The 576,716-nt window shown below is 28.4% G+C and overlaps 4 protein-coding genes, 1 long non-coding RNA gene and 1 other non-coding gene across 11 annotated transcripts in view; 2 read left to right on the top strand and 4 right to left on the bottom strand.

Moving 5' to 3' along the window:
- LOC129960116 (uncharacterized) overlaps positions 1-491 on the top strand; it is a 5,266-nt gene extending 4,775 nt beyond the window's left edge. The window contains exon 3 of the long non-coding RNA XR_008783534.1: positions 421-491. This is a non-coding gene — a long non-coding RNA (uncharacterized LOC129960116). The remainder of the gene's footprint in view (positions 1-420) is intronic.
- Positions 492-25,569: 25,078 nt separating this feature from the next.
- LOC129961031 (gastrula zinc finger protein XlCGF7.1-like) lies at positions 25,570-45,528 on the bottom strand. The gene is made up of 2 exons (XM_056074824.1): positions 45,287-45,528; positions 25,570-28,256 (listed from the first exon to the last, which is right to left on the bottom strand). Exon 2 carries the CDS (start codon positions 28,218-28,220, stop codon positions 27,345-27,347), a length of 876 nt encoding a protein of 291 aa, XP_055930799.1. The 5' UTR covers positions 28,221-28,256; positions 45,287-45,528; the 3' UTR covers positions 25,570-27,344.
- A 16,949-nt stretch (positions 45,529-62,477) lies between these two features.
- LOC129960908 (ubiquitin carboxyl-terminal hydrolase 46-like) lies at positions 62,478-91,901 on the top strand. 2 transcript variants are annotated; one of them, XM_056074626.1, is made up of 9 exons: positions 62,478-62,647; positions 64,677-64,757; positions 73,370-73,586; positions 84,509-84,589; positions 85,039-85,181; positions 88,612-88,772; positions 89,185-89,317; positions 89,939-90,082; positions 91,132-91,901. In XM_056074626.1, the coding sequence occupies exons 1-9, from the start codon at positions 62,645-62,647 to the stop codon at positions 91,231-91,233; spliced, it is 1,065 nt and encodes a 354-aa protein (XP_055930601.1). In that variant the 5' UTR covers positions 62,478-62,644; the 3' UTR covers positions 91,234-91,901. The 2 variants fall into 2 exon arrangements, with proteins under 2 accessions (XP_055930601.1, XP_055930600.1); XM_056074625.1 differs by having other exon boundaries at positions 62,479-62,647; positions 85,036-85,181; positions 91,132-91,897.
- Positions 91,902-97,811: 5,910 nt separating this feature from the next.
- LOC129960799 (uncharacterized) lies at positions 97,812-135,559 on the bottom strand. Of its 2 annotated transcripts, none has more exons than XM_056074451.1 (8): positions 135,383-135,559; positions 125,974-126,029; positions 124,171-124,398; positions 112,419-112,587; positions 103,944-104,085; positions 100,635-100,794; positions 98,778-98,908; positions 97,812-98,013 (listed from the first exon to the last, which is right to left on the bottom strand). In XM_056074451.1, exons 3-8 carry the CDS (start codon positions 124,339-124,341, stop codon positions 97,887-97,889), a joined length of 900 nt encoding a protein of 299 aa, XP_055930426.1. In that variant the 5' UTR covers positions 124,342-124,398; positions 125,974-126,029; positions 135,383-135,559; the 3' UTR covers positions 97,812-97,886. The 2 variants fall into 2 exon arrangements, with proteins under 2 accessions (XP_055930426.1, XP_055930425.1); XM_056074450.1 differs by having other exon boundaries at positions 124,171-124,381.
- On the bottom strand, positions 120,202-120,273 carry Trnap-ugg (transfer RNA proline (anticodon UGG)). Its single transcript has one exon. It is a non-coding gene; the product is annotated as a tRNA-Pro (tRNA).
- Positions 135,560-144,069: 8,510 nt separating the features above from the next.
- On the bottom strand, positions 144,070-478,241 carry LOC129960797 (SCY1-like protein 2). Of its 4 annotated transcripts, none has more exons than XM_056074446.1 (19): positions 478,207-478,241; positions 409,608-409,868; positions 288,657-288,817; positions 279,871-280,018; positions 277,073-277,219; positions 233,761-233,976; positions 221,127-221,243; positions 207,583-207,708; positions 203,083-203,259; positions 201,859-201,981; positions 193,277-193,390; positions 168,546-168,696; positions 167,615-167,733; positions 165,268-165,365; positions 159,097-159,138; positions 157,434-157,573; positions 154,550-154,752; positions 152,373-152,564; positions 144,070-147,324 (listed from the first exon to the last, which is right to left on the bottom strand). In XM_056074446.1, exons 2-19 carry the CDS (start codon positions 409,752-409,754, stop codon positions 147,304-147,306), a joined length of 2,442 nt encoding a protein of 813 aa, XP_055930421.1. In that variant the 5' UTR covers positions 409,755-409,868; positions 478,207-478,241; the 3' UTR covers positions 144,070-147,303. The 4 variants fall into 4 exon arrangements, with proteins under 4 accessions (XP_055930421.1, XP_055930422.1, XP_055930423.1 ...); XM_056074447.1 differs by having other exon boundaries at positions 154,550-154,737; XM_056074448.1 differs by lacking the exon at positions 159,097-159,138.
- Positions 478,242-576,716: the final 98,475 nt, after the last annotated feature.

The raw sequence follows: 576,716 nt of genomic DNA, 5'->3' as shown, positions 1-576,716 counted from the left end.
AACAGCTTTCAACAGGCTTAAAATGAAGAGAAAAAAATCAGAAATTGATTTATGGCAATTCAAAATAAGGAGGAAAGATGTTTTTTGTTTGTTTGTTTGTTTTTTCCCCAATATATATAGTATAGACTGATTTGAACACACACAAAACCGTCTGCCTTTTGAAACGTTTTTTTGAAAACTTGGAATTAGAAAAATATTATCATTTCTTTTTATGATTTTCATTAATGAAAACCTTATTTTTAAAAATAATTCCAAGTTCATTAACGCTAATTTTTCATTATGTGACAAATTTAATTCAGCTGTTTAAAAAAATATTTCATCAATCGTACTGTATAAAATCAGCGCATTTTTTAAGCCTAAATCAAAAGATTATATTGGTATTTACAAAGATTATTTAATAGGATGATTTAAATTTTACAGCAGTCAGAAGATGAAAAGTCAAGAGGCCAAGAAACCTATTAAGCGTAGAGGCCGTCCTATTAAAAAGCGTAGTAAGTTATTATTTTTTTCCTTGTTTATATTTCTCTTTTGATTATAGCAGTCTCCGTATATTTAATATTAAGTAATAGAATAAAACTATCATCAGTCTCTTTTAAAACACATTTTTTACTCAGTGATATTTTGAAAATATTAGCTAATTAAATTGCATAAGATGGGATAAAATGTTGCATAAGCTGATGCTATTAAGAAGTTTTAATTATTTATAGAATTAATGAAATAATAAATTTTTTTATTGTTAGTCAATACTAAAAATCTAAATCTCATCAAATAATAACTAATAAAAAATTCTCGAACCGCATTTTAATTCGGAGATATCGAAATTATATTACCATGAAAATTTAATACTAATCAACTACACAGCAGTTCTTAATGAATTGCATTATTACATTTATTAAATTTGAGAACCTTTAGTAAATTTGAAAATATTTCAAATATTTACAAAGTTCAGGAATAGCCATATCATTTTTTAACGCTATAATAATGTTTGAATTTTCAGAAATGTAACATTTTTTTTATTCTCATAAATATTAAATGTAGCTGTTGCATCTTTTATGGTGTATGAAGTATTGAAATCTTGGGGGTACTGTAATTTGTCTCTCTACGCTGCGCCAGCACGACAGATTTCTATACGATCTAAATTTTGCCCTTTTAATAATTTTAAGTAACTTAAAAAATAGTCTGAGATAGAAGAATAAAAAAATAAGAAGTATAAAATTAAAATTCATGTCTAAATTTTTATCAAATCTGTTCTCAAATATAATCCATAGTACAATATTTTTAATAATATATTTTTCATGAATCATCTTTTATTCACGTCCAGGTAACTTGATAGTTTTCAAAACAAGATGATTCGAAGTTATTACTATATATATATTATATTATAATTTAATAAAATAATTTATTAGATATTAAAAATTTAAGAATTCTGATTCATAATGAAAGAGTGAATAATCAATTACGAAACTCTATTTTTGCAAACATGAAAAATGATTAATAAATAAACTCAGTGTTTGTTATATTTAATGCATTCATTAATTAGATACATTTTTGCACAGTATATATTATTTACATTCAAGTGTAAATCGAGAGAGAATATTTTGGCAATTCAGTGTTACATTTTTTTTTTTTTTTTGAATTCGATATTTATTTGAAATTCTCACTATTTTCCCTTTTATTATTTTTTTCAGACATCGTGACCAGGTCATATGAAAAGGTAAGCTAGAAACATATGCATTTAATCTTTTAAATGATTTACGAAATAGTAGCCTAATAAAGCGTAGATATCTTAACTGATTATATTAAATTGCGAAATTTATTATATACAACAACATACAGTATTTAAAAAATAATTAAGTTTCATTGTAATAAACAACTTGGATATGTTCTCAAATTTTTGGTTGCTATTATGGAATTGTGGAAGAATATAAGTATCGCAGTGAAAATGTTACTTATTATCTGCAAATTTTGTCCAGGAAATGACATATCTCGGGACATTCCATCAAAGGTTCAATATGCTTAAGATTCTTTTGAACTGAAAATATTCTTTGCCATTCGAGTTAGGTGTAAGTAGGAAGATTAGAGAATCGAATTTTAAACAGTTTTTATTCTTTTCATGGAAGTATTGCTCGGAAAATTGGTTGAAAATTTATTTTCCTTCAAAATGTTTCACATATAAATCAAAATTGGAATTTAAATTAAATAAATACTGGCAGATAAAATTCTATCGACACGTGAAACATATTAAATTAAAGATTCCTTACTTAAAATAAAATTATATTATTATTTGCTATGAATTACGAAAATAAGTTTTATCCTGCAATTTACGTATTTTTTTTCTTAGCAAATATCGGATATAAATTAAATAAAAAAAATTTATATAAATTCATTTAAATAAGATGTGAATATACACATTTTTGTAATGAAAATTTTTTTTTGTTGACATTAACAGTAAAGACAACAAATATTGGATTAAGGAAAAAGGAGGTAGCATTTTCTAATTTTCAAAAGTTAAACACATACACATACACAAAAAAAAAATCTGAATGAGGAGATGAACCTAACATGAAGCGATCAGTTTTACTGAGATGGTCTTTAAATCATTTCTAATTGCTACAGTGATGCCTCCTTTATTTATATTATTCTTCTCGTTTCATTCATTTCTCTTTTCAAATTTTTTTCTGATTTAGATATGCAAGTCTTTGTAAGTAATATTTTTAAACTGGTTATATATATGTCTTTATGAAATGAGCTAAAATTTCAACGAACTTTTTAAATGAATAACAGAAAAATTCACTTTTTTTTGGGGGGGGGGAATGGGTTGAAGAGAAGTATATGAATAACAAGAATAAATAATCCACATTTTTTGATAAATTATTTATAGAGTGAATCAGAAACATACCATAAAGTTAATAAAATACTCAACACATAAAGAACCATAAAATTAATTTTTCTTTAATTTATCGCTTATTTCATAACTGTTCCTTTTAGTTATTATTAGCGAGAGGTGTATTATTAGTTAAAAGAGACTGCTTAAATAAACCGGTGTAGTGGTTATAATCATTTACATTATTTGAACATTTTTTGTATGTAAGTTTAAAATGGTGTGTACATGTAGATAAAAGAGATTTAACTCCAATTGCGGAATTAATTTGCCCTATCACTGAAATACATGTTAAGTGTGGGCTATCGGTCAACAGCATCTTCCATTAGGAAACCAGTTGCCATTTGTTTCGTGTCTGTTTCACCCTAAATTGTGTTTCGGAGTACAGAAGAGGAGAATAGTGTTATTCCATCTTTTGTGGCAAAAGGTTTTTGATTTCCAAAATTTCAATGTAGAAAGAAGAGTGTGGATAACACTCACTGTCATTGACTCGTATGCAGAATTGGCACAAGCGCTTCCGCATTTTCTGGAATAGTTTTGCAATATGATAATATACAGCCATTTGCAAACTGAACTAGTTGAAAAAGTTCATGGGCACACTGTTAGAACATCCACCCTATTGTTCGATCTTTTATCCCTTGAAATTAATATGTATATTGGCATTCATGGCAAAAAAAAAAAAATCTTTGAAGCGTCTTCTTTTTAATCGGAAAGCAAAGTCATGGATATTATTCGAAACTGGTTTCAATCTCTGACAAGCGATTTTGGTGGCCATTTTTAAAAACAAACTATGGCATTTTTTATGTCTCCTGTTCCATTTTCTTTTGACTTGCTTTTATAATTTTAAAACAGTGAAAACCTTCAGTAATTGACGGTTCTCTCATAACAACTTATTTAAAATATCTAATTCCATCTATAAAATTCATTAGAATAATTAAGAATAGGATTTTTCTTTCTTAGCCACAATGTGCTTAATTTCCCAATTTCGTTCTCATTTGTACTTGCACTACAGCATGCACAAAAGCACATTTGAACCGTTTCAAATCTAGAAAAAAAGTCGTTAAAATCAGATAGTTAATATTTATGAGAAAACGTGTCATTAACAAACAGCAATAAAATGAACCACAAATCATCGCGGGGTAGAAAACAGATTTTTTTTTTTTTTTTTTTTTTTTGCTTTTTTATTATGCGACGATTAATCTAACATTCAAGCGTACACTTGTTACCCAAATGCCCCTATTTCTACATTAACGAGCTGCTAATTAAAAATCGGATGAAATTTCGTCCTATAAATTCATCATATAAAAGTATTAAGCATTTTCATAAACAGTACAAGTTTCTTTCATGGCATCTATTCTATTAAATTAATCCTTTGCACGTATTTAATATTTTAACTCCAAGATTCTGAGAACTGTTATGTAAAAAAAGAAGTTGCTCCTTTGGCAAAATACAAAAAAATACTTGTTAAAGGAAAATTTTGGCTATTGCATTTTTTGTAATTTACTTACCTTATTTTGCGTTTTGGATCAAATTTTAACTGCAATTTTATTTTTATAGCAAAAAGATGACCCTCCTCCTCCTCCTGTAATTGCAAGGTACTTGATGATATATTTTATGACCTACTTTTGCTCGTTTATTGATTTAAATTACATTTTCTACTAGATTTTCTATACTTATATAGAAACATAAATGTCCTCTCTAAAAGTTTCTAGAATCCAGTGTTTAGATTCGTGTGCTTTAATTAATATTTTTTTCATATTTATTAGCAGAATGATTATGTTCTATCGTATTGTAATATTATAAAAATTACCAATAATATATATTCAAGAGCACTTTAATAATGAAAGAAGAATATGATGTAAAATTTTTGAAAGAATACCGACAGAATGATTAAAACATGTTTGTTTTTTAAATATTCTCTTTTTAAGTACTTTATTAATACTTGTCATTAGTGTCTTGTTGATATATTGATGAAAACATTGAAATTTGAATAATATGCTTAAACAAATAAAGAATTATTCAATATCTATTTTTTAAAGAAACGGTATATTTAAATTTTCAACAGCTGTAAAGCTAAACTATTTTTTAAAGTTTTTTTTCTTGATTTTAACAGCTTTCAACAGGCTTAAAATGAAGAGATAAAAATCAGAAATTGATTTATGGCAATTCAAAATAAGGAGGAAAGATGTTTTTTGTTTGTTTGTTTGTTTTTTCCCCAATATATATAGTATAGACTGATTTGAACACACACAAAACCGTCTGCCTTTTGAAACGTTTTTTTGAAAACTTGGAATTAGAAAAATATTATCATTTCTTTTTATGATTTTCATTAATGAAAACCTTATTTTTAAAAATAATTCCAAGTTCATTAACGCTAATTTTTCATTATGTGACAAATTTAATTCAGCTGTTTAAAAAAATATTTCATCAATCGTACTGTATAAAATCAGCGCATTTTTTAAGCCTAAATCAAAAGATTATATTGGTATTTACAAAGATTATTTAATAGGATGATTTAAATTTTACAGCAGTCAGAAGATGAAAAGTCAAGAGGCCAAGAAACCTATTAAGCGTAGAGGCCGTCCTATTAAAAAGCGTAGTAAGTTATTATTTTTTTCCTTGTTTATATTTCTCTTTTGATTATAGCAGTCTCCGTATATTTAATATTAAGTAATAGAATAAAACTATCATCAGTCTCTTTTAAAACACATTTTTTACTCAGTGATATTTTGAAAATATTAGCTAATTAAATTGCATAAGATGGGATAAAATGTTGCATAAGCTGATGCTATTAAGAAGTTTTAATTATTTATAGAATTAATGAAATAATAAATTTTTTTATTGTTAGTCAATACTAAAAATCTAAATCTCATCAAATAATAACTAATAAAAAATTCTCGAACCGCATTTTAATTCGGAGATATCGAAATTATATTACCATGAAAATTTAATACTAATCAACTACACAGCAGTTCTTAATGAATTGCATTATTACATTTATTAAATTTGAGAACCTTTAGTAAATTTGAAAATATTTCAAATATTTACAAAGTTCAGGAATAGCCATATCATTTTTTAACGCTATAATAATGTTTGAATTTTCAGAAATGTAACATTTTTTTTATTCTCATAAATATTAAATGTAGCTGTTGCATCTTTTATGGTGTATGAAGTATTGAAATCTTGGGGGTACTGTAATTTGTCTCTCTACGCTGCGCCAGCACGACAGATTTCTATACGATCTAAATTTTGCCCTTTTAATAATTTTAAGTAACTTAAAAAATAGTCTGAGATAGAAGAATAAAAAAATAAGAAGTATAAAATTAAAATTCATGTCTAAATTTTTATCAAATCTGTTCTCAAATATAATCCATAGTACAATATTTTTAATAATATATTTTTCATGGTCATCTTTTATTCACGTCCAGCTAACTTGATAGTTTTCAAAACAAGATGATTCGAAGTTATTACTATATATATATTATATTATAATTTAATAAAATAATTTATTAGATATTAAAAATTTAAGAATTCTGATTCATAATGAAAGAGTGAATAATCAATTACGAAACTCTATTTTTGCAAACATGAAAAATGATTAATAAATAAACTCAGTGTTTGTTATATTTAATGCATTCATTAATTAGATACATTTTTGCACAGTATATATTATTTACATTCAAGTGTAAATCGACAGAGAATATTTTGGCAATTCAGTGTTACATTTTTTTTTTTTTGAATTCGATATTTATTTAAAATTCTCACTATTTTCCCTTTTATTATTTTTTTCAGACATCGTGACCAGGTCATCTAAAAAGGTAAGCTAGAAACATATGCATTTAATCTTTTAAATGATTTAGGAAATAGTAGCCTAATAACGCGTAGATATCTTAACTGATTATATTAAATTGCGAAATTCATTATATACAACAACATACAGTATTTAAAAAATAATTAAGTTTCATTGTAATAAACAACTTGGATATATTCTCAAATTTTTGTTGCTATTATGGAATTGTGGAAGAATATAAGTATCGCAGTGAAAATGTTACTTATTATCTGCAAATTTTGTCCAGGAAATGACATATCTCGGGACATTCCATCAAAGGTTCAATATGCTTAAGATTCTTTTGAACTGAAAATATTCTTTGCCATTCGAGTTAGGTGTAAGTAGGAAGATTAGAGAATCGAATTTTAAACAGTTTTTATTCTTTTCATGGAAGTATTGCTCGGAAAATCGGTTGAAAATTTATTTTCCTTCAAAATGTTTCACATATAAATAAAAATTGGAATTTAAATTAAATAAATACTGGCAGATAAAATTCTGTCGACACGTGAAACATATTAATTTAAAGATTCCTTACTTAAAATAAAATTATATTATTATTTGCTATGAATTACGAAAATAAGTTTTATCCTGCAATTTACGTATTTTTTTTCTTAGCAAATATCGGATATAAATTAAATAAAAAAAATTTATATAAATTAATTTAAATAAGATGTGAATATACACATTTTTGTAATGAAAATTTTTTTTTTGTTGACATTAACAGTAAAGAGAACAAATATTGGATTAAGGAAAAAGGAGGTAGCATTTTCTAATTTTCAAAAGTTAAACACATACACATACACAAAAAAAAATCTGAATGAGGAGATGAACCTAATATGAAGCGATCAGTTTTACTGAGATGGTCTTTAAATCATTTCTAATTGCTACAGTGATGCCTCCTTTTTTTATATTATTCTTCTCGTTTCATTCATTTCTCTTTTCAAAATTTTTTTCTGATTTAGATATGCAAGTCTTTGTAAGAAATATTTTTAAACTGGTTATATATGTGTCTTTATGAAATGAGCTAAAATTTCAACGAACTTTTTTAATGAATAACAGAAAAATTCACTTCTTTTTTTTTTGGGGGGGGGGGGGGGAGTGGGTTGAAGAGAAGTATATGAATAACAATAATAAATAATCCACATTTTTTGATAAATTGTTTATAGAGTGAATGAGAAACATACCATAAAGTTAATAAAATACTCAACACATAAAGAACCATAAAATTAATTTTTCTTTAATTTATCGCTTATTTCATTACTGTTCCTTTTAGTTATTATTAGCGAGAGGTGTATTATTAGTTAAAAGAGACTGCTTAAATAAACCGGTGTAGTGGTTATAATCATTTACATTATTTGAACATTTTTTGTATGTAAGTTTAAAATGGTGTGTACATGTAGATAAAAGAGATTTAACTCCAATTGCGGAATTAATTTGCCCTATCACTGAAATACATGTTAAGTGCAGGCTATCGGTCAACAGCATCTTCCATTAGGAAACCAGTTGCCATTTGTTTCGTGTCTGTTTCACCCTAAATTGTGTTTCGGAGTACAGAAGAGGAGAATAGTGTTATTCCATCTTTTGTGGCAAAAGGTTTTTGATTTCCAAAATTTCAATGTAGAAAGAAGAGTGTGGATAACACTCACTGTCATTGACTCGTATGCAGAATTGGCACAAGCGCTTCCGCATTTTCTGGAATAGTTTTGCAATATGATAATATACAGCCATTTGCAAACTGAACTAGTTGAAAAAGTTCATGGGCACACTGTTAGAACATCCACCCTATTGTTCGATCTTTTATCCCTTGAATTTAATATGTATATTGGCATTCATGGCAAAAAAAAAAAAAAAAATCTTTGAAGCGTCTTCTTTTTAATCGGAAAGCAAAGTCATGGATATTATTCGAAACTGGTTTCAATCTCTGACAAGCGATTTTGGTGGCCATTTTTAAAAACAAACTATGGCATTTTTTATGTCTCCTGTTCCATTTTCTTTTGACTTGCTTTTATAATTTTAAAACAGTGAAAACCTTCAGTAATTGACGGTTCTCTCATAACAACTTATTTAAAATATCTAATTCCATCTATAAAATTCATTAGAATAATTAAGAATAGGATTTTTCTTTCTTAGCCACAATGTGCTTAATTTCCCAATTTCGTTCTCATTTGTACTTGCACTACAGCATGCACAAAAGCACATTTGAACCGTTTCAAATCTAGAAAAAAAGTCGTTAAAATCAGATAGTTAATATTTATGAGAAAACGTGTCATTAACAAACAGCAATAAAATGAACCACAAATCATCGCGGGGTAGAAAACTGATTTTTTTTTTTTTTTTTTTTTTTGCTTCTTTATTATACGACGATTAATCTAACATTCAAGCGTACACTTGTTACCCAAATGCCCCTATTTCTACATTAACGAGCTGCTAATTAAAAATCGGATAAAATATCGTCCTATAAATTCATCATATAAAAGTATTAAGCATTTTCATAAACAGTACAAGTTTCTTTCATAGCATCTATTCTATTAAATTAATCCTTTGCACGTATTTAATATTTTAACTCCAAGATTCTGAGAACTGTAATGTAAAAAAAGAAGTTGCTCCTTTGGCAAAATACAAAAGAATACTTGGTAAAGAAAAATGTTGGCTATTGCATGTTTTATAATTTACTTATCTTATTTTGCGTTTTGGATCAAATTTTAATTGCAATTTTATTTTTATAGAAAAACGATGACCCTCCTCCTCCTCTTGTAACTGCAAGGTACTTGATGATATATTTTATGACCTACTTTTGCTCGTTTATTGATTTAAATTACATTTTCTACTAGATTTTCTATACTTATATAGAAACATAAATGTCCTCTCTAAAAGTTTCTAGAATCCAGTGTTTAGATTCGTGTGCTTTAATTAATATTTTTTTCATATTTATTAGCAGAATGATTATGTTCTATCGTATTGTAATATTATAAAAATTACCAATAATATATATTCAAGAGCACTTTAATAATGAAAGAAGAATATGATGTAAAATTTTTGAAAGAATACCGACAGAATGATTAAAACATGTTTGTTTTTTAAATATTCTCTTTTTAAGTACTTTATTAATACTTGTCATTAGTGTCTTGTTGATATATTGATGAAAACATTGAAATTTGAATAATATGCTTAAACAAATAAAGAATTATTCAATATCTATTTTTTAAAGAAACGGTATATTTAAATTTTCAACAGCTGTAAAGCTAAACTATTTTTTAAAGTTTTTTTTCTTGATTTTAACAGCTTTCAACAGGCTTAAAATGAAGAGAAAAAAATCAGAAATTGATTTATGGCAATTCAAAATAAGGAGGAAAGATGTTTTTTGTTTGTTTGTTTGTTTTTTCCCCAATATATATAGTATAGACTGATTTGAACACACACAAAACCGTCTGCCTTTTGAAACGTTTTTTTGAAGACTTGGAATTAGAAAAATATTATCATTTCTTTTTATGATTTTCATTAATGAAAACCTTATTTTTAAAAATAATTCTAAGTTCATTAACGCTAATTTTTCATTATGTGACAAATTTAATTCAGCTGTTTAAAAAAATATTTCATCAATCGTACTGTATAAAATCAGCGGATTTTTTAAGAATAAATCAAAAGATTATATTGGTATTTACAAAGATTATTTAATAGGATGATTTAAATTTTACAGCAGTCAGAAGATGAAAAGTCAAGAGGCCAAGAAACCTATTAAGCGTAGAGGCCGTCCTATTAAAAAGCGTAGTAAGTTATTATTTTTTTCCTTGTTTATATTTCTCTTTTGATTATAGCAGTCTCCGTATATTTAATATTAATTAATAGAATAAAACTATCATCAGTCTCTTTTAAAACACATTTTTTACTCAGTGATATTTTGAAAATATTAGCTAATTAAATTGCATAAGATGGGATAAAATGTTGCATAAGCTGATGCTATTAAGAAGTTTTAATTATTTATAGAATTAATGAAATAATAAATTTTTTTTATTGTTAGTCAATACTAAAAATCTAAATCTCATCAAATAATAACTAATAAAAAATTCTCGAACCGCATTTTAATTCGGAGATATCGAAATTATATTACAATGAAAATTTAATACTAATCAACTACACAGCAGTTCTTAATGAATTGCCTTATTACATTTATTAAATTTGAGAACCTTTAGTAAATTTGAAAATATTTCAAATATTTACAAAGTTAAGGAATAGCCATATCATTTTTTAACGCTATAATAATGTTTGAATTTTCAGAAATGTAACATTTTTTTTTATTCTCATAAATATTAAATGTAGCTGTTGCATCTTGTATGGTGTATGATGTATTGAAATCTTGGGGGTACTGTAATTTGTCTCTCTACGCTGCGCTAGCACGACAGATTTCTATACGATCTAAATTTTGCACTTTTAATAATTTTAAGTAACTTAAAAAATAATTTAAGATAGAAGAATAAAAAAAAATATGAAGTATGAAATTAAAATTCATGTATAATTTTTTATCAAATCTGTTTTCAAATATAATCCATAGTACAATATTTTTAATTATTTATTTTTCATGAATCATCATTTATTCATGTCCAGGTATGTTGATAGTTTTTAAAACAAGATGATCGAAGTTATTGCTAAAATTAACATTTTATTGTTCCTTATTTGTAAAACTTAATAATTAATCAAAACTTTAATTTAAAGTACTGGAATCATTACAAATGAGGGAATATAAAGTTTTTGAAATCTCTTAATGAATTTAAACTATGCATTTAAAATCTGAATGAAATTACCTTATAGAAATAAGATTAAAAATGAATTATAAATTAAATTTTTGCACGTAATTTTAATTTCGTATGATTTAGAAACAAGTTTAATCAAAGTGCTAAATTCTTGTATTCACTAAAATAGGCGTTTCAAAGCTGATGTTTTCTAGTATCTCTCAGTTATTATAAATAACCTTCTTATTTTGTATGAAGTTTGAGCTCTAAATTAATCGTACCTCATCATGGCTGAACTATTTCCATCTGTCGATCTTAGTTATGCTTAAATAGTACATACTAGTAAATACTAAATTCTTTATAATTAATGTGCATTGAAATTATTTAGTAAACCCATGAATCATATCACAGTTGGAAAATATATGAAATTCCAAGGAACAATGTGCTTTAGTTATAATAATTTAATAGAAATTTATATCCTTTAACCATTTACACTAAATGCTATATTCTCATTACATTTGTAATATCCAGTATTTAGTATCCGCTTAATGCCAAAGATTAAAGTTATGATTTGAAGAAAATCAGTTTTTAAATGGATTCGCAGTAAAACCAAACTTTTTACTTGTGAAAAAATTTCTATTTGAATTCGTTAATAAACATGCTGTTCTTTTCTCACAAATTATGAAATCCTTAAAAAATTTCAGAAAAGAATCTAGGATGATTTATTGGAAATTTTCTGGGAAGTCTGAAATAAATTTCAATGAAAACATCGATTCAAAATGCATCATCGCATTTCAAAACATTTTAAAGGGATTAGTTAAGGAATTTCCTTCATATTTTTATTAGTGAGTGCGTTAACAATTCTTCAATAAGAGCTTTTTTTCTCGTTTTTGATGATGCAATGCTGAAGGAAAGGGCTATTGACATTTCTGACACGAGTTTTATTGATATTTTGAATTTGAAATTTTGAGAAAGATATAATAATTTTATCAATTTCTTTTCAGTTATTTAAAATGGTAAGACAGCCTTCATTGTAAATTTATACATTTAAGCTTCATAATAAAACACCACTTGATAAATTTTCATCCATGAAATTAACTAGAAAAGACGTGAAAAGGATATCTGGACACTTCAAAAATATATCATATTCTGAGTTCTAGTCTATTAGATTATCTGTTTTAAAAAAAGCTTTCTCGTTTATCATAAATCAGAAAACAATTTTCAATTGGTGTGATATATATTATAAGCAGACCTTATTACTTGTTTGTTTATATTACATTTGAATACACTGTTTTTCTTCAAATTGTCAATATTTATCGCTTACAAATCAACTTACAAATTTTTAATTGCTTCTCTCAATTTCAGTGTTGAACGACCCATTGCCGAAGGTTGAAGAGGACCTTGAAGAACGCCATTAACAAGCCAATGCGTTCCGTCCTTCATATTCTTCAGTTATTTAGCTGAACTACATCTGTTACATGTTTTAATTTTGTATGCTAATTGCACAAATATTCTGTTTGGCAATCCCTTTTTTTTACTAATAAATAATGTTAAAATGAAATATACACTGATTCATTTATTTATTTTTCAATCGAGAAAACGTTGCTTTTGTTTTTTCCGTCTGCATCTAAGCCAGTAAGTAAGTTGGAAGTCTCTGAATTAGTGCAAAGCTATCGCTAACTTAACTAAGGTAGATTGTGCTTCTAGCTTATTCAAGTCAGCAACTTGACTAAGATGGAAGCATAATTTTCTTTCGCTTTTAAGCTTAACTTTGGGGTTAGGAGTGCCTTATAAATATCGAATTTTTGTGAAAGATAAGTAACATTTTAGAGCTTTTTTTTATTTTAAATCAGGTTTTGGATGGCGGTCTAATAAAGGTTTGGGCTGTGGTCTGGAGAGTGGAAATCTCAAAGAATGTCATTATTTTCATAGATTCTATATATCTAATAAAAAGTGATTCAAAAATGAAAAAATAATTTTATTTCGAATTTAGATTAAATGGATGTTAACAATAAAAAAATAATTACGCATAAAAAAATAATAAAATTTAAAAGACAATCATTTGCGCAAATCAAATTAAATTTCTGTGTAAAATGGATTACGGAAACCAAAATTAGCCGTAAAACTTCATTCTTTGAAATTTTCTAGAATGCATCGGACTTGGGAATCGAAAAAAAAAAAAAAAAATGTAATAATACTGCAGAAAACTTGCAAAAGGTCAGTTGAATGTGCTGTATTGCTATGTCAACAGAGTGCTATATTTTTTTAATAAAAAAAAAGGAAGAATCTCTTCAAGGGCTTTAATGTCAGTGTAGAAAAGAAGGGAAAGAAATACATAAAAAAAAGTTTTTGCTCTCCCAATATTTCAGAAATTGGACCTTACTAATAGACAGATTGGTTTCGTTTATTAGGATTCACTTTGTTTAAAGTCTGTTGCTCCAATACTATGTTTTGTTAAAAGCTTCATAATAAATTTGTAACAAGATAATATAAAAGCATCGAAAATAGAATTTCATCTAAAATGATGAATCTAGTCTATAAAATCAAGATATAAAGCATTATGTCGATATTTCTTTAAAAATATGGATATTAGTAAAAATATGAAGTTGAGACATTTCCTCTTTAAAATTGTTGTCAAGAGTCCCAGAAGAAGAGTGCTTAAAATGTTGTTTGTAAAAGCAGCATATTCAATGAAAATGTGCCGCACTATCAGTGGCTCCTCATTGTGGTTAAACATTGATGGTTCCACTGAAAATTCAAAAAAAAAAAAATAATAATAATAATAATAATTATGTCTCAGGTGCGTGTGACCAACTTGGGGTTTCCTGAAATCTTGGCAGAAATGCAGAAAGGCAACAACAGTATTTAACTCATTATTTACCTTCTTATCCTAGTCTTTATGTAACTCGTAAATCTTGAAAAGACCACGATATTTTCTGTCTTAGATTGAAAAAGGCTTACGAGCTTCACGATTACCTCCCACTAGAGAAACAACCATGAACCATGTGAAAATAAGTAGTGTGTAAGGTATTAAGACAGTTCTTTACTTTTACAAAAAATTTATAAGTGAAACAAAATAAACATAAAGCATGTTCAACTTTCCTCCAAACATTACTTGAAATCACTTTTACGATTCCCTTTATACTTAATTTCTTATTACAAACAATTTGGCGGAATTGAAAGGTGCGATACGTCGACATGTGCGCAACTTTCCTCCTGATATGCTAAGAGCTACTGTTCAGAAAGCTGTAATGCGATTTAACTTGCTTGCAGAAAATGGTGGATGCCATATTGAACATGCTTTGTAACACATTTCAAAAACGATTAAACACATTTTAAATCGATGTCTTCATGTCCTATTTACTCAACAATATTGCATACAGCGCCATTTCTCCTTTGGTGTTGAGTTTTTAAACTTTTTTTTCTTTACTTTTGGCGGAAAGGACTTCCTTTAAACTATTACCAAGTTTTATAACATTTGGTCCAGTAGTTTTCGTTTATGACCATTACAAAGTGGAACTTTAATTATAAGCAACCTGCATATCTTTTTAAATAAAAGAGACCCATTAAAGCTTAAAATCAAAACAGTAATATGAGCTGGGCTTTAGTTAGGCTGCCTTTCCCCACAGTACGCAAAACCATTTTCGCTAATTATTTCGTTCTTGAAAAATAGCAAACAAAAACTTTCGGTGAAAATATATATTTGTACATATATGCAATAAATTAGATATGGTTGTTAATCTCTCTCTTCCATAGTCTGTTTTAGACTGTCAGTAAAATTTTGATTTTCATTAGTAGCCAATGACGTCTCATTCTATTTATGATAAAAACACCAGCAAATTATCAAGTTCGATAAAAGTTGCAGATGTATTGAAAAAATTTCAGTTTTATAATAAATTTCCTTGACTTTTCCCGACTTCCCGGATTTCCCTGATGATTCTCCTTTTTCCCGGGCCACCTTGCAATTTTGACATTAATTATTTTATTCTCTAACTTTTAATATTCTAACTACAGAAAATATAAGCATGAGCACATATTTTCAATTGTTACCACAAACAGACTAAAGTTGGTCTTTAAAAAAATGATACACACAATACAGGGTGTATCAAAAACCTTGACCGAGACTTTTATTCCTTAAATATTGATCATAGACATGTACTGTAAATTACAAAGTTGCATAAAAAACGGTGTAAAATGTTATGAAATCGATTAAAATTTTCAAGTGATTAAACTTCAAAAAATACAACATTTAAATTTTTATACAGACCCCGTACGAAAAAAAAAAAAACCAATGAGGAAAATGTGCCCCATCCTCTAATAAGGTCATGTACAAAATTTCAGAAATGTATCACAAAAAGTCTCAAAGATATGAAACTACATAAATGCTGACTTAAATCACTTTTCGATACCTGGATACGAGTTCGCAAAGAGGAAAAATCATATCCGATGTTCGTGTTTTAGGGGTCGTACACAAACAAAAAAAGTAATGATTAAATAAATAATAATTTTGCTATTTATTGGTTCAAAAGTATTAAAAAAATTGCAGAAATATTAACTTATAAATAAACTAATAGAGGAAAGATTTCATAACTGAAAGGCAAGATTACATAAGGAAAGATTACTTAAAGAAAAGATTACAGAAGTTTATTTACAAGTTCATTGACTGTGCTATTTTTAAATTATAGTCTGTAATTCATGATATAAAATTTTAAAGTATTTTTCATTAAGCAGATATAAAGCACATTTTATTTCTTTATGATGCATTCCTGCGTCGCGTCATCTGCACTGAAGCTGTAAACATTTGCATTTTAATTTGTGATTGACCCTTCACCAACTTTTTCTTAACATATTTTTGAGAGTTTTCATGATAAAATTCTGAGATTTTGTACATGACCTTATTAGAGGATGGGGCACATTTTACTCACTGGAAATTTTTTTGTACGGGGTCCGTATAAAAATTTAAATTTTGTATTTTTTGAAGTTTAATCCCCTGAAAATTTTAATCGATTTCATAATATTTTGCACTTTTTTTTACGCAACTTTGTCATTTACAATATATGTCTGTAATCAGTATTTAAGGAATAAAAGCCGTGGTCAAGGTTTTTAAGACACCCTGTATAAACAATCTTTCTCTAGGAAAAAATTTTTTCATTTTATTATTTTTACGAGTAGTATGGTTGTGATGGCTGTCAGATAAAAAGAGCCTTTCACCAGATGATGGCTCTCAGATATAAAGTGCGTTTCATGAAAGCTGAAATATTCGCCCAAATGAAAATTTTTTTATGTCATTTACAGAATTAAAATTTAAGAATAACATTATAATTACAACAAGTTTCTCTAGATTATAATAAGAAATAAGTAAAATTTTATCTATATTCTCTGCATACGAAGGAACAAGATGATTGTTGCTTTAATCGACTCCCAAAGAAGAAAGAAGTATAGTGTTGATCTAACAATAAACATTCCTTTCTTCCACCTACGAGAGAACGACTTTGTTTTGTTTACTATGTTTTGTTAAAAACTTCATAATAAATTTGTAACAAGATAATATAAAAGCATCGTAAATAGAATTTCATCTAAAATGATGAATCTAGTCTATAAAATCAATATCTAAAGCATTATGTCGATATTTCTTTAAAAATATGGATATTAGTAAAAATATGAAGGTGAGACATTTCCTCTTTAAAATTGTTGTCAAGAGTCCCAGAAGAAGAGTGCTTAAAATGTTGTTTGTAAAAGCAGCATATTCAATGAAAATGTGCCGCACTATCAGTGGCTCCTCATTGTGGTTAAACATTGATGGTTCCACTGAAAATTCAAAAAAAAAAATAATAATAATAATAATAATTATGTCTCAGGTGCGTGTGACCAACTTGGGGTTTCCTGAAATCTTGGCAGAAATGCAGAAAGGCAACAACAGTATTTAACTCATTATTTACCTTCTTATCCTAGTCTTTATGTAACTCGTAAATCTTGAAAAGACCACGATATTTTCTGTCTTAGATTGAAAAAGGCTTACGAGCTTCACGATTACCTCCCACTAGAGAAACAACCATGAACCATGTGAAAATAAGTAGTGTGTAAAATATTAAGACAGTTCTTTACTTTTACAAAAAATTTATAAGTGAAACAAAATAAACATAAAGCATGATCAACTTTCCTCCAAACATTACTTGAAATCACTTGTACGATTCCCTTTATACTTAAATTCTTATTACAGAAAGAGAATTAAAAAAGAAACAATTAATTTGACGAAATATTTCTAAGCTTTTGCTTGAATTTTTAAAAAAGATATCTTTGAAAAGTCTAGTGATGCTGCTTTATTCACACACAAGAAGTTGCTTTTGTATTTTATTCATTAATGTTTTTCTCATTCTTACATATAATAATATGTGAATTCGAAGCTAATAAAAAATTGTTGCTTCTGTACTTTTTCCATTAATTAAAGTTCTCACAAATGATTTCTACAACCATAATCGATTCCTAATTGCTTGAAATGTAAGCGGAGAAGAATCTGTTGCGTCTACAGATTTTTCCTCTCACCTTCATATTTATTTCAAAAAGAAGGAAAAAAAAGTGTATCTATTTTTATTTTTTTTTTCCTCTTATACCGAAGTATTCATTTCAGAAATTGAGATTCCCCCTTGAGAAAGTAAAAATTACGCTGCAGTATTTTCTACATATTTTAAAAACAACCCATGGAAAAGGATATATATATATATATATATATATATATATATATATATATATATATATATATATATATATATATATATATCAAAAAGTTTAAACTTATAAATTTAAAAATTGATAAAAAAAATATATATATAAATTTATACTTTTAAATTTTTAAAAACGCATTCTTGCCGTTTTCAATAAATATTGGTATTTTATCTGCGATCCTTGCTCAAACATGTAATACGGAGTTGGCAGTTAAACATCGATCTGAGATAGACAAGTACGTTTATCAGAGGGAGAAAAGTATGAAATAGATATCAGAGAATTGACAAGGTTGTAATAAATACAATTGTCTTCAAAAGTCAGCGGTCTTTTTTTTTTTTTTTTTTGAGTATTATGAGGTAGAGCAAAGCAGCTAAATTTGGCAAAATTTAATTCATGCCCATCTCTTCAAAACAGATCAGATTTGTATGATGCAATCCTTAAATCACATTTATCAATCTTGAGAGTCAGGTTACACCGAGTTTCTTCCATGTACAATGATCTAAGCATAGTTCCGGATAACAGTTGTTAAAACATGTCGCTGAAATGTGGCGGTTGTTGAATTGTCATCTGAGAGTTAAACTTGGGTGAATTCAATTAATTAGAAAAGAAAGCAAACAGGAACATTCCACACGTTTCTAAAACAACTTCAAAAGGACGAGAACAAAGTATTCAATCTTTTTCATATGTCAAATTCATCATTCAATAAACTGTATCAATGATCTAAAAGCATAATCCAAGGTCAACATAAGAAAATAAGAAATATAAAAAGAAAAGCTTGCGCTTACTTTAAAGTAAATACAACTATTATTTCCATTTGTTGTATATGCAGTTACTTGCTTAATCTAGCTAAATTTCATCATCATAATTATGTTGCCTGTATGTAATTCTAATTAATTGTAAAAACTGCATTTATTTAAGATAAATAATGTATATTTTATGTAGCTTTTGATAGCACAGTGATGCCATCTAGCATCATTTACTAATATGCTTTTAACTATCAACAAATCACTCGCACTCATATGGCATTTGCGTGCTCCTAGATGGCAAAAATTATTGAAAAATGAATTATATATATAATATTACATAGTTATTCATTAATTATTAAACGATATCTATTCTTGAAATAAAATATTCTTTGCTTAGTTATCCACATAACAATACATCAAATTTAATAATTACAGCATATTCAGATATTTATAATACACTACATAAAAGAATCAAAAACTCCATATCAGGAAAATTTTAGATGCAATATTTTAAATTTGAATTAACAATTAAAAACTTCAGAACGATATAATAATTTGAATTTTAAAAATTGAATGAAAATTAATTTAAGTGACTAATTAATGCTAGTAATAATTCACTTTTACATTACACTAATTTATTGCATTACTAATTAAATTTTATAACTTAATGTAGCTAATATTTCATTTTTTAATAATTTTCAAAATTATTATTGTGTTAATTATTTTCCTAGTTATTTTCGTGCCGATAAATGGCGCTGATACATAACTTTATCACAAATCTATCATTTGAAAGACAATAAAAGATTAAAGCTTGCATTCTACAGCTTTTAAATCCTGATTTCTAAGTTCGAAGTCTAGCTATAAACTTTCCTTCCTGCTTTGATAATTAGTAAAAAATTTAATAAGCAGATTAAATGAAAAATATTTATAGCTCCAATAAATTTTAACCGTCAGGGGATAAATATAACTCAGGCGGATGTCTGCGATTTGAAGTAATGTGGATAATAAATTAAATGAATTAAGACTTCATAATTATCATTTCCTGCATACCATCAATGACAGTTTCCGTCTGAACAGATTTGGCAGCTATCGTGGACAGCTGAGAAGAAGGAAAGGGGTGGGGGCAAACATTTCAGTAAAAAAAATTGCAGGGCTATAGTTAAATTTTGCCTATTCAGAAGGTTCTAGATCCCCTTCTCTAGCTCCAAATGAATGAAATTTCACTAGTATGTAATACATGATGCACTCAGCGAAAATCTAGAGGAAAAAAAGATCTACTTCAAATTTTTGTCAATAGGTGGTACTTTTCTAATATTTAATGCGATCACTTTTCTTACCGAGGAAATCGACATGTCGACTTCATTTGCAATACCATATTGCAATGCAGTTTAGAATTCATTTAACACATGCATTACTGTATGGAGAATGGTTTGATAAATTTACGTAGCAGTAGAAATGTTTTCAAAGTTAGAAATGTCCACTTGTTTTCGTCATTCGTGGAACAAGCCTTTATTTCCTTAATTATTACAATTAGATGTATACTAATGGGCTGGAGATGGCTAGAAGAATGATTTTTAAAAAAACTGATGTCGTCTTTTTATCATTTGACCAATATCCTTGTAACATGAGTATTTACCTCTCTCTTCAAAATAATTTTGTGATCTCGATCAACAAAAAGAGAAGAAAATGTAGCTGTCTGATTATATATATATATATCAGTCAGCGACATGAAAATTTCATGAAATATACATGTACAACGTTCCCAAAAAAGTAGAACAAGCGTTTATTTCCTTAACTGTTGCAATTAGACAGAAAAAAGTCATGGAGAAAAGGACAGTAAGCAAAATATTTTCCTTACATTCATCTATAAGGACACAATGTTATATGCTTCTGTCTGTAAATTTTGCGGAAATATTATAAGACAAATTTTCTGTTCAGACCATTTTCTCATACCTCTGCCCGGTGTTTCGTTGTAATTTTCATGGATGATATACACATCTCTAAAGAATATTAAAAGAGCAGAGTCAGAAAATAATAACGCATTAATCCACTTTCAGTGAGTTTTAAAAAATGGTCAGATAATACATTAATTGAAGTTCTTAAAAACTTATTCAAAATGAACACCTTCGAGACTTATACAAAGTTCCATTTTTTTTAACGATACTTTGCATATGTGATCGAGTTCATTACCTGTGATTTGAAAAAGATATTTTGGAATTCGTCGGTAAAGATCTACATAGCGTGTACTACCAAAGCCAATTTATCCCCTTATTTTATTGAGACATATATTTACACCATTCAGTAGACTGTTGTACGTAGTGGAACTAGCAAAGAGTTTCTAAGTCTGCCACACCACACATTTACAGAAAATTGCAGTGATGATGATTCTTTTCTATGAAGAAAAGTTTTTTTTTAATTCCACAAGGGATACTTTTGAAGACTGATGTCTCTTTTTCGATTAAAGCAATATTCGTCTGTCCTAATTGCATTTCTTAGTAAAGAAGGATTTAATTTTACTTGTATTAGGACTTAATGGTAATGTTCTGTAATGCTATCGTCTTTTTGTCGAGGTAACATTGGTATCAGTCCATGGACTGCACGAATACTGTATAAAGCCCAGTTGTTACGTTGAAATAATATTCTCTACACCGACGGTTTTGGAATGTTGAGTTCTTGAGTGACTACTCGTATGTTAGCATGAGAATGACTTGTAAGATAAGTGAAAATAAGTTTCTGACCTCCATGTATAACGCCTTATCCTATGACACATCGAATTTTCTCTTCTACTTTTAGCAGAGACGATAGTAGAGGGAATAATACATAACAAAATCGACCATCATAATGAAGTATTAAATAGTTTTTTTAGGTTAAAAAGCAAAAATAAGATGTATTTAGTCTCCATTATGATTCCCTTTGGGCAAAATTTTATGTCGGTAAGAGTGAAAGAATCGTCAAATACTGCTTACATGTAGCTATCTCTTTCTCTTATAATTAGAGAATTATTAGAACAATTTTTATTTTCCTAAATTTATATGCAAATGTGGACACTAATTTATTTGTTCCATCATCAAACAGAAGCCTAAAAATAGTTCCTAAATTGATTCAGGCATAAACATTCCTCTATTGGGAAAATGAAAAATATTTAACAACTGTCAGTTTCTTTCACATATTAAAAGCCAAAAGCCGAAGGATAGAGTTTTTCCAGCACAATCAAGTTCTATAAGAGTAAAGAAAACTTAAAGACAGTAATGCATATACTCATCCATTAAATACTGTAGTTAAATGCTTAAGCATTAATGTTTATCGTACGACTGTAGCTTCAGAAGAATAGACTCAGTTTTTTACGAAGATTCCTTCCACGAATATAGACCTTTAAATAAAACAGAACTAAAAAAATAAATATTCAACATCTTCAAAAACGTTTGTAACGGGGATTTAAAGAGGAACATATTTCTGTTATATCTGAAATCTACAGGTCAAATAAATCTTACATTTGCGGGTCAAAGATAAAAAAACCTTTAAGGAAATTGTAATCGTAATCAAATTCATAGTATATTTTAATTTTTATATAATGAATGTTTGGTGGTTTTATTATTATTTTGTTATTTCCATTGAGGTTTTATAACTTTTTTCTAGGAGCTTCCCGTTTTTAAGGCTTTTATTTTGGCCAGTAAATTTCTGATAAAAAATTATTTTTCCTTTTAAATATCCCGTTAAAAAATTTCATTTATATTTATCATTTTCTAGATTTTAATGTTTATTTTTGATGAAACTGATCGGGCTTAAAAAAGGTGGAAGATTCCTAAAACTTAATCGAGAAACAGAATTAGTCACAGCGGCACTGCAAATCCGTGGGAAAAGAACTAAATTAAATCAGTCGGTTTTCGCCAATTTTGTGCACACATTCTACAGTTTCTTGAAATTCCATCTTAAACATCATAATATATTAAGATTCTGGACATCTAGGAGTAAATGCTGTAGTTTGTATATAATTTATTTAATTTTCTACGAGAATAATAAATACTCTAATTCGAAATCAGAATTTTTTTTTAAATTCTTATCTTTTAAGGCTTTAATAAATTTCTTACATTAATTAAATTTTTAACTAAAAATATAGATGCAAAAAACACCATAAAAAGATAAGATTCTAATAGAAATGCTCTGAAATTGAAAATTTCAACGTATTTATAATTAATAGCTGCTTTCAATGAATTTTGAAATTTTTTGTATGTGTCGTAATTTTTCTATATTATTGTAACTTTCGCAAAGAAAGTATCGTTTTCTTATTATAATACTAAAACGGCATTTAAAACCTTTTACTTTCTTCTTTTAAATTTTCAATATATTTTATTGCTCATGGTTACAAATATTATGAAATCGAGCAATTAATATTTCTTAAATGAATTTCTGTGCAATCCGTTTTTTACTAATTTAATGTTTTAATATGTATTTAGAGCTTTAAAATATCAAAATATTCTAAACTGTAGATAATAATAAAATAAATGAATAAAATAATTCATTAATCATTAAATATTTCAGTTGTAATACGAATGAAAAAATGAATGGAAAATTCTATGTTTACGAACATGAAAAATGATTAATAAATAAGCTCAGTCTTTGTTGTATTTAATGTATTCATTAATTAGATAGATTGTTGCACAGTGTATATTATTTACATTCAAGTGTAAACCGAGATAGAATTTTTGGATATTCAGAGGTAAATTTTTACATTTCGGTATTTATTTGATTTTCTTAATATTTTCCCTTTTATTATCTTCAGAAACTCCAAAACCAAGGATTACAAAAAAGGTAAGCTAGAAACATGTGCATTTCTGAAATTTTTTTCAGTAATCTTTTAAATGATTTTTGAAATAACAACCTAATAAAGCTTAAATATATTAACTGATTCGATTAAATTCCGAAATTTATTACATATAACAATGCACACTTTTTAAAAACGTAATTAACTTTTAATCTAATAAACAACGTGTCCCAAATGTTTGGTTGCTATTATAGAATCTTGGAAGAATATTAGTATCGGAATGAAAATGTTTCGTATTATCTGAAAATTTTGTACAGATATATCAAAGGGCATTTCATCAAAGGTTCAATATGCTTGTCTACATTTTATTGCAAATCCGAATTAGGTGCAAGTAGGAAGATTGGCGAAGAATTTTGAAACAGTTTTTATTTCCTTCTCTGAAATGTTCCACGGAATATAGGTTCACTTTTTTTTTTTTCTTCTTTTTCCCTTTATGCATTTAGATGAAAATTAGAATTTTAAATTAAATAAATGCTGACAGCCTAAAATTCTATCGACTCACGAAATATATTAAATTAAAGATCATCTACAGCAAATAAAATTATATTCTTATTTGCAATGAAGTTCTTAAGCAAGCTTCATCCTTCAGTTTATGTATTTGTAGTTTACAAAAAAATATCGGATATAAATTAAATATAATAATAGTTACATTTATTTTTAAAATGCATTGTGCAAAATTTGCATTTTTATATAGTAAGATGTGAATGCACATTTTTATTATGAAAATTAATTTTGTTGGTATTGGCAGAAAATTGAACATATATTGGATTAGCTAAAAGGGAGTAGCTTTTTTCAACTTTCAAAAGTTACTCTTAGCCCCCCCCCACACACACAAACTGAGTTCATATTAAAATAATTTTTGACTACTAAAATGATACCTATGTCTTTTTTGTTGTTGTTATTCTTTTTTTAAGCATTTTGCCCTTTGGATTTGTTTCTGGTTTCAGAAATCCAAGTTTTTGTAAATAATATATTTAAACTCATTGCATTTTCTGTCTTTATAAAATGCAACTAAAACTTCAATCAATTTTTTTAATGAATAGCCGTTAAATGGATTTTTTTCCAGTAATCCATACCATCTGTAACTATTTAAATGATTAATATGTCTTTTTTCTTTATTGTTGTTACTATACACTTCGTTATTATTCGTTAATCTCTTTTGATTTTTTAAAATCAGAAATTCAAATATATGGGAGTTATCTTATTAAGCTGATTATATATTTGCATTTACGAAATGAGCTAAAATTTCTATCATCTTCTTTATGAATAGCAGTAAAATGGCTCGTGTGATTCTTTTTTTACCCTTTATCATAAAAAAAAAAAAAAAAAAAAATCTGTGGACCAAGTTCTAAAGAAGAAAATTAAAAAATATGTAAAATAAGAAGAAATAAAAGAAACCTTTCCGTACAACTGCTAATAAAATGATAGCAAAAAGAAATTTAAATAATTTTTTACTTATTATTAAACTTAAGTATTGGACGATATTTTAAATTAAAGAAATTAACTTCATACAAAAAAAAAAAAAAAAAAAAGGATGCTACACGAATTGAAATCAATCAAATAAATTGTTAAAAATAAGTTTTAAAATCAAATCTGGATCGTTTATGGAAGTGTAACTCAATCATTGTTAACATTTTTGAAGAAACTGAAAATTATTTCTTTATAATGAAGGCTTTTCACTCTTCATTAGATTAAAAGGGAAGACTGATTACTCTTCATTAGTTTAAAAGGCAAGGCTTTTTTGGATCTACAGCTAGTAAAATTAAAATCTAGCATTTCTCATAAATAATGAGAAAAGAATAACTGAATATAAAATAATTTTCACAGGACCATTTATTAAGAAATGCTATTTATTTACAAAAACAACGAATAATTTATTCTTTGAAATGGGACCGCTCATGTCTTTCTAACGCATTTCTATTTTTAAAAGATTTAGGATACACATCAAATGCAAATGGTTTCTCATTTCAATAGAGTGCATAGTGCCGATCAAGACCAACTTTCATCTTAAAACTTTTACCACATTCTTTACACACATATGGCCTTAAGGAGGAATGAGTAGAATAATGTTTATGTAAATCAGTTTTCAATGTAAAAGCCCTGAAACAAACACCACACACACATGAGGTCACTCATCAATGTGTATTAGACGATGTTTTTCCAAATAGCCTTCGGATGTGAAATCTTTATCGCACAGATCACAAATATGCATTGGTTTTCGATCTGAAATTGTCAAGTAATGCTCCTGGAGGTTTGTTTTCAGTGTAAAGGCCTTGCTGCAAAGGTAGCAAACATGAGGTCTATGTCCCTCATGTATCAAATCATGCTTTTTCAGAAGGCTTTAGAAGTGGAATCTTTACCACATACATCACAAAGATTGGTTTTTTCTGAATAATGAGCGAGATTATGTTTCTCCACATTTGTCTTGTAGCTGAATGACTTGTCACATGCATCGCCCGAGTAAGGCTTTTCTTCATCATGGAACATGACATGTTTCAAAAGGTCTGCTTTGCTGGTAAAACATTTCTCATATTGGAAATAATTTGATTCATTTTCAGTTGACATATCAGGAACAAATGTTTTTTCCTTGTTGCTTGCTTCATGTACATGCATAAGCAGGTATTTAATCAAATCAGATCTTGCTGTGAAAGCTTCATGAAATTTTAATATGAATATATTAAAATTTTAATATATTCATATTTATATATAAGAAATAAAGTTTTAATCTATATTTTAGATGTTTGCACAAATGTAAAAGAATAGACAGATTCAATGACTATATTTACATTCACTTGACTCCTTTTCACATGTACGATTTATACAGTACAAATTTATTAAGTTAGTAATTTACTGTAAATTTATCAATTCTTATTCACTTCGAAATAACTGTTTTAAGTTAATTATTTAGTACAATGCTTGTGGCTAAAGACTTTATCTTGGATTTTCACCATAAACAATGTACTGCAAGATAGTGCTTTTTTATATTCTCTCAAAAATGTAAAGTGAGAGATAGCAAGCAACCACTGATGAGAAAATTAAGACATTGGCTCATATAAAAAAAAAAGAAGAAAAAAGGGGGAAGGCGGGTTGGGGGCGGGGATTTGATTAGTGGTTGAATAATCATCATTAATCATTGGCTTTCTATATGTTTTTAAATAAATAAAAAACATGATTTCAAATGAAATGTATAGAACAAAAGATATGGAATAGATATGGAACAAAAACTTTCATACTATTTTTTGAATTTTATAATAAAATGATAGCCAAAACAAATTAAAATAACTATTAATTTATTACTAAACTTGATTATTGAACAATATTTTAAATTAAATAAATTGCTAAAAAAATGTTTTAAAATCAAATCTAGATTGTTTACCAAAGTGTAACTCAATCATAGTTAACATTTTTGAAGAAACTGATCAATATTTGTTTAAAATAGAGACTTTTCATTCTGCATTTGTTTAAAAGACAAGGCTTTTCTAAATCTACAGCTAGTAAAATTAAAATCTACCTAACATTTCTCATAAACAATGAGAAAAGAATTACAGAATATAGAATAAATTTTACAGAACCATTTATTAAGAAATGCTATTTCTTTACAAAAACAACAAATAATTTATTCTGTGAAATGGGACCGCTCATGTCTTTCTAACGCATTTCTATTTTTAAAAGATTTAGGACACACATCGCATGCAAACGGTTTCTCATTTGAATGAACTGCATAATGCTGCTCAAGACCAACTTTCATCTTAAAACTTTTACCACATTCATTACACACATATGGTCTTATGGAGGAATGAGTAGAATAATGTTTATGTAAATTAGTTTTCAATGTAAAAGCCCTGAAACAAATACCACACACATGAGGTCGCTCATCAATGTGTATTAGACGATGTTTTTCCAAATAGCCCTTGGATGTGAAACCTTTATCACACAGATCACAAATATGCATTGGTTTTCGATTTGAATGTGTCAAATAATGCTTCTGGAGGTTTGTTTTCAGTGTAAAGGCCTTGCTGCAAATGTTGCAAACATGAGGTTTTTGTCCCTTATGTATCAAATCATGCTTTTGCAGATAGGCTTTAGATGTGAAATCTTTACCACATTCAACACAAAGATATCGTTTGGCTTTTCCTGGATCATGAATTAGATAATGCTTCTTCAGATTTGACTTGTGGCTGAATGACTTGTCACATGCATCACACAAGTAAGGCTTTTTGCCTTCGTGTAACATGACATGTTTCAAAAGGTATGCTCTGCTGGTAAAACATTTCTGGCATTTGTCACATTTGAAAGGTTTTGATTCATTTTTAGTTGACTTATCAGGAACAATAGTTTCTCCCTTGTTCTTTGTTTCATGTTCGTGCGTAAGCAGGTGTTCGGTTAAATCAGATCTTGTTGTGAAAGCTTTATGACACAGATGACATAGGTGAGGTATAACTGTAAATCTTGTTACACCGTTTTCTAATTTAAGAAGTTTGGTAACCAACATCTTTTCTCCAAAACGGAAATCCAAATAATTCCTTACCTAAAATGATAGCAAAATTATATCATGAATATTTCATTTCATAATAATGTTATAATATATCATAATAGTAAATAATAAATTACTATAAGCATTCTTCATAACAAACACAAATTCAGGTAGTAACAACAAGAGTTGTGTTATATCATGTATGATGCAATTATCTCTAACAATGCCAAACAAAATTCATATTGTGCTTAGTTTTAATTGGCTGATAAAGTAATTTGAATTGACCAATTGACACTCTTTCATACAGTCGCCTAAAATGCATCAAAGTCGATAAAAATCTTATTATATTAATATGTTAATATACCCTTGAAATTTTTAAGCAAGATTATTCCTCAGTAGTGAACTTCAGATATATTATAAGGGAGTTGTTACATTATCCTATTTAAAATTTATCAAAGCCCTCTTATTTTAAATATTTGTGTTGAAGCAAGAAACCAATCGATATTATCTGTGCTAACGCTAGAGAGATATTGATTATTTAACAATCATAAATAAGAAAAGAAACAGGAATCAAAGTGAAAAGTACTGCAATTTTGACTTCTATCGTCTGTTTTGATAAGTTGTGGACTTTAAAAAATGATATTAAATGCTTAGCCTTGTAGTGAACAAATGAATACTAATTTATATGTAGAGTTTAAAAACTGAAGTCTTAATAACTAACATGTATTTTCAAATGACACATGTATAAATACAAATAACAAAGCATCATACCATTTATAGTAATATATTCTTATTTCAATATTATATTTAGTAGTTGCATCAAGACTCATCATGTCTACATTCACAAAATATAGATGAATTGTGCCCAATATCGATTTCTCCAATTCTGACATTAGTATCATATATTATTTTTTCTTCTTATAATATCCAAAAAACATATCAAACATATTAAGTGTATTATTATAAACTGAAAAAATGATTCATAGACCCAACAATTCAAAACAAAAATTATGAAAAAGATAAGCATCAAATGTCTTGTCGACCTATATTTCAATCAATAAGACATTATTCCCAAAACCAGTGTCATCAAATTAGACAGTAGCAAACCAAAAATAAAAATAAGAAAAAGACATTATATCACTTCAAACAGATGTACATCTATATGTCTATTTTCTTATTACATCTCTGCTAATAATGAGTGAAATATTATAACCTTCAGTGTTTCAACAAATTACTCTTTATAATCAAAAATCCAGTTTTACATTTAGCCCAAACATTTAACCGTCTCTACGGCCATGAGAAGTATACTTACTACTAAATTCTCAAGATTTTTTTCAAGTTCTCAAAGATTTTTCAATAAAATAGAAACCTAGATTTTTCAGTTTATTTCACACAAAATGGTGCATCTTAATTTGTTATTTCTGTATTAATTAATCAAATTAATCAACAAATCAAAATAAATATATCTAATATGCAAAATAGGTACCTTTTCTTAAGTCTATCTTAATCCTAAAAATATTTTAACATACCAATACTAGAAAAATAGCTTTTTCAAGAGTTAATCATTATGTAAGTAATATTATATATATACATGTGTGCTTTGAATAAAAATTTACTCTGTAAAGAATCATTGATCACTTTTGTTTTAAATGTTAAAGTATATAGGGAATGCTTAAAAATTTCTTTAAAAAGTATAAGCGTTAAATACACTAAGAAGAATAAATGAAATAGAAAATAAATCACGAAAGCCAAAATATCATTATGGTTTCAAACTGATATGGTAAATTAATTTTACAGTATATATATACTTATGAAAAGAGAATGAAACCATTACTACACAAATATTTCAATTCCAAAACAGTATTGACATGCTATGAAGCCAAGGAATTAAGAACTAAAAATAAGTACATAAAATTATAATTCAATGTAGAGACACAATATATTTATTTCCAATAGCTCTTTCTCCTAAAATTTTTTAGATAATATGACTTTAAGAATAACATAATGTGGATTACTACTGATAGATACTCTGGAAATAATATCAGAGAAGTCATGTAACCTTTGAGCCCTAACTAGCTTTGTTCAACAGGGGCTTTGGGACATTTAGGTGAATGGTATTTCATGAGGAGCACACTAAATGTTTGATACGGGGTTCGGTTACCTCTGACAGTGATTGATGAGCAGCTTTTTAAGTCATGCTATGAGTGTAAAGGAAAAGGACATGTCAGATAGTAACTACAGGGATGAAACATAATTTATCAGTAAAGAGATTCTAAATTCAGTTATTGGATTTTTTTAACATTTTATTATGTTTACTATAAGTTTTTCAGTTTCTTTATGCATAAAATATTAAAATTTTTAATACACTTATAGATTTTAAAAAAAATCTATTTATTTCCTCTTTGTATTTTTACTTTTACTGTCTCTGATTTTTCCAATATTGCATCGAAATTAGTTTGCTCATTTTTCTTTTCTAATACCTTATTTAATCACAAATAAATTTTTCTAAATTTATTGCTTTACCAGAAATCTCAAATAAGACATTAAATAAAAAATTTCAACAATTACTGTTCCTTTACTCAACTTTTCACAATTAGTACATTTTAGAAAAATATGGTGACTGTTAATTAAAATGAATTGCTATATAATATTTAGAAATAATGTAAAATTTGATGCATTCAGCTTCAATTTTGAAGAAACATCTGTGAAAATAATTGGAAAATTGAGATATGTCTACATGCATTGAGATATGTCTAAATAGACTGAGATATGTCTACATGTGCATGAAAAGTAGATAATCATATATTTATTACCTTATATGTCAAAAACTTCCCAATTTTATACAAATACAGAAATTTTGCTGTTTGGGATAAAATTTATTGTTTTAATTATGAAATAAAATAGAAAATATTAATTTCAATTCAGAGACTAATTTGAATTGCTCAAAGAATTCTACAAGATCATGTAATAGAATTTTTTATGAGAATAAATAAAATGGTCATTTGAGCAATTCTTAGGAATAATTTTTTTTTCTGTTCAATATCGCCAGAGACCTCCATTTTGTACTTTAACTGATAAAAGAAAGATTTTTTTTTTTTTTTTTTTTTTTTTTTTTTTTGTAGAAGAAGCAAAAGAAGATAGAATTGTTTTAAGATACTCTTCATGGTCATCTTACTGAATTAGTTTTTCAGAGAATTAAATATACAATGCAGAAAGGAAGAGATTTTTACAAACTGCATTCTACATTACTGCTGATATTCGGAAATCAGAGATGTTTTAAATTTTATATTGGCAAGATAATGGTAATTTTTTAAAATCTTTTCATTGGGTTCTTTTCAATTTTCCAAGCCACAAAATACCTTATTTAATACTGCACTATATCTACAAAGTTTCTAAAAATGTTATTGATGAGTTTCAGAAAGCAAATAAAAGCATGCTCAGTTTTACTTTAATAATTAAAAACAAGCTTGCATGTTCAGGATTTTTGTTGCTAAAATAATTTTTCATTTTTTGAAGATCCAATGATAATTTTCATATGCTTCATATAAAGGTTAAAAAAAAAACACTAATCTTTAAAAACAAACTTAAAATACTACCCTTATTTTTATCAAATGTTTTCATGATTGATAAGTAAGAAAATACAATTTAGAAAAAAAAAAGTCCAAAAAAGATTCAAAGATATTTATCTTTTATGTTTAAATAGTTTACTTTTATTTTATTTCCAGAATTTACTCTTAATTCTATAGCAATGATAAAATACAAATAAAAAGAATGTATCTACACATGCATGAACGTAAATTCAGCAAACCCTTCCCTCAAACCACAACAGATTAAAAACTGACCATGCATTTCTATTACATTTAAATAATGTCCTCCTCCTGAAGTTTCTCTGAGATGATTCCATTGTGTTTTTGCCCATGTAAAACAGCTCAGGATTTTGAGCCAGTGGAATTGTCACACTTGCCAGGTTCATAGAGTTAAGGGTAGGCTTGAGGGGGCTGAGGTATAAATACACAAAGTCTTGCACTGCAGATTGATATTTTAAAAAAGAAATGCTCTCAACTTTTTTTTTTTTTTTTGTATGTTTGAATAATGGTTGTACAGATATTCAAACATTAACATGCAATAGCAGCATACTTCACTTTGAAAAATCTAAAAGTTGGGTGCTTTGAGTCTTACACATAGCTAATACCAACTATATAGTAAGGAAAATAAAAACTGCAATTATGCTTGTGTCATAATGACAGATCATGCATGTAAAATGAGGTGTGAAAATAAATAAAATATTCGTACTAAAAAGAAAGAATATTTAATGTAATTTAATAATGAACATAATTTAATTATATATTTCTATACTGCTTGATGCTTTTGTAAAAGATTGGTAAAATTTGGTTCAATCATGAAATAATATTTGGATCATTGTCAAGAACCAACATTATTTTCCAATTTATCTCATAAAATACTAAGTAAGGTGATTTCAGAAAGAAAAAATAAAATGTAGTTCAGATATCTATAAGCTACAATTTTACTAAATTGTACTCTTGACATGAATAACAAAGAAGAATTAATTGTCATTTCAAAATATGGTAATGAAGATGATTCCGAAAGTAATAAGAGAGGACAATTATGAAACAAATTTGTTCTTAGAGAAAATTTAAAACATATTAGGAAAGAAAGAACAAAAAAATCAGACTTGGGGGGGGGGTCTATAACAATGAAGCTAATATAAGAAGTTTCTATAAAAGTTGTGCAAATACTAGTGATAAATACATATATATATATATAATAATAATAAAAAAATTAAAAATCCACAGTACAGTATAAACTCGGAATAGGACAAAAGTTAGATCCAGATTTTGGAGGCAGTTCGATTTTTGTAAATTCAATTTTTGGGACTAAATAAAGAATATAAAATATTTCTGCAAATTCTTTGATGCCTGAGATAAATTTAATTTATCTCAGGCATCAGAGCACATCAAACACCTTATTCTAAAGCCACTGTAGAAAATAAAGCGGGGATGTTTTCTTGGAAAGTGTGAAAATTTATGAGATATCAATTGCTATAATTGTTCAGGTATCTTTAAGAGCACATCAGAGACAAGAGAACAAAAAAATCTGAAATCCAGCAAATCAAAAATAAATGAACGTCAGCCATTAAATATGATATATTAAATGAAATAAATACTGTGTCCAAGATATAATAGATTTTCGATATGAATAGCGATATAGCAAATTCACATTTTAAATGTCTTTTACATTTTTTAAAAAGTATTATGCATTAGAATTCTATCTTCTGCTACAGCAAAATTATCAAAAGATTGGAAAGTAACACCTGGGTTTAAAAATTGTAGGGGGAGGGAACCTTGAGAAAGATCAAAGTAATATTTTTTAAGAAAAATTATCTCGGCAATTTCATGCAGCAAATAAAATTTACCAATTTAAATTTTCTTTTGTCAGATGATAATGATATTATCTATCAGTTGAAGTTAAAATTTATCAATTAATATGCAGTAAACTTCAAGTTATCCATGGAAATGGGTATGCGGCAATCACGAAAATTAGAAAAATAAAAGAAAAAACACAAATCTCCTAAATCAAAAATTCTTTAGAGCAATTCCTAATTATAGATAGGGACTTACATGTGCAATCTAAACTTCAAAAATGTAGATATCAGTTCTTACAAATTTTTTGGCACACAAAAAAGGGGGATAGTTAAAAAACCTCTTTTTCATATTTTTGATTGAAGGTTTTTATAAAATTCATTTTGGGATAAACAATTCTGAATAGCCCAGAGTTTATTGCATATATATATTTTAGTGATTTATCAGTATTAAAAAGCACAAAATACTGGTGTTAAATATCTTTATTAGAAAAACAATTACATTCAATTCATCTTTAGCAAACATTTTAAATGATTAAATCCTTAATGTGTAAAAGAAAAAGTGAAATAATGCCAAAAAAAGTTTTTAATTTCCTATCTAAACATACTTACTATATTCGAACAAGATAAAATACTATTGCTAAATATCTATATACACAAGGTAAAATATTGGAATTTCTAATCAATTTTAGCAATATTAAAATATATTATATGTTATTTTCTTTTTCAGTTGAGATCTCAATTTATATATTGCTTATCACAAAATATTTAGTGTGCTACACTATTGAAAACAAACTGAGGAAAAAATACCCCCCAAAAAGAATCAAAACCATTCTACCAGCCATTTTATAGATCACACATTTACTTTACATTAATATATATATAAAGATATATTGCATGTGCAATACAGTAAAATTTATGTATCCTTCAAGGGATTGATGTCAAATGACATTGAAAAGACGAAAAATCAGAACTTTAATAAACACTTCGATTTTTAGAAATTTAATATTACTAATGCAAATTCATTTGAAAATAATATATATATTTTAAAAAAAATACATATTTTAGTTCTTTATCCTTGGAATGCAGCTTGAATTTAACTGACAGACTGTTAAGCATGTTTCGAATGCATACGCCATCCTGTTGTGGTTCCATCCTCGCCTGGTCACGATTCTAAAATTTACGTAGGTTTGACGCAAACTACAGTATAAATTTCGTTATTAATCTTCTAATCTGGCTCTGTTTTGATTCCAAAAAGGTTTCGTTGGAGTTAATTTTTGCATCAACATATTAATCATTCACTTGATTCAAACATAAAAATTAATTTCTCAGATCATTATACTGCAATTTATGTTTAATTTCTAATTTCATATTAATATGTTAATGACTTAAAGTTGTTTAAAATAAAATTTCATGACATTTCTTATATCTTTTTTATTTCTGCATTTGAAATAATGCTTTTTTTAAAAACAATTCTTTAATTCAATCAATAATCTTATATTTAGCTTTTTTTATATTTTAGTTATGCATATGGATCTGAAAAAACATAAAGAAGCACTCTCCCCTTCCTAGGAGCCCTGATACTATTAGTTACTAAAAGAGGGGCGGGGACATCTTTGTAATCTTTTTATTTACCATCACATCTTTCCAAAATTTGTGGCAATTTGTGGCTTAAATAGATAGGTTTATTCCAATCAACAAACTAATTAATCAAATATGAACATTCAGTGATATCTTAGAAACAATTACATACTTCTAAAAACATACATAATAAATAATTTTTTTTAAAAAAATCACTCAATAAAAGAAAATTATTATTATTTTTTTTTCATAACACCATGAGATATCAAAGATTTAATATCTTTTCATGAATTTTTCTCCATAAACATGAAAAAAAATCGAATTGTTACAGAGTGAAATCTTTCATAAGAGTAGAGCTAGAATACTAAAATATCAGAATTCAGAAATGTGTGACACACATGCCAAAAATATCTGAAATATTTTTTTAAAAATTGCAAAATTACTAGTCAAAAGGCAACACTGATTTTTCAAGGGACCCTTGCTCTACTTATTTTTATTTACATCTCCATTCTTTGTTAAACATGAGCTTTAACAATAATTATAATATCCAAACTGGTTATACATATATTCTAATTTTCAGATTAGACAATTTTAATTTAATTATTGCTCCCTGAAATTTTTTTTTCACCAATTAGTGATGTCTCAGCTTTTAAATTGGTTAAACGATCAATCTCATTTGCCATATTAATTTGTAGCTGTTAATTTCTTAGGGCAGGATCAGATAAAAAAAAGCTGAATTTTGAACTGATTAAAAAAGTAAAGGAAATGCCTCAATATTTAAATAATTTGATAACAAAACATTTATAATTTGAAAAATCATGCTCATATTGAGGAAAAATCTGAATAGTTAAGGAATTATTTTTCTGAAATTACAGAGAAGGAATTGAGGAATCATTTTTCTGAAATTACGGAGAATGAAAACAAAGAAAAATTCTTGTTTTACTACTAACAAGCTAAGATTTGTTTAATATACAATCACTAAAAAGATGTCTCTTTTTGGATAGAGTTTTGAATAAAATAGAATCAAACATAAGTCAAAAACTTCTCTGCAAATTTTGGAATGAAAATTGATAAACATACATAAAAATGGCTGTTGGATCAAATTATTAAAAATTCTCGGTTTCCATATCGGAAAAATTTTGAGAACCCAGCTAATCAGTTTGTTAAATGAAACAAGCCTGTCCCCTCAAGTCATTCCCATCAACACCAATTTTAAGACACAATAATAAATAATAAAATTACAGGTGTGGGTTTTTTTAAAATTAACTATACCTTTTTACTGCCACTGGTTACACCATCAACTTTTCCAAAAAAGCTCAAAATGTAGTAATTGAAATCTTGAGGACACAAGACCATTGTGAACTACCATTTAAATTAACAAGAGGAATTTGTGAGACTGAGTTTTTGTCATAAATAGTATTTTTTCTGATAATTAAGTGATTTTCACAACAATGACTCAGTGTGATTAACTTGTTATGGGATTGTTGTCCAAGCTCCCATATCTAAATTTAAAAACTCTGCAAAATAGGAAAAATTGTGATATATACTCAGTCAGAAATATATTATAAAATATTATATATTACACTACCAAATGTACCTTACATTAATAGGAATAAATATATTTTCATGAGAGTTTTTTGTTTTATTTTTTTCTGTGATGACATTTAAAGATGAGAATAATATCTAATAACATAGAATATACTTAATAGTTAACTGTTCTTCAAAGAATATGTGTAATATAAAATAGTTATGACAAACATCAACATAAATCATATTTGCCAATGATATATATAAACTTGGTTAGTGTACCAAATCATGTCTTTATCATAACATACTATATTGTTTATCTATTTTACTTTAAAAAAATCCATCTATAACTGCAAATGAAGTTACACTCCCAAAAGTATAATAAAGTTCACTCAGATTTGTTTTCTCGAATTACATTTAATATTGTTAAAGAGCTGTGAACACTGAAATTTGAATACCATTCAACACTAAACTATATAGTTTATTCAACATTAATTTATTCCAACAAAAACAAAATTTTATATCTTATTTATTTCTATTTAATAGTTACTAAATAAAAGTGTTTTTTCATCAGTTTTATTATACTTAATTGGATTATTATCAGTGACATCTTAAGTTTTATAAAGATTTCTTAAATACAGAAAAATAGAAAGAGCTATGAATGATAAAAAGCACAGACATGCACACACACACGAAAAAACTCTAGATCCTTACTATTTAAATGAGTCTTGAAAAACAATACAACAGAAAAATTCCAATTAATAAAAATTAAGACTAAAAGATCTATTTAGCATTTTTTTCTATACTTTTTAGTAAGTATTCCATCATCCAATCAAATAGATACATTCAATCTAATGGAGTTTATGGATTAGAGCCATAAATGAAATTTTATCTTATATGATAATGTTCAGCTACGTCTGAAATATTAAATAACATGAAGTACATTTTTATAAGAAGCGAGTAATAAGTATTAAACACAGTACTTCTTGAAACCAAAATATTAAATGACATGATAAACTATATATTTATAGGAAAATAGGAAGTACTGGAAGAAAGACTGCAGAAACTAAAGATAAAAACTGTTCAGTAGCAAAAACTAGTAACAAGTTCATTTTTTCTTTAATTTCACCCCTTCCTTCCTTAAAAAAAAAAAAAAGAAGAAGAAGAAGAAGAGTTCAGACAGTAATACTCAACCATTAATTCTATAGTTAAATACTTACATTCCTTAAACATTAATGTTTATTATGCAACTGTAGCATCTCAAGAATATACTCAATTTTTTCATTAAAATTCCTTCCAGTAAAGGTTTCAAATAATATGGAACCAAAAAAATAAATATTAAAAACTTTCTAAAATGCTTTTATCAGGTATTTAAAGATGAACATGTTTCTTTTTAATCAAAAATTTAAGATAAAATAAGCCTTACACATGTGCAACATCAGAAAATCCTTTAACAAAACTGAAATCGTAATCAAACTTATAGAATATCTTAATTTTTATATAAAAATGACAGGGATTTATTAATATTACTTTTTTTTGCAATTTTCTTTGTGATTTTATAACCTTTTCCAATAAATTTCTGTACATCATGTTTGTATGATTTTTATTTTGGCCAATAATTTCTGATAAAAATTATTTTTCCTTTTAAATACACCATTAAAAAAATTTCATTTATATTTATCATTTTCAAGATTTTAAAATTTACTTTTTTATGAAACCATTGTGGCTTAAAAAAAAGGCAGAAAACTCTTAAAACTTATTCAAGATATGTAATTAGAAATATCGGCCCTGCAAGTCAGTGGAAAAATCACTAAATTAAATCAGTCGGGTTTTGCTATTTTTGTGTACATATTCTAAGCAGTTTTTTGAAATTCCATCTTCAAAATCATAATATATTAAGATTCTAGGCATCTAGGAATAAATGCTTCAGCTTGTATATTATTTATTTATTTTTCTATGAGAATATTCGAATTCAAAATATTCAAATTCACAAATTTTTAAAAAATTATTATCATTTAAGAATTTTATTAAGTTTTTAGATAAATTAAATTTTTAGCCACAAATACAGATGTAAAAACAACATCATAAAAGGATAAGACTCTAAGAGAAATTCTCTCAAACTGAACATTTTAACATAGTTATTGTTAATCAATGCTTTCAATGAATATCATCTAATTTCTTTTATCTCATAATTTCTTTACATTATTACTTGACTTTTGCGATGCAAATATTGTTTCTTATTATAATACTAAAATGGTGATTCAAACCTTTTGCTGTTCTTCCTTTTAATTTTTACTATACTTCAATGCTCACAATTAAAAATACTGTGAAACTGAACAATTAATATTTCTTAAATGAAACTCTGTGCAATAAGTTTTCTACTAAGTTAATGTCTTAATTTATGCTAATATTTGAAAAATTATCAAAATATTCTAAACTGTAGTTAATAATGTTATAATTGAATAAAAGAATTCAATAGCTGTACAGAATTTCAGAATTCTAATACATAGTGAAAAATTCTACCTTTACAAAAATGAAAAATTATAAATAAATTTGCTCGGTGTTGTTATATTTAATACATTAATTATATACAATGTTACACGATATATATTATTTACAATCAAGTTTTCTCTGTAAAATGAATTTTCGGATATTCCGTGGAAAATTTTTACATTTCAGAATTTATTTAAGCGTTTTAAAATTTCCCCTTTTATTATTTTCAGAAACTCCAAAACCAAGAATTACACAAAAAGGTAAGGTAGAAACATGCACATTTCTGAAAATTTTCTTTAATCTTTTAAATGATTTTTGAAATAATAACCTAATAAAGCTTAGATATCTTAATTGATTAGACAAAAAAATAAATTGCAAAATTTATTACTGATGGCAATGTATAGTTTTGGCTTTAATAATTAGTTTCCATGTTTTTGGTTGCTACAATAGAAATTTGGGAGAGCATTAGTATCAGAATGAAAATATTCCTTATTATCTGGAAATTTATCTTAGAGATAAAACATTAAAGGACATTCAATCATAAGTTCAATATGGTTAAGACTCAACAGAACAGAAAATTGTATTGGAAATTTGAATTAGGTGAAAGTAGGAACATCAGAGAACTAAATTCTATAACAGTTTTCATTTTTTTCTTAGAAGTGTTATTCGGAATATCAGTTCATTCCCCCCCCCTTCAGAAAGAAATATTTTATATATTTAGATAAAAATTTGAATTTTAAATTAAATATAAGCTGAGAGCTGAAATTTTGTCAAATCACAATATATATTAAATTAAAGATCATCTACAGCAAATAAAATTAAGTTTTTATTACCATGAGCTATGAAAGTAAGCTCCATCCTGCAATTTACATATTTGTAATTTCTAAACAAATATTGCATATAAATTAAATTATTTTAATTAAATTATTGATTCAATTATTTTAATTCAATTTATTTAAAAAATGGCTTAAGTGTAAAATTTGTATTTTTATGTGTGCAAATGTACATTTTTATTATGAAAAATAATTTTGTTGACATTGACAGAAAATAGTACATATATTGGATTATCTAAAAGGGAGTAGCATTTTTCAACTTTCAAAAGTTCTTAGTCAAACACACTGATAAAAAAAACGAGTTTGACTTCTTTGAGTTTTTATTTTTTGTCATTATTCTTCTTGTTTTTAAGCATTTCGCCCTTTGGATTTGCTTCAGGTTTCAGACATCCAAGTTTATTAAATAATATATTTAAACTGATGTATGATTTTCTGTATTCATAAATGCAGCTAAAACTTCAACTAATTTTTTTTACTGAGTAAGAGAAGAAAGAATTTTTTTCCTGTAATCTATATCACCTACAGCTATTAAATGATTAGTATGTCTTTTTTTTTTTTGTTGTTGCTATACACCTCACTATTATTCATTAGTCTCTTTGAATTTTTTTCTGATATCAGAAACTCAAATATATGGAAGTTATCTTTTTAAACTTATTATATTTTTGCATTCATGAAATGAGCTAACATTTCTATCATTTTCTTTATGAATAGCAGCAAAATAGTTTTTTTAAGATCGAAGAAAATAATAAAAAATCGTAACAAATAGTCCATATGTATTTATTAATATTATAAAATAATTACCGACAAAGGTACTATAAAATTAATGGAATTGCTCAACACACAACAATCCTTAAAACAAATTTATTGTTAGTTTATCGCTTATTTCATATTTGTGCCTTTTGGTTATTCAAAGCAAGTGGTGCTTTATTAGATATAATGATAAATTAAATAAAAGTGAAACAGTGGTTATAATTATGAGCATTTTTTTGTATGTATGATTAAAATAGTTTTATATATAGAGTGGAATAAAAGAAAAGCAACTTCAATTACAGATGAATTTTTCCAAAGTAATCTTATGAAATTACATGTATGAACTAGAGGTCCATCAACAGTATTCTCCATAAGGCAATTAGTAGCCATTTCATTCATGTTTGTTTTATCTTACAATATGTTTGGCAATACAGAAGAGGAATGTGATGTTATTCGTTCTTCCATGGCATAAGGTTTTAGATTGTGAAAATTGATTGCATTGAAGAAAAACAAGAAGAGGGACGTGAACGCTCACTCGCACTGACTCATACACAGGACTGATACGAGCATTTACATCCATTTTGGAAAAGTTTTGCAATATGATAATACACAAATATTTAAACACAGAACAAGCTGACAAAGTTTTGTTGTATATTGTCAGAACATCCACCATAGAGCCTGATCTTTCATCATGTGAATTGGCATTCAAGGCAAGAAAAGGCTTTGAAGAATAGTGTTTTTAACATGTAAAGCAAAGTCGTGCATAAAATTCGAAACTGCATTCATCCCTGCAAAATGATTTTGGTAAAATTTTTTAAAGAGTAAGCTACAGCATTCCATTTAGTAGCTTCTATATGGTTTTCTTTTGATCCACTTTTATAATTTTAAGATAGTGAAAACCTCCAATGATGAGCAGTTCTCTCACAGCAACTTAATTAAAATATCTAATTAAATTTATCAAGGTCATCAGAACCATAAAAAAGATAGCATTGCAAAAATGTGCTTAATTTTCTCATTTGTACTTGCACAATAGAATGATCAAATGCACATTTGCATGGTTTATTTTTTTTATTATTTTTTTTTAGAAAAAGGTGTTTAAAAGTCAAGATAGATAATATTTATCGCAAAAAATGATGTTAACAAGAGGCTGACTAAACTACAAACTAAAAAAATGAAAAGACTACATTTTTTCATGAAACAGAAAATTTATAATTTTTTGTATTTTTATCATGCGTTGATTAATGTAATATTTGAGCATACACTTGTTACTAAAATGCCCCTGTTTCAACATTTACAAGCAGCTGTAACAAAACTAATGAAATTTCTTTTTATAAATTAATAATAGAAAAGTAATAAAATTTTTTCATAAACATTACAAGTTCCTTTCACATCATCTATTCTATAAAAACAATTCTTTGCATGTATTTTATATTTTTATGCCAAGATTCTGAGAACTGTAATAAAATAAAAAGTGGCTTCTTTGCCAAAATATGGAAGAATGCTTGTTAAAGAAAAATTTTATGAATGATTTTTTTATAATTCAGATATTTTTGTTCAAATTTTAATAGCAATTTCATTTCTATAAAAAGAAGCTCAACCTGGATCAAAGCCTTCAACTACAAAGTACTTGATATATTTTATGACCTAATTTTACTCGTTTATGGATTTAAATTAAACAGACTACTAGCCTTTCTGTATTTATATAGAAATAAAATTGTCATCTGTAAAACTCTATCATCTAATGATACGATTTGTGTGCTTTAATTAAATTTTAGTATACTGATTAATTAGTAGTCAGATTATGATCTATCATATCCTGAAATTTAACATACAGGAATAATCATATATCACTTTACTTAGCGTAATTGTTTAAATATCATGTAGGGGAGAATAATTTCATTTTAATATTTCTAATATGCAAGTATTATTAATTTTCAAGTTAGATCCCTAATAATAAATAACTAAAAATAAATAAATAAACAGTTCTAAAATTCAGTAAATGAATATTAAAATGAATTCTCAAAAATTATGGACATAATTTTATACATTAATTTTGTCAAATAAGAAGGATGTATTTTCTTAAATTGAAAACCTAGCTTACAATTATTTGGAAGAATTATAATATTATAAAAAATTTCAATAATATAGGGCCTATGCATGAACTCTTATATATGATGCAAAATTTTGAAAAAGAATGACAACAGAAGAATAAAAGCATGTTTTCATTAACTGTTTTGAAAAATGAGCAATTAATTCATTTACGTTTCATTATATGTTACTGAATGAATACTCAATATCTTTTACAATTTCAGTTTTATTTCAATATAAGCATCTCTCAAGGAATTATGTAAAAATTTATTTTCTTAAGATTTTCTTTTTAATTATTTTATTACTGCCTTCATTATTGTTTCGTTGATGTTATAATGAAAACTGAAATTTTAATATAATATTTAAATAAATTATGGAATATTCAAAACCTGTTTTTCTAATGAAACGGATTAGTAAATATTCAACATTTATAAATCTAAGCTATTAAAAAAAATTCCCCCCACCCCAAGATTTTAACAGTGTTCGGTAGAGTTAAAATGAAAAACAGCAGTAAATTGTTAGTGACAATTCAGAATAAGCAGGGGAAAAAAAATTTTTTTTTTTTTTCAATAAATACAGTATAGACCAATTTAAAATAGAAAAAAAATGTCCACTTTTTAACATGACTAAATAATTGTCCTATATAAAAAGTTTAAAAATTGTCCTGTTCATCTACATTCCAAGGATTATAGATGAACAGGAAAATAAAATAATGAACATTATAACGATAGAAATGAAAGATTATTTTAGAGTACCCAATATAATTTACGCTGATAGGAATAAATATAATTTCATGATTTTTTTTTTTCTTAAGTTTTAGTTTATGAATTTCTCAAAAACAATTGCTGAATAAAAAACATATTATTACAAATTTCTATAGTCCTGATTTCAAAAATTTATTCTTTTCTATAATAACAATAATGTGAGATTAGTATCCGGTATCATAAAATATTTTCAACAGATTACTTTTCTTCAAGGATATCTGTGTTAAAAAACTTACGATTATTCAACATAATACATATTTGCGATTGATATTCATAAGTCTGATTAGTGTACCAAATAAAATAATTTCATTATCATAACATATTATTGTTTACTAGTTTTATTTTTAAAAACTCATCTGTAATTTTAAATGTAGTTATGCTCCCAAAAGCATAATAATGCTTCACTCAGAATTGCTTTCCTGAATCACATTTATTATTTTTAATGGATTTTTGCAACTGAAATTTACATACCATACTTAACCAAACTATACATTATTCAATAGTTTTTTTCCAAATAAATGCCGATTTTTAATAGTTAATAAAAGCATTTTTTGGACAGTTTTATTATGCTTCATTGGATTATTATCAATGGCAAGATGAAAAAGATTATAAATATTTATTAAATATAGAACAAGAAAAAGAGCAATGGATAAAAAGCACAGGCAAAACAGTATACCCATCTTTACTTTTTAAATCTCTGGTAGAAAAAAAAGAAGGAAAAAAAAAAAAACACACAAACCGCAAAAAATCTTCTGATTAATGAAAATTAATAATTAAACATGCATGCCATTTTTTTCTCAATATAATATTATTGAATTTTGTAGACAAATTTTGCATTTTTTTTATAATTATCAGGAAGCATTCCATCATTCAATTTTGAAGGTATTTATTTATTAGAGTAATATAATAAACATTATATAACATGAAAATGGGCAGCTATGTATGAATTATTAAATAACTTCATAAAGTACATTTTATAGGAAACAAGCAAGAAGCACAGGAAGAAAGATTGCAGAAACAAAAGCAAAACCACGTTAAGTCCCACTTCTAGTACTATTTTGTTTCATTTTTTGATTTTAACACACACACAAACAAAAAAAGAAACATGTTTAAAGAATGACATCTAATTTAACATAACTTAGATTTTTTTTAATGTATTCTGCTCAGCGATATTTAGAGTATAATAAAGAGCAGTATACTAAGAATCATAAATACAACTGACATTTAATGCCATTAAGAATTTATTAACTACTCGAAAAATTCTGGAAATGATCTATATTTATGAAGCAAAACATATGTGTCCATTAACCTGTATAACTTAACAACCCTAAAAATAATTTGACCCTTGCTATAATTTTTCTTCTTTGCCATTCTTTTGGAATATGGAAACTACTTCAAAGTGTAATGAATTTAAGTACTACCATATTATTTATGTTTGATATAATTATCATTTTAGATTTTACATAAATAAAAAATAATGAATTTCAACTCCACGTTAAAGCTCTTAATAATTACTCAAATTTTTTACTCACTACTTAAAAGACTGTTCATTTTAAGATTTCTTTTGAAAATATACACATCGGTAGAAAAAAAATACATTTAAATTGAAATGTTTCTGAAATTTTATAAATTCAGATTTTAATTGATTGTCTAATAAGTGTAACTTACGATTTCATTTATAATCTAAATGCTGCTACAGCTGAAACTCGGTACTCCATGATCTATTTGATACATAGGAAATATTTTTGTTCATCTACTCTTATTTAAAACTTTGAAGCTTTTCGTAATTTTAGAATTTTTTAAATTGTACTTGTACCATCTACAATCTTACTATTTTCTAGCATATATTTTTAATTAGAGATTCGACCCGAAATTTCAACAAAGAAAGAAACACGAAAATATGAAAACACAATTTTTTTTTTTTTTTTTTTTTTTCTCGAACAGTGAAAGTAACAGTTAGCATGAAAGCACGAGTGTATATTCCTGCAGGACCAATAAACTCTTTTCATCTCTAAAACAAAGTATTTGTATTTTTAAATTTATTCTTCATAAATTTAATGCTTTAAAAAGATTTCCTTTGCAGAAAAACGGGATTGCCATTTTAATTATGAATTCAGAATTAAATCAAATTTTGTTTCAGTAATTAATTTGTGGAATTAATATTACGTTTAAAATAAAATTAAATTTCATTAAATGGATAACTAATAAAACCCGCCGATCATAATTCAAATTAATAGTCACAAATAGGATGCATAATCGACGAATTTTTTAATAAAATGTTTTTACTATTTTTATTTTTAAATATTTGTTCAAAATTACTGTTATTTTAATCACATTTTGAATTAAAAACTGTAGCACAAGGTGGGTTCACACGAGTCCAACTGTTGTCTCTTTGCTGTTGTTCCTGTATTGTCCTCGAGTGAACAGTTGAGACAACGTCTGTGGAACAATGACAAATAGGGATGACGAATATTTTACGAGCGGTTATTACATAACCAATATCAAAAAGTCACAAATGCCAGTGATCAATACTTTTCAAAGAGGTGTGTGATTCAAATCCTTGATAGGGATGACGAATATTTTACGAGCGGTAATTACCTAACTAATATCATAAAGTCACAAATACCAGTGATCAATACATTTCAAAGAAGGGTGTGATTTAAATCCTTGATACGATCTTACTGGTGATATTTCGATTACAGGTTTTGGATGACGATAGAAAGTAACAATCGATACAATCTGTACAATGGAAATTCTCGAACAAAACAGAAAAGGAAAAATCTGTGAATGGGTTCAAAAGCGAACGGACCGGTTATTCTTGGAATTATCGTATCATTGAACTGCATGCCACTGAAATTTATCGGAGCGCTGACTTCACTGGAACGCAACAATCGATATGATCCGTCCAATGGAAGCTCTCGAACAAAACAGAAAAGGAGAAATCTGTGAATGGGTTTAAAATTGAACGGATGGGTTATTGGAATTGCATATCACTGAAATTTATCGGAGCGGTGACTTCACTGGAAAGTGTGAAGTCACAGCTTCACTTCATGAGAGTAACCTTGACTTTCCGATATTCGCATTTGATGATGCACTATTCCATACAAATCATTTTTAATTGCTTGTGACATGACTTTCCATACATTCTGTTTACTGCCGGCGCCATCTATTGGTAGAATATAGAACTAAACCAAACATTTTAAAGAAATGACATATATATTTAATTCAAATTTTTCAGAAAATGGTTTACTCCCATAAAGAAATTAAATAAATAGTTTTGAAAAAAATCAAATTTAAGAAGTAAGCTGAAATAGATAAATTAATTCAATCACACTTTACTTAAATTAGTAAATTAAGTATTAATTACAATAAATAAATTTTATATTTAATACTAATTAATAATTTTTAATTAATAATATGATTGAAATAACAGAGATTTGGAACAGATATTTAAAAATAACAATAGTAAAATTATTTGTTATTCAAAAAATCGAGTATTATGCATCTCTAATCCTTGATTCGATCTTACTGGTGATATTTCGATTACAGGTCTTGGATCAGTTAGAAAGTAACAATCGATACGATCTTTCCAATGGAAGCGCTCGAACAAGAGTTCAATCATGCATAGGGAAAAGTCCCTTATACTAGCGGCTAAATCACAACACGGTTGTGGATTGGATGGGTGAATCCATTTTATTCGTAGGTAAGTCCGGTTATCATACGCAACCGTGTTGCTGATTTCTCCCGCAGCTATGTTGCTGGATGAGCATTAAAGCCTAATCCAGGGTTGAAGGAATCTTGCTGCATTGAAAAGGCAGATTGGGTTTTTTATAGTTTTGTTTTACAGGCTATTTATTTGGATCTCCACGTCTGTGTTTGCTTTATTTTTTTACGAATAATAGAATTTAAGTGATGTAATTTTTTTATAGAAATACTGCATCCGAAAACGAAACCGGATATTTTCCATCACTTTTTTAAATAAACGCTACTCAAAATTATAAATTAATTTACATTTTGCTTAACCAGTTCATTTTTATCTGTATCAGAATACTTTACTGAATGTTTCTAACATAATTTTAAAATAAAAAATGAATTAATATTTAATCAGTGAATTAAATTTTATATTATTAAAATTATACAATGGGGTCAATTCATGTGAAGTAAAAGTCACATGTCATGAGCTATCCGCGCATGGCATTTAAGTTTCAACCGCACCGCTTTCGTCGATTAGTCTGCCATTAACGTTCTCCGCCAAGTACATATGAAGCGGATTTTTTTTGTTTGCATTTGAAGTTATAATTTTTGAGTCATTTTCTTACCTCTTATTATGTGCTAAAAAAGGAAATACTGGTGTGCTGATGAATGCTTTAATGCGAAACACAATAGTGACTGTCATGATAAAATGTTTTCTTATTTTCCTTTCAACAATTCTGACTAGGGTTGGTACCTTTGGTATAGATTTTTTCAAGCCTTCGAAGTCGGTGATATGCTCCGATCATTTTGAAGAATTCATTCAGTGTGCGTCCATTTATTGAATCGTAAATGGAATTCCAGTAATCGAAAATGTTCCAGTAAATTTTTAGAAAAATTCTTCGAAAAAAAGAATTTGGTAAGCGATTTGCCAACAAAAACAATCAAACAAAATCGTGAGAGCATTTCTAATTTACTTTATTCTCATTTGATGAAATTTCTGAAAATTTTGAATATGCTTAGAAGGTTTTAAAATGTTTACATAAATATTACATTGCATTTTCTAAAAAATCTTATCTAAATTTAATTAATGTAAGTAAACAAACTCCTGCTGCAAAAATAACAACTACTGTAATGCTAAACTTAGGTGGAAATGAATAAATTTCTTAAATATTTATTTAATAAGTGAAATCTTTACTAACTACTGAAAATTGAATTTTCTTATTGACTGTTATAATAAATATATAATTGGTGTATTTTATTAAAAGTGCTCTTAATTTGATAAATTGAATGCTATATACAAGAAAAATATATATATATTTAAGTTTTGAAAATACATGTCATTTAATTAAGTATATAAATTAGTTAAGTATAAAAACCATTAATTAACATCAAATAATTTTTGCATTTGATTTTTAGTTTTTGGCATTATAATAAAATGCATTATGAGGTTTTACTTTTTTTTATGAACCTTAAAGTTTTCTTTATCTTTTAGTAATTCATGTTATTCAGTTATTGCTGGGTAATCATGTCTAATAACAAAATAGCAAAATGGAAGGCTCCAGAAAGCATTATTACTAGTTTTCTAATTACATTTGCAGATTTGTGATGGATTCAAAGTGAATTTATATCAAACAACTTTTCTATTGTTAAAAATGAAATGTCAATAGTTTATTGTATTTAAACTGAAATTGACTGTTATCATAATATCATGCTATGCCATTGTGCACCTCAGTGATTTCTGTTTTAATAAATACAGGTCTTTTCATTGAAAATCAATTTCCATAACAGCATTTATTATATAATATTTATTCCCAACTTCATTGCTACATGCATGTTTCACTCTTTTTTTTTTCTATTTTTTTAACATATCAATTTTGAATTATAAAATTCTGTGAAAGTATAAAAGTGTTTCTTCCAACTCATCTTTATATCCTATTTAACTTCTCTCTCTCTCTCTCTCTCTGTATATATATATATATATATATATATATATATATATATATATATATATATCATGACCTTATTCTTGTTTATTAAATTTACTGTATTGTATGTTTTATTTTATGATATTCATTCAATATGATTTTTATCAATGTAACTTTAACATTTAAAAAGAATTTCATAAATGTTCTGCTTTAAAAGTATATTGTTCAACATAATTTTTTTATTCGTGATAAAAAAAATACTGTTGTTTAGTATTTGGAATGTTTCTGTTCAATAAAATTGATTTCATCATTTACATTGACATTCTTGTCATACTGTGTTTATATTTTTTCTAAGTGTCTAGAAAAATAAATGTTGATAAACAGTTTTTTAGTTTTTTGAATTAGTGAGTACATTGAAACATCCATTTGATCATATTTTTTCAAATAATTATCATATATATATATATATATATATATATATATATATATATATATATATATATATATATATATATATATATATATATATATATATATATTTGTAATGTGTAAATAAAAAATATGAAAGTGTAATTTTGTTTGTTTTCCTTTAATGATCTCTACAAATTAAAATGAAATAACTAATTCATAAGTTGCATAGATTTAAAAAAAAAGGTATCTATACCTTTTATATTTCATAATTTGAAATTGTAAACATAATTTATTCAATATGTACTAATTTGAATTTCATGTTCTTTCCTCTGAGCAAACTGAAAACATCAAATTCTCAATATTAATAAAAATCATTACATAAGAAAAAAAAATGTAATGATTTTATTTGTAAGCTTTAAAATATTAATTTATCTAAGAGTAATAATTTATTTTTAAAAAGAACTATATTTATAAGATTCAACATTCAATAATATTTAAACAATATGTAAAAAAAAGAACATATGTAATTTTTCAAAAATACTGCCATAGTCATTTGTTAAAATGTATCCTTTAGATAAAAAAGGATTTGGGAAAGGAAAGAATAAAGCAGCATCAAACGAATTAAAAAGTGACGTTAATTAATTATGCAAAAACAATAATTCCATTGAAAATACTAATTAAAATTTTAATATAAGAAATAAAATTATGTATGAAAATTTGGAGAAAATAATTCAAAATAATATCTTTAAAAAAAAATCAGAAGTTTTTAATAATTGATCGGCTAGCGTAACATTTACTAAACAATGGTTTCATCAACGTTATCGGCAGACATCCCGAAATGCGCAGAACGGTTGAAAATTGAACAGTAACGGTTTGTTTGGTACGTGACCGTGAATTGACCCCATTAAAAAAGCATGAATAATACAAATACTTATTATAATGAAATTTGCTGCAATTAAATATATCTGTAGCTAGACAGATGCAATTATGTCTCTTGCCATATGCAAATAAACTTTAAATATAACCTTGTTATTATCTAAATAATAAAATAAAAAGTGTCTAAAATCACACATGTAATGCATTTGAAACAATAAAATATTAATTATTACTTGTCGCACATTGTGCTAGCATATTAAGTCACATTTATAAACATTAAGTCGCCCAGTTGATTTGTGTGTTTGTGTTCTCTGAACAGGCCTACTGTTTCTGATTTTCGTTCATATTCTTTAATCCATTCCTAAAATATGTATTAAAAATACAAGAAATAAGTATTCAAAAGAGATGTATAAACTATTTATATATTTATGAATCTTGATATTAAGTTAAAAAGTAAACAGAGTTTAATTCTCTGTTTTCTGAAAACTCCAGTTTACTGAAAAGGAACTTCCTAAAAGTTTAGAGCTCAATGAAAAGCCAGAAATCTCTGGGCAATCCTTAAAAAATGAAACCATTGGGAATGTTATTTCTTCATTCCAAGATAAGTCAAAAATATTATGATTTTTATCCATAACAGAGTTGAAATATTCAAGGAGCAGCTAGTTCTCACTACTTTACAACATTTATCTGCCATCTGTTTCTTGATACACACCATCAACATTTCATATTTTAGAATTCAATTTATAAGTGAAGCAATTTTTTTATTGCCAAAAGTAAAAATTTTATCAAAATTTAAACTCTCTTTTTTTTGTCATAAAATTATATATTTTGTTTTCAGATAAACATAGATAAATTTTAATATCATATTTAAATTCAGAAAATCAGCAAAAGAAATAGTTTGATTTTTAATTCATTTATTTTGAATCTCTCTTGATTCAAAATGTCTCCTCTTGTGATATTTTACATGCATATTCAGTGTGAATTGAAATTATTTCCATACCATTTAATTTCATCAAAATATCTTAATAAATATACGTTTGCAGATAGACATCAAACGGTAATAATTTTAATATAAAATTAAAAAATAAATCTCTCCTTGTGTTATTTTATATAACATGCATATTCAGTAAGAATTATAATGAATTCTATACCGTTTAATGTCATCGAAATATATTAATAAATATAGTATATTTGGATATAGATATTTTATGGTAATAATTTTAACGTAAAAATTGAATTATAAATTGGCCGCACATTTTCCTTAAAATAAATGTTTGATTTTCAAGTCTTATTTTAATAATTCTTCACTGAAAAACTGCTGCCTGTGCTAATTCTTCATTTATAATATCAGCACTACGGAAAGCAGCTAAATTCTCATCAACACTTATATTTCTCTGGAAGATTTAATTTCTCCATTTTGAAAAAGAGCAGACGAAAAAGTACGCATAAACCAAACTAAACAACATGTAGGGATGCAGCAAATACAGCACAGAAAACTCTGCGAGAAAGAAATCTACCAATTAGAGTACGTCGGTATCCTTTGCCTGTACAATTTGCAAACTCCTGTAGTTTTGTAAACATAAACTAGTCTCTTCTTAAACCTAGTTCCTACGAAAAAATTCGTCTTTCAATGGACTCGTCCGTCTCATACACAGTGTGTTGTGATTTAGCCGCTAATAGTCCCTTACCCTATTCCTATTTCTATCTCCCTATTCTATCGCATGATAACGATTATTGCTGGAAGCTATACGGGGCTTGTTTTATTGTATGAAAACAAGTTTTCTTTCGCACTCAGGTCTCCACAGAAAAATATTTATTTTGAGAAAAAAAAAAAACTCTATCTGAAAAAGAGGATTAATATCTTTGATTTAAATAAGCAATTATTAAACACATGTGGCGAGACTTGAATATGTTTTTTCTACATCACTCTTTTTGATATTTGCAATTTTATTTTGTTTACGGCTTCTTTCGTCTTTAAAAGATGTAGTTTTTTTTTTTAAAAAAATTGTAATTAGAATGATTTTATTTTATTTTATTGTTCACCAAATTTTAGATTATAACTTTTTAACAATCTCTTTTGAAAACCGCTGGCGAATACATTTGATTCACTATCTTGGTTGTGATTATTGTAGATTTCAATTCAAAATGTTCTCAAAATATAATTTAGTTGACTTCATGTAAAAAAAAAAAAAAAAAAAAAAAGGTAAAATGCAAGGTCGCTGGAGACTATACGATTTTATGCAAAAATGAAAGTTAATAAAACATTCTGAAAAAAATGTATTTAAATCACATTTGGATGGACATTAGGGATTTTTTATTTACTTGATAACTTCACTCCAAGTAGTGAAAATAATTATTAAATTTGTTGCTTATTGTATAATACCATTTGTTATAATTTGAATTTTAATGCAGTTGTACATCGTATAAGATTCTTACTTAGCTATTATTTTATTGTAAAATCAAATTAGTCTCTTCTTTATTTTTATGAACACAAAAGAATACATGCAATAAAATTATTGTCAATGCAGAAGAAAATTTAACCCCTAGAAAAATTGTGAAAAACGTTCAAAGCCTAAGTCCTCCTACGATAAACTTGCAGAATAGTGTAATAGAATAAGACTATCAATGAAAAAAAAATTGAACAAATTCTTATATAGTAAAAATTTTATTTTTCTGGATGTTACGAGAAGCAAACATAGTATTCGCAACATTTTAGTGAATACTATGAAGAAATGTGGTATAATAAAAATGCAGAGTAAATAATTAAGATTTTAATTCATTAATAGTTATAAAATATTCTAACAATACTATTTTTTCGATACTATGAAATCAAATCAGTTCTACTTATTCTTAAAAATGCACACACACATACAAAAAAAAAGAAAGAAAAAAGATAGAAATATTTTAATAGCAGAACAAGAAATAAATCCACCCCATATAAAAATTATACAAATATATACATATTTTTTAGTTTGTTTGTTTCAAGTATTAAATCTTTCTCCCTAATTTCGAGAAATAATTTTACAATTCAATGTAATAAAAATGTTTTAATAAATTTAAGCATTTTTAAAAAATTCATGAGATCGGTCACATTTAATTATTAACAACTAAAACTTTATCAAGGCAAAAATTATAAATATTTGGGTTTTTTTTTTTACGTAAGTTGTATGCAGTGTTATATGAACCCACTCAGATTCGTTGCGGTTTGAAATTACAAGACAATTTTAATTTTTCTCGGAAATCGAAAAAAAGAAGATTCCATTCTTCTCACAAAGCGAAAATTGCCGATTGCAATTGCTTTTGGGTGGCTGGGAATTAATTAGCATTTCTAATCGACGGGAAAATCTGTAGAAGGGCAAAATAATATCTTTGCTCAATTTGTGACACTTAAAAGTAGTAAACAAAGTAAGAGATGGAGAAATTCAATTTTAAAAGAATCGTATTTCAGAACAATGCATAAATATATTACGCCACCCATCCTTAAAAGTTAGATTTAAAACAGACATTTTTAGGGGAAAAAAGTTTATATTTTTTCAAAATTCTTTATAAAGAATAAAAAAAAGTCTATAAAAGGAATATGAAATTAGTTATGCTCAGAATAATCCATTCATCTAATGATTCTTTCAAATTGTATAGAAGAAATGAATGGCTTCATTTACAAAGATTTATGAAATCACATCCATAATAGTATATATTTTGTATGAGAAATATTTACACGATAACATTTTTTTTCAAAATATATTTAACAAAAAAGAATATAAGACCTCTTTGTTGTATAATACGTGGAAAATAATCAACTTTAAGAAAAAGAAATTTTCTTTTTACTTTATTAATATAAAATTAATCATTATCAGATTAATGTACTATGAAACCTCATGATGAACACTAACAATGCTTCGTTATCAAAAACAGCAGAAATGAGATAGAATTATCAAAAACTGCAATTACAAAATCAAGTGAAATGAATTTCAAGTTTCCTCAGCATTGATATTTTTACCTCGAAATACTGAAAAATGTATTGAAAAAAATATTTTATTCATAATGCTTAAAAATTTATACACGATCGATCATTCTTAGGTGAATGTACCAAAAAGACATCGAAGGAGTCAGCCGATTTCCATTTTATGTACGATATTAATATAAAATCTTAAAGTCGGCAATAGGCAAATATGTTGAAAGTGGAAAAGAAATAAAAAGAGTCGCAGATTCCCTTCAATCTAAAACCGCAAATGAACAATTCCCCATATTGACATTATGCCATCAAAATTTAGGCGGGCTGAGCTGACATCTCTGAAAGAAAAGAAGGGGTATCGGCTGATCCTCGACCCTCCAGGGAGTGGAAAGAAATTCCCAGAAACACGAAACATTCTTCTCTTGTGTCTTGAGGGTCCCATCCCCTTAACGTGAATAAAGAGAAAAGGTGAAATCTGTGAATGGGTTGAAAAGTGAACGGACCGGTTATTCTTGGAATTATCGTATCATTGAATTGCATATCACTGAAATTTATCGAAGCGGGGACTTCACTGGAAAGTGTGAAGTTACCTCTCCACTTCATGGGAGTGACCATGACTTTCCCATATTCGCATTTGACGATGCAGTATTCCATAAAGATCATTTTTTATTGCTTGCAACATGACTTTGATTGCATATATTCTGTTTCCTGCTGGCGCCATCTATTGGTAGAATATAGAACTAAAGTAAACATTTTAAAGAAATGACATGTATATTTAATTCAAATATTTGAGAAAATGGTTTACTCCAATAAAGAAATTAAATAAATAGTTTTGAAAAAAAAATTTAAAAAGTAAGCTGAAATAGATAAATTAATCCAATGACAATTTTGTAAAATTAATTAGTAAATTTAGTATAAGTAATAAATTCTATATTTAATACTAATTAATAATTTTTAATTAATAATATGATTGAAATGACAGATATTTGGTACAAATATTTAAAAATAACAATAGCAAAATTATTTGTTATTAAAAAAATCGTGGATTATGCATCTCTAATGACAAATGATTGTCTCGTTGCGGTCACTTGATTTTCCTGAAGTAGGCGTGACTTTCTATTGAGCGCAATGCTTGGCCTCGTGTGAATCCACCTTATTTTAACATTAGAAACTGTTAGTTTGAATTTATTTTACTAATAAATATTTTGTAATTAATGTAAATTTATGATTTTATAATACACTCATTTTTACTAATCATAATTATCATTTTTATGATGCCTCTATAATGTGTTTTTATTTTTAAGTTGTATATTTAAATAGTTAAGCATCAGAAGACAGATTTTTTTTTTGAAAAATATGTAAATAGAATGAGATTCATGCGAATCTCTATTGGATTACTTTGTTAAAGGGTAAAATACACAAAGAGGTGAGGCGCTTTTACAAATTAAGGTTTTTGAAACCTTTTATGAGTTTGTGCAACAGTATTTTGGAATTATAGATTTATTTTTAAATGTAAAATTATTAAGTTTATTATATATAATTATTATTCATATTATCGAAATAATATATTAACTTCAGTTTTAAATTCTTTTAACTCCTAAAACTATATAGTTTGAGGGCCACAACACATTTTGCTGTGCTAAACTTATACACGATATCAATTTGTAAAAAAAATTTCTATGAAATATAGCTAAGCAACTTACAATAGAATTTTTACAAAAAAGAAATATTTATTTTAACGTTTAAAACTAGTAATTTGAAGATACTTTTATTCTGCTAGTAAATATTTTCTAATTAATGAGATTTTATGATTTTTTAATATTGTTACGAATATGTGATGCGGCTTTCCAGCATAGTTGATTCCATGGGAGGTCCCAGAGCTTGGCGACCATTTGGAGACTTGGAGACTTTGGTGCCAAAATAGATTATACCCGAAACATCGAGAATTTTCCTTATCCGTCCAGTAGGAACGGAGATACGCCTCGAACGTTCCTGATTGGTTGAGAGGCTTCTAGCCCCGCCTCCTAAGACCTATAAAAGGAGCTCCAGCTGCCGGGGAGTAGGGGTGAATTGAGGAGTAGTCGGAAGCGACAGAGCAGAGCAGAGTAGTCGCGAACCAGTGGAGTCGAAGAGTAGTCGGAATCGACAGAACTGGCTTTCCAGAGATAAGCGGAGCAGCGACGGAGTGAAGCTAGTGATGAACTAAGCTGTGCGCTACTGTCTTGTTATATGCTGCTGTTGTTGCTGCACGTCTCGGCTGAAGATAATCGTCTTCTGTGCTGTATATAGTTGTCGTCTTTGTGCTATCCTGTGTGTCTTCGTGTAAATAAACGTCGTTGTTTTATTTTCTACTGCCGCCTGGTGATTGAGCGTTCTTCACACCATATAACCAGGGCTGCTGCAAGCGCCCTTGTTCAAATTGAAATTTGGTGCCCCTTTATGGGATTCTGTTGCACTCTTATAAAGTGCTGGAAATTATATGTGAAATACTCTTTTATAGTATACAAAATTTGACTTTCGAACTGAAAAGCTCTAAAATTATAACATTAAAACACGTTTGTCTTATTATTTATTGTTTTTTATTATTACTTAAATTACCTTATTGTTTTTTTATTATTTCATAAATTTTAAAAACAAGACAAGGATAGAACATTTTTTAAGTAAAATATAAGAATTAGAAAATATATTTAAATATGGATTCTCCTAGCTTTAGCAGCTACAAACGCTCGTATCAATTCCTTTATATTTAATTTATCCAAAATTTCGCTGTCTATGAATATAATTCACAAGTCCGGTAAGCTCTCCTGCACCATAGTAGATCACATGTAGTTTTTTTATAATTTTAAGTTTTGAAAAACTTTGTTCTCCCGTAGCCACCGAAGCTGGAAGGGTTAAAGAAATCCGTAAAGCCATTCCATTGTTTGGAAATGTATCGGTAAGATTGTATTCATAAACATCGATAAGATTGTTTTCATTTAAAATATCAATAGGTGGCATATCCTCTTTGGTAAAACATCGCAAAGATAAGGGTATTATTCCCTGTTAATTCACGGGCACACTCACACGGTGGTGCCGCCACCCATCATTACGAAAAAAAAAGCAAACTAAACAACGACGTTCAGCAGCAACAGCTTCACAGCACACAAAGAATAAATATATTCCGATACAAAACATTCCCAATTCCTGTTGTTACGTGTTACAAATTCTTATATTTTTAACACGTTCCGTGTGGTAGCACGAACTCTACACGGAACGTGTTTTTATTGTTCGTATCGGCAATCAAATTTTATTTTACACAAACGAAAACAACCCGCAGGAACGAAAATAAAAGTAAAACTAAATTAAAATATAAAATAAAAATTAAATCTCATTTTATTGCTTAGAAAATACAAAACATCCAAAATTGCTAGCGTATAATTAACAACTTTTATTTAAGTAACATTAAATAAAAAAAACTATAAGTACTATAAATTTTGGCGCCCCCGTGACCTAGGCGCCCTTGTGCGGTGAACAACTTTGCCACCCCTACGTGGCGGCCCTGCATATAACATACACTATCCAAACGAACCCCGGAAAATTTTCGTAACAATATCATCGAGGTTTGTTTCTCTAATTAAAGCTTTCTCTGAAAAAATAAAATATAATTCCAATAAAAATATCATGCAGACATTACAAACTGAATATAGTTGACTAACAGTCAAAAGGCGGGTTACAACCTTTTTCATAGATTCCTCTATTATCAGAAATTTCGTTTTTATTCGATTTTTTTTAGATACGGAGACAATGCATCATCGGCATTTTTTTAAAATAAATTTATAGCAAATTTATGAGTTATAATATTTTCAAAACCAATGGTTTCATTTCCCTTTTATGTACCTCTCAAATAATTTTTAGCAAAAAAAAAACCATAAGATATTTTATTTTAAAGTGACAATTTATTTATTTGTGTTACAATTAAAAAAAATTTTTAAGAAAAAAAAATTGTTCATTGAAAAGAAACAAGAATCAATTAAAATAAATAATTTTAATGCGAACATTATACTAACTGTAAGAAGAAATCTACATTACACTGAAAACGAAAAAACTCCGAAATTTTAATAAACGAAACTGTTTTCTTTACCACACTGCCAACCATATTACTGATGATGTATAAAAATCATTGACTGCCCATATTTAGATTTTCCAATATTAGACCTTATGCCAATATTTTGATTTTCTGTTATACATTTAAAAAAAAGTATTCTCATTTAGATGAATTTCTATGTTTCATCAAAGATCTATTTAAAAATCTATCATGGGAAATTTATCAGTGGAAATTTGAAATAACACTTTTATTTTTAAAAAGATTTAAAAATAAGTCGTACTGGTTAAAAAAAACTGGACATTCTTTAACGGCAAAGGAATTCTCACACTAACCGGGCACATAATGAATTTTAAATCGTTTCAGTCATGGAAAAATATTAAATATGTAAGAGGAATGATAACTTTATATCCATTTAAGGGATATTTCATATGGAATTTATTTGCAAAATTAAGTGTCTTCAGGAACCTCTTTAAGAAAAAATAAATATTTTACTGTGGAAGCTTGAGTGCGAAAGACATCTCGTTTATGCACAAAGAGATAAGCAGCTTATAGCTACCAGCGATAGTCATTATCCTGCTTGGTTTGTGAAGAGCTCCGATCTAATCCTCGTTTTGACATCCCGACGGCTTTAGGGATATGGTTTTAAATCTGCCATCTGAAACTTTGTAAGACCATTCTCACCTGTGGACGTCGTTAGAGAGCTTTCTGGAAATTGTCGATAAAATACAAAGGCACCAAAAAACCCCAGGGAAGCATAAGCGAGGGGAAAAAGAGAAAATGCGCTAGACTGAAGAGGCGCACTGGGCTCTTGTGAAATGAGAAACTCTATGCTTGTGATCTCTTTCTGCAACAACAATGGGGGGGGGGGTCTTTTCCTAGAATAGGCATCAGTATGTAAAGCACTTTCCTTATGCATGACTAAATGGGGTCAATTCATGTGATTTAAAAGTCACATGTCATGTACTTCTTGCGCATGGCATTTAAGTTTCATCCGCACCGCTTCCGTCGATCTGTCTGCCATTAACATTCTCTGCCAAGTATGAAGCGGAATTTTTGTTTACATTTGAAGTTATAATTTTTTAGTCATTTTCTTTCCTCTTATTATGTGTTGACAGAGGAAATACTGGTGTGCTGATGGATGTATACTTTAATGCGAAACACAAGAGTGACTGTCATGATAAAATGTTTTCTTATTTTCCTTTCAACAATCCTGACGTGGGTTGATAGCTTAGGTATAGATTTTTTCAAGCCTTCGAAGTCGGTGATATGCTCCGATCATTTTGAAGAATTCATTCAGTGTGTGTCCATTTATTAAATATAGCTGTTCCAGTAACTTTTTAGAAAAAACACTTCGAAGAAAAAGAAATCAGTAAGCGATTTGCCGTCAAAAGCAATCACATAAAATCGTGAGTGCATTTCTAATTTACTTTATTCACATTTGATGAACATTCTGATAATTTTGAATATGCTTAGAAAGTTTTAAAATGTTAACATGAATATTACATTGCATTTTTTTACAAAATCTTATCCAAATTTAATTAATGTACGTAAACAAACTCCTGTTGCAAAAATAACAACTTCTATAATGCTAAACTTAGGTAGAAGTGAATACTACTAGTTTTCTAATTACATTTGCAGATTTGTGATGGATTCAAAGCGGATTTATATCAAACAATTTGTCTATTGTTAAAAATTAAATATCAATAGTTCATTGTATTTAAACTGAAATTGACTGTTATCATAATATCCTGTTATAACACTGTGCACCTCAGTGATTTCTGTTTTAATAAATAAAGGTCTTTTCATTGAAAATCAATTTCCATATCAGCATTTATTATATAATTTTTATTCCCAACTTCATTGCCACATGCATGTCTCACTTTTTTTTCTCTATTTTTTTAACATATCAATTTTGAATTTTAAAATTCTGTAAAAGCATAAAAGTGTTTCTTCTAACTCATCTTTATATCCTATTTAACTTCTCTCTCTCTCTCTCCCTCTATATATATATATATATATATATATCATGACCTTATTCTTGTTTATTAAATTTTTTTGTATTGTATGTTTTATTTTATGATATTCATTCAATGTAATTTTTATCAATGTAACTTTAAAATTAAAAAAAAATTTCATAAATGTTCTGCTTTAAAAGTATATTGTTCAACATAATGTTTTTATTTGTGATAAAAAAAACAACTGTTGTTTGGTATTTAGAATGTTTCTGTTGAATAAAATTGATTTCATCATTTACATTGACATTCTTGTCATACTGTGTTTATATTTTTTCTAAGTGTCTAGAAAAATAAATGTTGATAAATAGTTTTTTGAATTAGTGAGTGCATTGAAACATCCATTTGATCACATTTTTTCAAATAATTATCATATATATTTTATCTTATTATATATATATATATATTATGTGTAAATAAAAAATATGAAACTGTAATTTTTTTTGTTTTCCTTTAATGATCTCTACAAATTAAAATGAAATAACTGATTCATAAGTTGCATAGATTTAAAAAAAGGTATCTATACCTTTTATATTTTATAATTTGAAATTGTAAACATAATTTATTCAATATATACTAATTTGAAATTCATGTTCTTTCCTCTGAGCAAACTGAAAACATCAAAATCTCAATATTAATAAAAATCATGACATAAGAAAAAAAATGTAATAATTTTATTAGTAAGCTTTAAAATATTAACTTATCTAAGAGTAATAATTTATTTTTAAAAAGAACTATATTTATAAGATTCAACATTCAATAATATTTAAATAATATGTAAAAAAAGAACATATGTAATTTTTCAAAAACACTGCCTGCCATAGTCATTTGTCAAAATGTATCCTTTGGATAAAAAAAAAGGGGGGGGGGGAGGAAAGAATAAAGCAGCACCAAACTAATTAAAAAGCGACGTTAATTAATTATGCAAAAACAATAATTCCATTGAAAATACTAATTAAAATTTTAATATAAGAAATAAAATTATATGACTACGAAAATTTGGAGATAATAATTCAAAATGATATCTTTAAAAAAAAATCTGAAGTTTTTCATAATTGATCGGCTAGCGTAACATTTACTAAACAATGGTTTCATCAACGTTATCGGCAGACATCCCGACATGCGCAGAACGGTTGAAAATTGAACAGAAATGGTTTGTTTGGTACCTGACACGTGACCGTGAATTTGACCCCATTGTTGCTCTTGAACTTTAATTGGAGAGATAGATCAGATTTATGGTGTTTCACTGATTAAATGAGAACCAACATAAGAATAAATTGAATTTAAATAATTTTAATTTTAAAAGGAAAGAAGCACAAAAGAAATGTAATTTTTGAAATAAGGGACAATTCCTCTTAAAGAGAGATTTGGTGCAGAAGAGAATATTTTTCCTCTCGAAATGCAAAATGTAAAGATTTAAAATTGCTGAAAGGAAAAGATCTCTGTCATGTGCTATAAAGAAAGTACTCATTAGATGAATAATAAGATAGGCTAGTTGAGATAAAAGTTGATGGACAATTGATAATATCATCGTGATCATTTTCTCGTATTCACTGGAATTAAAAAAAAAATGATCACGGTTCTCACAACATGGTTCATACTGAGTTTCATGAAAATAATTTAAAAAAATTTGAAAGATCTCTGAAATTTGCAACACAATTATATAGTCGACGCAACATTATCCATCAGCTGTTCATCAAAAATCAAAGTGAAATGACGTCACACATATTTTCTGATTTATTCAAGAACACTTTAACACATTTTATTCAGATAATCACGATTTCTTTTTCATATTTGAAAAATTGAATGAACTTTTTTTGTCAGTCAAATTTTAGTATGGGGTAATTTTTGTTTTTGCAATATTTTCCAGCTTGTGGCTGCGACAGACTCCCTTGCATTGTTTTTATATCTTGATTTGCTGCTCCGGTATATTATATTGATTAGAACTATATATGGTGGCAGTGCTTTAAGTTTCTAAAGCTTTAGTGACAAAACAGTAAATAGTATAAATATTGTAGCAGCAATCAAGTGTATGCTAACTGCTTTTATATAAAATGTGTGAAATTTCATAAAATGGTATGTATAATCAAATGCTTAATTGTATTATGGAAAAAATGAAGTTTTCAGTTTATCAAATGTGATTAAATACGAAATTATTTTGCCCGCTTTACTACTTGAAAGACTGAAATATTTGCTAATAAATTCACATGCTCTCAATTGATATAAATCATAATTGGATGCGTTATAGATTTGTTTCGACGTAATCATAAACTTTTTAATAAATATGACGATTTCGTCCGTTGGTTCCATGTTTACTGTTTAATATTAGAGTGTGTTTAACACACTCGGGAAAGCTACTGCTTCAATTAATATAATCCGAATATATTTTATTATAATGTTTATAATAAGTTAAGAAACAATTATGTACAATTATTTGTTTGGTGATTTTGAAATTTATTTTAATTAGACAAAATATCAAAAGTGAAGCGTATTTTGTGAATTTTAGTTGCAGTAGAAGGAGAAGAGTATATATTTGTGTTTTCTTCGTTGATAAAGATAATAAAATTAAATTTTTATTATAACTTTTATATAAATGATCCATTTAATTTTGACATTATGAATAAAAATATTACGATGTACGCTTTTCAAAAATCATTTATTTGTATTTGACTTTTGAAAACCTATATAGTTTTCAGGTAAAATGAATATATTAACAGTGCAAATTGCTTACAGTAATGGTGGAATAATTATTAAGATTTAAATGTTAAATAAGTTTTAAATGTACATTAAAACTAAAATATTATTGTAAACTTTCTTCAGGTTTGGTGTGCAGTTTTAATTCAATTATTTTATTCTAACTTTAATGATAGAAAATTTATGATTGGTAAAGATCTTGAGTAAATTTTTATGATATTAAGCATAGAACAGTGAAACAAATTTAGTTATAACATTGTTGTGTTGGGACATAGAAAAAAAGATTTCATAACAAAAAAATTAAAAAAAAAAAAAAGATATTTTTAGAATTATCATAAAGCTTTTATATGTAAGTATAATAATAATAATAATAATAATAATAAAAGAAAATGCTTTGTTATTGATTCACATTATATCAATGCTTTTTCTCAATTTTTAGATAGAGTAAATTTATCTTTAAAGTTGGAATCAGAATAATAAAATACAATAAATTGCAACAATTAAAAGGGAATTTGATGAAAAATATTTAGATTTTTTGAGTCAAAATTTTCTTATTAGTTTTATTTATAAGTTTTGAGAAATCTGAAATAATATTACACTGTGAAAATTTTTGTGATCTGGTCATTTTTTTTTATGTGATCAGCTATTTAAATTATATTAATAAACTTTAGATTTGAAAGAAGACTTTTAAGATTGATTATCCATGGTATTTCATAAAATTTTAGTTTGTTAGTAATGAATTTTAAAGTTTTAATGACAAAAATCTTCTTAAGAATCTTTTTATTAAATGATTAACAAGTTTTTTCTGAGGAAGTTTTGAAATTGTTTTATTTGATCATAGTGAATTTGTTGAACATATAGAAGTAGTAAAAGAAAGTAAAATGAAATTTTGACCTATTAACTTTAATAAGAAGGGTTAAAATGCACTGATTTATTGCGGTTCTGAAGTTTATAATAACTTAAATATATTCACCTTCTCAAATGCTACATCTTAAAATATCTTTCATCTGTCTGTCATTTATTATCCTTCATTGTAAGTAAAACCTGTTGCATTTTCTATCTTCCCAGAAAATTTTGTTGCTCTTTGGTTAAAAGAAAAATTGCTTTCTCTACTATTATAGTCATTATCTAACTTCTCTAGAATGTTATCTAAAGTATACATATTGGGTCATTCATTTTAGGTTAGAGATTAAACACCATTTCCCTCTCTCTGTTAGTCATTCTTGCTGACATTTAAATTTTGAAGCCTAATGCTCTGCATTAAAAAGTTTAATGTAAACTAATTTTCTTAACACATGTTATTATATTTTTAAAATATATGCATCATTTATGATAAAATCCAGTTTTCATTTTGTCTTGATTTTTTTTTTTCCTTCTTAAAAGTCAATTTTTTTTCTTCCCCTTATTTTAGGGAGCAAATGCTTCTCAGTTGGAAAAAGAAATTGGACATGATGCTTTCCCATCTAATGAGCATTATTTTGGATTGGTGAATGTAAGAAGTGAAAACTTTTTTTGCCTATTAATTGCTGTATATTCTTTTATAAAAGCTGATTTATACTATATTATGATTAATTTTCCTAAACAGAATATTTTGTGCTAGAGGCCCTTGAGGACTCTTATGTTAATCTATACTTATAATAAAGCTCAATGTGTGTGTGTGTGTGTTGGCGCTCTACAGGCCAGGTCATTTGACATACAGCTATCAAATTTGGTACATGTATAGCTTAGAGGTCGGGAATGTGCACCTGGGGTCCCTTTTTTTGAAATTTTAATTAGAATTTTAATTATTAATTAAAAACTAACTTTCCCGCCAAAAAAATCTTCCATTTTCCCCACCGCCAACTTTTCCGCCAAAAAAAATTTTCCATTTTCCCCACTGCCAAATGAGTAAGGCTTCAGTTTCTTTTTTCTCCCAACAGTAATGAGGCTAGGGTTAATATTTTTCGGCGGATTATTTTAAACGATTCTGTTTATTTTCTTAATGTTTGATGCATTTAAAATTAAACATTGTTAATTAATCCATGTTTCAGATTCGTTCTGAAGTACTTTTGAATTAAGATAACACAGAATAAAGGAAATTAAAAATGTATAATCTGCATAGCGTTACCCCAACTGGCGTAGAAAAATTCACGCATTTGCGTTACCTAACTGGCGAAGAAAATTCACGCATGCGCATTGTTCTGATTGTTGTCATGACAACCGCTTTCAACGGTTGATTTAAATTATTTTTAGGTTAGTTGCATGCTTTTGTAAGTAAATTGTATTTATGTTAGTTATATATATTTTTTGTATATGCTTATAGTTTTAAGTACATTGTTTTTTAAGTTGTTTTTTAAACCTGTTTTAGACCGATTATTTTAAATGATTCATTTTATTTTCTTAGTGTTTAATGCATTTAAAATGAAACATTGTTCATTAATCGATCTGTTCATGATGAATCTGAGAAAATGTTGTTGACAAATTCCTGAGATATTACATAAATTAAGAAAGATATTCTTTAGTGCCCATAAAGTTTAAACGCTCAGTGACTCTATTATCAGTAATCATATTATTAAAAAAATGCTTTGTTTCAGTAAAAAATATTATTATATTAATTGCAGATTAATCATTTACACTTTAAAGCATAAATTCTACTAGGGGTAACAGAAAATTAGAGAGATATATATCACGTTATGACTGAAGGCCTTTATAATATTATGAGTGAATTATATGACTATCAAAATTTGAAGTTTTAAAGTATTTTGCTGAAGAATCTATTAAAGTTGGAATTGCATAAAATATTTAATTATTAAAATTTTAACGAACATTAAGTTTGGCGAACCGGCTGGTCGCCAAAGGCGGCTAGTGTAATAATATATTATATTTTTAACTTCATGAAATAAAAATTAAGTTATTTTGTAGATTAATTTGACCAAAAAAATTTTTAGAAGCCTAAAATATCTCTGTAACATGTTCAAAGTAACAGCACATTTTTATAATAGAATTCTATCAATTTATATGACGAAAATTTGACCATAAAAGAGTTAAAAAAATTGGTCTTTTGAAATAAAAGCTATGGAGTACTTTTTTTCTTCTTTTTCTAAGAGAATAGCTTTATTTGTGTAATGGGGAAGAAAAATGTTGAATCAAATGCAGTTATTTATATATATTTTTTACATTCTATAATTATTGTATATCAGTTATGCTAGAAAAAAAATTTGATCTTCCTCTAATATTGTCTTGAAAATTTTAAATTTGTATGAAAAAGAAATCTATGCATTGTAGTTAATTCTGAAATATTTTACATTTGATATATATCTAGCACCAATTTATTCTTGTCTGTATGCCTTGTCTAGTTATATGAATGGCATATTTTATTAAATGCTTTATCATATTCTATTTTATGTCTGTGTGATATGCCGATACTTCTGAAAGTTTCCCTTCAAAATTTTTGAATTCAACATAGATTTAACACATTTTTATATATTTGTTATTATTCATTTTATTTTGTTGTATTTATTATTGAACAAAAAGAAGGCAATCTCTTTTAAATATAAACTTCTATAAAAATTCCAACTTGTAAATCATGTGTAATATGATTTTCAAATATTTGCATTTTATATATTATATTGAGCATACTTTGTATTTAAATTTGATTTGTAAACTTAATCTTCTTGTGAGTAAAAACTTATAAGTTAGTTATTAAAGACAAACTTTAATTTCTTAAATAAAGAAAGTTTCCTGTTATGACTTTTAATCAACATGCCTTTGAGATTTAAAGGATGGATATGTATTGTTTGTTTTTAATTTTGAACTTTTTAAAAATAATTATTAAGTTATTAGTTAGTTTCTTCTCTGTTTGACTCTTGTCATGTTTGCTTCATAATATTAGATTATTTGAATGAGTGCCATAGTTGCAAATATTGCTACTCAGGGTATTCTTGGAAATTCACACTTGCAATGGGCATATAAATTTCAAAATATTAAATAAATATTACGAAAAATTATTTTTATGATGGGAAAAAATATAAAATTGCAGTTTTATTTTGCTTCTTCTTTTATAAGCAAAATTGTTAATATCATTAAAATCTATATAATGAATTTATTGTCAGTATATATTAAGTTTCATTATTATAAATTGCTCATTAATGATCTCAGATAATTTTTAATATGTTTCAATTTTGAAAAACTTCTATTGCAACTCTTGCAATATTTATTAAATGCTTAAAATTTCAGCGATGTTAAAAACACAGGTTTCTAGCCCATACTTTTGAATAAGTTCAAAAAGACCCTTCAATGTTTCTGTTTGGTTATTTCTAGTGACAACAGAAATAAAATTTTAAAATCTTTACTTAATTGGGTTTTTTAATGTTATTTTATATTGCTTCCTCCTCTATGTCTATTGATAGATTACATAACTGTGTATCTGATACAATCTTTCACTTGTCCTCAGTTTATTAACAAAAGGGAAGAAATACATTAAGTTATTTTTTGTTTTTTATATGCACAGTTATTAAGATGGTGCCACTCTTAGTTTGTAGATGAGAGGGCACTGCTTATTTTTGTAGTATAGGATCAGTGGTGTACCTACATAAAATGGTGCCCTGAGCAAATATCAAAACCAGTACTTCTTCCCCCTTTTTAAACTGCAGTTTTCATATTCTCTATTTATCCAATTCTTTTTATTTTAATATTATGCTCAAGATTTAACAAGAGTAAGCTTTCACAGGAGTCTTTGAAATGCATTGTTAGTAAAGAAAATATTCTGTAACAATTCGGAAACATTTTTCACCAAATTAAGTTTAAGAAAATAATACAGCAATTAACTCTGTCACTAAATATATTAAAAACATGAATAGAATACTGGTTAAAAACTTTGCTTTTATGCTGAATAATAAAGAAATTAAAAGGTGGACTTAAATTAATTTTTAAAAAAATCAGGAATATTGCTTCGAAATTAAATGAGGACAATGCAATTTAAATTCTGCATTAAAAAAATAAAACTAGTAATTCAATCTAAACTTTAAATAAAACTATTTTTTTTAAACAAATTCTGCTCAGAAGTTCTGTGAAATAATTTAGAAAAATTGTTTAGTTAATTATTCAATGCTAAATACTGTGCAGTGATTATTATTGACTATATGAACTTCTCAAACTGAACCAGTTAGTAAAAGAGAGCTGAACGAATAATTCATTTTAATTATGGAGTCCCTTTCAGGTTATGAATCAAAAGACTGTCAAGGTTTCTTTTGTTGTTCTGCTGTAAGGCTAATTTGCATTAAAATATGTTCATTCCCACCCTAAAAAAAAAAAAAAGCAAATATGAAATTAATAATTTGTTGCATCATCCAGCATCATCCATACCCTCTGTCCTCACATTAATGTTCTTAAAATCTATTTCAAAATATTAATCTATTTTGCTAATTGATAAGTTTTTGGTGAAAAGAAATACAATTATTTAAGATATTAAGCCGGATTTCACATTAATCATTTTTATCAAATATTACTATCATGACTTGTTTGTATTATGGTGATATATCTGCCTTTGCTTATTGATAAAAAATGTTTTTAAACTTTCATGATTTGATTGGAATGTCAGAAATGAAGTAGCGATTTGGATAATTAAATAGCAATTTGGATTTGGAAAATTCCTAGTAATAGAATATATCTATATATATATATATAAAACACTTCAGTTTTGTTTTTAAGAGGTTTTATTTTAGTTTTCAGATATAAAAGTTAAAAGAAAAAGCACTTTTAAAAAATACAATTTATTCCACAGTTTTGCACCCACTGCTAATGGAGCACAGGGTACTTGCCCTGCCTGGGCCATCCTAGTTATGCCATTGCATAGGATAGATTGTCCTCTCTGCTATTTTGAGTCCTGTTGTTATTTGTATAAAATATTATATTAAATGAATTTAAACTTTAAGACCAACAATTTTTAGCTGTTTAGATATTTTGAATAAGTTCTAAAAAAAAAAAAAAAAAAAAAAAAAAAAGGTTAAAGAGATAGTGAGAGATAGAAATGACAAGCATTGGCATATTGTAAATTTCATTTGATGCATCTTAAGTCATTTTTTTAATTGAAATTTTACATTAAAATTAGATATTTTTTTTTACTTTAAAAATAACTTTTTGAAGATATAAAATTATGCTGTGCTTCATTATTTCCATTTAAATTCATCTTCTGTTCACAGTGCCTGAAAATTCATTTTGTAATTTTTCTTTTAAGTATTATTATTGGCTTTCGTGGATTTTTGTTTTTTTAACTGTAAATTCTTATTTTTTTTTGTGTTGATTTAAAAATAAAAATATTGTTTGTGCTCCTTATATGATAAGGAAGGCTAGCAATATTTTTAAGGATAAGTAAAGATTTAAAAAAAAAAAAACTACCTAATTTTCAGAATTTTGCCTGTTTTTTTATAGTTCAATAATACTGCATCAAATTTTTTGGATATAGATGAAATGATATTATTGGGTGTAAAAATAACTGTTTATTTTTAATAGATGGTATTAATGTTACTATTACTACTTGTTTCCAAATTAACCAGGAAAATTTTATTTGAAAGTCTTGACAATAACTTTTAAAAATAAGTTAGGGATTTCTAAAAATCTATCTATCTATCTCTCTCTCTCTCTCTCTCTCTATATATATATATATATATATTAAATATTAGCCAGTTTACAAAACATATCAAGTTTTGTGCCAGTCAAACAACATTTGTGGAATTTATATTATTTGTAAATAATATAAATAAAAATTGATCAATTTGAAAAAAGTATTGAAGGAGAAATGTCCTGAATATGGCAAAAGACATATCAAGGTTGTTTTCTACATGATAATGCTCACCTACATGTTGCGAGACCAGTGAAGGTAACTTTAGAATTCATGGAATGTGTTGTACTACCCTTTCAGACTATTTATTTCATTCTGTGCAGAATGCCTTTTCTTTAGAAAGGTTCAATTTGCTGGTATCAAAAATTGGCGTGATAACTGCTTTGGATTTAACTAGCCAGATTTTTATCTGTACAGAACTCATTTGTTTCCTGAAAGATTAAAAAAAAAAAGAAATGTTTTAGCTTCTGAGGAGAAATATTTTAAATATATCAATCTATAATTTTCATAACAAACGTGTCTTTTTTAACTTAAAGAATGGAATTGTATTTATATGTTCAATAATTAAGTTGATAAATAAATGAAATTTCTGTATTATGTTTTAATTGTCTTTAAAGTTTATTGAAATTTGTTATGGGGAGATTATTTGTAATTATACTGTTATAATACTGTTTATTACTTTTTCAATTTTCTCAGATGTTGTCCTATAGAGAATGGATACATAATGGTGTCCTATGGCATCGGTTATAATGCTACTGGGGACATTAATGTCTGGTTTATCTATTTTCTAACTTTTGATTGAATCATTAAAAAGAATTTTTTATTTTTTATTTTGAAATGGTGTGAAATTTATTTTGTGTAATAATGTTTTTGAAAATTATCATGGAAAACCTTAAAATTCAGCTTAATTTTTAATTAATTAAAATTCTTATTAAAATTTTTAAAAAACCAGTCCAAAGTACACATTTTCATCCTCCAAGATATATGTGTGCTTCTAATCATTCTATTCATCATTTCTAGTTCTCAAAAAAACTCCTTATTAGCATTAAAGCTCTTAGAAATATTATTATACCTTTTATCATGACATGTTTTCATATGCATTTTGTTTCTGAAGAAGTAATTTCCATATATAACAAGTTGATTGAATAAAATAAGTGCCATTAGAAACAACAGAAACAACAACAAGTTACCAGATGAAAGAGGGGGGGGGGGATATACTGAAAATATCTGGCAAATTGAAAATCTTATCTTTTAGCCTTCCGTTAATAATAGAAAATTGAAAAGTATTTCTCTAATTATTTAGAGACTTAATTTATTAAGGACATTTCTTAGAATAAAGCAAATTACTTTCCTATTTTGGGGTATGCATATTGCTTCAAGTTATTTAGATTGTTATTTTTTAAAATAAAATTGTATTTCTATTCTTCCCATAGTAAAATGCTTATTCAAAAAGAATATTACTATATAATCTTTTCTGTTAGATGTGTGTACAAAAAAAAATGTATATTTTCATATTGATTTTTTTTTTATTTATTGGAAAAAAGATAAGAAATTGTAAGTTTTTCCTCATCTGAAACATTTTTTAATTTTCTTTGTAAAAAATCTTTAATAATTCAATGTATCTTTTTTCTGAAAAAAAAAAAAAGAATTATAACTTTAGGAATTTTCTTAAGTCTTCAGTTTAGTAGCTTTGGCAAAATTTAGCATAACATTGTTATGCGAAGAGCTACTTGTTTTAGAATTTTTTTCTTAGCATATGTTTTATATAAAATAATGTATGAAAATTTAGGTTGTATATTCTTACTAAGGCCTTTATTTCTTAATATTAATCGGTTTAAGAATTCTTGCCTGTTGCTGTCTGAGTTTCTGCTTTATAAAATTTATTTTATATATGAAGCTTATTGATAAAAAAGAAAACGCTTTAAGTAATTTCTAGTTGTATAAAGTTTGTTTTTTGCAATAATCATTGTTATGTCATCTTAGTGACTTCTGTAAACTGTTTTAAAATGGGATGAACATATTATTGAAATTCTTGCCAAACAATGTTTTTGATATTCTATAAAAAAAAATTTTGTGTATGAGATTGGTAAAGAGTGTTTTAGTATTTTGTAGTGTTTATTTAAAGTGGCCACTTTGTTCTTTGTTATATAGATGGGCTATAAAATAACAAACACTTGTGAAAAAATTTGCCTTATTTTATATTGTGGAGCTGTGTCACTTGGTGCAGATAACTGCCATTTAATGGCTATGAAATAGAAAGTATCAGTTTGCATATGTTTTCCTTAGATATTGCATCTATCCCGTGAATTATGGGAGATGCTACAATGTAAAAAATGACAGACTTCAAGAGAGGCATAGCTGTTGGAGTCTCGGTGAGGAGAGAGGGAAGCAAATCTATGTTTTTCAAAGAGCAATATATTGTTTACTGCAACAGTATGTATTAAAATTAGTAAATCGGGATCTTCAAAAATTCAAGAGATAGGTGTTGAAGTGCACAGTGGCCTGAAATCATTAGCATTCACTATTACAGATATCTAAATTAATAGTCATTTTAAGGGCCCTGTTTTAATAAAAACTCCTGATGTGATTGCAATTCATAAAGTGTTTGATATCTCTTAAACGTTGTTGGAATAGCATTAGTATTTAAAAGTTTGGAGATAGACTTTATACCTCAACCAGTCTATATGGATCTTATTATAAACCATTGGTAGTAGATTGTTCAAAGGATATTACTCCTGATTGTTTCTTACCCTCTCTATGGTGCATGGAGATGCCTTATTGTTGGCATGGAGTGCAACATCTTGACACAGTATTGATCCATTTGTAATTTAGCATGGACAGAACAAATCTGATCACTGTTATGACATTTAAGGGAATTATATTCAGACTTTATTCCCTGGATTGTTACTGCTTTTTCTAAATGGTAGTGTTACTGTCCATATTTGTCTAGCTATTTTAAATGCTCTGGCTTTCGTTCATCTATCCATCCAACTCTGCATGCAGAGTTTATTGAAATGAAAAGCTAAATTATAAATAAAAATATTATCCTTATTTCATAGTTGTACATTTTATTTATGTACTTTTTGTATTTCTAATATATGAAGAAATGGATAATCATTCTATAAAAAATATGATGCTGTTTGATTTTTTTTTGTAAGTTTAAAAAAAAATAATTTAGGTATAAATTATAGCAGAAGAAAGTGATTATCAATAAATTTTTTATTATAAGTGCAAAATTTATTGATAATTACATTCTTATATGGGGAAAAAAAAAACCCTTCTTGAAAAATGTTGTGTTAATTTTGATAATTTTCAGATGTACATTATTCTAGTCAGTTTCTTACTATAAAATAAGTCAAATTGTAAAGATAATTTGCTTAACAATAAAGATAATTTCATTGTATACATTCTTCTGCTTTCAAAATTTTCTTTAAATTCATGTGGAATAAAAATTGTTAAAGAACTCCATGCCTGATTTGTCTAAGAATGTCTTTTATTTTTTACAGTTTGGAAATACTTGCTACTGTAATTCAGTTTTACAAGCCTTATACTTTTGCAAGCCATTCAGGGAAAAAGTGCTGGATTATAAGGCTAAAAATAAAAGGACAAAGGAAACCTTGCTTACTTGTCTAGCTGATTTATTCTACAATATTGCTACACAGAAAAAGAAAACAGGAACTATTGCTCCAAAAAAATTCATTGCACGCTTAAGAAAAGAAAATGGTGAGTATAATTTTGCCATCCTGACATGCATTTGTCATTTCTGGATTGTTCAATTTAGTATAAGATTTTGCTTGATACTGTATTCATTTCATTGGATTTTTATTATTATTATTAAAGAAATGCACTAGTTAAGTCATTTTCTTTCTTCTATATAATTAATATTTTCATTATCTACATATTAGTATTAATTAATTATATTTTGAATAATGATTGGGTATTCATAAAATGCTTTCTTTCTTTATATTTGTTTTATTAGCTATGAACGATGGAATTTGCGAAGTATTAAATTATAAGCAAAATATTAATATATTTCAACACTGAATGACTAAACAACTTGCATTATGTACAGAGTTTTTAGATAGGAATTGTACAGACTTTTGATGTGGTTCTGTTCTTAATTTTTAAGCCATAATTTAACTATTTTTAGTCTTATTCTTTATTGCATACTAGCCGCCTTTGGCGACCAGCCGGTTCGCCAATCTTAATACTCGTTAAAATTTTAATAATTAAATATTTTATGTAAATCCTATTTTAATAGCTTCTTCATCAAAATATTTTAAAGCTTCAAATTTTGTTAATTATATAATTCACTCATAATTTTATAAAAGCCTTCAGCCGTAACGTAATATGTATCACTCTAATTTTCTGTTAGTTTCCGTAGAATTTATGCTTTAAGTTAAAGTGGAAATGATTAAAGTCCAATTGATATCGGATTTTTTTTTTTTTACTGAAAGAAAGCATTTTTTTAAAAAAAATATGAGTACTGAAAACAGAGTCGCTGAATATTTAAACCTTATGTGCACTAAAGAATATCTTTCTTAATTTATATAATATCTCAAGAAGTTTTCAACAAAATTTTCTCAGATTAATCATGAACAGATCGATTAATTAACAATGTTTAGTTTTAAATGCATCAAACACTAAGAAAATAAACAGAATCGTTTGAAATAATCTATCGAAAACATGTTAAGCCTTCAAAACCAAGTCCGTATCCGTTGAAAATAGTTGGCAACAATCAGAACACAATATGCATGCGTGAATTTTCAACACCAATTATGGTAACGCAAATGCGTGCATTTTCTACGCCAGTTGGGGTAACGTTATGCAGATTAGAAATTTTTAATTTCCTTTATTCTGTTTTATTTTAATTCAAAAGTACTTCAAAATGAATCTGAAAGCTCGATTAATTAACAATGTTTAATTTTAAATGCATCAAATATTAAGAAAATAAACAGAATCGTTTGAAATAATCGGCCGAAAATTTGTTAGGCCTAACCTCTTTATCGTGGGGGAAAAATCTGAAGTCTTACTCATTTGGCGGTGGGGAAATGAAAATAATTTTTTGGCGGGAAAGTTAGTTTTTAATTAATAATTAAAATTCTAATTAAAAATTCAAAAAAAGGGCTCCCCAGGTGCACATTCCCGACATCCAAGGTTTGTATGTGCCAAATTTGGTAGCTGTAGGACGGACGGTCTGGCCTGTAGAGCACCAACGCACGCACGCGCACACACACACACACACGCGCACACACACACACACACACACACTGAGCTTTATTATAAGTATAGATGCAAATCTTTTCCAGATTTTGAGACTCAATCCTATGTCACTAACTTGTACATTATTGAAGCTTTTGCCCATCAATTTGATGTAAATCCTCCAATCATCAGAAATTCCAGTTTTCTTTCATAGTTCATTCTTTTTCTGTTCTATATGATGTTTGTAAAAAAGAGAACTTTTTTTCTTCTTAAAAAGATGTATAGGTTGATAATTAATCTTCTGAAATGTAGTAAATTTGCTGTCATCTACATTAAAATTATATTTCCTAATAATAATTTCATCCATTTTAATCGAATACAGTTAAACATAGCCCTTAAAACTATTGTTGTTGAAGTTATGATCCAGATTTTAAGAGGGAGGGAGAGCTTGAAAAAAAGACCAGTTGGCAATTGAGGGGTGGGGAATCTAGTTTTAGCATTGTAAAATACTTATTACTCATTACAACTTTTAAAAATGTCTTTTCGATTCCAACTTGTATTATAACACAGGGAGTGAAGCCACCACAATGTTTTTAATTCTATGTTGCTGAAAAGAACTGAGATTGGTGTCTACCATTGCAGGAACAATGATTTAAAATGCAACTTATCCTCTTTGTGTATTATTGGTATTTGATATTTTTTAAGGATGTGTTATGTTTCGAGATTTAATCTTTTTTAAAAAATTGTTAATGTTTTACTCATTGCTGCTGTTAATAACACTTTTTGGCAGTTAATTATGTAAAATTAATTATAGAAAGAGAAAATTATAGTTGTGTTATGAGAAAAATATCGATATGTATAACTATGTAATTTATTCATTTTAAAAAACAATTCTTTTTAAATTATATTAATAATTTATATTTTACTGGTGTATATATATATAATATACACAGGGTGTTGCTGAATTCGACTGACAAATTTAGAGGGGTGATAGTAGGCATCAGGAGGATAAAGAATCACCATACAACATGGGCTCCCAAAACGATGTTTAGTAGGTGAAAAGCGCAAAAATATAGAGAGTCGAAGAACTATTGGAAACTGTAAAAAATTATTAAAAAAAATAACAAATGGTGTTTCAGCTATGAATTTTTTTTTTTTAAATGAAAGTGTTGGAGAAATAACAGAACAGGTTTTCGAAACAACTTTGTTTATTCGTCTTGAATAAAACGTAATAAGGTTCAAAAGAAAACTTAAAAATGAACATTTTGTAGAGCATTAGGGCATGTTTGGTACATGCCCTAATCTATAGCCATCTCCGTCTACCTCTTTCCATCGTCTTTTCGTCTATATAAATACACTTATATCGTGAGCTCAATGGCATCTGAATTCATCTGCTACCTTACGACACTTTTCATAATGATCCCATGACTGATTACCAACATACGGCACCAAAGTCGTGTAAGTTACTCCCTTGAAAAATAGGAGCTTTATAATTTATTTAAATTTATTTATTAACAATGGTTTTGTTAAGAAATCTGAAAGATTTCGTTTCGATTCAACATAACATAAATGAATTAAATTTTCCTCAATGAAACTTCTAATGAATTTGTATCGTATATCTATATACTTAGTTTTAAAATTTTCACAATTATTTTTGGAAAAAGAAATTGCTGCCTGGTTATCTCAATATATTCTAGGCACAATTTTATTAAGTAAAACTTGAAGTTCATTAATTACTCAAGAAAACCAAACTATTTCTTTAGCACTTTCACATAAGGCGATGCTCAGATTCCATTGAGCTTAGTGCAATGCACTTTTGCTTACTTGAACGCCAACTATATATTACACCTGCAAATTTTATTAAATATCCACTAGTGGAATAACGATTTGTCAAGCTGTAGCCCCAATTAGCGTCCGTATAACAAGTTAACCTTGTATTTAACATTTGAAAGATTCATTTTATAATCTTTTGTTCTAAATACATAATTTATTATATCAGCTACAATTCTTCAATGTTCGAAAGTATAACCGTTGGAGAATTGTGACATCAAATTTACTGAAAAACTAATATCAGGTCTTGTCCTATCAGCCAAAAAAGATAAACAACCAATTAAAGACCAGTAAGGAAACTTTTTCATCAATTCATTTTTTTCAATATCTTTTTCTTCAATTTTATCCGGACGTTTAATACCTAGTTTTATAGGCAAATTAACGCAAGATTTTGGAAAATCTTTAAAGTTTGACATTAACTTCTCTATGTATGTTTTTTGATGTATAAATAATGAATTATTATTCATTTCAAAATTAACTCCCAATAAAAACTTCACTGGACCTAGTTCAGTTAAATCTAATTTATTTTTAATTAGGGCTATAGCTTTGTTAATCTTATTTATACATTTTCCAAATACAATAATATCATCTACATATAAAACTAAACTGATATCGTTATTCTGATACACACAATTTGACCACGATAATTTTTTAAAATTTAAATCATGAAGAATACCGTTTAGTTCATCATTCCAATATCTGCTACTTTGATGCAATCCATATAGAGACTTATGTAGCAAGTAAACTTTGTCTTCTTGTCCTTTCGCTATATGTCCTGGAGGCTGCTTTAAATAAACTAATTCATTTAATTTTCCATACAAAAATGCAGACTTTACATCAACTTGTACATGATACCATTTCAACAAACATACCAATAAGATAAACAATAATTTCACAATTGAAAAATTTTCAACCGGAGAAAAGGTTTCGTTATAATCGATTCCAGCTTTTTGTTTAAAACCTAATGCTACGAGTCTAGCTTTATATTTCTTGGGTTTGTTATTCTCGTCATGTTTAATATTATAAACCCATTTACTCCCTATTATCGTCTTATCACGAGGTGGATCTACTAATTCCCAGACATTTCGTTTTTCTATCATTTCAATTTCTTCCTTCATTGCCAAATCCCATTTTTCTTTATCCTTACTTTTTAGAGTATCGTTAAAAGTTTTAGGTAAATCCAAGTTATAACATTCAAAATCTAAAAGTTCTTCGATCTCGTCCGAGTTTGAACTTTCCTCACTTCTCGAACCACTGTTTAAACTTTGATTAATAACAGGATGTTTAGTCATTTCTTTAAATAAAAATTTTTCGGATTCAAATGCTATATTAAATTTCTTACAATATTTTCTAGCATCATTTAAGGAACGAAGTCTTATTTTACTAGAAGGAGGGTAATAATACACATCTGTACGCATACTTTTAGATCTAGGACATTCCTTTCATTCCCAGTCTTCTATACTAAGAATATTTAAATTTATGTGACTTTTTAATCTCAACTGAATTATCATCTACCTCATTAACAGAATTCAAGTTATATATCACATATTCATACGATTTATTTTTTCCAAATAAAGATTCTTCACCGTTTTTACTTTCATCAATAAATACATGAATCGTTTCAATAACTCTTTTCTTTAGGTAAAAATATCCGGTAACCTCTAGTCCGCAATGCATAACCAACTAAAATGCCAAGTTTAGCTCTCGCTTGGAGTTTGTTCCTTTTTATTTTAGGAACATGCACGTAGGCCAAGGATCCGAAAATTCTGAAATGCTTTACTGACGGTTTGAAACTCGACCACATTTCAATTGGAGTTTGATGCATTGTTAACTTATTTTCACATCTATTTCGAATATGTACGAATGCCAAAAGAGCTTCAGCCCAAAATTTCGGCCTTAAACCACTATCATACAGCATTGCTCTAACACCATCCATTGCTGTTCGATTAAATTTTTCAGCAATTCCGTTTAATTCGCTTTCTACCTTTGCTAGATATTTCTTAAAGCATTCAAAAACTTCAACTTTACTTTTTATTATATACACATATACTTTTCGTGAATAATCATCTATGAAAGATAGAAAATATTTATTTCCTCCCAACGAAGTCACTGGGGCGGGACCCCATAAACCACAATGAACTCTATCTAAACACTTTTTAGTAGTTCGGAAATATTTATAATTTTTCTTTAAAGAAGATCTAGTTGATTTAGCTATTTTACAGCTACTAAAATTATCAACTTTAGAATTATTTAAAATTTCAATACCTTTGACAGAATTATTTCTATGCATATTCTGAATTAAAGGAATGTTAACATGACAAAATCTTCGACGGATATCCTTTAACTTTAGGTTTGTAGCTAAAGCAATATTCTTATTAAATGCTTTACATTTAGTTGGATAACCATATACAATTTGTCTATTCTATTTACCGTAAAAAAATATTCATTACGTGAATCGTATACAATCATTTTACCACGGCCCCATTCTATAAAATTACCAGCCATTTCAATTTGGGCTCCACATATTAAATTTCTTCTCATATTAGGTACATACAATACATTTTTCAATTTAATTTCTACTTTACCCTTAACGTCCAATATGGTGAAGTAGATGTCTCCAATCCGAACAGCTTTTGCAGTACAGTTATTTTCCCCAACGAGGACTTCGGTTGGACTAATATGCTTGAAATTTATAAACCAGTCCATTTTATTACATATGTGACTTGTAGCTGCAGTATCCACGAGGAACTCGGCCGGTTTCTCTCTGGTAGTCGTTGAAGATTCGAATCCATCTTTGGCTAGACCATTGGAGTTACAGTAGAATGACTTGTCATGCGGTGCGTCCTTTTTCTTAAAACATCTGTCTTCGGAGTGACCTTTTCTATTACAATTCTTACAAAACAAGGAACGCTGATAACTTGAGCTTCCGACCTTTCTTCGTATACCAGGGTCCATCATGTTTCCACTGCTGTAGGATCTCTGCATTGTCTCCGTATTCTTGTACTTCTGTTGATTATTTTCAGACTTCTTAACCCTTGAAGCTTATCATTAGCAGCAGATTGGTAGTCGTTTTCATCTTTCACCTTCAGTTCGATCCTTCCAGATTCTGTAATTAGTTGTTTCGTAACTTCGGCAATAGTGAATTCTGCATCTTTCAACCTGTAGAGTATCTGCACTAAGTTGTCGTATTCAGGAGGTAGAAACTGAATTAATTGGAAACATACCAAAATATCGGGCATCCTGAAACCTACTTCTTGTATCTTCAGATTTCTTTCCATTGTTTTCTTACAGTAGATGCCTATTGTTTCTTGGTAGGATCGAATCTGCTGCTGAAAAATTCATCTATTGGACTTGCTAGGTGGGCTCTGGAGATGGGTTCAAAATTTTCTTTTAATGTCTCCCATGCTATTTTTCCATCTTCAGTGTCAGAGATTAGGGTTTGATACTTTCTTTCGACACCCATGTAGATAGTAGTATACGCCCTTTGTTTCCTTAGCTAGTATACCTGTTTATCTCTATCAGACACATCATCTGGACATGGCTTTGCTGTTCCAATAATAAATTCCCAGCAACCTTTTTCAATAAGTAGAACTTTCATGTCACTTTTCCAGCTGTTGTAGTTGAAGTCACCAAGCTTTGGCAAGGACACGACGGTCATTTCGTTTTCTTTTATCATGTTGTATGCAAGTCCAAAAACTTGAAAAATAATTACTAACTTTTGTCGTTGGTTTTACAATCCACAGTTGCTTAATAGCGTGCTTGGCCCATAACCTTTCTTGTTGGAGAAATAACAGAGAACAGGTTTTCGAAACCACTTTGTTTATTCGCCTTGAATAAAACGTAATAAGGTTCAAAAGAAAACTTAAAAATGAACATTTTGTAGAACATTAGGGCATGTTTGGTACATGTCATCTATAGCCATCTCCGTCTACCTCTTTTCATCGTCGTCTATATAAATACACTTATATCGTGAGCTCAATGGCATCTGAATTCATCTGCTACCTTACGGCACTTTTCATTATGATCCCACGACTGATTACCAACAGAAAGCATATTCTTAAAAGTTTTTTTTTCATGCTGGTAACATGCCGATTTAATGATATAGGGGGTCGTAAATTACTGAAAATGAAAAAGTAGTTTAGAACCCATATTTGCAATAATATTAAAAGTTGGAAAAAAAATAAAAGCTTGAAAATGTAAGGAATTTTATCTTCTATAGTTTGATATAAGCGTGCAGTGTGAGAACTGGGGCGTTTTAAAGATATTCAAGAAAAACTAAAATGGGAACCAGAAAACATCGCTGCAACATTAGTACCGATGTTCACAGAGAGCGTTGTCAAATTCGAAAGATAAATTCAGAGCAAGGATAATAGGCATTGAATAGATGAAAAATTACCAGAAAACTTAGGGTCGTAGGTACTGTTTATTCAGTGAAAATCGCAAAAACAGACGCCGAAATTAGGGTTTGACGGTTTTCAAACCCGGTTTTAAAAAACCGATTTTTTAAAGTAAATTTGTCACATTCAAAAACCGGTTTTTAAATTAAGAAAACCGGTTTTAAGAATTCATATTATTATGTAAAAATTAATTTTTAGCTTATTTTATTTGCTATTCATTCTATGCAACGGGCAGCAAACACATTTTTTCAAGTCGCATTGGCCAGTGCTTGTGCACTGCACAGTTGCGCCACGAATTCGTCAATTTATGTTTTTTATGAACATCCCTTTCCACTTTTTTTTCTAGGTGAAAGAAAAGTTTGATGAAGTTCATCTCTTGCTTCTCGTCGGATGTTTTGTCTATTAGTATGAAGCCGGTGCTATTAGAAACGTCAGCAATTTGACTGGCTCGTTTCGAAGAACGTGTGAAAGGAATAAATAATTCCCCGTTTTCTGCTTCTTGATCACAGTATTTAATGATATCATATAAAATTTTCTTCGTACCACTCCTGAAAGCTTTTTTACGCCACTTGAACTAGCCATATCAATACAAAATATTCAGTTAAAATAAAATGCTGTCAGAAATGACATAACACTCGCATACACGTGAAAAAAAAATAGAACTAAAAAAGTATCTAATGCGAGAAATCCAAGGTCAAATGTGTTCATCGTTTCGCGTCTCACCCCTTAATGAAATGGAATTGTCGAAATGTGGTCTCGGAATCCGATCCGTTTCGAGTTACGACAAGTTTGCTTAATATTGCGAAGGTGAAAACTGGAAATAAAAATATAAATTTGTTATATTTGGTAAAAATAACGTAAGTATTAAGTATGTTTAATTTTTATGTTTATATTTTCTATCTTAAATTTTAAATTTTATTATATAAATTTCTTCTATCAAAAATTAGTGTTAAATAAGAAGTTCTGGCTTCTGTTTAATGGAATTTTAAATAAAACACAGGGTGTTAAAATATTCCATATTTTCTTTCGTAACGTTTTAACATAAATTATCTTTAGCTAGGCATGGGAATTAGATTAAGAAGTCCACTTTTTCAAAATTCCTAGAAAATGTGTAGATTAGATTATTTTAAATTGCATTAATATTAATAGTTAAAATAGTAAAATTGTAAAATAAACGTCAAAAATATTTATTCAATAACGTTAATTTCATTTTTAGATAAAAATGTGTAAGTCGGAAGTTTGAGATAATTCCAAAAAGTTCGGCATAGACGAGGCAATCTGAAATCATTGTAATAAAATGTTGAGCTGCAGAGGATCATCTACGAGCACTCTACATAATCATTTGAAAGCAGTTCATAAAATAATTGTCGGAAATAATATAATTGTTTAGTTTCTTGAAGACCCTGAAGAAAAACTTAAAAATCCAAAGACACTGAAAGCTGAATTTTCATTATTTGAACAAACGAATAAAAGAACAAAAAACTTAGATTTGTAATTTGATGCCAAACTCAGTAACAAGTAAACGAGTATTTTCAATTTCAGGCAATATTGTGTCCAAAATAAGAACGAGACTTAGCCACCGTTCAGTGGATATTTTATGTTTTTTAAAATCCTATTTTCTTAGAAGAAATTAAAATTCGTGAAAATAATATAAATATTATTTGAAATTTTTGTTTGAATTTTCGTTATTTTGTGTAAGTAATATGTATATGTAATCTTTAATTTTGTTTTTTGTATTTTGACTTTGATATTGATTTCGTTTTTTGTTATTTTATATAAAATAAAATAGGGAAAAATATTTTATTTTTCCCTATTCAATTTTTTTTGACAAAAATTCGAAAACCGGTTTTTGTTGGAAATGTTGAATTCGAAAACCGGTTTTTCAAAAAGTCGGTTTTTGTGTAGACCCTAGCCGAAATGACAAAATCTGGCGAAGAGAATCGCCTTATGAGTGCAAGGATTAAGAACAAGGTAATCGAGAAGAAGCCTTCTCGTATGTAAATTTTTCATGCGTTTGAGAAAAATAAAAGCAGCGAGCAAGTATTCATTAATGAGCATTGCAGAATTGATGGTCATTCTCAAACAACAAGTACATTTTCACGAATGTAACTAAAACGTGCTGGTGCTCCATCATGCATTAACCAAATGTTCTGGCGTACAATTGTCGGTGCACCCTGCAGTAAATCCGGAGGAACGTGCTGCAAGAAAACAAAGTATTTTGTACCGCTGAGGCGTTCGGGCAGAAGACACGGTCTAAATAGAGGACTCTGCCCAGATTATAATATGAAACGTGTTGTAAGTTCGACGAGATAGTGATGTGGGGATTTTCGAATGACCAAATATTCGCACTGTGCGTGTTGAAGACACCTTCTAACGCAAGCTTCATCTAAGAATAAAACTCTATAAAAAAAAGTGGGCATCTTCATGCGTGGCATCAAGCATCTACCCGATTTGCGAAAAACGTTACCTGCGACCCTATATTTTCTGATAAGTTTTCATCTACTTAATGCCTATTACCCTTGTACAGAATTTCTTTCGAATTTGACAACGCTCTCTGCAAACATCGGTACTTATGTAGCGATGTTTTTCGATTCCCTTTTTAGTTTTCTTGAATATCTTTAAAGCTTCTCAGTTCTCACATTACACACTTATATCAAATTATAGCATCTAAAATTCCTTACATTTTCAAGCTTTTATTTTTCTTGAAGTTTTAATATTTTTGCAAATATGGGTTCTTAACTAATTTTTCGTTTTCTATAATTTACGACCCTCTGGATCATCAAATGGGCATGTTACCTACCTGAAAGAAAAATTTCAAGAATGTGCTTTCATTAAAAAAAAAAAAAAAATTCACAGTTGAAATACGATTTATTTTTTTAAATTAATTTTTTATAGTTTCCAACAGTTCTCCGACTTTCTATATTTTTACGATTTTTATCTACTAAACGTCGTTTCGGACCCCATGTTGTATGGTAATTCTTTATCCTTTTGATGCCTTCTATCACCCTTCTGAATTTGTCGGTCGAATTCGGCAACACCCTATATATATATAATATGTCCTTTCCACCTTTGATTTCATTCAAGTTTTTTTTTCTTTTGTATATTTCATATTGCAGAAAGGAGAAATAATTTTGATTATTAAATTCTGTTTAGTAGAATAAGTTGTTAATAGTGTGGTAAAATAAATAGCTAATATTTTTAAACTTGTATTTTTAGAGGTGTTTGACAATTACATGCAACAAGATGCGCATGAATTCTTGAACTATCTTTTGAACACTATTGCAGATATATTACAAGGTAACTTCCGGTTATTTTTATATTGTTTCTGTTAATATTCAGAATGTTAGGCTGTGTGTTATATTTTTGCATTTATATTAATGTTTTATTTCTGCTCTGTGGTATTTACTAAAAAAAGAACAAAATTATAGAATTTTTGTAGATTTTTTATTTAAATGTTTAAAAGTTAAAGTTTTATTCTCCTTTCATATTATAAATACATAAATAACAGCTAAAACCTGCATTAAGATTTTGAGCAGTTTTAACCTTTCCTAATAAGCTACATTAATAAAGGAACTCTTTGCTTTCTTTGACACTAACATGGTTTTATGCTTTTATATTTTTAATGTATCTGCATTTTATGATCTCTTTTATTTACTTTCATATTTGTGTTTTTGGTTTTTATCTTTTAATTTTGAAAAAAAAAAAAATCATACATGTATGTTAATTATTTGGAATGATTGCAGCAGAAAAGCAGCAAGGAAATGCTAAAGTAAGAACAACAAATCAAAATGGTGAACAACAGCAAACATCTAAACCTGAACCTACTTGGGTTCATGATATATTTCAGGGAACTCTCACAAATGAAACTAGATGTTTAAATTGTGAAACAGTGAGTATTAAAGTTCTATTAATCTTTTTCAAAGTAAAAAGTATATTTGAAGCATTCAATAAAAAAAAAAAAAAAAAAAAAAAAAAAAATTGCAAGTTTTTCTTATTTAATATTAATATTTTTGTGCATTCAAGTATTTGTAATCTTACTTTTCTGATGTATTATAATAATCATGAATGTATAAAATTGTATTTCACTGTTGTATTCAAAATAATTATATTCATTGCCTGGAATTAAAATTTCAATTCTTTTTAATCGATTAAAATATTTTATTCTCTGTTTTCAGATTCATATGGTTGGTTTTTATACGGGCAAATTTCTTAGTTTCTTTTGCAGAATTTGAAATTTTGTTCAACTTTTACAAAGGGCTTAAATATTTTTACTTCTATTCTCTCTTCTAACTCTTAAATTTAAAAGCTTTTTTTTTTACCATGTTTTTGTTCTGAACTGGTGATTTTTTTATAATACATTGTGGTAGCTTAAGCATAAATTTTACTGTAGTAGTTCTAAAAATTTGCTTTTATAAGAGTAATTTACAAAAATTAAATTTTTTTATTGTTAAAAAATCGTTTCTGTTTTAATAAAATTTAGTGGCATATGAATTCTTACACAATTTTTTTGAATTATTTGATGTAGTTATGGATTTAAGATAACCTACTCTTTTCTCTTTTGAAAAACTAGATCATATAATTTATTGCCGCTTTTAAACTAGTGAAATAAAATTCCCTTTAATTGCAAAAATGGTCTCATCAATTGGTATTAGTATCATTTAAGATTTTTTTTATTATGATAAAAAATTCCTTAGCTTTATTTTTGCTAATTGTTTATTAACAAATTCATTTATTAGACTGTCGTAGACTTACTGCCCAGACTATTACTAACTGGAGCTTTAAATTGTGAATGAAGTTTTTGTGTAACAATTTCAAATATTTAAGAATATTATGCAGAGCACATATGAATCATCCCATTTCTGCCTTCTTATTAGTACTGTATACTATTAATGCCACAATTTTTTGGAATGAAGAATTAAAGTGGTACAGTTTGTGTAATATTGCTGTTGGAACATTACTATGAAAAAGCACATTTTTTGCACCTTAACATTTAATTCATTTATAAACTAAACATTGATCTAATGTATTGTGAGTGTTACCTCTGTCAAGAGGTTCCTCTAGCTTTCATACCACCTACCTCACTTGCATTTTCATAATTACTTAAATGGGTCATTTGGAGGGGTTATAAATTAGTTGTAAGATTTACAATAATTTTCACATTATATTTGAATATTTAGTAATAAACATCAAATATTTGCCTCAATGTTGTGATTAGTTACTGTGAGTATTATGGTAGTTTTTTTTTTTTTTTCTGTATTTCATTGTTGCTAATTTTTAAAAAAAAAAAAATCAATAGATTTGAGTAAAGGACATGGAAACACCTATTGCATTTCTTGAAAACGAGAACATTTGAAGAATAGAGTGAAATTTAATCAAGCTCCGAACTTGAAAAAACTGTGTAAAGGGATTTTCATGTTCTGAATGATGAAATTGAACAAAGATACATTATCTTCTAAATGAAAACTTGTTTTCTGTCCATATTAAAATAGAAGAATGGCAAAATATTTTACTACCACTGCGATTAGGCTATTTGTGAAGAGTACTCACTTAATATCTGCTTAGATAGCAAATGTCAGTGCTTACCATTTTAAAATTAAAATATATTTTCTGAATCATGATAAATTGTTGTAAATAAAGGAAGTACAAAATATATTTTGAATTCTTAGTCTAAGCTGTATGATTATTCAGAATAATACTGAATTTTAGAATAATGTTTAAATTTAATTTCGAGGATTAATACAAAAGCTAATGCTAGAAACTCCATGCCATTCTGAAAAGCCGTCAATGTCATAATCAGAAAACCTCCATTTTAGATTCATTAATTATTTTAATAATTTTTTGAACAGGATTAATAAATTATAATTGTTAGACTGTATAGTTTTTATCTATAAGTAATGTATGTATTTGTTGGATTATCCTTATTTGAATTTTAATTCTATGTTTTCTGGAATGCATTTTGCCAAAAGATTGAAATGTTGCTCAGGATGTAGTGATAATAATAATCATGATAATATTTTATTGAATAAATTCTAGTAATGTTTGTTACCTTGATGTAGAATTGTTTTATCAGTTATAAAAAGTGAGAAAATAATTTTACTTTAATTAAAATGAAATCCATATTGCAAATGAATCAATGTTAAAAATCTATAATATGGAAGAAATAAATGAGTTACGTAGAGTTAAATGTCCTTGCATATAGTTACACAGTTGTGTTGAAATTTGCATTTGAGGTTATACATGATACACATTTATTTTTAACTTCAAGTTGATGAAGGTATATTTAAATGTATTGTACTGACCGTATATGTAAATTATGCAAGTACATTAATAAATTGTGTAAGGAACGAAATTTTCTGCTGCAAAGGGAACAAATTCCATGATTCAGTCATTGGTGCTTTCAATGTAAAGTTAATTTTTATCATGAAACATATGTTTCTGTTAGATAATGTTTTTAAAAGCAGACGTGAGGGTTCTGAAAACTTATGAGTATAAAAATAAATAATTTAAAAAGATTTTTTTTGGTTATCATTTATTTCATTAAAGCTAACAGCTGAATCTGACAGTAAATTTACATTTATTCTTTTAAATGTGAATCATTAATATCAAATAAAAACAGTAGAATGAAGCCTCAATTCACATTTCTTTTAATATATCAAAATATTTCAAGAATTTGTTAAAACATAAATTGAGTTAATATCACTAATGAGTTATTGCATTATAAAAATAAATGGTGTACTAAGTTCCTACTAACCATTTTAATATCCAGCTTAATTTAAAACATAGATTTTATTGAATTTTTTAAAATTATGCAAGTAATACAATGATTAGTGTAACTAAAATAAAATTTTTATTTTAAAAAAAACTTTTGAAAAATCAATTAAAATTCATTAAGAACTTTTCTTACAGCTGTATATTAGATGATTAAAATTCTGATTCTCCACATTATCTCAAAAATAAAGCATGAAACTAAAAATTTCAAAATGCAATATTTTGATTTAAAAAATAGATTAATAGGTGGTCTATGTCAGTTGAAAATGGTTTAGGAGTTTAAGAAGACATGTGTCGACTGCTCAGAAAAAAAATGGGGGGGGGGGGAGAAAAGAAAAAGAAACTATTAGAGTGTGTTTGAATGCATGTACAGTGTAACTGTCTTATTAATAACATGCTGGATATAAAGAGGTTTATCCTTTTTTAAAAATAGCATATGTTTAAAATATGTATTAGTTTGCTTTCATTTTAAAGTACATTTTCATATTAAATTTTGTAATGTCAGTATTTCAGATCTTTGTTGTTAAGATTGTGTGTTTTTCCTTTTGAAGGTTAGTAGTAAAGATGAAGACTTTCTGGATCTCTCTGTGGATGTCAATCAAAATACTTCCATTACTCATTGCTTAAGGGGATTTAGCAATACAGAAACATTATGTAGTGAGCATAAATATTATTGTGAAAATTGTTGTAGCAAGCAAGAGGCCCAGAAAAGGTGGGTGAAACTTGAAAGAATATTCCCATTTAATTATTTTTATGAACTCTTGTAAAATCCTAAAATATTTTTTCAAAAATGTATTTGAAATCTAAAAACTAGTAAGGTGAAATTTAATCTGTAAATTCAAAATTTTATTGCTAATTATATTTACTGCTCCAAATGTTTGGCACTATATGTCCAAATCTGACCTTTTTCCCATAAATCCAAACCAAGTTAATGAATTCATGTTATTTTATGCTTTTTTGCATATATATGACTATTGATTTATTATATTAACATAGTCTTTATGCTTTTTTCCATATATATATATGACTATTGATTTATTATACTAACATAGTCTTACATTTTGCTTCTTTAAATTTAAACATTCGAAAAATTAAATTTGAGTTGTTTTTCTGATTATTTATAGAATGCGGGTCAAGAAGTTGCCTATGATTTTGGCTCTACATTTGAAGCGATTCAAATACATGGAGCAACAGAACAGACATACAAAACTGTCGTATCGTGTTGTATTCCCACTGGAATTAAGACTGTTTAATACTGTAAGTATTTTATTTATTTCTTAATTCATATTTTAAAGCCTTATTCGGCAATAAAAAAAATCCAATATGTATTTGCTTAGAAGAAATAAGAAAAAATGCTTCTGAAGCTTTAAAGTCTTGGCTATGTATCCACTATTTTTTAACATGTTATATCCTATTATATATTTTTTTGGTATTAAAATATTGTTTTGTGCGATATAATTAAAATTGTGTGTTTTAAATAAATATGTGTAAATTTATTATTATATTTAAGATCAAAAGAATGTCTTTCAATTATTTTAAAGTATCTTTACATTTCCATTACCTCTTCCCCACTATAATCACTTTTAGTATGGGAAGGGTATCACTTTTAGTATGGGAAAGTTTATGCCTAAATATGGGAAGGGATGCATTTTTTTTTTTCATCGTAGTGATAGTGAAGTTTGCAAAATTTTTACTTGTGATGTTTGATAAAATTTCTTTTTTAGATTAAGGCTGCTTTTATATTTCATTTGTTTATAAATTTTTTCTATGCCATGAATATTGCATTTTGACTTTTACTCTTAAAATATTTTTGTACATACGTTTAGAAGCTGAAACGTTCTTTGGAAATGTTCTTAAATATGGTTTTTGATTTTTCAGTCTGATGATGCATATAATCCAGATCGTCTGTATGACCTAGTAGCTGTTGTTATTCATTGTGGAAGTGGGCCCAATAGGGGGCATTATATTTCAATTGTGAAAAGCCATGGTTTATGGCTTCTTTTTGATGACGATATCGTAGATGTAAGATCAAATTTCATACTTGTATATAAATTAAATTTTAATGATAGGAAAGTAATTATTATATATATCTTTTATTATGTTGCAGTTGTTAAAAATGAAAATAGTTATCCTTGGAACATAAATATTGCGGGGTGGAGGGAAAAAAAAAAAAAAGATTTTTCAGCTCAAAATGAGATTATAAAACAAGTATTATGTGATAATAAAGTGAAATTTGGAAACAGAATCTGGAATTTTTGAATTAACTAGGTTTAAAGTTGGCAGTAACAACTTAGATTTTTTGAAGATGTATGGTGTTTTTGTGTAACTAACCAATAGGGTTATATAATGCAAGAGAGATTTAACAAGCCACATTCAATTACTTACAGAAATTAAAAGTCGGAACGATAAATTTAGAAATGATTATGCAAGGTTTAGATTCGACTAAGTCATTTTTGTTGAAGAAAAATTTAAATATCCAGAACTTCATATGAAGAATAAATTTGTTGGATTTGTAAGTTTTATGAACATTGGATTTAAAATCTGAATATTCATCCAGCAAAATATTTTGGAGTTTTGCAGAAATGTATCGTAGTGACCAGTTTTATCGATATTTTTCGCGGAAAGAGTAAGAGACGATATGTTCTTTTGACTTGAAAATTATTAATTTTAATCTCTAGAAATAGCGACAGAACTTTAAAATAATACATAAACATATATATTAAATTTTGCATATTCAGAATTCTGTGGTGTTTGAAATAGTGTGTAATATTTTAAATTGGATTGGAATTTTTTGTTTCGGTTTCGTTGCTTTAATATTTATAAGTTGTAACTGTTTTATTTATTGTTTATTCAAGAGAATGTATATTATGAATCTTCCTTTTTAAACGACGTGATTTTTTTTGTTACTAATTATATTAACAACTTATTTTTAATGTTTTTTTTGTGATTTAAATTATGTTAAAAATTTTCTTAATTTATTTTTCTTGGTGTTTTTTTGCATGTTATTATTTACTCAGATAATGATTTGTAATGTTTTTTAATAATAAAATGAATAATTTATATTTATATAGAAAATTGATGCATCTGCAATTGAAGATTTTTATGGGCTTACATCTGACACACAGAAAACATCTGAATCTGGATATATTCTGTTTTACCAGTCCAAGGAGTGATGAAGATTCTATTAAAAAATTGTGGCAGCATCTGCAGTTAATTGTATGTTTATATGTATATTATGTTGAGTGAAGCATGGAACTACTTGTGGTTCACTCTTGTGATTATATTCAACTAGTAGTTTATTTGCAATGAAATGCATTGTATCCAGGGACTTTCTGTTATGGATTGTATCAGTTACATATAAACTTTTGTTGTATGAATTCCTTCTCAGTTATTGTTAATCGTTTTTGAGATTAATTTTCAAATAATCAGCATCATTCTTCATTAAATATTTATTAGAAGAAATCATTTGTTTTTAATATGGAAGATAATAGTTCTTACAAATAATCTCCTCCCCTAAAATATATTTAATGAAAGTTTTTATGCATGGAATCTTTTATTATGAATCCTGGGTTGATATGTCTTTAAGAGTGTTTATTATATGGTTGAAGTAATGATTACATAACTTAGATGTTAAATATATTTTACAATGGATTTTGTGTGTTTTTGTTTTAACCGGTGTAAATCTGTATCTGAAATATGATAAATTATATGTGTATAGAAAATAAAGAAATGTCCTTTTGTAAAACTGTTGTAGAATAAAAGTTTTATTGTAAATATTTCGATATGGTTTTAATTTTTCAAATGGCATTTATTGCTTCAAAATTGTCATTCATGTAATTATTGTAAAAATGAAAAGCGTTTTTTTTTTTTTTTTTTTTTCGCATAACAGTTGAATTTTTGGAATGAATTACGGCTAATTTTATAAAAACTGTCATTTGCTTTCATTCTTTGTGTTTGTTAATATGAAATTGAGATAGTAGCCTCAAATGAAAAAATAAATAAATAAATAAATAAAAACCCTTTGAAAAAATGTAAATCTATCTAGAAATATTACTTTTCCAGTATCTTATAATCATAAAACATAACATTGTAACAGGATATGAAACATTTGTATTATATTGTTGTTTATTAAAAGATATACATACTTCAGTATTTTGTTTTTGTTTTTTTAAATTCAATGTATAAATAATTACAGCAGTGTTTTTATCAGTATTCAGCATTTTTCACAAGCAGATGAAATTTCATTCAGATTAATTAGTTCAACTTCGCAATTGATCATTCATGTGCTTTTTAACAGCAAATTATTTATTGATATAATGCTTTGGGAAGAAATCTTTTCTTCTACAATTTCTTTGTTTTATAAAGTAAAAAATTGCAAACATAATTGTTTTTTAAAGTAAACTTTAATTTGTTTTCAATTTAAAACAAAATTTTATAATTATGTTAATGATAATTAATTTAAATTAATATATGAGAAATATGATGCATTTATTCTAATATTCTTTTTGCTGTGTCTATGAATTAATCATGTAGCATACTGTTTAATTATTGTATTGACAACTCTTACAAATATCTTGTACGAAAAGTTTAACAATAATAATGAATGCAATAAGAAGTTACTATTCCTGTTTAAATCAGATGGCTGGAATAGTTTTAATCGGATCGGTCTTTGAGTTCTGTATTAAAAAGAATTATAGCAGTTTTTTTCATCCATATTCCTCTTTAAATGCTTTAAATTTCATTTCTCTAAAGGTGTAATTTTTAATTTTTTTTACTCTCGCATCTTGAATTTCGAGATTTTGTGCTACTATTGAGTCCTGACAGAAATATAGTATATTTTTTATGATTTTAGAGATTTTAGCTATTAACTGACATATTTAATTAAATTCATTTCATTGTTGCATTACTATCAAGTAGTTAATTTGAAAATATTTTTAGTATTTTACTATCGGGAGTTATGAATAAGCATTTAAAAGTAGGAAGTAATAAAATTTTAAACGCCCTTTTATTAGGGTTCATAAAAGTTAAAAATACAGCTTTTTTTTCCGGTAAAAATATTATCATAAAGATGATATAAATTTTTTAAATATTCATTAAAAGTGAAATTTTAAATGTGATTTAATATTTTAATTTAATTAGACTAGTTTCTTGGAACTTCGCGCTTGTATGGTTTTGTTTTAGCTCTTTGAATTCCGGAACAGTATTAAGATGCATAATTATACATATATGAGCATACGGACTTCTTTTAGTGCCCAGGAAAATATAATTTTAGGTTTGTTACAATTTCGGAAAATTAATGCAACAGTTTTTATTATTATATAGTTTAGTATATATGGTTTTGTTATAATTATGTGACAAAAATTGTAAAAACAATGCATCCTTTGAAATAGCGAGTCAGATTTGACATAGAATTGTAAAAGGGTAATTCTGTATTTTTGATAAAAATTAAAGTAAGGAATTAAGAGAATTTCTAATGCGAACTATGTTCTAATCGAATTTTAAGTATATGGCTTATGTATGAATTGGAGTATTTATTTTTAAATATCAAAAATATTGAAAGAAGCTAATTTTCTTCAAGATCCAATTTTATATGATTGCGTAGAATATGGATATAAGCTTCAAGATAGCCATTTACTTTGTTAGGGAGTTTCCAAATAATCCTGTAAAGCAAGCTCGTTCGACGCAAGGTTGAGGTTTGGGTGCTTTATTAGAAGCTGACTTATATTGTTAAACCACATGAAAAAGGAAAGCGGAGCTATATTTCATGATTATAATTCATTGATTATACTGTTCTAGACTAGATTCTAGAAAATATATAAGATCCTTTACCCCCCCCCCGCATTTTATGTGTTATTAAGAGAAAAGTTTAAAAAATCGATGTCAAAAGAAAAGTTGTAAAAACGTGAGGTTTTAGTTGAAGGATATAAAGCTGCAATAAATGTTACAAGAAAAAAAAAATCAAACATTCATTATATAAAAATAAATGCATTATAAATGTAATTACAATTTTCAATTTACTTAAGTTATTTCTACCCAAGCTTCATCCCCCCCCCAGAAAACTTTTTTTATGTTGATCTGAAAACTTTAATCAGAATAGTCTTTAATCAGTATTCTTTTATAATTATTTAGCACCAAATTCATATATAACCTGAAAAAAAAATTAAGTGTATCTAAACATCATTTGGAATAAATATAAGAAATTACTTTGTGTCATCATTATGTGAGGATTTTTTTTTCATATTCATTACACTGATTCTCAATGTAATATGTGAGAGTATGACAAATTTGTTGTGATCTGTAGTTATTTGTTAATAATGTAATCATGACAATATTTACGTAAAGCGAAATATTAAACTTCCATTCCATGATTTTAAAACTTCCCTGATAAGTACTTTATTATGATTTAAAAAAAAATCTTTGATGTGTTAATATGGCTAATATGCCATTGCTTTAACAATTTTTTAATGTTTTTTTTTTTTTTTTTTGTCTTCTTATAACTTACTCCATATTTCATCAATATGGGATGTAATATGACCAAATATAAACTAATTAAAATATATTCTATGATTTTTTTCTCTTTTTTAAAAGGTTTTTATGGATCTTAATATTATATGAAGATGAAAAATTAACAGACACTTGGAGAAGCTTTATTGCATTTCTACAATGTATCATATCGGTTTAAAATTTAATTCTGTTTAAAATAAAATAAAAAATAAAAATTCAAGCATTTCTATGTAATGTAATTTCTACTTGTTCTTTAAATGTGCATAAAAATTAAGAATCAAGAGAAGAATTAGATCTTATACGAAATACATGTTTCTGGTTTAAAATGTTTATTGGATGCATTAATTTCAATTAGTTAAAAAAAACGTTTCCTTGTTGGGTGTTCGTTGTATGCAAATAGTTTTGGTGTATGATTTGGAATCGAATCAAATCAAATGCACTTCGAATCTTATAAGTTTCCTTTATCTGATTAATTATATGAGAATTAAAAGTAAACAAGAGCTCATCTTCAGATTTTGAAGTTAGAATTTTCTTCGCCAGTAGCGCTTCCTCTAATTCTTTTAAACCTGATGACATTTCTGGGTAAAGAAATTTCATGGTGACATTGATTCAGCAATTAATAAGGTTTCAGGACATGAAATAGTTCATCTGTCTTGCACTCAAAAAGATTTATTTAGTCCGAATCATCACGGCTGATGATATAAAAGAAATTGTATCAAGTATTCTTAATGTACATAACTAAAACTAATCGTGAATCAACTACTTTTCTTTTTGTATTAATTTTAGAGAATTTGGTGTCATTTTTCTAACCAAATACGATAAAACCGACTGAGTAATTTAATTATATAAGGAATTATAGAAAATTTGAAATTTTAAGCCATATTTCAGTCTGCAATAATGAATGATTTTCTAAGATTTAAAAAAACAACAGCACAAAAGTAATTAATTAAGATATATATTTCTTTGTGATTTTTTTTTCTTCCAAAAGATGGCTTGTATGAAAGAGATGTAATAGATATTTATTTGAGAAAATATATGTTTCATTAAAAATTTCGTCACACACCAAAATGCTCTCTTTTTAAAATTTTTTTTTAACTAAGCATGCGCGTCATCAAAATTTAGTCTTATTTAAAATTTAATAGATTAATTATGGCACAATTGTTTCAATAATATAAACGGATTCCAATTTTTATTAGTTTAGTTTGCGGTGAAATTCTTGTATTAAAAATATAAGTTGAAAAGATTCAATAAGTTTCATAGAATTTTAAATTCTTTACAACCTTTTTCTCTATGCATTAATTAAATATGTATACTATTTCTCTTTTATTATTTAAACATAAACTATTCTCTTTCCGTTTTTTTTAAATTTAAAATTATCAATCAATCAATTAATCAGGTTTTTTTTTAAATAATTAATCTTATGCGCTATTTTTTCTTATCTGACTGGACCTGTGTAATGATGCATTGTTTAGATAATGATGAATTTAAAGGGATACATTGAACAACTTACAATTATTTGAAATAAAAAAGATCTACAAATTAATTTTAAGACATTATTTTAAATTATAATATATAAAATTTGAAACCCCACCTTAAATAGTTTATTAAGTCTGCACTTTCATAAATGCACCTAATAAAACGTGGGGCGCGAATGGTAATCTGTATCATGAGATTTTGAGATGACATTAAGAAAAAAGTTGAGGCTGCTTTAATTAATGGAAAGAAAGATCGTAGACATTTCGCATACTAGCGCGTAAACAATTATTGAATTTATTGTCATCAAGACTTATATACCTTTCCATTTGCAAATTTTTAAAGTATATAATCATAATACTAGAGGATTATTGTAGATCCGTTTCAGTGAATTGCTTATAACTATGCCGCCGATACACACAACCAATCAAAGCAAAATCAATTAATCCATGGTGCTTGCCAAGTAGAATAAAGAATAAACATTTCGACCGGTTGTAGAATTTGAGGGCATTGTTGACTGAGTTGTAGCAGTGTTAGTTGAACGAGTAAACATAATATGCTTCAGAATTCAAGCATCTGAAAATACACATGACATTGGCGAAACACCACTAGACGCATAATTTATAGTTGCATGGTGTGCCTTATCTAATTGATGAATCTTTGGATCAGTCATTTCCGAAATGACAGAGAGCATAAACATAGGCGCATTCCAATTGTCGAATTAACGCAATATTTGGATGACATAGGTTCGACCGAATGTTATTTTCAAAGGAAATCAGCGATCTGCTGCCTACCTAATGTGTGGACTGATAGAGAGTCTTTTTCCCAATCACAAAAGTTTATAACCTCCCAAAATTTTCCATTCTGTGAACCCAGATTTTTGTCTATTATGCTTGTGAAGAACATGAATACAAATAAGACTTATATGCTACAGTAAGTTAAAGGATGAATTTTTGTTTAAAATCTGAATCAACCTCGCCAGAACACTAATGACACTTTGAGAATGTGTATAAACAATATAACTTGGTTTTCATTTTAAATATTTGCCTCGATTCTGATAAACATAATTCCAAGGTAAGTGCAAATTCGATTACTATCTATTTGGTGTGTTTTATATTGCAACTGATTTTGTTTACTAGTTCCATATGAATCCCCTTGCATTAGGTGTTTTTACTTGTTCCAGTCATCTACTACTATTTACACTGCAGTTTAATAAAAAATAAACTGCATAAAAGGCAGAACGAAGGATTGGAAAGTAAGTAGATAAATTATCTTGGATGCATTTGATTCATATTCCTTAAGAAATCATTTGTATAATCGGTCTTTTCTGGAAACTTTTAATATCTTCAAGATCTAAAATATTTGATCCATTATAGTAAATTGAAAACATACTTTAAAAGAAATTTCTCAGCTAAAATGGGGTTAAAGTCTTTGAAACCCTTGAATTGAAAATTTACTAATCCCTTCAATTTTTGCTATGCTTTCACATCAGTTTCTCTTTATTCATGCATTGCATTTTAAATAAATGCTTATATTTAAATGAACAATTATAAATTTATATGCTTCATAATAATTTTATTTTGTCCAATTGATATATAGATTTTGGAAACAACTATATTTGAAGAACGTATTTTTGCATTTATACTCTTCGGCGGAAAAGTTATAAATTCGTTTTTGACATACCTGCAGGGTAATTTCTGGATTCATAACATTTATATTTATTGAATTTCTTGAATAATCATACAGTTTACTAAAAGTATCAATATCATACATATAAAATAAAGAACATGATTTATTAAACTTAATATTTTTTTTTTACAATTGCATCAAACATAGGAGATGCTTATGGCTAATTTGTTCCATTTGGTAAGACATATTTGAATCCATTAGCCAACATTTTTTTTCTTTCTCGCACTTTCTGTGCATGTTCTTCTCTAGCTTTCAGCTTCTCTTGCATTTCATTTAAATACTTTTCTCTAAAAAGAAATAGAGCAGAAATTAATTCTTGTATTCTTACTATAACACTAAATATTGATACAGATGATTCATGATGATTGATAAAAGTTCAATCATGTTCTTATGGTTTAAGCCCGAAGAGATTATCAGGATCTTGTTCTGTTGATATGTTTATTCTTTTACTGTACGTTATTCTAAACAAAAATACTGTTGATTGATAAACAATAAACACAGTAAAAGATAAGTTTATATCCTCGAATTGTTTTATGTATTTTTATTTTACCCAGATTCTTTTCTTTTTTCAAAATAAATTAATCGCGAATGTTTCTTTTTAAAGATACATTATAGCAATTAAATCAGAAAGAAATACCAATATTTTGAAAGTATAAAGAAGATATAAAATAGAAGCTATTTTGTAGAAACGGAAAAACACTCACTAAACTCATTTGGTGAGTCTAACATCAGATATAAATGATGTAATAAATTCACATAGCTTATTTTGTTTATAAAAACTTCTTATATTATGCCCGTATGAAGTAAAGATGCGAATTGAATAAATTTCAAAAACTAAATCATTGTCAAAATAGAAGAAACTTTTTATGATATGAACTTATTCAAATGTATATTTTTAAAAGCCTGTTCTTTTCCGACGACCGATTTTAGTGAAGTCATAAAATAGCTTTGACTGCTGAAATTTTGTACTAAATGTTATAAGATGCTCATCATGGTTTAACACACACTCACGCGCATGCACATCAAAAAAATTAAGGGAGAAGTTACTCACCTACTCTCCGCCTTAATTTGAAGTTTTTTATTAAGCTTTTGCCTATTGATCTCTGCTTGTTGTTCAGCGATAGTTTGGATTTCTTGACGATCTTTCGTAGCTAACTTGTTGAGTTTTTCTTCAGTTCTTTTCTGAAATTAAGGATTATAATTTTAATTACGGATTTTAATGCGAATTTCCTAGTCACGTAATTAAAATTATGAATTTCATTTACCGAATAATTAATTAAACAAAAGTTCGTGTAGTAAAATCTTGAGATTGTAAAAACTTTTATGACTTCTTTCATTCAGACTCTTTTCCGAATGAAAACATCTTTTTCCGTAAAAGAATAACATTGAAATATAACAAAAACATTTGCCGGTGACTTATGTCAATCTTTACAATATTTGGGTAAACTGGGTCGACATGGAAAATAATAATAAATTAAGTAAACTTCTTTAAAAATTTTGGAATTTCCTTAATTGCTAATTTATTAAATTTCCTTTTTAGTTTATGTAATTTCCTTAGTCTCCTTAATTTGTAAATTTGAGGTAATGGCAGAATTATTTTAAATCGAAAATTGGGTTGTAAGTTGAATAAGAGTTATTGTGACTTTGCTCTGGTTTTATATGAATTGATAAATTGAACGTTCAGTTTTTCACTCTTAGCATTTCAATCGAAGCTTTTTGAAGAATTTAAATTTCGTTAGTTCACATTCAAATGCAGACAGGACAGAAAGAAAACAATATTCAGGGTTATCTTTTGCACTCGAGAGGCTACTCCCAGTCACTACTTACCTTTCTGTGGTAACTCGAGCGAAAAAGTCTTGCAGGGAGAAGGTTTAATTTTTGTAAAATAGTATTATGTTTTAGCCTTGAAACAAAATTAGATCTGAAGCTACTCAAAAAGAAATGGATTTCTTTTCCAATGCATAAATGGTGCATTACACTTAAGGGAGAGAATTATGAAACAATAGCCAATGCCGACTCACTTAAAGGGCTTAGACCATTTATGAATTGGTAAACACTCTAACAATTATGGTACCATTATTTTAAGTCCACTTGATAAAATTTGTTCCAGTGCATTTTACGAAACCTACATAGACTGGTCTGTCTGGCTTGGGTTTGACTTGAATCTCATTGCCATGTGTTTAAGTATCATTCATTTAAAGTTCTATTTCATACACAAAAATTACTGCGGCTTACACTCCCTTTCGGTATGAGGTCCTCTTTTGTGGCAGTTGATTCGCTTTGCACAGTTCCGGAAATTCACCGTACGATTTCGTTGTCATTCAATAAATCTTATCCAGCTGAATTATTAATCGGCCCTCTGACGACGGCCCTCAGCTATCGATGTAGGGAATGAATAATGTCACTTAAAGTTTTGGTTTCACGTTTTTGAACACAGTGGCAATTAAAGTAAAAGTTAAAAAAACAGCCCCGGAAAGAAATGAAAGGAAGGTGTTGTTCATCTTACCTTACAGCGCGTTAAGGATTTATATTCTATCTAGCTCGTGAAGGCTTCATCAGCCGTAGTATAATTCACTGTTCCCTATTATCCTTCCGGACTTTAAAAACAACAATGCTTTATGATGCGGTAAATGTGAAAAACGCCTGGTAATCCTTTAAATAGTTCAAAAGTGCATGTAATGAGGTCACTAGTGAGAATATCCGAACAGTTTTATTGCGATTTTCCCAATATTTTCACTTTTGGCATGATTGCAGTTTTAGTCCTTAAATACATGGTTAAAAAAAAAAAAACAATATATCTTTTTATAGAGATGCAATCCTATAATTCTACCAATATTTCAGATACAAAAGTTAGTTTGTGAATTTGTGCAATTTGAAATGTATAAGTGCAAAATATGTGCAAATTAACCTTTCTCCTTTCTTCCGCTTGCATTAATTTTTGTTGAATCTCTTCATGAGTAAGCTCGGCTTTCTTCTCTTTATGCTTTTTTCGTATGCTCAGGGGTGGAAGTTTGCGTATTGATGACGACTGATTAGAAAGAGCGTTCTGGGCTGCAATTAATTCAAACCTATGAAAAAAATAATCATTTATCTAATTGTTTCGATAAAAATGAACATTTAGAATTTAATTGAATTAAACATATTGAATTATTAAAATTCTTGTAAAAGCATTATAAGTGAATTCATTTCAAAGAATGTCACAAAGAACTTTCCTTTAAAAATTATAGCTGCTAAATATGCATTGTTTTATAGTTTCATACAAGAAAAATATTGAATTTAAATGGTAAAATTTTAAAAAAATTCCCACCGACCAGCCGTAAAACAAAGGTAAATTTCGTCTATCCAGGGATAAAAGAAAATTTAGCCCTCCTGAATTTCTTTGTTGGACTGTTCAATTGCACTTACATTTGCTAAAATGGGTCATAGTATCGGTTGATTTAGATGTGCTGCACAATTGTTGGGACACGTATAAAATAACTCGGATAAAATCTCTAAGAAAGCTAGATGGGATAAATGATCTGGGTTGACTAGATATTTATGATAGTCTGCCCACACATTTATTTAAGGGGAAGTACAGTCGTATCGCATGAACGTACAACAGCTACATTTTCACTGAGGAGGCACGAAATAGCTCTTCTGGCCCACTGATAAACGTTTTCTGTCGCATTTTGATGACATTTCCGGTTATATACTTTTATTATATTATAGTTCCTTCTGATGTTACACTATTTCCTTAAATGTTTGGACAATAATTTTGTGACATCATACTTAAATATATAAACGTGCTTACCATTAAAACAATAAAGAGCGATTTAAAAGTATTCTGACAAACTTTTAAGGGCATATGAAAGCAAATCGGCTTTACATAATACTTTATAGGTTTAAAATGTCACTGTTCTTGTGAGAAAGTTTTAGCTGATATAAACAGGGATGTAGCCAGTTCGGACCTAGGGCATATTATAACCCCCCCCCCCCCCCCTCGATAGCAAAAATATTTTGTAGGGGAAATTTTCCTTGAGCACAAACGTTTCTCCCTATTGTCAACTTTATTTCAAGACAGATGTTATGAGATTTAAAGTCAGTACATAGAGAACTGAGTTCTGGACGTCGCTAGGCATAAAATCTTTGGTACATCAGTCTAATATTTTCGAAGACAGAAAATATCATTGCTTTTGGTCAATTGTTCTGCAGCAATTCATAATATTTAAAAATGGAATATGTGTTTTTTTGCAAGGAATCAAGATGCATCTAAATAGAAAACAATATTACAATTGTAACATTACATTTGTGTTATTGACGCATTTTACGAAAAGAGTTAGATTGATAAAAATTGCATGCATTCCACCATTGTCAACATATGCATATGAAAAGAGTTTTAGTGTATTGCGAGTTGTTAGAAGTTATAAATACGCTACCAAGGTTCAGAATAGATTTCAAAGCCTCGTGATCCTACTAGCAGTTCAAGAAAAGTATATCTGCATCATAAAGAAGAAAAGTTTGATAAATTGTATCCAAAAAACCGAATTCAATTGCAGTAATGTTGTTAGGAACTGCTATCTCTATGAGTTGGTTTATCATATTTTCCAATAAAGCATAACAATTTTGCCTTTTTTTTTATTATGACTGTTTTGTAATATCCTTTTTATTTATCATAATTTTAAAATCTTGTTTTTTTGTAATATGAAATGTACCATTGAATGCCTGGGAATGGACTCAAAACTGCACTAGACATTTATAAATATTTAAATTAAATGTTCTTTACACGTTTAAATATATTTCTCTAACATTCTTAAATGTAAAATCATTCTGATGAATCTAGCAAGAAATTTATTACAAAGTTGTTTAAAAGACGTTAATGAGACGATAACATGTAAATAATGCATGTTATCATATTTGAATTCAAAGACATAATTTAAACGTCGGATCCTATTTCTGAGATTAGTTTGAGCTCCATTAAATTTAAAATAGCTTTAATTAAAGAAACAGAATTGCTCAATTTGAAGCTAATTTATCAGTGGAATGGGTTATTATTTCATTTGAAATGTGATAATTAGAACAATAATCTATACAGAGAAAGATTTAATCAACAGATTTGGTCTACTTTTATACTCTGTTCATTCATTGGACTCTTAAACCAGAAGATAAAGATCTGGTGAAAAAATGAGAGGGTTATCATTGCACTCCTCCTCCCGTTACAGGTCGTGTCTCTATGTTGGGCCAATCGCGCTCCCCATCGGACAGATCATGATCCCTTGTCGATTGGGTTCTAACGCCACTCCTGGTTCTTAAGTAATCTGGATAACATGAACTATCATCTTTCCAGCCCTAGACATAGTGAAAATTAAAAAGAATGGAACTAAATAATAAGATGATAGACATGTATTTAGTGTACAGGGTAACTAATGAGAATGGGAGCGAATCAAGTTTCATTCGAATCATGAAATATTTTTAAAAAGATGGGTGTTCTGCCATAAATTATTTGTGTATAATATGGTGGATCGGTAAGCCTAGAATAATTCACATTCCTTCATTTCGCAATTAATTTTTTGTAAGAATCCCTCAAAAGTTTATTGTGCGAGACTAACGCATTCTCTGATGGTGATCTCTTAGCAAGCATTTTTGAAGGCAGCAAGACATCTTCAAAGTGAAATTTTAGGTAATTGTTTAAAATATGGATGTAAACTATAAAAAACGGCTTGAGATGGTCTAATGATTTGTGCAGGGTGATTGGCTGCGATTCCCAGTTAAGGCTCAAGAATTTTATAGGAGAAAGTATAAAACAATCTTTTAAAAAAATCCACTTTTATCAGTGTATAAAAACTGTCATATTTCAACACATAAAATACATACCAGACCAGTTTAGAACTCTCCGGTGAGCAAATATATATTGGCCTGTGTTATAAACGTGATTGCTATTTTAATTAACAGCATTTTAATCTGTGCCCCAAGCTTTTGTGGTTAGTTTCAAATTTATTGACGAAACCCTTTTCTAACATATAGATCAAAGCATTTTTAAAAAGTATTTTATTATTTTAATTCTTTTTACATCAGTAGAGTGCACAAATAATATTTCTCTATATATCCATATAAAACTAATCTAGTTTGGTATGTCTTATTCACCTTTAGATTTGTTCGAGCGCTTTTAAATCCCTCTGTATAAAAACTTTAATATATTTGCATTAACTATTTAGAATATAATTCTAATATTTTGCCATACCTTATTCCTCCGACAGCTCTTGAAGGTGGTCTAACGATTAGCCCCTCTTCTCTCAAAACTTGCAGGATAGTTTGTTGTTCCATCATATCTCTGTCTCTGGCACTCAATCTTGCAGGACATGCCTTTCCCACCAGAATTAATTCTAAGAAAGATTTTAAAGATAAGATGCAATTCGATTAACTTTATTTTAGAATATTAGTTTGACTGCATAATATAATTTCATCATTAGCACATTTAGGCAAGGAAGTTTGCCGGTTGTTATCACCAAAGCAAATATTTACTCTCAGTTTTTCTGGGTAGTATAACCACAGTGCATGTATAATACTGGCGTTGATTATGTAGGTATAAAGTAAACGCAAGTGTCAATTTTTTTGTTTAGACCATTTTTTTAGTTTTTTAAATGTTTATTTTTTATGCAATAAAACATTTATTGATAAGTCACTCTCCAAATTTTCTGTTCAATGCATAGATTAAGAGTTAATTTCAATGTTGTACCTTTATACAAAATTTAAAATCAGCAAAATTAAATTGAAACAATTAAGATGTATACAAAAAATGTTTCCTTTTTCTTTAGATAATATTAAATTTCGAAATAAATTAGCCAAACAAACATTAAAAATAATATTTAAAAACACTGATATGATTTATTTTAGTTCAAAATTATTATCCAGTGGGTGTTCGAGAGAATCATCAGCGGTTTGTATGTCAGTGTCTTATTTAGTGACTTGCATTGTACTAGCTATTCATATTTCCCTCTTGAGGAATATTGATTATTCTATTAAGTGGCTGATAATTTAGGTCCGGCACACATGTTCGATTCGTATCGTACAAGTCATTAACGGCAAAATAATGGGACAATGATTAGAGATTGGTTGCAGTTGGTAGAACGCATGTACCTTCACAACACAAAAGTGTTATATTAGTTATCGACACTTTTGGGCGGCATTTCTCTAGGAAAAGACAGAAAAAAAAAAAAAAAACTGGAGCAGAACCGGAGTTATGCATGTACTGCCCAACTGCCACCAATATATCTATATCTAGCTCCTTTTCTTTCGCATCTCCGCCATTTTTGTTATCAATGATTTATCCAGTAAAAATAATACGTTTGTAGCGGGCCTCATTAAATTCAATAAGTAAAAAAAATTCTTAAAGTTTGCAAACAACAAGTCAAACACGGAATTATTTTTTGATATCATAAAATTGTTTTGCAAGAAGTTTTTGAAGAAAACCAATGACGTGTAAAACCATGTCATTGAACTACATCATGCATCAACTTTTAAGCCATTTAACAATTGATACATATTATTAAAGTTATGGTATGATTCTGTAATTTAAAATACCTAAGTTGAAACTGAAGATATATTAACTATAAAGAATCAATTGATTTAAAAGAAAAATGAGAGTTGTACTATTCTGACAGGAAGTAATATATAAGATCATGATTAATTTTAGGGATTAATAATTTATATTTTAGGAGTTTCAATTCAAAACGAAATGAATGCGAATTTATAGTTACAAGTTAATCACACAATTTGTAAAAAGGGTTACTTAATAAAAATTAAATGAGGAAACATTTTCACTTCAATTCATTAAAATAAAAAGTGGAACAAATAAGCAAAATAAAAACTGAAATCGGAAAAGTAAAATAAGTAATCTAAAAGAATAACGAAATTAAAAAAAAAAAACTTTTTGTGAAACTTTTGTTATTTTTATAAAGTTGATATCAAATTTTACGTAGACTTTTTGAACTTTTCTTCACCCTTCAAGCATCGCTGTTATTTTCCAAAGCTGGTTATTATTTTGATATTACTTAATCAATACTTAGTAAGTTGATAATTCAAATACCACATTGGCGGGGGAGCTTGAGAAAAGAAATAATCGTAAAGGTGTTTCCTTTTAAATTTCTTAAATGTAATTAAGCATAAAACTTAATCACCTAAACATTAAGTATGAAAATATATGTATTTAAACCTTTTTTTACGCGAAGATACGAGAGACGTTTTCTTCTTTTTTTCCAAGCTCTAATGAATTGTGAATAAAAAGACAAGAGTAAAGAATAAAATGAATTTATTTCCAAAAATTATGTACAAATACGCTTATTTTTTGACATAACCGCTGTGATGATTCAGGCATTTGTCGTACCAGTAGATCAGGTTTTCGATCTCCTGTTCTAAAATTATTGACATCAGTGATTCGAGATAGACTTTAATGCTCCTTTGAAAGTCCTCCTTAGTTTCGAAGTATTTTAAATTTTCTTTTGATGAAAGAACAATGAAAAGAAATGCCTAAACATTCAGCCTCTAGTCATAGTTTTGACATCTAATCGGAGAGCTCTTTACCTGGAATTTCAGAATCCTCAGTTTCTTTCGAATCACTCAATCAACTCATTGTCAAAATCTTCTGTAGCGCCAGACTTGCTTCTCGACGTCCCCTATCATCGAGAACTCGGCATAGAGCCGAATTTTTTTCATCTTTTACCTGAACTGAAGTATTGACTAGGGAAGCCAAAGTTTCCAGACTAATGAACAGCTTTAAAAGGAACGTTTAGGCCCATCCCCCATCATCGGAGGCAACGTTCATCAAAGAAGGGATCGGAAATCAGGTCCGCTGATATGACAAATACCTGAATCTTCATGGTGATTATGTCGAAAAATAAGCATGTTTGCATATAACTTTTGGTAATAAATCCATTTAGTTCTCTACTCTTGTCTGTTTTTTTAGGGGCCCATCGAAGTTTGAAAAATCCACCCTTCTGTTTTAGGATCGATATAAAATCTGGAATAGAAGCACATTTTGTGATGCATTATAACATTAGTAAATGTCATTACGTTTGTTTTAATATACCAGGAAAAATCCACATACTTCTGAATCATCATTTAATTTTTATGTTAGTACGTATAGATGTATTATGTTTTGACTTTCTTTTTTTAAAAATTTTGACTTGTATTGTGAGAAACTGCATACTTAATTTATTTCAAAATATTAGTTTATTTGCTGCAAGCTGTAATGTAATATGATAACTTAATTTCTAATTTTATCATGATTTAATTTTTTTAGAAATAAATTCAGCCGTAATTTCCCACAAAAGCAAACAAAAAAAAATCAATTAGTTATCCACTTAAATGTCATCGGTCGAAACAATGTTACTGAACGGTACTAACATGAGGAACGATTATTCTTAATATAACATAGTTGAAAAAAAAACATTACTATTATAACTATTCTATTGTGTGACGTTTTTAACATTTCTTTGGAAATCCGTTATCGAATAATCTTTATTTAAACAGACTGCAACATCACGCACGTTTGTATAAGCTTTCTGCGGCGATTCTTTTTTTTTTCCGGTGAAATTTTGTAGATGTTCGTTGTTGTAACACAGAATTTGTTTCGTTGTGCATCAGTCATTTTTCAGTGCATGAAATATAAATTGGCAAGTTACTGACGTCACATTTTGGTGATATTAAATGTCATAGCTTTTGGAACAAAATGTCATGTTTCAACTGAATTAACATATACATGCTTCCTAAAATAACAAATCATTTCAACTCTGAATAATTGCAATTAAGGAAAGAAGTGAAGAACTGAAAGTTCTATCTTTTCCCCAGCAAATTAAGGAGGTATGCATTTCAGACCATAAGGAAAGGAATTAGGCACGTAATAATAATAAAAGGGGAAATGTGTGATAAAATGACACCTCTTTTCTTTCGATTTGGTTTAGACAAGTTCCATTAATTTACTGTTTTGAAGTTACATGCTGGTTATTTCGCAAAAAAGAACTCGTAACCTTGATTCATGATCAGATGATGAGAACGAACCTTGAGGCGACAACTCTTAAATGTACTCTGCATCAACAAAAGGACGTTTGAACCTAGATGTATTCAACGTTTACCAGCTCCGGCATATATGACGGATCCTCCGTAGAATCCGGTCTCGAAACCGAGACCCTGTTACAGAACTTGTGAAAACAGATTTTTACTTCAGAACTCTTTCCTCTCAAACACCTTCATTCTAAATACATTTAGGCAAGGATATACAGCTAGGATTTCACTCTTTGGAGAGGGGTAAGATAAAAAAAAAATATCGACTCTATGATGAATCTTAACTAATTAAATTTTTTGATATGTATAATGCTTAATAAACAAAAGTGCTCTTATTGTGCAATATATCTTTTTCGATTAACTTTCTCTTTAATTGAAAATCGAAAAATTATATTGAACGTAACTATTGCTGTTTTATGCATGATCAGCGATCTCAGAATGATAGAACTGATAAACCAAAAATTTGAAAAACATTCACAAAAATTAACAATATGCAATTAAAACGAATTTCATGGATAAAAATGATAAAGAAAAAGGAAGAAAATTAATTTTTTTTAAAATAAAAGTAGAGGATACATGGTTTTTCCAAAGAAAACCCCCAAAATTTTGTTTACTCTACAAAACTTTTATTCCAAATCATTTCTTCACAATATCGCAAAGACTGTTTTATATCTTTTAAATAAAACAGAAATATTAATTAAATAATCCAAATGCACCTCATTTACGTCTGTTTGAATGTGATGATAGCCAGTTTTAAATTCTCATTCATATCTGATGAAGATAACATTGATGTCAGAATGGTTAGTTTTGTAAAGGTTGTTGGCTGAAGAGTCATGTTTTGTCTAAACCGCGCCAGTGATATTATAATAAGGCAAGCAGTTTTGAAAGTTTTTTTCTTAATTTAAATGTTAAAGTGAAAATACCTGTATAATACAGACATTTTTCTTTTGAATCTAGGAGCATTTGTGTTTCATCTTATAAGCATTCTAATTCTTTTGAAAATGTTTCTGAATGAGATTCTACGCCAAATATTACAGATTCAGTTGAATAATTTTGAATAATTAATCTTCTATGCTGGAAATATCATTTGTTTTTAAAGTATTCATGCAATAACAAGCAAGATTATATTTGTCCTAATGCCATTGTAAATATTTTCATTAATATATTGATATTATGATTATATATTTATATACACATTTTATCTCAATTCATTCAGTACAAACAGATCTTTTACGAGAGAATTATAGTGTATAATATTTCCATAGAGTACGATATTGCGTAAGATTTCCATAAAACAAGAACATTTTAGAATTCGTTCATAAGTGCAGTACGTTTAATAATGGATTTTGCGTATTAATGCAAAATTTCTGCAATTATTATAAGTAGGGATTGCAATACCGGTATACCGAGATACCGAATACCGGTATTTTGAGGCATTTGTACAATTTTGTAATACCGGTATTCACAAGTTTAAATACCGGTTTTTCGGTATTTACTAGAAATTTTTAAAATTGTCGCCACTATACGTTCAGGTATCGCGAACATAGCAATATAGTATACGTTTTTGTTTTTATGTCTCCCTAACGGGCGAAATTAATTAGATAATTAATGGCTTAAATCTAAATTAGCGAAACATGGATTATACCTGAAAGAAAATATTGTATCCATAACGACTGATGGAGCAACAATTATGAAAAAAGTTTGAAAGTTGATTGGTGCAAATCAGCAGTTGTGCTATACACATGGAATTCAATTAGGAGTAATAGATGTATTATACCATAAATATAAAGAACAAAAGAATCCAAATACTGTGGATATAGAAACTTCGGATTCCAACTTTGAAAAGAGTAAGAGTGAGAGTGATATTGACAATGAAGATAATGACAATGTAATTGTTGAAGAAGATATTGCTAATGAGGATGAAATATTAACCTATCAAGAATTGCTTCCTATAATTTATAAAGTTCGAAAAATTGATAAAATATTTAAACGTTCCCCTATAAAAAGGATATATTACTAAAATATATACTAACTGTAAATAAAACAGAATATATGTTAATATTAGATTCTAAAACACGTTGGAACAGTTTACTCCTAATGATGGAACGATTTTTGAAACTGAGAAATCCAATCCAAAAAGTAATAATCGACTTAAACCTGTAAATTAATTTTTCAGATAGTGAATTCGACGTAATATCCACAACTATACCAGCTCTACTTCCAATAAAACTTACTATTGAGGCATTATGTCGGAGAGATTCTAATTTATTAACAGCTAATGCAACAATAAATTTCATGCTGCAGTCACTGAAAGAACAGCACACATTAGTATCTGAAGAATTATATATTACTTTGAAAAATCGCACAGAAGAAAGGCATACCGAAATAGAAAATGTCTTATGGTATTTACATAATTATAATGATTTTAAAAATGAAAATGAAAAAGAAGAAAAGAAAAGAACCAATTCAAATCTGATTAAGTTTAGAGTAAATTTTCTTAAAATTTTTTACCCACAAACTTATCCACATTCAGAAGAATTCGGTTCAATTATCGAATATTATGATGTCACTACTGTCGATAGTGAAAATGAATTGTCTCTTGAAGAAAAATTAGAATTAGCGATAAATAAAAAAAATTTCAACGAACCAAAATACAATACAGAAATCAGCTATATTCAAAACCATCCGACGAGAAATCGATTTATTTGAAGATGAGGGATTTAGAGGTAAATACTTGGAAAAAGTATATCGCGCATTGCTAACAGTACCATCAGCTAGCGTAGATGCCGAAAGAGCGTTTTCGACAGCTGGTAATTTTTACACAAAATTACTTTTCAGGCTTAATGACAGTACTATTGATGCATTATGTTTTTTTAGACCACATTTCAAAAATTTGGAATAGTACCACTAACTGAATAGTGATATTTACACTTTTTTTGTGATTTAAATAAATAAGATGTTTCTTTACTTTTTTGTGATTATATACTGTTATAATTTATAAATTACAAATTATTTTTTGTGATATTTACACTCTCTAACAAAACTGGCAAATAAAAAAAAGAAACACCTGTGTTTTCTTTCTTTTTCCAAAATTTCTAATACTGGTATTAAAACCGGTATCCCGGTATTAAGATTTAAAAAATACCGAATACCGGTATTGAAATTTTGGTCCGGTATTGCAATCCCTAATTATAAGGCATCGCAATTATGAAGATGGATTTTTAAGTAACAATATTATTGTTTGAAAAAGTTTGATTAATTCTGTACTCTTAGTCAGCAAAACTTTAGGACCTCGTGAAAAAAGAAAACTTATTGGACAATGAAAGAAATTAAATCAAAAGTGGATACTGTAAATGTGTCTTTTCAAATGGCAATTACTATTGTCAAGTATTGTAATTATAAAATTGTTTGCTATATTGTGAAGAGCCATTTGACAATTTTAAATATCCAGCAATATACGGAAACTCCGAAAATATGTGAAGCTTTCTTCTATTAATTTCTTATGTGTCTTCAGCATCAAAAATTTGTCATGGTGTAAACCTTCTGAAAAGAAACGGGCATTTCATTGGCTGAAAGCTGTGCCTCCACACTTCAATTAAATTTAAATGATAAATTTAATTTGAAAATTAATTTAAAATTCAGTTTTAAATTGAATTCAGAAATTTTTAAAAAAATTAATAGCCTTAATTAATTTTTCAAATTATATTAAAAATAACATAAGAGAATGCTGACCTTCAAGTAAAATATTTCATTAATTATTAATGAGTTGACTGAGTTTCTTTAATCGTACGTAATCCTATGTAAGATTACTAATGTACATATATTGTTTTCCGTATATTCGTTTTTCTTTTAGCATCATTACCATTTTCTGATTAATTTTATTGATTTTGTAATAAGAGCTATCTTCTCATAAATACAAAAAATAATTCGATCTTGAATCCTTGAGTAAAAGATAAATTTTGACGAATGTGAGCATTTTGTTTATCATGAAGGATTGCATTTTCTACGAGTAGCAAATATAGTTTTACAATTTTGCGGCCAGTTTTTTTTTTTTGAAAAATAAAATTTATCTACAAAATATCAGTAAATATCTTATAATGATACGGATTTGAGATATAAAAATTCAGGTTCTTATTTCAAGGCTCCAATCATATTTAGACAAATATCGTTGTGTGCAGAATGAAATACTGCATTCAGTTATTGTTTCAAAATTCGCCAAATGATTTGACTAAAATGCCCACTTGGGGAAAAAATCAGTTGACGATGGAGAGGCGCCACAATTTCTTCCCTCGGTACTTTCCTGCATTCGGGTGTTTGCGACAACTATTAGCATCAATTATACATCTCTGATAAAATTATTAAAAAGACGATTACTAACTTATGTTCACAATACTGATTATTGATCTAATCATGCTTTTGATCACTATTGAATATTTTTGAGCTCTATTCATTTCCAGAAGCTCTGAAATGCATATCACCAAAACTTGTATTTATCATAATTTTTTTTAACACTAATTACTCGTTAATTCCCACTTATGAGGATTGAAATGTATTTTTTTCATGTTAACACCTTTTCTTACAGCTTTTAAAACACTTAGAATAAAATTTTTCGAGATGTAAAAGCTTTCAATATACATTAAAATATTTTCAAACTTACCCAAGTCCTCGTTCGGAACAAATTCATTGTCCACTTCACGAACTTTTCCTGGATCTGAGTTTTCTGTAATGACATGAGAATAATCATCTTCCAACTCGTATACTCCTGAATCCCAACTACTGCTACTGGACTTCGACGACCCTTCAGATTTGCTACTCTTCATTGATTCCTGTTAAATTTCATAATGTTTTTCGAATGCCATCACTGTTGTATCAAAATGTCAAAATTGCCAAAAATTTTATTGATGCAAAGCACTTCTCCATATTAACTGCGTTTTCTCTCAAATTGTTGTATACGTTACTGTAAAAACATCTTATATTGCTGGATGTTTCAGCTGTTACTTCAAAATTTCTTATGTTTTGTGATGGGTGGCTTTTAGCATGCGATATTTTGATGTAACAGCACCGCTGTGTGCAACTTCTGCATTTCAATATTGTTCTTAGGAAAAGTGCAAATTAAAAAAAATTAAATAAAGTTACTATTTTATGTTTAAACTGAAAATTATATACCAAATGCGATATGGAACAAAAATATAAATGTCTTTTAAATACTTATTTAAGCTGTTAATGATTGGAATAAATTTTATTTTTCACTAACCTGTTGTGAAGCAGTGCTGTTTACAACGTGTGCGTTATACAGAATATCACATATAATCGCCGAAATAATAATTAAGGATTACGACAAGGAAAACAGGAAACATTTGCTTATAAAATGTAGAATATGACAGTTTAAAAGTTTAGAATCGATTATTAATACTTTTAACAATAAAAATATCGTGAAGCATTTGGTTTGATTTAATGATAAAAAAGAAACAAAACTATTCTCATTTTCTCAGAAATTTCGTAAAAGATATCACTTCCAGCTGTTCCCATCAATGCAATTCTACCAGCTTTAAAATTCTTTGATCTTTGGCAAAAGGCCGGGAACAAATAATTTTCCTGTACGGATTAACAAGCTTAAGCACGGATGAAGCATAAATTTATCATATCAGCTAAATAAAAGACAATTTTACCTATCGACTAAATAACATCAGTATGAATAAAAGGTAATTTCATCTGTCAGTTAAAAATGTATTAAAACTGTCTTTGATTACAATAAGATAAAAATATAATGCATAATGTTTATCTCAAAGTATATTGACTACAAAATACCTTCAGAATTTTGCCAAAAATATTATATATATAGAGTGCACGTTCTGTTTGTTACTATTATGATAATAATAACGCAAACATACAAATCAAGTCTTAAAATTTGGATTAAAAGACACCCATTTAAACTAAATATATATTTGAAAAAGATTTGATGTAAAAAAAAATCGTTCATTCATCGCAACTTATAAATTAAAGTACAACATATGAATTGCTGATGTTTAAAAACCTCGTAATCATAAAAACTTAATTGAATTTCATGGTAAATCGTAAAAAAAAAAAATATTTATATCCAACGTTTTGTTTTCATAAATGCCAAGAAAAGTTTATGTTGCTAACATTTTGACTTAAGACTTTACTGAAATGTTTTCTTCCATGCACATTTTTTTTCACTGAAAACAATTTTACATGACATATTCTATATGAATGCTGAATACATTTTTCATTCAGAGCTGTAGCAGCTTTGAATGTTAACTACCTGTGGGAGTGAAGAAATTCTTTCTTCGATTCACTTTGTAATCTTCTACATTTTTGCTGAGAACATGGACAGAAAAACTTTACAGAGAATGATAGAAGTTTCGACAATTTTTATGCAATTCTTTTTTTACCATAGTAGAACCAGATTTTAAAATGTACCGAATTTTTTTCACTTAGCTATGTTTTAATACGCGATTTCTTTTCTCGATAATTACTTTATTATGTTCAAAAGTTCCAAATTTTGAAAATATTTTCGAAATGTAAATGAGGTAGGTTATTCCCATCAGTACAAGTGAAGAGTTAAATTTGTCATATGACCGACTAGTTAGTACATGTTGTATCCAGTTCAATAAGTACAGAGCGTATGCATACTGTTTGACAACGGACTGTAAAACCCTCCGCGCTTTTGCGCATGCGTTAGGTCGGGTTTAATTCGACAAAATAGGGGTGAGTGAAAAGATGAAAGGAGGAGATGTTTACATTTAACAATGAAGACTCGCGGTTTTATGAAACATAAACATTACAGATAATTAGTAATACAGAAGGAAAAAGGTACTAATGCAAGTACCTTTCAAGTACAGTAAAATATTTCGGAACAATTTTTATTTAATGTAAGGGACATAAACATTAAATTATGAAGAAAAAATGAAAAAATTCTGTTCTTAAAATTTGGTAATTACTTTTTTTACAAAAGAAAAATGATCTTTTTTATATTAAAATTCTTCCTTTTTATATGTTATTAAATTTTTTTCTGCAATATTTTAATTCCCCGTTTTCTGCTTCTTGGTCACAATATTTAATGATATTATCTAAAATTTTCTTCGTACCACTCCTGAAAGCTTTTTTACCACTTCAACTTGCCATATCAGTATGAAATTTTGAGTTAAAATAAAATGCGGTCAGAAATATCACAACACTCATATACACGTGAAACAAAATTGAACTTAAAAGTATCTAATGGGGGAAATCCAAGGTCAAAGGAGAATACCGGAAATGCGCTCGTCGTTCCGCGTCTCACCCCTAATGAGATGGAATCGTCGAAATGTGGTCGTCTCAGAACGTGGACGAAAGCAATTTGATTACAGGCACTCAAAAGTTCCTTGTTGCTCCAGCACAGTTTCCTCCTGGCATCAAATTACTAATCCAAAACATTACATTCTGGTACTTCCACGTCTAGCTTACTCCTCTAATTTACCTCGTGTGTCTTTTTCTTCCGATAAAGAATTTACTTAAAGGACAATGATTCTCATGTACCGAAGGAGGCAAACGACGAAGTCATTGCAGGAAGATGGTTATGTAAATGTGAATTTCAAGCCTTTCATCCTTTTATAAACATTAGCAAAAATCGTAGTTGCAAAGGGCTCGCACTCGAAAAGCCAGACAAATATGCTCCATTTGCATGCATAAATATGTTCCATTTGCAATCGTTCAATTTGTATACTATTAATGAAAGTCAAACAGCAGATCGTCGCCTAACAATCGACGCCATCTGTCTCAATTTTCGAAGTTTTACAGGAGCAACAAAGAACCGAATTCTTCGCAAATGGATAATAGACATTTTTGAAGGGGGGGGGGAGGATTGGGAGAAGCAGTTAAACAGTTGATTATTCTGATGTGAAGAACGGTATATTAGCATTAAATTGAATATTTAATCATATTTTTTTAATACAAACTTTAAAAGCAATCGGATAAAAATAATTACAAAATCTTAATATAAATAATTTTATTCAATGGCAACTGCATTTCTTCAGATGCAAAATGCATAGTAAAATTTTTTTCTAAAAAGTAATAAAAGTAACAAAAGAGTGGCAAAAAAAAAAAAAAAAAAAAAAAAAAAAAAAAAAAAAATCTACATTCTTTAACGAGCAGAAGATCTTTATACTTTATTGGATTCAATGTCTTCCGCATGGCAACAATAACTGAGTTTGTAAAGGGTGTGAAAGCCTCGACGCGTTTTTTTTATAATCACATTGGGAAATGTGTCGTTTTAGAAACATAAATTGGGAACCAAAATTATTCTTCAAGACGGAAGTCACGAATATTTTAGCAGATTGTTACCGCATTCCATTAACAAATTGCTTTCCGACACTTTTAAGGCGTATACATCTTAAAACTAGAGATAGGACGAGAAGGGATTGCTTTGTCCTATTACAGCGAGATTCAAACACGCACATATACGGTTTTCCTGTTAATGTCTTTTCTCCAGATGGTAATATATTGAGATCATGTTAAAATAATTTAAATCTGGAAATACCGAGTCAATATAAAATTTAAGAATTGAGAAATAATTTGATTACAGTTGTTTTCTGCTACTAGAACCTCTTTAAATGTAATATTACTGAAGCTTACATTAGTAAGGGATGAAATAGTTCAACCAGTTTCAACAGTTTGTTAAATATGACTGAGAAATATGTAGAATTTATCGGTGGTATATTCACAAATATCAGTTTTTTATTTTGTGTAATGTAAAATATGTAATAATTTGTAGTATTTGTATACATCAGTACTCGTATTGTGATCTTAGGGATCAGGGATCATATGAAAAAATACTCAGTATTTTTAAACTTGCTTTTTCTACAACAACAGCACAATGCAAATATATATATATATATATATATTGACCCTGTCTAAATACTGAAATTTAGTTTAATGTTATAGTTACTGTTCTTCAATTCACTTCATTTTTGCTGTATGCACTGATTAACCGAACTTTTGTAACAGACCTTCGAAAGATTATTTGCTTTGATTCTTGGTACTGTGGGTAACGATTTCTCAAACAGTGCGTGGGTTTAATAACGTAATTTTATTAAATTTTATATATTATTTAAAAATATACAGAATTCTTACTTTAATTGTTGCCTATAGCTAATTTGTTTTAATCCTTATAGATAGATATATTCCTCCAATTCGAAAAAAAATGACATAAATGCCACGAAGAATTATCTTTTATGTTTGAATCAATAAATATACTACTTAAAAATATTATGAAATCTAAATATGTATGTATTATTAATATTTAGGAAATTATTCATTACTCTCTATTATTTTAAACATAAAAGAAGTTTAAATCCTTTGTGATCAAAATTGAGTTACGAAGTTTTAAAAATAAAATCAATATTTTAGATCAATTTGCTGGTCGCCTCAAGGTAGATCCATCAATTAATGGACGCTTCGAGGAAAAGTGGCTGTTGAGGAGTTTAAAATAATGACTTCAAAACTTCAAACCTCGCTCAGTTTTGGTTACAGAAGAGTAGAATTTTTTTTTGTGTGTGTAGGCACTCTATAGAGCATATCGTTTGTTCTCGAGTCACTAATGTATTTTGGAGGGTGAATATTAATTATAAATTAAGCGCAATTTTGATGTTTTTTCACGATAATTTATGAAAATTTTATTGCTAAAAATTGATTTTTATTCTATTTTTGAATATAAGAAATTGTCTTTAAATCTTTTAACAACACCAGTTTAATTGCTGAGCAATTTTTTTCCTGAATTTCGACAATTAAAAAATTTTTTTTTGCACACTTTTTAATAATAGATGCGTTGTTACAATGGAAATGTAATAATTTTTCTTGTTTCTTCAAATATTTAAGAGCGTGATTTTCTTCCACTTTTGGATGTTTAGAAAAAAAAAAGTATACGAATTATTTACGCAGTTCACACGAAGAATCAGAGTGAAATCACATTACTGCATAGGACGCAGGCAATTTAAACTTATGATCCGAATATTTAATTGATGGGATTCGACTTCAGTAGGAAGGTTCATGTTCACAATAAACAGGAAAGTTGTAAAGCCATTAAAATAATATGGCTTTAATATCTATCCCTATTTGATACCATAAAAATATTTTGTTGAGAATCAAGTTATGCATAAGAGATTTGATATTAAATACAAATATTATTTCCGTCGAACCAGATGCTCACTAATGGCGGTTAGTACAGTATAAAATAGATTACTTTTTGTGTTATTTGGTATCTGGGATTATATTCTTTACTGTTATTAGTTTTCAGACCATATGATCAATAGTAGATGGTCTAGTATTATGGATATGAATAGAAATGCCTTTCAGTTCCTTCCTTTGTGAATATTAATATTTGGAAGTTCGAATACAACAGATGTTTCTGTATGTATGACGTGGATTTCCTCATTTTTTTCTGTCAGTAATAAGCAATTGATTTTAATCTGTAATGCCAAAAGCATCTGTATGAAGTGGTTATTGATCGAAAGAAAATGGGCATTTTGATGTTTATAAATCAATAATCAATAGCTTTTCGCTTCTGTATTTTCATTTTCACACAAAATGAGTTTTTTAATCTGTTAAAGCGGTTTTAATATGTGAATATAGATGTGGTGGATCTATTTTCGTAATCATCAAGTCAAGTTTTTAAATTATAACAGAACTGTTGGTTGAATAACAAATTCGGTGTAATAATATATAGTATAAAACTTATTCGAAACTACATATTTATTGTAAATTTAGATGGAAATGCGGCAACACAAAAGGAAATGTTATTTACATAAGCATTTATGGTAAACAAATGTTTTTACATACTTAGAATTGACGGTGTGGGGATTGAGAAAGCTTTATTAAACAATTGAGGTCAATAGTTATTTTTTAAACTGATAATTCTTTATAGAGCATCAAAATCCTGGTATTCGAGAGTCGGGTTCGTCTATCAAAATGATTTCTGGAAAAAAAAATGGCAAGATATGTCCAGGGAAAATGTGAATAAGATAGAATTAACAAATTAATCAAAAGAAGATATTTTTAATTATCGCTTTATACAGAAACAGAAGTGATATTGATTGTTGATTTCATCTTTCATGCATTTATTAATTTCGAATTTGTTACTTAAACGAAGATTATGGTAGTTGCAAGCTTATTTAGTTTTTGTCACTTAAGGGGATGATGGATTCTATTATCATATTTGCGAATTATTTACTCATTTATTAAATATTTTTTGCATATGCATTAAAATATAAATAATGCAAATATATTTAAAAAATTCTTTAAAACAAAATGTATTAGTTTTAAAATTTTTTAAAAACATATAATTTTTAAAAATTTTGAAATATTCCAGGCAATTTAGTTTTTAATTTCTTTCTATTATTTTTTTTACTTATTATACTATATAAATTTATTTGGAACAAAACTGAAATATTTTGTAATTCCAATTGAAAGCTAATTTCTTAGAAATATTCTTAGGGACATGCTTGTATTTTCATCTGAATTTTGCGTTTTTCTGAGCAAAAATTGACTTTCAACTACCTAAAAGAATTCGAAATAAAATAATAATAATAATAATAATAAAAACGTATACCCGGTATTCTCCTAATGTTTAAAAGAAATCTTAATCAGCATTTTTTTTTTTTGTAATTTTCTTAAAAATTAAGACATTTTGAACATTTTATAGATATTTAAATCTAATATTTATAGAAAAGATATTTAAAGATAAAGTCATTAAAAATATACTTATTCTTCTAAGTCTTTTAAATATTCATTTTATTGAACAATTTATTTTATATTGCTATTTTTGTTGAATATAAGCGTGCATTTTTACTATGAAACAATAAAGTAATTTCATATTTTCTTCATGTCAAATGTCGGTGGTTTCATAAAATCAAATAACCTCCGATGATTTGTTAGCGACTTTTTTCTCTTCAAATAAATTTATTTCGTACCAACCTTTTTTTTTTTTTTTTTTTTTAACGCCATGCAGCTAGAACATTTTTATCAGAAGAATCTATTGTCTCTAAAAGTTTCATTTCATATTCTAAAATGATAAATGTTTGAAGTGGGAGATTTTAGGAGAATCAAGGAACTCAGAAGCAGCTTAGGTCGAAGCTGCAAAGGTCTTCATATTAAATTCTTTAAATGTAAAATGCAGTTTCAGTTGTCTATTCATAAATTCATTTGGCATGGGAATTATATGTTATTTTAGAAGTTTTTAAATATTGAACGAATGAAAATTCGAAGAATAACAGTATTAAATAATTAAATTGATTAAAAATTGTTTTTAAGCTTAAATTTGAAAAAGAAGTCCAGAATTTATTATTTTTTAATTTAAAAACCATTTTCATAGACTTGATTCGATGAATAAATTGAATTAAAATGATTATCTGAATTATAAATATAAAATATGACAAAAAAAGACTACTGGGCTCGGCCGGGATTTGAACCCGGGACCTCTCGCACCCAAAGCGAGAATCATACCCCTAGACCACCGAGCCGTCGCAACGATTGCATCAAAATAGAAACAGCTTCTTCTTTTCCTCGACGCGATAGGTCCTTTCTAGGTTGATGGAAACGTCACGGCTTCTGGCTTGACGTCACGAGCGAAGCAGATGGGACTGATTGCGTTTCGTATTTTGTTTCTGTTTGAAATTTTAAATTGAGGCTTGCTCTTTATACAAAATTTTGGAACGTTTATGTTTCCGTTTGAATTTCATAATATTTCTATAGGAATTGAGAAATTATTCTATTGATTGATTTATTAGATTAACGTTCTGCTCGAAGCTGCATAAGACGAAATAAAATATATGCTGCGAGTTTGAACTGTAGTAATGGCCCGAAAAGTTATTTTGTGAATGCACACATCTAAAGTTGACATACATATGGATCTTTATGAATTAAAAATTTATGAAGTTCTTTTCTTTAAGAAAAATATCCAGCTTATTTTTTTTAATCTGCAAATTTAAAATCAATTAACAAAATTATATACTTTTAAATTACCGTGAGTGTTTTTACTTATTTATTTTCAATATTCTGTAGAATGTCCGGAAATTTTTGGATTTTTTTACTTTACTTTTCTTTCACCCTTTTTTTTTTAATTAGAATTATCTATGTAAGTAATGAACTTTGATTTTTTTTCTATAATTGACACAAAAATAAATGACTAGAGATGAGTGAGGGGGCGGAAGATTAAACTAACTTATTCTGTCTTAGCAAAATTAACGAGAATTTAATCGACAACAAATTTGAAATTTCTTCAAAAAGTGGAAGGCGAGCTATCCAAAATATGTTACAAATCTTTAACCTTCCGTCGGGCGCAATGCAAATCCGAACACGATCGGGCGCAATTCATCAAAGAGATTAATGTACTCAATTAATGCAATTTTTGAATGTATGTTAAAAAAACATATTAAACAGAACTTTTCACTTACATTTGAGTATATTTAGGCTATTAGATAACATTTTAATTTTTCTTTGCTGTTTTTATTGATAAATTTGAACAAATCATGAAATTGTTCCAAAACACTTTTTTTTCTCAATAACGTAACTTAAAATTCACATTAACTTCATAAAACAAGTTCAAATGATCATAAAAATAAAAAAAAAATAGAAAGAATATAAATTTATTCATCTCACAGATTAGTTGCGCCCAATGGAAGGTTAAAAAGTGGACAAGGAGTGGCTTCAGTTGTTGTATTTTGAATCGTACCCAACTTTTATATTTATTTAATAATTGATATTAATATACGAAAATAGTGAATACAAAGTAAACTTTTAAAGACAGTGACAACTAACCTCTTAAGATTTCAACAATTATAACTCTAAGTTAAAGAAAAATAGGAAAATATACTAAAAAATAGATTTTTTTATGAATGAGAAATAAAATAATTCAAAGTTCGTACAATAAAAAAATTACCCTTAGTTTTCTTCCCTAAAGATTTTTTTCAAGTAATAAATCTAAAATTATATGTATAATGCTGAGATCTGAAAGTACAGGTCACAATATTTTACATTTATTTCCCATGATAAAAATTTTAACTGTTATAAAAACTATCTTTTTATAAAATCAATTTTTACAACGACAGATATATCGCCATTCCGACTTAGGATCAGTTTAATGAATTTTTTTTTGGTCAAAGACGTTTGTTCATCTCAAGAAGATTTGTAAAAATAATAGACCATATTCAGTAAAACGAATCTGAATTAATTGATTGATTGATAATACAGATATAATATTAATAAAATAGTTTGTCATCAAGAATATATAAGTCTGCAAAATTTCAAAATTCTAATTCATAGGCAAGTGAATGAAAAATTGATTAAAATGTTCCATCTTTACAAGTATGAAATTAGTCAAGTTAAATTAAAGTGTATATAACAGAAAGATATGGATAGCTGAAATTTGTTACTTGATCTTTTCATCAAATTTGTAAATATGTATAAGATTTTAGACGAAACTTGTCGGCATGAAATCTTTTTCCATGCTTTGTAATTCGAATGTACAAAGAGCATTCAATTTGGCTTATGATTTTATCACAAGGCATATGGTTTATCAAATTTTGGACCCAAAGGGCCACAAGGAAGAGCCTGGCAATTCATATTCATTTTTCATCAATATAATACTAAGTTTAATAAAAAAAGAGCCATATTGTGTAAATATGCGGAAAAATTGAGAAAGAAAGCACTTGCTGGTTCTTCTTGCATTGAAATTCTAAAGAGTGATGATCGATTTTGGTATTCGCATTGCTGTTACTTGATTTAATGGTTTGATGTTCATTTGTATTAGATCAAAGAATTCTTTGCATGAGAATATCGAAAAAACAGTTTTTTTTAATCATTGTTGGAGATTTTACATAGATAAGTCAATATTGAATCAATAATTGTTTTCGAATCTAAGAACTGAATAGATAAAATTGGTTTGTGTGAATGAAACAGTGTCTTTCATCCCTGAAATTAAGAAAAAAAAATCTAACTACTATCGGATCTTTTAAATGGCATAACAAAAATAAATGATTAAAAAAAAAATCGTTACAAGTGGAGAAATCTTTAAGTCAGCGCCGTTCGATCCATTTTTCTTTTGATCACGTGTTAGTTACGTGACCAAACAGTTTTATATAAATGAGTTTTCCATGTACATTTACATAAAGGAACAAAATCTTAAGAGTTCACTGAATCGATATTGAGATAAATATAGATTATGTGTCAAATTTTAATTTTCATAATTTGATATGAATGAATAATCGTGTGTGTTAATGTTTTTCAATGCATGCAATATAAGATTGTATTTATCATCCAGATTATTTCAGCAAGTATGATGCCTTGAAAAATTGGGCATTTAATTTTCTCTTTCGTGATATAGGGGCATCTGTTATTTCAAAGCGCAAATTGCCCATGAACTGAAATTCTAGATCTGTTTTGTTGAAAAAAGAGCTGTCTCTTACTTTTTGTATCTTAAGATTTTATTTGATGAATGTTGAAATGTATGATTTTATGTAATGTACATTTTGGAAATTTCACACACTTTTTATTGACAACATTTGTCTGCAAAAAAATAACTATTTTGTTCGCGCTATACAGTGCTATCAAAATAAGGTTGCATTTTATTTTTCTAAATTAATGTAATTTATGCTGAGTTTTATAAGCCATCATATTTTGAGAATGATTTTAAAAAATTGTGTAAAGAATATTCTGAACCCTTATTCTGAGCAAATTGACTTAAAACGGATAAGTTTGAAAAAAGAAATCAAGTATTATAAATACTAAAATTGGGTAAAAATAAATGTTAAGGACATGTCCATGAATGAAATCTATGAGAAAATGAATAGCATTCTGTTTTCATCTTTGATAGAAAATAATGTTTATTATGAATTTCGGTTTAACTTGCTGCATGTTATGTTCTTAAACGAAGAGAAATATTCTGTAATGTTTTAGCCAATAATTTATATTTCATATTATTCTTATTACATTCTCGGTAATTTCGATTTAGTTGTTCATATTCCATAATTCGGTTTCATTTGAATTCCAAAAATTATTCCATACTTTTTACAATTATGATGTCTACGTTTTTATAAATCCCCATATTGTCATTAATCATATTTCGCAAAGAAAAATTCTTGACATACAAATAATTAAAAAAATTTTACTCTTCTGTGATTAAAACTAATCGAGTTATGAAAGTTTTCCTTATTTTAGATCAATAGAGGACAACCTAGAGAAAGCACTATCCATTGATTGGCTTTTCTTCCTAGATGTAATCAATGAAATGATCTAACACCGTCTTCATCTTCGAATTTTTTTTTCAGCAGTCAATTTGACTCAAATTACATTAAATAGAATTTTTTTTATGAAATTTTAATTTTTCATCTATTAAACTCTAGAAAAGAATAAAATGTCACCTGTAGAAATTCTTCATTTGGCAGGTCAGTATCGTCTATCATTTCCTTCAAGAATTCATCTTTTTGAGATTCTGTAGGTAATTCATTGCTACTTTTCATTTCATTTATGCTTGGAGACCTGCGAGGCTCTACCAGAATAGCAGATGACGACTGACTTGGGCTGCACCCCATTCCTTGTTTTAAATGATCAGCATTTTCTCAGCAAAACTATCTGTAAAAAAAGAACCCCTTCAAATGAGGTATTATTAGAGCCAACACTGATTAGTTTTAAATTATTTTATAAGTTCGGAAGTACTAATACAGAATCTTTCAGAATTAATTGGGAAACAAATTTTCTGTATAGTACTTGATTCATATTAGGAAACATACTTGATTAATTTGGCATGATGTATTAATATCTGCTTTGTGAATAAACGTTAACACCAGCTGCCCTAAAGAAATCGATTAATGTTTACATGACGCGTCAAACATGTCAAGTATAACCATTTGCGCATCGTGGAGGAGAAAACCGTAAGACAACGAGCAGTCAGATATTAAATGACATGCTCAATTACGTTTGTCCCGTGATTGTGATAGCACGTGAATTGAATTAATTAGTTGGATAGATACGTTGTAATAAAAATGACATGGATAAATTAGTGCTATTGCATACTATGCAATGTTAAACCAAATTATATTACGTGACTAGAGGAGTGTAAGAAATCAGGCAATTCTAACTTAAAAAGCATATTATATGTTGAAAATTTGAAATATGAATATTGAGTTGATTCCATATAGTTTAGAGTAATAATGGTAAAGTCTTCCGTAGTTAAAATTTTACTGATTTTACATTACTTAAATATCTTCCTCCAATATTAATCTATTTTCTGTCTATGTTCTTAAATACCAGGGCTATATATTGAATTTCACTTTATAGTAGAGCTATGGAATGAATGATAATGGTTATTTTTGTATTAGAGTATTAATTAAAAAGAATTAGCGAGCGCATTAGTATATTAATTTAGGTCGTCAGAATTACATAAGAGCACATTTTCTCATGTACAGCCGCATTAACTTTGCTTATATTTCAGTTTCCTATTTCATTTGAGATCTTTTTATTAAAACAACTATTTAATCTGAGGAACCGACTTCTGATTCTATGCATATTAAAACAAAACTTGAAGCATTTCATTAAATGATTCCAAAACTGAATCAATTCAATTTCACAACCGGAGCATTTCAAAACAAAATCTGAATATCTAAACTTATTAAAAATTACTCTGGATGGGTGTCAATTTCAATTTCTGCATCAATTCAGTTTTCAATTTCAGAACATAAGCATTAAAAAAAATGAATACCTGAACTTATTGTAGAATATTCTGCGTAGATTTGACGCCCGTGAATTACATTAGAGAATATTAAAATAATGTTTAAATAATTAGAAAAAAAAGTTAATAGTGGAAGTAAAAAAAAAAAAAAAACATCTTGCAGATAATTTTTTTAGTTAAGAGCAAAATATAAACCAGTTTAAGTAGTAAAAGAGATTCCGTTCGATATCGAATATTTCCAACTGATAATTCTTTTAATGTTTCTTGGTCCAGAAGATGGTAACAACATTGTTGATTAATTTTGATGCTATCCAATAAAAAAAATTGATTTGCATGAAAATAATAGTTTATCAGAAAAACAAATATTTTAGATACTTCCGCATAAATCTTAGAAAATAGAAAGACTATTTTCTTTTATAGAAATATCTTCTATTTACAATTTTATCGCTTGGACAATAATAAAGAATAAATGAGATAAACATAGTTCCAGACAGACCTTTTTAGTGCTGAGCAAATAGAAAAATGTCTATTGCAAATGAGCGGCAAAAGAACCTATAAGAGAAATGAAATAGTATAAGATGAAATGTATATTATACTGTTGCCTAGATACACAAATAAATCCTGTGATTAAGCTTTTTGAGGATATCGATAAAATTAACATAATAGATGATCAAAAATCGATGAATGATAATCTAAGCGAATGATTTACTGTTTTTTTGCTTGGAGGTATTTGTATTTATTTTCTTGATATGACATAGGAATTTTTAATCTTTTTTTTAATTATTTATCTTGCATCAATTTAAAATGTTTTCATGCCAATGTACTTTTCAATAGAGAAATGAAAGCTCAGAAAATTCAGCATCCAGTTTGAAATTTTTTTTCAGTCAGAGATCAAGCATAATGGATTTCAATCTACAAAGTATTGTTAAATAATCAGAAGATATAAATTGTTTTTTTTATTTTTCAAAAATTTTGATGTCAAAGCAAAATTTGCATAATGATGAGGTTTGGAAATTAATACTCTGAATAATATAATCAAAATTTATATTCATTTATAGTGAAATATATTATTTGATTTTTTATGAGTGTTTAAGAATTTAATTTGTGATACTTGAGGCTTAGTTTCCTTATCGAGAAGGCTAGAGAGTTAGAGGATGAGATTTGGAATATGGTTCTCTACTCCAAATTTGTAGATTTCTGTAAAATTTTGAACGAAATTCATTCAAAAGAAATCTGTCTGCTCGGCTGACTGAATATAAGTTAATACGGTAACTATAAAAGGAAGAGAGCTAAACAGATAAAATATGGAACACAGATTTAATATTATTGAGTAGATCTGTATGATATTCGGAGCCAAGTCCATCACGGTGTTGACAGTCATTCAGTCTGTACTATTACAAGCATCTAAATGTGATAATTCAAAAAGGCGTAAACTAAACTATTTGAAATTTGTAAGTGATTTTGTGATTACAACTGTAGTTTTCTGTGAAATTTCCGTTTTAATCGTTTTGGAAAGGGGGAAAAAAAAAAAAAAAAAAAAAAAACGTTTAAAATACACTTTCTGTTTTCGGGTACTTTTGTATTAATTGCATTCAGAGATTAATCAGCAAAAATTGTACGCTAATAGGCTCTTTGATTTATTATTGTTAGGCTGTAGCATAGGATTAATAATACAATAGTGTATTTATTGGAGATTATGTGAGAAAGTTATGGGGAAACCTAAGCCGTATTAAGCCTTCTTTTTCGTTGTCCTTAGGCAATGCAAAACTCAAGGCTCTCTTTGCTCTCTGAGCTTTCAAAACCAGATAATTTTTTTTATCGATTTCAATTTAATCTTTGTATGAATAGTTTGAAAGCAAATTTTGAGAAAATGAAATAATAAAACTCTAAACCGCTGATCACTATCTAAAACGTTGATTTCAGTATATCTGATATAAAAAAAAGGAACTGAAATTTAGAAGTAATTTTTGAAAAAATGGTTAAAGAAAACAATGACAAAACTTTTCTTAACACAATCTAAATATTTAATATCAAGATCAGATATATATTTTTTAAAATTATGAAGCACCAAATTTATTTAGAATTGTCAAACAACATAATATATTCTTCAAATTGTAATTAGTTAGGAATATTATTAGGATAATGCTCCAAAATTAATCAAAATTATACTTGATTCTAACTGTAATAAATTCAATTATGTGACCTTAATAATTAAATGAAGTATTTGAAATAACTTTCAAAATACCGCAAAAAATCTGGAGCACTTGGGGGTCCTCTAAATTTATGGAGCTCCAAAGTAACTTGCCCATTGACAAATGTGTGAGCCCCAACTTGCTAATAATCCGGTCTTAGCGCAGACTACTCCCGCTGGATCTAAATTCATTCATTTAGTGGCGTGTTTGTATTGAAAACATGCTGATGCAAGCTTTATTGTAAAATTTTCAAATGTTGCTTACCTTTTAAGAATATACAAATTCTACGAGAGTCCTATACACCTTTTAATAATCATTTAATGATAGAACAAGTATTTAATTTGTCAAATGAAGCATCTATAAAAATACTTCATTTGACTTTATTTTTGTCCATGATCTATCATAAATATATTACCACAGAATCATTAATCTGATTTTCATATTCATAAGAGAGCTTTATGAATCTGTCCTAGATATTACTTCAATATTTTCTTGTGCTTTTGATAATTTCGAATCAAGGGGTTGGGTGCAATTTATACAACTTCCCTTGCAAGTTTACTTCTTTTTGAATTTGAATAATAAAGGGAATTAGCTTGTGATTTTATGAATGAAACATGCAATTATCTTCTTTTAGAACTGATGAAAATTTCCATCATTAATTAGTTATTCTTTAAACATTATTCTGCTTTTAATTCTAGCATTCTAACGTCCATGTCGATTATATACATGCATTGCAAATGATGCATCGTCAAATATTATAGCCATTCGGTTTTTATCGATATGTTGGAAAATGTATGAGATGAAAAGAAATATTACTGTAATTACTTTAATTTTTCACTTTTTATAATATATTGAATAAAAAATGTTGTAGGATTTTGGATAGTAGGCGAGTTGATTTAGTGAACAATTTGTCATACCTTGAAAAAGTTAAAACTTTCATTTCAATAATCAATTGACAGGTACAGCAATTGATTATTATTACGTTTTTTTATATATGCTTTTTTTCAACCATAATATTTTTAATAATTTTTCATATACTGGTCAGTTGAAAAGTGTGTTTATTGCTAAGCCTAACTATTTATTCTTTCGGTACTTTTTTGTGAATTAGTGAAATCTTTTGTTTTGAACTTGCTTTAAGCCTCTATGCCTGTTTTTCGCTTAATATAAATAAATTTTAATCGCCGGAATGGATTTCTGTGAAGAACCCATACACATCTGCAATGTCAGTGGAAAGTAATTCACATTAACATTCTCTATAGCTGTAACTATCTTCTGTATATAGAAACAATTTTTGAATCTGTAAAATAAATGATGGCTGTAGCCTTCGCAACGGTAATAATCGTCAATTGTTCTAGGGACTGAAAAAAAAAAGCACGCTGAGCAGTTTACTTTGCACTCATCGGTAGTTTTACTGCAAAAACTGCGGGAAAATGTGGTGATATTCACTGCAAAACATTAAAAAGGACAATTTTGTCTGGCAGTAACAAACAAATAGAGAGATAATACGTTTCTGGGTTAGATTTTAAATCTAAAAGTGTGCTACAATGGATTCAGCAATTTTTAATGATTTTTTTTTCATCGTTGGCAATGTCATAATCGTTAGTCTCCTGATTGATGTTTTCTTATAGAGATTTTGTTGTATAGTCTTATTTTCATGGAATTTGTACATAAAACTAGTAAATTAATCGGAATGGCATTTGTTACGTTTCCGTGTATTTAATATTTTTAATGTTATAAAATATGAATGATACATTCTGTTAAGAGTAATTTTTTCTACGTTTTTCGAAAATCTTAAAAAAAAGGAAATACCTGTAACTTTAAGTTTGTGCATTTGATAGCCCACAACATAAACGAGAAAAAAAATATTTTTAAAGGTGCACAGTGAAAAATATGAAATAGAACTACGAAGACACAGGCTGTTTATTGGGGAGCGGACGGATTTCGTCTATGGAACTTCTTTCTATATCTATTCTTTCTTCTATCTATAAAGCTTTTTTTTTTTCAGCGTTTCATTGTACATTTTTTTTTTCTATAAATCAGTAAATTCAGTGTAAATATGTTGACCTTCAGATTTCGTAAATTTTTTGAAAAATTGAATAACTATATTTAGCAGAAAAAAGAATATTTTTAGAAGATCGTATTTTTATTAAAAATTAAGAAGAATAATCGTTGAAATATAAAATCGAATGCTTTGCATTAAATTTAACTGTTATTCAAACTGTTGGCTTTTCAACCCTTACCAATCTAAAAACAAATTAAAAAAATACAAGGCCATTCATAAAGCTCCAAAACTTTTAGAATATTTTCCAAACGAGAGAGAATTCCGTCATTTACTGGCGATAGAGCGGATATTAATCATATGAACCGATTGGTCAGAACAGGTATCATCCATTTCAAATACACACAACGCATGAGCATAACTTGTGATTAAATTAATTATTCAAAATTTCTCGTCTTGGGGAGGACTAAATCGCGATTACTTTATCACGATAGTATGCCGTCTCAGGTCTTTCATGGTTTCAAATTTCCGAGAAAATACAGAAATTTTACATTTCGGTATTTTCTCATTCGTTTTATTCCCCTGACTTCCCGTTTTTTTTTTCTTCTCTCAAATGAAGAATTTTTCTAAATGATGTTAAATGAATGATGTTATATGAATGATGTTAAAAAGGCATAATTGTACAGCGTAGTTACTTCGCATGAAAAACTGAATCAACTGGTTGTAATTGCATTCATTCTTTCGAAATAAAATAAGTACCGGAACTTTATTGATGTATTATTACATTGAATTTGTATAGTATGCTTATGCGGGTTATCAAATATATATTTACACTATGGTATTTCATTACAAATTGTTTTATCTCATTTTCCATAGCAAGTAAACTATGTTATTTGTTGTACTGTAACAAATAAGTTGATTATACTATAAAAAAATTGAGTTAACACTAAATTTAATCATTTAATTTGGAAAAGAATACAGTAAATAAAGAGAAGACAGTAATACTATCGGATTAATACAGTAAAGAGAATACAGTAATTCTGTCAGAGGAACTTTTCCTTTACAACATTGATAATTATAAAAGATAATTAAGTTAAAAAATAGTTTGCGCGTCAATATTTTCTGGAAACGGTGGCTTCAAAGGAATTATTTTATTTATTTCGCATTATTTTATTTTGATATTTCTGATATCTTTTTATTTCTAATATGGATGCCTTTATTTATGACATTCCTCCAAACTTAAAGGTTGCCTTCTTGAAATCTTGTTTTTTTTATATCCATTCAATGCTTCCTGTATTTAAAATGTTGCAAAAAACTCTAAAGTAAAAACATATTGACGAAAATTTAAAAAAAAGTATGTGAAATATTGGTTGAAAGAACTGAATATTTCAATTTGCCATGTTTATTTTATTTATCGATGAACTCTTTTATTTATTCATGTATTTGACACATACACATATTAGTGATTAAACGCGAAAGCGTTTCAAATATAAAGCTGCTCGAAAGCACTGAATGTTAAATCAGGGCTTTGAAAATACAATAATGTAAAACTTTTTATAGATATATAATACAGTAGAACCTGGAAAAGAAAATTTCTGTTTGATAATTTCTGGATTTATCTTAAATAAAGAGTATTGAATCTGACCTGTGTTTTGAAATTACATGTTTGTATATATATTACTTTGAACATTTTTTACCCAGAAATGGAAATAATTTGTGCTCTAAGTTCCTTTAAAAAGAAGAATGGAAATTAGACAGTAAAAATAAATGACGTTCGGAAGTTTTTATACGACATTGACAATCAAATTCACTTTTACGGACGCAGAAATAATTGGAACTAGATTATTTAGCTATATTCTTTAAATTATGCAGTTAATGAAAAAAAAATATGATATATTATTAATATACTGATTGAAGGCTCTACTAATTATTCTTGCTAAACGTTTATCAACTATTCATGTGATTTGAAGCGTAAGAACTAAGCACGAAGGATTTGAGTCAGTCTGCAATATATTTGTTTTTACATAATAAATCATTTCAGAATATCAAAATTTGAAAGACTTGCTGATTTTCTCTTTTGAAAAACGTATTATTTTAAAGATGTCTTCGAGTGAACAATTAATTTATTCTTATATTATGATTTTATATCATTAAATTTATGTATGACCTTAAGTCTTGAGTCGAGATGACGAGGCGATTGGTACAAAATAGTCGCTTGTTTTAAAACAAAATTTTATTCCTGGGACAATTCAGTGAAACCATCTAACGTAATTGAGTTTAGAACTCAACAAATAGGGTCAAAATGAAACCTTATAAAAGTGTGTAAGGAAATGTAACAAAAGCACTTTGTTCTCTGAACAATACAGCTGAAGTTATACACTTCTTCACTTCTCCTAGAAAATCTTTCTTTATATTGGGTGGAATTTAAACTTTTTACTTCTTGAAAATTTGACTCCGACGGAAATAATCTTAATCAAAGAATATTGATTGAAAATATTAGGTTATATTTCAAAGAAAATAATATAAAGGTTAATTTTTTTTATTAATTTCAAATTTCAACAATTTATTGATTCAAGCTCTATTTCATATAAACTAGTTTAAATTCTTTTATTAGATTGTGAAAAAGACAAGAAAGCCAAGTATGATAAGACAAGACAACAAATTGAGTGTATAAATGAGATTCAGTTATGAAATATAAGAAGACAATTAGATTTCAAAGAGAAGTAAACCAAAATAAAGGGATAAATTCGTAAGATATAGAATCCGTAAATCACAGAAATTTGAGGAAATTTATGAAAATAAATTGCAGTGTTAACAAATGTTTCACTTTTGAAGCACTGAAAATACAAAGAAAGACCAATCAAAGCAAAAATAAAGTTCAAGGAAAAAATAATTCAAAAATTGGTATCAACAAAAAACCCCCATAAAACGGACTAAAAAATATCGATAAAATAAACGAGTGTTTATATATTTTTGAATTTTGCATTTATTGCGACCAATGCATCTCTCATAATTATTCCACTAATGTAATACTTTTTATCTCACTTCTTTAATTATGCTCACTCTTTTTATTCATTCTGCTCTGAAACATGGATGTTTTTCTTCGGCACTTAGAAAATGTAATTAATTACATTTATGTAGTTGACTTAATATATTTAAGATTCTCGACAACTTTTCATGACAATGATTAAGTAATTTTATTAATTTATTCTTTTGCATTATCTTAAATGCATGTTAATAATCTTTTTATAGATCACAACTTTTTTATTATAGAGCAGATAGAAACATTACTATCATAATTTTTGAATTGGATTTCTTTGCTGTCATTTTCAGCACGTGAGAAAAATATGGTCTGGAATCTCAATGCACATTAGTCTTGATGAGTGTCCATTAATTCATGCACATTATTATTGTATTTTTTATGCAGGAAACAAAGCTCTAAAAATGAAAATATTGCATTCTTTTTCTATTAAAATGGGAAGAAGGTATTCGGGTTTGCTCTTATTCATTAATGCCGTCGTCTACCAAGAAAGTAATAAAATGCTAACTGGCATATCTTCTTTGTCTGTTGATGGGCATCAATTTGATTCCAATGATCACACTGATCTTTCTCAATAAAACTTGATATTTGATGTATTTTTTTAAATATTGCTTTTGTTTTGGTTACTACTGATCATTTATAGCATGAATTTAAACGTGACAACGGGAATGCGTGATAATATTTAGAAGTGTTATATGCTAATAAAATATTTTTCAAATATGATATATAATATAGTGTTTAAGATAGATTTAATTCTTTCACATAAATGAGTTTTATACATCACGGTTAATTGTGGAAGAAATAAGGAAGTGTGTGTGTGACACGTGCATTAATTTCTTAATTTTTGTGCGCGTTCCTCACATGCACATCGAAATATTGATCCACAGATCTAAAAGCTGACATGAAATTCAAACGCAGTATAATTCGACGCAAAAATTATAAAAGATCTACAAACATCAAGTATTCTACGGATTCTTAATTGAATCAGTAAAACACATTCCCGAAATGGAAGACATCATCTAATTTGATAATAATAATAATAATAAAAAAGCAAAATCATTTAGGGATTAAATCAAGAGATATTGTTTTGTTAATATTGACATTATTTAAAATTCACGAATGATAGTTTAGATATGATTTAAAATATTATCTGTTTCCTTTTTCCAAAAATTTTTATGCACTGTTTCATTAGTCTATTTTATGAATTTTCATCGAGCTTTTCAACATCGCTATGAAGCTCTTAGAGTTATGGTAAAAGTTTAAGATTTTTAAATTTCCGACAATTCTAAAAAATTCTTAAAATATTCAATTTTGATACAGTTGTGTATATTATGCAACTCAAAATGAAATTTGGTTACATAAGCATAAATAGGAGGGGGGGGGGGCACTACATTGCTTCAGTAAGACTTGACCAGCTATGAAATAATTTTGGAACATTTAAATTTTATGAAAAACTTAAAAGTTATCCTATAAATATTATATTCTCTAAAATGAAGATCCATGCAAAACAAGAAACCGATAAATAAAATGGAGACTGTATCAATTCAATACATGTCGAATTTTCTTCAAGTGTCCTCTTATGAAAAGTCATGTAATCGGTAATCCAGATGTTAAAGTGTCATATTTGTTATAAATTCGAGATGAATAGTTTGTTAAGCGAAAAATTTCTTTTACACTTTTTAAATAAAGTCATCATAAGGAAATAGGCAATTTTATTTTGATAGTAGACGCATAATTCAACTTTCATTTCACAAGAATTGAAAATTTATAAATAATGATGCAAAAAAAAAAAAAAAAAAAAAAAAAGCGTTTTCTCAAGACTCAAAACTTGATACAAGGAAATAAATATGCTTTGCTTAAAACAGAAAATACATTCGCATTATAACTACTTAATTATCTGAAATGCCCTCTTCTTTGTTCACTAACCTATTTAACTACTATATTTTTCTAATTTAATATTTTTAGTCAAACATTGTGAAATGATAAGTTTTTTTTCCGTTCAAATTGAGGGGAGGAAAATTATCTACTGCAGTAAAATTTAAGCTAATTTCCAAAATTTTAATACATATTCGTCTGTAATTAGATTTTTTCTATGATCCCTTGAATTTCCCATTAATATAAACTATCGTGTATATTCAACCAAATTTTGGTTAATTGGAGATTAAAATTAAAAACTGGGAAAACCGTTTTTTCTTCCATTTATGAATTGTCTTTGTTAGCTAAATCTTAAGCACCTTCTAAATTAATATGTCGGTTTTATTTCACTTGATAATATATTCACCGAAAAGACCAATAAAGATTTTCATCACATATGAATTGTACTGTTTATTTTGAAGTTTAATTGTACAACTTTAAAGTTCTGTAAGCTATTTATTTATTACAATTACCTATTTATTAAAATTATATTTAAAATTATACAATTTTATTCATTAGAAATACTTATTATTTATTTTATACTAATTATTTCCTACTACTTAATAAAACTATTTAAAATTAAGAACACGTCTTTACTTCCATTCTCAGCTTAAAAAATATCTTTTCTCTTGTATTCGTTTTTAGAAAAGACCCATTTTTTAAAATTTGAATTTTCTGTTCATTCGAATTTTCATTGTTGCACAATCAGCTTCGAATTAACGAAATTGTATTCTATAAAAGGATAAAAAAAATTGCCAACCTGTAATAAAAGATTTGTTGATCTTCTTAAGGCAGAGACACGTAATATACCGGTCTTCAAAAAGAAATGGTAGCCGTGTAATATTCTGCAATGAACAGCAAAACAAGGATTATTTTTCAAATGAATTCTAAATGCATTTTGAATGTCTACCTCAGTTGCAAAAATTGCACCTGCTCCTTTGACATAACAACATTTGAAAGACAGTGCTGATTCTTAGTCGAACTATTCGAGGTATACGTTATTTACGAATCGATCGTTGTCCATTCAATGAGTTTTTGCCATAGAAACGTGCGTGACAGCAGTAGGACGCGCAAGAATAAACAATTGCTTCCTAAATGCGTGAAGTAGAGTTAACTTTTCCTAGAAAAAAGAGTTAAAAAAATAAACAAATGTCGAATTAAAATTGGTGAATGGCACGATATCTTTTTCTAACAACCAGATGCCCTACTAGTCGCTTAAAAATGAATTAGGTGCGTTTCGCTTTAATAAGGAAGGCCAAAAGAATTCGATATAAGTTATTATCTTTTTACTAACTGCAGAAAAAATTATTAATCGGAATTTAGTAAATAATAATGAATTTTATGTTAAGAATATTTATACATAATATTTGACCTGAATATAATGTATAAGGTAAGGCGGGGAAAGATGACTTTAAAATTGGCTATTTTTAACTTTTGCAAGATACACTCCAAAATAATGGTAATATTTGTTCTTATTTGAAGGATATTGTATATTACACTATTTATGAATTGGCATTATTTTTTTATTTATTTCCTTTTTTAAGGACCAAAATTCAGCAACTTTTCTTTAGGCTTGTTACTATAATCCTTTTACCCCATGCCTTCAAGCAAGATGATCATAGATGGGAAAAAAATGACTCATAAAAATCTAATTATATCATTAAGATCGACTGGAAAAATAGACAATAAATTTTTTATTGAACTTATTTATAGAGAAGTTTTAACATTTGAAATTAAATATTAAAAATTTAAAGTATAATGCGCTATAGTACCTATTGAATATTTTTTCATGTAACATTTGGATGATCTATTCACTTTCAATTTCAAGTACATTTTTATTTTCTGGAAAAATTAATTTCTCTCCAAAATGAGATTTTACAAGATATTTGGCTGTAAAAAAGTAATTTTCTACTTACAAAGTCTGACCAACAAAAGTTTTCACTGAATTTTTTTATCGTCGTGTTTTACCAGTTCACAACAACAAGGAGATATTTTGTCTGAAGGAACTGCTATGGCACTTCATTTTTCATTCTTTCTTTATCTTCTTCAGAGTTGTAGTATTACCATAGTTTTTGGAGAAAAGCATACTTTCTTCATTTTATGCTCTGAATGATGTTTACGAAGACGAGCTGTAACCATATTTGCAATCGAAACCACTTGTTTCTGGCTTCACAAGTTTTCCTTTTGATTTCGAATTTTGCAGGGCAAGATTTTATTTCACTTAATGCTGGAGGTGATAATGATGAAAGAATATCTAGTTTTAATTCTCTCAAAGGAGATACAACAGCATTTGAAACAACAGTAACTTCATATATTTTGAGGAAGTTTTCATTACCTCCTTTGAAAGGAGGTATGTTGCATGACAATTGTGCTACTATTTGATTCTCTACTTTGCTATTTGATTTGTTGATTATACTTCTTTGCTATTTGATTTATAGATTCTTCTTCTTTGCTATTTGATTTATAGATTATTCTTCTTTGCTATTTGATTTATAGATTATTCTTCTTTGCTATTTGATTTATAGATTATTCTTCTTTGCTATTTGATTTACAGATTATTCTTCTTTGCTATTTGATTTATTGATTACTCTTCTTTGCTATTTGATTTATTGATTACTCTTCTTTGCTATTTGATTTATTGATTACCCTTCTTTGCTGTTTGATTTATTGATTACTCTTCTTTGCTGTTTGATTTATTGATTACTCTTCTTTGCTGTTTGATTTATTAATTACTCTTCTCTGCTGTTTGATTTATTGACTGGTAGAGTTCACAACTTTTCACAGTATTTTGTGAAGAGCATTTCGAAGTCACGTGCTTTAAAAGAGAAGGGAAAACAACTTTAAAAACATTCTGTAATCTGCTCTTTCGAAACAGCTTCTTTAAAATTTCTGAGCCTGTTTGTTATGTTTTGGATTTCAGGTCAGGGTGTTCATTGTTTGAAATCTGATTTCGTTGAAGAACCAACCACCTGTAAATGGATTTAGTGTACGCTAAATCTACAGAACCTGAACGTCCCCTGATGTTGTGCAGAATCGGTATAGGGAGTGCTAACTCAAGTGCAATTCTCGTCGTCTGACCGCTGTTCAGAATTGTGTATTCCATTCCAAAATAGCCCTAAAGTTGTTTCAAAATGGGATTCTAATGAAATATACTATAATTATGGATACCTGTTTTATATTAAAGTTCACATTGCGAGACTTCTATATCAAATACTATGCAGCAGAATTTCATGAAAATCGTGCAATGGCATTATGAAATGATAGTAATTTTATCTCCAAAAAAGTTTCAAAAATCGCCTCTAGATGACACTGTGTGATAGTTCTTCTGACATATGCACGTGTCGTAAAAGCATAGCAATCTTGTGTTCGAACAGCAGGACACGCGATATAAAAATGCGGTAGTCGAATCTCAGTCCTTCCTGTTGTGATCGAAATATTGCCCTTTTCCAGGGGATATTACTGAAATCAACGTAATAAAATATGTTGTCGTACTATGTTCTTTTATTTGTGTGTTTACACCTATTGTTCGTAGAAGATATTTGTTTAAAGTATCATAATTTTTTTCTCATTTATTTACGCATTTACCGTTGGTACATAGCACTGCCATTTGAATGAAACTTTGAATAAAGTTTTAAACTCTATGATTATGAGTAACTTGAACGCATTGGGTTAAAATATATCCCACTATGCATAAAAGCTAAATTAAAGGTGGGACAATTTTTAATTTACCTAGCCTTAAAGAGTTAATAAAGCCGTGTTTCAATTAAAGTGTTTGAATTGAGAATTCACTTTTAATTTTACAGGATTTATTTTATTACTTTTAGGAGTTTGTATAGACGGGAATGGGTTTTTAAAGTTTCAGAAAGCAATACGATATTTTATAAAAGCGACTACAAATTTTTAGGATTTTTGTATATTTTCAGAATAAGTGTTTAGATAAATGGCATCTGTTTCTTAGAAATGTTGATTTATTACCTAGTGTTTCTGCTCAGTTTGAATATAAAATCTACCGTTTTTTAAGTTCAATGTATAGCTACTTTGGACAACTGATTTTTAATTTTACAATACTTAATATATTACAGCCTCTTTAAATCAAGGAAGTGCTTTACTAAATCTTTTGTGCAATCGAAGTTTTAAGATTGTTTGTTTCGATAGTCGTAGCTGTTCAGATTGTCCAATAGTAACAGCCACTTAATAAATTCTATATAAAACATTTCATTAAAATATATTTTAATAAGTATATTATATAATAGATGAGATATTAAATTAACTTGTGCCCATGCTTAGTACTTTCATAGCATATTTGAATTTCGTAAGCTGGGAGTCGTGATAAATTTGCTTATTTTATTTTCGTTCCCTTAGAGTTGCAAACTTCAACTTTTCCCTGAAGGAGAATATCGCGAATGAAAAAAGTTTTAAGTCCCTATTAATAGTTTTTTCGATAAAGGAAGTCTTGGAACAATCGAATTTCCTGAATTGAAACAGAAAATATTTCTTTAGATTTAAATTTAATATTATAGTTAATTTGGAATATAATCGGTGGTAATACCCTATTAGCATGAAAATTTTGTAATGCAATATTTCTTACAGCACCATATGAAATCTCTAAATTATTTATAGATTTTTTTTTATTTTTTTTTATTTCTAGTTCTTCAGTTAGGGATCTTCCGAAAATATCTTGCTGAAAAATTTATTATAAAGTGGTCACCAAAGTTCTTAGGTAGAAAGTTATTTCAATTTAGACAATTCTAACATATATTTTATTATTAAATTAAATTGCAATTGGTTTGAATTAATAGGCTTTGTTTATTAAAAGAGACGCCTTAACACCAAAATTTGAAATGAAAAGAAGTTGAATTATTTCCCAATTTTTAAGTTTCTTTCATGGTTGCTAGATGGCAGCACCATATGTGAGTAGTGGACGAAATAAGATCTATACCTAACATCTGAATTAATGCCGCGCTGTAACTATTTAATGTTAACTCTGTCTATAGAACCATTAATTCTGTGTGAATTTATGTAATCTATATGAAAACAATGAGTAGTTTTAAAGATTTACGATATCCCAACTTAATTTTGCCTCTGATTAATGGCTCCAAACGCATTTATTTCGCTGTGAGGTACAGAAAATTAAAATTTCAATTCTTTTATAAAGTTTCTTTCCAGCATAGACACAATTTTTGAAAGGAGTATGATAAATATAAATGCAAATTGAATGATTGAAATTTTCCGTTTATAGGATCTTCGCCATCAATAAATGTCTCAAGAAAGCATTGTAACAGAGTGATTCGTGTTGTAATTCTAATTCAAGCTTGTAAAGCTCGCGGACCTCGGTAGATATTTTTGGAACGAAGTTGTAACCTGACCCAGAAAATATATTTATGGAAAATCTTTTAATTTTTAATTTTTTTTAGTGAAACTCAGTTATTTATAGCGTGTTTAAAGGTAGATTAGTCATCATACTCATTTTTTTTTGCTGACCTTAGCCTCAATTGAAATTTTTTTTTATCAAATTTAAAACAAAAATTCGAAATTCGGTACCTCTGGATATTTTCGATTTTAAAAAATTTAGAATCGGGGCTTACTCATCTATAAATAGAAGTAATAGAGATCCAGCGCCATTCTGACTGATGCAAAATTCTACAAAATTGGAGAGAATAAATTTTACCTAGGTGAACGGTTCTTTAAAATTCATGACTTCGTTGTTAAAATTTACTTATACTAATGATTAGAAACTGTGCTTACAATATTTTCCCCGAAATAAGAGGGACCATAGCATTATCAAAGCTGGAAGATATCTGAAGTGTAAGAAAGAAAACAATGATCTAAGCATCGTCCTTTTTCTATGTTTTTATAAAAATTGGCAAAGGAATGCGGGTAGTAAAAGGTAGAAAATGCATTTATTATGTGTGTGGATACATGCATTTCTTTCCAGGGAATAGTATCAGGGGTACCTAGTGGCCACGTTTTTTTTATTTTGGGAGAGATGTGTGGATGATAAGACAATAAAAGTAAGATGTGGAGTGAAGGAAAAATTAATTTCCCCAGAAACTTGAAAAAACTTGGAAACCAACTAACAAGATAGATCTCAAGTCACTATGGTTAGTTGATATTAGGGCTTAAATCTTCGAGTTTGTTATGACTATATGTAAGTACAAAAATGTTTATATGATAGTGCGCCGTTACTGTTGCTGGTTTTGTCTCAGAAACGGTACACATCTCTTTGTGGAGAATAGATAGGAAAATTTACTTTGATATAATCTAAGAAAATAGAAATCTTACAAGGACAGTGTAAATTTGAACTCTATTCTTCTGGGTGGAAATGATAAATATTTGAAATATTAAGAACGCAATTTTCATGCATTCTTTAATAGGCATGAATTATCTTTAAAATATTTTCTCTTTTCTCAAAGTTTTATAATTTTTATTATGATATTTAATAATTTAATTCATCAATTGATGTTATAAATGTAAAGTCACTAAATGATATATATCGTATATCTTTTATTTCGAAAGGCAATATCAATATATTTTATATACCTGTTATAAGAATCTTAATTAGCATACATTTAATTTATGATCAGTTAAGCTTCTGCAAACAAAAGATTCCTTAAATGAATTTAGTTTTTTAATAATTCAATTAAAGTTCTGTTTTCAATCAATATTACAAGACCTAGAGCTTTTCATCATAAAGTGTTATTTCTTTCTGATGCATAATTGTTAACGCTGAGTTCATGCAACAATATCTAACGTGGAAAGCACTGGATAATGCACTGACGGAAAAAAATTCGAACACCAAGAAGGATTTGTGCTAAATAAACGAAATTTGATAGACTTGTTTGTGACTGTATTCATGATGACCAAAAATATGACCTGTATTCAAATTCTCTCACCCCCAATATAACAGTTATTTTGAATATAATTAATTTTATACGACTTTACTTTACTTATATAATTTTTATTTAAATATATCTTGTTAAAATATTTTTGATAAACTCTGTTAATACCTTCGCTGCCATGGTGTTTATACCTACGATTCGGACCATCGTTCCAATTAGGTGACCCCTTCTTTTCTATTTCTTAACTGTATTTAACTTGTGGCAATCTAATTAGACAGTAAATGTGGATTAATTAGAATGCAGGTGTGAATCACAGGTGAATTACACAGCAACTAAGGTATCAAATAATATATATATAATATTAGATTTTATTTAAGGTATGAAGTTGTGTTCTGGATTTTTTTTTTTTTGTCTCCGAGTATTCTTTTAAACGAATTTTTTTAAAATAGTTTGATCTAACGTTATGATTGATATCATGAAATTATACAAGTTTTTTCCTTCACATAGAAATTTTAACTCTTTTTAATGTGTAAAATAGGGTCTGAATATGAGATCGACAAAGCTGCTGAAACGACGCTAGTGTTTCAGGCAGATTTAATGTTGGTAACTAAAGATATTATAAAGTAATATTTGACATGATTGTAGGTATGCAATTAGGATGAAACTATTATATAATAAAACCTTATCTATTATTGAAATTAGGCTCTAAGAACGTATAATTTGCCTTTTAAAATTGAACTGCAATTTAATTAGTACCATCTGACTTTTGCATTTTTTAATTTGGAAAAAAATAGCAATTTTCTTTTCTATAATACTTTACTTAAATAGTTATATCTCAAAAAATTTACTTTGGAGTTGGCTCCTTTTAGTACAGGGTTAGCATAAATAAATGATCGGATATTAAATTCTTATAGTTTCGAAATTATTACATGTATTATAATCATTGATACATGAAAATAAAGAAAAATATTCTAATTTTTTTTAGTTACTAATGTTTGATGTACGAACATAACGCGACATACATCTAATCAATAATCGCATTCGTTCCACGCATTTTGAGGTTTTATACTGCTAGTGCTGTTTAATGAAGCATTGATACGTTCTTTAAGTTTATTGACTGTGTTCGGCATTGGGAACTTATGAACAAGGTCTTTGATGCACCTCCCCCCTATGAAAAGAAATCACATTAGGGAAGATCCTATGATCTGACTGACTATATGTCGAAGTGTAAATAAATGTTACCTACACGACCAATCCAGCTCCTCATTTAGGAAAGCTGGGAACGTCGATACTCCCAATGGGATGGGGCCTCATTTTGTTGAAAAATAAAATTCGTACTATCCTCAACTATATGTGGAAATAGCAATGTTTCCAATGTTCAGACAATTACCGTTGAGCAATATTAAAAAAAAACTTGGTATGTTTTCCTTTATTTTTCTGTATCAAAACTCATTCTATGTATAATAGTATTTAAAATATAATTTTTTAAAATCTGGTTATTTATTTATGCTAATCCTATGTAACCACAACAATATATTTCACTAATATCTGCAGTAGATTTTTGAGGTGAATGTTCTATTTTCTGTGACTGATGATTAATTGCTCTCTCTTTCTCTGTGTTTTGTAACATGGTAAAAGCATTTCGAGCACTGAAAGGTTACTTTTTACTCTGAATTAGAGAGAGTTTATGAATCAAGAAATTTTAAGAAGTTAGCTCTTTATGGGAAAACTAACAATCCTGCTGCACCAAAGATCTTGCTTTTGCTTTTTATTCAATCGCAACATATTTTTTTAAGAATAATTTCTCTTCCCAGCAGCTAGCAGCCTCGGAGTTTCTGTTTTAGGAGTATAATTCCATATTTATAAAATTTGTTTTTTGGCAACAATTTCAAATGTAATTCAATTTTTTAAAAAAATGTAGAATTTTTTTATTAGCAATATTTACCTGAGACAAACATCAGTGACGCGATGAGCAATACATTTAACTGCGAGGTTGTTTAATTAACATTTTGCAAATTATTCACTTATCGGGATGATGTAAAAAGGCATCCATTGTGAGCAGAAAAAGTCGTATTAAGAGAATGGATAAGGAATGTTGGCAGTTTGCTCGTTGTTATTTTTTTGCAGAAAATTTACGCGAATTTTGAGATTTTATTTATATTTGTTTGAAACCAATCTGTCTATTTGTATTTCTAGACAGATTTACGAATAGATGTATTATCTAGATTGATAATACATCTAGATAATATTACCTTCTATGATCATAAAAGAAAAAAAAGATTATATATTGAATAAGTTGTCAGAAAAAGGGAAGAAACGCTCCTCCCCCGAAAAAAAAAAATCTAAACGCATGCAACATGAACAAAATGCATATTATCATTTAATGCTCATTAAAAGGAACGGTGGTTACTAAGTAAACTGCTGATATAAATAATCTCATTAAAAAATTTTGTTAAAAATAATAAATCGTTTTTTTTGTATTTTTTATTTTCGAGAGAAAACACTTTTTGGATTCGTTCTCTTCTTTAAATTCCCGATTTAATTGTTATATGTGTGAACTTTGAAAATGTTGTTTTGTGTTGTACTGAAATAAATGAAAAAAAGCAAATACACAGATAAAATTTATTTTCCTGTTGTGTGATAAATGAACATTTAAACAGACAGTTCTAGCGATTAACAGAGCAATGAAAGAACACATAATACATAAAAGAATTTTCAAGGTTATTGTTAATATCTTTAGCACATGAAAAGACACAAACACACCATGCACAGCGCCTCGCAGGGCTATGAATGAATATTGTTTTCTGTACAAGGAATGAATAGCAAGAGAAAACTTTGATAGAAAGAACACACGTAGGCGTGCACAAATGGTCACAGAGCACGATTTTTGACAAAAAGATCTTGACTACAATAAAAATTAATTGGCACGTTTATCGTTATTTCCATCATTCGATGTGTGTGGCGCTCAGTTAACAGCAACACTTCTTTGAAGTCCAATCATAAAATTTGGAGGCTAAAGAAAAAATCTAACCAAAAAAAAAAACAATTTTAGCAACTTATTGTTACCTTTTTTCCTACTTATGTAAACTGTTTTGAAATGTTAGAAAAATTATTTCTTAGCTATAGATACTCTTCTGTAAATGATTGTCCACAATTGAGTAAAGCAGCGATTATGCATGTTTAGGGACATGAATTGAATTGAATTAGAATATATATTAGAACCCATAGAGGCTAAAAAAATAGCAAATCTTTAGGGTTTTTTTTGTTTCTTTCCAATTATTTCATGGGCACAGAGCCAAAAAATGAATTGCTTTTATATTTGAAAAAAAGAAAAAAAAAATTTCTGAACGCTAAATATGAACCTTCTTCAGATGACAATAAAAGAAGTGTCTGAAATCACTGACAACATATAGAGAGGAAGAAGAATCGAACTAGTGAGCAGAATATCTGATCCTCTGCTCAATAGAATCCTAGCGTCACATGACTTTATACTACAGTTCAAAACGAAACACAAAAACTTCCCAATCCCTATTAATAGGGAGAAAACGAAGCGCCCTAATTCTTACTTGGACCCATTTTTTAAATTTTTCTACATGTGGGTTGAAAATATCCAAAGAGTTTGTCCTTTGCCCTCTGATATGTGAAAATCTAGCATATTTGCTTAGCAATTTTTAAGGTAATCAGATATGGATTTGAGTTTTCAAGTGATTTTCCTTTGTCTAATAGAAAATGAAACATCCGCCTGCTTTCACAGCATTTTTTATGAAAATAAAAGAGCAAAATATCGATTTGAAGCAATGTGCTAAAAATTGGTCCTTCGCTACAAGAGGCAGCGCGCTTCGTTTTGCATGAACATTTCTTCAGCAATGAAAATTCGACCAGAAATATAACGATAACTATAAACATGACACGAAATAGTGCGGCAATGAAACAAAGTGCATCAAGAAACATGTGCAACCTGCTCGGCATTTTGCAACCATGTAGCAACATCTACCATGAAGGAATAAGAGAACTCTAAAATCATTTTCTTAATGGAATGATTGTTTGAGAAACCAAACCCAAAAGGATCGATTTTCTCGCACGTAGATACTAAAACAAGAAACATGCAATCACTGCGCTGATTGGTAATCACATATAGATAGATATTTTTTGAGGCAAGTAAATAGGAAAGGGACTAAGTGCCAGGCAAGGCTCAGAGGTATACCTATATCTAATAGATATACGTTGAGCAAAAGTTCAGGCTTTCCATATCAAATATTCTTCCTTTTTCATTCGAAGGTCAATATGCACCGTACTTAAATTTTAAATCTACAATTTTGGATTACTTATTATGCTTGTATTGGCACTTAACCCCCTTTTATTTTACAATCCTCATTTGTTATAGAATATAGAGAAAAGGAGGGGACAGTAGAGCATCAAAATACCTGTTTCGTGAAACATTATATTATGATAACTCTTCAAGATACAACAACACAACAATAGAATATACCATACAATGTACTACAGTAATTAGTTCACATTTAGATTTAAAAAAAAAACGTTTTGGAATTCCCAATGAAGCTATATGATTTTCCACGTGTATAAACATGATCTGAAAATCGAAAGCAAAACCTACACTGAGTTTCTTGTTTATTATAAGAGCAGTGAATTTTTCATCCTTATTAAAACTTCCACCATCGTTGATAGTTGTAAGTGGTCCCCGAAGAAATTATTCTTGCAAAATTATGAAGTATGAAAGGCTGAGATATTTTATCGCCAGCCTTAAAGCAAATGTCTCACTCTCCAGAAAATACCGACTGAAATTGAGCGTTTCAAAGGTATAAAGAAATTCTCCTTTGATCAAATACGAGATGCTTCAATAATTTAATAAATGTATATTCATGATTCAGTAATATTAGTTATGCACATGGATAAAGTATATTTATCAAATTGAATGTGTTACTTGGGTAGCATTGCAATTTTTTGTCGTTCAAAAATGTAAATAAGTGAAAAGTCCCGGCAGTTGAAATCTCAATTATATTAAGGTTCATAACTCAAAATTAAAAAAACCTTAAAATGCATTTTGAGCTGTTTTGAATCAATTAAAGGGCTTTATTTGGGCGTTTCGAAAAAAAAAATTCCGGATTACAAAATCTTTGCTTAATCTGCAATATTTGCAAGTCACGAGAACAAATAGCAAAGAATGAATATAGTAGAAGGTTATAACTATAACCGATCATAATTACGAGTTTCATAATGCCAGTCTTTTGAAAAGACGAAATGCAAATCAATTTGTTGCAAAAGGAGTGCCTGTGTACATTGTACATAATAATAGACACTTCTAGATCTTTGTTAAGGTAGAAAGTGATTAGGATCACCTTCATCAATTCGTGATAACATCTCCCCCCAATGTTTATAGCTAAGTCTTAACTAGACTAATATCATTAAACAATAGCTATTAGCATTAATGTATTCGATTGTGAGATGACTCTTATGGAACACTACATAACGTACAGTCGTATACATCAAAGTAGAGTGAGACATTTCTTTCTAAATCCACTGCTCTCTGAATAGAAACGGTAGAATCCAACTTAGCATGAGCTGAAAGGCTCTCTTCTACAATACACAGATTAAATCCAACTCCTTTCACAGTCTTTCCTTTCTATAAAGTTTTGAAACAGGAGATTCCCACGTTCTGATATGGAGGGTTGGAAATCAATTTTGAAGATCTTTTTAAGAGGACCAGGTGTTGGTCGCTGCATTGTCGTGGATTGTCAAAGGGGGGGGGGTTCACATTAGGTCAGTATTGTTTGTTTTTTTCTCTCTGTCCGCCCCCCAACCTTTGATTTGACAATCCAACTTTTTATTTTCCGAAGAGGGATTGCTGTAAAGAAAAGAACATTATTAGTAAAGATCATTTTATATGTTGTCATTAGAAATAACTGAAAATCTTAAGATATTGGCAGAATGAAGATGACATGTTTAAGTTAGTTAGTTTTTAAGTGTTTTATTTTACTTCTTTCTTGTCTGCGAGTTTTCCGTTCGAAAAATCGTTTCACATTCGTTTTCTGAAAAGCTGATTTGTTGTATGTAATCGAGCATAATATAATATTTTAATATTCCCAAAAATTATATAATTTTTCTTATGGAATCAAAATTATTTGAGGAAGATATAGTTATCAAATGAGTGTCTAATTTTAAACCTCATCATGAGAGTATCTTCATACTTTTAAAGCGAGGAGAGATAACAAGAATGATCTTGATTTGTTACTAGGATTCGAGTAAACAGAAAACTCTAACGAGCATGATTCCTTTAATATTGATATATAAATCCAGTTTAATTTTTCATTTAGAAAAGGCTCAAAAATTTCACAGTTATGAACAATTAACTTTAAAAAGGTAAAATTTGAAATTCTATTGCTTTACAATTCAAAATGACGCTTCGTAAAGATAATTAAAATTTATAAGTTTTTGTATAGTATTTTTAAAAGTATTCAAACATTTTGGAATATCTAAACATATATATTATTGTGCTACACTTGTAAAGTTAAAAAAAATGATTTTAAGAATTATGTGTAATTTTTAAATATTGTGAATCAGTATTTTTTTTAAGATGCTTAATCGTTTACCAAATTATACATTAAAAAAAATCAGCCATATATGAAGAGTTTTATTTCAAGCTTTAATGGACCAAAAAAAATGAGAATAGTAGAGAATAAAATGAATTTTTTGATCAAAAGTTATGTACAAACATTGCTACATTTCTACATAATCGTCATAAAGATTCAAGCATTGTGTATATCGTTGAACCAGATTTTCGATCTTCTCTTCGGGCCTCGGTGGCCTGATGGTAAGGTCTCGACTTCAGAATCAGTGGGTTTAGGTTCGAGACCTGCTTCCACCGAAGAACCATAGTGTAAGCGGGTCTGGTGCACGTTAAATCTGTCGGGACCAAGAGTTTGGAGAGGTAGGTGCCAGTTCAGGTGTCGTCCTTGTCATCTGATTGTGGTTCAAAAGTTCCATTCCAAAATAGCCCTACTGTTACTTTAAAACAGAAAGTTAATATAACTGAACTCGATCTTGGCATGCTAGTTGGTAAGCATGTTACTTAGAATTGCAGCATTTTCCATTTATTTCGAACTTGACTTGTTAAACAAATTCTGCTGTGAAAAGTCCTTGTACCTATTATCAAAAACACGATTTAAGCAAGGTAAGTTTCATTTTCTCTGAATTGCAGAACTGACTAAAAGGCCAAAACTTCTAGACTAATGAGAAGCTTCAAAGAAACGTCGGCCCACTTCACATTACTGGCAGCACCATTCTTCCAACAGGGCACTGGATAGCAAAATGATAAATAGTTGAATCTTCAAGGTAGTTAGGATTAAAAGTATCTATTTGTTTAAAAGTACTTTTGGCAATAAATTCCTTTTTTCCCTACTCTTACCTTTTTTTGCTAATATGTTGGAAATGAGAAGAAGTAAACAAACAAAAAGTCCTAGTACTTTTATATGCTTTGTTGTACAACATTTTTTATTATCCCATCTTACGGCTGCATTAAAAAATTTCGGACTTAAAACTGACGAAAAAATATTAACATTACGTTTATAAAACACTTGTGCATTGCATACAGTGAAGCTCTATTAAATGGCCGAGCCTGCATAGAGATCACTCCTATCAATCTTCACTTTTATATTTGTTTGGAACTTTTAGCTCACAAACAAAACTTTAAAATAAACGCTAGGAATGGCCACTCAAACCCCTTCGAGTGGCAGGTTTGGTTACTTTTTCAACTGCAATGAAATACGTTCCATTCGTCTCTCTGACCGTGAACATTTTAAGAGAATGAAGGACAAAAACCATATTGTAAATGCAGAAATCAAATTGAAATTAACCGATCATTTTCCAAAATAAAGAGAAAAGATAATTTCATTTTTTATAGGAGTGGGAGATTCAAACAGCTATGGTAACGAAACACAGAGCAAGAAGACATTTTCGTCTCTAACATTAGTATTTTGATCCCTAACCTTTTTTTTTTTTTTTTTTTCAAAAATTTAGATGAACATCATTGTGACTGAAAAATACTTTGGTGATATTATTGTCCATTCTTCTTCAACTATTGACAAACAAATTAGAGATTTACTTTTCCAATAAAAAAAAAAATTGGAAAAGAATTCCTACCACGAGGGAAAGAAACTGAAATATCCAAACAAAGATAAATTCGGTTAAAAAAAAACAAACTAGTAAGAGGTGAATTTTCGCATGCTTTGTAATAGAGGTATTAACTTCCTCGCTTGGACCTTGGGAAAGGCTTTAAACGTGACAGGTGCTCAGATTTTGATTTTAAGTCTCGCACATGAGCATTTTGTACTTCATAGTATAGCGATGAAAACCGAATATACATTTTGAAAACTTATTTGCCGACTTATTGAAACCAAAATTTGACACAGAATTGTAATTTTAGTAACAAGATCCCATATTATCTTTCATTTTTCTAAGTCATTGTGTTTTAAAATTATCGCTTTCGCATGAATAGGAATGTACAGTATAGGTTGTCGACCTTGTAATTCAGAATTTGATACAGGGTTACTCTTAGATGCTAAAATTATGTACAGAATTTTATTTATCTAGCTCATCGTGTTTTGTAATTAACGTGTTCATTTACTTTCTGCTAGATAGACAAACAAACTTGTCTTGTTCTAATTTGTTAATTCATTGAATGAAAATGCACATTTATGCGATTAGAGGTGGGAAATGACTTATGCTTTGTAGCCGAACGCTTACACAAATGAATTGCTTGCTATGAATATTTCTTTGACTCGGGTAAAAAAGACAGCAAGCCATTGAAACATCCTCCAATGCTAATTCTCGACGATTGGCATTGGAAGCTCTCAGATCAAAATCCAGCGCTCAGGATCTACAAACTGTCAAGTGCTCAACGTTTGGAGGAGTGTATAGTAGCTATGCAGGTGCTGTAAAATATTCCGAAATGAATAATTGTGCAATGTAATATCAGTTTTTAAAATTTTTTAACTAATTAAAATTAACTAAATTTTTGACAATGTGGGTAAGTTTTAACAAAGAAATTGTAACTGACCAAATGCTAATTCTTCATTAATTTTACTTAAAAAGTGACGGTTGAAAAAATGTTTAATTACATTTCCAGCAGTTCTTATTCTTGTTTTTAAAAATTTAGCCAATCATGATTTTTTTAAATGATTAGTCATAAATATTTGGTGGTTTTTTAATTTTTATTTATGGCTAATTTAGATTTATTTTATTTAAGTTTTAGATTTGCGAATCTTTTTTTTTTTTTTTTTTTCAAAATTTGAAACCACGCTTCTACTGCTTTTAGAGCTGTGATGCGTTTTCGGTAACAGCTTTATTCTTTCAGAAACCATATAACAAGAAACTAATACGCTTTACTACTGCAAGTGCTGAGCAGTAGGGTATTAGTACAGAGTTACTCGTAGTACTTTGAGAAATGTTTATTTTCTTTGAAGAGAAGCATATTGTTTTTTTAACTGCATTTCTCTTGAAGACTGAGAGCTCTAAAAGAAAAAAAATAATAACATCTCTTTTGAAAATACTTTTTTATGCTGTAAAAGGTAGAAGATAATTCTATTTTATCAAAAATATTGGTACGAAAGCAAAATTTCAAAACAGATTAGAATAAAAAAAAAAAAAAGGCTCTATAATGCTATAAAGAAACAAAGCTGCAACGAATAGCATAAGAAATTACTAAACACTCATGAAAATCAAAATATATATGTGACTAAAATTCCAATTTAGAATATTTTTACTATCTCCTCACACTTTTACAATTTTATGTCGACGCCCATATTTTTGACAAAAATTTTTCTACCTCTTAACATACTAATAAAAATATTTCATAAAATTTTTAATTCGATTATTTGATTGTTGATGGATTTAAATATTACCTTTATAATTAAATAAAGAGGTGATTATATTTATACACAGAATAAAGTTGGCATTATTGAAGTTCCCCAGTCCCTATACATGAGTCGCCTCAGTACACTTTCCAGAAAACTAGAATAAACTCATATCTATTTCCTATTTTGGGAGTAATTTGCTGTTCCTGAGCCAAGGAAAAGATGATAAGGATGATACCAATTTATTTTTGGAGTCAAATAATAGAATTTGGAAATCGTAATTAATTTGTTATAATTTACAAGAATCCACAGGGAAATGAAAAATATTTTCATAGATAAAAAATAGTTACTAATCTGATACGATGTAATTAAAATTGTTAACTTTTGAATGAAAACAAAATTTGAATCGACAAAGAAAATCTTAAATATTAAATTCCTTGAAAAACAGCTTAGTTGGACGAAAAGTTGGAGTTCTAATAATGATACTCTAAAAATCTATTTAAGTTTTGAAATTAAATTTTTAATTTATTTGTTTCGAATGAATATTCTATATTTAAAACATAAGGTAGATATTATGGTACATTATTATGAATATAGCCATTCACAACTGATATTCATATTTTTAAATTTAAAATTTATAGAAAGTGAACTTGTATGAGATGGCTTCATATTAACCATCTGATTCCTACTAATCTAGAAGCCCTTGGATTTCAGAATGCTAAAATGCCCAAGTTCCTCTTTCAAACTTGGGTGAAATACCCTCTTCCTCCCCAAATATGTCAAAAACAACTTGTATTCCAAAGTTGTTATATGAAAGAGTGCTTCGATTTCTCTATAACGAATAAGGGAATTTATAGAAGGGAACGGGTTTATACCTCTGCATAACGCAACTCCTTTAGAATAGGGCACTTTAAAGGAACAAAGCAGGCGTCTTGGGTATTGAGTTAATCATACTTAACGAAGGAGATGAAAATCTGGAGGAAATATTCGGGCGGTCACAGTAGTTTGATACTGAAAGGATAAAACAAATGAAATTCCTTACCACTCCAGATCCTATTTGCTGTAGCAAACTGGATGCAGATCCCGCAGGGCTGGGGCCACGGCTGTTGCAGCTAGCTGGTACACCACTGCTGGCATAAAGAGCTGCTGCAGAGTAGCGACGCATGTTTGAACGGCCCGATGACAAGAAATCCATTCCCATATTGGGTGTGGTTTGTATAGGTGATGGGCTTATCTGTAAAATAACAGATTTTGCTTTATGTAGATTTGTTCTTCTCAAAGCGGACTCATTAATACAGATTACAACATGCGAAATTCGTAATGTCTCTGTATTTATCTAGAGAGATGGTATGCAGGACATAATCAGTTAATAAAACACGTATTGTAAAATAGGCATGATAGGCTCTATTATGAGAGTCAAATGCGTGGAGCTCTAACTAGGAGGCATGTCCTGTCAACAGTGATTGAACTGTTAATCAATCTGCATGATCACTGTTGTACTGCAAGACGGATTGAGAACTCGTTTACTTAGATAGGAATTTAAAGTAACCAAAAATGAGCTATCGCCCCCTCTCCCATCATACCTGAGCGTCTGGGGTAATCTGAATAACCAAGTCACCACGAAAATAAAAACGCATACTTTGGATAACGTATTATAACCTCCATTAAGGCGTGCTTCATTTTCCACACTTCACACAGAGGTACAGCTCATCATCGGAGTGGAGGTAATTCGATATTATTATTACGCCCACCAGAAAAGCAAGAGCTAACGATCATTCCAATAACTTCTCATGCTTTTGTCTGAAGTTCGCTTCCTGTTGGATAGCTATATAGGAAGTAATTTACGGCTGAAAGTATTTTGCATAGACATTTTATTCCACTTCAGACTAATAAAACTCTCGCAGAAAAATGTCCCATTAATCACAATAACAGCACCCGCATTTATCAGGTAGTTTCAGTGTCTTATCTATATGAACAACCAATGGCAAAATTTACGAAGTTATCAATACACTATTTTACATGATATGAAACAATGGAATTCTCTGTAAGGGGTCAATTTTTTAGGATCTTTCAAACAATTATGCATCTAATTTTGGGGGTTAGAATTAAGTCTGTTTTCTACTACATTTCGTCATTTTCGTGGATTAATGTGTTTGTCTTTTTTACTATTACAGCATTTAATTATGTTATGATTCTACAAATAAGAATATAAAATAGTTTCTTTAAAGATATTGAGTTTATTTGCCAATGTTGCATCTAAATAAGGATTTACAAACATCGGCACTTAGAGAGTTAATGTTTCAGTAGAATGATCAATGGAAATTTCGAATTAAAAGATTATTTTTACTTCTGAAAGAATATGGGAACATACTGCTAATTTCTTTAGATTTACGAATAAACCCACTTCAGGTGCTTATAAAAATACCAGTTTTGAAGCTAGGTAGACCTTTATAGCAATTAGTACATTACAAGCCTAAAACTGAAGTCTTCTAGACGGCACTTTTGTCTTTTATTTCTAGTTCTCTCTTTTATATCTAAAAAATACGAATTTGGTGGTATCCATGCAAAAACTAAATTTTAAGCAATTCTTCTTGATAAAAAAATTAATTTGGGCGCTTGAGAAACATGCTTACAAGCTCATTCATCTCCGGTCATCTAGAATCGGAGAGACCTAAATTGCTCGATTTTTCACACGTAGGAGTGTTCTGGACAAAGATTGCGTTATGCAAGAATGAGAAAAATTGTGAGTCAGCGAAACGTTGTGGTTGGCTGACTTCTAGTTGGATTTTTAATAATGAATTTAACTAGAAAGATCAGTTAGAATATAATTCAGACATGCAATAGATGCGATAACTGAAAATTTTCGTTAATTTTTTTTTATTACGTACAAATTGTAGATAATAAAAAATAGGTGAAAATGTCATACGTTAAAAACCACACAGTTAAACATGTGGAATTTTGATAAAAATGGAACAGCGGAGATCATTAGCTGCATATTATATATTGTGACAGCATAATGCAATGACATAATATAATAATTATTTCGTTGTATTACAGATTACGTTAATGTAACTAATAAAACTGCATCAAAAAATATTCTAAACATTGACAATATGTACTGCATGAGAATGAGGTTTTAGAAATGATTAGTTAATGAATTACATTAATGTGTTGAAATTTTATAATTGAAGATTTAATTTTGGTTCTTTTTATCCATACCTTTGTAGTCGAAAATTGAAATCGCACATCTTGAGGACAGACACTAGAATGTCTTCTCTGCTGCACCCCAGCGGGGGTGTAGGATCCATCTGGGCTCGAAGGGGCAATCAAGATCCTTGGAGGTTGTATGGTATTGTCCGAATGGCGTCGTCCAGGCAAGGTGGCTTGCACTCGAAGGAGGTTTGAATCTGGAGATGAAGCCTCTGTAAGAAATATCATAGCTAATCATGTTCTACGATACCCTCACGGGTTTTGAACCGGTAGGGTAGGGTAGGATCGTGGAACATCTAAAGCTTGAAAGAATCAAAGAATTGCTGCGTGATTTTGAAATGGCTCAATTTATTTTTTGAAAACCATTGCCTTAAGCAAAAGAGTACACGATAGAATATCAATTTAATTTTGGAATAATGCATAATCGATGAGTAATGTTTTAATTAGATCGCGTACTCAAATAATAAAAATAAAGGTGAAATTAAATCACGGAGTTTAATTCTTTGAAATGTTAAGAAAGTAACTGATCAAATCTGGATGTAAATTTGAAAATCTGTACTCTTGTTTGAATTGGTTACATTGTTAACAAATGCAGAAGACAATTTTTTTTTTGAATTGAAAACATAATTTTTTCACTACTATTTCATTTTTTATTCAAAGCAGATAACAAAATGTGAAAAGCATTTAAGTCGAAACACAAGTGGGAGTGAAGAATAGTTGTTAGGAACTGAACATAGTTGTCTTCTGCACAATGTTAAACAATTTGAACTAGCCTTAGAAATACAATATACTTACCTGCAAAATTTTAAAGATAGTTAAAAGTTTACTTTTTTCACACCAACCATCATCTAAATATATACAGTCTTATATGGGATCTTAGAAGTCCATTTTTGCAATGTGCAAATTAAAATTTATTCTGATGAGGAAAAATCCTTTCTTAAATACAAAGCTGAATGCTAATGGAAATTTCAAATCTTTAGTGTATAATTAATTGCTCTCAAACGTTTAACTCATAGTGTCTTTTTCACTGTTCCTCGTATATTATTCACACGTATTTTTCGATATTTCTAACATAAGAATCCTTTCTTCTAATTGGGGAAAAGAACTAGTTATGTTACGTTTAGAATTGTTTTCGTTTTAACTAAACAAATTTAAATGGATTTTTATTGCTTTTTGTCATTAAAGATGAAAGCAGTTTTAAGGAACATACCGTTTTTAAAAAGTTGTTCCCCCCCCTTTTTTTTTTCAAAATGCAGGCATACTAAGAAAACAGCTTTTAAGCCAATGGAAAAACATTGTATTTTACAGATGTACATTTTTTTAAATGTTGGTTAATGTTTAAATTCTCATACATAATTTTGTTATAAAAACTAATTTCAGTAATTATTGTTTGAAATATAAAAGCTTATGCTATAATCAGAATAAGCTACGAAGATGCAATTTTTTTTCAAATTCTTGAAATGCAACTTTTGAAGTGAACCAAACCTTTTTCAAAATGACTATCCATTTACAAACAACCATTTACTTCTTAATCCTTTTAAAAGATCAGCCTTGTAAAAGGTATAATGTTTAAAAATATTATACCATTTTCCATACATAGAAAGCCAATTTAGACTTCGTTTTGAATCATGTTACATGATTTGTCATAAAGTATGATTCATATTCGTTTTCTAAAGTTGAATATATTAGAATACTAATTCTATTTATATTTATTTATTTATATATTTTTCTAATTGATGAATCGTATAATAATTCTCAGTATAAAATTATGTTTTAAACCTTCTTACATTTGTGATTTCAAGTTTGTATACTAACTCAAAATTCAATATATATACTATTTAAATTTACATATTATTTTAAATATGCAATAAAATGTATTTAATATCTAAAAAGGCTTTGCCCAAAAAGTTTACAATTGTATATAGCATTAAAAGAGCAGACATTTAATTTGGAGCTTTGGAGCCTTTTTACACACTAAATAATTTTAAAATTTCCAACCACCTTCAGAATCAGCTGTTATTAGCAACCTTAGTTATTGTATTTGTATACTGTCCTTACCTTAGTTATTGTATTAACTGCTCTTTAAAATTAATTCAATGGAATAATTTTTGAAATTTTAAAAGTCCTTAAAATTTATAACAGAGAACATTCTTTATAATGATTTATTTTGTTGGCATTATCTTGTTTAATATTATCTCAGTGACATTTTTATCTTGTACAGAATTGCTTGAAGTTGATTCTTATAAATGAAAATAATTTGACCAACAAGAAATGCACTGCTCATTGCACAATTTGATTCTTATAAATGAAAATAATTTGACTAACAAGAAATGTACTGCTCATTGCACAATTTGATTCTTATAAATGAAAATAATTTGATTAACAAGAAATGTACTGTTCATTGCACAATTTTATTTAACATTATGATTAAAAAAAATTTAAACGATTTTTGACTCACTTCCTAACATATTAGGTTTGAAATTTCGAGCACTTTTCGAAATTTTGAGAAATTTTAGTTGACAATATTCTATTTTAATATTTTTAAAAATTTAATAATCCATTATTAAAATGAAATTTTTATTTCAAATTAATTGTACCAGTGAGCAGTGAATTTGTGAAAAAAAAATTGATGACAAATTACCAAAAGATTAATAATAAAAAATTGAAAATTAAATAGAAAATAGCAATAATAAGAATTCTACTTTTTTGTACCCGAATAAAAGCGTGTCTTTAAAAACTGTTTCTATTATGAAAAACCAAATCGGATTGGTTTTATTTCAGCATGACAGAAATAGAACTATCTACTTAATTCTATTTTTTTATTCTGATTGACAAAAAATAAATAAATAAATAAAAAACCTGCTGTAACTTAGAAAAGAACTAAGCTGATTACCTGATCCACCATTGGCGCCAGATGAGCGTCGGGCCACGTCATCCACGGAAATGGATTGTCGCCTAGATTCCAAGCGAAGAGTAGGGGGTCTGTGGGGGTAGCTGGCCGATTGTTCTGCATTTGAGTAAGTAGTAGGAATACTGCACGGAAAACAAAGACAATCTGACTCAGGCAGAGGCTAAGGGTGGGTTGGATCACTAAGCTAGAAGGAAATGTCCGGGGACTCTCAGGGCGAGTACTAAGTGTATGATGATTGGTCAGTTGTAAGACAGATGCGCTCCTCATTAACTAGTGGCATTTGCCCTCATGTTTTAAGTTTACTGGAGCTTAAGCATCTTTGGCAGGAAAACTTGGCGAACAACTAAGCCTTCGAACAACCTAAGGCGAACAACCTTCTTTTTTGAAGAGGTATAACAGCTTTTTGAATTACTTAATTTATAATGAAATTTCAGATTTTCGTTTGAAGTAAATACTTTTTTACATGGATTTTTATACCAATATATTTCCATTAAAGATATTGAATAATTTTGATAAAATTAAGGATTTAATGATGAAATTAGAACTCTTCCTTTAGTACTAATAAGTTTGTTTAGATTTATATTCTGTAAAGCTGTAATTTATGTTAAATATTTAAAAAAAATCATTTCACTTTTATATTGACTGAAATGTGGCCAAAGATAATATGAATTAGTCTGTCAAAAGTAGGAGCAAAAAGTTATAGATCTTTTTTATTTTGAAATTTGAAATATCTATAATAACTATTAAAAATATTACGAATGTTAATAACAATAGTTTCCATTACATCACTTTAGCAGAAGTAAAACTACTTTAAAATTTAATTTAATAAAATGTATATTTCAGAAGAAATTAAACTTAATAAATTATGTAAAAGGGGTTTATAAGTAAATTTCAAAAATAGGACTCTGCGAATATTACTTTTAAATTATAGAAAATTACGTTGTTGTTAAAAAATGTTGTTGTTATGAAAATTATGTTGTTGTTTCAAAAGCTGAGAATGAGCGTCTCAATTATATAGTAGGTAATATAGTGTCATAATTAAATAAGTGACATTAATAAACAAAATAAGAAACTCAAATTTTAATCAAAACATAATTGCAAAGGGTATTTTTTATGTTATGAAGAAATGTGAGCAAAATATAATTGTAACAGCTAAATAATAGAATATTAGCATTCTTCTGTTCTCTTTATGCAATACATTATTCAGAGCAAGGGAAAAAGAACGAAGTTCATTTCAACAAACCTACACTGTGAATATTTTTTAAAAAGAATTTTTTAAATCTTATGAATTTTACTCACATAATCACTATCGTTATTATACAGAGAAATGTCTTGAAACTTCTAGAATATTAATATATTTTATGAAAAAAAAAATCACTAAGAACTAAAGAAAATAGACATTTTGAGTGAATAAAATGTGTTAGATAGAAAGAAATAATATAAAGTTTGAAGAAAATGTGCTAGATAGGAAGAAATCATATGAAGCTTGAAGAAAGATAGGAAGTTGAAATTTTGTTTTATGACTGAACATAGAAATTGGCTTTAAATCATAGTTTCAGTGACACAAACGTTTAAATTAATAATAAAAAAAACTCATTTAATTGGTTGGTAAATAGAATGGTTACCGCATTCCACACATAATTACCCATCGACTAGGCTCCGTTTTCTTGACATTTCTGTTGGGTACCTTAAGAAGAAAAACAGTTTGATCTAGGATGCTTGATTTCAAAATGGCACTTTACAATGGCAGATATAAGGAAAGTTTGTCGTATTTCACCCACTTTATCATTTTTTAATGAACAGTGAAAAAAGTAACTTTAATAAAACAAAAGTTACATAATTTTTTTTACTTAATCACCTTAAAAATACTAAGATACATATTATATACTATATATTATTTATATTAAAGCTTTAAGATATGTCATTTAAAATATAAAAAAAAACCCAATTTATTAAAACTGTTTCATAAGTCTAATTAAGGAAAATTATTTCCCAAATGGCTGCACCAATTTTTTAAAACTCAATTAAAGCAAAATACTTAATGTTTTTCAAATTCATATCAGTATATAATGTTTGAACTCAGATTTGACATTTTATGAACTGCCCCATTTGTTTAATTTTTTTTTTTCGTTTGTTGCTCGCGTACGATGCAGAAACACGCAACATTAATTTTTGTTCTGTTTGAACTAATATTTGATATCTTTTATGTCCCTTATTATCTCTTTTTTTCTTTGCATTGTTCTAATTTAAGATGATTGATAGTTATAACTATTTTCTGAGTGAGATAATAGTCCACTTGATTTGATTATCATATTTAAACAAGGATTTGAGGTTAACTTTGAGGCAACTTTTGAACAATCTAACCTTATCTTTAAAATGTTTGAATAAAATTATTAGAGTATATTATAACTAAGAAAGTTTCCTGTCTAAGGATATTACATGCTTTTCTTCTTGCATTGAGGTGGCATAATAATAATTTATTTTTTGTTAAAATATTTAAATAATGACTTTTAAATATAAACACTTGTTCCTAAATGCAGTCGGGCAAACCTGTCTCGAAAAATGATTCCACAAACTTTGCTTATGTGGTTGTGAAATAAGTATTATTTTACAGCTTAAATATTTAATAGAATTAAAACTCCGACGAAAGTTCAATCTATACGATTATCCAAATTTGGTAATTTTCCGCTATTGGCAAGAAATCCACAAAAGGAAACGATAGAATAAAATATAAAGTAATTACAAAATTATATGCGATTTCCTATTTACTTATACATAGATTTAGAATAAATTGAAAAATAACATTAAATCTTTTGATAATGCTATTGAGAAATTAGGTAGCAATTCGCTTTACATGTAAATCATTTGATAATGCTATTGAGAAATTAGGTAGCAATTCGCTTTACATGTAAATCATTTGATAATGCTATTGAGAAATTAGGTAGCAATTCGCTTTACATGCGAATAATAATAACTGACATAGTATCTAAGAATCAAGCGTTTTAATGTTGTGTACGTAGATACTGCATTTACAAATTGATTACACGTGCATGGAGTGATGTATTTAAGCATGACAATAAATGAATCAGAACCGAATGAAATATACGCTGTACAGATTTTCCAACTTGGAATAAAATGAGATAATATATATCGTTTGAATGAACTTCAGTGATTTTTAACATTTTCTTCATGAAATTATATATCTTTTTTTCTGAAAAAAATTAACCAGTACTTATTTTTATAATTATTCATAAGCTTCCCGTTGCACTTATTTCAGACAGCTTATTAATTTGCATAAAATTGAATTTAAAACAAATGAATGAACAATTTCATTGTAAAAAAAGCATGCACTGTGAGCAATATCATTTGGAAACATAATCAGCGCTTTTGTTTTTTATTAATAAAGAAAGAAAATATTTTAAATTGAAATTTAAAGAATCCTCTAGTTTAATTTTTGTTTTCTAGCGAATTCTGTCATAATTATTAATCCCAACAAATTATGTAAAATCCTAACAATACATAAAATTTAAATCAGACCTTTAGTGATGTTGACTATTATTTTACAAGAATTGCATTAATTCAGTTACTTTTCAATAACTATAAATACATCATATTTTTAATTAATATTTTGTAATGTTTTATATATTTATCTATCAGTTATCAGGGATATGAAGTGTCATTCGCTCACTGATATTGATTGATTACCAAATGTCATACGTTGCCAATGGGCAAACTCTTATAGACAAAGTTTTCAATGGGGCAACCATTTTAACGCTTGAGTTCACATAGTACTAGTTAATGAATTAGCGCAAGTATTACTACCCCGATTGGTTAAGGTGTACGTACACACTTGAAGACTTTTTTTTTAAATTTTAACTTTAAAAAATCCAGTTTTTTCACTGTAGGTTATTAATATATGTTTAAACTCATTTCAGTGAGAAAAAACCATATTACACCAATTATTAATTAATTAAATAATATCTAATGAGCTAATTAGCCTATTTTTTGAAACATGATATCTTAAATTCTAATTTGTACAGACACACAATTCTAGTTGGAAATGATACCTAATATTAGTCTTCATGTTGTCTGCCTCAAACAAGTTATAAAAATTTATAGTCTTTTTTAAACAATTTTTTCATCAACGATGAATAGAAAAAGCGAGATTTTTTTGTCATTTTAAATTTTAAACAGCTATTGAAAATTTATTTCTATAAATATAACTTTGATTGAGGCACAAAACATCCGCTATTTCATACAGATTATTTTGATATATAAATAGCTGTACTTGGTTCATTTCTTGTTGAGTTATGATTGTTTGAATGAAGCAACATAGTGGAAAAATATCATTCTTCATAAAATGAGTTTTAAAAAAACCGTAACTAGAGTTTTTAATGAAAGCACCTCAAGAAAAATAATTATAACTCGAGAAATATTTCGAATATTGACAACATCTTGGCATCGTTTGAAAGCTAAAGGATCAGAGAACAGTATTAAGCAATAAAAAAAATATTCGATATTTTGAACGATTTTCGAAGTTTCAAGTGTGTACATACACCTTAAGTAGACAGAGAATTCCTGATGTCAAAAATGGAAATGGGAGAATAAAAAGGGAATTAAAATTGTACAAGATGACACCCTCAGAAGGGCATGGTACCACATGGAGGATTTATAGTTTCCATCTTATGTAATGCATAAATGAAACATGAAATTTTTATGTCGCAGTCTTGTTCATATTTTAAAAATTCTCTTCAATTTCTTTTTTATTTATTAACTTGAGAATAATTTTTGCTGCAGAACTATTCAGAAGAAATATGAATAATACCGGTTTTTAATTGTATTTTAATTTATGCATGGTAATTTTTGTAAGTGTATTGAAAAGGTTTAAATGTTTCTAAAATTTAATTTTTAAGTACATTTTAATCAGCGCCATCTTCAGAAAGGAAAAACCGTCAAATTTTTTAATAATTAATTTGTTATTGGAAACTACAATTTTTAATTTGGGTTACAGTTTAGTTTAGTTATATTAGCGTCCCGTTGTAAAGCAACATTAGGGCTATTTTGGAACGGACCTCCTAATTTTGAACCGCGGTCAGATGACGAGGACGACACCTGAGCTGGCACCCCCCTCTCCACGCCACACCACACCAGCGGGAGGACGTTTGACATGATGGATTTAACGTGCAACAGACCCCCTTACACGACGGTTTTTCGGTGAAATCCGGTCTCGAACCTGAAACTTTACAGCTCACAAGCCGGAACCTTACCACCAGGCCACCGCGGCCCCTAATTTGGGTTACAATGCGTGCATGCATACAAACCTTATATACTGATATGAATTTAAGAAAAATCAGTAAAATATAGTAATTTCATCTGTATTATAAAATTATGCTGAAACATTAAAAATCTTTGATTTTAAAATATGAAAAGCGTTACAACTATAGAATTTACAATAAAAGTTAAATTTTTCTTAAGTTATGAACACGAGGTGCATTAGATTTCGGGTACCAAAATATACAATTCGTTTATACAATATATACAGAGTGTCCGAAAAGTACGGCTACACTTTCAAAAAATGAATTAAAAATAAAGATTTTTTTTTTTTTTATGTTCCATAAAGAAGCGATTAAAATTTCCTTCTAATGAGATGTAAACTAGATGGCGCTATGTCAACATTTTGCAACATTCTCGTTTCAAAATGGCTTCACAGCAAGAACGAGCTCAATTTGTATCACAGTTAATCGAATTTCATTCTTTAATATAGATAGAGCGTAAATTTCGGACTACCTACAATCGAAGATCACCTTGTAGATCCACAATTTATAAATTGCATGAAAGGTTTATGACGAAAGGGAGCGTATTGTCAAAACCAAAATCTGGCCACCCTTGCAGAACCTGTGATGATGTTACAAGAATTAAATAATGCTTTCGTCATAGTCCTCAAAAATCGATTCGCCTTGCGGTCCTTTAATTACAAACACCGAATCAACTGTGCGTGATGTAATGCATAAAAGATTACGACTTTAAGCATATAAACTTCAACTGTCGCATGAGTTAAAACCTAATGATAAGTCTCAACGTCGAACATTTGCAGAGGAAATGTTACAAAAAAGGGAAGATGCTTAAAATTTTCTACAATGCGTAATGTTTTTAGATGTGGCAACGTTTAAAGTATCTAGTATTGTTAACCGATAAAATACTCGAATATGCAGATTAGAAAATCCTTATACTGTACTGGAGGAAGCGAGAGAGAACTCTAAAATAAATGTGTATTGTGGCTTTCTGAACAATTGAATAATGCCTTTTTTCTTTTCCGAAGTAGCTATCCATTCTAACAATTACCTTGATGTGCTTGAAGTTTTCGCATTTCCATTAAGTACAGAACGTGCAACCCAACGTCATTGTTCAACAAGATGGGGCACTATCACACTGGAGTTTGGAAGTGCGAAAGGTTGTAGATGAAAAATTTCTCGAACGATAGATCGGAATAGGGGATCCAATACAGTGGCCACATATATCTCCAGACATAGCACCTTTACTCTTCTTCTTATGGAGATACGTGAAAACATTGTTTACCAATGTTAATTCGTGACACTAATGAACTGAAAAGTCGAATTATTGTGACCATTCAATGTTGATTCTGAATGCTTCTTAGAATGTGTCTAGAAATCTCGACGTGTTACGCACAACTAATGGTGCGCACATTGAAATCATGCAATAAAACATTGCAAAAAAAAAAAAAAAAAAAAAAACTGATATTTTTTTTATGGAACATAAACTAAGTGAATAAAACGTAGCCATATTTTGCCGACACCCTTATATTATCAACATTATTTACATAGACTAGTATTTAAAATTAAGAATAACAATTCCGCACAGTTTACGAAGAAACGGCTAGTTTTTATTCATCCAAATATTTGAATACTTTCTGAGGTTTTATTTACAAATTTTAAACATTCTCTTTGTGTGCCACTGACAAATTTTTTTACTTGTCACAAGCACTTTCGAAACTGTGTTGTGTTTTGAATTCTTTGCCCTCATCGATAAAATTCGGACGTGTATCCAAGCGAACTGAAAACAACTGATGATTGTTTGTTTCGCCGGAAACACTGCAACAAGGTTCGCCGTCTTCGTTACTGTGTACCCATTGCATCATTGACGTAATTAACTTTACAATATTTTGCAGCAAGAATACTTAGCGTCATTATAGATTTTGTATATATGCACACTACATAAAATCAAGGCACATGATTTAAATAAATTTTTTAATGAGCTTCTGTACTTCATTTAAAAAATATTTCTTAAAAACTGAATAAAGCAATTTCGCACTGCATCTAATAATTTTAGTCATAAAAAAAACCCATTAGTATTATTGATGTTTCTATGCTGCCATATGTAGCTACATCCGATATTATCAGAGTTATTAAACATACGATTCCATTTAAGTTAAAAACTCTAATGTGACTTATGTGAGTTATGGAATATTACACTTGGCATTGTATTCCCAGTAAATAATTAGTGAATAAGAGAATTTGCTTTAATCTTAATTTTCTTTCAGAATAATTAAGCTTCATAAAATATATTACTGTTACATTATTTCCTCCCCAATACACTTAATTCAGCAATTGGGCATCTTAATTTCTTTAAATATCTTTAATGTTTCGCAGTATTGCTATTTTTCAAGAAAATGAACTATTGAAAAATTTTACAATAATCATTAAAAGATTAAATAAAAAAATTATACCAATCACATACACAAAACTATTCTCATGCAGGTGTAAGGATTTCAAAACAAATAATAAGAGTAAGTTCTTACATCTCGGTTGAAGAGAGTTTCTCCAGTTTCAGCTTGTTTCTTTGATTTCTTGCAACGTGATCCAACATTTCTCTGAGCAGCTCCACGAGACAAGTAAACTGAAAGATATTTATTGCTTTGAAGATAAATACATTGCCAATATAATTAATACCATTCAGTGTTATCTACGGTTAAATTATCGTGCTTCAGCTGCCGTGATTGATTGAAGGAAACAGTGAAACATCCCTTATTTATAAGCACCTTCAATGGATTTCTGCAATTTTAAGGGTGAGAAAAAGTACAAATAAAATGATATGAATTAAATAGAGTTTGAAGATTAACTGATAAATATATTAGATAGAAACAATCTAAAATGAATAAATATATTTATAAGTATTATTTCTAATGAAGATAAATTTATTATTCCTTATAAGGCTATTTTATTTAAGGTTAAAAAGACGACGCATTTTGAATTTATATAAGATGGAAATACTTAAAAAAAGGATAGTTTGAGATCTATTATTTTTATTAGTAGTTGGTATTTTCGGAGCAATATAGGGATATAATTCTAATAAATGATAGAATTCTAATAATTATAATTCTTTAGGATTCTAATAATTCTAAAGGGATATAATTTTAATAAATAAGTAAAAAACTCTCTCTTTTTGGCAAAGCAGGTTGTTAATCAACGCTTTCTAAAGTCGTCGATTTCTGCCTCCAATCGAATACAAATAGTAAAATGTTTCTTAGTTTTATTTAATATTTAATACTGAAATTATTATATAATGTATAATAAAAAGGGATCATGTCTTATTTTTGTATAGATCTTTTAATGTGACCAATTTTGTTTAATGTTCTTTGATTGATACTTTATATGTAATTTATTTTGAGTCATTGCTTTATATTTTCGAGTAATTAAGTCATTACTTTATATTTTGTATCATTTCACGAAACTATATTGTGTTCCTTGAAATTGAGAACTCAGGACTCAATTAATTCAAATTAGTTTACTTTTTCTGCCAATGCCATGCATTCATGTATCTCTTAATTTTAAAACTGTTGGCAAAATTTAGTTTAAACTTTTTCTAAAAGATGGCGCCACTACAATTGGCATTTTGGAGCTCCTAATTGCTTACAAATGGGATAAAAAGATCCTTTATATTTATTGACTTGTACTGATTGAATTCCTGCCTTCAAATATAAGAGCTTTCAAAATCAATTAATTTTTGAAATAAATCTGATGTAGCAGTAGATGGATTCACAATTTATAGAGAATTAAAAGATAGATCTTTGAGCATAAAGTTAAAAAAAAAAAAAAAAAAAAAAAAAAAACCGGATGTCAGTCGCATCGGATTACTAAACAATATTCGTTTCAACAATTTCAATGAATTCAGAATTTAATTTATTATTTACTGTAATTTATAATATTACAATCAGATATTTGCATTTTATTGTTGATAAAAATGACAAACTGATAGTATTTGTCAAGGTGTTGAGTATTCAAATAATTGCTTCAACATTTTGAGTTGATGAAAAAATTCTTCATATTTTATAGTAAAATTGAAACAAACATATTTTATATTTTTACTTTTTTAGTGAAACAAATGCGATCCATTCTGATTAGTAGTCTTTTGCTGATTTTCTGCAATGACTCTAATCTTAATAGCTTAAAACTTTTGTAATTTCTGGGGAAAAATATCAAAACTGAATTAATTTTTTCTAGTCTATTTTGTGTTATAAATGTCGGTACCGAGATCTCTTATTCAAGAAGTTTAACCGATTGCCATGGATTTGTGCACTTTAGTATTGTTACAAAGGAAAATTGAACATTTTCTATTGATGACCTCCAGACATTTTTTTTTTTTCAAATTCTGCTTCAATCTTATTCGTTGGTGACAGCATATATTGTGTCTACCGTTTTGGCAGAGCCACAACACATTATGATACGCGAGTCTCTTCCAGTTTCAACTTTCATATAGGATCTACTTTCTTGTCGCTTATTCCCACTTTCATAGCTGGTAACACTTCCTCTTGTTTCAACAACGATATTTTCGAACATTATTTTTGTGCATGATCCATTTTTTATCGATAAAACATTTTAAAAATGGAACCATTTCAATGAGTCTTAGCAGTCATTCTCATAAAGGAATTTGACTCATGAAATTCTTCACTGTTGTATCATGTAAGATCAAATAATATATTTATGATGTGTTTTTAAAAATAAAAGGTAAATTATTTTTCTAAACTCCAACTATTTTTCTGTCAATATATTTTCTTTTAAAACAAGGCAAAATAGTTCTTTCTTTTTCCTTCCATTTTGTCATGCTAAGAATTCTGATCATTTGCTTGAGTATTGAAAGAAACTTACCTGGTCCAACTTTAATCCAGGACTGACAACCACCGGAATGAGTGCTGGCATTACTTTGGTTGCTATCAAGTTGACAGTAAGTCCGTATTTTTTGTCTCCCAACATATGTTTATAGATTCCTGAAATGTTTCCAAACTGTAATTTTTGTTTAAACAGAGCAACTGCATAAGAGTAATGGAGAATATAGGCTTAATTCTCCATTACTCTTATACATTTTTTTAAAATCGATGAAAGTGATATACTGCAGGAAATGTAAATACTATATTCTATAATATAATGATGAGATGGAGTAATGTACTCGTGAAAAGTACGTTATGCACCAAGATAATGCTGCTGAAGATTTTATTTCTACAAATAATTCAATAAAAAAATTTATCTGGACGTAAGTATTTCAAAAAAAGTTTAAATGTCTACAATGAAGACCTTTTTGTTCGTCCACACAAAAATAAAATAGAGGTTTTGTATTGACAAATTCTTCAGAGAAAACAATGTTTATTTTTATAAAATATTTTTATTTTATTATAACTTCATAAGTTTTTACCAACTTAGCAGGCTGGCTACTATTTGAAAAGGCGAGCAGTGACTTCATTTACTCCTAAATACAATAGATAGTCACTATTACAAATGTATAGTGACTATCGCTATTTGTATAAATTAGAGATTACTTTGGTTTTTTTTTACCACTCTAGTTAATATTATGGAATGTCGAGTTCATGTGAAGAGACTACTCTTATAGACAGAATAACAACGTCCAGAGTGGAAAAAAAAACTGTGATGAAATGATTTGCATGATTTTATCTTCAAAGTATGGTGAAATATGCTGTTTTAGATGAAAAACAAAACAAGAGGTTATATCGTTTACATTTTGACAGAGTGATAATGGATCAGTCCCAACAGTGTACATGAGTTGAGAAAAGTGAATTTTACTTACTGATAGCTGGCATGAGAATAGCTGGATCCTGCAGTTTGGCTTTTCCCAACATTGGCAATACCTCATCTAGGATGTTGGTCTTCTCTAACTTGTCGATAATTTTCTCAACGCAATGCAGAGCAATCATCTGCACCTGAATATCAAATTCTTCCTGATGGTGTGTCATGGCAGAAAAGTGGAGAAGGAACAACAGGGAGAAGATAGAGGAACACGTGAGACATGCAGATAGTGAGTAGGAAGGATAGCTATGCACAGGTGATTGCGCATATGGATCATCTGCATGGCGTTGCACTGCTTACTACTCGATGTACCAACCAACACAGCAAGGACCATTTTTAATATTTTACATGAGTCTTATACCAACGAGGCTTTTTTGAGTACTACCATTTCACTATTTACTGGAAGCGAATCTTACTTTAAAGCTTACTTCTCATTTTTTTTACATTAATAGTTGGTGAAATACAGCTATAGAAGAATCCCCAATTATTTAAATTTATGTTATGAAAATGCAATATGAAAACATAATATCATTTAAAGAGATGTTTTGATGAGCAAATTAGAATATTGTAAGAAATGTTATTCATGTAATTGAAGATACTATTTATGCTGTATTATTTGGTTCAAGAGTATTCACCTCGAATTTATACCAACACTGCACAGAAAGAATGAATTTTCAGAATGCAAAATATTTGATGAACTTTCATGATATTGAAAGGCTCCTTCATGGAGAAAAATTAGATCAGACTGAAACTAAGTGGTTTCTCGTACGGTCAAATCAATATATTACATGAATATTTAAATCTTAAAGCTTTTAGCGAACTTCAGAGCCCTGCCTCAATTTTCATCATTTAAGTGACCGTCATGTCTTAAAACAATTATTCAATTTAAATCGAGCAACGCAACATTTGGTTGAGAGAGTTCAGGAAATCACGAATCATTTTATTTTTTCTAGAACTGAGAATTGGATGAGAATAAGATTTCGAGTCACTTCACAATGATTTTTTTTAAACGAGAAACATAAATTTTTTGCCATGCCATGTCGGGAGAGGCACAACTGGAATCTGAACCGCAGATAAGAACAGAAGCGTGAGAAATTAGTAAATTAATTTTACTTAATAAAGACAGCAAAAAAGATTTAGATATTTGTCCCCTTGAATTTATCTGGTCTTTTGTATAAGGCTAAAATGCTTCGAAAAATGATAAATCTGCAAAGCCATGCTTTGCACGCTTTGTTTCAATTCTCCTATATTTCTGCAAGCTGGAATATTTGGTAAAGAGTATTTGATCACTACTAACAATCAGATTTATCCTATTTGCAATGGGCTTTCAAAGCTTTTCTATGACAATCAAGTTTTGTTAAGGAGTACAAAAAAAGTTCTTAAAACCTGACATTGAATTCTGCAGCTTATCTTGCCACACATCAAACCCCAGCTATCGTTTGATTCTCGTTAGAAGAAGACATTTATTATAGATTTCTTTTTGATATGACTAACAAGAGCTCGGGATGTGTCTAATAAATGCTTGGTTATCACTTAAGAGTTTTCAGGATTTTACGCAGTAATATTTGAAAACATACAATCAATAAATAGATGGTCAATAAAATATTAAATGAGAGGTCAATGGGTGCGCAATAGTAGTTAAGCTTTTCATTAAAATCTCACATGATTTTTTCCTGGCTGAGGGCCCTCTAATGGGATAAACTGCCCTGAAAACTAAAACACCTTTCATTAAAGTGGTTTTCTGCGAAGATTATTGTTTTATTATTAGCTTATTATTAAAATCTTTCTATGGAATAAAGAGCTTATCTTCTCCTTTCAGATATATAATTTGTCTTAGCCAAAAATGGATTAAATCGCTAAAGTTAAGGACAAGAACATTATTTAAAAAAAGGATACAGAAATTTCCAAATGGGAGTTTTGTGTTTGTCCTTGCTTCAAATTATACCATTCGACATCAATTATTGTTTTTTACTGGAAGTCACCATTCCTTTTTAGAAGCAGATTACGAAGACAGCAAAACGTTTTAAGGCAAGATATTTGAATTAATCGAACACTATTTGACGACAGAAACAACATATGAAAGCATTTGTATTTCTTTATTGCAATAATTTAGACAGTTGACAAATTAAATAGCTATCTATTAATCTTATTACCAAAGAAGTTTTTCTTAATGGATGTTTTGAAAACTCAATTTCAGTTGATTAATTTTATTTGCTGCTAAAGAACTTTCAAAATTCCCTTGATTATTTTGATTTCTGTATTAAAGAGTTTTTTTTTAATGTATGAAATCTAGGGTGTTAGGTGTGGGGTGTTCAGTAAGGAACAAAGACTTTAATTCAGAATTTGATCAAATAATTAACATTACTCAGGAAATCGGATGTAATCCAGGGGCTAAATTACGTAATACAGAAGTAATGCCCCCTGATAAGCAATTCCGTTAGTATGTACACTTCATTGACTCTTTTTTTTGTATAGTTTCTCTTTACAAAAGTTTTACTAAAATTTTAGTAGTAAATTCCAAAGATTTTAATAGATAATAAAGTAGAATGCCCCAACAATATTTCTCACTCTATTTGATTGAATTGAAGAGTGAGTGTCGCTATAATCCTTTACAGAGGTCATTCCCCAATTTCATTCATTTACAGAAATTCTGGTTGCTCTCGTGATGAAGAAATAAATACCCTTTCAATATTAAGGAAAAAAAAGTCAGTTCAAAAAATATGTATTCGATTCTGTGGTTTTTTCAAGGGTTCTTTAAAACCGAAGTTGTGTACTAATCCATGAGAAAAGTAAGTCTGTCTTAATTAGTGTTGTCTTAACAAGTTATTAAAAATAAATGTTTACTAACAGACTACCATAAGATCCCTGCTTACTTAAGAAAAGAAAATCCATAAAGAGGTAGTTTCATATGAAATCAATGGACCTAAACGATTAAGTAGTTTTTCTTTTTTAAAATAATGTTTTCTTTTAAATGCAGAATTCTTAATTGTTCCCATGCATAGCTGAAACCACAACCATAAGGAGAGAGATGTGAAAAACAGCGAATGATAGTGACAGTACAAACAACATGCAGATGATACACCGCAGCATACTGACAATCATGTGAGCAAGAAATTTTCAACATTTAATAGAATATTCAAATGAATTATGGAACACTAAAAATCATCAAAATATATGAATGCATTTATTAACAAAATAATATTATGAATACTTTATTTTGAGAATTACTAACTTTAGTCTTGTAGAAAATAGTACATGAAAAAAATTTTAAAAAGATGGATAAAAATTGTAGTAAAATTATCACAATGTTTTCAAAATATTTAAAAAATAATTTAATGTAAAATATTTATCATTGAAATAGTTATTATACTTTTATTTTTACCAATTTAAAAAAGCATTTTAAAAGACTTCGGTGAAGAAAAATCGGATGGTAATATTTGAAATATTTTATGAATGCATTCATTAATGGCAATGAACTCTTCTAAAAATATTTACTTATTTCAAAATCAAATTGTTTTTACAAGCAAGCTTTCAATTTCACTATTAAAATTCAACTTATCAAGATGAGCATTAAGAATTGACTACACGTGATGCTTTTTAAGTAGATTGTTTATATCAATCTATTTATTATCGACACAAGCCAGAGAACTTAAAATTGCACTGAAATTAAATTTTTTTTGCAATTAAAATTTCTGTATATTTAAATCAATTCTATCTCTATCAAATATAAACTTGTCGCCTCTCACTACATAATTCTCTGAATAATTTTCAAACATGTCCATATAAACTCCAAGTAGTTATATGAATAGTTAACGCTTTTAATTATAATTAAGTGTATTACATGAAAATAAAATCTGAAACTGAATAACCGTTACAATAAACGTACACAATAAACGTACTGAATTACACAATAAACGTACTGAATTACACAATAAATGTATTCATATGAAGTATTCTAACAAATGTGTGATTGTTTTTTTGAACATTAAAGTTTTTTTCATGTATTGATTTAACTGATGTGTTTATATTTTTAAATTTGATTTAAGTTTTCAGAAACTATTTTTAAATTTTCCAGACAAAAGAGTTTTTCAATCAGTGTCATTTTTATTTTAAACTAACCCGGTGAACAACATCATGATAAAATTGTAAATGAAACTTCAAAGATAGTCGAGAGAGTGTTTTTTAGAAACGAATCTCGAAATGATTTCGTTTTTCTTTTTAATGATCTCTCTATGATATAAATATTCCCCCCCCCTGGTAATCTTTTATAAATTAAGAAATATATTAAGTTTTCTCAAATAGAAATAAAAAAAAAAGTAAAGTATTTTTTGACCTTAACTTCACGCAAATATATTTTTAAACAAAATTTACTAACCTTACAAAATAGTCCTCATTATTTTAAGACAAAAATCAACTTATATAGATGAAGATTTCGTATTTTATGGGAAAGGACTAACTAATGCGTCCATCCAATTAAATTAATTTAATTGCAGTTAAATATGATCAATTTTCTTTTAAATAATAGTTTGAGTTGACCAAATTCCAGATGCAAAGACCCCCTTTCTCAAAGAATTCTTATATTTATTTGGATAAATGGTATCAAAGGTTGTATTTTTGAAATTAGAAATACTTTTATTGGAAATGTTGAAACTGAATTTCAGCAAGCGTGCATATGAAACTCAAATTGACACGAGGCCACTTAGGAGAATTAAAGAAAGGAATAAATTGCTGATTTATATTTTGTTTACCGTTTAGAAATGACAACTAAAACTTATGGCTGAAATAACTTTTCTTAACGACATAGAATAAATAGTTCCCTCGGGAGTGAACATTGTGTGAAAAATAAGAGTTTGTGAAGTATTAATCACTACTTTATTCCAGCGCTTGAACGAATTTTTATCTCTAGACCATGATTTATTCATTTTCTTCAATTCTTATTCATTTTTCCTTGCCACTATTTAATATTATTTTAAGGAGGATTTAAAGCACATCAATCAGAGTTGTTGCGAAATATGTATGGATTGCGAAAATTTCATTAAAATTCTCAAAGATGAACATCCTGAAATAAATATTTTAAGCAGAATTTGCTAGTCTGAGAAATATTATTCAATTTACGAAATGTTCAAATTCTTTTCGAAGTTCTGAGTTAAAAAACTGAAACTTTTTCAAAGAAAATCTCGAGCATTAAATTATGTTCAACAAAAGCTGAATTTCATTGTGAATTAAAATAATATCCTTATCCATTTAGATTTTCATAAAATTATTCCGTTAATGCAATCAGCTTTTATAAAGCAAGCGATTACATAAATGTGAATAAAATAAGAGTTTAATATTCTACTCTAATTATTCCTTTTAATAACCTTTTAAAACCGTCAATTAAAAATGAATTCCCAATTAAGAAAGCGGAGATTAAAAATGCAACGATCTTCATTAATGAATTAGTCTTTATTACAGTTTAATAGCATTTTTTCCTATTTCAATAGCGCAGTTTACGGAGATAAATGTTGAATGAATATTGGCTAATTAAAAATTAATTGAAAATGTTGCCTTTCCGTCATGTTTACAAATGGTGGGGAATACGAAATACTTCAATTTAAATTTCATAATTGAACAAGGTAACTAATGAAGCATAATTTAACTATGGATATTATTAATAATTAGTATACCATAAGATACGATCGCAAAAATGATAAATATTTCTAACATAAATCTTTAAAAGTGTTGATATAAAAGCAATGAAATTTAACTATACCACATATAAAAAATACATTTTTTTTTGTAAAATGAAAATGCATTTTAATAACAGCTTTCTGGCTGATGCCATAGATTTGTAGCAAAAATCTTATTTTTCTAGAACCAAATCAAGAGACAACATGCATGTTTCTTTTTGTGTAATCAGAGCGGGTGCTATGCAACTGATTCAATTTTTTTTAAATCTTAAATAATGGTGAATGAAATTTAAAGTATCAGAAACTATGAGATTTTAAAATTTAGCCGATAGCTATGTAACTTATTTCAGGTTATTGCATATTACTTGCACTCACTGTCAACTGAGCGAAAGCTGTTATAATATAATTATACAAATGGTTAAAAGTATAGATTGAGGATTTTACTTCGATTTGAACAGAAAAATTATTATGAAACGGAAAGTATTTTAGGATCTTATTAATATACTATGTTGATATAATATTCATAAAATTGATATTTCATTAAAATCTTTAAAGTATTCATAATTTTTATTTATTAAATTGCATTTCATTTTTATTAAATTTAAATTTTAATTATACATTTAATAATTTTATTGAATAACTCTTTTGCTACATATTTCAATACGCCAAATATATTTATTTATAAGTGAAATATATTTATTTAGAAATAAACGTATAAAAGATAAAGATCAGAGAGCTTTGCAAATCTAATAATAAGTTAATCTGTAGTAACGGGCTACAATTTTCAAAGATGTGGAGTAAGCTTTTAGTTCTACTTTTAGACTATAGATGGCGACTCCATACTGCCTTTCGATTCTTTAGGACATTCCGACTTTTCTCCGCTGGAAAAATTTTTTTCCAACTCGTTTCCAACTTTTTCCTAACAGAAAAAAGAATTCTTCTTCTTCTTTTTTTAAATTTTCATAAGCATTTTTTTTTGATTTAGCGAATGCTTTTTTAAATACATCAGTTATCTTGTCGAAAATTTGAAACGGAGTACTTTTTTTCCAAGACATCGAAATTTTGAGGAATAAAGAAGAAAATAAAAGGGAAATAATGGCAGAAAAAAAAAAAAAAGAAAGAAAAGGAAAAGCAAAACTTTCCGTGTGTTTGGACAGAATTTAAAAGCACTAGACATTTCATTACATAAGAAATTAAAAAATGTTGTTTTGTTCGACAAATGTTATTTATTTTTCACAAGGAAAACTTTTGAAATTTTAAAAATGTTGAATCTTGCAAAAAACACATCATATAGTTTTTAAAAGTTATGGAAAATTGCCAATGGTATCGTAAGTGAAAACTGCAGTAAAAAAACTAATGTATTAATTTAAATTATTCAACTTTCAGAAGGCATATTGTTAGAAGGGGAAAATAAGCAGATTGTGAAAAATCTATGTGAAGTATTTACAGTTTTGTAAGGTTCTTTATGTAGATTTTCACTGCATAATCTTTAATTCTAAAAGTATTGTGTTGAGACAAATGTTTCTCTTATTAAAGAAAATAGACAGAAAAACGTTAGAATCTTTCTGAAAATTTAAGAAAATTAATTGAAAGTAAAAAAAAAAAAAAAAAAAAAAAAGCTTATTTGAACAATTAAATATAAAAACTCTAAAAATTTTGTTAATTATATTCGCTTTTTACTCCGCAATGTTAAAATTGTTTAACGTTTTGAAGAGATATTGATCTCAATAAAATTTTTCATCAGATTTTTGCACTTTTTAAAGTTCTAGGGTCAATTTTTTTCAAGTTTTTAGCTCAAAAAGCAAATGTTTTTCAAACTATGTTGTCTTTAAATCTATGATTGTATCCTCAACATACGAGAGTTTCTTTCGCAAAATATGTAATAAAACATGAGATAAGGATCATAATGTTGGTCTCCTGTCAGTGTTTGAATAAAAAAAAATATTAAAAAGTTGCTTCTTTTTTTAAAGACTATTTGAATCCTGAATTAAACCCTGGTATTAATTCCAAATGCATGGATTATTAAGACTAATTACATAGAACGAAGGTTAAATGTATTTAAATTTAAGGCTATTCATTGGAAAATATCGACTACCCTTTTAAGTTTTAAATGCAAATTCTATTTATTCGAATAACTAAGAATTTCAAAGTGTTGACATGTCATACACAAGTATTTTCTACTCTCTCTAACTTTGACAATTTATACATTTAACAAGTGTGAAGAGATTTTTCATCATTTTTTTTTTGAAAATAACAAACAAAATATATAAAATATTAATTTCACATTTTTAAATCTAAAAAAAAAATCTCAAAAGTGTAATTTCAAAATAAAGTATTTTGTATAAAGCTAGAAATGCTGTGTAAAGAAAGTTGTTAAAGAATAACACCTTTTTTTATACACAAAAAATGACAAATATTAAGCGGTATTATTGAAGAATGTTGCATGTGAGCATGCACGCATCATTCGGCGTGAATTATAACGTTTTAAGATGAGAACATCTACGATTAGAAAATAATAATAATATTGTCATAATAATGCACAATTTTGTAACTGACAACCGTGAAGACATTTAAAAAAATAATGACTTCAGGTATAAAATTTTCTTAATAACATCATATTATGTTACATGAAGCAATGAAAATACTTCCAATAGACGAGTCATTTATTTTGATCAATAAAATTGCATTTCAATCTGTTTTAAAACGAAATAGCATATTTAATAAATGAATACCTAGTGTGTCTATGTTTTTCGGTGAACTATGATCATTTGACGATATTTCTGTGCTGATAGCGATTAAGTTTATAAAATATCAAAGTAAAATTTGAGCGTGTATGATCAAAAAACGATTTCTTGAATGCATGCTTTAAATAATGGTATGTTAGAGGGACAGAAGTTGACAGTGTTGAAGTTGATAAGTGTAATCAGTTCAATGACCTTATGTAATTATTAAACAAGAAAAGAAACAATAAATAAAATGAAAAAAGGAGCGTAAGAAATTATAAATGACAGATAATTTTAAATAGTAAAAACATCACATTCTACACAGATTTTTAAAAGTGACAAATTATGTGGTGAAACAAATTGAAAGTGAATAATTATACTGCTAAATTATTTCTTTGTTCAAAAATGGTTATACGTATCTTCTGTGGAAAACGCTTAGTTCCAACTTATTTTTAATTTTATACTTTATTGTTTAAGCTTCATCGTCAAGCATTTATTTGCTCTCTTTTCTTTTCGCTCGAAATAATAATAGTAAATATTTTTAAAAAAACTGTATCCTTGTCTGTAACATAAGGAAGAAAAGAAACAAGTTCTCTTGACGTCTTGATTTATTTTTTCTGAAGAATCTATTGTTGCAAACCTTTCTTAACACATGCGCCACATTTTGAATGGTTTGTTAGAAAGATTTTTATTTTTTTCATCATTCACAACTGCTTTCATAATATTTTTGTAACTAATTACAAAAAAAAAAAAAAAAAAAAAAAGATTTGAAAATAAAATATTTGGTGCAGAAATAAGTCTTGAAAAAGATTCCATTGATTTTGAAAAGTTTGCTATGCGCGATATTTGCAAGATTTTAACAAAGAGTGTTCTTGTTTGTATCGTGGCAACGAAGAATCTAGAGAGTAGAAAATGTTTCTTCACAAAAGAGATTCTAATCTTTTTTTCTGAATGAAGTTATTTTAGTCGTAAGATGTAAGCTGGATTTTCAATAATAGTAAAGTTATCAATAATAACCAAATTATTATTTTTATGTAAAATTGATTAATATAAAAAAAGATATAATAAAAGTATTTCTGGATTATTTCCGAGTATATTTCTTAATACATTTCGGAATTTTAATAGAAATGAAATTGAACTATCGGATAAAAATTTTTGAATGTGAAGTCCAGAAGTTAAAAAAAAAAAAAATCTTTCAAATATGTGAATGAAATTCTCATAAAAATTGTTTACTTTTATATTGCATTTGATTATATTGATTAAAAATTTTAAATATTATTTTAAAGAATATTAAGGGTACCTTTACTGTATATACGTGTGGATTCTATAGAAGGGGGGGGGGGTATTTACAAAGCGAGTTATAAATTTTCCTTCAGTAATCATAATATGTATTCATTGCTCATGATTTGTCAGCATGCATGCACCCATTACACAAAATGAAACAATCATGATCATCTCTTACCTTGGAAGTTCATTCATCAATTTGGTCTAAAGAGAACTACAATTCTACTTAATAGGTAGCAAACTTCCCCATCAAAAATAGTTTAGGCAAAAAGCATTTTTTTCTAATTTAGCTTGTCACACAGTTTTAATACATTAAATGCCATTTTAATCTAAAATATTTTTGATAGAGGAATGCTAAATATAAGTTCACTTACCTCGTCATAGGCAAATGACACTGATTTTAGCAAAAGCGTTTAACATTATTTTAATTTTTAGTAACAATTTCACGAAATTGCTTTCTTAGAATTCCAAATTAGGCTAACTTATACAATTCAAAGTCTCTTAATAAAGTTTTAAATAACCTGCTTGAAAGTGTTTTAAATTATTTATATAAATGCGTGATATCTTTTATCATAAGAAGAAATGAATAAGTAGTTGAATTGGATGAAAATAACCGCTTAAATGCGACAGAAATTCCGTGTTTAATGCACGAAACGTTTTCAGATATTGTAGTTTTCAAATCTTAAGACAAATGTTTATTTTATTTTAAAGTCAAATATAATTTTTGGTTGCATTTCAAGCTCTTGTCATACAAATTATTTCTCAATAATTGACATCCATTTTTTGCCATTATTGCTTAATTAAATGATCTAAAAACACATCAAATTAACTTAAATTTTTTCATTTCGGCTATACGAAAACGCAGCATATCATAAGTAATTCATGGAAATTTTGAAGAATGTAATACATTTAATAAAATCTGTTTTAATTATAAAAAAAATAACAGATTCTGTGTTTGAGTCGTAAAAAGAAGCATTATTAACTTATTACACGTTTTTGAAGAAAAATTATGAATGCAGAGCAATTGTAAACAACAACAACAACAAAAGAAACAAATAAATATCTATTTGGGAAATTGTGTTTATTTAATATCTTTTTCAAATTCATCGTATTACTTAATATGTAGGATTTATCATGTTTTTCTTTTAAGTAAAAATGAATTATGAGATTTTCAAGACTTTTTGTAAATAAGATTTGTTTGAAATTAAAAAAAAAAAAAATGAAAACATAGTGACGAAAATTGTGACAAAAATCGCAATAACTGGTAACGAAAGTAGCGAAAAAATTAATTCACAATGCTTATTTGTAACAAATCTTTTTTTCTACGTATAATTAAAATAATTATCTAAATGAATTGTTATTTCGAATTTAGATGAAAGGTTAATACATTCGCCAGGTACTTTATTTTAATAAAAATATTAAAATCATTAAGATACAAAATAACTTCGATAATTGAAGTAAATAGGAAATTCGAAAAAATCAGCGATAACAAATTTCTCATTGATATAATTCTGATAAAGAAAAAAAAAATTGATTGCTCAGCTTTTTCATGAATTCGAATGAACATGAATCCTACATATCTAACTTTACAATATGCAACACTCTGTGAACTTTTTCTTTGTGAATAAAATTTAATGCTGATTAAACGCAATTTATTTTTATCTGGAACAACCTAATCTAGATTTATATATGAAGCAGTATCGCCTATGTTCCAATTATATTAATCCATATTATATTCTACTACGTTTTCCGTCACATAGATGGTGGTTGCAGTCATTAGGGAACAGATTCTCGGCTTTGAAATGGGGTGGTATAGGATGGGGTGAAGATTCAATCCTATTCCACCAAATATCCGTCATGTACTTAGACCTATGCATCTAATCTGTTGCGATTAAGCATCATCGTACTGATACAGTATGGGAATACAGAGAAAGGTTGCCAATTAGGTGTTACGTTCATCATCTAATCAAAGGTCAAGATTATTAGATCCACTCTAACATAATCCTTGAATAATTTCAAAACGTGAAGTTTAATCTAATTAAAGTTAATCTGACTATACTAAATAAAGCTTAGATAATTTGTTTCAAATTACTTGATATCCGATCTTAGATTGAGCAATTATAGTAATGGAAAGAAGTACAAAATAGCGCAAATTGAGCAAATTCCACCCATTTTGCAGCAAATCTTGCTTCGAACAATCTTTCGTTCGATTACATTTTGAAGCTGCTGAAATCTCGCTTCATTTCTCTAAAGCATCATGTTGCTTCGCTGAAACTAAGTAAACAATCAAGGTAATGCTTAAAACCTCAGATTCATGAATACTTAAAATATCTCTTGGAGCCTGATTAAATTTTGTACTGGTTGAGACTTTCTCTTTAGATGTTTGAAAAGCTTAAAAATAAACACTACGGCGACCATCAACGCTGCTAAGTTGAATTATTGTTTGAGTTCTCTGCGGAACGCAATTTCAACTCCTACCCTTTTCTGCTATTGTGCAAGACAGAAATGATAATGGATTGTAGTGAGAATGGAAGATTCCTTTAAACAAACAAGGCTTCCCACAAAAGGCCTTCGATTGCTAAGTAATGCCGAGGAATACATAATCGATTATATATCTCTAAGCAGAAAGAGTACGAGATCACTACAGCTGGCTTTTTGACGACTCTCAGGCTTTGAAATATTACTCTCATTTATTCCCTACTCTTTACTCAAGGAAGAAAAGGTGAGACGCTTGGGGGACGTTTCTATATTTACTTGGGTAAACGTCTCTCTGTCGTTTGAGGAACATATGTGCGAAATTACATCAACATTGGATGAAACCTCCATTTTATATATATATATATATATATATAGATAGATAACACTACTACTGAAAATAAAATTTCAGGACATTTTGTAAGATAAAGCGAAATGGACCATGTAAAGGCAAGTTACATGGTTAATTTTACTTACAGAGAAATTTTTAAATTCTCCTCACAAAAACTATCTAATTACTTACTGATTTCAAAACCTGGAGTTACAGATGGAAGATTTAACTTATTTATCTCATATGTATGGTAGCTAAAATTGTGGTAAATCAAGCATGTTAGGATTCGTGTTTTTATTGAAGATGTAATTTAATCCTATTCAAGCTAGCGATGCATTTAGCAGCATAAAGATTTGCTAATCGCCAGTCTTATTTGCGCTAATGACATATGCAATTAGTTCTCCATTCAGATTCTTCAAGTATATCATCAAGCTACTTTTATCAAAGCTTGTTTACCAAATTCTTCCGGAAAATAAAAAAAAAATATATAAATAGAATTCGAATGAAAGCAATGTTTTTTTTTTTGTATACAAGGCGCAACAAAAAATACTGAATAAATCTGAGATAGATTGGAATCATTTTTTAAAAAGCTTGAATGAAAAATAAGTATATATATTTTTTTCTTTTATGCAGCAATAACAACAATCTTTTCACTTTTCAAAGTATCTTAGATCATTTTAGCAAATTTTTATGTGTGGAAAGTACCGAATGGTAGTTTAATGGAATATATATTGATTAAATTTGTTAAACTGCTTTAATATGTGTGTGTGTGTAAATATATTTTCGTGCTCTAAGAGAAGAAACTTTTGAAGATTTTAAAGCTTTATTTCACTGCGAGAGGCATATTATGTACAAGAAGCGATGATAAAACGAAAGTTCGTTCACATTAAGATACAAGAGTAGAAGAGGAAAAAATAGAGAAAGAAATTTTCCCCTCTGTGATTCTATAATGTGATTTTGATAGGGATTTCTTTGATTTTTGTAGATTTATGACAGGTAAATTTAGATATCTTTAAAAGAATTTTGAAAGCACTAAGGAATTTTATCTCTTCACTTGGAACAAGAGAAAATGCTGAGATAGCAGCTTTATAAAGCCTGTGTAGCATTAATTAAGTAAAAAAATGGTAGAGTTGAATCAGTAAATAAGAAAATATTTTAGAATGAAGTTCCTCTGAATATGGGATTGGAATTCTTTAAACGAAAGATTATATATGCTCAAAGCTATTGTTTAAAAACTAAAAAGGTAATGATAACTTCAGTTTCAATACATATTATACGTAAACTAAACATTGGAAAATTTATCAAAATTTTCATTGTTTATTTTATTCAGAAAGGGGAAAAATATTCTTTCTCAATCAAAAGCTCACTCGATAACACAAAGCTAATTTTGTAGTTTGTGAACCTTTTCTTTTACTTCAGAAATTTTCAGAAATATAATTGAATTTCTTGATAACATTGAAGTCCAATAAATGACCACTCAACCGATTATTTGTAATCTAATATATAGGCACCAATAACATTTTAGTTTAACTCATGAAATTTGAATATAAACTGCTCAAATATTTTCATAAAGCTGCTTTCTAAACACGAATTCTTATGAATTGTGAACTTATAAATCCAGTCATCATTTCATACCCTAAGAAAATTCATCAGAATTATTGCTGGTTAAAAAACAAAATAAGTTTATTTAAAATCATTCATAACTAGACAACAGAGATCCTTAATATCAGTTTAATGAAGTAATAAAAATATATTTCCTTTACGCTCCAACTTCTCTTTCGAAATATGTAACAAAAACCATTTATTGCTATACATTATTGCTTCAGTTACTATCTAAGGGTCCAAAGGATTCATAAGCGCCGGTCTTACTTTCATTTTTGGACCATTCCAACCTGTTTTAAATCTCCAACACAACTTTAGCGAAATTCTTCTAGCTCTAAATTGCAAGGAAAAACCTTTGGCTCATTAACCAGTAGCTGAAATGAGACAAGAAGTTCATTCGTAATTGAGGCCTCAACACCGGATTCTTCGTATAACAGGGGTTAAGAATAAAGCAATAAAGTCGTGATTAATGTGGAAAGAGCCACTATCACGAAAGCCGTATTTCACTTCTCCTTTTTTTCCCAGTAGAAGATCCTCCACATTAAGAGAAATAGCACGGATCGTTTGTAGAGTCTCCTTCAACTCAATGGTCAGAATAAATTTCTTAAGATGAGTATTTAATCCAGATTTTGTTGCAGTTATTTCACTCGAGGCTTATCTAAATATTTAGGTTTTTTTAAGATTAAGCTGGAGTTAGGTTACCTTCTTGGTAATTTATGGATTCTTCCGTGGATTATGTCCTTAATATATTTTTCAGCCGTAAAAATAATTGTGCTGTTTATGAAGGCACATCCGTTTGTACAATGAAAGAAAGCTTCAGGTATCTCATATAATAAAAAGAAGGAGAATCAGCAGTTTCAAGAAGTAGTTTAATGATAAGCACATAGTAACTCAAGAATGAGTAAAGAAACATATCAAATTAAATAGCGACTATATCTTTCAGAGAATATTTTTAATTTGATTAAGGACAGGCGTTGAAATATTTGTGAATGACCGATTTTGGAATTTAGGACATGCTTGGTTTAGTTAAAATAACGAATTACCAACAAGATGGAGTTGCATTACACATGAGCAAATAATTACATAAATTTGGAATGAATCCCATTTTGTTTAATGATGGATATATGAAGAAACTTCCTGCATAATGTTTCACCCCATACTTTTTCATCGTCAGATTTACCCGAAAACAAGATGTATCTTTGGTGGAATCGGATTTCATATCTAGAACTTTTATTCCAAAGACTGGTTCATACCATCTGTAGATTGAAAACGTAAACTACGAGAAAGACGTTAAAGAATACTGGAAACAAGACTTCATAGGAATTTTTTCCTTACGGATGAGACAGATTCCTTATCAAAAGATATTTATCCTTTAAGTGGAAGCTGGAATAAATTTGACAGCATTATAATAGTTTCATTTTTTTTTCCGCTCAGATAATTTCGCCCAGAACCAGTTTTTAGTTTTTTTTTTTTCATTTCTCATGTGATGAAAAAACTTTTAATTCTTTCGTATTATTAAATAATTTCAGTGCCATTCACATACAGGGTGAGTCAGAGGTCTGGAGAGATTTAGAAAATAACTAATCTTCTAACAGGTGGTGATAGAAATACTGCATAGAAGTAAAACCACAGCTTTTCTTGACACTAAATCAGAATATACAGATAGCAAAATTTGTCATTAAAATAACTAAATGGTTCTGCAGTTGGTGGAGCGATATGTTAGGATAGGGTATTGAATATTTGTTAACTTATCCTGCTCAAATATGTAGTTCTGTATACAGTAACTACATATTTTTATAACACTAAGCCCCGATTTCAATTGTTGTTCTGCCATACCATTAGAAATTGCTTTTAATATTGTAAAAAGTGAGGATTCCTGCTTGATAATTATCTTCCTAATTATCCTACAACTGTTGTTTAAATCATAAATCATGCTTCCATTCAATTTTGTTTCTTGGCACAAAATTAAAATTTAATTTTCATCCTTTTTATGCAAATGGCACCTTCTTATTGCAATTCCTATATAAATGATTGATCTTTAACATTAACTAGTACGAGGGAAAGCATTTTCTTAACTTTTTAACCAGCTAACTAATAAAAAAGGTGGGTAAATATTCGTCTCGGTAAGTATTCAATCGGTTAAAGATGAAAAAAAAATAGCTTTTACTTTTCTTTAAGCAAGAATAAGGTTTCTGTTCACTCAGAGCAGTCGATTTTAAGTGTTTCCTTTGGCTGAAAAAGTCTTCTCTGGAGACTCATCTCCAGCAATAAGGATAAAAATAATCTTTCAGATAAGCAACTGGAAACAAAAGTACATTCCAAAGCTTAAGCGACCCAATCCCAAGCAAGAAGGATTTCCTCAAGAGGCGTAAAAAACATATAGTGAAGGTGAGCAGGTGGCTTAAAGCATAAGCTAATGTTGTCTTCCTGGAACTGGCTGAGAAGCATTTAAGAGCCAGCTTTTGTTTGTAGGTTGGGGTCGACTGTTGATGGATTTTCAGGTGGTTTTTGTGGCTTTCCGAGAAGTGCTGCCTCTGTGATGTCTTACAATCAATCTTCATTGGGAGATGTTATTGCTAGAGAGGATTTGTTGTACAGTTTCGGAAAGACTAAATATTGAATGGGTGGAGCTGAAAAAGCTTTCAAGTTTTGATTACTGATTCAAGAGTCGTGTAGTCACTAATTTGCTTGCTAAGAGAAAAAAATACTGGTTTGTTGTATTGCTGATGAAATGATGAAAAAAAAAAAAAAAAAGGCTGAGAGGAAAATTACTTTTGAAATCTGAGCATAAATTTAATCTTAAGACCAATGTTGAAATTCCTTTATTATGGACTGTGTTTAGAAGTTTTCACACACATATATATATTAATGTTCGGATGTACTTGGTTTTATATATTGAGAAAATACCTCTGTATAGAATAGTAAAAATAACGAGATAATATAAAATTCCCTTATGGTAATTATAAATTTAACGATTGTTTGCGTTCTCCGACAGAAACCAAAAGTTTCTGAACTTAATTCTGAATTCAGTTGTAAACTAAAATAACATTGTGTATAAAATGAGTTCAAATGCAATGTTTTCCTCACTGAAAAATTTATTTTGATATGATAACCAAGGTTAAAAAAAAAATTACTTGCATCATAGAGATAAAATGGAATATAAAATGTGAAACATTATTTTTCATTCCAATATTGAATCAAATTTTTTTAATCGATTTAAGATATGAAGTAGATTTTATACTTTTGAAGTTGTTTTTATAAATATTGTGTTTTTCTTGAAAAACCCTTTTTGAATTAGATTTAGTTGTATGTAGCATAAATTGATTAAATAAACACATTTTCCTGATTATAACAATATAAAAGTTCATAATTTATTTCGCATTTTTAAATGTTAAACTAGCTAATAAGGGTGAAAAATCTGCAGGGAAAAATGTTTTATAATGGTTATTTTGTGATAAAGTTACAATGGCAACTTTTGAACTACATAGGAAAAAATTGTTATTGAGAACTACACAGTGTCAAAGAATCAGTTGTAGTATAGAAATTCAAATAATATGCTCTAACCCTACCATATTTATTTGTCTCAATTTCTTTCAAGGTAATTTTTTACAGTGATTTATCCTCATTTTTGGGAAAGATGCTGCCTGCTATCAAGAGATAGCCATTTACAATGTGGGAAGTTTTAATTATTTTAGCTAAGAATACTTGTTTACCGTATATATAATTTGATGAACTCAAACAATTGAGACATAGTTTTCAGATTTTTTAGAGCAGCGTCAAAATATATCATTTGTCTAAGTAATGTTTTGAAAATATAATTCTTTTTAATAGTAAAATTTGAAATTGTAAAAAAAATAATAAAAATGTGCTCTAATAAAATTATAGCATGCATGATTAAACAGGAATTGTTGAATATTTCTAACATAACGTAAATGAATTATAATCACGGGTCTTTTGAATTATTTGAAGAAATTGATGCAAATTAATTAACATATTTCGGAATATTCCTTCAATTGACTGGAAATTTAAGTAATTAATTCCTTTATAATGGAAAATTTAGTTTTCCAAAAATAAGTGTTCATTTATTAAAAACTATACTATAGTGTAGGTCTTAAATCAACTACAATTGTATGCAATAAATTATACACGGGCATGGTTAATTTGCCAGCTTTACACACCGCTTCTCCATAGATGCGATTAAACTAAATGCACATGTATGTAATTAAATGAAAAAAAAAATATTTAATTCAATTTAAGAAATTTCTTTAATCAGATGACAAATCATTCTTTACCCAAATTTTTTATCAACTGTTTGAGTACGAATAAAATGTGTTTATGAATTTATTCGTTTTTCAAATATTCAGTTACTAACAATATTTTTTTAATTTTAAGCTTTTGAATAAAAAGAAGTTATCTAACGAGGATGACAAAAAAAAAAAAAAAAATTACTCGTTAAACTGAAAAACAAAAAAAAAAAAAAAAAAAAAAAAAAAAGAAATAACAATGCATGATTTCTGTTTATGATGAAAATAAAATTTGCCCTTTTTATGCCATATGACATCAGATAAAACATTTTCAAAGAAAGAGAGAAAAAAAAATAAAAGGAATTTTATAAGCCAATGAGAATAAATATTTCAATTAAAAAGAATATAATGATCAGAATGATTATTCAAATTTTCTTACTTTTCAGAAGTACTGAAAAATTATTTCATATTTATGTAATTGAGTTTATGTGATTTAACAGAAATATTTTAATTATCATTTGTTTATTTAAAATATTAACGTTTCCAGGGACATTTTTTATAATAAAAATAATTTATATTTTTATTTTATTTCATCGTATTTATTTTATATTGGCATTAATTCACTGAAGTAGAATAATTAATACTACTGGATTTTTCTTCAATTCAAAGAATTTAATAATTTTACATTAAGAATAATTTTAATTTAAAGAAATATTAAAATTAAATATTTGTGTTAGTGTTCTTGAAGAGAATTAATTGACCTTCTAACATTTTTAATACTTAATAGCAATCTGCATCTGCTTAAAAAATTAATTTTCTAAAGGCAAAGCATAAGATACTAATAAAGCTCTAGAATTAATTATCATTAATTTTCTAGACCTCAAACGTTTAAATTGTTGTATGAAAAATAGAAAAATGCTAGCTCATACCTTTGGAACTGTGTATATTTTGATTTTTGGTATTCCTTTCATTTAATACAAATGTTGGCCAATATCTTTTAAAATGCCATTGAAAAAAAAAAAGTGCCCTTTTTTAATAAAATTCGTTTTTCACACTTGATCTGACTGAAATAATTTGTGATGAAAAAATTGAACCCGTTAATTTTCCTTTTATCATGAATTGTTAGATCGTATTTTTTTTTAACATTAAAACGCATTTTTTAAAAATCGCAACTGACAATACGTTTTCACATGTCTTTATTAGAAAACTGGCAAAAACGGAACTCCAACATGAAATTTTTTGTTATCTTATCAAAATCGTAACACATCGTTACATCGTAATTACTTTTAAATGGTAAATTACACCAAAATTGGTATAATTTACAAATTTTTGGCCAGATTCATCAAAGATAAAATTGTCTGCTTTTCTGAGTGATTTGAGATCACTAACTTAGAAAACAATGAACTAGATTAATCAAATTTGGCATCTGACATATTTTGCTAAACCGGACCGATTCCTAGAAAGGGAAAAGGTATTTTTACCACAAGGGTTTTTTGCTATTTGACGTCAAAAGTAAATAGGAAACATGCCCTGTTGTATAAATTTACGAGAAGAGTTGAGAGGAGAACACTCCAAGTTTTTATTAAATATACAGGCAAGTGTATTTTTTAGTAGACGATTTTGAATTGTGCTTGAAAATGGCAGAATATAATTTTGTTTAAGAATAACGTGGTCAGTGAAGTCGTTAAGCATAGTCATTGGTATTTTTCGCCAATTTTGTCACCATGGTTTGCTGTGGCCTGATGGCAGAATTCCCGCTTCGTTATCGTAGGATCATGGGTTTGAGATGCTATTAAGTTAAACGACCAATCACGTTATCTCACTGCGTCAAGCGTCGTCTCATTGGTGAGGCTCGGAAGTTTTGAAGGAGCTTCCGACTCAGTTGCCTTCCTCATCATCTGACTATACCTCACAAAAATGAGCTCTATTTCAAAAATAGCCATAGTCTTCAAAATGGAATATTAATCCCTACAACTAAGTTATTTATAGAATTGGACTGAAATTGTCTGTGAGCACTTTAAATTAGAATATATGACTCCATGATCTCAAAAACCCTATGACTCATTTTTTTAAAAATTGCGTTTATATTGCTTTTGCATTATAAAGGTTTTACTTAGATTATTTAAAACCAGAAAACAGGTGTATAAAATCTACCAGGTAAAATAATAATAATTGAATAAGAAAATTAACCTTTTTTAAAAACTAATACTATTTTAATATGATTTTTCGTGTAGTTCCTGCAATCAGGGATTCATTTATAATATGATACTTCGGCTCAAGAATTACATTTGCAAATTAATCTAATTTAGAATTAAGTTTAGAGTTAAAAGTTATTTCATAGTATAAAAATCTGTTCTAAAGTTTTTAAGAATATGTTATATTAATACAAGAGTTGCCACAAAAACGGACGTCATAAATTTACAATTAAAATGTCACTAATGTGATATATCCTTAAGAAAATCTGATTTTTGTTTCTTTATTTCACTAAATTACAGAAGAAAATTTAGATGAGATAAAAGCATCTTAATTAAGGCAGTCGAAATTGAAATCTAATTAAAGTCTAGAAACTTTTCAAAAGTATTAGTTTTAATCTTGGTAGAAAGAAAATAATGGAAATGTATTCAGATGAAGCAAAATAAAAAGGAGAAAAGTGTAATAAGTGCTAATTTGATTCGAAATTTTGAATCGAATAATACGGACAAATAAATTAAAGGCTCCAAAATTTTGAATCAGAAATATGGATATATTTCCAGAAACCATTATTTTATTCTTTAAAATTTGAAATTTTTATTCCTGGGTAGAAAGAATAATGAAATATTTGAAGAAAATTTGAATATGGAGGTTTTCTTTACAATATATTACTTTATTATTATTATATTATTTAGAAAACTTAATATTTTTTAAATTTTACAAAGCATAGTTTTTTTTAGGGAATTGCATATATTTTACAGATATTGGTTAAACCTGACGACTTTTTTCATTTTTAATCCGCTTCAAATACGTAGTGATTAATACTTCTTGACTGATTCGTTTTTTGATGACATTTAAATAAATGTTAAAAAAAAAGTAACTCGACATGTTCTCCATGGCAAAGTTTAAATTATACTAAAATTCAATTCCAGTTTGATCGGATGTTTCTAATGAAATAAGTTTCTCCATTAGAGCCAATCTTGAAGTCATTAAAAGGAAATGATGTAACAAAAAGAATTCAAAGCACAAATTGAATCAGAAAAGATGGGTCTAAGAATACGATTTACAAATTATTCTCTTTGGAATTAGAATGAGCTAATAACGATCAAAGTATGGTATGATGAAGCGAAATTCTTTTCTCATTCCAATAAAAGTATTACTGAATATTTTGTAAGAAGCTGAACATCATAATATCATTGGCGGAAGGTGATTTGAGTTTCAAAGAATTCATTTTATTTTTGAGAAACGGCTAATAAAGGAAAACTGGAACGATGAGCATTATATTTTGGGCCTAATTGGAATAAAGGAGGTTATTTCTTATTGTCATAATGCTTAAAGAAAAAAGACACATTTTTATATCAATCGTATACTTTATGGCGATTTTATTGACAGTAAGAGCAATGCATGCCAATGAATAAATGATTTTGATTTTGATTTAGAAAAAGTCATATCTACAATTTTTTTAATGCACACGATTTTGAAATCAATTTCTTTAATCTTTATTTTTATTTATGCTGTATACTGAATAAAATTATTTTATTCGTGCTTTTCTAAACTTTAGCGGAACCCAAAAAGGTTTCAGAAAGTCGTAACGGAGAATACTTTAAATAATTGAGCTAAATATATCTGATGCTTGAAACAAGTGAAGAAAGAAGCACTTAAATACCTTATCAGTTAAATGTATTAAAATGGAAATAGTTTAAAATTTTTACTATGTAATATTTTAGCAAATATGTTATATTTGCAAACACATCGGCAATGACGACTCTTTTTAAAAATGACCGCCATGATAACCGTATAGTAGCTTTTCCGGATTTTAAGACTATCTCTCATGCCTCCTGAGAGTCCAACTCATAAGTATTTGAATTTATTTTTATTTACTTTTTATATCCACGTACAGCCTAAAATATATTATTTTTACTCTCTCGTTACTGTCTAAGGTCTCAATTCGCGCGTTTTTTCCAAGGCTAACAAGTAAGCGTTATCTTGAGGTGTAGTAGGTGAAAACGTTTGCTTCCCTTCCCCGTCTAGGAATAGTGCCAATTATTCAGTTGGTGCTACGTGGATGTGCATATTTTTGGCAGATTAAAATGCCTGGAAGATTCATTATGCCTTTTTAGGTAAATGCTAGCTGTGATGATATTTTTCTATTGTGTAACAATCGATAAACTGAATACATTAAACTATGTCTCTCATTATTACTAAATTTTTGCTTCCTGATCCCAAGCTGCTTTTCCTGTAGGAATCTCTATTGGTACCTGTCAAGTCATTGTACATCTCGTATTTAATTTTGGATTTCATATTATGACAGGTTAATGTATTTTAAGATGGCAGAAGATTTCACGATTTCTTATTTTCTCTGATATATTTTATTTTTACATTCTTTCATTTCCTTTTCTCGCCTTAAAAAATATTCAGCAAAGAAAGGTACGGTGGAGAAAACTAAGGTTTACTTGAAAGTTTCTTGTCTTTAGATAATAAAAAGGTTGAAATTTTATGTAAATTATGTTGAACTTGAGTTTTGAATTATTGGATAGTTAATTAAGATATACCAGTCTGTAAACTAGTAATTTATAAAAGCGCTTTATAACTATCTTTTTCATAATCAATAAACGAGAATTTTATAATTTTGAAAGTATTGAATTTGCAGCGATCCATTGAGAAGAAATTAACAGATTTTGTCATCCTGAATAACAGCTAATTGATGACGTAAATAATTAGGCCGGGAAGCCTATTAATTTATAGTTTGTTTAAACTTATTTGGTGAAGGATTTTGTAACAATTTTCAAGGAAAAAGTTCAAGTTGTTAGAAAAAGTTCATTTTTATTTCGATTCTTTAAAAAAATTACGTATAACGATTTTTTTGTTCGTGATTGGATAATCCTTACATTATTTATCGAATATTCGCACGAAATAAGTATTCAACTGAATATTTTAACTAGTATTTTTACTACGGATCAAGTAGTCTTTTTATTCTTTTTAAAAAATGAGAATTTTAATGTTTTCAAGATGGATTTTTTGAATCAAGATAGACTTTATTTAATAATTAAAACAATATATATATTATCCGAAAAATAATTTCATTATCTTAAAAACAAAGTAAATATACAGTTACGCCTGTTATTTATGCTCTTTTGGAATAAAAATGAATCAAATCCCAAAACATTTGTATGTTTCTTTCAATCAACAGTAAACTGATAAGTCATAACTTCGTTAGATCGTATCTAATAGTGATTTGGACTGGGATATTTTTATTTAAACAAAAGATTATTTTTGTGTACTGCACATTTCTTGCAAAAAGTATGCTTCATGAAGTAGATGTTCGATAATGCGACCACATTAAGTTTCTTATAAAGAGGAGACAAGTTTTTGCTGCTTTTTTTAAATTCAATTTTTTTTTTAATTTTCTTATTTTATTAATAATTTATTCGGAAAATTTCCTATTTCTCTTTTTGCCTGTTTTGTTAAATTAGCGTTCTGAAATAACATTGAGGGATTTAGCATTCGAATTTTATGTTTTAATTCTGATTGTAAAGACAGTTGCTAGTTAATGAAAAAATGACTTTATATTTCTTATGGTGAAGTGGTAAATACCATCCATTTACTGTAGATAGTTCAATTTTCTCAAAATAGATTTTTTAATGGGATTTCGAAATTATTTAAAAGAGTCTTTGTTTTTCAGACTTTTATGCTCCGAGTTTGAAGTTTGAGAAAAAATTATGTATTAAAATTTATGTATATGAAAAAAAATTATGTATTAAAAATTATGTATATGTATATATGTATATTATGTATTATGTAATAATGTATATAATGTTCCATGCAACAATATGATTTAAGAATCTCATTATCTACCAATAAAATGTTAAAAGCTGTGAATAAAACTGTTTGATGATTTATTTTTTTAGACACATTTTTTATTATTTGCCTATGAGAAGAAAGTGGAATTCAGCTGTATGGTTTTCATTCAATTAATTATTCGACTTATTCTCAAATTTTCCTTCTTTTTTTAATATCAACTCTTAAGCAAACTGTCCAGTTAAATCAAATATTGCATAAACGTTATCCTGAACACTTAAAGCCATGTATAGTTTATATGTTAACAATATCCGTCCGTTGATTTTAAGATCTTATGAATAACAAATAAAATAAAATAAAATAAAAGAATGACTTTAGTTCTCAGAGCGTGACAAAGAAAGGAAGATTTATTTTACCTTAACTCCCAAATTGTTATCGAAAACTTGCTTGGTTCTGGGCAAAACCATTTTCCTCACCGCTTGTTCTTCCAGTATATCTGCAATCTGTGTTACTGCTTGAAGAGCCGCTAACTAAAAAGAAAAAGATATGGTTTGAAATTGTTTCCAAAATACATGAATAAATCAATAGAATTATTTGAAATAAGAGACCGAAGAATTCTTCTTATCCGCAAAAATGTATGAGTCCAATTCAAATAATAATAATAATAAACGTTCTGTTTGAATTTTATCCCTTAGTTAAAGATTCGCAGTTAAATGAAATCAGTTCCATCAATCAATGAATCCATCAAATATGATGGAAAATACACTTTCAAATTTTCGTTGATTCATATTCGTTTCAACATGTACATTTGCTTTATGAATTTTCATAACCAATTTTGAGCTTCACACTTGCTTGACTCAATGATTCGATGCAAACTCTGAAGATTAATTCTGTCCTTTTATTTGTGTAATAAATCCTTAAATATTACATATCGTCGCTGTTACATCAAGCATTAAACAAAAAAAGTTTAATTTCTACGTTAGAATCCCATTTCAATCCAACAAGTGATTATCACATCCGACTTTTATTTTTTTTTAAAAAGCAAGGCTTCTGCCATTTTAAGTCACAACCAGTATTCTGAAACTTATAAAAGGCTGCACATAAAAATCCATCACTCATAAAATGCTGCAAGGTCATTGTTAAGAATTCATGCTATTTAAGAAAAAAAAATCTAGTCGAATTTTCCCCACTAATTAGAATCTAAGTTTCCTCCAACAAGTGATGACTGAATGTGCTCGCTTTTTGAACTGGCAAGACCTCCGCCATTTTGGACCTCACACAAATGATCAATGGTAAATAGTATATGAGACACGAAAAATTAACAGATGTTTAAGTAAATTAAGTTAGGATCTTTTCTGCGAAAGACAATTTATTTAATTTTGTGCCTTTGAAAATGACTTGTATTAGAATGATGAATATAATCTAGTGAAAATATTTTAATACATAACTAGTGTATTGTTCGTTTTCTGATCCAAACTCCAAAAATATCTTGCGTCCATTTATTTATCAAAGTCAGTTTTTATATGTTACAAATTTTTTCGTGTTTTTTTGTTCAATAAACAATTGAACATAATAACATGCTAAGAAGTTCGACGGAATAAAATGATCTCAAAGACATAGAATATATGTTCCCAAAAAATCTTATCAAAATTCAATCGTTAAAATTGTAATCGCATTAATATTAAGAAATTAGAAGTTTGCAAACACAAGCAATAAAATTTGAAAAATATGGAAAATATTATCTTTATTTTAATCATAAAGTAGAGATTTTATTATATGAGAAACCTCAAAATGAGATGAGTTTGATGATTCAACTACACTTAGAAAGAGTATTTAAAAAGATGAGATTCTTGAAATCGATTGAGTATTTCAGGATGAACCAATAAGCTTGGAAAATGATTAAAACAGCATTAAAAACATACAGTAATATTTTTTCATGGTAGCTCATAAAACGGTTTCATGAACATGTGGAACAAACCCCAGTAATTTTCATTTTTGATTTACAAAGGCAATATAAAAGTTTGAAGCGTGAGTTCTCTTTTTGTAATACATTATCTGATAATGTACAAAATATGTCATATTTTTATATTGGAAATGCATAAATTCTCTGAAAAATTCTTCTAAAATGCAATTTTAAGCTTATGCAATTTGTGAAACTTGATTTTTAGATCCATCTAAAAAATTCATGATTTAATTTCAAGGAATACTTAATTGAAAAATTTATTTAAAAAGTCCGCCATTTCACATTACTTAAACGATATAAAAGAAATTTTTGTGACATTTTTCATTTTTTTTAATGATTTTTATCATTAAAAGCCATTTTTCTTTGATTCAAGCACGTTCTAAAACAGAATTAACATTCTTTTTTCATGTAATGATTATTAAATAAAATTAGACATGAAATGTAAACGATACTTATAAATTATAAGAAATATCACGTATTAGAATATATCAAATGCAGGAATAATGTTTACGAAAGAATTTTACTGTTTTTTTGATATGACTGATTATATCTTTTTAATAGGTAATCCTGTGATTTTTGGCCGCACAATCACCTCATATTTTAGAATACAGAGGTATATTTAATTTTGTAGGTCAAATAAAACGTGCATTGATATAAGATATTGTTACGAATCTGTAATTTTCATAACAATATTACTTATAAAAGTTAAGAAAATATATAAACTTAGAATAAATGGAGAGGCCAGTGTTTTTATTTATACTTTATAATAACACCGATTTTATTGATTTTATTCATCCAATTACGTTTTTTACAGTGAAAAATCTATTTGCAGATATTAATCCTTGGATTCAAGCATATTATAAAACTAAAATAATATTCATTTTTTTTGTAGAATATTACTTAAAACTGCATATACAGTAACTGAAATGATAGACTTCTAAATGAAAAGAAATGCAGCGCATTTGAATAATTCTATTATAGCAAAAATTTAAGAAAAAGTTTTACTGCTTTTCTGGGATGGCAGATCAGATTCCTTTTCGTAGCGTAATCCTGAAATTTTTTAAAGCAAATTTGCTTTATACTTGAACAGTGAAACATACCCCCGGGGAATCGACTGCAGACTTTCTTCTCTTTCGAATAATAAAACAAAAACTTATTTGTTCGAAAAAGACACAAAAATATTCCAGGTTTAAATTTTATATGCCCATAGTTTTAAAGAAGGAAGGTCTTTTCTGCCGCTGATGCAGGAAGAGGAAGCTTATGAAGTAGAGAAAAGGCATTTTTTAAAGCTTGCAAAGAAGGTCCATTGCTTTAGAATCAAGAATAGGAGAAATTCAAAAAAATCCTTATTGGTCACGTTCCTTACGTTCGAGAAGAGAATGTGTTGCAGGATATTTCAAACAAAAGGAATCTTATCCGCTTAGCAATTGCTTAAGGAATGGATAGGAAGGAAAAAATATATATCGCCTTTTAATCAATATTGGTGCAAATTTCCTCTTTCCTGCGGGACAAAAGGTTGCGCAAAGGGAAACAACTCCAATTTCCTTTGTAACTTTCTCACTTTTTTTATAAAAGCAATTATTTGATGTATATAAAGGATTTTTGAAGTAACAAAAAGGGTATTAATCTATAACTAATGTATGAAAATTGAGACATAATCAGCCAAGGTATGAATTAAATTTGCATAAAATTTTGCTAAATATATCAAGCATATTCGCACTTAATAAAACATTAAAAATAAACTGAGAAGAGCGGGAATGAAGTTCAGAAATTAATAGATCACGTTTATGCAATTTAAAATTGCATTTATAATTTACGTTCACGCCAATTTCATTTTGTTTTTGCAATGCTCTGATAATATTTATTTGAAATTCTCTGTTAAGGATCAGATGCTCGCTTTTTAATACGTTTGTTTATGGTTCATTCATCCAGATAATTATAACACAAGCATATTGGCTTTCTTATTGATACATTACAATGTCGAATAAAAAGCAATTACATTTTGTATGTGTTTAAGTGCTTATCATGTTTCGTATACTACATAAAAATTACAGAAAAGATAACGAATGTTTGAGAAGGATTCAGATAAGTCAGTAGAGAGAGAAAAATAGCTGATATTTTATATGATTTAGCTATAATTTCTTCGGGAATTTACGGTTGCGAAGAAACCAGCTTCCAGACAAATTGCATATCGAAGGCTCATAAAGCTTTTCCTGCAATTATGATTTATTTTTCGATGGTAATGTAAATGGTCATTGTTGAAAAGTTCTCCAACTGCTATTAAATTAATTTCGTTGGATTGAGAAGGCCACATTGTTTTGGACATTTATGCCAAATAAAGATAGTCAAAAATAATTTTACAGCTTAAATCATGATTATGAGATTACTGAATTACTTGGTGTTCTATGAGATCTTATTCAATTTCTCTGATAGATCTCAACGACCCTTTTTAGTGTATATTCTGATTCCAGACATATTCATATAAAGCTTGTTGCTTTTTAGGTTCGATGAGTTTGGTGAAAGATCTTGAGATCTGTAACTACTCCAACATATATTAGTGGAATTAAGAAGAGTAGGAAACGATTAATCTAGAATTTTTTTCTAAACAAAGAAATTTTAGAAGATGTCAATTATTTAACATTCAAAATATTCATCTCTGACATTTCTGGATCATTACCAAATTTCAGTTCAAGAAAAATAGTTCTCACCTGCCTAATCAATGTACCAAAAACAAATAACAATATAACAAAATAATGCACTTTCAAAATTTGAAAGATAATCTGATTGATGAAAGTAAGATAAGGCCGATATCATAGATTTTTTAGTTTATCCTTTTCATTTCAATTTTTTTCGATTATTCTAAAATATAAATTTATAAAACAGAAGATGGTCAGCCTTAAGAAGAGATAAAGCTCCTAGCATACGTTTGTCTGCTAACCAATGCACTTCCAATCATAAACTGATATTACAAAAATTTAAGTATTTTATCTAGTTAGCAGAAAATAATTTGCTGATAGACTGGTAAAGTAATTCATGCATGGCTTAGAAGGCTGGGATTGATTCGAGTAAATATGACATGACTATGAAATATAAATTCTATTTCCAATAATTGTCTCATAATAATGAAGTACAGACGCGAAATATCGCCAAATCTAGAAGTCTTGTTTAAAGAATCGTGAGCTCATGTTCGAATTAAAAATAAGGATAAAATTAAATTACTTCTCGTGTAAACCAATTAAAACTTCCAAATATAAATATGTTTGCATTTACATTTTGAGTTTTAAATCAAAGTAATATTGGAAAAAAGTATAAGGACTGTTTTTTCTTCCACAATTATCGTAAAATTTGCATATTTGAAAACAGAAAATGACAATACCGGGTACAGACTGTTGTGAAACCAATTTCCGACTCTCCGAATTTCTTTTAACGATGTCCAAATGAACTCATCTTTCTGACTATGGAAAAGGAAAAATTTTTTTGTGCTTCGAGAATGTGAATTAAGTGGATAGGAAATATCAACAAGAATCAAGAGATCTTAGACGGCATTTTGCAATTTTCTAAAAAATTATAGAATGTATGGCATGAAAAAATAAACTGGAAGAGCATAAATTTTCACTCGTTAACAAAAAAGAATGATTGTAAGGAGATCTTACCTAAATAAAGAAATTTCAAATGAAGTTTTTGAATTTGAATTCAATTAAAATGCAAAATTTGAATTTACCATGTTCATCAATGTTCTAAATGCTTTGAATAAAAATGCTTCTAAATCCTTTGACTGTTCTAATTGCTTTGAATAAAAATCTTCATTTTTTTATGGAAAATTTTTATGGAAATTCAATTAAAATGCAAAATTTGAATTTACCATGTTCATCAATGTTCTAAATGCTTTGAATAAAAATGCTTCTAAATCCTTTGACTGTTCTAAATGCTTTGAATAAAAATCTTCATGTTTTTTTATGGAAAATTAGAGTCACACCCGCCTCTTTCAAATCAACATAGGAGAAGAAGAGTTGAATTTACCAAAAAAAAAAAAAAAACCATTTCTCTCGGTCAAAAATGGACAGTTTTAATTTTTTTCTGATGAAAAAAAGTTCAATCTTGATGGGTTTGATGGTTTTCGTTATTTTTGGTATGATCTGCGAAAGACCAGAAAAGTGTTTTCCAAACTTCACTATTTTAGTGGCTCAGTAATGATTTGGAGTGCTTTTGCGGCAAATGGAACCACTCCAATAGCCTTTATCAACAGTAAAATGTATTCTGACAAAATTGTTGATATATTAGAAGAAAATTTGTTACCAGAAGCAACCCTAATTACTTCAGGTGCTTATATTTTTCAACAAGATAATGCTTCAATACACTTTAGTCTGAGTGGAAAACTCTGGTTTAAAGCTTATTCTGTAAATTTACTTGCTTGGCAGGCAGGGAGTCTGATTTGAATCCGATTGGAAACTTATGAGCGATCTATCCCGAGAAGTTTATAAAAAGGGCACACAATTTCAATGCAAACAAGGTCTTAAGTTTGCTATCAAAGACGCTTGGGGGGAAAAAAATTCGTCGGTCACTTTAAAAGAGCTTGCAGGTTCCCTAATTTCTTAGCTTATTTAAGTGATTGAAAAAGAAAGGTAGTTTTATGATTATTAAGGAAAATTTTAAGTATATTAGAACATGGCCTTATACTTTTTTCCATATTTCGTTTAGTGGTAAATATTGTAAAATCAATTTTATTTGAGCTAATATTTGTTTTTTATGTACTGTAAATGGTACTGTAAAATTATATAACAGAAAATACATAAAAAATCATATAGATGAAATGAAAATAAAGTATATTTTCATTCATTTTAATACTGTCCTTATGCTATTTTCACTCACTGTAATATCCTTCGAATGTGCTTGTAATTACGTTCTTTCTAACTCCTTTTTTCTAGTCGTTACAATATACAAAGCATCACCAACTCACATCTTACCTCCAATTTACTACAAAAAAGCTTACTAGTTTTGAAACAAAAGAACAAAGCTGCATCAAACGCATTCTTATAATGAATATAAAATATTATTGAATAATGAGCAGAGAATCGCATAATAAGCTGGGATTAAAGTAATAACTCGAGGATTAAGCTGGAATTAATTTAAATCGTATAATATAAATTCTTACTAAGTCAGTAAAATGCTGAAATAGAACAAATATTTGCAAGACATAACTATTTAACTACATCCATTATTTTGAAATTGTCTGAAGCTCAATACAAGACTTCAGCTTAAAGATATTACACAAATCATTTTATTAATTTTTAAACAACGTTTTACGAGCTACTAAAAAACGAGCTTCCCTACTAAAAAAAAAGGCTTAAAAGCTCTTATAACTGTGGAATGATAAGGTTTGTTATGACAATTGCTATTTTTTCATATTGCCTTCTTTTTGTTATTTCAGGTGTACTACTGATTTTTTTTAGTCAATATTTCTATTTATAGAAATTTGAAGCATAACTTGTAAATAAAGCCCCGAGGAGGTTTTTCTGTAGACTTCAATTTGTTACAGAAGACTGGAACAAATCTTTGCTCCAGGGAAACCTAAGCCGTCCTGACAACGCTGTCCCGTCTTTTTCTAGCTTATTATTTATGACAACATTTCAAAGAGCTATTCCAGTAGTGGAGCAAATGTATAAAACATCTTCGGAGTAAAGGCTACAATTGCAACAAATCGCCTTCAGATTTATAGGGCATCTCAAACAGCATGAGGGATGTCTAATCTTTCTAATAATTTACCAGCTCTAAATTTTCCTTAAAAATAATAAAAAATAAATGTTATTTTCTTTAGATGCTGAAAGTTGCTTTCTTGTGTTAATAATTGGCGAGTTAAATTTGAGTTTAATGTTTGATCTGAAATGTAAAGTTGTATGAAAGTTTATTTATTAAGAATTTTACTGATATGTTGTTTAGATTTCCACGTATTTTTCATAATTTATTCAATTTTTGCATTTTATTTTCGTTAAGAAGAAAACAAAATTTTCTCATAATTTATTTCTTTGAAATTTTAATCAGAAATAATGATAATAATAATAAACAAGGAAGACTTAAGCCCTAAAATGCTGTTTCTATTATAATATCAATCATTTACGAGATACTGAAAATTGTTTTCTTGCTTTAATAATTGATTAAGCAAGTCTAAAACCAATAAATGACTTGAAAGAGAAATTATAAGAAACATTACATTTAATGATATGCTTATCAGATCCTTATTATATGCTTGTCATTAATATTAATAATATACTCATCAGATATGCTTATTATTATTTATACCATTTTGGATTTTCATTTGTTGGAATAATAGCAAATAGTATGGTTGCTTTTTGATTGCACCTTATGCTGTGTTGTCACGTGTGTCTTTTATTTAAATAACTTCTGAAATTAAGTATTTATAAATTGTAGACACATTTCATAAATAAAATATGTTATTTCAATACATTTAAAAATACATTATTTCAATTCTAAAAGTTTTCACAAATCAATGAAACAAAATAACGAGAAAAAGTATCGTTTCTGTTAGAAACTATAAGATATATATGGTAAAAATATATTCAATAGATATAATTTATGCTAATTCGGAAGTAAAATAGAAACGGAATAGATATTTTGAAAAATATTTCAAATGGTAAACTGTTAATTTATCAGCCTAAGTGACTTCATTTAATATTATGAAATTCCTATTTTCGTTTTGAGAAAAGCTGAGCAAACGCTTGAAATATGCGAGACATTTTATCATATATTGATCTAATTTTCCATTTTAGAAGATTCTTCAGGATGTGCAAGAAAGCATTATCCTTCATATTTTAAATAACTATTCTTCAGCTCCGTATCTTGTTCATTCTTTAAGCGTACATATAGTTATTAACTTTTTGTTTTTATTGTAAATAAGAAAAAATGTTTAAAAAACATAATGAGCTTTTGTAAACACAATGAAGAGTTGATTTTTACTTCAACCGTCTAAGGAGAGAAGGTCAAAACTGTAAAAAGTAAGAAAACTAGCGCATATATTACCTGGATTTGAGGAGTAGTTGATTCAAAAGCACTGTAAAGCATGGGCAATACATCTGCCTTTATATCACTCTTAGGAGTTTTCTTCATGATTATATCCAGATTCTCTAGCAGAGTTACAGTAGCCTGAAAAAGAATTATTAAACAGATGTTTTTACACAAGTTGGATTCAGCAACTTTATAACACATCCTCTCAAAATTTCATTTTGAAGTATAATGTATGATAAGTTAAACAACAACTAGAATTTTAAATAAATAGAACAAAAAATATTTTCTCATATGAGTTTTTCCTTCATACACCGTAAACATTCTTTAATACCGAATATTTCGTGGAATACTTTGAAATAGATATGAATCTGTGTAATTGATGAAAAGGAGAACGTGTTCTTCTCTCATGTTCACCTAATGAGTTACTAGTGAACATGTGAGAACAGAAAGAAATTTAGAGTGAGCGTTTGCTCATCAATGAACGACTACCGGAAAAAAAAACAATTTGAAAACTGTTAGCATAATGTTTTAGTGCACTAAGCAGTTACCTTCTGCTCTAAGAATTTCAGTGAATATTTTACTAAATTTTTGCAGAAAAAACGCTCGATGATATTATGCGGCCTAAAAAGTGAAATATCAAGAACTACGCTGATTCGATGCATGTACTGTTATTATTGCATATAAATGACTGCCATAAAAACTCATATTTATTAATTGGGTTCCATAATAAATTAACTAAATTCTGTCCAAAATTCATGATAAATCGATGATTAATTAAATGTCCAGCTGCTTATTTCATGATTTAGAAAGCTGAAAGTCGTCTTTCTTCAGTACTAAGTGATATCTGAGAGTTAGTGCGTTTATATATATTAACTTTGCCTCTAAATTACAATTAGCTTGTTTCACAAGTTTTTGGACCTATTCGTAAACATTGTATCTAAATAGCAATTTAAAAAATTCTGCCATTAGAAGGTTAGCGAACAATATCATTGATCATATTCATTAATGGATGGATTATTAATTTGTCTCCTCTACTTCTAGTTTTTAAAAAATATCTAGATAGTTTCAATTCAGATTTTCAAGAATAATTTAAATTCTTGAAAATAGGATTTCCAGAATTTCAAGAATGCGCGTAAAAGAATTAATATATATACATATATATATATATATATATATATATATATATATATATATATATATATATATATATATATATATTGATGGAAAATGAAGGGTTACCTGAACAGACTTCGGCATACTGAAGACAGTTCGAAAGACTGGGAGAATTTCATTTTGATATTCTTCCACAGTGCTTTCTTCAATCATAAAGAGCAAGGGTTGAAGAGCGGCAGCCAGTACCTCTGGCGACTGGAGTTCAGTCTTTAGCGATGGTAGAACGTGTTGAAACCATAGTTTCTGACGAAGGAAGAACAAGTGTTATTAGTTAGGAGAAATGGTTTAATCTGCTTCGTGATATTTGGAAACGGCCCTTTCCTTAATATTGTTAATTATTTGCACTAAATCTGGTATCAGTAAAAAACACAAGAAGAATATTGAACAATTAATGCAAACGAAACAGCTGTAGATATTGAAAAGAGAGCACAATTTCAGACAGCGTTTGAACGCTTTCAAATATTGACAACATTTGGTTTATAAAATGCCTACTCAATATTAAGCTGATATATATTCCATATCCCCAATTTAATTTAAAAAGAATGTCTTTGAGAAACTTTTTGAAAGAATCTCAGCTCTGATTTTAATAAATTAAAATTTTAAATTTCTGATTTTAATAAATTAAAATTTTAATAAATATGGCCATTTTATATTTTATACAAAATGTGATTAAATTACTCTTATAATAAAACATATCTTAAAAATACACATATCAATGCCTCCCCCCCAAAAAATGTGAATTTTTAACTTTAAGAATTTTCTACTTTTTGTTTCTTAATTTATAATTCATTATCATAAATATCAAGGAATCTTGATCCATTTTCTCTCAAATTCATTAACAGGTGGTGTCAAATGTGCTAAAACACAATTTAACAAAGCTAATCAATTAACTGATAATTATGCTTCAAAAATATTGAATAACACATAGCAATCAAGAACCTACACATCTACACATGTAGCAAATTTAAAAACACTAGTTATTCTGGAAGTATAAGAAAAATCTATCATAAGTTCAATCTTTACAAAAGTGAAACAAATCAGACTGAACAAAAGTGTATGAAAATAGTTTCAGGTCAAGGGGTCGTTTGGATAACTTTCAGTGCTTGAAACTTTGTTGCAAAATATACGGAACTGAATAAACTATGAACTATCTTTGCACATATCGAATAATTTTAATGTTGATTACATTGATTATTAAATATCAGTCGCCAAACCTAACTGCAGGATTTACAGAAAAATACAGTTATTTAAAATTTTTATTGAGGAATTTTAAATGAAGAATTTTTTAGGAATTGATATAAATATGTTTAATTATTCACTTTGCGTAAGAGAGTAGTTTTGGAATTTCATGGCGTAAAAACTGAGTTTGACAATGCGGTGCCATCAATATATTGTATCGATTTCAACTGAATAAAATACATGCTGGGTGAATTTTAATTAGGCAAACAGAATGGTTTATTATGCATAATTATGCAGGGTAACATGAACGTACACATAATAATACTTTAATGAAGCATATAAAATTTATATTTTCCACAAACGTTCGACGTGACTGCTCTTGGGTATTCTGAGGAAGTCCCGTCGCTAAATCTGTTTTTTCCGATATATTTGTGAGCTAATCTTACGTAAATCAGACGCGGTATAATGTAAATAATCTCTTTTTACACTATATATTCTCTTTTTACACTATATATTTTATTATAATTATTTACACTATATATTCTCTTTTTACACTATATATTTTATTATAATTATTTACACTATATATCTCTTTTTACTCTATAAATCTTCTCTTTTTTGAAAAATATATTAAACAAAAATTTTTTTGCACTTGCCAAATAGAATAAAGTTCATGAAACTAAGATATTATTTTACTTTTGTGCTTTTTTTTAATTATCATAAGAATATAGAAAGAATAAGGAACATTCATTAGAATGTGAAATTGAAGCAGCTAAAATCATTTATCTCCAAACTTAAGATACAATATTATTAATATGAATGAGTTTAAGAATAGTTAAAACACAGATGAATGAGTTTCAGAAACCGCAGGCATTATTTCATTTTTTTTGATGCTGTTGTATGAATCTATAATTACTTTAGTTTAGTTTAGTTAAGCTATATATTAACAATCCGTTTTGAAGTCACAAGAGGCTATTTTGGGAAGACCTCGAAATTTTAAGTGGCGATCGAATGACGACGACGATATTTGAGTCGCAAACCTCTTTCTAAACTTCGGTATCACAGCGGGAGGAGAAAATTTGCTTCCAATAAATATAAAGTACATTAGATCCGCTAAAATGGTGGATCTGATGTGACATAAAGTTTAGAATTTGGAACTTTCTGGCCCCAAAGGCAAGTCCATACTTCCAAACTACCACAGTGAAATCTCTGTAGTAACAAGAACATAGAAAGTATGTTGAACATTCACTCAGATGAGATAAAGAAACAGCTAGGACAATCTATCTCCAACTTAACCCTTTACATGGCAATTTGAGCGAAAGTGCAAAAGGTTAAGATATGATGCTAGTAATCTGCTAAAGAGCTGTTACTTTGCAATCAATCATTCAATTATAAAATTTCCCAAATAATATATTCCCACCCTGGAGTTTAAATACAGGTTAAATAATATAATTAGGTCCCCTTGCAAAAAAAATTTAAACATTTACAATCTTAATATTACATCATGGAAAATTAGTTAACCATAAAAATTTAGTTAACCGTCATTTTCGTCAAGTATTTTAATAACTCGCAGAAAATTATTAAATTAATCTAAGAAAACCTCCAGGAAAACTGTAAAATTCCCTTCTAGATGCTATCCAGTAGCTGCGTAATTTGAAAATGCATGGCCTTGTTTCACAAGTAAAAATGCAACAATTCTTACAAGCGTTTAGGTTTACCTTTTCAAACTGAAAATTCAAAATAAAAAGAATTTCTCTCGTCAGACCATGAAAGAAAGTAATTAGAAGCATTCGAGAAATTTCGACCTCTTAAATCTAACAATTTAAGTTTTAAGACATGCAGTGAAAGTTCTAACATTAATTGCGAGACAAAACTTCTACGATTTGAATTATACAGCCTTAACATTTCATGATTTACAAATATTTCTCTAAATTTCTTGTCAAACTTTTCACTTTCACGGAATATTTTAATCATAATTTTGCAAGCAATTATCTGAGCGACAATTCTAGCCACTTTCCTCAACAATCTCGTTTGTATTTAGAGTGACTGCGATGTAAAATTACTTTGTTTACAATTATACTCCTCAGGCTATTGCATTTAATGGAACACTAGTCTTATGGTTAGATAACATTGAATTTAACATCATAATTTTCAAAACGTAAGGCCAGGAAATTTTAGTAGTGGGACTATAACACATTAGGAATGATTATCATTTTTGAAAACATAATAAAACAAAACAAAAATAAAAATTGGAACATACATTTTGTCTAAAAAGCATTTTTACTATTTTAAGATTTTATTAAGAAAACAAATAAATATATCTAAATAAATCAATAAAAAAATATAATGAATTGATCATTAAGTAAGGAATTAGTTTTGGCCTTATTTATTGGCCTTTATTCCATGGCACGAAGTGCATCAAGAAAGTCCTCAACTTCTTGCTGTGCTCTTTTTAGCAAGCATATTATTTCAATGATATCAGAAATTTTTGCTACAGGTCGTTTAGATACCGTATGTTTTTTGGACAAGTTAATGAAAAATACACCTCCTGAACATAGCCTCATTGAAAGATACCCCCTCCCAAGATATCCATTGTGCCTTTTCTTGAGCAGTAGCAATTATTTTAGGGTTTTTCCTTCATGAATAAGAAGTCTAAATACACATATGCAATATAACCATGAACTTTGAGAATGTCTTAATATATGGATCAAGTCTTAGTTGTATATCTCATCATTTTTTAATTACTTTTTTGAAGTTGTGAAGAGACTTTTTCGATACATTGTATATGCATTTACGATGTTGTACTAGAAGCAAAATTGTTTTCCATGCTTGCTCTAAAATTTAAATTGATGGTCTGGCTTAATTCTTTTAACTGTATAATCACAATTGTTATATTCGTTGAGGATGTATCATTTGCGTTGGTAAAAAACAAAATTAGAGTCGTTGCTGTTTCCATTTTGTTGACTTTAAAATTTAGAATCGTGTTTGTTCTTTTAATTTTACGCATGCATGGAAAAAATATTTGCAACAGAATATACAAACTAATCGTCAGAAACGTACTAATGCAAATTTTGAATTCAATCACCCTCCCAAATTTTTTAACAGCAATTAAAGCCAAGTAAATTCACTGAATTTTCCTAATTAAGGTGTCAAAAAACATCTCTAAGAACATGTTATTATCAAGAAATTAATATAAGGTTGAAGATTAAATTTATATTGTTGGGATTTCTATTAAACAAATATTAAATCAGTAAACGAAAGGAAAGATGTGTTTTTGGTGGAATTTAGTGTTGATAAAGCATTCCGTAATCAACGCTGCCTTTGGCTGTCAGCAACTATATTGATAATCAATATATCTAGAGTTCATCAATATATTTATTGACTTACCTTAGGAATACTGAAGAGTGTTCCTTGCAGGCTATGATAGAAATGCGATTTGTGACTAGAGTCTTTCATCTGAATCACATCCAGGTATTGCAAAGCATGGACAGCCGGCTCCATAAAATACTTAATCTAAATGGAAATAAAAATTTTGTTTTAAAAGTACACTCTTCTTAGTGTAATAGAAAGAAGATCGTTTTTATTTTAGTTACGAGTTTAATTAGTGTTTTAGTCTTTAATTTATAATTCGTTATTATAAACGTTACGGAATCTTGAAATCAAGTTTTGTTTTCCTCAAAATCACTGCGACATAGCGTCATTTGTATGAAATCAAAATTTAATTAAATTAATATATTAACGATAATTAAGCTCTAAAAGTTTTAAAACAATGTACTGTTCTTCGAGAACACACAACTGTACAGTTTCAAACGCTGAAATACTAAAAAATGAGTAAAAAAAATCGATTACATTTCTTATTTACAAATATGAAAAAAAGTTTTAGTGAAGTAAAACTATATATAAAGTGAAGAATATTGGTTACTTATAATTGATATATTTCGATTTTATATAAATTTTTTTATAGATTATAGATAGAATGCATTACTTAAAAAAAAAAAAAGGTAAAAGGAATGCATTCCATTGCGTCTGTATTTTTTTAAAAACTTTTCCTAGGTATTAGATATTTTCATTAAAATACATATGTTACTAGTACTACTTTGGGTACAAATAGGATCAATAAAACGTTTATAATTATATTAAGACTCTCATTTTCAAACGTGAAAAAATGTAAAGCTTTTTTTCCATACAATATTTTTTGTTATTTATAATTTTACAAAATGTGTACACTTTATTTTCTAAAAGCTCAAATATTGTGAAGAAGTTGTAGCGTATTTAGTTATTTTTAGTGACTAATTGTAATCTTCTGCTCTATATCTGGTAAATATTCCATGTTTCCATTTTAATTACAAGAAGATAAGAAATAAAATTAGAAATATTATTTAGAAGAATAAGAAGCTGAAGAATAAAAATATGATTTCTGTGTGCTGAAGAAACAATATAATTCCTAAACGATGTTTTCATAAACTAATTATATATCGTATAATTGGATTTCACCGGTCAAACTATGCAGAACGTGAATCCTCGTTCTAAATACATTAAAACTATCCACTAACCTCTGCGACTCATATTTTTTTTAGAAAAATCCAAATGAAAAAGTGCGATGTCACATCTGGTGTTAAAAAAATAAGCTTTATTGTAGCTTGCGAAATTAAAAAAACAGTTGAAAAAACAGCAAAAAAAAAAAAAAAAAAAAAAAGATTTAAGCAAACGATTTTTAAAAAATAGCAATTCTATCCCATTAATCTATGAAAGGAGAGCAGTTTAAAGACATGTAGACGCATGTATATTATTTATGCAAAGAATCAGAGGTCGTTTGCTTAAAATTCTGAAATATCCTAGCTACTGTACTGGACGTAGGCGTCTTATTGTGTGGCCATCACTATCAATAGATCTTATTTCTTTGCCCCCCCCCCTTTTTTTTTAATAGAGGAGGGGAATATTAAGAAATTGGTATACCGAACTTTAGATACTTTAGAAAGTGGCTTAATGTCTCGTTTACATGTTTCCACCACGTTTACCGATACTATTAAATTGTATATTGTGCAGTTAGTCACTGTACGACACGCATGCACATGCCTGGAAATACGTGGCGGTCATTCTCAGCAACTATTTATTCAAATTCTATGACTTATGTAAGAACCTTTAAGCCTGTTTACATCAATTTTCTTTTTGAGATTGATGTGATGTCTTATCTTTTCCTTTGGCATTTTCTCTAAAACAATGTGTCATAGAGGTATAATTCATAGTACAATTTAATTGTATTCAGAGCGAGACTCTCATTTTGCATATTTTGTTCGGCGGTATCTGGACATCCTGTATGCTTTCTAAAATAGCTTAACTAAAGGATATGAATTTAAATGACTGCCAACTGCATGAACGAAAAGAATATTATTTTTGAAATTTCTTCTTTGAAAGGTTTTATAACAATGCTGAAATAGGAGAGATCTTCTTTTTTCATCTGGCATCAAATAATTTTAAATTGTGGCATAGTTACAGAATTTTCGAAAGCTTTTCAAAGTTTTAATAACGTGCCAGAAAAAGTAATCGGAGCAATCGAAACAAACACGACGCATTTTCTAGATTCATTATACGCAATATTTCCTATATGATAAATATTAATATTTCTTAACTTGTGTCTTATCTCGTAATTGTGTAGCTTTCTCTCTTATCTGATCAGACGGCATTTTCTGTTTTGAGAAGGAATTTTCGTATTGATTCAATTAAGAATACATAGAAGAACTCTTAAGATGTTTATGGATTTCACTTCGTTTGCGTACTGAATTTTGACGTCTGTCAATGATTTAATTTTAGATTATTACTTGAAAAATGTGATTATTTAACGAAAGATTTATTCTCTAATACCATAATTAAGGAGTAAATTATCAAACTGCGAGGAACAGCTTGGTTGGATCTTTCAAGCGTTTCTTTCTTTCTGAGCCTAATCTCCCTAAGAGCAGAATACAAAATCTTATTTCTCTTATAAGTATAATCTTATCATGCTTATAAGGATGAGAAATACGTGAGAATATTCAGGATTTGAGAAACGTTATTTTTGAACAATCTTTTTAAATTTAGACTGCATAGGAAGGCCGATAATGCAAGTTTTATATCTGATGTATTTAATATTTTGAACTGCTATGCATTTTTTAAAGAATAGTTAAGGAAGCATTAATAACAACAACAACATAAAAGAGACACGTTCGCTTTCGTATCCAAACGTAGTACATACGAGAGTTCCACTATAAGGATATGAGCACTAGCCAGTGAGAACTGTGCCACTGTCTACTGCAAACTGTGTCAAGCCAGTGAACATGTACCTACATTCTTGAAACTAAATTTCTTTTTAGGAAATAACTAAGCTATATTAGTATAAGTTTTAATTATTTGTTTTATATTATGTCAATGTCTTGATGCAATAAAATATATGTAATTTAAAAGATAATTGGTGTCTAATGTCATACGTGTTTTGAGAACGATAAAGTCTCTTTTATTTAAAAATAAAAACTATGAGAAATAAAGAATATCACCAAAAGGGGCCTCTTTCAAGATAATAACAATGCTTATGCCGCAAATGAAATAATATCATAATACGAATTATTCAGAAATTAAACTAAAGAAAACCTAGATCGCTATCATTATTGAATTTGCTTATATTAATTAAAAAGAACTTGTTATTTAATGATAAGAACAGATACCATGGTTTGGACAAATACTTTACTGGATGTTTATCCTTTAAAGTATTTTACTGAACAAAATACTTTAAAGGATTAACGAAGCCTAGATATGTGTTTTCTGGTACGACCTATTAAGAAAACTAATTACATTCTTCAGATCAGTATGAAAAAGTTTATATAAGCATGCCATTGTTGGTGGATTAATTTTTGTCTTGTAATTAAAATGAATGGAGAATTTTTATGCATAGCTAATAAATCGATTCTATGAAAGTTAAATTAAAATGATGCTTGGTTTTATAATAGTATTTTGATTTTAATTACAAGAATAAGTATTTTCATTTTTTTTTTCATTATTCTATTCGTGACTTGCTTCTAACATCAAAGCGCTTTCGGCACTACATTTAAAAAAATGAAATAATTTTTTAATTAATGAAATTATATAAGCAAGGTTTTATAAAATTATCAATTTTAGTAATTTTAACGACTTTATAAGAATTTGAAGGTGAATGCTCAAAATTTAAACAAGATACATAAGTTAAAATATTAATTAATAGGAAGTTTTATACGCTTCATTTTTTAAAAAGCTTAAATTTAATTCTTATATATCTAATAATACGCCATGTATTTATTTTCTAAAAGGGATTTTCAAACTTTTAAAAATATGTATTAAATAAATAGGAACTAAAAACACATGTAACATTTTTGTTGTATATACCAAAGAGGTGCCCTTTTATATTTATTTTGAATATTCATTTAAATTTTTGTATAAAAATTATACCACAGAAATAATGTAATCTTCCATTTATGATGAACTATAGTTTGAAATACCTTTTTCCGAAAAAGGAATTTTCATTCAAAAGATAAAATGGAATTCACAAGATAGGTAATCGAAAAATGAAACAATTATCTAAACGCAATTGTGAGACTCTCCTTTTCTGCTTTATTTGATATCTCTGCGGATTTTGAAATTACCTTCGTTTAAGTCGGTCGGTAAAATGAAAAGTGAAATTTCGCCAAAATGGCAGATAATTGTTGAAAGTTGCTTTAAATGACCTTCCTAACCATTCTAGAAAGAATTCGTTTACTAGGATTGTTAATTAACATCTCTTCTTGGCATTAGGTTTCGGCTGTCGTTTTGCTTTTGCACCGTCCACTGCCTTTGGCATCTAAATGGTTCGTTTCATTGTGAAAGCTCTTGTTGAAGCTAATACTGTATCTCTTATTAGCTCTGAAGGGTCCCAATCTAATCTACTTGGACAGAAGATGACTGTGGAAAAGAAAATAATCACAAGTGATTGAGACAAGAATTGACTCGGAGGCAATTGCCATTTATCTAAATAAACGACTTGTTTTATCTTAAGATGCCGAACAGAGGAATAAATGGCATTATCATGCCTGCAATGCAAAGGACAATTTGTACTGCAGGAATGTTTCTTTGAAATATTTGCACTTACTACGCATTTATTGAAAATCATAATAGAATTATCTTTAACAGTTTTATCACTAGTTTGAGCAATCTTAGTTCTTAATAATCAGAATTTCGTTTCTGTATATATTTGAAAATTGCTCACATAGAAATTGTTAATCAATAGCTGCTTTCATTCAAGATTAATTATCCAGTGAGGTTGATATAAGCAACTCAATATAAATTAATGCAAATGCTGAAATTAAGAATAATATTGTTTTTAACGCTTCACGCGTTTACATTAATTTTTTTGGTTTCAGATTTTTAACAAAGATTTTCAATTTTCAATGAACTAAAATTGTGGCTTTAAAAAGTTTTGCATTTTATTATTTTCTATTTTACTGTCTTTAATATCTATGAAAATCCATTATTATAAATCAAATATTTTTCAAACTCACATACAGATAGCGCTATTCATATTGAATAAAAACTGAATAGAATTAAACTACTAATTTATAAATTAACCGTAAAATTATTAAAAATAACGTATTGTTTCCCGAAACAAACAACTATTCAGAATTTCAGAATAATAGTGAATTAGAAAATAAGCAAAATATAAAACAGGGTAAGTCAAATAAAAGGTTATAAAATGGAAATTTTCGAACATTTAAAACGTGAATAAATAATAAAATCGATATTGAATATTTTTCAGCAGTACGAACCTTTGCTCTTTAAATGAAAATTTGTTTAAAAAATATCGTAATAAAAATAATTAGTAAATAAAAACCTTATTATTTTTCTAGTCACGCACAAGTATATTTTATTTATTGAAATATAAGTATGAAAAATATAGCTTCTACATACTGAAACTCAAAAACACTTTTTGAATATATATTCTACATTTAAATAATTTCAACTTAATTCCCAAAAGAATATGAAACTCAAACGCCGTGAAAATTATATTTATTTGATAAACTATTACAGAAACTTTTTTTATACGAAATCTTAAAGATTTTGCACCTTCTTAAGATTTAGAATTCTGCAAGAATATATATATATAAAATATGATATAGACGACTATTTACTAGTTTATTTATTTTGAACTGCCGTTTAATCAGGTTTTGAAGTTGCAAGTAAATGTGCTTCTTCTCAGTACAAAGAAGGAAAATACAGAACAACAATAATAGTAACTTATACAAAAATAAATTTCCAGAAAGCAGGAGTGAAAGCAGGAAAGTAAATTTTCTTTCCTTTTGGAAGATTAAGAAGAATGTAACTTAGAGAAACTGCAAGTAAAATTAATTCTGCCAAGCATATTTTGTAAACAAGTACATGTGGTTCTTAGTATATTCAGGCTGGGTATTATCGTTTTCCTGCAATTTTATTAACAACACTGAACAGAAATGAAGTTATTAAAGAAGTGAAATGTACAATTCTGTAACACGGAGATTTTCAAGTATTTTTGGGTGTTAATTTGGGGACACTAGATGATTTCCTGTGAAATAAAGCACGGAATTTCATGGTATATCTTCATTATATTAACAAGTACCACTTAATATAAATTTCGTATTATTGTGATATTAACATAATCTTCTTTTTATAGATTTGTTATCACAATTCAAGAGTGGTAGTTATAAAATGTTGATTCATATCGTCTATTTTTTTTCTGTTGCTTTATGAATTTTCCTCTTATATATTCCATTTTAAGTTTCACTATCATTGTTCATGTTTTTATTCAAAGGACTTTCTACAATTAGCTTCCATATAGTGTAAATTTGTTATTTATTGTTTAGAAAAACAAATGCATAGGATTTATCTAGTAATTTATTAGGTATCTCTTAATGGGATATCGCGTTATAAGGTCTCTAATTTGTAGTTTGTCATATTTCTAGTGAAGTATTTTTTTTAACTCTCAGTATTACTGTTTATATATTAACAGTAGGTATAACAGAAATTACTATTACTGTTTATATATTAACAGTAGGTATAACAGAAATTACAAATTAGAGACCCTATAACGCGATATCCCATTACGAGATACCTATCCGCCCCATTGAAGGAGAGTCTACTGTGTTCTATTTTCTTATGATTGAGCAGCATTATATGATAGTGATTTATTGCATTACAAGTACAGTTGACAGAATAAGGATGTAAGTAAAATGTTGCAATCGTAAGCGTAAGACTTTATTGATATTTATTGTGCTGTAAAAGTAAAGTATCAATGCTCTATTCATGTGATTAAATGAGGATAACTTTTGGTACGTTTATACAAGAAAGCAATATTTGCTACACTGGAAAAGGTCTCTATCGACTTGTTGAGGAAATGTGATTATAAAGACGATATTTTGAATATAAAATGGCGTTTCGTGTATATTTTGTCTCCTATTCGTTCAAACGAGAAATTGTCATAACTTTTTTGTTATTTGCTTCAGCTATTATCATGAGATTTTTCCCGGGAGTCCGCTTCTTTTTTTTTACAGTTCCTTTTAATTCCAAAAGTTATGCAAAAAAATTAGGTTCAATAAGCGGCAATTCTAACCTCTCTTGGTCTAATTTATTTAGACATCTATAAATAAGGAAAGACAAAGGGAAATGCAACATCTATTGATATAAACCATTTTGGTTCACTTAGGAAATATCTGAGATAGAAGTTTCCTTAGCTCCAATATTGTGAAGTAGGTTACCTTTCTCGAAGACTTTCAGGGGCAACTGGCATAAATTGAATTTTTCTAAAAGGAAAACATTGTGTTTCTTCTGTAAGAAGATAGAGGATCACAGTGAAAAATTCATTATTAATGTGGAAGTTTGTTAGTGAACTTTTGAGTACTACTATTTAGAGAATATTATACTACCCCCACAACTCCCCCACCAGTTATTATTCCTCAACTAGACCGTTTATTATCTTACAAGGCCACTGATTATCAATAATATAAATAAACTGAAAATACCGTTTTAAAAAAACCTGTTTTCTTTTTATTATAATATAAATAATAAAACAATATTATTACAAATAATCCTGTATCCCTATTACTTTTACTCTGAGGTTTATACTACATTGTGCAGAGTTTCAAAGTTTATATATAATCCAAACATTTTAAAATTACTTTGAACTAGAGAAAGAGATGTATCAGAGAAGTATCCTCACCTCAAAACAACACAGATTCAAGGAAATAAATATTATGGATATACTGTTATGTCGAAATATTTGTAATATGCAACCACATTGAGGAACTCAGCTTCCACCTTTATGATTTGCTATATCCAAGATAATAGCAGAAGTGCAGGCTTCGAATCATAGTTAATAGATTCTCCAATAAGCCCAACTGGACATTTTCATAATATTCATAAACAGGTCGAACCTTTCAAATAGAAGGAAATTTTACGTTTATTCAGAATGTTGATACTTTGCTGCATAGCTCAGAATACATTCGATTCAAGTCCCTGTATTTGTAGATTTAGAGAAATTGAAGTTAGAATGCAACAATATAATGGAAATCGGATTCAGTTTATTTTTGTTTAACTGATTTGAAATTTTTGTCCAGAATGCAATAAAATAATTTTTGTTGGATAGGTATGAATACATGAAGGTGTCTTACACCAAAAGAAGCTGTTGGTGAAATTTCCTTACAAAAAGTTGGATTAATATGTATTTATTGATATAAGAATAAGCCTTATGGCACTGTCCTCTCAATAGACATGGACAACTCATTGTTTTTATCTTTGATAAAGAACTGGATTGAAATGTACTCTGCATATAAAAGAGGCTGACTTTTAAATGTGTTTTAGTGTATAGTTAAGTTAACATCCAGAAATCATATCTGACAACCTTTTTCTCTGCGCATGAAGATCAGTTTCAGGAAAAAAGTTGTCAAAGTCGCGAACAACAATAAATAAAATTCTGTGTTTAAGTAATAACTTCATACATTTTTTTTTGTTAATCCAGTAAAACAAAAAGAAAGACGGAGGATTTATAGGGTTTGAAATGAAACGCTTCTTTAGAAGTGAAGACTGGGAAACTGGCTTATCATACCGAAAGACGAGTATGGACGCATTTTGTCTGCAGACATTCTAGGAATTGCCAAGACAAAAAAATTACAGGATTTGTTTGAGAGAAACGCTGCTTCTATTTCCTAAATCTTCTGATAGAATATCTTTAAAATACTATTTATTGATTCCTATTTCGACTTTTTGCCGGATAACTATGAGAAAAAGAACGATGAGTAGGATGAGTGTTTCCGTTGGGATGCAGCTGAGATAGAACAACAATATTAGGAAAAATGGAATTTTGCGATGACAAAAAACTACTATTAGACCATATTCAAAGATGCAATTTTTACAGGATACATCAGCGAGTGGCAATATTTTAGGATTTTCCAAAGAAAAAAAATATAGGGATTTCTTTGAGGAAATGCTGCCTTTGTATTCTAAATTTTTCGGCAGAATATTTTTATAAAGTCCATTTATTGATTCCGATTTCGATTTTTCTTTCAGGAAAACTATGAGAACGTGAATCTTGAGTAGGGTAAATGTTTCCATCGGGATACAGCTGAAATGCAGCAACGATAAGGAGAAAAATGGCATACCTAGATGTAAGAATACTACCAGATTTTTTCAAACAATACACTTGTGCTAAGCAAGTTAAAAAAATCATTGGCTTTTGTTCATATAAGTATTAAAATTTATATTAAATAATTCAAGTTCTTAATTTTTATAATGAAATTCAGAGAAGGGAGGAGTGATCAGTTTTTGTTTCTGGTTGTTGTTTCTGTTTTGTCTGTAGCTTGAATCATTTATCCAATTTTTTTCTCCAGCATTTGGTGGTGTTCTTTTTGTGTGCTGAGAACTTTGTTTGTTAAAATTTTTTGTACTATTCTCTGTTTGCTTTCAATTCACTTACCTATTTGTGATTTTACTCTGCTTCTGCTGCTAAATTGGTTATTCATTTACTCTGTTTTAGTTAGTTGTATGTTTTATGTCTACACTTTTAAACTCTTGTTTCTTTAATTGAATATTTATGCAGTTTTATCCTTCGAGTGATGGTGGCTGTACTCACGCTGTTCTCTACTTTGTCACTGACATTTTTTTAAAATTTTAATTGAGTGATTGTATTTTAAACATTAATCTTTTGACTTTTGATGTAGATATACAGTGTATTTACTACATATTCCACCCTTTGGATGTTATAGTTATGTTTCTTCTTTTGTTTATGCATGTTTTTTTATTAAGTTTTTATCTCTTAATACCAGAATAGGCTTGTTTTTATAATTAATTAAGTTATTTTATTTTTGTCAAATGAATTATTTTGCATAATCTTAATTACCGTCCATGTTCTGCAAAGATTATAAGCCTTTCGTTGAATAAATGATAGTTCGTTCTTTGGTCGCCTTTAAGGTCATACATCCTTTCCGGTAGCCGGTCTTTCAGACGTAGACCAAGATCAAACATTTTAATTTTTTAATACTCAGAATCATTGTTATATTAAACTGAGTATTTATTTATTTGTTAAATAATTAATTGTAATTAGAAACATATCTATTCGCGGGATAAAAAAAACTTTTTTCTTAGAATGAAAAGAACCTAAACATATCACGATTTTACAGATATTTTCTGGTTCAGATTCATATATTTATTTAATTTTATATTCGCAATATTAAATTCTCAAATATTAGATGTCAAATTTAATTTAACTATTATTTTTTGTTCTTAGTGGTTATATGTTTTACACTTACCGTTTTGAAAGCAAATTGAAAAATATATTTAATTTTCTGTCTTAATGAATTAATTTACATAATGAAGTGTTCATCAGACAAAATATGCTAAGTAGAATTAATACAGCTTTTCCTTGCAACTGGAAATGCATTTTAACTTTATACTTTAACATGCATAAATTCAATGGCAACAAATATTTAAATTCTACTGAAAAAGTATTGCAAAATATTTTTTTTGAGAAAAAAATTCCATATATCAGTAAAAAAATTGTGAAACAATTGTTAATAGAATCTTCATTGAGAACTATACTTTTAATAATAATTCTTCCTTTATACTTATTTATTATTATTGAAAATTAAGTTTTTAACATTAAATTCTCCCTTAATTACAGAAAATACACTATAAATGTCTGAGGAATAAAGGTTTTACACAACTTATGGATTTAACAGCTCCCTGATTTAATATTAGGGAGAAATTTCATTTCTATAATTGACAGCATGTGTTGCTTACGCTAAAATTTCTATAGCAAGCTTGAAAGCAAAACTAAGTAGTTCAAAGTAATTCATTTGAATCTGAGATTATAAATTATAGTTCATAAATCAAATAATTTATTCATCAAATGTAAGAAATATTTATCGTTATATACTCGTACATGGTAGAAATACTTCCACATGGCAGAATTTTATTCTTGACACTCAGTACCTTTTTGAGAAGTTGGTTTGCAAGAAGAATTACTTCTACAGCATATTATTAATTTAGTATAAGGAAAAATTCTTACACTTGTGCCTCAGAAACACTAATTTGAGCAAATAGAAACTAGTAAATATCGATTTTGATTCGTACACCACTGTGTCTTTAATAATGGAAGTGGAAGTCAATTTTCCTCTTTATTAATCAAAGCGGAAGTATTGTTGCAAATATTATGATTGTTGCTAATTAAGAAATGTTTGGATTATTTTTTGTTCTTAGTAGTTATATGTGTTATAATTTGTGTTGACTCATATTTTGATATAATTATCTTAAATGAACAGAAAAATATAATGAAAAATTAAGTTACAAACTCATTGTCTAACACACTACAAGAACAACTAAATATCCCCATGTTTGCATCAAGGACTTATTTTCATTCGATATTTTCATGAAAATGCATCGATTCCTAAGTTATTACCTCTGTTTCCCTCGTAAATCGAAATCATTTGCTTATGAAAGCTTGCCTCTTATGTGTGTAAAAGCAACTCTGATAACCTTTTGAATTTAACTTTCCAGCAAGAGAGGGTAATTAGTGCTTTGATTAATTGTAAGTAATAATTTAGTGCATTTCAAACTGAATCATATTAAAACTGATTGATTGGATAATTAATTTAATGCTCTTTAATCATTTAATTAGATCAGATTTCTTAGCTGTAAACTCAAGCGTTATTATATTCAGTATTATGAAATTTGAAAACTTCTGCAGTTAGCTGATTTTTTACATTTTCCTAAATATTTTTTTTTTATAAATAAAAATACATTTTTTTCCATTGAAAGTAGAATTCATCATTTGAATAAAATTTGCTGCATTTCTAAATTTGATGAATGCAGATTGATTGGAATGTATGTTGCATGCAATCATTCTCTCAAATTTTATCCATCGTAATCAAGGATGGGAACATGAATTTTCTGTGTGCTTGCTAAAGCTAGTCATTACGGAGCGCTGTACTGTATCGACCTAACCCGGGGGTGGGTCGATAACGCCCGGGGGTAAGAATGGAAACATTTATCAAAGGCTTGATTCAGTTGATCTCGTTCAGCAGACGTCCCGGGACGCACCTGCAGCTTTCACGATTGTTAGCAAACTCGATTGATTGACACGTGACCAAAAGTCTCGATCATTGGACGAAGCCATTTAATTAAACAAACGATTATTCAAATCGTCCAAATATGTCAAGTTATTTAATACACAACCATATAGGAAGACATCTGGAATGAGTCGCCGTCTAGTTTTAATTAAGCATTCAGCAATGAATCAGACAGGTGTTATTTTTTTTGACAAAATTATATAATGCAGCTGAGGAACGTTTTAAAGATTGTAAAAAAATATAAACCTAGATAATGGCGACTTCTAAATATGAAGTGATTTAAAGTAATAAATAAGGCTTATATGAATAAAAAGATTAGCTCCAGAAGAGCAGTTGCATGCTTTATATTAATATTTAGGAAGATTTTTAATAACTGGAATTAAATTATTGAATTAAACATTAAGATTACATTTTATTAGAGCATTATCATCTTAGTATAATTTTTTTTCTTTATGGAATCCAAGGAAATTTAATTCATTAATTTCCATTTAGTAAATGATGCTCTTGAAATTAGAGAGAATTATTAAATGAAAATCTTTCTCCAGTTAGAAATATTTCCGTAGAAGTATGTCATATTGCTACAAAATTAATACAAAATGCTTGTTATAGATTGTATATAAAGTTTTTGATAGTTTTTTACTGCATGTTATTCAAAACTCATATTAAATTTGAGTATTAATACCCAAAAAATATCATCTTCAAAACCTCAGTTTTTCTATATGAATATATGAGCACAAATTTAACGAAGCTTAACAGTATAAAAATAAAATACTATTGTTACATTTTTTAAAACTTTCCATTAATCATAAATGAAATTTAATTTCACCCTTGTAAAAACCGTATATCATTTTTTCTAGAATATATATATTCAGTTATTTATCATCAACGTTATCATTCTTTAGAAATAATTAAATTTGTATAATGTTATTTATCTTAGTATTTTTCATTATTTATTTAGAGATGGGAAAATATATTCAAGCCTTTCACGAAAAAGAAAGAAGCAATTATAAAAAAGCTTTAATATGGATTTCAACTTGAATAGAATTTACTTAATAAATTTGTATACCTTTAAATTGAATATTTATCGATCTCTTCCAATGTGATATCAATGACATGAAAATAACGCACTTTAGATAACCTTGCTTAAGATCTTTCTTATTTTTGTGAAAACTGTCATTCATGAAAGTCAAATTTTTAATAGAATGAATAATTATTTGTTGTCTGCACATTTGTATTCAAATTTTATTTTTCAAATATTTAAATTTTTTTAAGAAATAAATGCTTGAGAAGTGAAACTTTACTTACCATCGAAAAGTTCTGAGCGTTGGGTCTTCTGCGAGCATCAATCTCCAGCAGATTTTGCAGTGGTTCTTGGAGATGATGAGGGACACGATCCAATAAGTCATTGAGATTGCTGTCCAACTGCATAAAAAAAAGGAAAATTTTACCACCCATTCTTGCTTAAGAATATTGAAACAATACCATTGTCTGTCTTAGACAATTTGAACTACTAGAATAGAAACAATTCTTTGATCCGCTGCATGCAAAAGATGGGATAGTTCTTAACCCGCCAAATCTCAAAGTATTAAATATTTCATAAGTATAGTGAAATGAATAAATGTATTCAAAACACCAAATTTTTTTAACTATACGAAAGGAATAACCGAGTTTCGTTTCACCTAACATTATTTGTTTATCACTGGATTGTCTACCCAAACAATGTTTTTCGAACATATTCAGGATTGCTTTAACTCTTCCATTCATACTCATAATCTTGTAAATGAGTTCTCATCTCATCCGGATATGTTTTCTTATCGAGATAACCCAGTCGAAAAATACTTGTTCAGAGCGTGTCCACTCAAGAAGAAGATAGAGTCTCTCCACACAAGTTTTGCTTTGTTTCATGCGTATTTCTGAGGAAGATTTATGACATAGCAGTAACTTCCTTATGCAGCATATATAGAGAAAAGAAATAACACGCTGTTAAGATAAAATAATTCCGGACAGTTACGCTTTGATTTCTTTTTCGAAGAACTGTGGTGTTAAATGTTGATGGATGCTAGCATAGTTTTTTATGATTTGGAGTTCTATTTAATACTTTATTCTTCTTTGCATGTCATGCAGATATTTCTAAGGAAGGGTTATGACTTAAAGGAAAATTTCTTAAATAGTATATAAAGAAATCCAATAATTTCAAATGGTTGTGTTTTGGACAGATAAAATTCCATAGCGATGAAAGTTTATTATTTTTAAGATAAATTGGATGATAATTCATGAATTTGTTTGGGAAAATCGTTGACCTAACATAAAATGTATGATTAATGTGATAATAAAGGCTGATTTTTGAGATTTCAAATTTTATAATTTATACAGCAATTCAACAAAGCTGGTTCATTAATATATTTGAATTCGGAATAGAATTTCGGAAACTAACAACTGTGTTAGCTATAAGGATATACTTTAGTAATATTGATGATTGAAGTAATTCTTTCCTTGATTAGCTAAATAAAAATATGAATTTCTGTATTTAATTACTTTATAATTCTTTTTTTTTTGATAAAAAGACTAAATAAGAATATGAATTTTTGTATTTAATTACTTTATAATTCTGTTTTTGATTAAAAGACTAAACAAAAATATGAATTTCTGCATTTAATTACTTTAAAAGTAACTAAAAATTGATGATTTACAATTATTAAGGCCATTAGCTTTGATTTTCCACGCTCCGAATTGACATAATGGAATTCTGTGCTTCTCATATTGTCATGAATGACAATGAATTTAGAACTAAAATAAAGCTTTTCAATATTAATTAAAACAAATATATTTATTCTAATGTCACAATCTCTGATAAAAAAATTAATAATCTTTTGCATAAAAAAAAACTATTGAACTTTATAAAATTTACGAGTTACTAAAGTACAATGATGTATGATAAAAAAAAAGCACTTATATTTCGTTTATAAATACTCCAATTACTTTCTGGATTATTTTGAAGTTCCTTTAATCATTATTACTCACCTTTTAAAAATAAATAAATGGGCAAAAGTTCTGCTGTCAAATTGCTGCTCGAACAATCAATGCTATTTATAGTAACAAATTATTTTCTGAGAATTAATTTTGCTTCACATTTTTGTTCCTTTTCAGCCATTCACAGTTTTATTGAAGATAAACATTATTTCATCAACTGGCAAACGTTATTAAAAAAGTTTGACGTATCCATTCAAATGTTAACAGATTTTCAGTTTTAATTTATCTGCCCTTATGAAATTTTTAATCTCGCAAAGATAATTTGACATTTTATAATTCTTGCGAAAAGACTCACTATAAAAATTGAAGAAAACACGCAGAGAAAGATACAATAAGAAAAAAAAATAATAAAATACTTTGAATGCAGCAATTTTTCTTCTTCATTTAAAAATTAATTCGTTTTAAACTCACATTTTTTTCTCCTTGGCCGCAGTTTTATCTCCAAGGAAACAAGAACAAAAAACTTTCACGAGAAGAAAAGAAATCTAGATATTTTTTTTAAAAAAAAGAAATTCTAGATAGAATTATTTATCGAAAAAAAATCACGTTTTTTTGCATGGTAGCAATAATTAAAAAAAAGACTCGTTGCAAAAACAGCAACTGTTTATTTTAAAATAACACGGAATTTAAACTTTGATCCTATCTGGTGGTAAAAGATTTTTACGAAAGAACATATTAGATACACATTTTTTGAATTCTCCACGAATAAAAATGCTATGTCAACACAACATTAAAATATTCATGTGTATAATAAATTCTTTCGAATTAAATTTAAATGTTAGATTTCGCCATTTTAAAAGATACAAACCAATTAATAGAAAAGCAATTTTGTATTCAATAAAAATTCTGCAGAATTATTTAATATTTTATCAGTACAGTTTATTTAATGCGTTTGTTTTCCGTTTTGCGGTGTTAAATAATTTTAAAAATAAACAGAACATTTTTAATATTTTAAAATAGAACTAAATCTAGTTTTCTTGTATTCTCTTGGAAGACCCTCTTCTTAATATTATTCTTAATCTTATTATGCAGTTATCTAATTTTTTTCCGTAATAGTTTGTAAATGTTTAAACCAATTGCTAGAAGCAAATTTTAAGATTTTTGCATGCAAGATGCAGAGTTATAATAGATAGAATTATTGAAGGTTGATTTTTTAAAGTTTTGGACCATGGGTAAGTAGGTTTAGGAGCCGGCATTCATTTATCTACAGACATTGTAACTTGGCTATATTTAATTTTATGAACTAAAATTCTTTAAATACAAAATGAATATTTAGTGGAATGTGTACTCCAATTATCAATCTATGGTGACTTTTTGACTAGGTAGACTAGACAGTTGCCTAAGGCTCTTGGGATGAGGTGGTGTCAAGCAGGTCGAACAAAAATGTTATTTTTTTAGTTGCCAAATATAAAAAAAGAAATAATATGAATTATGAAATATTAAGACTGCGACATGTGTTAACACTTAATTATTAAATTCATTATTAAATGAATTAAAGTATAATAAATTAATTATTTATAGCATATTGGAATATTATTGATGCATTAATTGGTAATGTATTCTATTTGAGTGGTTTTGTAAAATAATACTTTTTAATGCTAAATTTATTTGAAGTTCGTTATTTTCTTATTATAAATGATTTTATTTAACGGCAAGGAATTCATTGATTAATAGTTGTGGTTGATTTTTCAGGCATTTTATAATTTTCAAATATCATATATGTTAAAAAATAAAATCTTTCTTTTAGATACTTTAGATATGAAATAGATACTTTCTTGAAGTTATTAAAAAAAAAAAAAAATAATAAAAAAAAAAACTAAAGTGAACCACTAGCATGGTCATTAAGTTATAAATTTGGTATGTGAAACTAAATTAACCAGATATTAAAAGAGGCTTTACTGTGTGCACTGCATAGGGAAGTAAAAGCTTGAATCTTCCATTGTCATCGATTCTCTAAACCCGAAGCAGATATTTTGTAATCACATCTTTGTAACCCATAGATTTGCGAAATGCAGTTTTCAACTTACCTGAATTTCTACTTCTTTAGTTATAAGTTAAACTTTTTAATTATGTACTAGTAAGTTTATTTTTAAGTAAAAAGCACTAAGTTTATAAAAAATAATTGCATATTTCAGTCTATTTTTTTGTATATTTCTCTAGGTGGACAACTTCTTCCCAGAATAAAAAGCTTAAAATGCGTATAAAAAGTACTTTGCAATTTGTGGGAAGATAATTAGTAGCTTTTCATTAAAAATATAAAGAAATAAAAATAATTACGAAGGCAAGAAAATTCACATTCTTTTTATTAAATAAACTATTTCAAGAGAAATGTATGGGATTATTTTATAGCATAAAGTTATTTTTTTCTACTGTCTAGCTTTGCAAAAAACTGCAGTTTTATTTCCCCTTGCCCGGGATTTACTTAAAGAAGTTAGGTGGAAAAATACTTTAGCTACGGGCAGATTCTTTTAAAAAAATAATATGATTATAACACAGGGAAACCTAATACGATGAATAAAATACTCACATTATTTAATAGTGGAGTTTGATAAGCAACTGATATATAAATTCAAACTTAAAAGGGTTTACCTTATTTGTAAAAGATTTTGTTATGAATTTATAGGATTTTACAATATCAGAGAAAGTTTGTATGCCTTTTTGTGTATACCTACGTTTCTTCCTAAATTTCTGAATATTTCAATAGTTAAAAAATTATAATGTGAAAAATAACAATATTATGTATAGCGTAAAACAAATAATCTTAAAGTGTTCTGTTTGGAATTTAATAAAGACTATGATCCAAATTCATTTTTAGTTTATTTATTCTTTGTGAGAAGAGTTCTATCTTTGGTTCAAGAAATTGGATTAAAGAATAAAATTCTGATTCAAATTCTTTTTGAGAGGAGGATGCCAGCTAAGGTGTCGTCTTCATCGTCTGTTCATTTCACAAAAGGAGGAGGCTCATCCTAAAACATCCCTTTAAAGAGCATTCAAAATGGAGCATTGAACTCTTAGCTGTTTATCCTGTGATTTACACGAGTTGGAAAGTCTCTATTTCATGGGTTATTGCAGCGATTCTCAACCTGTGGGGCGAGCCCCCTTAGGGGGGCGCGAGCACACTAGAAGGGGGGCGCGAGAATATTCAAGAGAAAATATTATTCAAAAGAGAAAATATGACTGAAAGGAAAGCACACATACACATAGAAAACAAAATACATTTCGACATATTTAATAACTTATTGAAGTAAAACAACTAACTTAATCAAAACATACCAAATTAAAAACTAATAATTATTAGTGACTTCCTTGTTCCTGTCTTGTAGAGCAAATAGAAATAGCCAGTCTCAGTTCTCGAATATGTCGACCAAGTACCTCAATTTCATCACAAATAAACTATCGCGAAAATTCTCGGCCTCCTGTCTGTTTTCTTCTTCTAGGAAATGGCGATTTCTTCTCTTAATTCATAAACACGTTGCAAAAATTTCCCATGTGATGACCATCTTGTCTCGCAATAAAATAAATAGTAAAGCTGAATGTACTGAACCCATGTCTTTACAAAGTGCGGAAAAGATTCTCGATTTCAGGGATCTCATTTTTATGTAATTTGCTACGGTTACAGCCGTAGTTAACACAATATTCAAACCATGACTCATTTCTTTCGAAGCCAAAGTTTCTCTGTGGATCATGCAATGTGTGCACTGAGGCTATTTTTGTTTTAAAAGTGCTTGTATACCTTGGAATCTTTCGGACATCGAACGAGCACCATCGGTGCATATTCCGACGCAATTTCTCCATTCTATGTTTGCCTCTTTCATAAAATCATTTAAAATAGCAAATAACGCGAGTGCTGATGTTTTGACTTCTATTGGTTTGCAGAAAAGTAGTTCTACTACTGACATATTACCACAAATTCGAACGTGGCAATTAAATGAACATCTTTATTACTATCTGTTGCTTCGTCAAGCTGTATTGAAAACAATTTGTCACGCAAATTGTTATGATTGTTATTGCTTGTTATATGATTTTAATTTTAATTCGAAGAATTCTCTGGGTTTGTTGACGTACTCACTATGAAGCGTTTCCGAATGTCGTTTAAGTTTATTAGGTTTCAAGCTGTCTGCGGCCAACAATTTTGAGCAAATGATACAGATGGGCCTTTTTTCTTCATTTACTTCAGTATAATCCAAAAATTAAATATTCTTGAGAATATTTCCTTGATTTTATTTTCGGAACCACGCTCGTCTGTGTACTTGTTGATACTTGACTATCGTCTAATGCTTGCTTACTTCCGCTTAAAAATTAATTCATGAGTCTGCATAAATCTGCTGCCGTGAATATTTTATATGGTGAATTGCAATTAACACGAAAACATATATAACATACAAATTCACAATTGATTCAATTGCGATAAAAGGATCGACTCGAATGAAACTGGCTGGAATTGAAACTTGCGTATCGAATATTTTCCTTCTTCTTATGAGAAAACATTTACTCCTCGCATGCTCGAGACGGCCTTGGCCGTGTGGATTTCCTTGCACAAACATTCCTATTTTTTTCACTTTTGTTTTGTCATGCTTCTGTTTTATTTCTTTTATTATTCTAAAAAATGTATTGCCCGTTTCTAAATTTAGCTCACTCCGTCTAGGTTAACTTTCATTGACGAATTTTTCTACTTTCATATTCTTTTAACGTTATCTCCCTATTTGACTTTCATTTCAAATATAATATTTAAATTTTCTCCGCTTTCATTCGCTTCATCTGTTCACGGTCCGCTTGTCCAAAATGCAAGATGTGGTTTCTCGCCAACTTTGGCTCGCTTTTACTCTTGTTTTGGCAGTAAATTAAAAATAATTTAAAAACAGAATCCAAAATACTCAATATACATTATTGTTGGATACATTTTATTGATTGGGGCGATGAAAGTTATGATTGAAAACTGGGCCACGAATACTGAAAGGTTGAGAAACGCTGGGTTATTGTGCTTAACTGTTGAATTGATTGCTGCTATTGTGCTTAACTGTTGAATATTGAATTGATTGCATTCTTTAATAATATTGTAGCATATAAACAAAAACTCTATTTGTTTCTAAATTATCTGAATATATTTGCAACTGTTGCATCTAAAAAGCAATTATAAAAAATCCACATTTGGGGGGGGGCAAATACGTTTAAACTAAACTAATCTGATTCAAATAAGAGTAAAATAAAAAAAAAAAATGTTCACCCTCAGTTTACAAATCTTCAATCGGAGCAGCAGATTTAATTTGTTTTCTGGGAGTTAACGAATTTCAATACTATTTACACAACTACATTCTAAAATTGAAGTTTGACAGAAAAATGTGCTTCCATATTGACCATATTCAAGGGAAAAAAAATTCCGATTTTTGTCAGAAACTTTTCTTTTTTTCCAAACACAAAACGCGGACGTCCACCGTCTTTTGTGTCCAAAAAAGATACTCCCCAGAAGAAATATCATTAAGTAGGATTTGAAGGAAGTTGGTAGCCGGATGTGGATTCCCTATGCGAATTGAAGCATTGATTTTTGCAGGTTAGCTGCTAAATCGCCCACCATCAATAAGAGCGTCGTTCTTAAAATCTTTCGCACCGAGATTATCGGAAACAGAATTCGTGCTCAAGTATTTTCCTTCTCTGACGAGTAGTTTGGGAGAAGTCCGACGATCATTTACTTGATTTGTTGGACGTTGAAAGGATTCGGAGCTTTTCTTTTGCTGCTCTTTTCAATCGGAAACTTTATTTTTGGAATGGATGTGAAAAGTTTCGGTAATACAAACCTGTCGGATCTTCATTTTTATGCGTCCAATAAGGATGGCTTTTGGAGATCTTAGGAATTATGAGTCAATTTAGAATTAAAGTAATAAACTTGGAAGAGATTCAGGAAAATGCTTTCTCAGCTGATCGATAATTATAACGTCAGTGAAGTTTTACCCTGCTTAGAGTGATAGTCGATTTTTTTTGTATTAGCATTAACCCTTCCAATTACTTGCAATATTTTACTTTTTTCTCCGTGAAATCATGGGCTGTTTTTAATTGTAATCATATGTTCAAAACTTGCACAAACAAGCAGACAGACAAGAAAGCCAATTAATAAAAACATGTTAAAGTAATGTAAGAATGAGAGAGTTGTGTTCATAGATCAATAAAAGAATTTAGCTTTTAGCAGTTAAAAGACAAGTTCAAATAAAATTTTCTGAATTTCTATATGTATATTATTTGCTTTAAAGAACATACTCTCAATTAAAACTATACATTTACTTGTGTCTGCATGATTTGTTCAATAACTTAGAGATAGACTTTTTTGTCTTACTATCTCATATAGGAGTGCACAAAGATAGAGTACTACAATCGACAAATTGTTCTAACCCAAGATTTTGACGGATCTCCACGATTCAGACTGAATTCAAAAAACACATTTTTGAAATTATATTTGCCTATCAGTGAACATGATTATTTAAAGATATTTTAAATTAGAGAGATAAAGTTTGGCATAAGCTATATCAACATTAATTTTGCAGATTTGCTGTCATATACTTTGCTAATTAAAGAAATTTATAGAATTCTACCTAATTTTGAAAGAAATCTATTCATGGGAAGTCTGTCTGTCTGTCAAAATGGAAGTGAAAGCATCAACTATAAAACGCAAAGATTTTGATATATAACATTGGTTCACAATTTTAGCATCTAATTTATAGTCGCATATTAAATTTTGAATCAAAATCATCAAAGGGTTCATCGCCTGTTTATCGCATGGATGTAAACGCGATAATTCCAAAATGCAATGACTCTCGTGAATAAGATTTGGTATGTGATTTTTTTACTAAAATTGTAATTATGTCAGAAATTGTGGTTTTAATCGATCTACAAAAAGACGTCTAAAATACATATTCAGTTTTATTGACAATAAATATGCAACACAAAGCATATATGTGCACGAATCTTAAAATAAAAATCTGAGCACACGTGGCATTCACTTACTTGTTCAAAGTTTACAATCTTTATGCGGGGTGGTAAAAGTTGAAGGTTTAACACTTTTATTAGGGGGTATGCAATAAATTTTCAAGGAAACAATTCCCACTGGTGATAAAAAGTTACACCGTGATTCCAACGATTGAAATATAGAAATATGCTGGTATATTTTCCATTCATAACATGATATTGGAAATTAGTCTCCAAAACAAAGTAATGCTTTTTCATGGCTTTGAAGTTATAAAAGGCAAAGCACACATTTCTCTTAAAAGTGGACAGAGGAATTAGAAATAAGAAAAAATGGATGAAATCACGAAATTTTATTTTATCGTTTCATCATCAAAACATATGTTTATATTTAACTAAAACTATGTTATAAAATATATTGCTCAATAAAATGAATATTTAAAAATACTAGAGAAAGAAAGAGTATTTTTTTATTGACTTTTTTCAAAATGATATTGTAATTAGATTTAATTATTTTGATACGTTCCAGGTGTCTTAGTTTTTGAAGAAATTAAATAAAGTTGTTATACAGATTTCAGTTAAACATTAAAAAGAAATAAGTTAGGAATAAGTATATTTAAAGGAATAAGTATATTTCGAGTTTCTGTAAATAGTTAAAAATGAATTTTAGTTCAGAAAAATATAAAATTTTTATGAAAATTCAGTTTACATAAAAATTTAGTACATAAAATTAATTCTAAAAAAATTAACATTTAATTGGAATTAAATAATCCTGTACAGTATTGTTCCAAATAAATTTATATTGTTTAATAAGGAAAAAAATAATAAAAAAATAAACCTGAAATAGTTTGAAATTTTTAGAAATAATATATCTTTTAATTTTTAAAAAATAATATACTTCGTTATAATAATTTTTTAAAAGACATTTGACATATTTATATTTTAATATATATGCATAAAAAAAATTCGTAATCCTAAGTGAATAATTCGCAAAATGTGCCTCATAGAGTTCCCCGTCTCCTTAAGGTAATCTTCTATACTAAGCAATAATTACCCATGTAATGTTTTAGAAGCATATTTCAAATTATTTTATAAATATACTACCGATTTTTTTGTTTTTATGCGAAAAAGATTAATTTTTTTCAATATTTTTTTGATAGTCTGGATTATTTATGGTAGTAAAAAAAAAAAAAAAAACTTTGTTATTCAGATATTCCTGGAAACTTTAGAAATTCATATTTTTAGGAATAAAAATGCCAAGTTTAATCCTGGATGTAAAAGCACAATGCCATTTCAGTTATTCATGACTTCGAAAAAATAAAAGAGCTTATCCTTTTCAAAGAAGATTTGCTTTCAGTAAGATAATATCACCGGATTAAATTTGGTCTAGTCGATTATAATTCTAAATTTTATGCTTAGAATAATATATTTTTTTCAAATTCTATTCAAGTCATATCAGTTTTTGGCTCACAATATCAAGTTTTTGTTTTCCGAATATCTTTCTACGTCTGGCTTTTTGACTGAATTTAAGAATTTTCATAGATTCCTGCTTGTTTTATCATATTTTAAAAATTATTAAATATGTAGTTACTATCCTTGTAGAACAGTTCTTTTTTCAAAATTTCATTCCATTTAAATTATGGTAACATTTAACTATGATAATTATTGATTTTTTTATTATTATTATAATGAACCTCCATAAATCAATATTCTGTTTTAATTCTTTCCTCCTTATTCCTTAATAATTTGCTATCAAAACAGTGATATTTTTGAATATTTGCTCAACAAATAAATGCTCTCACAAGTTTGAAGCTATAACCAAATCTAAACATAGAAGCAAGTCAATTGTTTTTCAGCATTTATCTCGGAATAGAGAAATGCCAATGGATTGCTTATTACATCCATCTCAAGCTGCAGATAAGAATATTTATTTACCGAAGAATTTATCATATATTTCTTTTCTAATATAAATAATGTTTTTATAGCTACTTCCTTTTTTAATATAGTATATCATATTGTGATACTGCAATTCTAACCCCCCGATATATAAAAAATGCCTTTTGGTCTAATGTTGTTTTAAACTTAAATACCCTGGATACCCTTTGTTTGTCTTCTATTCCTTTGTAATAAAGGATTCTTATCAACCTTTGGAAAACAATTTATTCTGGAACAGCCTCTTCAATACTTGCTTCGAATCGGGACATTATAATTCGAATCACGAGATTTAAAAATCATTAGACAATTAAAATTATTATTATAATACCTTTTACAGTCTTAACATGTCAGGTTTTCTTTTATAATTGACAATTCTTATCGACCATTGGAAAACATGATTTAAAGAGAAAGGCAGATGATAAATGGGTATTAGATGGAAAACAGAAACTGCATGCTTTCTTATTATTGATTAATGGGATCGCATATATTCTAAAGTAAATTTCTGCAAAATATAAGATGAAAAATGATCATTTCCCCTTCTATTTAATATATCTTCCCTTTGTAGTGAAGGCGATTATTTACAAATGCTTGAAACGTTCCAGATTCTTGACAAATTTAGCCGTCTTTAAGACTATTATGAATGGAACTCAAACTGACTTATTGATTAAGGATATTTTTGGGTTTTAAATCACAAAGGACAATCGAAGGCTTTATTAAGGGTGTGGTGATGGATGGAAATAGAATGATTAATCAGTTGAAACTTCGTACAAGCCGATAAGATGGACAAAAAGAGTCTTCACGGAATATAATTAGAGTGTAAGTACTACAAAATTTCTTTTACTAAATAAAGCTTTCATTGATTATTTCCTAAATTTAGAGGTTAACGTAATAGAATAAACGGTAAGTAATAAACGCAATCTTAGACCGTCGTTTGATATTTTATTAGATAATGGAAGTAATTAGGGATATAAAGAAATTTACAAGTATAGAAGTGTTTTGTCATTAAGTAATGAAAAAATTGTAATTTGGGTAATTCAAAGAGTAACATTGTTTATCTAAATGTTAAGTGAAGTTTAATTTACTTAGTTTAGTGCCATATACAGTCAAGGTCAATTTTTCAATCTGCATTAAAGGAAAAATAAATAAAGTAAAAATGTCCTTTAAAAATGTTTACGTGTAAAATGTCTTTTAAATTAGCGTACGTAAAAAATATTTTTATAAAAATATGGGCACCAAAATAAATTCTTATAAACGCGAGACGCTAATAGATACATAAAAAAAATTGGAATTTTAATCACATTTATATTTTTTTGATTTTTAATATATGTTTAAATTTTTCTATTCTATGATTATTAATTTTAGCTAAAGTTTTTTTTATAATCAAGGCTATATGTCTCCAGCTTTAAAACAAAAGCTAATTCCAATATTAAATTAAGAAAAAGTTTGTAAAAACGTTGTTGTTGACTGGTTTATTGATACGAAAGCCGTATTTGCCACACTGGACCAAATATACATTTTAAACATTTAAGTAAAAGTTAATCTGAAAATTTTATTTAATGTAATAAGAAATCTGAAAGTTGAATATTCAGAGCAGATATGATGCAATATAATAAAAGGTCAACAAGAATTTTCAATGGTGCTTCATATTCACCAAGTCGTGAATTTTTGAAGATGGTACACTAAAAAAGTTTAATTCCGGCATCTCGCTAACTGTCAAATGTAACATAAAATTAGTAACATATTATATTTGTCCGTAATCACCAAATGAAAGGTATTTTTTGGTGTAATGGGTGTGACCAATATGGAATCGAGTCAATTTAATGATGAATATGCATATTGGGACTTTAAAACTATTGGAAAGATACCAATGAAGATATGTTCAATGTGAACTTGCGGCATTAAGTCTCTTCACAAACCTAAATGAAACCATTAAGGGGCGTACTTTCAGTGAATCATTTTATAAATCTTAAGTTAAAACAATTTGCAATGAATAATTTAAATGAAGACAAAAGATATTACTTACCATCTCCAACTGCTTCTGATAATTTGCGCAACTCAAATTAGCTTCAATGAGGGAGTGACCTCCATTGAAGACGGCGCAAATTACAAGACCCAATGAGAACATATCACTCAGGGGGCTACACTTCGAATGATTCTGTACTTCCGGAGCTGTATAATCCAGATCTGGCTGTCCCATTTTTGGCAACTTGGATGTGAAAGCTTGGCAAGGTACCGGCTTCTGTTGAAGATAAACATAAACTGCGTCACAATGAGGTTATAAAAATCATGGAGAGAAAATCGTCTCAAGATGGAAATTCTTTATGTATAAGGTAAGTTCAAATGTAAAGAAGATACTTGCTTTCATGGCAATGTATCTAATTGCAGAAAAATAATGTGTTTGTTTATAGAGTATAGGGAATCGGTATCCCAGTTTTCTATATCTAGAAAAAATAAATGTGCTATGAAGGACAGGAATGTAAATATTAAATTATTTTACTATGAAAGACCTCTTCTCATCGATTGATTGAAACAGGATGAAAAAATTAGCAATCATCGGTAATGCAATACGTTTCTGGATCCTAAGCAGGTAATTAAAATCAATCGTAGATGCATGTTCTCTAAAATCTCTAGGAAAATGCTAAGGCACATTTTGTCAAGATCTTAGAACTGCTTACAAAATTTCTCGAGGAAATTCTCAAACATCCTTCACACGTCCCCAACATCTCCCTAAATAATTCATCCTCTTAAAAATCCCCGACAGGTCGACTTACTTGTAGCAAGAAAGTACAAAACACGGTGGAAAATTGAATTAGCAATTCAGGAATTTCTATACCTAAGCCATTCACTCCCTTCCTAAATGTGGGGAAGGAATGCATAGGATCAGTTCAATAAAAGTAATTATGTGTGGATGTCACAATACGCATGTATAATTAAAATATTTTTAGATATAACCAAGTCTACTTTTAATTTGGGAATATTTCATATTATTTTTAATTTCTAACTTTTGAATGAAGTAAAATCCTGCTTAAGAGATACTTTTGAAGTTCTGCGTGTCGATTTAATTTTGGATTTCATAGCAATTCTTGCAGTGATGTCACAGTGCAGCTTAAAGTGCATTTCAGAGCCGATTGACACATGCAGTTACTTTTGTCTTATGAATGCGATGTAGAGTGAATCCATTAGTTGTAATTTTCAAATTGATAACTAGAATTTCGCTCTGATGATTGGTAATGGGATGTCACCACTCCACTCGCATAGCGTGGAGTCCTCATGCTTTTCCGGCTTAAGTAAGTAATCTTAATGATACCAATCTGACTGACATATACTTTAAATAAGGATAAAAGAATACTTGAATTGTTAATTTGAGAATGCAGTCAATTGATACTCAAGAGATGCACGTGAACCTGTAATGATTGCAAAAAAATAATCACATGCATAGCTTTGTTACAATCTTGTTGTCAGCATCTTGCTGTTGAAAAAAAGTATGTAGCTAAAACCCATAGCACATAACACACAAAATACTGATTACAATTAGATGTCAGCATACATCCGCAGTTACTTTTGTTGTATGATTATAATATTACATGGTTTGATTCTAATGATTATAATTTGCGAATCATTGCTTCAAATGGCAATAAGACAGTTTTAGTTTATAAATAAAAAATGGATAGTTTTTATATAATTAGATTAACTCACATGATGATTAATTTTACGTTCCAATTTAATTTCGAAATCCATTACACATCTTACTGTCGGAAAAAAAACCTGACATTACAATATAGCTTATAACAATATGCAATAAAGTTTCGAATGACAATAACCAATATTTTTGTCATGTGGTTGTGATGTCTTGAATTCACAATAATACATTATAAACTTTGTATTGAACTAGATTAACATTAAAGATTTCTTGAAAAATGTCCTTATTGCTTTTCTTTTCACCACCATTCCTTTATCATGAATTTATTTTATTTACTATGGTAAATAGTTGTGTTTTTAATAAATTATATTATTTATTCTGAAGTTTTAACCCTTTATGCCCGTTAAATAAGTATGAAAAGCTTTTGAAACATAATAAATTGGCACAAACATATTTCTATAAAAACGATAAGAAAGAATTTAATATAACAACACTTATATAAAAAAGTAAATTATTTTTATGTGTTTTTTTTTGAAATTCACACACTTTGCCTTGAATAAAAATGTAATTCTTGAGAGAGAATAAAAATTATAATCTGATACACTGCAAATATCGGAAATGCACGCTTTAAACTAGAAAATACATACAATGCATAATTGAGAAATGCAGTTTTTAGAAAAAAATAATTTATAAAATTAAAACTACCATGATTACGATTATTTATTTGAAATAGGTGATTAAAATATCAAAATTCATTAATCAAATGGAAGTCGAAATAAGCATTTAAAACGCAATCTCCTTTACTATGGTTATTAAATGCGTAATAAATTAAGGAAGATCTGGTTACAGACCCAAACAGTTGTGATTCCAGCCTTTATGCGCTTGATATTTGATAAAGACATTCAACTCCAAATTACATCTTAAAGTCAGACCTCGGCCATTACTTAATCAAATATATCTTTAAGACTCTCTGTTGGCCATCTAAACACTTAACAACATCGATGTACCCCTCAGTAATTGCTCTACGAGGAAAGCGTTATTCGATTACTTAACCATGCTTTTGAGAATACGTTACTCATGCATATTTAACTCAGATCAAATTAATCACGATTTCATTTCTGTTAAATGTGTTACGAACAAGCTGATATTAAAAAATCTTATTTAGAGTAAGATTCTTAAAAATAGTAGCATGAATAAATCCTAACAACGTTTTATAACGTAGAATTTTTATTCGAATTATTAATTAATAATTAATGTAATGAATTTGGATTTAACATTTTTAAAATGTGAAATCAACTTTTTCTCAAATTCCTCATTAGGTTGCAACAATCGTACGGAATATATATTAACTGAATAAACTTATTAATTGATATTTAATTTCTGAAAATTTTAAAACTGAGTATAGTGACAGAGAAAAAAATTGAAAACTGGCACACCAGAAATTTAGTGAAGAGTGATTGTAAAATTCCCTCTTTAGAAATACGAGATAAATAATTTAAATATAATTGTATAATAAAGTATAAAGTGAAAGAAATGAAAAGTCAGTTTTTCTTTTACTGATAGTATTTGGTCTTTGACAAACAAAATTTTTGTTTAAAAACTAAATATAATTATTAAATGCAAATAACTCTTTTTAAGTAGGCGTAACAAAAAAATGCCAAATAAACAAGTTTTTGACTGTTTATAACAGGTTTTTAAAAATTTCACCCAAAAGCAAACATTTTCAGTGTTTCTCAGCATCAGTTCATTACTTTTTTTTTTGAAATTTCATATGTATTGACATCAATAGTTAAGACTGAAAGCGTCCGACCAGTCACGACGAAATGAAAATAATTCATTTTCGCAAAAAAACCCCCTATGATTTAATATCCTAAATGAGTTTAATTTATGAATTTTCATAAATTTTTAAATTTTAAAGGTAATAATTCATCAATAATACTATTTACGGTTTAAAGAAATTAAAAAAAAATACAGCAGAAGTTAAAAATTCTAGCGGACAAATCATTCAAGTATATAGGAGATGTAATTATTTGATTTAGTACAGTTAAGTCGAATCGTATATAATTAAAATGTTGTCACTTTACCTTGAAGATATCGAAACAATAAAACGAAAAAAAAAAAATTTTTTTTTTTTAACGTACTTTACATAGGATATGCCTTTTTACTGAATTTTTGACTGCATCATAAACAACTGAAACTGCGCAAAGAATTATTGGTGTAGAATTTCTTGATTTTAACCCTTCATGTAAGTTGTTTTCTCTACTACGTAATTAGATGACACTTTCCGTTTCTGCAGTGGGTTATTCTACTAATCCAACTAAAAATCCACAGAGTACTCGAAGTATTGGTGAATTATTCGTATAGCACAATTGCGTTTTAAGAAATTAATTTTATTTTATAAATTTGTGAAGGAATAATTAGCGCATGAAGCACACACATGGCGGTCCAGGGATTAAATTTGACATCGAAACACAGATACCGCTTTTATATTCAATAAATGCGTGGCAATTTCGTAGCAGAGTCTAGTTGTCCCAGAGGATCACAGGATTGAGACCTTATTCCGCCAAAGATGCTCGATGTACACGATTCTGGTGTACGTTAAATCCGCAGACGTTCTTCCGCTGATGTAGTTTAGCAGAAAGAAAGGGAGAAGGTTTAGTTTAGTTATATTAACGTCCCTAAGCAACACTAGGGCTATTTTGGGACGGACCTCGTAATTTTGAGCCGAGGTCAGATGACGAGGGCAACACCTCAGAATGGGAGGAGGAAATGCTGATTTAGGTGTCGTTCTCATATGTAGTGAAAAAAGGAATATGAAATTAACTAAACTAAATTAGACTTTACAGCAACAGAACAAGAGGAATTTTTTTCCAATAATAATAATCACGTCGAGATTCGAAATCAAAGCACTCAAAATATACAGCTACGTATTTGTTTCTGAAATGCCACTGATCTAATTTTTTTAACCCCTTACACATGTTATTTTTTGCATATCTAATTATTTGAGAATTCTATTCTGGAAATGTTTTGCCACTGATTCAAGTAAATGTATGCAGAAACTTGAAATGTTTGTGGAATACCCGTAACTATTGTATCAAATTATAACATTTGTGAATTATTTAATTTTAGATTATAAGTTCAAACTTACAATAATTCAATGCACGAACTATGGGCAATACTGTTATGGGTTAAGCAGTATTATTTTGTTGATCTCTATATTAACGTTTCATTGTAAAAGAATATTTTACGTTTAAATATTTTAAGTTTCAAATTTTATCTTTCTATAAGAGTATACAGTAAAATTTATAACGTTTTAAACAGCATTATACTTACTACGCTTATGTAGTAAAAATTATTACTTTTCAAATTGAATAAATAATCCAATTTACTTTTATTATCATTAAGAAAACAAATTTGCACAAGGAATGAATATAATTTTTTTGTTCTTAGATTCTCTTTTCCAGTTCAAACTCAGAAATCCCAATTTAAATATTACCATATAATTTCGCTCCAATTCATCACATATATTAATCGAATTTCCTCTTTTCTGTTTTCATTTGAAAGGATTTCCGCTGGAGCTGGGAAACAAAGCACATGATAAATTGACGGCGTTCCGCAACAGTTTTAATCATAATTCATTTTGCGTTCTGATCTTCCTTTACTCTTTGTTTGTTTTAAAATGAGCCTACATTTTAAATGAGTTTCAATTTATTGTACGAATATTCAAAAATGTGACGCATCTTCTAATTACTAAGCATGTACTTTTCTTCGTGTTTTTTGAATTTTATCTTGAATATTTATTTGTGTTTTATTTTGTGAGATACATTTGTGGAAATAATTAAATTTATATAAATCTGTAAATATGTGATATTATTTCAATTTCATCTATTCAATGACATTTTTATTGTCTTGTATATGAAACGTGCAAAGAGGGAGAACTGTAACCATGAAATAATTTGACCTCCATATTTTGATAAATATTCAAGGTTTAAGATTTCTTGCGTACAAGAAAAATATTTTTGAAATTATGTTTTTCGGTATGTTTGTTTCTAACACAATCACGGCAATGCAGAAATACAACAGTTTTCAATAATTCATGACTAACTATAAACGTTTAGTTTATGATTAGTCATAAATAATCTAAGTCACCGTTAAATGATAATACTTTTTTTAAAGCAGAAAAGTTTGCCCTTTTGTCGAAATGATACAGTTTTCCTCGTATGTATGTTTATTATAATTCATAATGGCACTGAATTGTAATCAAACATAGATAAGCAGCAGCAGTGTCATCAAAATATTACCTCACTAAATTTGTATTCTGGTTAACTGAGTTTTACAATAACGAAATTAGAAACGCCTGATCAACGTTTATTTCAACCTGTTAACCGGGTAATTAATTTATATTCAATTCGTTTTGCAATGAAATATTTCGTCATACGCAGTTAACAGGTTAAAGGCAGTATTGAATAATAAAATGCCTCATGCGGCAAGAGAACTTCAGCTATTCGACTATTCTATGATTTTTGGTTATTTGAATTTTTTTTTTTACTTGAGTAATTTCTTCAGCATTTTAGTTTATCATTAATTTTTCTTTTCTCAAAATTAAACATGCTCTTAACTTATCTCTTCCGCGGCGTGATATTTATAGCCGACTATTAAATTATTATTTACTCGAAGGATTATGCTACATTCTAAAATTTTCGCATGAACATATATAAAACTTGTGGTAAAAGTGATTAAACTGTTCCGTGAAATCAAAGGGTCTTTTCTTACACAAGCGCAGTTACTTAAGGTTCGACAGCAATGAATTCTTTGAAAAGTCAGAACATTTTATTCCTTTTTGTTTGGCATTTGAAACATTTATACAAAAATATTATTAAAAGGGAGTCTTTAGAATTTCAGAAAAGGGAGTAAGGTTGCTGGGGTCGATTTATTACATATTCCAGAAAAAGTGCAACTCCAACAAAAGAGTTTCAAATGGAATTCAATGCAAAAAGGCGACTAGCGGAAACTTAATTCTCAGACAGTTTAATTCGCGAAAAGTGCAAGAATTTAAATTGCAAATCAGGATTAGGTAGGAGAGAATAAAATCATTCGTCTGAGTAGGTTGAAGTTAACTGTGAATAAGAAGATTTAATGAAAGAAACCACGCGAAAAATAGTTTTCGGTTACTAATGGGGCAACAAGAAACCATTATTGAGGAAATTTTGCATTAGAATAAATAAAATTCACCTTCGTCGATTTTTATTAGAGGAGAGTTCAAGTTATTAATTTAACAAGATATTAAGATTCAAGTTATTACGAAGAAATTTGACAAGAAATAGTAAGTATTCCTTTGCGTTCAAGGAATCTTAAACTATGAAACCATGAATCATAATCTAAAAAGTGTCACGTAAAATAAAATTGGGATCGCGTAATTGTCATGTAATAAATACTGATAAGGGCAAATTAATTAAAACAATTTTGGGTGCAAGTAATTTTATTGTTTTGAACAACGAATATTCAAAGTAACAATTTAAATTAATTTTCTTCTTAAATAACAAATTAATGTTCAGCTTTCCTGCTCATTTTAGTTTCACTAAAATTTCATTTGAAGACTTGTTTGCATGTAAATAATTTTGACATCAGGTCACCTCTACACTAAATATCAATTTAAAGAAAGACTTTCTCACATTTTGGAGCTTTCTCGGATGACGACAGCTAATACATTGTAAATTTATAATGTATAACAGAAAGCATAGCAAAAAAGGGAAATGATTAACTAAATAAAAAAGAAGAAAAATTCCAATCCATATGGAAATTCTCTTTGAGATTTACTTGAGTTTCTTAACTGATTCTGCATACTTTTTTCTCAAATTTGACAAAAGCGAATGTTAACAAAATTTCCATAACCCATAGTTTTAAAAATCAATGATATGAAACAAGGGTCCTTATACCTGGAATAACAATGTGACTGCTTTAACATTCCAATAAGAAACATGAGGTCCGTTTGACTTCTAGTCTATATTCAAAGCATCAGCAGTTTCTATTTTTAAAAATATTTTTATATATATTCTAATAAATCTTTACCTACATTAATGTATAGTCTGACATTGTCAAACAGTAACTCTTCACCCATTTGTTAAATGCTATTTCTTTCAATTTATTTATCTTTTAAGCCCATTTGTCAATAAGAATTCTGCAAATGACCGTTGGAGTGATTAACTTTTTCTTGTTCAATATGACTGATAACTAGAGTCAATATGACGTAACTGTTTGTGAAGTTGTCTACTGAACTCGAGATGGCAGATTTTTTCAGAAATCCTACCTTGTATTCAAAAGGCTCAATATCTATCAATAGCATAGCTAGCAGAATGAATTTTTTTCTCTCCAAGGAGCCATATAATTTCATATGTAGTAGGGGTTGGAAGTCATCATGCCTCCATATTTCCATCGTAAATTTCTTCATTTACGATCCCATTTGCATGTAAAACATTTTACAGAGACCCCTAAATAGAAAAATGTGCTAGATTCTTATGATTTAAAATACCTCAAGATGAAATGGTGAAAATATTTTATACTTTTACAAAAACTAGTTTGCCTTTGCATTAAAATAAATAATTTGGATGTAACACAAACCTAATTCTAGTATCATCGAAATCATTAGAGTACTTCCGATGCATTTATGCATTAAAATACAATAATCTTAAAAATTCAAATTATAATATTTATGTCATTCGCATCTTCCAATAAACTTTTATCGACTTGATTTTATTAAAATAACTTTTTTGAAAATAAAACTGTGCAATATTTTTTTCTAATTTACAATAAAAATTAAATATATATTGTTAGAAAACTTATTAATCTTACTGGAGGTTTTATTTCACATATGATGTCGTTCATTAAACATTTGCATTGTATTTTCTTTAATATTTTGACCTTAACTTCAGTTTTAATAACTCATATACCATTTACTTGTATTGATTTTTTTGCATTTTAATTTCGATAAATATACTCTAGACGAATGAAGAAATAATATTACAAGCAGAGAAAATTGATTGATTAAAAAGCTTTTTACATAAAAGTTGTATTCACAAATGACATGCATTTAGCAGGTGAATCAGGTAATTTAAATATAATTTATTGTATTTTTAATTTAAGAAAGCCTTTTTTTAATTTCAAAATGGATTAATTATTACACTTGAAGTTCCCTTTAACTGCAAACCAACAACTTAGCCGATTAATTTTATCAATCATAACCTGTCGAAATATTTATTCTTTATTACATTATAGGTTAGTTTTATTATTTTATTGCTTCAAATTCCTTATTGTAGCCCTTTATAGAAAAATATTATTTATAATACTATTAAAAATTCAGAATATAAAAGAAGATGGGAATCATTCTAGGCACTTATTCTACAGGAACTGATATATATTGATAAGATTTTTTCACTACCTCATTGCTTTTTAAAATTTTTTGGTTAGGCATCAGTGTGTATAATTACCACCATGTAAAAAAAAATGGCACTAAAGTAAACACTGGATTACGAACCTTTAGGCTCATTTCATATAAAGAAAGAAGTAAGAAACAATACTCTTTGTTCCCCCTCCAAACTCTTTGGTTAAGAGAACAGCAGATGGCGACAAAAGAATATTTCATCAAAGATAATGGAAGTTTGCAAATATGGATGGAGAGAAGTTTGCTTCTTCTCTTACCAATAATGGCAAGAAACATTTCTAAATTCTTGGTTAGATTTCATCTTCTGAATGTTCCAAATTCTATGCTTTTTATATTTATGTTATTCTTTCAAAAATTCGAAGATGAAATGATATTTGTTTTTAGAAAGAATACTCAAATACCGAAAGACATCAAGGGAATATAGACATTCACTACAATTTTATATACTATTTAGAAAAACATTTATAAATAAAACTTACAACATAAAATTTTAATATAGCTAGAAATTAATGTTTAAATGCTGTCAGACTAAAGATGTGATTAAGGTGTACGTACACACTAGAAGATTTAAAAAAAAAATTTAACTTTAAGAATTCAGTTTTTTTACATTAGGTCATTAATATATGTTTAAACTCATTTCAGTGAGGAAAAACCATATTACACTAATTATTAATTAATTAAATAATATTTAGTGACCTAATTAGCATATTTTTTTAAACATGATATCTTAAATTCAAATTTGTACAGACACACAATTCTAGTTGGAAATTATGCCTAATATTAGTCTTTATGTTGTCTGCCTCAATCAAGTTATAAAAATATATAGTTTTTTTAACAATTTTTTCATCAACAATGAATAGAAAAAGCGAGATTTTTCTGTAATTTTAACTTTTAAATAGCTATTAAAAATTTATTTCTATAAATATAACTTTGATTGAGGCACAACACATCCACTGTTTCATACAATTATTTTGATATATAAATAATTGTATTTGGTTAATTTTTTGTTGAGTTATGATTGTTTGAATGAAACAACACAGTGGAAAAATACCATTCTTCATAAAATGAGTTTAAAAAACACCGAAACTAGAGTTTTTAGCGAAAGTACCTCAAGAAAAATAATTATAACTCGGGAAATATTCCGAATATTGACAACATCTTGGTATTGTTTGGAAGCTAAAGAATCAGGGAACATTTTGAAGCAATAAAAAAAAAAAAAAAAAAAAAATCGATATTTTGAACGATTTTCGAATTTTTAAGTTTGTACGTACACCTTAATATTTCAGTTTTACACAAAGTGCAATAGATTCGGAAGAGGCCATATAAAGTAATATTAAATAGAACTGACAGCCGAAGAAATAACATATTTAAATAATGTATACAATTTCAACCCTTCTACACGTTCGTTTCTGACTTTCCTTATGTTTTCAACAAGTAAGCAATGGTTAAGGAATATTTTCAACTAAACAATGCCTTTTTGCAAACTTTTTAGTATAAGTATTCTCAGTATAATTTTATAACCTAAGATGTGACTTAAAATTTAAAATATAAACTCTATTAATTGTTTAGATCATTTCAGGAGTTGATCTGAATTCTGATTATATCTTTAGTAAATAATTATCATTGATATCATCTTATTCAGAATATCAATTGTACTAGTCTAGAAATAATTTTTAAGTTCATAATTTAGAGCTTATCTTAATTCTAACTATGTCTGTGACAAATAAGTATATATTATCAGGGGCATCAGCTTTCTCGAAACTCTGTTTATAGCTTTTCCTAGTTCAGAAATAACTTTTAAAACTATGGTAACACATAAACAAAAGTATGTAACTTTTACTGTAACTAGGAATTTATTAAGTTTGTTTAACATCCTAAAAGGCAGATTTGGATACATATTTATGCACCAGTAACGTTAAACAACCCACTCAAATGCTGAGAATAGTATACTTTGAAAACACCAAGTAAATATATTTTGAAATTTTTGAATTGCCGAAACCATCTGTTTCTAAATGGAATTCTCAACTAAAAATCGACGAACACGCACACAGTGCCATTTACAAAAGATTTCAAGAGAAATATTCCCTTATTGCTCTGTATCTTTCACGTAAAGCCGTTATTAATGAAATGCTCTTTTAAACAGTTTCCCACTTTTCCGTATGAAAGAGTGAAGTATCAATCCACTTACCACAGATCGATATCGGTAAAGCTTAATGGCGTGCAGAGAAAGTGAGAATAAAAACGTCACCTTCTATTGAAACACGATATTCATAACCTTCATACTCTAATCTGTTATCTTTTGGAAAGTCTTATGCACTGTGAGGAATAAAATAAACAAAATCCCCCCAAAAGAAACCATTGAGGAAATTGCGCATGGATACATAAATCATGAATTTTTGTACACTCCCAAAAAGGCCGGGGAAGAGACGGATGAAGCGCACTTTACTCCAGGATTCGAACCATATATCAAATTTTACAATGCGATTTCTACTTAGAAAAACTTTAAATCGCCCGAAAAAAGCAGTAGTTTCCCCAGTCTGAAATTGCAGACTTCTGTTGCTGTCCATCGGTATATTTTTTTTTCTTGCGAAAATATAAATTGATGGCTTGAAAGGAAGGTGAGCTAGGGGACTAACTAAAAAGGTATTCATCTTTTAGGGGATAGGTAAAAGCAATGAGAGGGGTGTCCAGATGGTGGTAGGTGGGCTTGAGTATTAAGTGCGGTTTGAAGATGCATTTTATTCACGGCTATTTTTGTTGGTAGGATATTGAGTTGAAGGTCTGAAAGAATCGTTTCCTCATATTTACGTTATAGTTCACATGTTTAGCTATTTTTTCAATGTTAGTCTTTGGTAGGATAAAATTTGAAAATCATATTAATACGTGACACAATAATATACATGATTTTGTTACAGTTCATATCTTTATGAATTTGTTCAATATTAATGTTTTTATAAAACTAAAATTGTGCGTAAATATAAAATTTTTACAAATGCTTATGAAATTTGAACTAGTTGAATCAATCTATTTGAAATAATAACGTAAATTTCTACCAATTCAAGAAGTGAACTGGAACGTAATTTAGATCAATTAAAGATCCATAAAAATGTTTTATCGTCAAAATTATGATATTCATAAAATATTATGACAAATATGTGTGCAACACCAGTAATATGAAATGTGACGCCTCAGTCAGAACTGAAACACGAGCCAAGGAATAAATACTGAAATTTCCCGAGATAAGAATTATTTTGTTGATTAACTGATAATATCAAATTTTACCTTTTTTAAGTTTATGTTATATAAATGTCTAAAATTAATTAATTTACTTACAAAATAATTAATAATTATATAAATTTATGTTGATAAATTTAATTATAATTAAAAGCCAGATGGTAATCTAATATTAATTTATTAACATTAGAAGAGATGTCATTAACCCCTTCAGGACCGGCGAGTGGAGAACAAAGAGCTCTCACAGGACCCATCGCTCCGAAGTGGAGCCTCACCACAGGTCCGAGCAGTTTTCGCAGTTAAATCTAATTTTACGAAAAAATTTATATAAAATCTTCATTTTAATATAATGACTTCGATTTTTATATAACTACTTAATATGCATTAATATAAAGACTATAACATTAATAAAAATGAATGAAATAAGTAAAACACTCAAATTTTAACTACACCCACGGAAAAAATATTATATACATGAAAAAAAGTTATAAATATAAAAATTCGATAATATTTTACTCTCACCCTCAGCAATAGTCATCTGAGCGCACTATCCCATATTCTCCTTACGAAAAAATTCAAAGTAATCAACAAGAACGCCTGAGTCCCTTTAAATTACATGTGCACTTTTATAGACTTGTTTGTTTATACCAATAAACCTATCAAATCTAGAAATGCAGAACAGAAATCAATGCATACCCGCATATGAAGGTCAAATACCATACAATTAGACTGTTAAGTGTTTAACTCTTTCGCAATCGGAAGATAAAATATAACTGATTAAAAACATGCAAAATATGTCGCGATCCCGAGACTGCAAACGACAAATATATTCCTCCTACATAAACCAATAAGATTCCATTCTTTCCCCACTCAATCAAAATATAAACAAAACCCCAGAGCAAAATAAATCATGGCTCTTTAAATACCCAATCCTCTCGTAAGAGTTGAGCACGTGCAAATGCCTACATGTTTAAATACCCCGGATCAAGTAAAAAAAAAAAAAGAAGAAGAAGCTCAGAACTGATATCGTATATTGAAGGTCAACACTCTATAAGATATGCTCCAAAATTATAACAACTTTAACTATCGTATATGACTTCAGCCGCCATCTAGTGCCATTTAAAAATTTAAATAAAACGTTCCAAATTTAAATCGCGAATACGCGATCGTGGGCTCCTGGAGTGGGAAAGGCTTGTCTTATATATGATAACGTGGATCGTGAAGGGAGGATCGAGTGATTCGTGATCATGGTCCTGAACAGTTTAAAGTCATTCCAAATCGTTCAAATAAAATTGGACTAAATTACATTATACAGAATTATTATTCAGAAAAGTATGTAAATTTATTAAGAGACAATTAATATTTTATGGCCTTCCAATTCGTAAAACATTATAAAATTCTAAATATATAATGAGCATTTCATTGCGTAATTGTGGAATATATGATTCTTCTCGACTACGATGTTTGAATAAAGGAAATTAAAAATATTTCAAACCTCTCAATTCAGTAGAAATATCTTGAATTTTGAAACAAGAAACTCTAACAGTCATCTTGATAAAAAAAAATCTACATTAATAAAAGTGAATGATTTAAATTACTTGTAAGCTATAAAAAGTAGATTTCCTTCAAAGTTTACAGCTCACAAGTATTATGAAATACAAAGAAGAGTTTCGTGAAAATTAATTAATTTTTTCTTCATTAATTAAAAACAATATTTCCGATGCTGATGAATAGTATTGTACAGTGAAACAATATGACGGTGTATATTTGTTCAATAAACTGAATTCAAAATAGACAAAATATACATTTCTTTTATCTTGATACTGAAAAATTTCTATCCAACTTAATTATTTTGTGTTTTCTTATTATTTAAAAAATGATTCAAAATTTGATTATTTATTTTTATAGATAGACGGAGATTTAAATTAGCTGTTTGAAATGAGTACCTCCCTCTTTCTTACTATAAATACATATTTAAATTGGCATTCACGATATTTAATTAAAATTACATGAGGCTTCAAAAATTAACAATATCATGAAAACATTTATTGATATTTGCATCACGAGACATGTAAAATATGACATTTACACCCTATAACTTTCAATAACTGACTTGATACTGATAACTTTGTTTAAAATTTTTGTTTTGTTATAAACATTTCAAGTTTACGTAAATGATGAGTCTTGATGAAGACTCTGAGACAATTAATTAAATCGTTAATTATTCATTAATAAAATCTTGAAAATAATTTCCACTCTAGTAACACCGGTTGTATTCATTCATACATATATACTAAATTTAAAGTACTTAATACCACAAACTCTCATACAGTTTAAAAAATATTTATCATATAATAATTATCATATATGATAATTATTTTCATTAGTTATTAAATTAATAAATTAAATATTATCAAGCATTACAAGAAAAGTTATTTAAAGACACTTGAAAGACGAGAAAGTGAATAAATCTATCAATAACTTAAGTCAGATGCCGAATGAATTTCTTTTCTCTAGAACCATAAAGTCAGATATATATCAATAAAAATGCTTATTATTTCCATAAAATACGTTCTATGTGGAATAAACGTTAATAAGACACATAAGAAAAGGAAATATCGATTTCAACATGATCGAATCATTAATAAAAGTGGAATTTTTCTTGCGCCCATTGTCATTTGATGAAGAAATGATTGTTGAAATGGATACTGTAGAAAAAGAATGTGAGACTCTGTTTAACATTTTCTCACCATAACTGATTAATGTAAAGCTGTAGGCTTAATTTTACTGACTGTTAAATATAGTGATAAGAGAATGTGCTACACATCAAAGATGAACATTGAAATTGCTACATTAATGAATAAAAAAGCGATTTCATTGACTTTATATTTTATTTCATGAAAATAATGTGCAGAAAATGAGGAAAACCGACTGCGGTGTGATGCGTTGAAGCCATATATTATTAAAAAATTGAACGAAAAATAATTTGCAAACAGAAGATGTCACTAAAATATATCTCACGTCTTTCACAACTTTCAGAAGTTATAAACACGCTGGAGTCTTACGTGATTTGGATACAAAATGAAAATTCAGTTCGACAATTTGAAATTGAAAATACTATGTATGATAGAAATGACCGAATTGGAATGGGTGAAATGAAAGATCCAACACTTAAAGAAAGATAAAACTGAATTTTTAGTGGATCTAATAAAAGGCATGTCTAATGGTAGTATAATAACTGGATAATTATACATATTTTTAGTGAGAATGATGGTTTATGTCATTTTCAGTAGGGAAAAAAGAAAAGGATGATTGTTTGATCCTATTCTCATCTTTTTTTAGATACATTTTTTAAAATCAATAATGAGGTTGTATGAACACTCTATATTGCTAATTTATTTAGTGTTTTAATAAAAATAATTTAACCTACATTTTAAATATCTTATCTTCGCTTATCATAGTGGGTTTTTCCAATAGCTCCTAGATCTGTCGAAATTAAAATAATAATCTGTAGAAAGGGTCATTTTAATTGAGTTTGCCTTCTTTTTAAGTGAAAATTTAAATGACTTATTTAGTTAATGGCAAATAAGGATTCATGTTTCACGATTCTTATTTCATATATAATAGTGACATTTTCTTGCCTCTTAATTTTATTCTGCACATTTTTTATTGTTAAGGTTCACTTATTCTTAAGAAGAATATATATTTATTTTGTATTTGAGACAAGATAACAGTAACTCTACTATATGAAATATAAAAGCATAACCTTAATATTATGAGTTAAAAGACTTAAGTCATTTTGGAGCAAATTATTTAATGGAGTTCTAGATTCTGTTTGGAATAAGAATGAAATCTTCATATTTTATGAAATAGTGAATGGAACAATTTTAATTATATTGATCATTTATTTAAAAATTCTAGATTAAATAATTTTACATTGCTAGTTATTTTCAATTATTCTGTCAGTGTATCGTTGCAATTATTAAACAATTAACTAGAAAAATCTGTTTTGTTAACTAACACATAAATTGAGGGATACATCAATCAGTTAACAAGAGTAAAAAGTTAGAGAAAACATCCTATCTCTTCTAGTTCAATATTTACATCACTTTTCAACCTATTGAGTCTCAAATTTGGATATAAAAGTCAATCGTTAAAACGCGTGAAAAAATCTTCTGTAAAATCATCATTAAAAGAATGGTGTTTTAAGAAGACGTAGCTTGGTATATAAATATAATTATTTTGCCATCTTGAATGTAGATGAGATTTATTTTTTCAATTTCAGGAACATACCGGAATTCAACAGCAGGAGTAGCAACATTCTAATCAATTCCTGGCCTTTTCTTCAGTTACAAAATGAAACGAGAATAATTAGACAATATAAATGACTACACAACTATGCAAAAATTTTATGAATATCGAAACCAAAGAATAGGAAGAAATACAGCTGGCTGATCCATGAAATAGTAAGAGCAATCTTATACTTCGATTAAACCTCGTTACAGGATAGCAGAAAAAAATAACAACAAATGAAGTTAGAATATTTACTGACGAGTGCAAAATGTCAAAGTGAGGAAGAGAAGAATCAATTTCAACAAAAGATGTAGCAAAATTTAGAAAAAGAAAAAAAAAGAAAAAGAACATCATTCCAAATAGAATATTTTACCCTTTTAAAAAATTATAAGCTATACAATAATACAGTTCTCTAAATGCACCATATTCATTAATGTAACAACAAAAGCAATATCTTAGCAGCTTCTATTCTAAAAAGACCATTTATATAGTAAGAAAGATTTTCTAAATTGTGCCTAAATAGCTATCCATATTCTGTATCAGAACTCTTATATTCTTTATAGATTATAGGTTTTTCACTATCTATTTTTTTAAAGTTCCGATTCAATGAAAACAAATGTTAACGTAGCTTTGGTGAAATAGGATTAGCCGCCCACTATCACCTTTGAATGCAAATTCATTATGTTTTGGTATGTGAGGAAGTCGTATATCTGTATCTTGCCAGAATAGATGAAAAAGGTTACATCAAACAGGCAGAATAAGTACAATATAAATCGATTCATCCACGACAATAGAAATCTTTTCCAGCAAACCAAACCCGACAGATTCCTTTATTCCTATGAATCCCTAAATCTTCTCTCTCCTCTAAAGATCTTTAGCCCAAGCAGAATCCTTAGAGAACTTGCCTTGAAGAATACTTTCCAAGGCTTCACAAATCTGTGATTTTTATTTCAACCTCCATTGACTTGTGAATCCGATGAAGTGTGAGTTAATCATGAGCTAACAATAAACTCATAGACTCTATTCTTTGATTTCTTTCTTTCTTGGTTATAGATGTCATTATTTATTTTTGTTTACTTATTCCAATACATACTTATCTACGAGTACATACTTATCATTATCTACATACTTCTGTAGCAAGAAAACTTATTTCTACTATACTTTTAAATTGGTTTGAAGAGCTCCATGAATAATTTAAATTTTTGCAATGAATATTTTAACTTTTATTTTAAAAGGTTGCTTGTCAATTTTTTTGTACGTAGAAGATTATGATATTGAAAAAGCAAATTTTAAAAGAACCAAATAATAAAATCTTGGGGAAGATGTAATTGCCTCTTTCTCATTATACTTATATATTGAAGTGCTCAGAAATTGTAACCAATACATGTACAAGGTCAAACAAATAATTGTTTTTAAAATTCTGTTAATTGCTTCACTAATCAAATTCACCTTTGTGAAAAGTTTATGTTTTTACATAAGATTAAATTCGGTAAAATAAAATTTCATTTAAAAAAATAATTCTATAATTTTTTTTAAATATATATTTTTATTGGTTCAGTAACAGATATTAATCTTTAATTTATAATTTATTATTATACATAATGAGGATCTTGTTATAACTTTTTCTCAAACTCACTATAAGAGAGCTGTTAGTCAACACTAGTTTGTTTGAAAATATAGTTGAATTATTTAATTAACAGAAAGCAAAGCTTTAGAAATATCATTATAATAAAGAATGCACAAAATTTGAAAGCTCTTGCTTACCAGGAAGCGAAATATAAATCGATTACAAAATTCCATCTTTATAAATATGGAACAAGTTCCGTAAAAATAAGTAAAAATTACTTCATTAAATATTTATTAATGGCCTTTCTTTCCTGCTTTTTATTTTGGGCAGGGTTATTCTTCTTTAAGAAAACCGCATTCTTTGGAAGCGATGTATAGAATACATTCTTTTTACCTTTTTCTCCTGTAGCATTGCAAGAATTTTCCTATAAAGGTTTCCCACAACCACAAGTTCTTGCAACGAAATTCTCTCAGCCATTGCTTACGAATTTCCCTTCACACTAAATGCGTTTACCGTAAGGTAAAATCGAATCACCATCTTGTTTCCAACTCTCCTTTTTCTCGTCATCCTTTTTGACTGAACGTGCGTAAAGCTCGAGAGTAACACAATTTTAAAAGTGATCGGGGAATTTCTATACATCGTCGCAGATAACATTTTTTACTGAGAATGTATCGGGTACCTTTTTCAGCAGTGCATCATTTTTTCGTAGTCTTTTGACTTGGTAGTTTTAAAAATTGATTGACAAGCATGATTCTTAGAAAAAGTTTCTCGATGGCCTCATCGTTTTTACATAATTGTGCTAAAAAGGAATGTCTTACCATTATTTTATTTTAAAAATTTAATCATAAGCTATTTGCTTCAAGTTTTTGTCATGATTTTTTACTGCACTGCTTCCGAGATTAAAACAGGCCATGAAGCATTTATGGATACAGTAACACTATTTTAAAAATGATTGAGAAATTTCTATATATAATCGCAGATAATATATATATATATATATATTACTGAGAATGCATTAAATGCTAATTTTAGATGTGCATCATTATTTTGTATCCTTTTTAACTTCGAATTGGTGAAAATTGGTAGAAATGCATGATTTACAGAATTACGGTATCGATGATCTCATTTTTATATAATTGTGCGAAAATGCACATCTTAGTGAATAGAAAGTTGCGAACATATTCCTCCTGACCTTAATTGGTTTTGAGAATAAAATAGATCAATGAAGCATTTATGGATGATGTGCAAAAACATTTAGTTTACACGTTGGTTATCGCATGATTTGGCTCTGATGCACCTACTATCCAATTAGGAAACGCTTTTTCTACTACAGTTAAATAATAAAAAAGTGGTCAGCTAATTAAATATATGGTCCGAATAAGAGGCGCGAGTCATGGCAATGAACGGGTTAAATATATTTATGAAGAATTTATTAAGCACAAATATTTTTTAGTATATATTTTCACAATTAATTGATTCATATTCATGGCATATAAGAGAGATAATAAGAAGCGCTTATTTAAAAATAATTACTAAAAATGTTCTTTTCTTTGGATATAGAATACGTAATGTTGTAATGCTTCTCTGATTAAGGTACAGGATGTTTATAAATGAATATCCCAACTTTTCAGAGCTATTAAAGAAAACAAAACAAAGTATAACCTGTTGTTCATCAGAAATCACAAATAATAGATGAAAATTTCAATTTAACACAGTTATAAGTGTTTATTATAAGTACTTCCAAAAGTACGAATGTGATACGATACTTCATCCCATACTCTCTCAGCATCTCTGATGTGAGGCCTTGAAAGCCTGTAGATATGCATATCTTATGTTTCTAACGTTAGTTGGCAGATGGGGAACAAACACCTGCTGTTTGACGTAGTCCCAGAAAAAAAAATCAAACATCGCTATACACGCATATTTGTGCCTTTTAAAATTTCACACCAAATATGCAGAAAAAATTATGGGATGAGTTATAGCACCGCTTCGATATCCTTCGTATATCTGAAGTGGCTCACATCGAATACTTACAACTGTATTGAATATAAACTTTCAGCTGTTATTTTTGATTTTCAATGAACAAGACTGTATTTTGTTTTATTTTCTTTTTACAGACCTGCATAATTGGGATACTGATGCATAAACATCCTGTATCCTGTTTTTTTTTTTTTTTTTTTTTTTTTTTTTTTTTGACTATTTGATACACTTGCCCTTTGTAGATATAATTATTCAATTCTACATTCTTTAGAAAACATTGTGTAGACTAGATTTAGTATTATTTTTGCAGGTTTTCGTTAGACCTAACTTTTTGATGTTTGCATAAATGGAATTTTGTAATCGATTTCCAAGCTTCCATTTTTTGTGTGGAAATTTTACATTGTTGATTTGTCTTAAACCAATGATGTTTATTTCATAAAATCAATCATTTATCTTTTAATAAATACAGTATTATATTTGATAAAGAATACTATTCTTTATCATATAAAAAATAATATCTATTGTCGATGGTAATACATTTTTTATATTTTCAGATTTTAATAATCAATTAATCGATTTATTTAATTATATTTGGATTCCATACGAGCACACAGTAAAAGTGGGAAAAATTGACTACAAGATTTCATCAGATAAATTTTAAAAAAAGGAGAAAATAATAGTTAAATTTAAAAAATGCTATTTTCAATAACTTGATAAAAGTGAGATTTTAAAACAATTTTTAGAAAATTTAAGTATGTTTTCTTGAGAATTTGTAGATTTTATATAACTGCAAATTACTTTTAAACAGGAATTTTCTTTTCAATATTTTCTAAAATTTACATAATTCAGTAAACATTAAGTAAGAAAATTGTTCAGTAGTCTGGATATGGCTTTGCTGCTCCAAACTCATGTATAAAACTGCAGTTAAACTCCAAAATTCATTTTTTTTCATTTGTTAATGATGATATGAAAGAAAACTACAGAAAGTTCCAAAGAAAGTGGAAAATTCCCAGTAGTGTGGAGAAAATGTTAAAACATTTTAAATTAACAAACAAGAAGTTAGATACTAACAGTTTACAATGTAAAAGAATGTAGAATAAATTTAATGAAAGCATAAAACAAGCTTTTAATTATGTAGTAAAATGCAGGATTTTTTAATTCAAATTATTTTCCGGTTTTTAGTATTTATTTTATTGTTAATTTTATGAATATTATGGACTAGTTTATTATTAGAAATATTATTGTAAGTATTTTTTTTTCTGAAATCCAATACTAGGTGGCGCTATTCTCAAATAATCAAAATTTAAAAAATGAATCGACTAGCTAATAACTGCCCTGGAAATATTAAAATAACGCATTATCATAGAGAACAGGAACGTTTTATTCAATGGGCTAATTGAGTTATAGCCCAGAAATTACAGGTTCCAAGGCACATAATAGTTTATTATACCGATTTTGTTTTAATTTCGAACCAAAAAAGTATTTAATTGTATTTTCTAATTTGTTAAAAGTAAAAATATTTATAAGGTATTATCTAGCCATCCAAGGATTTTGTATTAATTAATAAGCCTGTTTATGAGTTTTTAAATATTCATACGGATACAATCAGTTAGAATATCCTTAACTAGATAATTGCATGTTGTATCTTAGTAGTGTATTGGATTTAGTTTGTTAATCTTCCTGTAGAATATTACATCAAAGAATGTTATAAGTTATTACTGATTATGACTTTTCGCTCATTTAATTATTATTATTACTTTTTGCTTAAAGTCCAAGTTAAATTTCTGAGGAGACGCCAAATTATTCCAACTCAAAGAGCTCAAATTTGCTAAGATGGTCTTTATCGTGAGTTTCAAAATATTTCAAAATTCTTTCACATCAGAAATTAAGTTAAGAAATGATTATAAAAAATTCCCCTTCTGTGAATAAGAGACACGTCAAGTTAAATAAATTCATGCAATAAAATGAAGCAAAAGATGTTTAAAATTTGTAAAAGAGAGCTTCAGCTTTCAAAATTCGCCAGAATATACATTATCATATTCATCTCAATGCTGAAAATTCTTCTTAGTTTTGTGAAATTGATATTGATTTTAGAAAGCAAGCAAAGTGAAGCGATTTGAAAAAGTTATTAGAATAAACGTTCTAACATTAATTTATATGCATCAAAAATTCCAAAACTTTAACCTACGTCTTAAAGTCAGCTTGTTTGATAAATGTTAGAATAATCGATTTCTGGCTAAAACATAATTTACTTTTTCAGAAACCTGAAAAAAAGGAATTCATATTCTAAAAGTTCTTTTTCAATTTTGCAACGACGCAAATAACTTCTTTCCATCCATAGAAGTTTATTTAGTTTTATTCTTTCACCGAAGTTTTATCGCGTTTTCTCGATTTTTTTTTCGTAACAAAAATAGGAAGAATTTTTCAAAACAGGAAACCGGAAGTAAAGCCTAGAGTACAATAACCGGAAAGATTCTTTTTTGGGATAATCTCATGTTCTTTTTTATGAAATGACTTATCTCTGGTATTACGATTGGGTGGAGAATGGAAGAAAAGTAAATTATGGTAGGGGATATAACATGTTATACAGGATAATTTCTGTATACAATATCAAATGTTGAAACAGCAGCCTTTTCAGTTTTGTAAGGTGCCTTTGTCGATCATATGAATATAAATGCTGGAAATATATTTGCAAGATGTGATGAAAGATCAGTAAAATCAGTTATGAAAAAATCTTCGTATTGGAGTCAAAATTATTCACGTCCAAATAGGCCACAGAATTAAATTTTACAATTCATTGTGCATTTTGAATATAAAATAAGCCTGTGATGTCACAACATAGCATAAACAAAGATTAATTAGATGTTATCAAGTATTGTTACTTTTGTCATGTTGCTAAATGACATCATATAAACCGATTTTATTTCTTTCAGAAAAAGTCAAGATGGCAAAGACCAAACTAATCCTATGGAAAGAGAGAGAAGAAACATATTTTTGAAAATTTTTGTTCAGACCTCTTAATTCGTTTAGTTTGGTTTTGAGTATGGCTTTAATAAGGCAAGAACTATATTTTACTATGCTTGTCATAAATGAATTTGTATTTATATGATTTGGGCATTGTTGCATTTTTCTGATCCATAGATAATGCATCACCATTACAGAGGGTTTCATTTCAGAAATATTTGGTTTGGAAAATTTAAATAGAGGTCGCTTTTATGTTCTTTAGCCTAGCTCATGTTCAATATGACGTTGAGAGTTAAACGCACTTCCGCTTGTTGACGTGGAAATTAAGAGAAGAAAATGCCGGCGCTGATGTCATCCACGTCATTGGTCTAAAGTTCAAATCAATGAACTATTTCTCCAAAACAATTATTATGCTGTTTTAAAGCGAAACGTCAATGCAACCACATCTGAGCTTCTCCAATATTTGTGAAGAAAAATAAACATTCAAATGACCTTGTCTTTAAAGATATCATTAAAATTTGTCAAATAATTATTTCTATTACTGTTTCTTCTTTGTTAGGAACAACTATTTCTATTTTATTTTATTTATTTGAAATTGGTATAAGCTTCTTCCTGGTGGAAATAGGCGAGGAAAAATTATTATTTTCGCAAAAAAAAAAAAAAAAAAAAAAAGATCACGCATGAAAATAATTCATGAAGACAACATTTTATGTTTAAGAAAAGGAAGGGGGAGGGACCATTTCTTGATATATATTTATGCTTTTTTATGTTGGAGAATATGGAAAATAGAGACATTTTTACAGTAATATAAAGAAATAAAGTAAATATATGATGAAAGTATAAAATAGTTTAGCCAAACAATATGTTTGAACCGACCCGAGTCAGATAAGAAATTTAACATGATGCACTAGAAGGAAAAAAATTATCATAATTTGTTATTTTTCTTGGATTTCTCAATAAAAAAGTGTCCCGTTGGAAACAGCTGTTCTTATCAATAAAATGATCCTCTTACATTTTAAATTTCAGTGTATCAATATTATAGTATTTTATTCTCGAAATTCTGTCGCCATGAGTATTTCATTCTTTTTATAGTTAGAAATTGTTCTAATATGATGAGATTCATGTGATTTCGTAAAACATGTTTTAAGATATTATTGTTATATGAGCATCAATTGATGAGCAAAGTGACATTTTCTATCTCAAGAAGTTAAATTTATCATTGTTTATTCCAAGAATTTGCTATTTTTCATCAATAAGGATAAATAAAATATCGTAAGAGTGCCGATATTTTTACTTTAATTATACATTTCTAATTAGCTTATACTTTCTACTTAGTAATTTTAAAATATCGTAGAACTTTGAAAGAAATCTTAATTTGTTATTAAAAGAAAATTAGAAATGGAAAGTAGTACTATAAGAATAATTTCTGCGGCGAATTTTCGATGCATATATTTGATTTCTATTGTACTATAATTGTAGTTAGTATTATTTTTTTTTCAAAATAATATAGGCGAAGATAATAATCGTAAAAGGACGAGGCTTTCATAGGAATATTTTATACTGAATTCAATTTTTTATAACATTTATAACATATTTCAGTTTTAATGAATGTTTAGGGACTTTCTTTTTTGAAATATACACTGAGGCTTATTTTGTTTTCTCATTGTTTCCACCGCTTCACATTATGATTTCTATTTTAATAAAATACTGTTTTATCTTTTTTAGTATACATATTTAATGTTAGTCTTTAGTGCATTTCATAATTTTTTATTAACTATATTCTGAAATCAGTTTTATATCAAATAGAAACTACCAGACTGCGACCATGATATCAGAATTTAACTAAAACTAATTAACTAATTGATAACGAAGTTCTGAATGTTTCACTGTTTTGCTATTGGAAGTACTCAACAACATACATCTCTCTCTCACTCTCTCTTTCTAAACTATTGTATATTAAGAAATGAGAGAAGAATTGATATTAAAATATTTCATTTTCTAAAACATTAATTAAGTCAAGTTAAATAGAATCATTCAAAAATGAGGACTACAAACCATGCATTTGAAAATAATTATAATATTTAATAATTATATATTTGTTATTATAATTATATATTATTAATAAAATAATTATATATTTGTTAATTATAATATTTTTGCTAATTGTACTCATTAAATCAGCTCCTTAAAACAGTATCAACATTTTATTGAAAAATTCCGTTATTAACCATGATGATTAGCAACTTTATTAACTTTGATGATTATTAACCATAATTAATGAATAAGATATTTCTTTAAAGATATAAAATATTTAAATGTTCAGTGTTTGCAATATAATTCTCTGTAACCAGTATCTCAAACTAAGTATAAATAGCCAATTTTTTAAAAGTATTTTCTGCCTTGGAAAAATTATCTTCCCTTTTCTTAAAAAAAATAACCCCCAAAAGAATATTGCCAGCATTTAGCAGGTAATGTCTTCACAAACATTAGTAAAAATGAATTAAAAACAGAACAGCCGCACAAGGTTTCCTTTCCAACTTAAGTTAACTGAAGTGAAATAAGAAAATTTCATTCGTAAACTTGCAAAAGCTTGAAGAAATCTGAATTTTTCACTAGAAAGTGCCTACTCAAAATACGAAACGAATAAATAATAAAGGAATTTTTAAATTTTTACTGCCAAGACCTTACAGCAGGCTTCATCGAACACGTTACAAGGAAAATCGTTTTTCATATTAAGTGACCTGCCAGAGAACTGAAACCTTTCTCCTCAATATTTTCTCTAGGAAGGAAAACAAAAATGGAGGTAGAGAAAAAGAGAAATGCATTCCGAGACGCCACATCAAAATGCAAGCAAATCTTAATATTTTTTTAAGAATGTCATTTAACGCAGCTGTGTTTAGAATGGTGTTTCTCAAAATGCTGGGAAACGAATTTTTTTTTCTCCGCAGAATTTCAGATTGATCCATCATATGGAGAATTATGAAATAATACTTTTAGAAAAGTATGTACAGAATGCAAATGAAAAATTCAGATCATAACTGTGTATTTAAAATTCTTAGATCGAAATGTCCCCGTCTTTTTTACAGGAAGGATAAAGTTTTGAGTGAAGGAATTGTACACCTTTTATAAAGGATAACTATAGAAGTACAGTAAAAATCGGCGTAATAATATTGGTATGTTACTTATTGCATGAATATACCTTATAGGCAATTGTATATGACAGAGTTTTGTGAACCATCATTAAAATACCGCAGGATTCTCAGTAACACGATTAATATTTGTTGTCTAAATTCCTTTTATAGGAAAGTAGATGGTATACTAATAATTGCTTCAGAATTAAAATCCTTTCGTGTATAATACTTTTAAAGTAGAAACTAATTTTGTATAAAACATTAAAATAAATAAAATCTTTTCAATTCATATGTATTGAAATCAATAGAAATTAAAAAAAAATATATTAGATTTTTTCAAAATCTTAAAGTTGCCCAGCAAAGGAGTACTGAAAAATTTCCTTATTTTGAAATTATTTGCTTTAAGTTTTTTTCAAGAATAAATACAAAAAAAATGAAAGAAAAATTGCTCAAAAATGATATTAGTATGACTGAGAAGGTAAAAAAAAAGTTTAAGATGGTGTAAATTTTTTTCGGAAAAATTTCTTCAAAAGGTTTTGCTAAAAAAGAGCAAAATATTGGTTAATTTCTCATAAAATAAAGCCGCTACCATCGAACATCTGTTTCATTTTATCTGTCAGAAGTTTAATTTTCTTGCCTCCGTTTGAGAGACAGGCTTATTCCTTCTGTAAGGCCTTGTTAAATCACTACTTTAAAAACAAATGAAAAACTGATGAAACAATATGCATTAATATAAAATATATTTTAAAAAATAGTAATAGAATAGTTCAAGTTTAATATTAATTATAATATTTAATTATATTAAATTTAAAAAATTAAGGACAATTCAAAGAATTATTGCGTATAAATGACATTGCTATCATTGGAATTGTACAATTTTGAGTTTTGAGAAGGTTTAAAAATACTTATTTTGGAATAATTTCCCCGGAAGTAACTATGAAAAAAAGTGAAATTTAATTAATTTTCGAACGTCGAAAAATCCATAACATTCTTTTTTTGTTTTAAATTATAATTGTGCAAAATTTGGTTAAAATTGACTCAATTATTTAGAAGGAGACCTGGAATAACATACATACAAGCACAATCGCAGAGGCTTTTATTTGCATTACGATTGCGTTAAAAAAGACTGATGATTTTGACTTAACACTTAGTTGGGTTGAAGGACATGTAGCTTCGTTTACGTTCAATGTTTACATGCTGTAACTTTTTAAAGAAAAATCCTATTTATATTTTCTACATTCAAATGCACCTCACCAATTTTATTTTGGAATCAGTTGAGGAAATTGCTGGAGAAAAAGCACGCCTTGATTGCATAACGCAGATGTCAGATAGAATACTTAATAGCTTTAATTACATGATTGTATTGTCACTTGAACTGACTCTATTTTTATGCGGCAGTGATTGCATTAATTATTATCCATTTTGTTAGAAAATAATTTAATTCTATATCTTGAGATTAACCTTTTCATTCATTGATACCGGGAATGGAATTGCTGGAAAATGGTACTTGCAATGTATTTGATGTTTTATAGGAATTTGTATTCAAGGTAATCATGTTATACGAACTTTAGAATTGCGTTTCATCATAAAAATAAATTTAGACCGTGGAACATATTAGTTAGCTCTTATTCTTAATACATGGAATGCCTTTTAGTCTAATATCCAAGGTAGCGCAGTATATTACTCTGTATTGTATAGTATTGCGCGATATTATATTATTCAATATTCACCATTATTATACTGTATTGCTAATACTGCTTAATATTATGTAATAATGTCTAGACTAACGGCACGGAATCTTTAAACAAAAAATTCAAATTCTACCTATTTCAAATGGATACTTTGCGCATCTCGTAGATCTTTATAAATTCCAATTATATATTTTAAAGAATTTTTTTATTACTTAATCAAGTACGAAATATACAAAAATAAATATTGCAATCATGAAATAATTCGTCTTTGAACTTTGGTAATTATCTACATTATACATCTCCCTCGACTTCAAAAAACACAAATTTGTAATTATGTCTATCTGTCTGTAAATTCAATAACAAACAAAAAAAAAAAGTTATTTTTCACAAAGATGAAAATTAGTACCTTTACACTTTGAGATTGGTTTTTATAGAATATATAATGCGAATTTTAGATCTGCGTCAAATTTTCGAATTAAATCTTTCAACAGGTTGATTGTCTGTCATCCCATTAATCACGTTCATGTGAATGGAATAGCTCAAAAACATAAGTCAAAAATTTGAAATTAGATATGCTGTTTTGACTTCCAAATTATTCACCTGTATCACATTTTGAACTTAAGCAAAGAAGAAAGTCAAAAGGAAGAAGAAAACTAAAACGCATACTCGATTCTCTAATCTGTAAGAGAATGCTAAACACAGAACACATCATTTCCTGCATGTAAGCTTGAAAGTCGGGGAAAGAGCGCTCTCGTTGGTTTTTAACTGTAGAAATCAGTAACAGCTTTCTAATTTTATACGAGAAAAAAGTATTGTGGTATTAAGTGTTAGAAACAACTAATTTTTAAGCTGAATTCCTTAAATTTAGAAGATAGGACAAGCGTCTTAATGTTGCGTATTTAAAGAGTACTTTAAAATCGAAAATGTTAGAAAAAAACTATTTTAAAAATAGGTCTGCTAAAATAGACTGAGAATTTGTGAAATACTGTGTACCAAACGACCATTTCTTCAACGCTAATTAATAAGAACACATTCTTTAAAATCCTATGCATTCCTTAAATTCTAATGAACTAGACGTATTTTTATAGGATTCGTTATTACGCTATAAAGAGTTTTAATTTAGAGAAATAATTCTAAAGGGAAAAAAAGTAAAAATTGTGCAAGTAGTAATCAGCTGCAACTCTCGTTTCTGTGATAAACTTTGAATTAAATTCCTAGTTTACTTAAACAGCAAATTTCTCTTTTATTTTCCCTCGGCATGCTCACTCAGATCTAGTAAAGAAAAAAAAATTCTTGAATTCTGAAACCGTTCACTCGAGAAATTGGTTTAAGTGAACAGTTTAATGACTTTTTTTTTCTCCCAACATCGTTTTGTTTTAAGTATTGGAAACTAATGTGAATCCAGCTGTTTCTTGGGACTGTGGCTTGCAATTTCACCACCTTAAGGGAGATTAACAACAAAGGAATTTAGATGAAGCAAGTTTCGCTGTAATTGATAGGGAAACAAAAAGAGATCTTTCCCTCGCCTTCTACGAGATCACTGAATGAGGATTCATTTCTTTTTTCTTTTTTATTTTAATGATCCAAGTACTTTTTTTAAAGGCTAGAAGCAAAAACTCGTATTTTTTTTATTTACTGATTTGCTCGTATCCATGTTGCAAAACGCAAAAATGCTGTAATAAGAACTGTTAGTGTTTCGCTTCCTGTTTGAAGAGTCCTGTGGTACTCGAGTTCTAGAAGAAAAAAAAAAAAAAAAATGCGTGCAAGGGGGAAAAAAAATAAAAGTTCTCGAGTGTCTCGCAAATTTTCTCCATTCGAATTGCTTTTTAATTCCCCAAGACGCACCGGAAGGAAAGTGCTCTTTTCTTTCATCTATTTTAATAACAGACTTTCGATCGGTTGGATTATTCTTGAAAAAAAGTTTTCTTTCAGGTTTGCTTTAAAAAAATATTCCCGAGTGATACCTTTTCGTATCTATGGTATTATTTGTTATTTATAAATGAAATTTATTAAAAAAGAATGTTGTAGTTAGTGAAAGGGATTAGAAGATTTAAAATGGTGAAATCTCTTATTTTGTCAACCAAAAAAGGATTATTATTTTCAAAGGTTTGGTTGGAACTCTTTTACAGTTATCATTCCGATGTAATTAGTAAATATCAGGTATTAGGAAATACAGGGAAAAAAGTGTTTTTTTGGAAGTTAATGTTTTATTTTCTTTTTTTCCTCAAGTAGTATAATCATAAAAAACGAATAAAAAATGTACAATAACTGGAACAGGATTTAAATAATTATTTGTATGCTTCAGCTTAAGGAAGGAATAGTTTAATTAATGAAAAAAGTGAAAAAGAATACTCTTTTATAAGTGTACTAAAAAAGCAATTGAAAGTAAAATTATATGCATTTAAAAGTAAGACAATAAAAGCGTGAGGCAATATCTTATTAAAAATATTTTTTACTTTTTAGTTTGCTAAAAGCGCATTTAATTTAAAATTATGTTTTAATTTTTTTTATCATTTATATGTTTATGGAATCAAAACTAAATAAAAATTAATCAAATAATTGATAATTAAAGTTTTAAAAATATTAAAATTGTGTACTTTCATAGGATACACTCAAAATTGTATAAACCTTCAGAACTCTTGTTTAATAACAAATGAGTGAAAGTTGATAAAAAATTTCATCTTTATAGTAATGAAAGAAGTTAAATGAAATTGTATATAAATACCTTGTTTTCATAAGAAATTTCCTTTTTTTAGTATTTTAACCGTTTTGTTTTTTTAATATCTAATTAGTTATTAGAGAAAACAGGAATATTTCTCTGAACATTGCCTGCATTCTGTTTTAGAAATATATTGTTGTTTTGGTTCAAGAAATTTGGTGGTCGTAAGAAATTTGGGGACATTCCACGTCGTTTCCTTATGGGATTGTAACGTCTATGAGCATGCCTAATTTTTTTTTTGCAAGTGTAAAACTGTGATAATTCAAAGCAACTACTAGCGAATTTGTAAAGAAAAAAAAAGGTCACTTATTTCGCTCATATTTTATTTAAATTATCCCATTCTGGTGAACGCTGAGAGCAATTTGAAAACACTTTTAGATATGATTCAATGTTTCATTCGAAATAAGCGCAAGTCCTAAAAAATTGCCATTATCTTTTTTTGTATATAATATACAAAACATAAGAACATATATTTTCACCGAGAATTACACTAATTTAAAAGTACTTTTTGTGTTCTTTCCGTTTTAAAGAAAATCAATGGAGCAGAACTGTTAAAGATTAGAAAAAAAACTTTTTTTTCTGTTAGCGTATCAGCCTAGAGAATTTTCTTGTCTGAAGATTTAATTGTGAATTTCAAAACCTGTTAAAATCAAATAGCAAATTGTTTATATGAAAAACAGAAGATTTGTTTAAAGTATATAAATAAAATATGTCGATCATTCCCCCCTCCCTCCCGAAAAAACTCAGTTTACTTAAATTTCTTTATTCCCTTCTACATGAATCAATATTTTCAAGAATTATAGAGGTGGTTATTTATTCTTAAAATGAAGGACAATTTGGAATATTTCATTTGCTTTGTAGAAAAATTGCCATGCTCCTTTGATGCAAGTCTTACTCAATCGCAAATTCAGCAACTATTTCGTTCTCAGGGTTTGTCAATGAGAACTTATTTTTCTAAAATTGTCCAGAACGTAGAGAATTTTATAGTATAGTTTATTAAAACAATAATTTCTCACCAATTTTCTTATAAGCTTTTGGATTTACCTTTTTTACTACTTCCCCTTCAGGTGCTTTATAATAAGCATATTATAAACAACAATTAAGTACTTTTTGAAATCTCACTTTTATTAGTGTATGAGATTGGAGACTTTTAAAAAATTATTTCCGATTTCTTAGTTTCTAATTTAAAATTCATTACTATAAATATTATGGGATTTTGAAATAAACTTTTCTTAAATTCACTACCAAGTAGAGCTGTTTATATAAAACAAAGTTATTTATAAATTAATAGATTAATTTAATTATGTTATACAGCTATTATCATACAGTTATATAAATTTCAAAATTAGCATATCAAGAAGCAAGTGAAAAACTAAATTACTACATTTCATCTTTTTTAAACATGATACTCGTCATATGAAAGTGTGAGAAAAATCCCTTCGAATGAATTTTATTACTTCCTCAATGAAAAATAATTTCTATATCATCAAAATTTTCAACGTATAATTAACAATACGAAGAAAAGTACTCTGAGGAGATGATAAATAGAAATTATTCATCTCAATTAATTGTAATCCGACTAAATCAAATTCAACCCACAGCAGTAAGAATTTGTGGGGCAAACATGAATCTCAACTAAGTCTGCGAGCTGATTAGGATGGTTGAGTTTCGCTTCTAGCTGGGAGTCATAGATCTCGAAATCGTTAGTCAATATCCGCGCCAATGCAAATGGAGGACTGCCGACGACATTAATTTTGAAGTGTTTGATTGTTAACGAATGTCGATGTGGCAATCAGTCCGAGTTAAGTAGGGAAGTGACTGTGAGTGTCGTTTGATAATACTACTGTTGAATGTTATTATACTTCACCAAGAGTTATTAAGGCAATGGCTTTGCAAATGAACCTGAAATGAGGCAGTGATTGAAGCACGGACAAACTTCGATGTTAATTGTTGGAAGGCTTTGAGAAAGCTTTATTTCTTGAACAAAAGCATGCGAAAAAACTTCTCTAAAGCTACGAAAATTTCAGAATTAAACGAATCTCAGGAATATTGTCTGTGAGCAAAACCAGCTTTTATCTGGTTTCTAAAGTTAATTTAAGGAAATAAACGTAATATAAGTAAAAATGATAGCTTTTAATATATATTTAGGAAATTTTGTTTTAAATATCTCTTCTGCTTTAAAAATAAAATTTTATCGAATCAACCATAATATAAGAAATTCTAAAACATCTTATTTAAGTGTGATTACTTATTATCATTGTATATCCCTTTGAAGTGCATCTACATGCATGCAAGTTTTCCCCTTTTTTTAGGTAATCCCACCGGTGGGCACCCCAAATATGCTGACAAGAAGTTGCTGTATAAATAAGCAAGCTCTCGCTTCCTCGATGGGTAAAAAATGGTATGAGGTTCAGTTGCCTACATTCAGAAGATGTCAGAAGGCGCACGAATGGCCTGCACCGTAATGGGGACTATTCAAATCCATCTCAGTTAATTGTGCGGCAACGGGTCATTTAAATAAATTTTGAGATGGCGGGAGAATCTCGTTTTGTAGTTCCTTTGTGGAAATGGAAATGGCAGATTTGATGATGCAGATTTGAGCTATCTCCACTTCGAAGATGAAGCATACCTACTTCAAGAGGAATTGGGCCATGATTGAAGATGTCTATTAAAGCTATAACTTCAATTTTCGAGTATTGTCATGACGACGAACATTTAATTATACCCAGAATGGATAGGTAGAACGTGAGGAGTTCGTTTATTGTTATAAGGACGCTGTTCATTTATACTCTGCAGAATTTCCTAATACAAACTATACTCTTTCCAACATTTATACGAAAGACAACTTCTAAAATTACAATATGTTATTTGGAAGATGCTTTCCATAAAACTAACTGTAAAGTCTTCCAGAAATGTAAAGTTCTGCAAGCTATTGCATTTTTTCCCTTCACATAGACCTTTCTAAATACCGTTAGAGTTACATCAAAATGGCGAATGTTAAATTTGCCAAATAATTTTTATTGATGCCAAATACTTGCTTAAGTAAGCTACATCTGCTCTCATAAGTTATCAACACATGGAATTCAAGTACCGACCAAAATCAAATGCCATATTTAGCTGATGGTTTCAGCTGTTGTTCAAAATGCCATAATGTATTTTTCACAAATGAAACTTTTATTAACAGCAAAAATATGTATAAGACGAAAATAAATATATATAAGAAAAGATGTAATAAATATATTTCATCTCTAGCAAACGAACAAAAAAAATCGAGTGAATGGTAAAATATAACATTTCAATAGTAAATGCTTTGAAATCCATGTTGTTTCTATTCTTTCACATGATGAATATGTCTCATAATAAGAGTCGAATTATTTCAGTCAAATTAAATGATTCTATTTAACTGTGGGAATTGTCCTTTGAATATTCGCTGAACTTGTATGTGTAAAATTTTAAATATCAAATTGAACATGTTATTTTTTAAAATTAATAAAAATATTTTTTTCACTTTGCAGATGATTTGAAAATTGCTTCGTTCAACACCCTTAAAATATTATTTTAGTTATTTAAAAAATTAAACTTTGGCAAAATTTTCAAAACTGCTTTTGCTCTCGATATAATCCGTATTAATCAAATATTCACACTCCGGTGACCTTATCTGAAATTATGTTATGTACAAATTGCATCATAAAAGCGTAGTCACGTTGATACTTTTAAAAACATCGAAGTAGATAAATAAAGCAACTGCTAAGCTCAGCATGTCATAAATAAAAAAGATTTATCACTTGGGCAGAATTTTAGTAGTATCTTCTGAAATTAGTTTCGAGATAGAGCTATCATTATTTTTCCTTTTATGTCAAACTACACAATTTCGGTTGAAACTATTTATGGTTTTCTACATGAGATCATTTTTTTATTTATGATCCTTTTAACTTTAATAAAAGAAGGGAAGCTTTGTCGAGCATGGATGACGTTCACCTGAGTCCAGTATTGTTCTTTACAGTCTACGAAACATAATGAATATTCGTTTCTTGCATATGTGAAATATTCGTTTCCATAAGATGCTTCAAAGAAACTCTGATGAGAAAAAATTTTTTTCTGGAAGTGAATATCTATTTTTGGAAATTAATTTATCCCCTTATTCACTGTGATATTCATCGTAAAGTATTTTTTCCTACGAAGGGAAAAAAAATTGATTTCATATGCAGAAGAGGATAACTTATTTTTCTTCGTGATAGCGAAAGAGGAAAGGTTTTATAGCAGATCTCACAACGTACAATACTATTTTGAAATCAATTTTGAATTACTAACAACCTTTTATACTTTTCTCTACAAGTTTTCTCTCATAAAGTGAGAGAAAATAAATCTTTCTTTATAAAGTTATTTTGTGGTGTGATTGTTTCTGCCTCGTAGATGGCGTTTCGAGATTCTTTTTATGATAATTAATTTTCATAAAACTTCTTCCCTAGAAATTTTTATTTTGGCGTTAGCATTGTCAAATTTTGTGAAATTCTATTTATCATAGGGTTACACAACTTAGATGATCCGTCTACTCTTAAGGGTACAAATAAAGAAAGACCGGCCAGGTGCATACTACAGAGTCGCTCAAATTTAAACTTACAACGACTGATGGTGTTCTTTTAGCTCAAATGATGCGAAAGTTGAACAACAATGAATTCATACCCTTTATTAAATAAAAAATTATAATACAAAAATTCGAAAGAAAAAATAAATGAAATGAGACAGCGATAAAGCTGGTCTACAAAGCAGATCCACAAGTAGAAATAGCATGGAGTGAGGCTTAGGTAGCCAAGTTTCTAATAAATAACATTTAATTATTAGTTCGTCAGTGAAAGTTTGTCTTAATAAATATCGAAGAACTCGAGTTATGTGGAAAGGTGCACTATTTTGCATAAAAAATGTGCTTTGAATGCATCGACATTATTGAAGTTCTGTAATCCCAAATATTATTATAGAATGCCATATTATCGTTGTACAGTAACATAATAGGTGCAATTCTTGAAAAAGTCGCCTCATTAAAAATATTGACCCATCGATTAAAAAAAATTATAGAGATTGTAATCCTATTTTAAATCCTCGGCCCATAATTTAAGCTTCAGAATTAAAAATTATTCTGTTTGTATTTTTACAAATTTCTTCATATCATCGGCGATATATCATGTATATTATCTAGTGCATTATTTTTTATTTAATATATGGCGAGCGTATCATCTGCTTACTTATTTTTCAATTGTTTTTCATCATGTGGGGGAATTAAATGACGTCCACAGTCCTCTTATTTGGTGAAGTTTGGTGTTTTGAAAATCAATTTGAACAACTCCGTATCATGAAATTATAAGATTTATCTGAAAATTTTTCTCTTAAGGCTACAATATTTCTGAAATTTCTTTAAATTGCAAATAAACCTATATTCAACTTCGTTTACTGTCTTTTTAAATCGCAAATAATCTTTTATACTTTCCTTTTTAAAATTTTCCTACTTTATTTTGCAGATTGATGGTTTCTGCCCATTAGAGGATATTTTCGTCATATTTCAAAAGAAATGATTTTTAGCTTCGTAAAACCCTTGGGCAATGTGGTTAAAGCGTTAATGTTGCCAAATATCCATCGCAATTCCAGTTGCTGAAAACATTATTAAGTTTCAAAATATATCCATACAAATAGCGAGATATTTTCAGCTTTACAAAGAGCTTTTCATACAGAAAATTAGAATTTTCAAAACTCGGTGCTGTGACAATGGGAAAAACGTCAGCTGCTGTTTACCTTTTGGGATATTTGAGCTTATAGAAAAATCTTTCGACTGTTTAACGCCATTATAAATTTTTATATGCGGAGAGTGAAAATTTATCGCAAATATAATTGAGAATATATCATATATATTTTTTATTTTCTTTGATGAAATGAATAAACATCTGTTAATGTTATATTATTGAATATTTTAAATATTTAACCAGAAGGAAAGTTAAATCAAATGCTATAAGTCGAAATAAGCGATGAAAGATGGTAGAGTAATCTACGATATGCCGTTAGAATCAAAATGTCTAATAATTTTTTCCTATCAGAAAACATGTAACTTTGAAACCTTGTAATAATTATATTATTGTATAATCTATACATCTCTCTATATATTTATATTTATAAGATAGTCATAATATTTTACTTAAGAATATCTAATAAAGTACTAAAAGCTGATACGAAATAATCCCTTCATTCTTAGTAAATCAAGAATTTTCATGTAGTATAAAGGGAATCACGTATTAAGCTAACTAAATATACTTAACGCTTAGCTAACTAAATCAACTGGTTTCAACTAATCAACTAACAAATTTACTGGATACTATAAGCGAATATGAAATCATCTTAAAATTCTTAGAAAACAGAAAATTAAATTTTAATATGTTAAAAACATTTCCATATTAGAATAGAATTTTCATTTAATTTCTCAAAATTTATCAAGCGCGTGCGCTTTTTTATACTAATAATTTTGAATGCTTTAAGCTTGAATTACTCTCTTCAAAATGCAAAGCTGCTGAGATATATTTTTCAAAATTTGAGAAAGCATAAGCTTATAATAATTTAATTTTATTAAGAAAAAAAAAATACAATAACCTAAAGGCAATATTTAGTAAGTTTCAAACAAACTCGTTTTGTTTAATTTGCACTGTAAATATAACCGATGCTTTCAATTAAATTTTCAATGAAACGACGTTGAATGTCTAAGAAAATATTTTCATAAATGATCTTTATTATCCTAATTTTTTATACGTAAGATTAGACGAGAATAATTTTTATTTTTAAAACTAGCAAAGTTTTCGTGCCTCCAGTCAGAGATTTATGAAATAGGTTAGAGAATGTTGATAAAGGATTAACGTAACCTTGTAATGTTTAAATTTTTTATACAACTACTTTTTTCTATCAATTACAAGCAAACACACTAGCTAATAATCTATTGAAAATTTTTTGGATGCATTTTCGCTATTAATCCTTATTCTATAAGATTTTTAAAAAATCTTTTTTTTTTATTGAAAATGATTTTTTCATTTCAAGGTTTGAAGGTTTTTGTGCTTTGTTTCAGTTTTATTATCTTAAATACTTTAAGAAGCATAAAATGATTTTGTATTGTTGTGAATAATGGAAGGTTATTTCAAAAAGGTTTTCATGTATTAACATCGGATTATTTTCATATCCTATATGTTGATAATTATGTCCATGTATGAATGAGGAAAATAACATTACTCAGAGAACATTACAGAATAAAAAACCCGAATGTATAACTTTAGATGTATTAGCTAATTTAGAAATAACTCCTCAGTATGAACTTAGGATAACTTATTTATACTAATTTTGTTTTGACAATATTCTAAAATAAAAATTGCATTTGATATAAAATATTTTAAAATAGTATCATGTAGTATTTTAAAATATTTATGTTTTTTGCTGTTTTTTAATGAATATCTTTTGTAATAAATGATCTGTTAATTTCCGACAGTTTCAAGATGGGGGGCCGCATGCTGTAAATTGGTTTTCGATACGATTTTATTCCTTTTTTAACTTCAAACAATTCTGTAAACATCCAGGCATTGAAAAGTTATTTTATTTGGCTTAAAATATGCCTTTTTAATCAAAAACATGGCACTTTTGGTCAAAGGAAGGGAATGTGTGATAATTTATAGAAAAGAATGCGTGATTGTATAGATAAAATTTACAGGGCTGCACTGTAATTTCTTAAAGAACGCAAAAAATGTAAAAGGGGTTGATCTTACAAGCTTTTCAATTGTAAACTGTCTTCATAATTAATTTCTTAATTATAGTTGTCAAGAGGGATGTTTTTATCGATTAATCATTTTTTTTCCAACTAATAAGCTAAATTTAACTCCTTCGTAAAGAATTTGTAAGTCCTTCATAGAAATTTATGATTCGATACAAGACTAACATAAAATTTATAAATTTCGCAAGTGTACCATAAATTCTTAATTGAATCATTACTAATCAAAAACTTCCCAAAACAGAAAATATTATTTATTTAGATAGCATAGAAAACTAAACACTGAAAGAGTTAGTCATAGGCATATGTTGTTTAAGTTAAATTATATAAACGTTCGAATTTGAAGCTACATGCGCATTACTCTGGGCTGGACGACTAATTTTGAACCATAATCAGATGACAAAGACAAAACTCCTTCTTCAATCCTTCGTGAAGCTTAAATGGCCAAACTTTCTCCCTTAACGTCAGATTCATTGTGTGATAGACATATATAGATGATAAATATTTGATGGAAGTTGGTTTCGAACGTGGAGCCCTCCTGTCTCAAGTTAAGTTCCGTTTAATTATACTAAATCCCCAATTTAAAACAATACTAGGGATATTTTGGGACGGCCGTCGCAATTTTGAACTGCTGTCAAAACTCGAATTCGACACCTGAGCTGGCATCCTCTTCCTCAAACTTCTTTCATCTCATCAGTGGAAGGAAATTTGGACCCGTGCACCAAAACATTGCTTACATTGCTGTCCTTCTGTGGAATCGAGTCTCGAAAAGGGAACCCTTTCGATTCTGAAGCCGAGACTTTATCACTTGGCTATCCCCACCCTCTTGTCCTAACACCGAGGTCTTTACCACCAAAAAGTGACGCCCTCTATATATTGCTTAGGTTAAAATTAAAATAAATGCTTGTTAGTTTATGGTGAAGTAACGGAAATGTTTTAATGAAAATCAGATTTCGGTAGAACAAATTCATGAACCAAATGACGTGGAATTGAGAAATAACTTTATTAAGAGAATTGGAAACGTTAACTGAATATTATTCAGATGAATTACCTTTCAAATATTCTATTTTTATTAAGCCTGTCTGCAATTTTCGGAGTTACCAATTCTTCTCTTTAATGTCATATTAATTCAGCTGTAGATACAACATGTCAGATCGATACGCAAATCCTAATCATGTTATTGCAGTTCTCCTTCAAGTTAAATCTAATTAGTACTTTGGTTGCTCGGTGTATAATTTGTCAAATTTCTATTCTAAATTTTAGGCTCTCCTTGGTGCGTTTTAATTCCTGAGAGATTATTTAGTTGAAAATATTCTGATGTTAATTAAGCAGTTTCTGTTTGAATTCATTTATTTCGTGCAGAGTAATTCACATTTAAATAATAGTTTCAATCTTATGTTGTTTCCCATATGACATATTAGAGTGTGTTCCTATTCATTAAAAGACGCTATGTGAGTAAATTTTAAGATTCATTGTTTCTTTCTTAAATTTATCATAAACAAGAATGGAATTTATTAAATCATAATTTTTCGATGAAAAAATTTTGTTTCAACATCGAATAAGGCGTTGCTATTGCATCGGAGCAAAACAAATAAATTGTTTCATATTGTGTTTAAAATCATTAAATAATAAATTAAAAAAATGTACTGAATTAACTATAATAAAAAAAAATACTTTTTTTAGAATGCACTTTTGTCAGTAAAGTAAAGAGTAGAATTTTTTTTTTAAAAATATTTTCTGCTTTTTAATCTTGAAATATACTGCTTCTTATCCATACTTCCAAATATTATATCTGGTATGTTTTCAAAATTTAATTAAATTAATAGAGTAATTGATAATTAATTTCTGAAAATATTGAGATTATGTATTTCTATCAAAAATGGTGAAGTGTACAAAATTTGAAACTACTATCACATAAGAAAGGGAAAAAATCGATGACAAAATTCCATCTTTAGAAACATGGTGCTTTGTTTCTGCACAATTTGTACCATCAGAGAACACTAACTCAAAATTAATTGAACGTTTTATTGAAAACAAGATCCGAAACAGCAATTTTTGCAATATAACATACGACTGATTTTTTCATTAACATAAATTATGCATAATTTATCTTCCTTTTATCTATGATTGACCAATCAGAGTTTGCAGCTCGTAGATAGATTTCACGATGGCAAACGTGGTACTGAGATTTACCTCAATCGAGCACGCATTACATATGCTAAAACGTCACTTATAGCCATCTCGGAATGTTTGAGATCTAGAACAGCCATTACATAATGCATGATTTGGATTATTCTAGAATTAGGGAAGGATCTACTTAACTGCGTACTATAGTATATATCAGTATGTAATTTGGATTAAGAGATCTTAGAATAAAATGACTATAGCTCCGAAATATGTTAAGATAGATGCAAAGTTTCTATAAATAATAAATTTTATTAGTAGAATATTATGAATAAACTTTATTTTGAAATATGTTACGTTTTATTATACTAAATTTTACTTTTTAATGATTTATTACAAGAATGCTTACCTCAAAATTAGACGTTTTATAAATGATAAAAACAACCCATTTAGAGATTTTGTACAGTAAAAATAATTTAAAGCTTGTTTTGAATTGGATTTCAACTTCATGGAGGTAATCTAACTCTTAGTGGAATATTTTAAATAAATTTATATATTATTCTTATAATGCTAAAATTTAGTTCTAAAAGCTTTATGGATTATGTAGTATAAAATGTATGTATTATAAAATTGTGACATCTGTAAGGATTTTATACATTGAAAAATAATTTAAAAAGCATTTAGAATAAGTGGATTTCGACTTTCTTGCGATAATCTAATTGTAAGTTAAGCTATATAAATAAGGCTTATCTTGAAATTGACAAATATATATTTTATTCTTATAATGCTCGATTTCATATCTAAATACTTCATAGTAAGAATGTTTTTCTCAGATTAAGATGGTTTTCAAATACCAACATGTGATCTCATAAATAGGTTTTATGCATCGAAAAATAATTGAAGTCTATTTCGAACAAATGGATTTCGACTTTCTATTCAAATATCATCCTTTATCAATTTATCTTAACCTTTAAAGGGGAAAGAAAAAAATACAATTCTTTATAGTTCTCTTTAATCAAACGGAAGATGAAACAACCGAATCTATACTCGAAAACAGCTTAAGTTGAAATAGAGAAAAAAAAGTTCAAGATGTGTCTCAAGCCATATTTTGCAGTAAGCAAATGGTTGTTTTTCACTCATAAAATCCTTTTTATCTATTTTTCAATTTAATATAAAAACAACTTACGACTCCTCGTGGTGAAAAAGAAAAGCCCCTATTTCCCGGAGGTATGATTACATGTCATGGATGAAGCTATAAATTGTATTTAAAATGTAATGCAACCTGTCTCTTCTTTCAGTATTTCTCATTATAGACAAAGCATCTACCTGAATCCGCAGAGAAAAGCAAGGGAAAAATTCACGAATAAAAATAATTGTATTCTTAAAACCAGACCTATCTTGTTAATGGTTCGCCACACTTAGTCTTTCGACTCAGATAAGCTGAACGGATTCTGTTTAACGATGCTTTTTTTTTCTTATATACCCATTTTTTTGAAGCCCCTCGCTCATTTGTTCAAATACTGTCGACAAAAGCAGCAAATGAACAACGCCTCGAGAAGCGTAAAGAAAAATAAAATCTTCTCTTCTGAAAAAAATAGTGATAAAGAAAATACGAACACGTATGTTTACGTTCTTTTATTGACTGGATCGAAACATACTTTGGAAGCCCTGAATTCAACCAGAAGCTTGTAATGAGTAAGTTTTAGGAGAGTCGAACAAATTAAATGAAACTCCCTCCTAATTGTCCCAATGACAGAGTTTCTTTCAACTTTTAGAGAAAATCTCATCACTGCTGGTATTTTTTTTATTTTTGTTCCTTAAAAAATCAGAGGCTTTATTAAATAAGCTGTGAATGAAGTACCAGAAAATGATTAACGGTAAAAAAGAGATAACAGAAAACGTACAGAAATACTGATGCGCATTTTTTAATTTCAATCTGGAGATATGAAATCACTACGTCATATTAAATTAGCCATATCTATATTTCTAATAAAAATCAAACGCTGCGAACTTTATTATGTTATTAACCTTTTATATATCTCTTTAATTAAACAAGCCGCGTTTACTGAAAATTGCTTTTATTCTAAGCATATTGCAGCATAAACATCTTTTTATAGTCCAATCCCAGGGGAGATTTAATTGGGTTATAGAGAAGAAATTAAGGAAAAAAAAGTTAAAAATTATTCAGTTTGATGGCTTCCTTTGATTATTGTTCTTAGATCTTTAGTCAGATCTAATTATATTAGACGCTAAGACTTCTAATGAAATTTGTCCCTTTGTAGCTGAAATTTAAATTCTTCAATTTATTCAATTCTTATTTTTAGTTCTGAAAATTTCTTCGTTGTAAACAGCAATGGTCAAATATACAACTATCAAATGTCTAGTTTAGATATTCGTTTCGTAAGATTTACGTTTTTTATCGATTGCAATATCAAAGAAGAAATTATGATGCAACGACAGTAAAACAATCATTATTAGACCTTTTTTCTGAAATTAGTTGAATATTGCTTACAGACATCCCTTGCACATTTATGTCGAAGACAGGAAAATGTTGTTTCTAATTCCTTTCAAACACAATACCACAAGATGTTTTAGAAATTCTGTCGAAAAATTAATATGGAAAATTAACTGCGAAAACATTAACTCCAAATTTCAGCAATACATATTTAATGCAATACTCTTCCAATTTCTAAGTGTTAAATATTATCATATCCATTACATCTATGTAAACAGGAGAATTAAATTTTTGACAGAAAATAATATCTCACCATGATGTCATTTTCATTGCATTTTTCAGCAAATTCGAGGCCGGCCAGTTTCCAGGTTCCACGCTTGTTTATTATAACCGACTGTGGACAAAGATTTCTATGAATCAGCTTGCATGAGTAGTGGAGAAAACAAAGAGCTTCCGTAAGCTAAAAAAAAAAAAAAAAAAATATCACAAAATGTACACCTTCAGCAAGAAATGTTTTAAAAAGAACATGAAGTTGGAGAACCTCGCGAACCCATTTTTCATGCCACATGTATTAAAGGAGATACTTTTTTAAGAACTGACAGAAAATATTTATCCAGTCATTTAACTACTCTGGAAATACGATTTTATGAGCTGAAATGGAAATATGCAGAATATATAAATGTTTTTTTCAAGTTTTGAATACGGAAAAGGAAATAAAATTTTTTATTGTGTGCTTTAAAAGAAATTTAAGTGATGTTAATGTATGAAGTTTTAAAAAAAATTCTTTATTCATGAACATTTGCTTGTCGGGGAAAGATAAAATATCTACATATTTTTGGATAAGCAGCATTAAGAAAAAATATCCATTTATCTGTAATTTTTGAATGTAAATTAATTAATATAATAATTAACTAACATTAATTAAATTCGAATTGAGTAATAATATATCTTCTTATATTTTAGGTTTGAGTATTGTGTTAATAGAAGATAGTGAATTAATCCCTCATCTCGAATTTTTCCTTTGCAAAAATGGCATCCTGCGATTGTGTACTCAATTAAAGGCGTTGGACAGTACAACCAACTTTTATGATAACCTACCAATTTTTTTTGTATTTTCAGTTCTAATGATTGAATTTATAACTTTTTAATGTTAAAATTAAATATATTTCCCATATTTTTAGCAAGGTAATATGTAAAAATAAAGTCTAGACTTTTTTTCATATAATTGAAGAAAGTTTGGAATGTACAGTTATATCAATGCAACTTTTATATCCGAGATGGATAAACTAAAGGGTGAAGGATATTTTGTTTGTTAAAGAATAACTGCAACTGAAAGTCCGATATAATATCTAATATACAAGGTATCGAATACAAGTGCATTGGAAAATTAATCAGTTCGATAAGAAAACTGAAATCAAATATTCAGGTTAGACGGTAACAAAATTCGTCACATTAGCAACGAATATTGGAATTTCTATGTGGCAAACGCTGCCTTGATATAAAGGTCGGAAACAAGAAATTTCTATTCCTCAGTCAAAGCATGAAAAAAATACCTTTTTAGAAATAGTCGACCAACGCTTTTGGTATTTAGAATGACACTCACTGTTGAAAAGGGTTGGTTTGAAAAATGGTGGTTGGTGTTCATTTACGTAAACTGGCTTGCTTTTATAAATGTCTGTATCTTTAAGAATATTTTTTTTTTCAAATTCAGAACAATGATCAACTCCGAAAAAAAAAGTCAATAACCCTCGGCAGATTGCTATGGTGTAATTGTAATATACTTGAAAAATGTTCATTAATAATTATTAATTTTTGATAATATTCTGCAAGATTTGTTAAAGAATGTTTTTTGGACGAGAGTGTTTGGAATGTTAATTAAAAACACTGCCAACTGAATAATTTAGAACAAAACCAAAAACATTCTACCCATTTTGCTTCGTAAAATTGCGCCTTTCTTTTCTCATTTATCATATTAAATTGCAATAACTGTAATATATCTTTTATACATTTCATCATATTTCGCATACGTTACGCATTTCAAGTATTTTATAAATATATCGTACATTTAATTACAATTAATTTTTAAATAAAATCTGCCTTTCTTTTCAACCGTTGTTTCTAGCACAAAACTAAGATTTTAATTTTCAGAAATACAAGATTTAGAATGTGCCCTCATTAAAAGTTAAAATAATTAATAATTTATGTTGAATTTTGTATAAAAATTAAAATATTGTAACTAGGCCTTTATTCCAATTTCTATAAATTTTTATAAAGTTACTGACTTCTCTAAGCAAAATATTTTTTTCATCGAAACGCCCAGTACCTTCAGAGGAGAACTAGCTATAATTTGAAAATTTACACAAGAATTGGCTGAATTTCACAACTCTTTCACATTACATTTTTTCTCATAGTTTTACTTAAGTTCTTAGATATATTTATTAAATTACATTCATTGCAAATAATTTGGACATTAACGTGTTAATTAGCATTTTTTTTATTCTTCATAATGGTATATTAGATTATTCAATATCACTTTCTATTCCTTGTTGACCTTACTATGTCAACGAAGAATAGACAAGTCCATTCTAAATTCTATGAATGCTTTTCAGCATAATTAATTATATATTTAGTAAATTTTCTTAAATTAATTTTTATATTATTAAAATTTCTTTTTGGAAGTTATTTAAAAACATATGAATAGCTGTGGGTATTTAGTTTATAGTCTGATGTAGGTTTAAGGAATTCTCTTCATATTCTAACAGTCCGTGCTTTTTACAGTTCAAAACTATTAAGTGGAAACTTGAAAAAAGTTTCGTACGCCCAGTATTTGTCTTTAACAGACAAAAAGACAAAGTGGCTTTGTTTATATTTAAACTCTTTCTCTTAAAAAAGTTCACTACCTAGAAAGTGTGTACAAAGTGTTAGATTTTAATGGCAGACCCATAAAAAATATAAATGTATGTGCAGATGCCTCGCGACTGTGATGTCATTTGAATTGAGTGCAGTATAACTGTGGTGTAAGCAATCATAAATGCAGACTTTTCGACAAAAATTTGTTTTATTCTAATAAGCGAATAAATTTGCATATGGAGAATGTGTAGATAAACTTACTTGCAAAAGTCCATACTTGATTTCGAGATCCAGAAAAGCGTATTCTCTGACAATCGATGGTAAGTTTTGAGGAAGTCGTTCTTCCAAACATCCCAGCACATTGGCCAATGTACCAAGCACAGGCTCAGTAGCAAATGCCAATGCCTCACTGAAAGGAAAAAAAAAATTGAACATTTACAAAAAATCCTAGCACTTCTAATTATCTTTTTTTTAATTAAAAGAAAATTACCGGAAATGTAAAAACTAAGAAATACATTATATTACTTTCCAATACATGTAATACACGATTTCCGAAATTTGGCAGTAGGATGTAAAATTTCAACAAAAAAAATATTCTAAAATCTATATTCCATCATTTAGTAATAGGAAATAAATAAATAGCTTTATTTTCTTGTACTTTTTGAACGAACCTCCTGTATTATTAGATATTTTACAGCGAATCCAATTTGTTAACACTCAAAATTTTTTAATTTAATCCTTAAATATATATAGAATTCTTTTTCTTTTTCAGAGACATACTATCAAAATTTAACTTATACTTAAAATCAGAAGACTCTTATTGCATTTCATGGAAAACATTGAATTTTTATTTTCTGTATTAATGCCGTGCGAATGTAATATTCGAATTTTGCTAAGAATTGAAAAATATGTCTCACATCTAATTATTGCCATATTTTATTCATAGTAATAAAAAATATTCATTTCAATTTAAGTAGCAAATGAAAATTTAATCATTTTAATATTTTAAAATAATTTCCTTCAAGGGTATATTTTGTAATTTATTATTCTAAAAATTAAGTAAGTCAAAAATGAATGTTGGTATAACTTTAAAAATGCAAAGACAAACTAAGGTAATGCGACTTCTGATGTTTTCTTCGATGCTTTTTAGAATGCACATATTATAAACCAGTGGGGAAGTTCTTCCCTCGAATTTCTTGTAGACAATACAGCACTTTCTCTTCTGTTCTGCTCATAAAAGTTTGCTTTCCCTGAACATATCACGGGAATTACAGAGGGAGGGGGACAACCCATGAAGGTCGTCGTCTCTGCAAGGAATAATGCCGTACTTATACTTCTGCGTATAACAACACAATACACCGCGTTTTGTGTCTCATAGCAACAGAGAAAACGGTGTGTGAATTTTAGACGCCTTTCATTCTCCGATTATTTTCAAATGCCAAGACATATCTACAATTTTAATGACAGAACAGCAAACCGAATTTTATTAATCTAAATCCTTAGGTTTTTGAATTGTCGTGTTCATAAGCTTGAAGCTTGGAGATTCATCAAAATATAAATGTCGAAGTTTCTGACGTTTACAAAATCTATTCTTTGCAAACAAAGAAGAAAGAAGGGGCGCAGAAAATAAATTTTTTTAAGAATCCCTTTTTAATTACATTCAATGAATTGTACGGGAATGCTGTAAAAGTTTCATGCTCAAAATATTCTATGCTGTCCTTAAAGCATGCGAATTTATGAAAAAAATAATAAACACTAAACGCAGACAAAAAGAAATGTCTTGAAAACGAGAACAAACATTTTTTTTACTGAAAAGCCTTTCGAAAGTATTATTGTTTTTGATGTCATCGTCCAAATTTCTAAAGATCGTATTTCACCCTGAGGTACTTTGTCGAACTCTAAAAAGAAAAGGACACGGTATGTTGAAATCCCAGGAGAGTTGGAAACTTTTTGAAGATTCCTAAAAACAAAGCGTTTACAGTTTCTAAACAACGTGTCATTCAGAAATAATGTTCTCCAGTATATCAGAAGTAACTCAACAATTTGAGCTGTCATTTACTGGGGAACTCGTTATAATAAACATATCCAAAGGAAATTTTGTACATTCTTGTAAATATTTGTTTGAATTTATGTTTAAACTATCATTGCTGTATATCATCAATTAATTTAAATTAATTTCTTCATTTTTCTATTTCTTTTGCAAGCAATTTATTACACTATAAAGTTTTTGCTGCAATTAAGGGTTTTTTCAGAAATAATCATTAATTTCGTTTATTTTGGCTGCATTAACGTGACATTTTGAAGTTACACTTAACCTGTTTTGGAATGAATCTTATTATTCTGATCAATGACTAGGTGAATAAGATATTTGAACTGGCAATGTGAGGAGCTTTGACCCTTGACAGTAGATTTAATGTGCATCAAGCCCATATTAATGATGGAATTTTTAGTGTTATCGGATCTCAAATCTGCAATTCTATTACTTTGATGCCTAAACTGCTTTTAAACTACTTCAAAAATGTTGTAAAATAGAAAAATGTTTTTATTTTTAAATGTGTTTTGCGTCTTTCATTATAAGTACTTTTTTGACAGCTTTGCTACTCATTTATACAATGCATCAAAAACTATTAAAAACGTTTTGCCGATTTCAACACTAGAAACATTTTCTCAAAAGTTGACGACTATATCCGGTGCAATTTGTAACAATCAAAACAACAATATTTAAAATTATTTTCTCTTTATCATTATTTAATTAAATAAAGTACGTAGGGCATCAGGCAATTATTATCACTTTGAATAGTTGAAATAAATGATGTCAAGTAGTTTACAGAGAAATAAAAATGAAATTATTTAACCAATCAACATAAAAGCCATTATGCGTCAGAAATGCAAATTAAGGCAAGCAAACATAGACTGTTTCCTATCTCACACATTGTGCATCCACATGTTGCAAATTAAACATCGAACAAACCTCCTTCATTAGAATTGTGGGTTATCGCGGCTTGCTTGCAATATCTTGGTTGCGAGACCGGAGTGTTTCTGACTGGAAACCACTTTGTAAGCGAGCTTCTGTAACTAACTCTGTCGAAGTTGAACGCCTCTCCACTGGAGTGGCGCGAAAGGAGGAGAAGGAGTGCCACATCATGCCCTATCCTCGTCATCTAACATAGTCTCTCCCAAAATTACGTAGCTTTTTCCAAAATAAATTTATCATTGCTTCATAATGGGATGTTAATGCAATGTACTATAATATAATATATTGTCAGAGTTGCTGCATGCAACCCGCAAGATAGAACAAAAATTTTCAAAATCTGTACGTTAGTTCAAAATGCTCTTCTTCACCCTTTCTTCCCTTTGATAATTATCTTACTCTACTTTTTTTAGTTTAAAAGATGTTACCGGATTCTTTTAAAAGGGCAAGATAGTTCTGATACCAAAGTTAAAAGAAATTGTGGAGAGATAACAAATGCGTATGAAGAAGTTTCAACATCTTCTGACCAATGGTTGTATGCAGAATATCATGAGTTATTTTCTTGATGGGCGATTATATTTGTTTATTTATGTCGTATTGATTTTTCTAAAGATTTTAGGTAAATCGTACTCCTGTATTTTGTGAATCTTTTCTTGAATAAATTTAAATATTTCTTTTCTTAACTGGTTTCCTGCTGAATATCATGAATTTATTAATACCTCAAGAGCTTTGGTAGAACATCTGGTCCAAGAATTCTGATTTGATTTACTATAACAGAAATCGATTTTCGAGGCCGAGTTTTCTGACTGAATAATAGGTTTAAATGATCATTTATATGAACCATCTTTTAAAATGACCGAAAATTTGCTAATTAAATTATATTCAGAATGATATTAAAATTTATTTCAGATAATCATTTCAGCTTTAGGATTTTCAGAATAGGCATTTTACATCTAATCCTAAAAACTATTCCAAATTAAACAATTTCCTGAAACTTATGTTTCTGATTAAATATATTTTTATATCATACGCAATGTTATTAAAATTATCAGAAACTGGGAATTGGCTGGCACGGCTTTGGATTTTATCTTTGTCCTGAATTTAATCTGGTTCTTATCCAACATCTATTGAGGTTCTGTGGTTCAATAAAGATAATCACTTTAAAATAATTAACTTCGACGTCCAATTTCTACTCTCCTAGGATCAAAAATACATTCAATTTTGTTTTAAAATCGAACTATAGGTTTGAAAAGATATATCAATGTTTGATTGGAAGATAATATAAGTTCATAATCTTCGGTTATGTCGAATCAGGTTGAGAAATAGAAAAGACTTGCAACGTGGGTTTTTGATTTCTGCCTTTTTGTTTTTGGAAAACAGTCTCAGTAGATGATTAAAAAAAAAAAGAAAAAGAAAAAGAAGCATCTCTTTGGAAATATTAAATAGTATTGGTTACATGCTGAGTTTCAGTGTCACTATTATATGTTAAATGGTTGCTAAACTAGAAACTCTGCGTCTGATAGGGCTATACTATTTAGCAAATTGCATGCAGTACAGAATACAAAATCTATACAGTTGAAAAGCCTAATGGGACGAAAATAAATTGAAAGGCATTATTAATTTAGTATTATGAGCTAATGAAATAGTGAATCCGTTTCTATAATGGACTGAAGTAACACATTTTCCGATTCTTTTTCAGAAATAGCTTCTATAAGTCACAAAATTATAACACTATAAAACTGTTGCTAGTAAGTTTGAAATATATTTTAGGACAATATTTAATTAAAAAAATTTAGAAATATTTTTATTTAGGAAATTTTTTGAAAATAATAAAAAAATGTAATCTTAAAATTTTGGAATCTTATTTATTCACATAAATGCTAAAATATATTTTAGATTGAAAAAAAGAACTTATTTGTAAACGATATTCTATGACGACCATAAACAAATAGTTCAAACTTGCGAACGTTTCTCTTTATGCAGAGGCTTATAAGTTCCTTTTTTTCCCTCACAAATATCGATTACTATTTCTTTTCGGTAACTAAACGTTTGCTTACGATATTTTCTGAAAAACGTTGCTTTTTAATTATATGTCTGCATCAGGTATAGGCGTATCTTTGTTTGGGTGAATTAAGGCAAAATCTTTATTTCTTCAACTGCTAATGAAATTTATTTACGAAAATGAAATAAGTATTGGATGAAGCAATTTCCTAGGGTAATTAATTTTTCTCCAAATTAATTGCATCGTGGGTTCGAGGAAGTAGACTTTTACCCAACGGCAATATTTAGCGGGAAATAAAATGCGATTTCCCCCACTGGGGTGATTGCATAGAAAACTATTTTTTCCTCCAATGCATATTTTGATGGTACAGAAACGCATTTTATAAAAAACTATAACACTTAGCAATTTTGTTCGAGATTGTTTGTTAAATATTTTGAATTACGATTAAATCACTTTTCGCTCTTCAGCTACCAGACATTTTTTTCGACACGATTTAAGTGAACAGAAATGATGCAGAGGAAGATGTCTTGCTTTTCTTTTATCGATTATTATTCAATTTTTAGCAATTTAGATCAGGAAATTTCGCGTTTTAAATTTAATTCCGATTTTTGTACCAACATATGTTTAGATTAATATATTTTATTTTCAACTGCTAAAAGGATGTTCACTTTTCATAGTTTTATATTAGATAATTGTTTCTTTTTCTGTCTTATTCAATGTTTATGCAGTATGACCACTATTGATTACGATTATATCATAGTAATTTTTATATAATATTATATAATAGCAATAATAGATTATATAATAGCAATTTTTGAATGGTATGTTTTATGTGTATCATTATTATAAAGCCTAACTGGAATAAAAAGATTCAAGGATAAAAAAAAAAAAAAAAGGCAACATGAATTAGCAGTTAAAATCCATAGATACATAATTAAAAGGAAAGTTTTGACCGAATAAGAAGAATTTATTCTATCTCGTATTTCTATTTTAAGAATCGTTCATGATAAATATCTTATTTTAAGAACTTCTTAATATAACTTTTAAGAACTTCTTAAAATAAGATACATCTTGTACTAAATGTATAATTTATTCTTATAAAAAATAAACTTTTTATCCTACTTTTATCCTTGAATTCCAGTCTTACTTAAAGTCTTTATTGTTAAAATAATTTGTAGAAAAAGACATTAGTTGATAAAGTGAAATATCTTTTTTATTCCTTCGATTTTTAAAACATTTCCCGACTACTTCACATTTTTCAGTCTGTTCTTCTTGTATTGTACTAGATATTTTGTATGAAAAAATTTGTCATTAATTAATCAAATATATAGTCTCGTTTTACTGACTTTACTTTAGTTAAGTTATTATTAAAATGAAAGTGCTTCGATTTTAAAAGAGCTTGGTTATGATTAGAAAAGTTTTTAACTGGAGTTCACAAGGAATTTATTTTAATCTGAAATCCGTTCAATAAAGTTACTTATTTTATTAATAAGCAAATGCCTGGACCATCATCTCCTGGTATCGATTTTACTTGTCTGTTATTGGCATTAAACTATAAAGCTTTCCTCATCATTACCTACAAACGTTGAAACTTTAGTTGTATTTATTCTTAATTTTGTATTATACTTGAGTAGTAACAAAAAGAACCTTTAAATACTATCCTTGAAATTAAGGAATTTTAATCAATTTTTTTATGCTTATAAAACTGTTTTTAGAACTAACTTCAGACATTTTTAAAGGATAAGGAAGTAAATGCATTTTGTTATTTCTCGTAAATATTAAATTTTTGTATTTTGATCGTTTAATAAATAAACAGAAAATTTCGTTAATTTTCTCACTATATTTATAACTTTCATAACTTCCTCAATCTTCTAATAATTGCCAAATATGTCTTAAAATTCTATATATTCTAAATTTTTTGAAGTCTTCTTTATTTAGCTTTTAAAAAATAAAACTATTATGATTTTAGGATATCTGTCTAGCTTTTATTTATGATATATCTATGACCGTAAAAATAACCATTTGATAAAATGTTTTTCTTCACACATTTACAAAAATTTTTTATCCAGGAATAATATACATTAAGAATTTTGCAATCAACCTGAGATACGATCTATTTAAAAAACATTACCATATTTTCAAAATGTAGTTACATGAAAAGTCAATTATAATAAGATTGCTATAAATTTATAATTAGCAGAAGTTTGAAAAAACTTAATAGATTTGTAAGAAGGTTTATAATTTATATGCGATCCCATAGTTCAGCACTACTCATTGTCTCAAGTACATTATCTGTAGGAATAATAATTATAATAATAATAATAATAATAATAAACCAAATTCAATTTGATCAAGAAACTAGGATCAATCCATTTTAAGAAATTCATTCTTTAAGTTTCATTCTTTTGGTAATAAGAATAATGCAAAGCTTTTTCTATTCTTGTGGGACCATCCTTAGCGAACCTTGTGGGACCATCTTTAGCAATCCTTCTTTAATTCCATGATTGCACGTACAAAGCTAGATATTGTTATTTGTTATTAAATAAATAACTATAACAGTAATCAGTTCTAGAGAAGATGTAGAGATTGATAGAACTTTTGCTATTAAAAGTTTTATTCGAAGCAAAGTTAAAATAATATTTAGTGTTACGTGATAAATTATAACTACCTACGGACAGCACTATCATTCTGTTGAAAGAGGAAAACCATTCTGATTGTTATTTTTTGGATAAGTATATAAAAAATTGGAATTAGTTCTTTTCTTTGCTTCTAAATTTGAAAAAATCTAGTGTAAGAAGAGGAAAATGTAAAGAACTTCCAAAGAATCAATTTCGAAAAGAAGTACAACTTTTTTGCTTTGTTTCTGGGAGCGTAACAGCAGGGGACGAACAGGCAACGAGGCAACAATGACCGGAAAAGAGAATAGATTTTTTATGATGCTGCTCAGAAGGCTCTCAGAATGTTCTTCGGCAGACCAATAACTCGATACTGAGAGAAGTTTGTCCGCTGACACGAAAATCAATTGGGACTGATGTCATCAGTTGCTGGAGGTAAAAAGACAAGAAAAGAAAAATGCTACCTAAAAGAATATAAATATTTGCCAGTTTGGAACATAGAAGAGAATAGATTAAGCAAAATAAGAAGTTTACTTCAAGCATAGGTAAGAAAAACATCAAAACATTCTTTAAAGTTTAGAAAACTATTAAAATGGATAAAATAAGTCCCAAAACATATCTTTAGAAAGATATGATTTTAGAAAATGACTTATTAAAAGCGAATTCAAGTCAGAGAAACCCTACCTCTGAATGATCTTGATTTATAGTACAAACTAATTTTGAAAAAGAATAATGCATTTCTAATACAAAGTTTTTAAAGCAATTTGCTTTTAAGGGGTGTAAAGAATACCTGACTGAACTTATTATTTCTGGTGTTTTTGAAAATAAGTTACTATTTATGACTCTGAAAAAAATATAGTACAAGTGGAAGGAAATATAAAGAACTCCATGGAATCAATTTTGAAAACAACAACTTTTCTTTGTTCCCAGGAATGTAATAGCAGGGGACGTTCCTAATAATTTCTTGATGTTTCTTTTCCATCTGTTTGCATTTATTAATGACCTTTCCAGTTAACTGACCTTCACCTTAAACTAAACTAACAACAGAGTATATCAAGTTTTACGTATTTAACCAGTGCTCTCTGTTTTGTATTGCAAATTTAAACCATTCTTGTAAAAAATGTATTTTATTTGCTTTTTATGGTAGTTTCTGAAGAAGGGACCTATCCAAATTATTCCAGTGGCAAGTACCCGTCATAAATGAGAATAAATTTACATTTATTAGGAGAAAACTCTCAAAAACACAGATGTTTATGACAGCTTCAAAATATTTCCGAGATCTCATTGTTTTGAAGACTAAAACAATTGAAAGCTGTAAAATAATTGATAAACTAATTTTTCAAAGACTATGCCAGGTTTTCACTAGTTAAGTAGTACATCGGCATTTTTAAACAAGAATAAAAGCATATCCTTTGAATGTATTCTTAATTAAACATAAAAGTTCTTAATGGTTTCTTACTTGGATTCCTCAATGGGATGATAAAGAGTGAGTAACTTCGGATGTTTGAGACGGTCCAACTGACGGACGCTGAATCTCAAAATCTCAGTAATCGTTTCTTTCCTCTTTGGTTTGTGGAGCTTCTCTGCTACTTTTTTCTCAAAGTAGAAGACGGAAGCTTCCTGTAAAAGAAATTGATATTAATTCAGATTACATATCAAACAAAAATAATCAACGCTTTATAATTAAACGGAATAAAACCAGTATCAAATAATTATTTAGTAACTCTCAATTCACAAAAGTTACATTAAATTAAATCTTAATCCTATGCATTGCAGTTATATAAAGCGAATACTTTTTTCACAAAACAAGCGAAAGAAAGTTTTAAATAATCCAATTACTTGTTTAATTAAAAATGAACTGTCTTGTGTCAAATCTTTAATTAAGACATAAAATGATACTCTTCACTTCCAAAAAAGAATCTCAAAATGCACTATCAATTTCATTCTTCCTGATGGAAAGGATTATTGTTATTTTTAAACAAAAGGAAAATTTAAGCAACAATGTAAATCTTAGCGTATATCGGATGTTCCTTAAATCCTTATAAACTTAGACAATTATATCAGAAACGTATTCTCTAATTAACTTTTCTAAACGGATAAGAAATTGGTACTCTGAAAACATTTAATATTTTCCTTCTTCTTTAAAGAAACTAAGTTAAAATGTATGGGCGCATTTTTAATATATAGGAAGACTGAATTAATTTCACATAGTCGTTGATTTGCTATAAGAATTTTAATGCAGTTTTTTATAACGTCCATAAAATGATAGCAAAACAAATTATTTAAAGAATATGAAATTAAATTAAAAAAATATCGAAAATGACTATAAATGAGTTATTGAAGTTTTAAAAGACTTTTATATAATCCGATTTCACTTAAAAAAAGAAACCTTATCTTTTAGTGTTATTCAAGCAGTGCATTATATAATTGATAAATGTTACGAATTTTAAAATTATCTTTCCAGGATTTTCTTTGTTCATAGATACATTTTTAATGATATATTTTTGTCTTTTGTTAAGCTAATTCCTCATAAATTGCTTGTTTTTAATTGAGCAGCTAAATATACTATTTAGATTTTTTTATCACGTCTCATCAGCTTTTATGATATTAATTATTTAGGTTATTTATAAATTATTTAGATTATTAATTAATACTTTTCTAAAATGTTGGAAGGTTCAGACTTTCAGGAAATATCAAAGAGTCAACACAAAAGTAATCTCTTGAAGTAATAACGAAATATAGTTAGTAAATCAAGTAGAAACGGGTTATTATTTTAAGAATTAAATCTTTATAACACTCAAAGGAAACCTCTTGTGTAAGTGAATAGATAATTATTATATTTGCTAAAGTAATATGATTTTCTGAACTTTTGTTCCAGGATGCTCTCAAACAAAAATGATAAATCTAGGATAATGGCTGGGATAGGTAGGGAATATTAGATAAAATATAGAATTTAAGTGAATAAATGGAAGAAAGAAGAATTTATATTTAAAATCATCATTTTTTTCAATTGCCGTTATATTTACTATTTTTATATCAGCATTCTTTACTCATGTCAGTCTTATAAGGTGATCGCATTTTAAATAAGAGTTAGAAGACGATTTCTTCACAAGTTATTTAAAAAATAAACTAAAATCCAGTCTATCTTTTTATTGAAAATAGGATATTCTGTTATGTTTAATTCGACTTTCGTTGCTCTTTTTCATTTTAAGAATGAGAGATTTTAGGACGGTGCCGTCTGATCAGGTACGTCCGTTCACTTTATATTTACTTCTCACTATTTTATATATTAATGTTGAAATGCCCCTTAAAACATAAGATTTCTTTTTCTTTAAAGTTCATTTATATACTTTATTCTATTACGCTTTAGCATTTTAAATAATCCCCGATGAAGAATTTTGCATTTTTTTTAATTCTTTGAAACAAATTGGTCGAGTTCCAATTTCTAGAATATATTAACTTCTTGAAAGTATAATTAGATAACTGCACTTATTCAGATTTCTTTTTCTGTATTTAAATATAAAAATTGAATTATTTGTATCAAAAGATTAAATTTAATCAAAAATTAATTGATAGCAAGTAATTGCGAAAGAACAGGAACATCAAGCTAGTACTTATTTATTTTTGCGGAACTCAAATTTCGACAACGAAAAATAATTTGTTGTAGTTGCGAATATAAACAAAAGAAGAGGATTAATTAAAGAACAGGAGAAAACTTAAATGAAGAAGAGTAAAAATTTAAAAAGAGAACAGAAGATTTTTTATAAAAATAATTCACTAAACAGAATGCAACAGTTCACGGCAGTTGATAAGAATTTAATGAGAACAAAGCATTATTTCAAATTAAAAGTGTAAGCTAGAAAAAAAATCGTTTTTTTAAAAAACTAATCTTATAAATGTTTCCAATTTTTATTTTTAATATTATTTTTACTTAAATAAATCTCTGTTATAACAAAAAAAAAAAAAAAAAAAAAAGAGAAAATTCAAATACAAAGATTTTAATTATTAAACTTGACTTCTAGCCATAAAAAATTATAATAACTTTGAATTCACCCATTATTGTGTAGGTCTAATAGCATGTGAATTCCCAACTAATATCTATGTTGTAATTCTGAATTTTAATGCAAAACTTATTTTTAAAAGTGCATATCAAAATTTTATTTTGTGATTTATTTTATTTGATATCTAATTTTATTAAATGTTTAATTCTATTTATTAAAATTTATTTAGAAGAAACTCTATTTTCAGATTACTGGACAAAAATATTTTAAACATCCTTATGTATAAATACAAAAATATTAAAAAAAAAATACATAGCGAAATAAAACTTAAAGTTTTTTTCATATATATAATATTCTTTCTTTTAATTTCCTGATTGAAAAATATGCAGGACTATACTGAATAAAAATTACTCAGCTTCAATCGGCATCCATAGAGACAATAATCGGAGGAATGTAAAACTACTATCACATTTTCATAGTAAAAATATGACAATATGTTTATTGAATTCTGAAATTAATTTGCATAAAAAAAAGGAATAGTAAGCATTAAAAAAATTGGGTTGCGAATATTCTTGCGCTCGAAAATATTTCTCTTGTTGAATTTTGTGAGAAATGATCAATGGTTAGAATAATTTGCACGACGAGTAATTTACAATCTTACAGGCTATTTTAATATTGTGTGAAGCAAATACAAAACGCAAAGAAAGAAAAATTCTTTTAGAAGTACTCGACCAAATGCAAGAATTCAAAGCGATAGCAGAAAAGACTTCGAAAAAAAAAACGAATTTCCCTTTATTAAATTATTTTCTTTTAAAAAATAATAAAAATATTTTTTCCAGTGCATTTCTACAATTATATTAAAAAAAATTTCTTTAATAAAACCTGAATTTTTTCCAAGATAATGATATTTTGTAAATTATGCAAACTGCCAAAATATTGTTATATGTGAAAAACTGCATTCGCAAAACAGGAATTTGAAACTATTTAAGGTGCTATAATTTATAGAAAAAGTGTAAATGAAATATATCCAGAGAATATTTTGCAAAATCTGTCTTTGGTTGTAAAAATTTATTCCACAAAAGGTTTATATGGCTTTCTTCCAGAGTTTTGGTAGAATTTTCAAAAATTTTCTGCTGCAATCTTCAGCATCACGCATAAAAGTAAAAAATTTTTATATTCATAAAAATATATCAGAAATAATATTTAACATTAATAAATGAAATTTTTAATATTTTCCTTCGTTTACTTTTTCCAAAATACTTTGAAATTCTGAGATAGCCTTTTCTTCAATACTAAACATTTTTTTAATGAAGTCTTAGTTTATAATCTCCAATGGGATTATACAATATTATTAGAAGTAATAAACTTCTCATTAGAGATCACCTACTGAAATTATAGTTCATTTTTATTTTTGAAATATGTTCACTTGGAAAAATCAGTGTTAAGAACACGAATGTTGAATAAACTAGCAAGTTGTTGAATCTATTCCCTTTATTTTATTAATCATGCATTTCTAAATGCTGATAACTTTTTCAGTATTCAAATAGCATTAACGGGAGTTTGTAAGTATTTATAATATCCGTTAAGTATTGCTTTGACACTAAATAAATAGTAACAAATATTGGTTTAAAGAGAATGAGACTGTATGTCTTATTGCTTTAATAATACTGAAGAAGGATACGGTATTACTAGTTACCTTATAATATATTAATAGTGCAATCAAATTGTATTACCGTTGTTTTATGGTCCTATTAACATTTTAAAAGATTATTTGATAATAATTTTAAATGTTATTAAAAATAACAAACCAGAGACAGATGAAAAAAGTAATGAGCTATCATATTTATAAATTTCTGTTTTCTTGGTCTCACTGTGACAATGAAATTAAAAAGGAAAAAAAGTGCTAATTTAAAGTATTAGATTGAGAAATTTGGTAATCGCATCTTTTAATTAAGTGAAAACTTTTTACAAATAGCTTTTAAATATTTGCTAAGGAATGATGATAAAGGAAGTGGATCCACTTTCTGTGGCTTGCATTTCTTCAAAGAGATACCAGTAATATAAAGAGAGAAGTAGGACCTAATCATTTAAATAAATATTTTACAATTCTCATAGATTCTAATCATATTCACAATAATTCTCTATCTCACCTTAAGGAATTACAATATAGATTGCAATGCTAACTTGACACTGCTTGCGACTTATATGCTATTATTCTCTTGTCGAAATAGATTATGAATTTACGACAAACTGGTTACGGCCAGGTAGTTACTTATATCATTACCAGAAGCATCTGAATGATTGTATGGTAGTAAGATTTGGCATTTGATTCCTAACACTGGACGTTACTGAAATGTCGACTGAAGCCATTGAGTATTCAATGTAGTAAGTTGTAGTTCATCCTTGCAATCATAGCAGATTATGTATCTAATGGTCTTGGAAGGATCATCAAATCATAGACAATATATTAAATATCATCAGTTAAAGAATTCGGCATGGAAATGTTTTTATATCGCCTTTTGTATCTACGGAATTTTTACTAAGGAATACAAAGATCACACCGAATATATGGCGAATTAGTATTTTATTTATGGATACTGCGAATTACATAAAATTAAATAAATCAATTGATCACTTTAACTTGAAATTAAATACAAATGTTATTGAGAAATTTTATATTTAATAGCTCTCCGAGTAGGTTTTTAAATTATGTTATAAACTACATCTATATATCAAATATGACCAAAATCAATAAAAATGCTTGTATGGGAAATCCACCCGGAGTATTCTCCTTTCGACTTTTCATATACTTCGCCAAAATATTGTGTTTTATGTATAATTTCATTGTATTATAAAGAGAATATATTACGAATAGTATCTATTCTTTCTAACAAATTTGATCGAAAAATCTGACATTGTCAACAATTTTGGAGTAAGTTTTACATATTAAAATTCATGCATGTATTTAATTTGCTTTATTTATGATTCATGTAATTAAGATTTGCTTGTTCCATGTATGAGTTATCGATTTCACAAGACATGGATATACATTCAGGCAGACAATATACTAGAAAATGAATTTGATGCAAAATTTGAAATAAGAAATAAATTTGATATAGAAAATAAATTACTTTATTTTCTCCAGTATGAAGAATAGGAATTTCTCCAGTAATCCATTTAATTGTTTTTATAAAGATATTCATTTCGCTGATACTTATCGGTCTTTTCAATTTTATGTATTTTAATTATAATTCTTTCAATGTCTCGGAATATGAAATTTGAAAATTGTCTGAAAATAAATAGAATTTGAAATATCGTATCCAGAACAATGCAAAATAATTAATTGATTCCATGAGATGAATGCAAAGTATGAAATTCTTAAAAACAAAATATTGCACAGCGGATTTTAAATGATAAACTGATATGAAGCATTACCATTTTCTATAATAACTTTAGAGGAGAAAATGTCGAAAGTAAAATAATCATCTTGGAAATAAATGCAACTATACACTCGGAAGCAGACAGAAAGGTAATTACTTTTTCCATTTAACGCAGAAAATCTATGGCAGTGATTTGAAACGGGAAAAAATCTGCACTTAGGAGTTTAAACGCTTTAGTTGGTAGCTGTCGATAATGAAATATTTATATTTTAATTAAACACAGAAGCAAAAAGTTTCGGAGATATGCGAAATTGCTATCAACTAATTTCAAATTTTGAACATTATTTCTAGAAGAATTCTAAGAGGCATCAATTTAAAGCTTTGCTTCAAAGTAAAAACTCAAAAAGGTTTTCGATTAATGAAATACCAGGCAATAAGACGTGTTTCAAATAATTAGAAAACTGATACCTGTGAATATTTAGCGTAATACTTTTATTTCAAATTTAATAAAACGTTGTAGAAAATTCGGCTTTCTGAGAATCTCAATTGATGGCTGAAAACAGTCACCTCAGAACATGAATATTTTGAATATTTCTGTTACGTTAAACGAAAACTTGTTAAAATATATCCGCAGGAAAGAATTCTTAGATAATAAAAGTGTAAGAACGTCAAATTCAGCTGGTGAGTGAATTGTCTGATTTATACCTCCTGTGGGGTTCGAAACAAATGTATTTTCGTTTAAGATACTGTCGTTTCATTTAAGTGGGTTGAATATTGAAATCATTCAGAAAATATATAAGAGAAATGTGAAACTAAGGCATTCATTATTTGAGCATGAAGAGATGAATTGTGGCGTCGAAAGATATTTTATGTCAAAGCGATATTTCTTTGTTATATTACTTTTTTCAATTTCCTTCACATCAGGTTCGTTTGTATCTAAAAGCAAAAACTCTTTGAATGTTGAAGTTGCAGATTCTACTTCTAGAAGTTTTTGAAGGTTTTTTTTTTTTTGAAAAAGAAATTTACTACTTGAAGTCTTCACTCTAATCTGTTCAATAGCTAATTTTTAAACCGTTAATATTTTTTAAACCTAGATCATATTTCTAGCTAAAAATGCTTTGAATGATGCAAAGAGTTGCATTTTTATGTCGTTTGAGTCAATAAATATAAATTTGAAATTTTTTTAAATATCTAAATAGTTATATTTTCTTTCTCTCCTATTAATTATATTTCGAAAAATATTCTTGACACATTAACGTTTTACATAAAAAATCTTTTACTTATTTACGATTAATCTTGACTGAGCTGTTAAACTTCGAAAATCACTGCTTTAGATGACTTTATTTAACAGCTGCTTTCTGCTGTCTCAAGAGAACTCTTGAAGGAATAAAAATTGAAATAAGCGTACTATAAGTTTTTTTTTTTCGATTTTTGACATAAGGAAATATTATTACAACTTTAGAAGAACTTTTAATATTTAATTATTTTAGAAGACATGATACGCCTAATTTTATTTATATCTTTATTAGAAATAACTTCGAGTCATCAAAAATTTTTTGATACTTTTATTATAACGAACTGATAGAGCAAAATAAGAATTTGCTAGTTCAGTAATTCAATAATTATGGGAAATATCAGTCACTTATCAGTGATGATCACTTATCAGTGATCATTCAAGTCAAGCTGTATGGTGTGAACGTACTTCATACTGAGGGGTGGGGGTAAAAATATGTTATTAGGGGTAAAAATATGTTAGAATGTTCACTGGTAAGTATACTTACCATTCAATTTTAAACAAATGAAAACAATTTGCTGGTATTTTATTAGAATAAATTGATGGAGTTTCAAAAAATTGGAAATAAATGTTTCATTTAAATAAATTTTGAATTTCATTTTGCATGCAATGGGATGGTTACACGAAAGTTTGCATTAAAAATTATCAAAATCTATTTGCTTTATTTATTAAACACATAAAAATTGAATATATCTAAAATAAAGTCGAAAGTTGTTTGCAGTTAAATATGCTTAAATGATGTCAAAATAAGATTATTAATAAGTAGATCTCCATTAGAAAATCCTAGAGTATCATCAGTATTTGTCGTGTTTCAGAAATGAAAATTGAGTTAGTTTATATATTGAATATATTCGATTTCTAATATTGAAAATAAGATGCAAGAACATTCAGTAATAAGAAAATCAATTGAAAATATTATTATTGAGAAAATCTTCTGGAGTTAAAATTTTATAAGAAATAATAATCACTTTAGATGGGTAGAAAATCCTGATAAGATAACGACAAATACTCACCAAGTTCTTTTTTCTCTGAATATTAGAAAGGGATCTTTAATTGGTCAATTCTTCGATTATGTTTTATTATTTGCTAAATATATAGTTATATTATCTGGATCATTATAGAGTAAGAACATAAACAGAGAAGCCTGTTTCGCGATGGGATTTTTCAAAAAAGTTGTTTCAGCATGATGGGGATCCAGCTCACAAATCCCTTCAACCACGTGCTTTCCTGACCCAGTTGGAAAATAGCATCATTGGATGCAGAAGATTTAGTGAGTGGCCCACGTGATCGCCAAGTTTAAGAAGATTAGAATACTTCCCTTTGGGTTTACATAAGAAACAATCTAGTAAAAGAATTCACGAGAAGAACAAAATTTATAAGCCTTGCTATCATGGCATATGTACCTGCTTCACCAACAATCTTGCATAATGAACAAAAAGAACTGTTTTTGCAGGAGCTTTTCTGAATTTTAAAGAAATGAAGCTTTTTAGAGTAAGTAGTATCGAAATGGGATTTATTTCATAAAAATGTTTATTATAATAATTTTTTAAATAATATTTTATTTTATTAAAAATAATATAATTCTTTTCATGACGTTGTTTACTATATTGACTGTATTATTTTCCGATTATTATTATTTTGCGTATAAGCTAAAAATGCGTATCAAAATCTCTTAAATGTTTAAGGCAATAAAAAATGTAATTATAGTCCCAATTTCTTCCAAACATTTTACTCTTACAAAAGCTAATAACTATTTTTAGAATAAATTTATATATGACTTCCAATTATTTTAAACAGCCTTTAATTCATTTCATTTTCCAGTGCAGCATTTTTGAAGTAAAATATTAGGGTATCAGAATTTTTTTTTTACCCAGTTATGGCTGATATGACGTCTGGTCTACATAAAAGTTTAGATCTTTATATTTTTTCAGCATTGACTCATTTTATATTGACCCAAACAACATAAAATATAATTCTTTACGTCATTTAAAACATTTTTCTGTTTCGAAAATTATGTCTTTCTTTAATGGTTTAGAAATTTGTTATTGGGTCACGATTAGAACAGACCTCTTGTATATTCGCTGAATAATTAACAACAAAGATCTTAATTTATATATTAATTGAAATTAGATTTATGGAGTATAAACAGAGATGTGCCAATTTTTTTGGCAAATTTAATTTTTTGATGGATGAGTTAAATACAATAGAGAAAAACTGTGAATTATCATACAATTTTTTTAGGAATTCCGAATATCAGCCGGTTAGAAAGGAAGCAATGTTAATAGATATAATCTTCCTTACTTTTTTATAGGCATCCTGTCTAAGAAATTAAAAAGAAACAACTGAATATTGTTACACTAAAATTTTAACAGCGAAATTTATAGATTAATATTTTCAAAATAATATAACTTAATCTCTCTCACTCATATTATATATATATATATATATATATATATATATATATATATATATATATATATATATATATACTGAAAATTCATTTGTTTGCTTTAACTTAATACAATTCCAACCCTTTGACAGATTAGAAGGAAATTTGACACACACATTTCTTAACACCTAGAAAAATTAATTGCGCTGTTAAATCAGTTTCTACGACTCTGCAAAAAAGATGAAATAGGGGTTAAAAGTTTATTAAATTTTGCCATAACTTCTAAATAAATCGCCGTATTAAAAATATTGTTTCACCATCTTCAAATTCAAACATTCAGCTATATAGTGACATTAATCAACTGTCTATTTTTCTTTATTTTTTAATAATTTTTCAAAGTAAAATTTTAAAATTTTATGTTCATTTTTTGTCGAAATATTAAACTTATTTCATTATTTGATTGCATACATCATTCGCGCACTTTTACGAATGTTAAGTTGCTTTCTATAGACATTTTTTATTTTTAATCCCTAGAGTAAAAACAAGCATTCTTATATGCGTGTGCATAAACTATCTTTTAAAACTGGTGCAATTTTTTTAAATGCTTGACCAAATTTTGCTTCATATTTATGCAGTTTCAAAAATTTTAATGCTTCCAGTTGGTATATTATCTTTATTTTTTTATAGCTTGAATTCACTAAATAAGATTTTATTTTGCTTGATAATTGTTTTAGTTTTTATTCTATTATTAAGTACCAAATGCCGAAACTAAAATTGTCTTTTATCATAAAGTTTTAGAGAAGTAATTATTCAATAGTGTTAAAGGAAATAATTCTTATTTGTCTGAATATAAGAATTCAAAAAGTATTAAATATTAGAGAATATATTTTTTGATTTTTCTTACAAACATATAAACGCAGGCAAAATGACACGCACTGTGATTGATACATTATAAAGCGAGTTGTTATATCAAATTATTTGCTTTGTAAAGGAATTGAAATGAGCCTTTTAAAATGACACGGCTGTACGCTAAGCTTTTACCTCAGGGTAACAAACACTCTTCTGCTTCGAGATATTGAATAGGCAACATCTATTATCTACACCCTTTGTCAAACAGCATCTAATCTAGTCTTTATATGACTCATAATCTATTTCCACTTGTTTGAATGGTTCTCAAATGAATGCCTCAGGGAATCTAGCAAATCTCGATCGTAAATTGGAGGCAGTTTTGAAACTTCTGAAAAGCATACGGAGCATTTATAATGCTCAATGTATTTCGATTCTCCGTATCCGTTGAGAACATGGATCTCGTTTATCCTCATTACGTATAAATTGAGCCGTGTCATGAACATAATACATTTTAAAAGTCTTCTAGATTTATTTGATTAGAACCTTTGCATGAATTGTTGAATTTGAAATGAAATCTGGGTACAACGAATATTATAAATTATGAGATATAATGATTATTGAAGTGAATTCTTGATTTCGGTAGAAAATTATATTATGATAGACATGCTTTTCTTTTTTACCACTCAATCTTCGGGTGGAATTCATAGCAAGCGGAAAAAATGTCGAGAATATCTATTTATATGATTGATATTTATTTGGGGATCTTGTTCCAAAATAGGATTCTACGGTATCTAATAGGTTTCATGAAAGATCAAACAATAAAAAGAAATGGAGTAGAAAAAGTGTTTTTTTTTTAATGCATGATGAAGACAGGAAATAATTGTGCAATGAATCAGGTTTCGATAATTTAATTTTTTTGACAAATATTTTTCAAGTTATATTAAATAAAACAATTCTAAGAATAAAATGTAATTTAACATGTGCAGTGTGTTCCAGAACTCCATCGATATACTCCTAGAAATTATCGGGCATGTTAGGAAATAGATCTGTAATTTAGACCTTACAGATTTTTAAGGAAGCTACTTATAATTAATTCAAAATATATCTTGATTTTCTTGATATTGAGCTCAAAACTTTCATTCTACAGCTTTTTCTTGATGTTAAATATTCCTCATTTGCGATTTTTTAGATAAACTTGAGAACTTTTCATAAAATAGTTGGCTCTTTCTTATGGTAATGTTTAGAGAAATTGCTTTATGATTTTTAATTTTTTACGAAGCGATAGAAGTAAAATCCTATATGGGTTAACCAAGCCTTTTTTTTTAAATTTTTGATTCCCGGTTTCATTGTCTAGATCTCTCCAAATTTTAAGCCAAAATAAGGAAAATAAACTTTTTCCATAAAATATAAAATCCTTCTTTGTTGTTTTTTTACTTTATAATTAATACAAATTCAGCAGAAAAAAATCAGTTGAATTAACTCTTCTTCCGAATCCATTCTCTCACAACTTCAACGCAAACTTAAAGTAAAAAGCAAAACACTTCTTCTCAAAGCTCGGAATTATATATAGGGTCAAACTAAGAAACATAATGCTGAGCGAGTAGGGAAATGGTAGAAATTAGAAATGAAATGATGAACAAAGTTGGGTAGATAAACATGCATCAGCAAGCTAGTGATACGGTTTTAACTCAATTATGTTTAACAGAAAGTTTACCATTTTTTGGAGGTAATCCAAAATGAATGATAGTTTATGCTTCCTCTTATAAAATTTATTTAAAGCAAATTATTATCTAAAATATATAAATACGTTTAAAAAAATTCAAATAATAACCTCACGCTGCTCTTAAATTCCTGCTACGGAATGTGTTCATATTAGATGTGTATTTTGTGATTAAACTATACATGGAAATTTTTAGTTATTTTCAGTATTTAGCACCCCTCCCCAAAAAAAACATAAAAAATTCCAATTATTTATAAAATATTTTTTTTTGTTGAAGAACCGTCTAATTATATTCCAAGGATATAACAATAGAGTACCGTCATCGTGAAAACACAAATATATAGGACTTATAAGAAATAAAAGTAAGATAACGCAAGTAACTCTAGAGCATTGATAAAAAAAACTCTAAGTGGCTTACAAAATTTAATCTTTACCGTCATGAAACAAATCAAGTGAGTAAAAATGTGTTTAATTAATATTTAGGTGATTAAAGTGCAATTAAATGTAAAGGTGAGGGATTCCTTTTTATTGATTGAAATTAAGAAAAGCAATCTAGAATGATTAATTCTGGTATTAAATTACATTTCTTAAAAAATTTCAAACGAAAATAAAACCCAATCTCTTAAAGCTTTTGCTGGTAAAAACCTTAAGTATCTTTAACATCCTCTTCAAACTAGATTTTATTGCTTCTTGATTCTAGCGGAAATTAGCTGAAAACTTCGTCTTTCGCTTTCTTTCCAAACAGGAACAATTCCAATTCATCCCCAGCAGGGATGTCGCTGTTATGTTCAACATACGGGTTGGGCTCCGATATCTCAGAAACAATATACTTGAGGTATTAACGAAATGTTTAAGAACCACTTTCAGTTTGGCTCTTAGATTAAGACAATTCCGAAGGAGTTTCGGTTAAATTGGAAGTTCATCTACCTTTAGAAGATGCTTTATTTAACTTGCTTCACATAAGAGAATAGAAAATGTGTTTTGTTTGTTAAATCATTAATTCAGTTTCAAGCTATATAAAGAAATAAGATATTTCTTTGAAGTGGGAATATCGTGATTATTTATAATAAATTCTCGAAGTTATAAAATAAAAAGAACGATCTGAATTCAAACAGTCTTAAAAACATTTATTTAAAGATTAGAATTTCTTTCGTTTTAATATTTGTCATGTTTTTAATTTTTAATTTAGAATTTATTCTGTCATTTTTAATTCATCTTTTTTTCTTATGTTCACTAACTGGTTGCATTCTTGTATAGGATAAATATACAGGGTGATCAAGAAATAACAGGAGGTGTTCGGTGATCTGTAGCGTGTTATGTACTGGACGAAATATAACAAAATTTGGTCACCATACACTTTAAAGTATGCGGTTTCGACTTATCAAGGACAAAAATAAATTAGTACCAAAAAACGCCGACATGGGAAATTTTGGCGCTGTGATCGAAAACTTTATTATATAATTTGCTCATGCGGGTACTTTGTTACATGACATAGCAGATAAAAGGAAGGGTTACAGTAGTTTAAGTCCTTCTGCGTTGCCACTACGTGGACGCGCCTTATTAGCCATGCTGTTTTATCAGCGAGATGAAAATGCCAGTGCTTCTCTTCGTGAATACCAGCGGTTAATACAGTTACGTAGAGGACCGATGATCATAAGTGACTTATGAAGAATAGTTGAAAGATTTGAAACAACAGGAATTTTTGGTGTGCGAGAATGCAAGGCCGAGGACCTAAAGGTATCAAGCAGGGACAAGTTGAAGAAGTTGCAACAGCCGTTATGGATCAGGCGATAGCTAATAAGCAGGATACCAGCAGTGCACGTTCCTTACCACGACAAAAAGATACCCCGTTCTCGACAATGCAGAAGATATTGCGTAAGATCCTGAAATTTTATCCGTGTAAGATAACACCCGTTAACTGATAACACTGATCTGAATTTTGGCAATTTCTGGTTGTGGGGCGTTCTGGTTCACTTGAAAGGCGTTGTGTATCAAGGACATTTTCCTGACATTCCTACTTTAAAAGATCAAATAACGTTACATGCCAGACGAATAAATGCTGATATGTTGCGATCCACCGTCAAAAACCTCGTGTACCGCATGCAATTATTGGAACATCAAGTTGGTGATCACCTTGAGCCAAATTTGTACGTTGCAATAATAAACGTTTTTCATTGGTATTTGTTGTGTTGCTATTTACTGTTTCCATTGGCAGTTAAGTATTTTTACCCCACCTATTTGCGCTTGCAGCGCCAGAATTTCCCCTATCGGCGTTTATTGGTACTAATTTTTTTCCCTTGATAAATTGAAACCGAATACTTTAATGTGTATGGTGGCCAAATTTTGTTATATTTCGTCTAGTACATAACACGCTACAAGGCTCCGAACATCTCCTGTTATTTCTTGATCACCCTGTAGAATTAAATGAGTCGATTAGTTAGCATTTAAGAACTGAAAATATTTTAATAGTGTATTGTCGTCAAAACATGTAAGTGGGCAAAATTCCAAAACTAATGTTGAGTAAAAATTCGATTATAAATTAAAAATTGTGATTATAAATTAATTTCATCCTAAAAAGGAGAAATTTCGCCTGAAGTGGAAAATATTAACCAGAAGATTAAAAAGAACTTTAAGTACTAAACAACCTATTTCTTTTAGGTAAAAGAACTATGTGAATACTAATGGAATTTATGCTAGAAATGTATAAAATATGAACAGGAAAAGAATAAATATTTCTTATGACAAATTTGTGCTATGCAATAGAAGAATTTCTCTAAATCATTTTCGCAACAGCCAATACTTTATAAAAGCAATATTTTCATCATAGTGATATTTTCAAATATCGATGATGACTAGGAAAATACTGAAGAGTTCTGAATACGGAAAATTGACTTTTCTTGTAAATTTGAATTGGAGTTTCGATTTATTTTCATGTTTAGATACTGAAACAATAACTTTTTACCCTAACGTAAATAGAAAATACATTTTTTGGAAAACTTTCATAAATGAAAAATTTAAACTTGTATTCAAGTTCTCATATATTTGTTGACAAAGGGGGAGATTTCAGACAAGAAACATTTAAGGAATTATTCGCTTGAAAAGAAACGACGGCTGCTCAACTTTTGCTTTAAAACAAAATTGAAAGAAATTATTTTGGATTTCTTCTAGATTTAGTTCAGTTTTATGTTTTAGGAATTCAATGTCAAAATGCAGAAAATGTTAAGTTTAACCTTTCTTGGAAGCTGTTTTTGATTTATTAAGTAGTGTTATATCAAAAAAGTAGTTAAAAGAAAAGTAAATTAAAATTCTTTCAAAGCATTTCAAGGAACCACAAAAAATTAGTTGTAATAAAAAGTTAAGTTTGTTTTACTTTTATTCATAATTTCATCTAAGTTTAACGTTATTAGAGGAAGGAATTTCAAAACGCACTTTTCAAAATTGAATTTTGTCAAAAATGGGCACGTTTTTTTTCCTCTTCCTTTCCTAGATTAGAAAAATTAGATTTGATGTTTCTGTTTATCACCCGTGAGATTACCCATCCAACCTAGATAAATCTAGTATGCCCCCCCCCCAGGTATGACAGTAAGGAATCTAATCAATTACACGGGGAATGCAGTAGGATAACCATATAATACATGGTGATTAGAGGAAAGAGAGATAAGCTCAATGAAGGAGAAGCAGAAATCGTATTGACTTAGTATAGGAATTGTATCACACCCCAGTACCTGCTCTCAGAGAAAAAGAAATATGCGACCGCTTTCTACTACCCATTTGGGATATATTTTTTTCTAAATTTACTGCATCGCCCCATGGCAGCAATAAACATAAAAGAAACAACTGAAAATAATCATTGCACATATTTTGGTGCCGTTGGATAACGTCGTAATATAGAGTCGTTAGAGGAACGATCCTGATTTCCACGAGGTTGATTTAGTGTAACATTCCATTTTCAAGTAACAAAGAGCTTTTTTGGGACGGGTAGTAGTAATTAGTAATTTACTACTACCCGTAATAGTAAGTACCCCTACTTCCCCTTTTAGTAATTTTTAATTATGATTAGATAACAAGGACAACATCTGAGTAGGCATCTCCTCTCTAAAGTTACACAATACACCAACAGAAAGATGTTTGATCCATGACGTCAGATTTAGCGTGTGCCAGGGGCCACATGCATGGCGGTTTTTTTTAATGTAATCGGATCTCGCATTTAGATCCCTCGGGTACTGAAACCTAGATCTTATCACTAAGCCACCACGATCACTAGATAACTACGTAATCAAGATTACTAGAAGAAAAGGGAGCTAAGTTCAAAGGGGAGGAACAAGAAATTTTAATCTTTTAATGCAAAATTTTGGCAATAAATTTAGATCTGTATCCGGAGTAACAAATTCTATTGGAAAAAGCATTTGCAACATCCACAATAAAAAGGTTGAATGGTGTAGAGCATTCTAAAATATACTTGTTCAGTTGTTAGAAAAAATTTAGTTTTAAGCCACATAAATCCTTTTTTAAAAATTGGTGTCCGATAAAATTATGCAATAATTGGGCTTAACTGAATAACAGGAAGTGATAACGACGCTTTTAATACCAGGAAAATGAAGTGTCTGTCAATTCATCTGCAAGCGGGAAAGTAGACGTAAGCTTCTTAGAAAGGATTAAAATTCTCACATTTTTCCGATACTTGATTCCCATGTTATTTTAAAAAATCTTCTACAGAAAGACGCTTCCTAATTTGCTTGTTTTGAAGTAAGGGCTAGTATTATTATTTTTTTTTCTATAGAAACCTTTCGTAACCGATTGTTATGAAACATAAAACTTATTTTATTCAGAATCCCACTGCGGATTGAAAAAAATTTCCGACTAACATATCTTTGAAAGTATGAAATATTACTTTTTGCTTCAATATGTTACTGTTTATTTTTCTATTTCGTTCAAATGTGGAGTTATTATTTAAATCTGTTTTCAGAAGCATAGATTTAAATTTTTTTTTCTGTTAACATTTTGAATACCGATTTGTAATTTTTTTTCTGTTAACATTTTGAATACCGATTTGTAATTTTTTTCGTCAATTTAATGAAAATACCTGTACATTAAAGAACATTACTAAGTACATTATTCTTTTCTATGCTTTCTCTCTTTTCCTCGATGAGAGCAAAATAAAAAGTTTTAAAAACTCACCTTTATTTGTGTACTAAAAAGTATTTATTACTTTAATTATTTTAAATTTTTTAATCTTTCATTTATAATTTTAAAACGCATTTTATGAGATTGTACATTTAAAGAATTTCTGATCAAAATATATCTTTAAAGATGAGGAATGTTATTATTTATTTGTTTCTATTTATTTTTCTATTTTTTTCAAAGGACGATTTGTCCTTTTTAAGTCTATTTTCAAGTACATATTTAACTTTTTAATTAACATTGTAAGTATCAGTATTCGTACTTTTTTTTTCTTCAACGCCGAAAAAGTATTCGTTCACTAAACAAAATTGTCCAATACCGTAGCTGTTTAGCATTTTATTTTATCTTAGCTTTCTCACGGTTTATCGAAGAGAGCAAAAAATAAATTTGACGAAAACAGTTTAAAATACCCACTTTATTTGTGTATTAAAAAGTACTTATCATCTAAATTATTTTCTACTTTTTAGATTTAAATTTATATCTAATTTTTATAGATATTTTGAAATTCGGACATCACTTTTTTTCAAATTCAATGGCGCCATTAACAAAAAATTAAAATGTAAGGAAATTAATCGTGTAATTGATGTTTAAATTCTGAAAACATTAAAATAGTACGTTCTCGAGAACTCATGGACGTATAGAATTTTCAAATTATAGCGGAATAAAACTGAGAGAAAAATCAATTACAGAATTTTACACCTGAGACAAGTCAAGTTAAATAAAAGTGCATATAATTTTCCGGCAACAAATAAATGTTTCGAATACTTTAAAATTCCTTTGAGCTTTAATTGCCTTGATTTTTGATTCTTGCTTTTAGATATTTTTTTCACGCTAGTGAAAGTATTCTCACAATTAAACAAAATGATCAAATTTCGTTTATATTTAATTTTTGATTATTTTCATTTAGCCCCTATTTACTCATTAAAGAAAAGATAAATAATAGACAGAGACTTTTCGCATCAAATAACAGCGGGATTTTGTAATAATCAAACCCTTATGTGATTAAAAAATGCTTAACCGCTCGAAAAATCAAATAACAAGTTAAAAAATCCTTTGAAAACTGATGGAATTCATATCTCGAAAGCATTGAACTGGGATTTTTCTGAAGTTGCGGAGAAGTAGAATTAAAGCTATCTTTTCATCCTGTTTTGATTCATTTTCTTTTCCGTATGTTAGGTTAAAAAGACGAGAGGGGATTTTGAGGATATTCTTTAACGTGAAATTGAAAGCGAACGGAGTTTTGGTGTCTTGGTGTAAGTTGGGGAAGGAAAGAAGGAGAATGCAACCTCGGACGGGGAGGGATGAAAACTTTTCGGGGTTTGATCAATTTCCTTACATAGAATGAACGAAATCAATTTCTGTTCCGTTCTCTAAACAAGATTTGAATTTCTTCATCCCGTTTCGCTTTTTTTTTTTTTTTTTCGTTTAAGCATTTCGGATTCCATTGTCGGTAAACGTATTATCATCTGAATTTTTCAAAGGATTTCTGTTGAAGAGTCTAGAAAAAAGAGTTTCATATATAAAACGCAGCATATAGTAGTTTTATGCACTTTCCAAAAGATTATTCGAGCTCTCCGAATATAGCTTTATCTTTCTTCTACTCTAGATGGTAAATGAACAACGGAGGTTGGCATTATTTATATCTAGTTAAATGAAAAGTGGATATGAAGTTGTCAACGAAATTTAAAACGTTTTGCCCAAAATTACAAAAATAAAATTTTTTTTCCCGAAATCGATTTTTGCACTCGGACATTGCTATTCTTTATTTTAATTTTTACTAAAAATTTAGATAAAGACGAGCGTCTGAGGAAAAGAATTTTTAACTATATTTAAGCTTCGCAAAATGAGAAATCAATACAATTGTCACATGTTTTTGTCAAGCGCCGTGTTTTCATGATAATATCTTTTGAATCATCTATTATTCGTAATAATTGATGCAATTTTTATCAATGATAATTTTTTAGATTCAGATGTTTACAGTAACTAGAAAACAGATATAAAAATGCATATCATTCATTGATTATTCCATTTGCTCTCTAAAATTTCACTTCCGAGAATCGTTATATGAAGCTGATAAATTGTTTAACAGAATTATTCTTATGATCTTATGGTTACAATGATCTTCAATAAGGAATACCAAAAAAAATAACTCCCTCAAAAGCGATCATATACCACAACAGGCCCTGGTGCACACCATTATACCTTAATGGTATTTCATGTATAGTAAACAATTTATCATTTACTGTAGACAACTTTATTTGATTTGATTCTAAATTATTCCGTTTCGTAACACAAGACTTTATGATTAGTATTTGGTTGAATATCCGTTATTTTACTATTTTTATGTTTTAACATATTTTTTATTTTTATTTCAATTGAATTAATAAAATGTCAGCCGTTTACATTTGTTTATTGCTATTATACATTTTCTTATGTTATATAATTTACTTTATTTGATTTGATTCTAAATTATTCCGTTTCGTATCACAAGACTTTATGATTAGTATTTGGTTGAATATCCATTATTTTACTATTTTTATGTTTTAACATATTTTTTATTTTTATTTCAATTGAATGAATAAAATATCAGCCGTTTACATTTGTTTATTGCTATTATACATTTTCTTATGTTTTATAATAATTTTAAAGAACAATTCCCACAATCCGTAAAATCAACGGATTTGATGTGGTAGGTGTTGGTGCAACAGTCCAACAAACTCAGTAATAAATAAGGATGTCCATTCAACACGAAAGCACGAACTCTGATAACAAAAACAAAGGCGAATCCTTTATTATTCGTAAGTGGAATTATTGTAAATATTTCTCTAATGAAAATCAAGTACTTTCTATAAATAACTAGGGTTAAATATTATCTTTAAAATTTATCGCCTACGCTATCTGATTTAAAATAAAAATCTTAATTAATACTGAAATTTTAGATTCAAGGGAATAATATTTATCCGCTGGTTGATATCTAAATTGTGTATAACAAGATAATCAACCCTCATTAAAAAAAGTGATACTTGCTGTAACAATTTTCAATGTGTTAAGGTAATTAAATGACATTTAAAATGCTTCATCCATCTTTTAACGTTGAATAAACACAAAATTTTGAGCTAGAATAAAGGCCTTCACTTAATTGACAGCTTCGATTACCGTAAAGTGCATGGCACTTACCAAAAATGTAATGACATCAATGAAGTATCATTTTATATCATCATATATGCTCGTTGGCTTTCATCAAAAAGCAACAAAATATAATTCTGCTTGATAAAGTAGCCGAGTTTTCCTGGCGTAACTATAAGGACTCGTTGACATGCTTAAGTTACAACTAATCTAATTTATTGCTATATAGTTATTTGTATTAAACAGTATTGACAACTAAATACCTTTTAAGATAAGTAGGCTTATAAAATTTTAAGTGCTTGTGTCTGCTGCGGAGCAATAATTGCGGATTATTTGTAACAGAAAATACCTGTTGTGTTTCAGTGGGTATGGGAAGAGATCCATTCTTCCAGATATCGATGAATTCATACTTTCAAACATATTTATATTCCAAATTTATTTTTTGGTTATATTTAGTTTTGTTGTAAAAGTTTATATACATATTTTTTTATTTAAAAAACAAATAATAAATATTGAAATTTATCCAGCTTTTAATTTTAGACATAGAGAATGCAAAATAAAGGAAACACAGTGGAACTTCTCGAAGCTGATTAGACTACTGTAAAAATGCCTTTTATACAAGGATTCAAATTCGGAAAAATCTTGTTTAACCCTCTGACCACGTAATTTTTAAAATTATTTAGGTGCGATGTTTGCAAATAAGTTCAAATATTTTTCAAACAAAGTGAACTGATACTATATGTTGCACGGTAATAATATGATATAATAAAAATATGTAATCGTAAAAATAAACTATCTAAACTGCGAAAAATTGCGTTATTGCGTTAAATTGCGGTAATAGAAAATGGACTGATTGCCAACCGGTGGTAATCGCTGGATAAGCATCCAGAGAGTTAAAAATAAGAAAAGAATAGGGGAAAAATTATGTGAAATATTTAAAATAAAACTTATTTTGATGTTTAAGTTTTTTTTAAATAACGCAATTAATAGATAGACATTAACTAATGCTGACGAATAAAAATTAGTATTATTTATTTAGAGAAACATTTTAACGGGCAAATAATATATGTCCCTCTGAAGACAATAATTGCACAATGAAACTTCGAAATAAGCAGTACAATTCTTATTTAACGTGTTCAGAGTTTTAAAAGGAGTGATAAATTTTTTATTGCAGCAGTAAAGCTCTCCAGTAGGCAAGACATTAAACCGCATTAAAACTCTCGAGAAAATTAAGGGCAATAAAATTTATTCACTTACGAACACTAAGGGGGGGGGGAGGTACAAATTTCGGATTCATTTATCCAACGAAAACAATTATTTAGAAATTAAAACAAGAAAGATATAATATTTAGTATTTATTTCTAAGTAATTAAGGAAAATTTGACAATAATTTACCGCTTTGTTAGCAGAAAATTAAATTCAAGAGAAGAATTAAGACGAATTTCAGTTGAAATTTGCTAGCATTCGTTGCAAATTTAAATTTTCACGATTTTGTTATGAATAAATTTTTACATATCGTTTATTTGGCAGCTAATATTTGGATTTAAAGAATTTACAATTCTACATGTAAGTATATATTTTGGTTTCGTGCGTGAGTTTAAAATACGCATTCGCATGATAGATTCAGTAAAATCCACGCCAAAGATATATATTTCGTAATTATTTTTCTCTAACGCCATGCTAGGCATTTGCAGCTTTACAGGAAGTCCATGATTGTATGCGGGGGGGGGGGTGATAAGGTCATAGTTAGAGAGCATGCAAGAAAGTTCTATGAAGACCACTCCCGCAGAGGGAATTAAAACGCTAAGTTTAAATTTATATAAATAAGGTACCAACTTTGGTAAATCTATCGGTTTCCCGAACATATTCACTGATCAAGAAACATCCTTATGCCAGCGAATTTTATTAAATAAACATAATTTATGATATCAAATTATGTTTCAGTTTTGTTCCTCATGGTTCTTATTAACAGTGCCGCCTCATTAGCTGAACATATCCGAGATGGACTATTGGTAAGATCTTCATTTCGAGATTGGAGAATTCCAGCTTAGACGTTCAATTTTATTAAGACTCGCTATTTATGTGGGCATGGTGCTTGGTCTTGGTCTACCCCACGACGACCCGCCTACCCGGAAGGGCGTAAGACCTTGAAGGTCACCGGGGAGAGAACCATTATTTATTTATTAGTCATTTGCTTGTTAAACCTTTCAGAGCCACATTCTGTATATTTTTCTTGAAACTGAAATTTATTTAGACATATAATCATAAGAAAATAAGAGATGCCAAAAACTGAATTCATTGGATATTAGAAAATGTACTTCGACATAAAAGTATGAAATATTGCAGACCATTGCAGATTTATAAAATAGAAAAAATTATAAAAATGGTAGTTTTGAAAGGAAACGAGTACCTTTAAAAGCTTTTTAATCTGTCGCCTATGGCAACTGTCTTCCAGCAGTATTTGTGTAGAATTTTCGAGAGTAAGTTTTCGTCTTCGTCATTTGATAATTTTTTTTAAAAATTACTCCTCTAGTGAGGCAATAGAAATACTTATTAAGCGCGAGCGTGTATGGTTACATCAAAATTTCTTGCGTCGATTTCTAGTACTGGTTTCCTTCGAAAAAATGCTTCACTAATTAATATATCTTAGATTTCAATCTAAATTTGGTTGACTAAACATTTATCAATGAAATAGCATTTTTAAGACAGGCGTAATAGGAAAAATAATATTTAATTAATTTTTAAATAAAGGCATAAAATACGTTTCTTCAAAAGTTTAAAACAAGTTGCTTTCGTCGAAGAAAGCTTAAGAGATATCACCACTGCCAAAACAATTTATTTTCCTGAAATTTTCATTGTCTGGGGAATCGGCTATTTTCTCTTTGAAATAACATTTTAAGCGTTATACGCTTTTGGAAATCGAAGCCTTTTGTTCTTTTTAAATAAAAAAAATGGAGTAAAGAATTAGGCAAAGGGTGAAATAAAAGAAAGTCCTAACTGGATTAATAAAGTTCAATTCCGAAGGCTTTTTTTTCCACTCTTCGAGAAGTATTTTTTTTCTCGAATTGCGAGTTTTTCTTACCTTTTTTTTTATTTTAATAGCAAATTCAAGAAGAAAACTTTCATCAACTAAACAGTAAAGATAGTTAGGGAGGCAGAATGCAGTATCTTGTGTTGCTCGCTTCCAATTAATGAACAATAGCGGTGAGGTAAAGAACAAAATCACAAAAAAATATGATTTATTGTTTAGGGAAATATCATTAAGCACATTGTTAAAAAGAAAATAATGCAGTTACAAGGCATCAGCGTTTGATAACGATCCAGGAATTACTCGCCCACAATTACAAGAATTTGTTTCTTATCATTATCAATGCAATACGTTCTTTGTTTAAATGGGCACATTATCGATAAATACATTTTAACTTTGAATTAATTAACTGTTAAGGTAAATTAGTCAACTAGAAATTGTGTGATAGATGTGTTACAGAACCACTCTGCTTCTATTACAGAGGCTTATATTTATATTTATGCTGAGAAACAGTTTCTTTGAAATTCTCTTTCATAAATTTGCTATAGAAGCCATAAAAATAATTAACACACTATACCATTTTCAAATGTTTATGCAAGGAAAATTATTTATTTATGTTTTTTTTCATTATGCTATGCAAATCAGGCATTAAGTGGGGCTATATTAGCTCTCAAAATAGGGAATTTTTATCAATAATCTGTTTTCTTAAGACTTAGCTGTGTCCACTAAATAACGTCATGAATTTCGTAGTGACCATAGATTGCAAGAATTTCTTTTGGATCTCTCAAATGTCCATTTTATTGATGTCAGAAAACTCAGAATTGTGTAACTACTTAAGTGAATTATTTTAAATTAGTTTCAATAGATTTATACCAACTCTGATCTGCCTTTAAAAATAAGTGATATTTTTTCTTTCTCAAGAGAAAAGCTAAGAATTTTACAAGTGGAAATGAAATTTTTTCTACAATAAAAAATATAGCATAAAAATAGCTTGAAAAATGGTTGTTTCAATTTTAACTTACGAAAAAATAATTTTAATAAAATAGATTATTTGCTAAATTGTCATCAGAGACTGGAAAAAATATATTCTGATCGTCTACTATCGTTATTTTTTGAAAAGAAAAATTCCACCATCAGGCCTATTTTTCTGAATTCTTTATTGCGGATGCCTTTTCTTTTCGTTTATTTCATAATTATATTTTAAAGAATTTGATCGCACTACATATATAGAAATTAATATTTTGTAGATTTTAGATCTTTAAAATATTTTGATCAAATCTAGACTACCGAGTACGTCGATTTTACACTTTTAGTTCAGCAGATGCTGTTGAATATATACTAAAAATGTTTTCGTTGTACAAGGTCTAAAAGTATTAGACATTAAAATTGTTTTTATGTGTGTGTGTGTGTAGGGGAGGGGGAGGAATTAGCTAGCTAAGTATTCTATTTCTGCATTTCTAGACTTTCAGACGACTTTAAATATTGAACCATTATTAAATTTGATATTATGGTTCAAAATTTTGGATAGTGAAGTATTTTTGTGGAGCTAGACAATTATATATGTTGACTTTTTATTTGTGGGATTAATTAGTAGACTTTATTTTAATTTTTAAATTTAGTTAAATTTTTAATTTTAATTAATTAATTTTTAATTTACATTTTTAGACTTTCAGAAGATGTTAAATATTGAATAATAAAATGTTTGGTGAACAAATAATACTGAATAAAATGTTTGTTACAAAAAATGATTTCTAATAATGGTTGAAAACAATTGAATAGAAAATAAACAAGAGAAGGCTTCATCAATTTAATTTTATACCGATGAAGAAATGACTAACTGGAAATTAATTCATTTTCTTAAGGCTAGAAAAATATAGTTTTTCAATAAGTATGTCTTTCTCCGACTCGATCGTAATTAATTTTTCTAACTCCGGCATTAAAAACTGCATTAATTTACGAGCGTAGTTTGTTTTCCCCTTAAAAAAAACTTCTTTAACGATATACTTTGGGAACTTTCATTTCACAGCTCTTAATTCCAATCATTGGAAAGAAATAGTTATACATATTTGATTTGCGACTTTTATCGAGTATTTCTTTCTTAAATAAATATTTATCGTACAAATTAAAGAGGAGAAAAATTCATTTGTACATAATGAATGATGAAACATGAATAGTTAGAATTGTCTAAGATTTAATAATTGTTTTAGTAATATTCATTTCCGCATATTTGCTATGATAGAACGGATACTTGGTCAATTTTGGTTAAATCACACAGAGTTAGATTGGCCAATATTTGACCAAGAATATAAGGAATATATATGCAGGAATATATTATGCTGTCAAAATTTGCAAGCAGACTAAAGAATTAAAAAAAAGCAAACATTATAAAGGATAATACGATGGCTCAAAAGATATAATATAATCAATATAATATAATTATTATTATTATACAGAAAGATGAAACATACTAACATCAATTTTTTTAAATAGTTGTATACGAATTTATTCTTACTAAGTTCCAAACATTTCCTGATGATGGATCAAAATTCCTCAGACATTCAGAAAGGAATGCGATGCACTCATTTAAAGTATGCGCAAAAGTAAAATCCATACGGAACTCTGAGAATTGTATGGAACTCAATTAATTAGAATTTGAAGCTCGTGATATGATTGGAATCTCATAGGGTTTGAATTCATAAATATTATTATGCAATTAATTTTCATATTTAAGATTATCTTAGCGAAGCTGTTCTTAATAAGTGAGGCATGCCTCCTTAGAAGGGAAATTCAAAGACGTGAAATTTGACGAATTCCAGAATTCATTAGAAAGACGGTAAAATTCAAAGGATTGGGAAGAGCCTGCCAATATAAATATGCCAACTCATTGGACTATGCACGCGCGGAATGAACATCTTTAGTCTCATAACCTAATATCTTAACGGCATATTTTCTTACGCTTAGCTGAGATAGAAAACTTTAAGCAGCAGATGCAAGGTATGTGGAACGAATTTCAAAATTAAATAGGCATAGCTCGCGTGACGTTGTTTCAGAGCATAAATTTATTTCATTAAAATATAAATTTTGGTTACAGATCTTGAAATATTATAAAAGGCTACTCTAACGAAACAAAAAAGAAATTAATTTGTTATTAAATAAAAGAGTTTGCTGTCTGATTCCAATAAAAGTATAAAGAAAGATTTAAGGTAACTAATTTTATCCACAAATTATGAAAATGGGCCTGTTTGAAAATGTCCCTTCTGTTACAAAAATTTAGAACAGAATTAAAAGATTTATCGAACGTTAATTGGAGGAAGTGAAAGATCAAAGATTTATTCCCCGAGCTGTTGCGTAAAAGATATTTTTAGTAATTAAATTTGTTTATTATGAAGGAACAAAACGCGTTTATAATACACTTAATACTTCGCACTTTTCAATCAACACATGCATCTATGAAACTTAAGATGAATTTATATTCAACGTAAAGCGTGTGTGAACACTGAATAAATTTTAAAGACCTACCTTCATTACAACACTGTAGTTTAGAGATTAAGTAGAATTACTGCTAGGCTCATGATATTTATTGCTCATTATTTTAGGCAGTAATTATATTCAGGAGAGCTCCCAGTTTCTGGCATATAGGCCATAATTTTAAGAAATAACTCTAATTCCCAATTGATTTGCAAGAACTTATTAAATCAAATTAAAAATGGGAGCAACATCATTAACCTGGGATTATTTACTCATGTTGAGATTATTTCTTATGTTGTCTTTAAATCCTTGTTTATTTAGTTGAATTTTATTAAAGGATAGACGATGAATACCGAATTCGCGATCTTCTGTTGCAAGATTTGATTTATTGGACTAATGAAAACATCAAATAGTACTTACTTTGTTTATTCAATGATTAAATGGAATATGTTTCGAAACGATGAATCTGATCTAGAATTCGTTTTAGAGGGAGGTTTTGCGAAGTTCTTTTTTCAAGAGATGTTTACTTTTGTTATTAGTTATTTTTCGATAAAAATTAAGTTTTGAGTTAATAATTCTGTTTGAAAAGCTTTCTTAAAAAATAACTTAAAGAAGTAAAAAAAGAAAGAAAGGGAGTTATAAAGTCAAATAACTATTAGTGTGTAACTGGATTAAAAATTTGTATTTGTAATATACTTGCAATAACCGAAAACAGAAAGAAAATTGTAGGCAGAATGAAAAAAAAATGTATTATGACTTGAAACCTCACAATATATACTGATAAGTTGTAATATGACTCCCAAAGCATAAACATTAACTCTCTAAGTATCCAATTATTTTTTTTTCTTTTGCAGAAATATTTTAAAAATTCTTATAATTAAAAATATTATGACGTAAATAAAATGCGCTTTTTTATATAAGTAATCGGGAATTTAAAATCTCAAGAATATTTCATGCCTTAATTAAGAAAAAGTATACAAAAAATAAGAATAATATATTTTTGAGTTAAACATCAAAAACTGAATAATTCCATTTTGTATCGTAAAAGAGTAGAATGTTTACTCTGAATTACAAATAGTTGATAGCAATTCATAATTTATGTTTTTAAAGGCTTCACTTTTAAGACAATCCTCTACAAATTACGAGCGAATTGAAATATTTATACTTACTGAAATAAAAAATAAATCGTATTATATATTTGAATTTATTATTTCTTCGAATTGATTAATGGCATTTTACAATAGAAAATGTTACCTACATTTTGAAAAAGACATATGGAAGAAAAAAAACTTTTCCGTTTTTCAAATGTATGCCCTGGTTTCAAAATCAGGAGAAACCTTATCAAAGATCATATGAGTTCCATGTACCTTTCTGCTAGAGAGAAGAACATATTTTTCATTCTTCAGGAAAATATTTCAAAAGCAGCTGCCACAGACAACAGGAACCGGAAGGATCTTTTTTTTCCTCTTCACATAAAGGAATCAAATCTTCTCAAAGAATTAGAAAAGAGACATTGAATCGAAACCGAAGGAGAAAAACGAATTAAAAAAATAATACATTTAATTCAAGAATTCCTAGTTCTGAAGCACCAAGATTAAACTACACTCTTTGTATAGTTTTTAAAATAAAAACTAAATTCTTTTGATCTATTGGTTAAAACTTGTGGATTTCATAACTTTAATAAAAAATAGAATTTTTGATGTTGCTTTTACACTTTTACGCTGTTAGAGTTTATTTTATTTAATATGTGACGGCTATTTTGATACATTCACATTCCATTTTCGGAATTTCACACATGGTTGAACAAGCATTTTAGAAACTGTTTCGCTTTCTGAAATAATCAACGGTGCATGAAGAGAATAATCATCATAACTTTGAAATACCTCGACAGTTCTTTCGGCAAATGAAGTAATATTTTAAAAATATTCTGAGTATAAGATTTGAAAGAAAACTCCCTTATTTGATTTCTAACAAAATTACTTCTTTAAATCACATGCTTATACTCTGTGCGAAATATTTCAGAATTAATCAAAGTGAATTTACATTTTAAAACTTTTAGGAGGAACAAAACCACTTAGTTGTATCATACCTTACTAAAATTTCAAAACCTAAATGATATTACAATACATTTGAATTATAGAACAAACTTAATCATTTGAAGATATCATTTTGGAATGGTTTAACTATTTTTTAAGAAAACTGACGCATTTCAAAGGTTTTTTTAGTTAAATGAGATCATACTTAAATTTTTAATTTACCTAAAATATTTTATTACAGATTTAAATCAGCTTGCGTCCTTATTGCTAAAAGAACTGCTGGAAATGTTCTTATTTTTTTGTATATATTTACAGCTTTACAAAAAATATATTCATGTTAGAAATATAAGAACAATATATGCATGCATATAAAAATACATATACATATATACAAACAATATATAATACAAATAAAAATAATCTTATATGCCGTTTTTATATCTTTCCACATACATATTGGGTAGAAATTTGAATACACAGTGTTAGTTTGAATGAAAACTTTCATTCTTACAGATTGTACGGTTTTCGAGTTATGGTCACAGACCATCTGACAGACATTTCAAGAAGGGACTTTTTTTAAATTCATGGAAATACGGAATATGCAGCTTATTTTAAGATTAAAAATGTTTTCTTTTTGCATATGAAGAAAAATATTGACAACATTTTAAAATTAATTCTATTGATTATATGATAAATGAAAGCATCTAAAATGTTAAATATATTCCAATATGACCTTTAAATCTAGCTTAAAACGTATCTAATACTATTCTATGCCTTCCGTAATACTATTCTATGCCTAACGTAACAAAATACATTAAAATGTATTTTGTTACGTTTCAATTCTCTCATTTAACACGTTTCTCAATAATGCTTGAATAATATTCTATTGCGAACTAAAAAATTGAATGCATTGAGTTTGAATTCTAGTAAGGTGTTATGTCCGGATGCATATATTACGTAAAGCATGTAATAAGCGAAAATATGCACCAATTCATTTAACATAAATAAGAGTTTGTGGGAAAATATGGGATTATAAATGAGCAAGAGCAGCTGCTTTACCATGTTGAATAGGCTGTACAATGCATGTGTAGCACATATTTCTTTTTTTAAATATGAGATCGAAGATAAAGGGTGAAAACATAACGATACTCATGATTTTATCAAAGATAATCTTGCACTTCTATTCAATAGATATTGTTCATGTTTATATTACATATTGTGATGTCATTTATTCTTTGAAAGTAATAAAAAATTCTTTACTTTTATGTTAAATTAATTATTTTTTATATAACTATCTTCTGCAATTATGTCAAAATAACCTACAGTAAAATTGAAAGGTGAGCATATGAAATCGGTATTGAATGCTGTCACTATATTTAAAGGTCATGGTGAAATTTGGGTTTCGGAATCGAAGAATCATGGGTTCGAGATTCACTTTCATAAAATAACTGCCGCTTTTATGGGTATGATGTACTTTAAATCAGCGTTTGGAGGTTTAGGATTTTTAAGCTAGAGTGGTGGGGAAATTCGGAAAGTGGAATGACGATTTAGGTGCCATTCTCGTTATATGTCCACGTCTAAAAATGATGGTGTGTATTATAAAATAGCCTTCATATAGTTTCAAAACCGTATTAAACAAACAAACAAAAAACAGTCACTGCATCAAAACGTGTTCTACTGTGTTTTCATTCACCATCAAAAAAGATTGATAGACCCATTGCATAAAATGCACTTCACAATTCTATTTATTCTTTTGCATTTCTTTCAACTTCATTTCAGATTTATATTGAGTCACAAATTTGCCATATTCTTCAGGTATTCTTAAATAATTGTTACTTGATAAATGTTAAATAAAATGTTTTCCGTCATTTTCTATCTGAAATATATTTAGAAAGTTATTATACTGTCAGTGCATAGAAAATTTATGGATGTATTGTCGTTGAAGTTTGAACGCCATAAATATGCATATCATCGAGGTAATTCGCAGATTAATTTATTTGTGCCATTAAAGAGCGGGATAATATATAAAATAAGAGTTTCCAGTAATTTATTTAAGTAATGTTCAAATTAATTCATATTATATGGTTTTGATGAAATTTTTAATTTCCTTTTCTCTAGTTCTTATTTATCAATTAGTCGCGGTGCAAGATAATAATCAAATAGTTAAATATGCAATATAAAGACAAAAATAAAGAAAAAAAATGGAGGGAATTTATGCGAATATTGTGAAAAATAAATAAATAAACCAGCTATAATATTTTCCCTGAAACTGTATCGTATACTCTCTAATAAATGTACTTGTGTATTATTTATCATATTCTTTGACAAACAATATTTACGAAAAAATCTATTAGAATGCGATCTCAGACGGCTTTTTTGTATTAATCGTATTCCAGCGATTAATATAAAAGAAGGAATACGTATTTTAATGCCTTTTTTACGAAAGACTGAAACCAAAATTTGACTTAAACTTCAATTTGTGCAGTCAAAATCACATGCCAAAAATTATACATTATTAATTACCAAAATTTATTCATTAATAATGTAATTATAAATAATTACATTATTTATTATTATAACGCATTATTAATTATATATTTATTTAAGTCATTGCGTTTTAGAGTTCTCATTTATAAGTATTCGAAAGTACAGACTGACATACAGATTTGGTTCCTAATTCGACACATCTTTACACTTTAGATGTTAAGTATGTGTATCAAATTTTATCTATCTAACGCTCTTCGTTTTATAGTGATCATGCCAATTTATATTCGGTTAGGCAGACAGAAAAACTACCTCGAATATATTTCTTTCAAATTTCTCTTTGTATTATACTTCGTCCACCAAAAAGTAAAAAGAAATTGTTGTGAAGTTGATTAGAATGTTTATCAGTTTGTAGACCGTAATAATACAGAGTTATTCATCTAATAAGCTCACAAAATTACAGATCTTGTTTGAACAAAACTCTTCACTTTTAGGAGTGCTTATTAGATTATCTGCAGATTATTTGGATAATCTACAAATAAATTAAGTAATGTGCGAAATAAAACAACTTTTTGAATTTAAATGAATTATCTTTGGATAATATGTACAATAACTAATTTATACACTTAGAAAGTAACCTATGCATTACGTTATTCTCAAATGTATAAGTTTCTATTCGTTTTTCCTTAATCTACAAAGACAAAATATAAGCTCGAGCAGTGCGCCAACTATTCATAGTTTACGTCCAATGAAAAAAGTACGTAAGAGTTCTTGTATAGAATAGAGCACAATAAATAGTTGAAACAATTCAATTTATTCCAAAACAGATTTGCTTGTTCAGAGTTTCTCTTAGTTTTGAAAAACATTAAAAACATTTCTTCAAATAATGATATCATTGACTATATTCAGAATACTCTCGAAGAATTCAATGGAAGTAACAGCCATATTTTCGAATTCATCTATCCTTGAATATTTCGACATTTATATTACCAGAATGGACATCAGGTGAAATCTAGCTACTCATGATAATACTACAAAATCTTGCTTTAATGATGCGATTTTTCTCAACATTCTAAGAACTAGATAAGACTCAAATAAATGGTAAACAAAATGCCATTGCAACAAAGAACTTCTAACTTTTATTTTTGAAAAACTGGAACTAATCAGTGCTTTCACAAATTGTAGAGTATTGTTGCTTTTATTAAAAGTAGTATGCTGCATTGAAATCTTATCTTCAAAGTTTCAGAGTATTCAATAATCTCACCATTTTTAGTGCCAGATATGAAGAGGATATTTTCCCATTTTTCTTTTTTCCTCGTTATGAAGAATGAAAAATACGGAAGAAATATCTCTAACAACATTCTAAAACATATTGTCTTTTATATCTTGATATTACAAAGGTTATATCTGTTTTATTTGTAGGTTAATATTTATCAACGTACTTAATATAATTCTAAACATTTTCAATAATCGATTTTACCTTTTTTCTTATTTTTCCATAAAACTAAAAAAAATTATAAGGATTTCAGGAGTGATATCTTGACTAATAAACTATATTTTGTCTCGCGTTTTTCATTCCTTTTCCTATTTTTTTTTGCTTTCAGCCGTTAATGCTTACGTTTTATTTTACACACAGGGAATACAAAAAATATATCTGATTTTCAATCGAATGTTAATAAAACTATAGGTAATATAGGATATATTAAAACTAAGATACAAATGTTCATAAATGTGTTTATATAACTGATGCATTGTTATTTATTGATTCATATATCTATGTTCATATCTAACTTTATTAAAGTATGTACTATATTTCTTGACCAAAAGGGAAGTAACTGTTACTTTTGAGCATCAATTTACAGAAATGAAGGTTTTATTTCTGAATTTCTTTATCGTAGTTTCTGTATTTTTAGTTCATCTTCCAAATAAGATTTCAATACATTATCTTTTTTCCTACCATTGAAAATCTCCTGCTACTTTCCTTTCTCTAGTTTTTTTTCTGAGTTTTCGGCGTCAAAAAAATTAATTAAACTTTTTATCTAATATCCATATAAATTACGGATAAATTTTGAATACCCTTTTGAAACTCAATTATTCCATTCAGTGAGATTATCAATGGAAGTGTAAAATGACTTTCAGAATCATGTGTTTCTGATTGCTCGATTATATTATGAATAATATGAAAACCATTAATTCTTTGAGAATTTGCATCACATTTATTATTTATAAAACAATTCATGGACTTCGATATATCTAATAAATCTGTAATCTTACTTTAAGAACTTACTTCAGAAGAAACTGCAATGTTATTAATTTTTCTTCCTTTTTATGTTGATTTTTACAAGAATTTGTCGAAATGGAATTACTCAAACCATCTTGAGATAAAATTTAATCGCAGTGACAGACTCATGTCTTCATTAGTGTATTTAAGCTAACTCTTAGTAACTTTTATTGGTTTATTTTTAAACAAACTAAATACATTTAACTTGAAACTTTAAATAATAAGGCATATATCATGAAACTTAACTTTAATAATTATGGTTACAACTTATTTCCAACTTTTTTCACGAATTACTTAAAAAAAAAATGTAATTTTATAAAAACAAAATTGCTAATTTTTCCTAGTAACTAAAAAAAGTCCATGCCGCATTTCATTTTACTTTGTACCCTTTTAGGTTGTTTATTGAGATGTTTCAGTTGGACAAGTTTCAGTAACTAACTCAATGTCTCTCACTTTTTGTTCTTTAAAAATGTTTTCTGTCTTAATTTCGTGGATCTAGAATTATAGTTAAAGCGACATTATTCTAACTGTTCCTTTTTAAAAACACGCTTCTTCCCAAACCACTAGAAGTTAATTAAAGTAAATGAAAGGAATATAAGCTTGAAATCTTATTAGACATGGTTTGTGCCTTTACCTTTTAAAAACAACGTATTTTATCGATAATTAAATATAATTCCAGAATAATAAAATTAGTGAATAAGTACCGAGAGAAAAAATGAATATTTATAAATGTACAGAAGCAAGAGAATTCTTAACATTGTTTTTAACATTTTGTAGGTTCTAAACTTCGACTTTTTTTAAATTTGATTATTACTTTATCATTTATATCTCGAATTTTTATGATAATTTATTATAAATGAAAAATAATATTAAGTTTAAATTTGTCGTTAAGGACATATTATGAGCTGAACTTTAATAAATAAAAATGGTTTTTGAAAACATTTTTATTAGTGCGTTAAAAAATAAGTATATTTTTTACGCTGAATATTTGTACTTTTTATTTTTTAATTTATAATTGGTTATTATTAGTATTACGGAATTTTGCAATAAATATTTCTGAAGTTCTCCAGACGGCACCACAAATACATTATCAGAATACAATTAAATTCAGCGATCATCAAAGGATAAAGTTGCCAAAATATTAAAACACAAATTTACAAATTGCAAAGCACTAGAACATCAGAATGAGAACTTAAAATTGATTAAACAATTATATCTTTACTAAAATGAAACAAGTTAATTTAAATAAAAAATTTATAAGTGCGTTTTGTCGGTATACATTATACTACAGGTATACAGTGAAGAAAAATTCAAGGGACCAAAATTTTTTTTCGTTTATAATAAATGAGGAAAAGTTTTTCCAAAGTGCATTTTTTTTTCTGTGTTAAAAACTAAAATGTTAGAATCTTGAGCCAGAATCAAAATTCTCATAAAAGTTTTAAATGAAAAACGCTGCTGTTTAATGTCAAAGTAAGAAAAATTACTGCAGCACATTTTACGTTGAAAGGAGCGAAAGTCTCCTCTAGGGACTTCAGTTTAGTAAAATATCTAAAAGATTCAGAGTACCGGAAATCTTAGCGAAACCGAATCTAACTACAGAAGAGAAAGCTTAAACATATAAAATACGCATTAGGCGACAGCTTATAAATAAATGATAGATGTACGCTTCAAGGAGGTTTGAATTCTAAGAAATATTGTAAGGTGTCACGAATTTCCAGCAATTTCAAGATAACGAATGCGAACAAATTGGAAAACCTAGTTCAACATCCTGATAAATTATTAATTTACAGCTGAATATTTTATAGCTCAAATTAAAGGCATTTTGTTTCAAAATCAATTAAGAAAAGTGTCGCAATTAAATCTCATTTCCGATTTCACTTAGAAACTGCCAAAGGGCTTTACAGGTAAAATATTTAGAAAGGAACTGAAAAGCAAATAAATTATATTTAAAATGGCATCAGCATTTCGACATTTAAAATATACAATTTAATAGATAAATTTAATAGATAATTAAGAAACGCGCCTAATTAAATCTGGCTTTCGATTTTGCTTAGGAATTGCCAAAGGGCTTTTACAGGTAAAATATTTAGAAAGGAACTGAAATGCAAATAAATATATTTAAAATCGCATCGGCATTTCGACATTTAAAATATGCATTTTAATAGATAAATTTAATAGATTAATTTATCTATTAAATAGATTAATTTATAATTAAGAAACGTGTCGTAATTAAAGTTAATTTTCGATTATATTTAGAAACTGCCGAAGGGCACTATAGGTAAAATGTTTAGAAAGGAACTGAAACGCAGATGAAAATGTATTTAAAATCGTATCGGCATTTCGATACTTCGAACTTACCAGATAAATTTATATTAAGAATAAATATTTTTTTCATTCTTGATAATCACTTGAGTAATGTTTAATAGAGAAATTAATTCCACCATTGTTTTTACGAATCCATTTGGGTTCTAAGTTTTTGATGACGAACTATCTCATAAAGTCTTTATTTCATAAAGCCTTGGAATATCTCAGAATATTCAAAGACTATGAATTGTGACAATATCGGATATTTAAAAGTTTTAATAATATATACGCCTTCTTTCTGAAGTTTGTCCGAATAATTAATAAATAAGAATAATCATAGTCTAGTAGATATAACAAGTAGGTGGTGATGTTGTAATTCAATTGATCTTATATTCCAATCTTATACAATTCAGTGCTTTACGAATTCCGCCCACATGCTAAAAAAGAGCTCATTTTAAGCACTGTGCATATTATCCTTTTTCTTAAGAGAGGGACAAATACTGTATAATACTTTCAAACAGCAAAATGAGTATCATCATCGACTTATAGATTTTTTACATATAACTGGACTAGCAGATTATTTTCTTGTAGCTTAGGTAATCTAGTTCTTTAATTTCAGTCAGATAATTGCTTTATAAATTTCGTTCATATTTGAAGAAAAATTCATTTTAGACCCTGTTTCTTTTTACCTTTTTCCTTGAGGACAATAAAAATGTTATACCACTAGAGATACAACAACAAATGTTATACCAGCACAGATTAATTACTTTACTTGTAGTTTTTGGATTCCATCATATACCTAGGTCTATTGTAATCTCTGTGGAAGTTGACTATTTCTCTCTCTCTCTCTCTCTCTCTCTCTCTCTCTCTAATGAAAGTTGACATAAATCCCAGGCTAGCCAAAACGGAAATTTATTTTATTTTCGGCAAAAAAAAAAAAAAAAAAAAAACCTGAATAAAGGAAACTTGTGCATCTTATAATTTTAATGCCATCAAAAACACTCAGCAGCTTGCGACTTAAATCTAAAGCGTTCTACTTTGAAATATAATTTCATGCCAATCAGATGCTGAATATATATAGCAGTTGACATTTTTGTGAATAAGCACGAAAAGAGGACATATATTTAAAACTATATTTGATTCTATTTCAGAGAGAAATATATTTTGAATCAAATATAATCAACGCGACATCAAAGGAAATCTTTCGGGATTCTTCTGAAGAAGATTGTCAAAATGTGATTGCTGCGTATTTTCCTCCCGCGAACCATAACATATAACTGTGGATGGAGAAAGAAAACTCTTTCGTAGAATACTATCCCAATATTTTTCTATTGCTCGGTTTACCATAATAGCACTTAGAACAAATACAAGTTTTGGCAAATCTTCGCTATATCGTTTGAGGCTGAATCGATGCTAAAAGGGAATCGTCGTTTCTCTCTATATAAAATGCATTTCTAACGACTATAAGAACAACAATAAACAAAAATGGATGTTATTTTAGTCTATCTATTTCATCCTTTTTATAGAGTGATGGAAATGTCTGCTCAAATAAAAGCAAAATGAATCAGAGATTTTGTGAAGTTTAATTTATTGAAGTATTGGAAGCTTTTAAATTTCAAATATATTTTTTATATATATAAATAAAACATGAAATATTGATTCATGATATTTCATGCTGATAATATTGGGGCATTTAAAAAAGTTTCCATTTAAATTTTAAAACAAATGAGTCGAATAAGTTACATTTTAAATGAGTTTTATTCTTATGCCGACTTATTTAAAATATATTCAAACTCATAATTTTTATTCATATTTGATTTAGTGCACTTTGTTTGCCTCGGCTTGTTCTTGCCGGTCAGAAACGTCAGTCAGGAAATAAATATATTTGCGTTGATATTTCGATTTTACTTTTATAAAAATTTTATTTAAGAATTTACCACAATCTTTTCTTTACTAAATTAAGTAATTTCAATAATAATTACTTTTGAAAGTTAAAAAGTAACAATTTCTGCTATTCTCTTCCTTATCAAATTCTTGCAAAAGACACTATGAAACATGTATTTTCTATTTCATTTTGTATTCACCTAATTTTATTTATAACCAAAATGAAAATGGAGAAGATTTTTAAACTTCATAAATGGCTATAGTTTAGAAATTTGAAATTTATTTTTAAAATAAGTCCATGTGAATGCTGAATGTGTTAATCAACATTTGTCACTAGTACACAGCATTTGTAATTTTCTAAAAACTGATTTTAGAATCGGTTTTCTAAGAAAGCTATTTTAATAATGAAAGACATTTTCTCATTTTAAGATTATAATCCCACTGCGTACCAGACGATTGTAAAGAGTGAACGACAGGAATAGAATCGGAGGAATAAGAGAATCGTTTCATTTGCATTCGAAACTAGGGTTTGTCGGTATTCAAATCCAGGTTTTTAAAGTAAATTTGTTACATTTAAAAACCGGTTTTTAAATTAAAAAAACCGGTTTTCCGGAATGCCTGGTAATCCTTGTCTTCAAAAAAAGAATTTTATCGGTTGGGACCGATTCGTCTAGCATCTGAAGGCTTAGGGCGATGAGATGCCGATTTATTAACAAGTGAAGGTATATTTAAATTTCTGTTAATGGAACTAAAAAATTTAAACATTTAAACACTGAAATAAGTTTGAAATTATCAGATGCTTTAGAAGAACGAATTCAAGAAAGAAAACAAGTAGAATTACCAACTCTTTTTGATGTATTTGCAAAATCCACAAAAAATTTCTTGTTCAGTAAAGAAATCTAGAAGCTTCAAAATCGAAATTATTAAGTTATCTGGAAAGATATTGTCTTGAATATTTTCAAATTCTTATATGGAAACTGATTCTGATGAAGAGCAAACCGAAGAAACTACATCAGAGTAATGCTTTTTTTAAAAAAAAGCCATAGAAAAATCAATTCATAAAGACCCTGATCCTGATTTGAAGACCCCGAAGAAAAACTTATAAATCCAAAAACACTGAAAAATGAATTTTCATTATTTGCGGCAGCGAATAAAAGAAAAAAAAACTTAAATTTGTTATTTGATGACCTGAAAACTATAAAACCAAGCTCAATATATAGTGATGGCGTATTTTGAATTTCAGGCAATATTATGTCCAAAATAAGAACAAGACTTAGCCACCGTCCAGTGAATATTTTATGCTTTTTAAAATCCTATTTTCTTAGGAGAAATTAAAATTAGTGAAAATAATATAAATATTATAAATATTATTTGAAATTTTTGTTTGAGTAATATGTATATGTAATTATATATATATATATATATATATATATGTAATTATATATATATATATATATATATATATATATATATATATATTTGACTTTGATATTGATTTCGTCTTTTGTTATTTTATATAAATTAAAGAAAATATTTCTCCCTATTTTTTTGACAAAAATTCGAAAACCGGCTATAACCGGTTTTTTGGAAATATTGAATTCGAAAATCGGTCTTTCAAAAAGTCGGTTTTTGTATTAACCCTACTCGAAACAATATAATGTATTTGGGAATTTTTGTTTTTGTTTTGTAAACAAAAGGTTTTTAAAATAGAATGATAAGTAATAAAAATTTTACCAAAATTAACGCTTGCCTATGAGATTTTTTCAAATATTTTCAAAGGAAATCATTAAAAAATTTCATTCAATGATAAAATTAATATGTCTCATTCATTAGAAACCATTATTATTTGCAATACCAATTATTATAAATTCGCTTTAAAAGAATGTACTTACTTTAATAAGGAAAAGATATTTCTACATTACATAACAGCATTTGTTTTAAAATAATCCAATAAATTTTAGGTTAAAATTTCACATATGTCTCACAACTTATCAAAAATCCATCATTGATAAGTATCAATGTTCGCACTAACAATTTCTTATTGGTTAAGTTTGCTATAATCACAGGACTATCTACAAAAGCTTTCTATAGTAATATTCGAAACGTTTTATTTGAAAAGATGCAAAGCATTAAAAAAACTGTCATTCAAAATTATCGCCTTTCAAAGCTCGCAAAAATCGATCGAAATTAAGCTTAATGAGAGAACAAGTATACACTTGCTGAGTTCCCGTCCTAAGTGTTGTCAACGCCTCTTCTACAAGGGGATAATTTCTGAAGTGTTGAGAAAATGAGGTAAAACTTATTTTGCTTCTCCATTAAGTTAGGTTTTGGATCTCAAAGGGAGTTATGAAATAATGCAGCTTATTTCTTAATAACCTTCACAACGAGAGAAATAATAGCAGGAGACTTAATATAAGGATTAGGAACCTCTTCAAATTAATAAATTCTCATTAATTGCATGAAAAGGACACGATAGGAGAATATTAAATTTAATTTTGCTTCATAAGATTGGTTATCCAATTTGTAATAATAGAGCCTGTTTTGAAATGCTTATTATTCAGCATTAACTTACTTGTAATAAGCATAGAATCATTGCAAATAAACAAAAAATTAAAACGTAATGAAAGGTTAAACATTAGCTAATCGTATTTAACACCGTACTTGTTTTTTAGTTCCCTAAGTTAATGCCAACTTCTATTCCGGAAATATTCTGCCTTGCTGAATCATCTATGAATTTACAGAATGCCTGAGATGTTTATGGATTATATGTAATTTTCATATCGAATTTTAGAGTGTTTGAATGATTCAGCTTGTAAATTTGAGGGCATAATTCGATGCTCATATGACTCATGGATAAGATGGTTAAGGAAATAATTAAAATAAAGCCTGGAAGCAGATTTCGACTATGGGACATGAAGTTCACTGGTTCAAGCCTTAATTCGAGCAAAATGTCTTACAGTTGCTTTTGGGTTATTTTAAACTTATTTATTACACAAAAGTTTCTTTTGTTGTACTGCGTCAAATACAGTGTTAAAAATTCTGAATATGTTAATGAAATTAAAATCTTCTGTTTAACGGAACTAAATTAGTGAACGAACAAGTATGTATTAAAAATCGAGTCAAGGGAGGAGAAAGAGGAAAAACATATTAACAAGTGTGAAATCATAGGATTAAATGTGGACAAAAAATTTAAATATCGTTTTCAACATAAAAGCATCAAATGAAAAATTCTTTAGTTGTAGTAAATGTTAAAAAAAAGCAAAAACAACAACAACAACAACAACACAGATTGTATTTGAAGTAGCTCAAATCAGCGCGCAAGAAAGCCATTAGCATAATGACTCTTCGGACTGATAAGACACTTTTTTACGATTTCCCTCTTTTTTTTTTCTTTCGATACTTGCAGCATTTATCACTTTTAACCTTTAACACTGTTAAGTATATTTGAAAAATGTACTTCAAAAGAATAAAACAAAGTCCCTAAATATAATTTTAAAAAAATCCAATTTTCTTAAGGAAACTGAAATTTTAGCATAAGAAATTTGGAAGTGTAAATCAATAATAGAGGATTAAGATACCTGAAAAAACACTTGGAGTTAAAAAGCAAAGAGTGGATACCACGAGAATGGGGAGAGCAGATATAGAAAAATTGTAGATGGTTTATAGATATGCAGGTTTTTTGAAAAACCCTCAAAAAGGTGTGGCTTGGATGAATGGGGAAGGAGACGTCGGCGTACGGTATGTACCTGGTGCATTTTGAAGCTTCCAAATTCAGACGTCCTCAAAATGGTGAGGTGTGGAAGAATGGAGAAGGAGATGTCATAGTGCAGGTTTAGGTATTGTCCTTGTTGTATGATTATGGTTCAAAATTGCGATGCTTATAACTAACCGTCTCCATATAATTTCAAAATCTGATGTTAACATATCGTAATTAAAGAAAAGTTTTCGATTTTACATTTTCCGATATAGATAGGATCAAATTATTCGGCAGTTACTGATCATATAACTCATAATTTATAATTCTGTTAATTTATATTATATGCTATTAACTCTATTCAAAATTATTGTCTTTTATTTTTGTTACCTAATAAAAGCCAAGCTGATTTGTAATAGGAAAAAAAGAAGTTTAATAATATTCATGCAAGAACTGAAAAACTTCAAAATTTATTCCAATAAAATTTCGGTTACCTTAGACCGTTGAATATTATGCGCACACAGAATGATTTATTCGTTACTTTCTAGAAAGACGAAACTTTTCTTCTTATTTGACGCATAACAAATTCGTAACATTGAATACAAGTGGTAAGCATTTGGATGGAAATAAATTCTATCGATTCCAATGCACACTTTTGAGATGGAAACAAACATTTTCTTTCCTTAATGACCCTTCTTATCGATATCTGGGGCTTCCATTCCTTAAATCGATTGCCCTTAAACATTCAGAAGGTCGAATTCAGAGATGGGCTTTTGTCACCTGGTATAATGTGCTTCATGTGGATTTATAATTAAGTAAAATAAGGTAAAGCTTCAATAAAATTAACAGATATGCAGAGAACATTTTTTATTGCATACGTTTAATAAAAGTATATGATGCACAATTCATTTATGCTGTCTATAATAAAACTCAAATTGCTACAGAATATTTAAAGCATTCTTCAGAGTCCTAATGATAAACGCCATTACACAAAAAGGTGATAAACATTCATATATTATTTATCATTTACATATTTCTTTTACCATTGTTTATACAAGGAACTTTTATATATTTTTATTGAAGCTAATTTTACTAGAAAAACACTATTAAAGTAATTTCTCCTAAATAAAATTTTTTATTGGCAAATTTTTAAAACATAGGAGACTATGATGCAAGATGTTGAAGGTGCGACAATTTCTGTCGATAGACAGTTATGCAGCATGCGATGTTAATAGAAATAATTAAAGAATTTAGCTAAATATGTAATCACGAATGAAAATTGTTTCAGCATTCTATATAAACGAACCTCAAAAATTCGCGTCTCCGAAATGCGCTGTCTATAAGATGTTGAAGGTGCGACAATTTCTGTCGATAGACAGTTATGCAGCATGCGATGTTAATAGAAATAATTAAAGAATTTAGCTAAATATGTAATCACGAATGAAAATTGTTTCAGCATTCTATATAAACGAACCTCAAAAATTCGCGTCTCCGAAATGCGCTGTCTATAATAAAACATTCAAACTTTTTCATCAGTAAAATAGTTTGTGCATTTACAAAAGCAGTACGGTAATTTAACCATCAATGTCTGCTAAATTTTGTTAAATAATAATGGATGACGATTGTTTAACTCTAAAGCCATCATAAAGAATAAATTAAAATCAAAAATTTAATTTTTCATCAATTTATGATAACTTGGGATGAATTTGATTCAAGAAAAATGGGCAGAAATTGCAATAATGGGAAATAAAAATAATTAAATTCCGCATACTTTGGATGATAGGAAATGAAGCACATTGTATTGAAAATTTCTTCGTCAGGATGTTCTTAAAATATTATAGGCGTGCAGCTGTGAAATTTCTGCATACCTCCTGAACAGTTTAAAGGAACTGTTTATACTGATATGATCATCAAGTATTAACATTTTCAAAGAAAAAATGGCTGACTGTGCACAGTTAAAGGGAACCATTGTGCAGAGATAGGATTCATAGATTTGTTGAGAGAATTTGAGTGATCACGAAGATAATATGATATAAAAACTCAAGGAATTAGGACAGTATAACAGCTCGCTTTTTCATCTATTTTAGGTTTATCACTTAAAAATTGGGCTATATCAGCAAAGAGAAAGGGGAATGGAGTCAGATAAATAATAAGGAAAAGGAAAGCATCAAGTATCAGGTAGAATATGAAAGTAATTGCAGACATCTGTAGAATATTATGTAGAATCGATATAAATCCTAAATTTTACAAATTTTTTAAAATATTCTTAAGAAAAAAAAACATTACCAAAAGAATGGAAACAATCAATAACCAGCAAGTGTAGTTCTTCACGTAATTTAAATTGTTAGTATTTCACATAGATTTATTATTCTAAAAATATCTAAGGACAATATTCAAAGCATCAACGTGCGCAATGCGATGATTTTTCAAAGAGTTCCTTTGATGCTGACGATCCTTTTCTCAAAAAGTTTCAATTTAAAAAGAAAACATGGTAAGACTTTTGAAATCAGCTACCAAAATAACATAAAAAACTGCCACAAGTTTTTAGATTACTTTTCACATCTTGAATTTTGCTGGCCTGTATAACAAACAACATCTCCTCACTTCGAAATTCCCTTTATTATCGGGAGCATTCATAAAACATCATAATAAATTTTCCGTTATTCGCAAATGTTTGTTACTTCCACTTTTTAAGAGAAAAACTCAAAGGCGGTTATTGATTACTTTACTAAAAACGAACTTGAACCACATCACTTTCACTTAAACTAATATAATACCTTTTTCTATAATGACTACCACAGTTTAGATTCTACGCTTTTGTTAGTTGTTTGGCAGAAAATAAAATAAACTACGTACATCTGCTGAGCGAAAAAGGAAGCCTTTAAATTGAGTCACAGAGCTTTCTTCTCAATAAATCAATTTCAAGACCAAACAAGAAAGAGGTCTACATACGTGAAAGAAAGATGTAAGATGAAATAAAGAGAGAAGAAATCAGTTGATTTTCTGATAAGGAACAAAATAAAAAAAATATTTACTTTTTTTCATCGAAATTGCTTACAATAAATTAAACATCTTTATGCAACTTTATATAATTATTTTAATGTTAGATAACAGTAATTATGGTAGTTGGATAAGCTTATTATTACAGCTCTATTTTTTGCTAGTTATTAAGCAAGCCGTATTTATTTTAAGATCTCAATTCTTTGTATCTTTTGGCAGATAAGATAATTGCATATCCCCAAAGGAACTAATGGAAACTTTGTCTTGTTTATCAGTGTTTTAGCATTAATAAATAGAATACAAAAATTCTAGTGTATTATTATAAAAATTTCAGAAAACATTTCTTAAAATTCTTTGCTGAATTATATGCGGAAACATATAATTGCAGTTTGGATTTATAATTTCAACTCTATATTGAATTTTTGCATGCAAATAAATAAGGATTGAAAGCCTTGCAGTTTTATTTTTATGGAAGATATTTATCATACTAATCAATCAAAAAGTATTATAAAGGAAAGGAAAAATATTTTTTTATGATCTTCTCTATAAACAAGACTTCACGTAAACAGCAAACGAGAGGAAGGCTTTTTTCTTTTTTATAAGACAATAATTCATATTATGTAATTGAAACATACTATAAGTGAAAATAAACAACAATTTTAAAAAGGAAGATAAGTAAAACTATCCAGAAGTAAAAAAAAATGCTTGCAATTGTTAAAATATTGTTATAATTCTGTACCAAAAACAGAATTATTCCAGTTAATATTTCAAATTCAAAAAAAAACCTAGAATATTTAACAAAACCCAAATTCTCTGAAATCATTTGAAAGATATGCATTTCATCTATAAATCTGAGTATAAATAGCGATCTAAATTTCACGAAGATTACAAATCGTGTTTGTTCTCCATCTTTCTATAAGACAAATAAACTTAAATAAGAAAAACGCAAGAAAAAAGAAAATTGAAAAAATATATAAAATGCACATAAAATATGTTTATAAATAACAGTAACCAGAGATAATTTATTCATCACCGTAAGAGAGAAAAGAATATAAAATGCAATTCTAGGAAAATAAGGAGCATCTCAGGATATTTATTATTATTTATGAGTTTCAAAGAAAGAAAATGCAGAAGGCGGAGAAAAGATGAGTGTAGACAAATGAAAAATAAGAAATGCCAAAAATAATGAAGATTTTCTTTTATAAATAATGAAAAATATATCCTCTCTCGCGCTTCTAAGAAAAATCATCACCAGTGTTTCTTCGTTAATCACAATTATTGCTCAAACTTAGAATATGATGTGATGTGGTTTTGTTACCAAGATTGTGCAATTTTTTTTAACAATTACTGCTGCTTGTTTTAGATTAAGGGCAAAAAACAATAATTTAAATTTTGTTTGAAAAAGCATTCAATTTTTTGTATTGTAGGATTGCAACTGAAACCTTTTGAATCTGAAGATTTAGAGGGTCGTTGCTTAAAGCAATTGTACCGTGGAGTAGTGCCTACATACTAGATAACCTTTTTTAAAATAAAATAAGCAAATATTTAAAATAATCTTTGGGAAATATTCTTGGTAATAAAAACATTTTGATATAAATTTTTTTTTCAAATTTCTTTTAAATTTCGGAATGCATGTCAGTTATCAATTTATGTGCATTTTAGCTTCCATAAAACGTGCCTTTTTGTTTCATAGTCATACAAGATCATAATTTAATTTTCATTTTCTATTTAACATTTTTTAATAATTTTCAAATTTTTGTTCAAATAAATTTATTTTTATCAATGATGTTAATTAAATATGTGCTATGTGTTAAATATAAATATGCATCGATATAAATTTATTAGAAAAAAGCACTTAAAATTTTTTTGAAATAATAGTTGTTGCTTAAAATGTATTGTATTAGTAGAGTTTCTCTTTTCTGTATATATGCACGTTTTACTTTCTGGCACTTAAGAATATAAATATGCACTTAAATAAATATTTTAAAGCATTTATAGAAAGAAAGGAAATTTAAATAAATGACATACAATTAATACAGCTTCTTTTATTTCTTTTGCAAATTTAACGACTAATTGCCATTGAGGTTTTAAAAAAACTGCTAGTAACTGAGAAACAATGTATATGCAAATATTTAACTTTATTACATGATTATTTTCTTAAAAATATTGATATAAAAATGAAAGGAATCTAAATATACTTTTATCAGTTTTTGAATCTGAATGCTTTCATTCTTTGATTTTTGAAAAAAAGCAAAACTGTATGGAGCAGTATTATGGTAATTATTAAAAATTAGTAAAAAAGAATCCTTGGATTTTAATTACCTTAAAAGCAGATAAAAAAATAATAATTTGGAACACAAATATTAGAAGTTTAAGTTAAAACATATCTTCCATAATGGTGCATATTTTATTTTAATTATTTGTGACAAAAATCGGACAATTAATTGCCATTTCTGTTAAAAAATTGCTAGTAACTGTTCAGTATAAATTCTTCAAATATTTAACTATACTGAGCGATTTTTTTTTGTCAAAACTATTTATACACTCGTGGAATGAAACCTCCTACATCTCTTTTTATCAATTTTTAAAAATCTGCAGCTCTTTATCCATTAATTTTTGAGAATCCACTTCTAGTTACAAATTTTCTCAGTATGGAGTCTCAGGTATGGTAATTACCAAAATGTAGTAAGAAAGAATCCTTTTAGTTTAATTACGTTAAAGAACTACGCAAATCGGTAAAGTGAATCAAACATTTTTATTCGTCCTTTTTTTACCTGAAGTAGAAATCAATAAAGTGTTTTCACGAGATAAAGAATTCCGTGTTCCGGATTCCTTCATTAAATCGTTATGAAATTATCGATTAGTCACTTGTATAAAAATTATCAAAACTCATTACTGCAGTTTACTCTCTTTGGTTTCTAAAAGATGGAAGAGAATTCCAATATTACATTTCTGTACTTGATTTCTTAGAAGTTTGTTTTCTACTTTGTAATTACCCCTGGGACAGTAAGAACTCTTGACGTTAATTGCATGCAATCAATATTCCATGCTGTAAGACTTCTATTTCGCTACAACATCAAAAGAATAAATTTATATAAGTGGCCCATTAAAAGGTCGAACTTTTAAACATAATTTCTCATTCCATTATGAAATTAACATTTTTTCTTCTTCTTACTATCCAACGGAGATAATTTGAAAATGTTGCGGTGAATATAATTGCTACGAAGGGGTTATTCAGCTTATGACAAAAAGCACTTTTAAATTTAATGGATATGGTTAGAAATCATTTCATAGTTTTAAAAGCCTGTCAGGAATTAACGAAAAATAATTTTCATCCTCCAAGATATATATAACAACTCAGGGCAATCATTGAAGCCATTTTGTTTGTAATGAAATAAGAACAAGTTCACGACACAACAGTGAAAACGAATTTAATGACTTCATAATTGTAATAATAAATGTCTATTTCAAACTTAACACTCTTTGTTTCAAAATTCCACATATAAAATATTCTTACAACATTAGGAAACTCAATAAAATTTAGTTGATACACTTTAAAAATTAATTCTCCACATCTTAAATCTGTTTGATGAAAATAATTATACACTTTGAGTATTAATAACTGGTTAATTTATGAAGCATTCATCGCAGACTTTACAGTCTTAGTAAAAATGCGTAATTCAATGAAAATTTTCTTTAAAATGCTATATGATAAAATGGATTTTCAAGTAAAATTGTTAAATGCCAAGAAATAAATTTGAGTGCAATAAGCTGGTGTAGAATGAATATCATACTTAACAAGTATTTGGTCAATTTTTAATCATCACTTATCATATAAATGATATACATTCAATATGAAAAACATTTTTAGAGCATTTCTATACTTTTGAAGAAAAATTTTATATATCCACCAGAAAAACTATTTCGACGCTATTTCAAAATGCGATTCAAGAAGTATAAAATACATGTCTGCAAAGTATCCTTAGAATTTTGAAAATGATTTTACTGAATTGGTTTCGTTTGCCTTTGATACAATTAGGAATGTTTCAAGAAATTTTGTTACTTTTCTCAACTTCAATGTATGCGAAAATGTCAAATGTGATGAGAGTTTGAGCTTATTTCTCAAGTACTCTAGACATTAAAAGGACATAATAGGATATTAAAAGATTTTGAGGAGAGATATTTGATTTCTAATTATCAATGATTTTTTAGGTTGAAAATACAATTACTATTAGAAAATACCTAATTATTAATCAATAGTGCTTTTAAAAAATTAGGAATTGATATAGTTTTCATTTTGAATTGGTATATATTTTTATATTATATCTTTACTCTTTCTATCTTTGTTTCCGCATAAAATTAGAGCCATCAAAAATAAGTAATTATTATTACACTAATTACAATCTTACATGATTCTAAAAATTCCTACAAATATAGTTTCATTAATTCAGGAGAGAATAGAATTTCAACAAATTTTACTAGTGGTGAGACAAATATTATTATGATTTTGAATATTTAATATAATGTACTGTAGAGAAATGCAAAATAATTAAATAAAATCATTGATTGTATCCGACAAATAATATTATATTCGCAAGAATGTAACTAAAGCTTTGCGAGATATTCCGATCAAATGATTGCCGATGAACATGGAGGAGAAGATCATATATTTCTTAAATAGCGTCATCTAGGAAATGAGCAAGGCGAATGTGCTTGCTCTTCAGAGAACATTTCTAAGCTACTAAGAGGATTTCCTTGTTTCCGCCGCGTATAAGAGAAATATAGTTCTCTAAGTCTTTTAAAAGGGTTCTCCTTTTGTATACTAGGAGGGTGCTGCGTCCTCTTTGCAAATAATAATTTCGATTCCAGAATGTTTGAACAAATTTCATTATCAAAATGATACTCTAGATTTCTAAAATGCATTATCATTCTCTGACACATTCGATAACACCTGTAAAACTGACATTATTTATAAAGAGAGAGTGGGAGAGAGAAAGTCATTATGTTTAGAGAATTATGCGTACTTTTTCTAGCTTCTCATGTCATTCTGCTTTAGTTTCTTGTGTACAAAGAGTACATAGAGAGAGTAATGTAATCGTCAAAAAATTCATTTAGAGAATTCGATGAATCTTCACACCCCGGACGTTCTCAACAAGTAAACTTTTTTTCAAATTAGACTGTCTGTGAAATTCGGAACTATTGTTTTATACAGAAATTGCATATTCCTATCAAATTTGGATGAAATCCCTCTGTTTGTACGTTCAATATAATATACTAAACGTACAAAGTCAACGTTTAGTAAATACAGTCTCTCAAAAATCTACGAGCAATATGGGTTAGGTGCATAGAGTTATATCACAAGATTTAGAGAAGTGTATCAAAATTTTGATCAAATTCTTCAAAGAATTGATTGGCTGTTGTTCTGTCTATTTAAGGATACACGAATACAATAATTATGCAATGCAATAAGTTAAAGGAACGAAAAGTGGTATGCGATTTTGAAGTTAAATGGTAAAATGATATCAAATTTAGGTCCCAATGAGCCGAAGAAAGAATATATGATAAATTAATATTGGATCCTCTTTGCTCTACTACAACATCAAACGTCAAGCGTGCCAGATTGTTGACTCATTCAAAAAAATTCGAGGGAAAAGCATTCCCGGTGGCTTAAATATTGATCTAAGCTTCCTCAAAAACATCCTACGGACATTTTCTCCCCATTTGCTTCAATTTGTAATAAAATTCACACATCACTTCTTCGTATTCAGGTGGTGATTTTAATTTAATTTAATTTTATGTCCTTCTTGGTAACTGACACTAATTGTTTAAATTTTCTATTAGAGTCAACAAATGCTTAAACTTGGTTAGAAATGGTCAAAAGAATCTAAATTTGAGAAGAAAATACTGATGGTAGGTCATCAATCCACAGAAAACCAAACTACAGCCATTTTTCAATCTCTTCCTGCTTTAATGCATACTAAAATAGATACATTTCTTCTGCATATTCAGAAATAATCTTAAAATTTCAGTCTGATATTATGCCTCTCGTGGTAACTGATTGATACTAATTGTTTAAGTTTTCTGTTAGAGTCGACGTACGCTTAAACTCAATTAGAAGTGGTCACAAGGGACCATCGTAATAGAAGAAAAACCTTGAAGGAACTAAAGTATTCTTTTCTATTTTATTAGTTCGAGGTAAACCTAATGAAGAGCTGTATTTTCTTTGAGAGTTGTCGCGAATTTCTCCTTATTCACAAGAGTGACATTGCATTGCTACAACTGCTATTGGCCACCCACTCTCGGAATTAACTCCTTTCTTTGAAGTAAATATCTCGAAACTATGTTATAGAGGCAGTAACGATGAATAGACATTTATTTCCTGGACTAATTGGTAGGACTTGATCGAAATTTGAAAAGGTTTCCCTAGCTCAGCAACCAACTGTCCAAAATATAAATAGCCGTTAATTTAAGCTTAGGATAGTGGGATAAATGATGTTTTTTTCTCAACAAAAAGACATTAAATTTCGTTAACTTACATCAAAGATAATGCCACGTGCGAAACTGCTTCTTTTTAAAAAAACAGTAATCTAATATCATTTGAATAAACTTTGGGTTTTTAATATAGAATAAATTGAAATCTAAAGACTGAAGATTATTTGAGAGTAAAAACGACTATTATAAATATTTAAAGGTATTGCATACACAATTTATTTTAAATCGAATATTTTGCTTTTTTATTGTACATTGCGTTATGTGAAAAATTCTTAATGAGAAAATAAACAGAAAGTGAACTTTTTTATTAAAAATTAATACAAAAATTATAACAGAATTGATTAAAAACAAATTTTAAAAATGCACTTTCATTAGTAGGCTGAACAGCAAAACTTGTTTTTTGTTTTAACTATTTTCTGATCTTAAAAGATATTTCCCAAACCCACTTTCCTATTATATTTTGAGACAGTAACAGTGATACAATTTCATTATTGTTTAAGTTCTGCAAACATTAAAATAGTGCATTATCATTGGGAACAGAAAGTTATGCAAAATTTCAAAATCTGGCGCTTAGGAAATGATTAAAAATAGATTTCATCTTTGTAAACATGATACAATCAAATTAAATTTAAATTTTCAGTAAAACACATATTTCTCTCAAATTATTTGAAACAACAGGAAATTAATACCTAGTGATATACGTTGTCTTTTAGAAATATTAAGTGATTAGAATCGTGAAATCGAATGATGTTAATAAAAGCAAAGAAACAAACTAAATCTTTTGAAAAACTGAAGCAATCTTTAGTTTAAATCTTTGGTATAGACACAGACAATAGACCATCATTATTAAAGAATCTAAATTGAAAAACAGTATAATCTAAACTAACTGCAGAACAATGTTAAAATAAATATTTCAAAAATAACTATGTATCTAAAAAATTTGAATAAACTATTTTCATATATTACATTATTTTAAATTAAAATGGCTGGATTTATTGAATTAAGTATCTTTTCTTAAATTAGTCCTTAGGCTCATTCTCATTTTGAAATTTTGCACCTCATCTACGTGAGGAATGTTTGGGCATCCACAAACATTAGTTTTGAAGCAACGTAGAAAATCTGTGAAACACAGATTGAAATTAATTACTTGCTGATTACATGGGAGAGATACTACACTGCTGTTTTAAAAATTCAATGGGCTGCTATGTTGAGCTTTTATTTTTATTTTTCGATATAAATCATCATTTATTTGCTGTAAATATTCTTATTTATTTACCATAATATTTTCTTATTAGTACTTTATAAGTAATTTTATATAATCATTTAATTCTTAGATGTTTTTAAAGAGTTTTAAAAACTCAGAGAAATGATGATAAGCAAAAAAGAGCATTATTCCAAATTACAGGAGATTAGACAAAACTACTGAAGATTTAAAAACAAAACCCTTAAAAACACCTTACCATTTAAAAATTATGAATAAATATAATTAAAGCATGATAATTTAATGCAATATATTTTATAGATAAATTATCATTATTTCTAAAAATGGTTTCTTTACTATTTTAGTAGAAATATTATTCTGAATTTATTAATTCTCAACTTGAGTTCATAAATTTTATTTTCTTGAAATAAATAATTATAATTCAGTTTTAATTTTGGATTCCACACATTCACTTCACACATTAAATGGATTCGAAATTTATTGCAAAAAATAAGGCGAACAACAGTTTGATCAGGAAAAGTAACTTTAATCACTCTTCCGAATAGGAAATGCCGTCATATTTATCTAAGATATAAACAGATCAAACATGCAAACCCAGCATCAAGTATCAAAAGCACAGAAAAGCAAAATCAGATTGCCTTGACTTATATCCATGTTTCAGAAATATTACTAATTAGTTAATTAGAAACTTATCTGTTAGTTTAAGTAGTTTACACCAAATGAAAGTTTTAATTTTAAATAAATATTTTGAAATAAAATAAATAATAATAATAATAAGCACACAACAGTTCAAAATTTTTTTATATGTTATTTATAATGCACATCAAAAACTGAATGATTTGTTGACTACTGTATTAAATTGAAAAGAGCATTCTAGCATTTTAACCAATATGTTTTACATCTGTATCAATCACCAAGTTTTATGTTTTACAATTTATAGATTAATAATTTCACATCCGAATCTCACAGTATATCTTTTACAGACAAAAAAGACGTGTGAGGAAAAAAAAACTTTTAACTGTGAGAGAATAAATAAATTTATTTCTTGTTTTATTAAATAAAAATTTAATTTCGAACATTGGTTTACTAATTATAATTTTAAATCCAGAGACCAATTAGAATAATTATTATCTCCAGTTGTCGGAAAACTTCAAATTTTCATTTACTATTTTTACAATTTAACTTGCAGTTATTTCATATTTATAAAATTAAATAAAAAATATTGCAAAACAGCATTTCAATGTGACAGATTATTATATAATAAAAAAAGAAAGCTACAGACATAGTCTAAATTCTATTAAGAAATGTAAATCATTAGGAGGATTTAGGAAAGAAAATAATCCACAGAAGAATTATATTGTAGAATTTAATTTAACTATTATTCATTAGATCGCTCATCTGTTATTCAACTTCGTTTGAAGTTTTTGTAAAAACTAAGAGGTTTATTTTTTGCTTGAAGGAAATAATGTAAGCCTTTAATTTCATAAATAAAAAAAAACGTTTACTAATAACTAACTAAATACATTGGAAAAAACCGAAAAATAAATGATTAACTATTATTTTTGTCGAGATATAAACGCAGATGCACAATTTGCGTCAGGTAACTAATTAATTAATTTTAAAAATTAAGTACATTTTATCTGAGTCTGATATTTCCTTATACAAACTAAATGCTGTTTGAATAAATATGAAGTAAATTTTGAAAAAATATCATTCATGAATATCTCATTACTCTTATTTTTTATTTCTGCATTTCGTGCTTAATTAAGCAGCTTTATGCTTGAATATTTTAAAATTAATTAAATTGAAGAAATTCTGCTGGTTTTGAAACATCTAATTTCGTATTTATATAAATGTTATATTAATTAAGTGTGTTGATTAAAGTACATGTATTTGATTAAATTACATACTTATTTTTAGAGCTTTGGGTGATAAAGGAAGGATTTTTGAAGTAAAATTTTAACGTATTTTAATTGTATCTTTTAGAATTTTACTCTTTTTCTTATTAAAAAAAAGAAGGAATTTTTTATTTCGTAATTAAATAAGCATACAGAAAGAAGTAGGTATAGTTCTAAAACGCGCAACAATATATTTTAAAGAATTATAAATAAAAGATTAATTTCATTTCTTTAAAAGAACAAAATTTTTAAAAATTTGATTTGGATAAAATTTCTTGGACAGAAATTTATGGGCATTAAGCGAGAGACTAACAGATTGATTCAACATATAATCTAACATTATAAAGTGCTTAATTTATTGGTGAGAAAAACTTAACAAGAGTGAAGAAATGAAAAGTGCGAATAATTGAATCTAAGTAGTAACTTGAATCTCTACAAATTAAGGTGTTTGTTAATGGAATCCAATCCAAATCTTAATATTTTCTACTGGATAATGAAATGATATTTATCTGAATTACAAATTATTAATTCGTGTTTTGTAGATTTTCTTTAATGTTTTCCTCTAATTGAAAAGTTTATTAAATATTTAATTTCCATGTTAATTTTTCAGATGGAATTTTTAAGTACATTTCTAACTAAAAAGGTAACACAGAAATCTTTAAACTTCCGGATAAAAGGTAGAAACTATTGAGATTTAAAGATATACATTAAAGAACAAAAGCGTTTTGCTTCGAAATTGAAATCATAAAATTCATTTTGAAAATCTATGCCGAACAAAAAGCATGGCTTAAGCTAAGTAAATAATTTAATTTTAAGCTATTAGAAGTTTCAGCATATGTAATTAAAACTGTTTAGTGTATTAGTTGGTAATTCAATCGATATTTTAGATTGATAAATTAAATATAATTGCTAAGAATTTCAAAATAACATTTACTTTCATATTATTAAAGAAGACAATTTACTACCAGCATGAATCAAATAAATACATAAAACCAGGTATTAAAAATATGAACACTTCAATAATGAAACTTCACTATATTCCTACTTTTAACCACTTAAAAATAAATATGCATAATGAAAAACATGAAACATTGAGGAGCGAAATGAATTATTATATTTATCGCATAAATGCAACAGAGGCGAATGGCAAGATCAACTGAAATGATTTAGATAGATATATGTGTAACACAATATGAATAAGATAAAGTAGTTTGTTTCTTCAAGTACAGCTCGTCTAGTTGAAAGCAAATTTTAGAAGTACAATATTCTATGAACTGCAAATATGCATTACTGGGATATAAACATGAATAAAATGGTAGTAAAAAATTATCAATAAACTTAGAGTTACTGATTATAATATAATCTCTATATATATTCATAGAATATTCATATTTATGGTTAAAATAATCTAATTATAAATATGATTTTCTTCATAATATTAAATATTCATCTCTAAAAATAAACAGACAAATATTCCTTGGAAGTAGAAACAGTGTAATTTTCCTAAGACTCCTGATATTTAAATTCGAGCTGTTCACTATAACATTAATTTAATACTTCATGCAATTTTTAAAATTTCGTCTGTAAATTTCTTTAAAAGAAGAGAAGAAAAATTTATCCTGGCTGCATACTTAATTTTAATGCTAGATATGCTCTTTGTACTGAAAATATTTTATTAAAAATTCAGTCTAAATCTGCAAACTTAGTTGAACTCACAGTGTTAAATAAAATTTTGTCACTAAAAAAATAATTTTCAGTGATTTTAGAAATGTTCACCATTATATCAAACACTTTAAAATACAAAGTTTAAACTCTTAAGCTCTCATTCAATTTATTTGCACCACCATATTTAACATAAGGATCTAAATAAGGAAATGCTAAGACATATAAATAACACAGGTAATTACACATTTATGCAGGTAATAACATACAAAATTAGATGGATTATATTCCATTGAGAAATAACTTAATTCAATTGCTGATAATCTTCGTCAGTAAAAGAGTAGCTACATTATCAACAACAACAAATTCTTTACTAGATTCCTATTCACAGAATGCATTAAATATTTAAGTCGTTAACATGATATTCCTCAACAGGAACAACATTTTGAAATCAAAGAAATAGCTTTTAACTAATTTAAGAGAAATAATCCATTTTTATGGAGTAGATTACCTAAAAAAGGTACAGAAATGAAAATCTAGTTTCATACAGAGTATAATACTGTAATTTATTGAGTTCACGCTTCAATAATTTGATTAAATCTGCAGAAATGTAACAATGGCTCCCAGGGAACTGATGCCTAGAATAACTGAGCTCATAGTTGTTATTTCTGTTTACCACGAAAAAGTTATTCAATGGATTTCTCTTTTATGATTCCACTTATTAAAGGGTAATGAATAAGTAATTATGTAAATGATAATTCATTTGAATAGGTAATCATATTACCTTGACCACTCGATTTTTCAGCTGTTTCTGCTTCTGCGCAGAATCCAACACCTCGAAGTTTCCGAAATGTCCGTACAACAACATGTGGGCTTCGTTTCGACAGGTTCCCGTTTCCTATAGTAACGAGCGTCTGTTATCCTGGTGTCTCCCCTTCAGCCTTGAAGTCCAAGAATTTTTTTTAGGGGGTGACCATCAAAGTGAGAAAAAAAGAGCCGTCAAGTGATAAGGGAGATGAAAAAATTGTTGTTGTTCAAATGCTGTCCCGGAGACTTTACGCGGCCGTTCTGTCGTCTAGCCTGCCTGGTGCATCTCTTGCCCGGAAGAGATGGGTTGCTAAGCAACGGATGGTGATGCGTGCACAGAGCCGGCGGCACGTGAGATGCTACACGTGGCCGCCCCCTACACTCTCGTTCCCCTCTCGCAATTGAAAAGAGACCTGTTACTCTCACTTGTGGAAACTAAATAGATCAAAAGTTACTTTCGATTATTTCTAGCTGCTGTTATTGTTGGTTCTCACGCAAAAAAATCTGGTTTTCATTTCTAGTCCATATTTCTGTTAATATGCACTGTTTAACCAGCTCGAATTCGGAGAAATATATTTTTATACATAGGACTATTCAAAATAAGATTATTCATTTATTAGTATGATTTAAACAATACCTTTACTGTTCTAAAATTAAAACAAAGGAACATCTGGTTAAACGGAAAAATATAAAGGTTGCACCATAAGTGAACAGGACTATTACTTGCACTTGTTGAAACTAATTGGAACAAAAGTTACTGTTGCGTGTTTGCACCTGCTGTTATTGCCGATTCTCACGCAAAATAATTAAATTTTGTTTTCGGTCCAGATTACTTTTAGTATGCAAGGTGCACTACACTTGATTTTCGGCAAATAAAAACCATGCATAAACACAGTGGTCAATTATTCATGAAAATAATATTGATTAGTACGTTTTAAATAATACTTTTACTTTTGTAAACTCAAGGGAATAGAAAATCTGGTTAAACAGAATGGAATAAAGGTTTCCCCATAAATAAAATCATTTTAATAAATTAAAATACTATGAGAAATCTAGTATAAAAAATATGTTTTTCAATTAAAAAATTTTAATACTTTGCATTTCAAATATATTCAAGATACATAACAATGTTTGTAGCATAAAGGATTCTTTTCAGGTTTGTGCAAAATGTAGCATATGTGGTAATAGGTAAGGGAAAAAAAACTGCATGAAAAGTATTAGCTTCTTTATATAATGATGCATGTTATTAGTATTTGCAAATCTATGAGATGAAATTTAATAGTCATTACTTTTAAGTTAAAAATAAGTCCATATAATGATAAGTAGAATAAATTTCTTAAAATAATATTATAAGACCAAGGGTGGTTGTATCACGTAAACAAAAGCAAAAGAGCAAGTAAAAAGAAGCAACGCTTTTAGAAAATAATTTGCACAATTTGTTAACTTTATATATCTGATCGATAGTCATGAGAATTCAATCAAGGTTGAGTATTAAAACAAGAGTATTCAAAATTCGAAAAAAAAAATGAAAATTTGCAAAAGCATTATTCTATTTATACCGGTTCAGATGGATTTTGTTTTTTACTCCCAAAGAAATCCAAGCCTTTTAGCTAGTAAATATCCCACCCGCATGTATTTTCTTTTTTCATTCGATGCCCTATGGATTTCTCCACAAAATAGAAAGAACCCTTAGTTTACATTTCGCAAGAAAACATAGAATTTGGACAAAAAAGAAATCCCGGGATAAAACAGAGTTGTCTAGAACATTATTTGTCATTTTTTGTTTTGAACATGGTTTACCCGCAGCAAACGTTCATCATGTATTTTGACAAAAGTATTAAATTTCGTTTAAAATTTTAATACGATAAAATAATATTTAAAAGTAGTTAAAACACTTGGTTCCAACTGTAAATAAGATTAAAAAATAATCGTGTTCAATTTTTCATAGGAATAATATATTTTTTGCACCAATTTTCGAAAGCAAATTACAATAGATGGAAATTGTAAAGCTAAAAATACAGTAATAGGGAGGTGGGAGGGTTTGATTGGAGGATTGAAGGGAGGAGGATTATTTGTATTGACGACTTATAATACACATTTGTGTGTCAAATGATCCATGGAATCTAGAATGTTGTCTTTAATCATTTTACGTGTCTTGTTTTCTTTACTTTTTTTAGATAGCAATATCCGTTTTGGTAATTTGCAATAGCTTTTATTCAACTAAGAATCCACGGAATAGTAGACTTATTTTTGTGTTCCTCGTAATTTTTACATAGAGCTATAGTCTTCTACTTATAAAAAAATTTCGAAATTTAATTTTTTACAAAAGGAGCAGTACTGATAAATCGTATTTATTTGATGTAATTTTATATAACAATAAAAATGCTTAGTTGTACAGGATAATAACTCAGTGCAGCTATATGTTGTTGACATCGTTTATGCAGCAAAGCAAATGTGTATTGCTAAATTCCTTCCGTCCTATTCTCTAATTTCTTAGTTGCTCCTTGATATACTTCTTCGGAATTTAAGAATTGTTTCCCTTTAAACAAATCATCTTTCCATGAAAAAGTCATAAATGACGACATTAGAAGAGGCTGGTTGTAAAATTATTAAAATATTACGTTTTGACAGTTAAATTGAATCTTAAGAACCTTATGATGCTTTCATATTATTTTGATGGAGTGCCTACAATTTCTTCGTAAGATGTAGTAGTCTATATTTCACCGAGTCGTACAGACGGTAAAGTACTTTCATGAATTCTTTTTAGTGACTGTGTGATGTAGCTAAAGAAGTTCTTCGTGCACACCACCTTGCAATCCAAGAAATTTTGGAATCTTTTTCCTCGTCGGAAAGATGTGAATGCTTGTATTTGAGATCTATACATATGCACTGTACTTTTCAATTGAATAAAACTGGTTCTGACAAACAATTACATGCTTTTCTTCGCTACCTCAAAGGAAAATGACATTCGTTTTTGTAAGAAAAAAATTAGAAACTTTTAAAATATAATAGAGTATGAATGAGTTAGTTTTAATTTGTTTCGCTCTTAAACACGATAAATATTTTAACATTGATTTGCTGGTCACTCGTCTGAGGTTTAAGATTCCTCTACACCAAATCATGGTATGTATTTAATCTAAAAAGAGGCTCAATGCACATATCTCTCATTGATATTTTAGAAGCTCCAGGTGACTAAAAATTGGTTTAAAATGAGCAGCATGTGTAAGTTATATTATATATATATATATTATACATATATTTAGCATATTCAGGTGACATGTTAGAAGTTTAAAAATATATGATTCCATGCACAAGTGTTACATCGATAATGGTTAAAATTGCCAATCATGTTTAGAGTGTCACATTGCAAGTGGTTAAAATTGTGCAAATCATGTTTAGAATACTGATGTAATTGCCATATGTGTTACAGGAGGAACAACTTTTTTCTCATATTATCTTTGCATATCTGTGACAACTAAAGAGATTTAGGTTCTAAATTTTTAAAAAAATACATCTTACTTTTATTTGAAATGAGACAAATGTAATTTTTACTAAAATACTTCTTATTTCAGCTTTCTTTTTAATTCATGCATTATGATAGTTGTTAAAATTCGGGAATTGAATTTTATTTGCTAATTTAATTGATACATCAGAGATATTATTTTTGAAGGGAAGAAATTGATATTAATTTTAGAATTATTACCTCGAATATGTTGTAGAGCTACATCAAATATTTTCAAAAATTTCATTTAGAGTTATTTGGAATATCTTCTTTCATTTAAAAATATCACTGTATGATACACATAAAATGTATATTAAGATTTTAACTTGTACCATCAAACTGGAAGCAAGCCATATTCAAGAAACAAAGAAAATATTTATTATTTTTATATACTTAATTATACTTTTATTTTCATGCATATACATTCTTTCAAACAAATTTAAAATATTTTTTCAGTAAATAGTTTTTCAAGTGTGTTTTTGCGATGAAAATGTAACATTATTGAACTTACCAAATGGGAGGAATTTAATTTTTGCTAAAAGTATTTAGTGAATTGCAAAGCGGTTTATAAAGCAAATTCTCTCCAATGAAAGTCTCCATTGTTAAAGATTTACTGATCTAGAGACCTTATCTCTAACTATTTTTTCTTAAGTTTATAAATCATCGCATTTGTATTTGTAGTTTTTTTTCCTTATCTTACCATGCTTATGTTAGTTGATAATTATTGCTTGTTATAAAATATAGAATAAAAATGTGCCTTAGTTTGCTTTGTTATATTCAATTAAAACAAAAGAAATCTGTGTAAAAAGCATTTTGCAATCGAGAATTGACTAACTATTATTTAAGACGAAGACGACAAAATTATGATATTGTAAAAAAAGTAGACCAATTAATATTTGATATTAAATTCTGTAAAATGATTGCAATTCTTTTTCATTAAAAAAGTTAGAGTGCGATTGCTTCTTATCCTAGCCATCGTAACTATTTCGAAGTCTTTAAAAATCATAATTTCTTCCTGAAAAAGTTATTTTCTAAAGATATATTATAGATATAAATATATTTTATATGGTAATTTCAAAAAATGCAGAACAAAAGCAAATAAATAAAAATAAGTGGCATTATTTTAAAAATAAACAAATACTACGAAGAAATTTAAATTAATAATAAACTAAAACAGAATTTAAGAGAAATGTTAGAATAAAATAGAAAGAAAAAAAAACACGACAGTTATTTACTTATATATATGTTCAAAAACAGAAAACCAAAATATGCACTTAAAAACAATTATTCTTTCTAAACACAAATTCTTGTTTTAACGTTTTTATATTTAAATAACTATGCTTCTCTTCACTCTTCTAGTAATCTTTTCATTTCTGTTTTAGTATTATTAAACTTATATCATTTTCCTTAATACTTCCATTATTTTTATTTTTAAAATATCTTTTTTTAAATTAAATTCTTCTTCTACTTTAGATCATTAAGAGTTATGTTTTTTAGTGCCAGATTAGTTTCATTTCATAATTTCACAGGCCTTAAATTTATACTTTGTTTTCATTTTGCCACTAACATCAACATATCCTTTGAAATGTCTTGATTTTATTTGTATTTCTTAAGCATTGCAACAAGCAAATCTACAAGTTTTCTTATGATATTTTAATAAAGGCGAAATTTTCACACCTATTCAAATATTAAGTATTGTAATGGTTACAGGTACGGGGGACATGAGACTTTCTATTCTCACCTTATTAATGAGTTCAGTTTAAATGTATTATACTCTTTCACCTCATGAATATTTTAATTAAAATTCCAGGTAGAAACTAAAGGGTGCGGCTTTAGCTAATTTTTTTGTTATTTTTCGAATTTCTGGAATTGTTTATGGAGAGGAAATTTATGACTTCTTTTTGAATACATGTAATCCTAAAAGAAGAAAAAATTATGTGAAGTTATGAAACTGGATTATTGATAATAAAATTCATTTAGATAGAATTGTATTCTGTAATGTCGTAATGAAGCTCATGAAGCAAAATTCTAAAATTATGAAAATTTCAGATAAGTATTAAATAACACTACTGAGGTTTAAAATAAATTTCTACTAATATTTTATTCTTGTTTATAATACAGAATTCCATAACCACACTAAATCATTTAACAATTAAGTTTTAAATGAAATATGATACAATTGATGCTTTTTGTTATATAAGTTCTAAAGTACAAAATTCCCTAAATGTTCCAATCGTTGACATTAAAACTTTTATTACTATTAAACTAACTTACTATTAAAAAGTTAAATTCCTTATATTATTATATATATATATATTGGAATAGCGAAAGATATTGGTTTTCGCTTTCATCACACAAGAATTCAACTTATTATTTTAAGAATTATAATTGCTTTGTTATAATAATAATAACATAAAATGATAAAAATTGCTTTATTTGTTATATTTTTAATATAGTTGAAATATCCGATTACTTTTGTTAATAAACTGATTGTAGCTGTAACTGTTCGACATTTTCAAGAATATATGTAATAAATTTATTTTTTAAATTCTATTGAAAAGTTTCATATAATACAATCCAGAAAGCTGATTTATTTTCTTGCTCATTTTATAATGCGCAGTCAAAATATGTCACCCAGAAAATAAGGATTATCAAAATCTAATTATCTCCAAACATAAACCTAATTTTATGTTTCAGTCAATATATAAAAAACTGAAATTGATTTGTTAGTTAATTTCGGTCTGTTGTAGATCCACCTTTAATAAATAATTCGTAGAAATATGACAAGTTTCATTTAATTATTTTATATATTTTGTTTCTATAATATGAATAATGTTAATACCTTAGAAGATCTAGGAGACCAAGAAAGGAAAATGAGTTTTATTGTTTTTCACGTCTGGAATGATGGGGCTTTTGACACCCATTGAGTAAAAGCAAATATGTCTTGCAAGCATATTATTATAAATATTTTAGTCTATAATATTTCTACATTTATGGTGCAGGAAATCGACTTCTTTGTCCTTTTTGTAGCTTTATTTGAAGTAAATGAAAATATTTTAATACACATAAATTCAACTTCAACTAACTTTTCAAAGATAAAAATATATTATTATTGAAAAAAAATACAATTTAGATGGTATCGTTTTATGAAGGATTTCATATATTATCATTTTATCACTTGTTAATAAAACTTTTCTCTTTTAGACGGTTAATAATTTTTAGAGAATTCTAAAAATTCTCGATATTTGTAAAGTAGCACTATGTGATGGAAAAATAAGCACCTCATTCCATTTATCTAATACTAAATAGCCTTTCCTTTAAACAGGGTCATCATTAAAATCTTTCTTGCTTCTAAAAACTTTTATCATCAAAATAAGCATTAAAAAATAAATGAAGAACAATTAACGGATAAATTCTGTGGAAAGCAAAAATGAAAAATAAAACTATATCAGTTGCTATGCAATTAGCATATTCATCTTTTCCCTCTTGTATTTTGTACTGAACTGACTCAGATTAAATCCCCTTTTAGAAGGTATGCATAATGACAAATCAAATAATTCCCTAAGTAGTAACGTCTTAAGTTATAATCTTTAAAAAGGACGATAATTAACAAATAATTTTACGAACTAAAATAGAAAAAAAGGCAGAAAACCAGCCAGATGATTTGGGAGTATTGATCCATATCAACAAGGAAAGTCAGCAAAATAAAAACACGCTCTTAAGGCAAATGAACAGGAAATTATTTTAAATCATCATAATAATGCTCCATAAAATGTTTCACAGCTTTTAGTAGTGTTATACACTTGAGACATAATTATTATAAAATTAAAAAGAACATAAAAACTGCTTTTAATTCAAATTAAAAAAAATAAACTTACAGAGATTTTATATTTAACTTTCAGCAATAGAGAAGTAATGAATACGTCTTTTTCTTTTAATTCAGAAATAGAAATCATAAAGCTGTAAGTTACTTCTTTCTTTACTAGTAAAAAAATAAATTTCCTCAATTTTTTTTAAATTAGGAAATTAATGATACTATATAAATGATGCGCTTATTAATAAAATGATAATTTTTTACATTTATATTACATTTGTTAAGAAGATGGTAAAACCGAATGATCATGATTTCGGATGCAATTCCTAACTTTTTTAAAAACTTAAAAGCAATTTCCTTTTATTTAAATTTAGTAAAGGAATTCTAAATAGAAGAATTAACTGCTTTTGGAACTCTAAAACCTCTAGGGGAGAAGCTCTATTTTGCAGCTCTAAATTTCAGGCTTTAACATATAACGCAAATAGATAAATAGGCACACATATGTTATTTTACTATTATTTGTTACAGTTAAATTCATTAGTGGATCTTAACTATTATATTTATATGTTAATCGAATGGATGTATAAATCATGGTATTTGTGTATTTAATTAGCATTTGTGCTGTAATTGCATTAATAATTCTCCGGTTATCAAATTTCTTTAAAAAGGTTGGGGACTAGGGTTTGGGAAAGGGAGTATAGAGCTATATTAAGTTATCAGACATTTTCTATCAATGAAAAACAGTCAAACTAATTACCGAGATGAATTTCTGTGTTTGGCTAAAGTTTTCATGACAATTTATTACTTTTTTGTTATATTATGATTATGTGTTTAGTGCTGAATTATCTATATGCGCTGTAAATTTATTTAAAATAATTATTTATCATTTCACAGCATCGTTTAAAATCGGTTACATGTTTGCAGAGCCTCCATTTGGAATTATTTGAAACTCAAAAAGCAGATCTTCCTACTACAGCTATGGTTATGCAGTTTGAACTTAAAATTTTATTATAATTAAATAGAAGTAGGCTTTAAATTGAATGTAGACTTGGAGATGAAATACAGGAAGTTAATTAATTCAAAATGCTTCGAATATTTAAAGATTTCCAACACTAACACCATAAACTAATTTTCTTTCATGGGATGAAATCGTGTACCGTCGCAGTCAATGTAGGATGTGCAATGGATTCCAAAATTAAACTGACCTGGAACAATGCATCCCGAAACTAATATACTTAAATCGCATGGATGAATTTATATCCTAAACGGCATATTTCTGCATTTATTGAAAATTCATTGAAGACATAGTTTGACTTAGTTACTGTTACCTAGTTTACTTTGATTGGAGATAGTTTCCACCAATTCCTGCTCTTCTATAATACACAGAAGTGAAAACTTCGAAATACTCATTTTATATCCAATCAGCTTTTTATCATATAATTAGAGTACTTTTTACCCGATGAGGGAGATTTTTTATTCTTCGAGTACTTCGAGTAAAATTTGACACGTTGATTGCCTAGCGAATTTTAAAGATATCTTACAATCACGAGTTAATTTATGGTTGCCAGTCAACGTGCTAACGAGAAATTTCACTATCCTTTCAACTTTAATGAAGTAAGGGAACTCTTAGAGTCAATCAGCTGTGGAAGGTCAGATGAAATGAAACTTGCGTGATTAACAGTGACACTACTCACAATTCAGTGGCTAGATACGATTACAATTCTGGTTCTAAGTGAAATGAATTTGGTTCCGGAATTGCAATTCAGGAGCTAAGTTAATGAACTGTCAGTAGATGAAGCCTTATTTAATTATCGGTATTAAATTCTATGTCACAAGTTACTGTTTTTCCAACTCTAAAATAATGTGACGGGGAATTAAATAATCAAATCATTTTAGAGTATTTAATATGATAATACTGAAAAAAAATGCCAGAAAGTAGGAAGGTGGATTTTCTTGGTTTTTTTTAAAGCCAGTGATTTAATTTAATTAAGATTTCAACATTCGTGCTCTAGTTTTAAATAGGAAAAAAATAAGCTGAGAACACCTTTGGACATTTATTCTCAATCTTATACTAAATAAACAGTTCTTAGAACATTAAATTATTAAGTTAACTTCAGCATAATAACCTTAGCTTTATAAATGGAAATTTTTATCTTTTTCACGACAGCGATATTAATTTTTTGGTCTTAAAGATTTAATATGAAGAAAAATTTTGAAGTTTTTGCCAAGTAAGTTTTGTATTAAATATGCTTTTGTGATACTTATTAAAGGCAAACCAAATGATTTGTAAATTTTAAAGAAAGAAATCGGTATATTTTTAAGAGTTTTCATGTAAATAATAGATGCGTGTAAGATAATAACAAGCAAACTTACAAGTGACTGATATGTTTTCTTTTTAAGATTTTATTAAAGAATCATTTTTAGAACGTAATCTTTCATAATTTAATTTTTTTAAAGGACATTCTTGCTGAATTTTATGGATTTTCGCACAAAAGGCGTCAGCTGTGATACAGTCGTTTGTATCTTATCAGTCCGAACATAATACCATTGCGCCGTCTCGTGCCTATACTTTGAAAATCTTTTTCATTGTTTTGCATGGAAGGATAGATTATGTTAGCCTAGTGAACGGACAATCTATTTTTTTATGAAGAAATTTTTGCCACCACAAGATTTTATGAAATTGGTTCTTATATAAGGATTTGAGAAAAATTTTTTAAATGTACGGGGTATCATCGCAAATTGAAGATTGACTCTTATTTATAAATTCGTTTTGCGAGGCAAATTGTTTCTCTTTGCATGATAGGACTTGCTGGATAAACTTCTTATTTAACTGGTTATATATTATACTTAGCTGAGTAAACTATTTTAATATTATCAATATAAATATTGATAATTATCTATTTTAATATTATCAATATATATTTCATTATTGCTATTCAAATAATGATGCAAAAATATCAACTTGTCTTGATACTGAATCAAGATCTCGGGACAAGATGACATTCCTCATAACATTTAAATATATTTTTATTCTTAGAAGATATAAGAGGGTAAACTAAGCTAAGTATGTTTTTTAGAATTCATATCTAAGGGCTTTGAAGGGGTTATTGTTTTGGTAATAGTAATAATGGTCTAGTAATTATTATAATTCAAAATGGGCTATTTTTTTAATCAAAAATTAAACACTAATTTCCCTCCTATATTTGAGCCTCCATTGTGCCACCGCGCGTAGCCTTTGCAATATTATATTCTAGTTTTGCGATGGCTGGTCAGAATAAATCTTGCAATATGCAATAACTGCATTGTACTTTCAAAGGAAGTATCAGCTGATTTCATGAGTATCAGAAATCAAATGTCACTTTCTGAATACCAACTCCCTTTTTGAATCCTACGCGTCTTGATTTTGTTGCTTTAAATGTCTTTTAAGGACCTCCTTTGTTTCTTTTGGAAGCTTAAATTTAGTTAAGGTAGCTGAGATTGCTAAAATATTATCCAGATCTATGCAGCTTACAGCATGGTTTGAAACATTCTGTGATCACGTTGATCAGGAAAATCGTCTTAAATATGTAATAAATGTCTACAAACGCCAAATAGAGCACAATTAGAAACGCTTAAGGCAAAAGGGCGAGACTGGTAATTTATCTTGGTCATCTTGTTCTGATTTTAAAAATTAAAATAACTGATTATTTTTATACGATTAACAAGAATAAGATATTAATAAATAGTGATTGTATAATAAAAAGTATATTGTCTAAGATAGTCACGTATAACTAAAACAACCAAATATATTTCTTGCTAGTAAGCGAGATATTACTAAGCAGACCTTGAAAATTACATGTTAGTCAAAATACAACGCATATAAACAACAACACAATGTCACAGTAACCTCGTTGAACGAAATTTTAGTGGAGCACTAGCAATTTCTGTAAGATGGTGAAGTTTGTGTAATATGAACATAAACCAAGTCATTTTTGATTTTCCAATGATATCTCCTTCATCGTCTCCAGCCAAACGTAAAATCTTTTAAAACGAAATAGTGATATACAGCTTATCCGATAAGTCAATGCCTACTCTAAATTGAATCCTAAGCTGTAGGTATTTTAGTTTAACATCAAGTTGGCTGAAGGAGCTTAAAAACGCTTTTTTTCCCAAATCCCTTAGCATTCAACAAAAGCACCAACATCACCAAAATACAATAGCTTTTCTCGAGGGATTACATTAAGACCATAATGGATTCTTTTTTCAAATACGTAAAGGGTTCTCGGCCAAGTTTCGTAGGCTCCCATTTTGATCCGAACACACATGAAAAAAGGACGAAGTACAAGGTATTTCAAAATCAGGCCGCCGATTTGTCCAGGGGACTGAATGTAATGGCAGTCACAAAAAGCTTATCTAGAATCTTGTTTGACATATTATCTATAAACTACATGATGGATTGTCATGTGCGGGATTCAAATTTCCGTCATATCTAGAGGCACCAAATTTGGTACTTCTTACTTCTTGTGTAAAAGGTTCTTACTAAGAAATTTTTCAAAAAATTAACTACTTTTTAATAAATTAAAAAAATTAATTAAAATTAATAATTAATTCTCCCTCAGTAATTTCAGAGGATATTACCACACAAAAGATATTTTTGAATTATTTTAAAATTCTAAGACATAGTTCTGGAAAATGTTTTCTTTAATTTTATTTAAATTAATTTTAGTAAATTTTTAACACATTTTGTGACAATGGTGTTACCGTCGTAAAGAAATTCAAACCAGTTTTTATTGTTTCATAATTTTATTTGCTTTCATTTGCCGATGTTAACATTATGATAAATAATTTCTTTCTCTAGAAGTGAACTCCAATTAAGAATTTTTGTTTTCGCTTTTATTAACCTGGTAACAATGAGGATGCCCTTTTTTTATATTAATAGCAGGCTGCAAAAATTGTTGCTCTCAGAATTCAGCGGTTCTGGAATTAAGCCATAAGAAGACAAAACAAATGAATGAAGCCTGAAACCTCATCTTGCTTCAATATTTCTGAACAGAGGATTCGAAATTATTTCACTTTTCGTGTGATATGATTTTCAAGTCTTTTCTAGGAACTCTTGATGAATTTCAAGAAGGAATTCGTGATATTTTGCACCTATATATTGCTCCAAAAAGCTATCTCCACGAGAATTTCATAAAATAAATAAGCATATATGAATATTTTTGATAAATTGACTATATTTACCTGTAAATATAACCTATTATATTTAAACTTATACAGGACTATATAATGGAAATAGTAAGACAATTTAGGAATATTTGATTGCTGAAAAGTCTGATTCTTCGAAAAATAAAACAAATATGCATTTTATATTTAGACCTTACACTAGTGAATAATATGGATAATTCAGAATATGAGTTGAAATATTTTCTAATATTCTCCTAAAGTTTTAAAAGTAATTCGTGTATTGGAAAAAAATTAGCTTTAAACACCAGTAACCAATATTCTGTGCATTGAAATACAATTTTAAAAATGAAAATTGTTCAGAATCATCGAATTTTGTCAGCCCCCGATGTTGCTTAGAAACTAGTATCGCGTTACAAAATGGCAACGCTGTCGTTTGTAGCTTTCATAGTCGCTAACTTTTAAGACGGTTTAAAAATGATTTCAGTAATTTAAAAGTCGAAAACATGTATATAGGTGATAAAAATTTTTGCATTTGAACATTTAAAATAAATTATCGGTCAGAGGGAAAAAAGTGCAATCATTTTATATACACTCAGAATAAAGACTCAAATTTACATTTGAAATGAATTCAATTTATTCTCTTTTTTAAGATGGATTATTTTACAATCAAACTTCAGTTTAACATATGAGATATTCTTGGGTTTTCCAAGCCTTTCAGAGTCCATTTGTGCTTAAATTACAAAATTTCAAGTTATCCCCCCCCCCTCGAAGCTGCATAAAAATGAGTTTTCACATCCTTCTTTTTACTACTTCATATCTTTGAAGTGTATATTGCTCATCTTGATAGACTTGTAACGGATTCTGAGAAATAACTTTTTAAAAGCATATAAGAATTGAATCTGCTGTCTGATAATCATTTAAAAAGGATAAATGTCTTTTAAAGAACTCATAACCTGTTCATCTGTCTAAATATTCATATGTATGCATCATAAAGGAAATAGAAGATATTAACTTTCTTAGCATTAATTTGGATATAATTCTGAAGCAATAAGAGGTTGTATAATGTCGAAAATTATCTTAATCTCTAGAAAATACAAAAGAGTTCACATAACTACTGAGTCAAGCTTAGAACACTACCCAGAAACACCATATGAAATAAGGACATCTTTTAGAAAGACAATGTTGTCGGACTAAAAATGGCTCTTTCCAATATGTGGCAAAACTATTGAAGGAAAGAAGGGGGTTGGCAGAGAAGATAGATGGGGAAGGAAATGTCACAGGAAAAAATATGACAGACGAAAATCTGGAGGAGTGAGAGAAACAAAGAGCAGGGAAGCGATAGAAACGAAGGAAGAAAATATTGGAAAGAAATCAGAAAAAAAAAAAAAAAATAGAATGACAAAAAAGAAGGAAAAATCCAGAGGAAGAAAAATATTTTACGCCAGATAAGACCAAATGAAGGGTAAAATTAAATAAAATTACAATGGAAAAAGTTCTAATTAGAAAAAGAAAAATACTGTCCTTTTTTTTCCCAATAAAGCAACGAGCGATAACAATTTATTCAATGAGTTTTTGTACTTTCTTTGGTAATAACAAATGAAAAATCTAGAACAATTCGTATTTATTTATAGCAAAATGTCTGCTTATTTTAATTATTAAAATGAGTATTTTCAATGCGCATGATTTATTTATAGTTAAAACATTAAATACTCCTCGTGCACCACAATGTACAACACGAGGCTTACAGAAGTAAGTATAAAAATAATTTGACCTTTCACGAAACTTCTTAAAAAAAGTTAAAAGGCAATGAAAAACAAGACAAAAGAAATAGATAAAAGTAAACAAAATAGAACAAATATATATATATATATATATATAATACACATAAAAACCAAAATACTAAACAAAAATGAATGCAAAAGTTTAGAAAAAATACTATGCAAAGTAGTTAATGATAGGTGTAAATTTCTAAGCTATAGTATAAGAGTAAAATTATTTGTATTTACAAGCTTGAGAAAATTTTACAAAAGATAAGAAGGAGGACTTTGTATTCACAAAACTGACCAGAAGTTTAGGTTTGGTTTAGTTAACGTTTAACGTTAGTTTAACGTCCCGTTTGAAGCAACTCTTGGGCTATTTTAAACTGACCAGAATAACTGGCCATTCCTTTGATGAAATGCCAAGTTTTTGTTGAAGAACTTTCCGGAAATCCTACGAATGCAGGCACCGAAAAATAATGTGTTCAACGTCTTGAGTTTCTCTTAAGGAACAGTCACATATGTCACTGATAGGACTTCGTAGTTCATTCCAAAAATATTCTTAGCAACACGGCAAAGACCAGAAAGCACCCTCTCACATTTTTCGGAAATATACATAATGCGGCCTTTCCACTTAAGCTTTTGATCTATAATTACTCCAAAGTATTTATATTCACTGACAAAATCAAGAGCTTTCCCAGAGATCATTAAAGGCGAAAGCGTGCTCAAATCCAAAAATTTTCCGGTCAGCATCACTTTACTTTTTGTTGGATTGAAGGAGAGCTTGCGGCGTTCAGCCCACTGAGTAACGAAGTTGAGGATTTGTTGTGCATGCATTAACAGATCAGCAATATTTCTTCTCTGGATAATGAGAAGAATGTCATCAGCAAAAGCTATTGGGTTTAATTAGTATATCTTGAAAATAATCGATGAATCAGTTTCAAATTAATTATTTTCAATTTTTCTACAAAGTAATATATGCAAGTGGAGGTTCGTTAGAACTCTCTTCGTCATTATGTTAATTACCTAAAAGTTAAATAATTATCCCAAAGTTTAATTTTTGGTTGTGATTTCTAGAAATAAATATTTCTTACTGTGGCCGAGAAATACTGTAAATAATTTCATTAAATCTTTTTCTTTTTCTCTCACACACGCGCGTGTACCTTAACACTTTCAACGATACCGAAGAGATATCTCGTATTTAAAATATTTCCGATTTAATTGGAAAAAATTAGAAATTAAATTGGTACCATTAAAAATATTATTTTTTGAATCTTAACACATTTATCTCAAAGGATGAATTAGATAAAAATCCCATGAAAAGACAAATATCAATGGAAGTATCTGAAAGACGAGATATTTCGTCGGTAGCGTTGAAAGCGTTAATAGATTTGTAGCATTATTTAATTTATATTATATGTTGTATTATGTAATATTATATGTTGCAGAAAATATAGGATGGTATATTTCTGCAAAATAATTCTGGTAATATACACTTAAAAAATGCTGATAAACGGTTTCATGTCCACATGTCTGCTTTCGTGAAAATTTGTAATTTTTTCCTATTAAAGTATTAAAAATGTTTCATTATTGTACTGTAAAATGCAAGAATTTTTGAACAATATAAATCATGCAATATTTATTTATTCTTGAAGCGGAAATATGATGAAGATCTTTTTACTGACATTGTAAGTGCTGCGAAATCATTACATCCAATATACGAACATTTCAAAAGAATTTTCTTTGTCAGTATAAATCACGAATTGCAAAGAATATCCAACGAATATTTTCTCTTTAAAGAAATGACAGTTAACTCTTATACAAGGAATAAAATACCGTCGTCTTGAGGAATGTTTATTGAGCGATAGTTGAAGGAACAATTTTCAATGCAAAGTAAAAGACTATCTCTAAAAGCTTACGAAAATTTCTTTCAAACTTTTCTATTGTTAGTCAATGTCTTTGTTGCGTTAAAAGGCATTTATGGAGAACAAAAGACGTCGAATTCAATGGACATGAACAATGATAGTATTCTTTAAATGAGCTATTTAGCAAGCATTAAATACCGTTCAAATGAATTCTGTCCTTTAAAATGGGACTACACAACTGGTTATTGTATTAATAACTTAAAAAGAAAAGATCTTATGCCTTCAGACAAAGAAAAGGGAATTTGAAGCTTGCACAAGATTTTCCGCACATGCAGTATGGGTTTTAAGTGATGGAAGATAAAGCTTTAATTTCGAATTTCTTTGTTTCACTTAAGGAGTTCGTAAGTATAATTAGATGTAGAAAAATATTTGTGGCTCTTAAGATATTTTTTACATATTGATATCGATTACTATATCATGTTCGTAAACTTCGTTAAGTTCAAAAAATGTTTACTGTAGTTTATAATATACATTTTTATGCTTTGGTATCATTTAAGTGAAACTGGTTTGAGTAATTTCAGTTCAGAAAGGGAGGATAATTATTTCAATGATTAAAATTCTTATCAGTGCTTTCTTTCTTATTCCTGAAAAATTCGTAGGACCAAAGAAACTAGAATAAAAGACGATGTCAATTGGAATTTGAAATAATTAAAGTTTTCAAGGAATTATATTACATTTAATACCATATTATACCTTGAAGAGTTCATGGGTAGAAATTATAAACATAGCCAATCAGAACTATGTTCTCACTATTTATTCTTATCTATTATAATACTCTTCGAAATGGAATGGAATTTTCAATATACAGAACAAGTAGATACTAAATTTTCTGAGCTCCTGATACTATTTTAGGATCAAAGAATCTTATATCAAGACTTAATATCCTTTCAAAAATAAGAACAAAATCTATCTAAGCATGATAAATCTTTTAATTTTTTATTTGTTTGCAAATACGAAATTAATTATCTGAACAGTACATAATGTTTATCAATTAAATATTTTTTCAGAAAAATCAATAATTCTTTTATTGGCTTATTTATTTCTTTTTTGGTTGTATAATTGCCACTTTATTAGGTTTTATTATTGATGTTATACTTATTGGCTTCCAAATAAAAATTTTATGCTCTAACTGGTGACAAGGATGAAAACTTGAATTCCTTGCTAAAGAAAGATATCGTAGCACAAAAGAAATTAAAAAAAAAAAATACTTTTATCGATTTTTAAAATTTGGCAGAAATTTGATCACGCGAACACTTGACAGCAAAATTAGACTTTATTGTTGGAAATGTTAATGCGTTACTCTGCGGTGTATCAAATGTAAGAAATTATGGTATTTAGCATACACATGAAAGAAATGATGATGTACAACATAATGCTCAGAACAAAAGAATTGTACGAGCAAGCTGCATGTGTAGAAAATAAAATGAAATATTTAAATTGTACTATCCTGCCTTAAAATTATGCAACTTTTCTAAATGATGACTCAAGGAAGAATGTGAATGTTTTCTAGATACACTAACTAAAAATTTAAAAAAAAATAATAAAAAAGTGTCATGCATAAAATTAAAACAATACCATAATCATCAAAACCAAAGAATCAGTTCCTTAGTCCTATTAGTTGGTCCGATTTTGACAATTTTTAGTTTAATATGAAAGCCTAACCTAATAAAAACCATATGACTTAGATACGTCATCGATGGTCTTCAATTTTCAGAGATATCACAAAATAAAACTTTAACAGAATTCCCCAAATAGACAGATTTTGCCACTTTTCAAACACTGCTAACCAATCAGAATGTTCTAAACTTGTAAGTATAATTTAAAATGATTATTTCTTTTGTTGGAATTAAATGTAGTTATCAAACATGGTTGAAATGAGTTAATTAATTCCATTAATATGATGAACTGAATGTAGCAAGCTGGTTACACATTTCAAGAAAAAGCTCAATACACGTTATAAGAGAATTTTGCTATATTCAACATCTACGAATATATTTGCATCTATCGACATATTTTGAAATAATTTTAAATTTTTTTCTTATAATTTAGAAAACCAATATTCTTTATAATGTAGAAGGTCCTTTTTATAGGTTCATAAAACCAATAAAAATCAAATGCAGAAAGATCTCTTACCACAGATTCCTAAATATTAAATACATTTTTTATATAATGTAATAATACCATATGGTACATCTAGGAGCATCTATGTCACATCTCTATCACACTTGGGTATTCAGTGTGATAGAAAATCTTAGTTATTTTCGACTGCATATATAGTAGTTAATTATGCAAATTGAAGATTGCTTTCTAATTATTTAGCATTTTTTCGCTGTCCTTCTTTTGAGAACTCAGCAGCGAATCTAATACTATTGAACAAATAACTGTTTAGCTAAACGAGTATTTTCGCACACTTCGACAGTTTTGATTTTAGCTTCGTCGTATAGTTAAGGATATATGTATAGTTTGCAATTCTTACATGGTTCCTTCTATGGTTTTTGTAAAAAAAAATTGGCATGCCTGTACGACTTTCTTTTAAAGAACACCGCATACATGAAAAGATGAATAAATAATCTTTTCTCCAAAGGCTTCGTCCAAAATTTGATAAAAATCTATGACACCGATACTTATATCAATTACTTTCTAAATTTCATACAACAAGCTTGTTTTGTTTTGTAGTTTTCATGTTCACATAGATAAGGTTAGAGAGATAGTATATCAGTGTAAGATTATACTCCAAAACTTGATACAGATTTATAATTTGGAAGTAATGATTAAACGACAAATTTCAGTTCCCTAGGTTGAATTTTTGAGCCATTCTGATGGATGCATCTAAGCCACATATGATGCGGATCTTTGGTTCTGATGTTGAGACTACATAATAATTATAATACATCTAATTCATTTCACTTTTGACATATCATTCAAATACAGACGAACCGATAGACAAACGCATATCAACATTCCAATAATGGGTTTTGTCAAATCATGGAGGTCTGAAGAATGGAGATACCCCAAAATCTCAAAGCCAAGTTTTATGTCGATTGTAAAAGCTTTTTCTTTGTAAAACAGAAAGCAAGAAAGTTGAGGATTCATTCAATTTTCACTTCTTGAAAGCCATCCTGAAAATTGCATTTTCCACTAAGTTGATTTCATTTCCATTCTGGAGGTATGTATCTTATTTCGGCAGTTTCATTTAAACTTTTATTGAATTTAATCTAAAGAAGGAAAATTCGAACCCTTTGTCACATTTAATATTTAACTTACTTACCTTTTCAATACTTAAAATATTCTTAAATGTGTTTTCTGTAGCGTTATTTACATCGCTTGCGATAAGATTTTATTACTTTATTTATCGGATTTTGAAAGTTCAGATTCACATTTCAATAGTACTGTACGAAACATGAAACTGCTGTAAAAAATTTTTGCTTTGTTTATGTTTATTTCAAGCGGAAACGTTTCACGATTTTTTTATATTTTCATTCAGCTTTTTTCCGAGATTTAATAACTGGTTAATTAATTTGGTCATAATATATGCTATATGCTATACATTATTTATACATATATGCTATACATTATTTTGTAACATTATGCCCCAAAATTGTAGCATTAAACTCTTTAACAATATTTTATTATAAGAATTGTAGAAATAAAAGAAATCCTACAGAATGGTTTATTTTTTATTTTTATCCTTGTGAATGCTTGCATAGTTTCATTAAATTTACGATGAAAACTAGAAAATATATTCCAGTTTCTATTCACATCATATTTTAATTCTTAAAAATGAAATTCTTCTTAAAATGAATTTCTCTTAGGAATGGAAACAAGATTTATAGAGAACTATATAATTGAGTGACAATATTTGTTCAGGAGAACCAAAAATAAATAAATAAATAAAATAGAATTAACAAATTATTTGAAAATAATATTTTCCACCACCATTGGCTTAGAGCATTAATACATGGCATAAATGTATAATACGTGTTAGAGGAAGAAGGTTATAATTTGCAGCCTTCAGCTGTACTTTTTATCAACATTAAATAAGACTCCACCTGTCAATCTGACTGCTGGAGGTTTTCCCGATTTCCTTTCAAAAGAAACACAAATGCGGACTTTTCCATCTAGATTTCTCTAATTAGACTGATATAATTAGTTTTGGTGACACTTGTCATTCATATGCTACTTGCATAGGTAAGAAGATCGTTTTAAGGTCGTACTAAACTTATTTGGATCAGAATCATCAGTCTTTTTCAATCTCCATTCATATTACCGTGTGTAATGTTTTAAAACTCGAATCAGTAATTGATATATTTAATTTATAATATTATTTTATTCGGGTTTAAGGTTTTATGCTGGAAAATTTTTCATTCAAGTATTTTAATAAACTGCAAATTTCAAGTAATGCTCAATTAATAGATAGACCTGAAACACTATTTGCCGTGGAAATGTGCCGGAAAAGATTTTAAATCTATGAGATAACTGACTTAATAAATATTTCAACTTTAAAAATTGGTAGAGGACTAAAAATACTTACAAATACGCGTTAATTAAATCCTGCACAATAACATAAGAATAACAACTGCAGTCTATTCCATTCTTTAAAAGTACAAAAATCTGAATATCCATTAAGCAATTTTGCCTTCCTCTCTAATGAATTCGTTTCCGCTAAAAGGAAAATGTTGTAGTCCCTGAACCAGATCTCAGTCAATAATCTGTCAGAAATTTACGCTAGACATAATTATAAGCTGTCCCGTAGACTCAGTAATGATATTTAATGCTGCACCGCAGTTTCCGTAAATGTTAAATCAAATTTGCTCCGCTGTCGTTTATCAATCAACTTCCTCGCCTCCTCCACGGAGAACGGATTATCTCCGAGGAATTAATGTACCTTCTGTGGTAAATCGTGAATTAATTTACATTCGGCATCTACAGTCAGTGCCTTTTCGAAGAGGATAGGTTGTGGAGCTTAGTAAACAGGTCGAGCTTCTTGAAAATGCCAGCTCATGTGAATGGAGATAAAATTCTAGGTAGAAGGTATTAAATGGAATAGATACTGTTAAGACAGTGTCAGGGTAGAATGTCTATCATGGACTTTTCATCGAAGCTAGTGTTAAACTTTTGGGATTTAGAGGGAATTATCCAATGATAACAGAAAGAAGGTTAGAAAAGCATTACTAATTGTAATAATTATTATATATATCCCCCTTTTCGAACTTGAAAAAGAATAATATTTTATCATGGACTTTGAAACAAAAAGCTATTGATTCAAAGATACTAACGTCATGTTTATTTTACATATATTTATTATCGAAGAAAATTATTTACAGGAAATAACTTCCTTTAGAACTAGTGCTAAATCAAACCAAATACTATTATGCATCTCATAGTTTAGTAGTAATACCTATCAGTACAAGATACAGTATATCTCTTCGATGTTGATTGATATTCTGAAAGCCATATAACATTGTGAAGATGTCGTAACAATATTATTGAGCATATTTAAATAATAGAGTTGCCTTAATAATTCTGAGATGTTGAAATGGCTACCAAATTTAACATACAGGAGCGTGGAACCCTTTGAGAACTGCATTTGTTTCCCCCCACCCCAAGACTAACACCATTAGGTGGACTTGAAGTATGGTGGAGCAGAGCCATTTGCTTCCCTCTCCCTTCTGCTCAGTCAATCAATCAATCAATTGCCTACAAGAAGGATTTGAGTGCCATTGCCAGGCTAAAATGCCAATAGACCTATTACACCTGGACAGGTAAATACCAGTTATGATAATTTTTTTTACTTGTCTGACAATTAATACATTAAACTGGGCCTTTTGTTACTATTAATATTTCATTGCTACACAATTCGAATTTTTTTAAAAAGGTATTATATCTAGTACTTTTGGTTTCGTTATTCATATAATGAATTCTTCTCATTCTTCGTTCATTCATATAATGAATAAAGAAACCAAAAATACCAGAATATTTCACTTAATGAATGTAATTAATTTTTGAGAGCTAGTTAATATCAATTATTATAATTATTAGAAAGCATAACAGTCATTGATGCAGAAACAGAATAGTGAGGATTCAGAAGACGTGAGTTAAAGAATTTAAGCATGATTACTCTTCATGAGTTTTCTCAATTCGAATGCTCAGAGAAAAAAAAAAGGCAAAGAAAGAAATGGATGTATAAGATATCTGGTTTCCTTTGAATATTTTTAATAATATGGAACAGGAATTTTCAAACCATCTAATGGCAATACTGAATATAGTTTTATACTAAAGATAAAAATTTTTTTAAGTAGATACATTTAAAAAACATATTTTTGGTTTTTAACTGCACCTATATAAGTTAATCGAAAGTACCTGAGATACTAATAGTTCCTCACTTATAACTACAAAACTTATTTTTTATTCCATGAAATCAGAGTTCAAATACTGTTAAACAACAAGTACATTACAGATATTAAAAAATGTTTCGTTTTATTATCCCGCCTGTTTTACTATCTAAAAATAAAATTATAAATACTTTAATATCAAAAAGTTTTATACACCAATTGAAAGAGTAATATATACTGAGCTCCTTGAAATCAACAGTGCAAAAGAAGAAAATTATACTGTTAGAATTCAGAATAAATATTTCATGTTGTAAAATGGGTTGCAAATATCTCCAATTCGAGAAATGCTATTATGCGTATTATCATGCCATGATTGATTTCAGAAAATCATACTTATCAGTAAGTATTGACTTTAAAACTCCTTGAAATTATGTTTTTAAGGGGAAAAATATTAGACTCAAATATATTAAAACCCTCTTTAAAATATGCATTCAAATGGAACATTAATTTTTGCATAATTTTTTTAAATGTTTATTTTTGTGAATTAGCATTCAGCTTTTTGATGCTTATCTTCAGGCTTTCAAGGCATCATATCAGACATGCTGAGAGAGAATGGGATGCGTTATGGTATCGCCTTAATATCGTTCGCATTTTTGGAGGTGCTTATAACGAACACTTGTAACTGAGTTCAATTTAAATTTTAAGCTTTATTTATAATTTCCGGTAAACAATAAGGTTATATTTAGCTCTGTTTCATTTGATAGACCGATAAAATGCAAAAGACTAATATAAGATCTAATCAAATAACAGGTTATATATATTTTCTGGTTAATCCATTCAAAGATTTGTTTATAGATATTAATTAAAAATAAAATACCAATGCAAATTTTTTCAATAAATTTTATACTTAAATTATTTAAATATATTATAGAAACGGATCATATTATGTATCAATTGCTTTTAAATCAATTATCTTAAGAGCTCAAACAGATAGGAAGAAATAAATACCTCTTGAAATCTTCATGAAATAATAATTTACTAATGGCGCAATGAGTATTAAAAAGATTGCTTTTTAGTATTTAAGTTTAATTATTATCCGCAGCTTCATAATTCTTAAAGTTCCTAATTTTCATTTAAAGAACTCACTAAGCGATCGCTTTCTTTTTCCATTTTTGCTTTCTCCCAATCCCCTTTTATCTTCTCTTTTATTTCCTTAGTTTCAATAGAATTTCACACACTTTTAAATGAACCGACTTAGTTCATTTTTAATAAAGATGGAATTTTGTTGATTTTCATTCCCATCTTGAAGCCCTAAAGTTTTAAAAATTTTATATTTCTAATGATAATGCACTATTTTAAAATTTCCAATCTTAATTATCAGTTAATCAATAATTTTATTAAATTTTAATTTCCATACAATTATTGCACTCTGGTATCGAATTTGTGGAAAAAGAACACGGATTTCAAATACTGATTTCTACAATGCATATTATAAGATTAATGTGATTGATTGGTTATTATCAATAACAACCGTCAATGTGATAAATCTATTAATCGCTTTTATTGGTTACTATAAATATTAGGCAATTTATCATATTGGCCGTAAAATATATAATAAGGAATTTGAAGTTACCCCCGATGCTATTTATTTTTAATGATTTTTCACTAAAAACAGTTTACTAATTTTTTTTCTACTATCAAAAATGATCAGATATTAAAATAAGGCAATAAGCTTATTTAATACTTAATGGACATCATCATATATAATTCTCTGTGGGAGGATGTGTAGTTTAAAAGGATATGAATTGACTTCCGACAACAACAGAAAAGGACTATTCAGAATGAGATCACACTCAAGACTGGAAAATTAAGCTTCGCCTCTGAATAATCCCCTTTCGTTGATTGAAGGCAGCCCTTTCTGGACCTTGTTATTGAAAATCAGTGCCAATGCATAGCAGATAAAAGCATACCACAGAGGAGCATGGAACAAAAGGTGGTCTGCGCTAGCTCAGAAATCGGAAAGCGTCAAAGGGAAGCGCAGATTTAATTACAGAAGTCTCTGATTAACTAGGCACTCGGAAATGGCAGGCCTATGTCAAACCATTGCAGAGCTGTGTTGAGCCATTTAAAACATTAATTTATTTAAGAATTTTTAGGTGGGTGTGAAAGTAGTAGCAAGTCAGTAGAGATCAAACTGAGAATTGGAATTTCACATACGGGAAGTTTTCTAATCTCCTTTAATATGAACTAATTTCCACGAAATAAAATATGTCTGTTATTGTCTATTTTTATTAAAAGTTTCGATTTTATTTCTGAAGGGCCGTCAAAACAAACAAAATGTTATTAGGTTATTAAATATTCTATAGGCTATTAAATATTCTATTAATATTATCTCACGGTTCTTAAAAACTAATAAATTACTTGGAATAAAAAAATGCAAATTTAATGCAAGAACCATCGAATTTGCGTTTATCAAACAACAGCAACGCGATGAATGCATTTTGTCTTTTGATCAAATGTACCCGATTTCTTATTTTACAAAAACAGCTCATGAAAAAGAATTAAATTACTCCGAATTAGAAATAATTTAAGAAATCTGTATTTAACGTCGTATTGACTACAAGGAATAGCTTCTCAGGGACAAAAATATTTAGTTAAAGGCTTCAAAGCAATAACATTTTCTAAAGTACTATCAATATTCTAGCATTATGGAAGCAAGGATCGAAATTTATATTCCTCACTAGTATGGATGTTGTGTGAAGCGAATACGTGCTTTGTAGAAATAACGTGTTTGCTGAATAAGACCAACTCTTCCATATCTTAAGGATATACTAAGCAAGTAAAGGACATACATCTCAAAACGGAAGGAAACTGCTCCAAATTTAATTATTTAAATCGTGGCATAAAAGCATCCATATATTTAGTATACTAAAAGTCTATTATAAGAAAGCTACAAATAAGGAATATATTTTGTATCAATCATAGGAGAACAGAAAGATCCAATTTATTACACACATCACCGTCCTTTTGTAATGTGCCAATTGATATGAAAAATAATTCCGCACTTTTTAATTAGCTTAATAATTTTTAGATTTATTACAACGAACCCTTACGCTAATAGGCTACTAAGAAGTAGTCCAAATTTTATTCAAACACCATGGTTTCATATAGGTTTATTGCTTCCAAATATTTTATCAAATTAGGTTATAATTGCATTTTCATATTAAGTGTACTAAAAATATTAACTTTTTGTATTATTTAGTTTAGTATTATTTATTATTTAGTATAAACTATGCTTAACTATTTTATTTATTATAAAAATGTTACGACTTGCCCTCAGAGAACGCTCATAATTTTGTAGTTTGTTAGGAGAAATGGAACGTCATTGGTATTTCAGCCTAATATATTTTTAAAGTTATTGCAAAGAGCCCATTCACCAATAGACGACTGAAAACTATAAAGAATTTTACTGAAACAGGCTTACTGAAATATGTTTCATCTCATAACTACTTAGCAAGTATAAATCCTGATTGTATAAAAATATATTATTTCACTATTCAAACCTCGCCTCATTTATATTACGAATGAGTGGAAATATAATTTTAAATTTACATTACAAACACATTTCTTTAGGAAAATTTTGCTATTGAATTGTTATTACTCACTGTATTGTAATAAATTTTATATAATCAAGTTGTTAATTGTGACAGACAATATATGATGAAAAGAAATCAGCCGTATAATAAAAAAATAATAGATAAACAAAAATAGTTTCTAAAAATCTCTAAAGCAATTTTCACCAAAGGAATTCAGTTTTACAATTCTGAAACATGAATAATAAATTAAGTGCAAATTCCTGTCGTATGTGAAGAGGGTTTATTTATTCCAGATAGTTATGATCGACTAAATGTGAGAAGATTATCAAAACAGAGTGGTCACATAAACCATTTGATAACTTCATGCATTATTGTGGAACAGATTTTTGAGTTACAAAGACATAGTTAAATTGCATTCTTAACACTTAACGTGCCACTTGAGGATTTGATCCAAGAAGAGAAAAATCATTGGTAGTCTAAGCTACTATCTTTATTGAGATTCAACATGAAAGGAGATAATTGTCAAATGATTTCCTTATCTTTAATGACCTGAACTCACTCCTTAACAAAAAATACTTATTTACTTAAATTCAAAATAACTATTATTTACGCTAAGTAGTTTTATAATAACCATTGAACAACATAGTTTATGTTGCTTTAATTATAATGATCAAAATACACAGAAAGTACAGAATATTTAGAGAGGAACTCAATATGCATAAAGTGCTTTTCATAATTTTGAACAATTATAAATTTTTCAAATTTCTGAAGCTTAAGTAAGAAAAAAAAGGAATGTTTCAATATCAGCATGATGGAAAAATTAAGGTATAAAAAATAATTTCATTTTTTGAATGTTTATGGATATACATCAAAAACAGGATCTGCTATTTATTTATCACTGTAATTGGATTTAAATCATTATATGACTTTTTACAATTAACAATCCTCCAGACCTATTTCTTTAAGATCGGATAATGAGTGATATAAATAAAGATATTTTATTTATCTTGAGAAGTTGCGGCAGATTAGTCCTTGAACTCTCACATAATTCTTATAGTTGATGGACTAGGTCAAACGCTTCGAGGAAGAAGATTTAATACTTGAAATTAAATCCAGAAATTGTATGTCAGATATAGTGAATCTTGTTGAAAGAGAATACAGAGGAGAATTCAACCTTCTCCTTGAAAACTTGTTGAAGAGTTTAGCATTCAAGAACACTATGTCAAGCTTAATTTAAATTACTTTAACATTCAGAGATTCTATAGAAGTTCCTGAACAACTAACAAATGATGAAAGTTTTCAAAATTTCTCTGAAAAGCGAGAGAATCTTGGCATTTTCTGACAAATAGAAACATGTGATAAAAAGAGAATATATACAACAAACGATGATAACCGAAAATGATTGGATTTCTGTTGAATAGCTGATCAGTTGAATAATAAGCGTTTCAAAAATAAGGGATATGATGTGTCGCTGAAGGAGTTTTTGATAGGTACTTCACTTCCAGATGATGTCAGACGATTAATTAATCGCCTCTGCACTCTGCTTCAGAAATTTGGACAGGATGTAATCAGTTTTAAAAATGTTATTCCTCCTTCGGTCAATTGAGAGGGACCTCTATTTTAATTGAAGTCGGTTGTCTACTTTTTTTTCTTGGTAACTATTTTTCAAAAGCTAAATATTTAGATAAGCTGCATCGAGATTATTTTTATGGACAATCCAACAACCTGGCAATGCCAAGGAAACATTCAAATGACAAAAAATGGTAAAAAGCTATTATTCATGATGGGTTTCAAATGCTTCGTTACTTTGTAATGACTTTGTTCAGTACTTTGTAACTGTAATGAGATATGATGATAAAAAATAAATACTCTCGCTACGTTCTAATGGAATAGCAAATTCTATTAGAAACTTTCAGAACCACATATAAACGATATATGAGATGTACTGAGCAATGATGCAATCTAAAATGAATCTAAGTAATATTACAGCATTTAAGTTGACATCATTTCTGAAGAATGTTTTAATCTATCCCATCTTTAGAAGACATTAAATATCAACCTTAATAAGCTTCCTAAAGGTCTTCTCAACCATTAAATATCAACCTTAATAAGTTTCCTATAGGTCTTCTCAACCATTACAGCTTCTTGACCTCTTAACAAACTTCTAAGGTTTCTTTCTTTAGAGAAAATTCCTTTAAATGCTTGAAGTGATTTCAATAATATTTTCTACTAAGCTCTACTTCTTTAAGTTATAAAAAAATTCCAACTCTGTAAATCATATCTAGAATAATATTTTAATCTGAATATTCAAAGTATAGATTCTAATTCTGATACTGAAATCTTGATAGATAACAAATGTGTTAAACATACTGTCACTACTGCGTATTTAGGAAAATAAATTCTGAAATTTCAGTTTTACTCAAGATCCGTCCAGTGAAAGGATGTGAAATCTTTTAATTTTATAAAAAATTATACCTCCCTGTTATGGAACAGTACAGAAGCATAGAGAGTTGGATGCCTTTTTATTTGCACCATCATTTAGATTCACAAAAAAAGTTGTGACAAATTTTCCATTAGAATCAAAAGGGAATTGTAACTAACGCAAATTCATGAAATTCAAATTCACAAAATCGGAATAATGATTTTTATGATACAAAGAAATGCTGAATCAGCTATTTCCTGGGAAATTTCCGTTACGGATGCACAAAACCTATTGAATCCTTTAATTGTCCTTTGTTTTTTCAACAGCACGTCAATTTGATTACTGATTAATTTGAAATAACTTCAAAACCATCTCCAAGATGAAAATTATATATTCATTTACATATAATTAATATATACATAAATGAAAAGTCAATGCATATATAGATATATAGCAACAACACACAGCACAGTGTGAAGTGAGTGCGGGTTTTTTTTCTACTTGATGGTTTTTTTCTACTTAAGTTGGAATACACGGTATTGAATTTTTGTATCTCTGCAAGGAAAAGCAGAAGATGTGGAATATAATCAACGAAATGAGAATTAATTCTTTTCTAAAAGTTACATAACACCTACGGAAGACTCAAAATAAATAAAACTCTTTGTGGGAATATTTATTATTAACCTAGACTCGAGAGGAATTTATTTATAATTTATCAGTATCAATGGAAGTATGATATATCCAACTATTAGTTCAATATTTATGCTTATACGAACGCGGTGAAAAGAAAGTAATTCTACTAACAAATAATGTAATAAATTATTTTAAGCTTTTCAAGAACTTTATTCTTTCACAATATAAAATACACTATCAGAATTAGTTCAGAGACAAGATTAACTATAATGATTAATGACTGGTTAGTTAATTGGGCAGTGTTTAATGAAGCAAGAGAAAATTTCTGCCTTTGTTCTTCTAGATAAACATTTTTCTTGCCACAGTTGGCAACTTGTGAGATTAGTTCTCTAGTTCTCTTTAAATAAAATCTATTTTCCAAAATAAATTCAGAAATGCCTCTAAAAAGCTTATGAGCTGCTTTTAAAGTTTCTGATTGGCATGAATTTTTTTAATAAGTAGTCATATATTCTAAAGTACCAATAAAAATAAAATGCTTAACTCTATTTGTATCTTTCATTCATATCTTTTTAGTTCAACATTTCAATAAAAAAAAAAAAAAACATACATTCATTGAATTCGCGCGCTTCGCAGTTTTTATAGAGAATGCTTTCAGAATTTGAATCATGTGCTATATTAAAAGATGCAATTTTTTAAGAAAACCAGCAACAAAGAAAGAATATTCATAAAAAAATTCTGTGTAATTTAGATTTTTCAGTTTTCAAAAGTTAATAAACTTAAATTTATAAAAAGTTTTTATCAATGGTGTTGCACCGTGCAAAATCTTTCACTAGGAATAAGGAAGTGCAAATGATGTCACAGGTTTTTCGGATTAAAGTAATTAAATATCGACATATTTTTTTACTTCAAATTGCCGTAAATTTAAAAATGTGCAGAAGCGTACTTACATAAATCAAAACTCACTCATCTATAAAAAATTACGCATTATTAATTTAATTAATATTAGTAAAGGAATTAAGTTGTTGAAACGGAAGTAAATAATACAAAAGAAAAAAAAAATTCAAGTACGCTTAACATAACCATTAAGCTACTTACATAATCAAAATTATCTATGTTTTATTCATTAATACAGAAAATGGACAAAGTAAGATCTTACCATCAAGCATTATAAATTTACATACCTTACTAAGTGAAACAGAGAATATGAATTATTGAAAGAAATAATTATAAACTCCTCTTGAAAAAGCTAACAAGTTTAAAGATTGTTTTGTTTAAAGGCGCTCGTTGGCTTCTTAAAATTTGCTTTATATTTTTTAAATGTGCTTATGCTTCTATTGTAACAAGAAGGGGTCATTATGCACAAGTAAGACACGCTCCTAATACCAGAAAGCCATTGCTTGAGGAATTTTTAATTGAAACTAATTTCTCTCTGACGTAGAGCAGTGATTACTCAGATTACTATCTCCAGGTTATTATTACTTTCACAATCTCTTTGCTCGAGACAAATGCGCTGTGGACTAGTATGAAGTGATTACGCATTAAAAATCGTGCGAGGCTCTGTTAAAAGTATAGTAAATGCCTCAACTGAAACAGAGAGGATATTAAGTCGACATAAATGAATTTGAACAAGGTAGGATCGAATGCCTTCTAGTATAAATACTTTTCTTTTCTCATAGAGAATGAATCGTGATATTGCAACTGCGTATTTTTAATATGATGTTATGAAAGTAATAATACCGATGTCGGGCCAGCCTCGGGGTCCTAGAGGAAGGACATACTGTTGAATGCTAAAAATGTACTTTGCCGATCTGGATGCATCGGTGGGTCAAATTCGAGCTGTCACAAACTTTGGAGTCTTACCAGGGATAGCTGTTAAACAGTTAACTGAAGGTCTGAATCTGATCTATTTGTATTAATATACAAGACCCTTTTTTTCTTTTGGTACTAGAGATGGTCAGGTACTTGTAAGAAGAAAGGTTTATAAAAAGCTTTTATTTAATTCTGTCTGATATAAACATGGGCAGATCGAAGTATAGTTAGTTTAAACAGCGAAACTTAAAGCAGGAAGCCTACCCATATTGTTGTTTTGACAACCCGGAAGGATATGCGATACATTAGAAAGCTAATATAATACAATGTGATACCATCAATGAATGGATAGTTTGAGTCTTTCTCAACTATATAGGGATTAGTACTAAGCCCTATACCGTTGAATAAGTTTAAAACTATCTTATCGTTGGAGGATATCACTGAGGGTTATATCAGCTTAACAGGAAATGCAAATCAACATATCCTTAATTATGACAACATTGTGTCGGGGTTACAAGGAGCATCAAATCTGTTACGAATTTATCATGTGTGAGGGATTATTGTAATGCAGATTCGTTTTCATACCTACCCCACGTCAGGTAATGCTTATTTATTTGAATAAGTACAAATTTCTTCAATAGCCTTACTTCAGAATGATATCTGAAAACGTTACATCTACAAGAGTTTCTGGTATTTAGTCCATCACAATTTACAAATTTCCACCCTCGTAATTTTTTACTTACTTTCTTAAAACTATAATCACATTTTAACGCCATTTGAATAAACATGTTGCATTAATTTCAATGATAAAATGTAATTTCTTCCTGATATTCGTTCCGTCTCCTTGAGTCTATTTTCAAATTTCCCTGACTCGTTAAGTGATTAAGCGTTTCGTCCATTAATTCGTACACCATTAATCTTATTTGGAAGACGTGCCTAAGAATTTTATTTCTACAAATGAAATTCGTCAAAATTCTTTATCTATCACATTTGACGTTATAGCAGAGAAATATGTGAAAATGTTCATTCTGAGTATAGACTTTCTGATAAATAAACAGTAATATATTTGCTCTTCTACAAATCGAGAAGCCGGTGAAAGGTTCATAAGTGGAATTTCTGAGAAGATAGCTTTAATTGACATTTCTAAGAATCTATTAATTTAATTAACAAATACAAATATTTACCATTTACTAATTCCCTCTTAAATAGATATACGTGATTCCTTTAATAAATCCCTAGATGATGAATGAAATTTAACATTTCTAATAATTTTGCTAGTCAATTAATGTTATCTTAAAATGGTATAGCTTTTAAAATTAACTAAAATGTAAGTAGTCTTAAATATAATGGGGTATTAAAATTGGTGATAGTTAAATACTTCTCTTAACCCTTTGTGAATCTTATTTCTTTTTTTTAACTTGATTTGTCATATTTTTGTAAATTTCGCACTCATAAGGATGGAAATTTGTAATTAATTTCTCATTAATTCCTGATTTACTTGGGCTCTCAAAACTTTTTGAGCTGTATAATAGTATTTTAATATTTTCCTAATAACAGTATTTTAATATTTTCCTAATAATAGTATTTTAATATTTTCCTAATAATAGTATTTTAATATTTCCAGAGCTCAATAATCAATTAGTCGATTAATTTATCGGATGTTGATTCCATGCGAGAGGCGACACCAAACAGAGGAATTAGATTTTACATGCTTTTAATGAACATTATTTCTTTCCTTTTTGTAAACATGAACTTATAAAAATATTTTTCAATTCCTTCCTGATGTTTTAGAGATTTGAAATTTTATATAATTGTGTGTTGTGGAAATGAATAGAGTATTTTACTTTTTCAAGGCTTAGTTATTAGTAATTCAATTTATTTATTTAAATTTTGATTCCATACGATTGTTGGCCCTTGGAAAGTTGCTCTTGAAAAAAATTAATTTCATGATTCAATAATATTTATTATGACGAATATATAATTTGAAAATATAGATGTAGAAAATATTTCAAACTTAAAATGTCTTTAATAGTAGATTAATGAAAATTTTGCTTTGAAAACTTTTTTCATTAGACGCACATTTTGAAAAATACAGTTTCTCATTTTTGATATTTATTGAAACATTTGAGTGCTAATTGCCGTTGAAGTCTGAAATGATTCATGCTCAATCAATAAATATCAACATTTTAGAAATTCCAGTATTATAAGATTGTTTGGTACATATTACAAAGATAAATAAAATATTTGGCTAGCGATTAAAGAAACTGAAAGAGCAGAGGATTCTGTCCTGAAATCTTTTTCTTAATGATGTCATTTGAAAACTTGGAGTGCAGAATGCGTGTTTCGTTAAAATCTATTGCTTACTATAAGAGAAAGAAGTATTCTTATTTGCACTGCGTGTGAATAACTAATGACAGCCAATTCCCCTGAAAGATTTTAAAAATCTCCTAAAAAGTCGAAATAGTCAAATAAAGGGTTGAGCAGAAGCAATAAAAATTAAAGATCTAATTGGAATGAAAAAAAATCCACAATAATGGAAGTCCTTTTATCCGAAATAATTTTATTATAAATAATGCTTAAAAACATAGAATGCATTTGAGTATAATATGATTATATTAACGTATTGTTTAGAAGTAACATTAACAAAATTTAGCGAGGGACCTAGTAATTTTGAACCCCGTCCAGATGATGAAGGCAATACCAGAGTTGCCACCCCCTCTCCCAACTTCTGCTCTGTAGCCCACGATGAGAGATTTAGAGTGTATAAAGCTCCCATACAAAATAGATCTATAGTGGAATCAAGTTTCAAACCTGAAGCCTTCCCGCTCGAGACCTAATTGTACACTTAAATTTTTGATTAATTCAAAATTAAATATCATTGGGGAAAATTAAATATGTAATGGCGTACAACGTAATAGTATTGAAAACTTATGACTAAATATAAAAATCGTGAGACATTTTACTTTTATCACATAAAGTGTTTTTTTTTTCCTAAGCTACACATAAACTAATTTTGTACGTAAATTATGAAGTCTATTAATATTTCTTGTTCAATTCATTAAATGTGTAAATCTATCAATCTATTCAATCACCAAATAATTTTGAGAATATTAATAAATTTCTCAAAAATTAAAATGGTTTCGCAGCTTTGGTTGAAAAGAATAAGAAATAGAAAAAAATAATTAGCATTTAAATCATTTTACGAAATTCTTACAAAGAGTGTCTCTGTATACAAATTAACCAAGTAAACTTATTATTGTGTTCAATTAAAAAAAAGCTTGTAGAATAAACAAAATAAAGATAAAATTCAAGTAAAATTAGATTTAAAAAAAAACTTTTGTTCCAGATAAATAAAATTTATTGCCCTCTTATATGATAAATGAAGGATTTAACCTTTTATTTGGAGAGATACACGTGGAAGAAAAACTCGAGATTTAAAATAAGGACCTCAAAATAAATGCGCTTTTTCTTCTTCAGGGTTTTGAAGATATCCCTAAGAGATAGGAAAGACTTGCCCTAATAGTATAGTATTCTTACGCGTGAAAAAATATTCAACAGCAAGACAAAGATTGAGCTTTGTTCTTAACGTCAGACAATTTTTAGAGAGAAAAATGCTTTTTAGGAAATTTGTAGAGATTTAACGTTTTTTTCCCTCTAGAAGTAAAGATATTAGCTGAATAATTCAAATACTTAAGATTTATCTTTGAGAAAGACACTTTACTGCATCTTTTGACTCTTGAATATTTCACGAATTACCCCTTTTGTAGTGAGCAGCAAAACATACATAATTCTACATTATAGATATAGAATTTCCTTTTTAAGGTACTTATTTTGCTTTAAAAAAATTCCGTTTAAACTTTATAAGAGATTAAACCCAGGAAAAAGTTTTTTGTGAAGTTTAGAGTTTCGAGTGTTTCCTATTTTTGTGTTTGATTTTTCAATAATAACTTGTGGAGATTTTTTCTATAAAAAAAAGGTTGATCTTCTTTTAGTTGTTTGAATATATTTTTATCATGGCAATACCATATTTAGCAATCTTTATTAATATTTATTGAAGGATGTTGTTTTACAAATCGACTTGAATATAAAATGTCGACTACAAATATCTCTTTATATAACATTTAGGAATGATAAAAAAAATAGTTTATTGAATTCCATTTTTCTTATGATTGAGATATAACTGGCATAAATTATTTTGGACAGATATTCTAATTAGATCTGTACAAATTTTAAACATATCGCTTAATTTATAATTACAATTATATAAATTATATTTACAAATATATTTCTGGACGGCTATAATTTCATTTATAAAATGAAAATATTCACATTTTATTTTTGATATTGTCTTGCCCAGTGATAATAACTTGCATCACTTCCATTTTGTCTAATACATTTTCAATAATTTAGAAGGTGTATTATAAAATTATTTTTCTCTAACTTCTATATTTGAAAAAGAACAAATATTTAATCAAAAGTTTTAAATTTAATATTTACAATTTCTTATGCCTGCATTTCGTACATTTATTTGTATAGATTTATAAATCTGTATTGGCAAATTAAAAATCATATTGTGTACAGGTTATATCACCTCTCCTATGAAATCATATTTTTCTGCTTGTCGATTTTTACGAGTCTTTCATTCAGACATGTTTTTGTCCTGTTTTCTTTACAAAACAATACTTGTTTTGTTATTTCACTAAAGCACCAGCAGTGTTAAAACGTTGGTTGTATCGATTTTCACGCCTAGAAGTCTTGAAAGAATCTGGTTAAAACATGATATCCTGATGTCCGCTACCATAATAGCTGCTCAAGTAATCACATTATATTCCGCACGCATGAACAACAAAACCATAAAGTTTGGACTATAACCTGACTAGCATAACTGGAAAAATCATGAATAGGACACCATAATCGTCCTACGTTTAGAAACGCGAGAGATTTATCCTACTAAATTGGAATCTTAAAAGAGGCCGTAAAGATACTTCAAGAAAACTGGCGGGTTTCATATTTATAAAGCTAAGTGCGTGATTTGAGCGCATATTGCTAAACTTGTATATAATCCATTTTAAAGAGATTGAAATTCCACATTTGGCCTTTTCATAGCTTTACTTTTAAACATTCTTAACGATATGTATATTCTAATTGCATTTTGTGGTTATTAATAGGCAAATAAAGATTTCCGAGAAAAAAATCATCTTAAAATCATTAGTCATTTTGATAAATGTTTTGGCTATAATTACCGGAAAATACTTAAAAAAATTCCATTACATAGAATTTTATCACAAATCTTAGATCTAACATGTAGGATGTTTCATTTATATGGATAATAAGTTGCTTTTTTAAAGATATAACAAACTACTATTTCTTTGGGATTTCCTATTTCCCTCTAGCAATTGAATAATGAATTCTGGGATACCCGTATAGAGGAAAGGAATCCCTCAGGAAAGACTTTAAATTTTGAAGTAAGAAGTTGTAGTATAAGTAAGAGAAACTGTTACACCTTCAACCTATTCTCGGTATAAATTTTTTTTTTGGGCTTCATTAACAAGTTCAAAATTCTGTTGCGAATGATTATATTAATTCTACTTAATTTTGCATTTATTTTATATTTTAAAAGACCAAAAATTTCAATTTTAATATTTTAACTTATTTTTTGAAAAGCTTTACACTGTTGTGAATGGTATACATAGTGTTGTATTTTTGATTTGAATTTATTATGAAAACAAGTATAAATGTAAAAAAAAAATATATATATATATTGATTACATAAAACAATAAAATATTTTTTGATTAAAACTCAAGTTTTTACTCATGACAGCAAATTATTTACAAGATTTAATAGTTTCTAAAAGATAAATTCCTTTTAAAATATATTCGTTACTTTACTGCTTAAAAAATGAGGAACATCTCAGTACAATTTTAGTATATGGAAACATCTATCTTCCTTTTCAAAATACATTCTTTACAGGAAGTTAACAGTATAATCATGGTCACTGTTTCCCTGCAATTTTGGTGTTAAATCTATCCTTTTTGATTAACAACAGCAAATTCATTAGCCAAATGTATAGCTGCAGTATCAGTAAGGCATATCAGAAGGTGCATACCTAAATAACTTGAAAAAATTTCTGAGGCTTTTTCGGTAGGGTTAATCATGTCTAACTGACTGATTCAATTTTAACACGTTCTTTTCTAAATAACCTAGGGATTAAACTATTTATAATTAATATATTGCATAATTTCGCAAATTATATCATTCATTCAATCCTCAAATGAATGAGGGAGGGAAAATTTACTTCTCACTTTCAAAACATGTTTACCCTTCGACTTTTACAATGTTTTTTTTAGAGTGGAATTGAAATCCTTTGCGATAAACTATGTGACCAAAGGTCAAATAGAGACGAAAGTCACAAATTACAAACTAACTCACAGTATGAGAAAATCATCTTAAATAAAATGTCTTAAATTTCCTCTAAAAGAAGAATCTTCCTCTTGACCTGGTCAAAGAAAGAGCACTACACGTTGATCATACAACATGGTAAAATTTCAAATTGAAACTTCCACAAGTTATTTTAAGTTTGGAATAGAAAAACATAATTTGCACAAAAACGATGATTAATACATTTGTAGTAAACATATTCGAATATCTTCTCTGAATTGTGTCAAGAAATGTTATGAGACAAAAAATAATTTTTGTAATACTTACTTTTCAATGATGAATTCAGACAAATATTTTTGTACAGTACAGTAAGAATTTTTGCGAACGGTGGCAGGTTAAACAGACAATTGGTGAATGATCTATGTACTAAACACAAGAACTTTTAAATTTTGTCATCAACTGCCAACATAGCCTGAAGCATTCAAAGAAACAGAATTTTTCCTTAAGTAAATTTACTCTTTAGAATTAACTTTTGAATTACCATCTTTAGAAAGATGGCATTCCTTAGTTAACGGACACACTATAATTGATAGGCCATACATCAGCCTATAAAGTCATCGCCTGTGCTTTTAGGAATGGGGATTATTGTTCGATGGTTATATAACTCATGATAAATAGTCGTGGATTCTAATTATTTAAGACTAAAACCAATTTTAACGAAATCAGAAAAAGTTGTTAATTGAAATTAGGACTTTGATAAATAAAAAAATTAACATCCTTGAAAGGTTAGTAGAAAAACTTCTAATTGTTCAATAAGGGATCGAGAAATTCAAAAGTTAATTGAAATTTTTTAGCAGTGAAAAGATCAAAAGAGGAAAGGGGGAAAAGCCATTGACGTTGTAAGAATGCGGAGAATGTACACAAATTTGCATATTAACCATCTTAATTATAGAATTAATTATTTCTAAAGGTGTGAAAAGCATCATGGAGATTTTTACAACATCAGAACACCTTCAAAATTACAATTAAAAGTGAAAAAAAGATAATTAGAATTCTTTTTTGTTTCGTATACAATGGACTGAAATGAGAACAGATTGAGGCAGATAACCCGTTTACCTTTGCTTCATTAAAAAGTATTCCTTGATTTAAAATGAAACTCATGGAAATTGCCGATGAGGAAAAAAAAAAAGACTATGCTTCTGTAAAAAATTGTCAGAAAAGATTGCAATGGAGATTTGTAACGTTCCTCTGAATGAAGGCATAATGCAAGTTAACCGTTTTTTGAAATAATTTATAGAAATAAAAATCCTATAATAATAATCTTGGAGACATTGTGTTATATATAAAAGCTAATAATATTATATAAAGTAAAGAAATACAAAATATTATAAAAGATTAAGTATATACTATGCTGCTAGATCAATTTTTTCAGATAATTTAATTTCTTGACTGTAAAACTTTCTTTCTAAACTAAACTTACACAATGCATTCATCACAAATATTCTACACAATAAAGGGGCAATGAAATAAACAAGAACATCTTTTGTAATTCTGCCATTACAAATATAAAGAAGTTTTCTGTAAAAAACATTTTTAATGAAAGAAAATCTTTTGAAAAGAGAATCCTTAGAAAAATGTTGGTATGTAAGAAAAAAAAAAGATAGAGGACGTGATAGAACAACTTTCGACATCTGAGACAGCATTATGTGGTTGGCCGTGACAGTGTCCTCCAAATACCTCACGGCTACTGTCCAAATCATAAAAAGGGACAGCTCTTTTCTTTCAAAATATATAAGAAAAATATGAAGCATTTGAAGTTTTAATACGAATTAAAAGAAGGAAAAAGTATTTATATCTTTCTTCGGATCATGTTAAAAAATCTGTAAGAAAATGTACTATTAAAAAAAATCTTCTTTGAAATTAAGGAGTTTCAGCTAAAAATGATTGGGGGTTGATATCTATGACAGTAAATATTATCAAATGCTATAAGTTTTGTGCTTGAAAAAATTAAAATTGTCCTAAACCATAGAAACTTTATTCTGGGACATTGTAGTACAAACGTGAGTACAGTAACAAATATTATTTTCTTATGTGAAGAATCTCTTGGGACTTTTCTGTACAGATAAAAGATTCAAATTATGAGAGTGCCTTTCAAAAACTAATGCAGTTAATTTTATTAATCTTATATCCTTTAAATAGTTTTTACAAATGTTTAGAACTTTCTGCGCAAGCAGTAGAGGGGAATACTCCTTGCGCAAGAATCCTTGCGCTTCTTCATTCCCATAAACTTTAACACAAACATGTGTTTGGGAATTCCCTTGTAAGTTTCATTAATTTGTCACTATTAGAATAACATTTTTAAATTAAAAAAAATTACCAAAATTTAAAAAAAATTTTGGTAATCATACATACTCTACTTGAAGGAATTTAAAAAAAAAAAAACAAGAAAAATAAATTAGCAGAAAATATTGTAGAAGAAACAAAAGCAAGAGCAATGCAATGTAGAATATTAAATATCAATGAGAATTAAAGAATTTGCAATTTTTCTGGTCGATTTACGATTTTAAAATTAATAGAGATACAACAGCGGCCATACTGTATAAGGTTTCCCTTTGAAATTGGGGAGTACTAAAAGCGAATTTGAAATTCCTCACTAAAGAGTCAGATATATAAATTTAAGGTACATTTCAAAGGATGTTCTTGAAACTTATGAAGATGAATCTCTGAAGTTCCTAAAAGTTGCCTCTGCCTTTCTTGCTATCAAATGGAAAGTTATTCAACTCCTTTAAAGATAACTTTTTATTTATGTATTTTTCAATTGAAACAATACAAGCACATTAAGATAATCTACGATGAAAGGAAATAGCAAATTTGGGCTATCATAAAGAAGCATTCAATTTAAAAAATATTTATGTATTTTCTTATAAATATTTTATGGCTTTTGGCTCTAATCTAGGGATAAAATGTGTTTTAGTAAATATTTATAAGTCCACGGAAAAATCAAGCTCAGCCTTATAGTATAAGAACTTTGTAACATCAAAGAAAATTCCATTCTCTTTCTGAAAAACGGTTTATAGCTATGGTGTGGCAACCTTCCTTTCCAAATGGCATTTCCATAAATATTCATTTCACCTCTTTCGAATGGAAATAGATTGTTTTGAAGTAACATCCTCCTTTGCAAACTTTTCAAATGTAAGATCAAAGATTAATGGTTTTTGTGAGGAACATTATTTTATTTTAATGTCCCCTTTTGTTAGAACTAATGCACCATACATATATTTAAAGCAACCCTGGGAAGCCGGGCTGCGTGAAGTTTAATTTCCGGCTTCAGTGAAGTCACCTGCCTTTTCGATAAAAGGTAACACATTTTCTTAAAAGAAAATCACTCAAGTGATTTATTTTATCTTTACTGTCAAAGTTACGATTTAAAGGAAGCTACCAAAAGCAACGCGTTTTGTAATGGAATCTCATTAATTCTACAGTTCAGAGATTAACAAGAGATTAAACCGTTAAATGAGTCCAGGAAGCAAGGTTTCCTACTACTGTGGGATTTGTTATTCGCTTTGAAACGGTGTTTGCTTTTGAAGAATCATTTAAGGAGTCTGCAAGTACATTTGATAATTCAAACAAAACTATGAGAAAGGAAAATTTTAGATCGCAGTGTGTGCTGAATTGCACGTGTGATTTCATTTTACAGTTTTAAGAGAGTTCAGTGATATTTTATTTCAGTAAGGTGAATAATGTGGTGTACTCACTTATAGGTACTTTATTTTTGATATAACTGAGAATTGGTTGTTACATAATCCTTCATTTTTTTTCTAAAATTTAGTACTGGGTGGATATATTTGAAAATTTACCAAATAGATACATGTTAATTCCTTAATAATTGTTCATAATGAGAGCGATAAAGAAATAACAAATGATCCCCAATATGAAAAATGTGAAAGAAAAATGAAATGAATTATTTTCTAACAAACGAAATTATTATTTCAAACAATACATTATTTACGCTAAGTATCAGCAGATTTAGCAGAAACAAAATCGTTTGCAATTATTTAAATTAAAAAAAAATTGTGATATTTTTTGAAAAATAAAAAAAAGCAATTAATATAATGATATAATTTATATTTGTAAAAAACTACCAATTTTTTGGTTCAAAAAAAGAGTTTATAACACAAGACGAGACAGACATTGTAGAGTAAACTAATTAATTAACCTAAAACCCTATTTCATTCTGAAAAATTTTAGGTATATATTATGACTATCAACTACAAAAATTACAAATTTATATTTAAAAACTTTTAAAAGTACACACGGATGTATAATTAACGACGTAACAATGATAAAAGCCCCTCTTAATCAGTATAACACACATGCATTAACAACTATTTTCATCCAAGGCAGAAATAAAGTTATCAAAATACTTCAGGAAGAGAAAAATTTACTTTTATCGCTTAGAAACGCAAATGGAATTTCAAAATACTTGGCATTTATTCTAGACGAGTTTATTCACAAGTTTGCGAAACATTTCTAGGTGATTAATGAGTTTACCAAACTTTTTAGAATCTCTTATGTGATCTATGGTATTTTTGTCAAGAAAAATGCCAATGGCTCATTTCACGGTGGAAGGATTTGTTAACTTTATGTCGAAATTTTTTGTCACTTCTATTAAATGACGTTCTATTTCTGATAGCAATCATACAGAATCTTTTTTCTTGTAATTTATTTTATACTAGCCGCCTTTGGCGACCAGCCGGTTCGCCAATCTGAATGTTCGTTAAAATTTTAATAATTAAATATTTTATGCAATTCCAACTTTAATAGATTCTTCAGCAAAATATTTTAAAACTTCAAATTTTGATAGTCATATAATTCACTCATAATATTATAAAGGCCTTCAGTCATAACGTGATATGTATCTCTCTAATTTTCTGTTACCCCTCGTAGAATTTATGCTTTAAATTAAAGTGTAAATGATTAATCTGCAATTAATATAATAATATTTTTTACTGAAACAAAGCATTTTTTTTAATAATATGATTACTGATAATAGAGTCACTGAGCGTTTAAACTTTATGTTCACTAAAGAATATCTTTCTTAATTTATGTAATATCTCAAGAATTTGTCAACAAAATTTTCGCAGATTCATCATGAACAGATCGATTAATGAACAATGTTTACTTTTAAATGCATCAAACACTAAGAAAATAAAATGAATCGTTTAAAATAATCGGTCTAAAACAGGTTTAAAAAAACTACTTAAAAAACGATGTAATTAAAACTATAAGCATATACAAAAAAATATATAACTAACATAAATACAATTTAATTACAAAAGCATGCAACTAACCTAAAAATAATTTAAATCATTGAAAACAGGTTTAAAAAAAACTACTTAAAAACCATGTACTTAAAACTATAAGCATATACAAAAAATATATAACTAACATAAATACAATTTACTTACAAAAGCATGGAACTCACCTAAAAATAATTTAAATCGTCTGTTGAAAGTGGTTGTCATGACAACAATCAGAACAATGCGCATGCGTGAATTTTCTTCGGAAACTTCTTTTCTCTTTCCAGCTGTGTTGCCATAGAAACCGGCGCACAGCTGTTTACACGTTTATGTTTATCTATTCAGATTTTATAATATCTAATCAGAGTAACGGTGAATATCAGTGTGTTCGTGTTCGTCAATAAATGTTAATTTTTTTAATAACATGATTAACGAAAACAGAGTCACTGAGCATTTAAACCTTATGGGAACTAAAAAATATCTTTCTTAATTTATGTAATATCTCAAGAATTTGTCGACCAACCGGTTCGCCAATCTTAATGCTCGTTAAAATTTTTATATTTAAATATTTTATGCAATTCCTACTTTAATAGCTTCTTCATCAAAATATTTTATTCATCAAATTTTGATAGTCATATTATTCACTCATAATATTATAAAGGCCTTCAGTCATAACGTAATATGTATCTCTCTAATTTTCTGTTAACACCCGTAGAATTTATGTTTTAAATTAAAGTGGAAAGAATTAATCTGCAATTAATATAATAATATTTTTTACTGAAACAAAGAATTTTTTTATAATCTGATTAATGAAAATAGAGTCACTCAGCGTTTAAACTTTATGGGCACTAAAGATTTCAATTTACGTATTATCTCAAGAATTTGTCAACAAAATTTTCTTAGATTCATCATGAGCAGATCGATTCACTAACAATGTTTACTTTTAAATGCATCAAACACTAAGAAAATGAAACGAATCGTTTAAAATAGACGGTTTAAAACGGGTTTTAAAAAAACTACTTAAAAAACGATGCACTTAAAACTATAAGCGTATACAAAAAATATATAACTAACATAAATACATTTTAATTACAAAAACATGCAACGAACCTAAAAAAAATTTAAATCCAGTCCGCATCGGTTGATAATAATTCGTCAACACAATGCGAAATTCAGAACACAAAGCGCATGCGTGAATTTTCAACGCCAGTTACGTAACGCAAATACGTGATTTTTTTTCTACGCCAGTTGGGGTAACGCTATGCGGATTAGAAATTTTTAATTTCCTTTATTCTGTTTTATTTTTATTCAAAAGTTCTTCAGAATGAATCTGAAGGATCGATTAATTAACAATGTTTAATTTTAAATGCATCAAACATTAAGAAAATAAACAGAATCGTTTGAAATAATCCGCCGAAAAATACTAACCCTAGCCTCATTACTGTTGGGAGAAAAAAACCCCGGAAGCCTTACTCATTTGGCGATGGCGAAAATGGAAGATTTTTTTGGCGGAAAAGTTGGCGGTGGGGAAAATGAAAGATTTTTTTGGCGGGAAAGTTAGTTTTTAATTAATAATTAAAATTCTAATTAAAATTTCAAAAAAAGGGACCCCAGGTGCACATTCCCGACCTCTAAGGTATACATGTACCAAATTTGATAGCTGTATGTCAAATGACCTGGCCTGTAGAGCGCCAACACACACACACACACACACACTGAGCTTTATTATAAGTATAGATATAGATTGAAATCAAGCTTTCTAGTCAGCTCTAAGAAAATTATTCGGGACATTTGATCGATGGGTCTATATGTTTTTCTCACTTCTAAGCTTATACTGTGTTTACGGTGATGCAACTAAATTTATATCAAAAATGTGGAATTAATTGAAAAATCCATTTTTAATTAAAAATATTTGAGAATCCAAATTAAAGGAATTTTTTAAAAATCTATTTTCCTCTTACTTAATTTGCTGATGTTCGTGATGAATTTTTAGATTTTGCTTTAAATATTTTAGTATTAAAGTTTGTTATTGAGTTTATTGATGAATTCTATTATTAAAGGGATCCAAAAGAGTAACATTTTCAAACGAACTTTGTTATTTTTTGGTCGGATCTGATGGAGTCATACCTGATGAAGAATCCTCATATTCAATTTCCACACGAAACTAATAAAAGGATATTTGTTACCCGACAGATTTGATGCACGCCATCCCCCATCTCCGCCCCCTTACATAAAGAAGATTTTCTATGAATTCGAATGATTGACATTTTAAATTTCAACGAAATATGTCCAATAGTTCAAGAGACTATTGTCCGAAAGTGGAATTTTTGTTAATATTTAACTGCATTGTAGTATTTAGCAATTATAAAATCTATTCAGTCAAATACACTGACTGAAGGATTTGATTTGTCATGGCTGTTGGCACAAGAGCCATGTTTGCTAAGTATTTCACTGAAAGATAAAAAAGCTGTACCCGAGTCAATTTCAAGCTGTATATCTAACAGAAAGACATTCATGATTTGAAATTAGTAATTTGGATACACGAGGAATGTATTGAATTTAAGTTGTATAACCAACGTCCTTTGTTCCAGAACAAAACACTTCTAATCATAGAATTTCAACAGCTTTTCAATGCAAACCTGAAACCATCTATTCACCTCTTTCACTTCACAATGAAATGGTTTTTTTGTCTTTTCAAAGAACCGTATCATTTGAATTTAGAATAAAAAGTCAGTTAAACAATCTTTGAATTTATATTTGCGATTCTAGCACTAAGAGAATAAAGTGTAGTAAAGGTTTTAGAACTAATTGATGTGCGGCTGCCAATAGCTGCATAATGAAAGAAAGATGGTGTAATGATTTGATGAAAGTGCAAATTCACAAACAATGGTATTTGAACAGGGAAATAGAAACTGAAACCGTTATTGATTGAACGTAAGTAAATCTAGTTTGAAACGGAGTAAGGATAGGAGCTTCTATATTTGCATACCATTTCCCGGAAACCATTTAATCTCTTTCTTAGCAAGCTTGAAAATATTTTAAAGGAATTTCTTTCTGAAGAAAAAGGAAGTGTCTCGCCAGAGAAAAGTTTGAATCATTCACTAATGGTGGAGGTGTGAGTGTGTGTTTGAATTTGCTGACTCCGTTGGGGAGGATGACGACTCTATGTTTACCTACTTAATAGGACAAGGATTCCAACTTCAGCTGAAATGAACAAAAGTCAGAGTCACCTTCAAAAAGTAAACCGAGTTGATTTTTATTCTTTTTGAAGGACGAAAGGAAAGAAAGAAATATTGTTGCATCGATCACATATTCTTTACCTATTGATTCTCTAATTTATGAAATTTGTTAATACATTCTGTTTTAATTATTTTTCAAAAAAATGAATAGTGTAATTAAATATGACTGATTTGAATTTATGTTTGATAAGTTGATTCTAGGTCAGATTTGTAGAGAAGCTACAAATTAAAAGAAATCAAATAATTATTATAAATATATATAAACTAAGCAGTTCTTATAAAAAAGGAGACAATAGATACCTTTTCTCAGATATGAGTTTATTCAAATTTTGATGAACGTTCATCGCAATCTTTAACCAATTTTACATTAAAAAAATCATTTTCCCATCCAAAATTTAGTTGTATTTAATCTATCTTTTAACTACTTTCAGAATCTATTTTTTGAAGTTGTTCTGTAACAAAACCAAATCTTATGTTCATATGTTCTACTTTTTGTTATATTTTAATAAAGAGTTTGGCATGAAGATGCCAGATACTATAGAATCTCTGAAAAGCAATGGAGATAAAGAATTAACTTGAATACGATATAGAAAATTCAAACAAAATACACTGAAATTATTTACATTTGCTTATTCTATCCGATAGATTCTTATGCTAACATTTCAGAGGCACAGTTTATATATTCCAAATTTTATATTTAAAGCTATTGAAACTTAATGCAAAAATTCCTTTTGTATTTCTCTTATGAGAAAGTGTGTTTTTCTTACAGACAGTTTGATTTTGGCATTTTTTGCTAAAATATTAAAACAGTGTCTTGAAATATTTGTTCTAGAATTAAAATTATTTCGAAATACTAAAGCACTTTTTGAAATAGCTTTGCAATATTTTCGTGCTTGTTTTAATTTCTAGAGGGAAATTCTAAGAAGAATGAATTTCAATTAAGATTAGCAACTCATTTAACACTTTAAGCAACATCTCAGTCACCGGTGACTAATTGTGTACTTCTAGTTGAGACAAAATCAGTCACTGTTGACTGAGTTTTATTTTTTAATATAATGGTATAGTATTAAGCCATGTAACTTCATATAATCTCATTTTTTACCATGTAATCATTATGTTTTTACCTTAAATCATTTAACCTCATTTTCTGAAAGAAATACACTTTTCAGCAAACGATATTTGTCAAGATTTAACTACCTTGTCTAATGATATATATAAAAATGATATTAAGGTAACGAAGGGATTATATTGCTTTTCTTGTGGACAGTCTTGTGGACAGTCAATGCCAAAATTAATTTTAACTATACAAACTAAAATATTCATTGCAATAAAATATAACAAAACAATTTTCTCTAACATTTACTTTATGACTAATAGTGATGAATGAAAGTTATTTGTTGAATACTCGTAATATAAAAATTGATCTTAGCATTCAATTTTTTCACAAGAAAGCTATTAATACAAATGAAATTTATTGAAAGAGTAATCTCTTCTGATATGCACTTTATACGTAATGACGCAAAATATAAAAGAAAATATACCTTTTTGAGCAAATAGAATGTAAGATTCAAAATAGTGATTCACGCTTATAAGGGATTTGCCTGCTATTGGGTCTTCATAGGCACATCCTCTTTAAACCTTACACAATATGAGCAATCGATAGGCCTTATTAAAATCATAGAGCTCTCTGCTCTGGATCAGAAAACCCATACCAAGTTTCCACTACCGATGACTTGACCCTTTTCCCAAAGGAGATGAAATTTTAGTAATGCCTTTCCTCCTGCGCTACTAGAAATCTTGTGGAGGAGTTGCCAGTTATTTAAAGCCTAAAGCGTTTCATCAAACCGTTTTAGCTGAAGCGAGTCTAAGGTATTTATTCTGAAATTCAAACAGGAGAAACAGGGTTACTTTAAAATGGCGCATAAATCTTTCAAGATATGAACTTCTAATTATTTATCTCGAAGATTGAGTCCAAGAGCTACTAGAAAATTATTGATTATGCTTAGCTTTTTTTTTAAATGCATTACAAATGAGTAGATTTAACATGCTTCGTCATTAAGGTACATTTTCAACTGACTTTTTGATCTTCTTTGTCTTTTTTTCCAGATTTTCTTTAATTTTTTATTAGATTTTTTTCTTTGTGCGTTTGCTAAGGTTCATAACATGTCAATGAAAAAATATTATATCAGTTAAAGTGTGAATGAAATGCATTTCAATACGATACCCATATTTGCTATTAGCTGCAAGATATATTTAAAAGAATTCATTTCTTGGGATTCATATTCAATTATAAATGTTATGTTTAATGTTATATGCCATTTTTTTACGTTAAATATGAAGATTCATCAAAAGATGCTGATAAAATGTCGATAATGCTTGGCAATTTATCTATTAAAATATAGTCGAAAAAATTTGCAGTCATAAATATATAAGAAAATTGCTTTTAGGAAACAGGTTTTTATTAATATATTAAAGAACTAAATAATGTTTAAATGAAAAATACGATATTCTCTCCGACTTAAATTTCCTATGGTATTGTTTTCAGGACTTCATTCATTTACGACTTTATTTTTATCTCTATTATTGATAAAATGTTATTTTCTTCTTATTAGTAAAAGCATTCTTTAGAAATATATATAATTTTTTTCACAATTTTTCAAAGTTGTATTATTGTCAATTATCATAGAACCATGTTATCACTTTTCCTCAGTCTATCAAACAATACATTTGTATAAAATAGTAAATCAAAATTAAGCGATTGTCATTTAAGATATAGGGAACACCAAGATAGTTTATCGACATCGGGAATGCACAGTATTCTAGCCTATTAGGAAGTGAATGAAAATTTGATTTAAAAATTTCATCTTTGTAAATATAAAGGAAATCAAATTGGATGAAAGCGAGCAAAAAATCCTAAGAAATACTATTCTTTTGGTAATACACCTTGGCAAGAAAAGGCAACAATGGAATACAAATAGCAGCCCAACAGAAATACAGGAAATAGGCAATGCAAGAATGCGGAGGTAAAAATAAGAGAAATAGCAAAAAGATAGAAAACAATGAAGTAAGGTAAATATTATGCTCCTCTTTTTCTTTTATCACAGTAAACAGAAACAACTCAGTCTGAATAGAATGTGTTATACTTTTACTCTTCGTGACAGCTTAAGAGACTGCTTGGGTAAAGTAACTATCACATTAAAGCCAATAAATTGGTATATGATATAAAAATCGGGTAAATAACATATTTAAGGCTGATAAATAGCCCTGATTGCATAAATTTTGCAGTGAAATGAGTATACATGCTTTCAGAAAACAATTAGAAATTATTATTTAAAATGTCAATATAACTAAGAATCGGAAACATCAATTTTCGAATTTAATATTTTTTAACTAATCGAATTCTTTAAAAAAAATCATGTTTATAAATTTGCTTGAAGATTATTTTATTCTATACTAGCCGCCTTTGGCGACCAGCCGGTTCGCCAATCTTAATGTTCGTTAAAATTTTAATAATTATATATTTTATGCAATTCCAACTTTAATAGATTCTTCAGCAAAATATTTTAAAACTTCAAATTTTGATAGTCATATAATTCACTCATAATATTAAAAAGGCCTTCAGTCATAACGTGATATGTATCTCTCTAATTTTCTGTTACCCCTCGTAGAATTTATGCTTTAAATTAAAGTGTAAATGATTAATCTGCAATTAATATAATAATATTTTTTACTGAAACAAAGCATTTTTTTTAATAATATGATTACTGATAATAGAGTCACTGAGCGTTTAAACTTTATGTTCACTAAAGAATATCTTTCTTAATTTATGTAATATCTCAAGAATTTGTCAACAAAATTTTCGCAGATTCATCATGAACAGATCGATTAATGAACAATGTTTACTTTTAAATGCATCAAACACTAAGAAAATAAAATGAATCGTTTAAAATAATCGGTCTAAAACAGGTTTAAAAAAACTACTTAAAAAACGATGTAATTAAAACTATAAGCATATACAAAAAAATATATAACTAACATAAATACAATTTAATTACAAAAGCATGCAACTAACCTAAAAATAATTTAAATCATTGAAAACAGGTTTAAAAAAAACTACTTAAAAACCATGTACTTAAAACTATAAGCATATACAAAAAATATATAACTAACATAAATACAATTTACTTACAAAAGCATGGAACTCACCTAAAAATAATTTAAATCGTCTGTTGAAAGTGGTTGTCATGACAACAATCAGAACAATGCGCATGCGTGAATTTTCTTCGGAAACTTCTTTTCTCTTTCCAGCTGTGTTGCCATAGAAACCGGCGCACAGCTGTTTACACGTTTATGTTTATCTATTCAGATTTTATAATATCTAATCAGAGTAACGGTGAATATCAGTGTGTTCGTGTTCGTCAATAAATGTTAATTTTTTTAATAACATGATTAACGAAAACAGAGTCACTGAGCATTTAAACCTTATGGGAACTAAAAAATATCTTTCTTAATTTATGTAATATCTCAAGAATTTGTCGACCAACCGGTTCGCCAATCTTAATGCTCGTTAAAATTTTTATATTTAAATATTTTATGCAATTCCTACTTTAATAGCTTCTTCATCAAAATATTTTATTCATCAAATTTTGATAGTCATATTATTCACTCATAATATTATAAAGGCCTTCAGTCATAACGTAATATGTATCTCTCTAATTTTCTGTTAACACCCGTAGAATTTATGTTTTAAATTAAAGTGGAAAGAATTAATCTGCAATTAATATAATAATATTTTTTACTGAAACAAAGAATTTTTTTATAATCTGATTAATGAAAATAGAGTCACTCAGCGTTTAAACTTTATGGGCACTAAAGATTTCAATTTACGTATTATCTCAAGAATTTGTCAACAAAATTTTCTTAGATTCATCATGAGCAGATCGATTCATTAACAATGTTTACTTTTAAATGCATCAAACACTAAGAAAATGAAACGAATCGTTTAAAATAGACGGTTTAAAACAGGTTTTAAAAAAACTACTTAAAAAACGATGCACTTAAAACTATAAGCATATACAAAAAATATATAACTAACATAAATACATTTTAATTACAAAAACATGCAACGAACCTAAAAAAAATTTAAATCCAGTCCGCATCGGTTGATAATTCGTCAACACAATGCGAAATTCAGAACACAAAGCGCATGCGTGAATTTTCAACGCCAGTTACGTAACGCAAATACGTGATTTTTTTTCTACGCCAGTTGGGGTAACGCTATGCGGATTAGAAATTTTTAATTTCCTTTATTCTGTTTTATTTTTATTCAAAAGTTCTTCAGAATGAATCTGAAGGATCGATTAATTAACAATGTTTAATTTTAAATGCATCAAACATTAAGAAAATAAACAGAATCGTTTGAAATAATCCGCCGAAAAATACTAACCCTAGCCTCATTACTGTTGGGAGAAAAAAACCCCGGAAGCCTTACTCATTTGGCGATGGCGAAAATGGAAGATTTTTTTGGCGGAAAAGTTGGCGGTGGGGAAAATGAAAGTTTTTGGCGGGAAAGTTAGTTTTTAATTAATAATTAAAATTCTAATTAAAATTTCAAAAAAAGGGACCCCAGGTGCACATTCCCGACCTCTAAGGTATACATGTACCAAATTTGATAGCTGTATGTCAAATGACCTGGCCTGTAGAGCGCCAACACACACACACACACACACACACATTGAGCTTTATTATAGATATAGATATAGATATAGATTACAGCTGTCAAAATGATTTAATTATTTGCAAAAAATTTGTTTCACAATTATTTCATAAAATGGTATTGCATGAAACAGTCAGGATCAGGAAATTTTCAGATTTTAATCAAAACGTATTAATAATGGTTTTTTTTACAAAATTCACAAGTTTAAATTATTTTTCCTATCTTTTTTGTACAAAATTGGATGAATTTGTAATGATTAATATTAAACAGAGAATTGATCGTAAAAATGCAGGGTCAATATAAATATTTATGCTTCGAAATACTTTTCGTATTTATATGTTTTTTTAAACATTTTATATGTTTTTTTAAATACTATTAGGTCTACAATTCTGCTTCAACCGTCGTTTCCCCCAAAATGTGATTTTTATTTGAAAAAAGTGATTACCTATTCATGCTTCAAAGTACTGTCCGTCACTAGCTACTACTTTCTGGCAATTGTCGGATATCATCTCAGAAAAATAAGTCTTTTAAAGCTATCAATTATCGATTCATGTTTGGACTTCTTCATAAAATCGGAAATGCAGTTTAACTAGGGCATGTATCATAGATCGAAACAAATGGTAGTTGCAAGGAACAACGTCTGGAGAGTGGAACAAGGGTGGTAAGACAATTCATTTGAATGTTTCCAAGTATGTCTTGACTTGTCTGAAAACTTATTGCCAAGCATTGTTATGCTGGAGGATAACTTTGTTGTGTCTTTCTTGGTACTGTTTGTCCTTCATTACTCGTCTCAAACACATCAGTTACATTGTATACCTTGTGTCGGCTTCACTCGATTTCAACAGTTCATAATATATCACACCGAGCTGATCCTACCAACTGCAGGGCATAACTTGGCGCAGAGAACATTCGGTCTGTCCATTGATGTAGATACATTTCCCTGCATTCCCCGTTTCTGTATTTTGGATTATCGTGATGGTCCATTTTTCTTTGCTATCTCGTAACTCTACCAGTGATGTCATTTATTAATTGAAAATTTTATATAGAGAAAAAATAAATTTCAATCTATTTGTAAAAACAATAAATAGTACTTGGAATGAACATATATTTATCACATACTTTTATTTAATTTGACTCTTTTCGTTACGGTATTTCGCAATCGATTTTCTACTGAAATCTTGGTGTGTTCGAGTTTTCAAATGTTATGTATTTCTGTGCCCTCATTGTTAAAACATCTTTTTAATAAACGTACATCTAAATCATTTGTTAATCTCTTGAATTATTTAAATTTTATTTCCTTACTTGTGGCGCCATTTGGCAGTGAATTAAGAAGAAAAAAAAATGCTTGCGCAAAAGTAATTAATTTTTGTTATCTAATTCAGAATAGTTTCTCTTAAATAAAAAATAAAATAATTAATTAATGCTTATACGTGAATCGAAATTACAAGCATTTCTTGAAGTCTATCATCAAGTTGTAGTTGCTGCAAAAGTTTCCTTTTTACACAACAATGACTCCAAATAACACTTTCTCTAGTTATGAACCTTTTCTTTTCCACTCTGAGTCTATCAAGTTATAATCGGAGAGTTATCGGTTCTATCGGATTTGACGCATTTTCCATTATGCTGCACTTTATTTTAGTGCCTCCTCCAAAAGAAATTCAGAGCTCTTGGCCTTAATTTAACTTAGAGAACAATTTATTTCCAAAAGCTTGTGATTTCAATTTCATTCCTATGCCGATTGGAAAGGAAGATTTGGAATCCCACATCTTGACTTGGAATGAAATGTTATGTTCCGTCTTTGAAGGGTTTTCACTTGAAAGAAAGCCCCAGCTCTCTTCGTACGATATCTTTTAAAACTTTTCTCATCTCGGAGACTTTCCGAAAGAGATGAAAAAAATTGTCATCCTCTATTTTCAGTTTCATTGAGATAAAGGTTTAAGAGAAGCTTGTTTTACTTTTTTTTTTATCTATGTTGTTTCCAAGGAACGTAAGACAAAGGAGCGAAAAAGGATTTGAATAAACTAAAGAATAAATAATATATTATATATCTGGCTGTATTAGCTTTGTTTCAGCGAAAAGAAATAGATTCTTTTTTTATGTTATCGTGATTTTATAATATTCATAAGGTTTGCATTCCTTAAACGTGTTTCGAACCAAAAAATTTACTGAAAAGATCCGAAGATTATCGCTTAAAACTTTAAATAAAAATGATTTCATATTTTCCTAATACAAAAAGGTTGGCAATGATACAGTTAATGTAACGTTATGAAAATATAGTGAAAAATATAGTGTCTATAAGGCTAAAAATTACTTAAATGTTTGCAAGCCAAACTACTTGCGTTTGAGACTTTTCAGTATTGATAGTGTTAAAGTGTTGAATAAACTTCATCGCTTAAAATATTTTATTATTGTATAATTAAGAATTGTAATCTAACAATGAATTAAAAATATCTTCCTTCAGATTAAATAAAGAGTAGGAGTTTTATATCTAACATGAAAAATAGTGTCTTAAACCTTCACATTTTTATATTCATTTTAAAAGGGGAGTGAACATTAGCTTAAAATTTATTGGTAGCTGCTTAGGCTCAAATGAAATATATAATCAAAAACTTTCAAGGAAGTGTTTTAAATTAATAAGAACTATATATTTAAAATTATTTTTAGGATTCATGAAATAAATTTTAAAATTTTCAAAAGAAAAAAATATTAAAATGATTTGAACTTTGAATAAGAATTTATGAGCATTAATAGGCACTTCATCATGCGGTTGATAACCAAGATAAATTTCATAAAAGTGTTAAACATGCTTAACATTTTAGTTATGCATACTTTATTAATTCAGGATATATATTTTGGGAATGAATGCGTATGGGCACTAAAAGATACTTCATCGTACGGATGATAATAAATTTATTAAAAGTGCTATTCATGCTCAAAATTGATATCAATCCTACTTTATTAATCAGGGTTATATAATTTTGGAATGAATAGTGGGCTATTTCCAACATGTTCCTAATTTGCATCATACAATAAATATGATTCATATTTCTTAATTGCGAGAAACAGGAACGTGAATCAAAGAATACTAAAAATTTCTGCAAAATAAACCCTGTCTTGAGTTTAATTTTTCCAAAGAAGAACTATGAATGAGCCTTTGTGTCATTCCGGCGTAGGAAAAGATTTAAGCTTTAATTAAAATATGGTTGACTATTAAATCCATACCGTTAAAATGATTTAATACCAAACAATTAGAAACTTCTCTTCTACGGTTCTTCTAAAGATGTTTCGAATTCTTTTCAACTAAACATATTTACAGAAAATGATTTATTTCAAGAAGCAATTCTCTTTGATTACTAGATGGGCTTTCTTTAAATTCATCTAATAGGAATGGGGTTTATTTGATAACCGAAATAGGAAGTCTCAACTTTATGTAATTGAATTAATTATGAATATAAATTGTTATTCTTATTCCATCTTAGATTAATCCGAAAAATTCAATTTTGATACAAGAAAAATGCATTTATCTGTTATTCGAATAAAAGAGTCTTAATTTTGTTATAATTGAATGAATTATTATCGTTAAGTGCATATTATTGTCACAGCTAATTTGATAATGACGTCAATTTCTCAATTTTTCTATCAACAGTAATTGGAATTAACAATAAATTGTAAAATAGAATTTTTCATCATATAATTCTGAGAGCATGATTCGCAGATATTCATTGGCCAATTATTGCACAAATGTTTATTTCTAAAGTAAGAATTATGAAACTTTTGCTCTGAATCTTATTTGAAAAGCTCTAAAGCAACTAATGCAACCACTTCCAACAAAATACATAACAATTCAGACTACTAAAATAAAGTTATTTTAAATAACAGAACAAAATACAAATTTGCAAGGAAAAAAATACTAACTATAGTTTGTTTTAAAAAATAAAAGGCCCTTATCTAATTACCTACGTATGTGATTATTCAAAAACATTCAATTTTTTAAACGATAGTATAGCTTTCATAAAGCATGTATTAAGCAATTGCGCATCAGGTAGCTTAGAACGGAAGAAAGAAAAAAAGAATTTTTTTACTTTTTACTGAAATAATTTATTCTTAAAGAAAGTAATTTACCTCAAGCTATAAAAATGTCAAAGTTGAAACTAATTTACAAATCTGTCTTTCGGTCCATGTTGCTATGTAATTACTAGGTTGAGTGTTAGCGGTGTTAACAGTGTTCGTAATAACTTTAAAATGCTTCGGTTCTTTAATATAATTTGTATATTTTCAGAATTAAGAAAAGTTTAAATTCTGATGAGATGTTGAGTATTTAACAAGCCCATGAGCTCAGATGAATTCTGAAATTAATATTTCTGTTATCTTTTCTTAAAAGTTGCATGATCATTAATCTTGATGCATAATGAAGTCTGATTCTCATTTATGACTTTCAAGATCTTGACCATCTTTTAATTACGAGTTTTCATTTAATGCGAGTGAATTATAATACAGCTCAGATCTTTTGCCTCTTCTATTCTACTCTTGCACTCATATTGTTAAATCAGTTTCTATAATTAGTCGCGAAACGTTTGGTTATTATTTTATCACGAACAGCTTAGTATATTGAGTAAATGAAATATACATAAAACCAAATAAAAAGGTAAAGTTGGAAAATACTTTTTAGCTGTTAAGTGAAAACTATGAACTCTATAAACTAAATATTTAAATCAATGGAATTATTTGAGATATCATAAGTTTGAAAAATTGTTAATTGTATTATGGACATTAATTAAGAGTAGCTATCTAACTTGAAATTTTGCTGTCTGATACGTATAGCAAAATTTTAAATATATATTCCCCATCAAAACCCCCCCGGGGAGGCAGTTCGAAATGAAGTTCCTCCTCCCATTGATGACGGGACGTGCTTCCTTAGGGAAGGGTTGTACCGTGGCCGGTGATGGCCTTAAAGACTCAATCACAGTTCCCACCAGTGTTGCTGTTGCGGCGGTCCGGTCATTCAATATTTATTATCCGGGTGCCTTCGGGCAGGGGCGGAGAGTCAGTGATACGACTTAACCATCAGAATCAAGAACATGAAACTATTTACAGATAAGCATTTTAAAAAAACAAAGAAAAAAAAAATATGAAAAAAAAAATTATTTCCGCCACCCTGTCTCGGATTTGTTAAATCATATTTCAAACATTTAAAAAGGTAGATTTGTTTACTAATATAAATTTTTCTATACTCTCATGTATGTACAGAAATTTACAAAGCAATAAGATTAAATATTAATTACCCTCGTATGTTCGTATATTATTTATATGAAATTTGGTATACACGGTGATTTATAGTTTCACGTTTACATTTGAGAGGACATTCCAAAATAATGAGAGATTATGGCTGCCCAAGAATTTGTGAATATTTTTTTTAATGTAACTTCAAATTTTTTTTTATCCTGGCTAAGCAAATACAAAATTTACAGATGTCACAAAAGTTTTCTGTTTTTATACGAAATTAAATACTAAAGCTTTGTTGTAAAAAATATTCAAACCCTTCGGCTATACTTACAACTAAGAAAGGAAATGAAAAATTCAATTTACAACAACTTCTTGGTTACATACTTTTTATTTCTTTTTAATCAACTATTTCTATAGAGAAAAAAAGTCAGTGATTTATATCGGAATATTTTTTTTTCTTCAATTTCTTAGAAAAATATGAGGCGATTTCGTATTACCAGAAAATAAAGTAAAGAAAAACGATTAAATTAAAAAGACAAACAAACAGGGGCTTAAGGGGGCCTGGATTCTTCCAGCTTCAAATAATCGCTGAAGGACAAATTTTGATTTATGTTTGCTTCTTCGAAAATTTCGAAGAAAAGGATCTACATTGGTAGTAGGATATTTAGCAACAGGATCTATAACAAGAAAATCATTTTTAAGAATTTTCATTTCAAAATAAATGGTATTAGTGTTCGAAGATAAAACTTTTGAAAACTTTTATTTGCTCTAACAGATGAAAATGAATTTATATGTTTATATAAAGATTCAGTATTTTTTTTTTGAATTCTCAGAATTTAAGATCTTAAAGCTCTTATTTGTTTTCAAATACTTTCTCAGAACTTAGGTTTCTCTGAAACTCGAATTTTCCTGGAAGGGATAAAGAGATATATAAGAATGTGTTAACAGAAACTTCGTTAATCCATGTTTATGATTGAAACAATGGGTAATAGCGTGTAGAATTTTAAAAAAAAGTTTTCTCAGAAAGTTCCAATAATCCATCTTTTGCAATACTTTACAAATTCATTTAATGTTCGGGTTTTAGATTTAAAAGTTTTTACAAAGATTTTGTTTATAAATAAAAAGAATTAAATTTAGAATAAAAATTGAAAAAAAAAACATAATAAAGAAAAAGGACTCCCACGCTCTCTGGTCCAGGTGTGTTTTATAATACAATCGATTAATCAATTTTGCTTATAAATAAAAAGAATTGGATTTAAAATAAAAATTGAAAAAAAAAACATTAATAGAGAAAAAGCACTTCCAGGCTCTCTGGTCTAGGTGTGTTTTATAATACAATAGAAAACCAGTTTATAGATCATAAATTTTTTTTATTTCAAAATAAATAGTAAAAAAGTGTCACAAATGGAATATTTTATCTAAATTTCATTTTTTAGAAAATCCCTTTTCCCTTAAATAGATCAAAAGTATTTTATTATCTTAAAATATGACAGAACTTTGAAAGGATTTCAAAAGGTGAAAAATGAAAATAATGAATAATTTCTTACAAAACTTAATCTTTGCGAAATTATATATGGAGCATCGTCCTAAATTATCATTCTGAAAAGATTTTGTGTATCATTAATTGTGTGTTTAATTTCCTTCCCATAGAGTTTCATAGCTTGTAAAATAGCTATTTCTCTAATTACAAGGATCTAATTTTTGATTTTTTTATTTGGATTGTATGAATACACTAGTTTTGTATGAAATTGTTGCTGTTGGTACAATAATAAAAAGATTTTCTAAATAAAGTTTAAGATTCAAGATAAGGTAATTGAAATCAAAAAGTTATATCAAACTATAAAAAAAAGCTCATTATTTTATCTATTGTGAATTCTGTGGCTTTCCTTTAATATTTGTTTATATCCTTTTTTACTGTGAATAAATTTTTGTATTTATAAACTTATGCAAAAGTTCATTATGGTGGGATTTTTAACATTTTAACATTCTTAACATTATGGTGGGATTTTTAACGTTTTAACATTCTTAACATTATGGTGGAATTTTTAACATTTTAATATTTTTAACATTAAGAAATACCTTGGTAAATTATAAACTGCCCTTAAAGAAAGTATAAAGGTATTTTAAATCACCAAAATTAATATATCGAAATAAGGAACTATGTACCGTTAATTTTGAAATGAAATTACAACCGATTCTTCTAATTCTTGCATTTGCTTAATTTGATTAAGAAAATTCCTTTTATTCAAAGGAAAAATTGCGGTTTTAAAGTAGTTCGCACTGTACACCGTTCCATTAGTTTCCGTTTTCTAACGTTAACAATCACGTTCCTGTTGCTATAGAAACAAGCATTCCTTTATCTCTCATACTTTTAACTCCCCTCATTGTTTTGGAATGAAAGGGTTTTAACATTTTGATTCAATTAACCTTCTGAACGTGAATTAAACAATTTCCATTTTATCCACAACGGTTTGGCAAACAATGCAAGATTTTGGATAGAATATGACCGACTCAAATAACTTCAATAGAGTATTGGTAGCCTTTTCCGAGTTTTATACTTTAAATGTATACCTGCAGCATATAAGCAAAGTACTTATTACTTTAGAGTAAATTTTATACTTTTGCTAATAGAAAATTGTTTTGAAAAACTGCAGAAATAGATATAATTATTCACCTATGAATTAAATAGATAGTAAAATCAAGGGATTTAATTTTTTTCACATTTCAAATCAAGATTAAAGTATGTTTTTCAACTTATTCAACAATTTAAAAGAGCTAAGAAAGAAACCCATATTCAAAGCATAAATGCATATTTCTATAAATTTTTAACTGCCATAATATTAATTTATTTGATATAATTTCAAACGTTGCTTAGAAAATCTTCTGGAGTAAATTGAGTGAAAATTTTCGGTGAATCACTCTGTAAATGAATTTTTTGCTCAGATGCATATACACTAGTTTTACGTTAATGCTGTAATTAGTGAGTAACCGAACATTCAACGATTGTTATTGTATAAAGAATTCAAGAAAGACTGAAATAATACAAAATTAAAATTAATATATTGATAGAGCATTTTTTATTAACCTCTCAAATGCGTAGGATAAGCGAAATTTGAAAATACAATACATTGCGCATTTAATTTCCATCATCTAGTTAACTGTTTCATCTCTGTGTTTTTTCAAAAAACTCAATATCTTTTTTTTTATTTAAAGGCACTGAACTCTCCAAGAGACACAAATTTCTGAAAAAAATATATTCAAAATGATAAATGTATTTCAAATAATTCCACAATAATGGTTATTTAAAAAAATAAAAATATTAACATGAATCTAAAAAAAAATTTTCATCCCTAGAATTGGAAATAACAGGAACATCTTTCACGGGCGAGTTTTACAAGTGAAAGATGAAAAAGAGAAAAAACATTGGCAATCACTTTAATAACTCTTTTAACCCTCTCTTAATTCCGCATATCTTAAAATAAATCAAACACTTTTGAAGCTTTTTAATAGGAACTTAGAAAACGTGAAATATACGGCCACTCGCACAAAAATAAAATTCTGATTGAATACTTGGTTGTGACAAATTTTAATCTTTTTTCTTAAGAGAAAAAAATACTTCATTTTCTCCCTTCCAGCATACAGAAAGTGGAAAGCTTTCTCCGTGACAGGCGATTCTTTCAATCTAATTGATATGTCTAAAGTTCCGGAAAACTCTTTAATAAAAATGGTGATGGATTTTTTATAGCTCTCATCAACTTTGATGCCCAATTCTGGACTTTCACAAGTGAATGAATTCCAGAAATATTCTTCCGGAGAAAGTGTCTGATAGAAAGTTAATTTGAAATCAATAGAGCACTTTTTCATCTGTTTAATGTTCCAAGGTCACACATTGTACCAAGAAAAAAAAATAATTTCATATGGTGAAAATCATTGCTTTTTCAGTATTTTCATTTTATGATCTATTACTATTTTTTATAATTAAAATGATGCTCGTAGAAATGTTTGACATCTGAAAGAGTTTCCTGGAGAATTTACTGTCTTGGCGTTAGTTTGTTAAAATGAAGTACCTCGAAAGACGCGAGAAACATATTTCTTGAAAAAAAAGTTTTAACTTGAAAGAGATTTGATAAAAAGCTTTCAGAATTTAAGAGAGAATATTCAGAACCAGCGTATATTAAAATATTGAATAAAAGAAGGTACACTGTTAGTGTAAACTAAAGAAAACTGAGAAGTAATATATCATTCTTATTTTACGATAGGACTTCATCTGCGTCACTTGATACATAACTTAAATGCGCCACTTGTGATCCTATGAGTTTCTGCAATTACCTAGCTTCTTTTTTATATTTTCCTAGAAAAGTAGAAGCTCGCTAAAACTTCAGATACTCTTATAAAAGTCTTTATTAAAGGAAAACAAATAACAAAATAACAAAGATTCATAGAAAGTAGGATAAAATATTCCTGTTTTTCTAAAGATGTTAAGAGAATTTTTGCATAAATTGGGAAAGTCTGAAACTTTGAGACAAACTAGGAAGATAAGTCAATCCACAAATAAAAAACAAATAAATCAAATGATTACATTTTCTAAAGAGGATTAATGCGATGATCTTTATGAACTCTGAATTGTTTCAGCGAAGTAAATTTCTAGCTGGTGTAAGAGATATTTCCCTTGATGGGAATTTCAATCGTCTTTTGCATGGAATTAACGCAATGGCGTGACTTAAACCATTAAGGTGAAAGATAATTAAGTGGAAGTATTCGTGGCTACATCCACGATACGTGCCAATGATGTCTAAAATTTTGATATTGCAAAGAATAATTTGTTACGAAATTATTGCCAGCTACTACATTATACGAGATTGGGAATTAAGCACTATCTAATCCAATTACAAAAAAAGCGTTTATTTTTCTGTTTTTATTGTAGAGTGAACAGTCTTGTTTATTCTTATTTTTACGGAAAATGGGGGACGTTGTCATTAAACAAAATAGTTTATTCTTTCTTCTAAAATATTACAAGAATAAGATTGAAGCTACAATTCCTGTTACTGCCAACCGAATTCATGCTGAAAAACTTATAAAACTAATATATAACATGTATACAACACCATGAGTGGTAATGAAACAAAAAAACAAATAGGTGCTTCCCACATGTGCATGCCCTTTTAGTTTTGTTATACGATTCAGAATATCTTATTTAATTTTTCGGTGCTGAATTAAAAGTTGCTATTGTGAAAATAAGATGATTATGTCTGTATTTAGCTCTACTTACTAATTTTATTTCTTAACTAAACCTCAGTGTACCGATTGACAAGTAGCCTCAATTTATACTTAAAATATGATTTTTAAATCATTTTTATATGAATTACTTAAGAAATAAAAAACTGAAAAATCTTTTTAAATCAATATTGAAAAAATTAGGCATTTAATGGTAATGAAGACAAATTATTTACTATATTCCGAGGCTTACTTTAGTGATATTTAGACCTGAATAAATTTGGCTTTTGAAGTCTGCCCCTAAAATAACAAAATGAAAAATCTATTCATGGTAATTTTTTTACTTATATATTTATTCTTTTGAATGAACAATAATAGCTTGAAAATAAGAATGCTGCATTCTTCTAAGAGACGTGAACCCGGCAGGTGATTACGTTCTTTCTATTTAAAATAAGCAATTTTTTATTCAAAATGCAAATATTTAATCGGATCAATACAAACAAAAGCATTATAAGTTCCAAGCCATCAAAATTAAGCAAATAATTCGAGACTTTTCAAAATGTCATATTTCGAGCAGATAATTTTTTGAGTAAGTATGTGCACAGCTCCTTGAAATAAATTTCATATTTTTTCTGAGAGAGAATTTGAGCTCTTACACATGTTTGAAAAATGAAGCTGTCATATAAACCGTCAGTTTCATCAACTTAAACAATTACTCTTATTTTTCTTTTCCCATCATTAATAAAATATGGAAAAATAGAAGTGATGATTAGTGTTTCATCCGATTTGGTTTCAACCATTTTAATTTAATTTTTTATAAATTTTCCGAATTAAACACCAGATAGATTATCCAGAATGGACAGCCATTTTTTATTAATATGGTTTTTCTTTTAAATAGATGGTAGGAATAAAATAAGTGGCATTTAATTTTGTTAACTAATTACAATCTTCCTATCTTCCATCTAACTTCTCTCTTCGAAGAAGAAACGAGAAATATATTTTAGCTTTCTTTCGATGCTCCACTCTTAACTTTTTCATGAAGTAGGAATGATGATTACATTTGATAAAATTAGCTTTAAATAAGTAGCAAATAATCTTTTTTACTACGAATATGTTAATAGATTTGCTTTTATCATAGACAGCTTGTATATATTATATATGCGTTTATCGAATATATGCATAACATGTAACTTTCTGGTACACTCAGCATCATATTGAGTTTAAGGTAGGTAGTTGGCTGCTTTGAAATATTGATTTTTGCCCAAAATATTGAAGCATTTTTTAAATTCAATATTCGTAATATTTTAATGGCTTTCTTTAAAGCCATCACCTGCATTGGTTTTTTTTCTGTGGAAAGTTACATTAATTTTTATATCTCCATAATTTTATTTTTAATATTATACGTATTTGCATCTTTAAATGAGCCATTTTCTCAAATTCTAAATTGTATTAAAATTTTCTTTGAAAAAACCTTAAATGAAAATTAAAATCAAATGCGTATTTTTTGTTCAATTTTTTTTATCATATTATCTATAGCTTCTAAACTACAGATTAAGCAATCTGCTAAGATTTCACAGCAGTTATAATGCTTTATGTGAAAAAAGAAAATGTAATATTTTTTTATCAGTTGAACACCATTATTTAACCTCTGAATAGAAATACAGCTTATTCATTAATTTAGGAATTAAGCAATAAATTTATATATTTTTCTTAAAATATCGACAAGATTTTAAGAAATTCATTTGATGAACTTTTATATTTAGAGGCTTTTGCTTTACATCATTTTTTGCCCCCCCCCAAAAAAAAACAACAACAACATATTTCTTCCAGTTTAAATTTTTTAAACTGGAAGTTTAAATGTTTAATTGTTTTTCATTGGTTTTCAATTAAATTTATGCAAATTTTAAAAACCTAATTATCTATTAACATTTTTTTAAAATTTATTCCTGAAGTAGTAGTATACCATAATTTAACAACAGGAGAAATGTATTTGGTACACCTTTCTAAATATAATATATTTTATAAAATTAATTCTTTTTCAGTATTAATCTACATATTACATACCCGAAATCTTCGCCACTAATTCTTCAATCCGGTTGGGTGATTTACTAATCTAGATAAACCTGCAACTGCTTTTCATTCATGCAAGAAAATGTTTTTATCTTAGAAAATATGGTAATACTTACTCTTTTATCGGATTTACGGACAGCCTCATGAATTTTCCATACGAGTTCAGGTCCAGCACTTGCGACCTGTCTCCCAATCTCGAAGTACTGGGTAATGGGATTCGATTCTTGAGGGGTCTGAGGATTAGTCTTCAACTTGGCAAACATTCCGATTCTGGACAGTCAATTAGTCACCTACTTCTCAACATGGATGGATGGACGCACTTGTTAAGAAATTTTTGGTTATTGTCACCAGTTCATAAGGAACGCAACTGGTGCAACCTGGAAAAGAAGAAAGTATTAAGAATAAATGAAATTATTCCAGCATTAAATATTGTCTTTTTAATAAAGAAAAGGAAGAAAATAATTTATTCTTGCCGAGTCTTTTTATTTCTACGCTGACAGGTGAGTATAAAAGAAAAAATGTTTTATTCCTTCACTTGCATTTTATAATTCATTCTGTAAACATAATTGCAGCTATGTTAAAATTTCATCTATATTCGTTGAAACAAATATCTATATTCGTTAATTAATATATTAATATATATTAAAGCACTTATATAATTCAAATTTATTTATTTATTCAAAAACTTTTGAAAAGGGTCTTGAAAAAAGGTTGTTCAGTTTTTAAGTAGGCAGATTGTGATACATTTGAAATTATTATTATTTTATTATTAATTTCGCTTGGTGAAATATCTTTTCCCTTGAATAGAATGGTCATTAATATTCACTCCAACCCATCTTGGCTTTATATTTTTTGTTACTGAATGACTGAAGACAGTAGCACCGGAATATAGTACCACAAAAAATAATTTCCATTACGAGCTTCTGATGCGTTTAGTTCATTGAATCAGAGATGGGAACATTAATTGACATCAAAATTATTGTGATCATAATCATATCGAAATACTCCTTCGTTGCGAAAAAATATGAAAATATTAAATCAACCATCAGAATTGAAGGACTTACAATGATGCATTGTAATTTTTTTTTTTGCCTATAAGGCACTGGTCATTATTTTCGAAATTGTTGAATAATTGAAATATTTTGGATAATATTGCTATTTTTGAAAGGCCTTTTCCCATTATATGGAGTAAGATTCCATTACTCTGTTATATTGAATAAAAAGCGGGTTAAACTTCTCACGGTTTAGTTTAGCGTTTCTTTTTGTCAACTACTAAGTATTATATACAGCTTTTGTAATTACTTGAATGGATTTCAGAAACAAAGTTTAAATCTAAAATGTGTGAGTGGCTGGATTAGGCTGAGTTCATTCCATTTTATTTGGCAGCTTAATTTCTTCGTAAAAATGATGTAATGTGTAAAAGAAAATCCTTGAATTAAATTACAGAAATAATTTTTATGCGTCTTTGATAGATAAAATTTACAGAATATTATATTATGAATCTTTCAGTTTTGTGAAGTATATTCTAATAATTTTTCTATAGTAATTTAGATATCAATATCGATTCCCAAATAATAAAAATCAATCTACCTCTTGGATGAGCAGTGCTATTTATATAAAATTTTAAATTGTTCCAAATTGTAATAATTATTAAAATATTAATAAATTAACAAAAATCTATCAAAATTTTAGATGCATAAAGCTATTTATATAAAATCTTAAATAGTTCCAAATTGTAATAGTTCACTAAGCTCATTTTATATTTGATTGCAGGAACTAAATAGGAATTTTCAAGTTATTTTAGCTGCCACAGAAAGTGGTCAGCATCATTCCTGGTTCTTGATCAGAACAGTCGTTTATCCAGAAATAAACTGGGTGATGTGACCAGTCTTTTAAATGATATGACATATATAAATACTATGAGACATATATAAATAGTACACAAGTAGTGCAAAAATTAAAACATCGGTAGTAAATCTAGAACGAAACTTTCTGATTGATATTAAAGAAAGCAACAAACAAATAAAAATCTCTACACAGTGTTTTACATCCGTAGCCAACGTTTACTAATATGGCAACATTTTATTAACATTTTAATATACATTAACAATTAATTTTTTTTCACAATAATCCGATTTCAGATTTTCTTTGAAGAAAGAAAATAGCTTTCATATTGTATATTGATGTGATAATAACTTAATACTAGGTGATGTTTTAGCGATTTTTTTTCCTCATTTTATACACGATGCAACTAATATCCATTATAATCCAGTACTTTTAATATTATTATATAATAAAGGCAAAAGAGACATTTTCTCTAATAAACTAAAAATTATCCAAAAAATTAAGACGAATATCAAAATTTAATTCTATCGCTCTTGTATATTGTGTGTGTGTGTGTGTGTGTGTGTATACTTATAAAAAAATAGTACCAAAATTATTAAATATTCACCAAATACAAATCTACCAATGATATAGAAAGGAAATCCCAGTGAAGTTTCAAAGAAAGTAATGGGGAATTCAGTTTTCACATCTATTTCTCTTTGCAAGAAGACAAATGAAACTGTATATTTATAAAAGTTTTAATTATTTCTTTTTTATAATGAAATTTGTTATAATCTTACAAATGGTATCACTAAAATTGTAAAAATCATTTAGGTAATCATAATTCTGTTATTGTCCTAGAACCCTTTCAATCAAATTTACTTAAAATAATAAATAATACTTAATCAAAATACTTAATATGTAACAAATATGACAACAAATTTCTATTATATTGCATGAATTAAATTAAATACATTTTAAAAATACATCAGGATATTTTAATTCACACAAAGATAGGATCAAAATATTTCTTTGAATAAAAAGGAAAATCATTTTCAGCTTAATACTTTTAACTTTTTCACATAATCAAGTACTATGTTTAATGTATTGTATCTTATCGGAAACCATGCTAATTAGAAGATAATCCTCTAATCTCAGAAACTTTTTTTAACATTCTTTAAAATTTAAAATGTGGAATTATTTGAAATCTTTAATTTCATAGAATTCTAGTGATTAAGTTCAAAAAGCATTGTCCATCAAATCGTATGGAATAACCGAAACAGAATATCTATGTAAACTAATAAATTATGTTTAAGTACAATGTGCCAATAAAAGCAATTTAATGGGAAAAAAAATTGAAAAAATTTCTATGGACATTGTTGGCTAAACTCTTTTTAAATAAAAAAAATCACAAAAAATAATTGCGATAGCAATATCTATTTAAATAAAATCTGTTAAAATCAAAGAAAAATAATATTATGAAATAAAAGCAGAGAACAATATCTTAAATGTTCTAATCATAAAAATCTAAATATAGAAGCATGATTTGAATAATTAAGCATGATATGAAGTACAAGCATGAAAAAAAGAACCTCTATCAACATATTCATATATATTTAAATCAAGTTGCATACATTTTAAAACCAGGCTGATCTGTGTCATCTAGAATTTTTTTTTTAATAAATGAAATATTCTTTGAAGTATTAAAACACAAGTCATCATGAATTCTTTCGGGAAACATGACAAAGAGATACAACTGCGTTTTTGATTTTGACATTATAATAAAGAAAACGTCATTCAAAACCAATGAACCATTCACATATGTGCTTGGTGCGATCAGTACGTGAAAAAAAAGAGTTCCATAGCTGCTTTTTTTAATATTCTTACTTGACTTTCACCTCATCCAACAAGGGAAAACGTCCCCCCACAGCTTTCATTAGAAGTCAAATAACACGTCTGTTTTCTTAATTCAGTTTCAGAACTTTCTAACAAACTTGTTCACATGTCGCAACTTCAGGATCTTTTTGTTACCCCGCTTTCACTGTTTTTTCTCTCTTATGTGGGAAAAGATTTGAAGGAAGAGATTCAATCGAGTTTTTTCAATCATAAATCTAGTCGCGCATTTCACCGCCACACAGCCATTATTGATTTCCTTATCAGCTCACCCACCACTCTTCTTTTCTGAATTTTTTTTCCTTTTTTTAAAAAAAAAATCTTTGCGTTGATCGCAAAAAAGATCGTTTGGTATCGGACACCTGCTCCGAAAAGTATTTCGAAAAAAAAAAGTATATTGTGTCTACTATAAACAACGTGAAGTGTAAAAACATCTAATTCTGCTTCTTTCTATCTCAGACATGTAGAAAAAAAATTAATATTTTTTAAAAGTAAAAATGCATACTTTCGCTTCTTATTTTTCAAGGCGATTGAAAGTGATCTTTAGAAAAAATATTTTGTTTCTTTTTAATAAAAAAATTAATTGTTTTTCTAGAGAGGATGGTTTAAGATTTTACGAAAGCGCAACCACATCACTTTAAACTAACTCATTTTATAATTAACCTTTTATATGTTTTGCTATTTTATTTTCTAATTAGACGACGGCTTTTCTTTTGGGAATAGGTTTCCGAATTGACTCAATTAAGAACCCATAGAATATTTGGAGTTTGTGGATTACACATAATCTTTGAATAGTGTCTTGGATTGATTTAAACTTGAGAAATGATAATCCGATGCCCGTATCACAAACGGGCATGCTAGTTAAATGGTTAAAATTTATTATAGCATTAATAATTAGATAAATTATCCCTTCCATCTAATGTATATCAGAATTAATTTATCTTAAATTTGCCAATCTGAAGTTAGCTAATTGATAGCCAGAATGAGGAATTTTACCATTAGATTAAAATATATCTCATATACCCTTATATTTATAGTTTGCTTCATTCATTCATTAACAGGTTGTCTGTCAAGTGACTTGCTTGACATTAACATATTTTGTATAAATTTTTTCCAGAATAAATTTTCTCCCCTTTTTTTCCAGCTAAGAGATAGCAAAGAAAGTGTCATCGAATTAAATAGATGATTTGAATTACAGGTATAAATCATGGTATCGAACATAAATATATATTTTTTAATTATCTATCAGTATTTGGCTGCAATAAAAACTTTTTTCTTTTATTTATTTGTTCATCCAAAAGGAAAATAAGCTATAGATAATGGTGTTTTATCTAATTTGTAACATAATTCCCTTCATACTTAGACAAGAATCTTTACAAAGACCCTTTTAAAAGAAAATGTATTACAATTTTTCTTGTGCAATAGATCAGGACTCTAAATAAAATAAGTTTAATGAAAAAAAATTTCTAAAAATTAAATTTTATTCGTGCATTAAAAAGAAAATTATTTTTAAATTTATTTTATACTTTTTAATCAGTAATTTATAGTACATTGTTATAAGTATTCAGAATTCTTGAAATAGTTTTTTCTTGAATTCACTACTAGTGGCGTCACTCGTAAATTACAAAAATTTAATTATCTTATATGTTAATTGATAATTGAATTCTGAAAGTATTAAAACAATGCATCGTCATCAAGAACGCAAACGTGTACAAGATGTCAAAAATCTACTATATCAGAAAGGGAGTGAAACGTTACTAAAATTCTATCTGTATTAATCTGAGATAGTCGAATAAAAAAACGATCAGAGAAAATGAACGGAATCTTTTATTATTATTGACATAAGGAAGGATAAATTTATCAGGACTCAATTATTTAGCTTTCCAAAAATTTGTAAAGCTTGATGAACAATAAAAAAGAAATTTTGAGATGTTCTTTATTTTCATTTTCTGAACTCTATTAAAACACTCTTATTTCTCTGTATTGTTTTTGAATGGTTTTCTTATACCATTAAGTATTACCAGCTGAAATACCTCATAAAATTCTCATGATCTACGGCTCGGACGCTTTTTATAACCGATAAAGCATTTAAACCTCATTAAAGCGAAAACTACAGCCCTCAATAGCTACTCCGTAAAGACCATAAGAAATAAATGAATGTTCTGCAGAAATATAGAATCTCCAAATGTCAGTAGTAGGAAATTTCAGGTTAGATATCTTTATAACCGCCAAATGACATCTATACTTTCTTAAAAGTATTTAACGTGGCTGTTATTCGAATGGATGCACATTTTGCTAATACTTTGAAACTTTATAGTACAAAAGAATGCATTTCTTTTTTCATATACAAAGCATTGCACTCAAATATATAGAATTCATTTAATTTAAGCATTATTCTACCTTCAGTTAATAACTCTAAAAAATTAAATATTCATATTTTATATCATAGTAATATAAGCGGGTGATTGTTTTCTTTCACTTGGGGGCTTTCTGTTAATATTTTTTTTCACGAGTTCATGAACATCATGCTTCAATCCAGAAATTTTACATCTTGATCTAGAATTTCTGTTTTTGGACATCAATTTTTAATTTTTAATAATACGAAAACATGAGTTATGATCTTTTTAATTCTCATCTCGAACTTGAAAAGTTTCAGTTCAAAGCATACAAAAATATTCCTTTTATGCACTCAAAATAAATTTAAAAAATGCTTTATGTTAGAAAAAAGGCACAGATAAGATAATGCCAATATTTAAAAACAAACAAAATAATAATGATAATCTAAAATATAAAATAATCGTTGATCCAGATGATTTTAAAAATGTAGAACTATATGCATGGTTTAAAATTCACAATGATAAGTTTGTTTTAAAGATTCAGATCTTTATCTCCGAGGCTTGATACATAATTCATAATTGCTTATATCGATAACTGATACAAATATATAAATTCAATTTTTAATAAATACGACCTTACATTATGCAAAGGCGTAGTTTTTAAATTTTTGTTTATTTACCAATGTTGAGCAGAGAGAGTACAACTTCCTGAGAATTTCCATGATTTTACAAATCCATTTTTCAATCGTGAGGATTCGAAAAATGAGAATGAATAACAGAGTTTGTTTGCATACCGCTAATCTAATATCGAACATGTTTGTCACGAAACATGCTTTTACTTCTGAGCTTAATATCTCTCCCGGAGGCGTGTAGATCTATTTTTTCGCACGACATCTATTTATGCAATCAACACAGTCGAGGGCAAAGGCCATTACTTGTTGATAGGTCGTTAATCGATAGGAATCGATTTACTGCTTTGCGTTTCATGAACGATATTCATTTCGGTCACGTTATTCATTTAGAGAGGTATGAGTCACTTTATTTCGACATTAATACTCCCACCTTAAAACATTCTGATTAATTCTCAGTGGTTATTAATAGATTCATAATATTATTTTTCAAGATTGGTTTTTATGAAGAAAGAAATTCTGAAATTCTGAAATATGAAATTTATTCATGTATAATTTACCGAATCAGCGAAAAAGAAACCGGATTCACCGTGCGAAACAATCATTCTATTATTGTCGTTAATATATTTTGTGGATTTATTAATTTCCTGCGGAATATAGTTTTTATAAAAAGAAAGAGAATCTTCTTAAAAGAAAAAAATATTAGGTTTTATTAGTGAAGATATCGAACTTCACCTAATGGACTATTATGCTGTTGTCATAAACTCCATATCCCTGTAATTAAAGACTTCAAGGAACATTTTTCTTAATTTTCTGGTTTTTCAGATATTTTCTTTGATATTTTGATAGTAAATGGCCCTTTGTTTCTTAATTTAGTTTCTTAATGATATCTGGAAAGAATAACAACCTACAATACTTCCAATGACTATATTTGGTGTTCGAATAGCGCATTAAGAACACTAGAAAAATATTCATTGCTTATACCTTAACGGAGTTTAAGAGATACAACAAAGAAGTGGCATGTTAATTTGATAAATCCAATCTCACAAATTCTTTGCAACCAGAAAGATGCATTGGAACTTCTAAATAAATAGCCTGATTAAGAATATATTATATTCTTTAAGTTAGGCGCTACATTGTCCTAACTTAGAAGATTTCCCATAGTTAAAATGCGTATAGTCACTGTGAGTTATATAAATGGACATTCCTAAATTTTTAAAACGAAATCAACTTTTCATTTATATTTTTCAGTTAGATACATAAAGATCTAAATAATTTCATAAGATGCTACATGCAAAGAAAAATTAGCCTTTTACCTCACATTTATTAAGCTTATAGAAATGCTGATGAGGTACTCAATTCAAAATTCCATACACATAAAGCATTCTCTTCAACAGTGCAGCGTTCTCTAGTTTAATTGGAATTTCTATGTCAAGACGAGACAACAACTGGTAATCGAATTTTTCGATGTTAATTTCGACCCAAAATTAATTACGGTCGCTCGAGTAAGCGAGGTCATTGCGAAATCGTTGAATAATAAGATTTAACTTTCGCTCGAAAGATTTGTAAATAAAGTCTTTGACTTTTTAATTTAGTTTTGTATAAGCATAAATGAGGAATTTAAAAAGAGCAAAATGGGAAAAGAATGGGCATTCAGTGAAAAGCATATTTCTCCAACCGTCTGCATCCGCTTGTGCAAACATTATTTTTTTAAAAGTTCTGAAAAATCATTTACTTTGTGTTAAGTGGAAACAAATTGTAATAATTAAAATAGTTTGAATTTTGTATTACTTATACTTTGCTTTAATTTCAAAGATTTGATTTCTCCTTGAGTCTTTTAATATTGCTTATTTTATGCATTTTAATTTCATTAAGGAAAGCAGAGTTATTCAAAACAATTGTAGCGGATAAAGTAGCTACAACTTCCTTGTAAATAATTACAAGAACATAAAATTTGAACATAATACAGAAAGAAGTTCATTTTTTGTTTCCGTATGCAATAATTGTCCCTTGGTCTCACTAACAAATATGCATAAGCACTTATGTGCTCCATTTCTGTATTATGGCAAGTATTCACTACATATAACATAGTTCTTTCACTGTTGAAAAGGAAACGAGGTATTAAAACCAAGTGAATGAAGACTCAAAAACTAATTTAAGAGAATTTAGATAACGGCATGCAGAGAGTTCTACTGCTTAATGGTTGTGCGGTTAGAGATACTGAATTTCTTATTACATATTGTCAATAAAATGTTATTTTGATAATAAGAGGAATCGAATTCTATAACTTTTTTCTCTATTAATACATAAAAGTCTCAATCGACCATTCAACAAACTACGGTGGGCGTTTGAGACGACTGAATATTACTGATAAATAACTCCCATATTCATTAAGTATAATTCAGTAAGTTTGAACACCTGAGGTGTGTACTTTGTTCGTTAAATGCGCTCACCGAAATGGTTTTAGGAAATATTTTTTTTTGAGAATTATCAAGAGATATTCTATCATTTGCGTAATAGCCATCACCTAAGCAGGATCTTTTTTGTATATTAATCCTTTAAGATTTGAGACTGCCACTGTGGTTTTCGAAAAGAGGAGAATGGGAATTTTTCTTATTTTTGAAAGAGAAACTCGAGCGTTCTAGTATTTTGTGATACCTGAATTCAAATTATCTTAGTAATGAGAGGGTGAATCCTACATAATTTTTATTTGTATGTTATATGAAAAACCAAAAATCATACTAAAAGGATTTTTCAGATTCTTTGAACCTAGTTTCCTAGTTCTACTTTAATAAATTGATGTGTTTTATTGCTGTCTTATATCTTAGTTTTACTAAATATTGCAACAGTTTTCTTTTTTTTAAATAGACACTTTTTATACAGAATATTTCATCTGTATCTTTATGTGACAAATAAAAATCATCCTTCATGTTTTTTAAAGATTCAAATAAATATTTATTTCTTTGTTTACAATTGAATCTGAGCTGTTTTTAATTACCTAAAGATTTCAAATTTTATAGAAGTATAGTTTGCAAATGCTCGAATCTTATTTAAATGCGTTTAAGGAACCCTTTTTAAAATCATTTCTTTTGCGGTAGACAAGTATACTTATTCTATATTTAGATATATAAATACTGTGATCTTCATTAACAGTATATGAAGGAGCAAAAATATGCATTTCTCTTTGGAAAGTGAAAACACATCATTCTATTTATTTTCATTCATAAAAAAATTATTTTCTAATTATAAAAGAATTTGTAATATCAGATGGCAATTTAAACTAAGAGTAAATATTTCTTTATAAAAGAAAAACTTTAAACGTTACCCGCATATTCAATTGAAAATATTTTTTAAATGTATGAAAAGATTGTTCTGTTAAATAATTTTATTTCTAATTGATTACTATAATACTGCGATTTTTAATTTCCCTAATGAGTCATTTTAATAATTCATTTTGAAAGCATGATATATGAGATTAAGTGCTCAATTTCAGGAACCGACAGTAATATATTCCAAATAACTGTGTTTCGCATGCTCTTTACTAAAGGCAATTACGTGTTTAACCACAATCTTTCAACAAATGTTTTAAAATTCTGGACGTGCTTTGAACATAAAGTTGTTTAAGACCTAAAGTTCCACCCTACACGGCACCGAACAAAGTTGCCCAATGTTTAATGTAGTCATTTGTGTAAATCAGTTCAGTTTGTTGAAGAAAAAGAGAACAGTGGGAAAAATGGCCATGACTTTAAGAGGTAATAGAACATGGTAAAAGAAATAATTTTTATAAATAGCTTTGGAGAAAGCTAACGTGGGAGAATAGGTTAACGTGAAAGCACAGTAAGTCTGAAACGCAGAGTAAAAGTCAAGTTATTTTAACATAGATATTTGAAAGAATTATTTCCAAAGAATGGCAAATGCCTCGGAATTAGTTTTTTCTTGTAGTTATTGACATCTGCTTAGTTTCTGAAGTGCATGGCAGTCATTCAATTTCCATTGTCAGGAGGTGAACTGTTGTTTGTTTTATCAAAGATTTTATAAGAGTAGTTCAAATGAGCAATTTCTTACTATAACACATGTATCACAATGGAAAATGTATGAGTGATATATGTATATATCCATTAAAAAGCACCAGAATTTCCATCTCTAATGTGTGATAGGCAGGATAAAAATGTATGAGTGATATATATATCCATTAAAAAGCACCAGAATTTCCATCTCTAATGTCTGATAGGCAGGATAAAATTGTATGAGTGATATATATATCCATTAAAAAGCACCAGAATTTCCGTTTCTAATGCGTGATAGGCAGGATAAAAATGTGCGATATTCACAACCTTGTCATTTCGATGCATGTATTGTAATTGGCAATTCCTCATCTGAACGATTCTTTCTGATATTAATCTATATACATAGTAGGTACCTAGTACTATTCGATTTCCATGTTATTCGTACTTATTGAGTTTCCGCATTTACATTTTAAAACCTATATGACATTTGACTACGAAAATGACCTTAGACATGCTCTTTACATCTTAAAATCTTGTCCATTTATCCGGTTGCACATTGCATGTATATAAATAATGCCCTGACTTTTAAGATACTGAGTATATATCCCACTTTTAAGATCTAATCTCAATTTTGTGACAAATGCACAAACACCAAATTAAGGAAAAGAGCATAAACAACAATAAACAGACGTTATCTTCTGAAGTGAGCTGTAAAAAATTAGCGACAGTTGAGATACAAACCAGTATACCCGAATTCGGGGTGTTAAATTTTTTTTAATGATATAAAAATTTTCATGGGAAGAAATTTTCAGGATATCTTTATATAAATGTATTAAGCAAACATTACATTATTCACACAAAAATTATTTTAACCCTTTCTAGGGCCGTGGGAAGTATGCTTCCCACCAAATTTATCAATCTTTGTATGAATTTATGTAGGTTGGCGTAAGTTCTGACAAATTCTTTTTAGAAAGACAGAAACTTAGATGCTTTAGTTCTTTATCTCACATAAAATGAAATGTTTTGATTTGTTACTTAATTATTAATTAACCAAATTGATTAATTAATCAAATTAAATTTATCTAATAAGTTAAATGAATCCCTTTTCTTATTCTAATTTCAAGCCTAAAAATATTTTAACATAATATGCCTAGAAAAAATGGCCCTTTAAAGGGTTAAGAGATCTAGGTGGTGTCATAGTCTGATGGATTTTCTAAAAGGAAATGCAGAAATAACTATATTTGATACTAAAAGAATTCAATTATTAGTAGTATACTATGAACAAGCACGTAAAGTACAAAATTAGAATAAGAATAAAAAAATTAATAAAATAAAAAGTGTGTAATGTCTGCCGAAAAGAAACTATAACATACCAGAAAAAATACAAAAAAAATACTAAAATATTATATATATATATTGAAATTTAGTATTTTAATAAGCTTATGACCAGCAAAATATTTAAGCAAATATTTTTAACAATACCCTAGTATATCTTCAAACCTTCCTAGGCTAAAAATGAATATTTACTATCAGGCTCTGTTAGAATAAAATTAGGTATTTTCACGGAAAAGCATTTTGTATGTTATTTATCATCTCAAAAGAATTTGTTTAGGAAAGAAGACAAAAAAAAAAAAAAAAAATGCAGTCAATATCCGTTTTTAGAAACACTAGACCATTTCCGTATGAATGATGTTTACGTGCTCAACAACAGTTTTGAATGAAATAAGACGATCATTATCTCATGCCATAAGCCAAAATTTCCCAAGAAATCCCTAGTATCCGTAAAAAATGATCCTCTGAGTATAGGTAATAAAAAATAAACTGCGCCGGTAATCTGAACAAATAAGTACTTTGTGCAGCATATCAATTCTGGTTTCTGCATATAGCTCTTCGCCTGTTTTAGATCAAGCGTCTAAAAGGAATTCTGCAAAAACAAGATAATTTTATGGGTAAACAAAATACTTTAAAAAATATAATGGCCTATCATAAATATGAGCATATTTTTTGTACCAAAATTACTGAATAATTCTTTATCTGTAATTAATTGTGCTCTCAATGAATAATTTTTTTTAAATGTAATAACTCAGTGAAAGATACGAAGAACTAAAAAGCTCCATTAAAACATTTTAAATTACGGTCACATGAGAATTTTCCAATAATTAAAAAAAATCTACACAACAATATTTTATGTATTTTTTCTATCGTTTTCAATTACCTATGAAGAACTAATTTCCTTTTTCAAAAATCCCTAGTGTAAATGTCCATTTGAGATGCTTATCATGATTTACCAGAAATGCTATTAAAACAATTATGAAATGACTTTTGGCAAGAATTCAATTATAGATTTAATGCATGATTATTTTATTTTCTTTACTAAAAGTTTACTTGATGGATTTGGATATAAAAGCATGGCGAACACATTTTTTTTTTAAATATGGGCCATGGAATATTATTTTTGATAGCATGAAGAATTAATATCGACATTTTTTCATCTCTCTATATTTTTAATTTTCCACAGTATGCAAAAAAGCGTCAAACGTGTTTTAAGATTCTTCAAACACAGTTTTCCTATTTTTTCCTACTCGTTTACGACCGAAGATAAATCTTTATTTTATCGTAACATCTTACATATATTCAAATTTCTTTAGAAGTTGCGCCGTTTCACCATATTTTAGCAGATAAATGCTGCTCGCTCAGAATTCAACAATGAACTCTATGTTCGTCTAGACATTTGTAAGAGAATGGTGTTTAAGCAATATTTGTTTTTCTTTTAAGGAAACACAATAGTCTTTTCAAAAAAAAAAAAAAAAACATTTGTTCACAGTAACAAAAATAATTTATGATCTTTCGTGAAATGTATTATTAAACTGATTCTAAAAGAAAAAAAATCTCCTTAGCAAGAATTGTTATTAAAATCTCGAAAAAAGTTTTTTGAAGTTTTTAAAAACTCTTATAAAATACTTGAAAAATATGAAAAATTATTATTTTATTAAATTATTTTTTCTTCGGTTATTGAAAGCTAAAGTTAGTATGAAAATAAAGTTCTGTACACTTAGCAAAATGTTAACAATTATTTATCGAAATAAACTTGAAAAAACAACGAAAATTCGAAAAATATCAACCTTTTCAAAAAATAGCTAGAGCTCTCATACTTTAAATTCGTTCTATTCTAAATTCGTTGCATTGCATATATATGAAAGTAACAGAAAAAATCTCAGGGAATAGAAAATATTCCCAGAGAATAATAGCAATAATAATAACAATAATAGTCTGAGAAAAACTTACTTAAAATTTGTAAAACCATAAAAAAATCCTAAAATTACATACAATGCTCTAATTTTTTAAATTTGTTATTTTCCAATTTAAAGCATGTACAAAAATGCTATTAAAATTCAATATGATTGTATATATTTTTCTTTTTCTGTACTATGGTTCTGTACAATATTAATAACAGTGGTTACGATAACAATGGAATTTCGAGCTTAATCTAGACTTAATATTTTCACAAAAGTTTTGAATATAATGCACTTCTAGAATAAGCGATATGCCTATTTAAAATGATTTAATTCATGTTTTAATGTTTCATAACATTAAAAAAATGAAAATTTCATTTTAATTATCAGTCGAAGTCTGGGTGTTTAAAGATTGGATAAAAAGTACACCATATTTTTTTCTTTAGGAACTAGACAATATATTCTTATGCTATTTTCCTGAGTTTGATTTATCACTTGATAAACTTCAGAACTAGGAAGTGTTTGCTTCGTACCTCAATTCAGCAAAAAATTCTAATATTTTGGTATTTAGTATATATTTTTGTTTTGTAGCTGTTTCTTTGATCCATTTTATAAAAACATCTATTATGAGATTTTTCAAAAAAAAAAAAAAAAAAAAATGTTAAGAATATTTTCATTTTCTAAAAGCATTTACAGAAATTTACTTATATGCTTTTGATAGTAAATTTCAAAACTTTTGAGGTTTTCCTTCTATTATTACCAATTCTACTTATTCTGCCTTTAGATTTACTGACTACATGACTTTTACACTTTTTTTCTCAACAAAAATAGGGTTTCTGTCTATATTTCTGTTCCGTTGTTCCGGAATTCTTACCATATTTTAGCTATAAATATGATTTTGAAATTTAAAAAAGTATCATCGGATAGCAATTTAATGAATCAGCAAATGATTTAGTTGCGGAAAAAGTAAACATGTATTCAACCATATTATCCAATATATTTTATTGAAATATTAAAAAAGTTCGAATATCCTCTCTACTTCGCAGAATAAGGAAAAACAGGTTAACAAATCCATTTCGACTGCTTCCGATACATATTACATTTCTGACATACAGCGTATCCTTAATTATTTTATGTATTAAAATGAGAGAATATTTGAAAAGGGGGTTATTTGTGGATATTGATATGATTTGATATTGTAAAAATAAAAAGAAGGCATTGTAAAGAATATCATTTATTCATGAAATTCAAATCACTCGAAATGATACCGCAGAATTTATTCAGAGGTTTTTGAAAGAAAAATTCCGATTAAGCCAGTTTAAAGAAACAGATTCCAAGCTCGAATGAACAGTAAAAATGTTGAAACATTGAGATCCTTTTAGTCAAGTGCTCGAAAAAAGTTTTTATCTTTGTTTTTTCATAGAACAAAGTATGTTTTTGCAAACGATTTTCTATTTGCATTTAAAAATTAAGCTGAAATTCTGTTTTCTAAATGATATACCTTCTCTCTTTTATTCTCTGTTTTCTTCGCTTTCAACTTTTTTAGTTTCATTCACTTTCACACCTCAGCCATTATTCTAGCATTAGTTTAAACTAGTAGATCGATTCAACAGATAATGAACGCCTCTTCTTCCTTTTTTTTTATATAAAGTCCCATCCTTATCTCAGTCTTCTGCGTGTTAAGTAGAAATCCATCTCTGTGGAGAAAACCTTTTTAGTGTACACTCAACGGTAACAACTCGCGTTCCATAACTAAATGATGTGTGTAACTGAAGGTTCAGAAAAAGGAGATAAACGCATTAGTTTTAAGCTTTTCTTGCGAGCGCAGTTTTAAATTTGAGCCGTTAAGAAGGCGAGCTTTCATTGTTTTCTTCCTAAGTTCAAGTTTGGCTTCAGAAAAAAAAATCTTAAAAGGACTCTTTCAAAGAGTAATTTCTGTAAAGAAAAAGCTTATTACAAACCACAAAATAGACTTTCATAAGAGATATAAGACTTCCTTAGACGGAGAATGAATGAGAAGCCTTTCAAAAATCAGGCATCTAACAATTTGTAAGCCTAAATAAACTGAAAAACAGCATTCTGAAATATGACATTTACTTTTTTTGATACAGTCTTAAAAGGGTTTCTCAGCTTTGTTTGCAATTTAATGCCAACCAACAATAATCTTTATTAGATTAATACTGCTCACACAATTTTAAACTGTTTACAATAGGATGGATTTTTTTCTGAAATTTTTCCTTAAAATATTTTCGTAGAAACAATCCTTTTATCCAGATTAAGTATGTTATTTGTTGCGCAATTAATTAGCTATGTATTACATTTTTACTCTTTGCTATACAATTTAAATTCGCTATATGTTACATTTTTGATAAAATTCAGATTATTTGAATATAATTAAATTTTATGCAATTTTTTTTGCCCCAGTTAAAAGTAAATAAAATTTGGATATACTTCATTTACTGTTAAATTATTGTAGCGATCATTCATATTTCTCGTATTCAATGATATTCATTTTATGAGTTTAAATTAAATTTCAAAACATTTACATCAACGTACTTTAATATGTTATCGAACTACTAATTTTACTCCCTTTCTTAAATAAAATCTTGATGAATTTCTGAAATGAAATTAAATCATTTCAATTCGGATGTGTTTTTCAGAAATTCCACACATTTGATTGCTAATATCGTTAAATCTGGAAGTATTCAAATCTGGAAATTTATGTCATTTAAAGAGAGTAAGTCAAGTCTATAATGAATGGTTCTAGAGTGTTTAATATATATAAATTAGTTCCTTTATGTGAAGTATTTTCAGCTCTAATTTGAGTTACAGGAGAACAAGCTCTTTTTTATTTTGTGCTTCTCAGTTTCGAAATAAGCAGGCAACAAAGATGATGGATTATTTAGAACTCACGGTAAAATGTAAATGATATTATGGATATAAAAATCATATAATAAAATTTTAAGATCCTTCTGATTCTACATGCTTTCAGTACAAAGGCAGTCTGTGAAAAAAAATATACCATAAAATTCAGTGATGTTTAAACAAATTTGTATAACTTGATGGTTGAAAAATCGAGCAGGAACAGCCTCTTATTTTATGAATTTAGAACAAGAAATAAATTGATTCCCATTTTTACAATTCTTGGACAAAAAAGGATGCTGAACGACAGAAAAGGTAAAATGTGTTTATGTTGTTTATATTTTGCTTTTATCGTATTTTGTCTTTCTAAAAGCATGAAGAGCCAGTTATTGTTTATAAAAATTAATTCTTTCGAACTCTACCGATGTAAAAGAATACAAAATGCAATTTTTTTTTTTATCATGAATAGTGATAAGAAATTTTATTCAGTTTTTTAAAATCACGGATCACGTTTTTAATCTTATTAGTGTACCTTTTTTGGAAAAAAAATCTAGGATTATTTTAGAATAGACTGGGTGGTTTTGAGTTGTGTATAGATAACTGTTGGAAGTAACATGAAGGCTGTATTGGGTAGTATTTCGTGAGGTTGAATCGCAAACAGAAACGGGAATTTGTCTTCAAATTATTGCAAGAATCGAATATCGTTTGACCCTTGTCATTAGAATCAGCATGCAGCAAATTCACACACAGGACGGATATTTAGTGAAATCGGGTATCGAACTTATTGCTCTCCGACCCCGAAATCAAGGCCTTGCCACTAGGCCACCGCGGTCCGTCGTATCGATGACAAAAACAATTTAATTTGCATACATTCCTTTTCTAAACTTTTATACCACTCCAGTACATTAACTGGATATATTGAAGGTGCACTAGGGCTGTGTACATGGAACTTCAGGGGAATCGGGTATTGAATTCTTGGTACTCTGGTATATAAGCCGAAATTCCGTTATTAGACATTGTTTTCCTTTAAAATTACCGCAAAAGGAAATTAGATCTGTTTCATTGAAATAGAATTTCACATACTTATTTCATTTTTCTTTGGAATTTTGTAAAGCAAATATTAAAGTTATTCATATGTAAGTAAATAAAATGAATTTCCTTCAGAACTTTTCTAGATCAAATACCCTCCGGAAATAAATAAATTATTTTACAATATACCACAAGTAATTGAATTCATCCACTTTTTATAAACCCAGGGATTATCTTTTCCTCTCACATAATCTCTTCAGACAGACAAAACTCACGCTTCGTGAACTCCATAACAAAGGAAAATTTTTATTCATAAGGAATTAAATAAATAAGGTGGAGCAGGAAATATTTATCTCTCTTTCTGAGTTGTGTGTAGGTGGTTTGGGGAGATACCTGACTATGACTCGCGCCCTTCAAAGACGACACGGAGTATTATTATTATTATTGTTATTACTAGCTGAAAATAGATAGCCCAAACTTATTTTTAGCAATAAGCTATTGGGACGTGAAATGTCTTAAACAAAAAGATTTGTATCCGTAATCAGCGCTGGGTAGTAAGAGTTACTCCAATATCCATGGTGCACAAGGCATCTTAAGCATTTCTTCCACGCCGTCAGTTGCAAAGTCATCGGAAAAGGGTACTTGACAGTTTGATTAACATTTCGCGGGTGGTTCCTAATCCTTCATTTACGCAGGCGAGGCAGATATTAATATTTAATTTCGAGAGCAAAGTGAATTTGCTCTTCCTTGATATTGGCTCATGGCGGTATCACATGGTTAAGGAAAGGAAAGAAATCTATCTACATAGATACAGCTATTTGAAAAGAAAAATAATAATTACTTTAATGGTGCATGTATGTCAGTTTCAGTTCAACATATTCAGATGAGGAAACAAATTTGAAATAAATCATTATTAAATTAAGTATTCTAAAATTCTTGGTTTCCTAAGAGATGTAGAGAAATAATTGCAGGCATAAATTCTGCTTTGAAGTAGAGATACTCGTTTTTTTAAATATATTTTAAGCATAGCAGAATGAAATATACGATGTCAACAAATATGTGGGATTCATCGTTAGAATTAAACCGTGAGGCTCATTTCAAAAAACGACTGATCATGCGATCTTGATGTTCTAATGTTTAAATTAATGCGAAATAATTTATAGAGTTCTATGAAGGTGCTAAGGCAATTAAAAGGAGAAACACCATTTATATTAATTTATCATTTTCGACAAAAAAAAAGTATTTTCCATGTAAGGGCATCCCGAGTTAGTATTAGTTCAGTACATTCAAGAGAGGGAATAAATTCATGTATTAAAGGAAAACGTAGGAAACTATATATATAAATGTACATATGCGTCAAAAAATTGCCATGACGGTATTTCTTTAATAAGTATTAGTATAGAATATTCAAGTTTTCAAGAGTGAATATGTTGAAAGTGTATCATTATTAAAGTGGCTATTCTAAAATTCTCTTTGCTTATGGAATAAGTAAAAAGAAATACCAGTATGAAATACGCTGATGAATAAAAATGGATAATCAGTGTTTTATCAACAAATGTGTGGAATCCATTATCAGAAATAAATGAAGAAACTCAACTTCAAAAACAACTATTAATTCAATCTTGATATCCCAATGCAAAAAATAATGAACAAGGGAATTTGTGTAGGGTTATAATTGCATACGCACACAAAACTTTAAGCCTTCTTTTGTATTTTGCTCTGATGTTTTTTTTCTATTTCTATTCCTGTTTCCTCTGTTCACAAGTGATTTATAGCTATTTTTTAATTAGTAAATTCTTTTGAATAATATTGTGCTAAATAGTATAACGCAATAAACTTGATTACAAACTTCGAAGTAAACAAGATACTAACAATACTATATATTTTTAGAAACCTATTGGAAAAGCCTTATTTTTTATTTTTCAAATCACTCTTGTATTATTTAAAGTATTTTTGTGCTTCTATTCAAAGTTATTCTTCGCAGATAAACAACTAATTTGCGTTATTTAAGGCAATTCATTATTTAATTTTCAAGGAAAGATTTATTAATCATTTGTTCTTTTCTTACGGTCTCACTGTTTTAAACTTCTCAGCGGTAAACTTAAAAAAATAATGTTTCCAAATTGCCTTCCAAATTAAATGAACCAAAGCTGTACTTCCCTAACCGCTTGGATATCGATTCAGTCTCATTGTTAAAGATAAATAAAATCCTAAGAATGCAGAAAAGTTACTGAAGAAAGAAGACGGATAAACATTTGAAATTAAACTATCTGGAATGCCGAAGAAAGAAAAGCTCTTTGAAATTCATGGATGTAAAACATTGTTGCCAAGGGGAAAAGTAGGAATTTGAGTTTGGTCAACAAGATTGACTTGACTCACATCCATCGAACTTTTTATTTGCTTTTAAGTTCCGTTTATGTGCGCATTTTTACCGGATTCTAGCATCGGCAATTTAGAAGGAAAATGTTGGTAATGGCCAAGAACCGAAATATTATTCATGTGCTAGAGTGGAAAAATAATTTTCAGCTCACTTTGTATTCATGAAAATACGTGAAAAGGAGGAAAATATTTTTTTTATTTATCATTCTCAGAGTTGTTATGTAAGAAAATTTCAATGCTTGATACGAACGCCTACGGGAAAGTGAAAATAATCAAATGCTTTTGAAAAGCAACGCAAAAAAAATATTTGATACTCAATTATAAGGGTTTTAAAAGAACAAGAAGCAAAAGTAAGAAAATACGCCTCCATTGTTTAAATGAAAAATTAAAAATGAATAAATCAACGCGAGTTAAAGATATTTTAAAATGTCTTAATGAAATTGCAAATTAGAAATCATAATGCATACACAATTATTCAGTCAGAATGCTTCATATTCGTCGATGAGAATTTTTTTTCGTATATATATATATGCATTCTTATAAGCCCCCAAAAAATCTCAAAAGATGTTTCCCTGTGCATTTAGAATTAAATCTTAAGGATCCATTAACTAAATAAAAATAAGTTATTTTTATTAAACCTACGTATTTTAGATAATAATGGCATAGATGAATGTTGGATTAAATTCAATGAAAGAATTGTGAATCACTGATAATTAATTATTGTGCGAATCATTGAAAAAAAAAAGAAAATTAAGTAAAAATTGTAACTAAATGAGAAAAAGCGCGTTATTTGAAGTTGTCATTATGCAAATGGAGAAGAAAATTAAATTTCAATTTTTGTGATATTACAACACTATTATTTAAAATTTAACCATATAAACTTATATATAAAAATTTATACTACAGATTTAGAGAAAAATGCATTTATTTTTTTCATCAGAAATCAAAATGAGTTAGCTACTTGGAAAATTGGCAAAATATTCATTACAAACAATAAATTCGTATGAAGAGTTCGTGCCAAAAGGTTTCATCCAATTTCATTTATCGGACGATTTTCGTCATATTAAATAAAACGCGATTTTCAGAAGCGAACATAGAGTTCTTTAACGGTTTTTATTCTTCATAATTAAAAAAAAGTTTAATTTGTCTTTTTCCAAGATTTCTTTGCCCAAAAAATGGCAATATAAGTGCAGAAAACTGATCTTGCCATTTCACCAGGAAAGAGAAAGCGGGAAAGTATTCGGAGCATGTATAGTTTTTGAAAGGAATTTATCGATGCAGCTTTATGGTTCCGCTTGCGAAAAAAACAATAGCTTGCGTATCTTAGAAGTTAAGTTTAAGTGAAGACGGAGTTTGAGTGTTTAAGAAATTATTATTAGAACATAAATTAGAATTAATTGCATGTTATATATATAAATCATTTCTCTTTTTAAATAAGCTGAGCCTAAATATATTACAGAAAATGTAAAGGGTGGTTTTGTTTGTTAAATATCTCAGTTAAAATTGCATTTATCAAATGAAGTGCAGTTGACGAACATTTGCGCTGACATATAAAGTTATTTTATATTTATGTTCATTACTGTGCTATGATTATGAATTTAAAAAACAAAATACATACTTTCTACATGAGATTTATCTACTACATTCGAAGTCTAAGAGATTTTACTCGTTCTTAAATCTTCCGTTCATTATTCCCCCCAGAGACATCCAACTTCTGAGCTTAGGAATGTAAAACCGTCTACACACGAAAGTCACTCCAACTGAATCATGTTTGCTTTAATATCCTCTTTAAAATCACGAATTCATTACAAATCTTTAGTTAGAAGTATTTCCGACTCTGCTTTCCACAAACTCTTTATAATTATTCGAGACAAGGCGGATACTTGGTGAAACTTCCGTACAATCACCACGAAACATTCATATATGCCCAAGGGGCCAAAGTCCTTTTATATTTCCGAAATTCATAATTAATTCGTCATTTATAATTCAATGCATAGGAACCTCCCTTTCATTAAGGTAATGAATTCCACCCGAAATGATGGTACCAAGTTTATTGCTTAGCATATCCTATGCAAAGCCTTTTGCACACTGGAATTAAAAATCTCAACTTCATGTTCATTGTGGCCAGCTCTAGTTTCAGAGATCTGTATGAAATTTTAAATGATAAACATACCACTGGTTTGAGTAGATGCTCATAAATTAGAAGATTAGAGAGTAGGTGATATGGGCTAATTTCCAAGCCGATATAAAGACTGCGATATTGTTATATTTAACAATTTATTTCTGATAAAAACGCTGTTATTGGGTGACTTTTTAATTGACCTCTTAATTTAACATACTGTTTCCTGCTGCATTTCACGGGTTAGTGTATTTACAATCTGAATGTAGTGAATTTGAATTAAATTACGCTACTATAACATTATATATAAATAATAATGGGCTTTGTCTCAAAAGAAATATTTAGAGCTGTTTGCAAATTTTGAGTCTAATTTCTGATTTAAAAAAATCACCGACAACATTTGTGCGAAGATACTTTTGGCACTTTGAAAATAGGCATTGCATATAAATCATAATGAGCTTCGTTTCAAAAGTAATATTTGGACTATTAGCAAACGTTGCAAAATTTTATCTAGAGTATTTGAAATAAAAATCTTACACACTTATCTTTATCGAACAATTTGAGGGGTGAATATTGTCAAAAGAATCTTCAAAAGCTTTGATTGCTGATATTCAATTTGATATAGAAAATGAAATCTTTTCTCCGATTTTTTGGTAGCATGTATGTATTTGAATGTTTATTATCCAAAATCTCTGTATTCTTGGAAAAAGTCAAATTAACTGTAATGATATGGCAAAGTTCTACTACAAAGTTCTTTTTTAGATAAATTATCCTAGATTTCATCCTGAAAAAAATCAATAAAAATTCGTGCCACCAAACGTCTTAATTTATTACAAAATCGCTTGCCGAACATTCGCATAAATTTTTTTTTCACACTTATGGGGGCAGACACATATATTTATTCTGGTATAAGGACAATTTTTTTAACCCTGATTGGAAATTCACAATAGGATTTTGTTTCTTTTGCTAGAAAACACATTGCAAGTGTTAATCTGATAAATGTCTCAGTTTTAAAGAACCTAATTTTTTTTTACATATTCTTTTATTAGTAATTTAGGTAATATAAAGAGACGAATACATTAAGCGCTAATTTACTTTGGATCATTAAATTGTTTGCTCGGTAAAATTACCTGTGATACAAAAATAATAACATGATATTAATAATGAATAAAAGCAAAAGTTTTGTTCCTTTCATTAAAAAATAAGCTTCAAACCGGAGGACCTTAAGTGGATATTTTAACTGGTTAACTTAAAAATATGTTATTAAATGTTCAAATAAATTTTGTTAAAATAAATAACTTTCTTGTTCTTTCTTTAGAATAATTATAACGAGGTAAAAACATTAACAATGTGCGCGATTTTGATAGGTTTGTGCAAGATATATTGAAGAATAGATCCAATTTTAATATATATATGCAATAGAATATACCCAAAATGTAACAATTAAAATAAATTTTAGTCAATACCCATTATATAAAACAAATCCTCAAGGCCCTCCAGTGTAGTTATAAAAGAAATCTCTTAAAAGAATGGGCTTGACTAATTAACATAAAAGCAGTTCAAATATTTTTATAGAAAAAATAAGGTTGCTGCAAGGAATTTTAAGTAATCGATTTTAATATCACCATTCTTGTCCTCAGAAAAGAAAATTCCACTTTTTGTTTGCTGTAAAAGAAAAGTTTTACTGCTCATAAAGGCTCTTTTCTAGTTACGAAAACTACAAATATTGAAATTTTCGCACTCTGCTATGTTACATTTTTTACCACCAGAATTAATTGAAATTCTCGTTCACAATGTGACTGCTTCCTTACAAAGTCAAAGAAATTTTCGTTAAGGAGATGTTTAACTCCATTATTCTTACTATGTACTGCAAGACTGAATGTATGAAGCTCCAAAAATTATAAAAAATAATTAAATAATTCGGTTTTACTAAATCCGCAAAATATTTTGTTAAAATAATAAATAAAATACTATTTAAAAAGTAAAAAAAAAAATGAAATTGCAATAACTGCTTGAATCTATTACTCGATCTAGAAAAATAAATCTGGTACATAAAAAGAAAAAAAAAATGCAATTTTAGAAAATTAATTTCTAAGTTTAGATTATAGAGAATATTTAGTAGAGAGTCAAGAACATTTGTATTTATTTGAAACACTATATGAACATATAGTTATGAACACAGAAAAGGCGTTCTTTAAGAATCTTCTCATAAGTCTTGACAGAAAAACTTTCAGAACAGATAGTAACATGCACAGCTAAGTGCCATTGGACAATGGACTAATATAGTTTTCATAAATCGAAGCAGTAATTATTTAATTACTTGTCACAAAATCTTCATTATAATTCACAATATTTGTGAGGAATATTTAATAAAACTCATTCGTACTTAAACGTTTATAGAGCACAAATCATTAATGATTTTTACTTTTCTATATCGTAGTGCCATGGTAATAAAACATCTAACAAGAACATTATTTAAAAACATGCTTTTGATAGAGAACTTAAAAGAAGAATTATATTTTACTTTAATTATTTGAGGTTTTTAAATTTTAATTTGTAATCTATTATTATAAAAATAATTCATAATTATAAAAATAACTTATACTTACTAAACATATAATTAATTATTATAAACATAATTCATACTTAGAGAAATAATGGTCTTGAAAACAGTTTTGCTTCAGACTTCACTAACAGCTGGTACCACTTATGGAATTAAAGTTATATTAAATTTGTCGATTAACTGACAACTAAGTTTTGAAAATATTAAAAGATAAACAAACAAACATACCCATCAAGAATACGCAAGTGTGCAATACAATTGTACTTTAGCACATAAGGAAGTGAGTATAAAAGGGATTATAAACAAGAAGCAAATGATGATTGAATATTGGCGCAAGAGCCAAATTTGGTTATACTGCCCCAAACACATGTAAAAAGTAAAGTAAAACAAAAGTACATGAGGAATTTAAAAAAAAAGTAGTTATATCGCTGTTAGAGTTTTTTATTTTCTATTCGACCCCTTAGTACTAGAGGAAAATGTGTCCCAGTAGCGGTCGACACAATGCCAATCAAGAGTTAGGAGTCCCCCATCAAAAAGACCTGACAAGAAAAGACAATTTGGTAGCTCACGGTGAGTGCTTTCTTTTCCCACCTAACCACAAGAGAAAACCATTCAGCAATCGCCCGACAAAGAACTAAAAAAGGTGGTTTTGAAATTCTACCGCCGTACGACCTCCGACTTTTAAAGTAAAACAGTTCAGGAACTAGTAAATACAAAAAAACTTGTCCCATTTGAAGGCACATATTTTTATCAATAGACGCTTGGATTCTTTTATTTTTTGTCCTAGTATTTCATATGATATAAACTGTGATGGTAATAACGAGAACAAAAAGTTCTGCGGACACTTTTTTCTTGCTTTTAACGGTTTTTCAAACAATGATGTTCGCGTATTTTTCGAGCGTTATGTTGCTTAGTTTACTTATTTTATTCTCTCTATAGGTGAACCATCCACACAGCCATTTTGCAAAATTTTTCTTCGGTAGAGTACTCTTTAACAAAAAGAATTGCCACTACATTATCTTTTAAGAGAAATTAATTAAATTAATTCGATTAGTGTTCGGTTTTGACTTTGTCTGCTCTCAAATGCAGAAATTCTTCATGCTTTTGCACATGCTCTAGGATGCATGCATTTAATTCAATAATACACGGCAATACACAAAATCCTACTATCAATGGAATTTGATGGAGTGGTAATAGTGGATTATCCACAAAATTGAACTGGTAATATAAATAATATATATAGAAGTTGAAAAAAATGGTTCAAAATGACAAGGAGGAATCAGCGGAATGGTCTGATAGAAACTTTCTAGCCAAATTCTAATGAAGGCGTTATCCTCTTCCACAATCTCGCATAAAATGTTGACCTCGGGTAAGGTTTTGAATGTCATGAGTCTTCATATATTTTCAGAGTTCCGCGAATAAACGTTTGATGTTTCGTAATGCAATAGAGAAAATCTGTACTTATGTATTATTAACTACATACCATCGACGACGAAAAGATGCAACAGTGTCGATGATCAACCCCTTGAGGAATTTGGATCCAAATTTGAAAGCATTTATACTTAAATTTGTGTACCAAAGTTTAACCATTCCAGGAAATGGGTTTTTTTTTGTATCACTCGTTTCGTAGTTTTCATGTTAACTAACATGCGGATAGCTGGACAGATACACTTCATTTCAATGGATTTCGTTCAAAATTTGACAGAAATCTACAAATTTGGAGCAGAAATCATATATCAAGTATCATCCACCTAACTCAAAGCGTTTTTGAAATGTCATGTTTACAGACAGACATAATTCCAAATATGTGTTTTTCGAACTTTCGGAGGTCTGAAACATGGGTATTCATTAAATTCTCGAGTTCGAATTTTTCGACTTTCTCTTTATATATTTCGTATATAGGAAATTATACAAGAACTGAAAAAAAATCTACTGTAAGGAAGGTCAAGGCCTATCAAAGAACTCCGAAAATGCGCTAATTTTACTCACTACGTATCATCCTTCCGTGGAGGAAAATTGCCCAAAAGTGATAGTTTTGTATTCATGATAGCAACACCAGCACTATTTTGAGCAACACTAGGACTATTTTGAGATTCTCAATGTGTTTTGAATCTAGGCAAGAAGACAAAGATGATACTCCGGCTCCAGATTTCTACGCTATACCAGTAGATTTATTGAACTTAGGATGAATACGCAACCATTTGATTCCCACGGTCAAGATTCCGCCACGAAGCCATAACAAATTACTTCCTTTCCTTCTCCATATTGACAGCGAAGATATAATGTATAGTTGCAAAACTAAATATGCTTACTTTAAAAATAAATAAAAATATCATTTCTTAAGTAACGCGGAATAGCTCTTGCGGAAAATAAAGCACGAAACAAACTTTTAATTGAATTTTCAAATATTTTCTGCCACCAATTTCTTTAAATAATAAAGGAGGATTTGTGTGTGTAATTATTTTTACGCGTGTGTGTGTTGGAGTTTTACAGGACAGACTGGTCAACCTAAATAAATCTACAGAATTTGACACATATATTCTTTAGAGTATTGAAATGTGCATCTCGGAGCAATTTTATGGTATTTTCACAATACAAGTGGCGAAATTATTACTTTTCAAAATAGTTTTTTACAATATCTTAAAATTAGAAAATATATCTTTTTAATGTCACCAATTTGATCGCCGAATTTTTTTAAAATTTTGACAGTTTGAAAGTGATGCAAAAAATGTTTTTTTTTTAAATATATTCAATTGTAGCAATGGAATTCATACTGTCTCCATTGCTTCATTATATATTTAACCACATGAATTTCTTCAGTTTTAGAAAGCCAAGAAGAAAGTTTCTACTTAATGTCTGCTTAATTTGCAGAATTAAGAAACTGAATTAATAGTCTTTGAAAGTTAGAAAATTATGTAATAAAATATTTTAATAGCAGTTTGATTTCATGGGACTTTATTTCATTAGAAAATTCATGCATACCATAAGACGAAAAGGTAAAACGCTATGAAACTAATGTCTCTATTGTCTGTCACAATTTGATGCTTAAAAATATTTTGTTAAAAAAATTATGGACATCAAGTTACGCATAAGAGATTTAATTGGAAATAAACTCATTCAATATTCCTGATGGAACATCTGGTTAAAACGGCTAATAATAAAACGTGTCAGTAAATAAATTCAAATACTCAGAACTTTTTGTTTCAACGTCCGTAGACGAAAAATTTATTTTTCTCTAAATAATTTTATTTGAAAAATGTATTTGTCATAATTCAAGTAGATATTTAAATGAGGATTTATTTCCTAAACTGAGGTAATTCAAACAAAAGTTTTCTTTAATATATAACATATGAAGTAACTAGAATATTTTCTATTATTCAACGTTTCTATTATCCTAATTATCTGCATAAAATCATTTACAAAATAGTGAAGAAATTTTGTTTTTTATTATCCCGATTACCATTAAAAGTTCTGAATTTGCGACACTATTTAATCACCTGCTGTAAGAAAGAGTCATTAACTTATCGTTAGGTTTCCACCAAATTTCTATTAACTTATTCGCGTATTTGTTCCTTTAAATTACACAGGCATTACTTCACGGGTTTAACTTAAAAGAACTTAAATAAGACGAGAAATTTAAGTACAAAAAATGTTCCGAAGCGTGATGATTACTTCAACGCATGTAAGCTATTAAATTTGCCGTCTCGAATTTTTATTCCTCGGCTCCATTTGTTACCTAATGAATTTCGTTGAAAAGAAGTGTGTAAAGGCTGAAAATGTGAAGGCCGTATGCTGCATGAATTTGCTATGAATATAAATTACGTACAACTTAAAAATAATTAATTTTCCTTATTTTTCTACCAAGTATTTGGATAAGTTTTGCCTGCAGTCTCTTTAATTCCGCCAAATTAAACACAGTTTAAAAGCAGTTTTCAACGAAATGTATGAAAATTTCACTGATTTACACTATGTTAATTTTTTTAATGAGCCATGAAATAGTATGTTATAAATCTGTGATACTGTAGATTGTGGTTGTAACCATTTGAATCGTTTCAAGAAATTAGATAAGCATCAAATTTTATAAATCTGTTATAGGCCAATAAGTATATATGATTACTTAAACTTTTCCTTTTGTATATTGTAAATGCAATTGCACAATCTGTAATTCCCTTATAGAAGCATGGAAGAAGAAGCATCAGCGCTGTGTATATAAGACTTTAAATACAGGGTGATTCTAATGTCCAAAGTAACTTTAAAACTCAGTAATTCACAAAGGAATGAAAATTGAAAGATTTTGCTTGCACAGAAAAGTAAGGAAATAGAAACGGATTCCCCTCCCCCTAAGGATTTATTATCAATGCAGTTTACACTTTAATAGAGCAAAATTAATAAAAGTTAAAATGTGAATTGTTAGATAAATGTATTCTATAATATTCCACAATGAACAGAATAGCGTCTTTGAAATATCCATTGTTCTTCTTTCATGATCACAGCTAATATATTAAGTTTCATATTTTTCACAAAGCTAAACGTTTTTAATGCTATGGTAAATTCTGAATAAAAGAAGTGTTGCTCATATTTTGTCATATCATTGATATGAAAAAATGTGTCATCTCATCAAACAGCCAAGTTTACACGACAAGCCATCCAACACTTCCAAAACATAACTCCCTTAACAATCGTATCCTTTCCAAAGCATGTGATCACAAATTGTAGGATTATTTAAATTGTAAATAATGTACCCAATAATTTCTGGTTTTTATCAAAATTACTCTTTTCATTTCAATCGCTTTTGTGTAAACAACATCTATGTATATCCATTCGTTTGCGAGTAAATCATTTTTAAAATTGCTTTAGACCGTGTGTAATGAAATGTCAACATTAATGACTTATTTCAAAATATAAAAATAGTATTTCACTAAAATCGGAGTGTAAATAGTAAATTATTTGATATTTTTGGATTCTGAAATTACCAACTGTAATGAGAAACGTGTCTTGCAAGTGCAACTTGTTTGTAAAGGTCATTTGCTATTTTATTGCTGTTACAGGTTCCAGAATATTTCTTTTATACAATGCGAAATATTTTATCCATTACTTTTTTTATTCAGCTGAATGACTCACTGAATTCTAGCTGCGATCTTTATTTTCAATAAAATCATCCATCCATTCTAATGGCAAAAATACTCAAGTACATCATTGATAGTTGTTTGAAAAGTTTTTATCCTTTTAACAGGCTCTCACTTGATTGTTTCGCTCTTCAGAAGTAGAATTTCTATAGAAAGCATTCTTGAGTTGAATTATTTTCCTCAGGTTCTGCTTCATCGATCGCATTTGGGTTATAATTTATTTTGAAAAATCACCAGTGTATTCTGCTTTTTCTACATCATAATCTTCCTTCATTTGAAATTAAAACATCTTAGAAATGTGGTTTTTCATTAGATTTAGAATTACAGCTTACGTTTGCTTTTTTTAATTATATTTTTATGGTTTAAGATACTAATGAAACCCAAGAACTGAAAATTAGCTTTTAGTTCATTTCGTGTTTTTTTTTGTCAGTAATCAATCCTAAATAAAGATGCATTTTTTAAATATAATTTTACAATAGAATGACATCAGAAAGCCGGTACCGGGTTCAATTAAACCTACGAATAAAAATAAAAAAACATAATAAAAAATTCTATTATCATTTGTATGTTGTTAAAATTTACTTTGTAGATTTTAATAATTCTTCTGTACATAATTCCTTTCTGCATTGCAGTTCCATGCTTTTACTTTGTAGATTAATATCTAATCAGACATTTATGAAATGATATCTTTTTTTATTTTTCTTTTATATTATTTATTTTACCACCACCATTCATTTTTTATTGATTTCCAATCTTTTGAAATCATATCATACATATTTATAGCTATTTTTCCATGGACAATTAGCATGTTTTAAAATTTTAATTTTATTCCTCATACATACTGCGTGATCGATGCAGTGTGAAAAAAATCTGCCCTGTGCCATAAAAGTCTTGCTGCCTACCCATTGAGGTTAAATGAATATAATATGTAAGGACATAAAAAAAATACAATTTACTTTAAATTTCCCATTCAGGGTCTTTGATTCATACATTTTACAACAAACATTTTAATTAATATTTAATAAAGTTCTTATAAACATCAGCCCATTGTTTTATCCGAATACAATAATAATAATTGCAATCTAATTTTTAATTCATTTTATTCCCTTGAATCACGTGGCTATGGTTTATATTCGATAATCCGTCGACCTATGAATTTATTTAACTACTTCATTACACAACACAATCTAACTGAAATGTTTATTGCTATTTCTTTTTATATCAGAAAGTAAAGAACGTCTGATATCTCTGAAACGTGTCCAAGTAAGTTTTCTTTTAAACTAATTGTTAATTTTATTAAAATAAAGAATTAAGTACCAGAATTTCTGTTTTCGAAGCTTGAGTCAAGTACATCGTTGCGTATAAAGAAAAACTATTTACAAAGAATATAACTCGATGCAAGTATTTCATGATAAATGTGATACTCATAAACATATAGAATAACAAAATTTTATTGCATAAAAAAGGGAAAATAAAAGCCAATTCTGATATTCATGCCACACTCATACACAAACTTTAATGAGAAAAATATTGTTTGGATTTAAAAAAATATTATCCTCTATCTTACAGTAAAATGAAGCATTTATGTATAAAAAACATCCATAGAGGGAGAAGAAAATAAATGGTTTTTTCTTCTCATTTTTTGGCGAGTAGGCGATCCTGAACGACGAGATAAATTGCTTTTATACTCGGGACAGCGTCTCAGCTAGAGTGGATGAAATATCCAGGCAAGTGATGTTTGTATGACGATGGGAAATCCCCTTCATTCCGGATATGAGTGGAGGGATGATGGGCTGAGTGTAAGCGATTGTTAATGTGTGCTCGACTTGCGAGGCAACACCCTAATAACAATCTTTGAAGCAATATGAAAATGTGTCACAAGACTAATGAGAATACACTAATATGATTAGAGAGGCTCCAATACGAAACCGACCGTGTTTCAACTCAAAATTAATGCTGGAGAAATTAATAAATAGGGTGGATGAATTATTTAAAGGAATCTTTTTAAGTGCTTGCCGGGGAGCACTATCGTTTTTTATGAGGGTGGGGGATCACAAATTGTTTTTGAATACAATTATGTGGTCATAAAGAAAATGAATGAAAAATACAGCTAGAATTATTTTGCTTTGACTTTTGCTATTTTTTGTAAAACAGAAATGTTTGGTCTGTTAGTGAAAGGCATGTATTTGAATTCGTTTTAAATTCATCTAAAATGTAAGTGCAAATGAATTTTTTTTAGCAAATTTTAAAGCAAAAGTATGAAGGAAAGTCAAACGATAATCATCGCCTTTCCGAAAGAGTTAATCATTGTTTAGATTGGATTCGTTAAATTGACGTAACTATTTAAAGAAACTCGGAAGTTTTTATTACGAGACGGATTTGGTTATTCTGAAACATAGCTATATGACGAGGATTACATCTTAATTGTCCTCTAGAAACGTCTTCGCTACATCTACTGAAGAACGTTCGACTACCATCAGATTTATCACACCTACATATACGACAGATCTATAATTGAATCAGGTTTTGAGCCCACTATCAGGTAGCTTAAATCATATTAATATATATTTAACTTATTTTAATAAATTTTTATTTAATAACAAAAGAAATTGTTGTAAGGATGTTTATTTAGGAATGAAAATAAATGTTTTTTTTTCGTTTGTTTTAAGTATTTAAATTAAAATCCGGTCGGCATTCACTTATCAACTATAATGCGAATTTTCTTCCCCCCCCAAATCACAATAGCCATATGAATGACAATGTTTTACAGAATATAAATATTTAAACGTAATTACATATTCTCTATTAAATAAAAAGAGTATGAATATTTTTATTTCTAGTTTAAATGAAATACCTACGGTTTTCTAGTCATTTTAGGTACTGCAAACTATATTTTCCTAATGTTTCGCCTTCAGTTTCAGACAGAAGTGGGATGAAATCCGAATAAATACATTCATTTTTCAAACTATTATACATAAATGAAAGGCGGCGATTTGAATAGGATTATTTTAGAAAAGCATAGTTTTATTGAATTGTATTTAAATAGTTTAAAATTTAAAATAAAATTTGAGATCCAAAAGTTTTTTTTTTATAAATATCATTCAAAGCTCAAAAATTCCTGATAAAATAGGCTACATATTCATACTTTATTTCTTTTGATTCTAAACTTCTTAACAAAAAAAATCCCCTTTTTTTTAATGATTAAGATTCGGAATCGACTCATTGTTTTCGTTCCACACGTACACGATAACAAAGTAAATATTTAAGCAAATCCAGAACAAACATCAATAAAGCCTCTGTATTGGATGGTAAACAAAATTTTCTAGAGAAAAGAATCTCTTTTTACTGCTAGCACGCAGAGTAAACTAGGTATTTTATTTCGCATTGTACTGAATTTAAAAAAGAGAAAATGCTATTGTTAGTCTAAACTTGGATATTTATTTAACGGAATTGTTATTTATTGAGGGTAAATAATCAAAGTACACCGAGTGACAAATTGAGTTTCATCATTCAGTTTTAATTACTCATTCAGAAATTAAGAAAGAATTATTTACAAAAATATTGCAAATTTTTTTGAAAAAGATCAATTCTTAATGTAAAATAACAAATTGTTAAAAATTTCTTGTCCTGAAGGTATAGTCATAAATTTTTAGCAAAATAAATCAATGCTATAATATGGAAATATGTTAGTAAAAGGCAATTTTATTATTTGTTATTGTTTGTTAGGCGCACGGTTTATTGTACATCGTAGGAGTTTTAAGATAATTTGCAAATATTTGGACTCCAATTTATGAATTAGCGTAAATGAAAGTAACTGAGATATTCTTTAGAATGCCCGATTTTTCTATGAAGTATGAAACCTACATTCTATTTCAATATTTTATACTCTTTTCTAAAGCTTTATTTAGATTACTTAGATATTCTGCAGTATAAAAATCATATTTTCATTGAGATATATATAAAAAGAGAGAAATTCAATGAATAGACATATTCGAGTACTAAATATAAAAGAGAAAGCAAATTGAAATCAGAAAGTAAAAAATATGATTCTTGAATCAAAAGGTAAATAGGATGTTATTCGAATGAGATTAATGCCTGCTGAATTAATATAAATCATTTACACCACACCAATTAAATTTTGAAATGCATTCCACATTTAAGAAAAAAAAAAAAAAAAAAAAAAAACTGTACAATTCAATACAATTTGATTTTGAAAGTCAGGTGACTTGCGGCAATTACATTTTCTTTATACCTGTATCACATAAAATTATTACAAAACAGTTGAGGTATTTCTGAAAAGAAAATCTTTTGAATTTTGAGACATCGGTTGAAGCAATGGAGACAAAATCAAGATAAAATGTTCTAAAAGGCTGCATATGAATTTAAAAAAGCGTGAATCATTTGAACATATAGCTGTATACTAGACGGGTTAATACTCTGGGAAGCAGAATCAGTTCATTTTAGTATTAATTTTATTTCTTTTCACAAGAAATAAAATTTTGTAAATAAAGATTAATTAAAAAAAATAAAGATAAAATTTCATTAGTACTTTAAAAACTAGTTTCATTATATAAATTATTTTCTAATTTTTACTTTATAATTGGTCATTGTAAATGCAATTTTTAACGAATTTTTTTCTCGAACTCACTACCAGGTAGCCTTAGTCATATGGAATAAGCTTTAATTAAAACTCTAGTGCATTAGGAAGCTAGTAAAAAATCAATTATAATTATTTTACAATATAACTAAATAAATAAAATAAAAGTGCGCAATAAACATATTTTACTCACAAAAGACAACAAATCTGAAGTCAAATTTTTTTGAAAAACATTTAAGGCCATTTTGAGGATATTAACATTCAAAAATAATATACTTTATACCGTGCTAAAGTAAGTAAAATTCATTCAAAGTAAAATTTCTGCTAACCTTTTTTCCTATTTTTTTTTCTTTACACCCACTCTTGCACTGGAGCCTTAAAAATAAATGTTCTTGTGTATTATCGACAATAATAAAATATTTTAATTATCATTTAACCGATTAATTTCAATTCCATACGAGTGGTGCCTTTTAATAGCTAATTGGAGAAAGTATGATTTGAAGGCTCCATGAAAAATATAATGCTTTGTTATTCTTTATTAAGAATAAAAGGCTTGATATAATAAGAATAAAAATGTTTTAAAAAGCATATTTTATTTACTAAATTAGAAAGGAGAAATCCAAAAAATTTTGTATGTTAAAAGAATATCGTATCTTTATAGTCGAATATATAAAGTAAATAAATTATAAGCAATTCTTTGTAAATATATTTAAAATAAAAACTAATAATAAACAATATTGTAAAGAAAAGGATCTGTAATGATTATCACATGAAAGAAAATTCCGAAACGTTACAAAATTTCTATTGCTTGGACTTTCCATTAATACTTCATGTTTATACGATTTTCTTTTAATGTCCATAGTTTTGATTAAAAAAAATGTTTTTAGTGAACTAAAAACACTTTTAAAGATGTTTTTTAAATCTATATTTATCTTCACACTAGTTGTCTAAGGCGATATTCTATTTTGCTAACTAATCGAACTCTTTGAGTAAATTTAATTAAATCTCTTAAATATAAGTCTAATGTTCATTATTCCCTGATAAAAATATTTTCAGATGTAAAGTTTTGATAGACATTAAAACAACTTTATTTTAATAACCTTATACCTGCTCTGTTCAGTATGTGCAAGGAATTTCCTAATAGATTCGTGTCCCATGACGTCAGACTATCATTTAACACTTATATGATTGGATAATCTACTTCAAAAGGCATGTTCTCTTACATAGCAACGTAATTTCCTTTTCCGATTCCTCATTTAAACTGCATAGATAATTAGTAAAATATTATATTTTTAGCTCTCAACAATAGAAGAAAATTATATGGTTAAAGACATGTAAAAATACTTTTAAAAAATTAATAAAATCTAGGAAAAAATATATTCATATAAATCTACATCATTTATTTTTTTATATGATGAAAAAAAAATCTAATATTAAGTAAGTAATATTTCAGGATATTATTGTGTAAAACACACACACACACACACACACACACACACACACACACACACACACACACACACACACACACACACACACACACACACACACACAATTTTAATAACGAGGCGGTTGATATTTAACATTTTAAGCAGGACATTTTTCTATTCATTTAACAATGAAGTACTTACAACACAAAAAATTCATTCTGAAAATACTTTAAATTCAGTGGAAAAAGATAAAGAAACAAAACAGGAGTAGAAATCAAGATTAAATGCGTAAAGCAATGTTTGAAACTAATAATCGTTAGCAGAATCAGCGAGACAATGTTAGTGATTATTTGTCTGAAGAGTCGGATCTAGGAATCTCTGAAGCAAACGAAATTCGTAATTAGAAAAGAGTTGTTGGGCCAGCGGGATGCTTATCATTAACTATAATTTAAGGAAAAACTGATTTAATGTTAGATCATGAAATGTGTTTACGAACGAGCTACAAAATGAATCAAATATGCACACAAAAATTATAACTAGTGAGAAAATTTAATTTGAAGTATTATAAAAAGACAGAATACAATTATTAGCTTATTGCTAAACCAAGCATGAATAAAAATTTGAAAGAAAAAAAAATGACAAAGAAACTGCTTTTTTTCATTTGTTAAAAATTCATCTGAACTCCTTTTATCTTTTAAGAAAATTTAGGTATTATGGTTATGATAATATTGACGTCTTGTTAAGAACAGAATAATGGTATTTTATACGAAAACCCTTAGGCCGTTTTATGTCTTTAGAAGGTATATTATTCGTTAAAATGAAATGTTTGTAAAGTTTTTTTCTTTGCGAACTTCATCTATGCAAGGAAAAGAGGTCAGATTCTAAATATACCTTTACATGTTTTTATGTAACGTGAATTCTTTTATCATTTTAAACTTCATGTTCATAAAGGAAGAATTTTGTAACAGATTTTTCACTCATTTCCTTATGCCGTCGAAATGTGAAATTGTGCACAAACCCTGTAGTCTGATTATATTAGAATATTCTGTATTCTGATGATATTAGGATATTTTTATGTTTTCAGGAAATAATAATTAATTGCTTTGATTAATTTTAAATTTTTTTTCCATTTCAAAAGCGAAAGCTAGTATAGAATTTACGGAAAATTAATTGCATGATTCCATAAAAATTATAATAATAAATTTTGAAATAAATTAAGGTCCGCCTACTTTAGGTATGCCGATCGCCGCCTACTTTAGGTGAAGTATTTATATTTTTGAATTTTTTTTTATAAAATATATTGTAAAAATACTTATGAAACAAAAATACATAATTTGGAATTCAAAAGTATTTTGAAAATTGAAATTTTTTTTCTTCTTTTTAATAAAAAGATAGAAAATTTTTTTTATACATTTGAAAATTTATTAGATATGTTAAAACTTTACAGATAATTTAAATATACTATCTAGTTTCTAAATTAATTATTAAGTTACATTTTTTTTCAATCTTTAAATATTTGGATTCGACTGATAAAAAAAAATCCGTCATCTTCACATCAAGAAACATTAATTAAAATATAAAATTTTTTTGAGGAAATAGTTTACTTATTTTGTAGTTAAGAAATTAGAGAACAAATTACTTTACCGAATTTAAATACAAAAAATACATTAGATTTAAATTTAATCTTTTTAAATTTTCAGAAAATAATAATTAATTCTTTAGTTCTATTTTCATATGCCAAACAAAGATTTTAATTAACAAGGTTTTCCGCAAGAAGATTTCATCAAAACAGCATCTGAAGTTGCAAAATAGCAATAAGAGGTTTATTATGCAAATATAAAAGAACGAGTGCCATTTCGCAAAAAATGAATGTAGAAATAAAATTCAAATTGTTTTAATAAAGAAAACGGACTGGAAATTAAAAATGTTGAATTAAAATTATTCGACATTTTTTGCCCAAAAAAGACTTTTCAACGCATTTTATATCTTAAGACTACAAAGGTTAATGAAGCAAACCTTAAAAACTACGAAGTATAAAATAGTACAGGCATTAAAGGTTTAAAAAATGTGGACATTTATGTATGAAAAAGTTTAACATTTTTTTTTAATTAAAATTCTAGAGATCAACGCAATAATCGAAAAAGTGCGAGATGTTTAGAGGAAAAAAATAGAAACGATGAAGGAAGGGAGAAGTAAATTCAAATGTTCTTTAACAATTAAAATATTGTATGTGTGATAATAATTAAAATTAGGAAGATAATTTATCATGATTTTTCACGCTTTCATGATTTTTTTTTTTGAAGAGAAAATTTTTCATAAAAAGAATTTACCTAACGAAAATTCGCTGTTTCATTTTTTTTTATTACTTCATACAACAGAGAGCACTGACATCTAAAACGTCCAATAAGCACGATTCCTGTTTATTACATTTCTTGAATATTTCAAATTTCAAGCGTTTGTAAAAGTAAGATTTTTACATTTATCATCTTAATTATTTTCCGAGTTGTATATTACTCTTATAATTAATCACATAATTGATATCTGTCGATACAGGAACGAAGTCAATAATTTTCATTTTGGAGTTCTTTAACGAGGAAAAAATAATTAATAAAAACTTGATAAAAATCAAAGAAGATTCTTTTGATAACATGTAAGTAGTTTTTTTTCAGAAAAACTGAACTTTCTTTAATATAATTTAACGAATTCATCATGATATTTAACACATGGTAAATCTTATAAAAATAATGTCATTGCACTTTTTAAAGCATGGTTTGCATTTTATTTTTAATGATAGAATTTTTAAAAGAATTTTCGCTTAGCTCTTGATGCGATAAAATTAAAAAAAAAAAAAATCACATTTGTGTTTCTTCGATATTAATATATTATTTTAAAATTTTCAGAACTTAATTATTGTTTTAATTAATTTTTGGTGAATATTAATAATTAATGTAAATATTGATCTGATAGAGAAAACTGATTTCTAGATACCATAATATTCAAAATTATGAATTATAAAAGCAAAGAATGAATAATAAAAATGAATTAATGCTAATTCAAGTTTATATTTTAACACACAAATAAAAGTACATTTTTAAAAGCCGCTTTCATTTTTAATTACATGATTTGTGCTTTTGTTAGCAACAATACTGTACTTTCATATTTTGGAAACATTCATTGCACTTGCTTAGTATTTTTTTTCCTTTATCCTTGTAATAAAATCCTAGAGCTCCAAATAACTGATATTTAACCTTACTTCTTTTTCTTCTCAGAACAGCTGCAAAAGCTCTAAAAACAGGGACGGTGTAAATTTTATGAGATCTGAATTGTTCTCTTTTGTAGGCACATTTGCCTTATCCGCACAACATAAATCCGGATAGGAGTCGAAATGGTTTCAGGAAGTTAGCAATGAGCTAAACTTCTTTCCCAAGGCTCTAACTATTTTCAGATCAGATTAGGTTAAGTTGTGTTGATGGTACGCGAGGGTAACACAATGGAATTCCGAATCATCGAAACCAATCCCATAAGACCTCAGGACATAGCATCTCATTTAGATTAGGGTACTACATGGGCAATACGGTCGATTCAGTACTATTTGAGACCAAAGTGCTATTTCCAGATGTTAGTTAAGAATAGTATTTATCAGATACAACTGTTATAAAAACATAAATCTCCTTACAGTGCTATGCAAAAGGTTCTTCGTGAAATAAGAGATCTTTTGGGTTACTAAACGGTACTTAATATTAGATAAGATTTAATATAAAACAAATAGATGTGATAAAAATTGGTCATTGAATTTAAATATTGAAAGTCTTGAACAGAAAATTAGGACATTCACCGGTAAGTTTTCCTGCTTCTAGTATAGGTAAAAGAAAATACAGAAGCCGATTACATTTTATTTTCTGGTGAATAATATCATAAAATATAAAGAATAAAACGAACACAGCAAAATAAGAATCAAAAACAAAAACTTTTAACCCATCGTAATAAATGCATTTAGCATCAAGTAAAAAAAAAATGAAATTGCAGTTTTATTCGTGAAGCTTATTGATCTTTGTGTATCACATATCTGAAATCTTAAGAATAATTTATCTTATAATGCTTAGAGAAATATACAAATAAAAACGGATTACTTGCTTTGGAAATGTGCATGAAGAACGGCAAAAGCCAGTTCAACATTTAGAAACTGAATACCGGCGTTTATAATCCCACCTAGTTTAACATATCGACTTTTAGATCACGAATCACGGACTCATAATGAATGGAAAGAAAGGCATCTGGGCAAGATAAACAAAAACAATTGTGTGCATGCATTTATAGAATGCTCAAATTAAGATGAAAAATTCATTAAAACATTACAATACTACTATATGATATCTGAATTCAAATGGCCGAGGAAATCAAGTGCTTTTAAGCCACAGTTTTGCATCAAAATCTTGTAGAACTGCATTTCTTCCTCAACTTGAAATAAGTGCAGCAAAAAATATTCTGTGTTTAACAATCTTGCAAAATTTGTTCTAAGAAATCGTGTATGAATCATAAATTTAACATAAAGGTGTTCTGTACCCAGTATCTCAATTCTTTTTTTAAAACTCCCTTTTATTCTCTGAAGAAAAAACTATTTATTTTTTTTAAAAAAATAGCATAGTCAATTATTTAACTTTCTTCCTAACGCACTTGAGCGTGGCAAAGAAAAACCGTTTTTACTTCTTTTTCATCTGACCCTTTTTATGTTTGTCTCAGCGCACGTTTTCAATTTTTGGAATGGAATAATATAGAAAAGTATCCTGATATTTTTTTCAAATAAAACGCAGCTTTCATTGTCTTTTCAAACCATTTTTCTTTCACTTCTGCTTAATTTTTCACACCTGTCATCTTGATATACCGCTTATATTTCAAAGGACATATATGAAGAAGTACTTTAAATTATTTTAAAGAATTATTTGTACGCCTGTTATTTTTGTTCATAGCATGATAGATGACATAGTTAATAAGAACGCTTTTATTATAATATTGCACTAACTAGAAGTAATTGACTGCCCGTAAAGTGTGAATTACTGGAGCACTAAATTATAGTCGGTTTTTTTTCGATATAGCTTTTTAGTTCAATTATTTTTATAGAGATTAACCCCTATTTCATTTTTAAAGACATAAATGTCCTTAAATTCAAATTTATTAAAATGAAAAGTTTATTTTGTTAAATTGATATCCTGTTTTAAATTTAGAAAGGTATGTTTTGGGAAGAACCACAAATTTAAAAGTGGAATAGGTTTTTATTTTATGCTTAAAAATAAGATAGTCTACTGATATAAATTCATTGAAATAAAAAATACAGTAATTTTGTTAAATTTATGCTGTATTTTAAAGTTACAAGAGGGTTGTTGTAATTTCTATCCTCCTTAATTTAGCATTCAAGTCCATGCGTCAAGAATTCATAATGCCAAAGTGTGGCATCTTTTATTGGTCCAACTGCCTATGAAATACTTATGTATAATTAGCTATAATAGTCTGATTTAGTTTATTTAAATGGGTATAAGTTGCCTTCTTGGAATAAATTCAATGAAAATTCGCTAACATTTGTTTTGCTTGGAGAACAAATGTTAGTTGGAACCAGGAAAATTTCCAATTCGCTGCTAAAGCGTTCCAACAATTCGCTGCTGAAGCTTTCGTAAAGTTCTGCTTGTTTTCGAATAATTTTGGTTAAGAGGCACGTTAAAAGACTAAGCCCTTAATTCTCCATCCGTGACTTATTTTCCTTAGTTATTTGGACACTGTTGATAATATTTTATCAATTTTACTCCTACGGAAACATCCACACATCTCTAACAAGAGGTCATTCGTCTTTAACGGATTATAAGTGCAAGAAGGTCGAGCACACGTAGATGTTTGATAGAATGTAAATTGGATTAACTGACATAAGATTAGTCCAGAAGCTGAGAAACTTTAACAGGAAACTTTAGCATCTTGAAATAAACAAAAATTTTCTTTCATTATTCAGGATATTTATTACTTGAATAAAAGACGCCACTTTTCCAGCTTACGAAGAGCAGCTCGTTAGAAATGCAATAATTTATCCATTTTCCTTCCACGAATATACAGTTAAGTTTTATTGAAAATAATTCATGCATAATTTATTTTTAATATTTTATCATTTAATTTATATTCAATATGAGTTAAATTATTCTTACATATGGAATAAAATTAAGTATATATAAATTTTATAGTTTAATAATTATTTGTATTAGAAAATACAAATAAATTATATTGTATTTTCTAATACAATATAATTTATTTTTAAATATTATTATTATTAATATTTAGGCTCAAGCATTTACTTTATTAATATCTGAAAGAGTCCTATATGATAAAATACAAAATCTAATTTGCGAGATAGTTGCCGAGTCATGATTCACATTCCTTAACATCAATTATAGAAATTTGAAACAAAAGAAAATAAATCTGAAATATAATTAAGTTTACTATCTAAAAAGTTATTACAAAAATTTTGGAAGCAAATATATTGAAGCTCATATATTCTTAGGTATTTCAGAAACATTAGTGTAATATGAAAATTAAAATATCACAAATTACAACTGTGAACCAGAATTTTTATATATTTATTTATACCAAAAAAAAAATCATCCTCTTCTTACGAAACTCAATACGTGAATTTTCGAGACAGCTTTTATCCAACTTTATAGATTCTGTCGAATCCATAAAATCCGGTGGCGTTCTATGCCACGTGCCTAAAGAATAAAACAAAGCACATAAACTCGGCAACGCAAAAAATCATATTCTTGTCTCGCCTGAAGGCTCAATAAACAGTTGCCTTATTTATATTTAAACAGACTTCCAAATCTAATGTGTAAACCAAATCTTTCTTAGATTTTTACCTAGGGCGTTACTCTATTTCAGTCGCATACAATTCCTTTCATTGCCAACGACGAAAAGAAGAATTCAAGAATGTGGCTGCTATAGCGAAATCTCGCCACATAGCTTTTTTCCTTTAGAGCGTGAATCTACGAAACAAACGGCAGCTCTCCAACATCTATTGGATATTTTGCCGTACTTGAGCTCGATTTTCCGCTGAATTACTTGTTGAGAATGGGACATCAACGAATCTAATATTTCAACGCGGATGCCATCGAAAGAGTTGTAAAAATTGAAATACGTAAATAGGCCTATGCAATCGTAGCTCGATACTACGTTAGATTTTAAACACCAAAAATTTTATTAGCGATATGAGTTTCTCTTTTCAGCGACGTCATTTCGTCGAGCCACCTCTTTTTACGACACGGCTGCAAAGAAAATAATTGCAGATTGGATGAGTTGTAGTGCTGGGCTCTGACATTTAGGGCCTTGTAATATACAGTCTTAAAAATCTTTTTTTGCTCATTTTCTCCGACGGTGGGGTAAAATCAATGGCATTCCTGGAGCATGCATCCACCAAGATTATTTTAGAGATTTTGGGAGTTATTATGAGGGAGAAACTATTTCGTTAGATCTTATCCGGCGTTATGCCTGCCTGAAGTTTTTGTTTGAGAGACACTTTCATAAAATAATCCTCGAGGCGTCTTTTCGCTGAAGGAAGACTTGCTTTTAAACTTTTCTAGTCTCTATGACTATATATTGAGGTAATATTTAGCTCAACAAATGACAAAGGATAAAACTGAAACTGTCATATTAATATCATCCCAGAATGCATCGATAGCGATAGGTGAATATTTCTTTCGATATTTATTAAATTTCCAATCAAAAGAAATAATAGAAATTCTTGTGAATAATATGCAAGCCTGTAACCTCGTATTGAATTATAAAGCAAATAATTAAGGAGATTTTTAACAATTTTAGGTTATAATTACACCCGAGTTTTTTTTTTCAGTTTTAGTTATGTTAACGCCCCGTTTTAAAGTAACACTACTGCTATTTTCGAAAGGACCTCGTAATTCTAAACCGCGGTCAGATGACGAGGACCACACCTGAACTGGCACCCCCCTACAAACTTTAACACCACACCAAAGGGAGAACATTTGGCCCCGACGGATTAAAGGTGTACCCGACCCGCTTACAAGGCGGTTCTTTGGTAGAATCGGGTCTAGAAATTAAAGTCCTTCGGTTCCGAAGCTGAGACCTTACCACCAGGCCACAGCGACCTCGAATTACACCCGAGATCATAGTAACAACTTTTTTCTCCAAATTATCTGTTCTTTAAGTTTTGTACAAGACACGCGTACTTATCAAGTATGAAATTTCTTATTTAGAAAAAAATAATATTACATCAGAATAATGTTAGTAAATAATTTCCAATTATTCATTAAATTTGCATTCTTGAAACTTCTGTTTGGTTCTATACATAGGCTATAATCTGTTTAAATATCTTCATTCATTCGTAGACACATGATGTCATAAAAAGTATGGAATTACAACGCAAGAGCCGTCTTTTTGCTTTGCTCAAATTTTTGGTGAGAAAATTGAAGGCAAAGATATTTGTTTAGTTTAATTTTTACAATAATTGGTATATTCTTATTCATAAAGTCTCAGTTTAGCAAATAATGTATATTATTTTAAATTTTAATTAGAATGCAAATTAAGAATTGCTAAGAAAATTAAATCGGGACACTTGTAAGAAATAAGCATGTTTCAGCTAGTGATACATAATAAAGTCCTTTCTCCGTTTCGATTTCTTGTGAAATATAGAATAAATAATATGAGCCATTACACTTTCTATAACAGAAAAATTCAGCCCGCATTCAAAGCTATTGATTTTTTGTTTTTCGTATCCAAAGTATGAAAAACACCGAGATTGTGAAAAATCTCCACGTTTCAGACTCCCTTGATACTTTCAAACACATTTTGGGGATTATTTCTATCTATCTCGACAATTCAAAAATACTATACCGATGAAAATTTGGTATAATTTGCAGATTTCAATCAAATTTTCTATAACATCCATTCACAGCCTTTCATCCCTTTAGTGGGTCTATAAACTGAGGACCAAGCATACTTGAGAACTAAACACTGGGGGTTCCGTGTTAGGCGGACCACTTAACCAGGACATAGGCCTTGCACCTCAGGGCTCTCGGTCAAGAAAGCAGATATGGGCACTGTAGGCTTTGTCCCATATGGACTGTTATGCCAAGTTAAATTCTTTTTATCCATTCCCAGGAAGTCAGTTTTCCTACTAGTGAACACGATAACTACAAAAAGAAGAAATGTGAATGTGAAATTTCAAAACACAGCAACTTGAATATATGAATATATTAAATAAATTTGGTATGTGCCTTTGTAATTATAATTGCAGTTCTGTGTCCAGTTTAAATTTCAGTTGACCGTAAAAATGAAGCACAAAATACACATTTGGTGTTCAGGTGTTTGTGTAATAGTCGCATTCCAACTATTTGTCGCCGAAGACCGCACGCTAATAGACTCTTTCGTAACTGTTACTCGACAAAGGCCTGCGGTTAATAATACACAAGCGCATTTTTAGAAAATATAAGAGAAAGACCGACAGAGATCATTCCTGCTTTAAAAATGTTTTTCTTCTGCTATGTGGATATAATGATAATCATAAATTGAAGGCGTTAATATATATAAAAAAATGGGTTTAAAAAAGTATTGCAATTACTAATAGGCTCTGTTTTTTTTTTGTTTTTTTTTAACAAAGTATTTATTTTCTCATTTTGTAGAGTTATCGAACTCTTCAAATTTACAATGAAATACATTCATAATTTAGTTTGGAAGGAATTATTTACATCGAGCAAAATGAATCCACATCTAATGTTTTCGGAAAAAGAAGGCCATTACAATTAATGGCTCAGTCGTTCAATCAAGAAGGAATAAACAAACATTTAAATTTCAAATCTTTATAGATTGAACAGAATGAGAGCCATGTAGATTATAATGGCGAATAAAAAGTGGGATTTACAATCAACCCTGATTTTATCAAAAAATAGCTCAACCGTGAAGTCTTACAAACAATAAGTACAAATTTTCTTTCGATACACCAAAACAGGAGATTGAGAATACTGGTTTTTATTAAATCGAAGAATTTTTAATAGAATTTTCGCGCAAATTGAAACCCATTAACTCTTTTACAACAAAAAGGTTTTCCTTGCTGTTAAATGATAAGGATATAGCCGTCCAAAACTGCTCGACCCACTCTTAAAGGATTAATAACCCAATCACAAAGCAGCTATCAAACACTTTACTATAAATATATTATTAAAAAATATAAATATATAAAATAAAGTTTAATATTCGGGAAAACATTTTACTGAAATCCAACGCCAGAACTCGAATAGATAAATTTCACATAATTTTTTCTTAAATTCCACTTAGCCTTCGCTTCTTTTAAAATATCTTTTAAAAGGTTTAACTATAATCCACCGCTTACGAAGAAAACCGAAGATTTTGAAGTCTTATTTCCTTCACTCAGAATGCCTTAGAGAAACTTTAAACCTATCTCTGCAGGAACAGTTTAAAATGTTGGTAGAGAACATTTTTAACATTTTTTTTTTTTTACTTTGTGCAAAAAGGGATATTTTTATTTATATATCTAATTGACCTATTTTATAGCATGTACTATTTTAATCATATCAGTTCTGATTGATAGCGGCCAAACGAGATACACATCCATTAAAATTTCTCATCACTAAAATATTCGATAAAAATATGAAATTTTTCGCGTTAAAACGTTGTTTCAATTCTTAAAGATGGGAATAAAATGTTTAAAGTTGATGTAAAGTGAAAATACTTAATAAGCGATACTCAATGTAAATTTATCAACCATATAAACTGCATTCTGATTTACTCATACAGCTTATTTACGTAGTTATTAAATATGAAATTCCGACATATAGAACCAATTCACTTGATGACAGTCACATGTTAAACAGGAAGCCCACGCCATTCGACGACATATTATCTCATGCTGTGATGTGATGACATATCCTTCCGTTTGAAAGAGTCTATCTGAATATTAAGATGAAATTATCTACGCGTATTTTATTCAATCATGAATTTATTCTGCTCTTCATTGAAGAAGCAAAGAATGCTATGAATAACCCCGATTGTCTAAGTTGCTATAAAGGTGCAGTATTTTGTTTTATTGCCGAGGATCATGAATCAAAAATGCTACTGATGAATCATTTATTTCATATATTGCACATATTTTAAACTTTGGTTTTAATAATACAGTAGGTTTATTTTCTGTCCCTTTTGCATGTCACATCAAACACGGTGATTCATCTGTATTTCTTTACTTCACATACATCTAAATGCGTTTCGTTTCATTTTCATTGAGCATATTTAATTCTCATTATATTAAAAATTAAGAATTAAATTTCTTTCATATATTCTTACAGTTTCTTTTTTCCATATTCATTTACACTATATCTTTTTCATTTCTGTTATAATGTGTTCTTTTGTATTTATAAGATGTAAATGAGAACCAGATAGGAGCGAAATTTTCTAGACAGATTGAGGTATGTCGTTAAGATGGTCTGAAGAAAGCAAGAGTTAAAAACAAAAAGATCAACTAGTGTTAAGATTTAATGTTCTGTCAAAAAGGCATCAAACATAAAATTTATTCCGTAATTACAATTTTTTCCCCGCTGTTCCATTAGGATTTACTACCTAGTCAACGCCGGAATTAAGAGTAATGAAGGAAGGGGTTTTATCAAAAAAAAGATTAGGAGGATTTTCCCCCGTCTGGCGTTGGAGCATTTCCATTTAAGAAGTGGACGCACGATCCGTAGAGCTATTAATTAAACGTTAATGCCTGTCTATCGTCGAGGTCGAAATAAATCGAGATTCGTGTTGATTCTGAATCCGAGTTGAGGAACAATGTTAGAAGAAGATGGAGCGACTAGGGAGTACTTTCGACCCCCTGGGGCAGAAAGAAGACTGCTCTTGTGTGAAAACGTTCCGCACCCAATTACCACTCATCAAGTGCTAACGAAGACTCGTAGGAAATGTCTTTTTCCGTCCCTTTTTCTTGTTACCGAGAAAACTCATTTTTCGGAATCGATTGGATCCAGGAGAAAAGTGTTTAGTTCCCTGGTTTTCGAGGTGTTTCTAATTAGCTTTGTAGATTGATTTAAAGTGTTAGGCAGTTGACGGGCCCTTAATGTGGCGGGAACGAAAAATCATTTCCCGTTAGTACGCAACAAGGCGACGGGTTCGGAAAAAAAAATACAAGAGTATCATGCGAGGACTGATATTTCTGACAGAATGCTGATAGGTTAGTTTGCAATATCGAATTCATCATAATCTATTCAATTCAGTAATAGCAATGTATTAATTTGTATTTTAGTGCCAAATGAAATTGATAGCAGAAAATTCGCAATTGAGTTTAAGACCTATTCTGCCATCATCTGGGTGATAAAAATTTAAATTCTTTCACTGAAATAATACAACAAATAAGGTAACTAAAAATAATATTCAAATGAATTGTATGAATGCTTAGACCTCTAGAACTCCTTAGACGTCTAAATTGAAAAAAAAAAGTGTCGATATTTTAACTTTATACTACATGATGTTTTACTTTCAAACAACGTTGCTGTAATATTAATGAATAAGTGAAAGAAATAATAGGAAAATATTTAATAAATATTGTTAATTAAAAAATTTACACTATTGAAATTATTAATAAAATTTGAAATAAAATATTTTTTACTAAATTATAGAAGGGTTTGAAATAAAATTATTATGAATTATTTTTTAAAAATATTAAAATGTATATAATGTGAATATTTACTTGGAAACGTCGGAGTTAAGACAGTACAAATGAAGATTAAATTCTTTTTAATAACTTTAAAATTTAATAAAACAAAACTTAAAATTTCATGAAAGCCTGCTACCTGGAAATGATGCAAGTTAATAAATGTAATAATTTATAATTTTTATTAATGTTAATAATTTTAGAAAAGCCACACACATGCTTAAGTGTTATAACCTCTAATAATGAATAACATGACAAATATTAAATTGAATATTTTAACCTACCGGCTTCTCAATATTTTCACTTTGAACTCAATATGAAGCTTTAATTTACCTTTAGAAAAACAAAGTAAATTAAGTTAACCTTTCTTTGGTTTACCATAGGTGGTGGTTTTGTGGTTTATCTTTTGCTAAACCACAAAGTATCTTACTTGCTCTGTAAATAAATGAAATTTTTCTTCATAAAGCAAATAAATGAAAATTTTGACGCTAGGTCCGATCTCAGGTTAATCGGTGCCTCTGTAAGCCAAATAGTTATAGATATTTCACCTTAAAGTGTTTTATGCATCAAAACTAAGAAGCAAGTCCATGTTTTAGAATTTGAGCTTACAGCATATATATGAGTTATTTCATACGAAGCATAGACGAGCTAGCATGAATATGAAGCAGAAAAAATAACCTCGCGTGTCCTATGCAACTTCGTTTTGCAGAGCTCACATTGTTTCTTATTAGTTTTACTTTTCGATAAAAATTTGATAAATTTGGAATTAGGTATCCTTGGGTTTAGAACGATATTAAAAGTACCTTCCGCATGGGTGTAAGCGTAAAGTAATAATAAAAAAAAAATTGAAAATAAAAATTTTACTGCTATTCGGGGATGAAATTAAAGAATTTTCGCTGACTTAATATAAGCCGAAGCACAGCAAAAATACTGAGAAATGCACAACTGTTTCCATTTAATACAGAAATAATACGAAATTTTTTTAATAACTCGAGAATTCAAACGTTAAAATTAATCTACAAGTATTATACCACTCATTTTGCCTTCAATTATCTCCTTACGGCTTTCAATCGTGTTTTTAAAAGAGCTATAGTTACTTAGTTTTTATTACATAATTTATATGCTTTGCAATATTTTCCTATTATAATTTATTTTAATCAATATTTATTTTATAAGTTCCTATCCCACTAAATGACATCTCAGTTTTGTGGATGAGAGGTCGACGTATAAGTAAGCAGGCTCTCGCTTCTCGAAGGCATATAAATTATAGTGTGGTTATGTTGGTTGCATCTCCGACGACCGATTCTCTTTTTACCACAAGAATTTGATGCATGAACCAGGGATGACCATTTTGTAATCGAGCACAATGTCCATGCTAGTCTTCATGGTGACCCAATAATACCGTACTCTATCCATATAGTTTGGTCGGAGTTTTCATTTTTCATGGTTATATTTATTCTTATATTTAATATTTTAAGTTGTTTTAAATTAAAATTGTTTGGAACTTCAATGACATACCTAAAATAGTAAAGTAGTGTTAATAGTTTTGCGTGAATTACTTCGAATTAAAATTTCATGTTACAGTATATATTAAATTTCAAAATCAGGACGATATTAAATGCAGAAGGGCGTTTTAATTTGTTTTATCTTTTCAAAACAAATATAAGTTCAAAGTCTACGCATTAGATGCTAGTCATTTAATATTATTTTATATTAAAGCTTTCATGGTATAAAATTACACTGAGCAGTAATCTTAGGGAAATTCCAATGCCAAATGAATAAATCAGTAATATATTTTATGATCAATACCAGAAAAATATGGTTGTTTTCATGAAGAAATTGAAGAATGGAAAATTTATTTATCTATCAGTGTAATTAGTTGGAAGATCGGTTACGGTTACGTACACAACATTCCTTCAAGGAGCCAAGTATAAATATCATGCCTTATTTGTTAACAAAAAAAAAAAAAATGTCACCAAAGTATCTATCCTATGATTTCTTGGCCCATAAGTGGGTGACTAAATTGAGCCCATTTTGAAAATATCCAAAAGAAATGACATCTGGAATGTCACATAAATGGAGAATTTCCATTTTTACGATAATGTCAATGACTCTTTTGAAGAGAGCCATATCTCCCTTCATCCGATCAAGAAACTACTTAGAATTTTCCATTTCGTTGCTTTCGTTGGTTTAGTATATTCACCAGATTACTTCAACTTTATAGGTGCTAGAAATTCAGAAGTTTGGGGAATTTTTCCGCATAATTCTTTTTATCACAAAAATGAAAGAATATTTTAACAAATATTTTTTTCTTGTATTTGTATTGTGTTCTTGAATAAATTCATTTTCAATGAACTAAAAACAGTTTTTAAAAAATCAAACCAAAATGAAATGAGTTGTAAATTTTTTCATCTAAATCATAGACATTATAGCAAATATCACTTCTTTTAAAAAAAAAAATCCCTCAAAATTTTTATTATAAAATTTGGTGAATAGAATACAATTTTCAGACCAACTTCAATATTAAAAAAAAGAAAAAAAAAGAATGTATTAAAAAAATCAACACTTGCATGTATAAAATGCACAGCAAAACAAGTTATTCGAAGTTCGTGATATTGTTTGTAAAATTCATTTAAATTATAAAATGATTTGGTATAATATCTAAATATAACACTTCCCCATAAATCAGCTGATATATTGTACACCGTAAGAAAGCAAGAATTCAATTGTCTGAAGAAACTATGTAAAAAGCTTGGAGAAAAAAAAAATCAGTTATTTACAGCATGCATAAGCCAAAAAATTCATTTATGAGTAAGTTGTTATTTTGAATTATTTTTAAAAAAAACACATTTACACTAAAAATAAACTATTTTAAGTTATTTTACTAATCACGTTACAATCATAGCTTTTTCTCATTTAGCATTATCTCGCAGAACTCCAATATACGGATATGCTCCTTCATTGGCACAATTTTCTGCATTTTATTTCAATCCAATAGGTGAATATCTTACTCACCACTCCCCACAAGTAATTTGGGGAATTATATTGTAATCTGGAAATGCTGTCTCCTAGCCAGGATAAAGCCTGTGGTAGACTCCTTTCCTTATTACATAGAAATTTTAGGTATAGCAGATATGCATTAGATAGCATGCCTGAATGATATCTAAGCAGAAAAAAATATCTATACCTGCCTGTCACATCTTTCATAACCAGGACTTATTGAACTAGTAGGACTCTTGAGTGTTCCAAGAAAGTCTTTAATTCTTGGCCAATAGTGTAAGAGTTATCTTAAGCTTCCATTAGCCCCAAAACTTTTATAACTTTAATCAAAAACACAACCCTGCTCTTCCAGTGCTTTGATTAATTGCCTTATGGTTTTACAAAACAGAACCGTCGTTTTCTTAAATTCCGCTAAGCCCATCGCCCACTGCTTCAAAGTGCTAAAACGGAGACAGTGGAACAATAAATATGCAAGCGATTATTTGCCCACATCAGCACTGAACATCGTATCCACTTTTATGTTCTCATTTCCCTTTAAAACTATCCAAGTGATTAAAATCGTCTCTGTGTTCTTTGAGAGAAAACCATTATATTATCCGAACTTCATTACATGTGAAAGAATTTCATCTTACTTAAATCCAAGAATATCTATAAATACTGAACAGAATAAATCCCCCATAAGCAATAGTAATTGGAAGCTATTAGTTGCCGCAATCAATTTTCAAATGAATATGGGTAAGATTTTCTACTAAAAAATTTACTTGGAATTCAATTCGATTACAGTGCAATTTAAATTTCTGCCCTCAACGTTCATTAGTACACTAAAAACGTTTCGCAAGAATTCTGGGAATTATAGCACATATTGTGACCTTCCACTTTCGATCATTTTATGCGAATTTTAAAATACCCGCTTTAAAATTTCTATTAATGAATAATCAGGAATTTTCATTATTAATAGTACTGACGTCTCAGAATATTTAAGGCCTTATTTAGATTTATGTATATATATCCATCCGACAATAGAACGTTTTGTTCCATAGAAATACCATTTGCTGAAATGTTCTTAGAATCTTCCAAATTATTAATTGAAAGGAAATGAAAGGTTTTAGTCATACCCGCGCAGAACTTGCAAAAGGTAAAACGGAATTAATTATTCTTGCAATTATATTACCATACCCTGGATAAATTATTATTGAAAGGCTCTAAGTAGAAAATTTAAATGTTATTAAGATGAAATTATCGAATGCATACTGATTAATGTAATGTTTCAATTAGAATTCAGCACCAAAGGTTAATTTGAAGTATTCTTTTAAACAGAGATATAGACACCTGATGCAAATTAAGGAAAGTTTGATCTTTGAAATTTAATATTATGTAGGTAATTTCAGAATAAAGTGATTTTTAATGCACCAGAGAGTTTTAAAAGGTTTTATTCACTTGAGCTTGCTAAAATTTCAACTAATTAATCACAGATACGGGAATCTATGTTTGCTTCTCCAATTAAGAAACTGGACTGAAAGAAATGATTAGTCTGATTAATTTGAATTATCCATGTATTAAAAAAGAAAGACTTTATAAAAATTCCCAACGTTTCTGAAAATATTTTTTTTCCATAATATACTGAATTTTTTTTTCCTTCAATTTTAATATACAGCTGACATAACCTCTATCTTTACTTTCTCCCACCCAATGGCAAGAAAAAAGTTCAAAATCAAGATTTTGATGAATTCCTCTATTTGTCCTCCTTGTATCCAAAAACTAGATTTCTGGAAATATTTTTTTTTTCTGTAACTCTGTGTACACGACAACTCAATAACGCTTTAAACAATAAACACAAAATGTGGTATACATAATTCACTCCAAATATGTAGATTTCTTTCAAATTTTGAATGCAATCCGTTCTGAAGATGTTTACATGTACTGCTATCCTTGTATAAGTAAACATGATAACCATAATAAGTGCAGAGCAAAAAAAAAAAAAAAAAAAAAATGATACACAGGCTTCGTATTTAAATTGTTGACGCATATCAAATTTGGAACCAAAATCCTCAAGACATTGACAGTAGGATGTTCCATATTTTTGCATAGATTTAAACATGATAATTCGGAAAAATAAAAATTTAGGTAAATGCAATTTGGTTCACAGATGTAACATCTAAATTGTAGAATTTTGCATAATTTTGTACCAAATCTGTGAAAAATTGACCGCCTGACGTTCTGTACTTTCTCATGCTGTGCAAGACCATGAATTAGAATTCTATGTTAACTTTTGCTTTCAATGAGTCAGAAAAAAATGTCCAAATTATCTATTCGATTTTCTAATACTTGTGTCTTAATCGTATGTCAGCGATTAATTGCCAAAAATCTCGAGCCAGATGCAGTAAAATTGCTAGATTCAAGTCAAAGAAAAATAGATCTTTCGTAACAATTCCACGGCATCAGCATGCAATTAATAAACAAGTACCGACTTTCTTTGGTATTCTATGAAGCACGTAACACTTGTGTGTAAACTTGTGGCTCTCACAGGCCTTGCATATTTTTATGCGAAGTGGGGGGTATAACATTTTTATTAGAGGATATGTGATAAAGTTTTGAGAAGATCAATTCCACTGGTTAAAATTTCATAGTACCAGTCATGTCAGGTCAAATAGATTATGAAAAAATATAAAGTTTTCAAAATATGACCTGTTTGAAAAATGCATTATTTTGAAGCTATACAATATTTAATAGAAAAGATAACGACTTAAAACCAAATTTTAAACATATTTTCAACAAAGTAAATAGTATATATCAATTGCGTTTAATGTTTTAAATTTAGGAAAACTATTTTTTTTAATTGTATTCATACAAAACAAAAGGGAGAATTTACACTATTAAAATGAATATCTTGTTGAAAAAGATTTGTAAACGATTTTTAGATACTTATAGTTAATTGATTTTTAGTTAAGTTTTTAACTGGTAAATCCTATTACAATTTAACAACAAAACTTGTGCGGAGAACTTGCTTCTAATGAAAATTTAATTTTCGATGAAATAAAAAGAAAGCTTACTGCATTTTCTATCGAACTGAATGCATAATTTATTTTTAGTTAAACTCTTAATTTCAGTTGTCTATGGAGAAAAAAAAGGAAAAGGCAGATTGTAATCCGTTTTCTTTCACCTTATTCTTAGAGTTTTTGCGATGCATTTGTAACTAAATGAAAAGAAGATTTTGAATTTTATATCATCAAACAATTTAAGAATTTATCCTAAAGACTTTAGATTTTTTAATTAATGCTCTACAATCTGCAATGAATTAAGGGATCTATTGATATACATGAAAATTAAAAGTGTCTTTGTTAATTAACAGCAATAAATAGTAAAGTAATGAGGTAGAATAAAAGTATTATACAAATCGAGATCTAGTTCTTAAAAGTATGGTCGCAGGTTCAAACCTTATTATATTCAATATGCATATTATATTCAATAAGGGATTACTACTTAATTTTGTTTTAGTACAAATAACTTGTGAAGCAAGTCAGTTACTTCCATGAAGTGGCGCCTAAGAATAGTAAAATTACTAGCGCTCTCTAATGGTAAATTCAAGGTACATATTTCATATCTTGGAGAAAAGTGTAGATACAAAGTTGTAGAGCATCATCATTATATTACATAAAGACAACTTTTAATGATGAGAATAGGGCACATTCTGTTTTCTTGTTTGTTACCAATTTTCAAAATGTTGACATTGTACATGTCAAAGGGTATATAATATCATCCTCCATTTTCGTTAAGGATACTTTAATGATACAAGAATAAAGATAGCATTTTTTTCTTTGCCGTGTCAATTAATAAAGTACTTAATGGACAAATTCGAGTTACAAGTAATTCTTTTCGGTGGTAGCACAGAATAACCTCTGTGCTCAGTGAACCACAATCTATTAAAATAATTCTTACTGGGCTGCGTCAAAGAGTTTCTCTCAGATTTTAAGATATGTATTAAAGCTTGTAGGTGCACGTGGTGTTAGGCATAGCCCTTTTCTGCAACAAGACAGCATACTAATGATTATTGCTGTCTGGTTTCACCAGTTATATGCGCTGAAACCATCTCAAATATTCATATCACGTAATTCTGGTGCAGTAATGAATTTATTCCAAACTCGGAAATCTTTACTTTTGTTTTCTGTTGAAAATTCAAGACCCAAAAATATTGACAAAATCAGGCTGCATGCAAATGCCGTCTTTACCATCCTATTAGTGTTTATTCTTTTTTCAAAGCAAATCCTAAAAAATAAAACAAGATTCGTGAAATTAACATGTAATTTAGAAAATGGTCATGCGGACAGTCATTTTGTATAATCTTAGCTGAAAATCACAGTGAATTTACTGAGCGTATAATTGACTGAAGTTCAAAATGTGCAAAAATTATTTATCGAGTGTCAATTAAAATAGACAGATATAAACTTTCGAATAATTTAGATTTCTGTAGAATGATCAATTGAGCTTCAAAAATAAATTCTTAGGAATCAATTTAGTATTTCAGCATAATAAATAAATTATTTACTCTCAGAGAGTTTCTCTTTTATAGTAATTTTCGGTTAACAAATAAAATATACACTGATATAATATCATGTACCTTCGAGATAAAGGAATCTCATGATCTTAGAGGTTCTGAAAATCTTAAGAATTTATGTTTGACCAGTTTAAGTATATGCAGAATAAATGCATCAGTAACTGATAATTTAAAAACTTGAATTCATTAGCAATTTAAGACAAATGGGATTTGAAAGATCAATGTCTTAACTTTTAACTATGAACCATCATTTCATCTTAATGTTGTTTGGGATATACGATTTCTCAATTTGTGCATGAAAGACTTTCATCCAGCTTCTCAAGTGATTTCAAACAGAAAAAAAAATTAAATTCTCATTTGTATCAGATTTCATTTATTAGATTTAATACCTATAAAATAAATTTTTATTTACGTTTTAAAAACTGTGCATTCTAGAGGATATTTTTAATACTCTCTGAGGCTTGATATTTGTTTCTTGGAATATTAACAGCTTTACAGTACTACTTTATATTCAGCTGAATAGGGTTAAAGTTTCCCCACTATCTGGTATACCGCGAATTGGCGACACTTATTTATATATTTGTAGAAAATAATTTCGAACTACTGCATTATTTCTATCTAACTGTAATCTAGAATCAGTATAAAATGGAAAATGAAATACCCTTTCGACTTCACATCAAATCACAATTTATTTTGCTAAAGAAATGGATTCCAAAATATTTATCAAACTACTGTAAAATTCAAATATTTGTATTCGGTTTTTGCATTGAATAAATCGATTCTTTCTGTTCAGGAGAGTATATTTATTCCTCGGGTGAACAATAGAAGTTATTTGTTCAGAAAAATTAATTATTTCTCTGTTTTCTCATTTCTACGATTCTATTTACCTTCTTATCGTAAGAAATTCATTTGAAGCTGAAATCTTTAAAGTATGCATTCACAAAAGAAAATTCTGTCACCATGTCAACGGCTTTCGGGTTTCTCCTTTCATGGTTAGAAGATTTATCTCACTTTGCTCACACTGTTAGTAGAATAATTTATAAGAAACAGTATTGTTTCAGAAGTACATACTGAACTGCCAAGCATATGAAAAACTAGTTCGGATATGATATTGAAAGAAAAATCCGAGTCTCAGGTGGTGAGAAAAAAACTTTCGCCACACAAGCTGCTAGGAATTCTCGTTCCTGAAATACCAAAGCTGCTTTATTAAGATCTCTCGCTTCAAAGTAAACGATTTTTCTCTCCATTTGATTCCAGTACTTTATTCAAAAGCCTGGGAATAAAAGAGATGTATGGGACTGCAGTTAGAGTTTCCTGTCTGAAAACCATATGCGCGGTAAGCTGATTCAACTGATAACCCGCGGAAAATCGAAAATACTTTTCATACAAAATCTGTTTTATCCCCTTTTCTGTGTTTTTTCTAAGCACTAAGATATTTGATGGATACAGAAAAGAGGATTTCTTTGCTTTCCATCAAAGGTATTTCTCTTCCTTAAGATATCGCCGTTTTTCCTTTTTTATGCTTTTTTTTTTTTGCCGTAGGAAAACCCCACAATTCAAAGTGTTCATAAAATGTTTGTTCTGTAAAATAATGAAACAAAAACATAAAACTAGGAGAATAAAAAGTCGAAACACATTTTACCCATTTCGCAAGGCTGCTTAGATATAGGTAAATTCGTGCTTTTTCGGAAAATTAATTTCTGCTCTATAACAACCACAAAATATCCAAGATTCACGAAATACCAGTAACAAGAAATTATTCCAAGATCTTGTACTTCTCTCTTAACTAGTATATTCATTTTATTACGTATGATACTGATTTATACTTAAATTTCTGGCTCACAGTTTTGATCATTCCTATTTATGAATCAATTCAGAATGGACAAATGTTTTTCTCTCAATTCTTTGATATCAAAATAATAAGCACATTCTAATTTTTGATTTAGAGTGAATGCGACTCACAGCTGCCTTTTCAGATTGAAAATTTAACTGTACACATCCTTTATTACATACATGTAATTATAGCCGCATATATGAATACGTTGTAGTGTTATTAGCATTGAAAATACTATATTTGAAAATGCTCTATTGAACTAATATTTCTAACGAATAAATGGTATCATGATAAAAAGTTATTGTTTTCAAAAAACATCCAACAAAATTTTTAAAAAATTCAAACTAAGCATTCCTCTTTTTGTCTATGTTGGAGAAAACTTCAAAATAATAAGGCTGGTTTTGATGAGCACTTATGAATATATATTTAATGAATTATTTAATATATTTGATGAGTCATTTCAGCAAAAATTCAACTAAAGCATATTTTTTTCTGCTTTTTTTAATTCTAATTTTTCAGAATGAAATTGCAATGACATCTGAGAGTACGAAAATTCAGGAGTGAACCGTACATGAGATATCCGATCTAAATATCCCTTAGAGAATTTTTAAAAAACTGAAACTTATTTTATTCTCTTTTTATCGCAATCTATTTAGACTTAAGATTACGGTACGTAGTAAAATTGTCTCTAAGTTAGCGAAATCATCACGGCTTGTTCAAAAGTTTGCCAATTGTTCACATATTGGATAGCGGCAAGAAATTTGCTTCTTTTAGGTCTGCCTTTGAAATTTTGTGGATTGCCGCTTATGGCGAATTATCACTTGAAAATAGTAAAACATATCTTAACATTTATCCATTTGATATTGTATCTAGCAGATGGTAATTATAAAATTGGATGCGAGTAAAAAAGCATATAGTAGAGGAAATAAAGGAAATAACGGAAAGAATTTCTCAAATTAAGAAATAAATGAAATTATTCGCCAATATTCGCCAAAATATTTAAAAGTTTAGAAAAATAATTACAAATCAAGTTAACTCCTATTTTCAAAAACTGATTTGCAAGCAAAAACTAAATATGACGGATTTGTAAATAGTCTCAAAATGCTTTTCATGAAGTACTCGGCCTCAGCATTATTTATTTAGTAAATGCTAAAATCAAGCCTTTCAAAATATTTCCACGCATAATTTCTGGTTGCGTTTTTAGATGTTCATATGAAAAACACAGAATTATTAATTTTTTGTAATAACACTAGTTCGAGAGATTATGAGAGACGCAAAATTGGAATAAAACTGAAACAAAAATTCTTTTGGCATACATTCTAAAATTTCTGCTAAACTAAATTATATGCAAGATCTATCTATAATTTGAACTGACTAATTTCAAGGCAATAAATACGGTTGAAAAGTCTATTCTAAAGCGAGAAAATCAATGATCCACTTGATTTGAATTACCTGAATTATCCGAACTATTATAACAAAAACATCGTCATAAAATAGATCATATTCTGAAACTTGGAATAAATTATTGCACTTTAGAATTTTGACAATAGCAATCCATTAAATTAATTTCAGACGAATTTTTATTAAAACGACATATTTTGCTCCATTCTGAGACACAATTATTAATGTTAATTTCAGTATTTTATGCTCACAGAGCTTTTCAAATTGAAAATTGCAGTCAATAACTTTGTATTGAAATAATTCAAAAGATTCGGTGTGTTAAACTGGCTGTCTTCTTTTTTATTGAAATTCTATACCGAATACAAAGAAAAGAAGAAAAAACATTGCAAAATGGATCGTGCAAATTCAATTAAATATTGAGCGTAGAAAGAATAATTTGCAATCACGAAATCCTAAAGAATACTACCATGACTTTGAAAGTCATGCAAATTAAAGATATCGATTTGTTAACGATGACACGACTGTTATTTATATTTTATGCATCGCAAGCAATTTCACACTCTAGGAAAACTCGTTTACATAAAAATAACAATAAAAAGTACTATGATTTGAACCAAAGCATTTAATATTCATGAAAATGTTTCAAATGGAGTTTCCGATGGGAAAGCAAATTTTAATGGTGTTTTGAATATTGCTGATTTCTCTAGAACTTAAATTATAAACGTGACGAATAGTTTTTGCTTGTGGTGAAAAACTACAAAGTTTCTCTGAAAGGTTTCCTTTAAGGTTGAAATAAACTTTTGGTTATAATGAAAATAGAACAGACACTTGTTTTATTGGGCTAAGCTACTGAAAATCCATTATAAATACCCATAAAAATTAATTTATAAAAATTATTTCTTTATTGAGAAAAATTCATTGTAATGGACAATTAAAGATTGTTTTTATCATCATATTTTATTACACGAGCATTACATTTTTAAAAGGAGTCTAATTGCAATCTGAATTGCGTTTTTGTTGATTATGTTATTCACTATATTCTAACACCGATAGATCAGTATTATTCAAAAGCCCTCGGTTTTTATATCGATAACAAATAATTCACTTTAGAACTATTAATGAACAAAATTTGGTCAAAATTTCCATTGCACTTTCTTTTCTCAAACAGTTTAAGGAGAGAGTTTTTTTAATGAAGTCAAATCAGTTTCATAGAGAAATTGAAAATAAATGTCTAGAATTAATCTATTCTTTATTATTATAAAATGTTATTTTGATACTAGCGAAAAAAAAAGATTATGTTCCAATCATACAAGATTGGTTGATAAATACCGGCTTTAAAAATTTTTATTTTTAAAAGAATATAAGTAGAGCAAATTAGATTGTGAAAAAGTGCTATAAATTTCTATTAGTTTTTATTTTTATTTTTATAATACAGCTGAAAATAAAACAAAAATACTAAAATATATTAAACGACAAATATTTCGTTCGCAATTTAAATTTGTAATAACCAGCCAGCATTCAATAATAGATAATTTGGTACAAAGTTGATGCACACTAATAGAAATTTCATTTCAATCTTTGCAAATTATGTTTAGAAAATAGGAATTATGTTCCTTATCGCAGTCAGCTAAGATATTTTTAAAATTTACAATAGATCTGAGTCACAGAAAACCAAATGTCTGATCAAAATGTTCAGGTTTTTAAACCAATAGTTTTAAAAGCAGCCATTGAAAAGTAGAATCAATTAATAGGAAATTACTTGTTCTTTTTGAGTGTCTGAAATTTGTAGCAATGGATGTGCAGACATTTCTATGAAAATAAGTTTGAAATATTCATAAGTATTATTCTTTGAGAATTGTCTTTGTTTTAAAAGAGAAATTTTTTTATCTAAACTCATTTTCCGAATTTTGCATTTTTTACAAGGACCAAGTTTACATTATAATTAATAAGATTGCTTCAAATTTAAGCATCAATGAGCATATTTTTATTATTTACTTTGAATTTAATTATATAAATGGCATATAAATTAAAAACACGTAAAATTATTGATTCAGATTTTACTAATGTGAGAAAACCTAATGATTTATTTTCTGTATGAAACAAAATAAGTGTAAAATAAGCTATGATAAACCGAATTTTCTATGAATGAGAACAGACCCCAAGCCCAGATGCCCAAAAAATGAATTTAGAAAAATTCTGAAGTAGCATTTGGAATTTTAATAGGGGAAATAAATTACAATGCCATCATCCAAAGTAGAGATACTACTACGTTCTATGGAATTTAAAATAGAACTCATAAAAATTTTTGATTAATAACTTAATGATAAATTTAAGTATTAAAGACGCAAGTTGGAGTTATCAGGCAACTTTTTAACTAATTTAACCAACAAAGAGATTAGAAAGAGAATATCTATTGAAATAGAAGGATCAGAAATAGAAGTTTCAGGTTTGGTAATTTGAGTCTGCATTTTTTAAATAATTATTAGCCTCGTTATTAATTAATCAAAAAAGATACCATTTTATAAATAAGTAAATAATTGGAGCTGTTTCGATAGTTCAAAGGCTTCAATCTGTTTTATGTTAAAATGGAGTGTTGCATTTAGGTGATTAACAACGTAGAACATTCCTTTATGAGTAATACGAATGCAAACCAAATTAAACCTAAATATCTCTAAAAATATATGCGAATAGTGTTGATACAATTATTTTTCAATCACCAGGACTTTCTGCATAGTCAAATTCTTTGATATATGAAAATTAAATAGCAAAACTTAATGAATTGTTCTTAAAAGAAATCAATATTACAGTTGCGGATATATTTTTAAATGTAAGAAGCGTTATTTTAACAAGAAAAGAATCCAATATTGCAAAACACTAGATGTGTAAACAATTGTATAATCTTACAAAAAATTAATCTATTCATCAATGATGTTTAATTTGAGCATACTTTACCACGATTTTTAAGAAAACAATCATCTCAGCATTTAAAAATTCTTTTTCTAAGGTGATATGAAAGAATGCTTTTAGAAAAAAAGAGTGAAAATTCATTATTTATTTAATCAATCCTTAAGAAATACACCCACTAACAATCTTCAAAAATAACGATAACAACTCCTTGCAAACGCTTTTAGTGAAAGGCAAAGGATCTGTACTTTTTGCCAAAGTAAAAAGAAACCACACGACAGTTCTTTCCCTTTCTTTTGCGTCTTTCTGGTTCTAAAACTACCAATAACTTCTAAACGTTACGGTTTGGAAAGTGGCAGGGATCAACCACAAATCTTGCTCCTTTCAATTGTAAATCCATTGTTTTTTTTTTAAATGGAAAGTTTATACTATACAATACATATAATATTTTTGTTTAAAAAGCACAAGATGTTAAAGCTTATAAAGAGAGGATAGTTTCCTACTAATTTTTTTATTTCCAAAGATGACTTTTCCCACTTAGTGTAAGTTTTGTTATGTTTAAATTCGTACCGTTTAAAGATAGTATGAAAAGCATTTTACAGTAATCTAAAAATAAAAAAAATGAAAATTTTGCCTGCATTCATTTTTAAAAATTAACTTAAGGATCTCAAATCGATGTTATGAATCAATATGAAGTTAACATCCAAAGTATTACTCATATGAGATTTGTTTGTATTTTTTAAAAACATTTTGCTAAAAATATAAGTTCTTTGTAATTTAGACTCATTGATGATAGTTAAAAAAAACATGTTGAAAAGTATCGCAGTGATTATGATGTACAGGTTTCTATGAATAAATACTTTAATTCTTGCCAATTTTTAATTGGTAATCAGAGTTTTATGGTTTGAAAGCTACAAATTTGTCAGTTCAGTGATTTCTAACAAGGTTCTAATCGCGACCCAATAATCGACTTTTAAGCCATTACTAAATACTTTCAGATGAAAAAAAATGCTTTGAATGACGTAAAGTATTATGACATAATATTTTAAGTCGTTTGTGTCAATGCTGAAAAAACTACGAAATCTAAATTCTTACACAATGCTTAGTAAAGAAAATTCTTTATGCCTTAACAAATACAGAATAAAGAAAAAGTGCATTGTTTCATAACTGAAATTGACTGAGTAATAGTTATTTAAAGTAAATGAAAGTCGTAAACAAATTTATCTCAGGAAAAATTATCGGCTTTTAAAAAAATGTCATTGCAATTATTATTTAAAAGTTTAAATATTCAGTGGAAAGCAGTTCAGATTGTAAACATATTGTATATATTATTTAAAGTAAATACACATTAAAATAATTATATTATTGAAAGCTTTTGAAACAGAAATTTTGCATAAATCATTACTTAACAATTGCCACTGCTCTAAATTTCACTCAAACAATAATGTACTTTCTCCCACACAATCAGCTATTTGAAGATGAAAAGTAGCTTCATCTTCATATTGCCAAAACGGAACTCATGGAAACTTTTTCAATGAATTAAAAACCTCAGATTTGAAATGTCAAAATAGTTTTTTTAACCAAGCGTACACAGTTAAAACGCTATGTAAAAAATATTTTTAAAAAATATTTTTTTTGTACGATAGAAAAGCAATATATCAGATTATTGATTGCATTTTCATTTCAGATCATTCTAACTATCCATCAAATAAACTAAATTAATTAAAATAGGTGACTCATTGAAAAATATTTGGGAGAAAATATCAATTATTTTCTAATTCAATATTCATAATTTTTCGACAGTTTTCTTTATAAAATTACTTAAATTTAAGTTCATTACTTGGGAATATGTATTGATTATTTATTTGCATAATGATTGCATTTTAATGCTATTCTACATCTTTAACAATAATATCATTTTCTCAAACTATAGATTTTGTAAAATCTTCCGAAAAATATCTAAAATCGAAAGTAGTTTTTAACTCAAATTCGGTGTAATTATTTGTTCAATATTCTTCAGCAATTCCTGAACTTCAAAATAAGCAATCCGTTCATTTAAAAAGGGATTTTGCGTTTTTTATTACTTCATAATATGAAAAAAAAAATGAAAGTATCCTGTTATTTATCAGTTGAGACCCAATATTTGGATGAAAATAAAGTTTATTTCTTAGTTTAGGAACTATGTAATATATTTCTTAAGTTATCTGCAAGATTTTAAGCAAATAATTTGATACGGGTTTAAGCTAGAAGGCTTATTTTAAACCTTCTTATAGCAAAAATTGATTTTGATTGAAAAAAAAACCATAAAACAAAAATATACCAATCCATATTATCTAAAAATTACAAATATAAGTATTTTTCAGAAACCTCCCCTCGAATGTAGTCACACACTTTAGAAAATGCTATCGACAAAGATAAAAATTCAGGCAAACTTTAATCACACACACATATATAGAATACTGTTATCTATAATGCCAGGTCATACAGAATTGGCGCTACTTTTGGAGTTTGCTTTTACAGTATCCTTCCGCCTTTTAACGCTTCAGAATACATAAAAAATATTATTTAAGAGACTTTTCTCTCGTCATTTTCTGAAAGCTCCTGCGAACATATACTTTTTTGCTTTTTACTCGTCACTTTCGCAAGCGACACGGTAGCAACTGAGGTGAGAAACAAAAAAACGAAAACAATATCGACTTTCTGGACTCGTGCACATTCGATATATCGATTAAACCCGAGAGAACCCTCCCCCTCGGGTATAAAGTTAGAGGGGAGGAGGGGGTAACATATCAAGAAAGTTTAGCCACTGTTTCATTTTGCTAAAGAAAAACTCTCGGAAGTCTGAAGTTGGAAAAGAGTGCAATTTTCTTGAGATTGAGAAGGTATTCCCGAAGATATACTCTTTTAACGAAAAAACAAACATTGAGTTCTTCCGGATTTTACTGATCAATAGATTAAGTGTTCGGATGAAACGTTTTACGTTCTAAGTGATCGGAAGTTGACTCAAATCTTGAAGAGGTCCGATTTTCATCAAATTTCAGATAAAAATACACTGGTTACAAAAATTAGAGGATATATCATATTGGATATAAAAAGAAATATTTGATTTTTTTACTAAACAAGAACATAAGGATTACATTTTTATGAATTTGTCATTTTTAAAGAGGTTTCATCCTTCATACTCATTTTTAAATACTCCTTCATTTTTTTAAACAATATCCATTGTTAACTTTGTTCTTAAATCTCTTAGATGGGTTAAACACTTCGTTGGACAATTTTTTGAGATACTTAAAGATCAGTGAAATCAGGTACAAATAAACGTTTCTTGAATTTTGAGATAATGTCTCCAACGGTACTAAATTTTTGGCAAGTGTCTATTCATAACTAATCAGAAAATCGGACCCTTGGAAGAATCCTAATTTTCAGCATTTAAAATGATTAAGAGTTCCAGAAGTTGAAATTGCGTATTTCACTGATCACTAAAAGAATATGATTAGATGCAGCATCTTACATTCTAAATAACTGGAAGTCAATTAAAGTCAAATTCCGGCTAAGATAATTTTTTGGAATTTTGAATTTCAGTTCAAAACACATTGCTAACTTGAATTTTAAAACTCCAGGAGTAAGTTAACCATATCATGACACAACTATTTGAGGTATTGCGTCACTGTTAAACTCTAAATTGCGATTATAAAATATGTCAGTATTTCTGTTTTTTTTTTTTTTTTTTTTTTTGAAATGAAGAAAATGAGGACTCTTACTAAGGACCAGGATTTATCAGGACTTATAAATTGCTCATTCATAAAACATTCAAGAAATATTTATTTCTTCAAAGAATTCAATAAATATAGATACTACAACTATTAAATTAAAATTATTTCTAATACTGCAACGTCTTTGATTCCTGAATTTTATTAAACTATATTTTATAACTATTAGTCTTGATTAAAATTATTTAGGAACAGTAAAAGAAAGAAAAACATACAATAATTTATTATTTAGTGAAAAGCATTTTACAGTGAATAAAAAAGGAATTTTGTCAAATTGACATATGATGCAACTGATAAAGAGATGCGTTGCTTTAAAGTAAATTATTCTTATAGGTGATAATATTTCTTTTTCATTCAAAAATACTATAATAGAAGATATTCACCTATTTTAAACTTAGAGTTTCAGATTTTATATCATCTTTACCAATAATTTTATGAATAATTACACAATTTTACAAATATACGGGTAAGCCATTTAGTTAATTCATAATTTCTTCATGGCTGTCTTTACAATTATAGCATGAAACTGCCTCCAACAATAGTAATGCATAATTTGGAAGCCATATATGAATAATCAGTGTATAATTTCAAATATTCCAGAAATTCTCAATGAACATTCGAGGATGACGTTCTCAAAGGAATCTATCCAAAAATACTCTTTAAGAATTTTAGCAAATTTCATTCTGTAGAATAATGAATCTATCTCCATCGGTGCTTCCTAACCTGTATTAATGTTGATGAATGGCACAATAATTATAAGCCTCGCTGTGAAAAAAATATGATATACTGCAACCAGATAGATATTTCAACTAAAAATATACTGTTACTAACAATGATGTAATACAACAACTAATGTATTTTGCCATGTTCAATTCTTGTATTTGTCTCTGAACGAGACTATTGAGCTCATTCTTCCATGTACAAAAAATGTTAAATTTACTGTTCACTATCATCCTTTAAAGTCTTGCTCATAAATTCTCATTCCCCAATATATTCTAGAGTAGGCAAAAAGCATAGAATTTCAAATGCTCGTTCTCATAAAATAACTCATGCAAGCCACTTGAAGCATATGTACAATATCTGTAAAAATGCCTGTAGGATGGAAGTTTATCTTTAAGCAATTGCGGGAAATGCAATCCTGTTGGATCTTTGGAGTCTATAAATTAAGAGGAAGAAATATTTTCTAAGAAAAATATTATGTCATTGCTGACAAAAATATAAGAAACAACCCTGAAGTAAATATATAATGTGAAAAATAACAAATTTATGCAGAAATACAAAATTTAAAAAAAATATCAAATGTTTGCTTTTTAAGGGCACAAAAAAAAATGTGTGCAACTTTTTTTTAAATCAAACATTAATAAGGTCCTTGCCCAACGCTCCTTGCGATGCATACGTAATATATCAGTTCACATACTTTCGAACCAAATTATTCAGCACAATTTGAAGTTAAACCTATCACTCTTAAATGTAGGGCTAATGACGGTCTTTTTTGCTAAGAATCGGTAAATTACGCAGTGTTACATACGTTAGGGATTACGGCCGAGTGAACATGCAAGCCACCCATTAAATGTAACCATTCATTTTCAGTAAGATCGTCTTGACAATCATTATAATGACAGTGAAATTATCATTCATGAAGTTAGGATCAATTTCGTATATCACATAGAGAACTGTGCATACAAAGGTTTTATAATGTTCTGACAATAAGTATGTGTCTTTATAGTGCTCCTCTTCAAAACATTAGACTATGTACAGTTATTCTACATTAAACCTGCCCAGACGATAGCTTCACCTCTTCTATCATGTTAAATTCCAAGGAATTTATTTCTGGTGGAAGAATAGGCACTTACGGATTTACGCCAAATGTATTGACACTTTGAATCGGAAGATAAACAAAATCTGTAAAAATGCCTGTAGGATGTAAGTTTATCTTTAAGCAATTGCGGGAAATGCTCTTAGCTCTGTTAGAAATATTTAAAGGAGCATCTATTATCTAATTTATTTTCGTGCAAACAAGTCAACATAATTTAACCCTTTTACCTCGCGTGTCATGGAACTCGTTTCTATTCAATATAATTGTATACAATGATTTTCATTTGCAGAAATTTTGTCTCAACTAGAAAAGTATAGCATCTAGAAGGTGCTCAGATTTTGTGAAATCAAAATTCTTTGGTCACTCACAATTACACTTTTTGCATGAAAATAAGCATTTTATATTTATCCCATACTTTATGGACATCAGCTTATTTTGGAAAATTACGCGGATGTAGATAACAAAATAAGAAAACCTGGAGAAACGAATCTGCAATTTAAAAAGATTTTAGGAAAAATATCGTGCTGAGTATTAAAAAAAAATTAGACATTAGTTCTTCAGAGTAATTAAGCCTCTAACATTTATGGATGACTTCTCAACTCGGAAACTTTAAAAGTATAAAGTCAAAGATAGACATTATCAAGCTTTTAATTAAAAATAATTTAGAAATGCGATAAAATTGTCCAGACTTACCAATGACTCTGCGTCGAAGTATATGTCCAGCGATCTGCAAAAATGAAAACAAAATTATAAGTAAATGAAAAATAAAAAAACATACAATCTGTAAACATACTTTTAATTGACAAAGAATTCGATTGATAACATTTCTTATCTCGGAAAAACAAATTTGAATAGATTAGAGTTTTTAATTAAAAAATAAAAAATATTCAGGGAAATGTTTTGTTTCATTTTTCTGTTTTTACATTTTAAATGAGCTTGCAGCTTAACATAGATTTGTAAATTTTATCCATAAACGTGAGAATTCCAAAAACATTGGATTTGCGGTAAATGCAGAGACAATGTTAGAGAGTTGCTTATAAAGGGCAGCAAAATCTGATTTTTGGGATTTCTTTCCTAAAATGTGATTACATTTTGTGAATTTATTTGATGTTCTTTTCTTTTCACATTAGTATCTTAACTATCTATCTTGTAACCATTTACATGTTTCGAGCAAGTTTAATTTAACTTTATGTTTTTTGAATTTATCGTACATTTAGTTAAAATATTTATTGAATTCGTTTCTATTTGCGATCAATAAGAATGTGCTCCCACGAATTAGAAAAATTTTTATCCAGGGGATTCAAAACCTGCTAATAGAATTTTCAGGCCATTCTTTTTACAATTCAGGATTGCTAAGCTGAAACTTGAAAAACTACTTTCGCACGATAATCTTCCATCCTTTTTTTGCCGTATTCCAATGAAACTCTCACCAACTATGTTTTTAACTCTCTTTAATAATTACATGATTTGTTTCGTGTCAATAATGATGTAATTTTTAATTTTTTCACTCACTTTCCGATATATTATGAAAATTGGTACAGTTGTTTGTACAATCTGAATGCAATACAATATTTTAATATCCTTAAGGTTTCATTCTCTATGAATCACTGGATTTTATTAAGTTTTAGTTATAAGCGTTATTAAGTATTAGCTATTCAATAACAACTCGGGAGACAAACATCTGGTTGTGAATATGAGAAAGTGTTATAATAATTCTGAAAATTAATTAAATGCTTTAATAAACAGCATTATAATAGCATCATTTTAAGCTATTACATATTTTCAAAGAAGGAAGCTGTTTGTAAGAAATAAACAATCTAATGTTTAAAAAAATTAACCATTTTATAGTATAGCCCTACCATACTGATTATCATTGTTTACTGCTATATTATTTATTAATTTATAACTGAATATTAACTACTCCTCTTGCGCTACAAATGTAAAACAATAGAATTAAGGAAGAAGAACAAATAATTCAAGACATTTTCTAAGCAATTCCTTAACAAAAGCTAAATAGCAAGGAAAAGCAAAACAAGAGAAGCGAATAAAATAAAATATAAATACATACATACATACATATACAAACAAGTACATAAATAAACATACATATATATATAAGCCCACATAAATAGACAATACATATAATATTACAAACAAAATTCCATTGAGAATCGAAAGTTAAAATTTCAATTTAAAAATCAACATTAAACAACAAAAAAAACCCTAGATAAAAGAAAAAATAACTTTAAGGAAAGAAGACTGATACATAAAAAAACAAGTAAAAAATTATACAAGGCGGAAAATGAAATAATGATAAAAAAAATGAGGGAAATATAAAAAAGAGAAGGGAATAGAAGCGAATAAAAACAAACCAAAAGTAATAATAATATTGAGAAAAATTACTATGCTATGAAATGAAATTTGTTTCATTCAATAAATCAAAATATTCATTTAAACTTTAAATCAGTTTTGATACTTCAAGCTTTCTCTTTCAAATAAAAATCCAAATAAATGAAGTAACACAACAAGCGATATTTCAGTATAGAATTCCCTTTAGGATTATTTCTTAAATTCAAATATTCTCAAATTTTTCAATAAGTTGTTTTAAAACATTTAATAATGAATATTTTTCAGTACGTGTTTCATATTCATTGATATGGGTGTTTTGAAATGAAATTTTTATGGATTTATTGAATTTTGAGTAGGAAGAAAGTCAATAAAACAGAAGTATTCATCATATAATTAATTTAACGTAGTTATATTTCAGTATTTTTTTCAGCAACTTAAAATAGTACTTTTTATATATTCAGTTTTTTTTTTTTCGTTAAGCAAGTAAATGCAATGAAATCAAGCTTTAAATTTTAAATTTCATTTATGAATTTCTTATACTTTTCCTTCTCAAAATTCAAAATGATATTACTTTTTCTTTTTAAAGTATTCTCCTTTTAAAAATGCAGAGATATGTTGTAAATATTAAAATTTGCTAATCATTAAAAAAAGTTTACCATTAATAATTTTTTCTGGAAATATTTGCAAAGCTTTCGAATAATTTAGAAATTTTATTACTTTATTTAGATAAGTGGACTTCATAAATTTAATTCATTAAATTATTTTATTTAAAAACACAAAGGCATTTCCGATATACAAATGAAACTAGCGCGATTAGATTTTACGTGCACCAGGTCCTTTGTTTCAGATGAATCTTCGAAGAAAATAAATCTTCCCACTATGAAGCCACAAGGCATATCTTATATGCTCTCTTTCAATGCTTTTGAAGCTATGCTAAATTGGTACTTTAGGTATTTCTTGTTATTTTAACAAAACTGGTTTTATTAAACTCCCAAATTAGAATGGGAAGTTACAGCATAAAGAAACAAGTTGGTGTAACTTCTAGCAGGATGATGATAATGCAAGCTGGATAAGGTTAATAAATCGTTTTAGATCTGTTGACCAAATTATTTTCTTTGGTCGTCTGGCTATTCATTCCATCCTTATGTCACATGACACGTCGGAATCTGTTTTAGATTAGTACCGAACATAATGCTTGTTATTTTATTTAATTTGCATATTTGTGGCTCCTCATCATAAAACATAGAAACATCTAAAATGAACTAGAAACCATCATTGATTTTTCAACGGATTTTTTTCTTTCCGAGAGAACAAATAAATGTTTTGTAAATTTGTAACATAAATTAGTTTAGAGCTCTGTACGAGTGCTTTGGAAGCAACGCCATATTTAAGTTTAACTTTCACACAATCAGGTTGCACATGATATAATAAGAAAATTAATGTACTGATATCAGATATCCTTTAAAATATAATGAAAACAGATGATTCATAATACAAGAAAGTTGAGATTAAATTTCAAAAAAGTGCTTTATGCGGTTTTAATAAATAAACCGCATAATATATCAATAAATAAATAATAAAAAAATATATCAATCATTTTCTGTTTGGCGAATTTTTTAGATGAACTGATTATTCTCAGATATATTTTCTAAGACTGGAAAATCGATTTTTACATCTTCAAATGAAATTATTTTTCACAAAGTATATATATTGCATAACGCTGTTTCAATGAAAGTAGATACAGAAACGGACTTGAAAACGTTCCTTAAATTCATCTTCGTGATTGCACTTTCAATATTCAATATAAGCTTCTCGGGAAATTTCCGTCGCGGTATCCAATAGAAGTATACAAAGAGACATTAAAAAATAAAAAAAAAGAAGGTTCCGGAATTTTGAAGAACAGAACGAATTAGAAAATATTCTTGCATTTGAAAGAGGAAGTTAGTTCTGAAGTGGGGTTTTAGTGTGTATTCAGCTTTCTTTTTATAACGCTCTTCTGACAAGTGGAATATTTTTCTTATTCACAACTTTTTTTTGGCGTAGAAAAAGAAATATCTTTTTCCTTTGCTGCTTAAAACTGCCGAAATTTCTGTTTTTTAATACTTCGCTGGGGTAAAAGTGTGCTGCTTCAGCGGAAGATACCTCGGAAACCAATTCATTTTTAATCCTAATTACAGGAAAAAAATGTGTGTGCACTCACCTACGAAACATTTTGATGACTAAAAAACCTGACGCTTGCAATTTGTGTCTCATGGTAAATTCTTGCAGACTAATTTTTTTAATCCTTACCCTGCTCTTGCAGATAGGTCTAAGAAATCAATAATTTTTATGACTTTAAACAACATTATTCTTATCCCCTCTAGCAGCCTTGTAGCTGAAATAAAATGATTTTTATATGCATTCCGAAAGTTGACTGTTTATTTTTTTAAATTTTAAAGCAACGACTCAAAAAAAAAAATCCAATGTTTTTTGAAAAGTGAAATCCGATATTAACTTGGTGATAAATAGGATTTAGGATGATTTAACGTCAAAGCTCTCGCCAGTTAAATGCTTTGCTCTTTTAATGAATAATAGCCCCATTCATGTGCAGTGCTAAATTGTATTTGCATAAACTTAGAGTAGGGCAAATAATGACCACATAAACATTTTACTATCGCCATATAGTTTGACGAATATACATATGATCATATGATTAAATATCAACAAGGATCATGAAAATCTTAAATTCTTCAAATTCCAATGCTTCTGATGGTACTAGAAATTTCACTCTACATACGTGGTATTCGTTGCACGTTAGTGCTCGCACAATTACCACATCTTGCAAGAAATATACATATCTTTGTTAAAAAATACGATTATAAACTCGCTGAGTAAAAAGGATGCCTTTAATACCACAAATTTAAATTCCTCGCAGCGTCTTTAAAACAATGTGCTCTCACAATGAAGTGCTGCATTGAAGATAATCCCAAATGAATTCTCAGTTGTTTGGAAACTGAAGACAGTATTTGTTGCTTGCGATAAATTTTGACTTCATATAAGGAAGCGAGCTTCCATTTTGTCTGAAACCATTTACTCCTATGGCATTCTTCCCCGCCCCCAGAGGTGATGTTTTCCCCTACAAGATCATACGGAAATTCCATTTCCGGAGTGGAGGACGTTTCTGTCAAAGGGACGATGGACATACGGACAATTCTAGACTACATCCAGCATTTTTTCCGAACGGCGATAACGTTACTGATTTTTTTTTTGTTTTGCCTAAGGTCTTTATTTCGGAAATTGGTATGCATAATAGGAAACGTAGCATTAGGTATAAGATTAGAGACATCTAGTCTAAATGTCTTTTGACTCTGAAAGTATGACGCTTGAAATTCAATCACGTTAACTTATAAAAATAAAACTGTTGAGAGAATTTATTAACAATATTTTATAAGATTACAGACAACAGTCTAGCGCTCTGATTAAGTTTGTTTTTGGTTTCTTACGCTGAACACTAAAAAAGTGATAATATTTACAATTCTTAGCTGCAAGTAATAAAAGAGGTAAGTAATTTAATACAAAATAAATATTTCAATTAAAAATAAAATAGAAATATTTTGATGGAAGATTTTTTTAAAATTATAATTCAATTATCATAGATATATAAATTTTTCCATATTATCATTTTAACGTACACACACAAGATCTTAATTCGGCTATACAAATGCATAAATTGACAAAGGAAGCAATTTAGTAGAGCAACAAACACGTTTCTCCCATAAATTATATATTAAAATAAAATTTCTTTTTTTTCCCAATAATTTTATCAATTATAACACAGGGATTTGACCAAAACATAAGCCAAACTTATCGGAAATTTTTTTGAATGTATAATTATTTTTGCAGATATGACAGAGAAACTAATCTGATTCTTGTGCTGTATCTGACTTTCAAAGAGAATTTAAAATCGTTCATTCCAAATTTTGATAGGATCGTAAAGTAAAAATCAAGAGAAGGTTGTTGATAGCTCAACTTTAACTTAGCCTCAAAGTTTTATATCGATTCTCTTCATTCTTATGCAGAATTGATTGAAAATGAGCCCGCGAGGAAATAACTTACACTTTATCATAATATAAGATGGCTAGAAAAATAATATTAAATCAAAGGAAAAGACAAACAAGTATCGAAAAATAATACTTTCATGCTTAAAATTTGATAAATCTCAGTATTAAAATAAATGAGAGCTCTCCGAGAAGTTCATTATGTAATGCTATGAGAAAATGTATTAAGTAAAGGATAAAATCGATCCTGATGCATTATAGATTGCTTTTCTGCATAATGGAATTCAATCAATATATTTTACTCTTTTTACTAAACCTCTAGGTTACGTTAAAATTCCAATAGTTTGGAATTTATCTGTTTAATATTCATATAGCTACAGAAATTTACGAAAAGCAAAATTTCACGAAAAGTATGTTTTGAAAGAATTCAAAAACAGTTAATAAAATGAAAAATGCATTTACTTGAAATAAAAGAAGACGCAAATTGTAATCGAAGTATTTTATTTTAATCAATATCTTTGAAACGAAACGAAAATGAAATCTTTGAAACACGTTTCAAACAAATGGGTATCAAATATGAATATCCAAAATCATTGCTGTAAATAATATTTAATACCTCGAAAAACAGTTTTGTTCTAAAGAATTTTTTACAGTCTCTGACATGGTCAACAGATGAGATCAGTAATTGCCAAAATATTGTTCATCGTATTTCCAGAGTTGTCTGGATAATGAGAATTATCTTCTTTTGGAGTTTCACAAGAGCCAATACCAGCCATCGTACTTAAGATGAAGTTGATCATAGCCTATGATTTCAACAATAGTTTGGTGAAAATTTCTGTCTGAAGATTACATGATCGCACTTTTAAATTTAACTTCACAGTAGATTTACCATGTATGTAGGCCTTATGTCCGTTAAATAACTGCTACTGTACTACGTGGATGAATATAATGGGCTCTGCCCTCTAATTACGCTGTTAAGAAACACTATTTTTGTACTTCGATGTGCGTTTTAGAGAAAGAAATACTTTAGAAAAAGATCGGGCTGTGTTTTAGAATTTTCTTCCTAATGAAAAATGAATGTAGTTCAGTTGATACTGAAACCCCACCATGAAGACAACCTACTCCATAAATAGAAGTCAAGCGTAATTTTTAGTTCATGTAGTCATTAATATTTTGACCAATAGAAAATGTCATAATTTCCCTTTGTCATGAGTCTTTCCCTTATGAAATAATCTAGAAATGCTATACGAATGGAATTAATTTTACCAACTCTGCTGCATCAAATCAGTTGTCTTTGATGGTCAGTCGCTTTGAATTAGACATTGATGTGAAATACTAAAATCCGCTTGTTGCTTGAAATATTTTAGGGTAGCATATAAAGAGGAAAAAAAATCATTTTAGGAAAAACAAATATAAAAAGTTTTTTGTCATCGGGAGTTGACCTGCAGAGACAATTAGTAGTGAGATTATGAGTTGGATACCATCATCATCAATTGATCATTATTCAAAATTAAGAAATCTCTAAATAGCCCATATAGCTTTGACATTTATCTAAAAAAACAGCAACACAACTTACGGCAAAAAATCTAATTTTTTCTGAAAAATAACATCTTTAGCTTTGAATTATCTGTGAAATTGCTACTGCTGTTTCATCTGTAAAAGAGTGGCGATTCGAACGTGTTTCATTCATGCTTGACTCGCTACTCTTTCGCAGGTGAAATTTCAGTTCTGTAAAAATGATCTGTTTCATACTTTTTTTATAAAACTCGTTTACTGCTTAGCAATGAATGCTTACATAATAATCATCATTCTTTTAATTATATGTGACATTTTGATTTTAAATAAGATGTAAAGACGTTTTAATGGTGCTCTTTAAAGGCATGCATCCGATATATTAAAAGTCTTAACTGCGGAACTGGCATAGTATTTAAAAGTAAAAAAGTAACATATTTATATCTTTCAATAATAATTTAGTTGATGCCACTCCATGATTGTTTTGATGCTTATGCTAAACTTTTTGGATTCATGACGATGGCCATCTTGTGTAACATCCAAATTTTAGAGAAGCAACACAAATTAGAGACTAGATGTTTACTACTTTACTGATAACATCATTAGTTTCGAATGCCACTAAAAATAAATCAAGGATTCAGTATTTTGAAAACGTCATTAGCTTTCATTCAGTATTTTGAAAACATCATCATTAGTTTCAAGGAATATCCAGAGACTAGATATTCATTGGCATAAATGAGGCATGAAATTTGCAATCACAGTAGTTTAAATTTGGAAGACAAGTATAAAAACATTTCTTACAAACAAGTAAATGGCCTCATAGAAAAAAAATGGTATTCTCAATAGGACTTAAAATTAACTTGAGCAATTCTAAAGGAATAAAATAGTTCATTTATCTTATTTCAGATTCAATTGCCCGTTAAAGACTTAAGAAGCACTGATATTCGAAGCAGACACTATTTAAACCCACATAAAATACAAAAAAAAAATATTTCCCCCAGAGAGAACTAAAGCTTTTTAAGACCTTTAATACTTTACACAAAACGGTACACTGGATTTTAAAGAAATGCGCAATAATTTGGATTAATTAGATAGCAGTGGGTTGAAAAGCGTCGAATTAAACTAATTAATGGGAGAAATGAAATATTCAAATCATTAAAAATACCCACATTTTGTGAATCTGAGAAAATAAAATTAGCGAGTAATTAAATTATTTTCTTGGATAATGAGCGTTGAAAATTTTCTCTCATTTTTTTCTATTATTTCATGCAAATTATTGAAATGAATTCTCATAAGATTCATGAGAAAATTTATTTTTTTACATTTAGAAGTTCTAAAAACATTTTCCAAATGGGTTCGCATTTAAATTTGCGTAATTGGTTTAGGTTATCACTATAATTGTTTTAATATTTTATTTGGGTTCAATAATTTTTGTGTCCTTTAAATTATTTTCTCGATTTTCGGAAAACACGTTATTTTCTTCAATAGCCGGATTTATTAACCAGCTCTTTCATCAGAAAAACCACAACAACCATGTATAAAATCAAATTTCGACTTATTTTCCAATACTTGTTTATCATTTGGAAGCAAATGAAATTTTCAGATTAATAGTTTATATATTTTTTCCATTCCTAAGATAAATTTGCATATTTTTTTAAAAAAAATAATGGTATTTATGAATTTTCTTCCTAGTGTCAAAATGCAAAACAAGTTATTTTACAAAGCAAACGGAATAAAAATGCGGTGAATTCTTACTTGCATGAATGCCCAGTTTTATGAAAATACTGTTATACTTTGTTGATATAAACCTTTAGAAATATATTTTAGAAGGTGCACACAAGAAAATTGGAAATAAATTTTAAAGAATAACATCGCGCAAACACGTGAACATAAATAAAATGACCACAAACAAACTGCATTCGTGGAGTAATAAGATAATAATTAAGACCTATATCAGGAGATAAAATACCATTCGGGAATAAATTTTTGCAAAATATTTACTTGGAGTAGATTACGTGATATTTCATTGAAAAGTTTTTGGGATAAAAAACAAGATTTTTGAAAATATTTGCAATTGATGCTGATAATATAGAAAATATTAATAATATTACATTTTATTATACTGAGCTCGAAGGAATGCATCAAAACATCCATTAATGAAATAGTATTCAAAATATTTAAAAAAATTTATGACTTGATAATCAATAATTTGAAAGTCAACATATTTCTTAAACGTAACCGATTATATAAATAAGACAGATTTTTTTAATTCACTTAGCTCAAGTATTTCATGGTTTTAATCGGCAATATTATACAAAATGGTCATAAAATATTTTCCTAATTACAAAAAAATATTACAAAAGCTAGGTCTAACGCAAGAATCGAAATGTTGGGTAATACGGGTGAGAATCGAAAAACTGCCTTGAGATTGAAGAAGAAAATATTGGTTTATTTCATATATAAGAATTAATATACGATTTATTATAAGTCAGCACTTTTTAAAACTAATTCTAGCAGGAAAATCAAAACGATGCTCTAATAATTATGTTTAATATCGGTACTCAAATGCAGAGTCTTAACGAAAATCTTAATCTTAACACTCTGACTATCACATGACTCACACCATCTAAACAATTTTTTCATATCTACTATCTAATTAAATGGACTCTTCTCTACGATAATTAAGAGCAAAGAATTTATCTAATTAGATATATTATCTGAACAAAGGCCTAAATCATAGCTGCGAACGTGTTAAAATTAGATATATATACCTTATTGCTAATTTTGTCATGTTTTGTTCATGATTCAGAAAGATTTAAAAAAATATTCCATGCTATTCTTTTCTATTTTAGCTAATACGATACATCATATTGTGGATACAAGTCGAATTTAAAAATAAAAGATTAATACAATTTTTTACATGGTTCACTAAGCCATAAACAAAGACTTGATTCTAGAAAAACGTATAATAATTAAGAATTTTTTTTTAAAAAAAATAAAGCATATTTTGCTAAATATCAAAATATTAATTGAACGATTCGTTAATGTCATGATGAAGTAATTAAATATGTGAAGCAATCATGTTCGCTCAAAAATGAGGCATGTAAAACAGTATAAACAGTACCCGTAAAACTTCATTAGAAATGAATAATGTGAGGAACTAACAATTAACGTTAAAATTATAAAATAAATTCGTTAAAAATAAATAAAAATTAAATTCTATCTAAAAGAAATCAACATAAAGGAACATTTTATTCGAAATGTTTAGTTTCTCAATGGGTTACTGAGAATGCTTCTCACTTCAGAAGTTAATATGTGCGTACCTCAAAGGACCAAAAAATATTTTTTTAATTATTTGGTCAAATTACTTTCAAATTTTAGTATTTTTTTTATACTTTAAATGTGTTAGCAACAATTTATACTTTCATTTAAAAAAATTGGATACCCTTGTTATTTATTTTCCAGCGCAACACGTATTAATAAATATATTCTTCTATAGGATCTGAGAATTTAGCTGTTTCGTACTCTTTTATAACGTGTGCCTTTTTAGAATTCTTCATTACAAAAATCTTTAACAATAAAATAACAGCCAGATTTTGGCTATAATATTTTTGAATTGTAATTTAATAGCATTAAAACTGGAATTACTATATGGAGAATGAGATGTGTTTATTCAGGCCCATTGTGACCATAAGATTTGACTACTGGAGATTTGCCTATTTCTGATCCAAGCAAAACGTAAATGTAAACCCGTTTGCCGCTCAATCCCCACAGACTGAAGCTAAGATTCCTCTCGTGCTTCCAAGGTTCCTCAAAATCACTTTGATAAATACAAGATACCACATATTTTCTTTATTATGAATCCTTTACTCGTTGACTTGGGTAGATATGTTACATAAAGTGGTAATGTTATCCTACATTTTAATTTATAAAGTAAAATTTAAGTCATTCTATGTTATATTTTGATGCCAGAAATTAAATAAAATCCAGCATCAATATTACCGAAAACTGTTAGTTAAAATTTATACTCAAAAAAGGAAGTATAAACTAATTAGATAGTAAGGGGAACGGAACAGTTTAAGAGTTATCGACGCTTAATTCAAATATCGGCTATAATATGGAAAGGCAAGCCTCAATGGGTGTTTAAGGAAACTACGGTGGACACCCGAGAAGTTTAGATACCACACAAAATTCCTCCTTCTTTCATTGCGATTGGTTGGATACTCGAGGCACGTGCTTTGTTCGTTACCTATTCTCGGACAAGGAGGTTTCCTGGAAACTTTCACGGGAAGTCCAAGCATACATTTGTCTAGTAGCCATCAGCTGAGTGGAGCTATCTTTTCTTTAGTAGTCTCTTAACAACACGGCTGTCGTTCCAAGTTTTGAAAAGGGGGGGATAGAAAAATTTTCTTATCTTTGAAAGAGAAACTCGGGTGTTTCAGTATTCTCAGGTGTATGAGCTAGATTGATCTTAGGAATGAGAAGGTTAACCAAAATTCCAACGAACACTTTAATACTTACATCTAACTTTGGGTGGAAGCACTGACCTTTATAAATGGCAGAGAAAAACATCACAGATCCATAATTAAATCATATTCAGTGTTTGGTTAAACTTAATCATGCTTAAAAACAGCCTTTTGTGTAATTGAATTTTTTGCAAATGCTGCCACTTCCATTTTGTTTGACCTCTCCAATAATTATTTATCCTTTATTCAGCTTATCACATGAATAGATGCAATTTCAGCTCACTTTTTCAACGTTTAGTATGCAGTCTTTCCTTGGTTCCTCGTTTTATCATCCTTTTATGGATAATAAAACAGCTAGAATTTGTATAAAACCAACGTTCTCGCATCACTTTCTGCATTCTTAAGTCTGCAAATATACACCCTGAACATTTTTATGAAGCCCGCCCAATCCATGCTGGATATACTTGACAAGAAAAATAATGTTCATATCCTTTGAAAACAACGCTTTTTCTTCAACAAAGATCTCTGATTTCTGTTTTTCTCCTTTAACGTGTCTCGTCTGGAAAAGCACTGTTGAAAAATTCTTTTCAAGTGCAATCTTTTGTCCGAGCATTTTCGACTCAGTATAGCTATTTCCCTGGACTTTCGTGACAGAAATTCGATTTCAATTGGGTAAAACTTTTCTCACAACTGTTTTCGCCGGCTGGCTTCGTCGGTCAGTGCATTGAAAACAAGACGTTCGCGTGATGCTTTTCCCTGCTCCATCAATTATGCACAGTCCACGCGATTCTGGAGCAGTCCTGTAGAATCTGTATTTCCACGAATAAAGAAGTCAGAGAAGGTTGAGCCATTTCTCTCAGTAGCAGAAGCTGTAATCGTGTCGTTTTTCTTCTGAAAAATGCTTTACGGAGAATATCCAGCTGGTAAAAAGATGCCGTGAAAGAGATGAGGTGAACTAAGCTGAAGCGAATTTTCATTTCTGGGGAAGATTCTCAAAGGAGTGCAAATAGATTGAATTTTGCAATTTTCATGAACGTTGTCATTATTGTATCAAATGTAAAAGGAAAAAAGACAGACACGCATTGTTCCTGTGAGAGTTTTACGCATTCGTACACTTGATACACAAGTTTTTCATTTTTTTTTTCTGCTGATACATGCAATAACACAAATGTTACAAAAAAAATCAACAGAGATAAAAATGGAAAGATTAAAACAAGAATGGAAAAAAATATTAGCACCTTGGTTTATAATTTTGCAACATTTATTTTTAAATAAAAGAACACTAAATGTTTAGAATTTATAAAAAAAAGTATTAAAACTATTAAAGCATTAAAAGTATATGTAAAAACACAGATAATTGCTCAATATAACAGAATTATCTAAAATGTCAGCGTTACTTATATTTTTCCACGTTTTCTTAAAACTGATAAAGGATATCCCCAAAATACTAAAATTATCAAATATTCATATATTCAAAATACATTTTAGTAAAGGTTAAATTACGTTTATGCTTGATTTATGAGTGTATAAAAGTGAAGATATCCCGAATAAAAAATATTAATTATTCATAACGAAACGATCCCTGTGGCTTAACTTAAGTTTCATAGAATATTTAATAAATAAGGGACGTTAATATGAAAGACGCATTGCTAATTATTATGTAATTAAAATAGTTGTTTGATTAAGTTTCAATGAGTATGAAAGTTGGTAATAAAGTTCAGAAGTATTTATTAAATACTAAGCAGTTGTCAGCTTCTGATAATTTTAAAATGGTGCGTGCCATTTTAAATTTTTAAAAGAATTGTTACAAAAGAAATGCTTTAATACAGAAATTATATTCCTCAATTTAATTTAAAAATTTAAATAGTATTTTTATTCAGTATGAGATATTTTTTTTTTGTGGAATGTTTTTTCTGCATATAATATTCTTATATTTTAAAAGATATTTCTTGAGAATAATGCGCAACAAAAGGAGAATATGCCCCTATGAATCATTCTTATATATTCTAGCTAGAAAGTTGTCTTTTAATCGATCTAACATTCTTGAAGTCCCTGCATTCCCAAGAATTCCGCGTTCTACGAAACTCAATTTTAGCTGCCAATGCTTCATATCTTAGGGAATGTAGTATAATCAGATATACTTATTATGCGAAATGAATATTCATCAATATGATAATGCCAATGGATAGTGCTTGGCATTGGAGACACCTCTTCAACGATAAGAGGGATGGCAAAATAAGATTCCATCTTAGTGTTCTCTTTTTTAACGATTCACAGAGACTATTATTTCTGCTCGGACATTTTATATGATCTTCAATTATTTGAGTTTCCGATGACTATGTCTACACTGAAATGTGAATATTTTAGAATAGTAGCAATTCGACGGAGAAATCCAATCTACACTCAATATTTTGAGGAGTATATATCATACCTAGGAATCTTCGCAATACAGTCGTTACTGTCTAACAGATGGCTTAAACTCTATGCTTACCTCAGTGTCCAAATTTGAATTCATTTGCAGTCCCTCTATTTATTTATAAAGGAAAGGAATAAAGTTTGTCACCCAAAAAAAAAAAAAAATCAAGAAGTTAAAGGTTTTTTTTTTTACATATATATTTTTATAATGAATGCTATTGCCATCAGTAGTTGACCATTATTTGCTAACTTACTTAATTATAAGCCTAATAATTTACCTTCAATATTTTTTTGCAGTTGTATACCTCGCAACCGAGTTATATTCCACATCCAATCAAATGATTGATCGAAAAAGATGAACATACCACTGTTATATAAAAACAGACGACATGCGCTGGCAAACAGGCAAAAATGACTGACACTGCCAAATAAAAGTGCAATGTTTAGCACAATTCTAGGATTATCAACATATCTGTTTTCAAATTCTTTATCACGCAAACCTCAGTAGTGATGCATTTTCAACTAAGCAAATTACGCAGTTGTCAAGAGTCTTGGGATAAGGATCGCATGGAAGTAGGTTTAAAAATGTCATTAGCTAGTTTAAATAAAATTTGTAGAAACCATAAATTTAATGAATCAGGGTTATCAGGTATTAACATTTTGAAAAATTGGTCAGGTTCCTATTTTTTAATAACTTTCTTTTATTTATGACATTATTTCTAATCACAGAGCTCCCTGCTTGAATAATATTTTGTATAAATATAGAGTATCGAACAACCACGAAAAAATATAAAATATGCAATTTGAAAAATAATTTTCAAAAGAAAAAGTTAATATAAAATAAAGAATTGATATGTGGATTTAGTTGAAAATATTTTAAAATAAGTAACTGAATTGTTTAGTTTATTAAAAGAAGAGCTGCATAGGAGAATTCACACTGTCTAGAGAGACAAAAATCAGTCACTTATCAACAGAAGGGTGATATTTCTTTCAAAAAAGTTTTTAATGATAAAAACTAGTGGATGTGTTTCTATTCTCAACTTTCTCATATATTCTTACAATATAGTCCATTTTGTGTTAAGTTTCATATCAAAATAAAAGAAAAATTGAATATATATTTCAATTTTCTTTCCTTTGACCAATTCAAAGTTTCGCAATTCTGATTTCAATACTAAATCTCATTTATGAAACGTATTCCAGGTTGAAATTGTGGCGCGCATATGTAGACCAACACATATTTAACCATTTGTTAGAATTTCAACAAGTTTTGACAGGATGCATAAATTTGGGGGAAATTATGCCAACCAGATACGTAAGTTTGGTCATATATGTTTGGCATATGATTTTATGATTGACACAGACATACAAGTGTAGTGACGGAACCATATGCCACATTTTTCAAACTAACTAGATGTATTTTTGAGCTATCATGCTCACAATTATAGTAAATCCTGCTCGCTGACATTTCGTCTCAAATTTTAAGAAAATGTTATGCTTATTAAATTTCCTACGTCCAACTTGCTGCATTTTTGAGTCAGTATTCAAAAAGTGACAGCCATACATCAAAAATATTTTTTCTGGAAATCCTGAAAGCATGGCTATTGCTGAAAAACTGGAAATAGCTTTTGACATTTACTATGATTTCTCTTTGCATATTTCATATATGAGAATAAAAATATGGATGAACACGTGAAAGATTTGAGGCATTAATTCTTCATCAATGAAATTGCAAAATCTTTGAAAGAAAAATAGTGGTTCAATCCATTTTTCTTGTTGATCATGAAACACTCACTTAAAAAAGGCATTACACTATAAAAAATGGTAAAACAGAGCCTTTTATAAGAAAAAAAAACAACAGCATTTATAGATTTTATATATATTTTACGTTGCAAGAAAGAAAATAAAGAAAGATGTATTCCTTAGTGGTAGGATCAAAGCCAAAAAGTCCAAAGAATGTTAGCCCTCTCTAAGTGGATCCTGTAACTGGATTTGTCAGCTTGCGATGTTTCGATTTCAAACAAGAGCAAAGGGAGATAAAAAAATTCAAAATAACACATTTGGAATCTTTTCGTTCTAATATTCACAGAAAAAAAATATTTATAAAAAGACTAGGAGCTTTAAAAAATGTAGGAATTGAAGTAACTTTTTCTCGCCTTTTTGAAGAGATCGCAATTCTAAGCTTGTCAAATTCTATTTCGTGAATAAGAGAGCGAACACAATATTCAACCACTTTCCCATTTTTTTTTTTTCGGAATCAAGATCTTTGATATCTAAATAAAAGGAGAGCACTTGAGCATTGGATAGAAAATAATATAATGCTAATTTACTGTTTTCAGTGAATAGAATTTATTTATGTAAACGTTTTAAATCAGATTTTGGCTGTAATTTTTGTCAACCATGTATTAAAAATCACTAATAAAAAGAAGATGTCGTGTATGAGACAAAGTATAAAATTTCTAAAAGTTAATTGCATTTTAATTGCCGAACAAGTTAATACCATTCAATATCACATCGGATATTTTTAGTAGTAATATTTCTTTTGTTATTTCTTTGTTTTTATAAAAAAACTATCATATTTTAAATGTTTGCTAGTTAAGTGAACGGAAGGAAAATTTTAATGATATCGTTCCAAGTTTGCTTCCACTGAAAAATAAACGCAAGCAGTCTGTAAATATAACTATCCTTTCACATGGACAGTGTCATGCATAGTCTCTTAAAAGTAAATGAAAGATCATTCATAAATTAAAATATTTTGAAATTAATAGAATTGATAAATTAACTAAATAAATTCGGATTCAAAATATCACGGGCGATGTATACAGATTTAAGTTACTGTACTGTTTCCAAGTATCAAAAGAGCTATTTTGGGTCTAAATTCCTCATTTTGAACCATAGTCGGATGACGAGGATAACACCTGAGCCAACTTCCAACAACCTACTTTACAACAGCTTGAGTAGGAAGTTTTATTCTCGACATATTTAAAGCGTTTCGGCTCTTTACACATAGCAAATCTTTCGTGTAATCAGGTCTCCATTCCTCGACTCTGAGCCTGAAGCTAAAAGCCTGCTACGGGAAAATGGATGCAGAGGAAATCTTTTTAAGCTGGTTTACATAACTATCTGTATGTAAGCCATTAGGATTTCAATTTCTTTTTTGAAACATTCATTTTGAAGCAAACCAATATTTTAATATTATTTCTTACATATATTATTAGATTATATGTGATAAGAACTAATATAGTACTTGATTTATTTGTTTGAATGGATCACAAGGGATTAAGGCGAGATAATTCCAATAAATTTCTACAAAACTGTTTCTGAAAAAAAGTTGTACATCAGTAAAATATCTCTTTAGAGGATGTAGTTTCGTGAGGATTAGTTAAGTTTAGTTATATTAACGTCCCGTTTTAAAGCAACACTAGAGTTATTTTGGGGCGGACCTCGTAATTTTGAACCGCGGTCAGAAGACGAGGACGACACCCTACACCCAGCTTCCTCTCCAAATTTCCACACCACATCAGTGGAAGGACTTTTATAGCCCCGTCTGATTTAGCTTGCACTAGACTCACTTATACGACAGTTTTTAGATGGAATCGAGTCTCGAACCTGAAGCCTTCCGGTTCCGAAGCCGAGACCTTAACCCCAGGCCACCGCGGCCCCTGTAGTTTGGTGAGGAATTCGCCTTTTTAAGAGCTGCCTTCTAAGCAGTTGATAAGACTAATGACTTATTAAAAAAATCTTTTTGGTATAAATTAAAGGCTAAAAGTGAAGTGCCAATTCTAATTCTTTATTTCGAATTTATACACTCATTCACATCTCTTTTATGAAATAACATTTTGGTGTAATAAATAACTGTATATCTATCTGCATTATTCAAGGAAAGAAGCTGGAATAAATTTTTAGTATTTACAAAATACAGTAACTGTTTGGCATTTTTCATAGACACTAACTTTTTCTGAATTAATAAAAACCATTTATTAGATTTTCTTAACAAGAATATATTATATATAATTAACTCTGATTATTCTCAAACATGAACGCTCTCTTTTTCTATTAACCAAAAATAACCTGATAATTTTTCATTTATCTCCGAACTTGCTTTTTAGAAGTTATATATGTGAAATAAATTTCTTTCTCCAATGTTCTTTCACTTTTATCAAGACTAAATTGCAGATGATCATATCATGGGTAAATGAAGGATATAAAATTTCTTTCTACTGCTTCAACGATAAACTACTTTCGAGAAGAACATTGATGGTTTTCATGCAAAGGACATATTTCAAAAGGATATTTCTCACATCAAGCTCATGGAATCAGTTATCTAACAAATGGGAAAGCTTTTTATCTTTCAAAGAATTGCATGGAGATTTTCTTATGAAATTGATAAAAAAAAATTTATTAAATCGAGATTGAATTTTAATTTCTGTTAGGTTTAAAAGTAAAAAGCTAACTTCAAACAGCTTAACAACTGATTTAAATAATTCAAAAATAATGATGACTAATAGACGACTTAATAGAAAGAATGAAATGGGTTGATAAAATTTAAAAATCCAAGCCTATCTCTGATTTTTTTTCACTTTTCATTATAATTACTAAGTATAGGAAAAATGCAGTTTTCATTTAAACTAATATAATATAACAACAAGAACAATTGAAATTTTGCTTAAATTTTCACATTTCTGCTTATTATTAAATTCATAATTAATAATAATTAAAATGGAAAAAATCTCCTTGCTAAACAAGGGAAAAAATTTAAATAAAAGCTCCCTCTCCAAGAAAATATAGAAATTTTCAATAAATGGAAGAAAAAAATAAAAATGGCATCTTTAATTTTGTTTTATTTAAACAAATGAACGATTCATCGATTTTGAAAGAAGGTACTTGAATTTTTCACAAAGGTCATTATTTTTAATAAGTACCAAATTATCGTGATAAGCAAACAATACATAAATATTATTTATATGCTATCTTTAACTGAAGTAATTTTTTTTTATTACGGACAACATTCAGTCATGTCAAACAGCCAGATTTATCTCTCATCTTCACCGCGATACATTTTTATAAAGATGAATATATTTGAAAGCACTGAGAGCAAGCACTCAATAATCCCGACTGCTTGAATAAACTCACTGGTGAATAAACTAAACATATATATGTTGTCAAAAGAATGTCAGGAATGTTATTCCACTGACTATTTGCAGACGACACATTTGTCATCAGTTGAGAATGGATATGCCAACACTTGTTATTTAAATTCTACAGCTATTTCGATAGAGACCACAAAACATAATGCATTCAATAATACTTATTTCATTCATTCGCAAGCGGCGAAAGTGGTCTTCCACCAATGAATATATTATCTGGATTTTAAAAATACTACTTTTAAGTCACTAAGATACTGTAAACTTAACAAAATGTCTTCCACCAATGAATATATTATCTGGATTTTAAAAATACTACTTTTAAGTCACTAAGATACTGTAAACTTAACAAAATAACTTGCATTTCTAGTATTTATTTCGCATGAAAATTTAGCTATTTATAAAAATTTATTCTTAAACTTGTTTATAAGAATTTCATTTCAAAACACGATTATGACATCATATATACATTTCCTTGAATAATGTAACTTCATTTATCTTTACAACAATGTAGTATTCATCTTATATCTAATTTGCTGAGAAATATTAAAAGCTTTGGATTAACAATCATCTGTAACTCCTTCTTTCGACTTTTACAATGTTTAAACTATTATTATAAAATCTATATGTTAATCATCGTGAGTGTACCAGCAATGCACAAAATTCCATTTATGAAACTGTAGATTGAAATGTCTGAAAATGTTAATAATATCTTTCAAATGGCAAATGCTATTCAAACAATTGATTAAAAATGCTCCGGGAACGTTGGGAATGTATGCGTAGAAGTGAAAGAAGATTTGCGTTCAGGAGAATTAATGTTTTTTCCCATTGGCTTTTCCGATTTCGTACGAAGATATAAATGCTTGATAGTCTGCATATATTTGATTAAAGTTTGATTTGCACTTGTGTGTGTGTATTAATACCTCGTCGTTTTATTATGTGCCACTCTGCAGTTTGCTCACAAGATGTGGGAAATACGTTTCTTTTTTTTCCCCTGTGTACCGATTCTACAAGGTGTGTGTAAGCACATATATGATGTGGTTTGCTGCTGTTCATTTCAAATTAATATTTATTTTGTTAACATTCTGTTAGGAATGATAATACTCACATATGTTTAATGTTTCGAGTAAGATTATTACAACTACAATCAACTAAAGTCTCTCTCCCCCTCTCCCCCCCCCCTCTGAAATTTACTGAGAATTGTCACGAGTCCTTTTGGAGATAAGATGGTCTCCGTTTAAACCTCGAAACATTGCTATTATATTATTATGGAACAAGTAACCAAGCTATAGAATCAACTGGTAACAATAGTGAAATAATTTCGATTTTTTAAGGTCTCAAGATACAAAAGAATTTGTCAATAAATATGCAAAGTATGGTTGTTCTACGTTTGAAAATTTCGTATAACTGTTCAGAAGTAAATATTTTCAACATTTAGTTTTTTTAAAAAAAATATGTCATCTTCTAAGATAAGACCGCTGTATACTGATTTTATTCTCTGCTGAGTTCTCTTACGATGCAGGCTATTCAAAATTCTCAATACAATAACGGTTATTTTACAACGTTCAACTGCTTTGCAGCGAACCTAAGCCACTGACGTGCAGATTTTGTTTCAAAAATGAAGTCCGCTTACCCACTGGAGGACGAAAAAAAAGTCAAGACGTGAGAGGTCGGAACAGAAAAATAGGAGCCAAATTTATGATAATCCTTCACATTTAAATACAAGTAGAGAATAAGAATGAGGCTTCTGCTCCCTAAATCAATGCGGAGGGAAAACAGGAGCGTGCGATCAGAAATTGAAAATTTCCATTCAATCTTCCATGAAAAAGCAGTTGTCGTTCGCAGATGCGTTGCAAGAATAAGGACTTTTTTTCGTTCCGATTTGGGGGTTTTCTTCCCCCTTGCCCGTGACAGCAATTCCTCGACTCACAGAGGATCTCACAAGGTACAAATACCAGGACATTGTTCAACAAGAAGCGCTCCGAACTCAAAATATTTGTCATCTTCCCGCTCTGCCTTCCGCTCACATTTTATTTTTCTTTGCATTCTTACTGACAATGGCTCAACTCATTCAGAAAGGAAAAAACCGAAGGACAAGTTATTAAAATTGCATTATTTTTTCAGGCAGAAGGTAAAAGATTTAAAAGAGGAATTCGCTTTAATATCAGTTGAAGTATTCTGATTCGTAACATATTGATCACAATGTGAAGAAATAAATTATATTAAGAAAGAGTATCAGTATAATAAGAGTTATGGGATGAGTGCAAACATCACATGTGGATTCTAGAGATATGTTTTCGTGTTTCCCTGATCACATCAATATATTTCAGGAGTATCATCAGTTATGGGATGAGTGCAAACATCACAAGCGGATTCTAGAGATATGTTTTCGTGTTTCTCTGATCTCATCAATATATTTCAAGAGCTCTGTGTTAGTAACAAAAATTAACTACAATTTCTTGTATACCATACAATAAATTATATAGTTTTGATCTAAAACATCGTAGTTGAGATATTTGAATCTATAACCGTTCAGCATTATATGCAGACAGCAATAAATTGCATTAGAAAGAAAAACCTCCTCTTTTACTGTGTGAAAATGAGAGCATTAGTCACATTGGTCAGAGTACATTGGTTGATTTAATATTTCTTTGAATAATGCCAATTAAGATAATAATCAATGTCTTTTCAAAAGCAACGTATTTATAAAAAGAAATTAATACCATATGGATCAGATACATTCCTCCACTGATTCAAATCGTGTAAGGCATAATAATTGCACAATCAATTGAATTTTCAATAGTACCAAAATTTTGTTTGTGCCATTTTTTCGTAAATTCATATTCATTCTTTAATATAAAAAGCATAAAATTTTGGTCATTAAGTGCCTCCAGATGCTTTGACCAGACCAAAGTTTCTCTATTGTTGTTATCTAATATTAAGGGATCAAGAAGTTAATGGCACAAAATTGCAAATTTATGCTAATGCTTTAACATAAACATGATTTAGGCAACAGCTATTTGAATCCTATATAAGTATATTTCTAATACGTTTGCAAATAAAAAAGGAAACGCAAAATAAAATGTTTCATAGAAATGACAATTAAGTGTGGCACGACTATTTTTTTAAAATATATTATATTTTGTATTCTCGTTTCTTGTCTAGACACATTAAGAAGACTTGAAAGATCACTTATGAAGTACAGAATTGAAAGTTTTTCATATGGTTTATATTTCTCACAATACATGTTTTAAACAACAGTTATAACTATATATTAATAAATCATTTGTTTGTTTTTTCCGTATCGCAAATTTCTGAAGCAAAGAAAAAAGTTGCTTCAAGCAGAAATCAATACCAGACGCCTTTTATGACCAAAGCTTTTCTGTAAAGCAATTATCGATAAAAGTTTCAAGTTGAATAACCTGTAGTACTTCAAAGTAACTAATTAAAAGGAAAAATTAGGGTTTGCGTAAATCATTGAAAATCTAGAATGAAACAGAATGCTGAGGTACAGAAATTCCCAACGACATTTCTGGATGAAATGAAGGTCTATCGATCTCCATTTCAAGGACCATTAAGCATTAAGGAGGAGAGGATTTATTAAGAGCAATATTGAAGACACACTGGGTGTGGATTTAATAGCAAAGGAGCCTCTCAAGCAGTCTACACACCAGTCGCGGAATTAATAGCAGGAATGCGATGCATCTCTTCGAAACATTCATTGAATTCATTCTCTTGAGGGAAATGCCAACTCATTCAGTTAAGTTCCTTTCCACTCAGGAGAACATATGAAAATAAAATGGTAATGTTTGATACGAAGAAATCGGAATTTATATGCAATTGATATTGCGACGAATTAATTTATCAATCAAGTTTATTTAGAGCAACAATGCAGGAAGGTTGAGTTTATTTTGGAAACATAATTCATTGAAGGACTTATTTTATCTTTAAGAAATCGACAAAAAATTGACATATAGACTATAGACATATTTATTGAAAGTGATGGGGGAGTATGTTTTCCTCGACAGAAAAATAAAGTAATTATATATTTAAGATTAAAGGAAAAATAGAAGCAGTTTAAAATGATGAAAATCCTTCAAGGTGACGTAACACTGACGAAAAAAAATGTTAATGCCTGATATTAGGAAAATCAGACTTTATGTGCATCTGATATTTAATGAATTAATTTCTACCCATTTTATTGGTGAAAAAAGATGAAGAAAAGTTTCTTCAATATTAAAATAATTACATATAATTATATAATTTATAATTTGTTTTAATCATGTAATTACCTTTAGTAATTATATAATTTATTTACATATTAAAAGTCATTCGTTACTATTAATATATCTATTTTAGGAAATACAGAAATTTTAAATGTAAAATCAAGAAAGAAAGTTATCAGATTATTTGTCTAATATAAAAGCCACTTAAAGTATTGTCTACACAAGAGATTTAAAAAGCATTTTTTTTTAAATTCAATTTTAAGTTTTTGAATTTAAGAGAAAAGGATGAGAAGGAATTATTTCACCAGGCAAATGAGAAATGTTAATTATATCGAGTCTAAAACAGCTTTCAGTTCTTTCCAGAAAAAGAGTAGGTAATTCGTTAAAAAACTTTTTAACGCATATAACATCACTTCATGTAACGGAAATATTGACATCTGCAGAAACAACTATTTTTGCTTAACTCTAATGCGAATGACTAAAACTGCATTAGCATATGAGTAAACTACTCATAAAACTCCATTCACCATCGCTTTGGCAAAGAAACTTTAGACAAAGAATCTCCTGATCTGCATCGTTTAATCCTCTCAATTCTAAGATCATTCCAATCCAGAAACTTCAGAAGACTGGAAGTTTTTCAGGGAAAAGAAAAATTCCCTCCCTCTTGGAATTCACAATAACAGATTATGGTTTAAAGGGGCTGATACACAGAAGAGACCCCCCCTTCTCCTCGTAATTGAGAGTTAATAAGCACATGGATGCACGAACATCATTTGAGTGTTCTCAGAAAGTTCCTCTGTCACCCAAGCTTATTTGAACGAAAATCACTAACGTTCAAAGCATGCGCCTCGGATATTCAAGCAATCACACTTATCGAAAGTGGGAAAATTTTCACAGTGATATCAAAGCTTCTCGACTGCCTGTCGCCGTTTCATTAAACAGACGTTTGGAGCCTTTCAGCATTGATCGAGTTAATCTCACGTCGGAGACCGTTTCTGGTTCGGATTTGTTACAGAAGTAAATCGAACTGTGGCAGTATGTGTAATATTTTACACATACTGTAACAATTATTCATTTCGAGAGTTATTTTTTTATTTTATGCGCCCTAAATTATTTTAGTATGTAATGATAAAGTGATTGGGGAAGATTTAATGAAAAACAAAATATCCAAAAAATGTTCAGAGGATGAAAAAACATAGAAATTCTTCCAGTTCTAAGTAAATCATTTAGATTATTTCAAAAAATTATTCTGTATGTAATAGATTTAAAAATTTCTGTGATCAACGCTTTCAAAACCATATTAAAAAGTTAGCTGATCCTCATTTGCAAATACTTAATAAAACAAAAATTTAATTGTGCTATAATTTTAATCTAAAATATCTAGATTCGATGTTAAATGGGAGACATAAGTAAAATGATGCAAAAAAAAAAAAAAAAAAAACTCTGGAAAATTACTTTGCTCTTCTTTCATCGGAATTTATAGCTGCGAGTCAGAATACTCAATTTGGCATCTTGGAACGTAAATATATGCTAGTATCGATTACACGATTATGGGACATTCTTGGGGCATTCTCACAAAAATTTTAACCTTTGATTACTCCTGATCATCTGAATTTCATTTTACCTTTCGAATAGGAAAAAAATTCCTGTTCCGGCAAGTTTAAGAGGACTTTTCCCAGACTGTGGGCTAACTTTGCGCTGCAAATTCTCGCATGTGTGCATAGCCGAGCTATGCAAGAAAATACCAATGAGTTTGTCTTAAATATTTAAAACTTGACCTAACCGATCAAAACGGTAAACTGTGATTGATATTAACGCAAACTCTAATAAGTTTCAAACTCCCTATTAATATTTTTTATGTAGATTTTCTTCATAGTACTAAATACCGAAAATATGCTTCCTACTGCATTAATTGCAATGGTAATCACCCTTATTACACACGATTTTGCCAAGAAAAAAATGGAAGAATTTTATTGAATAAATTATCAAATTTAATCTTTTGCATCGTGGTACAGATGCACATAATCTCAGATCAAGCGTATCAATTAGAAAATCAATTAGTCCATCATTTAGAAAATCTTATATAGAAGCCGTCAGAAAAAAATGATTTAATTTAATTTAATTTTCTACCCTTTTAAATAAAATATTAACTGAAATTCTAACCCCGATTGGTACCTCATCTCTTCCAGAGATGTTGGAATTCATTCTGAAAAACTATCTTTCTTCTAAATGAATTTCCAGATCTACAAAATTCTGCTGTTATAATCAATGAGGCCAAGTTGAAGTACAAGAAGAAATTGATTTTAATTAATGGACTTCTTGACATATTTCCCATAATTTTTAATCTTACTGCGCATCTGAACATTTCTCCAGTCAACGCCTCCTGTTTTTCTGCTGTTATCTGATTGGATCAGAAAATTTCTTCAACTATCCTTCTTTGATTGAACCTGGTTTTGCTCCTCTCTTCGCCAACGCACCAGAAAACCACCTGTGCCTTTATGCTTTTCTCTAAACTCTTTAAACTTTTGACGTATAATCTCTCAATTCTAAAGTCTACAATGAAGTTTTTCATAGTTACCACAAGTTTTACCTAACAAGAAACGCATTGAAAGCTCCAGCCGGCGGTTAGATTACCGGAGTAACAGCCATCACACTGTTCTGCCAGAGACAGAGAAAAAAAAAGAGGAATGAAAAGATTTCTACTGTGAATTCATTTTAACGGCCTCAAGCCCTGTTTGCACTTACATCCCAGCCAACCTGACAGTGACGATAGGGTTCAACTTTAAATGACTGAAAAAGGCAGCCTTTCTGCCGAAGCTGGCCCCAACTATTTGGCCAGGGGCTGCAAACTATATTTAAAATCTAGTTTCTCTTATCACAGAAAATGGACAAATTCCCTGCATGCTAGTGCTAGGAGCTCGCACACCTCAAGCTATATGATTACACTACAAGGCCGGAACAGAATCAGGCTTCTTTGAAAAGCTCACTAGTTGAATGTCAACCTCTATTCTAGACCGTCACAGTGTCAAAACATTGTCCCTCCAAAATGAGATGTCAATCCCTTAGAGTCCAGATAAAAATTCCCTCGAGACAAATTGAGTTTGCAAAATCCAGTCCTAGCCTTTTCAACGAAACTTACTTCTCTTGATTCACCGCTGTGCCTGATGAGATGAAAGCCCATTGCCCCAAGGCTCTTCTGCCCGGTGAACTGGACAAGCGAACTTCAAAGGGTTGTGTGAGTGATTTTTCCCCCTGGCCTTCTTAAACACTTTAAACCGTGGACATTGATTGTAAAAAGTTAAAGACTTTAAGACCTTAAGGTTAGATAAGATGCATGCTACAATTATATCCTAATGCAATGAACAGATAAAAGCACTTAGAACATTCGGATTTTAAAATTTAATGGGGGTGAGATTTAAAGTAATATAGGGAAAATTTAATTGATTTGTTTGTGATAACTGTAAGTTTCCAAATTTAGGATAAAGAATTGGCTTGGATTATTTGCTTAGTGATTCAAATTGTAAGGAAAAGTTCTATAATTCATGTAAATTAATTGTGTATATGATATACATGTTAGATGGTGTCATTTTTATGTTGCACAATTTTTAGTATATTTCTGATATTATGATGACAGACAGAAATATTGTATAAATGTTTCGATTTTTATAGCAAAAATAGTAAATTTAATTTCTTAATGGAAAGGTCTTATTTTAGGGCTATAAAGAAATAAGTATATTAACTATACAAATATTATTAAATGAGTTATTAAAATGTTAAGTGGTCCTAACTTAATAAATAATTGTCATTAAGTATCATTACTGTTATATGATTTGATATTTTGTTGAAGTGTTAATTGTGCTGTGAATTTTTTCCTTTAAAATTAATGCATACTATATATATATATTCTAAGCTTAATAGATGCATTTGTTCTGTAAAGTAAGTTCTATATTAAGTTTACTATGTGAAGCTGTTGGCATAGACAACCTAATCAAGATATTAAAAATTATACTTCATGAACATAATGCAATGAAATCTAGAACATTTTAATTCAACAAAATTTGTGAAAAAATAAGTAATCTAAGTCTGTTAAATAAACTAAACAATACTGCATAGTTACAAAGATAGATATACACGACAGCCAATACAAAAAACTTCAGTTGAATAGTGTTATCAGCATTAAGAAGAGTTAAATTTCAGTTGCCTCTTAAGAAAAGCTAAATGAAGAGTTTTCCCACAAATTTCGAATTCTAATACTATTTTGAAAAAGTAATTCTGATTTATGAAAAAAATGAAGTTTTAGCCCCAAAGTGCAAGATGGCGCTGTATACAAAATTAGCAAATCAATTAGCAAAAACAATAGGAATCTTAGATTTTACTACAAATTATATTTTGCAACATTGATACATGTGGCTAAATGAGTTTACAATGCTTATTAGAATAGTGAAAGTTTCCTAGACAGTTGCAAATTGAAGTTGTGATTATTCAAAATATATTTTATTATAGCTTAGTTTATTAGTTATTACACAGATATAATAAATAGTTCTATCAAATTTTGTTATTCTACAATTACTATAGCATAGTTCCCTGTAACCTACCGTATATAAATTCCCCGTTTTATTGTATTATGTGACCCGTAAGCTTTACGGCAATACTTTCCAGACGAGTGCATGATTTCCTGATCTTACTTCCTGGGATTTTTGATTCTTAGATCATAAGAAAAGTGTAATTTTCAAAGGGAACGTTGATAATCTAGCCATTTCAATGGATCACAAAATGCTGGAATACTAATAAGTCAACGTTGAGCTGCTGAATTAGATGAAAAATTATAGCTACGAAACGCATACCATTCCGAGGATTGGTTATCAGGAATTCAACAGGTTTGATGTTTTATTAAATTTCCATTGATTAAGAAAATTAAACATGCTACACAACACTTATCTCAGATCTTTGTCTTAAATTCTAATTTACAGTTGTAAAATCAGCAACACTTTGCAATGTATGCAAATTTCGTGCTCTGTTTTTCCTACTTCATGTTAATGAGAATTTAGAGATACGAAACGAATACCATTCAATAGAATTGGAGATCAGCAATTTAACAGACAACAAACATTTCAGTAGATTCGAAATGTTGCGAGATGCTTAATTGAATAGTTCCTCGATTTCACACCTTCATTGTTGGAATCGCACTGTTATATCCTATTCAAAGCGCCCGGCTTGCCTCGTTTGCAATCCGCTTACATCAACGTCCTCATGGGTTTTACGAAATACCGGAATAGACTAAACATTTAATTATAAATTTATTTCGATTGAACAAAGTTATTAATATACTTATGAACTAGTGTGTTCGTGGAAAGATCCGGAGTGTTATTGTAATTGCAATATCTGCACGCTTTGTAGATATGTTCAATTAGCGAATACATGTTTTCGGTGGTCCCATATGATATCTATACTTGATTATTGCATAAAGATTCACGATATAAATATCACAAAGGAGTTTGATAATACTATTTACTAAAGGTTTTGAAAAAAAAAAAAGTCTTGATTTATAAGAGAATTTTTTCCCCTTCTGGTGTACAGGAATCTTCTGACATGTAGCTAACATTAAAACTATTTTTGAAACCTTGGCTAAGCATTAATTTTGAAAAGGATGTAATTTTTTTAGCTAAGTATATAGCAATCGAAATTAAATGAGAAATTCTAACTCGTGATTTAGATAGAATTATTACAATTATTTGTGTGTATTAAATAATTCAAACATTGAATAAAATCGCGTGATGCCACGATTTCCAGATAAACGTAATTATTCATGTTTAGATGTAAGCCATTCTATTTCATGTTTCTAAGTGACATACCTTGTGCAAAATCTTCAAAAGATTGCAGGTTAAGGGGGGATGGCGTATTTCACTATTATCCTTTAAGAGGATATAAGTCTAAATAACACATAAAGCAAGGGCACAAAACAGATCTCGCATACCTATTTAACCATGTCAGATGAATAAAATAAAATTTCAGTTGAGTTTTCACACCGAAATATTAAATTGATAATCTAGAATATAGCAATATTTTTCTTTTCTGTTATGATACATTACTAATTATTTTTAAAAGTTATTCTCATTTATTATTTAATTTCTGAAAATAGTAGTTTGTTTCTGACAGAAATTCCCTCATTGAGTCAAAATAATAATAAAAAAAATTAAATTCATCCCAAGAAGGAATTTTTGTACAAATTGGGAAATATTGCATGCTTTAATACAGAAAGTGGACCAAAAGTCATTTTTTTTTTTATGAAGAATAGGAATCGCATATTCCAAAAAGACAACTACGGAATGTAAACTATAAAATATTTCTAATCAACTTCTATATATTCTTCTTTAATGGTATAGCATGAAATTTCATGCCCCTTAATTTTATTTCCATTTAATTCAGCATGTAAAAATTGTAAATTTCACAGGTCTAGCTCACCAGTTTTCAGAATCAGTAATATTTTAATTATATTTAATTCAATAATTAGGCGCCGATATACCTTGAGTGCGTTACAGAGCCTTAAAACTACCGCATTCCCATATTCCATCAAATCGTTACCATCGATTAAGGAAAGCATTCTTTGTCTATCGATTAAGTTAACAAGTTGTACTAACTCGCATTCCGGAGGAAAAGATAAAATATATTGACCAAAAATGGCTGCATCGTTATGATCTTCGTTTCACGCTGAGCTTGTTCTATTGATTTTTTAGAAGAATCGTTTACGAAGCGTTACAGCTTTCAGGTGTTGCTTGCTTTGATAAGGAAGAAGAGACTAACCACCTGGCTGAGCTTCGTTGCTATAGAAACGGACAGAAGGTTTCTCCCCTTTGTTTCTTTATCCGATAACGGCCATTAGAAAATCAGTCATCGATAGTAACCAAAAAGCATCCAGTTACATCATAGAACTTCACTAAGTAACTTTCCAAAATCCACAGGTGCAGAGCAAAAAAAAAAAAAAAAAAATTACATTCCATTAGTATCCGAGAATGAAAAAATCGGAAGTTCATATTCTTAAGGAGAGTAAAAAAAGAATATTTTTTGTATCATCCCATTTTAAAGTTAAATCCATTATCTTCAAGTGAATACCTTCGCATAAACTAAGCAGCACTTGAAGATATTCAATTTCATAGATTAATGGAATGGGACGGAGTCTGTTTTAAGTAATCAAATTATCAAAATGATTTACATTTGTCAAATCTGCTTTTAAATTAGTTCAATTTTCACATAAATCCGTTCAAGAAATAATTATGCTGATACAATTCCAGTAAATATCCTTGTATTAAATCTTCAACACAATTTCCACCTGAATCTCTACTTCAAACAATCACCTGCAGTTGTTAATCCTATAATTGAGGAACATTTATCTATTCCTTATTTAAAATGGTAATCTAAAGCTAATTATCCTATAATGAAGCTACTTCAACCTTATTCCTTCAGATTTAGCATTTGTTTAAAACACTTAATAATCCTCGCAACTCTTAGCATCGACTTTAGCTCCAATATTATTATACACATTCAAGAATAATATATTTCAACAAAGGAGATATATTTGTGCGTCTCTAATTTTAAATAATTTGATAGAATCACGATCCACATGAAACTTAAAGCAAAGATTTTACGATATTTAAGATTTCTCTTCAGACATCCTAAATACAACGTTAAATTGGATGAGCTTATTTATCGATAACTAGCAATCTATTGTTAAGAGTATTTATAACAATTTAAAATATTTTTTCATTAGTTTGTCTATGTTTAAAAATGAACTGTTTAGTTCACTGAATAAATGGCTTTTATATACATGTCTCTTGTTTATCTATTATATAATTTATAATACATGCATGCATACATGGCGATTGAAGGAGCAACTCAAGTTCAGTAATACAGAATTGTTACAATTAAACTTTTCCTACTTAAGATTCTGAAAAATTGTGCGTTCTATGGACCAGAATGGCTCGGAATTTCAACCACAGGTATTTAAGATCATGCGCACAAGATTTATTAAATATGTACTGATTGATAAATCAAGGTCATAGAAGACGTTTTTTTTGTCGAATTCAATGTGCTTTTTATTCCATTATGAAAGTTCAGACATTAAATGGTAACTCGGGAAACATTTGAAATAATGTTAGGTAAATGTGAAGATAAAACAACAAAATCAATTCTATATTAAAATAATCAGACTAGTGCTGCTGCTCTAGTCTGATTATTTTCTGCTCATTTTTTTTTAAAAAAAATCTAGAATAACGTACTTTATCCTTTTTTTATAAATACTGAATTTAAGAATTGTGAATAAAATTTATGAAAGGTTTCATAAATTTTATTCACATCAATTATTTGCTTTCCAATATTTTTGCATTCTGTGCCTCCCTTCAGGAATAACATCGAGTACGAGGATGGGAAGTTATTAAATGTAAGTGGTTTAACGGTGAGTGGAGTGGTTGCTCATGAATGTTGTCGGCTAGTCAATGGTTTCATTACCAATGAATGGACATACCTACTTGTGTTTGCGCTATGTATGCAGTACTTGTATTTTTTGAATGGCTTCTAACACCGATGTTGTTATTTCGCGATTCAAGAAAGAAATTCTCGGCAACAACAACAAATTTATGTGCTTTTTGAATCAAATTTAATATTCTATGCTAAATAAATTTATGTGCATTCAACTACCTCCAAAATATTGGCTTATCATTGTTTCTATTCCCTTGACATAAACTTGGATTGATTTATATATTACTTTTAGAATTTAGTATAAAATTAAGTATAAAAGTAATAAATTAGTATAAAAGTAATAAATTAGTATAAAAGTATAAAATTTCCTTGGAGTTTAGAATAAAATAAAAAATTTCATTTCATTTTTTTTGGGGGGTAGGAGAAATTTTTTTTTCTGAAAGTGAAAAGAAGAATAGATAAGAAAATAAAAACAAAAATTAATTGCATTCTGAAATGATTTAATATCTTCATACATATTGAATGGAGTTTCGGAAAACAATATATTTAAAGAGTTTTTTTGGTCAGTGGAATTTTATATACATATAATAATTTTCTCATGGGTTTTTTTAACAATCATTAATGAATAAAAGTTAATTATTTCATTATTTTTTACATACCATGATTAAAAATGATCAAAATTAGATTTGTAGTTGGAAATTGAAGCTTCAAATTTCAGGCATAGAAAATAAGAATAAAATGAGAACAAAAGTAAATTATTACGCGAATGTTATCTCATTAGCTTAACGACGCTACGTTTTTTCATTATCAAAGCACAATTAATATTAACTTCGGGGACAGAGATAAAAGTTAAGGGAATATTTCTCAAGGGAATCTTTGTCAATTTAATTATCAGCTTTCTTATTTTTCTTCAGATAGTATGCTGAATTATGAAGAAAATAATTAATTGATGCAATAAAAATAGTTTATTGCAGAGACTCGTTCCAAATAATGTACTTGTAAGTAATGATCAACCTTTTTTTTTTTCAAAGAGGCTGATATTCATATTAGCTACCAAATTGAAATTTTACAAATCGAGACTATTCATTGAAACATTTTATATGACTTGTCCTCAATTTATCTTGTAAGTTCCAAATTTAGTTAGTATTCTTGAAAAGCATGTGAATTATGAAGTAATTAAAAAAAATATTTGTATCCAAAATTTCCACTCTTGCTCTACCATTCAGGTGTTTTTCAATTTTATTTTCCCATGTATGAAGCATGCAAAGAGAGAGGGGAAAAAATGCAAACGATTCCATTTCAAGAATTTGAAGAATATTCCCATTTCGGATATCCATTCGAAAAACAGTTTTTGAATAATATCTGTCTATGAACACAATAATTCAAAACTCTTCGAGCTAGAAGAATGAAATTTTGTCTATGGTCTTTACATCAATCTATCAAATTTTGAACGAAACCCATTTACAACAAATACATCTGTCTGAGAGCAAGTAACACGATAGTTACAAAACGTAAAAGATTAGATAAATAATATTTAGTACTCAGCTTTAGCACCTAAAATGTTCAAAATTTGATCTAAACCAAATTTTGAACGAAATCTGTCAACGAGATTATCGTCTGTCGGTCTACATATTCGCAGGATTATAAAAGCGATAAATCAAAAATGCAACGATTTAAATAAATGAAATTTGGTATGTGTTCTTATTACAAAAATCGCAGTTCTAGTTCAAAATTGTGGTTTCAGTTAGTCGAAAAAAGAAACGTTCAAATTGCATACCCAGTTTACATCAACATATTATAAAGCATTATGCTCGGGTCTCTAAGTCAAAATCTGAGTGCTCTTGGCATTTACGGCATTGCCTATTGTATATAATTTTTTTTCGTTGAGGGGGATATCTTTATTAGGGAATTGCGAAAAAAATTCAGGTAAGCTTCACACGCTAGTTTTTATTTCTATTTAAAGTATTTTGCCGGAAATTTACAACTTGTGTATATGAGAACAAGTTCAGGCGGGATGTCTATCGTGTTAGCTGTTGTTATAGAAACAAACACCGTGCATTTTGAAAATGGCGAATGTGATTAACTTTTATTTATTGCTTTATATTTTGGTGATGAAGGAGTTCCTTCTAAATGACACATAGAGAAGAATGGTAACGTTTGGTATCTATAGTTGCAGATGTATGCAGACTATCTGCCTGTTCTAGACATCGTACAGGATAACAATAGGAATTTCTGCTGTCGAATGCGTTGAACGATGCTGACTGGAAAGGGATATTCGAAGTCGAATTACGAAAAATTACATGCTTCACGTTATGCATAAATAAGCAAATTCAAATTTCATAAATAAGGAGATTTAAATTTAAATTTTAAAAGGAACATATTAAACAACTTGAAATATTCTTTTATATAATTAAATGTATCGAAATTCACGTTTAAACATAAATTGCCAAGCTTGCCTTTAAGAAATTAAGTGCTATTTAAACAGATGGTGAAACTTCGATAACTTTTTAAGTGTTGTTTTTACTTTATTTCTGTATTTTCAGATGTCGCGAAGTTAACTTTATGTATATGAATTCGCCTTCGAAAAGTGTAATGTTCTGAATATTTCGTATATGAGCTTTTATATTTGTTTAAATATCAGTTATACATTAAGAAACAAGAAATATCAGTATCAAAAATAGAAACAGCATTCTATCATTTTTCATATTAAATTATTTTTCTGATTAGTTATAATCAGTTATATTAACATCCTCTTTCTAGATAACATAAGGGATATTTTGAAAAGAGCTTCACGCCTTTTAGCTGTAGTAAGATGCTGAGTATTATGCCATAGTTGGTATCCCTTCGCTATACTTACACACCATGCTGACGAGGTGGAAATTATGTTCTAGGTTGACCTTTTAACAGAATCAGAATTCGAACGTAATACCTTTCTTCATCGAAACCGATACTAGTCGAATGACCATCACGAACCTACCAAGATTTATGATCATTAAGAAATAGAAACTTAATCATTCTGAGTTTAATTATCTTCAGAAAAAAATTATATTCTTTGACAACTGCATGGAATTGGAAATCTCCATTTATGATTTTTATTTAAAGTCAATTACAAAAGAAATTGATTTTGCTTTTGAAATAAATATCAACATTTAATGCCTCAAATTAAAGAAAAATGTTCTATTGTGTGAATTTTTTACTTTTTAAAATTTACTTTGCAGGTATCTTACTTCCCTTATCTATAAACTTTAAATGTGCGCTAATTTCGCAAAATATTTTATTCTTTCAAATTTTTCTGCAACATTCTCTCAATAAATTTTTCTTTTCGTTGAGAGGACATACATAATTAATTAAAACTACAATTTAAATTAGTTTTCCTTAACAGTATTTTTAACTAAATCGTACAAATAAATTTAGTCGGAGACAATAGTCTAAAGTAGTTACTGATTGGGTAGTAAACAACTGTATGTTCGAGTCATAACGATAAAATATAATATTCCGTTTCATTAGTAGCATTTTTCGGTAAAAAATAAAAATAGAAGTATGCATAAAAATAATTTCTCTTAACGATTAACGTTTTATTGAACAAATTATTTTTCTTCATAGCAAATCGAAAAGTTATCTTATATGTCTGATTTGTGCAAGAAATCTGATTTGTTTTCGAGTCACTGATTTTTCTACATCAATACAAGTGTCCGAAAGACCTGCCAAACTCTTTTCTTGGAAAATAAGGGATTACTAGGGGCTATATCCTTCAGATATGTACGCTTCAGTAAATGGTGTTATATAACTAGTTTTCGAGGAGTACTTACCGAGAAACAGAGGAAAGAAATACAGCAATAAAGGTATTTACCAAAAAAAATATGATTAAGAAACATCTCATATAAAAAGAATCTATACTTTTATTGTACTGTATTGATAATATTACAAAAAATAATTAAAGATTTTTTTTCCTTATTTGGGAAATACTTGATAATATCAGGTTCAAGAAGAACTTATTTTAAGTGGTCCATTGCAGATGATAAGTACATTTATATGAAGAGTAGAAGCATTCGACATATGTAATGGTGGCTATTTTGAATTGATCACAAAGTCAGACGTTATTCGACACGGCAAATTAACCCTTCAAATCGCACTGAATGCTATGGCAGAGCGTGGATAATTCTTTGTGGTTATATCTGAATGAAAATAAATTTTTGAAAAGGAACTGAAGAAATTAAGGGGATATTTTTTTTCTTCAAGAGTAAAACAGAATGAGAATCCATGTTAGAAATATTTTCCAAAATTGTATTTGAAGAATATAATAAATTTTACAGTTGTCGATTTAGCATTGCGCAATCGTCACGTACAATTTATTATATTATTGATAAAGTAATCAATAGTATTTGTTATATGATGTATTTCATAACACATCATAAGTTTGAATAGCAGTTGGAACTGTATGGTAAAGAGAAATAGAGTCATGTTCTGAACTCTGAATTCAATTCTGAATTAAAAATATATTTGCTTGCAGTACAGGGCACGTAATATCAGTTCCATTTGTGATTGAAAGTCGAAATGGGAATCCTTGGTCAAAAGCATTAAGAATTAAGTAAAGTATCAACTTCCATAACAATCCCACAGGTGGCACTGCATAAATAAGCTTGGTAGATTTTAAAATTCAGAAAAAAATAATTTCTACATTATCATTCTGAATCTATGAAACTCGTATAAGCATATATTCAATTTTTTTTCAAATTTTCCTTCGAACGAAAGAAAATTTCGGAATAAATTTTTTTCCAAACTGATCATTATTTTATAACTTCTAAGTTTGCTTGAATAGGTTATCTCTTGAAAACTAACATAAGTTCAAACGCTCTGTGTAAGTCCATTCCAAAATAATGCCATAATTGTACCTACTTTTCTATCCATTTATAGATAACGTTGATCTATTTTTTATAGACCAAACTATCTGCTGAATTGTTGCAATTCTAAATGTATTGACGCAACTTGACCAATCTGAGTAAATGCTTTTGGAAAGCAGCTTAGAATATTTAGTGGATTGAAACCAATTTTATTTGATGGATAGACGGTCAAGTGAACCATTGATAATAAATCTTATTTCATGCATATTATGAAACTTTCCGCATTAACATTTTTATTGCAACCGGGAAAACGTTTTCCTTTATTATGCAGATGAATACGCGTATCAATCAAAACAGAAAAAGGGAGAGTGCATATTAATTATATTACACTGGTGTGAACGCCAGGCGTAGCAACAGTCGACTTGAGGGATCACCTCTCGTCCCTTCTCTTAAGCTGAAGACCATACCATTAGGGTAAAGGAGATGGTGTAAGAGAAGGGAGAAACGAATAGTGGCCGATCCATCAATCAAGGCCTGCCAAACAACGCATCAATACTGTGGCAGAAGAGAACGGGACAAACAGTCCCAAAGGACAGCATCCCACTTTCTGAGAACTGGTCGATCCCCTTCAAACCATTAAGGCCAAGAACAAAAGTCGTTAGTGTGTTGACCTCTCAGTGCAAAGATAAATAATGCAAGGGGTACGTAATGGCATACAACAAAGATACCAAGGACAACATTGTAGGGACAAAACAGAAAAAAGCCAACACACAGATACCAGAGAGTTCAATTTTCCTAAATTCACAAAATCCTGAATGGTAAAAAGCGCCAATTGACTAACTAGATAAATTGTACTGTCCTAAGGTTGTAAAGCAGCTAAAATTTACGAGATATTTCTCTACTCTGCATCTTTTACACGTATCTCGAAAATAATCTTTAAATATCATGCAAATTAAACTGATTATTTCGTAATGAAACAATTTGAAAATTCCATAAAAAATGGCCAAAAAGAATAAAAGTATTCTATACTCTTTTTTCATTCCAATGAAAATGAATTACAAATGTATTAAAGGCAGTGAGGAAAAAGATTTTAAAGCTCTTCCAAATATATATAATCAACAAACTATGAAAAAGAATAATATAATTGGAAAAGATAAGATGAAGTAATTTAAAATCCACGAAATGATGCTGTCATTTTATTAAGAAGAAAAACACAGGAAACCAAACTAAGACACCTTAATCTTGAGTAAACGAAAATTATTAATTCAAAACAATTAATGTCAGTTTGACACTTATGGTTCTTGTACAAAGAATCAAGTGGTTGATTTAGTGGGGAAACAATCATCGATTTCGTAAACCTTTTTGCAGATATTATTACTTAATTCCATTTTTTGTTGGAGCCCGTTATATTCTTATGGTTAAACAAGAAAAGATGATGGATAGGTGGGTTAAAAAGGATTAACTGCTTAAGAAGAATATTTATATCAGTCTTTTTCTAGTTTTATTTTATGGATTATTGCTGTGCTTTCAGTAGTATAATTTTCTTCATTCAGTAGTTTGCCCTTTTATTCAGATTATAAAATAAAATTCTCTTATTTCATACTTATTATTTTAACGTCATTATTCATTTAGTTCATCGTCACGTTTTAAAGCAACATTTTAGCTATTTCAGGATCTTAAGGATCTATTCAGGATCTTAAGGATCTATTCAGGATCTTCAGGATCTTTGTAATCTTAAACCTCGGCCAAATGACGAAGGCGATACCTGAACTGCCTCCACGCCACCCCAGCAAGATAACATTTGGTCCTCTTACCAGACCCTAAAGACGACGTTTCTTTAGAGGAATAGGGTTTCGAATCTAGAAATCTTACACCCAGAATGCGGAATCTTATTACTAGACCATCGGGGTCTTTCTCCAAATAATAGGCAGATAGCCAATAACCACACTATATTACATTACATAAGTACCGATTGCTTCGGTTACATAAGATTTTTTTTCTTTTTGGAATGACATTAATACTAGGAAGTATGTTCATTTTTTGATGAACATGTAGCTACTAGCGAAGTCTATTTCCAGTATATCTTCCCCCATGTATATCGATCTTTATATGCCATTGAACCAAATTTTCTTTTTACGTTTACATATCGAATTCAATCTGTGAATCAAGCTGAAATTCAAAAGATTGCATCCTTGATTTAATAACCTATTGACCATATGTGGCATGCTTTGAGAAAAACGTTCATATCATCTGGTGAACTCAGAACATTTAAAACAAATGCTAATAGAGGAATGGATATATTTTCACCAAAAACTTCTTGATCAACTTGCATACAATGCTCGAAACCGATATCTGGCAAACAATGCAGTTTAGGTGAGGGTACGATCATATCCTTTACTTAATGTTTACATTCCTGTTTGTCAGACGAGTATTTATACAACCAACTTTTTTTCAATTAAAACAATTACATCTAGTTCTTACAGAGTCATAACGTCATTTTTGCAGGTGGTTGTTTCCATGCAACATTTGGAAATTAGGCGATTGCTGATTTATTGCGAAGTTATATAGCAGAATTAAATTGATCTCCATGTTTCTCAGGATAACAATATATTAATTAGAGCTAATAAATAATTATTAAATATTCTTGGTAGAGAATAAATTCTTTTCTCATAAGTGAACACACTTTTGAATATCATAAGATTTTTTAGATTACAAATATTACTTTTCTAAGTTTTGTAATAAAATATCTGAAATATTGTTCAAATTGAACAAATTTTATAAATGACTTCAAATATTCTTCCAGTATTGGCGTAAGTGTTGACCGAATATTTGAAGGAAATCTGATTTTTGCTTTGCATGTTTAAACTGTAGGAGGAGAATGGGACTATTTTTTTTTTCTATCAGACAAGAACTCATTCATTTGGGCATATTATATAATATTTGTAAATCTTATTATTGACGATGAACATTATATAACATATAAATAATGGAATTTCACAAAGTTTCTCCATAAACGACAAAAATCGAAGTTCTTCTTAGCATGTCTGCAGACATATGGAGAAGCAAAACTAATAATATTCTAGGAAACATCAATGTTCAATTGTCAACAAAGATTAATGGAGGGAAGGAAACCAAAAATCTAGAGTCAAGAGTAGGATTTGCAGTTTTCGTTACTATGCCCAGAGACTGGAAAAATCAGTGGGCCATTTCCGTTTTCAAAGCTGTCACTTAAAAATAGCGCTTCCTCATTAAGATATTTTTGGCATCTAAAACGGAACGTCATTTTTCTCTGGAATATGAATCATTTCAAGAAGTTTCGACTTTTCTGGAATATCCTCGTCTGCGAACTTTCATATCCTTTTCGTTTAAATATTTCACACATAAATGCCGATACTTATATTTCTAAAAACTTCGGATAGGCAAAAAATAAAAAGAAGGAAATACAATGTAGAATTTGATGCTCTTATTATCTATATATAAAAACTAATTGGAGAAAGCAAAACTAAATCCCCTAGTCATAACTGCTGCATTGATTTCACCAATTTTTGTTTCATACAAAAAACTATTGGCCACTAGATGCGTCAACAATGATTGCTCGTCTATCGCCCTCCGTCTTCGTAAGATATGTATTTGACAGGCCCTCAGAAAAAAAAATGAACTGATTTTACCAATTTACTCCGCAAATTAATTTCTTCGCAGGCATTATGTGCGTGTGTTTTGTTTTTTGCAAGCATAGTGAATTATTTATATCATTTTATACTTATAGTGCAAATATAATTTAAAATTGTGCTTTCATTTATTGGTTCCGGTTTAAAATCCTGGGGGGGGGGTTGCATAAGCTCATGATAGAAAGAGAAATCATGAAGATCGGCTTTATAGCCATTTAGAGAAAGAATATTTAGACAGATTATCATTACTTGGACGTATTCTCTCTTTTTACAATAAAGGCTGCCAACACCTAAATTAAAAATACAATGGCAAAGCAAAATTTTATTTCTTGTACGCGAGCTCATTGCATTAGACTGAAGGGTACATCGATTTTCGGTTCTGGTGACTAAGTTGGCCAAAGTTAGAACCAAGAGGGTGAAGTAGGCTCAGCCGCCAAACCTAATCGACCATTATAGCCATCACTTATTCGAGACTCGGTGGTACCGAAGCTTGTACTGAATACTAATGGTATAGACATTTGATAAGTACTCAAAATTTGCATAAGTCTTTCTCTTCGGGAGTTATTTCGAATTAAAGCAAAGCAGGAAGAGTGTGGCTCTGGTGCCTCTCTCATGTTGGTGTATTTATGTTAAATAATCAGACGTTATGTTTGAAAGGATTAAATTCTAGTTTTTTTTAATGAATGATTTCAAATGATTTTCATTATCTAAATAAAATAGATTTTGCAAGATAACAAAATAAGATGAAAGGGAATTTATAACGGTTTATCATCCACTTCATCTATTAACTTGTGTTTTCAAAAAAAAGAACTTATCCTTTAAATTAAAGTTTGACCTACTTCATCATATGTTAGAATCTGAAATTTTACACAGTTGCCTTTTCTTTTTCTAACGCCTATATCCATAATCTAGAAAATTCAGATCATAATCATTAGTTAGTCGATTAACTTTGATTGCAATTTTAATATCTATGTGAAAACGGATAACAATAATGAATTTGAGGGAAATTGATAACCTTTTTATATTAATTAATGACGAAATAGTATATTAAAGAGTAAAATGATGATGAGTAAATAATGATGATCTAGGGTTTGACGGTTTGTCAAACCCGGCTTTTAAAAAAGAACAGTTTTTTAAAGTAAATTTGTCACATTTGAAAACTGGTTTTTAAAGTAAGAAAATCGGTTTTCCGAAACGCTTGGATAATCCTCTTCAAAAACACCGATTGGTCTAGCAGCTAAAGGCTAAGGGCAATGAGATTCCGATTTATTAATAAGGGAAGGTATAGCGTTTGAATTTCTGTTAAATGGACTAAAAAATTTAAACACTGAAATAAGTTTGAAATTATTATATGCTTTAGAAGAACGAATTCAAGGAAGAAGACAAATAGAATTAATAACTCTTTTTTTTTGTATTTGCAAAATCTACAAAACATTTCTATTTCAGGGAAGAAATCTAGTGTACTTTCTTTAGCTAACCCCCCCCCCCCCCCGAAATTATTATCTGAAAAGATATTGTCTAGAATATTTCCGAATCCTTATGTGGAAACTGATTCTGATAAAGAGCAAATCGAAGAAACTAATCATCAGAGTAATGCTTTTGTATGAGAAGCCATGGGAAAAATCTATTCATTTCTGGAAGACCCTGAAGAAAAACTTACAAATCCAGACACTGAAAGCTGAATTATTTGAGGCAACGAATAAAAGAGCAAAAAAATTAATTTATTATTTACTGCCATGAAAACTATAAAACCAAGCTCAGTAGCTAGTATTATTGAGTATATATGCGATCAATATTGCCTCAAAATAAGAACAATCCTTGGCCACCATTCAGTGGATATTTTATGTTTTAAAATCCTATTTTCTTGGGAGAAATTAAAATGAGTGAAAATAATAAAAAATATTATTTAAAATTTTTGCGTGAGTTTTCGCTATTTTGTGTAAATAATATGTATATGCAATACTTAATTTTTTTATATATTTTGACTTTGATATTGATTTTTTTTGTTTTATATAAATTAAATAAATTAGTTTTCCCTATTCAATTTTTTTTTTGACAATAATTCGAAAACCGGCTAAAACTGGTTTTTTGGAAATATTGAATTTGAAAACCGGTTTGTCATAAAGTGGTTTTTTTTTGTATAAACCCTAATGAAAACCTGAGACACTGAAAACTTCCGAAACATGTATTAAAAACTCAAACACATTATGATTAAAATGGAAATTCTAATTAAATAATAGTTCTTATCTGCCAGCTTCGTTTCCTTTTACAATTTTTATTGTAATCCTCAGATTGCTTTTTTTTTAAATTTATTACTTTTTGGTGCGTTTTTATTTTTATATGCATCAATTATTCAAAACTCTATTAAAAATGGCGATATTAACAATGCTATTCGAAAATTACAAATTTATTTTTGAAACGATCTTCATGGTTGACGTGAAAACCAAAATTTTCTCAAAAACTTATGGCATTTAAAATTAAAAACTAATGCAAGAGCTCTCCTCGAAATTTTTGTGTACACTTTCAAAATAAAGGTGTTATCGGCTTTTCCACCTTTGCATAAAATTTTAGATCTTTGAAAAGGAGTGAATGATACTAATACTCAGATACTTTTATTTTCAGAATCCCGGACAGGGCAGTTACATGCTTCGTAGCATAGTAAACGTACTTGTGTATTAATAACAGTATGTCATGGTCAAACCAGAAATGTAAAAAGGTCAATCTATAATCATTGGCGACTTTTTGGCGATTAATCAGTAATAAGCTGTTAATACACGATTTCTAGAAAATCACTTTGGATGTCTTTTTCAACGCAGATTGAAACCAAAATTTGACACAGAATTCTAATAGTCAATATAACTAAATGGAATTCTGTATGTTAATGTCTGCTAGTATGTTATTTAATAAGAAATGAAATCTAGCATTCTTGAGCTATCACGTTTTCGTGCATGAAAAAATATAGACCGACAGAGGATTAACCTCTTGAAAGATTTAGTATATAATTTGATACAGATCTATACTTTAGATGCTAAATCTGTGTGCCAGATTTTATTCATCTAGCTGTTTTTGTTTGGCAGTTAAATATCACTTTTTATCTGGAAATCCTCAGGGGATTACTCTGAAGATATTTCGTTCAAAATTTGAGAGAAATCTACATATTTGATGCAAGGATTGTATACCAAATTCCATAAGTCTAGCTCAAAGTTTTTTAAAACTATGTTCGCAGAAAGGCAAAATTCCAAAAATTTGTTTTTTGGACCCAGGGAGATCTGAAACGTGGAGATACGTCATAATCTCGAGTTTCGATTTTTCGGGCACATACTATATTTTCTCTTTGGATACGAAAAAGTAAAACATACCATTAGATATTAGAAGTCCATGGTTTTGCTGCACCGATTAATTAAATTTACAAATCTTTCAATCAGGAGAGCGTTGTAATCGTAACTGCTTGCATGATGGCAATTAAAACCATGATTTTCTACAATATAAAATGCTTTTATATTGCTTGGACATTTAAAATTAATAAAAAATAATTAAATTTAGAAGCCCAGAATAGGATGTTTCCTAGAAGATATGTATTAACATTGAAAAGTTATAATTATATACCGTCGTATTTATTAGCACTTTCAAATTCACAAAAATACTTTAAAGACGCCTATAAACAATCCCGCGCAAGAAAATATCTGAAGGGATTTTATTATTTCCTTTAATTATCCATTCGCCATATCTTTAAATCAAGGAAAATATTACAATTTTAATAATTACGTTTATTGACATTAGCGTAGCCACTCTTGGTGTAAATATTATTTTCAATTATTTGTTTAACAAATTATTGTGGATTATTTTTCTTTCGTGTTAATAGAGAGAATTTAATTGTATAACACACGAATGCAAATATTTTTGACGTCATATTGCGTAACTGGCTTACTTATGTTGACATTTTAAACATTAGAGAGGAGAAAGCATTCCTTATTCTTTGATATACGAGATTGCAAATTAATTTTTGAATTAATTGAATTCCAAATTCATTATCTAAATTAAATGCAACTACAAATAAGATTTTGAATCGCATGAGGGTCTTTATTATTTTGACCCCATAATTAACGAACTAAAATATTTAGAGTTCAAATAAATGTTTGGTTCAACTATTGCATGAACTGTCTCTATCATATCAATATACCTTATATAAAATTTCTCGAGACATTTTTATTGTAGTAAAACGTTTGATAGGTTAACTATATCTTATCAAATTGTTGTTTGAGATATCGAATAATTGTATATTTTCGTAAAATGCTGCATCATTAGTGATTTCAGCTGTTTCCATTATATTTTTCTGCATATGACATTGATACAAACAGCGATAAAATGTGTAAATTAAATTACATGAATTATTTAAATTATATGAAACTTAAGTAATGGTTAACATAAATTTTTTTGTTCATTCAATTTAATTCCCAAATACCATTAACGTGATCATTCCATTAAAGTTTCAGCTATAAATTTAAATATCCAGCATTGAACTCGATATAGATATTGAATATTTATTATTATTAATTTATATCAGAATAAGTATTTTAGATATTAGGTATTCAAGAGGTATTTATTTTATCATAATGGGAGTTGTAATGCAACTCTTCTAACGCAAAATATATATATTATTCTAAATTCTATTTTAAATAATATTTTCGTAGAACTTGCGTGTATAAAGTTTTACGCAGACATTTAAAATGTTAAAAGAGTACAAGAATGCAACAGAGCATAAACTATTAAATTGAATTGATCACAAATTGCTCCTAAGATTGAAAACGAAACAAAAGTTAGGATAAAAATTGAATCAGAATATTATTACTGCTTCTTTATATTATTTAATATAATATAAGAAAATAATAATTTAAACGATCTTCAGAATTAAATTTTTAATTCATGAAGATTTTGAATTTTCCCGTATCTAAATAAGTTTAACTTTAGGTAGAATGTTTTCCGTATAATTAAGGGCAACTGTAAGAGAACGAAACGAATTATCGCAGAATTTCAAATTAATTATTTGCAACTCCTTGGATAATTTCATTTTCCATTTCTTGAATTATTAATTGCCTGCAAAGGCATTAAATATTAGAATGAGTTATCTTTATCTGAATAATATATATCAGTTATTAGAATAATTTACTAATTCATTATTTCTCTTAAGTAATTTTGCTTTTTTGCAGAAATTTGATAAAGGCCGGAACTATGCTTTATAATATAGGATAAAAAAAAATTCTAATTTGCACCAAAATTAAGGTTGCTTTAATAATTAGCCTCCTAAGTATATTTGCTCTTACATTGCTAAGGAACATTATTAATTTCTTTTTTAATTCACACTAAAATCATAGCAGAACTATGGGATTTAAAAAATTCTTAATTTTCGTTTATATGATTTGATGTATTTCATTTTCAATTTTTAAAAGCAGAAGTATCTTTTGTTCACGCTGTGCAGCATTGTAGCAAAAAAACCTCTATCATTTATTTTTATTCATAAATTATGTTTCATAATAAACCAGCTCAAAAATTTGAGAAATGAAGAATAAGAATTTTTTACTAGTTACAAGGCAATGCTTATTTTCCCCCGAATGTATCAAAAAATTTCATCTACGAATTCATAAATCAGCTCATGAAATTCGTCCAATATTTAAAGTAACTACTATTAAAAAGATTTGATAAACTTTTTAATAGCAATTTATTCTTAATTCGTAACTACAAACTTGCAGCTCAAGAAATGTACTTTAAATACAGTTCTACCTCTTGAAAACAAAAGTAAATTATAAAAATTTTAAAATATACCACTTATTATTAATCTCTGGAATAGATTTCATCAAAAAGGGAAATAAGAAGCATAACATTTTTAAATTTAAAAATGAACAAATTTATTATTGGCTCAAAACTTATGAAATAAATTATTTTAACAGAGAACGCCATCTTCAAAATTTTGTAAATGGATAATAGCATTTAAAAAAATCCATAATTAATTGAAATTCATTCAGAACGTTTTGTCTGAATTCATTAGATATTGATGGTGTTTTACTGGCATACATGAATATGAATAAGTTGCCATCATTTCAAAGTAATATTCAGGCATATATATGGATTTTAGCACCATCAGAATCTAAAGCTCTATCAGTATCCAAACCCTTACGAGTACTTCGCAGTAAGTATACCGAGTCTCCGACTAGAGCTGGTATTAATTAGAATAATCACCTAGACCAATATATGTTTCCAACGAGAGTAACACATCTATTCAAGATATATTATTGCTTGTATTTTTTTATAAAATATAATACTTTTCACCACAAATTCTTTCAGTATATTCATGACATTGCAAAATTCGTCAGATATCTATTGGAATGGACACTGTTTAATTGTAACTCTAAATCATATACCCTGCATATATTACTAATTCAGAACAGTCGTACTCCCCAGATAAACGCATTATAGGGAAAGGCTGGGGAGAGGTAGGTGTAAATATGAATGAGGGAACAATTTCCTGCAATTTGCATTAGAATGCCTATTACAATCTCTAATTTCAAAGTAATTTTAATACAGAAAGACTATACAATGCAAAAAAGGTAATTCGAAGGACTTATTTCATATTTTTAATATACTTTATCAATTACCCAACATAACTTCATTAATTGCTGAATATCATTAAAATTGCTTTCAGAATAAGACATATTACCTATGCTCTTCGAGTAAGTGAAATTGAGTCAGAGTCTTTTTATAGAACCGCCCTTAATATTTATCAGTGACCTCTAAATCTCTTCGAAATGGTATCAAACGACCTGAAAACGGCTTAGATGAAGATTTCAACTAGACGGCTTGTCACAGAGCGTGCTTTCCTCAAATTTTTCTGTGCAAGTTGGTACTTTGAAAAGGATCAGAGTTGTGATGAAATTGCAACAATACGAAAAATAGTTAATTATTTGTAAAATAATTATGGAATGTCAAATTTCTGCATCTTTTTTCTAACTTCTTAACACGTTCGCGGACAAAGCGGCGTGTTCAGTTGTACTAACTGAAACAAAGTGTGGTATCCCAGGTCCATGACAAGCTAAAACGTAGAGTGACGTAAGCCGCACATTTTTGTATATGGAAAGTTATTTAAGCTACTTAAATCTCCAAGCAAGTAGTATGAAATATAAAAATAAGAAAAAAAGATCGAGGGTTTTACAAGTAGGATTTTACGATACTATGACAAGCTAAGAGAAGTTTCAAATTAATCTCTTGATTTACCAAGCAAACACATTCCAATGTGTTATTTGTTAATCCTTGATCTACAAGCCAGCCTTATAGTTGGAACGTCAGATGGAGATGTCCAGAAATATGAGAGCCATTGACATTTATTTTGATAGAGAACTTAATGTAAAAATCCGTTAATTTTTAAAAAATGTTTATCAAGTACGAAAATTCAGGATGTTTAGCATTCTTACCACCTAGCTAAACAGTGGAAAAGTCATCCAATGATTTATTGCAAAAATGGAAATCCGAAATTCATTCTAAAAATTGCGCTTACTTTTACCGGATTTGTCTGCTCTTCCCAGTATAATCCTCCACTTCTTAATGAAGATAAACAAAATTAGAAAAAAAAAAAAAAAAAAAAACATCTAAAATATTAGGAAAAATTTGAAACCTGAAACTCTTTCCAGAAAAAAAAAACGAATAAGTAGTTTAAAAAAATCACCAAACTGTAACAACAAAACAAATTTTGTTGTATAGTACCCAATAGAGAATAACATGATTTTTACGGCTAGACTTCAGTTATACCGTAGCCCATTTCATCGCATCATTGATTCCTTTATCCAATCAATTTGGCATTTGCTTACTCAACCGAACGTTTGGGATTGTTCCTTTTTAAGTTGACTCGGTGATTTTTACTGAATTGCGGAAAGACTGGAGCTTGGAATGAAAAAAAAAAAAAAAAAAAAAAAAAAAAAAAAACGGAGAAATCTCACAAAGACAAGAAAATCCTGAAAACAATCTGGCTAATTCTTGAAAAGATTTGAATGGAGTCGGCACATTTTTTTAGTAAAATAAAATTATGTACGGTTATTTGAATAAATATAAGAGTTACTTTCGGTTTTAATTTAAGCATAATCTTAAGCTTTGTAGCATGGCTAAGATAAAAAGCACTATGTGCTGGGTATGCAGGAAAAAAAGGTACTAATTTTAGGAAATTTATTTTATTTGCATAGATTGCATCTTATCACATATGTATGTGGACTAATTATATTTTGTAATATAACGTTAGCATTTTCGTCAATATGATGCATTCATACTTTTATTTGCAATAATATCCCAAATGAAATTTAAGAAGTATTAATCTGCTTAATTGCAATGTATTATCAACCATCTCAATACACACTACATTTTCAGAAATATGGAATGACAAAACCTTTGATTATTCAAAGGAAAGACAGTCAATAAAGGTAGTATTACGATGGCGAACAATATAATAAATACAACAAATAATATTTTTATCTTCGTTTCCTAATAAAAGGGTTGCTCCAAAGCAAATTCTATGCAGGTATAAAGCCCATATGTTGATTGGCTTGTTTCAATCAATTCATCAAGGATTCCATCATACTTTCATAAACTTCTGACGATTATGTGAACCGTAATACAAACATGTCTCGATTAAAGATATGTGTAGGATGTTACGTCTGGCCACTACAGAAATACAACCAGCGATAATTATAGATTCTCTCGTTTGCTTACACTGAAAGAATGGCAAATTGAATTTCATTGGCAAAGAAAAACAACCCATCATCTTTACGCCGGGGAAAGGAGCAATAATGATGTCTTTTGTGTAAAAAGGGAGTAAAAGACCTTTCGTGAACAATGCAAGGTGCAGGAAGAAAGTCCTTTGTTCACTGGTGGAATCGATTTCTTCATCTTCATTTCGTCACAAAGTGAGGGAACATACCCTTATTATAAAATGGGTGGGCTCTGCAGAAGGGCAAAATAAACCTCCTATGGCTTCTCAAAATGTGCGTTTGCTATTAATCCCTGTGACTCACCTACAAGACTACCGCGTCCCCACCTTTCGTGTGTTACCACGTAATGTTTGCCTTTCGATCAGTCGAGCTGTTGGGATGGGGGTCCTTGTATTTTGTCTCTTTATGAAAAGGAGGAGAGGATTTCTCCTTGAATGGGCTTCAACTGAATGGGGAGGTATAGTTTGAGTCAACTATGACTTCTTGTTGGGGGGAGAAAGGCTGGAAACACCGAAAAAGTACCGGAAAACTGTTTGGTTAGGCAAAGTTTTCTATTGGATGAAAATGACATTTTTCTAAGAGAATGATTGGAGTTAAGTTTAAAGATAAAATGATTGACGAAACAGGGTTGTCTAGGAAGTTCGAAAAGAAAACAGAGAACACAAGAATTTTTCACTAGGATGTAAGATCTCTTGATTGTTTAATAGAGAAAAGTATTGTCTTCCAGAAGAACTGATTCACCTCTTTATTCGATTTCACTTTTTTAAAAATGGATTTAAATTTTGTTGATTTCATTTATCGTCACATTTGCTTTTTTTATCGGTTATAAGGAATAAGTGTACTGAAATTCTTTTCAATTCGTTACATTTTTTTAAGAGGATCTAAAATTTTCTTAAGGTTTTTTGACACTAATTATTCGGCTCTCAATAATTTCGTCTTTCTTTGTTATGCCATATATCTTCAATAACGACATATTTGAAAATGACCAAAAAAAGAGTAAATTTTTTGTATAGCAAGGCAATACAGTGCCCTTAATACCAAATTCCACACTCTCCATTTAAATATACAAGTACAACAAAGAACTGAAAAATTTCAAACGAAACGGAATTTTAAGCAAACTCATAAGCGCAAATTCAAAGCAAAATTAGAAGCGTTATTATATTCCTTATCAATAAAACGATATTTTTCAAAATCTGTAATTGGTGGGGTGAAGACAAGAATCTCAAAATTAATTTTAAAAAGTTACGAACTTTTTAAAAAATTTTATAACTAGTCAAATAGACATATAATACATGAATATCAAACTTAGAAGCATTTTATTTCATTTTTAATAGAATATGTTCTTTTTATAATTTTTATAAAGATGTTTTATCCGTATTAATAAATAAAATTGAAGCACTTAAATATTTCCACATTGCGCTACTTTATCTTACAGCATTTAATATTTTTCTGTATTCTATTTATCAAATAGTATCCGTTATTATTATAATATTTTTTAAACCTTAATATAATATTTTATTCGCTATTCATCTTGTACATTGAATTATTTGATTTTGTAATTAAGCATTCGACAGAAAATTTAATGTTATAACGCTGAGCAAAACAACTCATCTTTTAAAAAGACATTTTGATATCGACTCAATTTATTTATCTTGATGAATGTAAAACAAACTATACTAATTGCTACTACTATAATTACTACTACTATTGTTTTAGTAAATGTGAAATCTTCCAAAGATAGTCGAATTGTAATTGAAAATTTTGAATATGAAAGAAAATTTAGAATTAACTAATTTCTTGTGCACTTTTACACTTCATTTGACAGACATTAACAAATTGAATAAAGTGTTTTGCTTATTTTGAAGATTGGTGAATTCTGAAAATATTCGGTTATTTAAATTCACGAAGAACCAGGTTCTAAATTAGCTGTGTCTGAATTAATTTAGTCTTAAATAATGGTTAAGCTATAAGTTTATAAATCGCTCACTGGAAATTAAATTTAAAAATCTGTAAATGATATGACAGGAGTAGATCTTTTTCTGTACAATAATTGGTTTTCACTTACAAGTTACAAAAACTACCATAGCTATTAATTTTACTAATAAGAGGAGTTTTATAAAATTTTCAGAAATAACAAAATCAGTTCTAAGGAATTGAGATTGTTCTTAGAATTTATTATAGATCTCGGTTAATAATAAAAATAAATGTGGTTGAATTCTCCGATATTTCGCAACCTTTCGCAATTTTCTCAGAAATTGTATCTTAAGTTCTTTAGTTATATAAAGAAATTCCATTATTTTCCCAAAAAAATAAAAATAAAATCGCATCATTTAGTTTCCGAGAAAACGGCCTTACGCCTATGACCTCATCAAAATATGCTTTATACTGTTATCTAAAAGTTAGTCGTTAATATTTTTTCTAATTCATGGAATCTACTTTTATATAATTCAAAAAACTATCATCGCCTCATTATTTACTATGAGTGTTTTAAACTGTTTCTGTTATAAAGTTTATTTCATTTCTCTGAACTGTAAGGAATTGTCTAGCGAAAAAATTCTTTCTTCCAAAAAAGGATTACTTCTTCCAAGAAAGGATTTAAAACTAGATATGAAATTTAGACAACTGAAAATAATTGAAAGATTCTCTTATTATGAAAAAAATATAAATTATAATCGAATTCTTTTGCCAAGCCAAAGCATATACCTTTCTTAGAGTTGATTTCTACAAGCATACACTTTCAGCATAAGAAAAAAAAAATCAAAATAAACTTGATTAAATCAGAGATCTTTACATATATTTTTAGTTTGAGTAAAATTTATATTGTATCCGAGTACTTTAGCCACAGAATTTCAAACTTTTGGCATATTTTTTAATTTATTTGTTTCCCATTTGTTATATCTATTTGGCAATTCTATTTTTATATTGTGTTATGTGTTGCAGCTCTGAAATGGTGCATACTTGTTTATTCTAAATAGAAACACATGTTAATATTTCCAGATATGGATTACAAGTTAATGAATAAATTTTATTGAATTTTGGTTTCAAAGAAGTTATTATAAAAAAAATCCAAAAATAGTTGTAGTCGGAGTCCTAATCTAGTTCGGTGTTCTATAGTTACGAAGCTTCTAAGTTGCCAACTTTGCCTATTTGGTAATACAACCTTGACTGTTAAGTATGATTGTCATTTCCAGCTTAGTTTGAAGGATTTTTGATAATTTTATTTAACTTCTCTTGTTTCATAAATTAGTTCCCGAGTATCAAAATTTTGATGTTTTCTTATTTTACAAAATTAATTTATTATAATTAAACACCATAAATATTTAGATTAGAGTCTGGTAAAATAACCAAATGTTAGTCCTAATAAAGAGAGTGAATAAAATATAATCAAAGAGTAAATAGAGATAAATAAAGAAACTGAGCGATAAATAATAATTAATAGCAAAATAGTTAAACAAAAATCTTTTCTAAACAATTGTCATACTTACTTATGTGAAATAATCGGAAGAAATCTAAACCTAATAACAGGTTAATGCCTATTTTGAATTTGCATAAGCTAAATTAAAAGCACTCTCGAGATCAGAAATTTACTTATTAAAATCGACTGAAATAACTATATTCAGAGTTTCATAACTAAGTTATTGCTAATCATTGAAGAATGGAACTTGAAGTATAGTAATGAATTCTCTTGACATACTAATTCTGAAATTTAATTCTTGTCCTAGATGAATAATAGGACAAGAAGTCTTTACAGAAATTTAAGTCCTTTAAATTATGAGTTTTGGAGCTTTTGACTTACACAGCCAGGAATATTTACTGCGAATTTAAATCAGTGCAAAAGCATAAAATTTCCAAAGAGTTATGCACATTTTTTTTTAAGAAACAGTAATAGGAAAATTATTTGTGCAGCAATTATAAGTACAAACATACAGAATAAAACATCACGAAAATAAATGCAAGAAAATAAATTTTAGAAATCTGGTGACAAAGCGCTATAGAATCGTTTTATGCGATTTCTAATATTTTTTTGGATATTCGATATCCTATAAGTTGACACCGCTATTTCACTCATTTCTATACGGATTACTCAAATTTCTTGAGACAGTTCGAAATTCCTGTGATTAGTGAAACACGAGTAAATTTTTATCAGCACTTGGGAATTTATTATCAGTTGCATTGAAAAAAGCAACCCTTTATTCATTGCATATCGTAAATCAGATACTGACGACATGACTGTCGCACTGATCACTAAAGCTTGTTTTTTTTTTTAATGAAAAGTTAGTGTTAATCAAGTCCAATTTACAAATGAAAATTTTTAATTAGTATTATCATAGAATGCGGTATACTTAAGAGTTTATATTACATACATCTATACTTATAATAAAGCTCAATGTGTGTGTGTGTTTGTGTTGGCGCTCTACAGGCCAGGTCATTTGACATACAGCTACCCAATTTGGTACATGTATACCTTGGAGGTTGGGAATGTGCACCTGGGGTTCCTTTTTTCGAATTTTTAATTAGAATTTTAATTATTAATTAAAAACTAACTTTCCCGCCAAAAAATCTTCCATTTTCCCCACCGCCAACTTTTCTGCCAAAAAAATCTTCCATTTTCCCCACCGCCAAATGAGTAAGGCTTCAGTTTTTTTTTTCTCCCAACAGTAATGAGGCTAGAGTTAACATTTTTCGGCGGATTATTTCAAACGATTCTGTTTATTTTCTTAATGTTTGATGCATTTAAAATTAAACATTGTTAATTAATCGATCTTTCAGATTCATTCTGAAGTACTTTTGAATTAAAATAAAACAGATTAAAGGAAATTAAAAATTTCTAATCCGCATAGCGTTAACCCAACTGGCGTAGAAAAAAAATCACGTTTTTGCGTTACGTAATTGGCGTTGAAAATTCACGCATGCTCATTGTGTTCTGAATTCCGCATTGTGTTGACAATTATTATCAACGGATGCGGACTGGATTTAAATTATTTTTAGGTTCGTTGTATGCTTTTGAAATTAAAATGTATTTATGTTAGTTATATATTTTTTGCATATGCTTATAGTTTTAAGTACATCGTTTTTTAAGTAGTTTTTTAAAATCTGTTTTCAACCGTTTATTTTAAACGATTCGTTTTATTTTCTTAGTGTTTGATGCATTTATAATTAAACATTGTTAATTAATCGATCTGCTCATAATGAATCTAGGAAAATTTTGTTGACAAATTTTTGAGATATTATATAAATTAAAATATTCTTTAGTGCCCATAAAGTTTAAACGCTGAGTGACTATTTTCAGTAATCAGATTATTAAAAAAATGCTTTATTTCAGTAAAAAATATTATTATATTAATTGAAGATTAATTCTTTCCACTTTCATTTAAAGCATAAATTCTACGTATGCTAAGAGAAAATTAGAGAGATACATATTACGTTATGACTGAAGGCCTTTATAATATTATGAGTGAATTATATGACAATCAAAATTTGAAGTTTTAAAATATTTTGATGAAGAAGCTATTAAAGTAGGAATTGCATAAAATATTTAATTATTAAAATTTTAACGAACATTAAGATTGGTGAACCGGCTGGTCACCAAAGGCGGCTAGTTATTAATAAATCATTTAATTTTCACCGTATTTTATTTTAAACATATTTAATTAGCATAATTCTTTTTCAAACGAATTTCATAGTAAAGCCCGCTTGAAATGAACCTGTTATAGCTCATAAATGTATGTGTAAAGGCATAACTCAGTTATGTTAACTTAGATAGCTCCAGCAATCCTTTGCATGATTAAATTTTCATTAGTTTACTTCTTACTTTTCCAATATTAAGCGTTTACTTTTAAATGAACATTCATGTGTAGAATAACATAGAAATGATAGAAAAGAAAGATGCATAGAAATCTAGCACATTAAACTCAAGTCTCAAATTCTCCGCACTTTAATTCCACTCAAGATAGAATCTTCATGCAAATTAAAAATGCACTTTTCAGATTTTAATTAATGTAAAAGCTGTTTGAAATGTGAATTCTTCTTAAAAACTATGTTAAGTTTGTAAGCAAAACCAGAACAATTATATTAAAATCGTTCACATTTTAGTGAAACTTTACAAAGAGCTCTACGTTTCAAATTTCAGATGTGGGTAGATAATTTAATTATGAACATATTTTGAAGATATAGAAGCATGTTTAATTTGCATAATTACTAACTTCTGAAATCTTTCTTGCATAGGATGAAACATAATCGCACAGTTTCCACTAAAAACTTATATGCATAACACAAAATCAATGATAATTTCCCATCCTCAGATTAAAGTAACTAAGAAGAAATTTAATTATAATTTGATCTATTCGTTAACGGGAGCTCTATAAATTTTAACGATAACAAATATATCCAATTTCTAAAGTATTAAAAACTGTATGTAAAGTTGATCAGTTTTAATTGGAATCGTTTCATCATCAAGGAAGAAAAACCATGGAAAACAGCCATTTAAATAATGAATTTCTCATTGGTAATTGAAGATGATCTGAATTTATGCACTCCTTAACATTAAAGGAAAAACAGCAGGAATAATCTTAATTTAAAAAGGCTGTATGTTGCTATGTGAAATGTGATGCTTATTCAACTAAGGAGAAGCATATAACGGAAATTAAAGTTTAAACATTCATTAAAGTTTAAAGTTTCAACATAACCACATTCAAAATATATTTCTTTGACTTATGAAACAATCTATGCATGAAATTGACAATTTGAAAGTGTTAGACCGGAATAATATTAAAATGGAATCTGAAATCTAGAAAAATATATAACAATAAATAATTATTTAAGCTATCGGGTATGTGGATTGTAAAATCTTTATGAAGATAGTCTTTATTCTTTCACAACTGCTCATTCCATAACAAGACTCAAAAAGTGGAGTTAAGAATCCATAAAAAGATATTACCATTTCCGAAAAAAAACTCTGCTCTGCTTGGTAAAATCCTAAAGATTTTATAATGAGTTAAAGATTTTTTTTTTCATAATTTTACCTCCAGGAAACCTGTATACTGACATCATTTATAGAAGTGGATATCAGTTGAAGAAGCAAAATGTTGAATCATAATAAAGAGTGCATATTAATGAATGTCCCAACTTTGCTGGGCTATTAAAAGAAAACAATATAATCTTGTTTATCGGAAATAGAAAAATAACAACTGAAAGTTTAAATTCAACTCAGTTATAAATATTTAATATAAGTCTTTCCAGAAACACGAAAGATATCGGGGCGGAGAGATAGCCCAAACCACATATTTTAATGCATGTCTAGTGTGGCGTTGTGAAAACCTCAGGTATGCGTATCTTGAATTTGTCCACGTTGGTAGCGTTGAAATAAACATTGCTCACAATAAACACTTATAACTTTATTGAATTTTAAAATTTCAAATATTAATTTTGGATTTCCGATGAACAACAAGATTGTATTACTTTTCTTTAGTAGCCCTGTAAGGTTGGGATATTCAGTTATATACATACTGTACTGTGCATTGAGGTAATTTATGAGATCTTTTAAGTCGTCAAACTCAAGATGCGAGTTTTTATTATAAATAGATAGTTATTTTTTAATTAGTTTTTTCATATGGAACTTCATCAATACAATAAATATTATACAAATTGCGCTTTTCAATCCAATAAATATTATAAAATATGCTTGAAATATAGACAAATAGTGCTGAAAATCAATAAAGAAATAAAATTTCAATTAAATCCTTAGCTCTGAAGCTAATACTACTCATTGACCGCATTTTGTGAGGTCCGTCTATATTAATATTGGATAAAAATTTTAATTAAGTCATATTTAAAATTTGCCTTAACAGTTTCTTCATCCAAGCATTTTTAAATTTTGATAGGCATCTATCTATTCTGTAATGAAAGAGATCTTAAATAGGGTACCTCACAGCATGCTTTGCTCGATGCTGTTTTACTGTGCTATGCGCGTCTCCATTTTTCTATTACCTTGCCTAAAAATTGGAAATTTACTTTGAAATACAGTGGGGTTAAATTTAAATTGATCTAATAATCAATAAGGAATCATTTAGCACAGAAGTACAGAATAAGCTCAGTATTTTAAATATTATCTCAGATTATTCATGAAAAAGTTATCTAGCTCAACAACAACAAAAAAAAAAAGATTACTAAAAGACGAAAGCAATTCTCAAGGTAAAATATAATTTTACGTATCCAATTATATCACCGAAAAGAATTGTAGTATTTTATAATGTTTTTTTTAATAATAACTTTAAAAAATTGTTCATCATTTCTTAGTTCCGAAATTGTCTAAATTTTATCTAAAAAACATCACCAGCAGGTAAAACATGCAATGCAATTTTATCTATCAAATATATTTAAAAGAATGCTCTATTTTAAAAACAAAAACAATTAGTTTCGGAAATGTTTAGGAAAAGAATAATCTTATCGGAAAACACCATATCCAAATCTTTATTTCATGACTGTCGTTGGCTTTCTCAATTTGATATAAGAAATCGTAACATTTTGCGTGAAGTAAAAATACAAATTTTTAACGATAATTTAATGTGCTGATAAATAGCATAAATTAAGATTTAAGCCCAATTTGTCTCTCTTAGCTTGGCCAAATACGGTCTTTCCACCATTAAAATTTACTTATCTAATCCATCTACCTGAGCGTTGCCTCACTCTGTCTGCGCTGTAATGTCATTTCCTTCACGCAACTTCCTCTTTTCTCCTTCAAAATGCACAGTGGATTTCCTATTTAAATAATCATAGTGTTTTTGACGTATGTCACGAGAGCATGAATTGATTTAGTGAGTATTTTCCAAAATGATTTCATTTACTCTCATACATATTATCGGTAAGTGAAAATAACTTTCACACCGGAAATTTTATATCCTTAAGCCTTATTTTAAAACATCTTTTTAAAAGCTTAGCAAAGCTCTGTGGATTCAAAGTTTTTTTAAATCTCTAAAACCGTTATTTACTTGAAATAAAAATGGGCATATACGCTGAGGAAAAGTTCCTCATTTCTTTAGAAAAGCCGAACAATTATGGATTTTTTTCTCTGAGAAAAAAATGCATTAAAAAAGATTTAATAGTAGATTCTTGATAAGACTCTTTTTCCCAAAGTCATTCTGAATGTGGACGAGGTTCGACCTTGGATATTTTTCCAATCTCTTTATATCTCCCATAGAGAAGAAACCCACAAATATTTCTTCTTTGTTGCATCTTTCCTAGAAGCGATCGCAGCTCGTTACAGAGGAAGTTTCTTTATCAGATTGGAGTCCCTTCAAGCCCTTAATGATTTTGGTCTCCCCCTACCCACCCGACAAAGGTACAAAGGCTCTTTAGAGAGGTTTTTCCGCAACTGTCTACCGAATTTCAGGATGTTAAATAGCGCTGCTTTCTTTGAAGTGCATCTTTGGCCTTAAGGGTTCCTCTTAAGAGTAACAGAATCTCAATCTGCAAGGAAAAGTATCGCATTTCTCCGAATGTAGCCACTAGCTCCAAGTGCTAATAATTAAGTAGAGTCTTGTATTAGGAGATTGAAGAAAGAACAATAGTCGTAGTTTTTGTTAGAATGGAGGGAATGTGTGTTAGAGCAACCATTTCATTAATAAGTAAACGTTGTTTTAGAAGTATACTTTCATTAGAGAAATGTTATTTGAATTATTTTCAATTTGTGAATCCTAAATTTATAATTTTTAATAAAAATAATGGAATATTTTTCAACCTCACTACCAGATGGCACCCCGCGTATGGAATCAATATTTAATTAAACGGTTAATGGAGAATTAAGTTCTTAAAGTATTATAATAAGGAATTATATTGGGAACACAAAACTAAGCACAATATCAAAACAAAATCAGAAAGTAAATGAAAAATCATTTAGAAAATTCCATCGTCATAAAAATGGAATAAAAGAAAATTTAATTAAAGCCCTGTAAAAAAAAATATCAAATATCCATTTTTAGCTATACCTGTGTCGGCGAATTAATGCAAAAATACCATTTAACCGAGCATAGTTTACACTTTAAAAAGATTTTCCCCATAATTCTATGTTTGCAATAAAACTGATTTTAAAGAAAACTGCGAATTTGAAAAATACGAAACAGGGCTTCCATATTTAATATTTTTGCCTCCGTTTTAATATATTATTTACGTAATAGCATAACATTTAATTATAAATATATAATTAAACTATGAAAATTATAAAATTATTTTTATTATATATAATTTTAAAATTATCCTGCATATTTTAAATATATATATAAACATGATAAATTTTATTACAATATTATAAGAACATAAAACTTCATCTTATAAGGAATTACGAGGATGTTGATGGTTGTCACTTTCAACTTAAATTTCACTTTTTTTCAAGTATTTTCTCCTGTTGCGTTGTATTTCATTTTTTTAAAATGCATACCTGTCTTAAGACTGATAATATCTCACAAAATGCATCAACATTCTTCATAATTGATAATACATATTCTGTTATTTTTACATAAAAAAGTAATTACTAAAACATTCTGGAAACTTTTTGGAGACAGAAGGCGAAGTGATCGCTAAAAATACTTCTTTGCTAATGTAATCAAATTATCTTAATAAAAGCATATACAATAGATAACTCATTTCATTTTCTAGTTTTGATTTTTCAAGTAATTGAATGCAAAATGCAAAAGAAAACCCGGAATGAAATCAATGATAAGACAAAAAGAGATATTTCTGAAATTCAGAAAAGTAATGAGCGTTTCACACTTTATTTAAACAAAGAGGCTTGAAATGAAATGGTCTATCTTCTTTGGAAAATAGCAAACATTTTTATTACTAGATTTATGTAATTGGAATTTGAAAAGTTTGAAATTTGGAATTTTATATAGTTTTTAGCACATATCAGGAACTTCTAGAATGTTTAGTTTTCAAATCTAACATTTACTTAGATTCTTATGAAATAAGTAAGGAAGTATCAGTAAATATTATATTGAAATTTGATTAAATAATTTTTTTATCTAATTGAAATGAAAACAGTTAAACCCAATAATTTATTCAAATCAAGAGCTGTATTTTTATGTTAAGGTAAGGAAATTCAAGTATTTGATATTTTCTTCTGGAATTAATATGAATATAGCGAAACAATTGGATCTTTAGGATTAAACGGTCAGAAGGTATGTAAAAGTAACGGTAAAAGTATGTAAAAAATGAAAAGATTTAGTGATAATTTATTATTTGACGTAGTCAAATTCCGAGAAACTCATTTCATACGATACTAGAAAACGCTGAAATCTAACGAATGGCAAGAAACATCTTAACGGCTAAAAGCATCTCGAGTTACCTAATCTCAATGGAAATTGAATACAATTTCTAAATCTATGTACAACTAATGGTTTCCAAAATCATGTCTCATTACGAATTTCGAATTTCTTAGGACTGAAGTTTAAGGGTATTAACTATTTACATAGTACGCTGCAATAATGGTGATATAGTTAAAATATTCAAATTCAAATCGTACCAACTATAATGCAGTATACTTAAAAAAGGAAAATACTTGATGGCTGTAGTCAGTTTAAATAAGGACATAAAATTTCTGAAGAGCAATAATAGAGAAAAGCAAAGATTTATTAATGGATAAGTTGATTAACGAACAGATTCAGACTTTTTATAATAAACACCTTTACTGTTTTAGGAGCATATATTTTGTCATATTACCTCGATTGTATTTAAATCAATACATAACAGAGCTACGTTCACGAAAAACACATCTTGAATGCTTGAAGTATCTACACTGTACTGCTATTAAAGTTCAATTAAAAAGAGTGTATGCTGTGAATTTAAAATTTTTTAATTAATTCCACTCGCGATACCAATAGGATTTGTGAACAGCATATTAATGATAGAAATATACTAAATATCAGCGGACAGATTATTAAGTATAGGATATTTCTAAAATACTAGAGCAAAAAGAGTACGCCAGACAATCGGAAACAAGTTTTAGTCAACTCATGGGTTCGAAACTTCTTGGGACCTAAATGCGACACGTTTTGTCAGTGAATTAAATAAATATTATACGATATTCCAAGTAAAATGTATACCACATTTAAAAGAAAGAAATTTTACTATAGCCAAACACGATTGCATGAGAAGCAATATGTGAAGCGTATATCACTTAGAATGTCAAGTCCCATGAGCAGTTAAGTAAGAGGTTTAAGGTGTACGTACACACTTCGAAAATCGTTCAAAATATCGAATATTTTTTTTTATTGCTTCAAAATTTTCTCTGAATCTTTAGCTTTCAAACGATACCAAGATGTTGTCAATATTCGGAATATTTCTCGAGTTATAATTATTTTTCTTGAGGTATTTTCATTAAAAACTAGTTTCGGTGTTTTTTAAACTCGGTTTATGAAGAATGATATTTTTGCACTATGTTGCTTCATTCAAACAATCATAACTCAACAAAAATGAACCAAATACAATTATTTATATATCAAAATAATCTTTATGAAACAGCGGATGTTTTGTACCTCAAACAAAGTTATATTTATATAAATAAATTTTTAAAAGTTAAAATTACTGAAAAAGTCTGGCTTTTTCTATTCATCATTGATGAAAAAGTTGTTAAAAAAGTTGTTATTTTTATAACTTGATTGAGGCAGACAACATGAAGACTAATATTCGGCATAATTTCCAACTAGAATTGTGTGTCTGTACTAATTAGAATTTAAGATATCATGCTTCAAAAATATGCTAATTAGCTCATTAAATATTATTTAATTAATTAATAATTAGTGTAATAGGTTTTTTTCTCCCTGAAATGAGTTTAAACATATGTATTATTGACCTACTGTGAAAAAATTGGATAATTAAAGTTAAATTTTAAAAAACTTCAAGTGTATACGTCTACCTTAAGGACCATACTGAGTCATATTTTAATTCATCATATCTGTCATTTTAATTCATCATATCTGTCATATATGTCTGTATAATATTATTCATGCAATTGGATTGCTGTGCTATTGTAATTTGTGTTCAATTAGAATTGCTTTTTACATTTTATCTGATATGTTCTTTCTCTATTACTTAATTCATTGATAAACATTCCATTATCATGGTACCGGGTCCCTTTCACATTTGGCGCTTCCTATTTTATTATAAAAATGACTTATTTTGAATGCTAATTTATTTTGTATTTGAACTTAAAAACAAATCTTGGTTTGAGAAAGTAAAACAAATGAGATCGAATTAGATGGATGAGATAGATATTTAATATTTTTCAAACATTCTGCAAAAAACAAAAGCAATTCTAATTCTGGGTAGTTATTCTAATTATTAAACATCAAAGTTGCATGATGCTTAAAGTTTTTCAACGTTTAATGATGCGATCTACATTGCTAAAAATATCCATAAAACTTGGCTTTCACTAGTTAACGCAATGGCAGTTTAAAATCCTTAAAGGGATAACAATATACTTCGACAAACATTAATTCCCATGACATCAACGACATTCAACATTCACGTTTCATTTCACATAAAGCTCTAAATTCTGTAACATCAATTATTGATTATAATCTAAATAATATTTGAACTAACTATTACGAATGTGCAAGCTTACTCTCAAACTACTCGTATTACATACTCTATATTCCAGCGTCATAGATTTAGAGGAATTGATTTATCAATACAGGATTTCATAGCGTAGACATTTTATTCAATCACAATCAATAAATATTAGTTCATATTAATACTTTGCTGGAATTTTATAAACATTTAGAGAATACAGCGTGATTTTGGTAAGTTTTTTTTTTATAAAAACGATAGCAAATACACTGTTAATGCCTAATTGCACATTTAATATCTAGAAGGGTCAGTTATTTCACTTTTCAAAAAAGAATGACATTCAACTTTCAAATACATGGGTGTTGTTTCTCAATGTTATTGTTTTAGAATATTTATTTTTCAGCATATTTCGCAAAATAAATATTTTGCAATGACAAGTTTTCAAAGAATGTACAGAGAGAAATGAAGTTGAAAAACATGAAATCTTATTCCAATACAAAAATTCTTAAATATTTTAATAATTCCAAAAATTCTTAAATCTTTATCACAAGATGTTGAATGACATCTTTACTATATTGTTCAATATTATGATCGCTGAACAATATCCTGTAGATTTAGATACATTGATTTGGGGTATTTTGTGCTCGAAGGAAAAGAATTAAGGGATGGTTCTTGCAGTAATTTTTTTAAAATTATTTATTCTGATATGGAAACGCATCAATCAATAGAAAAGAATTTTCCCTAATCTCACTGCGAACTCTTTTAGTTAAGTTTAGTATATAGATAGATTAATGATCTATTTCGAAATTATACAAAATCATGTTGGGATGGACGTCGTAATTTTGAGACGTGCTGAAATGGAAAGGAAAACTTCCTAGCCATTACCGCATTCTTTAAACTTTACGTGGGTATGAGGATTCTTGACTCAAAAGACAGACAGACTTGCACTAGACCCACATAACTGGAACTTAGGTAGAATAAGACCTGAAGCATGATTATCCGATCTCAAAAGCCAAAACATTTAATCCATTGTAACGAATTCAGCGTTGAACAAAGTTATGTTATACGGGCCCAAATTCCTTTTTGAAGGTACACAAGGTGTACTTTGGGTATGCCTTCTATTTTTAAACCATTCTAAGATGATTAATATGAAACCTGAGATAATACATTCACTCCAAATTTCCAGGAAGAAACCAGACGAGCTCTAGTGATCATAATGGATTTATCATCTTCCGAATCTGGGTACAAGACTAATTTTCAACTAACCGAGATATAGAACCCTCAAACTTTGGATCCGAAGATGAAATTGTAACAGCAGCAATCTTTATCGTCAGCCAGTAAGAACCAAGAAAATTTGAAACTTCTAAATTATTCAGGCAGCTCATAACAAAGCATTGATTCATGAAAACTCTGCGTTGTACAGTTTATTTCAGCCAGAACTCAATGATTTAGTAAGAGTAATAAAATCAGGTTTTTAAAACAATTTTATTAGTACACAAATATGTTTAAAATTATTTTCTTTATTTTAATCTTACAATTCTAGTTCATCAAGTATTATTAAATTCATTTTTTCTTCAAACTCGCTATCAGGTTGTATCTCTTGCATGAAATTGAAATTTAATTAAATTAATCGATTGACTAATGATAAAACTCCAAAATTATTAAAATAGCATATTGTCACCAAGAGCATACAAGTGTGCAAAAGTCTGATTCTCTGACATCAAAAAGCGAGTGAAAAATTACTAAAATTGCATGTTTACAAACATGAAACAAACGAAATATAAGTGTATGAAAATAGTCTCCTCTTAAACCGATACTAGGAAAGTATTTGCAGTTTCTAGGCGAAAAAGAACAAACTGCTGCTTTACGAAAATTTTTACTGTTCGGCTTGATGGAAAATTTTAATCCTAATGCTTAATTTCCTAGTGATTAATCACAGAATATTATGAAACTTCATGGGGGGGGTTACACCTATGGAACGAACAGAGTGAATTAACATTTTTAATTTTTTTTTTTTCTAATTTATGAAGAATCACTCGGCATTTCTTTTAAATAAATTTCATCAAAATATAAACTAGGTTAGACATACTTTTTCCAAACATTAAATTTTGGCTCAATGGATTTAATTTTGTTTCGATTGAGTGTCTTAAATGCTTTAAAATTCTTTTTGCTTCTTATTTTTCCTTTTTCTTAACAAATGTTTTTTTGCTTTCCTGTTACGCAAAAGCATTGATTTGTCTAATTTTGAAATCAAGGTTTAATATTTAATATCTACTCATTTTTGTTGTTTTGGAGTTTAATACAAAAGCTATGGACACTATAAATAACTTGGAAATCTGTGTGATTGAATATATTAGAGGAATATAAATCTGTCAAAATCATAACAAGTGAAGCACTTAAGCATTCGACTTTATTATTATCAGATAATATATGAATACAATTAAATGAACCTATAATAGAGGATTTTTACTTCTATATCTAAAGAAATAAATATAAAAAATAGAATTTTTATTTCACACAATGTTCAGAATCATTTAATATATTAAGAATCATTTAATATATTAAGAATCATAATAATCATTAATACTTTGATATATCTTATATTGTAAACAATATAAATAAATTTTAAGAAGTCTCATGCTGGAATCACATATCTAGAAATTTAAATATAAGCTAGGCATTATTTTTAATGAATTGTTAGTTAGTAAAAATGATGCAATTCAACTTATTTTGAGAGGTGGAATATGGTTTTTCATTCACTCCTTAATGTACTAAAGTTCTGAAAGTTTATTCAGGTGCTTGACACTGCTAAATTTATTATTTTCAGAACAAATAAACAGATTTAATTCGATATTTATTCCATATGCCTGGTTCCATCTGGTTGTGGATAAGGAAAAGAATTGATTTTAAGATTCCATAGTTTAAATAACTAATTAATATTTAATTGCAATTAATTATAACAACAGAAGAAAGAGGTTTTTAAAAAAGGAAACAAAAACACTTTGTAATGCAAGCATAAAGTAATTAAAAGTGAGAAAAATCAAAACAAAAGCTATAAAAACGTGAGATACTGAAAATATGGTATAAGAAAAATAAGCCAAGATCTAAATGAAAATAAGTTCCTAAATACTTTTTATAAATTTATATGTGTCATAAATAAAATTTCAATTTCTTTAAGAATATTTCTACCAAAGCTTTAAGAGACTTATTTTTTGATAAAATAATTTCCTAGTTTTTAGTACACTAATAAAAGCGTGCTTTTTTAAAAAAAAGTAATTTCTATATTTGATTCTTCTTTTTGAAGTTGTGAGAAATAATATTTTATACTACATTCTACAGTTTAATTTTTTCGTTCCAATTAATCAAAATTTTTGATAAATAACACTATTATGTATAGCAAGTAATCAATTTAATCAATGTTTCATTTACAGACCAACGTTTCATTTACAGAATTAAAAACCGAATATATTGATTTTGACACGATTATAGAAATACACAATGAAGAAAAATTCTCTACTAATTGTTTAGAAGAATTTAAAAGTTCACAGGGAACTTCTGAACTTATAAATTCCTTAAACTAACGAATGCAATAATTATTTAACTAGAGAAGAAAAGCAATTTGAAAAGAAGTGACGCAAACGCTATCTTAACAACCCCTCTGGGTTTGCGGTTTATTAAGTATTTAGAAATGTGGGCTCCGAACAATGAATTCGAAATAATGCAATTAAATATTGAATTCATTCTTATCCTGAGGGAAAGGTATAATTGTATTGAAATATACCATTGATGGAAAATAGCTCAAAACTTGTCATTAACTTGAAAGAAACAGTTGGAATTAATTTTGAATGAGATGTTTTAAAATTAATATCATGAGACACATTGCCGATAAAGTTGCATTTATCAAAATTCTAAGGCTTATATAAATAATTGATTTGATAGATAACATTTCATTCTGAAACAACGCAAGTGTTCAAAGGAATTAATTGGAAATAAAATTGTCATCAAATGCCTTGAGAACCACCTATCGAAATAATAGCTGAAATTAAAGAACTTGTGTTAGAAAGAGCTGTAAAAGACGTTGTTTCATTCTGCACAGATTCATTATGAAGTCTGTTTGGATACAGCTTAATAAAATATGTACAATGCATCATTTGATGTTTCTTGGAGTTTCAACTTTGTTTGTTAAACACGATTTTCAACTAATTAGGGGATTAAATTTGAATGAGAAAGCCTGAATACTTTCTTTAAGTCAACATAAACAATTCTTATTCCAAAATATCTAAAAGTACTTTAAATATTCAGTTAATTATCTTAAAACCTCTTAAACAGTTGCACTGGCAGCCAACTCAAAGATATGGGCCCCATATATTTAATTATTCTACCGTGTTAATACGACAAATAGTAGTGTAAACATTAGGCAGAGTTTTAATGATATTCTTTGCTTGCCTTTCACAAACAAAAAAAAATAAAAAACTAATAATAAAAAACTAAGATAAGCTACTCAAATTAGCTGTGAAATAGGCTAAGTCACAGGAGTTCATTTTATGATTATTTCTTGAGCTTGAGTCAGTGTCATTTCTACTCAAATATTTCTACAGATACACATACACAAAACACATAGTTTTTATGAAATGCATAGTTATGAGTTTCGGGATTTTCAAAATGTTCTGCATATCGATTATCACCGATTTTCTTCTTAGATACTTGCAATAGAGATTTATATTTAACGCTTTAAAAATGAAACAGTTTTAGCTGTCCTTAAATGACGAGCATCTGATACTCGAAAACCAGAACTGTCATTACAGAGTCGATCCTTCATTAAGCATGGATAGCAAAATCATGTAAAATTACAGAATTATATTTTGCCTTCCACCTTTCTACCTGGAATTCTGTTCCAGAATTCACATCGACGAATTTATTCTTGGGTATTAAAGCAAATGCATGACGAAGAAGCTACATTTATTATTCTTCTTATAAAAATATAATGTTATAATATACAACTGTACAATTTGAAGGGAGAAATATGTATGGAGTCCAATGGATAGATAAACCATAATCAAAATGTAAAAAGATGGAAATAAGCTATTATACATTAACAACTGCCTATAAAAAACGTAAAACAAAAGGACAAAAAGAAAGATAAACAGGGAAACAAAACTCAACACTAAATGAGAAAAAAATATCAACGAAAAAAAGGAAAACTCCGGCAGACGTTTATATTAATTTGAAGAAGATGGAATTAAAAACTCCATCACGACGAAAAGCAATAAATGTTAATTGCAAAAAAAAAGCAAAAAATTATTAATAAGACAAAATGTTGATTGCAAAAAGAAATAAGTAATATGTATAACATAATAGAATACAATGAAGGCAGAATATCAATGAAAACTAAAAACAATTTCTCGAAACGAGCTCGAGATAATGAAAAACATGGAAACGTAAATAATAAACTCTCGAAAAAGCCAATGAATGGAAATTGCTAAATCTATATTAATTCACAGCCATAAAAAAGCACAATTTACAACAGAACAGGAAAAAAAATAAAAAAATAATGCATTTTCTTTAGTGACTCCTGTGAAAATTCATATTCTACAAAAGACATTATAATTCAATAACTATAACGAAATGAAGGGAAAAAAAATCAATACAAAAAATGACATTCAATTTGAAACAAATCAAAATAAGCTTACGAAAAATCAACAACAAACCAAGAGGAGAAGCTTTCCCGAAACTGTTTTCATATGTTCACAAATAAAGATTTTACTCCCCTCCCCCTCTGACATAAAAGTTGTGGAGCATTGCACAAGATCGTGTACGTCACGGGTATTTATATTTTTATTTTCAGAGTTACGCATATGCTCGTTTTATGCCTCATTGTATAGTGAAGAAAACAGTGAATACAGTTTGAACGCCTTTTACTTGACTGGTTGGAACCAAAATTTTATACATAACTTCAATTTTAGTAAAAATATTAGATACCGAATTTTAATTTTTTGAGTATTGAGTAATTGCGTTTGCATGCATGAAAATGTACAATCCGATAGACCCTACTGAGGAATTTAGTTCAAAATTGATACGAATCTATGCTTTAGATTTTAAAAAAGTGAACTAAATTTTATCCAATTCTTTACGTTTTATAGTTGTTGCGATCACTTGAAAAAGAACATATATACAAAACTTCTTGTGTAAGGAATTTATTCAAAATTTGATAATTCTGCAAATTTGATCTAAACACACCTTGCTCCAAATCACCCTTTAGCCTTAAAGCATTTGAGTTATATCGCTCACACGCAGACACAATTTTAATATCTTCCTCGTAGGCAGGGAGACCTCAAATGCGAAAATTTATCAAAATTTCGTGGTGCAATTTTTTTTTATTACAATACTTTCTCCTTGTATACTAAGTTTATGATTAAGTAAAGTGGCATCATACGGTTGTGTATGAAAACGCAATTAGATTACTGATATCTACTTTGATAAAGATCGAAAACGGAAAAGAAAAAAATCTAAAGAAAATTTATCCTCTTTGCGGGAAAAAAAATCACCAGGATGCAACATATACATGCTCCTTATTGCCTATCCCCCTCTTGACAATACTTTCTTACAATTTAAGGCATCTTTGTTAATTCCAGATTCTTGGAAGAAACAAGGCTTCAACTTAAAACATCACTGTGCTTAAAATCGCAAACATTTCCTCATTATTTGAACCTTGAATTTATATATTTTAAATAAAATACTATTGCAATCATTAAAAGAAAACAGACCTTAAAAAATGAATTTGAACACATGTGAAAAATTACGTAAAACTAGTAGTTCGTTATTTGATTAAGAATTAATGAGAATACTTACCTTGTATAGTTGATTAATGAACCACTTTCATAGGATCAACATTAAATTAATCGAAGTTCACATACATTTTTTTTGAATGGCACGAAAGTGAAATATAACTACTTTTCTGATATTTAGTAGACTTTAATTGAGAAATCGATATTACTACAATTAAAAATTGCTTTATTCCTGTATTTAATCTACAGTTTTATATTGTATTTAATTCTACAATATAAACCAGGCAAAAGATGCTAAATTAAAATTTTATTTTTTTAAAATCTGAAAGAGATTCAAAAGATTTGTTTGAAAACTTTTCATTCCCATTAATAATTTGATCATCTAATATCTTTAGTCTTCTGATAAGTATCATAATTACATTTGACATCTTTTAAGAAAACCTTTCTTTATGTACCCTCCTGGAAATGTAAGTATAAATAGTTTATACAACTTATTCCATCAACTATAAAGGTTTTCGTCTCCTTTAATAAACTAGCGAAGTCAGTCCTTCATTTCCTCTTATACTAAATATAGAATAGTAATTTTGATAGGTAAAAAATTTCATTTGGAGATTTCGATGACATTTTGACTTTCTCGTAGCTTTGAAACCTATTTTTGGATCTATCCCTTTCTGCCTATATGAACACGATAATTCAGAAACCTGAAAATCTGGACGAATGGAATTGGACATCCTGACCTTGTCAATAGAACTGCAGATATCAAATTTTGGATAGTTTCCGTTGAGCGAAAATGTTATTTTCGCTATATAACATATTTTCTTCACTTTCCAGTGAAGCTTCAACACAAAAAGTTCTGGTATTACGAGGAAGTTTTCAATATATGTATCACTACCCAATACCAAGGAAAATTTCATATACTTTTTCCATTGTTTTTATTTATATGGGGGTTCCACTCAAAATGAAAATATTTGCGAATTTTTAGTTATTGCATGCATTTACACTATCGTAAGAATTTATCCATTGAATAAATTAAAAACAAATGTATGATTGGCATGGCATTCTAGCTAAAATGGGTCAACTTTAAAAATATTATTGGAACCGCAGAAAGCTTGCATCCAAATAAAATTGGTATCAATTAATAAAGTTTTCAAATTTTAACTTGACAAAAAATTTCTAGACTGTTAGAAAAAGAGCATAAAAATTACTGAATAACAAATACGAGTAAGAATATTTTAAGATCATTTTTATTACACGGAATGTAACACTATTAGTCGTATTGCATATTGACAGAATCATTTTCGATCATACTTGATGTCTTATTTGTGGAAGAATATAATAAAAATCGAAAGAAAGTAATTCGCTTCCTTCCAAAACATTTTCTAGCTATTAACTTCGCATACTAGATATTTTCAAATACATTAATTAAAGAAAGAGAGGTAGAGTAATTCATTACATATTTGATTTTAGCTCAGATTCTTAATTCCAGCAATTTTTGTTTACAGATTTGAATTTTGAGACAAGTTATATTAAAGATTTTTTACTAACTAAACCTTTCATATCTTATTGATAGATTCACATACCTCTGAAATTTGAAACGATAACTGCTATGGCATCTAGCTGCTCTAAAAATTCTGTGCAGTAAGAAATTTCTTATAATAGCGAGAAAAAGTGTTGCTATGTGCAGCTGGAAAATGTTCGATTATCTGATAGATTCACTTAGAATGTCTTAATTTAAACGCTAAACTTGAGAGTGATTTTAATACTAATTTTTATTGATGATTAGAATGCCTTTATATAAAGTTCAAATATTTTAAATGTATTAAGACATTTCTTATAATAGTGGGAAAAAATGTTGCTATCTGCAGCTGGAAAATGTTCGATTATCTAATAGATTCACATAGAATGTCTTAATTTAAACGCTAAACTTGAGAGTGATTTTAATACTAATTTTTATTGATGATTAGAATGCCTTTATATAAAATTCAAATATTTTAAATGTATTGAGACATTTCTCATTTTTTCCCTGCTGTTCAGCGATGATAATATATATTCATTATGGTAAAATATATCTACAATAATAATGTAAGATTATAAATTCTATAAGGGCGATAAATATGCCTGCCACTTTTAAAATGAAAAATAAACTTCTTATTTTGAACGTTATTATAACAATGCCTCAACTTTATTTTACAGACCAAGTCTTATATTGAATGCTTCCTGCGATGCTTTTTTTCTCTATTTTGAATGTATTGCATTTCTAACCGAACTACAGAAATAACTAGGGTCTACATATGCCGGCAAAAGAAACCAAACCATTCTTACAATGAAAATTCTTTCAAAAGAACATTTCAGATGGTTGTAAGAATATGATTAATGAACATGTTACTTTACTAGAATTACTTCCAAGTCTATTATATGCGACCGGTTTACCAATCCATCATGTCAAAGACGAAATGATAAACCTCCACTGAAAATGGAGGAAAAGAGTTTATGAAATTCATTCTGTGACATGAAATTCATTCAAACTGTACTTCCATTTTCATTATTCACTGTACCACTTGTTACTATTCTCTAAACTACAGAAACCATACAAATTTTGCACTTTAAATTTTATTTAAAGTGCGCTTTAGAATGTAAACTGAAAGCGACTGCTATTATGCATTTTGAATTCATTCATATAGAATCCATATTTATAAATGCAAATTTACTAATGTAAGAAACGAAACTTAAGATAACTTTCAATCATTAAAAATTTTGAACGTTTATCAAATTTATTTCCTATTTTCCTATTCAGAATTTACTTGTTTACCGTGTAATTAACTTACATCCTGTTTGTTTCGAAATGAAATATTTCGTCATACCCGGTTAAGAGATTAACATTTAAAACATTTAGAAATTAAATGTATGGTGACCCTAAATTGGCCATTTCTTTGAAGGCAACTGTATCTGAAAGTGACGAGGGAATGAAACCAAATTTCATACATAAGCCGTGGAAGATATAGCGAGATGAGTTCTAACAAACTAGTACCAAAATTCAGAAGGCTAGCAAATTGAAAACGTTGTGTTTGAGTCAGAGAACTCTAATACTTGGTAGTAAGAGATTATTCTTCATGATCTGCATAGTGAATGTCTTTTTTATCATTCGAACAATATTGCATATTCTTTTTTTCGTGTTTTTATGTAATTAGGAATCCTTTTGTGGTCCAACAATGTCAAATCTCTACTATCAATGACTTCAAATCAATACTTTCGAGAATTCATCTCTCCATATTTTTCACAATGTGTATACGAATTGCTACTTCATTCTGTTCATTAGTCTTAGCCCTAGATTTTTTTAGTAGAATAGCGAAAGTTATTTTATGCGTACTCTGTATATTTAATATTCTCAGTATATTTTTTAGATATAAATTTATGTATTTTAGAATTATTAATTAATTTGTATTGCACTCAATAAGAATTAAATACATTTAATACTGATTTCGGTTTTTAATCTTGAATAAATAGTATTACAAGATTCTTAATCTTTAACTGTCAAACATTTTAAGGGCAAGAAAAATGAGCGATTTCTGAAAAGCGTGGATATATATATTTGTTGTTCCTTAAGTTAAAAAAAAATCAAACAGTTTGCTTTGTCTTAAAAATGTTCAGAAATCACAATAAATCTAAAATTTTAGTTTAGCCCTTTAAAGGGCCATTTTTTTCTAGTCATATTATGTTAAAATATTTTTAGGCTTGAAATTAGAATAAGAAAAGGGATTCATTTAGTTTGTTAGATAAATTTAATTTGGTTAATTAATAATTAAGTAACAAATCAAGACATCATTTTGTCTGAGATAAAGAACTGAAGCATCTAAGTTTCTGACTTACTAAAACAATTTGTCAGAATTTATGCCAACCTAGATAATTTCATACAAAGATTGATAAATTTGGTGGGAAGCATACTTCCCACGGCCCTAGAAAGGGTTAAATAAACTTCTCTTGAAAATAAATTCATAATAATTTTGGTTAGCAATTAAGAGATAATGGAAGAAAGTAGATTTATTTAAAAAGTCCGGATACTAAAAATCAAACTGAGTTTTATCATATTATTTTATCCAATATAAAAAAAAATTTCGAAAAAACTTACAGTATATTCATATATACTACTTGATTTTTCTTCGCAATAAATTTTTTTTCGTGACGTTCTAGTTAATATCACCTTGTTAATTGAATACTAAATATATTCCTATTTTTTCTATTGCAAGCCTCTATCTCCATTAGTCAAAATATTTATTTTGTTGGGTGACGCTGGGTGACTCGCCTTTAATTCACACCTATCTCATTAGATGACCTCTTTTCTACTTCAGCTAAGAGATAGCAGAGAAGAGGTCATCTAATTAAATAGATGGTCTTAAACGCAAGCGTGAGTAATAGCAGATAATGTGTTAATATATGAGAGATTAGACTAGGATATTCAATCGCACCATGTACACTAATTCAGTTGTTCAGAGTTTCGCTTATCCAGTATTGCTTTATTGCCGTTATAAGTTTATTATCAGGTGATCTTCGGATATTAGGTGTAATTTGATATCACTTGCGATTCTTTCAGAATCTGTGGGCTGCTAACATAATCTTATTTGATTAAACATAATACAATGCTGGGCGCCAGATAGTTAACCTGCGATTTTAAGAATACCAAGAAGACTAGGATTCTGTTTGCTAAATATTTTCGTATTTCGCGGCCTTGAAGATTTTATAATACCTTTCGAAAAACATACTGTCAGAGCTAAAGGCCTTTTTACAAATTTATGTACGATTAATTTTTCATCTAGAGAATCTATACCAGACATTAGGTTTAGGAAGAATAGTACTTGCTCAACGAAATGTATAAGATAGAAATCAATCCGACATTTTTTTAAATGTTTACTTTTTTAAATTCAAACAACTTTGCCAGTTAAAATCCATTAGTTTTTAAGGATTTCAGATGTGTGATAAAACGAATGTCATTCTTTTCAGTCTCCTGTTAGACAAAATTGATTTCTTCTCTTAATCGTCATTCGAAAACTCATTTTTCAATTGGAAGCTCTACTTTTCCAGATTTCGCAGGAAATGTAGCAAACTGCCTTCAGTATCTATTCTTTACGAATGGATTTTTCTTAACTATAAAATTTCTTTCTCATCGGTCTAGTGAACTGCAAGTTGTTAACGCAATGATTCACGTTCACTTTTATATCCCGATATCTTAACATTCGAGAGAATCGCCGAGACGTTAACTGATCAATGGTTTTCGATAAAAACTATAGCCACTCTAAGGTTGAAGATCCAAGTGTTTCGAAAAGAAATACTAGGACACAAATCCCCCGAGGTGGCTAGGAATTTTGTTTCGAATGGCTTTGTTGACCGACTCACTCTTTTACTGTGACCTCGGCAGTTATTTTTCTTTGAGTACATGTCAATTCGTATTTGGGATGCGACAAAGGCTACAAAGATATTCGATAGCTGAAAGAAGCAACAAGAATTCATTGGGTTTTTGTTACTGCAGAAATAGTTTTGCCAACACAAAATTGATCGGAAAATTTTAATTTGAGCTCCACTTAAAATATTTGCTACGTAGTGATGAGAAAAAGTAAGCAAAATACGAATTTCAGAATATATTTATAACATTTCAATTCTTTATACCAGCATATCACAATAATGGAATAATTATTTTGTGTTTTGCGGTTAAGAAAAGCATTTCAATTTTCAGCTATTAGAGTAACATATGATTAATAAAAGGCGTGTGCATATATTTTGAAGGGAAATTAGCATGCAGTAAATTTTATGTTTCTAAAATATATATATATTTTTTAATTTTTATTTCTACGAATAGTGAAAGTTATATTTTAACGTAGAAAAATAAAATCACTTGATCATTGCATTATTTAATGATTATACAAATTCACATCTAGAATGTAGTTTCAGAAGGAATAATTATTATATAAATCGCGATTTTCCATAAATTCAAAGATATGTAAAAAGTAGATACATTTCATATCAAAATATCTCTACTTTAAGATCTAAATAACTGCAGACAACATAAATTCACTTCAATTTTAAACAGTGCTTGAGATTCTATAATCTTAAATGTTTCCGAGTGAAACTTTTTTTTTCATGAACCGAAAAGGGACATTGCTTTGAAAAGTCTTCTTAATATTTGATTAACTATTTCAAACTCAAACGTTATTAACTATAAATCTGAAGTAATGAATGAAATGGAAGAATTTTTTTCCTATCGCTTAATCCAAACCATTTCAAACATATTTAAAAAAATTAAAAAGTGTGAATTGCAAAAATAAAGAATTTTGTAAGGCATAGAACACGTGGTTTTTCTACCCAGTAACTTTGTATTTTTTTCAACAATATTGCAAGTTAATTTTTTGCATGTACTATTACATATAAATATTTACTAGTACCGTTAGAAACAGTTTCTTTTCTTAAAATAAGAGAACTAAAATCTTAATAAGAGAACTAAAGTTAGGTATAAAAGGGATGTATAAAATACTTTCATTATAAATACATTAGTCATTTTTTAACTATCATAACCTATTTTATTCTTTATAATAAAAGATAGTTTATGTGCAAAACGGAGATTGCATGTAAGCTCCAGTGTGGCGTTTTGAAACGTCTAAATGAATTTCGTCTCTCGTTTTCTTAGTATAATTTTTCATGAAAATCTTGGGTCCAATCAATTTTGGTTGAAGCGTTCGAGAAGTGCAGAATTACATACTTAAGCTAAACTAGCTTTCTGTTTTGGGCGGTAGCAATTACTGCGAAACAAAATTACTTCCAGTTCATAATGTCGGGTAATTACCGATATTGGGAGTTTTGTTCCCAATTGCAACTTTCCTTTGTGTTAGGAGTATCAACGCTTGTTATTGAAGCTCAATTACCTTGAAAGGAAACTTATAACTTTAATCATAGAATAGAAATAATATGTCAGTTTCATCAATGGATTACTTGTTTACTATTGCACAAAAATACAATTTTTTTGAGTTTGCTACTAAATAGTTTTAATTTATAATTCATTTCTATAAATAATATTTTAGTAAATGTAATCAAAATAAAATTAAATCATTCTAGCAGTTAATAATAAAATTCTAAAAATATTAAAATTATATATTTTTTTTACAAGTGTGCGAAAATTTAAAACTCCTAAAGAAACTATTAAGAAATTTGTTACAAGATTCCATCTTTGCTTGAAGAAAACAAGGAAACTTGAATAAAAGTAAATAAAATATTCTTTTAAACCATTATTCATCGCTATTGAATATTTTTATATATTTTGAATATATTTCACGAATGATATACATTTATACTAAAAAATATTTGTTAATAGGCAAAGAATGAAACCCTTAATTTTCTTAGATGATTTGAGTACCATTGTCTTGTCGTTTCTTTAACACCAAGTAAGAAGAAAATCTTTTTGCACGAAGTAGTCGGTGTATATTATTCTATGTTCAATCGGCAAACAGCTAATTCCTGGGATTTTGGTGTACACGATTTTATTTTATTTTTTAAATTTTCATTTATATGTTCATGTTAAAAACAATTCCATACATCGCCAATCAATTTAACAAGTACGAATGTAATAAAATTTTTAAAAAAATTCATAGTTTTTCTAAAACTGTTAGGCATTCGAGAGAATGTGTTTATATTCAAGTCACTGCTTACATTCATTCATACTTAAAATATTAATTATACAAGGACAAAAAAAATGGGAACAGTTTTTTTTCTCCATAAAGGGAGTTAAAAATCAAGATTTCTTTTCGGAAAAAACTGCCAGCTCCCTCTAGATATCAAATCAAAACTGACACTATTCAAGAATGAATACTTTGGAAAGTAGTTCTCTTTAATAACGACTCAACTGCTCTCTAGCGATCGATTTTGAAAGTAGAGAAATGCCGTTCTACATGGGATGAGAAAAAAGAACGGTTTTAGATATAAAATATTTGAGTTTTGACTCAATTATTCAAAAGCGATGATTTTATTGTTTTGATGTATATTAAAATATTGTTTTATACAACAGATATTCAAAATAATTCTGAAATTGCGTATTTTAAAAGGAAATTTTTCAAAGAACTTAGCAGCTGTAAAACTTTATTATTACTGTATAATACTGTTAAGAACAAACATAAATATGTATCTACAAAACTATAAATGTAATTCTAATTGTATTACAAATTACTTACTTGGATAATGTCAAATATGACTTCCTGGGAAAGCAAATATATCATTTAATACTGAAGAAAGTAGTCACAATATTCTAAATAATCCTATTTTTCATGAATACCTTCTTAAGATCCTTACTATAAAAGTCATTAACTTTAGATACCTACATTCTTAACATGGCAAAATAATAACACGGTTTCTGAATCACACGATAAAATCATTAAAAAAATTCTCAGTTATAAAGCATCATAAATTTATTTATCTATTTTATTGTAAAAAAGATTTAATAATAGTTTGTGTTATTAAAAAAAGTTATGAGATGTATTTACCGAAAACATGAAATCTACTGAATCTGTTCATAATTTTATTCAGTTCATTAATGAAGAATTAAAGAAAGAGCGAGAAATATTCTTTTAAACCATCATTTGACTGATGTAATACTGATCTCCTTCTGAACAAAGTATGTTCTGGAAAATGAAAATTTTCGTTCTAAAACTAAATATATTTCTAAAATAAACGAGCAATAGAATATTCCAAGAAAATGTCTTTTTATTTGGATTTAATGAAAATAAGAATATGTCATACTGATTGAGAAATGGATGATTATAAATCTGAAACTGGGCTTAAAGTAATCTCTACAAAAAAATTAATATAAATCTTTTAAAGGATTTTAATAAAAAAGAATAAATTGATAGTTATGAAAAGAGAATATCTACTAAGCCACAAGCATGTTTTAGTGCATAAATAAATTTTCTTAAAAGAAGTAAAAAAATATATATATATATATGTTAAGCAGGCAATGTTTAACATTTTTTTCTCTATCCAATCTACAAAAAAGTATACCACTCTTTCAGCATACAAGATGTTATTAAGGCTTAAAATCATATGAATGCAAATTTCTTCAGAAATTGTTATGGAAAGTATTAAAGATGTTGGTACCAATAGCAAGAACAAAAAAAAAAATCAATGAAAATTGTGTTCTCGATTTAAAAAAGATTTTTTTTTTGTTTTATGATATTCCTTGCCTATAGGAAAAGTTTTCAACAAAAAAAATAATGAAGCTATTTATGATATTGAAATGGATTCTAAGGTTTCTCACATAAACTTGAAATTATTTTTTCTTATTTGCAAAATATTACAAATATTTCATTTATTATCTATTGTTAGAGAATTTGTTCCCGATATGATTTTTTTTTTACATTTTAAATATTTATAGGTTATTGAGCAATTGCAATTTTAGGTTTCAAAATTTAAGTTTTCTTAAAAATTATTGTTAAATTAAGAATCTTACAATTGTTTTCAAAATTTTTAGCTTATATCATATATAATGAACATGTCTACCGGGTGAAAATGAAAATTTTAATTGATTCGAAGTTTTACTTAGAATAGTAAAAGAAATCTAATATTCAGATTTATAAGAATTTTCTTAATATTATTTTCTTCCTTGCGAATTAGGCTAACATTTTGCTAGAAACCAGAAGATTAAAAGTTATATCAAAGTCAAAAATAAAAGCTGAATTATTTTCGAAGTCCAAAAATAAAGAAAATTAATTGAAGCTTCACATGGTAACTAAACAAAATTCATTATTTAAAACTAGTATAATCATTGTTTCTCAAAACTAGTATAATCATACTTTTTTCAAAACCAATATAACCATGCTTCTCAAGTATCTATACAATTTACGAGTATTACAGCTTAAGCGTTATAACAGAGATATTCAGAAGTCCAAAGCAATTGTAACAAAGCAAAAACCAAAACATGATTTTTCAAAACATTATTACAAATGAAATTGGATTTTATTTTCTCTGGAAACCAAAAATTATTAGCTCCACAGTTAATAATTCTAACACCAAACGATTTTTTGTGATACTTCAGATACGATAAGGCAATGGTCTGAGAAATAGATTACAAATGCTGAATGTGTCGTCTTCTCTTAAGAGCTCAACTATCAGAATAAAAATTCAAATATTCAGATTGTATGACATAACAGATCAACAGACATTTTTCTTAATGTTATGAAAAATGTGGTTTGCCGGAGAACTGTTTTATTCTCTTCTATGTAATCTTATATAAGATATTGCTCTATCAAGCGGAGATTCATCCAATGTTTTAAATTGTAACTATGCAACTTAAAGTTTTGTATAGCGACAAAACGTTTCGGTTTATCGAAATATTTCTGTACAATAAACATCGCACTTTTGTCATTTGTTTGAGAATTGTTTTTAAAAACTTCTATTGGCATTTAAATATTCCTGTATTAAAACAGAATCGAAAATAGCAGTCATGATTTGTAAAAATAATTCTATAACTAAAATATGTATTCATAAGTTGAAAAAAAATAAATTTTCATATCATAAATATTGTTTGTAATGAATCACTAAAATCATCAAAATCACAGTTGTAAGAACAACGTGCACTAGTCTTTGATTCAAAGGATGTATCAAAGTAAGAAAATATGCATATTATAGAAAGTAGCATGCATATAATTATGGTATAGTATATAGTAGAGTAGAATATTATAGATGTATGTATATAATATGCATACTATACTACTAACAGAATTATATAGTATTTATTTTCTTCGTTATTAAATTTGGTAAGTAAAATATAAAAAATGCATCCAAAACAATTTAAAATGAATTTTTCAGGACATGCATCATATTCCTAATATACTAATTTTTTTTGAGTTGGCAACATTCTTCGAAATTCTAGACGAACTCGCATAACGAGGTCTACGAGCAAAGAATATTTGACAGGGATTGAATTAAAAACTAGCGATTTTATAGAGTACATACAAATTCAAATAATACTCTATATGCGTAACAAAATGCATAAATAAGCTTATAGTATGAAGAAAAGTTTGAGAGAATTATGTTGAATGTTTATTCTTATTGTAAAACTTATCACATGGAGCAAATATGTTTCATATAACTAGAAGAATATTATTATTGTCATGTTTATGAAATAAGAAATTCAGATTTCAAAAATTTCAGATATATCTGCATATCCAGGCATTTATTTTAAGTACTATAGCATAAAATAGGAAAATTGGGGGACATATCCTTGCTAATACTGCATTGGTATTTTTGAATTCCAGAAAAACAACCGTATCAATATTAGATATCTGCTTAAAATGCTTCAATTGTCTTTAATAATAAATGTCTGAAATAATTTTTTAAATCTGTTCTTGAAAAAGAATTGGTTAATCAGAATGTTTTTAAAGCAGTTGTTTTTACCAATGAATTTAAAATCCTGGATACTAACTTTTTTAAAAAAATTCTCATTTAAAATTTGTTTCTTAAAAATTTCTCAAATTTTTATTTCATTTTTATCTCTAAGTGTTGTTAAGAGACGGATTTGATAAACAATGTAATTATAAAATACTCAATCTATAAACAGAATTTTATGCACAAAAAATATTCGCAACAATATTTAAAACAATATTCATTCCTAATTTGCTCCCTTCTTTTCAAAACTATTTACTCCTGAGCTCTCGCTTCATTTTAAATTAAAATTTTGAAACTGGCTAGAAGAATAATGTATTTAAATTTCATTACAAGCTTTTATTAAACTTCTAATAGCATAAAAAACGTATTTGTATTTAATGCTTTTATTACGACTAAATGTCTGAATTGAACGAATCTGTGTCAGGATGTATGACATTTACTTTTCTATACATCTGACAAAATGAAGTAGACGATAGACCCATTACGATGATTATTTCCCTCATTCTTCAGATGGGAAGGACTCGTCATTTCTCCATTTAATCAAAAATGAACTTGAACACTCATTAGCTGTAGAAAACGGCAAGGATTTGGTACCTAACTAAAAAATAACCACCTCGTTTCATTTTAATGCAAATTGCTCATCAGTCAAAAAGTTGAATACAACATATTAAAGGTAAGAGACATTTTCGCATTCGTTTCCATTCCTTTACTATTTTATCGTAGAAAACTTATCGCAATAATTTTAAAATCCGAAAGAGCCCCAAGCCCCTTTTTTTCCCTTATTATAATTTTTTTTTTGCATTGAACATAAATTTGTCTTTACGTTTTAGAAACAAAAATATTAAGAATTTAAAATTAAGAATTTAACTTATATTGTTTAAGGATTTAAAAAAAGGAACTGAAAGTATTTACCTCGTGGGAAAAATTGTAAAAACACTGCAGTATGAATTGTTAAAGCTTAAATGAGTATTTAACTACTTTAAGTTACACATTATATAATAATTATGAGAAATGTATCGTATGAATAAAAATAATGCATCGTTTTAAATTTTACAATGTGATTTACTATATATGAGGAACTCTAAAGCCTTTGTGAAAAAAAAATCATATTTTACCAATCAAATTTATTAATTTAAGCAGTATTTATATAGTGTTTTCTACATAAAATTTACCTTAACTGTTGCAATGTCAATAACAAGCATTTGTATTTTTGAAGAACATGCCATTTATTTTCAGATTTGAAATTTCTTAATATTAATCAAAACATGATGTACTAATAACTAGAAACACGCGTTTGAAAAGGGGTCATATGATATTTTTAAAGTTTACTTAACAATCATTTTAATAAAAGAATTAGTCTTAGTTCTTCGAAAAACTATTTTTTTAGAAATTAACGAAAAATAAATTTTGCGAATTAACGGAAAATAGATACATAAAACGAAATTTAAATAACATTTGAGAAATGTAGCATTGTATCCCTGCTAACAGCAGGAATCACTTTCTGTTTCTGTGAAAAGGACAGTTGTTTTACATTTGTTCGATTGACTGATGTTCTTAACATACTTAAAGGCAGTGAAAACAGCTTATCTTTGACGAAATCTAGTCATGAACACCTGATTCTTCGGTTCCGAAATCGAGACAAATATCAAGACATTGCAACCTTTATTAGAAAAGCCTTTGCTTTGTATGACTTTTTATTATTTTCTTCAAACAAGCCACATTAATTGTGCATTTTCTTGGATGTCCATTCGAAATATATATTTCAATAATGTACTTTATTTATAGTTAATGGTAAAAGATGGTGTTAATGGTGATTTCCAAATAGGTATCTTTATTGAAGTTTGTTTTCTAAATAATTTGATATTCACTTTTTAAACTGTCTAGAAGTGAATTAATTTACAAAAATTAGCACTAGATAAAAATACAATTATATTACTCTTACATTAAAAAGGCTATAGAAATGTTTACCTATCAAAAGCGTTATTTAAGTGTAAATTAAATGAAGCTAAGAGAAATATACATATTTGTCTGCTTATTTAACTCAAGAATACGAAAATATATATTATATTAAAATATAAATCTTTACTACAGTATTGATTTTGAAGAATTGCTAAAATGGGAAAATAAATTTAACGTCTTATTATTCAATAAAAAATTTGATTCCTGGATTGATATGGATTTTGCTGCATTTCAGATTTAAAGAGCCTTTGAAATTGTTCATCCTGTGATATTTTTCTTTAAGTATTGCTCATACGATCTTTCAAGAATCAATCTTCACTAGATTGCTAAAAATACAAACATCCACTCTACAGCATCACAGCGAAGTAGTAATCTTAAACCGAAGCGAAATAAGTACTTCAACACGATGTATTTACGAAACTAAGCATCTGCTCTAACTTAAGCAGATTAAGTGGGATATATATCACTTACAGAGCGTGTTTACACACTGTGACTTCACTTATAAATCTAAAAGATAAAACCCACTTTTTCTTATTCAACTAACCTAAAAATGAATTCACAAAGGTCAAAAATAAAAATGTTTAAATACTTTTTGCATTAAATTCAAATATATGCATTTTCATCTTATAGATCTATAATGTTCAAAATTTACAGAAAAATTCTTATAATTCGATCATTCATGTGAAGACTAAAACAAATATAACATTAACGGTAATTCTGCATTGTATTTTACAATGTCTATGCAAAGTAGTACATTAAATATCAATTGAATCCTTCAACTTCAAAGATAACTACAGACAGAAATATATATAAGAAATTTTGATAAGTATTTTTATATGATAACTACAAGAATAAAAAAATGCATTGATCTATTTACAAATAATTACATTTAATTTTCTCTTAATTGCTAGGTTATAAAAATATTACCATAAATACACCATATAAATATCATACTGGTACTACAAGCTGCTTATTAATTTTCCGAGAATTTTTGTACAACCTCGAATGCAATTTAAAATAACGCTTTCTTTTGTTCTAATAAGATCCTGTTCTTCAAAGTTGTTTGACGTGAATAAATGAACAATATTAATATGGTGGGAGAACAGCTGGTTATCGAATGTGGCTAGTATACATGTTTTCTCAATTTGATATTTAAAAAATAATGCTGTGAATAAACTGTAGAAAACGTGAAGTTTTGCATGTTTGCTTAACATCCCAATTTAAGAACAAAAGCCTCGAGTATTAAATACACTTCTCCTAGGTCTCATGTTTAAAATTATACATGCAAGTAATGTTCAGAAACGCTTGAAATTGTCGCGGAAGGTGATAAAAAAAGGAAAGTGTGCAATTCTGGTTTACCAAATCCAAAGGAAAAATATGAGTATCGACCTATTTGTTCTACCAAAGAAATCCAGACAGACATTTTGCTTGAAATTGCCCTGCATTATTTGTCACGCAAGTACATCACTTAGTTGCTTCCCTTTATTTCGTTTTCCACGTTTCATAAAATAGTTGTTTCCTATTTTTCCATTAACAGATAGATCAACGCTGAAAGATTTTGCCTTTTTACACGCGAATATCGAATCATATATTTGAATTTCAAATTAAAATCATTACTATAGTTATTCCACAAAATAAAGTTCTGTAAAAACAAAAATACTTAGAGTGTTTTCATAAAGTAATGGAAGAAGCATTGCAGCTCTAAATCGGAATTAATCATTTAATTTAGTTTGATGATAGAATATGATTCTCAACTTTTGAAGACTAAAGTCATATAATTTATGAAAAATATAATCTATGAAATAGTTTAAGCTGCGGAAGTCATTTCAGCCAACAAATACTAAAAATTACAAGCTAGTTAGGACAGATATAAATTATCAAGATTAACATATTAAACTTAATTTCTTGAAACCACTTAGATTAAAAATTGTATCCTGTGGTTTAAAGTAAATAAGTAAACTATTTCATTTGATCATTTACAAAATATAATTAAAGGTATCTGAAGGAGATATGGACAATGCTGCTAATACGCCCACTTGGCGTTTGAGCGTTAATTTAAACTTTTTTTAACGAAAAAGAAAAGCGTATAACAACTAAATTATATTTACAATATTTGCGATTTAGTTTGCGGTGTGCACAGCTTTTGATTTTCTTTCAGAGAGGTCATTTTTATTTTGATCTCGTAAATTTATCCTTTTTTCAAACCGATTCATCATATAAATAGCATTGGGTTTTGCGGTCAACAGAAATAGCTCCCCCCTCCCATTGTATGTAGTTCAGGCACCTATTCCTCATATAGAGGTACGTACCATCATCGTCGATGGGTTTAGAGAATAACCTTACCATTATTATATAATTGAGCAAAGCAAGTACTTAACTTATATATAAACTTCTCATCCACTTATCTAAGATATTTATTAATAGGATGAAAAAATATAGCATATTACTGATTCTGATAAGATTTTAATGCTGTTGAATTCTTTATTATGAATTTTTTTTAAAAAAGAACATTGTTTTCTTAATTAGATCGCAAAAGATTTCAGAAACATCGTTGTAGAGGAATAAGGCCGCTAGTGGTTGCAAGACATGTATGCTGTTATTCGTTCAAAATATAAGATTTTTTTTTTTAATTTTAAATCTTCATTTTGTTCTACTGACATGATTCTTGGCGATGGTTTCAAACTTTTTGACCATTTAAATTTGATAGAATTTTCAAATTCTTAGATAATTTTGTAATTTTTTTATATTCTAATAATTTTGGATTAAAATATGTTCTCTTTAAAAAATAATAAATTTATGACTTCATATCTGCTTCTTTTCACCTTTTCATTTAATTGGAATAAAACTCAATAAAAATGGATTTATCGCAAAAGACTATAAAATGACCGAATTACCTTTATTGGGAATAATATCTTCATTACGTTCCGAGAAATTTTAAATTTGGAAGTAGAAATCAAAAGGTGAAAAATTCTTTTAAAAACTTCAAGAGAAGAGATATCCCTAGTAACCATAATTTTTTTTCATTTCTTACAACAATATGTCAACCATCACATTGTTAGTTTGATTTTTTTTAAAAAGTTGCTATATTATTCTCAAGTGCTTTATTTGAAATTCATTGAAATAAGATGAAAAGGACATGGACAAAAGTAACACGATTCTCTGCACGGTGCAATGTTAATATTATGACACAATACCCAATAAGAAAGAATAAAATGCAAGTTATTGAATCTCAGAAATATTTTGATTTACAACATGGACAAAAATTCAGAATGGGCATATTTAAGGCATTTGCCCATTTAGAGACTTTTATATTGTGTATCCGATCCACTCTGATAAAAATGAAACGCAGCGTAAGAAAAATAGGTGGTCCTTTTTCTTCTCTGTTTCATAACATTTTGTCAGAGCATCAGTTCTAAGCAGGATTTCTGGTTCATTCATTCAGGAGCTTTTCTTCAAGAGGAAATTTCTATTTCTACCCACTACAGATAGATCCAAGGGGCTCTATATCTTGATTATCGAGACTGCCACAATGAAAGGTTGTTAGGTTCCGAAAAAAAAGAAAGAAAGAAAAGCTTCACAAGAATCAACAGCTGTTGTGCTGGAAAACCTATTGGATGGCTTGCTATATGAACTTCCGTATCAGTGAGCATATAAATATCTACGAGTCAACAATCTGATCTCACAGGAAATTCGTAACATAAGTGGAACGAGCGAAAAGGGACGATAGTGAAAGGCAGCTGAAGTAAATAGTACCGATAGTATCCTTCACATGTCATGATTACGCCCGATTAAATAGTACTGAATATAATCCTATTGTATTTACAAGCGATTGATCCCTTTGAATAGAATTTAATTCTAAATAGAAGGGTTCCATATACTGTGTAATGAAACTTTATTCTCTTGATGCATTTTCTTTAGCTGTAAAATGTCTTAAAATGTATTTTTATGTTCAACGGGCATGTGACCGTCTTAGCTCTCAATATGCTAACATATTGAGTAATAAATAGAATAATTAGATGGCTCATCATTGAATTCAAAAAGGTTATAAATTCAACAGAATTTATAACTCAGGTCGAAAGAAGGAAGATCTATATTTCTTCTAATAATAATGGTATGTGTGTGTGCGTTCTCTCTAGGTACATACCGTTAGACTTAGAACTAACAAATTTGGTACATATGCGCTTGAGAGGATCAAAATTTTCTCATCGGGGCTAGTTTTAAAAGTATTTAAATGCATTATAATTTAACCGATATTTTAACTTTTTCATCCTCTAACTACTGATATTATGAGAACACAAAAATAAGTTTTATACCATCAAGAATTCTTAATTTATGTTTTAAAATAATATCTATTTATTGGTAATGTTGTTCATCTGTTTTCAATTAATATTTTAAAAATATGTAATATATTTTATAAAAATATATTGCACAGCTGTAAAAAAAAATTAAATCATTTTCGTTCTTGGTACATATATTCCATCCTGGATTATTTTCCATTTTTCATGATGAAGACACTGCTTATATTTCTCTGTGACAAGTCGATTTCCGTTTAAAGGGTGATTTTAATGTTTTTTTTTTTTTGAAATTTTATTATTTACGCAATTTTAACCTCACAAGTAAATAACGAAAGAATTTTTAAATCTTCAAGAAACTTTTTGTATTTTTTGAAACTAAAAACCTGAGGGAACCATTAAGAATGACCTATATACCATATTTATTTGAAAATTTTAGTATTCGTCAATATCAGCAAAACAGATGGTCGCCAAAGGCAATTAGCGAAATTATTTATGATTTATAAAATAGAATGTCTAATACCTTATTAAGAATTTAAAACACATTTTTTTTTTGTTTTATGTTGGTTGATTTATAATAAGTATTCCGGGAATATTCAAATTATGCTCCCACCCACTACATAAGAAAACATGATAAATTGGAAATTTATCATTAAATTTATTTACTTATATTAACATCCCGTTTTAAAGCACCACTAGGGCTGTTTTGGGACGGACCTCGTAATTTTGAATCGAGGTTAAATGACGAGGACGACACCTGAGCTGGCACCTCCCACTCCAAACTTCTGCAACACAGAGGAATGACGTTTGGCCCCTACGGATTTAACGTGCACCAGACCCGCTTGCGCGACCATTATTCGGTGGATTCGGGTCTCGAAGCTGAAACTCTCCGATTCGGAAGCCAGGACCTTACCACCAGATCACCGAATCCCCAATGCCATAGATGGGCCTATTTTTACTAAAATGATACAGAATTTATATAGAGAACATCAGCTGAAGCTTAGTAGTCGAAGCTTATTGTGGCATGACTTTTCTATTTGATAAGAATTGCTAATTTCATTAATTTATAATTAAAAAACAACAATGTTACAACATAAGAAAAAGAAGAGGGTATTAATCATATTTTGCAGGAGGTATAATATTTTTATAATGTATTTAAATTTTTTTATACGATAATATACAAAATTTTAAGGGTAAAATTATTGTTTATAGTTATTGGATAAAACAATGTATAACCAAGCCTACACTGGAAGAAATTTCATAAACATAACAATCATCCAAATAAGGTCTAAAATGTTTCAGGACATGACTATTTTAAATTTATTTCTTGCATTTATCATTAGCTCTCAGTTCCTCTCTGTAGTCTTGAGAAAATATTGGATCAAAAAAATAATTTTTGTTGAATTATCCGTTTGGAAATTTATTAGAACGATGAACGGAATCAGTATCATAAAATATCAAATGACTCATTGTAAATTAAATGAAAATAGAGATTAAATTTCCCGATTGAAATGAATTCGCTTATTCGAAATAACCGAGATGAGAATTTATGTCCAATGGAATGATTCCGAGTATATTAGGGTCAGTGTATTTTGCAACATTGTTTCAACAATTAATAAATACCTTTTAGACGCAATGGTTTTATCTGATTCGTTCAGTCATTTGGCTATTATTGAAATGATGCGACATAAACCGATATGGCAGACGATACGATTGCAGCGACAATCGTATCGTCTTTATATTCCGTTTGAAATGCATTCTGACATCGATTCCAATGCTATCTAGGAACTATTCTAAATATTCTTACTCTTATACATGCTCTAACGTTTTAACCCTTCCAGAGAGGGAGCTTAGATTCGCGATACTGACTTAATCTCATCTTTATTGTATGCACTTACTGATATTGGACAAGGAGTCTGAGCAGTTGCATATAATATCCCATTCAATCGCGTAGAATGTCTGCAGGTTTAGAGATCAGACATGCAGTGCCTTTTAAGTGTATTTCATAATCTGAGGAAAAACTTCTTAAATTTTATTCTTTTTGTAAATCATTGCTTAAAAACACATGAATTTTCAAAATTTTAATTCTACAGATATTAAAATTTAATCCAGTTTCCATTATTTCAGATGCAAATTTTATGCGAATAAATATAAGTTCATTTTTAATAAATTTGAAAAAAAATTTGATCATAATATTGTGATTATAATTTTTTTAAAAATCAAGTTTCGAAGCGTTGTTTAATTTTGTTAAAGAAAAAAAAATAGTTGAAGGCAAGTAATTTAAATAAAAGAGCATTAAATGCTTTAATATAGTATATGATAAAAAAATCAATTGACGGGAATTTGATTCTTGTTTAACATTTTATTTTAAAATTATTTTTCTAGAACTATAAATAAGACATGCTACTTGATGAAATTTGTTTTTTATTTCTTCAGAAACCTTAGTTTAAAATCACACACACACACACACACACACACACACACACACACACACACACACACACACACACACACACACACAATTTCCGAATCTAAATTTAGAGTGAGTATATAGTTTGTTATTTTAGAAATCTGAGGAAAGTAATTTTGGAACGATTTTCATAATTGTTATTGAAGCACATACAACAGCGATAACACTTAAATCGAAATAACACTTCCCTCTAAATTCATGCAAGGACTTTTGACTCATAATGGTAGGTTTATCAAGCATTACAACCACGTGAATGTCCGAATATTCCGGGGAATGGAATATCGAATCTGCTATATTTCGATTACAAAGCAGGGACATTTTTAGACTATGGCAGCATTCATAAAATTGAAAATAATTTATAATGAATTATATCGATAGATACGAGTATAAAAATATCGCTAATTGATCATATTCATATTAATAGAATTTCTAATCACCAAGCCGGGAATATACCAACACGCCATGTCACCCTCTAACATTTGCGAAAAGATGGTATAAGAATTAAATCCGTTTATAAATTTGAAAATATTTATATATCTTGAGTAAATTACGTGAAATTCTGCTTGCGAAGATGAGACTAAGACTATATTATAGAATTATTCATGGAAATGTGCACACAAAAAAAGTGAATAATAAATTAGGTCCATATAACAATATTAAAATAAAATGCCATTGCATAAATATTGGAAAATAGAAATATTTTTCAAAAAGCGAAGACAAAGTATTTAAGAAATAGGAGAATGACATTGGAGAAGTCAAGATGCGGAGATAAAAAGAAATTCTATACATATATAAATCTCTCCCACTATGCTTCAACTGCAAAACTATTAGCCCATCGCTGAGAAAAAAAAATTAAACGATTCCTATTTGAAATGCAATTTTATGTGCAGTTCTAAAAATATCAGTTTTAAGGTGAAGTCTTTATCCGGAGACTACGCATTTTTCCAAAATGAAGAGTTTTAGTATATACCAGCAAACCTTAACTCTAGTTTCATAATTAGCATTGCTATGTGATTTTTATTTTTGTTCAGTTATGCAAAGTAACAACTTGAAACACTAAAGTTAGAATTGTAAGGGGCCATGTTTCTCGTAAACATATATATATATATTGTTTATTTAGTCTGGAAACGGATGGAAAGATTTCAGCTAGACTTCGAGATCATGAGAAGTACATTTATTTTAGAAATTGAACGCTTATTTTTTTTGTTTCATAAAGGAAATTGACAAAAAGGATTAACATCGCATGTTAAATGAATGAAAGTTGCCGCGGAATTTCCATCCATTCAGAATGGTTTAAGATGGATAGCCAACAATAGACGACGTATTTTGTTGAAAATCGTTACTCTTATAGCAACGATTTAATGAACATATCAGTCACGTTAAATGAATTTTAAAATATAAAATGTCACTCTTTCAGCGTTTTCATACAAAATACGAATAAATTCAACAAAATTGAGTTTTAATTCGAGTGTAGTTTCCATTAGATTATGATTTTAAAAGGATGATTTATAGGTAAAAAGTTTAATGTGGAACACACACACAGTAATATCTTGCGATATTCGATTTTATGTGACTTATAATTTTCTTCATTGCTACACATTTTATCACTAAGATAAAATTAATCCAACTCAACTTTAATTTCAATAAAACAAATTCTCAAAAATATTACCAACTATATATATTGAATGATTTACGAATTTCATGCAAGAGGCTTCAGAAACTTATAAAATACTTACATTATTTAAACTCTCTATCTCGCACAAATTAGTTTCACTATACTCACTGAGCTTTCATTAAGCATGATTTTTGAGCTATCCAATTTTATTTTGTAAAATGTTTTGTTCAAACTTAGCATAAAAAAAAGATTTCCATGCTGGTGTTAAGAATGCATGCTACAAGTAATAAAATGAATCGGCATAAATTTCGAAGTTGTTTTCATATTTTTCCTGCACAAATTAAAATTCCTACAAGATATTAAAGCAGTTCTTAGTCACCGCAGAAATAAATAGCCTACGATACGATTATATTGTATGCAAGCTGATGATTTCAGAAAGTTGTCCTAATATTTCTTTAAAATCTGAGATGTGAGAAGTAAGCGTTAAATAACAAGTCTTCCCAGTCTTCATACCGCTCAAGTTTATTCCATTCTTAACCTGTTAATCGGTTAATTAACTCATTTTTTTTCCTACAGAAATATTTCGTCAAACCCCTTTAATAGATAAATTGATATTGAGTACAAATTCTCTATGCAATGACAGCAACTATCACACGAAATCTAAAACAATAAAAACCTATTCAATATATGAATATATTATATTATAAATATGAATATACCGTAAGAGTATACTCTAAACACAGAAAATAAATGAACTTGCACTTTTTGCCCACTATCGTTTAAGTGAATTTGTAAAAATGACATTCTTTTTTTTATTTTTACTTTATTTCGGATGAATTTAAATTTTAAAAGTTTGCTCACATTTACTATCATTGACACCGCGCTTTTTAATCTTTTTAGAACTTAATTATTAGGTTTCTTAAGGAATTGAATCAAATTTTAATTTCTTGCAAGCAGCATCACTATTCAAGTGGAATCTGATTAGAAAAATTTATTCCAATATTTCTTACTATTTATAATATAAAATTAAAAATAAAACAAAAAGTAGCAAGAAAAATGAAAATGAAAAAATAGTACTCACAAAATTATACTCTATAAATTGAATTATTGAATTAATTTGAAAAAATATGAATATACCGTAAAAAGCAGTGATATTTTGAGACAAATTTTCACAAGTGATGGTGACATTTTTGAATTCCCTATGTAATATTTCGGTGATTTTAAATATAATTCACTATATTTAAAAGGAAGTAAGTATTTGATTATTTTCCAAAGTCATCGATACGGCCCAAATTCATTTTCGAAAATGAAATTACAAAAACTCTCACTAATAACCTATCTCCTTTTGAACTCGACTTTCAGCCCAACGCAGAATTCAGCTATATCGTAATTAAATGAATAGGTTGAACGCTTGAAGTAATTGTGTTTCTGTAGTTCGAATTGATCGAAAAGCATTTTCAAATTTCGGAAATTTCATTGTCCGTTCATTGTAATTGCTAATACGTGTCATAAACTATCCATTCAAAATGGGATCAAATAAGAGAGGAAATAATGTAATTACTCTGCTCTAAAATATTCAGAACGAGAGTAAAGCAATTCAATTCAAAATATTAGATTTTGTTAGACAGTCGGAACTTACCGGTGTGTCTTTGTATTGCACATCGGTTTTCATTTTCCCAGTATTTCTATATTAGTATTTTGTGATATTGATGAAATAATCTTTCTAAATAAATGCTTAACCATCTAATTTGCTCATTAACTGAATGATTATTTTTTAACTTTTCATCAAAAGTTGTGCATATATAATAGAGTGAAAACAACGGAGGATCTTGTTTAACAGGGTCTTTATTCATAAAATATTATAGTGTACTAAATGGGAAGAACAGGACCTAAAAAACAATTTTTTTCGATTTTTTAAATAAATTTGAATGAAGAATTTGATTGCCTAATTACAATTTCCTGACAGGAAAATTCCGACTTTAAGTCGAACACTTTATTCGAAAGAAGGAATAAGTGTAAAAAATAGTTTTGAATAGTTTGAGAATAATTTATTGTTTTATTATTCAAATCAAACATAAATAACATAACAGATGTAGTAAAATGAAAATTTTTTCGAGAAATTCATCTGGAGTAATTTATTAATAATCAACGAATTATTAAATTTTCATCACACTATAAAATAAATTTCAGAGTGTTATATTTATTCATGCTAACATTAATTTCATGGATAGGGCAGAATATTCTTGTTATTTAAAATCATAATAACATTTTATTTTACGAACATAAATTATAACGTTATTAAGCTTAATTTTTCACTGTGTTAGTTTTATTATTCTTGCCGATATAAAATTTATTGTAATCATCAATTAAGCGCGTTATGCCAATTTAGTGAGCGAATGATATAGGATTTATTGGCTCAAAAGCTGTATTCCTCTATGCTGGGCAAAGCATTTGAGAAAGAAACTAAGTTTAATAAGGAGTAAAAATATCAAATCTGCATTCATAAAAGATGAAAAAAATATCTCATGAGGGAATTCATATGACACAACACAAACACCTCCCCCCCCAAAAAAAAAGTTATGTAAAATGGCAATTTGAAGAATTACGAATTCAAAATAGCTAAGCATACTAAAAGATTTTCAAACTAAAATAGTTCCCAAAAAATTCAAAAACAAAATATTGTTTGTCAGGGGGCTTTTTCAAGCATTTGCCATGCTCAGAAATCCCCCAACACTGGATCTTCCCAGTTACGGCGCTTACCCTGGTGCTAGAATTAATCTACATTTTCAATCACCCTCGGGGACAGTGACCACACTTTTAAAAAGCCAAGCTCAAGGAAGTCATGCTGGCTGTGTGAGAAGCAGGAAGCAAAATGTGCGTCAAAACTTCTCAGGAGGGGGGGGGGTTGCCCCTGGTTGCCGTCGGGGGATGGGGAGATATAGGAAAAAATTAGAAAGTGCAGGGGTGGGTAAGCTTTCAAGGGAGGGCTGATCTCTGATTATCAGGATTCATATGCACCTAACCATCTAAAAAGATGACCAATCCTCTGAAGGAAAAGCCATTAATTTATAATGATATAGCGTAAGTTTTCAAAACTAACATCTAATGCCGAATTCAATTAAAAAAAAATTATTTCTTATAGAATTAGCAATTGAATTTTTCTGAAATCTGTTTGAAATTTAGTTAATATTATTCTCTCAACCTTCGTGTCCGTATATCTTTCGGATATTGAAGTGTCATTTCTCAAACTTACAAACTGAAACTAAATCACTCGAAATTCTTTTAACACGATACAAAAATTGCATATAATTCACAGATACCACAAAAATTTTATGTATTCTTGAGCAAGCTTTACGCAACGCTACGAACACCTTCCAATTTTGGACCCTTGATAGTTTGTAGCAACATATGATCATACCAAGACTGAGCGAGCTTCCAACGGATAGCTTTCGAGTCGATGTTTTAATAGTTGTGGGTATTTCGCATACAAATAAATTCTCGAACCTTCAAAATAAACCATTCGTTTTTGGCATACACAACATAAATCATTTACCGCTGTTAATCAAGAAAGTAATTATTTTTCGTATCTCAATTTTTTGAATTAACAAATCGGAACAGGATAATACCTCCACTGCGTCAACGTCATTAATTTCTTCCGCGTTGAATTTATCTACTCAAACCATCAAACATTTATTTGAAATTAATTGGGCAAAATAATCACCATTTCTGCAACTGAAAAATCATTTGATTCAAACTATGGATCCAACATTTGAGTCCAGTTTCGACGTTTCTTGTAGGGCCGGCTTAAATTGAATCTGCATGAGAGCATATTTATGAAACGGTTGGTATCTTCTAATTATTAGACACATTTGTGTCCACCAACTGTTCAATTTTGAAGCAATACAAAGCATGTATGGGACTGATTAGAATGCCTTCAAATTCCATCGCCACAACAATGTGTCATCATTTTATTCTGGCTGATTTGACGTTGACTCTGCTCGAGTTCTTGGCAAACTTGATTGAACTGGCTTTGGGATCTGAAACACTACGGTACCAAATATACCACTACATCACGCTTTGTCACATCTAAGCCAAATTTTATAGTTATATCTGAGCCATAAAAGAATTTAAACCGAAAATTTTTATTCTAAATAAGTAACATGCGGTCTTGCCTATTGTTGCTAAGAGCCAAACACATCTAGCATTAGTTGTCTGATGTCTCTTAAATAATATTTTTCGAAGCTACACTTAGGAAAAATTTGTGGTTTAGTATTCCAATAAACAAATATGCAGTTTAGAATATTAATTATTGAATAATTTAATATTTTAATGATTATTAATCGATTTAATTTAAAAGGCACTTTAATCAATTTTTTCACCATCCTGAATGAAATTACTTAATATATATTATTTACTGTTATTAAATTTTAAAGGATTTCTTAAAATAATATTTTGCACAGTTCTAATAATTTTTCTGAGCTATAATTTTAAATACCTCAATGAAAGTTTTTAAAAGTGTTAATTGCTTTTATTTTAAACGAAAGAAAATTTCGAAGAAGTTTCAAAGAGTCGTTTTTTTAAATCAAGCCATATTTTATTTATTTTATTATTAATAGTCTTCGATGTTCATTAATTATGTATTAATACACATTATGTAAAGAATTACTCTATAGTTTACCAGATATTTAAGCTCGCTATCATATTTTCTACATAAAATATAACGCAGCTTAAAAGTTCAAATAAAATGCGGACCATTACCGATGAAGTGACCCGTTTTAAAACCAAAAGTCTTAGATCTACCACCTGATTTACAATTATGTTATAAAATAATTCATATTGTTTTTAAACACTATTTGTAAGTTGTCCGTTTTAAATTAGGTCGGTAAGTCGGTCTTAAAAATCAATATCAGTAAATGTTTTTGAATGTAAAGTCACATTTAGAACACCTATATTATTGCATGCACAGAAGGTCAGAATAAAAAGCAGATATCTTAAAGCAAATACAATGCAAAAGAAAAAAAACACTCAAAAGTAAGCATCTTTATTTGAAGCTATGAAATAATCTTTCTTGACCAGTAAAATGAATGTAATAGTTTGAGATTTAAACTGAAAGAAAAAATGGATAATAGAATGAAAAAAAAAACCGCTATATTTTATCGCATTAACGTGATTACATTTAAAAGTTAACATTAATATAAAGTGTAATATCTTAATAAAATATTTTCCACTGGCGCGATTCTTAGGGTTTAGTTTGGCTTGGCTTGTAATATTTATTGGCGCAAGATGTATGTTTTAATTAAGCTAACCAAGCACATGACTAGATGGTTTCAGAAAGAAAATTTCCCTAAAAATATGAAACCTGTCTGAATTATAAAATTCATGGTCTGAATCTTTTAGAATTGTGTCTTAAAAATAAAGCTGTTCTTAGTTTCACTTTATTTTAGAGAATTTGTAAAATATTTTATATTTTTCAGGATGTTAAACTTTCATTTGTACAGATTTCTGGAGAGAGTATATCTTTGAAAAATGGTACAGATCAATAAGATTATACTCGATCAATAGCGCCAATTTTACATGGCAGATGGTACCACTATTGTTACGTCATGTACTACCTACTGTAAACCCTCTTGATACACGAACATTTTACGATTAATTCTTTAGTATTGCATTTTTGAAAATTTCTTCTAAGCCAAAATGGGACTCAAAAAATACAACAAAAAATCATGATGTTTTACCACTGAAAATGGTTTCGCTTTTCGTAAGCAAAGGACAGCAAGTTTCCTGACCCGACTTGCGCCTGTGAATCATGTCTACTATCTAATTAGATAACGCTTTCTCTGATGTTGCTAAGAGATAGCAGAGAAAGAGTTATCTAATTAGATGATGGATGTGAATTACAGACGACTCGTAGCAGCTCAATTCCCTTTGCGTAAGCTAGAACGATGTGGGGGAAAAAATGTGGTTTTGCCTGAAAAACTAAGCCTAAATCCTTATCAAGTAACTATATTTCGGATTAAAAGTGCGAATTTCAGACACCCAGTTTTCTGGGGTCAATAAGATCTTTTAGTGAATAATGATGCGATCGGATAGAATTCCATACTTCATTTTCCTACATCAGGTTAAAGTGAAGGCAATTGATCTTGGTCTAAGTGAAATATATTCTACGCCTAATACATAGTAGATCTACAACATTTTGTCTCAAATACAAGATTTTTCAACTTTCAAGATTCAACAATGTTTTTCAAAAGGCCAATATTAAGGGAAAAAAATCAATGTTTCTGAATAACGAAAATATTTAACAGATGTAATTGTTAACGAGTGTTTTGCCTCATAATAATAATAAAAAAAAACTATGCTGGTTTTTAGATCTTTTTATGATATGGAAAACGAGAACGCAAGAAATTTCAATGGAGTGGCGCATTTAATTTCCTATATAAACTAGTACCTAGTGTGTTATGTTTAAGAAGGTTTGATTAATTTTACGAGAATAAAAAAATTATCTGCTGCTATGAAAGAAATCGCAAAATTTTAATTTGCGAAAAATAATCAAAATGTGGTGTAATTATCCACATTTCCAAATGAATTAAAAATAAACAATGAGTCGAACCAAGAGAAAAATTTTTAACTAGCATATTACGAAACAAAATCATGCGGAAATCATTTAAAGACTAAAAAAGACAAATGAATTCGTTTTTTATAAACAACACGAAAAGAACAAGAAAAAAAAATTCTTTATCAAGAGCGAAAAAATACACGGGAAAAATAATCCCAATCTTCTTCCGCACCTTGAGATTATTTGCTTCTTAAATACTTCCACCTAAATCACGGCTAATTAGTCTTATCCTTTTTTTCAGAACGGTTTTTCTCCGCAAACTGCTCGAAAGAATTAAGAATCCTCATAAAGTACACCGTTTTGATAAGGAACGTGATAGCTTGTTTATTTGTTGCCTTTAAAAGACCGAGCTAATTTCCCGAAAGAAAACAAAATAGCTAATATTGGGATTTCAAAAAAAATCTTAAGCGTTTAGCTCAAACAGAGGCTCTGACCATAAAAAAAAGGCAGAGCCTTAAGGCAAAAGCGTCACTCGACAAACTCTGAAGTTCGTTTATGACTCTTGGAATCCCAAGGCTAGAACCCAGGGTTTAGTTGCTTCCTGAATGAAGTAGAAGTCAGGATTTTGATTTCATTTTAGTGGGTTGTGAAACCGCCGTTAAATCAGCACGGTTTCCTCG

This window comes from Argiope bruennichi, chromosome X2 (genome assembly GCF_947563725.1).
Source record: "Argiope bruennichi chromosome X2, qqArgBrue1.1, whole genome shotgun sequence".
In the NCBI taxonomy this organism is placed as follows: Eukaryota; Metazoa; Arthropoda; class Arachnida; order Araneae; family Araneidae; genus Argiope; species Argiope bruennichi.
This window is presented reverse-complemented; position numbering and strand designations above follow the sequence as displayed.

What these genes read in the sequence shown, in the direction of transcription:
- LOC129961031 (XM_056074824.1), bottom strand. Translation starts at nt 28,220, where the DNA reads ATGTTGGTTACCAAACTTCTTAAATTAGAAAACGGTGTAACAAGATTT.
- LOC129960908 (XM_056074625.1), top strand. An exon ending in ATTATTTTGGATTGGTGAAT is followed by an intron (nt 64,758 to 73,369) that starts GTAAGAAGTGAA and finishes TATTTTTTACAG; the next exon opens with TTTGGAAATACTTGCTACTG. An exon ending in TTGATGACGATATCGTAGAT is followed by an intron (nt 90,083 to 91,131) that starts GTAAGATCAAAT and finishes ATATTTATATAG; the next exon opens with AAAATTGATGCATCTGCAAT.
- LOC129960799 (XM_056074451.1), bottom strand. Translation starts at nt 124,341, where the DNA reads ATGGGGTGCAGCCCAAGTCAGTCGTCATCTGCTATTCTGGTAGAGCCT. An exon ending in CAAATGAAGAATTTCTACAG is followed by an intron (nt 112,588 to 124,170) that starts GTGACATTTTAT and finishes GAAATTTAACAG; the next exon opens with GAATCAATGAAGAGTAGCAA. An exon ending in AAGCGGAAGAAAGGAGAAAG is followed by an intron (nt 98,909 to 100,634) that starts GTTAATTTGCAC and finishes CCTTAATTTCAG; the next exon opens with AAAAGAACTGAAGAAAAACT.
- LOC129960797 (XM_056074446.1), bottom strand. Translation starts at nt 409,754, where the DNA reads ATGTTTGCCAAGTTGAAGACTAATCCTCAGACCCCTCAAGAATCGAAT. An exon ending in TATTCTCATGCCAGCTATCA is followed by an intron (nt 167,734 to 168,545) that starts GTAAGTAAAATT and finishes GAAACATTTCAG; the next exon opens with GAATCTATAAACATATGTTG. An exon ending in TGGCGCCAATGGTGGATCAG is followed by an intron (nt 154,753 to 157,433) that starts GTAATCAGCTTA and finishes TATTTCTTACAG; the next exon opens with AGGCTTCATCTCCAGATTCA.